The 576,716-nt window shown below is 36.6% G+C and overlaps 2 protein-coding genes, 1 long non-coding RNA gene and 3 pseudogenes across 3 annotated transcripts; 3 read left to right on the top strand and 3 right to left on the bottom strand.

The window, feature by feature from the left end:
* Positions 1–122,675: 122,675 nt before the first annotated feature.
* ARHGAP42 (Rho GTPase activating protein 42) lies at positions 122,676–374,679 on the top strand. The gene is made up of 24 exons (XM_019741698.2): positions 122,676–123,459; positions 191,212–191,307; positions 219,292–219,353; positions 270,763–270,834; positions 306,656–306,757; positions 315,613–315,723; positions 325,098–325,202; positions 327,159–327,288; positions 331,901–332,001; positions 333,705–333,814; positions 337,333–337,411; positions 338,802–338,841; positions 349,211–349,273; positions 350,237–350,311; positions 351,005–351,089; positions 351,988–352,046; positions 354,785–354,890; positions 359,782–359,941; positions 361,172–361,316; positions 362,588–362,968; positions 363,351–363,507; positions 365,653–365,715; positions 373,923–374,002; positions 374,423–374,679. The coding sequence occupies exons 1-24, from the start codon at positions 123,306–123,308 to the stop codon at positions 374,509–374,511; spliced, it is 2,625 nt and encodes an 874-aa protein (XP_019597257.1). The 5' UTR covers positions 122,676–123,305; the 3' UTR covers positions 374,512–374,679.
* Positions 182,903–189,740, top strand: LOC109452616 (acylglycerol kinase, mitochondrial; annotated as a pseudogene).
* Positions 223,532–224,058, bottom strand: LOC109452615 (large ribosomal subunit protein eL21; annotated as a pseudogene).
* LOC109452614 (small ribosomal subunit protein eS1) lies at positions 335,976–336,731 on the bottom strand (annotated as a pseudogene).
* A 26,119-nt stretch (positions 374,680–400,798) lies between the features above and the next one.
* Positions 400,799–502,825, bottom strand: PGR (progesterone receptor). The gene is made up of 8 exons (XM_074335567.1): positions 500,347–502,825; positions 499,158–499,309; positions 468,538–468,654; positions 435,558–435,863; positions 423,638–423,782; positions 421,979–422,109; positions 418,502–418,659; positions 400,799–413,179 (listed from the first exon to the last, which is right to left on the bottom strand). Exons 1-8 carry the CDS (start codon positions 501,969–501,971, stop codon positions 413,024–413,026), a joined length of 2,790 nt encoding a protein of 929 aa, XP_074191668.1. The 5' UTR covers positions 501,972–502,825; the 3' UTR covers positions 400,799–413,023.
* Positions 502,826–508,633: 5,808 nt separating this feature from the next.
* Positions 508,634–528,180, top strand: LOC141572196 (uncharacterized). The gene is made up of 4 exons (XR_012497416.1): positions 508,634–508,817; positions 510,903–510,953; positions 517,715–517,795; positions 527,193–528,180. It is a non-coding gene; the product is annotated as an uncharacterized LOC141572196 (long non-coding RNA).
* Positions 528,181–576,716: the final 48,536 nt, after the last annotated feature.

Genomic DNA, 576,716 nt, shown 5'->3' with positions numbered 1-576,716 from the left:
GTCTTCTTCAGCTATCACTGCTTGTGCCCACTGGGTTTCTCTACCTGGAATCAACGTACCACTTGCCCTAGGATTCCTAGCCCCTTCCCACTTTTGGCCACCTCAAAGCAACATGGCTGACCAACCTTATGCATAGAGGTTCTGGCTCTTCCCATGGCTTCCAGATTAGACAAAACACCACACACAGAGCATGAGATCTGACATCGAATAGCTTTTGAAGGTGCCAATGATAAACCTCAGAAGTGCAGGGAAGTTAACCCACAGAGCAAACTTTGACCTATAATTCCTCTATTTTTTGTTCCCACAAATGAATCTAGGCACATGCTGAAAATTTTCTTATGCAAAAACAAAACAAAACACCCTCACCTACTAAGTGTCCTACTGTGTCTCTTCCTGGTCTGTGTGAGAGTTGCTTCACATTTCTCATTGTTTCACAAAAGTCCCTGTGTCACTTGCCTTTCTCCTCACTCTCTCTGCCCAAGGTTTGTCATCTCCCAAGTAAAGGCTCAGCTCATTAACTCTTGCCTTAGAATCTGTTTTCTAGAAAATCAAGATTGAGAAAAATGCCCTTTATAACCCTCCCTGACAAGTCATTCAGTCTCTGCTTGACAACCTGTAATAACAACTTATTGACACATTTCCAATTTCACACAGTTCTCATTAGTGAACTGTAATTTACTACAATCTCATTGAGCCTTTACTCTGAGTGCAGTGCAGGTGGGCACTGGCAGAGACAATGAAAAGGATGTGCTATGGTATTGGCCCTCAGAAGCCATGCAAAGAAGGCACAATAAGTTCATATGAAATCACTAAAGAACAATAGTTGACTAGTACCAATCTGTGACAGCTTGTCTAAGGGTGCTTATAAAATAAGAAATATTAAAAATAGTGTAGAGAGTTTTTTATAAAATTAATTTTCTTCACTTCTAAACTGTTCTTTATTCTGAGAATATGCCTTTCCTACCTTTTTGGTATTTAAAATATACTTTTATTAAATAATGACGATAACAGATAAAAATATTTTTGAATGTTACTTCTTGGCTACACAAAAAATGACAATCTTAAAATGATTCCTATGCTTGTCTTTAAATTTAAAGATCTTATTCATTAAACAAGTTGATTCAGTTGAGATGAAAGTTGAGATATCGGATAAACCCTCCAGGGTATCTTATTCTTAATATTAACGTCCATGAGCAAGAGATTAGGCTATTTCTAGTTCTGTGTCCTAGGAAGTCTTAGTTGATATTTTCCCATCTAGATCCTTAGATACTTGCTAGGGTGAAAAATGTTTGATCATAAGTACAGCTTTATGAGTAAACTCTAGCCCTCATTGCTACTTAGACTGGCATCTCAGTTTTCTTTTCAGGTTCATTTAACACTTGCTACCATGTGAGATGACTGTCATATCAGATTGCCAATAGAAAATTCACTATCAACCTAGTAATCATTTTCATTACTCACAAAACTGCTGTTGAATTCCTCCAAGAAATCATTGATATGCTGCATCTTATTTTGACATATCACACTAATGACGAAGGGAAAGAGTGAAGAACGAGTTTTAACGATGCGTTCTCGTAGATGGAAATGTGACTGCAGGGCCATGGGTATGATTACTGGCAGTTTATCCTTCACCTTCGATTCAGGGCACACACGCAGGTCAGAACGTCCCCTGATTCAGATTCTTCTCCAGATTCTCTCCTGATGTCAGACACCAAGACAGATTCTGAGGTATATCACTTAATCCCATTGTACTTTATCTATCTCCCTCACAAGTTCCAAGGAGGGGGTTCCAAGGGGGAGGATCTGGCCTACCTTGTTCAGCACATATCCTAGATTCCTACAGCAGCTGGCACACAGGAGGTGCTCAGTAAATATTTGGTCACAGAATGAAAGAATGAATGAATGATGACTATCTCCATCCTCTTTGAATTTGGTGTTCAGGGTTTTCAGATGGAATTCCAGAATTTTGCAGAGAAATATGTAAAGTCACTGAAGAAACTGAAAACACAGATAGGTTATGAACTATGGTTTTAAAACATCTGTAAAGCTGTTAAGTGTTTTTCATCTGAATCAATAGTGAATTTACACTTCAAACTAACCAAAAAGTGTTTTATTGTTGTTTTTCATATGCTCCTCTGTGAGTACTAGAAGCACTCTTAAACAAAGTCAATCAAGCGTCTAATGAGAAACCAGGGTCATGCAACAACAGTGGACAGAACTGCCTTTAAGCATGCAAAGCTCTCCTAGAGCTTATTGAAGAAGCAGCCCCTATGCCCCCAGGTCTTGCAAATAAGATGCTCAATATGCATGGCTGTCAACTAGCCTGGCTATCTGCTGGACCTTCACTATAAAGAGTACAACACAAGCCACCAGTTTACAGAAGTTCCAGAACTAGGAAGGAGCCGAAGGCACTCTCTGGGAGTATCACAGACAAAATAAAAATGGGGGGAAAAGAGACGACTGAAGCAGAACGAGAGTTCTTTTTTAAAGGTTTTGTGCAAAACTGGGATTATCATTTGTGGTAAAGTCCGACTATGAGAAGGTAATGATGACACTAAAGGACATGTAATAGAATCCCCCAGAGTGCCACTTGTGTGTATATAACTGTGACCCCACAGATTAAGCAATACCAGGAAGCTCTAGTCACTTATGATTATGGGAAGGGCCAACTCCTCCCCTGTGCTCACTTGGTGACAGATGGCCCACCCAGAGCAGACAGCATCATTGAGAAGGAGGACAGATGGATAATAAGAAGATTCTCTTTTTATTGTGAATTATTCACTTATAAACAAAAAGTTACACACACACACACACACACACACACACACACACACACTATTATTTCAAAATCTCTGGAAAGGATAAAATACAAAGCATGTTACATAGATATGGTGGATTATTTAGAGAAAGACCAGAAAATTTACCAGATGACAAAAACTTTCTTATAATTCCCTTGGTTCTTGAGAAAGAATCTTCTTAATACTTTTTCTTCCTTCTCGTTTTTTCTTATTTTTTACCTAAAATTGACGTTAGTCTTTTCTCCATTTAGTCATGCTTTTGCTGCTCTCTTTTCCAGAGAAAGCCAAAATACAACGTGCAGAATATACTTTTTGAAACTCCCCAAATTTGTGCAGTAAATGTAATGTCCACTTTACAAACTAAGATGGGGGAAAAATAAAACTTTCTTTTCTGTAAAGCAATCCAATTTGTATGTGGTGCGCCCATCCCCATTTCACAGAGCTAGTGGTAAACTTTACCTTATTCATTTGGGGGTTACCTTCAAGATCATCGCAAGGTTCCTAAGGGCTTAACATCTTCAAACAATGGGGTGGTGCCTACTCTTATTATTGGGACATCATTTCAACCGTTTCTGCTAGAACATTTGCGGTCCTCATCCATGCAATCCCCTCAGATCCATGGATCTCTGTTGCTTCTGTGCCACAATTGGCACACAGACATCTTGTCTCTTAGTTCCATCTGCCAGAATGTCCTGTAACCATTTCTCTCTCTGGTCTTGCCACCTCCAGGAAAACCCGACCCTCCATTTCAGTCAAGTTACCGCCTGACTGCAGCACTGGCTGCCATGGGGGCTGCCATCTCAGGCAGGAACCACCCAGCTAAATTCTTCTGATCTCTTCTTCCTTGTGCTGAAAGGGGAATCTCTTTTGAATCCAGGGGAAAGTGTGTTTCATATATATATATATATATATCAAGTTGTTATTTCTATGCATCCTATTCCTTTTTATCGACTCTGCAAACTCCCCAAATTGTCTGAAACCTTAAGCTTTTGAAAAAAAACAATGACCAACAAGCATGTTGGCTACTTCTGCTCTTTGTCCCACACTTCCCTGAGGCCACTAGGACACAACAAAACCTCCTTGGTGAGAAACAAAGGAAAAGAAGAAAGTGATACAGAGAGAAAAATGTCCCACATATTAACCCAGTTTGTTTGACATTGGTCAAATTTCCTATTAATATGGGCATATGTGAGCAAGTTCTGTTGATTCTTACTATCTCTGATCTCTCCCTTCCTTTTTATTCTGCGGCTACTACGCTGGTTCAGGGCTGCATCATTTCTTATTTGAAATATAAAAATCACCGGCCTCTGCCTCCCTTGTCTAACTTGCTTGCTGTTATTAGAGTGGGTTTTCTAACGCAAAAACCAAATCCTGCCATGCCACTTCTCCTGTCTGAAATAGTTCATTCAGATCCTCTGGGTTGCTTTCAAGAATTAATCCAAACTCCACATGACACGTGAGATTTCGTGATCCACTCCTGCCCTCTCCAGCCTCATTTCTTGCTACTCCTGAGCACATACACTATCCCAAAGCTGAAACCAGCCAAGAATCTGCTCTTCTATTCCAAGACTTCCTACCTCTATCCATGCTGTTCCCTCTTTCTGGAACTCCATTCCCTCCAGTTTTCTCATGTTGAAAGAATTTTTCTGTCAGATTTTCCTCTGGGATCACTCTCCCTGGGAATTCTTTCCTGACCTACTTTTGTCTGTGATTAGGAAACTCTTTTCTGAGTATCTATATCACTTTATGCAAATCATACTGTTATAATCAGTTTGCTAGGCTCTGGCATTGGTGCATAGCTTCCCAAGGGGAGTACTTTGAAGGTGACCATAGTGATATTCAGCAATGAGGTATGTAGCACTTTTCCTAGGATGAGTTCTCAAACTTAATTGTCAGACCTTCATATGAGCATAACTTATATGTTATACTATACCTTGGTAGAATTTGATCCCTTTTGTGGACAGCTGATTAAAATTTAAATGAGAATAGACATGTAAACTTATACCAAAGGGAAGTCGATGGAGTGAGACTTATTCTGACATCAGACTAGCCTCGATTGTGCAAGACTTTATTAATGGTCACTACAAAACACTTTTCAAAGAGTATTGTGTGCTGTACATTTCACTAGATGCAATACCATATGATTATAGAATTATAGAGTAACCACTATTTGATTATTTACTTCAGGTAATATATTAGAGAAACTAAACAAAGAAATTCAAATGAAGGTCTCGAAACGTTGTTTAAATGAATATTTAATTTTGCAAAAATTAATTTGACCTACTTTTACGCTTTTTTATCTCTTTGTTCATTTAAGCTCTCAAATTCATTATCCTTAGATTAGCTGTCAGATATGCCTAATTAAAGTTATCCCTAAATATAATGCAGGTAAAATTTTCAATTCATGGTACAATGAAATGAGTATGGTTTGTATTGTACATATCTCCATTCCCTTTAAAGTGTGCACAGCAAATATTTCAGCATTATATTGGGGGTCAGAAAGCATCTGCCATTAGATGGAAGCTGACACCTGTGTATAATTATCTAGCATGATTAATGAAGAAGGAGATCAAAGTTTCATGCAATTTTAATTTTATGCTCTGGGCTTGATATGCAAAGGATTTGTACTGGGTATAAAAGGAATATAGGTTCATTCTAATAAGCGTGACAAATGAATTTTTTAAAATGAGTCTGACTCATTAGCTAGACATCTATAAACTTATGTGACCCTTAGTGCTCTGGCAGAATTTGGGGGTAATCTTAATGCCTAATTAGTAGTTGTGTGATGGTATTTCAACAAATTGGTTCCTTTATGAAAGGCAAACACACATAGAAATATTTATGCTGAGGTATGACAAAACCAAAACACTTATAAAGAAAAGCATCTTGGCTTCAAAGCTAAATCATATTAACAGCAATTTTCCACGAGGCTACATTTTTAACATCTACTGTGGGCCTCCATAGACACTTTGACAAGAATGACATTTTGGCAGAATTAACAAACCAAGCAAAGAATGTGTTCTCCAGCCCTGACACGGGTGCTACTGAAATAAAAACAGACAACGCTGGATGCTGTGTTCAGCTACAACCTGCATTTCTGAGATGCTGCTGATTCAACTTGATCTCAACGTCCACAGTATAACAAGCTGGCCTCATGCCTCCAGAGAATAGTATGAAAGCTCAGTCACTCAAATTAAGATGAAGAACATGTTCTCTTTTAAATAAGATCCAAAGCATAACACAGTGTGCAAAAGAAAATAAAAACAAATACAATGTGTACTTCTAAATAATAGAACATGAAGTTAAACTGGAGCAAATAGAAAACAATTTGTCCTGGAACGTTTTCTAAGAATGGCTACTTGGCACTTTTTAGAAATATGTTCCTTTGTTTCTTTGTTCATTATTGTTGTTGTTTTTCCAGGAAGCTAATTTAAAAACTTTTTGGAGTGAAATCATGATGGAACCAGGGACTCAGTGGTCAATAAGATTCTCAACATGTTCCAGATGACACTTGACCAACCTTATTGCTTTTTTTTTCAGTTTCATTTTGCAGCAAACGTGACTTGGACGCTTATACTATGCTAAATGGTAAAGAAATACTGTATGAACACAGGGCCTTATCTTCAAGACGTTCAAAACTTGGTCAGGGAACTAGAAGAGCAAACAACATAATGCAGGGCAGTTGTGCATAAGTGCTACAGAGAAGGAACCAGCTAAGTGCTATGAAAATCCAGGAGCACAAATGCCTTAGCAATTCTTGGGCTTGGCAGAGAGATCGTGTTGGAGAGGCTTTAGGAAGAACATGAGTGCATTCATTCATTCATCAAACATTTATTGAGTATCAATGAACCAGGCCTGTCTTAGGTACTGACTGTATACAAATGAAGAAAATATAACCTCACAGCTTCACTTCCCTTCTGTCAATGAATATTTTTGCTTGGCCTTAGAGAATGTAATGGTGAGACAATCAGCAGTACAGACTTCATGAAGTTTATAATCTGGAAGGATATACTGACAAGTAAAAGGGCAATCATGATCCTATGAGACAATATTGGCTAACGAACATTTATTAATTGCTTAAATGAATTAGCCCATGGAATCCTCACACTGACCACCTGAGATAGGCACTATTTAAGCCCCATTTTCGAAAGGGGAAACCAGGAACAGAGAGGATATGTAACCTATTCCACATCAAAAATCCAGGAAATGGCAGAGCCAAAATTTGAACCCAGGTAATCTGAAAGCAGGCTAGTGCTCTCGCCACAATATCTCATCACCTCTCCAAGTTCTGTGATGGAAAAAGTGCAGGTGCAGAGAGATGAGATCTAATCTCGGAGTGAAGGGGATGCCAAAAACTACCTGGAAAAAAGCAACAACCATGTTGAAACTTGTTAACAACAGTGACAAATGCTTTTCGAAAGGCAAGCATGGGAAGCTAGTGCATGATCCCTACTGCACTTGAGCCAAGACTGTGAAGGATGAGTAGGATTTGGACAGGGCAGGAAAGAGCAGCCCTCCAAGCTGAGGGAGCACTGCAGGCCAAGGCAGGGAAGCTGGCTGGACTATTTTCTCCCTTTTGGTAAAACTCGTACACTTTCTGTCCCAATGGAAAATACCCGAAATTGATTATCTGATGTGAAAAATTCTGGGAGGGCAGATCTTTCTAAAGGAAATTCAAGGATATGTAAATAAAGTGTTTGACTTTTAAACACCTCAATTTGCTCATCAGGATTCCAAAATTACTTAGAGCCCAAGGAACACTGATTGCAACATTTTTTTTTTTCACTACAGAAGCATCTAACCACAAAAAGAATCCTCAAAAAATTTGTTTTTCACATGAAAACATACAAATAATAGCCAATATTTATTAAGCATTCACTCCATGTCTGGTTTGATGCTATACACTTTACATGAGTTGCTTCATCGTATAATTGTGTGGATTAAGTGAGATACGTATTGTCATTTTCCACTTTTTACGAACAAGGAAACCAAAACTTAAAAAGATTAAGTAATTTGCCTAAAGTCGCAGAGTGAAAGAGCTGGAATGGAGACAAGTTCAGATATCAACCCATGCTCTTAACTGTTACGTTATATGTATCTGAGTTCCACAAAAACTTTTTTTTTTTTTTAACCTCACTCTTAGGTTGACACTGATAAAAAGAAACTGCCTTACTTATTTTATTTTTTTTAATAATGCAGTGTAAAGGAAAGAGAAAGAGGAAATCTTGATTTGAGTCCCAGTTCTACAGTTTCTGCTCTGTGACCTAGGCAAACATTTCACCTCTCTGAGCCTCAGTATCTCATCTTTAAACAGAAGGAATTTGACTACATGGTGTTTGAGGTCCTTTCTGGCTAGAAATATCTATGATTTTTTTTAAAGGCATAGCAATCATTATTTCCACTTTTTAAAAAGAGAATTTTAAAAGAGGATAAGTTGCAAACTCAAGGAATTCAAATTTAGTAAGATTTTAGGTAAATAAATATAGACTAAAATCATTAGGGTCAACGTGACATTTTCAATATGCTGAATTATTTTATGCACCTGTGAGAGGCTGAACATCCACCATATTTTTCATTCATAACTCTGAGGGCTACTGACACAGTTCATTTCCTCGTTTCAAAAAGATTGATTTCATCCCCAAGAAAAGGTGCACATGAGCTGGAAAAAAAATGAATGTTTATAGGAACTGGGAACATCCGTTCTCATTCTATTAAAGCATCAACTTATGTCCCACTTAGGCCTTGCTTACTAAATTCAAGGTTTCTCAGTCTTTAGTCTAGGAAACCATGTGTTTGTGGAAAGGAACAAGCTGTTTTAATCTGAGAGCCAAATGTTAAGATTCTTCAAGTGTCAGTTTGAATTTTTGTGTTGATAATCTTAAATCACACAGATGTGTCTGCTCAGGGGTATGCTTCCAAGAGCTCCCAACACAATCATAGAACAACCAGATAACTAGAAAAATGGCCCCCACAAGTGTAGCTTCTTTTAATTACTCCAGGGTCCATTTTTCACTGACCTCTTCAAACCTGATTTCTCATCAGGCTTCTCTGTTTCATTTGGATGCCTCACCTACCCTAACCCCCCTTTCAGTGGCCTCCAATAGACTGAAAATCTGACCAAGCCATTTCCTGAGATGCAGCTATTTTTTAAAAGTATTTTTTATTTTTCAATTACAGTTGACATACGATGTTATATTAGTTTTAGGTATACAACATACTGATTAGACATTTATGTAACTTAAGAAGTGATCACCCCGATAAATCTAGTACCTATCTGACACCATACATAGTTATTACAATATTATTATTGACTATATTCCTTATATTATACTTTATATCCCCATGACAATTTTGTAACTACCAATTTGTACTTCTTAATTCCTTTCCCTTTTTCACTCAACCCGCCTTCCATCTGGCAACCATCAAAATGTTCTCTATGAGTATCTGTGAGTATCTAATGTATTTATGAGTCTGTTTCTGTTCTGTTTGTTCATTTATTGTGTTCTTTAGATTCCACATATAAGTGAAGTCATATGGCATTTGTCTTTCTCTGTCTGGCTTGCTCCATTCAGCACAGTACCCTCTAGATCCTTCCACGTTGTCACAGATGGCAAGTTTTCATTCTCTCTAATGGCTGAGTAATATTCCATTGTATAAATGTACCACCTCCTCTTTATCCATTCATTAATTAACAGACACCAATGCTGCCTTCATATCTTGGCCATTATAAATAATGCTGCAGTGAACATATAGATAAATGCACATGTCCCTTTGAAGCAGTATTTTGAGTTTCTTCAGATAAATACCCAGAAGTGGGATTATTGGTCCTTCTTTATCTCTTGTTATAGCCTTTGTTTTAAAGTCTATTTTGTCTGGTATAAGTATTGCTACCCACAGTTTGTTTGTGATTTCCATTTTCATGAAATATCTTTTTCCCATCCCTTTACTTTCAGTCTGTGTATATATTTCAATCTGAAGTGAGTCTCTTGTAGGCAGCATATGTAAGGGTGTTGTTTTTCTTATCCATTAAGCCTCCCTATGTCTTTTGATTGGAACATTTAATCCATTTACATTGAAAGTAATTGTTGGTAGATATGTAGTTATTGCTATTTTATTATTCATATTTTTTATCTTATTTTCTTCTTCTTAAAGAAGTCCCTTTAACATTTCTTAAAATATTGGTTTGGAAGTGATAAACGCCGTTAGCTTTTCCTTGTCTGGGAAGCTCTATCTGTTCTTTAATTCTAAATGATAGCTTTCCTGGGTAATCTCATTTGTAGGTCCTTGCTTTTCATCACTGAATGTTTCATGCCAATCCTTTCTGTCCTGCAAAGTTTTTATTGAGTAATCAGCTGACAGTCTAATGGGAGCTCCCATGTAGGTAACTAATTGCTTTTCTCTTGCTATTTTTAAGAGTCTCTCTTTGTCTTTAACCTTTGGTATTTTAATTATAATGTGTCTTGGTGTGGACCTCTTTGAGTTCATCTTCTTTGGAACTCTGCCCTTCCTGGACTTGTATGTCTATTGTCTTTCCAGGTTGGGGAAGTCTTTATTTCTTCAAATACGTTTTCAATTCCTTGCTCTCTCTCTCCTCCTTCTGGTACCCCAATGATGCAAATGTTGGTACACTTGATATTGTCCCAGAGGCCCCTTAAACTTTTCTTATTTTTTGGATTATTTTTTCTTTTTGCTATTCTGATTGGGTGTTTTCTGCTATCTCATCTTCTAAATCACTGATTCAAACCTCTGCTTCAGCTAATCTACTGTTGATTCTCTCTAATGTGTTCTTCATTTCTGTTATTGTATTCTTCATTTTTGACTTTCTTTTTTTTATGTTTTCTATCTCCATTTTTAGGTTTCCTATGTCTTTCTTGAAGCTCTCACTGAGATCTTTGAGCATTGTTATAACCAGTGTTTTAAACTCTGCATCTTGTAAGTTGCTTTTCTCCATTTTGTTTAGTTCTTTTTTTGGAGCTTTGTTCTGTTCTTCCATTTGGGATGTGTTTCTTTGTCTCGCCATTTTGACTACCTCCCTGTATTTGTTTCTGTATATTAGGTAGGGCTGCTATGCCTCCCAGTCTTCGTAGAATGGCCTTATGTAGCAGGTGTCCTGTGGGGCCCAGTGGCACAGTCTCCCTGGTCACTTGAGCCAGGTGCAGCAGGTGTGTTCCTTGTGTGGGTTGTGTATTCCCTGCTGTTGTAATTAAGCCTTGGTTGCTGTTTGCACATCAATGAGAGGGTTTGACCTTTGGCCTGACTGGTTGTGAGGACTGGCATGACTACTGTGGAGGAGCTGTTATGCAAGGGCTGACCCTACAGAACAGGATTTACTTTAGCAGGGCTCTGGTGCCTGCCCAGGCTGCCCTTTGGATGTGTTATTCATGGAGACAGACGGATGGTGCTCTGGCTTGGTCTGAAGCCAGCCACTGGGTATTCTGGCCCCAGGGTCTCTTGGGAGGGACCTCTCTGGAGTCCAAATTCAGCCACCACTTGTGCCCTGTGCTGGGCCACCTGGAATGAGTCACAAAACAATCTGCAGGTGTCTTCTACCCATACTGGGCTTGGAGGTACGTGGGAGAAGCCAAACCTTGAACCGAGGCTGGCAGCCACCAGTGCTGGGCTTGGGGCTGCTCAGCAAGAGGTGCAGGGCATGTTGAGGGCAGATGCAGCTTGTTTGGGGTTTGTGAACTTTTGAGAGCATTTAGAAAAGTCCACAGCATGAACCAAGACAGGCTGTTTGTATGGAAAAGCCACTGGAAACAGGTTAGTTGGGCCCAAAAGTTGGGTGGGTTGGGGTCTCAAGGAATCACCAGGAGGGGGCAGTTTGTTAGCCAGTTTGGTGGAGACTCAGATATGGTGACTGCCGGCATCTGAGATTCAGCTTTTATTTACAGCTGCTTTGACACAACGAACTGCAAGTTAGAGCTGTCACCTGCCTAATTTGTGCCCCGTGTTGGTCTTCAGTGAAAAAGTGGAAGGAAGACAGATGCAAAGCTTAGGATTATGATAAGTAAAAGAAGTTGGGGAGATTTCTTCCAAGATATGTGAAACAAAATATAATAATATTTTTATATTTATGAGTTGCTTTCACAAACATAGGCTTATTTGATTTTCAAAATTAGTCAGGCAGGACAAGTGCTCTTTAGCCCAATTTTTAAATGAGAAAGCAGACACTGAAAAAGGTGATTCCTGTGGCTGCAGACCAAAGTCTCTGGCACAGCTTTGAGCAAGACAACCAACAGGACTTAACATCTTCTATCCTAAAATTCATACCAAAATTGATGCAACTTTGTTCTTGTATTAAAGATCACTTAATCATAATCACTTAACAAATATTTCTTGACCACCTATGTTCCCCATTCTCAAGAAGCATTCTAAGTCTAGCTTTCCCTTGACTACCCTACACTTAGAAATTAGGGAAAGTTCAATGATGAATAATAATTGCAACTCCACTAGTCCCAAAATTGACTTTATACAAATTGGCATAAGCACCCTTTTTCAAGACACTTTGTGATATTTGCCAGAATATTATCATAATAACTCTCCAAATACCAGGACCATGATATAAAGGGTGAGCACTGAAGTTGTGCAAAGTGCAACCTACAGACACATAAGAGGATAGCCTTGGCTCATAGAAGGTTTCACAGCTCAGGAAAGAACTTTGAAATGAGGGTACATTCCATACACAAAAGAAGAATAGGGAGAGGAAAGTAGAGGAAAGAATACATTCTAGGTGAAGCAAGTGCACAGGTGGATTTGAATGGAGCAGCCAATAAGACAAATAGTGATGACAATAATAAACATCATTTATTGAGTATTTAGTGTGTGCCAGGACCTAAACTTTCCATGTATTGATTTGTTTAATCCTCAAAGCAACATCACGAGAAAAGCATCAGTTATTATGAATGAGGAAACTAAGGTACATAGAGAGCTGAAGTAACTGGGACTATATAGATGGTATCACTAACTTCAATTGCTTTGTAATGTACACATACAATTATTAATAAGAAAGCGCTACTAAGCCAGGTCTGCTCAGTCAATCTATTTATAGAACATAAGTAATAGAGACAACGGAACTCATTTGGAATTTTTTTTAATATTATATTTTTATCAACATTCATCATGCTGGAAAATTATCTAAGCTGAAAACATCTATTTCATCAAGCTTATATGAGCATATGTCCTTATATGTCCTGTAATGACAATTTTACGTGGTACATTTCAAAATCATCAATTTTTACCAAAAATTATTTCTTTGATACATTATATGAATTTGTCCCAACATTGTGAAACAGGTGATATTTTAAATGTCAATTTTAATCTCAAGCTGTGTGATAAGTCACAGATTTCCCCAATTATAAATTTTTATGATAGTCCTACACCCAAAACTGGATGATTCCATTAACATAGATGATTCAATGCAGAGTTAAGTCTTATTTTGTTCAATGGACTAAGAAAGCTTTTGATAAATTTTAAGCCTTTTTAAACCTATTTTTAAATTTAGAAGGTGAGGCGAGTTTTGCCTTTTATTTCTGCCTTAAAAGGGCAATTCTCCCTTAAAGACACTTTAGTGGTACTAGTTATTTTGTAAGATCACAGTGCTGATTCCTACAGTCATTTCTCAAATTCTAAACCCTCTTCTTCCCTGTATTACCTCTGCTTACTTGGAAATCTTTCTCTCAAAAAACACAGCTTTAGACACAGTATACATGTACCTATGAGTGGAGATTAAATTAAGGTGCCCATAGTATATCATTAGTTCTAGAAAATTATAATAGGTTAGAATTTGCTGTATGTATCTACATAACAACTTTCATAAATAAGTTACAATGCTAATTTAAGGATAAAATGATCAGAAATTGTAGATAGACTTGGTCTGTAACTAATCTGACACAGAATGTTTGCCTTTGAGCGGCTAAAGTACCATTCTATTCCATGAAAATAGCGATTTTAATGCATTTAAAAAATGGATTCAATCAACTATCTGGACATCTAATAGCTATTTTAAAACCAAGTTTTAATTATTTAAGGGTAAATGAACCTCACTTATATTGACTTTTTCGCTCTGTAAGGGCAAATAAAATTAAAATTCAAGATAAAAATGTGATCTGTGATTTATGAATCCACAAAAGCTAGAGGATAGGCCCAGATATTTGGCAGTGAGGTCACTAACCACCTGAAATCATATGAAGTTCTGTATCTGAGGACAGAACTTCACAGCAGGCTCTGAGCTGTATACTTAAAACCTCAGTGGCAAATATACATGCTTCCAAATGTCATGTGTGTCCTTGGGAGTTTTCAGTTACAGAAACTATAGTTTAACTCAGGGACAATATTCCTTATAAGCTGCTTCACTCCTCCTTACTATCTACCACCCCAGTGCCCTCTAATGCAGAAAACAGTCAAATTAACCATCCAGAAGATCACCCTCCTCCATATACACAATGCAATGGAGCCAACTCATGACCCAAAGCACCATATAAAGAGCCAGGTTTCTCAGCTGTCAGTCAAGTTTGTGGCCCCAATTCTGGCCACTGGCCTTCAGCCCATGGACCACACTTCTGTCATTGCTCTTGGCTTCCTGAAGTACTCCTCATTCTCTGTTGTTGGATCTTCCCTGAGATGACCATTTCTCATTGGACCTCAACCTGGTACTCATCTTTGTGCAGGCTAAACTAACAGCCCAGATGTGGTCTCTGTTTTATCTTCAGCCTTCATTTTCATAGCTCCTCTGGCTGTCTGCCCAGGGTAGGTCTCTGTCATAAAATGGCATTCCAAGCTCAAGGCCCTAGGGCAAGTATCTTTATAAATAATCCCTAATCGTGCTCCTATATTTATATTTCTGACACCTAAACTCCCATCTCAGTACCAGTTTTCCAGGTCAAATGAGTCTTGCTGTCTGAGTCCCTGATTATGGTAGCACAAAAAAGACTAGGCATGTCTTAGAGTCATCTGACCAGATAAATTTTTCAGGGAGTGTTCAGGAGTTGATTAAGCTGAGTTCCCCCCTCCCCTGGAAGTTTTTGCAAGAAAAAGAGAGTGACAGTAGAACATTCTGGAACAGAGGCAGACAAATATCTGGTAGAAGAATGTTACTAAGGAATTCAGACTAAGTTACATGTTCATAGGACTGGAGTAGAAAACAAAATAGAGAGTAAGCCTCCATCCATGTGCTGTTTCATTTTTAGCAAGAATGTAGTTTTCTCTCTACTCTTCTCTTTCTAAAGCCTATAGATACCCTGAGTATAATGCCATTGTTTGGTCTCTCTCTTTTAGAAACTTTCTTATTTTTCTGTTCATAATGTTATATTAGTAGCATTAGTAAAGTGTGTACATGACACACCAAAAGTCCCAAGAGTACCCACTCATGCTTTTCAGGGGGTAGGGGGAGGGTAGGGAGTGGTTAGTAAGGAGGACCATAGATGTGAGAGTAAAAGAAGGAATAAGAAAAAAGCCTCACAACTTTGACAGTGGCCTCTAGTGGCCAAGGAGCTGACTCTAGTGGACATGAAGCTGGAAAATCTTGATCTGATTAAAATGGCATCACCCAGTTAAAAGAGTTAGGACAAATTATAAAAGACTTTGAAATGGGCAAAAGATCACTGAATGTCCTTTCAATGGAATGCAGGGTGTAGTCTAGCAAATCTTTTAGCAGTATCTGATTCTCTAAGAGTTTTCATTTTTTATTGTCTTTGACTAAGCTATCTTACAATTCTGTAAGTTGTAGAAAATTGATAGTAATGAGAGTGACTCTTGTACTTAGAAAAGCAATTATATTTTGTCCAGTAGGGATAGAATTAATTTCTACCCTGTAGAAAAGATGGTTCCAAACTTTACTTTAGTGTCCATAGGATGTTGAGTTTTGCATCTGTTAGCAAATTTATTTTATAATTCCTAATTGTCTTTATAGGTCTGTTCTTCAGAATCTCCTCTGAATGAGTTATAACATTACAATGGTTCTCTCATTAATTAATAGGTAAATACAATGGTAGCATGTGTTCCTTTTATATTTGTATGAGTGGCATGATTTTACATATTTTAAAGACTATACTTCAGCAAAAATACAATTACAGAATCACAATACTGTATGGGAAGGGAGAGGAATAAGTTAAAGAAGGGAATTGGAGTTCTAATGGATTTTCATTACATAAAAGATTAGAGAAGTGAGCATCTATTTATATAAAAAATCCAGGTAGGCAGCAATCTAATTTATCAGTGTTCCTCCATCTCTCTAATCAACTACTTTTTTCCTTAATAGCTTGTAAAAATGTTCAATTGAAAAATCATAGAAATTGTGTTCCAAGCAAATCTGGGCAGAGTGGCCAGGTATTTATCCAACAAACTTTATCAATATAACCAATGCTTCTTTGCACATGCCAGTTCTTAAGCAAAAAAAACTTGATCCCAACGAGATTTTTGTTGAAACCATTATTCTAGTGACAGTTAGCCAGGAAAGATAAAAATCAATAGAGAAGGCTGAGTAGACAGAAGAGTTATAGCCCATATAATGGCAATTGCCAGAGAATAGTGAAAGGGGTTGGAAAAATATCACCTTGCTACATAAAAGAGACACTGCAAAGGGTCTCAGGGATGTAGTTGAATTATCATTGCACTGCTTGCCCTTAATGGAAATATCTTCATTTGACTAAGTCAGCCATCAGGTTTAAACATGAAGGATATTGAAATATATTAGACATTAATGATTAAGTAATATTCAGCAAACTGTAGTCAACCATCTTATTAATTATTGTATGTAATAATGTACACAAGATAATTAGAAAACCAAACAGCAAAGGAATCAGAATGGTAAACAACTTAAGTCAACACAATTCCTAATATACATACTCCATCACTGGACTTTTAGTGAGCTACTGTGTACTTCCTTTCATTGAATCAGCAAGAAACACGAACCACAAATGATTATAATCCATCTTATTGCTTGTTTCAAACTTTTCAATGGGACACAATTCATATTGAAAAGTAAGCACTTTGTATTTCGGAACTCCCATTCTAATGCAAAGCATGGACTTAATTGGTTTGGAGTTATAGTTCTCTAAAATTAAAAGGTGTAAATCATATTTCCATATTCCACAACGAAATCCAAACACGTCCACCTGGGCAAGATGGAAGAGAGAATGGCATGTTTCAAAATGACTGAAATCAACTGAAATCTATTAAAAAGTTTTACTATAAAAGAAATAAATTCTCATATTAGCTAGCCGCTCTTTACGATCATACCTATTTTAAGTGCTTTTAAAGTGCTCTCTTACTGATTTATATATCAACAAGAAGTAGCTAATAAAACTACATGACTAGTCTGAACATTTTAGAACCAAGAAATACAAACCTATGTATCTCATAAGGTGTGAACCTTTTAAAAGGTTGATACTTTTATTTTCCCAGCTCTGAGATTGTCTGATCAAGACAAAAAAAAGAGAGAAGAGGAAACCCGGATAGAGCACCAGGGGAAATAAATGGCGGGCACTTCCGGTGCCCCCGCAAGAATTATGCTATTAGTGGTAACTCATAATTTGAAAAGCACTTTTTAAACTGAAATATGCTCTCACTTTTATTATCTTGTTTTGTGCCTCACAAGGAAGTAAAGCAGGCACATTATTCTTCCCATTATAGAGATAAAGAAACAACTTCAGGGAGAGTCAATGACATATGCTGCTTAGTGGAGAAGTCAGGGCTTGAACTGCAATTGTCTGCATCCAGCATCTTTCCTCCTACACCCTGCTGCTCCCTCCACCCCCTGTAGTCCCTTTTAGAACAAATTGCCATTTTGGTAAATGGTAGAAGCTCGGTAGCAACTTGAACTGCGTTTGGCACTCTGATAAATGACCCAGGCACTTAATTGGGATGCTTGCCAAGGAATAGAGTTAGTGCAGTGCATTTCCAATGGCTCTAAACAGCAGATGAATTGCACATCAATTTATTTAAATAGCAAGACAACGAGCCTATTCATGGCCATTACCAGGTGCGGATTGATGCCTGCTAGCATAGATTTCCCACTGTGAAGCCCTTTAGTCACTCCATGTGGCTTCCCCACTCCATTATGCCTGTTAAATGAATCAATCTTACCTTAATATCATTCTTAAATATTTAATGCCAAGTTACAATGCTGCCTTTTTAAAATCAGTTGGTAAAATAAAAGCCAAGATTGTTCAGCAGGATGCACCCACCTCTGCAGCCTCCACTCTTCCACATGATTACTTACTGGGGTGAGCTGTTTGCCCCCGGGGGTGGGCCAATTAAAAGGATTTATTTGCTTGTGTAACAACCTAGGCAGCAGCAAAAGAAACTGCGGTTACAAAAAAAAAAAAAAAAAAGAGTAAGCAATTTAAGGCTTACTTTTCAGGTTGAATCCATATTTGTTGTAATGCAGAGCTTGACCCAGAAAATCACTTTCAACGCTTTATCAATGTGTGCTCCTTTATAGGAATTATACTTGGTCCTGAGTGGGAGACAGGGAGACTTCCATTTCTAAAAAGAACTCTCAGGTTGCTTCATCAATATGCAAATTATTAAATTGTTGGATTTGTAGACAGCCGGCACATTCAAGCCAACTAATTCAAATCAACTTTGTTTCTAGGCGTAGACATGTGATTCCACACCAGAATATGGAGCTCTATTTTACCTTTCCCTCCTGCTTTAGGCCTGGCATGTGAATACATACTTTTCAAAGCCTTTTTTCTCTGCGTGTTCATTTGCTCCTAAGATGAACAGAGCTGTTTTTCACAACTTGTCTGTGTCTTTCCCATCCTCTCTTTATCATTGTTCTCATTTCACTATTCTCTCGTTTGCTTATGAATTAATGTTGGTGTAGAAGAAAGAGGCCTGGATATAAAATATGGGTTGTTTTTCAGCTATGTAGTTTGCCAAGGATCTCACTTATACAAACGTGTTATATATTAATAGTTTATTTTCTCAAACTGTTTTCCTATGCTTCATGGTCACCAAGGAATTCCGATATAAGCAAGCACCTTTTTGTTAATAAAAATATAAAAACTTAGTTCTACCTTCCAAGGGAGCAAAAAAGTTATTGAAGTAAAATTCTCCAAAGATTAAAATTCACAGCCTCCAGGAAGATTTTGTTTGCAGAATGGTCCTGGTGTCTTCAGCGAGTAGAAAACAGTCTCCCATGACTGGAGTAAAATATCCTATTAGAAGTGAGAAAGCAAAGAGCGAATTACCTCAAGTGGGCTTTGAATGTGAGATGTAAAAGTTCTCATTATCAAAAGACTGAAGGAGCATGGAACTTGTTTGCTGGATGCCCATCCTAACAGGGACACAGACAGTGAAAAAAGAGGTACTACCAAGGAAGAATCAGCACTTAGGTCACTTTTTAAATGCAGTTTCGCGTGCTTGCTTTGGCCGCACACATACTGAATGCAGTTTCAGATCTCCCCATCGCCTCAACCCAGGAATCCAAAGGCTTTTTTGTTTCATGTGTTTTGTTTTTTGTTGCCATGTGTTTTGCATTAAGTACATGTTTTATGGAAATATTGTTATGGATTGAGTTGTATCTCCCCCAAATTCATAATGTTAAGCCTTAACTGCCAATGTGGCTGTAGGTGGAGATGAGGCTGTTAAGGAGATAATTAAGGTTAAATGAGGTTATGAAGGGTGAAGTCCTAATCCAAAAGGCCTGGAGTCCTCATAAGAAAAGGAAAAGACACAGAGAGGAAGTAGTTATTGCAAGCCAAGGAGATAGGCTTCACCAGAAAGAATCCCACCTTGCTGGCATCTTGGTCTTGGACTTCCAGCTTCCAGAACTGCGAAACAACATCTGTTAAGCTAAAAGCAAAACAAACAAACAGAAAATTCACACCATCGAGCGTAAGTAATAAATTATATACCTTTAAGGTCTACATATATTGAAACTTAATGTTGCTAAGTATTGGGGATGTTATGAGGGAAGAGAGAGTGTTAGAAAATATTTGCGAAAGAGTGTTTAACTGAGAATCAGTAAGTCTGGCTTTTAGTCCTGGTTCTGTTGCTGGCTATCTGTCTTGACTCCAGGCAACTTGCTTAACCACCCCAGCCCCAGCCCACTTATAAAATGAGGGGTTAAACTAGACCCTTGCTTCTCCAAGTGTGGGCAGCCTGGATCCTGCTAAAAATGCTGAAGAACCTTAAGCCTCACCCAGAACTATTGCAATAGAATCTGCGTGTTAACAAGACCCATAAGGGATACACACTGTTAAATTAATTAAACCAGAAGACCATTAGAATCATATGACTCTAATGCTCTAGTGGTCTATAGTGCGCAAACCAAAATCTAAGCCTGTAAATGTCTCAAAGTTTTAAATCAAAATGTTAAGGACACCCCATCATAAACAGCCAATGGGGCTTTAAGTTACTGCTTTTCCCCGAAAAGAAATCCCAGTTAAGATTGTCTGCCAGACAGGCACATTTTGTACATTATGATGATGTTCCAGAAGAAGATGACATGACTGTATTTGAATAAATGTAGATTGTTGTACATGAAAAAATAAGGCATCCCCTGAAAATATTCCCTAATGTGTCTTTTGGAGCAAAAATTAATATAAGACCCGGTCTTATTTTCAGGGAAACATGGGATAGCCAATCAATTTCCTCACTTTGCCTCCACCTTTTCTCTATGAAAGTCCTTCTCTAAGCTCTGTTGGTGGAGCACTCCTAACCTCTTCTGGTTGGGAACTGCACAATTGGAATTGATTGTTATGCTCAATTAAACTCTTAAAATTTTTAATATGCCTCAGATTATCTTTTAACAACATGCATGGAAGGTCTGACAAGCATTAACACCAAAGCTGTGTTCTACATCTAAAACTCTGATGTTTTTCTCATTTTAAATCAAGATCTTAAACATTGTTGTTGACTCTTCCAAAACCAATTGCTTGTCTCTTTGGAAGGATAGCTATGAAATGCCAAAATCCGACTCTAATGAGCCTGTACAGACCTACACAAGTTAAAAGCCACCTATAGTGTAGAAGGTGCTGTTTGGGGCTGCTCAGATTTGTGAAACTTCTCGTGGGAACACTGCTTCATTACAGCTTTCGATTCCAACAGAGATGCTTTAAATGTGGGCATCAGTCACTGTCTGCATCAGCTGCTGACTTAAGGAAAGTGATACGGGCCACGCAAGTAGCCCCCCCACCACCACTGAAAAAGTTTTAAGTTTTCTTTCCTATAGGGATTCTAAGTTTCCCTTTCCTTAAGTTTTCTTTTCCCCAGTTTCTTAGTTCTCTAGTTTCTGATCTTAATCACCATTCAAATCAGCTTTTTGATCTTAAACATTAGATTGTTCCTAGCCTAAATCATAGGAAGGCCCCTGCCCCCTGCTCCAGGCCATTCCAGGCCCAGCTCCTGGGTGAACACCGCCACCTGAATGACTGGATTAACCAGAGAAAAAGGCCAGAGGCTCCACGAAGCTGAACAGAATTTCTATCACACAGCCACCCTGCTTTGATGGCTTCGAGTCTTGCTTCTTGGGGCAACACTTTTAACTCTGTTTAACCAAAATCTATTCCTCATTCAGGAGCCTTGCGGATACAGATGATTCCCCAGCAAGGTTACCAGTCTCAACCAAAGAAGCCAGCACGGTCTTCCAGGCAAACTTCAAGACCCCTTCCTTTCCTCTAAGATCAGCGAGGGCAAGAATTCCGTGAATCCCTCAATAGGTAGGGACAGCTCTACACCCCTGCCCAGCAGAAAGCAGATACAGAAGAAAAGACCTCTTTCCCTCAACTTCCCATAGAGACTTTATGGGGATAATGTCTCACAAGGAGAAAACAAGGCAGGCAGTTAGAGATAGACATTGGGTCTCTGCATTCCTGCACAACCCACAGAATGCAACCGCCCGAAAGATCTCCCCTCTCTGCCCAAAACTTCCCCTTCTCACTATAATTATCTACCCCTATGAGGAAACAAATGGGTACAAAATACACAACTAGATTAAACCAGTCACTCACACCTGTGCAGTAAAGGCCACAACAACCTTCATTTCACTTGGGCCTCATTATACCATCATTATAATATCATACATATGCCCAGAAGTTCATTAATATCATTACAACAGACTGAATTCTGGGAAGGAACAATCGCAGTCTAAAAAGACGAGGTAATAGCTACTTGTCAATCACAGATGTCAATCAAGTGGTCCCACTGTCAGAAAGCAACAGCCCATTCTAGAGAAAAAAAGGGATAAAAACTCCAAGTCCTCACCAGTCATTGCCTCTTGACCCTTGCCTTTGCTCAGGGCCTTCTCCAAACCCTTTGGAGTGTACTTTCTCACCTACTAATGCCACCCTGAGCCCCTTGAGCCTTTGAGCTTTTGAGCCCTTTCTTCTGCTCAGGCCCGCTCCAATCCCTATGGAGTATAAAATCTGTTGTAGTAAACTACTCTTTCACTGCTTTATTTCTGTGTCTCGTTCAGTTCTTTGCTTGAGATGCCAAGAACCTGAACACCACACCGGGGAGGGCCCATTCTCCGGTAACAAAAGTGTGGCTCCTCTGCGGTTCCAGTCCAGGGAGAGCTCTGGGAGCGAGTCAAAGGAAGTTCCCTTCTGCTCTCCTTGCTACTTATTGAGTCCCATGGGGAGAATGGACTTCTCCTGACACCCAGGGAAGACTCAGGCAGAACCAGCCTTCAACTGCAGAAGTTTAAGATGTCATTTCAAATACCTTTCAATAAATCAGGAAGGCAGAACACAAGGGAAAAAGAATGGAAGTTCAAAAACTCACACACAGAAAGAGATTGCAGATTTATTATCCAAAGGTATGACTAAAGAAACATAACAGGGAGAATGCAATCAAATCTAAAATTCAAATTGGAATTACTTTGATTGACATGAAGAGGTCTACATGACTTTGCAGAGTGTGATACGCAGAAAAACAGGCAATCTGTAAAAGAATGATGATTTGAAAATGCAATTTGTTTCCTAAAAGTTATTTTGATACATTCTTTCCCACCAGCTCCAAGTTTAAGAATTTATCCAAAAAAGAATGTGTTGAAAAATCCTAGGATAATTTCAACTTGTTTTTGCTTCTTTTTAAAGCAGATTTTGTTCCACTTGCTTATTTAGACATTGTGCAAGCAGTTTCTTCTGTTGTTTTGATAGAATCCAATGTTCCTCACTCTTCAGGATATATCAATGCTAAGCATACATTTTGTCTTTGCTGCCTTTCTAATTCAAATGTTGTCCTTTATACTAGTGTTGCCTGAATCTCCTGAATATGATTCTGCTATGTATGGCTCCTTAAATTTCACTGGGACCCATTTTCTGTACCCTTAGTTTGGAAGTATCTGTGTATTTATATCTAAAGAGTGGTTCTTTCTTCTGGGTGAAATGGACAGAAAATAATTAATTTTTCCCCTCCATTCCCAGATGGCACAGAATTGCTAAATAGCATTTACAGACCCTGGCCAACAGCCTGCATTGAAGTGGTTTTTCATTGCCCAGAGATCTATGTTTGTGTTTTACAAGGAGTTGGGAGGCACTTTCTGAAACAAGACCTTAAACCCGTATCCTACATATCACAAACAAAACATTATTGTTAGTCATGTTGTGCATAGTTTTAATGGCGTTTGGGAATAAGAATATCTCAGAGCTGATGAGTTCCTTCTATCTACAGATTCTCTGATTTTGAATTTACCCTGAAAGCTATGTCAACAAAAAAACATCCAGCCTAAGAGAAAGCTTACAAGAGTTTATTTGAGTCAAACTGACAATTGCCGGGAAGCAAACTCTCAACGGATTGAGAAAATGCTCCGCAAAATGGAGGTTTGAAGCTTATAATATACATAGAACCAAAGTTACATGAAATCCATTGGTGGTAGATTAAGGGGGTGGGAGAAAGCAAAGTGCGGAAATCTCTGGGATTGGATAAAAATAAATTGAAGAGACAGGTACTTCTTTCACATAGGTGAGTACAGGATAGTTAATAGTTCACTGTTCACAGCACATTGAGATGGTAATCAGGGGGCAAGAATAATAATGAGGGATTCTGTAGTTTCCTGCTCTGGTCCAGAAAAAGGGACTATTGACATTCCAAGGGCATATTATCCTAGATGCAAAAAGACAATAGACAGTCACACTTAAGGTAAAGTTTGACCTTTGTCAAGGAAACCACAGGCTAAAGATGTGGCTTCCTGCCATGGCCCACCTTAGCTAGGATTTTTTTATGTTCATGCCATCCTATGTGGTTATTTTCAGCCTCCTGAGCTTGTCAGTTTTAACCTCTGGCCCCTTTTCCATCCTCAGGTAATAATAATAAATAAAATGTTATAGCTATGAAAACTGAGGCACAGCAGTGGTTAAGGACCTTAGGTGTCCTCTAGTAGAGGTTTAGGACCTGAGGTGTCCTCTAGTCCAATTATCTACTTCTACAAATTTGGAAATAAGTCCAGAGATGTAAAGCAATTTGGGCTAAGTCACACAAATAGTTTTTCATCTGTTCTGGGACAGTGCTTTTTCTGGTATCTGAACAACTATCTTGCGTGTTATCTGCACCTCTAGAATTTAATCATAGGTAAAGTTTTGTGACACTTTTTCAGCAGACTCTAAAATAAAATGTCCCCCTCGTCCACCTCCTGGTGTTCACTCTCTTGTGTAACCCTCTCCCCTTAAGTGAGAGCAGGCCTGAAATTTGTTTCTAACCAATAGAATGAGGCAAACATAACAATATCAGTTCATGATTTTATTACGTAAGTTTGTAATTTTTCTCTTGCTAGCACAATCTCTTTATTGACTCTCGCATGCTGGCTTTCATGAAAAAAGTGTAAAGGAGGAAAATGCTTTTTCCCATCTACACTCCTAAGTTCTGTAGCTGGGGCCTTGTAAATTAGACTGACAAAAAACAGATTAACAAGAGAAACACTAACAGAAATTTATTTACACCTGCATTGTGCACACACGACAGCACTCAATGATAGCTTACTCAAAAACCTGGTTAGAATTTGTGCTTACATTAAGAAAGGAATGGAGGGGTTGGGGGCTGGTTTAAAAATTGAAGGGATTAAGAAATACAAATCAGTGGTTACAAAATAGTCATAGGGATATAAAGTACAGCACGAGAATATAGTCAATAATATTGCAACAACCATGTAGAGTGCCAGGTGGGTACTAGACTAAATAGAGAGATCACTGCATAAATTACATAAATGTCTCATCAATATGCTGTATACCTAAAACTAATATAAAATAATATTGAGTGTTAATTGTAATGGAATCAAGCAATCAATAAAATAAATAAATACATTTTTAGAAAAGTGGCAAGACAGGAAAAAGAGTTTGAGTTTCTAGGGAAGGTAAATATATAGTGGAAGTAATGGAAGATAAGGGCTAGTTAGTAAGTTTTGTTATGTAAGTTGCTCTTATGCCATCTTTGGGCTGAGAAGGGTCCAGATGATATAGGAACCCAGTGTCTGGTGTGTTGCCTGGATTCGTGGTCTCATGTACCTGAAGAATGAGAACGCAGACCGCAGAGGAAAGGGTTAAGCAGTTCAGTTTTATTGTAAAGAGTAAGAGAAAAAGCTCTGGAGGGGCGGGGGCGAAAATGAAATGCCCCCCTGAATAGGGTTATGCTAGGAACTATAATGTCTCTGAATTAGAGCTGATTGGTTTCCTGTACTTGGGCAGTTAACGTTGGCGGGCTCTGTAAACCAATTGGCTCCCCTGCCCCTCTACACCTTGAATGGCTTTGTTAGCTATTAAAGTTATTTCCTCTGGCTTTGTTATGGTCTCCGCCTTAATCCCCTCTACTCCTCCACCGTGGCCATGTCCATGACTGCCTATGGTGTTTTCTATCTCACAGAGTTGTCTGTGATTGTTAACTTCTGTCTTTCCTGGTAGAGAGGGGAGGGGGGACATCTTTACAAATTTATGACCTGCTTTTAGGCAAATAGAGGGAGAGTGGAGAGTTTTTCTTGTATCTGCTTCTTCTCAAATACCTTCAGCTCCAAATAATCCTTATGTCAAAGTGGTATATTGGTGAGGGAGAAGGGGGGCGGGGAGGGAGGTGCACATTCTGCTACCCTTCATTAGCCACCATGGCAAGGATGTGAGAATGACCTCCAACCAACATTCCAACAGGAGATGAGTCCCTCCATCTCACAGTTCACAAGGAAATGAATCCTGCTTAAAACAAAACAAAACAACAACAAAAAACCCACATCAGTTTAGAATCAGAACTTCCTCATTCAAGCCTCAGCCGAGACCCCTGATTGAAATCTTGATTGCAGCCTCCTGAGAAATCTCAACACAGAGGAACCAGGTAAGACATGTGCAGATTCCTAACCCACAGACTAAGAATAATAAGTGTGTGTTGTTGTTTTAAGCTGTTAATTTGTGGTAATGTGGTAGATAGCAATAGGTAACTAATCTATGATTATTCATTTTTACCCATTTAAGTAGTTTGTTCAGGAAGACAGGGCTGTATAGCAAGTCTAAATCAAAACATGAAATTAGAGTAATTAGGTTTAAGACTTTGGATGCATCATTCTTTAAAGCACTCTATTACGTTATAAGCTCCTTAAGAGTAAACCTCTGTATCACACTTCTTTGATCCCCAAATACTTAACAATGTTCTTTCTTAATGCACAGCAGCTACTGAAGAATTTTTTTTGTAACAAATTAATTTTATTTGCCATAATAATGTAAAGTTACCCACTGAATACTCTTGGATTACTTCTTATTAGGCAGATTCCATTAAATTAAAGAAATTCACATATAATATGGTAGAGAAAAACTGGAGACATATTGAATATGCATCAACGAATTGGAAAAAGAGCTAGTTAAATTATGGCACATCCATACCATGAAGTACCATGACATCATTTCAAAGAATGTGTGAGCTCTTCATCTACCAATAAGGTATATTATTGAATTTGGGGAGAACATGCGTAACAGTCTGTAGAAACAATCTAATTTTTTAATTTTTATTTTATTTGTTTGTTTGTTTATTTATGGAGAGCGCAGCTCACAGTGGTCCATGCAGGGATCAAACCAGTAACCTTGGTGTTATTATCACCATGTTCTAGCCAATTGAGCTAACCGGCCACCCCCAACAACCTAAGTTTTTTAAAGCATATAAATGACTAGGAAGATACACACTGTTGACAGTGTTAGTGGGGAGGATGGGGGAAGAAGGAGAAGGCTTTACCATTTAACTGTACAAAGTTAAAAATACTCATTTTTTTCAACATACATATATTATCATTGTAATTTTTAAAAATCACTACAAGCTAATTTAAAAAAACAAAAACTTTGCGCTCTTCTAGGTTGCTCCCTTTTAGTTCCTTCCAATCTATGGAATCTAGAATAATAGCCTCTTTTCCCCCAATTTTGGTGGAATACTTAGAAAGAAGTGAGAAGGGACTATATTCTATGGGGTAGGGAATGTAAACATGGAAAATATTAGCAGCTATTCTTAGAATTACATTTGTGAATCACATTTAGCTAATGTAAAATATACTTTAGAAAATGTCTGGAAACTGAGAAATGGGCTGATAGTTGAAATAAATGTCTTATAATAGCTATTTTAAACGTGGTGCAATTAGATGCTTCCTGGTTTAAATATGATGTTTAAAGCTCTTTAAAAGTTACATACTGTTGCCCCAGTGGAAGTCATCTAGCAATAAAGCAAGATTGGATTGTGAAGTGGCTGAAATCTTACAATTTTTCAAAAAAAAAAAGAATAGACAGAAATGCACGCTTCTCTTGATTAAAGATTAACCAATTTGACTTCCTCACTATTACATCAAATGCATTTCAGTAGATCTTCTGCAGGGAGCTATAAGATATCAAACTGTTCACATAAATCTTTAAATTAAAGCAAACAAACAACAAAAAAAGCAGGGTTGGGCTAGAAGACATGAAAATTTCCATCTGTAACATTCAGTGCTTTGATTCCACAGTCCTGTTTCTGCAGTGATTTTTATAATGTAGAACATGATTCCCCATAGTTGCTCCTGTACTTTTGGCATTCACAACCCCCAGTACCCAAGTCTCCAGTCCGTAGAACACCCTACTAACATCCTAAAATACTTCAATTTGTTACACCATTAAATAAGAAGGGTAAGATTTAGGGATTATCCTGTTATAAGAAAATTCTAGACTCCTCTCCATGGAAATCATTTTCTTGATAACAGTAGTATAAAATAGCATCTTTTATGCAACCATTGATTCAAATACCATCATAAATGGGCCAACTTAACCATATGCATAAGTACTTTATGAAATATAAAATCCCCTAGACAGCTTTTAAAAGTAAAAATAGTAAAATAGATTTTTCATTTATCTTTGGGAGAGAAGAAATGCATGGCAAAGCAAATCTGAGAGTAGTATTTTCATCGGCACAGACGGGTAGAGATCAGTTGATACTAATAAATGAGAGTTACTATATCTACTTAAAACTATGGCCACTGGAAAAAGGGCGGTATTAAAAAAAAGTCTCCAGCTAGAATTTTAGAATAAAAAATTTATTATTTCCCATTATACTTACAGATAAATGAATAATTAAATGAGGGAAAGAGAATAGAATCTAACTTAATATAGTTGCTATGAGGTATGTTCAATTAAGTAGAAATACCAGAAAAGCATTCTCAGACACAGAATTATTTCATTGGAAAATATTACATCTCTGTAATTTAATTACAGGTAAAGGTTTTGACAATTTTTGTTTGTGGAGAGCCAACTCGAAAATGGCCCCCAGTGATGCCTGCCTCGGAGTATTCATGCCCTTTAATTGTGAGTGGGGCCACTGACTTGTTTCACAAACATCCCTCAGTAATTTTGTTACTTAAGATTTAAACTTCTGTCTGGTTAAAGCAAATTAGTAAAATGAGGGAAAGGAGAAAATTTCCTCTTCACCTTCTTAGTTATTCTGGCTGATCGAACAATTGAAATGACAAAAGGCAGATTACCAAGAGAAAATAAACAAATTTAGTTATGTGTGTACAGGGTTCCATAATAATATGGGGCCAGGCCAGATGACAAATGGGGTAGTTGAGGCTTATATGCCATCTTGAACTAAAGAGAAAGAAAGGTAGTGGTTCGGGATTTCAAAGGGCGGGAAGGTAACTCACATGGAGATGAAAAAGCAAGTGTTTAGCAAACAAATGTTTGCTGCGCCATCTTTAACAATGGGACACAGAGAGGACTTGCTAGGTTCTTCCCTATCTATCACACCTAGTTCATATTAAACTATGGTTATCTATGATGATAGCTCCCTTCCTGGAGCCGGTCCTCTATCTAAATTATTTTAAACAGTTAAGGAGACCTTCAAATGTTCTTCCTGAGTCTTTTGTTTCTAAAACGTAACCAGGTTAAAATAATATCTCAAAGAGGCATATTGTCGGGTGCCAAACTCTGAAGCCCTTCAATGTGAAAATGGATGTATCATTCACATACGCCTTAAATCCATGAAATCATCAGCTCTTGGAAATATTTAGGTTGTTATTATAATTATTATCCATTCCGCTTTGCAATACAATTTAAAAATTACTTCAGAAAATGAAACCCGGTTAACTAAGGTCAGATAAGTTAGCAGGATAACACCATGCCAACATCTATAAAAAAAACATTAAAATATATTTTGGTGTTAATGTAAAAAATTAAAATGGGACAGACTCTAAGCTCACAAACATGATGAAATAGCTCCTATTTTTAGGATTTTCATATAAGGAAATTTAAAAATGTGTTTTATGAGTCCAAAGGAATAGAGAAAAAAATAATTTCTTGTTAGAGAACTTAATTTATGTATAGTTACATGAAACATCACCATCTGCCAAAGTCTGTCCTTGAAGATGTTATCATGGCCCCAGAAATTAACTAGCCTCATCTGGTATTTTTTTCATTGGACTTCAGCTCACATTGTAATAATTTTTTCACCTATAGCTGTCTTTATTTTAATGTTAGATGTCATCCCCCTGAATTGCTAGGCACTTAGATATAAACTATAATGAAGCAACTGGTACTTTTATGAATGGAACTGACAGTGACCTGGAGATTGCCCAGTGACCTGGCATCCTGGGAATTTATGAGCCTGCTTTGTGGAGGATGTTTGAGTTTTCCCTGCTCAACCTACTGTTGCTGTTCTGTAACCAAGTATTGAACCAGGCGAGATGATCTTTGCACATTTAATGATGACTCTTACATGGGAATAAGAAGCTCTTAAATGTTAGAAATCAGAGAATTTTGGAAATGAAGAGGACTTTGGAGATTAACCACTTTGACTTCCTGATTTTACAAATGAATAAATTGAGAAAGTAAATTGTTGCAACACATGTGATTCATTCTATCTTAGAGAAAAAGATGACCAGAGAAGTTAAGTGATCTCTTTAAGGTTGCAAAGCTAGAATGTCAGGAATCATCGATTCTGGCTTAAATGTGTCTGACTCTAAAATTAATTTTCTGCTGAGGACACCATTCTGTTTTTCATAAAAATCATCAGAATCAAGAATCTGCCTTCCAGGGATCAGAACAGAGAGAGCTCTTTAGAAGAGAGAGGAAACCCTTAAATAGTGTTAAGATGGGCCCTTCATAGAGAATACGAAAAGGCTTCGTCAAGGTATAATTTTCGAAATGTTAAAAATACAATTTGCATTAAAGTATATAGTGACCTATGTCAAAGATTTGTCTAACACATTAATGATGGAACCAGCAGGATGGTAAAAGTGATTCAAAGAGCATTTGCAGAACAGAGGTTTACCATATACAGTCAATCAGAAAAGGAGCAATGAAACAAGTTTGATAAATTTTATTTTAAAACATTGTCTATAAGGCAATAAAACCATAATCCCTGGGTTTATAGTTTTCTATTAAAAATGCGTATAATTTCTACTGGTAAAAATTATTTGTAATTTATCAGTCTTCTAGCTATAGAGTATTCAAGCCCTAAATCAATAATAAGTAATAAATCAAACAAAGGTATATTTCCCTAAAGATTTAGATAATCTTTGGTAAGCTTATTAGATAACACTCGAAATGACATAAGTCAGCCTTTATTTCCAAATTTTGGTTACTTTTTGAGCAGCCTTCTTTGCCCATGGATGAGAGATTGCTGACAAGAGGAAGCACAGCATACTTACCAACATGAAAGAACAGTCTGCATTCTAAACCCAGAGAAAAGAGCAAGTATATGGAGGGAGCCCTGTGACTCATCACAGTTTGAAATAATGCCAAGCCAATGTTCTGGGGTCAGAAATTGCTTGGTGTAGTGTCCGTTTCTTCACATGGCAAAAAGTTATTGAGGCAAAGGCTGTGAACCAATCAAGCTACCAAATTATTAGCTTTTATTCAGAAAGAACGTATCTGATCTGATTATGCCAACCTACACACTACACAGCCAGCAACCGCAGGAAAGCATAACTCAGTAAAAGTGGTTCTACAGGAAGCGAACAATACAGTCCAGGAGCCTCTTCTTCGATGGGGTGATCATCCATGGAAGGATTTTAAGTTTCTACATAAATGAATGAAGAGCATATCCTTCCAGTCCTCCTCAGAGTTTTTGGTAGCTATCTGGCAACTATGTATTTAAGGTTATACTCCTTGGCCAGCACGTGAGGGAGAGTTACTTCAATGCCAATGAGGTATACATCAAAATATACTGATAACATACCATGTTGAGGTTGGACTTGACCTTCTCATAAAAGCTGAGGAGCTAAACCAGGATGTGGACGTAAAGAGAACCTATGCTACCCAGAGCTGATCCACAGAAGCAACCTCATGCAAGGCCATAAATCTACTCTAAAAGTAATTTTGAGTACAGTGGAGCACGTTCAGTTGGACACTAGCACCCAATAAAAGGAGCTCTGGGCATCTCAACCCTACTCTAAGGGAAATTGCTCTTTTTTACTCAGTTTCCATCTTGCTTCTTGCCTCAAAATCTGTTCTTGCAGTTAACAGTCTCTGAACTTTTGACTTAACCTCCGATTCCTAAATGAGGCCCTTGGATCTGCTAGCAGATTTGACATGGATAGTTTAAAATTGTAAAGCTTAAAGGAGTGGAAAATCATCTTTTCCCTTTATCTCAACTGAGACAAGGTGGGAACTTTTCAAGTACAGCATAAACTCTAAAACAAGAGGAAACCCACAGAACCATATCAAAGAATGTTTATAGAGCATAGTCAATTTCTGATATGGCTTTAATTAACTTAAACTACAAATAATATTGCTCACTTGAGAATTTAAGTCCCCTTTTCTTTTTCTCATGTTTATCTGGGAAACCCTGCCTGGAAAAATAAAATAAATCATCTTTCCCCATCTTTATATTTCTCCCTTCCCCACTCCTTTTTCCAGCTCCCACCCCTTTTCCATAGCACGGGCTTTCAAAGAGGCTGCAGTGACCATTCACTTCTCTTCTCTCCATTTCCAAGTGTATGTGTTCACAGGAAGTCGCTAGATTCATTGCTCTCATTATTGTCCATACTGCACCTTAGAGGAGAAACAGAAGTAAAAGCAAATTCCACAGACATGTAACTACTCGACTGCTGTTTCAAAACTAACTCTCCATACTGCCAGTGGAATTGAGCCCAATAATAGTAATTGCTTCTGAAAAGCAGACTGACAAGTCTATTTTTGCTTTTCTGCAACTCTTTATTGTGCTATCCTATGAGTGTGCTATCCACTATGCCTACCAGGGAAGATGAATACATATTGCTAAAAGTATGCAATGTAATGGCTGAGAAGTTTGAAGAATTGAGATCACTGATCAAGATCCATTAGAGCTCAAGTAAACTCTGAACATTGATTGGCAGTAAATACAGTAGCAACTTGAAACTGTACAGACTAGGACACAGATCAATCACAGGCAGTCATACAAGACCTGATTTTCAGGTCTTGGACAAATTTACATTCCAAGCCTGTACACACAGTGCTAAAAAAGAAAAAGAAAAAAATCTGTGTATGGTCTCTTTTTCTTCTGGAAATGTCTTTTGGCTTAGAAGATGGACTCACCCTAGAGACTAAATGCATCCAATTTCATATGTACATAAATATTAGTTTAATACAGAATGGTCTCCTGTTTTTTAATCAAAATTAAGTAAGAAGATATATTGAGAAAAACTGGAAAGTCATCTAAGAAGAGCGGATATGTTTACAAGATCTTTCTGAAGTAGCAATTGTAAACGAATTGTTTTAGTGAGCCTTAGGATTTTAATAAAAAATGTGCATTTTATCTTAAAGAAAACAGCCTTGTGCTCTGTTCTTGTTTAATTTGGAATATTTTCAAAATACAGAAAGGTAAAAATAATTTTTGAGAAAACAATTATCTTGTCTTTCTTGCTACATTGGTCAATGCACTGTGTCTTTCTTCCCTGGTGTTTCATACGGTCAGTGTTGTTTCACATTGGAGGTTTTGCCAGCTGGAAAATCTTCAGAGAGTTTCTAATCTAGGGTTACTGCTGTTTGATTCTTCCCACAGCCATATCCTTAGAGGGTCATAGATCATATACTCCTCTCCAAAATCTTACTGTTGTGCGAGAGAGAGAGAGAGAGAGAGAGAGAGAGAGAGAGAGAGAGAGAGAGATTGATTTCTAAGCTCTGGAGAGCATTTATTAATTTAATGAAATTGCAGACTCCTTAATTTCTGATGTATTTTCCTGCTGCAGCAAGACCTAGTTGTCTTTTTAATGGTGTCCCATTTCTCTGTAAGTTTCTCTCTTTCATGCAGTTTTAGATGAGAGTTTGTTGTTTTTAACTTCAACTTGTCCCATAGAGAGCAATACTTTTTACTAGACCTGAGTGTCTGCCTCTGTTTTCCCTTTATTTTTCCCATAATTCTTGTGTATATTGCTTAAGGTTTTCTTGGTATCAAACACCAAAAAGCAACTCCCTAGCTTAAATAGAAGGAATATTTTATTGAAAGCATCCTAGGGTATCTCACAGAATTGATCCCAGTTTTGAAAAAGAAATAACATATATGGTTATTGTAAGTAGACAGCGTATAGAATAACGATTTCCTTTATTATAATTATCTATTCTCAAATAACTATGTAGTAGCTGTATAATTTTAGAAGTTTGAAAGTAAAGCATTCTCTGTCACAGGATAATGAAAAAAATGACCTTTCTGAACACATTATTCTATCATAAAAATCTATAAATGTTCATTAACTTCTGGCTGGTGACCCAATGTTCCCCTAGTCAGACAGAAAAGCCCCTTGCATGTGCTTCTCTGCAGTGGGTAGACCATCTGCAACTTTCGCATTGTCTGAACCCTGAATAAACTTCACTCTTCCAGGGAAAGCCCCTCTTTTTTGCTGCAGAAACAACTGGCTCTTAGCATTCAATAATATTTCCTCCTTTCACTGTTTCCCTGTCTATGCAGTTCCCACAGGAACTCAGTTCTAGAGGATCCCATTCTTTCTCTAACACTGTTTTTGCTGAATCGTGAGGAGAGTGGGTGTCATTGCCTTTCATGGGACAGGAAAAGGAATTATGACTGACTCAACAGGAAAATAAAATTTTACAGTGAGTAATATTGGTTAGAGAACAACATAAAGAAGAAACAGCACTCGGTTTTGAGTGCAATTCAAATACGATGCCAAGGATAAGAAATTCTCATTCTATACAGAGGAAAAGCAGGCTATAAACAGGATATACAGGATGATTCCACTTGCAGAATATATTTATATTGCTATCTTTAATTCGGATCACCGTAAATAATTATTCTTTTTGCTCATCAGTGTTTCTTGGTTTGTTTTCTCTTTTCCTCAAGTTTCTTTTTCTTGTGTTATTTTAAACATTTTCCTTGTGGTATTTTAAACATTGAAAAGGTAAATAGATAACTGCAGCTGCATCGATTATTAGCAGGAAGAGACAACGTACACACAAACACCCTGCTGTATTCTCCCAATTTGCCAGCCAAGATTTCAGAAATAGTGGAAGAACTAGCTGCACAGAGCAGGGGCAGATGCAGCCGACCTTGGCCCAGCTTTTTCCTCACCTCTGGGTTCCCTACAGGATACACAGCTGGCCTGCGATACTTGCTGGCCAGATTGAATCCTAACAGAGCTGGAGAAAATAAAAAGAGTTAAATTCTTGCTGTGCCCCCTCCACACTTGATGTGACTCTGATCATTAGTTTGGTCCTAGGACATGATTCAGAACTGGAACTGAGTCCAACAGCTCCCTAGAGTTTATTGTGGTCATTTGTAATATATATAATATACACAGGGTGCCAAAAAATGTATACACATTTTAAGAAAGGGAAAAACTGTATCAAAATGTAATACAATGAACGACACTAGCATTCATTTGATTAACGCCATCTTTTGAACGAACGTCTTACTTCACATTGCTACATAATTCAATTCAACTTCTAATAGTACTATATGTGATAGATAACATCTCCTAAAATGTGTCCATTTTTTTGGCACCCCCGGTATACCTTTAAACCTACCATTATTCTAGTCAATCTAACTTTTCCATTAACCTCAGAGTATGTGTACAAACTGTACTAGAGAAGAGTGGGGTGGGGACCGATGACTTTGCCATTGTCATGCACCTCTCTAGAAAGCCTGCTCTTGTCTCAGCTTTTGGACATTTTAGGCTCTGAGCCCTCTTCGCTACCCACAGTGAAAGCTCAGGATTCCTTTTATGTACCGTGTTGTTCTGTTCCCTGTAGTGTTCTTCCACCGTTTCGAGTGAATCCAGCTGGGATTTAAAACTTCATCATGCCCCTGGAAGACACAGCAGTCCTTGCCTTACCACACATTCAGCTGACAATGGTTAACTTTCCCATGAGGGTAAGTGAATGGTACTGTTTGGGGACAAGAAGTGAAAATTTGGCTGCCTGTCCAATTCAGAAAAAAAGTGTTAAGCTAATTCATAGTGATTAAAAAACAATCACCAGAGGAATGGTGTATCTCAAAAGTATTGCAGTCAAAAAAAAAAAGGATTGCAGCCAATAGAGTATTTGTGCTTACAAATCCTCATTTTGGAAAAATCTGGAAATGAATAACATGATCCCCTTTCAGTAAAAAGAAATAGGTATGCTTTTATCTCTATGTAATAAAATAGTAATTATTACCTTTTTGCCTATCTGTATTTTCTGGTTTTTTCTTAGATGAACCCCTATACCATCTGCCATTTTGACAGTCTCAAAGGTAAAAATCATACCTTTGAAAGTATACTTGATATCAAACCTGCTATTAATTAACACTGGTTATTTCTAAATAGCTGTTTTACATTTGAGACTGTCTTCACGGTGTTTGGGAAGTGGGCCCTATTTTAAGACCTGCACAGCATGATCTCTACCAGGTACTGTGGGGACTGGGGCAAGGAATGAAGCCGTTACCTTTGGTCATGTGCTCATATAACAGATCTTGCTTTTCCTCATTTAAAAAAATTTCCCAGGCTTCAGTAACCTTTATTACTAAACAGACAGCCCCTGTTCCCTTTTTCTCTTTCCTAATGCAGCAAGACCAATTCAAGTATTCAATTCTCTCTGATGTTCTTCTACAGTTCCCTGCAGTACGGCTGGGTTTTATGTTTTTCTAGCTTCCTTGTGTCCCTTTAGGTGGTCCCATTCTTTCTCTAGCTTCTCACAATCAATGCTCTTGACTGGATCCTGAAACCACATCATATGGTAGTGCATGAACCGGGAAGTGCGCCTGCTTACTCTCTCCAGAAAAATGTCTTAATCTGATTAGCTGTGGTTGAAATGGAAAGTAAGGAGAGACATTTCCAAGCTGGTATTGTACTTCCCCAAAACTATGTTACTGAAAACATATTAATGGATTAATATAATAAAAGCCAGGACACCAATAGTAAGAACTGATCATCCCATTTTTGTAAAGAGATATTTTCACCCCTCTTTAAATAGAGCATAACGGATGACATTTTGATTATCTACATTTCCTAATTATTCTCTAATTAACATGTATTATGGATGGTTTTAAATTTTGATGTTAAAATACTGCCTTTGAAACAGAGCGCATTGCATCTGGTTATCATTGTGGTCACAAAGTGTTGGACAGATCAGCACCAACAAGCATCTACTAACCTCAGGTTGCTGGCACAACCTGGATGCCTAGGTGTTATGACAGGGCGGCCTGGGAATTCCATGCCATAAGCTCCTTCTCTAGACTTACCTTTTCTAAGCATTCAACATTTCCAGACTTTAAGTAAACTCTACCACCACAGTGAAACACCAGACTTCCTTTTTCTATTTCTTTGTATGGTAAAACAAAACCAAAGTCTCTCTTCCTGGTTTCCCATTTCCTCTTGAGTTTTTCCTAACATTTCCAGACAGATCCACTATTATTTATATTTAAATATGCTTTTTCAATTACAGTTAACATTTAGTAGTATATTAGTTTCAGGTATACAGCATAGTGGCTTGACATTTATATAACTTAGGAAGTGATCCTCTGATAAGTCTTATACCCACATAACACCATACATATTTATTATAATACTATTGACTATATTCCCCATGCTGTACTTTACATCCCCATGACTATTTTGTAACTACCAATTTGTACTTTTTCATCCAGCCCCCCAAAACCCCTTTCCATCTGGCTACCATCAGTTTCTTCTCTGTATCTATGATTTTGTTTCTGTTTTATTTGTTTGTTTGTTTTGTTTTTTAGATTCCACATATAAATGAAATCATATTGTATTTGTCTTTCTCAGCATGACCTATTTCACTTAGCCTAATACCCTCTTAGTCCATCCATGTTGCCACAAATGGTAAGATTTCATTCTTGTTTATGGCCAAGTAATATTCCATTGTACATGTGTACCACCTCTTCTTTATCCAATTGTCTACTGATGGGCATTTAGGTTGCTTTCATAGCTTGGCTATTGTAAATAATGCTTCAGTGAGCATAGGGATGAATATATCTTTACGAATTAGTGTTTTGGATGTCTTCGGATAAATACCCAGAAGTGGGATTGCTGAGTCGTAAGGTAGTTCTATTTTTAATTATTTGAGGCACATCCACACTTTTTTCCATAGTGACTGCATCAATTTGCAATCCCACCAATAGTGCATAAGGGTTCCCTTTAATCCACATGCTCACCAACACTTGCTGTTTGTTGATTTATCGATGATGGCCATTCTGACAGCTATGAGGTGATATCTCATTGTGGTTTTTTTATTTACATTTCTCTGATGATTACTGACTTTGAGCATCCTTTCATATGTCTATTGGCCATCTGTATGTCTACTTTGGAGAAATGCCTATTAAGGTCCTTTGCCCATTTGTTAATTGGATTGTTTGTTTCTTGGTATTGAGTTGTATGAGTTTTTTTTTTTTAATAAATGTTGGATATTAACCCCTTTATCAAATGTATCATTGGCAAATATCTTCTCCCATTCAGTAGGATGTCTTTTAGTTTTGTTGATTTCCTTTGCTGTGCAAAAACTTTTTAGTTTGATGTAGTCCCATTTGTTTGTTTGTTTGTTTGTTTGTTTTTGTTTCCCTTGCCCAAGGAGACATATCCAAAATATATATATATATACTAAGAGCAATGTCAGACAGTTTACTGTCTGTGTTTTCTTCTATAAATTTTATGGTTTCAGGTCTTACATTTAAGTCTTTAATCCATTTTGAGTTTATTCTTGTATATGGTGTAAGAAAATAGTCTAGTTTCATTTATTGCGTGTATCTGTTCAGTTTTCTGAAGACCATTTATTGAAGAGACGGTCTTTATCACATTGTATATTCTTGGCTCCTTTGTCATAGATTAATTGAGCAGATAGGCATGGGTTTATTTCTGGGCTCTCTATTCTGTTCCAGTGATCTATGTGTTGTTTTTTGTGCCAGTACCATGCTGTTTTGATTACCATAGCCTTGTAGTTTAGCTTGATATCAAGTACCGAGATATTTCAACTTGTTTTTCTCTGTCAAGATTGCTTTGGCTGGGGCAGCCAGATGGCTCAGTTGGTTAGAGTGCAAGCTCTGAACAACAGGGTTGCCGGTTTGATTCCCACATGGGACAGTGAGCTGCACCCTCCACAACTAGATTGCAGACAACAAGCTGCCACTGAGCTTCTGGAGGGGCAGCTGGATGGCTCAGTTGGTTAGAGTGTAAGCTCTTAAAAACAAGGTTGCCAGTTCAATTCCTGCATAGGGTGGTGGGCTGCACCCCCTGCAATTAAAGATTGAAAATGGCAACTGGACTTGGAGCTGAGCTGCACCCTCCACAACTGCATTGAAGGAAAACGACTTGGAGCTGATGGGCCCCAGAGAAACATACTGTTGCCCAATATTTCCCAATAAAATCTATTAAAAAATTTTTAAAAAAAGATTGCTTTGGCTATTTAAGTTCTTTTATCATTCCATATAAATTTTAGAATTATTAGTTATAGCTCTGTGAAAAATGCTATTGGTATTTTGATAGGAATTTAGTTGAATTTGCAGATTGCTTTGGGTAATATGGACATTTTAATGATGATAATTGTTCCTGTGAGAATAGTATATGCTTCCATTTATTTGTATCTTCTTCAATTTCTTTCTTCAATGTTTTATAATTTTCTGAGTGCAAGTCTTTTATCTCCTTGGTTAAATTAATTCCTAGATATTATTCTTTTTGATGCAATTGTAAATGAGATTGTTTTCTTAATTTCTCTTTCTGATAGTTCATTATCGGTGTATAAAAATGCAACTGATTTCTGTAAATTAATTTTGTATCCTGCTACTTTACTGAATTCATTTATCAGTTCTAATAGTTTTTTGGTGGAATCTCTATATATAGTGTCATGCCATCTGCAAATAATGACAATTTATTTCTTCCTTCTCCAATTTGAATGCCTTTTATTTCTTTCTCTGGTCTTCTCGCTGTGGCCAGGACTTTCAATACTGTGTTGAATAAAAGTGGGGAAAGTGCACATCCCTGTCTTGTTCCTGATCTTAAGGAAAATGCTGTTAGCTTTTCACCATTGAATATGATGTTACATGTGGGTTTGTCATATTTGGCCTTAATTAGATTGAGGTATGTTTCCTCTATTCCCTCCACCATTATTTTTAAAGGTCAGAACGTCCCTTAGGTTAGACGTAATCCTGTCCGCCTCATGTAAGCCTAGCACTATTTTACCCTAGGATACAATCAATGGAAGTGCCTGCTTTGGACTAGAAAGAAAGTTTATTCCTGTATTTTTTTTTCCTGGACAAAAGTGAAGTCTTGATATGACTGAATTTGATTACAGCAGAACGTAAGGACAAAAGAGTACCACATTAGTAAATGATTTTAACCAGATGCCTCTGAAATATATTCATAGTTCATTGATTAGAGAAAAAAAGCAGAACACAGACTATACTATATGATTTCATGGTTTGCAAAAAGAAATAACAGCAAGGCTATGTGTAACTTATGTGGAAGTAAATTAATGTCTTCTTTAAGTTCATCCCTGTTTCCTAATTTTCTCGAACCAAGTTTTATTATTTTATAATTTTAAATATTTTAAAGGAAAGGCAAATACCTGCAGCATTCCAGGTTATCCTACAAGGTAAGAGACCACACTCTCTACTATGCCTTCTGTGTACTCTATTTTATTTAATCAATGATATGAACTTAATTGAAGCCAAGTAATCACACAGAGGTGGGGCAAATTCAATAATTTCTGGCCTGGCTTTTTCCTCATGCCTGTCTTCTCCATGGGACTGGTAGTCACTACTATAAGCATTAAGAAAACAGCTAAATTCCTATTATCAAAAAGATAAGAGATAATAAATGTTGATGAGGATGTGAGGAAAAGGGAACCCCTGTGCACTGTTGATGAGACTGTAAATTGGTGCAGCCACTATGGAAAACAGTATGGAGGTTCCTCAAAAAATTAAATATAGAAATACCATTTGATCCAACAATCCCACTTCTGAGTACATATCTGAAGGAAACAAAATCAGTACCTCAAATGAAACAAAATCAATGTATCTGCACTCCCATGTTCATTGCAGTATTATTCACAAAAGTCAAGATATGGAAAGTACCTAAGTGTCCATTGATGGATGAACATATAAAGAAAATTTGGTATGTACGTATACTATATATTTTACTGAATATATATATATATGTATATATATATATATATATATATATATATATATATATATATATATATATGTATTCCATGTATATACTTTGGAATATTATTCAGCCATGAAAAGAAAAAATCCTACCATTTGTGACAACGTAAGTGAACCTGGAGGACATTATGCTAAGTGAAGTAAGCCAGACAAACAAAAAAAAAATACTGTATGGTATCACTTACACGTGGAATCTAAAGAAGAGGAGGAGGAAGAAGACGAGGCGAAGGAGGAGAAGGAGGAAAAAGAGGAGGAGGAGGAGGAGAACTCATAGAAACAAAGAGTAGGATGGTGATTTCCATGGTCTGGGGTGGAGAGAATGGGGAGATGTTGGTCAAATGGTATAAACTTTTAGTTATAAGATAAATAAGTTCTGAGTATCTAATGTACAACAAGGTGCCTATAATTAATAATATTGTAATTTGCTAAGAGAGTCCATCACACCACCCCCCAAAAAGGGGGTAACTATGTAAGGTGATAGATGTGTTAATTAACTTGATTGCGGTAATCATTTCACAGTGTATAGCAAAGCATCACATTGTACACTTTTAATATATACAATTTTGTCAACTATGTCTCTATAAAGATATTGAGGAAAGAGAAAATGAAAACAGTCAAATTCTTGGTATGCCATTGTCTTTTCACAAATCACCATTGACACTAAAAACTGATAATCTATGCATTTTTAAAGTTAATTAGTAGACTTTACTTTTAGAGCAGCCTTGGGTTTACAGAAAGTTTGAGCAAAAAACAGAGTTCCCAAATCCTTGCATTTTTGTTTAAAGAAATATTCAAACACATCAAATTCTCCAAAAAAAATGAAAATACATGTCCACATAAAAATGTGCACACAAGGGGGTGGCCAGTTAGCTCAGTTGGTTAGAGTGTGGTGCTCTTAACAACAAGGTTGCTGGTTCGATCACCACATGGGCCACTGTAAGCTGCACCCTCCACAACTAGATTGAAACAACTACTTGACTGTTGGGTCCTAGAAAAACACACTTAAATAAATAAATGTTAAAAAAAAAATGTGTACACAAAAGTGCATAGCAGCATGATTCATAAGAGCCAAAAAGCAGAAACTACCGAAATATCCGTACAACGGAGTATCATTCAGCCATAAAAAGGAATACATTTCTGATCCATGCTGCAACATGGATGAGGCTTGAAAACATTATGTTATGTGCAAGAAGCCAGACACAGAAGGCCATATTGTATGATTCCATTTATATGAAATATCTAGAAGAGGCAAATCTATAGAGACAGAAAGGAGATTAGTGGTTGCCAGCGACTGGGGAGAGGGGATTGGAGAGTGACTGTTGTTGGATACAGGGCTTCTTTCTCGGGTGATGAAAATGTTCTGAAATTAGATAGTGGTGATTGTTGCACAACCTGTGAACACACTAAAAACCACTGAAATGGACACTTCAGGAAAAATCAGATTCTGTTTATTGAACCAAAGCCTGACCAATGAGGCCACATCCTTGCTGGGGTTGGAGGGATAAGACAAAGCCCATGCCCAGGATTCCCTGAGCAACATCCCCACCTCCAGCTCTATAGTTTCCCACATGGTGCAGCTTTTCCCTGGCACCCCCAGCTCTGATTTCATAAACTTACACCGGGGTGGTTCTGATTTGAGCTTAGTATTAGGACCACAGCCACAAATTTATTGAAACCCAAATAATCTCTTTAGATGAGTATTGCTGTTAGGAGGAGCTGCTTCTTTCCCTCTCCTGGTATCTCTCCACACGAAGAGAATGCAGCTCCAGGCCTCTCTGCACCAGTACCAGGTGGTTGGGGAAGGAGAAGGATCGTGGCTGTGCCACATTCTCCTAATGCCTCACTGTCTTGCAGTTGAAGATCACCTTTGCGTTGAGGTTTTGCGACTCTTTTGTGTATTTTTAGCTGGATTTTAAAACATAACTTCTTGATTAAAAAGTACTGCTTATGGGGCCTGCCCAGTGGCTCAGGTGGTTAGAGCTCCATGCTCCTAACTCCGAAGGCTGCTAGTTTGATTCTTACATGGGCCAGTGGGCTCTCAACCACAAGGTTGCCAGTTCAATTCCTTGCGTCCAGCAAGGGATGGTGGGCAGCGCCCCCTGCAACTAAGATTGAACAGGGCACTTTGAGCTGAGCTGCCGCTGAGCTGCTGGATGGCTCAGTTGGTTGGAGCGCGTCCTCTCAACCACAAGGTTGCCAGTTTCGACTCCCACAAGGGATGGTGGGCTGTGCCCCCTGCAACTAGCAGTGGCAACTGGACCTGGAGCTGAGCTGTGCCCTCCACAGCTAAGAATGAAAGGACAACTTGACTTGGAAAAAAGTCCTGGAAGTACACACTGATCCCCAATGAAGTCCTGTTCCTCTTCCCCAATAAAATCTTAAAAAAAAAAAAAAAGCACTGGTTATGGATAGTGGTGATGGTTGCCCAACAATGTGAATGTACTTAATGCCACTGAACTGTGCACTTAAAATGGTTAAAATGGTAACATTTATGTGTATTTTACCACAATAAAAACGTATGAAACTAAAAAATAATAATAATAAGTAAATAAAACATAACTTCTCTCTTTAGGTGAATCCATTGTCACACACAGAACAGACACTGTTTGCTGGATCCCAGAGGCATAATAAATGGTGTGATTGGTTAGAAGTAGAAAGTTTAAAAAATCTGAAGGTGACTAATCTTGGTTAGAGTAGAGCATGAGAGAAAGGTATTACGTTAATAGAGCACTTTTAAAATCATGCCACAAGAAATATGTCATGGATTGTCACAAAGGGAAAAAACAGCACACAAAATATATGTAAAATGGGTTCCCATTTTTGTACAAAGAGATCATTATCTTGCTATCTTTAATTAGTGCCACAGTGAATGATTTTCTTCTTTGTAACTTATCTATTTTCTACTCTTTTCTAAATTGCATGTGTATGTCTTTGTAATTCTTAGAATTCAAAGGTAAAATGGTACCAACAATCTTTCTCAGACATTTATAATGGTTACAAACAAATGATTCCAACTGATCATCCTAGAAAATCATTTATTAAGCTCAGAGGACATGTACCACCTTTCCTATGTACTTAGAGGTAAGAGGGAGGCACCAGAGACTGCGAGGGGAAGGATAGGCTAAAAGACACGCAGGTGGGCTCTGTGTCCAAACACTCCTGTTCTGAGAATCTGGTGCTGTCCATCTGAGACAGGGCTGATGCGATGTTTTACCAGACTGCCTCCTGCGTGCCCTTCGATTCAGTCATTCTTTTATTAAGCAACAGCTGTCAAATGGCCACTTGTGAGGACATTATCCCTGTCTTCAAGAAGCGCAAAGGAACATTTACTTTTTCTCCCACTTTTCATGAGAGAGCAAGACATGGAGGCTGGGGCTCCATGGGCCGGTCTCTTCGTGTTTATTTTATTTGCATGATGCCATTAGATCCTGACCAAGCTGCCAAATCTGGACTCGCTTTAAAGTCAGTGATCTTGGTAGAGAAATAAGACCCAAAGGAAAGAAACTTTTTATGACACATGTCTTAAATATTCCTCCTCCACACTCAACCCCTATCTCTGGGGACAAGTGAGAGGATATTAACATTAAAAAGCAACATTTTGGACCCATATCCCCTACTTCACGTGGGATCCTGGCTACTCTAGCAAGCCCTCAAAGACAGTCTCATGTTTGTTCAGGAATAAATGTGTGTATTTTCTCCCCATCTAGCTTTCTCCACTGCCCAAGATACCTGGGGCCTCTCCATATTGTATATACTCCGGATATACTCTGAGTAAACTCCAGGGTACTATTATAAAAATATGTTGTTTGGACCAACTGGTATAAATTTAGTTTTTAAAACTACACCGAAGACGAAGGCTTAGTATTAGATGAAATTCCTAGTGACTCCTGTACACTGAAGAGTTATTGTATATTAGACAAATAATATTTTACATTAGACAACCCCAATTTAGAAATTTACTCAAGCTGGATTGTATAGGTTTGCTTGAAGTGAGGTTCACCCAGGGCTGAAACAGCAAAAGCACAATCACAGAGAGCTGTGTGAAGCTGTACATGATAACATTGTAGAACTGCACTGAGACATGTGTAGGGGATGCAGAATAAATAAGTGATTTGGGTGATGCTCTTTGAATGTGTCCCTTTAGAATATAGTTCACATCTGCCAAGGAGCAGCTTTAGTGTGTGCATTTAGTATTTATGCATTTTATCTGCTTGCAAGAGAAAGCAATGGAAACTAAAAATGGCAAGTGTCAATTATTCATCTCTCCTTCCCACTCTTTCATAACATAAAAATGTAATCCCAAAATGACATTTCCCCACACAGATTTATCTCATAGACATCCATCAATTTACACATACATACATAACTCCCAACCTAAATTGTTTCCTCACTTATGGAATTTCATTTCCTTATTCCTCTAGAAAATAGTATAAATGTTTTCCTCTGGAAAATAAATACACTTACAACCTGCAAGTTTAAATCTTCTAGAACATGCAACTCCTTTAACATAAAAATAAAATTCAAGAAAATGTAAGACCCTTCTAGGCTGTGTTGTTCGTAGGATAACATCACACAAGTTTCTCAGTATTTTACTTACTAAGATAGCAAATCTACAACTAATATGAATTTGAATGTGAACTAATTAATATGCACGTGCCTATTAATTGTTAAAAATGAATAAAAGTTAACATATTTTGATCATACCACATATGAAATTGTTGGTGCTGTACCACCAAGCTCTGAATTGCAAAACGAGTGGTCAAGAACCAATTTTATACCTCTTAGCTAACCACATACCTCCAGCCTATAAAGGATTTGAGAGTGATGAAGAGTTGGAATAGGAGATGAGAAAGATTTTGTAAGAACTTTCATCTACCCATGGGAGGGATAGGGTACGCCTTTTCCTGGAGCTCAGTGAAGAATAGCTTCTGGAATTAAACAGGTCTTTTAGAGTTTGGTAGACATGGTGTATTGGTATTCTATTCATGACTGAGAAATCTAAAGAGTGAGGTGCTGATTGGATTGACCTATAGCAGTTCAGTCTCTGGAAGTGAGTGAATTCCCATTTACCATGGTCAAAGTTGCAAATTTTCAATGGACCACGTGAGAGAATGAGAGAGCACAATTATAGTTTCTATATGATTGCATCCCACAAGTTCTGCTATCCCAGCATGCTAGTTACTAGATACATACAGTATACCTCTCCAATCACCAAGTCTTTTCTGAAGCCCCCGTGCTTTTGGAATCTATTGCAAATAATTAAGTTTTCACTTTTCCTCTAAGCTCTGGTTGACTGGCTCTCTGAGGCTGAATTTAATATTGAATTAGATTGGAATGGAAGACAATAACTCCATCCCCTTTCCCCCCTAGCCGCTCCCCCCACCCTCCCTCCTCCTCCCTCCTCCCCTAGTTGTGGAGGGAGCAGCTCACTGGCCCATGTAGGAATCAAACTGGTGACCTCGGTGTTAGGAGAACAGGGCCTGAGCCACCCAGCTGCTCTTTCCGTCCCCTTTCTTGAGGAAAAAGTTCTTGGCTCTTGCTATACCCCCCCACACCACCATAAATATAGACATTCCCAAACAGTTCCAAAATTATGTTTTCTCCAAGTATTTCTGCAACTTGAACTGAACCCATCCTTTCTCATCTTCTAACACTGTAATGGTCAGTTACCTTCTGCTCTAGAATTTGCCTGGAGATAAGCTATGGTACTATAAGTTTGCCCTGGTTGATGAACCTATCTTAAAAAGTTTCTGACCAAGAACTGTTTCTGTTTGATACTTTACAAGCCTGTTGCTTCACAGATGGTAGGCGGACCATGCACTCCTCCCAGCAAACCTCTGTTTCCTCCGCTATTTGAGTTCTCCAGACTTTTAAGATGACACCTTTTCAATGAAACACTTCTCTTTTTCCAATATTTTTTCCTCCTGTAGCAAGCACTGAATCCCCTTTGGTGTTCATTTCCCATGGATGTTCCTTTGCCATTTTCTCAGTGTTAGATGGGGTTTCTTTCTTTTTCTTTCTTTTCTTTTCTTTTTTTTCTTTTTTCATTTCTCCTTGCCTCAAGGTAATTTCATTTCTTTTTCACCAGATATGGAATTAACACTTCGCCAAATGGAAGTGTCATCTTCTCTTTCCCATTGTTTTACAGATTCATTAAGCCTTATTTGTTATTGCAAGCTATGAATGCCTCTTTATATATTAAGACAAAAGGGAGATTCTATTAGTAGGTTACAGAGTATTCCCCAGAATTGAACAAAACTTGAACAACAAGACTGAGAAAGGGAAAACACGGGGGCTGCTCTGGACTCTCAGCAGTAGTGGCTGTAGGTGTCTGTCCAGCCACCCCCCCACCCCCAACCCACCGCCCAGTACCCATTGGGTGGCAATAGCTCTATATGCAAAAACGTTTCATCACAAAGGTATCTGCAATTGAAGAAAGAAAAGGAAAGAAAAGAAAAGAACAAAATGTGCTCAGTAACCTCTACTGGTTAAATAAATTATTACTACAAACACACCCCCAAAGAAATACTGTGGGGCCATTTCAAATGACATTTATAAAAACTGTACAAACATCAGAAATGCTTATGGTAAAATACAAAGTGAAACAGAATTTACGAAATGGATTATAGCTGTAGACCTTTCAGGAGTTGTAAAAACATATCTATAAGGTGCAGAACTGTGTAGAATAAACCTATAATTTTTGTTAAAAATAGAGAAAGCATACATATTCATGTTTATGTGATTATACTTAAAACTATCTCTTGAAGGATACACAAAAAATATGAGCAGTTATGAAAGACGTGTGTTTATGCATATATATTAGAATATATTTGTATATACAGAAGGCACTATACCTGGATAGCAGTACATAGTAAAAGTAGTGGCTATCTTCCTTTTTTCTACATGTGTCATCCAAAATTCCTCTAATGAATAAGTATTTCTTTTACGATTAAAAAAATAAAAAGAAGCCAAATATTTTTTAAAACTAATTCCTTGTTAGACAAGCTAGAGTTAATAAATTTTTAAGAAGGGGAGGGAAACTTTCAATGTAGACTTTCAAAGACATGTCAATAACTGTGCCAAAGATTTTCCCTTGGGCAACCCAGCCAGAGCCTCAGGAAGGAATCTAACAGAATACTGCTTCCATGAGGCTCTTTGATACAGTGGTTAAGATGGGGCTTCTCAAACTTTCATGTCTCTACCAGTCACTTGGGGACCTGGTTAAAATGCAGATTCTGATTCAAAAGATCTGGGTGTTGTCTGGGATTCTGCATTTCAAACAAACTCCCAGAGACACGGAGGCTGCTGACCTGCAGACCACACACGAGTGGCAAAGTTTGCGGCAACTCATCCCTGGTGCTTCTAGCACAGCTCAGAGTCTCCATCTACAGGGCAGGACTCTGAACCTCAGAGTGGCCCATAGGCCAAGTCACCCTGCAGAAATGATTAGCAATATATTATGTTGTTTATTTTACTTAATGGTCCCATTTAAAATTTTAGAGAAAAAAATAAACATAAAAAGAAAAGCAAGATATCAAACAAACAGATGTATTTCGTATGGCCCTTGTGGGGACAGAGCCAAGAGTGCAGTTTTCCAGGGTCTCAGCCTCATGTGGAAAGGTGCTGGCTCAGGTAGTAAATGGCCATCAACTGTGATTGGATGGTCATCAGCTGTGGCTAGTTGGCCGTCAGCTGTAACCAGTGAGCCATTGGCCACTAATATAACTGCCGTGGCTATGCTAACAGTAAAAATAGGGGCTGGCAAGAAGATGGTGGCTGAGCTAGCACGCGGCGGAGTGAGGGTTGTGGATCATGTGGCTCCTGCCTCCTGTGTCTCCAACCCAGCTACCAGCAAGACTATACTGGTATAACTCCCCTATCTATGGCTCTGTGGGTGTTCCTTTTTGGCCTCACCATGTCCTGCGTTCTTATGTGGGGAGCGGGACCAGAGACCCCGCATGACACCCGCGTGACACCCTTGAAACATCTCACCGCTTGGTAAAAGTTGACTGCTTTGTACGAGAGAGTACTCTGTTCATTATCCAAGCCTGGTCTAGGTCTTTAAAATCACTTGGGTTGAAAACGATAATCCTGGCTCTTCTGAGATGAGGAATCTCCCTCTTCCAGGGAGGGTGCCAAGACACTTGGGTTCTAATTCCAGAGCAGCTTGCTTTGGACAAGACTTTTCAGCCTTCTGGCATTCAGAGTTCTTGTTTGTAAAGTGTAGCTGATTTGCTGGTGATGAGAATGCCCGGTACAACATCTGAGGGTGATTCAACTCATTGGGCAAGCTGGAGTTGTCAGCCATGTTTGTACTTGGTCCTCAGAGCCTTGGGGAGCTACTGAAGACTTACAACTAAGAGATTAATACAATGCTACATAGCAGGACTAACAGAAGGAGATGAGAAGAAATTCCACAGTTTGCCTAACAATTGGCCAAATGATGTTTAACTATGTGCAGCTGCCAGACTTAGGGCAAATTTCAGTTACTATCACCAGCAGAAGAGAAGCATTCCAAAAAGCAAGTCCAGACCTCTGTTTACTCTTCAAACAAATAGTTGAGTTTAGCAAACAAAACCATGATTAGAGGCCATTACAGAATACCAGTTATTACAAGTGTTTACACTTTTATAGATCTGCTTGTATTTTATTACACAAGAATTTCATATCTGTGAATGAAGGCCTGTGATCAAAGCATAAAATGTGAGTCTAATTAACATTCCCCTCTTGAAATTAATAATAACTACTGTCATTTATTAAATACTCTTTTCTGTACTAGGTGCTTTATATGCATTGTCTCAATTTACTCTCACAGCAACCACAACAAGATTCATATGTATTACTACCCCCATTTTATAAATAAAAAAGCCAGTTTAGGGAGGTTCACTTACCGGAGATTACACAGATGGCTGAGTTGGATTTTGAATTCTGCTCTCTCTGACTTCTTGGCTCCTAACCTTGTGCTACCTTAGAGCAGAAACAAAGGATAGACATGAATTTGCCAGTTGTTTATCACTTCAAAATCACTCAGTATTGATCCTTTAACCATCACACATGCATATGAAATAGATAAACTTCATCTGTAACTACCCAGGAGTATCAGGTACTTGGTGAGAAGAGTCATAGTGTGAGCGACATATCATGTACTTTTAGGGTATTTTTCTAAGATATATATATATATATAGAGAGAGAGAGATAGATAGATCTATCTATCTATCTATATATAGATATAGATATACATAGATATATATAGATATCTATATATATAGATATAGATATCGATAGATATATATACAGAAGACACTATATATACAGAAGGCACTGTATATACAGAAGGCACTGTATATATAAAAATATATATATATATTTAGATTACCAGTTTTATACTTCCTTTGAATGTATATAATTAAGATTTTAATATACATCTAAACACACATATTTGCTTTCATATATATGTGGTAAATATTAGACATCTATGAATTCACTTATTTCCTATGTGTGTTTAATGTAAGGATCATGTGCCTATGTATAGAACTTTCTTATTGTTTTTTAAAAATAAGGTCACACATACATCTCTGACTGTATTTCATAGGTACTATAGTGACATCTTGTGGGAAAAGCATGTTGGGTCCCATCTGTATGTTTCTGTGTATTTCAAAACTACTTTTTTCTATTTACAGAGTAGAGATTGTCATCGGACTCAGTTTGAGTGTTGACCATTGAAATATAGTTTGGTCCTATACAAGTTTAAGATAACAGGGTTTTGTATCAATTTCCAGTATGTTGAAAAATAATAAAATATTTTTGAATCATAAGTAGTCTAAATTGATAGAGTTGTGAGAAGTCGTCCCCATAGCAATACTGCAAGAGTTTTAAATCAGACTTTAAACTTCTAAAAATCGTTTCCATTTTTAGAATGTGGATGAAATAATTTCCTGTGGGAATGATCTCAGAATACAGGCATACTTCGTTTTATTGAACTTTGCTTTGCTGTTCTTCACAGGTATTGCGTTTTTAACAAATTAAATGCAAGATCCTTCATAGCAGCAGATTAGGACTCGCTTTATCGCGATACTCACTTTCTCCCGGTGGTCTGGAACAACACCTGCGATATCTCCAAGGTATGCCTCTAATTTAATTTGAAAGCAGGTACATAATATTAATTTTATTTATGATAGAAACTTATTTAACCCTGGGCATATTTTAAAAGTTTCAAACAATCAGGATTTATTACCGGAAGATTATTTACTGAGCATAAAAGAAATTAATATTTATTGCACGCTCTCTGTGTACAAGGCATTCTGAAAGCTTTTTTCTTTTTCCTCAGTAAAACCTACTGGTTGCATCATCTGGCTAGAGCATGTTTGTTAATGAGGCTGAGGGCTGATTTTACTCATGTGGCGATGAGTTTTCTTATTCTGCTTCTTAAGAAATTGTATGACATCATGGAAAGACAGTGGCCTTTCAAAGCAAACAAAAAGTGTTTTTCTTTTCTTTTTCTACTTTCTTTTCTATTTCTTAAGACACGTCCTGAGTACACACACACACATTTCTTTCATTATTCCCTATACCTTATTTTTACGTGTGTGTGTTTGTATTCTTTTACTATTATTGTTTTGGTACTCTGAGACATTTTTAAAAGGATGTTATATTAACTTGGGGAAACAAAGCAAATATTCCTTTTGCATTATATTTGATCTGTATAATAAGTCTGAACAGATGTAGTTACTGACTGTGAAAAGACCACTACCTGATAAAGTCCTTTTATTTTCACTTACTTAGTTATTTACTTATTATTTATCACCAGTAGAGGGCCTCTGAGGATTGAGCTAAGTACGTACAATGCAAGGCTGTGAGTTAAACAGACCTCTATTAAAGACTACATCTTCTATTAGAAAAGCTCTTTGTGTTTTGTGGCATAGATATTCAAAAATTACTTGATGATAGTTTTATAATGAAGTTAGTAAATATGCATACACTTCTTATTAAAACGTTAAATTAAAACACTTTCTTTGCTTTGTGATACAATGTAACAGCTAATTCTGTAATTAGAATTAAATTTGCAAATGCCAACTGTGATAATGGCAATTATGGATCAAATTGTATATTCATAACTGCACCTGCCTGCATTTAAAATTTGGTATGCAGTTACAAACAAACTATTGAATATCTGGAAAAGAATGCAGAGTTTGGAAGGCATGACTGGTCTTTATGATAAATTCCCAGCATATAATAATTTTTAGCATATTTTACCCAACACAAATGTTTTAAGTACCCACCGTGTGTCAGGCACAATCGGTGTTCTGGCTTCACTGTCAAGGAGTTCCACTCTAGCAGAAGAGATGAACAAGTAGACAGATGAGGAGGTGGGCTGTAATAATTAGTGTGCTGATGGGGCATTCACAACACAAGGGGAATTAGAACAAGGAGGGTGAGCTCCATCCCTTCCAGGTAGTTTTCTATTCCTGGTAGGTGCCTGTCTCAGACTAAAGAGATCCAGGCTAAAGGATAAATGCTGACTTACAAACGTAGTTTCAAATCCTGTTCCACCCAAGCTTGATTTCCCCTCAAAAAAGCAGTAATAATCATAAGCCTACAACAAAGGATTGCACTGAGGACCAAAGATAATGCCTATAATGTACCTGATGCAATAATTGGCTAAGATGTGAGTTATCGTTATTACTATTACTGCTTTGTTGTTATGACCAATAGACCTGGAACAGACTCCATGGTCCCAAGTGGGTGACCAAGGTAATGCAAAGAGCATTTGCTTTCATTGTGTCATGGTAGATGAGATCTGCTGGAGAATATGAGGACACTCTGGAATAAGAGGAAGATTGATGTTTACCTACAAGAACTTGGCTCCAATCTCTTGGTCTCTCTAACCAATACATTTTTGTGCTTTCCCGCATTAATGGATTTCTTTCTTTTTCTTTCTTTCTTTCTTTCTTTCTTTCTTTCTTTCTTTCTTTCTTTCTTTCTTTCTTTCTTTCATTTTCTTTGTTCCTTTCTTTCTTTTTGTTTTTGTTACAGAATGTCACCGTATGGTGGAATAATCATTTTTCTGTTTAATATTTAAGAACAAAATATGATCATTTTATATGTGTGTGCTGATTTGAATATTTAATACCTGGGTCTCTAGTATAATATCATTCTTCAGTCTTGATTTCCTACAAAAATCAATTTATTTAAACGATTGGACTGGATGAGATTCACAAATCATGTTGTGTTTTATTTTCTTAATCTTCTTTTTTATTACATTGGCTCAGAACTGGAAAGGCAACCACTAAACCAAAACCAGATGGGAAAAACTAAGCCAAAGAAAAACTAAACCTTGATTACTAATAACTATTTAGATCATATTTTATCAATATGTGATTCAGAATGATGAGCACATATTTTGATAAGAGTATAAACCAAGCTTCTCTCTCTAACATCACAGATATTTGTATCATGACAGAAGATGAAATAATTCAGAAAACTGAGGTGGAGAGTTTATAGCTATTTTTCTCCTAGCTTTAAAATGATCTATTTTGTAGACAGTATCATGTGTCCCCTGCCTACTATAGAGTCACAAAACAGATTCCTCCCTAGAGGGAAAAGACCTGTGGGAAGGTCTGACTCTCTTTTGTCCTAACCTGACATGTCAGGACTGGATTTGGGAAGCAGGGAAAAAATCTGGAGTGTTTTTTGACTTTCAACTGTTGTGAGAATGAAGCTCTAACATTGTTGTAAATGGAAGCCAAGTAAAAAGTTATGGAAGATATCAAAATTATGATGTCTTTCCTCTGTCCCCATGGGAAATATCATCCCAGCCCCAATTTTTTCAGATTAAAGACAAAGCATTCTTGACACTCCTCTCCTGGTCAAATAGATTTGTTTTCAGTTGATGTATTTCAAGTTGATCAAACAGCTTCTTTGGTAAAATAAACTACCCCCAGAGAAATTGTGGACGGAGCACAAAAGAGAAGGAAAGTTGGGTCAGGAAGAAAGAAGGAGAGAGTGTTATTTGATGATTTATTCTGTTGTTTATTTTTTCCCTGTAAATACAATTACCTCTAAAGCTATGTCTCTGTCTCAATGTATAAACTAGCTTTTCACAGGCAGTTTTATTTTAGTCAGCTACATGAGGAATTTGTTTCTGGCAAGAGTTGAGCACACCAGCTCCAGCTGAGACAGGCTGCAGAGGAAGCAGGCCAGCGTTTTTTCTGACTATGACAGTGATTAAACTGAAATGATCTAGGTACAAATGCCACACAAATGCAGCATATTTTCTGTTTCTCTAGAGGTACAGGATAGAGCCATTGGAGTGAGTAACCTGTGCCACTGCCTGGGAGGGAGCAGTCCCAGTAGTGATTGTGTCCTGGGCCCTCTGCTTTGGGAGCCTGGCACTAAAACCAAGAAGGGGCCAGGCTTCACCTGGAAATCATAGATGGTAGTAATCACTGTGCTGGTGCCTCTGTGGCTTACTCTATCTACGTCTCAACACTTTTTTAAGTATTTCTTTTACTCACATCAATCTTCAGAAGTTCCTTTGGTTTCTGAGATGAACCAATCTTTGCCGATGATCTGCAGAGTCCAGCTTCAGAAATTTAGGATTTCTCTCTTTAATCAAAAAATGCTTCTCTCTCGGTCTCTCTAGTAGGCTGGCTGAGATCTAAGAGAAAAAAAATTCAGACCTCAATATATATTCATCCTACCTTTTCAATGACAGCCTCATCTCACCCCAGCACTCACCTAACAACCTACTGCTCAAGACTCCTGCCTTCTTCCCTACACATCCTTAATTAAAATGGCACATCTGTTTCGCAGTGTACCTCATCAAACATGATTTGAATGCCTTCTCCATTCCAGGCAAGGCATAAGGCACGGCAGGGAAGCAGAGATTATAATAGTCAGCCCCTGGCATTGACTGGTGCTCTGTACTGAATGCCCATTTTATAAAGAACTTCATTTGGGAGCCTAAGGATGAAATTCGAGAGCATGGAGTGGAGGCAGAGGCATGAATATCCTGAGATTGTGTGTGTGTGTGTGTGTGTGTGTGTGTGTGTGTGTGTGTGAGTGCCTATAAGCATTTGGTGTGTGTGTGGGGGTATATCTTCAACATTGTGTTGGAAATTGTTACTAAGAAATACCGGGTATGTTCTCTGCCTTCTGGAGTATACGGAAGGGCACCAGAATATTGATGAGCAGGAGACCGGACAGAGTCAAGGAGATGGGACGGAGTGTGTGGTGGAAGGATTATTTAACATAGTATCACAACTAATACTTAAGCTACTTCTTTCTCCTTCTCGCCATCATTTTCTCAGTGCTGTCAATTATTAAAAAAAAAAAAATCTGACAACAAAATTCCATTTTTATATAAAAAATATTTTAAAGGCTTATAATTAAAAGCATGTGTCCTAGTTATGTTTTGTTATACTTATGCCTGACAGCTTTTAAACATAAGTCTCATAATACCATTATGGCTTATCCTGTTTCTGAAAAAGATGTTCCAAATAGCATCCCCAACAAACAAACACTTCCTCCTCGTCAAAGCACCTCAGATAACTGTGGCCAAATGAATTCTACATACAGTATCAGACCTGAAAACAATTTTTAAAATCATATAATTTCACTATTATGTCAGATTTAGGAGGACAGAAATAGTAATTAAAACCCTAATTCCTTCAGGAATAAGGGGTGAATCAGGACCTACCTCTGTTCTGAGGATATTTTTCTAGTTTCATTTCAAGTGGCAGAGTTGGATGGTAACATGCCTTTTTCTTCTGAGCCAAAATTTTTGTTTTAGTTGGACTGGCCTGGAGGCAAAAGCCTGGGCTCTGAGAATTTCACTGGGTTCGCACATGGCGGTATTCCCAGTGTTGTGTGGAACTCCAACCTGACCTCCTGACTGTTATTCAGGAGCCTTCTGTCCAGAACACTTTCTTGAAGGTGAAACTGAGATGATGCAAAGGTAGAACTATTTCCAATCAGGCATGTTACCGCATCATGTTTCTTTGCCTGGTTTCTTTCCCGACACAGTGTTTGCTGGCTACCTGGAGGTGTGAGAGACAGCATCCCAGAGGAGCAGAGGTTTGAGCTGAGGCTTGAAGCATGCGTAGCCTAAGAGCAGTGTTGCCTTTGAGGCAGAATTCACCTCGCCTTCGCCATCTCCACTTCCAGCTCTTGGGGGTGGGGCCGAACATTTCCTTATTGTTATCTGTTTACTTCCCTGAGGGAAGGCCAGGCCAGCTTCCTGGGGCCCCTTCACCATCTGTTGCTCAGCCTTCCTACTCCCTGGACATCAAGACTTGTAGACCTCACTAATTCCTCCCATTCCTCCAATCCTTGGACTCCTAAAACTGCACCCGAAATGCCAACCTCTGGGATCCTCTTTCCTCCTCTTACTGCTCTGTGTGTCTTCTCTTCTGAATTTTCTCTCCAATGCCCTTTATCCCTCCTAAGTCTTTCCTCTGTGTCTTCATTTCATTGTAAACAAAATCCCCTAAACCCCCTCAAACAGTGTATTCAATGTTATCTTTTCCACTTTCATCCTTTGAATGAAACTCTGACACCTGGTTTACTCCTAGTCCAACTATTATCCTGGGAGGTATCAAGTAGATTCATTTCCTCCCCTTTTTGCCCCAAAGCTTATGGTGTGTCTCTCCAACCATCTTTCTAGCACTTCCATCATCCCAGCCACATAGCTTCTCCTCTGTAAACTCCCAATCTTGGATCACCCCAATCATCTGTCTTCTCTGCTCTTACACTTGCTGAATATGGCTGGAGAAAATCACCCACCTTTTTAGGTTAGCATCTTTACAAAACCACGGTCTCCAGCCACAGTTTCTCCAAAGTTCAAACTTAATCTCTCTTCTCAAACTCCTTCTCCTAGATTAATTTGACCTCCTACTACACCAATGAAAATCAAAACTATGTGGTTTGAATGCCCTCAACCATTTGTAACCATGATACTAACCATATGTTGGTATCAGAACTCCACACTCATCACTCCTACAAGATCCAAATAAGGGGTGTCCCTTGTGTTTGAGTCTAACCCATTTCCCTGAACTCTCATCTCTCCTCCTACCTCTTCAGAGGCTACTCCCCATCTCTTCCTATAGCTATAACCACTATCTTTCAACTAATTCTTTTATGTCAACTCATAAATATATTTTCTCTTCCAGTTCTGTGAGGAAAACCTCACAACAATTTATTCTGCTGCCATCCTTTCCATTCCTTCAAAGTAGACCTTCTTGAAAGAGTAGATCTGTACTTATTTCATTGTCTCCATGACCTAACATCTTTTCACTCTAATCTGTTGCAAACCACATCGTACCCTGGGAACTGACCTCAATGAGATCATCAATCATCTCTTTGTTGCTGAGTAGAGAGGGGTTTTCTCGGTCATCTTATTCAACTTCCCCATGCCTTATGACGGTATTAACAACACCCTCTTATTCCCCAGACTTCCTTGATGTCACTCTCTCCTCATCTGATACCCACTCCCTGGCCAATCCTTTTAAACTGCCTTCATAGGCTACTCTTTTTTTAATCACCCCTTTAATGTTGGTGTTCCCAGGTCAGTGCCTTCCAACCTTTCTTACTTTATAACATGCATGATTAATGAAACTATTTGGATAACATACTGGGATAAACTGGACACTATTTGAAATTGTTTTCATGGTACTGGTAACAACAAAAAAAAAGTAATTTCCTTCTATTTATATTGTATAATTTGTTATAAGAAAAATAAAAAGAACCAGAAAAATACATTAAATGCTGAATTTGTTTAAAATTCCAAAATATGTATTTTTAATTTTTTGTTCTTGAAATGCCTACTCCCAATTTGTTATCAAGACTTTATAGTGATAATTTCTTCATACTCTTAATAGTCACTATCAACAAGAAACTTGGTTGTCACAAGTAGGTGATAAAAATATTTTCTTAATTTTGACAACCATTCAAATGTTTATAATAATTGATACTATATTTTCAAATTATAATAGATCTTTCTTTTCTTTCATTGACAAATACAATGTTGAAATTTCTTGTGAAAATATGAATACTTTTCTAATCTGATTTAACTTTTTTCCTGTTAAGAATTTCAAAATGGTGACTTTTCATCTGAAGTACTTGCAGTATTATAGATAGTTTATATTCCAACCTAGCCACAAAATGACAGACCTGTGCCTCAGAGATTTAGGGCACAACTGGAGCTGCTCCTACCATCCTGTCTGGCCTTTCTACCACCTTCCATCTCACCCAACTGGCCAAGCCTAGGGCTTCCTGAGTATTGAGACCATCAATTCCCCAGCAACACCACAGCTGGCCACCTCTACTCAGAAAAGGACTCTGAAATAGATGTGGTGGTGATGGATTATATCCTTTCCTAATTCAGAGTTTCTGAGTTTTGCAGCAATGCAAGTGACAGAAGATCTTCACAGTGCTAGCTAGCCAACGTCAAGGGCTACAACATAAGCTATTCGGAGCACTGTGTTTAAGCATCCCCCTGAGGAGCCCTGGAAATGGCTGCCACATCTTGAGGCAATCTGTCCAGGGTCTCTGGACACTGCTACTCTCACTCAGCTTCCCTAATTTGAGGGGATCACTATCTCATGGAAAACTAATACCATATTATACACCAGGCAGGAAACTCTGCCACTGGACTCTGTCTTCAGCCTGCTTTCCACCATATGTAGTCTCCCAGAAAGGTGACATTTGCTTCTGTGTCTGCAAAAGCCACCCATATATTGACTATTCTCTGACCTATATGTCTGTATTCTGAACTATACACCTATATTTGGATGTCTCTTTCGGATGTTCCACAGACCTAGAATGTCCACAATTGAACTATCTTGCCTCTGAAATCTACCTTTTTACTGAATTCCCCCGTTCAATAAATGGCATCATTACTGCCTCAGTTACAGAAACTCAAGTGTCCCTCTAGCTGTTCCCTCTCCTGTACCATCCACATTTAGTCAGTCATCAAGTCTTGTCAATTTACTCTCAAATTTATATTCCCTGCTCTTCAGGGTCTCAAAATGCCTCTACTAGGTCATGGAACTATCTGGAGGGACAGTGATCTTTCTAAAATGTAATCTGATTATATAACGCTCCAGTTTGGAATCTTGAATGATTCCCCATTGCTTATGTGATAAAGTCCAAGTCCCTTAGTATGAAATACAAACCCACTTTGAGTTGGCCCTTAAATCATCTCTCCCCTCATATTTCACCACTCCTTCCTCAGATTCTACAATGAACTCTTTGTGGTTTCTTGAACAAGCCCTGCTGTCTTATCTCCAGGCCCTGACCCATGGTGATACCACTGCGAGGAATACCCTTCTCTTCTGTCCCCCTCCATTTCCTTACTGGGATGACTCCTATCTGCCTTTCCAGACTTTAATCAGCTACCAACTCCTCTGGGAAAACTTTCCTATTCTTCTAATCTCAGCTGTCTCTGCTGGAAGCACCCGTTATACTCTGCCCTATTTTAGAACTTACATCATCTTCTTTTTAGAATGTTCTAAGGAAAATTATAAAACTATACACACCTGACAAAGAGTTCTTACTACCAAGATCCCATAACATGGTGTTTGCCCCAGACAAATGGAAATTATGCAGAATAATAGAAAACTCTTGAATACAAGCATGAAGACAGGTTTATTTAAGTATTGTATGCTGTATGCTCAGTGCAAGACCCTTGATTTCACGTCTAGAGCTGCCTCATCTGCATATCCAGGAGATGAGCCAGTCTCAGCTCCTGGCGCTCTTCACCCAGTTAGTCCACTCACCCCAGCCTTGTGCCATCCTCTACATCAGGCCATTGTCCCCATCCTAAGTCAGTGCCCCTACAACTCTTTGTTATGCTCCTACACAAAAGTCACTTTCCTTGGACTTGATGCTCCCATGGGACCTCTGGATCAGTTGAGAACACGCAATCATCCTCATCCTTGTAATGCTTTTTCCCAAGGGCTCCTCACTGTGGCCATCCCCTGCCTCTGCTTGGCCAAACATCACCAGAAAGCACCTCCACCCCACAGCTGTGACCAATCTCATTGATCATTTAAGCTCAGAGCATAACCTGGTATATGCCTGGTGTCATTCTCTTTTTTGGCTTTTGCCCTTTTCATTTGCTTCTCAGAGTAGCACTCAATTGTTGAGTGCTTGTTGGATGAGTGAGTCCCCTGGCTAGACAAGGTGGAGGAAGAAGGCTCAGGAGTCTAGTACCATTCTTTGAGCTGGAAAAGATAGGAATAAAAAACTAGGTTTGGATGGAGAAATAAGATCAGTTCATAGTGTTCAGGATTTGCAGTGCCGCTGGGACTCCCTCACAAGCAAATTACCTGGCCACAAACCTAGGGAGGTGACTTCAAGGAAGGCTGACATTTCCCAGGTCACCATTGCATAATCTCCCTGGATAATAACCACTTCACCTACTGTGAACTTTAATCACAAATTAAGGCAAAACTTGTATTTCAAGTTATCTAATAACGGAGAAGACCCTATCCTGGGGTATGTTGATATGGAGAGTGGGTGACTATCTGCTCAGAAGGAAGTAAAAAGGAATCTTGTACTAAGGAAAAGGTTGAATTCAAAAATTGTAAGCTCCTATCATCATATTATCCAGTAACAATAGGCTATTTTTAAGCTAATCTTAGGAATGCCTCATACAGGGTTCTAAATAGGAAATAAAATGTAAATTTCCCAAAATGTTGGCTTGAGTTAACGCTGGCCTCACATGACTCTGCCATTGGGGGCAAAGGAAAGGGAATGGAGTGCAGGGAGACTACAACAGTTTCATTAAATAGTTCAAAAGAATTTCTTGTGCATTAATTAATTGTTTCAAGACAATAATTTGATGATTTAAGAATAAGTAAATCAAAAGCATACGGATTACATTTTCCTTGAAGGACACTTGAGTTCCAAAGTAAGAAAAAAGGCATTTGGCAAAGTCCAATCTGTCTTTGCCAAACCTAAAGTGTTTGAAAAATAATTTGAGAGGTTTTGCCAAACCCCAAATGCCACTGTGTTCTTCCATCCCACCCAGATCTCCAAAAGTGCAAAGTTAATACATCTACTCAGCATTCCAAATGAGCCTGGGCATAGAGGTGGGAAACCAAACTCTTTCATTTATAGCCTCCAAAGAGATTCATTAATTAACAATTTTAGAAAAAAAAATCATTTGATTGAATAGCCTTTTGCTTCCCAATCTTGCTCTAATCTCTAAAATTTCCCTCTCAGGTTTGAAAAAAGAAAATTGTCCATTGGGTGTGCTGTGAAATTATTTTGAGTCTTTAGCAGATGGGATTTTGAGCAGAAAAGTAACTTTTAAATAAACTTTACCAAAAATGTCACAATGTCTTCCTAGTGGAATTGGTGTGTGTGTGTGTGTGTGTGTGTGTGTGTGTGTGTGTGTGTGTGTGTCCCCTATGTGTTTTCATAGTGCTGACAACCTGAACAATCAGTTTTTATTCAAATCATCTCTGAACTAAAATTAAAATTGCAATCAAAGCTACCAACAGGGAATCCCCAGGGGCCTGAATCAGGTCAGAATGAACCAGTAAACAAAACCCTTTGAGAAATCCGCACAGCATGTATTGGAATGTGGGTGGTACAGGCAAGTCTTTTCACCCTGCAAATGACTCTTTATTTTTGAACAGTAACCTCAGCTATGTTGAATTTCTACCACATATGGGGTGCTTTTTTTCCTGGAAGATTGCCAGTGAATGTCTAACACACTTTGCATTTGCAAAATGACTTTTCTCCACCTAACTGTCGGGAATCAATGCAGAAATCTCAAAGGCACACAGGGTTTTTGCTTTCCAAGGAAACTATTCACAGCCTTTTTATTCTGGGGCTCAAGCAATTGATTTTCTTTTTGGTTTTCTTGCATTTTGTTTACTTTTGTTTTTTCTCTTCATTTTGTTTACTTTTAGTTGTAGATTAACTTCCTGAAATTGTTATGGGTCCTTAAGGTTATCATCTCTCAAATATTTACCATTTGTTGAAATTTAGATGAGAAACTCCAAAGACATCTTGACTATTTAGAAATATTTTATATCATTTTTGGATCATTTTTGGTTGAAAGCATTCATTTTCCCCAGAATTTAAGATTGTTTGGGACACGTTTTACCCAAGGAAGGAGAATATTTCTATTTTCTTTAAATACAGCTATGGAATTATTGTTCTTCACCTTGGACTTATACCTTGAAACCCTCCAGGAATGACTTGCTTGTTAGGGCTTAGCTTGTTATAAGATTTGTTCATGCTATAAAAATAGTTCCATGTATATTGTCCAATCTTGTGTTGTAAGAACTAGTTTTGCTGAAAATGTGACCCCAAGGGGAATTGCTTCTGTTCCACAGATACTGTTATAGAGTAGAAATAAGAGACCAGCAAGCAACAAGGGATGCTGGGATGCTGTCTTGCAGGGATCATTTGGATGCAAGGAAGAGAAAACTATTCAAATTAGCGCAAATAGAAACAGAGTAATCGGAAATATGCGGTGAAATCTCATAGAACCCACGTGCAGAAAATACAGTGGGTCCTCCTGAAAACTAAGATCTTCATGTAGATACTTCTCCCCTCTCCAAGGAGACAAATGATCTCTTCTCTCATTCTCATTTTTCCTGCTTGTCTCCACAGACTAGATTTTTCATGTGCTTGTCATAACTGAAGAGAGTCACGGGTCCTGAAACCACATGAAGGTTCCAGGGCTTACCACCATCAGAATACCAGTCTCCAAACAACCTTGGTGCAGGAGGGAAGAAGAAATTCTGGGAAAGGTCCCAGTGGCCTCCAGAGCCCGTAGGCTGGGAGGCATGTGATCATCCCCATTGCCTATAGTGTCCCTGTTGTACGGGTCCACGTGGTTTGCGACATACTACCCAGAGGGTAAGTAAAGTCATATTCTTTTATTTCAGAAGATTTTATTAAAACAAGTCTAAGATTGCATCTCTGGATTGGCAGATATATTAGTTGCTATTGCTGCATAGCAAGTTGCTCTAAAAACTTTAGTGGTTTTAAAAAACTATAAACATTTATTATTTCACAGTTCTCTGGGTCAGGAATTCGAGAGTTGCTTAGCTGCATGATTCTACCTCAGGGCCTCTCATGAGGTTGCAGTTAAGGTGTTGGTCAGGGCTGCAGTCATCTGAAAGCTTGACTATAACAGGTCTGCTTCCAAGGTGGCTCATTCACCTGGCTGTTGGCAGCATTCCTCAGTTTAGTCCCTTGCTGGCTTTTGCAGGTGAGCTCAGTTCCTTGCCATATGGACCTCTCTATAAGCCTGCTTGAGTGTCCTCATGACTTAAGAACAAGGGATCCAAAAGAGAGAGCAAGGAGAAGGCCACACTGCCTATTATGATGTGGTCCCAAAGGTCACATACCACTTCTACTACATTCTACTCATAAGAAGCAAATCACTACAGACAGCTCACACCCAAAGTGGGTGGAATTAGGCTCCACCTTTTGCATGGAGTAGTGTTGGAGAATTTATTATTGACGCATTTAAAACTGCCACATCAGAAGATTCATTTTGATCCTGCTAGGCCTGCTCTAGTCCCTGCACCGCATAGCGTGCCAAAAGGACTCAATGTGACACAAGCACTAAGTTCAGTAAAGGCCAAGTCCCAAGCTGGGAAGAACTCTGGCATCACTCTGGCTACTACAGTGGTTATTCTTGTTCCCCAAGGCTTTGCAGAACCGCTGTTGAATGTTAGACTGGAACCACTGGAGCACGTACACCATCACTCATTGCCCCAGGTCTCCACATAGCCACCTTCAGAGAAAGTTCTCTTGTCACAACTCCGCACACCCACATGAATTATGATGCAACAGGCCCCTCACAAGCTTCCCTGTCCTCTTTGTTCTTCATATTATCTTTCTCCTCTAAGTCCCCACGGTACCCATGCTCAGATCCCTCAGACTCCACAGGTGCCCTCTGCTCCCCCATGGAACCCTCAGCCACTATATAGTTTTTGAAGTTGCTGGGATTTCTAGGGGAAAATGTGATTGCTTCTCCATACTAAAGTGTGTAGGGAGTCACACACAAGCAACACATCTCAGGGTAAAAAAGAAAAAAGGGCAGTTTTACACAAAGCTTCTGTAGGACTAGGTAATAATTTGTCCTTTGGATAACTATAATAAATCTTCTTTTGTTTAAATGACAGGTGGTTGGGATTGTTAACTTGAGTTTTTGAGAAATCCCACATTAACTTGAGAGAAAGGAAAGGATCAAGCACGAAGATGAAAGCCTGCATTTTTTTCAGCCAGGCAGGGGTTAGATTAAAAACCCCATGGTTTCAGGGACTCTTTTGTGGGCCATGAATTGCTGTGAGACATTCCCCTTATTGTAGTGGTGCTGCTTTAGTGCTAGAATTCAATTTTCTCGGCTAGCCTCAGCCTACCAGTTTTGGAATCATTTTTATAGCCACCACCCACAAACTCAAGTCACAGGATTAATTTTGGGCTGGGAAGGAGTTTAGGAATGATCTGTTTTAAGTATTTCATTTGGAAGATGATGTTAACTACAGTGGTGATTAAGCTGTTGCTGTCTGCAATGCACATTAACTCATGATTCTGCAGTGTGAATGTACGTTATATTTTGGCTAACATGTTGAGCGATCAACTGTCCTGGTTTGCCCAGGACTAAGGGATTTTCAAAGACAAGGAACATCAGGGCAAAACAGGATGATTTCAGTCACCCTACGAACATGCTGCAACTAGGCTGTTAGGAGGTAAACTTATTTATTTATTCATTCATCTGTTAAGCAAATAATTACCGATCACCTATTGTGTCCCAAGTTACCTCTCTGGGCCCTGAGGATTTAACTATGAACAGGATCCAGAGTTTTAGACTAATGGAGAGACAAACAAACTGGTCATCGTTGTATTTAATGTGACATGTGCTAGGTCTGGGGAAATTCCCGGTGGCATGGGAGAACAGACGAGAGGCATCTTAGGTTCCATTCCGGGAAGACTTTCTGAAGGGAGGTATGTCAAGGCTGAGACCTGAAGGAAAACTAGGAATTGCCCAGGAAGAAAAGTTCAGCAGGTATGTTCAGGCAGAGGAAACAACTTACAGAGAGGAGCTGGAGGGGAAAGCAGGAGCATGGCTGACTGTAGATACCACAAGTAGCTGAGCATAACTAAAGCAGGAAGTGTGCAACAGGAGGTGGTGTCAGGGCAGAAGCCTTGGAAGGAGAAGCCTAGAAGATGACCTTTAGGAGACCCCTAAAACACCCCCAGCAGCTGCTACACCTGTATCACCAGGCTATTACTACCAACTCCAGTAATCCAGTTACAGAGCTTGGTGTACCCACATCTCTACCCACACACCTTCCAAGAAAGTGGCTGTGAGGAGAGCCTGGTTTAGCTGGCTCAGGACTGATATTAGCGGAGAAGCACGTCATTTGCAACAACTCCCTTGAAAATGTTAAGTTTCTTAGCCAAGTTTAGACAAGTGTTTGTTGAAAAGCGTTATTGGCATACTCGTTTGCATATAATCTTTCATCCCTGGATGGAAAGATATTTATAAATGATGTCTGGCAAAATAGAATTGGCTATTTTTTACTATCCCTAAAATACTTGCTCTATCGTAAAAATCCCATCACAGCGCATTTCTCCTTAGCAACCCTGTGGTTCCCTGAATACACATCCAGTTACCCCCATGGTTGTTATTGTACTGCGGCCTGTTTTCCCTTTGGGTGGCAGGCCTTGGTTCCCTGCTGCTCACCCAACAAGACATTTACTAATTCCAGAACTTCAGGGCAAAAAATTCCTCCAGACTAACCATTAGCTTTATTTTTAGTGTAAAATATTTTTGCTTAATAGAAAGATTACTTCAAGTACTTTTATAGTCATTAGGAACGAGCGACAATACTTGGTGAATTGATCCCTCTGTCTGGTTGGGGTAGGATTATTCCCTGTGACAGATTGGCTACAGTCAACTGTACAGACTGAAAGAAGGGAAGCCCAGACCATCTGTGCATGAAGCCATTTTTGAGTGGTTAGTGTAGACCTCTGGATAACCACCTGCGTGGAACAGTGAGCTTGGTAGCACCTGACGTCCTTTCGGTGCATACATCCAGCAGCTGTGGTCAGTTGCTCACAGGATTCAAGGCCAGATTATAAACAGAATGTCTTGGGTTCCTTCCAGTTCAATTTAAATCATGTCAATAGTTTGTTTCTGGCCTCTTCTCCTTACTATTTAAGTTATAGAGAATGTACTTCAGTATTTGCAACTCTGTTAAGTTTTAAGAATAAAAGAACAGAATATAAAGCAAATAACTATTCTTTATTGAGTATTTACTATGCGCCAAGCTTTCTGCTAGATGATTACATTATTTCTAATCTTAACTTTGCAAAGTAGTAATCATCCCCAATTTATGGTTAAAATGGAAGCTCAGAGAGGTTAGGTAGTTAGTCTAAGATCATTGAGTTAGTAATCTGATTAAAAGCTGTAATTTAAATTTAGGGTTGCCTACCTTTAAATTCATTATCTTTTCACTATGCCATTACTTCTCAGAGATGGTTATCATTTGGTAGCTCTCCTTTGTTTATTCTGATTTTTTAAATCATATATTATTGAGCATCTATCATATGATAGTCTATAGTGTAAGATACAAATAAATTTAAAACATGATTGTTATGCCCAAGAATCGCATAAGGTTGGTACACATGCAAATAACCAACAAAGTAATATAAAATATGAATTCCATAAAAGTTATGCATTGTCCCAGAGACATTCAGAAATGAGAGAGACCTATTCTAGTTGAAGTGACCTTCAACTAGACCTTCTAGAGAAGGCTTCCAAAGGCAACATTTGAGGTGGATCTTAGCTGTTGCATGTTCAGATGGTAAAAAGAAAGAAAATCTGGTAGAAATATAAGCCAGGATGCAGAGGCAGGAAAAAGCAAAAGTTTTCCATCAAGGAAATAGCAAGTAGTACGTTGATGTGTATGGAAGTAGGAGATTCCTTATCCAGCCTTTTTCCTGGCTTACCTACAACCTCTCTGCTTCGCCATTTCTTTCACAAATGCACTCCGTTGTAAGCACTGTATCTGGCTGTTGAGACATAGCTGCTGATAAACGTGGAAAACATGATGAATTGAAAAACAGACATTATGTAGAGTGGATGAAGAATGTGAGAAATGGGAGGGAGGCAGATTACTGTCAGGTTGCTTTTACTGCCTTCTCCTATTCTTTCTTTAGAGTCCCTAACAGACAGCTGGACCCTTAAAAAGGTTTTTGAAATCACTCTAAGGGGCATCTATGAATTCATGCTAACTGAACCCAAATGAGTCCTTGCTCATGCTCCACAAGGCTGTCAGTCATCACTCACTGACTGCCAGTTATATTCCCCTCAACTGCTAAACTGAGCCATTTCCATGAGCGTGAGCTGTCATCCCAGGGAGATGAACGCTGCTCATATGAACTTCTTTGATTTCTTGTTGTGCACCTCCAAACTCCTCTATAATCACACTCTCCATATAAAATCCCTTTTATCGCTCCCATGTGATCTTTCTTCGCTCCTATCTTAGAGAAAAGGGTTCATTCATAGTCATTTCCCCTAAGATTAAACCCACCCCTTTTATTATTATCTCCATCCCTTCCTAGCTCTTCTGGGTTCTTGTTCTTGTAATTATTCTAATTCCTCTTTGGTCTCTAATCTCTCTCTCTCTCTCTCTCTCTCTCTCTCTCTCTCTCTCTCTCTCTCTCTCTCTCTCTCTCTTCCTCCCTCCCTCCCTCCCTCTCCTCAGTCCACAATCGTGCTTAAATCTCATTTATAATTAAAAAAATTAATTATAACACTCCCCTTCACCCTGTTATTCCTTCCATCAGCCATCATGTTTCACTTTCCTCTCTCCGCCAAAAGTCTAAAGATATAGCTGGTCTAAGCCTAAATTTTCCACTTCCTCACTCCTTGAAGCCCTTATAATTTGGCTGACATTTCCCCCTCACTTCACTGAGGTCACTCTTGATATTCTCCAGTGGCTATCAAATCCAGAGGCCTTACCTCATTATTTTCCTTACTAGCCCCTCTGAAAATCTGGCCATGCTAAATCGAGCAGGGCCCTTTCATCAGTCATTTATACTCGAAGTTTCAGCACTATTTTCTCAGTTGCCTAAGACAGTAACCTAGTATCTCTGACTCTCTCTGCTCCGTGAGCCACCATTCTCTTGAATCCCCCCTTCTCTCCATTCTCAATGACACTGCATTACTCAATACTCATAAGTTCTTGCTTAGATTATTGCAACAGCCTCTTAATTGCACTCTCTGCTTCTTGTCTTGGCCTCTAATAATAATCCATTATCTTAAAGGCTACTGCAGTGATCTTTGGAATATATATGTATATATTATAGGATCATGCCACATCCCTCCATTAAATTCTTCACAGACTTCCCATAGCACTTTATGTTCTGGCCTGTGATACCCACTTGAGTCCAGCCTCATATATACTCCCCACACACGGCACTTTGTATACTATACTCCATACCTGAATTTACAGTTCTCTGAAAGTGCCATGCTCTCTCATCCCTCTAAGCCTTTATACATTCTATGTCCTCTGCCTGAATTGCTCTTTCAACTGGGTGACTCCCACTTGTTCTGAAGAGTCAATTCAGAGGTCACCTCATCTAGAACATGTATCTTGATTCCCGACTCCACTCTGTCCCAAAGCCTCAAAAGGGATGTGACAGTCCAATGGCACCCCATGGATCTCACTGGATATCTCTATCCTAGTAATCATCACCTGAATTCTAATCATCTATAAAGCTGGTAGTAAATGGTGTGAGTAGCTGGTAAGAATACCAAAATTTAACTTCAACAGAGATTTTGGTGAGAGATAATATTGAAATAATGGTCTCTATGAAGTACTGGTTGCAAAAATTAGGCATTCTATGTAACCAACCCGAGCATTCTCAGGGGAATGACAGGCCAAGGGGAGAGACATTATTCGTATCCACACCCCCAGTTACTTTCTCAGGAGAGGCAAAGAAGGCTGATGGTCCCAAACTAAGATCTAGACTCGACTATGAAATGAGTACACACTTCAGGTAACAATGAATCAGCCTGTTGGGTTAATGTGACCTGTGATTTCTTGTTATTATAGTTGGTGCTCATTTTCAAAGTGCTGAGATTCTTGTAACAGATTCCTCCCACAAATTAGGCATGTAATTTATAAATCTTAATGAATTGAAATGATGCTGGGTCTATGCATATGGTGACTACTTGCTGAACAAGTTAATGTTGGTCCTTTCTATTCAGGCAGACAAGGAGATTGGTGAGACCAGCTGGGTGTAATCTTCTGTGCTCTTGTTGCATCAAGTTTAATGTCTCTTGTGTGTCCCCCAATATAGTAGGGAGCATATGGAGGGGCTTAATAAATGCTTGGTGTTTGATTGATTTTAAATACCACCTGAAGCAGAAAATGCATTTTGGCAGCAGAGGAGAAGATGAAATCAAAAATGGCTCTGAAGTTTCAAACCTCAGTCACCATGAGAAGGATGTTAAAAATAATAGAAATATCAGATAAAGGAGTGGTTTTCAGGAATGCAAATGATGAGTTTGAGCAATTTTCCATTTCTCTTTGGATACAAACTGAATGTCATACAATTTAATTCATTCTGACACTAACTACCTGGAGTTAGTCCAGGCAGGTTAAGGGCTCAGTCTCGCAAGACAGTCTCCCCCCTCCTCACTCCCTCACCACACACACACACACACACACACACACACACACACACACACTTTAAACACCTATCACAAATGCGGGGTCCCCCCATTATCCACACTTCTGTCTGACTTGGCTACAAATGAGAGGTTCCAATGACCACCAATTAGGTTCGATAATTTGCTATAACAGCTCACAGAACTCAGGGAAACACTTTATTTATTATCAGTTTATTTACTATTATTGTTTTATTATAAAAGATACAAATGAACAGCCAAACGAAAAGGTACATGTGGCAAGTTCCATAAGGGTCCTGAGTGCAGGATCTTCTGTCCCCATGGAAGTTAGTGTGTGTCACCCTCTTTGAAAGTAGGAGCACTTCAAACTACTTCATTTAGAGTTTTGATGGAGTTTCCGTTACATAGGCATGATTAAGGAAATCACTGGTTATTGGTGCTGCAAGTCTAACCTAATCAAATTGTTGGTTCCTCTATCAACCAACCTCCATCCTTTGTCACCTCATTAGCATAAACTCAGTATGGTTAAAAGGGGCTTATTATAAATAACAAAAGATTCTCCTCTCACCCCTATCATTCAGGAAATTTCAGGGGTTTTAGTGCTGTACCAGGAACTAGGGACATAGGCCAAATATGCATTTTTTATTATATCACAGTAGCATATGTGACATTTGCTAATAGACGATATGCAAAGTCCTGGGCATGTAAAATCCAGAAAGCAAAAATACAGAGGAAGAATCCAAATTTCTCAAAAGTGGAACATATGTATATGTACATACTCCATGAAAATTTTTATTGTTTAAAACTATATTCAAAAACATGTATTTTTTTAGCAGTAATAAAAAAAACAGTACCCCCTCCCCCCAAGAAAGTCAATATACAGCAGACATTCCCAAATTAGAAAAGTTAGATCCCTGCAAACCTCAAGTTTGAGTCAGAAACACAAAAATTGATTGGAAAACAGGGTTAAAAAAACTGAAATCACAACTAATTCTGTTAAAGTGATTTATACGCATACAAATATGATAATATTTATTCAAATAAATTAATACACATTGAAGGAAATATCAATGACATTTTAGATATAATCAATTACTAACAACAGAAACAGCAAAATTAATTTTTATTTATCATTCCATTGTCATCAGGAAATTTTATAAACTTTTCCCCTACCATATCAGTGAGATGCTTCTAAGTTCATTGCATTTTGTAAAAAATAAATTGACTAAGAGCCATTTTTCCTGTCTCTGGCCCTCCATGCAAATATCTATTGCCTGTCTAAAATCATGGACTTATTAACTGCCACTTCCTCAATTTTAGTTTTTCAAAGTCATCCCCTATAAAAGTAAATCACAATTTGATCACAATGGATGGGTGATTCTCAAGGCTACTAAAAAGATACACTAACATAAAAGTAATAATACTGAAATTTCAACCAAAAAGACTTCTTAGAAAGGTTCGTTGCCACCCTTATATGCCTAGTGCTAGTCATTGATCAACCATGATTAATAATCAATAAGAATGGTGATATTTAACACGTTGTGTACGGATCACGAGAATCTTCACGAGGGATTTAATAACCCCGCCGTACGCAACGTGTTAACGGACTGAACTGAACTCCTCTGAGGAACAATAGAAACGTTCATGGGTCAGAACTCAGTTCTGATTTTAGGTTTACATCGATAAAAATACTCTCAATTTTGAGTTCTATAAATTCGTAAGAAAATATACTTTCACAGAGCAGATTGTTTCAAGCATAAATATCTCAGGGTTTTACCACCTAGTCAGAAATTACATGTTAACCCAAGGATTCCTAAACTTAGTCCAAAAATTTCATGAAAACTCTCTCTTCTTATTGAATGGAGTTCTTCAAATCTTTCAGATTTTCTTCAAAGTTAAGTTATGATGTTTGGAAAGATGGATGGTAATTTAGGAAGATCCAGCGGATAGCAAAATAATCTAATAGTGTGTCTTTTATTCTTCAAAATATGTGACTAACTTCTGAAATTGTAACATTATATTCATCAAATAATTCTGCATTAGTTCAAAATCCGTTTCTTTCAGAGGACTTATCCAACAGAAACTAAGTATAGCCTCCAATTGGCATTTGTTCAAATATATGCACGTCCACATATGAATTATCAGTGCTCTTTATTTTCAAATGTAGCTTATTAAGATATTGTATAAGTTACGATGCTCTTGGTTGGAAATAAAGGAAAACCAAGTACAACTTAATATAGAAAATTTATTATGTCACTTAAATGTTACATAATGATGCTCCAGAGTTAGTAAATGCTGGGCTTGATAACATTATCAAGGACTTGAGTTTTTCCCATTTTCTACTCTGCCATCCTCAGAGAATTGGCGTTGTCGTCAGTCCAGCTCAGATGAAATAGCTGCCATATTTCTAGGAATGGAGAAGCTTGTTTCTTCCTAAAGTTTCCTTTTTATGTGAGGAAACCTTTTCCAAAAATAAACCCAGTAGCACTTCCTTTTATATTGCACTGGTCACAATTATATCACAAACCCATTCCTAAGACAAACACTTGCAAGGGAAATTAGCGTAGCAAACTTGCATAGGCTAATTAGAATTTTCCCCTGAGTTGGGGATAGGATCACCTTCTCTGAGTAAAAACCTTGATTTTATTAATAAAAACAAAAAGTGAAAAAAGAATGTATGTTGGCTACACATGTCTTGATACATCACTTAAACCAGTCCAAAGATCCAATAAGTTCAAACTCTCAAAGCAGCTTGATTAATTTCCTTGACATTTATTTACTAGTATTTATTGAATGGCTACTTTGTGCCATACTCTCTACTAGCCACTTGACCTAACAATATCACTTCATTAAAATTAACCAAATCTTTATATTCTGATTCAGTGAACTACAATTACAACATGAACGCCTTATGGTTACATGTAGAAACAGAAAGAAAAGTTACATCTTGATTCTGTCCTTTCTCACTTCAGGTGGTAGCCTCACGAGCCGAAATCACAATCAAAGTTGTGAGCATGATGCCTAGAAAGCCAGAAACACAGCTTTTCTCTGGCAAAACAACAACAACAACAAAAATCCTCTTGAAACATCTTTTTGTGTTTCTTTATAGTTTCCCTATCTGTGGCAAGTGATCTCATTTCTCTGTGTTTCAACCAAAATCTTCCAATTTCTTATCATCAGGTGGTTAAGTGGGACTAATTAAGGTGGGATGGCGAATCTTGTAAAATATTTTTTTGCCAAAAGCCTCAGACAATTCAGTTCAGTTTAGCTGGATTACACTTGACTTCCCAAGGCTCCACGAGGCATGCTATTGGAACAGGGAAGAGAGAAGTACTGTATAAGGGCAGGAATCTAGGAAAAGCCTATGTTCACTGTCATTCTTATACAAGTGGAGAGAGAACATCCAAAAGTTTCTTGCAATTAAAAACACTTCTGTAACTTCCATAATTAGACTTGACATGTTTCTTTTTCTCCTACGATGCCAGAACCATGGAATCCCTGAGATTATTTACAAAAAAGAATATGATAAATCACATACAAAAAAATATGGCAAATGTTCTTTATATTCATAATAAACATATTATATGTAAACAATTCTAGAAGGAAAAACACACAAGGACTCTAAGTTTCCCCAAACATCTGACAGTTTATCTAAGAATAAACACTGATAGATTATTTATATATTTTTTAAGATATTAATACTTCTGAGTAGTCACAACTTACCAACACAATTTAGAAAATACCATTAAAATGCTGTTTTCCATTCGTACAGTGGAAATCTATGGAACTGTAAAAAAGATCTAGAAAGCTCTTTGTGTCCTTAATATGAGAAGGTCTCTAAAATATAGAGTTAAATGGAGGGGGGGAAAGGAATCAGTATAGTGTATGTGTTAGGCCACCTTTTATGTAAAAAAGGAGGGGTAAAAAAATAACCTGTATTTATCATTTTCCTATATATGCATAAATAAATTCTAAAGGGATAAAAATAAAACTGGGTGGTATCAGAGTAAAAATAAGGCAAAAGATGAACAAGGAAGGGAGACTTTTCATTTATAATCTGTTATACTTTGTTGGGGGTTTGTATTATGTACTACCTACCCAAAAAATGAATGAGAAAATTCTAAGACTTCAGCTTCCACAAAAATGCAGCATACATATATTTTCCTATTCCTCCCACTAAGTACAATTAAAAACTCTGGATATTATAAGTAAAGAAGGAGAAGGAGAAGGAGGAGAAGGATGAGGAGGAAGAGGAAGAAGAGGAGGAGGAGGAGGAGGAGGAGGAGGAGGTGAAGGAGGAAGAGAAGGAAGAGGAAGAGGAAGAAGAGAAGGAAGAGGAGGACGAAGAGGAGGAGAAACTGAAAGATGGAGATAAGAAGACACACCAGTTAGGGTAGAGATTGTGTGAGGAACCTAGACTTCTACACCTACACAGTGGAAACAAGGCACCTCTCACCTTCCTCATTGGGGTGGTTCAGAGGAAGTCTATTGGAGAGTCATGACTTTCACCATCATTCAGTGATGACAGGCCATGAATCTCGTCACCTCCCATTGTGTCAGTGGAGAACTTATGGGGAATAGCAATGAGGTGCCTCTCTTCCTCCAAGCCAGAGTGGAATCAACAGTGATCTAGTGGGGGGCTTTAACTACCACAACTACCCAGCTGTAACAAAAAGCCTCTCCTCCCCGCAACATCAGTGAAAACCTAGACTTCTAACTCCATGTGGTAGTAGCAAGATGGAGTCCCTTTTACTCACCAGAGAGGTGTCAGAAAACACCTGCTGAAACACAAGATTTAAAATAAGATCCAGAATTGTAACATAATTCTCAAAATGTCCAGGTTTCTATTGAAAATCACTTGTCATACCAAGAACCAAGAAGATCTCAAACTGAATAAGAAAAAAAAAAGAAAAAAATCAAAAGACACCAACACCATGATGACTCAAGTGTTAGAACTATCTGACAAGCAGACATCATAAAAATGCTTCAACAAGCAAATACAGGCATGCTTGAAATAAATGAAAAAATAAATATCTCAGAGAGTCTTAGAAAAGACTCAGAAAGTCTTAGAAAAGAAATAAAATATATTTAAAGGCACAAAATGAAAAATTTAAAACTAACAGATACAATAGTAAAGTAAAAAAATAAAACAATGAATGGGTGGACTCAACAGCAGAATGGAGAGGAAATAAAAATCAGTGACTGTGAAAATAGAACAATAGAAATTGCCCAATCCAAACAGACAAAAAATAAGCTGGGGGGAAAAAGTGAATAGACCCTCAGGAACCTGTGGGACTATAGCAAAAGATTTAACATTTGTATCGTTGAGTCCCTGAGAGAGGAGAAAAATAGTGGAGCTGAAAAAGTATTCAAAGAAATAATGGCTGAAATTTCCTTAAATTTGGCAAGAGACACAAACCTACAAGTTCAGGAAGCAGAGTAAATTCCAAATAGAATAAACTTAAAGAAATCCACACTGAGATGCATCAGACTCCTAAATTTTAAACTCCTAAAAATTAAAACCAAGAAAGAAAGAAAGAAAGAAAGGAAGGAAGGAAGGAAGGAAGGAAGGAAGGAAGGAAGGAAGGAAGGAAGGAAGGAAGGAAGGAAGGAAGGGAAAGGGAAAGGGAAAGGGAAAGGGAAGAAAGGAAAGAAAGAAAGAAAGAAAGAAAGAAAGAAAGAAAGAAAGAAAGAAAGAAAGGGAAAGGGAGGAAAGAAAGGAAAGAAAGGAAAGAAAGAAAAGAAAGAAAAGAAAGAAAGAAAGAAAGAAAGAAAGAAAGAAAGAAAGAAAGAAAGAAAGAAAGAAAGAAAGAAAAAGAATTTTAAAAGCAGAAAGACAGATACAATGCATTACCTATAGGGGTAAAACCACTGTAACAACAACAGATTTCTCATTAGAAACTGTGGGGACCAGAAGTCTATGTCACAGCATTTTTCACTACTGAACAAAAAGAACTGTCAACCCATAATTCTATATCCAATGCAACTATCTTTAAAGAATAAAAGGAAAATCAAAACATTCTCAGATGAAGGAAAGCTATGAGAATTTGTCACCAGCAGAGCTATCCTAAAAGAATACCCTAAGGAAATTCTTTAAACTGAAAGAAAATGATAAAATTAACAATGTTGGAATATCAGACAAGAATGAACACATGAAGAGCAAAACTATGGGTAAATGTAACAGACTTTCATTCTTCTCTTGGGTTTTCTAAGTTGTGTTTGACAGTTAAGCAAAAATTGTAACACTGTCTAATATGATTCAAAATGTACATACAGAAAATAAAAAAGATAATTACACTAAAAGGGGGGCAAGAACACAAGAGAGCTAATGCTTGTACACTTCACCTAAAACGGTAAATTGTCAACACCAGTAAACGTAGATAAAAATATGTATATGAGGTCAGACAATTAAGTTCATGAACTCATCCTAGAAAAAGTGCTACATACCGCATTGCTGAATATCACTAAAGTCACCTTCAAAGTACTCCCCTTGGAAAGTTATGCACTGGTGCCAGCACCTAGTCCACCCTTTGAAGCAATTTTGGAACTCTTTGTGGAACAGCCATCAGAGCTATCGTCGTATTACCCTTGATGTCCTGAATGTCATCAAAATGTCTTCCTTTTAATATTTCCTTTACCTTTGGGTCAAGAAAGAAGTCATTGGGGGCCTGATCAGGTGAGTAGCCAATACAGTTATTTGTTTACTGGCTAAAAACTCCCTCACAGACAGTGCCAGGTGCTTTGTCGTGATGCAAATTCATGAATTGTTGGGGAAAAGTTCAGGTCGTTTTCATCTAACTTTTTCATGCAACCTTTTCAGCATTTCCAAATAGTACACTTGGTTAACTGTTTGTCCAGTTGGTACAAATTCATAATGAATAATCCCTCTGATATCAAAAAAGATTAGCAACATCGTTTTGACTCTTGATTTGGACCGACAGACCTTTTTTGGTCCTGGAGAACTGGCTGACTTCCATTTTGCACTTTGACGCTTTGTTTCAGGGTGGTATTGGTATACCCATGTTTCATCACCAGTGATAACAGGGCCCAAAACATTGTCTTGCCTCTCCAAAAGGTCTTGGCAAACTTCGACTCTCCTTTGCTTTTGTTCATTGGTGAGCTCCTTCAGGACCATTTCTGCACACACTTTGCTCATGCCAAGATTTTCCTAACTGTTTCTCTATTGATGTTTACTTGGTCAGCTGTGCTTCTCACAGTCAGCCAATGATTTGGATACATAATTCAATGAATTTTTGCAAAGTTTTCATCAGTTCTGTTTGTTACAGGCCGCCCTGACCTTTCTTCATCAGTGACACGTTCTCTCCCCTCAGAAAAATGTTTAATCCATCTGTGCACTGCCATTTTCTTCATGTCATTATCCCCATAAACTTGGACTAACATATCCCTGATTTCACTTCCACTCTTGCCAAGTTTAACAAGAAATTGAATGTTTGTTCGTTGTTCTAATTCAAGCTCAGACATTCTCGTGACGGCACACAAAAACATGCAACAGTAATGAATGCCACTCAGCAAGACACGGCCACATGTCAACACAAACACCGCTGTGAGACACTGATATACCAAGGTTAGGAAACCTTCCCGAGCTGTTTCTACAGTGCTGCCAATGTAAGCGTACGGTGGCAAGTTGGCGAACTTAATTGTTGGACCTCATATATAATATGAGGTGTGATCAAACAATGTGGTGAATGTTTAAATTTAAAAAAATTATTACAATAAAATACACATTGCCATTAATCCCCCTCAAACTACTCCCCTTCACTTCAAACACACTTATCCCATATTTCTTGCCAGCAGTTCTGGAAGTCCTCTTTTGGGAGTGTCGTTAGTTGCTCTGTCATGGCTGCCTTGATGTCCTGAATTGATTCAAAATGTTTATTTTTCATGGTCATTTTGACTTTGAGGAAGAACAAAAAATTGCACAGTGCCACATCTGGTGATAAGGTGGATGAGGACACAATGTAATGTTTTTATTTGACAGAAATTGCCATCTACCAGAAGCGATGTGTGACACCAAGCACTGTCACGATAGAAGATGAAGCCATTTGCCCATTACATGTTAGTGAGTTGTTCATGATTTACAGCACACTTTAAAACACACCTTCTCTTAACCATAGACCTCACCCGACTGACCGCACAGAACAAGCTGAAACTTGTCACACACCATTACTGAAATTCGACGTGCAGCTTTCCGTATTGAAGATCCCTACCTTTTTGTTGGATGGCACTCAGCAGCAGCATTCACTAAATGGTTTGATCACAACTCATGTAATACCTAGAGCAAGAACTAATAAAAAATATACAGTAAGATAGATAAATCAAAATGGAATTCTAAAAAAAAATGTTCAAGTAGCCCCCAGGAATTTAGGAAAATGTAAATGGAGAAATGAAATCAGGGAAAAGAAATAGAAAATAAAAATAAAGTGGCAGACTTATGCTGAACCTATCAATAATTACATTAAACATAAATTGTGTAAATATACCAATTAAAAGATTGGGAGAGTGGATTTCAAACAAACAAACAAACAAAAAACTATCACTTGTGTACAAGAAACTCACTTCATATGCATGGGTTTATTTGTGAGTTCTCTATTCTGTTTCATTGGTCTAAGAGTCTGTTTTTATGATAGTACCATACTGTTTTGATTACAATAGCCTTGTAATATAGTTTGAAATCAGGAAGTGTGATGTTTCCAGCCTTTTTTTCAGTGTATTCTTAGGCAGGATTCTCAAAGTGTGGTCCCCATAGCAGAGCATCATCATTTGCCTTGTTAGAATGTCAAATTACCTGGCCCCACACCAGACCTATTGTATCTAGAAACTCTGGGGTAAGACCCAGCCATCTGTGGTTTAACAAACCCATCAGGTTATTCTGATGCATGAGAACCACTGTCCTAAAGAATGGGACATAGACCACTGGCATCAAAATCATTGGAGTGCTAGTGAAATATATGGATTTTTAAGCCCTTATCCTAAACCCACTGAATTGGAATCTTTGAGGTTACTGTCAGAAACTCTAAAATATTCGCATTCCCACTAAAGTCTGAAAATCTGTACTCTATGCCCTCTCTCTCTCGGTGCTCTACTAATAAGTCCCCAGTTAAAATTTCTGCACAAATGACCCCTAAACATCCAGGCTTTAGTTTCAATTTCATATCAGTCATGTCCAAAAATTTTTGCTACCACCTCAAAGTGCAATATTGTGTTCATTACTTCTCTCCTACCTCCCTCAAATGATGTCTGACTTTTATTTCTTTTCCCAGTCATTCAGGCCTTAATTTCATTAACCAGAAGTTCCCTTTGTGAGATACAACTCTCTTGATCACAAATCTAATCAGTCTTATTGATTTTTGTTTAACAACTTTCCTAAAAATATATTTTTTGCTTTTCATGGATGCTACTATTACTCTATTTCTTGGCTGCAAATTACATCAAATTTTCTGTTAAAAATATTTTCTGAGAAGACAGAAATGATAATGATAAGCTTTTGAGTCACAAGTCAATTGGACTTGAGTATAAATAATGAATTGTTGAATCCAGGACTGAAACCCAGATCTCAACTTCCAACCCCACTTTCATTGTCGTAAGCCGTGTCCTGCTAAATGTTCTTTGGATGGTTTCTCTGAACTCTTTTATTATTTGATGCAAAACAGAGTCTGGTATAAAGCAAATCTATCTGGGACCCCACCCACTCAGATTCAGTAACTGCAATACCAACTATATCTCAGAATATTCTTCCACAAGAAATGTTAGCATACATTATTAGTGGCTAGAGCAACCTTAAATCTGAATATAGTAGAGCATAGTGATTAAAGAAAAATAAAAACAGAGTGAACTGCTTCATTGACAAACATATTTTGGGGGTGATGAGGAGAAAAGAACCTCGTAAAAACATAAGAAAGCTTGTTCATGTGGTGTGTTTTGCAGCATTTATGACATCACTATAGCATTACCACAAAAGTACTTCATATTTTGGGATGGGTTTCCTTTCATTATATCTCTCACTGCTGTTATTATAAAAATTACATCCCACGTTTGTTAGTCATAAATGTTAAGAGTTGAAGAGTACATTGGAGGTCATCTATTTCCTACTCCACTTTGTTTTGATAAAGGAAATTTGGGGTAAGGAAGGTAAAGGACTTGCCCAAAGTTATACAGCTAATTAGTGACAGAGCTGAGATTATAAAAACCCAAGTCTCTCAACTGTCAGCCTTCTGCTGTATTTGTCTTCCTTTGACAAACCATAGAGGACAGAGAGGCATGAGGGAGAAGTCAGCAGGAAAAGTTGTGAGGCTGAGTGAAGGAGTGAGTAATTAGAACAAGGAAGAAAGGAAATGGTGTTGCTTAAGTCAAGTATAAGAATAGAATCTGAGGGAAGGCAATACCTAAATCTTCAACAGCTCTGCATTCAATTTCACGAAGAAAATAGATAAAACCAATAAACCCAAATTGCACGCCTTTTGTAAATTGAAACGCTTTATATGCAATATCTGAACTTCACCCTAAAAATGCTGAGACGTTTCTTCACAGCATGTGACTGCTGTGACCAATAGACCAAATTAGATCAATAATTTGACCTTCCACAAATGGCCTCAAAGGGGTGATTATAGGTAGTTCATAATTTGGACATAAAAAGGAAAGAACAAAGATGATTCCAATATAGATAGGAAACAATATATTTCATGGAAAGTTTATAGTTCCTTATAAATAATATGTATGTTTAAGTCAATTATGCTTAGAGTAACATATATAATCCCTAGATACTTTTTTTTACTTTCCTTTTGCTCACACAGATTTTGTTTTGCAATGTTCTTCAGATTCCAAAATTGCATCCCCAAGGCAACTGTCTTTATCTTTCTCTCTCTGCTTTCTAAGAACTCCTTCAGTAATCAGAGATAAACAGGAGAGTATTGCTCCTGCACTTCTACAAATACTGTCAGTAGCAAAAAGGGTTCAGATTTTCAGTATGTCTGCATATTCAGTGTCTCTCTCACACATACACACAAGTGGTCACGTGGCTGTGGCTTGCCCTTATTGTCTTTCACCCTTGGTGCCATCCCACAACTTACATGTGCCCTGAATATATGTGCTCAATATTGAAATTTTCACATAAGCATAAAAAGTACTTATAATTGTATTATCCATAGTGATGTATATACACAAATATTTATTTAAGTTTGTTTCTCAGAATGCAAAATTGGAAACAACTAAATATCCATCAATGGGAAGTTAGATAAATGAAGGATATTACAGCTATCCAATGGAATACTATGCTACAATTTTAAATAAATATTTGATATAAAAATATTTACATTATATAGTCAATTAAAAATTTGGTTAGATACAATATGCATACTATGCTCTCATGCTTGTAAAATGTATATTTAACATAAAAATAGTCACATTATGTGGTTAAATTAAAAAGTTGGTTAACTGTAGTATGTACAACGTGATTTCATGGCTGTGTTTTAGTGTAGTGATAAAGGCATGGGCTGTGGGATTCATCAGACTTCCCAGTTCCTTCACTTAACTATCTGTGTAGGACTCTCTGAGTCTCAGTTTATTCATCTGTGAAATGAAGATAATCATATTTACCTCACAGAAATTTTGTGAAGATTTAAGGAGATGATATATGTGGAATGCCTAGCATAGTACCTGGAACATCAATAAATGATGTTATTGTTTGTGTATTATATTTCATATATGATTGATATTATCTCACACACACACACTCACACATTCACACACACACACACACACACACACACACACTCAAATTTCACAATAACTGAAATGAGATTGGCCAAGAGGTTAACAAAGAACACTATCTCTGGACAGTAGGATTTTGAGGTTATTTTGACTTTTTTGTTCATTTGTTTTGCTTAACTATACTTTTAACTTTTTATGATAAATTATTTTAGGTATTTACAAAAGGTATGTTTTTAAATAAAGTAAAAATCATCATACGCAGAGACTACTATGATTATTTAGATGTGGGGTCATGAATGTTTGAACTAGGGTTGTGGCAACGGGAAAGGAAAATAAGGGTAAAATGTGAACAACACATTGCTTAGAACTAAGTAAGTGTGAAAGGAAGGAACAAAGATGATTCCAAGCACAGTGGAAAAATTAAGTTGGGAAAGTAGAGACTGATTTGAGAGTGGTGAAAATACTAGATTTGGTTATGAATACAATATATTGGTTTGATTGGACGACGGAGAACCAAGAGGTAATGTATAAGATGATTTGGCTGAGCATTAGAGGTGGTGCCACACTGGAGATATAGTTTACCAAAAAATAATATATATGCATAGTAGAGACACAAGGGAGAACAGAAAAGGGAAAGAAAACCCAAGCTTTGAGCCCAAATTATGAGCCTGAGCCCATTTATAGAAAGTTCTTAAATCAATGGAGGATGAAGAAAGAGTAGAGCAATAATTCACCATGGTTACCCAGAAAGGGGGGAGGGAAGTTCTGTGCTCAAATAATGGAATCGGTTTTAAAAATTTAACACTCAGATGTGTAAAACACACTGTAGATTTCCCCCCAATATTATTTTGTTTATAATGTTCTACTCAACTAAGTACCTTGAGAGGAGTAGGAATCATTAACTTGCCCATTAGTAGCACGTATCTGAATCTCTTCAGATAAATATTCTTTCAGGCTTTTCTTTCCTCTCCTTATCCTTTCTTAATTTGGCATCCAGGTATAAATTATACGTAACAGTGGGGACTACATGAAGTCTGAGACAACTAAACACAGCTCTTTCCAACTCTGTTCAGTGATATCATGTTGGAAATCAGGGTTGGTGTATTTACACCATGGAAGTTGTCAGGTGATAAGAAGTTGTCATAGGCGATCGATAAGTCAGGACTTTTTGTTGTTGTTTTTTTGAAGAACTTGTTAAATATTTACCAGCACATCACTCTTTGCATTCCTTATGACATTGGACAACAGGAGGTTCTTTCATTATCTTCCAGTTTCTCTGATCTCCTCCAAAAGATCTCTTGGCTGCCCGGGGCACAAGTCAGCTTGCTGATAGCCATTGAAGGTGTCTGCAGCTGGTCAACACAAGACCTGGTCTCTTGGCTTAGTCAGAACCCAGGGGCTTCCCTTGGTGAGTCAGCCTTACCTCACTCTAATTAGTAGTAAAGATAACTCTGAAAACCCCATTATGCCCTCAGTCGGACAGCTTGCTAGCCAGTTTCCTCTCTTGGCTTCTGAGGTAGGTCATCTTATGCAGGGGCCTGCCTCACTCATCTTCTGCAGTAGGCCTACTAGACCTTTACTCAGCTATTTTCCTCTTCTCCCATAGGTCTTGTAAAGCCTCTGGGACATTTATATACTATTTTGGGACTTAAATAGGTTCAAAATTGCTAACTTAGACTCAATGTCTGCCCAAACACTCCACACCACCATTTTTACTCTGATGCCACCCCTCCAGTTGGTGCAGTTAGTATAGTGATAATTCTCCCCGAGTTCTGACCCAGAAATGGTACAAAAGACCCTCTGGTTTGACTTTTCCTCACCCTAGATCTACCGAGAATGCTCTGCCACAGATATTAGCTTAAAGGTGAAGCCATTACATACATGTCTGACCATTTGTTCCTCTTCCTTTTGGCTTTCTTCTTCCCACACTCCCCCATCCAGAAGGCTCAGGCTTTCTGCCCCAAGGTAAGGCCTATCTTACATCACCTCTTTATATCTCTCTAACTATGGCATATAGTAATCTCAACTTTCAACAAAGCCTGTTGCTCAAGAACATTCCTGTCTCAGGGCCAAAATCAAATGTTATTTGCAAAACAAAGCAATGCCTTTACCATTCTTTTGTTTGTTTGTTTGTTTGTTTGTTTGTTTTAATTAAAGCTTATTGGGGTGACAATTGTTAGTCAAGTTACATAGGTTTCAGGTGTAAGACTCTGGGATACATCATCTATATGTCATATTGTGTGTTAACCACCCAGAGTCAGTTCTCTTTCCATCACCATATATTTGATCCCCTTTACCCTCATCTACCACAACCTCCCCGTCCCCTTATGCTCTGGTAACCACTAAACTATTGTCTGTGTCCATGAGTTTTTGTTTCTTCATTTGTTTGTCTTGTTCCTTTGTTGTTTTCAGTTTTATATACCACATATTAGTGAAATCATATAGTTCTCTACTTTTTCTGTCTGACTTATTTCACTTAGCATAATAATCTCAAGATACATCCATGTTGTCGCAAATGGCATTATTTCATCTTATGGCAGAATGGTATTCCATTGTATATATATGTGCTCTGATGTTCAGCGCAGCTTTATTTACGGTGACCAAGACATGGAAACAACCAAAGTGTCCTTCAATAGATGATTGGATAAAGAAGCTGTGGTACATATACACAATGCTTTTATCATTCTAGTTCACACTGCCTCTTTGAAGCACTGAAACTCATTGCTTCAAAAGGTAAGGACCCTGGAGCAACAATGTTTAAAGGTATGGGAAAACATCTGGACTTCCATTTTTTTCAATATGATCCCATTACATAAGTTTTGGAAATGAGCTTCTAAACAAACTTAAACATATTTATTTAACATAGAAGAATTTTAAGGTGGTTAATATGCTTGTATGAATTGGGAATTTTCAAGACAGGGATATAGTATGCAGCATCTCCCAAACTTATTCGATTGAGGAAAATTTCTTGAAAATCACCTTGTGGAACTAATTTTCTCTGGAGCAAATTTTTGGAGACAGAGAGTTACTCAGGAGAACCAAATAATATAGTATCAGAGAGAGAATAGGGTAGAATTTTCTAGAGGAAAAGAATAGCTTGTTTTGGTGGTCTTTATTTGTCTCCTACTTTGTCTCCAAAACTGGAATTATTTCTGTTAGGCAAGGTAAACTGGCATTGATTAGACAGGTTCTCCAAGTATATATATGTGCTACTACTTATTACAATGTTAAGGGATTTTAGTAGCTTCATTAATGTTTTGTTTTGTTTTTCTGCCATATAGACGTAACAATTTAGTAAGTTATCCCTTAAAGCATTAATAGTAACTTCACAGATTGCATATGTTAATGAAACTTTAACAGTGTTTAGTTTAATCCCCCTGAGCAATTTATGCAATGGGAAAACCTGAAAGAAGGCTGCTCTGTAAGGGATTAGACTAAACTCTTTTATTGGTTTTATAGATTATCTTTATGGAGCCAGGGTCACTGTTTTGCATTTATCTTCTCAGACTTTCTCACTTGCTTATTCTTACTGGTATCCAGAACCCAGTATGCACTGGCGGGGCGGGGGGGGGGGGGGGGAGGAAGGCGAGGCTTGGGGGCTGCTGGAGGGGCATTAGGTTGCTATTACAGTAGGCTTTTAAGTTAGAAGTGGAACTATTCTGCTGGCATTCAAATCAATCCACACAGCTCCTTAAAGAGCGGTCAGACATGACAAGCCCAGGGCAGCATAGATTCACTGGTTTGATAGTGAAGTCATCACGTTCCCAAAGCCAAAGTTTGGGTTGAGCTTTCACCGAAACCCCAACTGTCCTATTCCACTGGGTTTCCCCTTCACTCCAAGGGGAAGCGTCAGAGCTATAGTCCTTGTTTTCTTCGGACCACAGCTCCATTGTTGCCTCAGATTGACCTGACACATAGTGTGGGGACCTCTCACTGAGCCTGTCCCTAGAAGGTTGCCATGGAGAGAGTATTCTGGCTATAGGCCCAACCGCCCAAAAGGGACGTTTTGGACAGGATTGTACATCTTTTTAGGGGCAAAGGAAACCTTTTAGCTTGCAAGACATTCCTTGCACAAAAATACTATGTATTTTTTTTAACAGTCTTCTGCTACTCTATCGCTAGGCATTCAAACATGTCAACAGAGTATCAATAACTGTGCAATTCTGATGCATCCCTTAGCCAACTGGGAAACATCTTCACTGGTAGTTCAGCCATGTGATTTTTATACAGATTGCACAGATATGACATACATTATAATAACAAAATATTTCTAAATATATCTTGACTGTGCAAATGTTATATAGCTAGATATATATTTAAATACTTGCCTACTTCTTTAGAGTTTACAAATCCCTAGCTCAATAACATAATATTCCACAAAAATGAAGAAGTTTGTCAACCCAGAACACACAGAGGACCCTAAAAATAGGGCCCTTTACCAAACTCAAAATGCAACCCAGATAAAATATCATATATAAACTACTATTTTTCAAAAGTATGGATAATAGTATCATGACAAGAAAGTATACATTTATGTAAAAGCATTGCTGATGTAATAATTTTGTGTCCATTATGTATTTTTTCAATCAATACTAAAAATACAACTATTTTTGTGGAGACTCTATGAAATGTTTTAACATGAAAAGGAGGTGGCATAAAATGATGGAAGTAAAGGTGATTTCAATTTTCTTCTTTACACTTGTTTTCATTTAAAAATTTTTCTAAAATGAGCATGTGACACTCTTGTTCTAAGGAAACCTACCGGTATGATAGGTATCATAGCCATGGTTTGAAACTAGCAGGACTTAGGTATGATGGGTATCAGGACTTAGCTACTGAAGCACATTAGGTGCAAGGATTGTTTGGTTTGAAGGTGTTCGGAGCGAATGGCCCAGCCTGGAGAACAAATCAACAAGATTTGGGAAGTAGGTAAGGTTTGAGAGGAATGTTTAAGGGAGGGAAGAACTTAGCAACCGAAGTGAGAAGAAGGCATTTTCAATAGATGAAGCAGCATGTACAATGGCAGGGAGGTGGGGTTCTGCCTGGTAGGCTGAGGGATTGCTGTGGAAATGGCAGCACACCATGTGTTCCTGTAGGAAGATGAGACAAACTGGTTAGGAATGACCAGGCTCAGTAGAGCTGAGAATGCACCCTGAACATAGCCTTTAGGAAATGGAGGTCTACTAGAGATGCTTTTATCTAGATGGTATCATGTCTACATATTAGAAGGGCAATGGGATGATATACTACAAGAAAAAGAGAGAGAGCAGCTCTGGCCAGGCTGGTGTTTCTCATAGGTGAGAGGTGAGGCAGGCAATAACCCACATGACTTAACCGCGTTCATGAAGTACTCACAGGAAATTCCCAGTCACCTTTGGGTTAAATTATACAGCCTCTTGTTCTGCTTAGGGAACTTCACTGACTTGCCCCTACACTGTTCAATCCCTGCAGATTTCCAGGGTGCCTCTTTCTACTCGCCCCAGGCCCCTCCCCTTTCTGGAAGGCCACCTCAGGTGTTTTCACCCATCTGGGCAGCACAATTCCAAGAGCTTTCTGAAGAACAGAACAAGCAACCTGGAGAGGAGAGGCCAGGAAGGTGGTCCAGCCTGGAAAACAGATCAGAAGGGTGAGAGGATATTACTGTGTCTCAGACAATAAACTTTGAACAGATACTCTGAAAAAGAGCCAACTTTTCATTAGTGGTGGAGATGGGGGTGGGGGCAGTAGGGAGACCAGGCATAGGATGCATGATGTAAAACCAGCAATTTCCATTAAACCACCAAAGACAAAGTTAACTGATATAAATTTCACATCACCTCCTTTTTTATCTTTATTCTCTTAGTCATTCATGCATTCAGAGCACATCTATTAAATCTTCAATGTCACCCACAGAATACAAACAACTAGCTAGCCATGGGAATGGCTAATTAGAGAAATGCCTGGAAATAGTACTCTGAATGACTTTATTTGTTAACGCTATCCCTTTCTCTTAATGGCAGCTTTAATAAATCCCACATATATTTGTGAAGTTCTCTCATATATAACCAAAAGATTGCATCACTATTGGAATGCATAAAAGGTATAATGAACATTAAAAAAATAAAATGTGTTTCACACAGATCAGTCACATACAGTGATGAAGTTATGCACTGCTCCAGTTGGCAGTCCCTTTCACGTCACACGTGACAGAGTTAGGAAGTACTCAGTCCTCAAGATAAACAGGGAAATTTTCTATAAGCGGAACTTGGATATCTTGATGAATCACAAAGGATTCAAGGTAAAGTCAAAAAAGAGGAGCAAAGTACTGAACTCTATACTTCTTTATGAAAGAGAAAAAAAACTTTCTTATTTGCCTATGTGCCTTATACATGGTAGTTCTTCAAATATTGGTTTAAAAAATCAAAGAAGCCATATGCTGAATGCATTTCATTACATGAAGCCCCAGGAACTCAGGTGCAAGCAAAAGGAAGGAGATGGGAGAATCCCAAACTGACCAAATTAAGTTTCTGCTATTTGAGGGAATGGAGCTTACAATGAAAAAATAAAGTTGAATTTCTTGACCCCTGACATTTGGGACTAAGGTTCACACCTGCTACAGTACTTTCACATGTATTATTTCATTTGCTCTTAGTAGTAACCCTGTGAGGAAAGTATAACAAATGTTACTACCACAGAATAAAAAACTGAGGTTCAAGGATTCAAATCCAGAACTTCTCTCCACTTTGTCTTCTAGCTAATGCCTGTTTTTTGTCCTATTCTAGTCATCTGCTTCCTCCAGGAACCAACCTTCAGGCATGATTGTCTCTTGTGAATGTATGATTTTCTCTCCCCAGCCTAGCCCAAGTTCTGTTTTAGCCCCTGGGTCTCTGGAAAAGAAAAATGTTTTGTTTTGCTTTGTTTGGGCTTGGGTTGGCTTCGCTCCACAGGTCATAACTAGGAAAGCTTAGCTATGAGCCATTTTGGAATGTTAGTGTCATGGCCCAAAGGGAAAACAGAAAGCACCAGGAAACCGAGGACTGGATACACAATAAACCTAATTACAGGGTACTAAGAGGCATGGTGAACTTGTCCTTGATTCTATTTACCTCCATATCCTTGGGGATTCATTCTGGGGAGCAGACCAGTAGCAGACATCTCTCTAGGCAGTGGGACCAATGTAAATCATACGGGCTGCAGCATTAAAGTTTAAGAGATCAGTTGGTTGGAAGCAGGACCCCAGCCAGAACCAGCAGGTGGAAATATAGAGATTAGGGTCCAGCCGTGAACATAAGACAACTGCTCTGAGCTTAGCATCCTGCCAGGTCCCCAGGCAAGGGTGTTGTTATTCAGGACAGCACTACAGTCTGAGAAGGGACAAGGGTACTAGGGATAAAGTAGCCTGGACTACATCCACACTCTGTTCTTGACACATAACACTGGTCTTTAACAGCAGAATTCAAATTCCAACATGAAAAAGAGTGGCCAAAACACACAGAACAAACAAACACAGAGAAATACTATTGAGAAGATGGGGCTCAAAGTGGGAAGAGTATAAGAGCCAAATCCTCATTTGCCAAAACAGGAAATATTTATATATTGTCCAAAAGTGACAAATCAAAAATTAGAAATATAAATAATTAGAAATACAGAAAAATACACGGGAAAAAAAAAAGAGTAACAAATGGTTACCTCTAGGGAGTGGAAATGGAAAATGGGAAGCTACATGGAGGGAAGCTGCTAGTTTTTATTATACATCTTACAATACTATTTTTTAATTGTGGTAAAATATGCATAACAAAATTTACCATTTTTAAATGTACCATTCAGTGGCATTAAGTTTATTCACAGGTTGTGCAACCATCACCACTATCCATTTCCAGAACTTTCTCATTGTCTCAGACAGAAGCTCTGTACCTATTAAATAGTAACTCTCCATACCCGCTTCCTCTCAGCCCCTGGTAACCTCTATTCTATTTTTTCTCTACATAAATTTGTCTCTTCTAGGTACCTCCTGTCAGTGGAATTATACAATAGTTGTTCCTTTGTGTTGCACTTATTTCACTTAGCGTAATGTTTTCAAAGTTCATCTATGCTGTCACATATCTCAGAATTTCATTCCTTTTTATGGCTAAATAATATTCCATGGTATATACATATTTTGTTTATTCATTTGTCAATGGACATTTAGATTCTTTCCACATTTTGGCTAATGTGAATAATGCTGGTGTGCAAATATCTGCTCGAGTCTCTGTTTTCAATACTTTTAACATATGTCTAAGCATTATTTCATTTAAATTTTTTGGAAAAAAAAATAGTTAAGGAAAGGAGGAAGGAGCTAAGGAATCAAGAAATGAAATAATAAGAAAGAAATGAATGGACTGAACCTTTAAGTGAAGGACCCATATTACCAGGTCAGAATGCCTCAGTGTGTTGAGGAGTGGTGGCAATGGTGACCCACACTACTTATAGCCATTGTCCCTTAACTACACCCAAAGTAAGTTGTTGACATGAAGAGTGAGATAGGCTACCTCAGTTCTGAATCCATACAGTACCTGTAGGAACACCGACAAGTTATTATTTAACCTCTATCACACTCCCTTTCCTCATCTGGTAAAATGTTTGAATATCTTTTTTATTTTTATTTTTGCCAAGCCTGTCTCCCACCCTCTCTTTTATTTATTACTTTTAATATCAACAAAGCAACTCTGTATACCTTTAATATGGGTAGGTTCTAGAGATAAAGAAATGGGTAACTATGGTCCATGATTTCATGAAGCTTACATTCTGGGGGGAAGATGGCCTTGGATACAGATAAGTACAAGGGTATGTGTGCTGGGTTCAATGGACACATCACACAAGGATCTACTCAAGGCTGACATATATTACATTGGACATCTATTTGCTTCTATCCGGTGCCTGTTCTAATTGGTAGCCCATGCTGTACCAACTGTTAAGTTTAGTATTTTGAACATCCCTCATTTCACCAGGATGTTATTGAGAAAGATATCAGAGAAGGAAAACTTGAGCAGAGTGTTGGAAGATCAGTGTCACTGGCCAGACAGGAGGAAAGTCTAGGAGAATACTTTGCAAGAAGAGGGTGGTGGTCTGTTCAGTTGAACGTAGGGTCTGGGAACAAAGCTCACCAAACGAGGAGGGTGGAGAGAGAAGTAAGGGCCAAGGGTCCATCGTGCACTACCTCATATGCAAAGAACTGAATATTTTGCTAGAAAGTGCAGGGAAGTTTCAGAAGTCTTTGACTACAAGTTATGGACTATCTGATAAAAAAGGAAGCCAACCCTAGTTGGCAGCAGGAGTTCAGGCGAGAATCTCCTGTTACTGCCAGAGAAAGGGCAACAAGGTTAGCAATCAGGGGACCCAGAAAAGAATACACTAGGTCTGGTAATTGCAAAGTCATTTTTGACATTGGCCAGTGGTGAGGTGAAAGACATATTGCTGAAGGCTGAAGATTAAGTGGCTCAAAGTCCATACCACAGGTTCAACCCCTGGGTCTCTTCTAGTCCTTCAAGAATTCTGGGAATATCTTATATGTTTCCAGTAACCTTTAGCTCTGAGTACCTTCTTAGGCTGAATTAGTTCAATTTATAGATCTTTTCATTATCCTGTGCACATTGCACACTGAACCAAACTTCCAATTCTCAATAAATTCTTATCTTGCTTACCCCACTGCAAGATGGAACCAAAGCTCTTTTAGGTGGTATGCTTCTCACTGTGGTAAGCAACAAACTCAGCTTTGTCTTGTGAGCAGGTTTTGTTAATGATGTTTGAGGACCCAGAATTTGACCACACTAAACCAGCCATAGAACTCAGACCTTTTCCTTTATTCACATGTACACATCACAAATATGTGGCATTTGTGTAAGTAGCTGACACCACTGGGTTCGTATTTTATGTCATAATGCTGCTCAGAGCTCACCTACCTCAAAAGCCTTTGATTTCATGCTTATCCTAGACTCTTGTAGATGAACTTCTCTCATACTCAGTTTGACTACCGAAAGCAAAGCAATGTACTCTCCTACTTCTCCCTGACATCACCTGTCTCAGCGTCACCTTTGCAAATCCAGGGACCTTTTAATTAAGAGCCCTGCCCAAATAACTGACCTCCACCCTTCCACAGCCCAGATAGTCTGTCGAGGGTTTTAAAATTTCTGTCCTGAGCTTCCTTTACCACATTCTGTGAAGATCCTTAAGCAGAAATGGCTACAAGTATTTTTAAGCTTTAAATTATGAATATGATATTTTTCTTTTCTGTTATACTACCCACTGTAATTGCTCTAATGGATGTGTGTACACGCTCAGAGGAGAATAAAAGAAATTATGCAAGTTGGCCTGTGCGAGTCTGGAAAAGCTTCCAAAGGAACTGACATGCGAAAAGTGAATTGGCCATTTGTATTAGAGGCAACAGTAGTCAAGAGATTATAGGTTGCAATCATCATCATCATCATCTCTAAAACTTATTGATCGCTCCAAGTGTCAGCCCTGTTATAAGCATTTTAATTGAGTTAAAACTGTTTAATCCTCTCAACCACCATAGGAGGCCAGTATGATTTTATCATCCTCATTTAACAGATGGGGAAATTGAGGGGCAAAGGTAATATACAACTAGCTCAAGGTCACAAGTGTAATTTCTATAGTCCAGGATTCAAACCCAGCAATGAGGTCCTCTGAATTACCATGCAATTCTTCCTCCTACTGAAAGAACAAAAGGAGGTTTAAAAAAAAAAAAGAAGGATTGCTAAGGGGCTAGAGCATCAAGCACACAGAAATAAAGGAGGAAGAATAAATGATAAATGTCTAACTATTACATTGTTTTGTGCACCTGAAACTAATAAAACAAATGTTTAAACCTCCCCCCACCCTGACACACAAAAAAAAGAGAAATAAAGGAGGAAGATAAAGCTTTATAGATTTATCTTCCATCTTTGGGATTTTGTCATTTATATAGGCTTTGTAGATTTTTCCTTGTGATTCTTCTCAATTGTTTTGGGGGGGGGTTGGGGGAAGAGTACAATTCAGGATCATCATTTAATACTATCATGAAGAAAAGGTTTCCGTTGTGAGTTGAGACCAGGCCAAGACCCGCATGATATGGGAGCATGATTGCTTGACAGGGTTGGAAGACTCAGTGCTGACACATAGCAAGCTGTGACTTCTGGAGAATCTTTTAACACCCTGGCCCACGGTTTCCCCACACAAAAAAGCAAGGCTTTGTAAAACTGAACTTTTAACTTTCGTGGCTGAAAGTGTTTTTTAAAGAGAGAGTTCATTGGGCCATTGCTAGCAAGAAAAAAAAAAGACCAAGTCTGGGCATAAGAAATCTAAACCACCACCAGCAGCGCCAGGTGGAAAAGGCAAAATGTCTGCCGTCCTGGAGTTGGTGAACGCTTTTATACATCAAGCAGAGAGGAGAAAGAAGTTAAGTGTTTTGAAAGAATTTACATTGGTTATAGATAAAGGGGGTGGGAGAAGGTGAAGCAAGGCTAGTTCTGGGAAAGGTGCAGAGTCTGTAAGGAAGAAGTGTGCTCCTTTGGATTGGTGGTGGACAACAGTATGGAAAGTTCGTGTATAAACAAGAAGTAGAGGCTCCTGGGGTTCAATGGCCCAGAAGTTAATTTGAAGTTCCAACATACACTCAGGAATGTGAGCAGTCTTTTTAACTGGTCCCCAGCTATTAACAAACTAGCTGCTCTTTCTCTCACTCTCTGGCACGCTGTAATTTAATTTTGAACACCTCAGAATTTTTTTTTTGTCAAGTTGGAACTCAGTGGTTTCTGAAATCCCATCAAGTTCAATGTCCCTACTGCCTCCTACCAGCTTGCACTTGGACCTCTCTCCTTGCATGCTGCCAGCTGAGTTTCCCATGTTTGTACTTTCCTCCTCCTCCTCTCCCTCTGCTTTACCCCATCTGCTATCTCCCACTGTTCTGGCACCATCTGTTGTTTTCATATGTCCTGATAGCTCAAGAATGTGTTTTTACATGTGAAGTTTCTCCTATATGGGATTAGGCTCTTCCGAGGAAGGATACTTTATTAATAATAATAATAATTAAAAATATATATATAAATGTATTCTTCCATCATGTTTTTTCTTTAGTCTCAATTTTATAGTGTTTATGGTATTAGAAATAAATATGCGTATTTATTATAAAAAGTTACAAATTAAACATAATCCAAAAAAATTGCATATATCTTTCTAGACTCATACATTGGTAACTGTCTTTCATTTTCAAATCCCAATATCTCAGAAATTTGCTAAAACTCCTGTATTAATTGTAAGCAGACTTTTTTTTTGGTGAAATTACAAGAGCTAAAAAGAGAAAGTAAACAAATAGGTAGAAGAAATGCATAAAATATTGGATAAAATTGTTTAGAAAGAACTGATCAGATTTGGGTCTTAGAAATGCATGCCTCACTTTAGTCCATATTCATTTTAGGCTTGTAAAAAATTTAAACAGTAATTAGGCATGAATACCCTATAGTACTTCCAAGAAACTCACAGTACAGTATAGATACAATCCCATTACCTTTTGTCACAACCTCAGGGAGTCCCTGTGTGCAAGTGCTGAGGTATGTTACTCAGCTAAAAGTCACCAAACCTGTTCATGTCCTAGCCTTTTATGCAATTTGGGATTAGAAAGAATTAAAATTCTGTTCTCTCTATTGTTATTTCTCTATTGTCAATATAACCTTGAGTCTACATTATCTCTTTTTTGAGGGAACTAAATTCATCAAAACAGTAGGACAAGGAACAGCTCACAAATACATTTCAATTTTATTCCTGTCTGGTGGAATACAAGCAAGCTATGAATGTAAATGTCAGTAAAACATTCCTAGGTCTTTAGATGAGAGATGTTAAATAAACACGTTTTAGCTGAGCCTGAAAAATGTGTTTACTTACAAACTTTCTATACAATTCTGACTGCTTTCCAGGAAGCAGTCTCCCTTCATCACCACAGGGCTTTCTCCAGAGCCTGCCTGCTCTTGTTTTTCAGCTCTTGACATGTGACCCTCTCTTTGAGAAGGTTGTTTGTTTATGCTGGGATGCATCATCAATTTTCCCACTGTAAAGGCTGCCTCTGCTCTCATGTGAATCAGAGACTGTTGAACTGCTCCTGACCTACAAGTCCACACATTTCCCCCTCCCCAACATTTCCTTCGTAGGGCATTTGCTCTTTTGTTTTTGTTTTGTTTTTGACTTCCTGTCTTGCCTTCTCCCCGCCCTCACCCTCCTGCTTGCTCTTTCTTTACTTCCTAACTTCTACTGCTGCTGTCTCTGCTTTATCCAGCTTCAATCATGGTATCAAGAGACCACCTCTCTTCTCATTGTTAAAAGAGCAAAAATGAAGTCTCCCCAGAGTCTTGTATTTGTGTTATCGCCTCAGTCTCTCCCTATCTCTCAAACAAAAAGAACAAAAAATGTATAAAGCTCCTCCTGGGTAGAAAGAATGAATAAGTCCTTATTCAGCTTTATATCCCAGAAGCTCTTAGCACAGTGACTTGAAGTAGTAATTTATGTTTAATTAGCTCTTGGATTGAATTTGGAGGCATTGGTTCGGCCAAAAAAAAAAAAAAAAAAATCAATAAACATCACAGGATAGATTATAATCTGGTCTCTATAGCTCTACATTTTCCTTAGTTATAACCATCGTTTATATGTAATGTTCCATTTTCTGGGCTCCATTGTTGAAAATACACTTTTATATGCTAAAATGAAAGGATTTAATGTTCATTCAAGAAGCCAAAATTTTCTACCAGTGGGATATTCACAATTTCTTTAACATTAAAAAAAACATGGAATGACCACATACCCACAACACTAAGACATACCTTTCACAATTTAGCGTTTCTAAAATGTGAAGAATTGTATAATTTATGCACACATGTAATATAGTAGTACTGATTTTTCTCCTCAAGTACTAGTAGTGTTTCTTACAAACAGTAAAGTTTTAGAATTAACAAATGCAGTGCAAAATTTGGATTTTAGTCCTTAAGAATGGTCTTTTTGAGACAATGCTACTTTTTTTGACTCTTCACTCTACCCAATGAATATTTATCTCAGCAGTAAGAGCGTGTATTTTAGTCCTTGATTAATTTACCCTGAAGTATGGAATTAAATGTTACTGCATCATAAAATAACCCATGACATCTTCCATTTAGTGCCAACAATTGTTTTCTGCATTTTCTAATTTTCTGAAGTGTGTTACGAACCGATCTGTATTGTTAGGGCACTTGCCAAGTTGAGCTCCTTCCAGAGCCACATTTAACATCCTATTTAATTTAGGGGTTGAGCAAATGCCAGCAACTTTAGGCTGTGATACCTCTAACACTGAAACTAATTCAGCTAAATCAATATCTTTTACTTCTCACTTCCCAAAGAATTATCAAAACTGTGGGGATTCTAGAATTAAATTAAGGTATTAAGATCCTGTTTTAGCCTCTTACTGACATGAAATAGGTATTGTCGTGCCCAGAATATTAAATTTAAAAACAGTATAAGTATAAATATTTTAAAAACTTTGTATTTAGAAAGGCACATATTAAAAGACAGATGTTATTATCCTACTTGATAAGGAAATATACAAATCATTAAGAAAGTTATGAATACTTTTTGAAAAGAAAAGAGAGACATAACTCACAAAAGAAATATAAAGGACCAATACATATAGAAAAAAAAAGTACAATATCACTACTAATTGACCATCAATTACCACAGCTACCATTTTTTTCTTTCATTGATGAAGTTTTCTAATTTTTAATAATAGCTTTACTGAGATAAAGGTCACCATTTTAAAGTGCACAGTTCAGTGGTTCCAGTGTAGTCACTGAGTTGTGCAATTATAACTACTGTCTAATTTTAGTACAATTTCATTGTCCTCTGAAGAAACCATGAACCCATTAACAGTCACTCTCCATTCCTCATTCTCCCTAGCCTCACGCAATCACTAATCTACTTTCTGTCTCCGTGGATTTGACTGTTTTGGACATTTTATGTAAATGGAGTTGTACAACATGTAGTCTTCTGTGACTCACTTTTTTCACTAAGCATAGTGTTTTGAAAGTTCATTCATGTTTTAGCATTTATCAAAACTTCATCCTTTTCATTAAGTTTTAAAAATGATCTGCTGAAATGAAACTCTCCAACATTATTGTTGAGACAATATATGTTTTTTTGGTGTTTTTTTTAAAGTCCTTCCTGGGGGACAATTTGGCAATCCATGTTTAAAAAAACCTTTTCAAAAATACGTAACTTTTCACCCAGGAATTCCACTTTCGGGAAATTACTCCAAAGAAACTATGATGGATGTGCTTATAAATTTGCCTGCAGGGGTGTTGTTTGCAGTGCTGTACTTGATAAGGAAATGCTTGGAGCAATGTGATGCTCAACAATAATGGATAAGTTTGATAAATCATGATGTGGTGATATTATGGATACTCTGTAGCCATTTGAAAGGAAGATGGGGAATGTGCTGTAGGAACTTGCACAAGTACCCCGGAGCTCTAGTGTTGCCATCTTGTGGACTACAGTCCCTTTTCTAATTAAATCAGCTCAGTTATGCTGTTTTATTATTCAAAATTAAATTTAAAACCTGACTACCTAATAGATAAGAGGGTTTTGCTGCTTTAAAAAAAATTAGTTTTAAAACAAATCTTATAGATGAATATTTTAAATCATAGAAGATTAGTGATATAAGGTCGAGTGACAAAAACAATTTAATATACTGTATACCAGAGGTGCCAAAAAATGTATACAAGTGGGTACTTTGGTTAGCGTTGCTCAAGCAGTAGTTTGCCGTAATCAGAAGTGTCTGGACACTGATGGTAACCACCTTGAGCACCTCTTGTAATTGCAGAAGTCAAACCTGACTTGTATTCATCTTTTGTTATCGGTATATATTGAGTGTTACAATTAATACAGTTTTTTCCTTTCTTAAAATGTGTATGTATTTTTTGGCACCCTCTGTATAGTTGAATCCCATTTTTTGTAAAAGAAATTTATGTGCATGTGTGTGTGTAAAGATATACGACATATGCGTATGTTTTTACTTTTTGCTTCTCTATTTTCTGTAACATTTATAAATACTTATATGATAATAAAATTTTAGTTTTTTCTTAACTCTGTAATTCAAACATATAGCACACTATACTTAAAATTTTTTTTTAACATGTCTTATCTTTTGTCCATTATAGCGAAGCTTCTTAGTTTATTGCTCTCAGGAACTGAGCTACAGCATCATTTCTACTTTGAATCAACTGGCTGCATGTCAGTATTCTCCTTCATGTTCTGGCTAAACATAAAATTTTATTCAGTGAGGTTCACAAATAAAAGAAGTTTTTCCCCCTATTCCATAAAAAGTTTGTGCACACATCCTAAAGGGAACGTTGATCCCCAGAACGCAGGCCCATGCCTTGACATTGCCAAAGCTTTGCAAATCTCTTTAAAAAGACAAGGTGGTTAAACCAGATTCCAAACCAAGCATTATTTTGAGACAATACAAATTCAGGCAGTTCTTAGTTCATGTAGATAACCAGACTACTCTCTGTATCTATAAAAACATAGTATACCTGTTTTTTTCAGTAATGAAATATTTACTCAATCAGCTAGATCTTACCAAGTACCTTGATATTAGATATTTGAACTCCAGATGCACCTCTTTTTTCTATTATAAATTATAGGTATATGAGCAAACTTTTGCTAGTTATCCTCAGTACAACCTATGCTAAAAGATTAACTCTCTATTCCTTCAACTCAGACAATACATGCCATTAATTAAATTGAAAGTTGATGACCACTACAGCAAACAAATTCTAAAGCAGCAAAATGATGTTAAAGAGAAAACCACAGGCTTAAAATGGAGTCACTTGTGCTAAAGCCCATGACACTGAGTTAACACTTGATCTAACTGCAGTTTCAGATATCTCCAGGAATGTAATCTTAATCAGTCTGTCTGGAATTTTCCGATTGGTACCAATAAGGTAATCTGTCACATGGACCGTCTGTATCACCCAAAGGAATTATATCTTTTTTTAAATTATAGATTCCTTATTGTGTAATATATTTTACTTACTTAATAAGTTACCAAAAGCAGACATAAAAATTGTATAATTTATAAAAGATTATATAAATGGAAAATTCATTAACATTCAAATAAATTGTGTTCATGAACTATATTTCATTCACATTTGCTTTTCTGAGATAATACAGAGATGATGAGAACTTAGCAGAGTTCCTGGAAAATAGTAAATACTCAACACTGATGTTATTATTGTTACGACTATTATTAGATTCTTGTTTATGAAGGTTATTAGCTAAACGCTTTGTGCTGACACAAAGACAGGCAACAATTTGTACTGCCATTGAATTTGCCATTTATCAAGGAAATAGATGTTTATCCAAATTATGCAAAAAACAAACCCAAAAAATCTAAATTTACCACCATAGCAAGTCATGAGTAGGAAATGCATACAGTGCTCTGAAAATGTAAAGTAAGGGACATGAGCTATTTTGGAAGGTTGGGGAGGCCTCCTGGAGGAGGTGATGTTTGAGCTGAAATCAAAGGAAGGAGTAGGGCTCATAAGACCAAAATGATGAGAAAAAATGCTCCCAGCAAAGAGAATAACATATTTGGGACAGTGGAGATCAGTAAGACTAGATCAAAAACACAGAAGAAAAACAGATGGGTTTTGAGAAATATTTAGATAGTAAAATCCACAAGAGGAAGTTATAGACTGGATATAGAGGAAGAAAGAAAACAATCTGTCAAATGATGACTCCTAAAATCTGGCAGCTACTCTACCTTAACCAAACGATAAAAGCTAACATCATCAGAAATGAACTAATTGACTGAGAAGAATCCAACATCAGTTTTGTGATATGCAACAATTGGTGCTGGGAAAACTGGATATACACAAACAGTAGAAAGAATTTGGACCCTTAACTGTATACATATACAAAAAATGACTCAAAATGGATTAAAGACCTAAATCTAAGGCCTAAAACTATAAGACACCTAGAAGAGAACATGGGGGGAGAGCTTCAGGACGTTGAATTTGGCTATGATTTCTTGGCTGTGACACCAAAGGCACAGACAACAAAAGAAAAAATACATAAACTACATCAAATTTAAAAGCTTTTGCACATCAAAGAAAACAATCAGCAGAGTGAAGAGCCAACCTGTAGAATAGGAGAGAATATTTGTAAATCATATGTCTGATAAGGATTAATATCCAGAATATATAAGGATCTCCTACAACTCAACAACAACAAAAATCCTATTTTAAAATAGGCAAAGACTTAAATAATAGATAATTCTCCAAAGAAGATATACAAATGGCCCACAAGTATATCAAAGGATACACAACATTACTAATCATAGGAAAAAATGCAAATCAACACCTCAATGAGATACCACCTTAAATCTAATAGAATGGCCACTATCAAAAGAATAGAAAGTAAGAAGTATTGGTGAGGATGTGAGAAACTGGAAACTTTTCACTGTTGTTGGGAATGTAAAATGGTGTAGCCATTATAGAATATAATGTTTCTCAAAAGAAGTTTCTCAAAATAAGGTTTATCAAAATATTAAAAACAGAATTATGATATGATCAGCAATCCCACTTCTGGGAATATACCCCAAAGAATTTAAAGCAGGATTTTGAAGATACTTTATCCATATTCATTGTAGCATTATTCACAATACCCAAGAGGTGGAAGCAAACAGTGTCCATCAATGAATAACTGGATAAAGAAAATGTGATATATACATACAGTGGAATATTATGCAGAAGGAAATCCTGTCACGTGCTACAACATGAATGAACCTCTAGGACATGATGCTAAGTGAAATAAGCCAGTCACAAATGAACAAATACTGAATGGTTCCACTCATATGAAATATATAAAGTAGTCAAAATAATAGTAACAGATAGTAGAAAGGTGGTTGCCAAGAGCTAGGGAGACGGGGAAGGGAATTAGAGTCTAATGAGTATAAAGATTCAGTTTTGCAAGATGAAAAAGTTCTAGAGCTCTGTTGCAGAACAATATGAATATACTTACACTATTGAACTGTACACTTAAAATGGTAAGAATAATAAATTATATATTTTATTATTTTACCACAATAAGAACAATACTGACATATAGCCTTTAAAAATATCAATGTTATGAAACACGAAGAAAGATTCAGGAAGTAGTCCATATTAAAGGAGATTAAAGGGAAATGACAACTGAATACAATACATGATCTTGGATATTTCCTTTTTATAAAGGATATTATTAAGGTCTGAGAGGAAATCTGAATAAGGTCTGTGGATTAGATAATAATGTATCAATGGTAATTTCCTGATTTTGATGATGTACTTCTTAATGTGAAAGAATTCCTGTGACTTTAGGAAATAATGACTGAAGTATTCAAGGGTGAATCAGCATCCGGTATGCAACTTACTCTGTGTGTGTGTGTGTGTGTGTGTGTGTACGGAGAAAGAACAAAAGAACAAATTGTGAACATTTGGGGAATGTGAGTAATAGTTATCCAGAAATATTTTTGCAGTATTCCTAATTTTTTGGCTTGTCCAATCAGATGTCATTCACTAAAGTGAGAAGTACTGTGTAAAGGGTTTCCACTCTGCCGTTGCCCTGTAATTACTGGTTCTGGGGCTTTCCATTTCCACCTTCAACTGCTGATTCGGTGTGTTTGAGGACGCTGGAGGAAGAATCAAACAATCAATGTGATGGTTTTTGGCAACACACAGTGCCGTCTGTGGAGACACCGGTCTGCAGGCTTTGGATGACTTCCAGGCTTTGATTTAGCGTTCAGGTATCTCACTGTTGCTGTTCATGAAAGAGTTACGCAATATCCTGGTCTTGAGTTCTCCATCTAATGCCCCACCACTCACCCAATTATAAGCAGATTAAATGGTATGGATTTTCCAGGACCTCATCTGAGATCACACCTGTTCCCCTCCTCCATTCTGCCCCCAGCCTAGGCATCATTTTCTACTTCTGCAGGAGCTAAGTATAGAGTGATGCCTCTAATCTTGGTCCAGTTCTATCATATTTACAACCTGTGTCCTGGTCATTCCAATGCAAATCCTATTCTTATTTTCTTAAACCACCGATCTGAGATCAGAGGAGAATTCTAGGCTGCAGTTAAAATTTTGAGTAATGCTTTATAATTGATAATTGAAGTTTTTGTTTTGGTTGAGTTTGCTTAGAAAAACAGCAGAGTATGAAGACTAAAGGGCCTTGAGGATATTTAACATATTAAATATGTAACTACTTATTAAAGTATAGGCATCATATATATTTTAATGTTAAAATTGAGGTCTTCTTTAGGACACTTACAGTCCCTTTCAACCTGGAGAGTCTATGATTTCATGAATTACTTTCAGATTATCTGAAAATTACTTTCACCCTTGAGAAGAAAGAATTGATCAAACAAATGAACTATAGCAATCATTTCAGCTAACTTAATGCCTTATCTTGATTATTGTACAGCTGACAGTTGTTGTAAGTCTGATTAAATCACAGCAAAGTACACTTGTGCTGTGATAGTGGCAAATTTAATAGCATTAATTGGGGGATGGGATAACTTCATTTTTTCTTATCATGAAAGTAAAAAATTCCTATTTTAAAAGAAATAAAAAATACAGACTATTATAAGGGAGAAAATAAAAATCACCCACAATTTCACTGCCAGAAATAACTCCTCAACATTATTAGCCATTACTTTTTAATGATTTATTCTAAAGAAATACTTATACTAATGCAAAAAGTATTGATACAGATATAACATGTAGATGTTTATTATGGTATCATCATAGTGAATAATTGAAAACTACCCCATATATAGGGGACTGGTGACAATTAAGTTCGCAAACTTGTTGCAACGATGTTGCTAACCTTTTTCGATATCAGAGGGATTATTCATTATGAATTTGTACCAACTGGACAAACAGTTAACCAAGTTTACTATTTGGAAGTGCTGAAAAGGCTGCGTGAAAAAGTTAGACGAAAAGGACCTGAACTTTTCACCAATAATTCATAGCTCTTGTATCACGACAATGCACCAGCTCACAGGGCACTGTCTGTGAGGGAGTTTTTAGCCAGTAAATAAATAACTGTATTGAAACACCTCCCTACTCACCTGATCTGGCCCCCAATGACTTCTTTCTTTACCTGAAGGTAAAGGAAATATTGAAAGGAAGACATTTTGATGACATTCAGGACATTAAGGGTAATATGACGACAGCCCTGATGGCCATTCCAGAAAGAAAGTTCCAAAATTACTTTGAAGGGTGGACTAAGTTCTGGTGTCAGTGCACAGCTTCCCAAGGGGAGTACTTCAAAGGTGACCATAGTGATATTCAGCAAGAAAGTATATAGCACTTTTTCAAGTATGAGTTCATGAACTTAATTGTCCGACCTCGTAAATCATGTGCCATCCATGTAAAGGACTATAATGTTAGAAAGAGTGGGACATTTCCTTGAGTTAGCATTTCATCACAGTCAACTTCAGGAGTTAACTTAATTAGTTGTGATGGCACTTGGCACTGCATGCCATGGATTACTAGTATTCCCTTTCTTATTGGCAATGAACTTAGCATTCATTCAAGGACAATCCTAAAATTCTATATTTGTGAGGTTTTTGGGGGGAGTACTTTTGGTACTAAATACAGAACCAGTCTGAGTTGAAACAGGAAAACTAAAACCATAATATGTATTTCAACAGAAATTGCGTTAATTTCTCTGTTGCAATTGATTAAATAGTTATTGGTCAATTGAAAACCTGAAAAGAAGACACTGAGGTAACATATAGCTAGCAACTTCAGGAAGCCCTATCATCTCAATGGAATGGGTACAAAGAGAAAAGGCTGGGGTAATTGGCACCTAAAACTTGGAGGAAAGGACCCACATAGCAGGGACTTGGGTCTCTGGGAAGAGAATACTACCTCCCAGCTGGTAATAGTAATGCAGGAGCTCAGAGAAGGAGCCTGTGAAGGGGGAACATTAATGTTTCTTATTTTATAGGGTTCTTGTGTGGATTAAATGAGATTACACATGGGAAGCCCTTAGCTATTGGTGGGAAGTAATGTAGGCGTTAGGTAAGCCCAGGAAGTTAAAGTCAGACTGCAGGATTTCAAATCTCATTTCTAAGAATTACTAGATGTTTGTCATAGCAAGTCTGTTTGCTTACTTGTTATCATAATAACTATAGGGGGTGGCCAGATGGCTCAGTTGGTTAGAGTGTGAGCTCTGAACAATAGGGTTGCCGGTTTGATTCCCACGTGGGCGACTGTGCTGCACGCTCCAGAAGTAGACTGAAGAGAAGGAGCTGCCACTGAGCTTCCAGAGGGGCAGCCTGATGGCTCAGTTGGTTAGAGCGCAAGCTCCTAACAACAAGGTTGCCAGTTCAATTCCCAGATAGGATGGTTGAAAACTGCGACTGAATTTAGAGCAGAGCTGCGCCCTCCACAACTAGATTGAAGGACAACTTGGAGCTGATGGGCCCTTGAGAAACACACTGTTCCCCAATATTCACCAATAAAATTTAATATAAAAAATAATAATGGTAAATTTTATAAAGATTCACTAAATCTTATTAGAATATCAAACTGGACTATTTATGATAATCTGTGAAATTCTCAAAAATGTAAGTAGTATTATTTTTTCCCATTTCACAAATTAAAAAACTGAGGTATAATGAGGTCAAATAATTTTCCCAAGGCTACATAACCCATGAGTGGTAGAACTTGTATTTAATCAGGATCCTCCATAATACTTATCACCATCTAACACATTATATGTTTTTATTATTTATCTCCCCCTGCCCACTAGAATATATGCTCCATGAGAACAACTATTTGTGTGATTATTTGTTAGATTATTCACTGCTACTTTCCCAGCCCTTTGAACAGAGCATGGCACATAATAGGCATTGAATAAGTATTTATTGAATGGATATGAACCAAGCACAAACTCCAAAAAGGAACAACTATGCATATTATCTCACTTTATAATGGCCACAATACTGAGAAATAGTAGGGTAGGTATTATTTTGCTTGCATTTGCTATGCAAAACAATTTTAAAGAAGTGAAATTAATTCAGTAAGTCACACACTCGTACTTGGAAGACCCTTGGCTTCTGGATTACCAGCCCATAGCTCTATTCTATAGTTTGAATTTGGAAGGGAAGTTCAAAAGAGAGAATCAGAGAAGGTGTGAAAAAGAAGAGCTAGGCTCATGATAAATCTTTGTGAGATCAGTGTACTCTCTGGGCCAGAGTTTGAATTCTTGTAGGCTGGTGCTGTGGAAAATACTGTAGTGAGAATAATGAGGTGTATCACTGCTATAGTTGCAGCTGACTGAAATGTCAACGTGGCTTTCTTGCTGATCTGAATATTCTTAAAGATGTAGTCTCAACTCTAAGTCAAAACTACTTAGTCAAATTTCCTGTGGTTTGTTTCAGAAATCATGAATAAAAATTTTATTTGAAAACCATGAGAACAAGATAAAAATGAGCCTGTTTCAAGTTTCCCAGATAATATGAGTTATCACCACTAGTGTAATATTCAAAGACTTCAAAGCAGCATTTAGAGAACTAAGTGTCTAAATACAACCTGGCCCTTGTACTTGGCACTTCACAGGGCTTTGAAAATCTCAATTAGGGTTTATAAGCTAGCATGAGATCATTGAATAAATAGTAGATAATAATAATTAAGCACTATTATGTAAAATGCATTATTACATTTACACTCTCACAAAAATTGCTAAAATGAAAAAGAATGCCAAATGGCAAAGCTGATAAAAATAATTTTAAAATGCCTATAGCTTCTTTAGTCTGAGCCCTGAAGGGGGTTAACTGCTATGAAAATGCCTGAAATGTTTTTATGGATGGTGAAATAGAAACACAAAGAGAGACAGAAGACAGCTCGAAACAAAGCACCATTTTCCTTGATCCCAATCTTTACCTGAATCTGGAGCAAAGGCTGCAGGATCATAATTGAGACAAGACCTCCCTATCAAACAAGACAAAAAACAAGTTTGTAACCGTTGCAGGATGTAGCTGATACCAACAAGCATACCTTGTGTTTGCAAAAAACTCATAGGCTCTTGTTCTTAAAAATAGCTGCTTCTACTGCAAAAGATGTCAGAGTCACTGTGAATTTTCACGTTAAGTTGGAAGCAACTGCCAGTGTCAGCATGTTTGTTTACGAGCTACAAGCTTGAAAGGTTTTCCAGTTTTGTAAAATTGAACACAATCTTCTCAGGGTAGCTCTAGGGTGGTTCACAGAGCACGTCTGGCTGCTCAATTCCTCAAATACACACACGCTCTTCCCCCTGCATCCCTTAGGAAATAGAGAAACTCCTCTATTTTCAAACAGTCGAAATACCAAGAAGCCTATGAGAGTTTATTTTTTGTTAGTCCATAGCAATTTGTACAAATGATGTCCAACACTGTGTTCCAATAAGGATCTGGAATGTTCTTTCCCTATCTGAAAATCAGTGAGTTGAAAGTTTATAAATAGAGGGAAGCACTGAGCTTCAGGTGAGCATATTCTCAGGATCCCTCTGCCAATGCTGTTCCCTTTCTAGGTGCACCACTTGCTGTATTGGTCAGCTAGTTCCTAGTTGCCTGATTAAGCTGGGTGGTATTAGGCAGCAAGGAGCTCTCTGTTTGTAATGTAAGTGAGTAACTCTCTGGCTGTAAGAATATAAGAATTAAGAGAAAATCCAAAAATGAGATTGAGATGATAAACTTTTAAAAAATTTTAATCTCTGGCACTGTAGATTTTTCTCCCTTCTGATACTGAAAATGAAAATTGATCTGATTTATATAAGAAGAGCTAGCATAGAATACCATTAGCCACTAAAAAGTAAGATATTTTAGAAATATTTTGAAAAGACTGGAAAGATAAAATAACCAAGATTAGTATAAAAAGCCTACTCCTTATTTAAGGTTAAGTTATGAAATTCTGACAGGTTCGCGAACTTGTTGCAACAATGTTGCTAACCTTTTTTGATATCAGAGGGATTATTCATTACGAATTTGTGCCAGCTGGACAAACAGTTAACCAAGTTTACTATTTCGAAGTTCTGAAAAGGCTGCGTGAAAAAGTTAGACAACCTGAACTTTTGCCAACAATTCATGGCTCTTGCATCACGACAATGCACCAACTCACACAGCACTGTCTGTGAGGGAGTTTTTAGCCAGTACACAAATAACTGTATTGGAACACCCAGCCTGCTCACCTGATCTGGCCTCCAATGACGTCTTTCTTTACCTGAAGATAAAGCAAATATTGACAGGAAGACATTTTGATGGCATTCAGGACATCAAGGCTAATATGACAACAGCTCTGATGGCCATTCCAGAAAAAGAGTTCCAAAATCGCTTTGAAGGGTGGACTAGGCACCGGCATCAGTGCATAGCTTCCCAAGGGAAGTACTTTGAACGTGACCATAGTGGTATTAAGCAATGAGGTTTGTAGCACTTTTTCTAGGATGAGTTCATGAACTTAATTGTCAGACCTCGTATATTCATGGAGATTTTGAAAGTATTTAAATTAATACAGCTGTTATTTATTGTTGAATATAAATTTGCATTGTTGTCAAATTTCTACAGAGAACATGGGGTCAGTGTATTGCCCCCAACCTCCACCCCAAACTGATTTTTAAAAATAGTGTTTACTTTAAACACACGTAACATTTTAAAATTTTCATGTGTCTGTTTTCTTAACACCAAAAACATTGTCTCATCTTTACAGTAAGAAGGCACAAGACTATTTTAAGTACTAGGCTATCTTTTTGAGAAGCCTCTTAATTATGTGGTTAAAAGCTTTTACTGCTTACGGAATTTTTCTAAGTTATTATGGTCATTTTTTTCCTTAATCAGACCTCATGACATATGATACATGAATTTGCTTCCCTAAAGCTATATACTTACCATTTCTCTTGGTTTGTTTATTTAATAAGGTTTTCCATAAAGCCTAACACATTTTTCTTTACAATCAACATTGTCAGCCCACTTCAGGGAGTTACATTTTTTTCTCTCTCTCATCCTAATCTAATACTAGTGTTCTTATCTATTTTCTTCACAAAACTTCTATCAATGACTTCCTCCAGTTTTATTAACTTCAACCTATGTTTCTTGAGGCGATATCTTGATGCTCCTGAAGTTTGTTAGGATACATTTTAAAGCAAGAAAAGTTAATAATGAAATTATACAATAATCAATGTTAAATTTGAATATTTAAAGATTTCTTTATAATTAGGCTTTGGGAGATTCTAGGATTTGGGGAAGAACAATCCACTGGGTTACTTACTTCTTGTCTCTGGGAGCAGAGATTACAAGTCAGGTGCATACACTTAGCTTTTTGACAAGACATCACTTAACCTCTTCTGTTTTTCTCTTGGAGCTGAGCTTCCCTGTGACCAGACCTTCATGAAGCCATCCTTTAACAAAAAAGCTGCTTTCTTAAGCTGCTTCTGCCCTTTCCCTCCTGTCATTTTGGCCCAACTCTCTCTGCGACCCTGCCCAGATATCCCAGAAGGATATTCATGGGAAAATGATATCAATGCAATAGTATTTTTAAAAGGACATTTCACTATTTTTTTTAAAGGACTCTTTTTCTGGTGATGTTATTATTCAAATTGATTTTAAAACAGTACCAACAGTAAAATTTGAAATTATAATTATTTTTTTTACAGATTATTTCCAATAAATAGAAAAGTTGCACAAAATATTTGTACATTTTGGTGTTTCTTTTTTTACAGTGTTGTTCTATATTTAAAATGACCTTTTGTTGTCATTTTCAACCACTTGCATAATATTCCAGATTTCTTCCTAGGTCATAAAGAGAACCAAATTATTCTTTTACTTTGAGATGATAATTTTATGTGCTATTTATGTGTCCCTTTCAAAGAGAAGGAGGAATTTTTAAAAAGTGGTTAATGTGTTCCCTTATCTGAAGATCAGCAAAAGGAACAAAATAGATTAGAAGATTTATGGTAGCTACTTACTAGATGTATGAATTTTGGAAAATAAATCTCTCTGAGCCTCTAAAATAGGAAAAACAATACCTCTCATAATATTTATGATAACAGGGTGGACAGCTAATGTCCAGTTCCTAGGAATCCTTTGTCCCTCAGGCAACCAAACTTCCCTACCCTGTACAGTTCTGAGTCACTGGTAGATTTTTGGAGTCCCACCAGTTTCCAGTCCACAAGTGACAATAACCTGGCCAATCAGAATACCTCACCCCTTTCTCTACTATGATTGGTCCCAGAGGCATATGACCCCCAAAGGGCCAATTGAAGCCTTTCTTTGAGCTTTGTTCTATGAACACACAGACGATGTCTCCTATAAGTTAGCAGGAAACATGTGAAGCCAAAGCTGGCTGACTGAGTTATCAGAGAGAAAAGCTGAACTGAGAGTTTTAGAGTTAGGGATAGATATAGAAAACACCTTATTCCTGCCATGATTAAAGTTAGATTTATCACTGAAGTTTTCAATTAAGCCCTTACCCTCCCCAAAAAGATTCCCCTTTAATGCTTACACTAGTTCAAGCTGGCTTTTGTCATTTGCAACTGAAAGGGTTCTGAGCAATAGAGAAGATTAAAGATAAAATATGCAAAATATAAAGATCTATACAAACATTAAAGGTATAATTATCACTCAAGGACTACCATACCAGTTCCCAAAACTACCATGAATAAAAATTGGTATCAGAGAAATATAGTCAGGACTGTACCATGTGGAGTCACTTGATAAATATGAAAATACTCATTATATGACCTCCAATCATATCCCATAACCAAAAAGAAGGGGGGCACTTCCCTCCTGGAGAGTACTTTGAATTTCTGGCAACAACATATGGGTAAAGACAATATAAACTGAGCTTTGATGAACCACAGTACATGATAAAGTTTCAAAAGCTGCCTAAAAAAGCAATCATTTAGATATACTGTCTACCACAAAATTGTTCCTATTCCCTTAAATAATGTTGTGCAAACATTGTTTTAGTCTTCAGTGTGAATGTTCAAAGAACACAGACTGCTATGATATTTTGTATTTTTGTCTCTCCTATGACTATGATGGCTTATCCCTCCTTCCAAGTATTAAATTGGGTTGTTACCTTAAAAGGCAAAAATTAGTGACTATATTTGTCCCTGTTGAAACAGGGAATAAACAAACAGCTGTGGTTAGTGCGTAGGCATTTAAGATGTTCAGAATGCAGATTGTGGTTTAGATATCTATCTCCAAAATGGGATTCCCAGGAGAAGAGTCCATTTAGAAATGAACACGATGTACAGGTAGAGCTAAGACACCAAGGAAAATAAAGTCTAGAAGGCTAGCTCAATTCCTTTGAAAGAAAGTACAATGCTAGACAGTAAAATACTCAGTGATGTTAAATATCCCTACTTCTCTGACATGTGGGTTGGACAGTTTTCTGACATATCAGAAAATAAATAGGGTGAATCTGTTTTTAGTTTGTGTGTTTTCCTCTTTACCAAATGGAAAAGGGCCTGCGATTTTGGATCAAGATAATGTGTGAAACACAGAGACAGTGCTGGTGCATAATAAGAATGTCACATTTAACTCAATATAATGAATATTTGAACACACGCTTACTATATGACAAGGCCTGGTGGAGACAGTAGGCATACAAATGGATTCTCTTTTCCCAAAGACAAAAATAAACTGTGGAGGACCAATCTTTAAGTGTACAAAAGGGAAATTTCTCTACTTGGCCATATGAAGAAGAAGGGTTTGAAACTACATATTTTGACTCTTAATTAAGTGTTCTTTCCACTGTACCATGAGTTTAAGATTCCACACGTATATATTTATCTGTTTCTTCCCTACTGAGATTGGGTCAACAAATAGAGTGTTGTCTATTACATACCTCCATGAAGCTCACACAAGATGTAAGGCTAGCATAGAAGAGAAAGTGGGTGACTCCCTGGTGATGGCTGGGAAGCTTTCTGAAGAAAGTTATATCTGGGTAGGGTTTGGAAAAACTGATTTTTCCTTGGACGGTGTATTAGTCAGGGTTCTCTAGAAACAAGACCAATAACATATATGCGGAGATTTGTTATAGGAATTGTCTTACATGATTAGGAGGCTGAGACGACCCATAGTCTGCCATGATGAATGTGTGGTGTAATTCAGTCTGAGATCAAGGCCTGAGAAGCGAGGGACGACTAGGGAGGGGGCAATGGTGTAAGTCTCAACCGAGTTCTGGGGAAGGAGAAGAGAGAGAACATATTCAACCTTCCTCTAACTTATTTTCTATTTCTACCCTCAATAGCTTATATAATGTCCACCCACATTGGGAAGGGCCATCTGTTTTTCTCAGTTCACCAATTCAAGTGCTGATGTCTTCCAGAAATACCCTCATAGACACACCCAGAAATAATGTTTTACCTGCTATCTGGGCATCTTAGACCCATCAAGTTGACTTAAAATTAACCATCACAGATGGGGATGGGTGTTCCAGGAAGAGGGGTCCAAGAAGAGTAAGATACTCATGAGTATAGTTTGATACTGCTAGAGAGTAAAGTAAGTAATTCTAAAGGAGTTGGAAGAGAAATCTCCTTCTTAGATTATTTATTCTAAGTAGAGAAATGCTCAGTTAAAGCCATAAATGAATTAATTATCCTCCAAAACGACTGAGCTATATAAGTTTCTATGGCTTCTAGGGTCAAAAGAATTTTGTTCTGATATTGAAGTGGCAGCAGCTATGCACATAAAATAAAAATCTAGTTAGTTCTGTACTGTGCTAGCCCAACTTTGTTCCATCAAAGCCATTCTCTCAAAGAGTATGTGTATAGTAGTACAGTCATGTTTGTACATGAGGGACAGAATTTGATGGAAACCATTTTGGGTCCCCAGCTCCTCATCCCAACCCCAACCCTAACCCCACACTGTCCGTCATCCAGATTAATTCAGAGAAAATCTTACTAGGAAGTAGGACTCTTTCTATATTTAGGTCAGAAAATCAGTATCATTAGCAAATAAAACCAAATATACCTCAGGCTTTGTCTTGTTCTTAAAGGCAAACAGCTTCACTCCCTCATCCAGCTCCAATGAAGACACTAACCAAAATTGAATGGCAAACCCAAAACACAAGAAAACTGGGGCCATGAGACTCTATGCACTGCAGAATTTATCCTGAATAACTAAAAGTTGAAAGTCAGCGACAATTCCAGCTCACCCATATGTTTAACCATACTTTGGCTGGACGTTTGAGTAAAGATTTTTCAGTCTTTCCATTCTATTTTTAGGCCTGATGATGCAGCAACCAAAATGTAATCACAATGTTCTTTTTGTGTTATTTGAAAACTCTCTAAGCTTTGACCTCAAAAAGCAGACCTCAGGAAAATTAGCAAAACTACAACCTTTTCAGCAGATTCTCTAGGAGACAAGTAAGGCTTCTGAATTACCATATTGAAATCAAAGTACACATAGAAAAATATTACAATTATTTTATACTCTTAGTTTTTTTTCACCCACAGATATAAACACGCAGTCTTCTAGAAAGGATCAAGCCAAGTTTTACATCTATCCATGCATTCAGAAAACATTTATTGAGCAAGTATGTTATGCTAAGCACTGATAAAGTATAAATAAGACAAAGAAGATAAGACCTTTGTCCTTGGAATAGAGCAGACATCCAACAAAGTAAACAAATGCATGCCGTCAAGTGTGCGGTGAAGTGTTATAGATCTTATGAAAGAAATTAGGATAAGGCACAGTTTGGGTATAAAATTGACAATGAGTCTCTGAAAAGGAGCCATATGGAGAAGTAGCTGTTTGCTAAGTAGACATGGCAGGGTGACAAGGTTGGCAAGGGATTAAGGAAGGGTACTCCAGGCAGAAGTGACAATAGGAGCAGAGGCAGACGCATGACTGGGCTTAGTCCAGTGTTTCTCAAAATTGTGTAGTATTTAGAGCTATTTTAAGGGAATAAATTTCTCTTATACCCTGGAGATGATTTAAATTGTTTTCCCAACTATGTGGAAATATAATGCTAAGTATACATCCTAATGTTTATAGCTATCATATAATTATAACACCAAAACAGATGGATAAATTAATTATACAGAAAAATACAAAACTAATATCATTCCAAATAACAATATTAATTTAATGGTATGAGTCATATTTCCTGCTGAAATAATATTGTCATGATCGTTATGATGAATCTTTTGAACTTGACATGCCTATACTACTTTGTGCTAAATGATGATTCAATTCCTTTATCAACTTTTTTTTACTAGAATCATTGCCAGATCTTTATTCATATAGTAAGTGTGACATCATTTGGTCTTCATTTGTAATTAATGTATTATTGCAAATACTAAGTCTGCCTCTCTTCTTTATTCATTAGTCCATGACAATGAGACAATGTCGTGGTAATACTCAATTAGAAAGGGATCCTTCTCGACCTTTATTACACAAAATGTGGTCCACAGAGGAGCAGCATTGCCAGCACCTAACAGCTTATTAGAAATGCCTTGGACCACAGAACAGAGTTAGTCCTTTAACAAGATTTCCAGGTGAGTCCTATGTGTACTAAAGTTTGAAAACTACTGACCCAGATGATTCAAGATATGCTTATATTTTTAAATAATCATCAAAACGAAAACATAAAATAGAAATCTCTTGAACTGATGATCCCTCTCACTAGCCCATTAGGAGAATTGGAAGAAATTGAGCTTGACTGAAGCATAATTCCAGGAGCAAAAGATCGGGCAATCAATAAGGTTGGAGAGATAACAGGGACTGGTTTGGCAAACTAAGGAGTTTAGACTCTATCAGTTAATCAATGAGGATACATGGAAAGATTTTCAGCCCTGGAGAGAATGATGAGATTTGCTTTTTTAGAAAGATTGCTCTCACTGCAATCCTGGATTACAGAACAGCTGACTGGAACCTTGGACACAAGCTAAGGGGCTTATTTTAATTGTCCAGGCAATGAGGGCTGACCTAGTGCTGAAGCTGGGGCTACACAGGAGGGGGTGGACATCAGAGATATCAAGGAGGTGTCTTGTGGTGATTGATTGTATGCCAAGTTTCTTTCTCAGCCAACTAAGGCAGGAAATGCATTTTGAAGAGCAGGTTTAGGAAAAAGGATGAAGTGTAGCAAAGTGTACATATTGAGCTTGTAGTATCTTTGGAATAGCCATTGTGGAGAGAGATATCCTGCAGCAACTACAAGGGTCTGCCTGGAGATGTAGATTTGGGAGTAGTGAAAGCAATTGCAAGAAGAATCATCAGGGAATGACTTATGGAGAAGATGGGGAATTTTAAATTATTGCTTCACCTTGCCATATAATCAACACATTCAAATGGATTCTTAGTGTTTATGAAATACTTACTTCAGTTTTATACTCATGACCAAAATTATATTATACTTTTGCTTTTTAAAATAGCTCCAATTTAAAAACTTTGACTTGCAGAGTTAAGTTGAAATTTAAAAAAAAATTATGACAATATTTTTTTAAAAAGTAAATATTAAATGTTTAAATGTTGGTCCATTAAGTTGATGTTAATTAGAGGGTGTTTAAATTTGTAAATGAGACCAGACATTATTTAAAGTTCTTTAAAGAATGATTGCTAACATTTGCTATACTTATAGATAGAACAATATCATTTGTGAGTTGAACTCAGAAGCCTACGGTAAAACCAGGTTTGTTTGTTTGTTTTTTTAAATATAATTTTAATAGCATCAGATATTAACATTAAAACATAAAACATTCTGATAGCCTCTGTGGATAAAAACTATCCTTAAATGCACCAAAAAACTCACATCCACAATAAGAGTGAAAGCAAGACCATTCGATCCAAATAATTACAAGCAATGTAATTGAAGGGTGGCTTCTTTATTTGTCACCTCCCAATGGAGGACCTGACTGCAGCCTGCCTCAGTGGCCTCTAGCTAAGCATCTGCTCATCATTCCACCTACCTTTTCTCCCCGTGCCTAATCTCAAAACTATAACCTCTACTCTCTTTTCTAAGACCCTACTTCTATCTTGACACTTACCAGGAATTCTTCTACATCAGCTGTTCTCAAACCTTAGCCAGCATCAGCATCACCTGGAGAGCTTGTTAAAACACAGAAGCTGGGCTCTGCCTCGAGTTTTTGATTTTGTAGGTGGAGGCTGAGGACCAGGAACTTGCATTTCTGTCCGGTTCCCAGGTGATGCTGATGCTGTTTGTATTTAGGTCTCCAGTATTTCACTTATTAATGTAGTCAAAAAATATTTACTGATCACACACTATATATCAGATTGCATTTTGCAGAGCATTCTCTTTCCCTGAGAGCAGTCTTCTGCGAGAAGCCATCAATGACAAATTCATGTACTTAGGAATTTTGAAATGGTTCTATTCAACATAATATTCTTCCACTAATTGGATTAGTAAACATTTTCTTTAAGACAATACCAAGGGAAACCTCGTACTAATCTAGGCTCAATTATTCCAAAATCCGAGTTAGTGTAATGATGATTAATGAACTTTTTTTGCCTTCCAAATAGTATTTTGAAATTACATAGGACATTGATTATAACTGAGCTTGGAATCTTGGTTAGATCCCATTTTACTGTTTTTGTTTCTTAAGCTATAGAAATAACTTTTGAAACAAATTGGACATTCAATGATATTTTTATCACATATTAATTTTCTTTAAGTTTTAGTTATGTTGGAGAACTTCCTTAGTTTTTAGTGATGTACATTGAAATATTTAAGGATGTCAAGATGTCTAATATTTACTTTAAATGTTTCAGACAAATTATATATATATATACATATGTACATATGTGTATATATGTATATATATGTGTGTGTGTATATATATATATATATATATATATATATATATAGAGAGAGAGAGAGAGAGAGAGAGTGAGAGAAGAGAGAAACAACTATGGCACTGTATTGAATTCAGGTGTAGACCATATTTTTTTCAACTTTTTTGTATGTTTGAACATTTTTATAATACAATGTTTGGGGAAAACACAAATTTTGAAGTGTTACAATGATTTAACAAATATTCATCTTCCTATGAAGAAGATTTTCATTATGTGCCGTTTCCCTGAAAAATAAGACCTAGCTGGACAATCAGCTCTAATGCGTCTTTTGGAGCAAAAATTAATATAAGACCCGGTATTATATTATGTTATGTTATGTTATGTTATGTTATGTTATGTTATGTTATGTTATATTATATTATATTATATTATATTATTAGAGACCTGGTCTTATAGTAAAATAAGACAGGGTCTTATATTAATTTTTGCTCCAAAAGACTCATTAGAGGTGTTTTTTGGGCTACGTCTTGTATTTGGGGAAACACGGTGGTAAGTGTTATTCTGCTTGACACAATAATGCAACAGAGTTCAGAGATCTTCACAAATCTTTGAAGCATTTTTTGAAAGATCACTGAGGAAAGGATTAGAAGGGTGAAATATGCATTATGTGGAATTGAGAATACTTATGCTAATTTTATATGTCTATTTGATTTAAGTTTAATCTCAGTAATCCACTTCTGTCCCACAATCAAATTTAATAAATTCTCAGCTGGAGAAAAAAAATTCATTAATAAATGGAAAAATAAGAACTGTACCATTTCTGAAAAAGTAACTTTATCGTTATTATAAACAATTTTGTAAAATATTCTAGTTCCATTTTCAGATACACTTCACAGGGACAGAATGTAAGTTAATGTACATTTTAAGGGATAATACGTGTTTTATTTTATTTCTCATAAAGGAAGTTGTTACTATGACTATTGGTTGCAGATTTTCTTTCAGATTTTGTCTTTTTTTTTCTTTTTCTTTTCCTGGTCTGAAATGCTCAAACCAAAGAGACTGTGGGTCTGTTCTTTTTCAGTTACCTTCCTTATCACATTCATGAGTGTGCTTCACTCTGACTGAGTTATGATTTTCTCCTGGCTGGGTGTGGGTTTATTTATTTGAGTTTGTTTCCTTAAGCTCCTTCTGGGCTTGTTATTTTCCTCATTACATTTCTCACTGCCTCAGCCAGGGTCTGTTGCAATGTGTTAGATGGCAGTCGTTCTAGTGCAGACGTACTCACAGCCTGGAAGCACAGGTAATGAGCTCCACTCCTCCCTTCATGCTCAGTGGAGCTCAAGCAACACATAGAGGCTTCCACACCAAATGGGAGAACCCTGGAGAACTCTTCCTCTGCTCACCTACACATTTGCTCAAATGCCTCTACCAAAGAGGCCAAGAAACAATTTTTAGAAGATTAGAAGGCATTCACGCATTCAAAATATTTGTTAGGTATCCTCCGTGGGCTGATAGTGTGCGAGGTGCAAGAGACACAGAGAAGAGTAAGACGTGGTCTAAAACCTTAGAGTCTAAAGCAAAGGGTGTAAATGTGGAAAAAGAGCTATGTAAAAATATATTGTAAATTTGTATAAGTGTCCTAACAGAGCTATTCGTTGTGCGATGAGTGGTCTTGGACTCAGAGTGGATGTGTTACATGACGTTGAATCAGCTCTGATTCCTGCCAACCTTATGAATAAGTGGTTTCCCCAATGTCCTGTCCTCATAGCCCTGCTCAGCTCCTGTAGACTCAAGCCTATGGCTTCCTTTATGGAGTCAATCATATCTTATATGGTCTTCCTCTTTTCCTTCTGCCACCTATTTTTCCCAGCATTATTGTCTTTTTCAAAGAACCCTGCCCTCTCACGATGTGCCCAAAGTAGGACAGCTTCAGTTTTGTCATTTTTGCCGCCAGAGGTGTTTCAGGGTTAATTTGCTTGAGGACCCACTTCTTCATCTTTCTGGTGGTCTAGGGTGTCGGTAGTGTTCTCCTCCAATGCCATATTCCAAGTGAATTATTTTTGCCTATCAGCCTTCTTCACTGTCCAATTTTCACATCTGCACATCGTAATTGTAGTCAGAGACAGCTCTGTTTATCCTGGAGGGTTTGTTTGTTTGTTGTGCGTTTTGTGCCTCTGTGTCCTCATCCTCATAAAATTCCTATCTCCAGAGTTAAAGTGGGAAATAGTAGGCCTAGTGGGATCAGGGACCCCGCAGTCACTCAGTGAAAGCTTGCCTCCCTCTGTGCCCAGGTATTGCTATGGAATCCAGCAGAGGCCACCCCTAAAACGGGTGCAATGAGAGGTAAGGAGGTACAAAATTTCCTCTCGAAAGACAGCTGCACATCTCTAAACACACACACGAGTGAAGTGTCAAAAACATTACCCATGATTGATTCTCATTGTTCGTGTGGATGAGTGTCCTCATCTTAACTCTGAGCCAAAGAGGCACAGTGATGTCTCAGGTATAGAGCTAAAAGGGACCTAAGTGAACTCATGAATGTAAAGAGCTTAGGAGAATGTCTGGCACACCATAAGCACTTAATAAATAATAGCCATTATCATTATCATCCCTAATTTTATACTTGGGGAAACCAGAAAGCCTGAAAGGTAAATCTCCCTAAACCACATAGCTAATAAATGGCCTTTGTGTGAACGTTTGATTAATGTCTGTACTACAACTGATTAGACTGAAAATTTAATTAGAACAGGACTGAGGGAAGGTTTTGCTTACCCTTAGATTCTCAGCATCTATTCTGAAACAGGCATATAATAGATACTTATAAATATTTGTTGAATGCATTTGATTTTTTTAAACCATGGCCTTTTGGCTAGATATAGTTGGATTGGATTCCTAACTCCAGTACCTTCTAGCTATTTGAACTTAGGCAACTTAACCATTTTGAATTGTAATTTCCCCACCTGTTTAAAATGGGGCTGACAGCACTTAATACTTATTCGCAGGATTGTGGAAAAGCTCACATGAGACAATGGACATAAGCACTCTGTGTATCATGCCCAGCACATGGAGGTTCTCATTACATTTTAGTTTCCATATCTTTTGCTGTCTGCTTTATGGTTTTTTGTGAGAGTTAGCTAACATGGTTTGCCACAAGAGGGCAATACGGGTAGAAATCTATGCCTTTAAAAAAACAAAAAAACAAAACAAAAACAAAAAACAACAACAAAAAACTCCCCTAAATTAAATAAATTCATCTCTCCCTCCCCCCCCCCCCCCTGTCTCCCTCTCTTTCTCCCCCACCTCTTTCTCCCTCTCTCTCTTTCTCTTCTCTGGGTAAATGTAGTTAGGTGAGTAGGGTTTCATGCTTAGAATCTGTTCTTTTCCTGCATCCTGTTCTTCAGAAATCTGGCATCATAATAAAATCTTATCTCTGGAAGGGACTATAGAAGTCATATTGTTACATGGAACACATTCCATCCTCTACAGTTACTACTGTTCCCTTACTCGGTGGTGTTGACTTGCTGCTTTCATGGCCCCTGTTGGGGAGAAATGTGTTGCACATCTCTCCCCTAGACAACATCTGTTAGTTATACTAACTTCACTTCAAAGTCAGCATGGAAAATTAAACCTATTTACATTTATTCAAAAAGATAGTGCTTTTGAGTTACATAGGCTGAAATCTTACTGTTATGTTGGATTCCTGCCTCATCCATGCAATCACAAAGAATATGTCCTTCCCTTATTTCATCGGCTTACTGCCCATCTTTCCCCATTCTCATAGCTACATACGTAGTCTAAATCCCCTCTTCTCATCTCTTATTCATTCACCTATTTGGTCTTCTAACCGTTGCTCCTTATTCCATTTATTGGGTGATAAGCATTTGGAGTCAGTACACGCGCACAATGTGATCTATATTCCGGGTTCCTCCTAGGAAAGACTCCCATTTCATACCCCTGGACAAAGTGAAGTTTCTTTTTCGACAAGGCTACATTTATCATTTATCTCTATCTCATGACAACAGTGGAAAGAAAGAAGGGAGAGTTATATTCATTTGAGAGGAGCTCTACAATTTATTTTCTTAGCTGCAAAAAAACAATCTTAGCAAGTCACATAGTCTACTGTCACTACTGCTATGACGTGTACACTTGTCTATCAGAAAATGCAAATGTCATACATCAACCAATGTGACAAGAATTGTGTGGGACACAGAAAATGCTTTTAATAAAGCCTAATAAATAATATCTATGGGTGGGCTTGATATAAGCAGAAGAGTATCTTAGCAACTCTCTTGTTTCAAACATTTATGTAGGTCTAAATGATTTTAAAAACAAATCTGATTCTTATGTTTTCTTTGCTTCTCTTATTAATAACTAAATTATCTAAGTGAAATAAGTCAGACACAAAGGACAGATATATTATGATTCTACTATATGAGGTACCTAGAGTAGTCAAATTTATAGAGATAGAAAATAGAATGGTGGTTACCAGGGACTGGGGGCAGGAGGGTATGGAAAATTGTTGTTTAAACAATTAGAGTTTAAACAGAGTTTCAGTTGGGGAAGATAAACATGTTCTAGAGATGGATGGTAGTGATGGTTGCACAACAGTGTAAATGTTCTTAATGCCACTGAATTGTACACTTAACAATGGTTAAAATGGTAAATTGCATGTTATGTTTATTTACCACATAAAGTGTTAAAAAATTAAATCATGTGTTTTGTTCATTTGGGTTCAATATTGTTTTTCTAGACATGATATAAGGTTGAATTAGAATGATACAAAAGCTACTTTCAAGGAGCATGCTTTGAGAAGATAACATATTCGTACAGGTGGAAATGCAAGCAGTGACATTGTCACTGTAGGAAGGGCTGAAAAGGAATTCAGTCTTTGTAGGTACGTTCACCTTCTGTTTAGTCATCTCTTACCTGAACTCAGGTCTGAATTTAGCCTCAGAATACCTGAGTCTACAAAACTAATTAAAAATAATAACCCAAAAATAACACTTATTGAGTATATATTAAGCACCAGGCATAAGTGCCGGACATGAACTAGGTCAAGAAAAAAGTTTTAGGCAGATTTATAAATATCATATAATAGTTTACTCTCCCTAACTCACTATTTTGCTCTTTAAAATAAACAAACAAAGCCCCACACATCCCATTTCAGAATTAAGAAAACAAACAGAGACATTTCTCTGTGCCAGTAACCATGCCAAAGAGTATGTCAGCCAATCGTATTTGTGAAACTCACCATGCAGCTAACATAGCCACGTTATTGTGGAGTGGAAATTTTTGGAGAGGCTACATTTCAATCCATTAAAATTTCCTTTGAAAAAAACTTGCAGCTATAGACACTCTTTTATTTAGAAAGCCTTCTCTTAAAAAGAATCTGCTTCAATTATTATGGTGGGAAAAATAATACATGAAAACAACACTTCAAAACTGACTGTAAATCTACCTCAAAGCAGAACTATTTCTGGTGTCTCTCAAGTAGCAGGGTTAACGTGGCATAAGGGAAAGCCTGACTAGCAGGTATAATTAAAGGATGAATCACCGATATAGTCATGAGTAACCCTGAAAGCACCTACAGGGAAAAAGTCCAACGTACTAAATTTAGAGGCTAAAGGATGAGGGCTAGGAGGAAAATTCCTAATTTCATGTAAATGCAATGATGGGCCTCAGTGGAAACATTGATAACGCATCAGTGTATTAGTATAGAGCATATTCTGCCTCATGTGATATGCGTACTCATTCTCTCTGTTTTCTGTTCTTAGAACTGCTTGAGGTCAGATACTATGCTTTGCTTTATCTTTCCATATAAATTATTTCTCTGACCAGATCCTAATGATGTAGACAGTAGGTATAACATGTGCAATTTTACACATGAATGGGTAAATGATATTCTATATCTTAGAATTGAGAGGAAATAAAAATTTAAAAAGTCCTAGACTTTAAATACAAATGAAAACCAACATATAACATTAAATGATACTTATCAAAGACTGCGGAAGCATTTTTAAAGAACTAATCACAGGGGGCGGCTGGTTAGCTCCATTGGTTAGAACGTGATACTAATAACACCAAGGTTGCCGGTTCCATCCCAGCACGGGCCACTGTGTGAGCGGTGCCCTCCTTAAAAAAAAAAGAATTAATCACAGAACTTTTATTTAATGAAAAACAGGAAGGTATTGTTATATTTTACCCTGTTTTATATCTCAGCAGTTGGCGCTGGATTTAGTTGCTTGGAACAGCAACATGGCAAAAGTTGAAAGGAAAGTATTTGTTTGGCTTGACTGTTTGTGTGTGTGTGTGTGTGTGTGTGTGTGTGTGTGTGTGTGTGTGTTTTGGCTGTGTGATGAATACATAAAAATCACTTCAGGTGAAAAGTGGCCCCATTGCTGCCTCTATCACTCTTTTAACTGACAAATTCGCCCCAACCCATCTACCCAAATGAGGAGTATTTAACTGACAGACAGAAGTTAGATACTTGGAGGTAAAATGACTCTAATGGTGACTGGCCATTCTGCCAATATTTTGAGGCCTAATGATGTAAATATACATGGAAGGTTTTTAAGTCTAATTTTCCTGGCTTCGAAGAATTTAAGTCAAAGCCATCAAAGATATTGTTTACATCATCTAATCTGTCTTAAAGGATGTTAAGACAGATTACTTTTAATGTTCATGTGTCCTTTTTTTTAAAAGCATTTGAAACTAAAAGTCTTGACGATCTCTGAAACTTAATTGAGAAAAATGTAAAGCACTTTAATGGAATTTTTCCCATGATCTGTGGAAGAGTTTTTTAACAGATGGTTCAAATGGACAAAGCAATGAAAACAGAAATTAAAAGCAGATCCTGAAGAAAAGCAACTGTGTTCTCAGAAATCCTATAGATGATGGCAGGACTAGATGTAAAGCAGTACTTTCTTTTGCTTCATGGTTTGGAGAGAACAGAAATTTATTAGGTGGTCCTCTACGCGGGGGGTAAGGGTGGGTGAGGGGGGAAGTACCTCTTGGTGGGAATTATTCATTTAGAACTCCAGCCAACTTTAACGATTTTATAATCTGCTTGCTTGTGGAGCAATTCCATCCAAGTGTCGATAAAAAAAATACAATATGGTGAGGCAAATAGGTATTCTCCCAGAAGTAGTTCGGAACACCTAAGTCGGAGGTGGGTATTTGGGGGATGGGGTGATCTGCGTGGGAAGATCGCGTGGGAAGATCTAAGCAACTTGGAAAAACAACAGTAAACAGCCCAAGGCCTTGAAGCTTTTCGTTTTGAATATAAAAATCCTGACTTTCTTGGACCAATGAAGTGAGCGGTGGCAAAGAGACAGGAAACCTTTTCAACCTGGGATTTATATGCATGTGTGGAGACCTGAAGTAAACTCTAAACTAATGCTAGAAAGCAGCATCTTCCAACCACGCTTCGAAAATGTTATCTCAAACTTTAGGGAAAATTAATGCTGGTTTCTCTCCCAGACATTTCTACGGAGTGGGTGGTGAGAAGGAGAGGAGATATGTTGGGAGTTTGAGAATGTTTTGTGACGTGGAGGACCCCAAAGTGTCACTGTGGGTTAAGAGGAGCCAGGCGTCCAGGGGCGGGGAACAGGGTGGACGCCCTCCGCGATGGCAGGAGCGCAACGGGGCCGCAGCAGCGCGGAGCCTGGGAGCGAAGTGCGGGCCAGTGGGTGGCGGCAGGAGGGTAAATGGGAGAAGGGGCGGGGTGGCGAGGGGTGGAAGCGCGGAGGCAGGAGGAGGGTCTCCGAGCCCAGGTCCGATTTGCAAGCTCTCTGAGCCTGCGTCCGCGGAGGGGGAGGGTTTCCCCGGCCCGGCCCGAGTGGCGGCTGGGCGCTCCTGGCTCACAGCACAAAACACTGTCAAGAGAGCAGGAGAGTGGAGCTGCCGGAAGTGTCTGCGCGCCGCCAGAGAACTTTCCTGCTCCGGCCGCGGCCCGGAGCCTCCGCCGCCTCGGTGCTCGCAGCGACGATGCGCCGCGATGACAACACCCTGAGCGGATCCGCGCGTCGGCCCACCCCTGGTGTCTGTGCCCGCCTCCCCTTAGGGGAAGACTGAGCCCGGAGGCGTCCGCGCGCCACGGGAGCCCGGCGCGGGCGGCGGGCTGCGAGGGGCCCGTTTCCTCCGCGCAGTCCCCTGGCGTCCCGGCGTGTTCCCCGCGATCGCGCGTCCCCAGCGCCGGCCGCGGTCTCCGACTGTCCCCGCCCTGACCGCTGGCCCCGACGTACCCCCGGCGCCCGCTGGCAGTGCCTGTGCCATGGGGCTGCCTACTCTGGAGTTCAGCGATTCCTACTTGGACAGCCCGGATTTCAGGGAGCGCCTTCAGTGTCACGAGATTGAGCTGGAGCGAACCAACAAGTTCATCAAAGAGCTCATTAAGGACGGCTCTCTGCTCATTGGGGCGTTGAGGAGTGAGTAGAGCTGGACGGGGAGGTTGGAGAGGGAGCGGGGATCTGCAGTGTTCCCGCGGGGTGCGGGTCTGAGGAGTGGGATGGAGGAGACGGAGCTTCTTTTGTTTGAATGGGTTTGGGGACAAAGCTGAAGAGCTCCCCTGCTGGTGGCTAACAAAGTTTGTTCTTAGGTGTTCGTAGTTACTTCCATGCCTACAGAGAGGGCACAGCTCTCTACTGGACGCTGGGCTGTATCCTGAGGAAAGGTGTACAGAAGTCATCTTTTTGTATAACGTTTCTGGAAACATGTTGGGGACTATTGGTCTTCTTTGTAATTTTACTGTGTCTAGTTTGAACACTAAAAAAAAATCCTCAAGGAAGGATTCAAGAGTTTGTCTTAAGGATAAAACGAGACTATTTAGTAATCTTCAGAGTGTGATTACTTTCTTATGTATATCAGTGGCTCTTCATTGGACACCATCATTGAGTTTTGTTTTGTTTTTAATAGGCGTTTGTAGTTTTGCCGTTTAGTAAAGACAGGCTGGCACCGGTGCATTTTATCTCTTTACAAGTTTCTGTACATTTAAATTCTTGGTTCGCGCTGTAAATCTGGTGTTGGTCAAGTTGAGGATGAGAGTTCAGAGCCAATCAGAACTTCTGATAACCTGTAGAAAGTAAACAACGCCCTTAGGGGCTTCTCTCTCCGCCTTGTCCACAGGCCTCTTGATCTGGATCTTCCCTTTTAGTTACTAAGATATAAGGGAGACTTAGCAAAAGAAACTCCAGAGTTTCTCTTAACAGATAATTGAGTGATTAAATGATGAGGCTTAACTTGTTACCTTTCCCAGGACGTTTTTGCATCTTTACAGAAAGGGTTTGGAATGCTTTAGCTGCTGAAAAGAGGCCCTGGAAAGCCACGGGGATGTAATGTACAGCATAGGGAATATAGTCAATAATATTGTGATAGCTGGTTGGTGGCTGGACTTACCGTGGTGATCACATCTTTAGTATGTAAATGTTGAGTGATTATGGTGCACACCTGAAACTAATATAATATTGTATGTTAGCTATATTTTAGTAAAAATCTTGAAAAAAAAAAGAAAAAGAAGCCCTGGAATCTCTGGCCTCTGAAGGCTGGGTGAGTGAAGTATTTTCATAAGGTGGAGAGGTTTTAGGTGATCTAGCAATCCCAGGACATATGTTCAGGAAGCATCATAGTATATGTCAAGTGCCAGGTCAGTAACAACATGATGGGGATGTGTGTTTCTTTCTGAAACAGACAACATTAGCATCTGATCTGTATTTTGAAGCATGTATTAATAATGGTAAGGATGGAGCTTAGCAAAATGCATTGAAATTAGTGTGCTCCCAAATCCTTTTTTATTTTAACCATCCCAAATGCTAGAACATTTATTAGGTTGGTGGAAAAGTAATTGCAGTTTAAAAGGTTAAAAATAATTGCAAAAACTGCAATTACTTGTGCACCAACCTTATACCGCTTACGTTACTTAACCAGCGTAAAGAAAGTATGTTTTGTGCTCACATTCACTTAATTTCTGAATTTGAGGCTACTACTGATAACATTGTTTACTGATTTGTGAAAAATACAGTTTATCTGCGGTTCTTTCCATCCTGTGTATACACATATGTGAACTCTCTTTCCTGCCGGTTTGCAAATCCTGCTTGAGGTCTTGGGACTGGCCTCTTTGCCTCAGAGTATGATGCCTCTTCAAAAAGTTGCCCCATCTCAGAGTGCTAAGTGCTGAGCTGACTTGCTAGATGTGCCAGATGGTCTACAAATGACATTTCTCCACACTCTGCTCTGCTGGAGATCAGTTTTAGTGTTTCAAAGGGTGAAAATACTTACAAAGCTGTGATAAAAGCTCTGAAATGTACATTAGGTTACTAGTAATATTATGTACTTCATTATGATTTTTGAATCTAGTATTGCAAAAATCAGGTGATTTCTATTCTTATAGGTTTGTTCTTCCTCATAAGTGAAGAAATCTTAAGAGTGTAAGTTCCTTGAATATACAGACCCCACCTTATTAATTTGGCCTCATGCACTTAAATATACAACCTGTTATCTTTCTTAGGATTTTTAAGTTTGTGATGAGAGTGCATTACACTCATGTGCTGCATAATGATGTTTGTTTTGGTCAATTGGGGTGGGGCCATAAGATTATAATGGAACTAAAAAAATTTCTATTGCTGGTGACCTTGTAGCTGTCCTAACGTACAGGGCAATGCATTACTCACGTGTTTGTGGTGATGCTGGTGTAAACAAACCTACTGTGCTGCCAGTTGTATAAAAATATAGCACATACATAATATTTGATAATTGATAATAAATGACTGTTACTGGTTTATATATTCACTATGCTATACTTTATATCATTACTTTAGATTGTACTCTTTCTACTTATGAAGAAAAGATTCTTGTAAAACAGTATGTCACATTACACCAGTGGCAGCCTCTTGCATCTCCTGTTTACTGACTCTTTGATTGCATCATTTTGTCTTGGGCTTGATTTAATCTTGTATTGCTGTACAAATGTAGTGTAGCCTACGTGTACAGTGTTTATAAAGTTCACAGGAGTGTACAGTAATGTTCAAGGCCTTCACATTCAATCATCACCCACTCACTGACTCATCCAGAGCAATTCCAGTCCTGTAAGCTCCATTTCTGATAAGTGCCCTATACAGGTGTACAATATTTTTTTATCTTTTATACCGTATTTGTACTGTACCTTTTCTATGTTTAGATATGTTTAGATACGCAGATACTTACTATTGTGTTACAGCTGCCTGCAGCATTCAGTATAACATGCTGTACAGGTTTGTAGCCTTTGAGCAATAGACTAACATATATAGCGTAGATGTGTAGATTATACCATCTAGGTTTGTGTGATTGCACTCTTTGATGTTCGCACAATGACGAAATCAAAATTGCCTAACGGCACATTTCTCAGAATGTATCCTGGTCCTTAAGTAATGCGTGACTCTCTCATTGTGGAAGGAAAATACTTTATTCCTTGTTAAAAGAATTCCCAGCATCAACTGCCAAATGGGAGAGATTTGGAGCAAAGGAACCCTTGAAGTCACATGATGGTACTGCTTTTTTTCCCCACCAAGCCACCTTCTGTCACTTAGGGAGGATGCTTTGAGGCTGGGCTGGGGTGCTAAATGCCTGTTATCTGAAACTGCGAGGATAGGAGGATAGGAGTGTGTCTAAAGGACTTGAAGTATTCTTGGTTCTATCTTTGATTCACCAAAGAGCCCTCTTTTCCCCAATCCTGCCTCTTCTGACAGTTTTTCCTTTTGGCCAGGAAGCCTTCACCTTTCCTATCTTTAAACTAAGCCTTTCCATTCTCTATACCTACTGTTTCAATAGTGTATCCATTAACCATTTCAGTTTTATTTTAGCACTTTGTTATTTTCATTAATTAATGGTTTCTTAATATAACCTTCCTGAACTGACAATCATTAATACATTTCTAAGCATCTTCTGTTATTTTCATCTTGGCTAATAACTTTTCTGGTGAGAGTGGCATGCACTCTTAGTTAATACATGCATGACTATTCCAGTAGGAGTTACATATGCTCTTTGATCTTTGATTCAGGATGTAGGTGTTTTCAGTAGAGTATTTGGAAGGGTCCTTATAAATAAAGACTTTGACAGGATGATTTTAATTTTAAATAACTTATGTAAGATACTTAACATGTTCTTTAAATGAATTATTGCATTTCCTATTCACATCCAGTCTGAGAAAATGGATGCCAGTTATTAGTAATTAAGTGGATTGACATAGACCTGAGTTCCAGTTCTGGTGTTGTCAAATGCTGTGTGATTATTGGTTTAAGTAACTTAACCTCTCTGGGTCCTACCTTTCCTGTAAAATGAGGAAACATCTATAAAAAAATCTTACCACTAGAATTATTTGTTCATATTGTTTCAAGCCATAAGATGTTTGTTTTGGTGACTGATACTTGAGAATATTTGATACTGATGAATTGGGTTTTACTTTATGCTTTATGACTCAAAAATCTCCACCCTTTTCATCAAGTGTTATTCTATGAACTTTGTTCTTTTACAGGTGCCAGTCTTAAAATTTGAGTTGTGAAATCATAAACTAGTTTTCCTTATTAATTTTCTCCTTTCATGTTCCAAAGAAACATTTCAAAATGGCTGTCATATAATTCCTCCTTTACTTTGTCTTTTCTTTATACTTTTGAATTCAAAGAACTATCTTTAAGTAGAGCTATGTCCTTGCAAAAATATACAGAATAGACGCCCCCCGCCCCACAAAAAAAAGACAAAAGAGAAAAAAAGAATAGACACAAATAGAATTATACTGATTGAATTGAATTGTTTGGGTGGGGAGAACATATTAACATTCATTCTTTCCTCCACCTTGCCCTGCAGCGTCTTGGCCATCTCCCCTTTCTTACCGAGATCCCCTTGGTCACATTGACCAAGGTGGAATGGGCCAACCGTCCCTTTGCCTTTAGGATAGTTTCTCAAACTTGTGTGTCTGGGCTTCTTTTAAAGGAAAAAAAAAAAAAATTTGGTGGACTCTAATATAGATTTAATTATTATGATAGTTAAATACATACATACACATGAAACTGTAATTCTTATGCTCATTCATACAACCTTAAAAGCAAATTAATTTACAATTAAATATAAATAATACTGTGAAACCAATAAAAAACTTTTCAGCTACATTTAATTAATTTACTAGACGATGTTTTGCTGGAACAAAATTTCCTCTCGTATAAAGACTGCTGATAATATCTTGTGTTGATGATTCATTTTCTCACAGTTTTTCCCGATTGAAACTGCAGTTCTTCAAAATCTCCTTGCCCTGATGATGGCCTTAATGTCACAAACTTTATTTATTCATTGGTTGTATTGCTTCTGTTGTTAAATGATAGGTGATCCATGACACAAAGAAGAAGGGGACCTAATCTGAGTGGTAGAAGTTGGTTGCTCATAAATTGATGTAGGATATGCAGTCAATTAAGAGATCAGCAAGACGGAAGCACACAATTTCTTAAAGGTGACTACCCTCAGTGCCCACAGACCTCAGTCTGAAGTATACTGCTGTGGTGCCCCTGTGAGTAAACAATCGTTCATACTGGGGGTGCCAAAAAAAATGTATACAAGTGGACACTTTGGTCAATGTTGCTCAAGCAGTAGTTTGCCATAATCAGAAGTCTAGATGCTGATGGTAACCACTTTGAGCACCTCTTGTAATTGTAGAAGTCAAACGTGACTTGTATTCATCTTTTGTTACTGGTATGTATTGAGTATTATAATTTTAGTACACTTTTCCTTTCTTAAAATGTGTGTACATTTTTTTGGCACCCTCTGTAGTAGAAGAAACCCCTAAATGCAAAGGCTACATTGAAATATCTTAGAAAGCGTGAGGTACTCCTGCCTTCCATTTGTTGTGTTTCACAAATCACCTTTGTCCAAGTTTGACTTGTGTTTTTACTTCAATCCAGTCATTTTGTGTGTATGTTCAGAGCCCACTTTGCTACCAGTTTTTGGTGGCACGGAGAAAGCCTTTCTAGTTATTGGTCTATTCATTTGGTCGTTCTTCAGCTTTCAGTGAGAACTACTATTGTTTTAAGCTATTTTTGGTATTTAAATTTGAACCCAGGTTTTATTTAGTTTAAGGGGAACCCGTAGATTCTCGTTACTCTGTGAGAGCTACCTCACTGCTGCTTATTCCTCTAGGGTCCTTTTGCTTGTTTAGTTGGGCAGCCTAATGAAAGGTGTTGCTGTGGAATTACTTCAACCATTCATTTGGTTCTTAGAATCCTTAGAATTTGAGTTAAATGAGCAGAAGTAACTGTATGTGTCAAATGAACTGTAATTAATTTTAGGAACTGATAGATTCGGAATGTGGTGCTTAAATGTTCTGCTTCAGGGACCTGTACAAGTAAAAACAGTTACACTCGTGTTAATTTAAATGGGAGCCTTGGCGCTCATCAAAGTGGAATTCAATTGGGCTGGCTGAATCCATCCATCTACCTCCCCTGATTCTCTACTGGGGTTTTATAGGCGCCCTTTAACAGTACGTATCTTTAATTCTATTGGATTTCCTTTTTTCAGCAAGTAGTGGTAATTGAGGGGCTGGCCTGTTAGAAGGCCAGTGAATGGGTTGCTGGGAGAGCAGAAAATGTCTCCTGCCTATTGGAGAAGAATAGCTTACCAGTAATCACGTTTTACACTGCCTCCTGTGACAGTTATGATCAAGGTATTCTGAAAGTACAAAAAACTCAGGTAACTACTAAACTTTTAAGTCAACGAAAAGCTGCTTTAACACATATCTTCTCAATGATAAACATTTCTTAGAGCCCAATGTAAATTGTGTTGATGATGGGTAAGCATAGCTCAGATTATGTAAGAAAAATAATAAAGCTTACACTCAGTATTGCTTTGGTGCCAAGTACAATTTTATTCAAGTAATGTATACATAGAAAGTGAAAACCACTCTTTTCTCTAGATGTATAAAGATAAATATTAGGTTAAAATTTCAGACTATTAGGCTGTATACAGTAAATATTGTGCAACAATGAAATGTTTATTTTGGACAGATGAGAAAGGGTGAAGGAAAGGGGGCTATTTAGTCTTGAATCTCTTTCACGAATATTGTTTCTTGCCAGAGCCAATTGCCACCTGTTGTGGCCCCAGCCATCCCTTCCGTCTGGATGGTAATTTCTGCTCATTTCCGCCTACCAGACAGGTGCCAGCCGCCCTCTCTCCCCACCTGCGGCCCACCAGTTTCAGCCTGCAGCTCTGCCAGTCTTCCTTTATCCTCCATCCTCCTGAACCTCTGCCCAGCATGTAATAATCCTTATAGTGTGTCCCCAGTGTATCCCCTCATCAGCCAAGGACTTCTTGCTACCTGCTTCTTGCTTACTTTCATTCTGAAAATGAAAACCAGTTCCCGAGCACCTGGTTCTCTAGTGCATGGAATCTGTGCTGCATCTTTTGCAGTTGTCATGTTCTGAGTGTAATGGCTGGGTTTTGTGTAAGGGTAACAACTTCCTTAATATTTGTTACTCTTAATGGCCTTTGCAGAGGGCAAGGGACAGGGTAATAATAGGGCTGTCGATAGAAATGTAGTTATTTTAACAGTTTTGTCCTCGGCCAGGTGAACTTCAACTTGGACCTGGATAGTTCTGGTAATGTGGATCTTTCTCTACAGGATTACATCTAACTGGAATGTTTTGGTTAAGCAGAATATGTCGTTGTTCCTATCTGCAGTATTCTGATTTTATTAACAAGAATTCGTTTACATAAAAAAAGAATTCAGTTAGAAGGCTGATGAGAGTGTTGCGGCAAAATACACATGTACAACATTCTGTGTAAGGAATGAGATTTTAGTAACTAATAATCTGCCAGTTTTTCTAACTTTTCCTTTGTTGCAGAGACATGTATGTATAACAGAAGGAACAAATAAGCCCTAATTTGTAGAATTTTGAATCTTTCATTTGAGAGTAATACTTGTATGTCTAATTGTAATTTTTTACATGGAACATGGTGAGAAAAGGCTAGGCTAAGATTAATAATTAACTCTTTGTAGATTATTTTATATTAATTATTTAAACAGATTTTTCAAATTTTAAATTCTGTGGTAAAAGTCTCCATTCAACGGTATTTTAAAAATGCCAAAACGTGACTTTTTTTGTATTGGTTTATCTGATTTGGGTGATTATCAGGTATAATGGAGAGCTCCTGGTATTTTGTCAAGGACAGAACCATGCTGGGATGGTTCTCGATGTCAGGTGATATGAAAGAAAATTGGGGGAAATGCACCAGGTACATAACCTTGCTACATTAATAGTACTCTTCCAGACCTTGGCTTTACTCTGGGAAAAAGTAGGTAGACATAAAATGACCCCCTTTATTTGGAAGTCAGACACATTTCTCAGTAGTGGAATTCCTATCATATTTCCTCACACAAAATCTAAAAAGCAGTACTGCTTGCTAGCTCATGAAAGACAAGCCAAATGTAAAAGACAAGCCTTGTGTGTAAACATCTGCTGGAGCTTATCCAAATGCAAGACCGAGCTTTGGGTCGCTGTTTAGTACACAGGAAAAGTGATGATTTAGCTTAGCAAACTGATACGTGTTTGTGTGTGGAGGGGAGTACTGAGTTGCTAATAGAAATGGGCGTTCTGTATAGTGTATTATCTCTTCACGTGGAAGCTACGTAAATTGATTTTACTTTGCCATAGTGAGAATTTTGTTTTTGTCATTTGTGTAATTTTCTTATTCCTTAAAAGTCTGAATGAAAGCTATGTCCCTTACCTCGCCCCCCAAAAGAGGAGTTAGTGGTCGTGTGTCATGCAAGGACTCACGCAGGGTCTCAGCTCCTGCTCCCCACATAAGAACATAGGACATGGTGAGGCCAAAAAGGAACACCCACGGAGCCATAGATAGGGGAGTCATACGACTATATACTCGCTGGCGGCCGGGCGAGGCACACGAAGTAGGATCCACATGATCTGCAACCGCTGTCTGCTTTTCTGCCTCCCAACCAGCCAACCAGCCAACGCAATCACGGCAGTTACATCAGCAACCCAACCAGTTACAGCCAACAGCCAACCACCACCTGAGCCAGCACCCCGCCACGCGAGCCCGAGAGCCTGGAAACTGCTCTCTGGGACTTCATCCCCACATTATGGGAGGGATTAACAAGGAGAAGCAAATTAAAATTGTGAAAACAATGTAAATATTATGGTTTTGGAACTTGTATCAGACTTTGTGAGCCTTCTATGCAAAAATTATGTGACACTGGCGAATCAAAGGAATGAGAGATTAATTAGCCTGTTTTAAAAGTTGGTTGCGGGAAATTTGAGGGACAGTAAAAAATTGTCAATATAAGAGATAATAGGGGTGACTTTTTTAAGGGGCACACTGTTTGGAGAAGATTTCGTAAAGCTGTGAACTCATGAAAAAATGATGTCAATGTAGGAAATAATAGGCAGAAACTTTTAAAGGCTTATACTGACTGCTTGTCATTCCTGTTTTTCCTTAGGTGATCATTTCTAACATTATTACTTCCTTTGAATTTCAGCTCCATCATTGCACCTTTTTCTCAGTATGTGAGGTTGCTGAATTCCTCTTCCATTTTCAGTAATTTCCTCTATCCTCTGAAACAGCGGTGGTGTGCAAGGATCCTTCGTAGCCTTTTTACTGTTTGCTTGCCTTGTGTGATAACATCTGCTCCCAGGGTTCCACCCCTGACCTCATTTTTCTGAGCTGTGGGTCTGATTTTCACCAGCCTACTACCTATCACCACCTGGATGTGCTTCAGGCATCTCAGACTCTGTCAAAACAAAGTACTTCCTTCTCTTCCAGCTTGTTCATTTTGCGTTCTCATTTGTTGGGTTATGTACTCATCCACCCGGTCATCTCAGAGAGTACCATGAGTCCTTCGAAGTCTTCCTGTTTCCTTCCACTCCACTTTTAAATTGGAGGCTTTTCACTCTACCCAGATCTAATATTTGATTAGTCGTGCAATTCCATGCCCACAATATCTTACATTTGATTTTCTCTGCCTGCATTAATACTCCTTCTGTGTGTGTGTGTGTGAGAGAGAGAGAGAGAGAGAGAGAGAGAGAGAGAGAGAGAGAGAGAGAGAGAGAGAAATATATGTTTTTTCTTAGCTTAAAACAACAAAAATGTATTCCCTGGCCAGAAGTCCAAAATCAAGGTAACACCAGGAAGGACCACGCTCTCTCTGAAGGCTCTAGGGTGGATCTCTCCTTGCCTCGTCTAGTTTCTGGTGTTGTCAGCAATCCAAGACGTTCCTCCACATGTAAATACATCACTCCAATCTGTGACTCCATAGTCACATGACATACTCCCTGTGGTCTGTTTATTAGATTCTACTTAGTCTTTTTAATATGAACTTCTAGGTGTCAAGGAATCTGTATTCTCATCAGCTGTGACCACGTTGTGGATGCTCAGTAATTGCTGAACATGAACCACTCTATATTTTACTAAGAAGAGCATGATACGAAGAAGGGTTTTGAATATCTATGGAGGGAGTGAGCCAGGGAATGGACTGACTATAAGTCGGCTCTTTAATGTTGACCCTGCCAGGCTTCATATGTGACTGCTCTGGCCTGGTTGTACTGACTGTTAGGATTGGGTAACCCAGGGGACCGCAGTCAGCACCAGGGGTTAGGATTTCATTCCAGTCCTGGTGCTGCCATTAACTAGTGGCATGGATACAAGTCATTCATCCCAGACCCTATTTTCTTCAAAAATGGGAATTATATTTGCCCTATATTCCTTGTAGGATTGTTGTGTGGGTAATGGAAAAAAACACACAAAAATGCATAGTAACATAATATAAAAATGTAACATTGTAATTTTAATACTTTCAGCTTTTTTTCAAGACTTGAACAGGTTTTCGTCACTGTTACTATCATTCTTTAGAAACAAGATTACTTAAGTGGAAATACTTTCCTTGAATGTTAAAGTATGGACTTGTTTGTCCTGCAAATTAAATCAGTTTGGTAGGAAATGATTAGAAAGTATATCATGGTTTGGATTTAGCTTTTTGCTTTTGAACAAATAAATAGTTATCTACTATTATCTGGAAACTAAGAAAGCATTAGGCTGGCATTTAGGTTTGATGAACAGGCAACATAGATTTTGAAACTTCATCGACTTATCTGCTGGTGCCTCCGTTATGCAGGTCAGTGGTCTATAAAAGTTATTAAAAATGGGGGGCACAACTTGCACTTGTCAGAAGTGGGCAGTTTTACAAAATATAACAGGCCAAACTGCAGATGAAAGACCTTTTTTCCACATTGGTTTCTGCATTGAAAGCAGACAGTGGCTTACAAAAGCAAGTACTGTCTTAGGTGTTTCTTATGATGCTCAGATGGTTTGTAAATGTAATGATGTTTGAAGTGAGATCATCCCAGAGGTTATTGGTGAGAAAAGAAAATAATGAGATGGGCCGGGCATTGCTGGAAGGTCTGAGAGCAGGGAATTATGGGGTAAAAAGGAACATTTAATTAAGAATTGCAAAGGAAGATTCAGTTGGCTCAGTGAGAAAATTGAATTGAGCCAGGTTGCTAGTTGATCCAGGAAAGGTGGTATGATTGGTGTCAGAATCACCAGAAGAGGATATTTGGATGATACTCTAATGACAAAACAGATTATTAAAAAAAAAAAAAAGATATTTCTTAAGGGCTCTATGAGCTTAAGGGGATTGCTTCCCTGGGGCGGGGGGATGTAGGGAACAATGAACAGGCAGTCTAGATTTTTGGAAAGGCTTGGAAAGTGAAGCAGGGCCTGGAAAACGCCGACCTCAGGCATTAAGCAAAGAAAATAGAGATCATAATAATCCTGAACAAGGAATAAGCAGTGAGTGAAAGCTTCCTGGATTGTTAGGTTTAAGCTCTGTTGTGTGCATGTCTTTTTCTTCCCATTATTGCCTTGGTTCTTCTGACTGCTCTAATGGAAATTGGAATCCGATAGATATTCATGACTGACTGTGATGTTTGGTGACACCCACTGATGAGAGTGAATGAGAGAGGAGGAAATAAGGGTGCAGAACCAAAATGTCAGTTGCAAGACACTCTTCCCATGTTAAATCCTTAGGCTATGGCTTAGACTTTCTCGTGTTTTTTTTTGTTGTTGTTGTAGATTGTATTTTGCACTTCTGTCAGAACATACATTAATTTAAATAAATCTCAATTTATTCAAATAATCTGAACATTAAATCTGGCTAAAAGAAACAGTGGTTGCTTTGTAGTTGTAGCTAGTTTAGTATTATCATTCACACATGTGCAGTGCTAATAACGTTTAATCTTTAACCATTAGAATATTTTAATGTTCAGTAGATTCCTTGAAGATTCAACATTAACAGCAGTCAGCCTGGTATAGTAGAAAGAGCCTGGGCTTTAGAATCAGCAATGCTTTTCAATCCCAGTTCTGCCACTTACTGAGCAAGTCACTTAGCTTCTTTTGTGGTTTTTCCTTGTCTATACCATGAGAATAATATTTGTTGCATATGCAATTTGTAGAATTAAATAAGATAACACATATAAAGTATCTGGCACAATGTATATAGTACTTGGTATTAAATATTAATTTCTCATCTATCTCATTTCTAGCTAACATTGAGACTAGGAAGCAAAATTAGACCAGAGTTATAAACAACCACCACCATATTTTATTCAAAAAAGGATGTGAGGTGGCTTTTCTAAGCAAAATTGTTACCTTACAGGGACAAATATATATATATGGAGAGAGAAAGAGAGAGAGAGAATATTTGATGTTGATATGAGAGCTGATACCATGTGCCATTGCTTGGTGTCATGAATGTGGCCGGTAGTGAGAGGAAGCCATTGCTTCTGTGGAATAATTTAGCTATCTTTTTAAGGACCTTTCCACATCTGAGATTTTATGATTTTACAAAAAACATGGTGTTTTATTGTGTTTCATTTTAATGATTTGATTATTTGCTTTTTTTTTTTTTTTTTTAATCTCTGGCAAGTTAGCTCCATAAGAGCTGGCACCAGGTCTTTGGGACGCTGGAGTTGGACACCATGATACATTTTTCATCAATGTCTTTTAAATGACTGGACTTACAAGAAGTTGTGTCAAACTAATGTTGGGAGATGCAGAAGTCCACAGGTTGTCACAAACCACTTAGTGTTGGAACCAATTCTGAAAATTTTATACAAAGACAAGTATCTTAGTGAAAAAGCCAGTCATATTATGTAGATTTAACAGAATGAGATTAATTAGAGCAGGCTTACTTAAGGAATTGATATTTGTATTAAAGAATGAATTTTTTCTTTAGCAGTGACAATAACATGCAGTAATTCAAGTCCAAGAGATAGTGCCAAGAAAGCGAAACTATACCAGTGATTTATGTTGTTTCCTATTTGTAACAAAGCATTGCTTATGTTATTTTCAAGATGCCATTTCTGAGTGCTGATTTTCATTGTATGGGAATGCCTTCTTTTAAAATGCCATTCATTTTTTTAAACAACATTACTGAAATATAGTTCACTACCATAAAATTCATAATTTTAAAAATGTACAGTTCAATGGTTTTTCATGTGTTTATGGGCTTATGCAGCCATCACCATCATCTAATTTTATTTTAAAAATTGTTTTCAGCTTTATTGAGGTATAACTGACAAATCACATCGTAAGTTATTCAAAGTGTACATCAAGGTGATTTGATATACAAATACATTTTGAAAGGAGTTCCACCAGTTAACACATTCATCACCACATATTTTAGTGAGAACATTTAACTGTAATTTTTAGCAAATTTCAATTATATAATACAGTGTTATCAATTGCAGTCACTGTATTTTACATTAGATTCTCATTCCTTATTTACCTTACAGCTGGAAGTTTGTAACTTTTTAACCATTCTTTCTCTATTTCTCCTAGCTCCTGGCACCCACCAGTGCAGCATTTGTCTCTCTCTGTCTAGCTTATTCCACTTAGCATAATGCCCTCACAATCAATCTATGTTGTCACAATGACAGGATTTCCTTCTTTGTCATGGCTAGATAATATTTGATCATATATATGTAAATCTCACATCTTCTTCATCCATTTATCATTGATGGACATTTAGGTTGTTTCCTTATCTTGACTATTATGAATAATGCTGCAATGGACATAAGCTTGTATATAATTCTTCAATATCCTGTTTTTATTTTCTTTGCAAATATACTCAGGGATTGCTGGGTCGTAAGATAGTTCTATTTTTAATTTTTTGAGGATCCTGCATACTGTTTCCTTGGTAGCTGAACCAATTTGCATTCCTGCTAACAGTGTACAAGGGTTCCCTTTTCTCTATATCCTCACCAACACTTGTTGTTTCTCGTCATTTTGGTGATCACCATTCTAACAGATGTAAGGTGATATTTCTTTGTGGTTTTGATTTGCATTTCTCTAATGATTAGCGATGTTGAGCATTTTTTGTATGTACCTTTTGGCCATTTGCATGTCTTCTGTGGAAAAATGTCTATCCAGGTCCTCTGCCCATTTTTTAATCAGATTGTTTGGTATTGTTTTGAGTCGTGTGAGTTCTTTATATATTTTGGGACCACTATGTTATTTTTCATTGCCCTAATAGAAATCCCATACCCATTAGTGGTCATTCCATATTCTTTCTCTTCCGGGGCCCCTGGCAACTGTTATTAATATAACTTCTGTTTCTATAGATTTGCCTGTTCTGGACTTTATTTATAAATGGAATTATGCAATCTGTGGTCTTCTGTGATTGACTTCTTTCACTTAGCATGTTTTCAGGGTTCGTTTGTATTTTAGCATGTACTGGTACTTTATTTTTATTGCCAAATATTCATTTGTATGGATATACCACCACATTTTGTTATCCATTTATGAGTTGATGGACATTTTGGTTATTTACTTTTGTTTCTTTTTGCTATTATGAATAATACTACAAACATTCATGTACCTGGTTTTGCGTGGCTGTATGTTTTCATTCCCTTGGGTCTATCCCTAGGCATGGAATTGCTGGGCCATATGGTAACTCTGTGTTGGAACTTACCATTATAAATAGAAACTTAATAGGTTTATAAGCATTTATATTACTTTTTTATGATGGGAAGCAGTTTGAGAGCTAAATGTATATTTAAATCAAAGTTATAACTTCCCATAACAAATCCACTTTGACCTTTATATTTTTTGGAGGAAACAATTACTAGGTGGGTTTAAGGAGGAGATATTTTCATATTCTTTTAATTTTCATTATAGATCGATAAGCATTTAAAATTTTATAACGTAAATATAGGACATTACCAGTTTTTACATATGTGCAAAGAGTGGTAAGAGGAGTGGAAAGGAGAAAATAATGAGAAAAATGCAGAGAACAAAGTGTTATGGGACAGGAGAGATGTGGAGAAGAGAGGGAATGGAACTCATTTTCTCATATATTCATTCCGCATATTTATTTAGCACTTGCTCTATGTCAGATACTGTTCTAGGCCTTGGAAACACCTAGAGACCCACTTGGAAACACTATAGGCCTTGGAAACACAGACCACACAGAGACCCAGCCCTTCTGGGTTTACATTTACTGAGGGCATGCTGCTAATATTGTACGGTGTGTGTGTTGCTGCTTGGTGTTAAGACTTCCTAGGTACCGTGTGTATCCTTTGTCTCCTCTAGACAGCTTTTCTCTGTTTCACAGTGTAACTGCACGTACCTCTATTACAGCAGTCAACAGCTTAGGGATCTCATACGAGAATGGGAAAATCCATTCTTCATCCACTCAGATCACTTCCAGAAACTTATAGGGGTCATGTACTGCACTTCAAGCATTGTCTTAGATCCTGGCTGTGTGTGTGTGTGTGTGTGTGTGTGTGTGTGTGTGTGTGTAAGCCCTGGTTTCCTCATTTTTACAATGAGGGTAATAATAATAATAACTATTTTTCATAAGGATTAAGTCTCTTGTGGGATGTATCTAGCATAGTGCCTGGTACATAGAAATCAGCAAATGGTCGATATTATAATCTCACTATATCTTTTAACAGAAAAAATTAAGTAATCTCAATATTAAAAAGATTTAAAATGGGAAAACATTTTCAATGCCTTTCTATGGTATTAAACTTTATTTTTCATTTAACCTTCCATGTCCACAGGAACACACTTAAAAATATACATATAATACATATACCATTTACATATAAACTTATATCATTATATCAGATATTTTCTTGCTTTGGCATATTTTTTATTAGCATATTTATGGCTATAAGTTCTCAGATTGAAGGTGGCACTTATGTGTAAGTAATTTAAAGCAGTCTACATATGAAATATAAGTGAAGCCAGAGACGGTTACATTTTGAATAAAGAAACATCTGCAGTTTGCTACAGTTCACCAAAAGGAAATTGGATCATGTATCAGCTATGTGATCGAATAAGACTTTCATCTTTTAAAGGATTTTTCCTGCCTAAAATCTGCATTCATCCCTTATTCTGAAATGAAGCCTGTAGTAGATACATTGTGACATGGAGTTTGGGGAGCCCCAACATATCCTGTTATTGGAGTGCAGCTGCAGCATCCGCTGAACTTTGCTGAAAATAAGAAATAACTGTTTTTTGAAAGCTTCTTCACATTTAGATAGCTTTTCTTTTCTTCCTTTTTTTTTTTTTCCAAAGTTCTTAGTTTATTAGTCCTCTCACAAAAAATCTGCTCAATCACCACAAAGTCACCGAGGAATCTTTATTCCTTCTGTCATCCCATCTCCACCTCATTTTTTGCCAGCACCAACATTGGCCTTTGCAGTCCCCTAACTTTTCTCCATTCTGTTCTTGTGTTCCTTTCGCTGTTTTCTTGAGGTCTTTTTCTTCTTATACAGGCCATGTCTTGCAAGTCTCTGGGTTCATTTTTCTTTGTGTAATCCAAGGAGTCATAAATTATGCCAAAGCCAGTTGTTTTGCCACCACTGAAATGGGTTCTGAATGCAAATACAAAGATGACACCTGGTGTGGTGGTGTACATTTTGGCTAGTTTTTTCCTCGAATTTCTGTCGTAGGTACTGTTGCCTTCCCAGGGTGAAGAATGTTGATGACCATTTGTTTCCATTGAAGTAGTCAATTGGTCATGATCTTCCTGGTCTGGACAGTTAACTGTGTTGTTCATGATGGCGGCCGACCCTTTATAGCCAGGGAGGAAAAGAGGATTGCTTCATTTTCTTAACATGGACAACTTAGTGCTTATATGTTTCTTTTCAGGCCCTAAATTTTCAGTTTTTAGGACTTATAAATCACTTCATCTTCTATATATTACAAACAGTGTACTTTTTAAAGAAGTTACTTTTTAAATTAATCAGAGAGGAGAGACTAGTTTTTGGGCATCTTTGGCTTTAGGCTTTCAATTCTATTTACCCCTACTGCTCCAGCCCCTTCAAAGTATACATGTGCACACACAGCAAGCCCAGGTTCCTCTAAACCAGGGGTGTCCAAACTTTTTCCAGTGGTTTTCACCAAGGGCCATATGCGGTAAAATACACAAACAGCCGGGCCACTCACTCGAGGTGAAGTACGTATTGCCTCACCTGGTTTATTTAAGTAAACTAAATATATTTTTGGAATTTGCTGAGGGCCAATAAAAAATGGATTGTGGGCCGCAGTTGGCCTGTGGGCCGCAGTTTGGACACCCCTGCTCTAAGCTATGGTCTGTGTCTCTTTCTTTGTCTAGTACTCTGCCTGGTACATATTTATTGTCAGGTAACTGTTGAATACATAGCTATGTCGAGTTTGTGAAAATTTAGTACAGAGATATTCTAAAGCTGAGGACTCTGGTGACCACTTGTCAAATCGTGTGGTCATCAATTTACTGTACTGTTGTATTTTTGATCCTGTCGGCCACTCCTCGCTTCCTGAAGCTTCTTCTCCCTTGGCTTCTGGAGAGCCATGTTCTCTTACCAGTCTTTTCATCAACTTCCCAACTTTTTCCTCTGAGTCTTTCAGAATTCTTGACCTTTTCCTTCCTCTTGAATGTAGGTAGGTGTTCATATTGTCCAATGAGAACCTTTTCTCAGTGAATATTTATTCACTACCAAATGGCTAGCATCTGTAAGATAAGTGGGGGAAGAGTAGCAGATAAGTGAGCACTAGACACGTGACAGTTGATTAACCAAAGGATAAATACAGCTGTTACCCTGTACCAGGAATCACAGAAATGAATGTAAGAGTCAGTTTTCCATTGTTTACCTATTAAATTAGCTAAAATATTTTTTAAATGCCTTTTGCTAATTAGGGTGTAGTAAGACTCTTTCATTATGCTGCCGATAGCACAAATTTGTACATTAGTAACAAATTTCACGAACCTTAAAGGGTTTATGTGCCCTGATACAGTGATCCCAATTACGTTACTTCTTGTACAGCAGGTAATTTTGATTTCCCACCCAGCATCTGTGTCCTTTCATTCTTTCTGTAAGAACTGTGAGTTTGTTCAGGAATACAACCCTTCTCCAGATTAGCTGAGTCATTCATTGTAACCCCTTGCTGGTGACCCAGTTCTAATCAAGATGTAAAGGACTTGAGCTGTGTTTCTCTCAAGTTTAAATAACCAGTAGCACCCATGTGAGTTTGCTGTGGAACAGCATTAAATTCGGGAACTGGGTCCCAACCTATGTGTAATTATGGTAATTAGAAATGACAACTAATTTAGTAAACTTTAACAGTAATTATCTAGTCAATTAAACGTAACTCTTATGATATAAATCTAAAGAAAAGCAGGATGCAGAATTGTGTACATACTTTTGTCATTATGTGAGGACAAAAATATGTCTGTGAACAAACTTAGTAATGTCTAACAAGATGGAATGCTGTGTGTAAATGCACTAGGATTGCAATATTAGAAAGACACCCCCTCCCCCCCACACACACACTTTGTAATGGATTAAAGGAAGTTAGTGAGAACCTAGTGGGAGGTGTTGGAGAATGAGTCTTGCTAGTTCCCCCTCCCCTTTACCCTCAGAGCTTTGCAGCTGCGATTCCAGCTGTGCTTGCTGTTTTCCATGGGGGGGGGGGGGTTGGAGGTAGAGGTGGAGTGGGAGGCTAGGAGCTCTCAAGCTCCTGCCAATTACTGTGAGTTGATGAGTTGATGAGGTAGAAGTTGAGACAGTCTTTCTTGTCTGTACTCTTTAACTACATTTCTTTCCAATCCATTAATAATTCTCTGTAAATAATTTGCTAGCAACTTATTTAATTTATAGTCTTCACATCCTTTATGTACTTGCTTTCATACTTTCATACTTTCCAGTTCCTGGCTATTTAATTTGGTTTGTCTTCTTTTATCCAGTTCTCTTTGAGTAGTTTCTCTTTTCATTCATTTACAAATGGCCTATGAAGGCCGTCATAAAATATACATATCCAGGTCTGGGCTGTTTTATTTGGTTGCGGTAAGCACACCGTTTTCATGGACAAATTGGTTATACCTGGTGTTGTACTACAATATAACTAGTATTAAAAACTATGAGGGTTCTCCTGGAAAACATTAGGTTTTAAGGATGTTGAGAGTATATTTCTGACAAGGGTTAAGGCACAGAACTATGGTGAGTTTGATTTCTTTTGTAATGTTTTATAAACTATCAGAAGCAAATCTAGTTCCTGTGAAAATTCCTCATAGGAAAATATGACCTTATTGTTTTTGAGGTAACAGATATTGAGGCATATGGGTCAGGGATAAATGGAGAAAGCTGGAGACTCAGAAATCATGAAAAGGGAGTTCTACCATCTGGCAAGATTTGGCATCAGTTAGGGCAATCTGGGAGTTGATCCTGACCCTGTGACTCCATATATAAACTTGGGTGACTCCTTTGCTCCCTCTGAGGCTGTTTCCTTTACTTTAAATTTGGGATAGCCATCTTTGCCACAGAGATTTATTCTGAGAATTAAATCCATTCATTTGTCAGATAATTATTAATCACCTACTGTGGATTAAGCATTGTGCTAGGAACATAATATTCTAAAGTAAGAGATTCAATAAAACGATAATTTGGCTTCTCTTTAATTTCTGCTAAAAATACTTGGAAATTATATAGCTTTTAGTTGAGAGAAATTTGGTATAATATCAGCTATTTATTGGCTATGCTTCAGGGATTTCTTTAGGGAATCTGCAAAAATTTGTTCCTTTGGATGTATCACTCTAAGTGATCTGCTGTATTCATTGCCTTTCCATGCCAAGCTTAAATATGAGCAAATTTGTTGCATTCTGTTTACTTTGGTAAACTATGGGTTTGCATTTGTAATGTGGTTTGAATTTTATTGTATTTATTCCTCATCCTTTCTAACAAAATTGTTATGCCACAATTGTCTTACCTACTCTTTTTCTTTAATGAAAAATAAAGAATAATCTAAAGCAAGAATTTTGGCTGATGGGCTCTGGCCACTCTGAACAGGTATGGTTTTATAATATGGTATCAGTATCCTGTACTTTCTGTTATTTAAATCATGAGTAACCTAATGGGCAGAATGTTGCAAAGATTCTGAAATCCTGTTTTTGTGGAAATATGCACAACCTTTTTAGCAGAGGGTTTTAAATGATCTAGAGACTATAAAATACTTTGCTTAAAGAGGATTAAATTGTATTTACCTGTGAAGTCAACTCCTTTAAAAGGCGTAATGTAAAAAAGTTTTTGTTATGGCATTTAATATTCCTAAATTTGCTAAATTTTATATAAATATTTCAAAGGATGAACAATGAATTGAATTTTATGTCCACTCACCTGAGAAATTTACAACTTATTCTGTGTGTTTTTGTGTGTGATACTTGAGATCATTTGCTGTCATCTGAAGCAGCCATTCCGACTGACCCCTACTTCCAGAGGTGATGGGGTCCTTTATCTTTCTTCCACTACCAGGGTGAAAGGGAATTCCAAAATTTCAGTATGAAAGGAATTTTCTTGAACAGATATGACAGCCAGCCCTCTAACATCTGGAGATGGTCCTTGGGCCTGATGAAGAGGTAGTAAACATCCGTGAGAGAAGAGAAGAGGTGTCTGGCTAGGCTTCTCAGATCCTTCTGTTAGCCCTGGTTAGGTTGAACTATATATAGCAGACAGACCTAAATAATTCTTATTTAGCTTTTACTTTGGATTCCAAATGAACTATACCCTTGTGCAACCTTGTTAACTCTTGTGTCTAGTTGGAGACTAGAAGAACCTAACTTTCCTCTTGCTGTTTTTAAATGTGTAGGGCTGGGACAAGACTTGCAACATGGTAGAAGTAATAATCTGCCTTTAAGGGACGCCCCCTCCCCATTCCATTTCCTGTTCTACTTAACTTGCTGCTTCCGGACATGTTTATCTGAAAATGGTAACAAGAGAGAGTAAGCAGTGCAGTTCCTGAGTATATGTTCATCTGATTTATTAGATAATCACCTTCTCATTTTCAATACTGGTGGCCATATTAAAACATTTTATCATTTTTGATTAAAACCATAATTGAAAGAGATAACAAAAAGCCAACACGAGGGAAGCTAAATGTCAATAGGATTTACCCATTCTTGACCAGGAAAAATACAACTATACCAGTTGTTAGGGACCTTATAAGAGTCAGGAAGCAGTGATTCCTGTTCTTGAAAAGCTTACAAACTAAACAGAGCACAAATATGTGAAAAGAACTAAAGAGGATGGTTTTAGGTGGGTGAAAGGTCACTAGAGGAATTGCATTCAGCATATCTTGGAAGGTGGTGTCCATGGATTGGACTAGTGTCTTGGGAAGAGAGTCCATAGTACAGGACAGCATGGGCGAAAATACTGAAGCAGAAATGAATTATCATATGACAGGGCTGACAAATAGATTTCTTTTAACTGAAGCAGTGAACAAATAAGAAATGAGAAAAGAACTGGGAAACATATATTATGAATGTCTTTGAAAGTTAGTCTGAACTAACAGTCCACTAGATGTAAGCTTCAGGGGGACCTGTGCCTGTCTTGTATTTTGATCCCAGTGGTTTCTGTCTCTTGAATTGTGCTGGGTCCATGGGTGGTGTGGAGTTATTATGTGTTGAATATGGGCCATGACTAGAAATGCAGTATATAACAGTGTGCCTTTTATTAAATTTTTCTTCAGTGTGTGCATTTAGTTAAAACCTGTTTGTGGTTCATTGCGAGGAATGTTTTTAAGCTTAGATAATTAAGAGATCAGAATTTAATTATATATAGTAACTGAAAAATGTTCGTGGAGCCTGCGTTAATGAAACGCTGTAGGCAATTAATGAAGATGTTGAAACTGAGTACTTCAGAAATAAACCAGTAGAAATTTTCTGGTTAGTGAATTTACTAATTGTTGATTTTTGAAGCATCATTTCTTTCTCGACTTACATGTCTGTTATATGAAATAGAACTCTATTTTTATGGTTCTGTATCCTTTGGGGTTAAAGCATGGTTTATTAAGGGGAAGACAATATTAGAAAGTGACCTGAGTTTCATCATAAAAAATGCACCAAAAATTAGAAATTTAGCAGTTTTATTTTGTTGGTAGAAGGAAGTTACTCTTTTTTTCTCTCTCTCTTTTTTGTAAGTCTTGTGAGAAATTGCAGGAAGGATAAGAAAGCTCCCCCCACCCCTTTTTAAAAAACTCTCTCAAGGTTATTTTGAGAATGAATGTGTTCAGTGGAGAAAACAGAAATATTAAATAATCAAAAAGAGAAAGATAGTGGGTATTGGTACAAAGCCCCTGAACTCAAGGAGGGCCAGAGAGGAAAATTCCACAATGAACTCTTGAGGTACTCAGTGCTACAGAATTAAGTATTCATAGGGGATTTCAGCAGCTTAGACATCTGTTGAATAACAATATCAGTAACATTTATCATCTGAGGATGATTTTGGGTTATGTAGAGGACAAGTTCAAAAAAGGAAATCATGGAGATGCAGTCTGGGTTTTGTTTCATGCAAGTAGGAAAGGAAAACTAATTTGAATTTGATGTGGGTTTAGTATTTACTCTTTACATGTGTTATCCTGGCACTCAAGTTTACTCATGTGGGATATTATATATTCAAATGTTCCAATGGTTTTCAAACTGGGGGTTGTGATCTGAGAGGGTTCTTGAAGTCGATTTAGTGAGTTGAGCTATTATTAAGAAAAAAATAGAATACATAAGATAGCATAGTGAATGTATTAAGGGAAATATTGTTTAATAAAATATGTTTCTGTTTTATTAAGAACACATGAATGAGTAGATAATGTTGAATTGTAAAATGCAGTTCTTACTGTGAATCATGGTCAAAAATGTAAAAAGAAAATCACAGTGTTTTTACAGAAAATGTGAAAAAGAAAATTGAGATACGCTATTATTATGTCTCTCTAGCATGTATGTGGGAAGCCTGATTAAGTTTTCTTTGGGAAGGTGAGTGGGCAGACACATTGGGAAGGAGCCATTCTCTGGTGCCACAGGACGTTTTCAGGTCACAGAGTTCTTAGCAAGTGGCACGTCGCGTGGGTCCTGTGAAGCTCTATCAAAGCAGATCCTGCTCAACTCTGCTGTGCTTAGCGCTTCAAAGTGGTCATAGCCATTGTATCTAGCAGCTGACATTAAAGTCAAGAGATAGAATTTAGCAAGTTCTTGAAAGCAGGTATTTTCTGTGCAAACTCCTGTACTTCTCGAAGAAACCACATCTTTTTATTTTGCCCTACTGGCAGTATTTCAGAATTTTGAGGAGCATAGCTTGGATATTAGTGAAAGGAAGATTTACCTAAGTGAGCAAGTTTGAAACAGGGCAAAACATCATCGTATAAGGTTTGCAGATGATAATAAATAAATTCGACAAACTTTTAAACACACCAAGGGTAGAAAAATTAAAATTACATATAGGAAGGATATTTAAAAATAGATTTGAAAGAAGAAAATTAAACTGAATATCTGAAGAATAAGAATTTGATAAAACTGGAGTCATCTATGTGGCTCATAGTAATGTCTCACTATATATGTCTCAATATATAATGTCTCAATATATATGCTTATATATTGAGATTACCCCCAAAATGTAGTAGCCAGTGGATCGTACACTGGCTAAATTAGTTTGTTGAGCAAGTAATGGTTCAGTATTTTCTTTAACATAACTATTTAAATGTGCGTGTCCTTTGATAGATCTTATATTACTTGATTAGAGCTTTAAATCATTATTTAATGAGTGATATTCGTGATGGAAGTTGTGATGCTTCACTACACATTTTTTGTTTTTATGACAATTGAGTATGAGATGTGATCACAAAATACAGTGAATGTTTAAATAAAAAAAAATTATTACAATAAAAGACACATTGCCGTTAACCCCCCTCAAAATACTCTGTTGCTTTGATCACACTTATCCCATCATTCTTGCCGCTTTCTGAAGCAGTTCTGGAAGTCTTCTTTCATGGGTGTCTTTGGTTGTGCTGTCCTGGCTGCCTCAATGTCCTGAATTGATTCAAAATGTTTTCCTTTCATAGTAATTTTGCCTTTGGGGAAGAGCCAGAAGATGCACAGTGCCAGACCTGGTGAATAAGGTGAATGAGGACACACTATAATGTTTTTATTTGACAGAAATCGCCGTACCAGAAGCAATGTGTGATATGGAGTGTTGTCATGTTAGAGGATGAAGTAAAAACACTCATGAAAGAGGACTCAGAACTGCTTCAGAAAGTGGCAAGAATGATGGGATAAGTGTGTTCAAAGTGAGGGGAAATATTTTGAGGAGGATTAATGACAATGTGTCGTTTACTGTAATAAATATTAATTTAAATATTCACCGTTGTTTTTTAATTTATTGGGGTGACAATTGTTAGTAAAATTACATAGATTTCAGGTGTACAATTCTGTATTATATCATCTATAAATCCCGTTATTTTTTTATCACACCTCGTACAGTGTTTCCTTAATAGATTGAGGGGACTATATACATCTTTCAAAGGAAACCTATATTAGTGAAAACATATTGGAAAGTCCCTTCAACTAATAGAAAAACTAAGAATAAGTACTTGGTGTTGGATAAACCTAAAAAAATGTCAGGGCATAGACAAATAAACTCAGATTTCTTGCTTCCCAAACTATTTCTTTATCTACCACTTGACATTGTCCTTTTTGCTGAAATACTGGCCATATTGAATTTTACAAGAAAACAATTGAATATTCAATGTTAATTTCATGTTAGTCAGGTATGGATTTTATTGCAGACTAAGGCCATGACTGCAGGATGTATCCACTTTTAGCTCAGTTGGAAGTTTTGGCCATGATAATTGTTTAACATCAGTCTCCTTGGCAACAAGGAGAAAAAGTCTAGGCAAACAAACAGATGGATTGAGGAGAACTTAAGTGACCAAGTCCAGTAGGAGTGAGCAGCTGGCCTTCTCTGGGCAGCATAACAACATTTTCCTTAGTTTGTGTGCCTACTTGCAGTCCACAGCAGGCTGGAGGTCAGACTTGTGCTACAAATGAAGCTGTTTGTCTCCAGTTTCCCCATATAGGGAAACAGGGAGCGTTACCCATATCTCTGCCTTCCCCTCTCCTCTCCTCCTCGCCTCTCCTCCTCTCCTCCGACAGAGACAGAGACAGAGACAGAGACAGAGACAGAGACAGAGACAGAGACAGAGACAGAGACAGAGACAGAGAGAGACAGGCAGACAGACAGACAGACAGACAGAGAGAGGGAGGCTGTGCGTTGGTGTGTCTGCGTACTCCCTGGCTCAGAATAACAGATGGTGAAACTGGCAGTAAAGGGACACTCTTGCCTGTGTCATTCAGATACTGCACATCCTGTCTGTTATTTTACGAAGAAGAAAAATGAAGCCATGTCTCAAACTCACAGAGATGAGTACTTGAAAAGAGAAAGAGAGAAGTAGAGAAAGCATATCAACAAAGCTACTTATTACTTCTTTATCCAAGGCAGTCACTATTCCAGGGTATAGTTTCACCCACCATCGTGGCTCTTATGATGAATTTGGCTGGTGCAGTTCCTGCTGTTGGCTGAGTCATCATGCCCCAGTTGGCCTGCGCTGTGGTCAACATTTATAGCCTTGGAACCATTGTTCCTTTGGAGCAAGATTATTGTTCCCCATCTGTCTCTGGGAGGGACATGGTCTCCGTTCTCTGGTTGCCATGTGCTCTACAGCGTGGTTTTCCTAAATTGGGAATCTGCTGGTGCTGGGAACTTACCCCAGAGATCATACCACGCTGTCCATGGGTAAGATGACCTGGTATATGTGAGACTGGGAAATCCACACAAATCACCCCTTAGTTCAGTTTACCAGCCTTTACTGAGTGCTTAGAAACTAGATGATCTGACAAAATTGCATTGATTATTTTGCTTAAGACCTTAAGTGAATGGAAAGTTTGGGTCGGCCTTAAGGATTCCATGTTTAGATTGTTTCTGTGTATTGATTGTTAATAATGTTGCACAAAAATTGGAAGATAATTAATACAAATGACTATTCTGATGGTGGGAATTTAGTGATTCCCCCCCCACCCCCGCATTTTTCTCCAATGTTTCAGTATTGTTTGTGTAACAATATAATAGTTTTTAGTAACAACAGCCCTAGTTTTGTTCTCATGGGGACAAAAAAAGCACAAGATGAAAATTTCAGATTTATAAAAGTAAAAACATGCCTCAATTCTTGATCTTCAAGAATCTTGTAAAAACAAATAAAAAACAAAAAACTTAAAATGAGGATTTTTTTAATGTTAATTTTATTTGACTGTATTTTTTGTGGTAACATTATTTTTTGAAAAGCCCATTATTGATATCTAATATTCATTGAGCACATACTGCTTCTAACAATTTAAAATACAAATAGTCTTCTAACTAGGGTTTTATTTTATTAAAACATTTTAATAATTTAACCATAAACATTTCAAATATACTCAAAAATAGGATATTAACAGTCAACTACTATATACTTACCATTCAGGTTCTATTCAGCTTCTTTTTGAAAGCTATTAAGAAATTAAGCATACAGTACAGAGTTCCCTTATTATTCACCCTCCCCTGACATGTGCGCACATATGCAGCTTCCCCTGTTATTAACATCTTTCATTAGTGTGGTATGCTTGTTGGAATGAATGAACCATATTGACATTATTATTACCTGATGTCTGTAGTTTACATTAGAGTTCACTCTTTATGTTGTATCGTTCTAAGGGTTCTGCAAATGCATAATGTCATTTATCCACCATTATAATATCAGGCACAGTAGTTTCACAGCCTAAAATATACACTATGTATCTAGCACCTAAGAATGTTCTTTTCTTTTCTCCCAAACCTCTGGCAACCACTGATCTTTTTATCGCCTCTGTAGTTTTGTCTTTTCCTGAATGTTATATATAGTCTTTTCAGATTCGCTTCTTTCACTTGCCAATATGCATTTAAGGTTCTTCCTTGTTTTTTCATAACTTGATACCTCATTTCTTTTTATTGCTGAATGATAACACCATTGTATGAATGTACTACAGTTTCTTTATCCATTCACCTACCTAAGGACATCTTGGTTGCTTCTAGGTTTTGAGTAAAACTGCTATAAATTATGAATAAAGCTGCTATAAACATACATGTGCAGGTTTTTGTGTAGACATAAACTTTCAACTCCTTTGGGTAAATACTGGATGTGGTTGCTGGATTGTATGGTAAGAGTATGTTTAATTATGTAAGAAACTGCCAAACTGTCTTCCAAAGTCACTGTACCATTTTGCATTTCTATCACTATGAATAAGTGTTCCTGTGGCTTCACATTCAGTACATCATTTGGTGTTGTCAGTGTTTTGGATTTTGGCCGTTCAGGTGTATAATGATATCTCGTTGTTATAATTTGCAGTTTCCTGTGACATATGATGAGCATCTTTTCATGTGTGTATTTGCCTTTTGTATATCTTCTTTGGTGAGGTGTCAGTTAAGGTCTGGGGCCCATTTTTAACTGGGCTGTTCATTTTCTTATTGTTGAGTGTTAAGAGTGCTTTGTATATTTTAGATACAAGGCCTTTATCCAGATATATGTTTTGCAGATATTTTCTTCCAGTTTCTGGCTTATCTTTTCATTCTCCTAACAGTGTCTTTTACAGAGCAGATTTTTCATTTTAATGAAATTCAACTTACTAAATTTTTTTCGTGGGTAGTGCTTTTGGTGTTGGATCTAAAACATCATTGCCAAAGCCAAGATTATCTACATTTTCTCATTTATGTTGTCTTTTAGGAGTTTTACATTTAACGTTTAAGTCTGTGATGCATTTTGAATTAATTTTTGCAAAAAGTGTAAGATCTGTGTCTAGATTCACTTTTTTTTCCCCTTTGCATAGGGGTATTGTTTTTTGAGCATCCTTTGTTGAAAAGACTATCCTCTCTCCACTGAATTACCTTTGCTCCTTTGTCAAATATCATTTAAGTTTATTTTTGTGACTCTATTCTGGCTTTCTATTCTGTTCCATTGATCTATTTATCTTTTGCCAGTATCACACTCTCTTGATTACTGTAACTTTAGACGAAATCTTAAAGTTGGATACCGTCAGTCCTCTGACCTTGTTCTTCTCTTTCAATATTTTGTTAGTTATTCTTGGTCTGTTGCCTTTCCATATGAACTTTAGAATCAGTTTGTCAATATCCACAAAATAAGTTGCTGAGATTTTGATTAGGATTGTATTGAATCTGTACATCAAGTTGGGAAGAACTGACATCGTGACAGTATCGAGTCTTCCTATCCATGAACATAGAATATCTCCATTTTTAAGATCGTTGATGGCTTTCATCAGTTTTATGGTTTTCTTCAATTAGATCTTGTACACATTTTGTTAGATTTAAAACTCAATGTTTCATTTTTTTTGGTCCTAATGTTGGTGATATTATGTTTTTAATTCCAAATTCCAATTGTTCATTGCTGGTATATGGGAAAACAATCGATTTTTATATATTAACCTTGTATCCTGCAATTTTGCTATAATCTCTTATTAGTTCTAGGAGTCTTTTTGTTGATTCTTTGGGACATACTACATAAACAATTTAGATAGTTTTATTTCTTCCTTCCCTACCTGTATATGTTTTATTTCCTTTCCTTGTCTTATTGCATTAGCTAGGATTTCCAGTATAGTACTGAAGAGTGGTGAGAGGGGACATCTTTGTCTTGTTCCCTGTCTTAGGGGAAAACCTCTAGTTTGTTGCCATTAGGTATGATGTTAGCTGTAATTTTTTTTGTAGGTGTTATTTATCAAGTTGAGCAAGTTTGATGAGCGTTTTTATTATGAATGTGTATTGGACTTTGTCACATGCTTTTTCTGCCTCTATTGATAATGATCATATGATTTTTCTTTTTATAGTGTTGATACAATGGATTACATTAACTGGTTGTCAAGTATTGAACCAGCCTTGTATACTGAGGATAACTCCCAACTGGTTGTTTTATAATTGTTGCACTGGATTTTCTAATATTTTTGTTGAGGATTTTTGCATCCATAATCATGAGAGATAATTGTTTTGTAGCTTACCTTTCTTGTTATATCTTTGGTTTGGTTTTAGGGTAGTGCTGGCTTCCCTAAGCTGAGGAAATATTCTCTCACTTTCTATTTTCTGGAAGTACTTGTAGATAATTGTTATTATTTCTTCCTTAAATATTTAGTAGAATCCATCAATTAAACCATGTAGGTGTGATGCTTTTTTTTTTTGGTAGATTTTAAACTATTCATTTTTTTAGTGTACACGTATATAGCATATTATATATATATATATATATATATATATATATATATATATATATATATATATATAATATGCTATATTATAGTATATAATACTTTAGGTATATTTAGATTATCTGTTTTTCATTGTATGAATTTTGGTACTTTGTGTCTTTCAAAGAATTGGTGAACCTTATCTCAGTTATCAAATTTGTAAGCAAAGAATTCTTTATACCGTGTTAACCCCCAAAATAAGACCTAGCCAGACCATTAGCTTTACTGCATCTTTTGGAGCAAAAATTAATATAAGACCCTAGGTATTATATTCTATTACATAAGACCCGGTATTATATTACATTGCATTATATTATATTATACCCGGTCTTATATTACATGAGACCTGGTCTTATATTAAAGAAAGACCAGGTCTTATCTTAGTTTTTGCTCCAAAAGACGCGTTAGAGCTCATGGTCTGGCTAGGTCTTATTTTCAGGGAAACATGGTAATATTCCTTCATTATCTTTATGCTGATACTTCCAAAATCTGTGTCACATCTGAGTCTGGGTCTGATTGTTGCTCTGTCTCTTCAAACTGTTTTTTTCTTGTCTTTTAATACGCCTTGTCATTTTTAGTCGAAAGGTGAATGTGATGTATCAGGTAATAGGACCTAAGGTAATTAGACTTTTAGTAGGAGGTTTTATGCTAGTTGAGCTAGGGGCTAGTGTGTGCTTAATGTTTGCTATACCTGTAAGAGCCATGAACTTCACATTTCGCGAGGGTCCTTGTTTTTGTCTCCTTATCTTTGGGATTCACAGTCTGAACATTTTTAGGCCTTGAAGGAATATTAATTACCTTTTTCATTGAGTTATTTTGTAGATAACAGATACCAAGACTATACAGACAATAGGATAGATAATTCACTGGATTTTGAATAAATAATGGTTAATTTGGTAGAGAGTGCTATGTTTTTATCGAAATGATATATATGAGTCTTAATTGGCTGTTTCATTTTTACTCATAGATGAAATCTCATTCTTCCATATAACAATATAGTGTTCAAGTAGAAATTGTGGAAAGACAGTAAAGGTGGGACCTCTTCTTATCTATTGCTTCACTTACCCTTATCGTGTTATTGAGAGGGATCACATAATGAAATGCAGTCTTCCGATATGGCCAACTTTGAAAATTTTTTTGTCAGAGTGTTTCACTTCTGAATGTGTTCTCTATGTAAATACATATCTACTGCATATTTAGTATATATCCCAGTGGATATTATAGCTTTGAGTAATTCTCTTTAAACTATCATATGCATGTTTCATTTTCAAACAATGTAAAAATAGGATTTATATACCATTGAATCCTATTATAAAGTGTAAACAGAATCATAATATATAATAGGAGACATCAAATCAAATATTTGCGTTCCAGATGTTTGTTGTGGTATGAGATTAAGTGAAATATAAATGAAAAGTTAAGGCACAATAGACAAGTTGAGTAAGCATAAATAGAAAAATAAGGGATGTCACTATCCAGGGATAAATGCTGAGTTAGAGAAGTGTAGTGGGAGGTATGGATTGAGGCGGTGGAGAGATCACTTTGGAGGTCCTGGAGTAGACTTTGAAGACAGGAAGCAGAGCTGGTCCCTATAGTCAAGTCTGGGAGGCCCTAAGTCAGGGAGCTCACTGCAGTATCCAGGTGCTAAAATTAGAACCCAGAGTGCTAATAATTGACTGAATTCCCTTCCCGTTTTCTAAACTTGTCCAAGTTGTTGACCAAAAGATTGAATAATTATTGATGATTTAATATAACAGAATTAACTGCAGGCTGAGTTGAGGGATAAAAATAAAAGGTTTGTACATTACAGATTAAAGTTATGTACTCTGGAGGACAGAGTTGATCATAGAGCAGCGAGCAAGCTCTTTGGTTCTGCCACTTGAGAAAATACCCCCAAGCCTATGGCTAAGGGAAGGTAATTGGAATATAACCCATCTAAGTTTGGATCCTGGCTCTGTTCTCTTATAAATGTGGAGATACTGACAATGCTGCTGGGCCAGCGTGAGTAAGTGAGGTGATGGGATTAATCAAGTCAGTGTCACAAAGCAAGGACTCATTAAATAGTCACCACTAGTCCATAATCATAATAAAACCAAACTTCAGCTGTCTGCCATGTAATTGTTCTGGATAAAACATATATTTCTCTGTGTATTTTTAATGAATGTAAGCTAATAAGCTCAACAGCAGTTATTATTTTGTTTACTGCTACGTAATGCAAATGAAAAAAAGGACCAAAACTTTTAAGGGAAAGCGGAGTTTATTTGCAAAAAAAAGCAATGTTATTTGGGGAGCTGTATTTCTATATTTATAATTCACATGAAACTCTACCAAAAAGTCATTATAGGACCTCACTGGGGGAAGTCCTGTATATTTTAGCTTTTTCAGTGGATGATTGAGCTACTGCCCTCTGCATTGTTGTGGAGATGGCCGGAATTACTTTTTCTTAACTGGCTAAACATCTTAGGTACTTTTGATTAGGATTGTATCTGTGCCATCTGGGCTTTACTTGGCTTCATCAGACCTTGCTCCATTTGAAATCGTCATTCCAACTGGGAGGTTTGGTGATTCTAGGGGGGCTGAAAGTTGAGGAATGCTGCAGAATTACTTTGTTGATTTAGGGTAATGATTGAAGAGCATGTTGGTTATAATTCTTCTGCTCCTCACAGGGATCAGTGAGAATGAGTTCCTGCCCGCTGTCCCATGTTTGAAGAGTCATAGATGAAAGAAAGGAAGGCCCTGAGGAAATTATTATTGTTTCATTATTTCTTTCTGTTTTTCTACTGAACAGTTTGATTTGAAACAGTTTTGTTCAGCAAATCTGGAAAATCATCACTTAACATTTATTGCACAGGTTGATATATGCTAATAATTGCTAAAATATACAGTGGCATAGTTGCTCCCTTCTAAGAAGAAAGCCGTAGCATGTATTGATACCTCTCAACAAGCCTGTTAGGATTGAAACTCCTTAATCACGCGATTGGCTGCACCTGCACTCCCAGCTGCCTTAAGGGTGGGGCACAGCAGCCCATACTGGGTGGTGATTGGGCAGGGAAGTCGAGGCCCATGGATAAAAATTCCAGAGTTTTCAGGTTTAGCCACGTCCTCAGCGACTGGAAGGGCTTCTGATGAGAGGAATAAGGATGACTTAGGAGAGAGATAGTAACACTGAAGAATAATAGAGTTACCATCTCAAGTTCAGGACTTCTGAAGCCTCTGGTTCACTCTCAGGTATGCTTGCTCTTCTCTCTTCCCCTATAGTCATTGTTGTCTACTGTAACTCTTACACTGTGCTTTGCAAGTGTTAACTTTTCTGTTTTCCTCACTGTATGCTCCATAGGACTAGAGGATTGTCTTGAGCATTCATATTTGGTACATAGTAGGTCTAATTAAATTTTGAATAAGTGAAATGATGTGAGCAACTTTCTTTGCTCTAGTTTTTTCTACCTCTAGAGTCAGAAAATAAAGCATTGGGGTTCCTCTTTATTAAACCATTTAATTAATTGTATGCTAAGCTTACCAAAAAAATACAGACCTGTATTTAATTAATGTAGTGGCCAAAGGATGTCTGGTAAGTCTTAGATGACATGACAAACTTACTGAGTAGGTATAACCTCTGAATCTTCGTATTCAATAAATATTAGTAATTATTACTATATATCCATTAATATATATAGATTTCATGTAACAAAGGAAACCTGTGTATGAAAAAGTTGAAAATTAAAGGATGAGAAAATCATGGATACTCTCAGTGAGGAGATTGTGCCCCTGTTGTGAATTTGGCCTGGTTTTATAAAATGCCAGATGTTCATGTAGTAAGGGGAGGGATCAGACTGAAGAGTTAACAGTTCCACTCTGAGAAGCTATTCTGCTAATGTTTCATGTTAGTTTATTCATCACTGATATCAGAGGAAACAAAGTGACCGTGTATCTGAATTTTATAGATAAATGAAGCTAACTTTCAAAATGTAGTAATTTGAAAAACACTTCTGAAATGGATTACTTGTGTCCATGTTATATCTAAAGCAGAGTCTATTGAATATGTGGACTCTCTTTTCTCGACGGGTGCAAGCATCATGAACATCATATGACACCCTTTTACGCGGATGGGCAGCAGAGGCTCAGGAAGCATCTTACTCAGGACTCCAAGCTTCGGAGCCCACTGTAGTTCATCCAGTTGCTTATTCTTTCCTTTTTGTTTGGAGTCAACTCTCTTGCCAGGTGTGCCTTGGGCTGTCTCTCTGATACAGAAAAATTGCAGTTTTCACTTTTTATTGACTAATAATCCACAGGTAGAGGTATGTTATAGAACAAATGCCAGGAGTTTTTTCAATTGGCATTTTATTGAGGTTTACTTTTCCCCTCCTCTCATACAATGAGTGGAGGTAGCATTTATCTTTATGAAAATTGTACTTAGTAATCATTATTAACTTTCGTTAAATATCAAGACTCGGGGTTTATAAAGACTATAAAGTTCCTGATTAGTAAGTTTATCATCTAAATTTCAAAGCACATTAATTTGACCAAATATACATGGTGGTAGTTTTCTACTTAGGGAAGGTTTGATGTACTGCACATTGTGCGGCTACATTTTCTGCCCAGGTGCCATGATTTCCTTCCTCAAGTACACAGTGGGAAAAGAAGCTCGAACCACATATGTTTGCTCTCTGCCTGTTCATATTTCTGCTCTCTGTTCAGCATCAGCAACTGAATTCTCTTTAGGAGGAAATCAGTTGTCTCGCATTTGACCTCAGCGGTACTCATAGCAATTAAACCTTGTGTCCCAATGCTGCCTGGGTGAGCGGGTGAGCGGGTGAGTGCAGAGATAGCCTCAGACCAGGGATGGCCTCTTCAGGCTGAAATTTAATTACAGCTGGAAACTAATGCTGCTTTCTCACAGTGAAGTTTTCAGATACACTGAATGTGCACATCAAAGCTTGAATTCCTTCACTGTCAAGGACTATCAGAATGGCATATGTCTTTGATTAAGCCTCATGCAAATGCTGATGTAAGCCATGTCAAATAAATTGGAAAGTTTGAATTGCAGTTTTTTCCTTGAAGTGGGTTGCTTAAATAATAGTTTGTTGTTACTCTCTCTCTTTTCTTTGCTGTATAATTTTGTGCAGTCTTTCAACGTTTTTTCACCTTTCAATAAAAGGACTTTTTTATAATCCTTAAAATAAGGACTGATGCTTTGGTGCCTTACAATATACCCTAGATTTACATCTTTGTTCTTTAAAGGTATGAAGTCTATAGACTAAAGAATTTTATTCCAGTGATTCTAAATAACTTTCATTTTGCTGGTGTCTAGCTCTTGTCAATGGAAGGTGCTGTGTTTTGAGAAACTGGTTCTTGAACTTGGTGAAACTGGCTTTTGTGAAACGTTCTGGGGGCCCTGGGTGCAGGGATGGGTGGGAGTTGTCTGTTTGGGCCCCCGAGTGCATTGGGCTGGATATTGCTGCATCTCTAAACACACTGCTGGGAAGAAGAGAATCTCTGTGTAGCCAGCGGCCTGATTCAATTAGCAGTTATGTGAATGCCTGGTTTCTATTTAGTGAATATTGTAATTCCATCAGGTCTTTGTTCAAAAGTCACTTTCTCGGAGAGACCTCCCCTCACCATCTAAAAGTTGAACATCGTGTGCCCCCCTGCATTGCATCCCCCATATAGCATTTACCACCATCTAACACACTATGCGTTTTGTTTCAGTACAAATATACAATATAATTATATGTATATATACAGTACAATATAATTATATGCAATATATAATTATAATTATATATTTTATATTACATATATTCTATTGACTTATAGGGGACGAGGGCTTAGCTTTCTTTTTTACCATTCTTACTCCCCTCACATAATTTCCTCATCCTCCTGATACTTATATTCTCTTTTTTTGTCAGAGTATTAATTACTTTATAATAATTATTATTCGTATTATTCACAGTTGCACCACATAGTACCCTTTGATAACATGTCCTCTCTCTCTCTTTCCATGTCCTTAGTTTCCTGTCATACAAATAGCTGTCACTAATTCATTACCAAGCCCAGCGATAGAACTCTGAAACCCCTCTCAGTACAGACTTATTAGATAATCTACCAGTTTCATTGCTATCCTGAAGACCTCCGTACCGGAATCCTCTGCTTCCTGGACAACTGGCCTGGTTGCTTGTGAGGCCTGCATATAGCAGTAGATGTTCAATCTACCTTCACCATCCTCTAGGGAATCTTCTCACTTCCCTATGTTGGATGTGCTGCTCTTTCTTGGTTGCCTCCATTTTGAAGGTGGATCATATCCTCCAGTAGTTTTATGAGGAAGAGTGAAACAGGTAGATTGACTAAGTATAGAATTCCAGAGTGGAAATGGTTTTCATTAGGATATTTAAGTCATCGCCCCGTTTTCTTCTGTCATCCTTAATTGCAATGGAGAAGTCAAATGGCATTTGATTTCCTATCACTCACACTGGTCAAAATTTTCCATCACCTTTCTAAAGTTTTTAAGATTATCTCTTTTGTCTCTACTATTCTGAACTTTCACTAGACTGTACCTTGGTGTAGGTGTTTCTCATAAATTTTAACAAGCACACTATGGGTTCTTTCAATGTGGAATTTGTTTTCATCAATTCTGGGAAGTTTGCTTGATTTTATTTTACATAATTTTCTTCCCTCTGATTTCCCTGTTTACTCTGTCTGGAATTCTCATACTGGACCTTCTCTAATTGAATTAATCTTTAAATTTTCTTATTGTCTTTCCTGTTTCCCACTTCTGGGTGATTTCCTCAATTATATCCTCCAAACTGTTTTTTGTTTGTTTGTTTGTTTTGTTTTGTTTAAAGAAATGAATGCTATCATGTATTTTTAACTTTGTGCATGTTCTTTTTTTATAGCCTATTTTTTTGTTTCTTGAAGGTAATTTCTTCACTTGTCCATCTGATTATGTTAATTATAGATGTTTTAGAATTTTCTGGTAGCACCCTATGTTGCCTTTATTTTGTTTCAGTGTCCTTTTCCACTGGAATGTAAATTCCATGAGGGCAGGGGTTTTACTTGTTTACTGCTGAATCTCAGTAGTTAGGACAGTGCTCAGTTAATGTGGAATGAATGATGTTGAATAGCTTTCACTGGTTAGAAGCAGGTAGAGTCTAGAGAGTCTCCACCCCTGTACACTCATACCAAGACACATCACCTCAGATCAAATTTAGCCAAACATGTGGGTCTTTAATTGCAAGTAGGTGCAAACAGCCATGTTTGGCTGGGAGAATTCCTTCTCTAGGTCCTCAGTTACAATGATAGACTTCTTGGGTGAGAGTCTTTCTCTAAAGCAGATGCTAGGATGTTCTTGCAATAAGACCGTTATCATTTCAAGCAGCCAGAACCTTTGAAGTGGAGACAGGCCAAGAGGCCCCAGATGTGGAGAGCTGGGTCTGTGGCACAGAGAGTGTCTTAGGCTTTATTCATTTATGGTCTCGGAGTTGGTACTTTCAGCAAATCAAACATTTATCTTAAGCAGCAATGTTTCCAAGGGAAAAGGATCTTTAATCCTTGTTATGCTACGGAGCCAGTCCTAAAGTCTTGATGTTTCACATACTAATTATCTAACATCAAGATGTTGATTCACTTAGGACACATGCTAACTAGCCAACCGTAAAATACGGAGCCAGATTAACTTATTCATACACTTCATACTACTCATAATGAAGTATTTAAAATAAATCATCACAAATCTAATGTAACACTTAGGCATGTAAAGCCTGGGATTTAGCGTGCATTCAATTCATGCAAACCAAGTGTAAAAAGAATGGTTAAGAGCTCTAATTCTGTAGTTTTGACTGCTGGATTCAAGTTTAGGTGCAGATGCTTATTAACTGGGTGATTTATGGCAAGTTACTTAATACATCCAAGCCTCAGTTTCCTTATCTATGAAGTAGAGTAAAAGTATTTAACTCATGGGAGTATCATGAGGATTACCGTGATGATTACTACGATTTCTTATACAACCATTGACAAACTGCTTAGTACGTAGTGAGTACTCAGTAAATGTTAGCTTACATTTATTCACTTGTCAAAGATTTTTTGAGTGTCCACAGCATGGTAGAGTTAAATCCAAATTCTACGTACATACTTGGGTTACGAGTGGATTGCTGAGTGGGATCCCATAGACTGAGATTAAGAACAAAAATCTTAAGAGATGAAACTCTCATTATATGTTTAAAATAAACTTGACTCAAAATAGATGCGCACAGTGGCTTCCAAAAAACTCCTTATAGCGAAAAAATTACTCCAGTGAAGGCAAAGGTTTTAGGATTTTTTTTTTTTTTCTTAAAGTGAACTTTGTCATTAAACCAAAGGATTTAATACAGTCTGGAGTACTTTATTTTGCTATCGGATTTTTTTTTTTTTTTTTTTAACCTCTGTTGAGACTAGGGGGAGGGTAAAAAAGGAAAACATAGAGCTGCATTTTCTGGTTTTAAAGTAGCAGGCCTGAATACATTTGAAGGTCATACAAAATGTGGATATAATTTCTCTTCTCTCTCTGTTTCCTTTCTCTTTATGTCTGTCTGCCTCTCCCTCTTTGTCTGCCTCACACACATACTTGATCAAGGAAGCATTTATTTTTAAAACATACCAAATTCCATGAGTTATTTGCACTATTATACAAGTATAATGACTATTCTGCAAATATTAGGTGTATTCAATAAAGTTTTTATTCAGTAGAATAATGCATGAGAACAAAGAAATTACAAGACACCTCATTTTTCAATATTTAAAATTCTATCACTGAGGCTAATTTCATGAACAGTAAACTCATGGAGAGTTATCTTAGGAGACTAGCATTAGTCCTTAAGTAAGGTCTATTTTAAAAATCACAGTAGTAAATATTACTGTTTAATTTTGCAAGAATTTTGACCATGACTGGAGCATTCTATAGAATTTGTTATACTCTAAACAAGAAAGCCTAAATTTCAGCACGTATTTATCACGTAGGCTATAACTTCTTCATAATAGATAAAATAGATTTCCTAATAGTGTAGACATAAAATGGTCTACTAAAATGTTTCCTTGATTCAACAAATTCTTAGATAGGCTGTCAAAATTGGATCAATGGGTAAAATGTACTTTCGTTTTATCTCCTTCCCTCTCTGTCTCCCCTGGTGGTATGTATTGGAAGAAATGTTCAGAAAGTGGTTGGCCCCAAATTCTTCTTCTTCAAAAAAAGGTAAACCACAGCATGATGTCAACTTGGTGCCAGTGAAAGGTAGTATGTTTCCTAGAGTCTTGCGACTGACAGTATGACCCATGGACCAGCAGCATCCACATCACCTCTTAGCTTCCACTGAATGTACGGAGCTCATTAGAGTCTGCTGTAGACCTACAGAATCAGAAACTGCATTTTAACAAGATCCCTCAGGTGATTTAAATATACATCAAAGTTTGAGAAGCACTTACACTGCATGAAAAAAGAGCATGGTCAAGAAAGTAAATAGTTCTCAAGCAGATGAGCAGTACCAAAGGGTAGTTTGATTTTGCACACTTTTGATGTAGCTGTGAAACACAGATATATCCTTTATTTACTTTTGCTTTTTCTCACACACAGGTGTTTCTGCCGTAATGAGACACATGTATTCCGGAAAAAGGTTACCTTCTTCAGATATTGCACCTAACACACACACATACACATACACACACACAAATATCAGTACTTATTGGTAATAGAGTTAAGGGCAGATAATTAAAAACCTTTGCAACTTGAACTAGAGTATCAGGAAAAACAAGCAGTTCAGATAAAGATACCAGTATATTTAAAACTCCACTGCCATTTGTACCCAGCACAAGTAGATCTCATGCAGGCTTAAATTCCAGGGCTCTTGAGTCCTTCAGAAAAATCTGCTCCATGGTGTTGACTTACTTTGTTTTTAATATAAATACTCAAGAGTCTGCACATGCAGCTTTACCAAATAGCTTAAATCTGTGGAAAGTGTAGTAGATATTGAATCCACTAAATCAGCCACTTATGCTAAAGGAAAGCTCTTCGGGATTTTCAGCATTTCTCCTAAAGTCCTTGTATGTAGGTAAGACACTTTTGAATTGTGAAAAGGCTTGTCCCTGGTGGCTTCATGATGTCAACATGTTGGAGAAAAAAATCACACTCAAACCAAGGTGACATTCATTCATGTTATACCGTCTACAGATGAATGACTTAATTCACATTACGGAAAGACGTAGCAGAATAGACGAAGTTTTCAGTTTTCTAGTTTTCGCAGGTTTCTAAGATAGAAACTTTTCATGTGATATATGGCTGTAAGGAGTTCATGAGTGTAAAGAGGTAGTTGGCTCACAGTGGTGAAAGAGGGAATGAAATTGAAAGGTACACTAAGGACGGTGCAACATAGCTTTAAAAAAAGCTCACTGACTGCGAAACTTTCTTTCTTGACTGCTTTCGGCTCCATATCCTCACTCTGAGGCAAAGAGTTTGACCGGCAAAACATCTCGGATTTCCCATCTTGGTCTGATTTTCTCTTGTAAATGTCTTCTTAAGATTCTTTTTATGTGTTTGGAGTTGAATGCTAAGCCAATGTCAGGTCAAATGAATTTCTGCCCTCTCTTCTTCAGGTTCTCCTAGTGAGTGGAATCCCCCTTTCTTAAGAGGCTTGCTAAACTCTGGAAGAGGAAATGCCCCAAACCACTCTAATAGCAAAGTCACCCTACGTCATTTTCTCCTTCATTTCTTATTTGGGGAGTAATCTGCATGAATTCCAGTCTTACAGGAGCTTTTAAGAGTTAGAAATATGAAAGAAGAGGGCAGAGGTCAGGAATTGGTAAAAGTCAATGATATGACAGTATTTCTCTTAAACCATTTAGGTGTTTCATATACTATTGAGTAGCTGTCTTTGTTTACATAGGTAATACATACAGTGGGAAGGCCATACATACAATGTTAAAAACAAAACAAAAACAAAAACAAAAACCTTAAGGAAAACAGTAGAAAGGAAAGGCTAGATCTGGGACATATTTTTCCAAAAAGTCATGGCCCAACTCTTCCTCCTGGGAACCATCTAGAGCAGGTCAATGGTAGAGAACGTACTGTAGTCAACCCATAGTGTGGTGTTTTGAAATCTGAAGCCTCAGTGGGTTTGAGCAAAGAGTAGAGATAGAAAACTGTCACCATTTTGTGGAGCTTTGTGAGCTTTTTTGTTTTGTTCTTCTCTTTCTCCATTTTCCACAGTAGCCTCATAATTTCTTCCTCTTTGTGGATCCATGCCGGGGGCTTCCCGATTATCACTTGAGGATGGCTGTGGTGAGAGGGAAAACTTGGTGGAAATCCCCTTGAGCAGTGTTCCTGGAATAAACCTGGATGAAGAAATAAAGGGGCTCTGGGCAGACAGAATGCCAGGGAGACCGATCATGGACTTGCTATCACCATCTTGTCAAACGTGATAAACTGGGACTGGGTTGAAGAGACAGGGTTGCAGCCCGGGAACATGTGACTGTCTGTCGGGCTCTCTCTGTTTCTGAAAAGTTTTTCTCTCTCTCAGTTGATTTAAAAACAGACACTCTAGTAGCACCTTTTGTAGGAAGTAGAATTATTTTAAACACTTAGACCTGGAGAGTACATATTAATTGCTCTAAAAGTATCTTGATGTTTTATTGTTATAATAAGCCAAGCAATTGTCTTTCTTCAGTGAAAAAAGTTATGTCAGTTTGGCATATATATAAACAATTTCTTTTCCTGTCCAAAAAGACAAAAAGGATAGAAGAAATACATTTCTTCTGGTTTCCCCTCTATCTTTGATCAAGCCTTTACACATAACTTCCTGACTCCAGGACAAAGCAGGCGTAGAGCAGCAAGTTCAGTAACCCTTTGAGGAAGCACTCAATTAAATGCAGACATTAGGACACCCTACAAAACAGCGGAACTAGTGTGGCCAATGAGTTGGTGGCTTGGGAAAAGAAGAAAATGAAGGACCAGGGAACTATTTTACATTAAAAGTGACTTAAGAAATATAAGAGACATAAGTGAATGCAATGCGTCAATTTTGCTAGGATCCTTATTTGCAAACGAGTGGAAAACAAAATTTAAAGGTAACTGGGGAAATCTGAATGTAGACTAGCTTTTGATATGAAAGAAATATTTTGTTATGGATGATAATAGCCTTATGGTTATGTAAGTATGTTCCCCCCCGCCCCCATCTCCCACCCCCAGCCTCAGATCAGTAATGAGGCCAAGTCCTTTTACCTCTCTCAGGGTCAGTTTGTACATCTACGAAATGATGTACAAAATGGTGATTATTGAGGATTTTGTAGGGTTGATACGGAGCTAGAATGAGATATTAGCACAGTCGGGCCCGGGATTTCGTTTTGTTATTAACGTTGTCATTATTATTATTATCTGAGTTTCATGTATCATTTTAATTTTAACACTAGTTTGTCCTTTAAAACTTTCGTTTCCCTTTGTTTTTCTACTGGTGATCACATTGGTGTCTTGTCAACGTTGACAGTTATCCTAGGTGGCCTACTTCACTAGGCTTAGATAGCTTGTCCTGTCTTGGCATCTAGTTCTATACCAGGCCCAATGACTGCCCTGAGGATATGCTTAATTATTGAATGAATTTGCTCTCTGTAAAACTTAGGGCAGAAAAATGAAATCTTTATTGAAACACTACTTACTGGTACTGAATGGTAACACACTTACATTGACTAACCTGCTGGAAGAGGATTTAAAAGGTGCCTATCATCTAGCACCACAATAGACACTAGTGTCTGGATTTCTCCCCGTATTTCACACGCTCACGGGCCACAATCAGGCCCCTTCTCTTTTCTCTTCCTCAGAAAGTACTCATGTGGCCATTTCTTCCTCATCACCTTGTAACCTCTGTGGAAGGTGAAAAAGAAATCATATTAGAATCCCTTAGAATGTTTTGCACATAGTAGGCAGTTACTAGATGTCCAAAGAAGACTATTTTTGTTCCTTACATATTTTGGGATATTTTGATGAAAAGTGGGGGAGTTGGTAGAATATTTGGTGTTAAGAAATTATTTTTTTTAATTGGAAAGACAGTTGTAGATATTTATTGTACAAACCTGTAATTTATAGCCGTCAACTATTGATTTGGTTATAATTGCTGTGCTTCAGAGGCAATTATTTATACATGTCCTTTCTTCATCTTGAATATTAATAACTGGGGGTGGTTGGGAAAGGGATTTAATGTAAATTTGGCATTCAAATGTGGAAAAAGCTGAAATTCGTTGAAATGAAACGAAAGGCTCGATACTGCTATTTCAGAGATGCAATATGTTCAAAATCTCTCAGTACTGTGGTTAGTGAGGTAAATGCTCAAGTCAGTCTAATAGCTAAGTGCTATCTTTGTTTTAGATTTAAAAGAGTATCTATGTGAAGGATCTGGCGTTAGCTTAAAGACTAAATAGTATATTTTTTTCTCATTTTGCATTTCAATCGGAACACTTCTTGTTGTTATCCTACCTCTTTTTGCGTAAGGAGAGGTTATAATTTTTATAAGTGAGAGTAACATGCGTGAAGCTTGTAAACAATATATTCCCCTACATAAAGTGGTCAAGTATGTTGCAGAATTACTACTACTGACTACTAACTACTAAAGATAAGTAAAGAGTAGAAATGTTGTTACAAATAAAATGAACATGTGGAAATCTGTTTATTATTACATTTCAAGTTTGAACATTTTGTTTTCTTTCTGTTTAAGAAGAAGCAGGGGGTGGAAAAACTATGCCTGTTGCATTCCATGCCAAGGTCAGTTCTCCATATTTTGTCTGACTAATAACACTCAAGCAAGAGGCAATCAGGAGACCACTCTCATTAGTTAAATCTATACTTAAAAAGACAAAGTCCGTACTTCAGAATTTACGAAAAGGCTGTTTATTGAGCCCAGACCTGGTTTGAGATCTCTTTGAAAAGTGCTTATAATTTTTGCAGAATTCCAGGATTAAAACAAGGAAAAACAAGTAGAAACATATTGATTTGACAATCCTTTTCGCCCCCTTTGGTTACATTATCTTGAGTCCTCTTTTTTAAAAAAGAGGTAGCTTGTATTACTTGCATATTTTCAGATTTGTTACTTGGTTATCTTTAGTCTGTGAGTTTTAGCAAAGCGATTAAAAATGAGCAACTATTGATTGACCTTTGGTAGCTAAAATGCTCTTGGATTTTACGTCAAGTCCACGGCATATTTACCTAGTTCTTAATCTTGTTTTTAACACAAAGAACTCGAGATTTGAAAGTTTGAAATCCTGTGAAATACTTTTTCTGTGACTGAAAAATAACTTTAAATTGCATATTTTCTTTTCCTGAGAAGGATAGATATATCATGATTGTTTTCTTTCCTAATCGAGTTTCATTTGTGTAATGGACTTTAATGAAAATACTCTAACCTAATTTAGTTTATTAAAGCAGTAAGGGTTAGATATTTTGCACAGTGCGTTATACTATCCAAGTCTTTAAAACTATTCTTAGAGTTTTTAAATAAAAAAATTAAAAGTGTAATGTATAATCTGCGTATATATATGTTGATTTCCCCCCTGCATCCCTCCCTTCATCTAATAAGCCCCTCTCGTTCCATTTTGTAAACATGAGTTGATTGTGGCTTGAGTACTAAAAATGCCGCCAGGAAGTAGGGTGAGCAAAACTTCTTTTCCCATGACCCTCACTCTAATGTTGTTCCAAGGGTTCCCTACTTAGAAATGCCTTGATAACCACATTCATTCTTGACACACCCCACCCCCAACACACACAAAACTGCTTAGTGCCATTGGACCCATAGTCCAGCTGCAGTTTTTAAAAACACTAATGGTAAAGGCTTTTACCTAGAGCAGTGACAATGAAAAGATTTTGCATGTGATGTGTTGCATGTATATAGTTTTTTTTTTTTTTTTTTAAGATTCAGTTACATGGTATCATCCTGAAAGCTAAAAGTTGATTAATGTGGTGTTGTTTTTCTTTCTAATTTTGGACTCACTAAAGCTAGTATATGTGTGTGTTCATCTTTTTTGTATGATTTCTGGAACTGTTCCTGTGTAAATGAAATCTAAAATGTTAAAACATACTTAAGATTCCCTTGTCCCATGATTTTCACCATGAGTATAAGTTTTTCTTTTCCCCCCAATTAGGGAATATTGGGGAACAGTGTGTTTCTCCAGGGCCCATCAGCTCCAAATCATTCTCCTTCAATCTAGTTTTGGAGGGTGCGGCTCAGCTCCAAGTCCAGTTGCTGTTTTCAATCTTTAGTTGCAGGGGGCACAGCCCACCATCCCATGTGGGAATTGAACCGGCAACCTTGTTGTTCAGACCTCATACTCTAACCAACTGATCCATCCGGCCGCCCCTCTGGCAGCTCAGTGGCAGCTTGTTGTCTTCAGTCTAGTTGTGGAGGATGCAGCTCACTGGCCCATGTGGGAATCGAACTGGCAACCCTGTTGTTCAGAGCTTGAGGTCTAAACAACTGAGCCATCCGGCCACCCCATGAGTATAAGTTTTATTTTAAAAGACCAGGTAATGCTGGTCACTATCCATCCCTGACACCCCCACCCCACCCCATTCTTACATGATGCACTCACTTTTTCCTTTGGAATAGAGGGGAGAGAAACATTTACTTAAACACTAGGGTTCTGAATTTCTCAAATCTTTCTAGTAACACTGTGAAGTAAGCAGTAGCATTCTTTTTTTATATATAGAAAATTGAAACTGCAAGGAAGTGGTTAAGTAATTTACTCAAGGTAACAAAAAGCTAGTCAGTCATGGAACTAAGGATTTCAACCTGTCTCTTTGCCATTTGATGATAATACTGTCTAAGCTGTGAACATTATCCAGGAATTTTATATTCTAGGGGCAAGAACATAGAGGGTGGGGAGGAAAAGTGCCTAGAAGACAGTTTTATATGGAATGGTTTCCTGAAAGTGAAGGAGGCCTGGTCCAGAAAGTACAAGATAAAGCTTTGTGTGGACATGCTGCTCCTGGTAGCTGCCCCTTCTGCTTCCACCTGCAGTCCAGTGACAGACCTTGCTGTTCCAGAGAAGATTCTACCACTGCTGTAGTTTAACACGGTTGGGGGAAACTAAACTTTAGAACTTGACTTACTGGATTATTAAAAAAAACAGAAATATGTAGTAAAGGGGGTACTTGTGGTTATACTAGATTTCCCCTGTCCTAAGGAGACAAAAGCTGACAGGGTTATGTATGAAGCTTAATTATTCCTGCAGCGAAGACATGAGGTCTCATTCCAATCCCATGGGCTTGGGTAGAAAAGCAGGCAGATTTATTTGATGGACCACAGGCTGCTTTGCAGAGAGGTAAAGAAGGAGATTTGCTCTTATAGTTAGTGAGATGTGATGCCCCCTCACAAGCCACAAGGTGTGAAGGTTAAGTGTATGTGAAGAGAGAGGTGTGGGATAAAGGAAACTCAATTGTGGACGGTTTCCTATAACTGACTGTTACACATCCCTTGATTTTTTTTCTGCAGGCCCTAGTCTAGAGTGAAGAACCCTGAAGGCCTAGCCTCTTTGTCCTATTACTAGGAATCTGAATTATGGCACACCAGTTAACTGCTCTAAGCCTAAAGGAAAGTGTTAGAGAATGCTTGTTACTGAAATGTTGCCTGGAAAGCAGATGCCCTCTGTGTGGAAGACTTTTTTCCCATGGTGTGCCATTGCAAAAGTAGGGATTGATTTGGTAAAATAACGTAGTATCAGAAGTACTTAACTTGAATCTGAACGTTATTTTGTCCTTAACTAAGTTTAGAGCAAGCATTCTTTTTCATATGTACTAGTGACTGCAGTGAGTAGCCCTGGTGTGCCCAGGTTCAGAGGGAAATCCATAAGGTGCTCTGCTTTTGCCTGAGACCTCCAACCTGTTTTATGTTTTGTGGATCAAAAAACAAAACAAAAAACAAAACAAAAACAAAACAAAACAAAAAAAACTTTAGAAAAAAATCTTAGTGATCTTTTCAGGAAACAAAAAGTGAAGGGCAATTGTTCTGAACAAAACTATAGCTAGGCTTCTTCCGTTTCCTTTCCCTAAGCTAGCTCCTACTCATGCTTCAAACCATCTCCTGCCCCTTTCTCACTGTGGATCAAATACAATCAGGGCACAGATCCTATTGAGGAAAATAATCTGTTTATTCCCTATCAAGCTATTAACTCCTGGATGAGAGAGAAGGTCTTGTGTTTTGTATAACAAATAGGTAGGCCTTTGTGTTGTAATGTTAGCTGATTATCATTGTGGAACTAGAATCAGTGTCTTCCTTCATTTCCTTTGAAACTTTGAAAGGAAGCTACCCTAGGATTGAAGTGGCCACAAAGTCTCTTTCAGTGACCTGAGTTCCCAGTTGATTGTCCTGCAGGAACATAGTGCAGGAACAGTTGAGTAAGTGAGAGAATACCACGAGGGTTTTACTTCTCAGTGTTCTGAATAGCTGAGGTTTCAGGTATGTAACCTGTGGTTGGTGAAATATTTAAAGTGCTTTGAGGTTCCTTAGGAAGAAAAGTATTTTATAAATTAAAGCAACAGATCCTATTAATTAGAAAGCTTTTTTGGTCGAATTACTGAGCACCAGTTACATGCCAGGCGTTCTGCTGGTGATGGCCTTTTGGAAAGGCCTGTAGATATGTAGCCCATGTCCTGTGGCCCAGGGAAGTTGTCACCTAGTAACTTGTCATATAGGGTCACATAGTAAATTAATACCAGTGGAACTGGGACTGCACCTTTTCATTTCTTTCTGTCCAGTTATGTGAGTAATAATCCAGAGTAAGTATTTTTAAGTCGTATGAGGCACAGATGTTATGTTCGATGAGCATTTCAATACTAAACCTTTAACTTCAAACTGCTTATAACCATGTGATTAAATGGGTATAAATGAAATTTAAACTGGTTAATTTGGGAAACTTAAAAAAAAAAAAATATTTGTCACCAAATTGGTAAGATTCCTGGAGCACTTAACCATATGTCTAAATACAGGTTTTTACTAGTCATGTAAACAAGGGTAGTAGTAGATTGTGGACGAGCAAGAAAGAACTCTTCCTCAATTTGGAATCGAAATACCTAGTAATCAGACATATTTAAGATCTCTAGCGGGGAAAGAAAGGTAAATAAAAGATCTTTTATGTAAGAAGTGCTAACTTTGATTTTAAAAAGGTGCAGTATAGATGAGGGTAAAAGGGATTAAATATATGGTGAAGGAAGGAGAACTGACTCAGGGTAGTGAACACACAATGTGATACCGTGTTTCCCCAAAAATAAGACCTAGCCGGACAATCAGCTCTAATGTGTCTTTTGGAGCAAAAATTAGTATCAGACCTGGTATTATATTATATTATATTATATTATATTATATTATATTATATTATATTATATTATACCTGGTCTTATATTATAGTAAAATAAGACCAGGTCTTATATAGTAATAATATAATATAATACAATATAATATAATGTAATACCAGGTCTTATATAAGACCCGATCTTATATAAGACCGGGTCTTATTTTACTATAAGATTGGGTATAAAATATAGCATAGTATAATATAATACAATACAATACCGGATCTAATCAAAACTAATATGATATAATACCGGGTCTTACATTAATTTTTGCTCCAAAAGACACATTAGAGCTGATTGTCCTGCTAGATCTTATTTTTGGGGAAACATGTATTGCAGAATTGTACACCTGAAACCTATGTAACTACTAACAGTTGTCACCCCAATACACTTTAATTACAAAAAAATAAAGGAGCTGTCTATCGAGGATGTCTTCATTTCATCTCAGAAACCAGCTGGTACTTTAAGGAATTTTGAGTTCAGGACATGCCCATCTTTATGTGGATTCCTCACTACCTCCTTTCTATTTGGCTGAGTTCTATTCCACACTTGCAGGAAATAAACTGTGAAGACTTTAGTCTTTGATTATTTGATCAAGGTTAGTTTTAAGAAAGATTGCTTAACAGTGGCATGTATGACTGGGAAACATTTATTACTTTTCAGGTGTATTTAAAAAAAAAATGCATTCATTTCTGTTGATGGTTTAGTTCCAGCATATTACTTTGCATTCATTCCTACAGAGTAAAAGAGGAGAGGTGGGGAAACACATCCCATGCTAAACACCTACCCTTCTCTCCCTATATGACTATTCACTGTATAGCTCCATGCTGCCTATCACAAGGCAAACATTTTTAAGAGTTTTTTAACTGTATTCCGTAATATAATATTCCACAATATATTGTTTTCATCTAAAAATAATAATGAAAATGTTCTATGCTTAAGTTGTTATTCCACTATAGGGTACACATATCCCATTTTAAGAAGGCTACTATTAGAGGAGCTTAATATATGCTTTCAGTCTCATTCATCTGTTTATGTAAAACTAACTAAATGCCTTTTATGTACCAGGTCCAGACGTGTTTGTTGAACAGTGAACAAAATAGGCAAAAATTTGTGTTTTCATAGAAATTATATTCTAATTCAGAAATAGATTAATGAATAAGAGATATCATAAGTCAGATTGTTATAAATGCTACTGAGAAAAATGAATGAGTGGAGGTTTTATATAAGAGTGTGTGTGCACGCATGTGTGTTTTTTAGAGGCTGCTATGGTTTTGAAAAATAGTTGTCTGAGAGGACCTTACAGAGATAGTGACATTTAAAGACCTGAAGGGATGGAGGGAGTGAAGCTATATTTAGATAATTCAGATACCAGTTTCTTCTTACTTGGAAAAACATTTCGAGTAAATTCTCCCTTATTTTAGTGTTTTTTTTTTTTTTTTTTTTTTTTTACTAGTTGGTATTGTCACTCATCTTGCATTGCCTTTGAGTAATCTGGAGGTGATTCTAAATTGAGTGGTTTGACAAGCTGAAGAACTACTCAGATCTACTTGAACGGGGCTAAGAGGAAGTACTATCTTCAGTGTCTTTAATTCTGCAATGTTTGTTCTTTACTTATTTCTAGCATTCATTAAGGATTCTGACATTCTACATTTATTCTGGTTTTTACTTACTAAAGTGTCTGTATAATAGGAAGTGGGGTCTTTGTAGACAGAGCGATGTAGAAATTACATAGATGGGGAAGTTAATACGTACTTTTTGATTGATTAAGTGAGCCTCATGTGGGAACAGGTTGATAGAATGAACAACTTTGTTAATTTTTTTTCATCTTGCATTATAACATTTTCAATAAGAAACTCATTAATTTGTACTTAACTTTTTAGGATTTATTGTAGTGTTTGCAACTGATGAGGGGTTAAAATTTACCCTTGCTTAAGCAAATTATTTCTCCACAGGTAATGCAAGTTCATAGAACAAAGATTTGTTTTCAGGATAACAGTCCAGGTATTCAGGAAGAGAATCTCTCTAGCTCTTTAGAAATTACGGTTTAAATATAGGCAGTATGGCATGGCCAGTTAGCTCAGTTGGTTAGAACGTGATACTCTTAACAATAAAGGTGCCGGTTCAGTTCCCACATGGGCCACTGTGAGCTGCGTCCTCCACAACTAGATTGAAACAACTACTTGACTTGGAGCTGATGGGTCCTGGAAAAACACACTTAAATAAAAGTAAAAAAAAAAAAATGGTTTAAACTGTAAATTAAAAAAAGTAAGCAATATGCTGATTATATATCAGGTTTACTACTCAACAAAGCTAAAACCCCAATGACTCTTACGTGGTAAATACTTCTTTATGCCTTTGGTTTGAGGGGTTGTGATTAAAGAAATATACCATTTAATTTCATTGAAATGATCTCATAATTTAGATGCTAGTCTGATATGCAGTGTAACTTTTTGTCATGTTGCTATTGCAGCACACAGCAACTCATAGGCATTATTTCTAGGGATTCTCATAGAGATGTCTAAGTGTACATTTCACTATTCTGACGTATCTTAAGTTACTAAATTAATTAGCTGAAGACAGTGCTTAACCCTCTTCACCTGTACCACAGACCTGTGGCAGCTACTGCACAAACTTGACTTCATTTTCCATGGAAGTTACTGACCTTGAATTGCAATGGCTGGCTCCCTACACTGCACAGCATCGAAACTGATTGTGAACCTTAGATTATAGAGAATTTTCTATCCTTAAAAAGTTATGGTCAGGAAGCATGTGGAGCGAATAATACACACAATTTCATTCCTCAGTTGTAGTCTCTTCTCATGACTCTTCATCCTGGAAATATGGAAGACTGTAGTGGCCTGCTGTCTCGTTCAATATCTGGAGAACCCTTGTTAAAATATCACACATAGTCTCACTGTTTCAGCGTTTCTAAGGGACTCAGGTAGTTTACACTACCACACAGCTACTGGTAGCCCCCTTCAGCTCTTGTTTTAAGCTTGGAGTTTTGGCTAGCAACTAGCCCAAGGGACTGGGTAGCTTGAAGGCTTCAGTTCCTTTATAGGAGGTCTGATGACAATTAAGTTCGCAAACGCATCCTAGAAAAAGTGCTACATACCTCACTGCTGAATATCAATCACTATGGTCACCTCCGAAGTACTCCCCTTGGGACGCTATGCACCGATGCCAGCACCTAGCTTACCCTTCAAAGCAATTTTGGAACTCTTTTTCTCATCAGAGCTGTTGTCGTGTTACCCTTGATGTCCTGAATGTCATCAAAATATCTTCCTTTCAGTATTTCCTTTATCTTCAGGTAAAGAAAGAAGTCATTGGGGGCCTGATCAGGCGAGTAGGGCGGGTGTTCCGATACAGTTATTTGTTTACGGGCTGAAAACTCCCTCACAGACAGTGCCATGTGAGCTGGTGTATAGTCGTGATGCAAGAGCCATGAATTGTTGATGAAAAAGTTCAGATGGCTTTCGTCTAACTTTTTCACGCAGCCTTTTCATTTTCAGCACTTCCAAATAGTAAACTTGGTTAACTGTCCAGTTGGTACAAATTCATAATGAATAATCCCTCTGATATCAAAAAAGGTTAGCAACATCGTTGCAACAAGTTCGCGAACTTTATTGTCAGGCCTCGTATGCTGAAGAATGAGAAGCTAAGCTAGAGATAACTAATTTCTTATTTTCCACTGTCAGAGATGGAGTATTTTCAAAACAGGCTTGGTGTTAGGCGTCTGTGGCATTCAAAGACAGGAAAAGGAGGTTGAGGCGGTGAACGGGGCGCTGTTTCATTTGGTTATCCTCGAGATTAGGGATAATTCTGTTCTTGACAATGTCAGTTGTTCCAAAAATGCTCTTCTTCAATATGAGGGAGGAATAAAATATAAAGAGACTCATGGAGCCAAAATTGAACAGTGTTTATATTTTAATATTTCTAAAATTGGGTAGGAGTCTTTCTTACCACTTGGCATCTTAGAATGTATGAGCTATGTTAAATAAAAATTATAGCACCTTACAAATTTAGTAGTTGAACTAATATTAATAAGTTTTGAAGCCAAAAATACCAGGTAAGAAGAACTGAAAACCACACATATATTTAAGTTTTTTTTAAATTGAATGGTGACTTAATCATGGGCTGGCTACGTGCTGTGTATAAAAGCTTGCCACAAATTGTGTATATCATTTGTATGAAAAGTCCCTTTATTTGCAGCAATAAAATAGAGACAATCTGCCTTCCAGAGTGTGGGAAGCTCTAAAGCCAGACATAGTTGCACAAGTTGACACAGTTGGAATTCCTCAATTCTGGTTGATAAATAGTAAAGTCTTAGCTATTCAGAATCATAGCAGGTAGTTGCTGACTGTGTACAGATCATTGAAATGCATGCATGTTGGCAACTCAAACAGCATGGCGTTTATGTGAATGAGTTTTAGTTTCTGGAATGAAAGATTGAGATTTATCTTTGTTTTCTGATGAATATAATTACCCCCAAATAATAATCCTTTAAACATGTGTGTATCTTCTTCAGAGCCACTTATGCATTTTTATTATGACCATTTGTGTAAATATGTAATACACCAGCAGTTAAAATAATTACATGATGTAGATATAAGAAGATCCATAAGAATGGGGGATATATATTTTTTAAGAGTGAGAAAAATGATAAATAAGAAAAGGAAGATTGTGAATGATTTGGTAAACTTTTTATTTACGACTGAGCTAAGCCCAGTACGGTAGAATTGTAGGTGGGAGAGGAATGTTTATTGCAAGTGGTATGGAAAGAAAGTTGACGTGGACATGGGGGGGCTCAGATTCCAGCTCTGACTCTGTTGCTCGGATAAATCACTTAACCTTGGACCTTAGTTTCTTCACCTGTAAAAGGGAGATAATTAGGGTTCCAGTGAGATAAGGGGTATAAATATGATTTGAAAAATCCCCTCTTGTGTATTTAGGGTGGTGAGATGTCTGCACGAAATAAATTTATTGGAAAAAAAAAAACAAAAACACTTGGAATTTAAATTAGAAGAAAAAAGTATCAAAATACTGTATCAAAATAATGTATCTTGCCAAAATCATCATCTATTTTGATAACTTTAAAATGGGGTGAGGAGTGGGCTGTAGAGGTGCACAGTGAAATCTGCATGTTACAATGCAGTTTTCCTGAAATAGACTGAAAAATTGCTGTAGTGTTTCCAAATGGGATAGGGCAGCAGAAAAATGAAGTCTGTAAACATGTGGGAGAATAAGTTTATTGAAAACAACTTACAAACAACATTGTGTAAATGGAGAATAATGATCTTTGTGCCCTTCCTCCCTGGCAGCCCAAGCTCGACCCTGTTTTACAGTGTCAGTCTTTTGTTTCTTTTTGGAGGAATGAGGCAGCGTGCCAGTGTACTTCACATCTTGTCCAAGACAGAGGCTTATGTATTCGCCTTTCAATTACTATTCATTATAAAATATTTCCAGTCTTTAAGAGGATATTAGTCATGTTGCTATATGAAAAAATTCTTTGGCCATAGCCATACTTTTCGTGTATAGCCATGATATTACATGATATTATACACTTTCGTTTGGCCAAAGAAAAGCAATAAAAATATGATAATGCAAAGCCAAATATGCTGTCACAGTAAACATAGCCAGCTGCTTAAGCTGGACCCATATTCTAAACTAGTCATTACATTTGAATTGTGTTCAGAAAATTTTTGGAGATTCATGTATGCTAGCTTGTTTCTTTGCTTGGTTCAACAGATTTCATTATGGGGTCTAGGAATGTTTTCTTTAAGGAATACTGGAATGCAGATATCTATTAACCACTGAGACAATATTTTGAAGTTTTAGTAATAATTTCAATCATTGGAGGCAATGTGAGTGTTGTAGAACTTTAATGTTGTATAGTGCTAAAAAACTGATGGGAAACTGCACTTAAGTAAATGGTAAACTTACTTTAGGAGTAAAGTCATTTTGACTGTAATGATGTTTATCGTCACCTTAGTGTTTCCTTGGTTAACAGTCACTTTGGCTGCATTACATTTGCTGCCATCATATAATGGTCGTTATCTTTTTAGGTCCTGAGAAGTAGCTTAACATAGGTCTAGTAACCAAGCACCCAGAATAACATGCCTTTTTAGTTAATGATTTCCTCCTGAAAAATAATAGTAGATATAATTATGATAGTTTATCAAGCTCTTACTATGTGCCATGCTGATTTCATTTGGTCATTATAACAATCCTATGATGTAGGCATATTAATATTATCTTCATTTTACAGGTAGGTAAATTGAAACTTGAAGTTAAGTAACTTGTCCACATAGCAAAATTGAGAGTTTAACTAGTAATCTGACACCAAAATTCTTGCTCGTATCATTTTCTTTTTGTTAATGGGACTTCTTTGTATTAGGAGAAGCTGCAAGGAGATAAAAATACACACTAGCTCTCTAATGATTTAAGTTTGTGGAACTTTTAATTTTTTTTTTTTTTTAACTGCATGCTCTCCCCATGAAACTTGATTAGACTACCAGAATCTTATTTAGAGTTGGATTTCTCCTAAAGCAGTGCTGAAATTTTAGGTCAGCACCTAAAATACCTGGGCTGCATTTGTTAGCTTCCACTGCTTTGCTTTTTGCCCAGCTTGCCAAAAGATCTTAAATGAAAGAACCTTCTACCGTTCTGTCTGGCTCCTCAGATCTCATCTACTCAATTTGATGTCCAGATCATTAGGTATGTTTGTTGGCTGGGGCGGTGGTTTACCTCTTCCTCCTAGCAACTTTTATAGCTTAGAGGCAAGTCTGCCTCTAACCACTTGCCTTCTTATCTCTAATTGCTCTTTGCCAGTCCTGGAAAGGCCTTAGTTTACCTTTCCTAAATACATACTCTGCATTCTTGCATTCTATTCTGTTTATGGACAGCGCCCTATTTTCAAGGCCCTATGCTGGATGCAATAAAGACTGGAGAGGTCTCTGCCCTCCACGGGCTTTAGTGTTTTGGTGAGGGTTATGGGACTTAGACACAAATAATAATAAAGATTGTAGGGTATGTCTATGGACATCCAAAGGGAGATAAATTATAGTAATGTAGTACTTCTCAAAATGTTGTATCAGAGGGGAAAATGGACATGGACCAAACTGGCTGTCTCAATGGAAGTAACAAGATATAAATTCATATGAATTCTGCTTTACCCACAATATGTGCATTTTAAAAAATGTAAAACAGGATAAAACTACTTAGCTTCCCTTCCCCAATTTTCTGATAAAAGTTGTAGCACCAGGAAGATACACTGAAAGAATCCATGGCTTTCTGAACCCCTGGCACATGGCTGTGCACGATACGGCATGTCAGTATTTGGCATCTGAAAATCACCAGATGCCCTGGTGGGGTTATTTAGGGTGGCTTTCAGGTTAATGTAGAAAGGAAGGTTGTAAAGGCTCTTTAAAAGTACTAAAGGAAGCTGTATGTATCATCTTCAAGTATAACCAGCTGCTCTTGTAAGGGATGATGTGGCTTCAGGGTGGTGCTGTGAGTACTTCTTTATTTGAAGACGTTTAAAGGTCAGAGCAGAGGCAAAGGGCCGTGTCCAACATAGAGGATAACTAAGTGATGCTGAGAGAGTTAAAGTTTAGATTGATTTGTTTGGCTGGAATATTGAGAGTGCAAAAACAGTTTGAGAAAAAAGGTGGCCTAAAAAACAGAGGGGAAAGATAATATGCTTGCATTGCTTAGTAGGTAACAACTAACTTAGTGTGGTGCTTTAAAAATGGAAATTAAACTAGTCAAATCATGGTTAATCACAAATGTATTTGGCATAGGATCCCAAGAAGGGATTGATAGTAAAAGGAAGTAAGTTTTAAGAGTTTACAATAGGCTGTGTGATATGAAAAATAAGGTAACGCCAAATGCTCTTCCAGAGTCGTCGTCTTGGGTAGATACCTTGTTTCCCCGAAAACAAGACCTAGCCAGACAATCAGCTGTAATGTGTCTTTTGGAGCAAAAATTAATATAAGACCCAGTATTACATTACATTACATTACATTATAATAGACCCAGTCTTATAGTAAAATAAAACCGGGTCTTATATTAATTTTTGCTCCAAAACATGCATTAGAGCTGATTGTCCGGCTAGGTCTTATTATCAAGGAAACACTGTGGGTACTTCAAATAGTCAGGACAAAAGGTGGGTTGGAAGTGAGGCTAGAATACTAAAACACTATCCATTACTGAGCCTGTCCATAAGAGTTTAAAGCGTAGATTCCCAGGAAACTGGGAAATGAGTGGTTGGGCTAGGGACGAGATCGTGGGTGGGAAGGTAGATCAGGAAGTCCAGCAAAACATGGCAGGCCATCCCTGTGTTGCCAGGAAGCTTAGGGAAAGTGCAAAGTCCTTCTTCATGTTGGGTAATTCAGTATTTTCTAGTTAATCCAAAAAACGGCAAGGGGTATTTTAGGAAATTTTGCTTAGACTTCTAGCATCCAAATTGAAACCACCACTTAGGAATTGTCTGCATATAAATACAGATCATACTTTTTAAAAGAGAACAAGTGTTGAGGTGTAACAAGGTGGCTAAAGACAAACCCTTCTGAGAGAAAGAGTGTCAGGAAGAGACACCGCAAAGGAGGCACAAAAGAATGCGTGCTAAGGCAGGAAGAGAACCGGGAGAAACTGCAGTGAGCCATTATTTCCATACCCACCGCTTTACTCCCTACCCCCTAGCAAGTTCCCCCGCCCCAGTAGGAAGATGGGTGGTTTATTTCATCCTTTGAACTTTCTATTTTTAACTTGGGTTGTAGCAGTAGTGAAGTCTTTGGGGTTTTTTATTTTATTTTAATTTTTATGGAATTTGTAGCTTTGTAGAAACTGTGGATAAAATTGGGCCAAGTCTTGGTTCCTGTTTGTTGTTTTTAGGCCAGAATCTTCTGGAGCTGTTTGCCAGACACATATCATTTATGGGATTACAAACTGTTTGGTCTTTGTTAGAGGCCAGCCCACTATTTATATTCACTGAAGATAGTAATTTAATACATAGATTAAATATGTTATGCTTATAATCAAAGTATTTCATCTTCTGCCTTTGCCATCATAATAAATAGTGGTTTAATAATTAACATTTGTTGAGAACTCGTCTTTCAAGTTCCTGTTCTGTACTAGCCACTGTGCTAAACCAGTTTCATGTAATATTCATGACAGTGTTGAAGGGATTCATATCTTCCTTTTGTACACGAGGAACCTGAGACGCAGAGAAGCTAAGTGCTTGCTCTAAGACATTGCAGTAAGTGGTGTCCCCTGGATTGATGTATATTGTCTGTCTGACTCTTGCGCACAGTCTATGACATGACATGATTCTAAAGAACGACTTCTTCCTAGATCTGAGCACATTTCATTACGTAAGACTTTAGTTCATCACTGAGAACTGATGCTTTGACTTATGTTGCTTGCTCGAAGGGTGGATATATCCACTGCAAAACAGGATGTGGAAATAAGACCCTGAATACATATCTGGTATAGAAATGAAGGAGGCCATCTAAAGCTAGGCTCATTTGTTTTACCAACTTTACAGTGACTCAACACCATGTTGTTACATCCTAGAATACACAGCAAGTTAATTTGGTAGCCTGGAGTAGTCTGTGCTTTTCCAGGGGCACGAAGAACAGCATTAGAACCGTTACCTCTCAGGTGACTGTCTCCAGTGATGTCCTGTGGACATGGTTATTGCTGGATGGCAGTATTGCTCAAGCCTTTCGAGGAAGGAGAATTCCTTGATTCCATTACAATAAGTCAATTTCACTTCAGCTCAACATACATTTATTGAGTTATTACTAGTACCAATTTTGTCCCAGACCTTCATGAAGATTTTTCTTGAATTGTTGATATTGGACAACAATTATTTTCTAGCCATTTATGTAACAGAAAAATAACAAAATGGGCATTTAAAAACTTTGTTCACATAAGAGCCCTAGAAATGATTTTTATCAACAAGCAGTATTCACTGTGGTTTTTCTTATGCTTTGCCACACTGAGTGTTCTTTTCCTCTGACTTTTCTCCGTGTAGCAATCTGACGTTTGTAGTTCTCTGAGAAAACACTAAAAACATAACTGCAGGTATTAAGAACCAAGACTCATTTGGTAATTCCTCAACATATTCTGCTGTGTAAAGTACATTCATTAAGTTAAGGCTTGTGATTGATTATACTCATGTGTGTTCCCCGTACCATAAGCTTTTCGGTACTTTTTTTTCTATAGTGGATGCTTACGTTATGAACATGTTGGTAGTTGGTGTACACTTCTCTTTCTCTCTCATCCCTCTGATCAATTTTGTGTGTCAAATGAACTCAAAAAATCTGGAGGCTTTGATAGAAATAAATGATAGAGATTTATTCAAGGGTCTTGGGATTTGCAAACTGGGGACACAGGGAGAAACCCAGCAGTGTTCCAAAGAAGAAAGAAAAGTTAGAAGTTCTTACAGTAAAAAGTACATCCTTGAGAATGATCAATTCTGCATTCTTAGCCCTAGATTGGTCCAAAATGTTGTCAGTCAGATGCCAGGCAGTCAGGATGATAGGTGCAGGAGGTCTGGCATGTCCTGGTGGTCTGGATAATGGTTGTCAGGTGAATGTATACATGAGTCCTTCAGGGGGTAAACAGGTGGCCTGGATACATGAATCCTTCAGGGGATAATTAGAGGGTTACCTGGAGCTACAGATGTATATCTAGGTGTTAACACAGGACTGGGAAGTTCAAAAAAGTTGAAGTTCCTAGGCTAGTTAGAGCAAGAATGGAATTTTTCCTCATGCCTCTACCTTCTTTACATTAATAATTTTATCAGTGTGGTTAAAATGACTCCATTTTATATATACTCTCTCTTCGCTCTTTCCTCATGTGTTTGCTTTCTATTGGGCACTGAGGGCAAGAGAGATGAAAAAGAATATACGTACCTTCAGGAAGCTCAACACCTGAAACATTATTCAGCGATTTTGTGGGAATAGAATACAAGAATAAATGTGTATTTCCTTTGACTTTTAGCATGATGTTTCCTGATGACCATCTAAGGTCATTGCTGCTAGCTTATTCCATGCTAATCAACATGGCTAGCTCTCTTGCATATAGTCCAATAATGGAGTCTTACTGTCTTAGAATTTATACAACAGGTAAGGGATTAGGTAGATGTTATTTAAAGTCATCCCCCCACCCCCCAGTTTTAAAGCCCGATATTTTGGGGGAATTAGCTATGGTATGCATTCAAAAGAGCATCCAATTTGGGAAGCAGAAGACCTGTCCAGGTTGGAGTCCAGGTCTTAGACTCTGGGAAAATTAAGTTATTTAACTTTTCAGAGCTTCTGCCCTCATAGCTTTGTGTGAGAATTAAGAAAAATACATAAGAACTTTGAAATAGTAAAACATCTTACCAACACCATTGCTACCGTTATTGTAAACGTATACCAAAGCTTCTTGTAAATAGTAAAACATCTCTGTTATTGTTTTGGAAAGTGGATAACCCATGTTATACAAGTTGCTGAAAAAGCTGCATTAGGGGCTTGCAAGATTATGAATGGGAAGGAGGGAAGGTGAAAGGCATCCAGAAGGTTGTAGTATTTACGCACCTTGCAGAAATTTATGGTTTCAACAATTGAATTCCTGTTGTATATAAGATATGGTGCTGCTGTGAATACTTGGTGGGTAGTATTTGCAGATGGCAAAGTTTCCTACTTTTAGTGCACTACTTAAAATAAGGTGGATAAACCAGGATTATGGGTAACTAAGTGGATAAAAGGTAAATTAAAGGAAGTACAGCAAGAGTCACAGCATATAGTAGGAAGTGTAAAGAAGGAGATGACACCAAGATGGAAGGGATCAAGAAAGGCTTTTTGGAGAAAATGGAGGCTTGAGAGAGATGGTGAAAGAGAATATAGGCGAAGAGGATAACTCAAGAAGGTGGAATAACAGTACAAACAGAAGTACAAGAGACTGGATGGTTTGTTTCTGGTAATGACCAGTACCTCAGCTTGGTGTGAGCCTTGATAGATATGGTTGGATATGTAGGTGGAAGCTGCCTTTTGGACGGTTGGGGACATTTTCTTAATTTGGTCTTGCCTGGTGCATTGTCATACCTTTCAAGTCCCTGATGCCATTGATTCCTCTGAGAAGCCTTCTCCGTGCAGTCAAGCAGAACTGCTGTGTCTTCTTATTTGCTATTTATGTGCAGCGTGTATGGCAGCGTGGTTAAATGGGGATTCTGGAGCTAGGCTCCCTGGGTTGACATATTTACTAGCCTATGTAGCCTTGGGGAATTCACATAAGCTCTCTGTGTCTATTTCTTTATCTGTAGAATGGGACTGATGATATTAATTTATGTGGCTGTTGTGAGGAGTAATGGTTTAATTTACCTTATGAGCATGAAAAAGTATCAGTCACACAGTAAGTCATATCTGTGGTGATAGTGTTACTAACCGCTGTTGGAGATTTTATCAGTTGACCTCTGATATGATTTATTTACATGCTTCATGCCCCTACTGGACTCTGTCCTTCAGGAGGGAAGTATATATCCTGTTTTCACCTTTGTATTCTCATTGCTTTGTACGGTCTCCCTTCTGCATGGTAGTGTGAAGATGATAATTTCACAACACGATGGCTGGATAAATTGCTCCTGAGAGCCTTGCTTAAATCTAATTCCCAGAGCAAGTGGATTTCAGGAAGTACTGCCTTATACCAGTGGACTGGCTGGTTGTACATGTTCTGACATAAATACAGCCAACTTCCACAGCTGACATTGTAAAAAGTAATTCCATTGACACTTCTAAAGTAACAGGTAGACTCCAGCTCTTAAGTCTGTGTGTAAGAAGAGTTATAATTAAACAGTTATTGTTTTGTATTTCTCTAATGAAATGAAGTTTTAGTATTTCATTGGCATCATTTAATCATGGGTGCTACAGGTTAATTCTTTGATATAAAAATATTACTGACTAAGCAAAACCCAGTGTAATTTCTTCCAAATTATAATGTGAATACATCCTATGCTTACCTTGTAGGTTAGGCAAATGGAAAGCATGTGATGTGGGTGGTACTTGTAGTGTCTTTACCAAGTACAACCTTGCACGCTGGTAAATGTTATTCCTCTGCCTTCACCATAGGATGTGGCTGTGATGGCTCTGACTGGGATCTTTTTCTTCTTTGTCCTCAATTTCTAGTAACTTGGTAGAAATAGGAAGAAAGAGACACCCTTGCCTAAACCAGATTTCCTGTTTGTAACATTTTATTCACTTGATCTTTCTTTTTGTCTTTAAAACATTGATTCTGTCATTACATAATTTGACACTTGAGAACTCAACAATAAACTTTAAAACTTGAGATTTTACATTCAAGTTCTATATAATCACATGTTAATTTTATTTAAAAGATTTTAGAACCAGTACATTGGTTTTGTGTATCTGATCATTGCTTAGAAACTTTAGACAATTAGGGAATAGTATGTTTCATGTGGTTTTAAGTCAGTGGGAAGTGTTGTGTTTTCCATTTCAGAATTGCACACTCAGTAAGAGACTGAGCCAAGATTTAAAGCATGAACTGGATTCCTCATTTTGTAGCTCGGTCAATATTACTGCCAGAAAATATCATAAGTGCTTTACCTTGACCTCATCATTAGTTTGGTTTTTTAGAAACTAAGAACAAATAAAAGGAAAATCAAGAATCCAGAAACTTGAAGTTAAAAATAAGTTATATTTCAAACCTCCCCTTTATTTTTGGAATTACCATCTGAACTAGTTGAGAGCCATATTTTCTTGTATAGTGCTTTCTCATGCTTCTAAAAGGACTATGAAAGGGTAGTCCAGAAGAGAGCACAAAGGAGCCTGATTAAAGTTAGGTCAAGAAGAGAGTCTTTGTGGTTAAAGGGAGGAATAAAAGAACTAGAACCTTCAGTGAAAGCAGCTTTTTTTTTTTTTCTTGGTCTATTTATTGCATGCACAAATGGTCATATAAGTTTTTACTTTACATATTTAATTTGTCTGTTTAGAAAATTATTTATATTCATTTTAGAAAACTTAGAAAATACATTTAGAAAATTTAGAAAATTTAAAAAATGAAATAAATGTCACCCATTATTTTACAAACAAGAGTGAACTACTTAAATTTTTGTGTGTGCTTATTTCTATTGGTGTATTTTTTCCATTTGTATTTATGTTTAGACGTAATTAGTACAATACCAATTGTATATGGCTTTTTATCCTATTGATTTTACTTAGCATTGTAGTTTGAGTTTTTTTCCATATCACCAAAAATTCTTAGTGAAGAAAGATTTAAAGTAGGGGAAGAAAAAAAGTTTTCTTTAACTCTCTTAGGGTTTCTGGCTGGATCTGTCTGGAAATTAAACTGACAAAGAGAGATTAATAGGAGAAAGGCATACATATTTAAGTTTTACTGACATGGAAGCCTTCATAGGGAATTTTAGGCACTGGGGATATAGCAGTGACCAGATCAGTACAAGTTCTTAACTCTCATAGAATTTACCTTCCGGTGAGATAAGCTAATAAACCAATTAGCAAGTGAGGATCATCAAATGCCTAGCAAATCCGTAGGAGAAGATAACTGTATTCTTTAAAACACTTCGAAATCACTGGGAGAAAACTACAGCTGGAATCTGCTGTCATGCGGAGGCCATTGGCTCTATGGGAAACACTGTGATAACCTGCTAAGGAGAACAGCTTGTCGAGAAGCTCAGGTGTTTGGCAACCAGCTCATTCTTCCCAGTGTACAGGTGAAGAAGGCCACCGTCCTTCTCAATCCTGCAGCTTGCAAAGGCAAAGCAAGGACTCTATTTGGAAAAAATGCTGCCCCGATTTTACACTTATCTGGCATGGATGTGACCATTGTTAAGACAGATCATGAGGGCCAAGCCAAGAAACTCCTGGAACTGATGGAAAACAGACGTCATCATTGTTGCCGGACGAGAAGGGATGTTGCAGGAGGTTATTACTGGAGTTCTTCAAAAGGCAGATGAGGCCACCTTCAGTAAGATTCCTATCGGATTTACCCCACTGGGATAGACCAGTTGTTTGAGTCATACCCTGTTTACCGGAAGTGGAAGCAAAGTCCAACACATTACAGATACTACACTTGCTATTGTGAAGTGAGAGACAGTTCCGCTTGATGTTTTACAGATTAAGGGTGAAAAGGAACAACCTGTGTTTGCAATGACTGTCCTTCAATGGGGATTCTTCAGAGATGCTGGCATCAGAGTTAGCAAGTACTGGTATCTTGGGCCTCTGGAAACTAAAGCAGCTCACTTATTGAGCACTCTTAAAGAGTGGCCTCAGTCTCACCAAGGCTCTATCTTGTACACGGGACCTGTAGAGAGACCTCCCAGTGGAGTGGAAGTGGTCCCTCCATGGCCCTCTTTGTACAGGATAATATTATGGAGGCTTGCGTCATACTGGGCACAACCACAGGATGCCCTTTCCCAAGACGTGAGCCTGGAGGTCTGGAGAGATGTGCAGCTGTCCACCACTGAACTGTCCGTCACCACACAGAACAGTCAGCTTGACCTGACAAACACAGAAGACTTTATGAACACCTGCATTGAACCCGACACTGTCAGCAAAGGAGACTTCGTAATTATAGGTAAAAAGGTTCAAGACTCCATCCTGCACGCTGACGGCACTGAGTGTCTCCAGGAGAGCCAGTGCACTCTGCTGCTTCCTGAGGGCACATGGGACTCCTTTAGCATTGACATTGAGGAGTATGAAGCGATGCCCGTGGAGGAGAAGCTGCTCCCCAGGAAACTGCAGTTTTTCTCTGATTCTAGGGAGAGCAGATGCTGCAGAGCACAGCTCAGTGAGCGGACAGGAGGAGAAGAGTGTTGTGAGACTGCATTTTAGGCCCCAGTGGGGCCAAAAGGGACCAAATGCCTCACCTGTCCCCAGTGTTGTCAGCGGATCCCAAGGGCATTTTCATGACAAGTACCTCTGCCCTTCTCTCGCAGTGCTTCCCAAAGTGTGCTCTGTGCCACCCGCTTCCCATTAGCGCACGCTTTGCCGTCTGTGTGAGTCGATCCCGCCTAAATAGGATTTTCCTCAGGCTACTTCAAGAAAATTCTCACACTCAGTATCTGGAAAAGGGCTACACCTTGTTATCTGCCCAAAGTGCAAGCACAGTGGCCCCCAAGGACTTCCGGGAAGTGCCAGGCTTCCCGATGGTGCTGCTACTTTGTGAGTTCTGATTACTTAGCTTGTTTCCGTTGTCTGCTCAATCCAGAAACATCCGAGAAGTGTTTCCCTCTTCAGCCTTGGCTGAAACACTATAGTATACCAGTTTGTTTGTTTTTTAAGTAGTGCTTCTTAAATGTTGGTTTGCATGAGAACAATCTGGGGTGCACATTGAAAATTGAGTTACTGGGGGCCCAACCTAATTAACTCAATCAGGGATGGAGCCCAGGAATCTGTACTTTTTTAAAGGGCAGCCACCGTCCAGAGGTGACTACAGCCTTACCTGGACGCAGTGGTGTAAAGCAGTGGTCCACACACTATTCTGCTCACATACTTCCTAGAAGTAATTTGGAAAATCATGTTTCCACTCACACTTCTAAGTTGACAACTAACATTTTTCATAGGAAGAGTTGCCAAAGTATGTACTTTCTGCTATCCTGTAAATATTGATATTTTAAAATAAAACTGTTACTTCACTCTTTTAAACATATTCAGTGTAATTTAAATACATAGCAATCTGACACTCATCCATTTACAAAAATAAATAAGTTCTTTAGAAATTGAAAAAAAAAATAAAAGGACTGTGAAAGAATCACTCACACATTCGTGATTACATCCAGTGTTGAAATAGACACCCAAGTCTTACACAGAAACACTGACTAATCAGGTTGTCTCTGCCACCGCGTGATTGCTGTGAACAAAGGGAGAATTTGAAACTGCTATCAATAGACTATTTTCTTGAGCAGTTTCCAAGGATATCTAAGATCTAACAGCTGCCACCTAAATTCCTGCATTTTCACCTTTTCCTCTCTTTTTTGACATGTTCAACATGGAAAATAGCCAACATATTTTAAGTGTCTAACTGTATGTCAGACCCTGTTCTAAGTGCTTCAACTCACTTACTCCTCCCAATAACCCTGAGAGATGGCTTTTGTTCCATTTCACAGATGAGGATACTGAGCCGAGCTGCAGAGAGGTTATGGAGCTTGCCCAGAAGCATGCCACTGATTGGTAGAAGCAGGAAGCTCACCTGAGTAATCTGCCACTAGAACTCATACTTGTACTCATACTTGGCTGTATTGACAAGGATAGCTTGTAAACTGGGCTACTTACTGTGTTCCTGTTTGGGGATGGCAATTATTATAGTGCATTCACTGTGATCTCTGAGAGAGGACAAAGCAGCTAACCATTCTCAGTCAAGGAGCAAGGTCACGGGAAGCAAAGCAAAGAGCAGTGTAGGAAGAAATGGTGGGACATGGGGGGTTGCCAAGAGTTCTCTAGGACAGAGCTTCCAGATAGCTTACTGAGTTTGAGGGGGAACTCGGAGGAGCTTGTGATGAGGAGGTGAGAAAAAGAAGGGTTCCTAAGCATTCTGATCCACTCATATAAGCTCCCTCCCTTCTCAACTCTGCTGTGCAGAAATTGCATCTGTGCCTTCAAATCCAGTTCACCATAAGGCCTTTATAGTGTACATAGGAAATTAAAGGGATGTTAAATGGAATGCTTTTCCCAAGTCTTGGGGACAGTACCCATATACAGCTTGGTTTAAAATTAGCCTGATGAGTTTGCTTTCTTTGTCTTCTCATAATATTTGATGTAGGTATTATGACTTCTCTATCCTTAGAGCTGGGTACTCGTAGATAACTGCATACTTTTACGTGGTGCCCGTCTGTCTGAAGGGCCAGTCAGCTTTTCCACCTTTATGAGCTAGACTTGAATGATAATAATTGAAGCCATTTATTGAGTTGCCTACTGTGTACCAGGCACATCTTCGCTGAGTCTCTATAACAACCCTGTGAGATAAGTGTGTCTTCTCTGTTTTGTAGATAAGAAAAATGGGCCTTGAGTAGAATGTGTCCAACGCATCACAGCTGATTGAAGTATAATTCTGATAAAGCCTTTGTTTTGCTCATTGACTAATAATTCACTAAGGAGGCTCTCTTCATCTTTCTTCCTGAAAGCCCAAAGCAGAACCATTGTTAAGCTGATTGACCCTTTCATTCTCTTAGATTGAAAGGACCTCTCAAATAGATTAGAGGGTCCCCAAATTTTACCCCTCTTGTGGGAAAAGGTGTTAATCTACAAGTAGCATCCTCTTCTCAGTGCATGATTTATTTATTTCAAACAAGATTAAAAAGACAAAAACTGAGTCTCTTATGTGTTTATTTTGGTGGTTACTTTTTTACAAGCCTCTCTGAGGCTTGAGGTCTGTGGTCTTCAGAATTGTCAGTGGTGTGAGGATGTTGGTGAATTCTTGATTCACAGTGGTGAAAAAGATGACCTTCATATTTGGAGACCGATTTACTCATGAGTGTTTACTTTGATAGGTACCTGGGCTTGGAGTTTCATGAATGGTGTGTTACCATAAACCTACTTCTTGGGACCATGTCTAGGCATGGGACCATAATTGTTTTCGTGCAGAAAAACAAATTCTAACAGTTGTTAAAATGCTAAGGAAGACAATCCAGGACTGTTGCTACAGGTGTCAAGAATGTTGCAGTAGAGTGGAGAGATCAGGCTCAACTCTGTGACAAGAACAAGTGGGAATTCATAGCCAAGGAGCAGGTTAGGGGTGAGTGTTGGTGGGTGGGAAATTATTACGAGGAGACTTCAAGTGTAGGAGGATTTTTGGTGAAGGCAGGCCAAGGACTTATGTATCAAAGCAGGAGGGTGAAGAATTTGATCCGATATCCAGGGTGGGCATTTTTCTCTAAATTGACTTGGCAGGATTCTTGCTAAAACAGGGCTTTGTAGGCCCAGTGAGGAAGGGGAGCCAAGATAGAGGGCCTAGTCAAGAAGAGAGCCTGACTAAAGATTGATGGAGAGAGTCTTTGTCAGGTCCTATTGCTTGACATTAATGTAAGGGTTCAGGTATTAGACTTGAACCCATGAGAGGTGTCATTCAATGAAGTGTGGAGTGTATTCCAGAAAAATACGTTTTCCTACTGCTGCCAACTTCCGTGGAAGGGTTGGCATGGATGAACAGAGTAGCTCTGAGAGGTGGGACCTTGAAATCTTCCCTGATGCTGCCCTGTCAGATTGATTTATTTTAAATTTTATTTAACAGACTTAAATAGTACTTACATCCCAGGCTCTGTTCTAAATAAACTCTTTGCAAATATTAACTTAATCCTCAGAACAGCTCTATGAGGTAGTTATGTTACTGCTACTCACTTTTTACAGATGAGGAAGCAGATGCCCAGAGGAATTAAATAATTTGCCCAAGGTCATGTTGCTAGTTAAGTGGTGGGACTGGGACTTGGATTTCAACCCAGGCAGCCTGGCTCCAGAGGCTACATTTTTAGTCGCTCTGTTAGGTTGCATCCCAGGCTTTTGCCTCCCAGGGATGTACTTTTCATTATCCTGGGCTTTTCTTTATTCTCTCCAGGAATAAAGAAGAATTCATCTTCTGGATTTAGTCACACTCTGGACTTTGTTCAGACTGAAGTCAGGATTGAAGAGTATGTTTAGCTTGAGGTCTCCTATAAATCACAAGATTATTTGTAAACAACCTTCCAGGTGGCCTTTCACCATAGAATGAGATCAAAACTAGTAGTTAATTGGTAAAAACGTATTTCCTGCATACTCCACAGTCTGTGTAGAATAACATCAGGGACACTTTCTAATCAAAGGTTGGCTGGTTCTTTTTTTCTTTTTAGTAGCAACCTCAGTAGCATTCCTTTTTTAAATTTTTAATAAATGTTCTGTTTATAAGGAATGAATAGTAATTCTTTGATAAAGGCTTTGGGAAGTTGGCTTCCAGAGAATACATGACTGGCATTAAAACTTTCTTAAAAGGACAGATCCCCTTTAAGCAGAGCAGATCCAGTTCCTAAAATATTTCTTCAGTAGTTACTTTAAATTCTGCTTATATTTGTCAAACTAGTATGTTAAAGGTTCTGGTTAAAATAGTATTAACATCAAAGTTATATACTATTACATGTGGAAACTTGAGTATTCCATGGTACCTCTAACTTGTAATTCTTTTAACTTTCAATTACAGATCTGTCTATGGCAGTACAGAAATTTTCCCAGTCACTGCAAGATTTCCAATTTGAATGTATTGGTGATGCTGAAACAGATGATGAAATTAGTATCGGTGAGTACTACTGTTTTTCAGTATCCTAAGTAATAATTTTAAAAGTTCTACTTCAGATATTGATTACATTTGAAATCACATAGATTCATTCACCCAAATATTAAACATGGAAGATATTCTGACTTTGATGAAAGTAAAGGGCAATTTTTGGTTACTGTGGAAGAGAATATTATAAATTGTTCTAAAATTGAGCTCCATGGTTCTTCCATAAGGAAATTACTTAATCATGCTTTAATTCAGTTCAGCCCTTTGAGAAGATGTGGGTAACAATGTTTGCCTGTGTCTCAAAGGTAATTATTCATTCAAACTAATCTATACTGGGAATCTGTTATTAAATATACAAGGTACTGGTTTAAAGTTTTTTAAATACTGATTTCTCTTTTAACATGAGTGTTTGTTTATATTGGGAAAACAAAGCAGTCATCACATATTAAACTAGTATTATTGTAGGACACAGAACATTTCTGGGGATCAGGAGACTTGAGCCCTAATCTGACTTTGACATAGTAATTGAGCAATCTGACCCAGAGAAAGCCTGCCCCTTCGTGAATCACGTGGTTTCATTTTCCCTAAAGTGAATAAGTTGGATTATGTGATCTCCAAAGTTTTATCTGTAGGTATGTGAGTTTTTACTGTTTGAAGATCAGATTCATGTAACATTCTTCCAGATTTTAACAATTCCTACTTGCCAGTTTGTAGACATGGAGTCCATTTGAAAGCTGGTGTAGAGACATATCACATAATCAGAAGACTGTATAAAATATGTGTGTACATTTTAGAGAATAATACTAAGTTTGCTCACCTTCCAGGTATAGAAATAGGATATTATTACCAGTATCTAGAACAGTGACTCCCAAACTTTAATGTGTGCATGAAACTCCTGGAGATCTTATTAAATGCAGATTCTGATTCAGAAGGTTTCGGGTGGAGTGTGCAATTCTGTATTTACAACAGACTGGAAAGTGGTGTCAACACTGCTGGCCCCTGGGCCACACTTTGAGTAGCAGACATTTACGACCCCTGACATGGCCTCTCCTTCCCCTGCCATTTCTTCTGTAGTTTTTTTATATGCATTTTTAAATCCTATGTTTTTATTATTTTTAAAAACCTATGTAGCAAATCTAAACCTAGCTGTGCAAGGAAAGGGCAATGTTGTCTTCACAAAAGAAAGTCTCTCAAGAGAAGATAAGCTGAATGAGTTTCTGATTCATTGTGTGTGACATTGTTTTAGTTTGCTTACATTTATGAAGGTTTCTCCTGGAGAAACCTTTGGGCAGAGTGCAGACTCCTTAGCCAAGCCGTTTCTGCATATGAAATTTGCATTACACATACATCATTATGGTCAAGTTGGCAGTCTTTCAGAGGAACTGTGCCAGGTGCTTACTTTATTAGCTTGCTCCTTACAGAGTGTTAGTTACTCTTAAGGGGATGTAGACGTGGCTAGTCTCTTGGGATCATGAATGACTCCTTCTCTCAGTTCTCTGCTGAAAGGTGGGTAAGCCGTGCTTGTCACGAGGCTGAGGTATAGTTAGGGAGCCTTTAGGAAGAAGGGAGAGGACTACCACGGGGCTGCAAGCAGCAGGACGCCTTCCTCTTAACAGGATGAAAGGGAAAGGACAACATCAGTGATCATGCGCCACCGACATTTGGAACACTTGTTGTCATTTTCTGTGCCACTTCTTGACATTTGTCATCAGTGTCTGGCCCCCAACACAGACTTTGTAATACACACTTAGCCAGACAAAAGCCTAGATTATATTACTAAAATATTAATATCCTAGCATTATTATTTAGAAAAAAGGAAGAACACTTACGTAACTGCAATTATTTTGACTTACTAATAAAACCTGCAAATTCCAAGAAGGCAGAGGTCAGATCTGTCTTTTTTTTTGACCATTTTAGCTTTATAGCAGTTGACCCAGGGCTTGACTTATGGTACACCCTTTGTTAAATTGTTGAATAAATGACAATTTTCCTTATAAACTTTAATTTTTTTTACTTACGTGTATATTTTTCTAATAGAATGATATGTGTATATATATATATATATATATATATATATGTACATACACACACATATATAATTTGTTTTTTTCTTTGTAAAGAGGATTATAGCAAATACTTCAAGGTTTTCATAGATATTATAATTTTTAGTAATTTCATGACAAAAATATTCCATCAGATTCATATACATGAATTTACAAAATAATCTCTATAGTATATTCAGGCTCCTTCTAGTTGGTCTTTTACTTGTTATTAACAGTATAGTAAACATACAAGGTGTCATCAAAACTACGGTGAATGTTTGAATTAAAGCAAAATTATTACAGTAAAAGACACATTGCCATTAATCTCCCTCAAAACACTCCCCCTTACTTCGAACACTCCCATCCCATTGTTCTTATGAAGCAGTTTATGAAGCAGTTCTGGAAGCCACTTTATGAAGCAGTTCTGGAAGTCCTCTTTTGTGATTGTCTTTAATTGCGCTATTGTGGCTGCCTCAATGTCTTGAATCAATTCAAAACATTTACCTTTCATGGACACTTTGACTTTGGGGAAGAGCCAGAAGTGCACGGTGCCAGATCCAGTGAATAAGGTGGATGAGGACACAGTGTAATGTTTTTATTTGGCAGAAATTGCAATATCAGAAGTGATGTGTGACATGGAGCCTTTCCTGTGGGATCACAAAACACGGTGTATGCTGCTGCCGAGTGCCATCCAATGGAAAGGCAGTCATCTTTAATACGGGCAGCAGCATGTTGAACCTTAGTAACAGTGTGTGACAAGTTTCAACTTGTTTGGTGCAGTCAGGTGTGAGCTACGGTTGAGAGAAGGTGTGTTTCAAAGTGTGCCGTAAATCATCCTTCATCATAACACAGCTCTGTGTCACGTTACTTCTGGTATGGCAATTTCTGTCAAATAAAAACATTACAGTGTGTCCTCATCCACCTTATTCACTGGATCTGGCACCATGTGACTTTTGTCTCTTCCCCAAAGTCAAAATGATTCAGGGCCTTGAGGCAGCCACGACAGCTCAACTAACGACACTCACAAAAGAGGACTTCCAGAACTGCTTCAGAAAGTGGCAAGAATGATGGGATTAGTGTTTTCAAAGCGAGGGGGAGTATTTTGAAGGGGATGAATGGCAATGTGTCTTTAACTATAATAATTTTTTTAATTTAAACATTCACCATATTTCTCTTAATTTCTATTCATATCTCTCTTAATTTCTGTTATGCTTCTTACTTAAAATATCTTTTTGAAGTCACATGTAGTAACTGCTGAGGTAGGGTTTTTTAATCACCATGTTATGCAGCTTTCCAGGGAGATTGATGGTAGGTGATTTCCCCAGCTTGTGGTGAACTTGCTATCTCTGCATTGGGCTGCTTGTCTCCACTTTGGCTAAATGGATGTTGTTGTTTGGCTCTTGCAGATTAGATTTGAAAGGTGTGAATTGATGAGTAGCTGAAGATTTAGTCTATGCAATGAATATTAAATTAAATTCTGCTTAGAGGACTTTGAGGAGTTAGATCGAGGTGAATACTATGTAGGGGTAGGTGTAATATTGTTTGTTACTTTTAAATCAGGAGACTTATTTAGCTCTTATTACTGGGAATCTGACTTAAACATCAATGCTTTGTTAGGGAAATTTAACTAAGGTAAAAAGTCTTATAAACAAATTATTTCTGAAACAACTAATGTGAAAATATACATATGTTCCCATATGCTCACCATCCAACACTTTGTATCCCTTTCCAGAGCCTCCAAGTGTAGTCTAAACAGTTAAAAATAACTATGTATGTAGTAAAATAGTAGAAGACTTTAAATTCCTAACATGGAGGGCATGTGAGGATATCGCAAGCTGTTGTACCAAAGACAGTGCTCCAGGAATGTGTCCCTGAGACTAATGGGTGAGGCTGGTGTGTTTGGAATGCAAGAATTGGCCTTACCCACGTTTGTCACCTTCAATTCTACATAGGAAGGTACAAAGTTTCAGTAGTCCTTAAAATAGCTTATTGATGCTCTAGTTTCAGCTTCTTTATTTAATAAGAGAAGGAGGGACAGCTGTGACTCTTAACTTTGAGTAATAGCCACAACATTCTCAGCCAGAGTAGTCTTGAGATATCACCACTCAAAACAATGACTTACCAAAAAACAAAAAAAAAACAATATCTTTTATAAGTGAGCAATGCCAGTGCAAAATAATTTGTGAAGTCAAGACATTTGCAGACGTTCTGTAAATCATGGTGGTGGGAATGGGTGGAAGGGCAGTAGTAAGACCAGTGATATGTCTGCTTTCAATGTGTTTGCATTACTAGGGTGAAAACAGATTCTGAGTCAAGTAATGAAAAGAAGGTGCTGTTACTGTATCGATATAATTACCTAATTAGTGGAAGCTGATCCAGGAGTTTTTTTTTGATGAGTAGGCCTATGACTGGCCTGTAAATTGGCCTCATTCTTCAGCTGTCCCCTTCTGCTCCCACCTTTTTGGCCTTGTGCTTGCTGGCTTTTTTGTTTGCTTTTTTGGTACCAGTGAGATGTTGCTGGCTTGGAAGGAAGTAAAATAGAATAGTCGTCTGGGATGCAGTGGGGAATTCCTGTGGCTCAGAAAGTGGGTTAGTTGTTTCCAGAAGTAAAGTCCAAAGCAGGGCAGCATCCCACACTCTCCTTAACATTCAAGAGTAGCAAGATGTCATGGTTCCTCCTTTTTCTAAGAATGAATGAGCTGTAGGTGAGCTTTTGATGGCTCCCTTTTATCTGCCCACTGCAGCACTGGCCTAGTGGGAAGCAGCTTCAGTCCTTCCAGTCTAACTTCCTACAGCTGCTCTAATTGGCCACTTTTTAGACTGTTTTAACTTTTTGAACTGAGTAAAGACATTGAGTTAGGAGTAAGTTAGGAGTTGCATAGCTGGGGCTGTGTTTGGGGCTTCGAAATTTGTGGTGTGGGGGAGGGGAGTGATTGCAAATTGGTGTAAGACTCAGTCCTCCAATAATTACATGGGTAGACTAGATACAAAATATACCATTATTTAACTATAATTACACAGTAATATATATATATAAATGCAAAAAGAAAATGAATGCATCAGTCCTGGTGCATGCAAGTGCATGGGAGGGAATCAATTAATTCCAAAGTGAATCATGGACCTAGCCTTAAAACCTTACTAGTAGGAAATAAAACTCTATCACCACAAGGAAAAAAAATGCAATACTGTTCCTTTGAAAATAGTTTATACTGGTTCATTTAAACAAGTAGAAGCTCAAAGATATTACTGTGAATCTGCCTATGAGACAGGTTGTTTTGTCAGGTTAATTTAGCACATGATAGTATGGGATAATAAAAGGCTGTAAATCTTAGTGTGTCACATTCAGAAATTATGTCCAAAGCAAAGCTGGGTGTGGGGACAGAGTCCCAGAGAGCAGTTTCTAGGCTCTCGGCCTCACATGGAAAGGTGCTGGCTCGGTTATTAGATGGCCATCAGCTGTAATCAGATGGCCATCTGCTGTGGATGGGTGGCCATCAGCTCTTACCAGTTAGCCATTGGTCACTGATATAACTGCCATGGCTAAACTAGCAAGTGTGGATTGCAGCTAGCAAATGCCATTAGCAAGCGCGGATGGTAGATTGCAGATCGTGTGGATCCTACTTCCTGTGTCTCGCCCGGCGGCCAGGGAGAGTGGGGTGCAGGAAGACCCCTCGTTGGGGTACTGGCAGATGTTTGCTTTTGTGTCTTGATTAGCCGCCATCAAGAATATAGTGGTATGAAACCCTATTCGTGGCTCCATTGTTTTTACTTTTTGGCTTAGCCATATCCTGCATTCTTGTGTGGGGAGCGGGAGCTGAGACCCTGCACTACACATCGCGCCCGAGCAGGGTACGGTGCCGGCCAAAGCTCTCCGAAGGGCGGTGGAGCAGTTTGTATGTATGAACACTCAGTCTCAGGAAGCCTGTGAGGAGCAGCTGCCAGAGAGCTGGACCCCCGTGGAGGGGTGGGAAGACATGGATAATTCTGCAACCAGCATAGGCCAGAGAAAGCGAAGGTCGTTGTGACCATGTGGGTTGGGAAGTGCTTGCTGAGGCAGTCCGGGTGCGGGACTTGTAGTCCCCGGTGGAAACGCTTGCTGAGTCCCCGGTGGAGGATGAGGGTGAAGTTGAGGTCGTCCCTCACCCCCAGGTTGGGGAGGACTTGAAGTCTTCACCCTGCGGAGAGGGCACATATTATGAGGCCAATGCACAACCCTGGTAAATGATTGTGGACTATAGGAAATTGAATAAGGTGATGCTACCTGTGCATGCTGCAAGTGCCTTCCATCCCTGATTTGATGGACTGCTTGACTGTTTGCTTGGGAACGTACCACCATGTAGTGGAACTAGCAGATGTTTGTTTCCTGTGTCTCACCCGGCCGCCAGTGAGACTGTGGTGCAGGAAGACCCCTTGTTGGGGTATTGGCAGATGTTTGCTTTTGTGTCTTGACCAGCTGCCATTGAGAATATAGTAGTATGAACCCTGTATCCATGACTCCATTGTTGTTCCTTTTTGGCCTCACCATATCCTGCGTTCCTGTGCGGGGAGCGGGACCAGAGACCCTGCATTACACTGGGGCATGTAAATTACTGTGCCTATAATTTAAAATCACTTTCTAGCCAACGTCTTAAAAGAAGTCTAGATTTTTTAAAAAATTGGATATTGTTAATCAAGCTGAAGTAGTGCCAGTAAAAATATTAATCATTGATAAGAGGCAAAGCTTGTTCATTCTAGGTAGTCTTGGAAACCATTGGAAAGTCCAGTTGCAGTTGTGTGTAAACAGCTTGTGTGATGGTCTGTGTTAACTCTCAGGAAAGTCTTGGATGCTGTGAACCTTGCACTTAGGAGATTAAACATTTACCAAGAAGGAGAGTCAGTTTGCTAGTAAATATTTTAGGTGGGGACTTCATTCCTTTAGACACACCTAAACAGAAAATTCCTGTGGTGGAGACAGACAACACACAACACTTCTCAACTAAAGTTATGTTCCCCAACACTGAGTGGAGAAATGAGGCCATCAATTAGGTAATTCAGATCAAAATGTTTCATAATAATTGCCCAGTTAGTTTTTTGACATAACTAGTGTGTTCCTGTTCAGGTATTTAGTCTGTTTGAATGCAGATATGCAGATATAACAATACTGATGGTTAGTGTTGAATAGTTCTTAAAATGAAGAGCATGTTACATCTTAAAAAAAAATAAAAACTTTTATATGGAAATCTATATACATATTGTACGTGTACTGACTGATAGATGGATGGTAAGTTGAACCCAATCCAAGTTTTGAATATTGGGTTGCCTGGAGAGTATCCTGCATTTGGGAATCTTTTCTGTTCTGTCCTTAGGAGAGTATGTCGAAAGGTGAGACAAATTTAAAATAGTCACATTTCAAGTCATAGGGACTCTTTTGTGGCTTCCTGAGCAAGCAATAATTTGCTCAGGTGCAAATATTTGTTTGATTACCTCTTCTAAGCTGGGTGTGTGTTAGTGTGATATAATAGTAAAGTGACTTAACCATGAGCCTGAAGTCACCTTGGTCTATAGATAGAAGCCTAGAGTGATCACTGATACCGTGTTTCCCCTAAAATAAGACCTAGCCGGATAATTATCTCTAATGCATCTTTTGGAGCAAAAATGAATATAAGATCTGGTGTTATTTTACTATAATATAAGACTGGGTCTTATGTAATATAATCTAAGATAAGACCGGGTCTTTTATTCATTTTTGCTCCAAAAGATGCATTAGAGATAATTATCCAGCTAGGTCTTATTTTCGGGGAAACACAGTACCTGCTCAGAGGGTGTGAAGTAGAAGAACTTTTTTAAAGGAGTGGTTGGAAAAATTGCCTTTATTTTCCTTGTTAGAGAAATTACTGTGGGGAAAATGTATAAATCTTTTGCCAAGTAAATCCATTCAATTTGAGGATGCATCTGGTAGGTCCAATGGAAAAGTATTATTTGATCCAGTTTTCCAAGTGATAAATCAGGAATATAGTTGAGGATGGGATGTATGGCACACAGCTTGCTTTATGTGTTTTGACTTGATCCCTATATAGTATAAAAACATGCTGAGAGCCAGTAACCTGTGTTTCAGGTTTAAAAAACAACACATACAAAAAAACCTGGTATGTTTATAAACCCAGGAAATACTCTTAAAAGATCATAAATGATTTTAGCTAAACAAGAGCTTGTTTTCTTCAACTCACACTAATAAGATTCAATTACTAACCTATTTTATTATTAAAGCTTCTGTAAAGATTTTCTTCAGAATTTGGTTATGAGCTATGATAACAGATTACTAATAATTGTCTAATGCTGTTATGATGTATAAGGTAGAATGTGGCCAAGAAACTCTTCTTGGGCATTTCTTAGGAAAATGTTTGCAAACCAGAGACAATGCCATTACTGACCACAAATGAAGTCTTTGAAAAGAGACCTATGATTTTTATTAAATTCTAGGAAACAAATTACCTTCTCATTTACTGAATCAAAAGAAAATCCATCAGTTATAACCGACCCTCATTACAACCCACTTAAATGTGGTTATATAAATCAGGAAGTCCTCTATTAAATTGGAACCTTTCCAAATGCCTAAGTTGTTTATACAAATAACATTTTCTATTGAACTTTGTAGAGGAAGCATATTTTACTGTTTAATGACTCTCAGTTGGACAATTGAATTATTGTTTTCCATTTTTTTACCACCCTTATTTTTGCACCCACATAGAAACCACCCACTATTAAGGATTGGGACAGCTGAGAAAGTTGCACATTTCAGGTGGAGTTCCTCTCTGAAAAAAACACCACTTACGAGATGTTTTCATCATATTAGCTCTGTATTTCAAAGAACATAACTTGATTTAATTTGAGATTCAAAGGCTTAGATTTTTTTTTTTTTTATTTCAGGCTCTGAAAAACAGTTTGAAACTTATGTCACAAGTCACATGTCTCAGAAAAAAAAATTGTTTGAATTTAGTAATATTCAATAATCCCCTGAAACCCCTTTATTTCTTTTGTGAATTGTTATGCCAAACAAAAAGTAGTTCAATGTTTCACAGAGAGCTCAGTCTCTTATCTCCTCCAGCGAAATATATGCTTTTTGAGGTTAGAAAGTTTTACTTACATTTCTACTGCTGCATAATACTCGAGAGCTTTATTATGTAGCAGAGGCTTAGTAAACATTTGTTACACAAATAGTCCCCCTGCAAAATCTAGTAAACCTTTATGTAGAAACAAATCACCTTAAGGTACATAAATAGAATTTTAGAGTCAAATGTTAAATTATAAAATAAGTATGTACTTGGACATGTCTAGCATGATTCTTTTCAGCATGGGCATAAACTAAATTTTGAGAGGAAATAGGTTATATATTTACATACACTCAAACACATAAATATACATATATAACTTTTCACGTACTTGAGAATCATTTAGAACAAATTTAATATTTGTAAACAGAGCTCAATATTTTTCTGTTCTTTAATTTATTCAACGTTCATTGACTACCTGTTAGGTGACAAGCACTGTGCCAATTCATGGGGACCTGGTGGTGAAAACAGTAGCTTTTGCCCTCAAGGAGTATACACACTAAAGGGTAAGATGGTAGTAATATTCATTTAGGATAGCATAACCTAAAAAAAGCCTTATTTCAGTATGAATGGATAGTGAAAGATAAGCTTTATCAATGGTCAGTGACTTATGATAGCTCAAAAATTCCAACAAAATGATTAGACAGTGAAATAAATGCTGTGGCCCAAAATAACTTGGGATGCAGGACTATACGGTTGATCTTTATTATTCACAGATTCTGTACTTGTGAATTAGCCTACTCTACAATTTGTTGATAGCCAGAAAAGCTGTACTCCTGGAATTTTTGTAGGTCATTGATAGGCGAAAAAGTTGAGTCACCTAACTTGTAGAGAATCTACTGTATGAAGTGTGATGCAGAGAGGCAACCGTGACTTATTGAAGACTTATTGAGGATAGTCTTTTGCTCTTCCAAAAGAACAATAGGCCATAAAGTGTCTTAACCAAATTCAACTGAATACATTTAAAAATCTGACTGGGTTTACTCAGTGAATCATGAATCGGGCAGCATCCAATCCAGCCAATAGAAAGCAGCTCTGAAGAACTGTACAAGACATTTTTAGACCAAAGTGAGCAAGAACAAAGAAGTTACACTGGGCATTAGCTGATTTGTTAAAGCAGCGTTACTGTCCTTATATGGAGCATAGGGGATTTTGGAGCCGGGTTGGGTAACTTGTGCTCAGCAAGCAAGAGGTGATGGACCTCGGCCTTCCTTTTCTGGGAGAGCCAGCATAGAATCTAGGTTTTGGTTTGCAGAGTTGGGGTTTAGCATGAGTGGTTCCATCTTGGGCCTACCCTGGTTACTTTAACAAGCAAAAGGACCAGGGATTTGCGGCAGGAACTTGCTTTTGTAGCATTCTTCCACTCTTTTTAAATTGTCTATGCCTTTATTTCCTGTTGGTAAAACTAATTTTTTCTATAAGAACTTAAGTGCCAACCAGGCCTAAGGTACTATCAATGGCTTAAGTAATTTATATTTTCATTGGGTGACCAACATTAACCAATTACAGTTGTCAAAATTGTTTTTTGAGTGCTAGAAAAGCAAAATATAGTATGCTAAGAGAACATATTTAAAATAAACCAGGCCTAGTTGGGTGAATGGGAAGATGAGGGAAGTTCGGCCCCTCTGAGGAAGAGATATTTAAATCAGTCATGGAGAAGTGGTAGGTGAAGCAGGATTAGGGAATAACATTCCAGATTTAGGGAAGGGACGAATGAAGGCCTTGCGGTAGAAAAGCAATAGTCAAGGGCAAAATGGCATGTATGAAGGTTACAGGCAGATAGACAAGACCTGATAGGCCATGTTAGGGATGTGGAGTTTTAACTCACAGGCAATGAGAAGCCATTGCTGGGCATTTATCAGAGAAATAGTGTTGTATTTGCATCTTGATAAGGTTATTCTGACTGTCTTGTCGATGATGTAAGAAGGCTACCCCAGATGAGCTTTTCTTAAAAAGTGTTTTACTTGGCCATTTCTTTGGGTTTGTGCAAAGGAGAAAATGGGGCATGGGTAGCCTGACTTTATAATGTAACCTGTAGACACCTGTGGCTTTCTTTTAATGCACTTGTATTTACCCACGGAACCACAGTGAGAGTGCCTCTCTTTTATGTATGAATAGAGTGGCCTTAGTAAAACTGGAATCTTATGTTTGGCTTGTAATTTCAAGTCTGAACCGTGACATACCCTTGATGACATTTTTGTCATAATTTTTGGCGTAATAATGGAAACATGTTTTATTGTCTATTGGTAAACATCAGGCACCAACAAGGTAAGTAGTGGCCTGTGTGGTATTAAGTGCATAGTTTTCACTTCTGTTGGTAATTTCCCAGTTTGCTTAGTGGAGTTTATCCAAACATGTTGAATATAATGTGAATTCTGCATCTGCTTTGAAAACAGCTTTTGAAGATGGTATTGTATCAGTTATTGGTGAGGAGTAGTTTATAGCTTTCTATCTGGGAGCTGCATTTCTTCTAGGCTAGTTCTCATACCTTCATTATGTACATGTGGGGGTGGGGAGTTGCTCAAGCTATTTGTTTTGTTTTGTTTTGTTTTGTTATTTGAGATGATCAGAAAGTACTACTTCTAACTCAAATGTTGGCCTAGTTTTTTAGAATGTCAAACTTAGTATCTTTTTGTTTCTTTTAATTAAAGTTTATTGGGGTGAAAATTATTAGTAAAGTTACATAGGTTTCTGGTGTACAATTCTGTAATACATCATGTATATATCACATTGTGTGTTCACCACCCATGGTCAGTTCTCCTTCCATCACCATATATTTGATCCCTTTTATCCTCATGTACCAACCTCCTCCCCCCCCTAAGCTTAGTACCTTCAGAGTAGAAAGAGACCTTGAAGAACATGGCAGTTAACTCTTATTTTGGTTTAGACACAGGTGAATCACACCAGTATTAGGACCTTGTCCACCTGTCTCCTACGTTACCAACTTTGATTTTATTTGTTCACTCGTTCAATAAAGCCTTATCAAGTACCTGTGATTTGTCAGACAGTATTTTGGATGCTTGAAGACACATCAGTGTGCAAAATAGAAAACAAAACAAAACAAAACTCCACTACAGTGGGTTTGCATTTGTCAGAAAAGTTAGACAAAAAGTATGTACATTCATTATATATTAAATTAGACTGTGATAAATGTTTAGAGATACAAAAAGAAAGGAGATTATTTAAAAATCTTCAATATTTTTTATATGCAGATAACTAATTTTAAGATAGTGGTATCATTGCTTGCTACTTATAAACTGAACCTTGTTTTATCCTTCATTCCCTGTGTAATCAATCTAATTTACATGACCATGTAAACATTGACCATGTTTCGGATTTGAAACCATTTGGTACAAAAGTCATAAAGGTAGTAGATACTTCTTAGCCCTGCTGGCTGTAACAGCACGAGATTTTTCTGAAGCATTGGGAATGTTGAAGCTTTTCTCCAGTTCTGTATTCAACCACTGAATCCTTCTGCTTTAGACTGTTGGAATTCTTTCCTTGCTTGGGCATATTTACTCTATGAACTTGAACATTGGTTGTCTTGATATGTGCAATATTGAAGAAAACTAAGACATAATAAATATCGTCTTAGCTGGAGTACAAGGATTGAGAGCCAGAGAATAATCATAGAGGGCTATGTCATATAATCTGGTTTAACGTGCATGCATGCTCTCAAGAGACACGTGAGGCTTTTGATTGAAATTGCCCTTTATGAGGTTTATTCTGGCATCAGTGTATGTAATGAATTATAGCATGGAAGTCTTTGCCAATTCAGAGTGAATCAAAGATTGCCTTCATCACCAAATCTTTTATGAACCAAGAGAGAACATTTCTAAATGTGAATGAAATAATAAAAGTACAGTTTCAATTTTGACATAAAATGTTTGGACCAGAGAGGCAATCATCCAGGAGACAGTGTCTGAAATAATTGAATTAGGAGGCACGACATACGGTGTTTCCCCGAAAATAAGACCTAGCCGGACAATCAGCTCTAATGCGTCTTTTGGAGCAAAAGTTAATATAAGACCCAGTCTTATATGATATGATATGATATAACATGACATGACATGACACACAATTTTATAGTAAAATAAGACCGGGTCTTATATTATAGTAAAATGAGACCGGGTCTTATATTAATTTTTGTTCCAAAAGATGCATTAGAGCTGATTGTCCAGCTAGGTCTTTTTTTGGGGGAAACACAGTAGGCTCCCAGAGGTTAATGGAAAACTCATGTCAAAAGGCAAAGACAAGCATATGAGCAATGAGAGAGGCTGGGGGTAAGGTAGGGGGCACAGAACATAGAGGGAGAAGTTGGCAAGAGAAGAGTTGAATAATAGGTCTAAAAAAGAAAAAGAGAAACACATACCTTAGATAGTTATTTAGAAATATGTGCATGGGGAGCTTGGAAAGGCTAATTCCGAGTAATTGCTCTGTCAGAGATAAAATTCAGGATAATTGTTGAGTCATGATTCAGAGGGCTGTGGACAGAAGAACTTTCAGGTCATGCTTGATTCTTAGGACTTGGAGATAATGGTCTTATTTCCTCCCTAACCTCAGGGCCAAGGGTACTATTTCTGCCATGAAAAGTACTGAAGAGCTTCAAGTGAGGAAGTAGAGATGATCCTTACAAATTTTGTTAAAATAAATACTGTTTCCTTTTTAAACGTAGTTTGAATTCTTGATTCCTTACACAAAGCATGCATCTACCCTCTACCGCCCTCCCCCACCTCCCCCAAAAAAGTCAGTAGTTGCCACACTGCCTAGCATCAGAATCAACTGGAGGGAACATTAAAAATGTGATTCCTGAGCCCCACTCCAGACCTGAACTAGGCGGAATCCCCTGGCTTGAGACCACAGGAGCCTTTAATTTTATGGAGATTCTTGGTGTCTGATGTAGCTTGTAGGAAACCACTACTCTAAACAATATACTTGTGGTTTCTACCAAGGGAGGCACAATTGGGGAGGGTACTAAAACAGGGAAAATGTTTTTGATCACCAGGTCCCTGACACCCAGTGTTTTGCCAGTGGAGCTGCTAAAGTTGTAGAAGCCATGTGTTTGTAGGGAAACCTCATCATTTGTTGTCACATTGTCCTTCACAGCCTGAAAAAAGGCTTTGGTTTATGCAGAACAAATTGATAAATACCCTGCAAATGAGAAATGGTGTTCATGGGCCAGTGTAGATACTGCACACATTTCCCAGGGATGAAAAAAGTCAGCTTTTCAAATAAAAGTCACATACAAGGTATGATTTAATTCACGCTGATATAGAATTTGACGCTCTAGAATTGTCTACCAATAATGAATGTCTTCTGAATGCAGAGTACCTTATGTATGGATAATTTAGTACATTCATACATAAGTAAAATCTTGTATCCGTATTAGACTAATAAAATAGAATGGGGTAAAAAAAATCCTTATCATATAATCACTATAATACTAAGAAGAATGTGCTGAGTGCTTTAGATACAGTAAGAACAAAAATGCTGTGAGAACACCGAAGCTGGAGAAGGGACTTCTGGGTGGGGTCCTCAGAAGATGCTTAAATAGAGGTTATTCGTGCTGGATCCTAATGATTAGATAAGATACAGCTTAAGAAATGTAGGTAAAGGACAAACATGGAAATGGGAAACTACAGGAATGTCTAGTAGTTTCAAAGTGCTGAGTTAGAGATTAGAAATGGTAGAATCTCAGGCGAGGTACTTGGAAAGGTATGTACGGCCACATCATGGAGACCCCAAATTGCTTACAGTATGGAGTTTGGATTTTATTTACCTATTCAGGGTTTTCAAGGTGGATAGTGACATTATCAGAGGTGCCCTTTAGGAATTTTATTCTGACTGTTAGTACATGTGACGAATTAGAGTTACAGAAGCTGGGAAACCAATTACTAGACTGCTGTAATAGAACAGCAGAGATGAAGTGATAGCCGTACATGGATACAGAAGAAGTGATATAGAAGAAGAGGAGAGAGACCAGCAGCATTTGATGAGTGGAAAGAAGGATTTGGGGTGATTCATTAGTTGAGTTACTAGGAGTATGGTGTTATGAGACCATTTATGTGTTTATATGTGGCCAGAGTACTTGGGAGTGGAGCAGAATTGTGAGTTAAGATTTGACACATTTTAAGTTTCGAGATGCAGGTAAAATCCCTCTTAGACTTACCCAGGAGATAACTGGATTTGTTAAATTTAGAATAGTGAGTTGGGGATGTGCGACTGTGCCTAGACTAGTGGGAACGTGTATACATTTCAGGTGAGCTCATTTGGGTGCAAAGTTTAGCTCTGCAGGTCATTAGCTCTGTGACCGTGCATCTTATTTAACCTCATTATTTAAAACCTGGGAGAATGGAGACAGAAGATTTGGGTCTTTAACTTGTGATCTCCTTGTGGGTAGTGTGAGGAGTAAGGAGCTGCGCACAGCAGAGTGCTGGTGACGGTGTGGAAAAGTCTCCTTCCCCCACCCTGTGTCTCCTCTTCCTTCATCATGAGATTAGGAGTACACTGAAGTTTGTAATCCTAGGGGAAGGAGAAATCGCTTGTGAGGAGAGACGAGGGATGATGGAAATGACAGAGGGAGAGAAAGAGAAAAAAATGTAGCTAGAGGTGAGAGAGGGTGAGATTAGAAGCTTCATGTCAAGTTGTTCGCTTTTGAGAGGAAGAGGGCCCCTTTTCTGAGACAGGCAAGTTGAAGTGAATGAATAAAGATAGTGTTGACCAGAGGGGCTTGAACTTCTCTCAGAGAAGCAGAAGGCTAGGCCATCTGGTATGAGTGAGGGGAAGTGTGGGGCTGGGTTCTTGAGAAAGGAGAAAATTCTTTTTAGATAGCCACTGTGGGAAATAAGATTAGGAGTAAACCAGAGTTGAATGAAAGGATTGCCAAAAAGCCAAAGCCAAGGGGTTAGATAGCTTGAACTCTTGGTGTCCTTGTGGGTGTGTGAATCACAGAGAAGAAGGTCATTGGAGGTTGTGGAAAAGAAGCTGGATATTGGATGAGGAAGCAGATGTTGAAGTGTCAGTGGGGTGGTGGCAGGACCCGGTGCGGAGGGGGAGTATGCAGGGGCTTCAGTCTTTGTGGAATGTGAAGGAGTGCTGGGAGGTCAGTTCCTGGTGGTAGTAAGAATGGGGAGGGGGCCTGCTTGGTGTAAGTGGCAGTTTGTCAGCAACAAATTACTGATTGTTCCCTTCAAGGCAGGATACTTGGCGCCTGATTGCCCTTTGAGCACAAACAGCTCTGGCACTGGTTGCCTTGAGAGATGATAAGCTTGTTCTTTCCTGTAATCTAGCAGGGTTGTAGGCCAGCACTACTCCCCTGTACTCCCCCGCCCCCAGCAATGATGGTTTGCTGGAAGACAATAGACTTGTGATATCAGACAGTTAAAATGAAATACCTGCTTCTCCACTTACTAGCTGTGAGATCATGGGGCAAGCTTCTCCAGCTCATTGATCTTCCTTTGCTCACCCGCAGAATGAAGATAACACCTACTTCAGTACCTTAGACCATTGTGTGGACAGTAAATGAGATGGTGTATGTAACATCTCTACCTCTTGGTAGAGGTGCTCCAGTGTGTAAGGGGTCTACACCTTGGGAACATGGTTTCTGAATTGGGGGTTGTTTTGGCTTTGGGAAACAGGTCAAACACCACTAAAATAATACAAAAAACAAACAAACAAAAACCAAAAAGGCAACATCAGAAGAGCACACTTCTTTCTTTTTTAACGTGTTTGTTAATAGAAAGAAAACAAAATATATAGCAGACTAAGTTATGCACAACAACACTTACTGCCTTAACATAAAATCTCATAGTAAAAGATCTGTGCTAGAATTTAGGTTAAATTCATTTGAAGTAATGCAGTAGTGTGATGAAATCTGGGGAGAGACCAACTGGAATCAAGTTTTGGAATTGTGTGAAATTGAAAAGTCGTCTTTCTATATTTTTATATATTTATCAAGATTTGGACTTACGTTAAAAGATGCATACAAAGGGTGCCAAAAATGTATACATATTTTAAGAAAGGAAAAAAATAACTGTATTAATTGTAATACTCAATATATACCGGTAACAAAAGATGAATACAAGTCACGTTTGACTTCTGTAATTACAAGAGGTACTCAAACTGGTTACCATTTCCATCACTTCTGATTATGGCCAACTACTGCTTGAGCATAGATAACATCTCTTAAAATGTGTATACATTTTTTTGGCAACCCTGGTATGTAACATATCAGCTGTGTGTGTGTGTGTGTAAAATGAGTATGCCAGAGTTGTTAAAATACCTTGCAGTTTGGCAGTTTCAAAGCAGGTATTACTAAGAGCTTCTTAGTTTAGAGAGAGGATATCAAGGAAACATCATTAGATACCTAGTCTAGAATTTTTGTGTATCCATTGTGACTTTCATCTTGGAGTCATAATTCTCAGTTTTAATAGGTAATCTTAATCAATCAGCAGCAGTAGGAAATTTCTTTTACAGGTGAAGTCCCTGGTACAGAAGGTGTCTTCTTTTGAGTCCAGTTCTTATGCCAGGAAGGATAAGAGAAACCAGACTGAGTATCCAGTCAGACCAGAAAAGAGTGAAAGATTGACAATTTGGCCACAAGTTCTGAATCTCAGCCCAAATGTGCAGTGTTGAGCAGTGCTGGGACCCACAATGATAGACCAGATTAAAGTAGAGCACAGGTTAGGGTCTGGGGTCCTGTGGACTGTCAGAACCCAGGTATGGAGGGAGGCACTAGGACCAGGAATTGGGCATTTAAAAGGACAGTGGGTGACTGATCATAAGCCCTGCAAAGAATCTGGGCGATATGGTTAAAGGATACATAGGAACAAGAGAAAGCAGAAAGAAATGGCTTGGTATTAAGCCAGTGGATTCCAAAGTGGGGATTCTGTCCATGTGTCCTGCTCAGAGTCTGGATTGGCATCTGAGTACTGGACAGACCAGCTGTGGCACAGTTGATGGTGTTAGACAAGTGAAGAAGAAAAGTTGAGGCCGTTCCTAACTCTGTGCAGAGTACCTGGTCAACTTGATAAAAGTTTAACTTTATGACTGTTTTCATTTGTAGGCTGTGCACTTATTTCTATAATGCTTAGTAAACTATGCTGTAATATTAAATAACCTTTTATTACTAAAATAATATCTAATATGCTCTACCAACTTGGCACATCTGATAATTGCTGAAACCTAATTTTCCTGAATGCAGTGTAACACAAAGATGTATTGGTAGGATATAAAACAATTTAAATGCAAGTTTTTAGGGACTTGTTTTCAATATTAATCTCTTCAATTTGTGTTTGGTGAATAAAAATAAATTTGACCACCAGGAGGACATTATGGAGAATCTGGTTTAGTTACCTTAAAGGTAACCAAATTTCCATGTGTTTTTCATGAGACCCTCGATTCTAAGGGGCTACGAAGTGTTAGAAAGATGAGTGCCTCTGAGTACTAGGGTGTACTGGAGTGATCAGCCAGCATTTGACGGTGCCCTGTGGCTTTTCTTTTTTCCCCTGTTGGTTTAGGAAGCAATTTATTGGCTTTGCAACTAGGCATCCGTGGAACTTGAAGCCACAAATGGAGTGGAAAAATCTTACTTGATGTTGTGGTTCCCAGAAAATAATAACTAGAGCCTGTGGTTGCCAGTAATGCTAGTGTTGCAGACCTAGGGGACAGACCATCAGTGGGAGGTGTTAATTTTTACCAAAGACACAGTACCTGGTGGGAAGAATTGGTGTCAGGTTTTATATCACTCTGTCGGTGTTGCAGGTACAGTCTTTATTATTCAGGCATGCCACAAGCTGATCGTGTGCTCCTTGCTTTGTTCATGGGTTAAACTGTTCCTGAACCAAAACTTTCCCTTGGATACTTCAATCAGTATGCTGACTTTGATCTTTTAAATGTTCAGAGAATTGAAACTCCCTCAGTAGGAGTTCCAAGCATAACTGCTGATGGTGACACCTGTTAGGTCTTTGCATGCCTTGTGGTGTAATGCTGGGCATCACCTCGCTATGGATTCTGCACTTACTTTTCTTGATATGACCACATCTAGAAGGAGATGACAAATTCTCCTGCTGTGGTTCCTATCCTCATTTAAGTGTGGATGTCTTGTTGCTTTTTTCCTACTCTTCATGAAAAGTCAGTGCCAGGATACTAAGAAAGCTTGACAGCCTCTATCTCACACCCAAATAGAAAAGTAAAGTGACTGTTGGGCCATCATCTGGAGTTATAAAATATGATTGCATTGGCTTAATCTGACTTTTACAGGTTTTCATGTTTTCCTTGAGATTTAACTAAGTCTAAATCCTACTGTTAACCCAGTTCTCCCCTATTCATCAGTATATCTAAACGTCATAAATGATTTGTTCACTCTAATAAAGTGAAAAAACTCTGTTGACATAGTTGTATATGTCATGAATTTGTGATCTGTACTTTGTTTGAGTATGTGTTTATGCTATTTAGGTTTGAGAAAAGACTCCTGGGAGAACTATTTAACATATTGTCTGATTATTATTTAAATATTTAACATATTGTCTGATTAAGTTCGCGAACTTGTTGCAATGATACTGCTAAACTTTTTTGATGTCAGAGGGATTATTCATTATGAATTTGTACCAACTGGACAAACAATTAACCAGGTTTATTATTTGGAAGTGTTGAAAAGGCTGTGTGAAAAACTTAGATGACCTGAACTTTTCGCCAACAATTCATGTCTCTTGCATCACGACAATGCACCAACTCACACGGCACTGTCTGTGAGGCAGTTTTTAGCCAGTAAACAAATAACTGTATTGGAACACCCTCCCTACTCACCTGATCTGGCCCCCAATGACTTCTTCCTTTACCTGAAGATAAGGGAAATAATGAAAGGAAGACATTTTGATGACATTCAGGACATCAAGGGTGTACTGTAATATGACGAGAGCGCTGATGGCCATTCCAGAAAAAGAGTTCCAAAATTGCTTTGAAAGGTGGACTTAGGCACTGGTGTCTGTGCATAGCTTCCCAAGGGGAGTACTTTGAAGGTGACCATAGTGATATTCAGCAATGAGGTCTGTAGCACTTTTTCTAGGATGAGTTTACCAATTTAATTGTCAGACTTCGTAAACGTTGGTTTGGATGCAAGAGAGACTTGCTTCAATTTTCCTCCTAGTTGTACAATCTGGAAAGCCCAAGCTGATCAGTTGTTGAAACATTTAAGAGTATAATGCTTAGTACTTAAGTAGTAGAGTCATGTCAGCAATGAACAGGGAGTAATTTTCTTTCTTCTCTCTCATTCTTACTTCCTGACAATAAACTAGGTTTTCCATAGTCAAAAATATTAGGGTGAATTTAAGCCTGCTAAAAAGAATTAAGTTAGGAAATATGTTTTTTAGACAGTTCAGAAATGTTTCGAAATTGATGATATTGGTAAAGAAAGAAGCCATTATCATACTTCTCACCCTCTAGGCATAATCCAGCAGTGTTTGTGAATGCTTATACTCTCAGGGCCTGTCATAAATACACCTGAATAATTGATTTCTCTTGTTGCAAAAGTGTTTTTCCAATGTCACTTAGTGGAGATAAAAAAGGAAGCCTATAGCAGTATTCATGACCTCAATAATTTGTTGGAAAGTTAAAATTTATATGTGAAAGTATTTTGGTTGCTCTCCTGTAATCTCATGGTCCAGATGGTCAGGAAGGGGAAAGATTATTACTGGTGAATATAGCCAGGAAAGTTTCGTGCAGGTGGCAGGAATGTGGATAGCCTACATAATTTTCCAAAGTATCTGGCTATTCCTTTCATGGTATTTTATGTAGCCTAGAATACGTGTTGGTATGTTTCTCCTTATAGAGCAAATAGACCGTGGGAATGTATTGTTAAACACATTAATTCATTTAACGATCATCTATTGAATGCCCTCTTGTTTTTGGAATATTGTTCTCACTAAATCATCCACCTGTCATATCACGTAGGTATGAGCAAGAGCTGAAATTGCAGGACTGGCTGTTGCATTCGAAGTTAGTCTCGATCCCCCAAATCAGATAATGACATGGTTATTTATGTAAATATTAATATTTACGAGCTAAATTCCTAGCTAAATAAATAGGAGCATCACAAGTAGTTGCTTATAAAATAAAGTATTTAGGTATTAGAAATTTGCATGTAATAAATATTTTCAGATTTTGCCTAAATGAAGTCTTAGAAGATATATTTTAAGTAGTCATAAAATCAATAGCTGTTTTGTGTAAGGCACTGTGATGGGTGCTGGGGGAGTCATTTTGTACGTATATGTTTTCTGCCCAAGGTCTGCTCAAGAATAGACTCCCTCCAGATTTCATGGTCTCTTTATGGCATTTGTGAGTCCTGTGCACCAAAGATGCTAATGCAGGCTTCTTGTCTCTAGAGAGCTGCTGGGGTATGCTAGGCAGCTTGGATCTGTCTGATTTGTGTCAGAGGTTCCTGCTAATTTGAGGGTGGGGCAGGCCAGGAAGAGACTGCTATTTTTCAGCCCTTAATCCTAAAACACAATTTACAAGATAATATTTTGAATTGTTTGATATCTACTTTATAGGACTCTTAATTGTTATTTTCTGTGTGTTACTTTGTGCTTAGTAAACTATTAATGCAATACTTTGACATTATTATAAATATAAAGATTAGGGGAGAATATTAGATATGGGTTTCAAAAGTTAGTAGGCCACTGTCACTAATTCATGAAATAAATATTTAGTGTTCTTGGCTGTTCGTTTTTTTACAGAACAAATGACAAACATGAATATCTTCATTTGGACCAAGAAACATGTGCTTTTTAGGGAACTGAGACTATAATAAAGAGAACAAGCTTAGGTTTTTGAAGTCATTTCCCTGAAAAATCAACAAAAGAGAAAGAGGGAACAAAACTTGTTAAATGGGGGCAAACTCAGAAAACTGCTGGAAGGAGACATGTGTTTAACCAGACAAGGGATTGCTTTTACGTGTTAAAATTTTTCTCCTCCGACATTCTCATTATAATCAAGTATTACTGCACTGAGTCTATAAATAGTATTTATGTTGGAAACAAACCAGAAAACCAAGTAAAACAGAAAGCAATATCATTAATTTTTGGACAAAGAGGTACAACAGCACATTGAGAACCTGAGTTTTCTTACTTGTAGTCAAAATCGGATTTAAGGCAATGCCACAAGTTACTCTTACTGTAGTAGCTACTTTGGGGAAGCCTGTGGACTCATGCAGTCGTCATTGTAAAATACTGCCTGGGACTTTTAGGGCCTCACTACGTGTGCCAGTAGTCGTTTCTGGTTGACCATGTGGGAGGTTCTAGTGTACCTCTGCCAGCCTCTAATGAAGTTACATTTTCTTTATTCCAAAAATACCAGATGACAGACTTCTATGTGCTAGATATTCACTTAACCCTTTGGGAAAATTTATTATATGTGATCAGTGCCCTTCTAGAATTTAGGCTAGTAAGAAAATCAGCATTAATATCATGTTTTATTTTTCATTATTTATTTAAAAAGCTATGGATTTTTATTAAGCTTAACAAAAACTAACAGTCCCTGTCTTACCAGTCCCCACCGCTTAATTTCCTAGAAAGACCACTTTGAACTTTTAGCCATTTCTTCTGTTTTCTTTAACGATTATGAATACCTTGCTACTTTTCGGTTTTTGTTTTCAGTTTCATTTTTTTAAAATTAAAGTTTATTGGGGTGACAATTGTTAGTAAAATTACATAAGTTTCAGGTGTACAATTCTGTAATGCATCATCTATATATCACATTGTGAATTCAACACCCAGAGTCAGTTCTCCTTCCATCACCATATAGTTGATCCCTTTTACCCTCTTTTCAGTTTTAGATGTCATCTTTTTAATTCATACAGTTGTCACACTATAGCTTGAGTTCATACTATCTCACGTGCTCCTTTCCCCTATTCTCTCAGTTGTTAAAACTTAATTTTGCCAAAATCTATTTTTAATGTTTGTATTACAGTGACTTTGTACATATTACTCACAACTCAGCTATTTCATTTATTTTGATAGTGTTACTTGTGTATAACTTTGGTTTCCCAGGAGTTAATAATTGCCTTTGAATTTCCTTATAAAAAAGGAGTATAAACATTTCATTACATTGACACATCAGGATATTGATCAGTTCTGTTTTCCTTTTTCGGCGGACATTTCCTGGAGCCCCTTACCTATTGCTCCAGTTTAGGTAAGATCCTCTCTGGACCAGTTGCACAACTGTTGTACTGGAATACATGTATCTATCTGGGTTGTCCTAAGAATTCCATTTGCTGCTTTTCTATATTGGACCTCCTGTTTCTAGAGTCTGTATCTTCTTCTCTTGGTTTAGTCCCATGTTTTGTCAGAGTGTGTCATCTAGTAGCTTCCGATAAAAGGAAGCATAGGACTGTGAGGGTTTTTTGTTGTTTTTCTTTTATTAAAATGTTTGGGAGAATTGAGTTAGAAATCTGGAGTTAAAGTGCTTCTTACACAGACTTTTGACTGCTCTTTCTATTTATATTTCCTCTTATTTTCTCACCTTTAGGATTACCTGCTGCCTCCAATTCCTGTAACCCAAACTGATTTATCTCTTGGCTTCTTTCTCTGTAGACATAGTCACATTGCCTCCGACCATCCAACGTTTTGTTGACACTTTTTTTTTTTGACACCCAGAGAGAACTTCAGTGGTAGTAGATGGCTGCCAGAAAGATGATGGAATGCATTCTTTACTGAAAATACAGAACCTTAATATGCTATTATACACTCCAGTTAAAATCTATATGTTTGTAAAAGTTTTTCTGTTCAACTTCTTGTTGTCAAAACTGGATTGCTGCATGAATACTACTGACTCACATTTTCAACAAGTGTGTGCTCATGGTAAATGTAGTTTAATATTTTAACTTAAATAATAGCTCGCTTCTATTGAACACTTGGTATTTGCCTGGCATCAGGATAAATACTTACCTACATAATCTTAAAATCTGCAAATCACCTAGTAAGGTAAATAATACTGCCTCTATTTTAATGATGAGAAAGACTGATGTTCCAATGTGTGAGGTAATTTAGACAAGTTTACACAACTAGTGCTATTCTCACTCTGGCTTGTCTGGTCCCCAAACTTGTCTTTTCTTTTCACTGTCCCACAGTATCTCTTTTGAGTAACGGGACTTAGAAAACTGCTTCTGATCTCTCCCTTTTGATGGCTGCTAACCCTTACAAGAAAAAATGAGAATACTTGGTTGTGTTTCTGGTGACTTATTTTGAGATTCTGGGTGGAGGCTGGAAGTCTTGAGACAGAACTATTAGGAGATTATATGTGTGTGTGTGTGTGTGTGTGTGTGTGTGTGTGTGTGTGTATGCAAGTGAATATATGTATGTATATAGTTATCATATATATAATGTTTATGTTTTTATACTTGATCTTAGCCAAAAGGCTAGAAGCGATTTTATATATCTGATACATATTATCTGATATATATTTATTTATTCACTTCCTATACATGTTTCTTCCAACACCTGGAAGACTATCTGATAACTTTTCTGTTTTCAGACTTCCCCAAATGTTACCCTTCCTTTTAGCATAAGACTCTGTAAATAATAGTTTTATTTTCTAGAACATGTGATATTATTTCAGTTATTGTTGCTGATATGATCAGACCATAATTGGTCCCCTGCTGACACACTAGAATAGATCCCTAATGCCTCAAGTATTTTGAGCACTGGTAGTAAAGATTCTGACAATGAAGTGTGTTTTTTGAGCATAGCTTCTTCATTAAAAAACATACCATGGAGAAAAGACAGCCTCTTCAATAAATGGTGCTGGGAGAATTGGATAACCATGTGCAAAAGAATGAAACTGGACTGCTATTTGTCACCATGTACCAAAATTAATTCAAAACGGATCAAAGACTTAAGCATAAGACCTGACAGAATAAACTGCATAGAAGAAAACATAGGTACTAAACTTATGGACGTTGGGTTCAAAGAGCATTTTATGAATTTGACCCCAAAGGCAATGGAAGTAAAAGCTAAAATAAACGAATGGGACTATATGAAACTTAAAAGCTTCTGCACAGCAAAAGAAACCATCGACAAAATAAAGAGGCCACCAACTGAATGGGAGAAGATTTTCGCAAATAGTGCCTCTGATAAGGGGCTAATATCCAGAATATACAAGGAACTCATGCAACTCAACAACAAAAAAACAAACAACCCAATTGAAAAATGAGCAGAGGACCTGAAGAGACATTTCTCCAAAGAGGACATGCAAATGGCAAATAGACATATGAAAAAATGCTCCACATCACTAATCATCAGAGAAATGCAAATCAAAACCACAATGAGATATCACCTCACCCCAGTCAGAATGGCTATCATCAACAAGACAAATAGTAACAAGTGTTGGAGAGGCTGTGGAGAAAAAGGAACCCTCATACACTGTTGGTGGGAATGCAGACTGGTGCAGCCGTTATGGAAGGCAGTGTGGAGGTTCCTCAAAAAATTATGAATAGAATTGCTATATGACCCAGCAATCCCTCTCCTGGGTATCTACCCAAAAAATCTGAAAACATCTATAGATAAGGACACGTGTGCTCCAATGTTCATTGCAGCTTTGTTTACGGTGGCCAAGACATGGAAACAACCAAAATGTCCTTCGATAGATGAATGGATAAAGAAGTTGTTGTATATATACACAATGGACTACTATTCGGCGGTAAGAAAAGATGATATAGGAACATTTGTGACAACATGGATGGATCTTGAGAATGTAATGCTGAGCGAAATAAGTCAGACAGAAAAAGCAGAGAACCATGTGATTTCACTGATATGTGGTATATAAACCAAAAATAACAAAAGAACAAGACAAAGAAATGAGAAACAGAAACTCATAGACACAGACAATAGTTTAGTGGTTACCAGAGGGTAAGGGGGGTGAGGGGTGGGAGATGAGGGTAAGGGGGATCAAATATATGGTGATGGAAGGAGAACTGACTCTGGGTGGTGAACACACAATGGGATTTATAGATGATGTAATACAGAATTGTACACCTGAAATCTATGTAATTTTACTAACAATTGTCACCCCAATAAATTTAAAAAGTAAATTAAAAAAACAAAAAACAAAACAAAAACCAACCAACCAAACAAAAACTGCGTTGTATTGCACCACTGATAAGAGTTATTTTTGAAGAAATTAAAACTTCTAAAAAAAAAGTTATCTTTACTCTAAGTCCTGTAATGTGTTTATCAGATTAATCTGAGTCTCCTAGGTAATCCTTTGATTTCTGTTTTGGTAACTGTGAATAAAACCCAATGTGAAGTAATCATAGGGGTAGCATTTCAAACCAGCTTAATTTAGTGTAAGCCTAGCAGTTCTTAAAAGAGGGAGAGAAAATCCTAGATTGGAATTTTAAATTCTTGAAAAGAAAACGTTTTTTTTCTCTTCCTTAATAAGTTCTGTTGATGTGACTTGATTTGTTTTCTTCACTTACTTGTAAGCCTGTATTGTAGGTTTTATGCTGGATTTACTAGACTTCTGGTCTCACAGAATGTTTTCAGTGTTACTGTGAGTGAAGCAAGGGGAGGAGGGAGCCTAAAGAGTAAGGGCATAGAAGGGAGGTTTCAATGCTTAAACAAAAACAAATTTTGCATTCATCTTGTTTGTTTTGTTACTGTGTTTCCCCGAAAATAAGATCTAGCCAGACAATCAGCTTTAATGGGTCTTTTGGAGCAAAAATTTATATAAGACCCAGTATTATATTATGTCATATTATATTATATTAGACCGGGTCTTCTAGTAAAATAAGACTGGGTATTACATTATATTATGTTATATTAGACTTGATCTTATAGTAAAATAAGACCAGGTCTTCTGTTAATCTTTGCTCCAAAAGACGCATTAGAGCTGATTGTCTGGCTAGGTCTTATTTTCAGGGAAACAGGGTAGTATTGTAACAAAACATCTCAACTTTAGTTAATAATTCATATTAAGTATAAGGTACACAAATTGATGTGAATGAATTACTTTTTTACAATCACCATTTGGGACTAAGCATTTTTAAAGAATATGCTACTGTTAAGTCCCTATTTATTTTTGGTTTGTTCTTTCAGTGTTCCTGAATATTTGGTATTTTCCCCAACCCATGGCAATATAGGTTCACAGTTTTCTAATGTGGTGCTTCTCAACTGTAATATGCAAACTTGGGGATCTTGTTAACATACAGGTTCTGGGATGGGGCCTGAGAGTCTGTATTTCTAACAAGTTCGCAGAATGCTGTTGCTGGTGGTCATCCCACCACACTAACAATGAGCTGAAGTATCTCGGATATGGGAGGAATACAAAATCTGTTTCTTCAGTATCTATAACTGTTGAACTTCTACAAAGAAGTCAGTGGGAGAGACCTTGCATCATTGGCTGTTACTCAGTACATCTAAATAGGACTGGATTTAGTGCTTCTTACACATTTTTTTTTTTTTTTTTTGCTTCTTACAGATTTAATATATTTTTAATTATTTGTAGTATTTGGTTTATATTTTTCATTGTTTGTAGTATTCGGTTTAGAAGTGATTCCAATACTGTACTTTTATTTGTTAATGTGTATTTATAGATATATATTATATATGTAAACTATTCCTCTAGTGTCTTTGAAAAAAAGAATTGCACACTTGACCCATGCTTAACTTCAAATTACAGCACACAGACATCTCTTATCTATAGCTGTTAGTCATTGAGATCCTAATGTATTTACTGTTTTATGCTTATATAAACATAAAACCACAGGATATATACAAATTTATAACTAGCTGCATTGTAATGTTTATTCCTGTGCAAGTGGATACTAGCATTAAAAAGAGATTAATGCTTCTTTTTAAAATTTATCTTCTAAATAGCTCAATCACTAAAAGAATTTGCAAGACTACTCATCACAGTAGAAGAAGAAAGGAGAAGACTGGTAAGTCCATTACTCATTTTTTAAGAATAATGCTTTGTTTGGATAAAATAAAAGAAAAAATAGACTTTCTGAACTATACTTAGCCATATGAGAGCTTATAATTTGATACATGTACTAAATGTTATAGAAAAAAAATCTGATTATCAAATATTACTAATAAGAAAAGCCATTTCTGTTTATTTCATTTGTTCAGCAGATGTAAATTACATTCATTTTGCTTTCCAGTTAGTGTTTCTGAGAATTAAAAATATTGAACAAATTTCCGTTAAGAAACCCATTCTAATTGAGTCACTTCTAAATAACCTTAATGTTCTAATAAAGATACACTACAAGTATTAAAGATGCTTCATGGAACGAGCAACTAATTTTGCCAAGGTATTAGGAGGACACTTTTTTGAAGGGCACATTTGAGTAGGGTCTTGAAGGCTGGGAGAGTTTTGCGGGGCTTCGAAGACTGGCAAAAACATTCTAGGTTGATGGATTACTTTATGTAACAGTATCAATGCTCAATTAGTAATGAATTTATCCATTCACAAATATAATTTTGTGCCCATTGTTGAAATTTCTGTGAAGGCCCCTGTCTATGACCCAGTGTTCTCATTTGTACATGGGAAACATAGTAGGGTGTACCCCACAGAATTGTTGTAAAGCATTTGTAGCAGCACCTGGCACATGATAAATGTTGGTGGTGATAAAGATATTGATTGTCAGTTGAGGGTTATAGGCTTGTTTAAAATGTCATCTTTGCTATCACTTACTTCACCCATCCTGTTGGGGAATTATATATACACGTAAATAAATGTGAGTGTGGAGTAAATGTGCTAGAAAACGCAGCACAGTTTGGTGTCATTTTGCTAAAGAGATGAGGGAGAGCAATTTGAGGAAAGGACCTTTAAGGTGGCCTGACTCGGGGGAAGCATTGCCTGAGCCAGGCCAGAATCACACAACTAGGAGGCGGCAGTCGTATAAATGAGTCTGAGCAGAGGTACAAGGTAGGAGAAAGTACTATATACTATGTCTGACAATTAAGTTCACAAACTTGTTGCAATGATATTGCTAACCTTTTTTGATATCAGAGGGATTATGCATTATGAATTTGTACAACAGGACAAACAGTTCACCAAGTTTACTATTTGGAAGTGCTGAAAAGGCTGCATGAAAAAGTTAGACGACCTGAAATTTTTGCCAACAATTCATGGCTCTTGAATCACAACAATGCACTAGCTCACGTGGCACTGTCTGTGAGGGAGTTTTTAGCCAGTAAACAAATAATTGTGTTGGAACACCCTCCCTACTCACCTGATCTGGCTCCCAATGACTTCTTTCTTTACCAGAAGATAAAGGAAATATTGAAAGGGAGGCATTTTGATGACATTCAGGACATCAAGGGTAATACGACGACAGCTCTGATGGCCATTCTAGAAAAGAGTTCTAAAATTGCTTTGGAGGGTGGATTAGGGGCTGGTGTCAGTGCACAGCTTCCCAAGGGGAGTGCTTCGAAGGTGACAATAGTGATATTCAGCAATGAGGTTTGTAGCACTTTTTCTAGGATGAGTTTGCGAACTTAATTGTCCGACGTTGTATATTTGTAGAATAAGGCAATGGTTCTTAGATGGTATTAGTAGAAGATTGATTGCTGGTTTGGGCCATATGCAGGGTTTAAGAGCTGGACTAAGAAGTTGTGTTTGTTATAGGCAGTGGGGAAAATTGCTAGAAGTTTTTGAATAGAAAATGAGAGGATCAATATGGGATTTAGGAAAGATTAATTTGGTGGCCATGCTAAGAAAGAGATATGGTGGGGAAGAAAAACTGGGGAGAGAGGTGACCATATTTTCTTAGGAAACAACAGCCTACTATGCGGTCTAGTCCCAGTATCAGAGAGAAAGCCATACAATGGGATCTGTACTAGATATATAAAAGCTATTATGGGAAATGGACCCATTCTGGGGAGGTCAGAGAAAACTTTTCTGTGGAGGTGACCTTGGCATCTGTAGGCTAAAGAGGACACTTTTAAGTGTATTACACATCATCCTCACTTCAGCTCTCTGAGGTTACACAATCAAAGTCGTATTCCAAGTTCCATGGGGGAGATGTGGGTAGTATGTGCCCTTATGGCCCAGGAGAGGACCTGATGACAAATATGATGGAAGGGTAGTTACAGGTATGTGAAAATAAAGAGTTGGAAACGGCATGGAAGCCAGGGGAATGTATATGGTTCCAGGTTGAGTGAGGTTGTGATTCAAATCTTGTGGAAATAATTCAGAAGAGTGATAAGCCAACTAGCCTGGGTTATAATTTTAGAAAATGTACTAGTTTGAAGAATATGGGAAAGTGTGTTGGAGGAGAAAAAATAGCTAAGGCAATGTTTTTATAGCAGCAAGGAGTCCTGTAGGCACCAGGGGAAATGCTCTTTCTTTGCGTTGGGAGAAAAGGAAGAGAGGATTGGTTACAACATAGAACTTTGCACAGTAAATGGGTTGGTTGGACAGGTGGATAATAGACTGTTAGGAAGACATGGTCATCTGCTGTGAAAGGAGTTTGTAGAAATAGTTTAGAACAGCCAGGAGCAGGTTATACAAGAGAAAAGGGACTGCTTGTTAGTGATAAAGAACCATTCAAGTTAGGCATTATAAAAATGTTAAGAAAAGATGAATTCCCATGCTTTCATAGATTTTTCTAGTAATACCCAGAGCTTTTCACTATGAGCAGTAAGAATAGGTGGGAGGACAGATTTAAGTTGGTGGTTGGTACAGAAGACCTGGTGCTGGATTAAAGGGACATGAATTTGTGTAATATGAAAAGGGTTCCTGATTGAGTATAGTGATAACTGAGACAGGAGGGTAACTGACATCCTTAGAAAGCAGAGAGGGCAAGCATGATTACTTACTTATGTTGAAGGATCACTAGGGACAAAGATGTTAAGAGAGGACACAGAAGTTGTTCAGGAGTGGGAGTTGAAAAATACTGAACTTGTCAACGGAGCTGCTCCAGATAGTGAAGTTCAGATGTGGCTGAGCAGGAAGTCAGGCTTTAGGAATCGAGAAGGCTGAGCTCAGAAGTTTGGATATTTTGTGAGCAGGATCTTGAGATATCCAATATGGTGACAGGATAAAAGACAAAAACCAAGGAGAGGCAATGGCTGAGAATGGGGTTGAGTGTCTTATAAACAGTGGAGATGGAGAGTGGACCACCAACTCTTAGCGTTTCAAAGATCATTATTTCTGCCTCAGCCATGCTTCTCATGTTGAGGCAAGGAGGAAATTCTGCATTCAGGAGTGAAGTCATATTGTATGGGTTTTGATTCCTTTTTCTGTCATTTCAGAGGTCTGAAATAAAGAAAGCAAATAATGAAAAATCTCTGTAGATAAAAGCCTAATGGATTGTATTCCCACAAAGATTCTGTAAAAGTAATTATTAAACACATATCTAAATATTGCAGTGATTCATCAACACTTCTAGTCATTTGATGTTACTACAACTGAAAGTATAACTGGTAGTAGATTTTGGGCAAAGCTATGCTAAAGAATTTGTGTTTTAAAAATTAGTGCTTTATTTAGGAAGTGGAATATTTTAAGTATACATACTAAGAATGTGCAAAGGAGTTCTGTAATTCATTATGCTATTTAATCATTCTATGTTTTTAGGTGATAAATCATGATTATTATATACCATGTATCCCCGAAAATAAGACCTACCCAGACAATCAGCTCTAATATGTCTTTTGGAGCAAAAATTAATATAAGACCCGGTCTTAGTTTACTATAAGACTGGGTCATATATAATATAATATAATATAATATAATATAATATAATATAATATAATATGAACCCCGTTTCATTTTACTATAATGTAAGACCAGGTCTAATATTATTTTTATTTTATTATTTTTAGAAATGGGACCTTCTCTTCACTTTTTATTAACTTTATGTATGTTTTTTTTTAATTCTACTAGGGGCCAACTAAAAATACATAGTTTTAGTGCAACAAAAAGGTGACTCTGAGAAAGTAATAGGAAATACATGTTTCAGAAACTTTTAAGGATAGAATTTATATTTCTTACTGGACAAACCATTTTCCATGATACAGCATTTTCCAAGATGGTGATTGACATCTGCCAACATGTGGCTACACCAGAATAGCCTTTTTAACAGTACAGAGGTCTTTTATATTTTTACACTTATTGTGCCATGGATTCATAGGGAACGGGTTCCAGCAGCTCAGGCTCCTTTCCGTTGGTTCTCACAGACTGTGCTTCTCTGGGTGGAGCAGGCTGGCGCTTCAGCTGAACCCAGGTACCTTTCTCTTTGGCTTCCTTCATTTTTGATCATTTTCCTTTGCAGATTTCAGGAAGCTTATAGGCTCTGAGTGTGCTTAATATGCACATTACGTACATTAATTTTCTTGGCAAGAATCTTGCCCTTAACTTGTTTGTTTACAACAGTGCCAACCGCATGCTGGGTAACACTGTAGACTCTTCCAGTTTTGCCATGGTAACGTGTAGAGGGCATTCCTTTGTGAACAGTGCCCATTCACTTGATGTCTACAGTATCACCTTTCTTGTAGATTCACATGTATGTATGTGGCCAAAGAAACAACTCCATGCTTTCTAAAAGGCCTAAAGAACACAGAGCGGGGGCCTCTCCTCTTTCCTCTGTGTTGGTCATTTTGGCAAATTACTGGAAGATGGCGGTTCCGCCAGATCATTTTTTTAACAACACAAAAATAAGAAATAATTTAATAGCCCTTTGTAATAGCCCTAGTAAAATGTTTATTACTTACAGTCAGGATATGACATTGACTAGTGACATAGGCTTTTTTCTTTTTTTAAATGCATCTTTATTGGAAATGTTAGACCTTTTCCCCATAGAATGCAGCACCTAAATGATTTTGGTTAGAGATGTCTTAGTTCAGGTGCCCTGGTGGAAAGACTGAGACTGTCTCCAATGCAAAGAGGGATTAATAAGCTATATAAACTCTGTGGTGAGGTCTCTTCTGTTTCCATACCACCACAGGGACAACTCTTATTTTATTTCAGATCACAGCTGACATGGCTGAGCAAATGCTACCATTTTATCACAGGCTAGTAAAAATTAATTGAACAAATACAAACGTATCAAGAGAGAACCCTTGAGGGAAGCATGAAATGCTCAGTTGAGGTCTTCTGGCAGAGATCTTTGTCACTTTTTCTTTGTTACTTGTATTGGAATATTGAGTTTGTTTCTCTTATTTCCAGGCCATTGGACTTGACATTTCCTCTCTTGACTCCCTGGAAACATACTCCACTCTCCATTCCTCCCTTATCAGTTCTCTCCCTCTTGTTCCCTGTTTTCCAGTCCCAGGGCGTTTGTTTCTCCTAATGTCACTACGAGCTTCTTTTGGACTTAAATCTCTGCGTTTGTTGTTTCCTCTGCCTTGAACACCCTGATCCATACCCTGTCATAGGCTCCATCTTGTCTTTCAGACTTCAGTCCTTATGTCACCTGTGGGGGCCTGCATTTTCCATACAGGCTAAATTAGTCCCCCTTAATCTTTATATATTGTGAATGAAATTCCTGCTAATGAAGCTTGCATTCTTTTTGGGAAAAACAGACATTAAACAAATTATATCTGATGGTGGTAAGTTCTAAAAAGAAAAATAATGCATCTCATAGAAGATATTTCCATTTATTGAGATGAAGAAAGAGATGGGGGAAAAATATTTAGATTTTGAATACTTAGCTGCCTACAGGATATCTAAGTAGCCTCATCTAGGGAACAGCTGGATATATGGGTTTGGAGTTCAGGGGAGCAGATAGTCCTAGAGATAAAAATTTAGAAGTTCTCAACCTCTAGAGGGTATTTAAAGCTATGGGAATGTATGAGATCACCCAGTCTGTGAGTGTGTAGATAGGTGGGAAGACTGAGCCCTGAGGTGCAGAGTCCAGAGTTTGGTCAGATGAGGTAAAATCAACAAAGGACATTTAGATCAGTTGGAGAATCAGAAGATAGCTGTTTGGATAGTTTACTCGAAGTCCCATTTACTCACTTGGCCATAGTAGGGAGGTAGTACAGTAATAAATAGAAACTTATATGATGTGGACTCGGTAGCTGCAGAGTTCTTCAAGACGGAGGGTCCAGCTTACCTGATCTGCTCCTCCTCTACCCCTGCCTGGAGGCCCCTCACTTTCTCAGTACTCTGAATTCCTAGCCTTGACAACTGTGTGTGGCAATGTAGTGTTTTTGTTTTCCTCTTAATTATGTCTTTACCACCAATTGAAGAAGCCTCAACTTCAGAATATTTTAGCTTATGTTTAGCTTGATGAATTTATGCAGATGGACTTATAATTTTCATTTTGATTAATATAAGAAACTTTTTTAACCATCATCATTCACAACATGTGACATTCACATTTGACCTTTGACTTCTGTAAGTGTACACATTTTCTATAGGTTTCCCAGGATTTATGTTCTTTCTATTCAGTCCCCAGATTAGTCTTTTTTATCCTTGGGTAATGAAAGTATTTTCCTAAAGTGGGCTAGGTGTCTGGGTATTACTTTGGAACAAAAAAATCATGAGAGACTGGGAAAGGAAACTTATAACCTTAATATTCACTTTTTTTTATAAAAGTATTAAAACCTCTATTTTCCTTTCTTATACTTTTTTTTAAAGCATAAGCAGTCCTACATAAGGGTTAATAAGGGATAGAATCAAAATTGTTACATCTTTATAAAAGGAAAACTGTCAGAAACTTAAGTTACTTGGTTATCAATACAAGATTTTGAGCTCTTACGAGTCTCAAGAGATTTTTAAAAATATATCTGTGATGCACAGTACATTAGACACTAGTCATCTGTGGCTATTGAGCACCTGCAATTTGTTAGAAATATAATGTATGTCACATAAGCACGATTGGAAGCACTACCATAAATGATAACAACAGCTGACCTTTAGCGTTTCAAGGTACCAGGCAATGCTACAGTAATTGCTTTATATTTTCAACTAATTTAATCTGCACTACAGGCTTCTGAGATGCATGTTATTAATACACCCATTTTAAAAAGCAGCAAACTCAGAGGCATATAGCTAATAAGTAGTACGTGAGGGTTTAAAAAACCCAGGATGTTGGGCTGCAAAGCCTTCACATAATCCATCATGTTACGAACTAAGACTGTTTTACTTACAAATTGCATAATAGCAAACATATATTGTTAATATAGTAAGTGAGATGCTCTATTAAGTGCTTTAGGTGTATTTCAATATCTTAGAAAAATTCGGGAAGATCACAGGCATTATAAGTGTTGAAATTAGCTTAATTTTTAAATCCTGTATCATATTTAAACAGGCACATAATTTAGCAAAACATTAATCAATCAGTCCATTGACAATTCCCACATCAAATTTTGGCATGTGAGAGCCAAACATGTTCAGTAAACCTATTTTAAGTCTTTCGTCCCTCCTCTTTGAACCAAGGATTCATGAAATTGGAGAATATTTTAAATGTTGAGAAAATTGCATGTCCTGTCTCCCTTGATGAAGGAGTTTCTTTGTTTAATCTCTGCCATACATTTTTTCATTACATAATGCCATCAGTAGGTGATACTGATTAATTTGAGCTTCTGGCATTGATGCTGTTATATACCTAAGTCCAATTATCTGTGAAGTAATCCAGTTTGTTTTCCTGTCTCAGGTAAATGAAGCGTGATATGTTAACATTTGACCTGCATAAGTATGGGTTATATTTCTGGTATGTTTTAGGTTAACTTCTATTAGAAACAAACTTTACGTGTGCTGGCCTACATGCCAACATTATTTTGGTATAGTGATTTCATCTGAAATTAAGAAAAAATAAACCATCTCAATGTTCTCTATGTACAAAGTTCCGATTTTCACATTTATTGAATTGTAGAGGCTTCCCATGATTTCCCTGGTTTCCAATTATCTGGTGAAGTAGTATTAAGGTAGAATTGAGAGGTTGCAGATCACACAATTCATCATGGCTGCACCCCTAGTGGATTTTATTTTTTATTGGTAATAGTCCTAGTACTTACTTGTGTTTTTTAAGCATGCAAAGTACCTTTATATACATTTTTCTTTGATCCTTAAAACAATCTTAAAATAGACTGTAAATGAATTACTCAAGTTAAGTGACAGCCCAAGATGTAGGACTCAGTGTCAGGTCTTTGGGCTAGACTTTCAGGTCTTCCCTTTTTTATTTAAATTTTAAAAACCCTGAGGATACAGAGGCCTGATCTCTTTCTTTCCTATTCATTTTTCTTTTCTTTCTTTTTTTTTTTTTTTTGTATATATTAGGTGTTCAGAAAACCATCTTGGTTGTCCAAAATTTAGTATAGTATTTAGTAGCACATACAGGAAAAGCAGAGGTGGTTGTTGAGAGTTATCACAGCGTCCTATTTACTGTTTCCCAGACTTAAATCTTTGTGGTTAAGTCTAATAGGTAAATAAGTTTTCTTTGAGTAAAATTCATTAATGTAGTGTGAAAGACTTGAATAGGGAAATCGCTAGCAATTCAGAAGACACTTCAGTGTCATCATGTTTATGAAATTTTGTCTTTTGATTCTATAACTGGAAAAGGACCCTTAATAACAACTAGAAATGTGTCAAAATTCTAAAATTATCTCAGAATAGATATGATGTAGTGGTCAGACAGTGAAGTCTATCTATCTTGGCAGTTTGGCTTTTAGTCATTTTGCGAAATGACATACTCTGGGGTAGAAGCTTGTTAACACTTCTACCCCAGAGTATAAGAAAGGGGAATAAAAGAGATGAAACTGAAACTCGATTGTCATACTTATTAGCTCTTGCAAAAGAATACTTGGAAAGAAGCTTGCACTTTCCTTGGTAAAATTGTTTGTGTGCTGTTGGAAGTTCTGCTGTCATGGCTAGCTCTCAGCAGAGGGAACTGAATCAGCACTAATTTTAAAAATATATTTGTCTTTTGGTATACCAGTTTTCTTAACATTTGGGCATGATTTTTCTTTTTGGTAATTGACGTCACTCTCACAGCTGGTATTTCATGGGTATATATCAAATTGCTAGACTTAGAGATTTAAAAATGAGTATATGAATAAGCATCCAATCTTTATATTTTCCTGTTTCCCAGGATCCTTTTATTTTCTTTAACATTAACCTTGAGTGTATGGAAAGATTTAAAGGGAGCTTTTCCATTGCATAGTGCTATTTTAAAAGCAGTCAATTTATAGGAATAAAGAACTTTCACATTATTTTGATTTTTTTTTTTTTTTTTCTGTCCAGATATAAACTGTATTGAAAATGTCCTTTTCAGTTTGCTATTGGGCAATAATCTTTGGCTGTTAAGGTTTTGGCTGCTTCTGGCTGGGGATATTCACAGGAGCAGCAGTAGCTTACTACTAAACATAGGACCTGTGCTTCCCTCTCTTTCCTCCCATCTCTAGTTATTTTATCTTGTTGCCTTTGCCATTTATTCCAGGTGTATAGGCTTTACTTTGGAGTCTTAAAATTGTACATTATATTGAAATCTTTCCATTTTTACCTTTGTGCTTTCGAATATACATTTGACATTTTTCACTGGTATGGTTGAGGACGTACTAGTCTTTACTACATTATTTATAAACTTGTGCGTTGATTTTTTTTTTTTTTGTGTGTGTGGGTTTTTTGTTTTTGTTTTTTATTGTAAGCACAAATGCTTTGATAGTCTAAAAGGTAAATCTATATAAAGACATTGAATAACCATCCCCCAAAAGTTTTTAAGACCTAGAAGGGACACTCAATTTTAAAGGGCGGAGAAAATAAAACTAAGTAGACATAAAGTAGACTAGAAAAACAGCAGTAAAAGTTGTTATGAAGGGAGATTTAAAATAATATAATAAAGCATGGGTGGTTGGGAAACAGCTGATCAACCAAATATGCAGAAATAAGAAGTTGAGACATTCTTCAGTGAGCAAAAGCTTTTTGTCTTTGTTTATGATTGAACCATAGCATTAATGTTCATGCACTGCTGAAGAAATTGCAGATTTAATTACTATCAAGATAGGGGAATTAAAGATTTTTCAATTAAACTTTTTTTATTTTGAGAATTATAAATTCACAAACAATTTAAGGACTAAGACAGAGAAATCCTGTGTAATATTTACCCAATTTTTCCAAATGGTAACATTTTATAACATAGTGTAATAGCTTATTATCTTTTACTTTAGTTATAATACTAATTAAAAATAACAAATTATTTATAAACTTGCTTTTTGTCCTGGAGTCAAAATTCATGATTTCAAGACAAAAGTGTGACTCCTTAGTGGATTCTTACCAAGATGCCTTGTGTTATTTCACCATGCGATTTGTTAGTTGGGTTTTACTCGGGACATTTATTTGCAAGGCAAACAGAAAATTGTTTGAGAAGACAATGAGGCATCTCGTTGATCTGTTGGAAGGGCCATTCTGCTTGTGGGATGCAGGAACAGCCAGAATCCTGAACTCGGAGGCCTCTAAGAGGCTCTTTGTCTCTACCTTTCATTTCCTTATCAGCTTCGTTCTCTTAGTTGGCTTCTTCCACTTGGTGAGTCATAAACACTCTCACCATGCCTGACAGAAATTGTTTCTGGAGAGGACCTGTCTAGTTTCCCATGGTGAACTTAAACAAACAAAAAACTTTATATGGCTCTGATTGACCTAGCCAAAGTCACAAGACCCGTGGCCAATCACCCAAGGCCAACGGGACAAAGTATGTTGCATGTGTTTCTCTGAATGTCAGCACTTTTTTCAGGAACAAGGGGGTATTGTGATTTGGATAATCACCCAACTCTTGTCTATTACAGAGTAGTAATGGTCTTAGAAATTTCCAGTAAACATTGTCATTTGAACAGAATACTATTCTGTCTGAAATTTTGCAGGAGTTAGAAAACATTATATTCATTCATCCAAACATTAGAAACATTCACTTTACAAAAATGAGAACTCAGGCAAGGATGTGCACTATTATTGCTTGAATTCAATATTGTTTTGGAGGGTCCCTGGTCTGTGGAGTAAAATAAAACCAAAGATGTAAAAGATCTAAGACTTAATTTTGTTTCTCCTATATAAAATCCTAAATAACCTACAGAGAATTTATTAGAAATAATGAGTCTAGCCAGGTTTGATATAAATAAATAAATAAATTTATGGATACCACCTCAAAAATTGTAACAAAAGAATTAGATACTTAAGAATAAATAACTCAAAAAAGGATGTGCAGGACTTTTATGTGTGAAACTATAATGCTTTAAGATATTGAAGGAGAACTAAATAGGAAAACAACACAGTGAGTCAGTTAAAAAGAATGATTTAACCAACATTCTTCTTTTCCCTCAACTATACTAGACAAGAAAATTTACTATAAAGATCCAGCTTAAAACAATTTGATTAACTTCTTACTAATGCAGTGGTAAACCACAGACTGGTCCTGAAGATAGTATGTTTCCCCTTTTCACTTGGAAAATACGGTTACTCTGTGAAGACCTTACTTGAACCATATTTCCATACTTCTTGCCAAACCTTTTGGATCTTTAACATAGTTTAAACAGAAACATTGCTGTTTGAAAAAACTGATGCACTCTTCATGTGTATAACTATATCTAACAACCTTGGTGGCAGAAAAGTGCTCTACATAGTAATTACTGTATTTCTATTTAAGTCTCATGGCAAAATAAATTATCCCCACTGATCTGAGACTTTTAATTCTGCTCACTTTATTTTTCACCCACAGTATAATTTCTGCTCGTCACACATAACAGAACACTATTTAAGGGATGCAAATAAAATGAATTTTCCATAGTCAGCATGAAACCAGAATACAAAGTTGGGAAAGTCTTGATTCCAATTAATTGTTGACATCAAATGAAGCACTAAGCTCCTTGGGATTTGGTTTTCTTTCTTTTTTCTTTTTCTTTTTCTTTTTTTATAAATGAAGAGTGTTCTGTGTTTCCCAGCTATAAAATGGAAACCACCAGCAATGTGTTAGATATTAAGTATTATGTGAATGAACATCTTACATTTTAGTAGTTCCATATTTATTTTAATGTGTTTTGGATAAAGAACAACTCCATATTTCACAGAAATTATTGCTTTGCAGGAAGCTTAGTTATAGAAATGGGTCAATATGTAAGGAAAAATGTAGGAAAGATATGGTCAAAATCATGGAAATGGTATGTTAGTGACTGACGTTTGGTAATCCATGGAGTAGGTGATATGTGTGCTTTAAATGCCTCTGATTTTGATTGGCTTCTGTGACTGTATACTTCACTGGACATTGCCAACGCCTAGCCTCCAGGCTCACCGCCTCATTTATGGATCTTACAGTAAAATGGTAACTATTCCCAGAAGTTATCTGATTTCACTTCAGTTTCTTATGAGGGAATAAATCTTTATGTAGCAAAAATATTAATAGTTAGGTTAAACCAGATTCTTCTTTCATTTTATGCTGAAAGATCAAAGCTGTCAATTGTAGAATTTGGGTATGTTTAAAGCAAAATGGGTGGTAAATTAGTATGAATGGTATGGTTTCATTTTTATTTACAAAGCAAAACTCATGCCATTTTCTACTTTAAAATAGTTGGAAAAGATAGCAATCATTTATTCAACAAATATTTATTGATCTTTTCTCCAGGAGCTGAGAATAGAGCCATGGGCATAAAGTATTTCTGTCTTTTAGTTGGCAGAAAGAGATGTACCAAATGAGTCTAAATATATTATCAGATATTAATAAGTACTCTGGAAAAATGAAGATAAAGGATAAGTACTGGAGGGAGACGTAGGTGTTCGATAGTCATGTAAGCAGAGACCAGACCAAAGAAAGAGCAGTTGGTCTGCAGATCTCAGGTGTAAGCGCTTTTAAGGTAGCTCAGGCAACTGGGCCTTGAGACTTGGAGAGCGCTTGGGTTGTTTCAGTAAGAGCCGAGGCAGGCCAGTGCGGGTAAAGCATGGGAACTGATGGAAAAGTGGGAAGAAGTGAAGTGGCGAGGGTGGGAGGATGTAAGAGTATATATAGGGCCTTGTGAGGAACTGGACTTTTGCTCTGTGGAAACGTCTCTTTCAGCAGAGGAGTGACATGAAATGACAGAATTTTAAAGGATGACCCTGACTGGTGTGTTATAGATTGTAGAGGACAAGGCTGGATGCTTACCTCTCAACTGGGAATACCAGTCAGGAGGCTATTTTAGTTACTTCATTAGGTAAGAAACGAGCGTGATTTCTAATAGGATGAAAATGGTGGAAGTGATCAGATTCGGGGCTTATTTTGTGGGTGAGACTAACAGGATTTGCTGATTGGTTAAATACTGGTTGTGAGAGAGAAGAGACAACTGTGCTTCACAGGTAGGATGTGTCTGCCTCAGTGCCATTGACATTTGGGGCCAGGTAAATTTTTGGTATGGATGGCTGTCCTGTGCATTGTAGGATGTTAGGGACATCTTTGGCCTCCACACTATTGAAATACCTCTCCCCTCCCCCAAGTTATGACACCCAAAAATGTCTTCAGATGTTTCGTCACCTGGGGGTCAAAGTTGACCTGTTGAAAACCACTTACTTAGGGTTTTTGGCCTGATGGGATCCTGAGTTGGAGTGATCATGGAGGGGGAGCAGGCATGGTGGATGTTCATTTCAATTGGAACTGTTGACTGGGAGTCATGGGAGAAGTCAGGGATGGAAAAAGATATTTGGAAATCATCAATGTATAGATGGTATTTAAATCCACTTTTGAGGTTGGCTGACATTGTGCAGGGAGTGAGAATAAATAGTGTTGAGGTATAATTGGCAAAATTGTAAACATGTAGAGAATTTTGAGTTAATGATTCCAAAAAGAGAATACCTAGAAGTGATATTAAATATTAATAACAGTATAGTTTTTGAGTATGGTAAAATATACATATAATTTACCATGTAACCCATTTTTAAGTGTACCATCATATATTTGCATTATTGTGTAATCAATCTCCAGAACTTTATCATCTTGCAAAACTGAAACAAACAACTCTCTATTTTCCCTCCCACTGGCAACCATCATTTTACTTTCTGGTGCTATGAGTTTGACTACTCTAGGTACTTCATACAAGTGGAAATCACACAGTATTTGTCCTTTTGTGACTGGCTTTATTCACTTAGCATAATGTCCTCGATGTTTGTCCACATTGTAGCGTGTATTAGTATAGCATTTCTTTTCCTTTTTAAGGCTGAATAATATTCCTTTGTGTGTGTGTATATATGTTTTGTTTATCCATTCATCTCTTGATAGATATTTGGGTTGCTTCCACCTTTTGGCTACTGTGAATAATGCTGCTGTTAAACTTAGGTGTGTTAATAGCTCTTTGAGACTCCGCTTTCAATCCTTTTTAATTTTTTGAGGAAGCACCATACTGTTTCCCATAGTGGTGGTACCATTTTACACTCCCACCATCAGTACGCAAGGGTTCCAGTTCCTGTTCATTGTACCTACCATCTACCCTAACCATTACTGTGTTCTGGGTTTTTTTTTACAGTAGCCATCCTAATGGGTATGACAACTTTGGGGTTTAAGTTTGCTTTTAGAGGTGTTAGAGTGGGTAAAGATATATGCTTTATATCTATGAATTTACAAGGTTAACAGACAGTGAATGTTTTAATCCAACAGGAAATGTTGACTGTTTCAGGAGACACTGATGCAGAGCCATCTTTGTGGTACAGCAGACAGTGTCAAAACGTCAAAAAAAGCCCAAACTTTTTTACCATATGTTTTAAGTTATTAAGTGATTAAGAACGATGATCATGGTAGAAATAAGACTCTAAAGTATGTTTATACAGTGGAGCATTCAGTCATTTGAAGCTTCATTAATTGGCAACAGTTGGATAACAGTAATTTCCTTTACCTTTTAGCCTTTTCAGGCAATGTTTTAAAAGGTTCTACTGCCAGCTCCAGAAAAGCAGGCTATAAACATCAGAAGAGTTCGATGTTTTCATGCAAACCTCTTTTTGTGTTGTAATTGGAGCTTGAATGGGGGTGAGATGAGCCCCAGTGGGGGATGAGAAAACTAGGGGTTCAGGCAGCCTCACAGGGTCTGATCATGGTCTGCTTGGGCATGTGATGACATACAGAAGGGTAGGTCTAGAACAGAAGATAAGTCTACAGGAGAAAAGCCATTACACAATGTTGGCAGAGTTCCACGCTGCCAAAGCTTCAGGAAGCCTATCTCATCATAAGTGAATCAGACAGTGGGTAGAAACATGGGGCCTGGCTCTCCGGAGTGGAGTCCTTTACCATGGAAGAGAGCTGGGATCCTTGACCAGGAACTATGGACTGGGCAGAATGTTTCCTTATTGTGTGTGTGTGGGGGGGCTGTCTTGTGTGTTGTGGAGTGTTCAGCAGTGTCTCTGTCCTCTACCCACTAAATGAAGGCTATATTATTAAGTCGAATCAGCATAAATGAATCTTCACTAGAATTAAATGAGTTTTATGTAAAGGTTTGAAGATTTGCACATTGGGGTTCACTATCAGATAACACTGAGACTATTCCAAAAGAAAGGAGATGAGTTGAGAATTCTTAAAGTAAAAAGTGCCTTCTTAAGAAGAATCAGTCCTGCATTCTCAGCCTCTAGTTTGGTCTGAAATGGTATCTTCCAAAAATGTCCGGTGGTCTGGACGCATGAACACTAAAGTTCTTTAGAGGGTTGTCTATGGGATTTACACATATATTTCTAGGCACTGATGCACAACTGAAAAGTTAAAAAGTTTAAGTTCTCAATTAAAATTAAATCTATTCCTCATGGTTCAGCCCATTCTGATTTAAGTGGTTTTGTTAGCTTGGTGACTCCATTCTGTTTCTTCCCTCTTTCCTCAGTTATTTGTTAAATAAATATTAAGCCTGTGCAATTATGCATTAAATAATCAAGAGCTTTTCAAATCTGTATCCAAATACAGAATAATGAAGGGGAAGAAGGTTAGATCATGAATGACTTGATTTTTAAACCATGGAGTTACTCCCCCTCCCCCATATTTAGGAATTCTTGATTTAAGACTTTTTGAGTTCCTTTTGAGTTTAGTAACACATTATTGCTTTTCCATCCTTGCCATTTCTAATTTTGAATATTAATATTTGGACATTTCTATATTATTTCTCAAATTTTCATTGATGATTTTGGGGGCAGGATTCCAACCTGCTACCAAAATTTTTGGTGGCAGTAGATACTAAAAAGTACTAAAAGCCATAATAAAGTCTTGAGTTTCATATTATAACTAGTTTTCCCTAATTTTGCACATAGCTCTCAATTTTTAAAGATACCCCTTTTCACTCCTACTTTTGGACTATAGCTAAGGTTATTTGGTAGTTTTGAAGTGGTGAGAGTTACAAAAGGGTAAGCCAGAAACAGGAAGACCGAAGTCATAGTATGATGTCCTTAGAGTGTTTCAAGGCTACTGTGGCCATATTTGCCCATTTGCTAAATGATGCCAGTTGGAGAACATTGTTCTCATCTGTAGAGGGACTCTTGAATGTTCTTTGCAGCCATTTGGAATGTTACTAAGAGAAAAGGCACCTGTTCAAATTTCCCTGAAAACTTTTAAAGAGGCTTTAAAAAGATGAAGGAACTTCAGCTTAAATCAATCTTTAGAAAGATTGTCCGTTTTGAGAAGAAACACAAATTGTTAAATGATTATTATAGCTAATGGAATAGCTTGTGCTAAGTCAAATTTATGATATTGCAGAGTAGTATTTTGGTATTATTTTAATCCATCCATAATAGTACACAGTCCTTGAGTGTATGTATAGACAAATGTTGGGAATTAGATCATAATTGACTTCTCTTCAGTAAGGTAGAGAGTTTGAGTGGTCAGTTACTAATTATGTAATGTGTTGTTGTGTACATCTTCAGTCTTTAAATACTGGGGGTGCCAAAAAATGTATACAAGTGGACACTGGTCAGCGTTGCTAAAGCCCTAGTTCGCTGTAATGAGAAGTGTCTGGATGCTGACGCACCTCTTTGTAATTGCAAAAGTCAAATGTGACTTGTATTCATCTTTTGTTATCGGTATATATTGAGTATTACAATTTTAATACAGTTTTCCTTTCTTAAAATCTGTATTCCTTTTTTTGGCATCCTCTGTATAAATGTAACTGATAAACCTTTTTGCACTTGACACAAATGGAAATTATGTTTTGATTTCCAGGAATACATTGTAACAAACGCATAGGCTATCAAAGTTTTGGAAGATAACTATTTTTGATTAACTGTCAGTCATCAGGTTGTTGTGGTTGTTATTTGATTCTCTTTCTAGTTCTCTGGGAAGATGTGAGAAAAAGATCTGACTTAGTCTCAGAGTAAGGCTTATTGTCTAGTTACATAGAAAAGCCTAATATAAATGTGAAAAATTTAGAAAACACTGACTTGCTGAATTGGGATATAAGTACCAAGGGGATCTTGGAGTTGGAGAGAGATGGGTATAAAGTGAAGTAACCAGTTCTTCTGGTGACCAGGACTGGGTAGTAATTTGCTTTGAAAAACAGCAACTCGATCGTTGGCTTTTTCAGGTGGGAGATCCAAAACCCTGAGTATGTGGGGAACTTAATATGTAGTAAAGACACTCACCTCCTAGAGCAGAGTATGGCCAAGAGAAAGAAAAGGGAAAGTGTGACTAGAGTAAAGCTTCTTTGTTTAGTTTAATGTAGTTTGGAAATGCCATCACCTCTGAGTTTCCAGATCGTTAAGTTATGAGTGCTGGTAAACTGTTGGGGGGAGGTAGAGGGATGATGATTTTTGGCAGCCTGTTTAAAACAGTGAAAGAAGCATCGCATTGTTTGATCAGTGGAGTAAAATGTGACTGTAAAAATAGGACTTGTGTGCCTGGGCAAGTTACATTCCTCTCCAAAAGAGAAAAAAGCAAAAGAAAACCAAAGAAGTAACAGACAAGGTCTCTCCCTTTTATTGCCTCCTTTGAACTAAACTTAGTTATCTTCTTTACTACCTATTTTTCTACTTAAAATTCTTATCCTATGTATTTAAATCTCTTTTCTTTCCACTGCAGTTTGAAGCAACACTTTGCTGTGGCAACTGAAACATCTTGAGCAATGTATTTGTGTACTGATTCTCATTTTACCTTAAACAAAACCACATTCTTCAGTGGCAAATGATGGGCTTGTTCCTAATGACTATAGATTTAAATAATCTTCAGAGCAGGAATTGTGTTTTTCTCTTGATTTCACCTAGCGAGATGCATCTGTTGATAGTAAATACCCAATGACGATCCTTGAAGTACAGAGATATGTATGAGTAAAACATCCATTTGTGTGAAGTTGTTTCACCATTTGTCTAGAAGAGAATCCTTCCTCAGGATTTAGGTACTATCTAGAAGGTACCATTTTATACTGAGTATAGGCTCCACAACTCACTACTTGTCCAGAACACAAATGTTTTCAGTAATTTAGCTCTGGAATGAAATTTGGAATTTCCTCACAGTACAACCTTAATTCATTTTGCATTGATTTACGAATTTTATTTTGTATCTTTAGGAAAAATGAAGAATTTCTGATGGTTGAATATTTCTCAGTGTTTTTTGTCATTTATTTTTCTATCATCATAGCCCAAATTTCTGTTGAATCATTGGTGGATTATAGGGGTGGGTGGTGAGTAGGTACATCAAATTTTGGTCTCCTTTTATGATAATAGGTAATAAATAGAACTGAGTACTGTTTATTTCAGTGTAATTTCCCTCAGCAACTTTGTTGCTTTTTTTTTTTTTTTTTTTTTTTTTACTGAACATTAGTTAATTGGATCTTACTTCCAAGTTTCTTTCTGAAAATTCAACATCTTTCAGTTTCTTCAGCCATGGTGGAATTGACAGAATTATTTCTACACTATTTGTAAACTGTAGTGATTTAATGTGAAAGACTTCCAGATGCTTTGAGAGGAGCTATCATCTATCATTATAAAATGCTTCTCTCTGTGCCCATGTGGACTGTGTGGTCTTGTCCTACAGGGTGCACGATTTTCTTTTTCCCAGGGCAGAAAGCTTTGCAGTTCACACATGTAATTACTTATGATCGAAGGCTAGAAATCTTGACATAATTGAGCAGCAACAGAAACTAACCTCCAAGAGTGAATTAACACATTCATCCATGCATAACAGTCTGATACAAAAACTATGATTTTGCTTGGTTAGCCAAAAATGAATGAGGATTAAAGGTGATTTTAGAAGTGGAGTGCTTGCTGGCACTCTCCTTTGTTAGAGGCGGAGCCTGGCACTCACACAAGTGACAGTGACACAGCTAGTGGGGGTTGTTATAGCTATGACTAGAGCTGCTAGTTTTCCAGCTCTTTCCATTCTGGTTATCCCACTGTACCATACAGTCTCAAAGCTTTCTTTTTCTTCCCAGCAAACTGTACTACGGCAAATTCAGTTTAGATATTAAGCTTGGGTGCCCAGGCGGTGGGGTAGGTTTCACACTAAAATAAGAATTAGAAACACGAACATTCCTTTAGGTCAAGGAGCATAGTTTGCTGTATTTAATTTGGTTTGTTTTATTATAAAACTTCCGTAGGCTCTTGCCCTGAAAGACAAATTACAGGGTTGTTTCTTTTGTTTTACCGTTGCCCGAGCCTTCTCCAAGTTGATGGTGGAGCACCTCTTGCTTGAGAGGCTCCTCTGGAAAAAGGTCTTTCAGAGCTGTCTCAGTAGAGTTAGTGTAGACGGTGTGACAGTAGATTTTCTTTCTTGGCTTCCCTCCACCAAATGTATGTGATTGAGAAACTAACACCACATATGGTTCAGCTTTGTATTATAGAGGCTGTGTCTGGCTGAGGCCTGCAATTCCCTAGTGTCTTAATTGGCCCAAACACCCAAATCACCATTTTAATCCAAGTATTACTAGAGGGAATATTTTCTTTGGAGTGTTCTGCAAACCTTTGAACTAAGTAACAGCCAGTGAAGTCTGAGATGTTTTTCTAACGGGGAAAAGCCTCTGTTTTATTAACCCTTAACTCATGAATCTTGCACACTGACAATTTAAAATATTGAGATCACTAGGTTACAGAATATATACCATTATTTGTTTGTCTTCATAAGTACTGTTCTCCTTTGAGAAGATCTTCATGTAGTCCTATGATTTATCTCTAATAATCCTTTTCCTTCCAAAACCACACCCACATTTAAAGGATATAAATGTCATTTTTGTGGGTATTTGAAAAGAATGTGCTATTCTGATGACGATTTCAAAAGCAAAATTCTAAAAGACTTTCAATGAGTAAAGCATTGCTGAAAAAAATACGGGTATAATCTGGCCAAGAATTCACCACTCGTTTATTCGTTTGTTGTAATTAAGACAATATTTGTGCTTTAATACAATACGCATTTCTGAAGACAAGCAGGGGTAGGGCAGTTGGGGAGAGAGCCCTGTAGTCTTTGGAAGCAAAACAGGAATGTTTGTGAGAAATTTCTCAGGATAGCACACAGTTATTTGGTTGTTAGGTGGCCACATCTTTTCTGCACATGCTTACTTACGTAGTTGTGTGGTCTGCCCTTGGCCCTTTTTTTCCAAGTTCAAGTTTAATGGTGCTTACTTTAAGGTTGACCTCATTGTTTTTCATTCAGAGACTGCTAGTGACTCAAATCCCTTCTACTGGAAGGGTATGACAAGAAAGGTTAAGAGACACAGTTAAGAAATGAGAATGGAAAGGACAGAGTCATTAAAATTGTAGAGAATCAGAGCATAGAGAATATTGCAGTAGCTGCTAGACTGAAATCCTGAATGCAGATCTAGGAAACACATGAATTCAATAACTAGCTGTGTGTATTACGATGTTGACTTTTGCTCAGATTTTCAGGAACTGAAATGCAGCTCAGTGTAGAGACAAGAATATGAGCTTATGTCATTTGAGCTGACGCTCGGCCACTAATCAGCTATATAATTGTGAACGGCAGATTTAATTTTGGATCATGCTCTATAATATTGGGATTTTAAATAAATTTTCTCCCTACTCCATGGTTATGTATAAACTTCAATAGTGTCTATGAAAACAGTTTGAAATACGAGTTTTGAATCACTTGTACCTCTATTGCACATTTTACCATGTTTTCCAGTCATTGCTTATTTGTTTCCCATTCCAAGCTATAGACTCCTTGAGGCAATGTTACTTATTTTAGAATCCTTAGCACATAGCACAGCTGGGCTTAAGCATTATTATGAGTGAATGTGTAAAAGAACTAATAGAGAAACAAAGGGAAACAGTTAATAGGATTGGGGGTATTATACATTAATCATGAAAAATAATGTAAGTCTGAAAATAATAATAGTGGAAGTACTTGTTGGAATAATTTTGAGCATTGTTTTCACTGATAAAGAGAGCTCCTGGAAACTGGAAATAATTTGTAATTTATCAACAGGTATAGACTAGCTACTTTCATTTAATAATTGTTGAATAGTGTAAACACAGATTTCAAATATGTTGTGTTCATATTCTGTTTGTTTCTCATACATACCTTATTTCTAATCCAGTTAGATGTAATTCCGATACTGCTATAAAAAGAGGGCATAACCGTTTAAAAGTATAAAGGGTTAACAAAACTGGAATTTAATTTCATAAGGCAGTTGAAAATATCCCATTTAGTATTTGGTAAATGTTAACTCTAAAACCATTCAATCTAATGGCATTTAAGTGTTCATATTAGCTATCCAAATAAAAACAAAATTTTTATTATATCAGAAAAAGAGCTTTTACTATTCCTTTAATGCCTAATTTGTGTGCAAAGAATGTTTGGATCTTGGCATCTGGCTTGTGTTATCTCAGGGTAGAGAAAATACGAATGTGTGCTTTCTCTTCTTTAATGCTGTGTGGCCGGCCGCCTCTGCAGTCAGGCCTTCCTGCGTGGATGAGACGAGGATGTCATATATCTATTACACATCATGCTCCTTAAATCTGTCTGGAAGTGCCACTCCTAGATTTCTTCTTTTTTTTCATTCTTCCCTTGCAGTCTTTACAAGTCCAGCTTGTGTGGGCATGTACCACATTCAGTGTGCATGTGTTTTGTGGCTTCAATTTAGGCAGCTATTTTTGAAGGCATAGTCTTTTGTGTTTGTTTATTTATTTGTTTTGAAATGCTCAACATTGCTAGAGATCTCTGAATATAATAGGATGAGAAAAACCATGTGGTGACTGAGACTCTGTTATTGTCAAATGTTTTACTTCACTGGTCTTTGATCTCTACCATAGAAGCTTACATCCAGTATTAATCAGTCCACATGATGGATGAGTTATTGTTTATTGTAGCTGGTGAAATCCTTCAATCCTTCCTTCCTCCCTCCCTCCCTCTCTCCCTCCCTCCCTCCCTCCCTCCCTCCCTCCCTCCCTCCCTCCCTTCCTCCTTTCTCTCTCTCTCTTCCTCCCTCTCTCTCTCTCTCTTCCTCTCTCCCCCTCCCTCCTCTCCCCTCCCTCCTCTCCCCTCCCTCCTCCTTCCTCCTCCTCCTCCTCCCTCCCTTCCTCCTTTCTCTCTCTCTCTTCCTCCCTCTCTCTCTCTCTCTTTTCCTCTCTCTCTCCTCCCTCCCCCCCTCCCTCCCTCCCTCCCTCCCTCCTTCCTTCCCTCCCTCCTTCTCTCTCTTCCTCCCTTCCTCTATGTATTCTTGAGAGGGTAACATTGAAGGAATCCATCAAACATTTATGCTAGTGTTTTAAGGATTCTTTACAAAGCATTTTAAGAAAATTTTGTTGCTTGGTGTGGAATACATACTATAATTTCCTGTTGGGGAAACATGAATCAGATAGTTACTCAATATATATTGTGGCCTTTTTATAGTTTCCTTTTGAAATCCTAAACTTGACCACCCCTGCAACTCAGGATGCTTCTGAATATATTTACTCCTTTCCTACTCATCTGACTCCCAACTTAAGAGGTATATACTCGGGATATCCAAAGTAATGTCAGTATTATCCTAGTGACAATATCATTAGAAAGTAACTGATAATTACACTGAATCACTTAGTACATTTCAAGACCAAATAGATTTAACTTTGAATAATTTGTGGCCTTTATTGATGTGCGTAATTGAGAATTTATTCTTGTTATATTTCAGTAAAATGGTTTATATAGCTCTTACCAGCCTTTGAGTGAGTATTCATGAAGCGGTATTAACAGTACTAGCTCATGTTTTACTAGCTTACTGCCCCAATCCTCAGATTACATGATTTCCAGATCCCCAACATCCCTGTTCTCACTGAGTAATTTTTGGAAACCCTCAGGGACTGTCACAGACACTCCCAGAGAAATCTCTCCTGCTGGTGTCACCAATGCGTCTCTGGAGCATGCATTTCTTTTTACTGCTCAGCTGGGAAAAATATTTTGCCATTCGTGCCCTCTACACCATGCCACAGATTTTCAGAAGAAGTTTGCAAAAGCTAATTACACAATTCTTGTATTCAACACGGATAAACAAGTATGGTTATGGAATGATTTTGTGAGAAGGCTTCTTTGCATGAGCGTTGCTGTGAGTCTTACATGTTTGCATAGAATGATGGGAACCGCTGAATCTTGGTATAATTTTCCTGAAGTTATGGGGCATAGTGGTCCAGTTCCCATCGTGTTCTTTAGAAAGCTGATGTAGCCTGTGACATGCGAGCAGACGGTCAAGCCTTTCAGGGAGTGAGTGTGTTCCTAGCAGATGGCATGCCCAAGGTGCCTGGATGCCAAGGAACCACTGGGCAACCCAGGGTGGAAATATTTACCTGGAGTCATTTAAAAACAGGGATCCTGCCAAGAGGGTAGGGAACCCCATGAGTAAGTGGTTGTGGGATATTACCCTGGGTATGGAAGCTGAGGCGGGGTCAGGCATGGCTGACCAAAAGAGAGACACACTGCCCACATGAGGGATGTCATAGGTGGAGGGCCCCTCGAGGGAACTGAGTCTCTAAAGAACCCGTGAAAATACCTACAAGAGTGAGTTGGCTTTAGCTATTTCCATGGCCAGAGAACAAGAATACTTTATGAGTGTCAAGCAAGAAGAACTTTCCTACTTAGTACCCCACAGTAATCCTGGAAATGTTTAGTAACAGAAAGAAGTCGGTGGGAAATGTGGTGTGTAGAAAAGAAGCCAGCTAGAATCTACCTTTGAACAGAACACAGATTCTCCCCGACACCAGCCGGGAGTGGTTGAATGGGGGACTTAGAAGCGTTCCTTCCCTGAATGTCCAGGAAAGTCACGGGGACTGCCCCCAGTCTCATCCTGAGAGCAGGGGAGGGACTGTTCCATCCAGCAGATTTTTGTACATGAATAAATGAATAAATGTAGATTTTTGGACACGAATAAATGTAGATTGTTGTACATGAAAAAAGAAAACATCCCCTGAAAATAAACCCTAATGCGTCTTTTGGAGCAAAACTTAATGTAAGACCCGGTCTTATTTTCGGGGAAACATGGTTAGCAGCAATTTAGAAAAGGATAACATGCCATTTAAGATTAATATTGGCAACCTGTGACTGTAATTGGAGTGTTTTATTTTTGCTGTAATTTGAAGAACACACATTTTTCTCATTCTGCCATGAACTGAGTGGTTACTAACTGAAGAATGTGGGCTATGGAGCAGCAGCATCAGTTAGCTGATCCCTTGTGGGAAATGCAGAATCGCAGGCTGAGCCCTGGCCTACCAACTCAGAACCCGCATTTTAACAAGATCCCCGTGTCTTTCTTGTATATACTAACATCTGAGAAGCCCGGATCTAGAGATAACATCCCAAGTCATCACTGATACTAACATTTTTGTTAGAATTGTTGCTTGGCTAGAATTTCAGCTTTTGGTGAACAGAGAATGAACCAGTTATCAACTTGGTTTAGTGCCAACTATGATAGTGTCATACCGTGCACTCTCATCGGGCATTGTTGAGAAATGGTGTACAGGCAGACATTTGTCACCTCCGGCAAGGTCAACATCCTGCTTAGAGCCACCTTAGAGGCCACCACTGGTTACTATTTCAGAAACAAAGAGAAAAAGCAGAGGGAAACATTTTTCTTGGAACAATTTTTTTTTTTCCCCTTCTCAAAATACCATGAGTGATGTATGGGGTGAGGAAAATACAGGAGGTGGGTCATACCGCCTTTAAAATTTTTTAAAAAGTTAATTGACCTTAATAAATTATAAGTTCTATTAGTTGGAATTTTCTTTGTTTGCATTTTGGAATCATATCTGTTGCAGTGGAATCCTTTTTCCACTATGTTCTAATGACGTGAACTTGGGCACATCACCTAAATGCCCGCAGCTTGAGTTTCTGTGTGCGTAAACTGAGGTCAGTAACATCTACCTTACAAAGCTATTATGAGGATGAAACGGAGTATACCATCTAAGGCAGGGGTGTCCAAACTTCTTTCAATGTTTTTTACCAAGGGCCATATGCGTTAAAATACAAAAACAGCCGGGCCACTCATTCGAGGTGCAGTAAGTATTGCCTTACCTGGTTTATTTAAGTAAACTAAATATATTTTTGGAATTTGCTGTGGGCCAATTAACAATGGATTGCGGACCGCAGTTGGCCCGTGGGCCACAGTTTTTACACCCCTGATCTAAGGGATAGTTCTTTTTACTGTCATCAGTGTGTTCTCATGAAAATCATTAGGTTATTAAAGAACTTTTAATTACATTATGGATTTCTGAGTTCCTGAAAGAAACTCGACTATTCGAGGAGAATGTACATAAAAAAACAAGGAACAAAAACACAGAACTGACTACATTTAAAAGGAATCATCCACATTATTAGGACATTGTAGCATTTTACTAGAAAAACTAGTTAATAGGGGTTTTTTTGTTTTTTTGTTTGCTTTTGTTTTTGAGTCAAGAAATTATCAGCTAAAACATTTTTGTGTGACTCTCGAGCATTCCGTCACACAGATGGCCTTTGGGTACCTCACACCTGCCATCCGAGCTGCTTCAAAGGTGGAAGATTTTGTTTCTCTTCTCTGTGCTGCTCTCACTGATCTTGCTTGTGGAAAAGTCCTTGTTTCTCTCCCTAGGGCACGATAGCCTAGCTAGGTGGTGAGTTTCTACTTTTTCTGATCCACTGGGAAAGAAGGGAAAGCGGCATTCTCAGCTTCAATACTTCAACTATAAATAGTTAAATGTACCAAGAGCTAATTTGGGCACATGGCAAATATATTATTACTTCAATGGGAAAATCTGTTCTATGCCTCCTATGCCCTAATCATGCTTTAAGAACTGACCTAGGGGTGATCTTTTAGAACTAAATCCACTTGGAAACTGAGGACTTTCTTTTTCTGATAAATAGACCATTTAATTGATGATTTGAATTTCAGTGGACTTGGAAATGGGGCCTCTTCCGCCTCCAGTAGGTTAATGGTTACCCTTGTGCAGCTCTAACTCTAAGCACGTCATGGTAACCTGGCCCTCTTGTCACAGGTGGCTTGGGAGCCTGTGTCCAGGCCACTCAGCATATGGCATGCCTTCATTAGGCACATGACCTCACCTGGCACAGGTGGGCAAACAACAAGGATTTAGGTTTGATTGTGTTGGCAGAGGCATACTCTTTACTCTGCCAGACCTGGACTAGGAAGGACTTAGTCTCCTTAAGCCTCTCTTACCGGGAGCTATGGGATTAGGCTGACATTCTGGGCCGCAGAGTGGAAATACTGAAAGAACCTGATTCTCGGATAGGTTTGAATTTCTGAATCAACCACACCGGAAGCTTGTCCTATGCCTGTTTCTCCTGTTAATGTGGATTGATATGTTTCCATGTCATTTAAACGACATTGAATTGGGTTTCCTACTCTTTGCAGTTAAACCCCCCTAACTGATAGAAGACTTGGAATAAAGTCTGCCTAACAAAATGTGTGGACAAAATCTTTTAGGGTCTGGTCATACATAAGAGTCATGATTTCTCTTATCAATGAAAAGTTCAGTTAAGCATTTTGTTTACTAGAACCTCTGACAAACTTTCACGGAATATAGCAGGCGGAATGCTTCAGTTTGGTTTCTTACAGGTTATTGATTGATTATATTCTCTTAGGTAAACTTCCCTCTCTCTCCTCTTCCCTGATATCCCGAAAAATCGTTGATCAGGTGTGGTGCCCTGCTAGGCACTGCAGAAGCATACAGTGTGGATTGGAAGGAAGCAAACCTGTGGGAAATAAATTACTTTCACTGAGAAAAAAAAAAAAAAAAAAGGCGGACCTTGAATCCAAGGAATGGATTCTGTTATATGATGTGGGAGGATTCTGAATTGATATGCCGAGCAGCAAGCTGGCTTCCTGTTCAGTTTACCAGGAGTGAAGCGTGCTGCTTGGCATTACAGCCGGCTGAAGTGTGGGTTTTATATCCTGTAAATACAGGCCGCTGACAAAAATTTAATTCCGTGTTTCTGCTTATTACTACATCCTAAATTGTCTGAATACCTACTCGTTTTTTTTTTTTTTTTTGCCAAGGGTCATTTTGACTCTTAATGTTTTGTCTCTGCTGTAAAATTCCACAATGGAAATAAAGTTATTATCAACAATGAAAATTGAGATTTGTACATTTTGACGGAAAGAAATGGGACCAGCCTGTTGTTAAAATTTCTCAGCTTGAAGGAACTTTACTACTTTCTTAGAGAATGTTACTTTGTTCACTTTACTAAGTATCTTATCATTGTATTGCCCAATATTTGAAGAAGATAGGGGTAAGCCAATATTCTGGTTTTCCAATGCTGTGTAAGAAACCAACTGAAATGTCAGTGGCTTGAAATGACACCATTTATTTTGCTCATGAATCAGCAATTGAGGCAGGGCTCAGTGGGGGCAGCTCTTCTCTCTTTTACTTGGTGTCCCCTGGGGTGGCTTGAAGGCTATGGACTGAAGTCATCTGAAGGCTCATTCACATGTCTTCTGGTTGATGCTGGAGAGACTCAACAATAGGAGGCTGGTACTGGGTTCCTTGGGCATTTTTCTCGATGTGGTCCTTTGGGGTACTCTCGGACGTCTTACATGTGGAATCAGGACTTCCAGAGTTCATGTCCCAGTGAAAAGAGAGCCAGGCAGAAGCTGTATTGCCTTGTTTGACGTAGTCCCTGAAGTCACACAGTGCACTTGTCACACAGTGCCTTATTGCTGCTTTATAGATGGTAGGGGTGAGTCACTTAGACTAGCCCATCCTTGTTTAAGAGGTGGGGAATTGGCTTCCGTCTTTTTTTTTTTTTTAAGCTTTTCAGTTTTTCATTTTAAATGTTAACATTCCATTATGTTCTATGTTTGTTGAGTATGGGGGTTATGTCACAGTGTTAGCTAGACTTCGAGTACAGTCAGAGTGGAATAATCCTTGCTTTTAGATAGTCTATGCACTGCATACTTTTTTTTTTTTCATTTTTTACAGTTTTGTCAAAGTATATTTACATACCAAAAATTAACTCATTTTAACTGAACAATTCAATGGGTTTTAGTGAATTTAGAGGTGCAGGCGTCAGCCCTATACAGTTTTAGAACATTCTCATCACCACAATACAATTCCTCATGCCCGTTTACAGTCAGTCCCCAGCCCCAGGTAACTCCTAACCTACTTTCCAGATTTACTTTTTTTGAATATTTCATATAGAATCATACATTAGGTTTTTTTTTTGTTTGTTTGTTTGTTTTTGTTTTTTTGTTTTTTCACTTAGCATAATGTTTTTGAGGTCCATCTATGTTGTAGCATGTATTAGACTTCATTCCTTTTTATGGCTGAATAGTATCCCATTGTATGGACATAGCAATATTGTGTAACCATTCACCAGTTGATGGATATATGAGTTTTGCACATTTTGGCTGGTATGAATAATGCTGAAATAAACATTTGTGTGCAAGTTTTTATGTGGATATGTTTTCATTTCTCTTGGTTAGACAACTGGGTGTGAGGTTGCTGGATTGTATGGTAAATCTATGTTTAACTTTCTTTGAAAATTCCTGTTTTCAAAGTGGCTGTACCATTTGCACACCTGCCAGCAGCTTATGAAGGTTCTTGTTGGAATAAATGTTTTAAAAGTTTTTTGAAGGCATTCTCTGGATCAAGTGAGAGAAAGTTGTGAATGAATTAAGTGTGTGGACAAGTATATCTCTTGTCATTTTCGAGTAACATATGGTGTGTGTGGCCACTTTCACAAAAGTGGAGGGAATGTGGGACAACCCAATCTCCATCCTTTGAACAAACACTGTTTTAATTTTTGTTTTGTTGTTGTTGTTTGTTTGTTCTTAGTTCAAGTTTTTAAAAATTGAGATAATTGACATATGGCATATTAGTTTGAGGTGTATAGCATAATGATCTGATATTTATATATATTGCAAAATAATCACCACAAGAAGTCTAGTTAACATCCATCGCCTCACATAGTTACATTTTTTTTTATTGTGATGAGAACTTTAAGATCTACTCCCTTAGTAACTTTTAAAGATACAGTACAGTATTATTAGTTATAGTCACCATGCTGTACATTACATCCCTAGGACTTATTTATTTTAGATCTGGAAGTTTTTACCTTTTCACCTTCTTCACCCATTTTGCCCCCATCCCCACCCCACCCCCCAACCTGCCCTGCCTCTGGCAACTATGATCTGTTCTCTGCATCTATCAATTCTTTTTTTTAAAATTAAGATTCCACATATAAGTGAGATCATATGGTGTTTGTGTTTGTCTGACTCATTTCACTTAGCATAATGCCCTCAAGGTCCATCCATGTTGTCTCAAATGGCAGAATTTCTTTTTTTTTATGGATGAATATTCCTTTATATATCTATATCTCTTTATCTCTGTTTCACATTTTCTTTATCCATCATCTGAGAAGGGACACTTAGGTTGTTTTTATATATTGACTATAGTAAAAAATGCTATAAAATAATGTAAATACTTATAAATAATGTTGCAATGAACATGGAGATGGAGATATCTTTTGGAGTTAGTGTTTTTGTTTTCCTTGGATGAAGAAGTGGGGTTGCTGGGTCATAAGGAAGTTCTATTTTTAACATTTGAGGAACCTCCATGCTGTTTTCTGCAGTGGCTGACACAGTTTACATTCCCACCAACAGTGCACAAGAATTCCCTTTTCTCCACATCTTTGTCAACACTTACTTCTTATTTTTTTGATAATAGCCATTCTAACAGGCGTGAGGTGATTTTGATTTGCATTTCCCTGATGATTAGTGATGCTGAACACCTTCTCATGCACCTGTTGGCCATCTGTATAGTTTTTTTGGGAACAATGTCTATTCAGATCCTGTGCCCATTTTTTAAATAGAATTGTTTTCTTGCTGTTAAGTTGAATAAGTTCTGTATATATTTTGGATATTAACCCCTTATCAGATACATGATTTGTAAATATTTTCTCCAGTTTGATAGGTTGCCTTTTTATTTTGTTGATGGTTTCTTTTGCTTTGGAAGCTTTTTAGTTTGATGTAGTTCCACTTGTTTATTTTTGCTTTTGTTGCATTTGATTTTGGTGTCAAGTCCAAAACATCGTTGCCACGGCTGATGTCAGTGAGCTTATTCTTTATGATTTGTTTAGGAGTTTCATGGTTTCATTTCTTACATTCAAGTCTTTTTAATTCATTTGGATTGATTTTTGTGTATGGTGTAATATAGGACTCCAGTTTAATACTATATTGCATGTGGCTGTGAGTTCCACCTTTTGTTGAAAGGACTGTTAATAAATTTGAAGACATGTTTTAAAATGAGATAGGTAGATTTTTTAAAATTATATTAAGTATCATTGGGAAACGGTGACAGTTTTTTTGCCTATGGTATTGTTTTAAGGGCTCATAAGAAGCAATGAGGTTTGGAAAATAAAATGACATATCCAGTTTCTAATAGTTGGCTAGGTCAGTGCTTCCTACATGGTGGGCAGTATCTTAACCTTTTACATATAACCTCATTTAAACCTCTCGAGTCATCATTTACAGCTGTGTGAAATAAATTTTTATTAGGGTGATTAGTTTTTCCACTCTACAGTTGATAAAATTTAGGCTTAGAAAGGTTACATTATAATCTCAGTCAGGTAGACAGTAGAAGAGTTGGGTTTGAACCCAGGTCATCTAGTGTAGTATGAGCTCTTATAGCCACTGTGCTATACTCTCTAGATCCAGAACATTCCTTTTATAGCACATCTATGATTAATAGAAAATTTTTCTTTACATGGATCAAAACTTAGCCTGCTATGTTCCTTGGATCCGCTAAGTCCAGGGCAAGTTTGTGGGGTTTGGGCTTGGGTGTGGCTTTAATTTATAATAGTCTGAAACAGATATGGAAATCAAATGTAGGGGAACACGAGTTGTCATTAGGTATTCAAGCCAACCCAAAGGCTGTGTGCAGTAAGTTGGAAAGATATAGGAAGATACTTAAATACCGAAGGCTAAGGCAATGCTAGTAGTCTGAAGTTCAAGTTCACAACCTGAAGAGACACCCATTAGTGCTGGAGGCACCATTAGCAGCAGAAGGAAGTGAACAGGAATTCAGATGGACTGTATAGCCAAACAAACTAAAATAGAGGATGGTAAATGCTATGACCAAGATATAAACAAAGTGATGGGGGAGAAGGAGTGGAGGAAAGAGGCGGTAACCGAGTAGAGGGTCACCCCTCTGCTTGAGATGGGGAACTTCTGAGAACTTTTGTGGGTGCTGGATCCAGTATACTGAAGTGATTATTTGAGGCTCTTGAATAAGACTTCCTGTCTAGAAACCTTGGTTTTTAACTTTCAAAAGATTTATCAATTTATTTTGTGATGACTTCATTTATCCAATTTCACAAACCAAACACTTTGAGTGAAATACTTCACGTTAGATGGCATGTTTTCATGAAAAGTCTGAAATGTTTCAACTAGTAGAGAGGTTCATCTTTATATCCACACATTTCATACCGTTTTAATAGAAAACCCCTGTCCCCAAGGTGTTTGGGTAGAAAAGTGAGGAAATCCAACATATGACATCCCTTCTCTTCCATGGTGTGCTGTTCCAGCTTAAGATCCCCAAAGAGACCTCCAGCTTGAATTTGTTGTTGAGTTTCAAATGATTTTAAATGATTTTATGATTTTCCATCATTTTATGTTCTGTATATACACAGTTATACATGGATACTATAATCTTCTGCTTTAATCCTAAAGATTATTGGTTATCACACCTTAGTAAGACTAAGGGTGATCTTGACTTTATGCTTCATCATATTCTATATGAGTTTTGTGACGGTGGTGTTTATTATTCTTAAATACTGCATTGTAACTTTGTTTGTGGCTAGGCTTATTTCATAGAAGATTTGAACAGGTTAACATAAGATTCTCAGGCACAACAAAGATGTTGATTGGAAAATTCATGGTTACCGTGCCTATCACAAGCATAGTACATATTATATTACATGTATCTGAAAAAGAATATCCTAGAAGGAGAGTGAATTAGATCTTTATCATAATTATATGCTTATATTCATCCTTTCTATTTCATCCCAATTAAATATTTAGTTTTCATTTGGTTATAAGTAATATGGAGTACATTTATATGTATTCTATATTATTTACATCTATTCGATTGGATTTCCAATTGACAGCAAGAGCTAATTGCTTTTTCCTTCTATTCTCTCCCTCTTTGCTTTAAGCCAACATTTGCCAGGAATAGATCTGACAGAAGATGTCTAGTATGTTTGAATGATTCTTACTATATGTGTAATGATCGAGTTCTAGGCTCATCTTACACCTAGTTAGTGTGATTCTGAGGGCAGGCAAAGGAGGATTCTTTTTTGAGATTTTGGGTCATTCATCAAAATCAAGACAACAATAGCAAATAAAAGCATACTTAAGAAAGAGTGACAAGTCATTAGAGCTTTGAAAATGACTTGAGAAATCAGTCCAATTTCATCCTTTTGTAGATGAAGAAACTGAGCCTCAGAAAGACTTTCCCAAGATCATTCAGCCAGTTATTAGTAGTTATTCTTCTAATTTCATGATCCAGATCTTTTCCCTACAATGGTCACCAATGAACTTTTAGTTTCCTATGCTAATGGATATTATAGGTAATTATAAATCAGTGGATTAAACTTCGTTATTGGTTCCTGAGGGAAGGTTAGAATTTTACGTTATATATACCTTTGAAAGGTAGAATATGTACTACATATCTACATGGTATATATACTACATATCATTTACACAAAACTTTCAGTCGCGGACAATCAGTGCTTTACTAGATGAAATATCAATGTTTAGGTCTGAAATTGGACGTGCAATATTTATGACGTTTGGGGAACACTGAGTTAAAGGAGGAATGTGAAGTATGGTTGGAAAATACCAAGCTTAACTTAGTAGGGATTTATGGTCTATTGTTCACTCTGACTTCCCTAATATTTTAAAATTACAAATAAACATTGCCATAAATCATGACTTTGTAAAACTTTTTATGTATTTATACTTTCATTATTTATCGTAAAGTAGTTACGGTTTACTTTTAGATAAGACATGACTGAGACATGTAAGGTACTTTTTTTTTTTTTTAAGTTAAACTAAATGGAAAACCTCAAACTATACATACATTTTAAAAAGCCCGCTAAGTATATAGTTTTTGGAACTGAAAACACCTCTCTATTATTTTCAACCTGTCCCTTGTGTACAACTTAAATGCTACTGATTGCTTTCTATTTTCTATTCTCTGGAGGTAGATATATCATGACTAAGTAATTGGTTCTAGCAAAATATTTTTGATTTTGAGTTTCTCATATTTCCGTTAGCAATTATTTTAAAAATTTAAACTTTTTTGGAAGTAATTTAAATTTTATAAATTTCAAGAATAGCACAAAGAACCTTCATATATCGGTCCCCAAGATTTACCAGTTAATATTTTGCCAGATTTGCTTCAGTACTCTTTCTTTCTCTGTAGAGTAAGTTGCAACCACCATACTGTTTGTTAATGCCTAAATACTAAAGTGTATATTTCCTAGGATGGAGACATTCACTTATATAACTGCAGTGTAATTATCCTAATTAGGAAATTTTACACTGATAGAATACTGTTACTACAGACTTTTTATCATTTAGTCTTATACCAATATTCACCCTTTTGAAACTCTCATAGTTTCCCTAGTGTCTCAGTGAAATTGTAATCTTGTTTAAGACAAGGACCGTCCATGTATTCTATACTACGTACTTCCATATGTTATATACTCTAGTATATATACTACATCTCATTCACACAACTATGGTATAGTTAGCCTCACATCTCTTAGCATCTAGCAAGGTGTGATAAGCAGGTAGTAAGTGCTACCTCAGTTCTTACAGAATTAAAGGGAGAGTGAACTGACAACTCTAGACGAGGCATTCTTATGACATGAGTATGTTCTTGAGATATAGCAGTGTCTGCAAAGCCTGAATTTATTTCATTGATATTTGTGATCATTCAGATGAATCGTTAATGGAAGCCAAGTGTCCTTTTCCTTAATAAATCAAAGTGACCTGAACTTTCTCTATAGTCAAAAAAGATTAATATGAGTGACTGCGAACACAGTTTTGGAATTATCAAAATCTGGTTAATTGGAAAAAACATACCAAACTTTGACTCTCCAGATAAACAGAAACACTCTTGACAGGATCTGCCCTGAAGAAAATGGAAAGGAGTAACTTGAAGATATTTGGAATAAGGTCCTGAGATGGTTCAGAGCAGAAGTACCATTTTCGAAGGACAGTCAATACCATGTGAACCACTACCAGTAAAGAGTGACTGATGATTAAGCAGCATGTTCAGCTTTAGGTCAAACAATTGGTGGTTCGTAAGACATAGAAAGGAAACTAGGGGCTAGACTTTCACAGTCCTCACCTATAAAGATAATGTAATATCAGGTCATTTTGTCAACTTTTAGATGTTAGATGTGTGATGTGGCCCAGAGGCCTTAGCTTTTACTTTGTAGACTGTAAGTTAAATCAAAAGTGAAAACATGAACTAGTTTTCAAATTGCTGGTTAAGTAGTAATGGTGTTATTATAGAAGTAGGAAAGAACTTCTGAAAGCATGGATTGACTGTGTGCATTAAACATGCCCTCCATTATCTTTTAGAATAGTTAATTGTTTCGTACATTTCCTATAAAATGGACATGAGTCCCTTGCAAAGGAATGTAACAAATTATTTGTCCCTTTGTTTTTTGTCTCAGCTCACTCTGAGGTCACTGCTACATTTCTGTCAGTAAGAGTGGGTTTCTACTGCAGGGATTTTCAAAGAGGAGACCAAATTTGAAAAGATTCCTTAAGGAAGGGTAGCTGAGGCATTCATCTTTTAGGATTATAATATTTTTGTGGTAGAATTTGTATAAAGCTATCTATCTCTAATGAGGTTCCTAATTGCTTCTTGATAATGTAGAAGAGTGTTTAAATTTTCCCCAAATTTGTGTTAAATTGTTAATAGTGATCACTGAGTGAGGAGAAACATGAGCTCATTTTAACTCAACTAGGTACAAGGCACTATGTTAGTGTTGGTTCTGTTATTACATATTTGGCCAATTTTAACTCTTTGGGCATCAATCTCCTTACTTCTAAAAGGGACAATATTAGGTATAGTTACCTCAGTGTTGCCCTGTAGCTCTAGATGATTTTGGATCTAGTTTAACCTTGTCTGGTGAAAAATGGATTCAACTTGTAGATACGCCATGAAATAGTCCCAAATCAAGACGTATACATTTTTTGTGTATACATTTACTTTATAATTAGATGACATTGACTGTCATAAATGGAGGGCACCACTCAGGTTCATTCAGACACAAAAAATCCTTTCTTTCACCCTAGAAAGTGGTTGCTTTAATCTGGTAAGCTCTTGGCGATGCAGAGTCCTAGATAAAAACTATGAGTATTTCAGTTTGATAGGAAGTTCTTGGCAGTTAATACCAAAGGGTTTTTCCATAGTTTTTGTTGTTGTTGCTTTTTGGTTTGTGCAGCAGTTGAGTTCAACTGGGGGGCAGAACTTCCCTTCAGCTCCCAGTGGATTTCGCCATGCTTTGCAGTGACAGTGTCTTTAAAAACCTCAAGAGGTAACAACTGTTTAATGAACAGTCATGGCGTGTAGTGCAAATGTGAAGTTTATTTTTAACATAATTTGCATTCCTTTGTCATTATCACATTCTGTATTTCTATGACAGCTAATCGAATAAAATCTAAATTCCATACTATGTTTTTCAAGGCCTTTGGACTCTGTTTGCATCTGTATTGCCTTCATTATGTTTTAGTCATGCCAGCCTTCTTTTCCTTCCATCGACGTGTCAGACGTGCTTCTGTGTTAGGATGTTTGCATTTGCTGTTCTCTGTGCCTGAAACCCTTTTAGATCTTTGACTGGAGGTTGGGGTGGTGGTGAGGCATTCTTGTAATTAATGACTCAGTTCCAAGGTACCTTTTCAGTGAGCCCTTTGCTTACTACCCAGTTTAAATTAGTATCCCAGCTGCCATCATTTTTTTTTGTTTTGTTTTTTTGTCACATCAGCTTGTTTTGTTTTCTTTATGGCTCTTATCATTATCTGGCATTATCTTGTTTATTTTTTGCTTATTTGGCGGTCTTTCTGAATTCTAATAGAGCCTTTGGATTCCACAACACATATTTGCTTGAAAACCATTTGAGTTACAGGCATTAAGTCATGAATTACAGCCTCATGGCTGAAGTATTGTAAACCAAATCGTTGGGAACTTCTAGGTTTGGTTTATAAGCAATTCAAAATTGTGATTAATTTTAAATTTTCACCTGAAAAATTTTGAGGAACAGTCTATGTATCCTTCATTGAGTATGTATCTGTTAATTCTACGTTCACTATCTATGGATGTAAACCAAGAATGAAAGTATTATTACCATATTATCTAGATATGAACCTGGACTGCAATCAAGTTGTCATTAGTTTAGACAAGAACCTAGCCACATTTTGCCACATATGTAGATATAGTAGGCAACTATTTTTTCACCACCCAATTCTCTCTCACTGGACCATTCATGGCACTGAAACCCCCTGCTGTTTTGGATTGTCATACTGTTTTATGTACCCCAAGGGCAGATAGCTTTCAGATTGTACAGAGCAGGTTAGTACTTGTTAGTAAATCACATTTACTAGTTGTTAGGAAGCATGGAGAAAGGTCTTCATGAAAGAAACCATAAAACTAATATCGTAGGACAAAGACAGTGGTAATGGTTGGAAATATTTAGGATTCGTGGTCCCTGGGATCATAGTCTTTGGTGAGGGCATTAACGGTAATGGGAGAGAAATGGGGATGGTAGTGTGTGGCCTGAAGAAACACAGTCGGAAAAGAAAAAGGCCAAACAAAGGCTTTGGGGTAACTGCCGAGGTAGAAGTTTCTGAAAACAAATTTTATCCACTTTATAATTTGACCTAGGCTTGCCCTTGTTTTCGCCTTTTGGCCCACGTGCTCTAGTTGTAACCTAGTAATGTAATTTAGTACCTTAGTAATGTAGATAGTATGCTCCCTGTGTAGTAAGCTCAAGGGCCATGAGAAGTTGTGTTTCTGATGCCTCATTCTTTGAAGAGTGTTTATAAGCCTAATTGAAGTCTTGGCACAGGGTCGCAAGGCATCTTCCAGTGATAAGACCGCAGCCTGTTGCTTATTCATCCCTAATAAATATCTAGGGGTAAGTTGTTTTGCCAAATAGCACTTAGCTTGCCTGTTTTCCCTACCCTATCCCCAGTGCTTATTCAAGATTCATTTCAAAAATGATAACTAGAGTTGATAAAGAATCATAATAAGTTCCAGAAATTAACCTCATCCATTCACCTTTTAAAAGTAGAAATGAAAATTGAGTGACGTAATTAACCTTTTCTTTGCACGTATAGGGAAAAGCTATAACCTGGCATGCCCAAGTAGAAGGTGGTCTACATTCATTATGTGTTAAAATTCTCACTTTCCCCCAAAGAGACAAAAGTTGGGGGGAGTCTTAATATTGAAATCCATACACGTCGGTTTTTCTCTTCCGTAGTGGTTTCAGAACACTTCACACTCAACTAGCACATAAATGAATGGACTACTGTTTGAGACTGAAACTGGTATATGAATAGGAAAATGACATTTAGTTTGTATGACTGCAAAGTCCACCATTGTCCATTTTATTTCAATTTGATTTGGGCATTTTTAATTCTCTAACGTCTCTTCCAACTCCTTCCCCAACTTGTCCCCCACCCCTTCTTCCAGCCAATGGACTTGGGTCCAGAATTTTTTTTTGCCCTGTAACTGTTTGCCTCAGATACTGCTCTAAGCCCTGGGGGGATACACAAATGAAAGCTGGAGGCATTGGTGTTTCCTCAGGAATACCCATCATTTGGTTAGAAAGACAGAGGGGCACACTGTGGCCACAGAGTTTTGTAATCTGCTATGATAATGGTGTGATCATAATCGTGTTGGAGTTGGAATAAGGCCCTTTAAAACTTGCACTGGGAATATTAGGGAAAGGGACACTTGGGCTGAGGTTTAAAGGATAGATAAGTAAGAGATATTTAGATGGGGAATGAAACACGTGAGCCAGGTAAGGGAAGCTATGAGAATGGTCACAGTGTGATCTAGGGCTTGTAAGTCATGTTATATAGGGAAAGAGAAGACTTCTCATATGGGCGAGGCAGAAGAAATGGTTAGTGGGAGGTAGGGAAGGGCCCCTTCATGAAGGATCTTGGGATACTGGGCTCAGGAAAGGCCTTTTATATTGAAGGTTGTGGAGAGATGATAAAAGCTGGGAAGTGACCTAATCTTTTTTTGGAGAGACTATTCTGCTAGCGGTATGAAAAATTAAATATGGATGGTTGCGAAACTGGGTGCTGAGAGATGTATAAGGTAGATGTTTTAATGTTGGGGAGATGTGATAGGATGCATGGGAAGGCAGTGGGGGAGCTCATGAATTGGTTTGTGGGAGATGAAGAAGAGACCCTAGTCTAGGATGATAGGCAGTTGGCTAAATTTGGTGTCATTCACTGAGAGGAGACAAATCGAGAGATTGGAGCAGGCTGGGACTTGTCTTGAAGGTGTGTGTTTGAGGTGCCTGTGGGAATGGCACAGACACTTGGCTTACTTATAGGGAGTTTGGCAGAAATGTCTGGGCTGGAGGTACTGTTTGTAAGCCATCACTTCACCTAATATTTGAAGCATGAAACTACATTAGGTTACCCATGGATGGGGTGTAGAGTTTTATCTTGAGAAGTAAGTTAGTTGACGCTGCCTTTGCCTCTTTGACTCTGCAAGCGGATTCTCAAAAGCAGATTAGCTCAAAAGGCCATTGGGTAGCGTTGAGATAAGAAGTAGGGTTGTGCCAGCAGCAAGTCTTCCTAATTGTGTAAACTGGGCATCTGTACATCTGCGGAGCTAACTTTTCTTTTCCACTGAATAGAGTATCTCTAAATTTTTTAAGAGGAAGAAAAAAAAAGAGAGAGAGAAAAGAGATTGTTTCTCCGTACCTTTTTGTAACTATATAGGATGACTGAGGTGTCCCATAGCAAAACATTACTGTTTGGTATTATGTCAGATTGTTCACATCGTCATAGATGAGCCAAAGTTGGAGTGTCTCAGGCTGTCTGCTGCTGTCAGGAGCAAAGTAGTTTCCAAGCTTTATTTTCCGGGGAAGAATCTTAAACATCCTTTTAGCCAGTTCTATGAACTGAAAGTAATTCAAGCCATGGCATGAGGGTAAGACCAGAAGAGGTCAGATATTAATGATTTATTAAATGATTGTGTTTTCTGTTGGGACATACTTTTCATAGATAAGGATAAGTGTACTATTTTTTATGTTGTTTGTCATGTGTTGTAAAGAGAATTTCTCTAGTATTGACATATCACTCATATTTCACATGATATAAATCCTCATACAAAGGGATGAAAGAGGTTCTTTACTTCACTGGGTAAGAAAAGTTTTTGACAGCTGTATAGAGTGGAAAACTGGCCCACAGTTTATGAGCAGACCTGGCTTTGGAAAAGACCAGGGACAAGAGTTATAACATACGGAACTTATTTGGGAAGTATTTCTTAGCTATGACTAAGAGCCTGCACTCAAATGCCTGGGAAAGTTTAAAAGAAAATCTTTGCAAAATAAATCATATCTTTGTTTGCTAAATTGTAGGAATTAGCTAACTTTTGGGTACCCATGGACTTCTGTAATTCTGTGTTAAAGCTCAGAAGTTTTCTCTTTTAATTAATTTTTCCAGGTTTTATTCTTAACAACACTATGATTCAATTTGTTGGTTTATTCAGTTAAGGGATTATTTATTTCAAAAGATTATTTTCTCTTCCCATAGTTCCCAGAGGTCCTTAAAATATTCACATTAAGCAGTCACTACATAGGTAGTTTATAGGGAAGATACAGTGTGTGTGTGTGTGTGTGTGTGTGTGTGTGTGTGTGTGAGAGAGAGAGAGAGAGAGAGAGAGAGAGAGAGAGCTTCCGGTACTGTTTTTTTAAACTGTACAAGTTCCAGTTACATTGCTTCCTGTGTTTATTTATAACAAGATAGTATGTGACATAAACAGCTCAAATAAGTGTTGTACCAGGGCAAGAACTAGGAAAAAAAGTACTACTATGGTTATGTTTTAGAAAGAATACCTCTTTTTCTCTCATTTCCCAAACTTTAATTGGGTAGAATTATTTGGGTGAAATGCTCCTATTTTAAGATAATAATTACAGTAATCTCTTCCCAGTCTTCTCTGTGTCTGTGCCGATTTTTACTTCACCATTACATTATTACAACTAAGCATTTTATAAGTCAAGAAAAATCATTATTATTCAACTCAGCTTGACTTTTTATCACACACATAAACATGGCATCAGCACAATAGTTAAACTGGAGATGCAATAAAAAGTGCATATCACTTTCCAAAAGAGATTTGTAATACGGAAAATAATGTCTTCATTTCAAGGTTTAGAAATTAGAAAAAAAAATTACATCACTGTAACTACAGCTTTTTTTTTTTGCTTTGACATTTGTTTTAATGATAGCTATACTCACATTTCATATAACTTTATTTGGGTGCAAAATAAGTCTGGTTTTGGTCCTGCAGTGTATCTTTATTATCCAAGCGTGGTGTAATATGGTATAGTAGAGTGGTTAGGAATGCAGACTCCAGAGTCAGGCTGCCTGAGTTCATGTGACTCTCCCATCTGTTAACTCTTTGTGGTCTTGGGCAAATTAGTTAGCCTCTTTGGATCTCCCTTCCTTATCTGAAAAATAGGAATACTAATAATAGTACCTTTTTCATACAGCTGTTGTAAGTATTGCAGAAGAACTCTATTGGCCCATAGTAAGTGTTCAGCAATATTGTAGAATTCATTTTCCCACTTACCTGATGGGACTGACCCTTGTTTCCTTTTCTCCTCCATGATTTCAGGCCTGTTACTCTATAACTTATTCTCCTACCCCCAACCCCTTTCCTGGTTTCCACCTAAAATCTAACAAAGCCATATGATTTTTTTCTTTTTTTGAGTTTTCAGCTCAGCACAGTAGTGAAATGAACCTTAAAAAGAAAGGAGTAGGGAGAATTTGGAAGCTGATAAAAGTATATCTTCCTTTTGAGGGGTTACTGCTCTTTCCATTTTAATGGTCATTCATATATTGGTCAGTCCTCTGTGAAGTTTTGACTTGAAGTACAGTAGTGTATACATATTTTTCGGAAACCAATTTATAAGTAAAGAACCTTGTGTGACTATAAGACAGAAGTAATTGTAAATTGATTATTTTTTTTGTGACTGCCTTTTTTTCTAAAGACAATATCAGTCAATTTGGCTTCAGCTTGCTACCTAGATAGATTGCTGCCTATATTATACCACATGTATCGGAGTACATATTATAGGAAAACTTTCCTTATTTTCAAAAATACTTAGTTTCCTATAGGTAGGTTGCCATCCTCAGTAATAAGAGGAACAGTATTTGCTATAGTGAGTCATACATAAAGGTACCAATTATAGGTATCAGAAATAACTTTATTCATCAGTTTTAGCCATGGTATGTTGTTTCCACGATGGCAAGGCACTTTGTTAGGCAATGACTATTAAAAAAATCAATAAGACATTATCTCCACCTTTGTAGGCCTGGGAGGATCGATAGATAAATAACAGGCAGCACGACTACTATCACTCTTGTTAACAAGAGATGTTTATAGCCAACATTCTGTGGTCGTTCCTTTAATAGCAAGATTCAGCTTCTGAATTCTCAACCCAGCACCACAGAAACCTGCTATCATTCAGCTAGACTTGTGAAGCTAAAACTATTTGGCATCGGTACTGTAGTAGAAGTTTGTTCAAGGTGTTGCTGTAGGAGCCCAGAAATCCAACAGTCTTGCTTTGTGTGAAAATAAGTTCCAGTGTAAAGAAGTAGAAAGGAGTTAATTAATCTTTTGGGTATTGGGAAAGATACACTAAATTAGAAATGTTATAAGCCCATGGATATATGTTTAAAAGAGATGTATTAATAACTAGATAAAAGAAATCTTGTCTAGTTAGCACTGTGTCATTGTTTGTAGTTTAATATTGGTATCTTCCAAATACATGTGGAGCTTCAAGCAGTGATACACTGGTAAAATGTTCATTGCCAGCAAGCACTCCGCCTTGGGGTGGTGGTGGTGTGTCCGCTCTCTGTCGCTGATTTCTAATGCTTGCTCATTTCTGTAAATATGACCACCTTACCTGATTTCTATCCAAGGCCACTGAATTCAGGTTGGGAAAAGTGTGCCCAGTGGTTTCCAGCTTCTACGAGCCTGCTCCAGCACACCACTGCCCCCTAACTTGTCTTTGTAATAGTTCTTAGTCACTCTTTGTATTAGGTCCATCTCTACTTTGTTTTTACACGCATTTCTGTCCTGTATAATTTCTTCCTCCTCTCTCCTCTCCCCTCTTTCTCTTTCCTTCCATCCTGTCCCCGTTGTTGTAAAACTTCAATTAGCAATTTAAGAAATTGAATACATATTGGGATATCTTAAATCTTTCTTAAGGCTTTAACAGTCTGCATTACATAAATATTGAACAATTATGATTAAAATACATTAACATTCAGCTACTAAAATGTAATGGCTGTAAATTGACTGACTCTGGGAATTTAATGAATTTTCATTTCTTTTATAAACTTTGCCAAGACTATTAGATGTTTGCTTAAATTCACAAATGAAGAATTTAAAACAGATGAGTGATTTTAATTTCTCTCTCCAAAGATATTCTTTGTACTGAATACCAAGAAGGGTAGAAGAATATTAGCAAGAAGAAATAGCATTAAACGGCAGGGGGAGATAAACACTGAATTACATAGATTATCAATTTGTTGAGGCTCCTCCTCCTCCTCCCCTCCACCTCTCACATTAAAGCCACTTTGATCCCTCTAAGCTAAGAGATAGAACCTGGAAAAAAAATCTTCTTGAGGCCATAATTGACTCAGCTCAGGATATAGAGTGTTTCTGATTTTTGAGGTGGGGCAGAGAGAGAGGAGGTATGTATTCATCACTATGAAGACATTGATATATACATGGTCAGCTGTGTTATGGGAAAATCTTTGGCCATCTCCTATAGTGTTAACAAACATGAGAGCATCATTGGAACCTAATAGCACTGCCACCAGACGTACACAAATTCAGCAGATTTGGGATTTCCTGATAATGTCCAAAGGTAGAGGACTGGCCGAAGTAACCTTACCAGTATCTTTACAAAATGCAGGGGTGATTAATTGATCTGTTGAAACAACTGAGGTTGTAGCATTTATTATATCTTTTGGAGCCTGTGCTCTCAAAGGTATATTTAAATTCAACATCTTTGCATGACCTTTGAGGTAATGCAGCCATATATTCTATAAAAGTGCTTTGCTAAATGTATACTTTTTGGTCAAAATTGATAGAAAATAATTTATTACAGGAATGTATGTGCAGGATGTTGGGAGTAATTTCAGTAGCTTTTAAGGTGTCAAATCTAATTTGACCTTTATAAATTGTTATTTATAGCTGAAAAGCAGTTTGACCCTTTTTTTTCTGCTGACATTTTTTAAGCCTTTATTATTTTAGAGTATAAATGAATAAGTAATAGTCAGGATGGCAATAAGACACAAGTTTGTGAGTTGGTAATATGTTATGATTATAGCTGGTGTTTACAAATGTTTTCAACAATGCTTGAATGCTTTAAAAATATTCTCAGTTTAACCTCCCATTAGAGATTGCTGGGTAGGAAGGAATAAAGCAAAAGTAGTTTTAAGAACAACAAATAAGCTAAGATAAATAACTTAACTTTCTGGTTCAAATAACAGTATTCAGAGAATTTCATTTGGTGCAACCTAGAGTTTTGACATCATGTGTTCATAGCGGATTATAGGAAATTTTGCAGTGTACCCCCTCCTCTACTTTCTCAGCCAGATTCTGTGAAAGTCAATTCCCCCATGGATGAATGCTTTTCTACTCCCTCATCTTATGAGTACAGATGGTTTTATTACAAAAATAGCAAAGTTTAATTGGAGTTATGTTAAGACACATTAGCTCTAGAAGCAGAAGACTGCTTGCTGTTGGCCCTGGTAACCACTCTGTTCCATTTAAGACGCCTTCACAGCTGGTGAGATTTCACTCTCTTACACTGTATAACTCTAGTAGCAACTTTGTAGGTCATTTAAAAAAATGTCTATGCATTACAGTTGGCCTGATCAAAAGAATGAATTTAATAGGAGGCCAGTCTAACTTTATATGAATAAACTCTTGTGATCATTATACGGAAAATATAAAATTTAATCTTTATAAATATGCTATGAAGTAAAGGCATATTATCATCTGCATTATACAGAAGGGAAAACTGAAACTTGGTGAGGTTGTGTAACTTAACCATTGCACAGTTGTCAGGGTATAAACCAAGAATTAAATATAAACTAGTGTACTCTCCTGGAGAGTGTACTACCTCTACTTATCTTCTGAAATAGAAGAGGGGATTCATATAGCACCATTCTTCAAACACGTACATTTATTTTCTCTGTATATTCTTACAAGAAAAGTGTTACTAGTGGTTATGGTGAATAAAAGATGAAAGTAATATTAAATTTAAGTAAGGGTTGGATCTGAACAGTTGAGGTCCAGTGGGGTGGGGTTCATAATGGAACACCAGCTTAGTAAGTAGAATTAAAACACTCAATATGAAGGTAGCAAGTGACATTCAAATAGAAATTAAATGGATTACTGTGGTACCCAGATAACCTTACACAGCTCTTTTTTTAGTAAAGACATAGTTTTTAGAGTAATTTGCTCATATTAAAGGATATAAAAATAAAATACACTTAGTCTTAGACTTCATTATGTGAATGACTTTATTACATGAAGGTTTTGGTCCTGTGTGCATCTCCACAGCTTATGTGAGTTTTTGCTTTTGAGTTCTAGTTTAGAAGAACTGGGTTTACTGACCTAGAGACAAACTGTCTTGTGCATAACAGTGGACAGTGAACTTGACCAGTATCCAGGAGTGAGCCTCAGGTGAGCCCTAGACCGCTTGGTAGAGCTTCATCTTGGGAAGCTATTTGGGAGGGAGGAACAGGACAGGGGTTAGAACAAGGCACAGGAGAGATTACTTGCCTGTCATCCCCAAATTAGGACTCTGATCCGATTTTCCCAGCCACGAAAACAGAAAATCATCTGTTCTTACCTCAGAGACTGTTTATAGATTATCTTTTGCATTGATTATGTTCAATCCACTCATTATTATATATCTTTGGGATCTTTCCACTTTGTGTGGATGAGCTACATAGGCATTTCAACAAGAAATTATTTTAGCAATGAGCTACGCCATCTGAGTTTTATTTCTGTAAATTGTGTGGTCTGTTGTAGCCTTCTCAAACAGTTGCTTTAGATAGCACTGCAGAATATCATTAAGTCTTCTCTTCAAAATTGAGTCTTTTAATGCTTTGAAAGGTTGAGGGAGAGAATTGTAATCTTACATCCTGGTGCTGTTGAGTAAGTTGCAGGATAATGGGACACTGTAATCGTTGATCAGTGATGAGCTGTAACTGGCACCAACATTGGAACCAACACATGGAAAGAGGAGAGATTTGAAAATGTAAGAATTACCTTTTAGAATTCTTTTAGTCCATTGCTACTCACTTTGTTGGACAATCACATTGTTGTAAGGTTCTCAGCAGTGAAAGCAAGCATTGAAAATTCCTATAAGATAGCGTTTTAAAATCCGTGGTCTATAGAAAATTATAATTCATATATACTTAGAGGGAAAAACAAACAAACAAACCCCAAACATGTTCGGAGACTCATTCCTCTAACCACATACAAACATTTCTAGCCATTATTGTTGAATGACTTACGAGCACTCCCTTGTGGTTGTTTATTAGAACCACTTGAAATTGCAAAAGAAAAGTGACAGGAAACATAATTGTCTGTCTTAATGTAACACACCCACAGTTAAAGTGTATCTACCAGGTAACACAGTCTTATAAACCACTATCCAATATTAGATTTGATTCTTTGCTGGAAAAAAAAATAAGTGAAATAGCTGGTAATTATTTTTGGATTTTAAAATAGACCAATATGTATAAGAATAAGTTGTTTGAGCCTAAGGTTTAGGTTATGGTTAAGAATTATAAAACAGTTTATAAGTAATTGTGCCTTAATTACTGAAATAAGACCTTTTCAAGAACATTCATGGTTGATATCTAGGGAGAGTAATACTAAAATTGCTTTTGTATATTTCCTAAAGCCTTAGTAAGGTCATGCAAAGTTACACATTCCACAAATATTGTGGGATCTTGAATCTCCTGAACTGAGGGACCGGATTCTCCCCCTCCTCACCCCAGCATTACTTTCTGGAAGGAGTTTCATCAAGCCTCTTGCATAAATCTGGGGAGAAAGAGTTCCATATGAGCCAAAATTGCATTTTTCTAGAATTTTTTTTAAACCTTGTAAAAGTTGAGTCACCAGAGTTGCACCCTAATTCACATTTTTAAATTGTTTTCCACCATTTTGTATATCCTTTTTCTTTATTATGCAGTAGCAACAGTAACCCATTTAAACTTATCAAAATTTTAAATACCTTCTTTACTTCTTTACACTTGGATTACTTCAGAATTGAAGAATTTCATAATATGACTGATTGACCAGTGTGTGGGGGTGAAAGGCATGTGTTCCCTGGGGGATATACAAATATGAGGGTCAGAAGCAGCCACATGGTGTTGCACATCAACTCTGTGCCCTTTGAGTGCTGGCATTTCCATTTTGATGTCTTGAATTTAGATTCACATATTGTGAACAGCAGCCCTTTGACTGCACACAAACGGAATGTTGTATTTCAGATGTAAACCCATACATATGTTATAATGTTTTATGGCAAAATAGGTTCCTGGTTATCTACTATTATAGATGGGTACTCTGGGTAGGTACTGTTCTGTCCAATGACTTTGGATTTCATTTTCTACCTTTGAGTAACCAAATTCTAAGACTGCTTACAATAATTCTGAACACAGCAGTAGGTTATTGTGAATTCTGTGAAGAGGCAGATATTTATTGAATGTCTGCCATATGCCAAATCTAAGCTTGTTATTTATAAACGACATGTATTTCTCCTTTAATTTTTATAAAATCCTTAAGAGGTATAGGGATGAAGATAACTGAGTTTTAGCCGTTTTGTTGCCAAGATTCAAATGGAACTGGAGCTAACTTGAACACTCACATTCTTAATACATTCCAGATGATTTTTAGATTTAGAAAGTCATTACTCATATAAAATTGACTTTAATCTCAATATTGCAAAGAGCTTTGCATAGTACTTGGGACAATGTAAACCTTCAATAAATCTTATGTATTGTTATCTGTCACTCTTGGATGTTTTTCTCCCCCTTGCTCATTTTTTCTGTTTATTACCTCTAGAAAATTATTATTATTATTATTATTATTATTATTGAATTCTTTCAGTTTCATGTTAATATAATAAGAGGAAGGAGAAGAAAGCAAAAATCGAACAAATACAAAAACAAAAGAGAAAATGAAGAAATAGAGCTAGGAAATAATACTTGTTTTTAATGATCACATTTGACCTATCTCCTCAGGTTTTGTTTTATTCCCAGGTCATATTTAGATAACAGCAACATAAGGGTTTTGACAAAAATTTAAACTATTGCATGTGAATGTGGGTACCAGTGTCTTAATATATGGATCCATGTATCCATTCCTTTTCCTAATCCTTTCCCATCCCAATAAAAAACATTTCATTCCTATTAATTAATTCTGCCCTTTTGAGGTGGGATATTCTGCCAGAGTAGTTCTTTGAGCCTTCCCATGGCATCAAACGCAATAGTTCCAACGTGAAATTGTCTTACATCCTTCTTCACCAAACATACTCCCTACCGTATTTTTTACCCTAGTTCTTAATGTGATGCCTCAGTGCCAGTGCCTGAGGCAGAAACCTTATGTCACTTTTGATTCCTCTCCTTCTGGGTCCTTTTTTATGTTCTCCCAAAAAACTGTCTCTTCAGTTCCCTGCTACCCATCTGCCAATTCTTCTGGCATATTTTGTCGTCATGTCTTCATTTTCAAAATATCCCACATATTATACTGCCTTCCTAGAACAAGTTTTTGTAACATTAAAAAGACTCCTCTGTTTCGAAGCCAACAGTCATTCTATGTTCGGGCTGCTTTGCCTAGATTATGTGTATAATTCAGCTTTTCCTTACTTATTCCACTTGAGTTTCCTACTAATACTGTATACTCTTTTCTCCAATTAGATAATGTTCATATTAGTTAATAATGATAATAATAATAATAATAGTAATATATTGTTCTATGGAGTCTCTGTGCCAGAACTGTCCGTCATGCTTCACATTCATTCTGCTAATCCCATTTTTAAAAAGTTAAATGAGGACCTGTAACATGATCAGTATAGTTGCAGTCGTGATTGATTCTCAATGAGAGGATTTCTGCGCTCCACTCCCCTTTCTCATGTTCCATGCTCAGTTCTACCCTCTGCTACCCTCTTGCCTTTAGCCACGGTATTCCCTTTTCTGAGAATATCTTTTCTCTTCGGTGTATCCAATTCATCTCCACTACCCAAATACTACCTCAACTCATTTAGTTCTCATGGAGCTTTCCTGTTGTTAAAATCCTAATGTGTTTGTAAGGAGTTTGGCATAGTTTATCATGTAACTTCTCAATGTAATCAGTTTTGTCTTTTCACTTTTTCCAACATTTTTACTGGTGCTTTATGAGTTTCAAATATTTGTTGAATAAACACATTTCCCCCCTTCCCAATTAGATATTAAATTTCTGGAAGGTGATAGCCCATGCCTTAATTTTTCCCCTTCCCCACAGATCTCAGCAGTGTGCTTGGCACGTGTATTAATACCTAGTAATTACACGTGGCAGAGTTAAGAGCGTCTCTCTTGGGGGACTTTCATGGGAAAATCCCTCCTCATAATGTGCATGTAGATGCACTTCAACCAAAGAGCAACACAGTAGATTCAGACATATTATAGAAATGTATTAAGTAGGTAAACACAGATTGAGATCCATTATCTATGTTTATTTGGAGATATGAACAACTATAGATTTTGGGCACTTACTGTATGTAAGGCACTGAGCTAAGTGTTTTTATTCATTATCTTAATTCTTAGAACCAAGTTGTTGGGTAGATGATGTAACTGATGCTCAGCATGGTTAAAGAGCAGCTTGTACGCCACAGAACACTGTTTCAACCCAGGTCTTTTTTATTTTAAATGTGTGTACTTAAGCGCTATACTGCGCACCATCTTATTAAGCCTCATTGTTGGGGTTTTCACCACTGGAGAACTCTCCCTGTTTAAGTTCACTAACTTTAAATACATTAGATCATATTTGTTTCCAGCATAAACATTCAGTAAATGTTAGCCTTTATTTTTGCTATTTTTCCAAATTACACTGAAGTGTTCCTGACGCGGTCTTTCCTCTTATGTAAATTTAACTTGAAAGGCAGCATCAGCTATTTATTATATCTGTAAAATCTGGATATTTATGTGTGTGGTTATGTGTTTTCGGGCTTTCGTGAGGGCAAAGACGATTTAGAGAGTGAGCATGAAAAGTGAGCTATTTTGCTACTGTTTCCAATCATCTCTGTAGTAAAAGGCCTGCACAGTGTATCTAGAGGGATGCCTGTCCAGGCTCACAAATGGGAACAAGGTGATGGATGTCATAGGTATCAAGACCTCTCAGTGTCTTGGAAAGAATCGTGAATATGGATCTACTTTGTAGGTTTTCACAACACAGGATTTTACGTCCTGTTTTTAAGATCCATCATCTCCTTTTTCTGCTAATTGGAGAATGACTGAATCATGGAAGGCATTAACACTCTAGTTTTTTATTTTTACGTATGGAATTCAAGAAATGGAACTTGACTAGAAAATAACTAGTGAAAATAAGTGAAAGTAAAACCCTTTATTAAAATTTTGATGTAGTTTCAGACTTACAGAAAACTTACAAGAATAATATAAGGAACTCCTATATAGACCATTTAACCTCTTTTAAAATAGAGTAATATATTTTAAACATAGGTTTTCCTTCATTTTAGCATTTGCTAATTATATATGATCACGCTAACACAATGGTAGAATCAATTACAAATTTTTTTAACTGGGCCTACTTTTATCCCTCAAGCTTTATTGAGATATAATTCACATATGATGTTGTGTAAGTTTAAGGTGTACGACATGTTGATTTAATACATTATGTATTGCAAAACGATTACCCCCATGGCATTGGCTAATACCTCCATCCTGTCACATAATTACCACTTATTTTTGTGGTGAGAAAATTTAAGATCCTATGTTTAATTTTAATGCTTTCTAAAGGATTTTTTAAATCAAGATTTCCTTCCAGCATAATGTTACCCTTAGCAATGTCTGTCCCCTTGCATGCAGTCCCTGGCCCCGTACTTAGAACCCTCTTAAATATTTTTACAGATGCTTAGTAAAAGATTCATGTGTTTTAAAATTTTAAGTAAATCCCAGTTTGGAGTTGGGCTGAAATACTATTCATTGAAAAGAAATCAGATACTATTTTAGTAGGTCTGGAAATATGAGAACATTAAGGCAAATCCCAAATGTAAGGGTTCTAATTAAATAGGGGAAAAAATGAGCCCGATTTTACTTTGCAGCTGTAGAATTGCAACATTCTAGTGGCAAAATGGAAGAGCTTTTATATAGTTCTATTTTAAAATGATGCTTGAACTAACTACATTAAAACAGTGTAATTGAACGTATTTGTAAATTTAATATCCGATATGCTATTTCTTAGTTATATCTTTGAATATTTAAATTTCTTATTCTAACTAAGATCTTACCACATGTACTTGTTTTCAGATTATTCACACTTAGGATCAAGTGACATAATTTGTGAGAACAACTTAATTATAAAGTAGAAAAAGACTGTACAAAATGCGAGATATTTTTATTTCATTTATAGAAGCAAACAAGAGAACAAAAGCTGTTTCCTTTTTTCAATATTTGCGTGAAATTATACAGAATATAATGTATTTCCATTTTTCATTTCAGATTCAAAACGCTAACGATGTGTTAATTGCACCACTTGAGAAATTTCGAAAAGAACAGATAGGTGCAGCAAAAGTAAGTGTTACATTTTATTATTCTCTAGGTATTCTCTTGATAATTAAAGATGACATAATTTTAGATGTTAACATTTTTGAAATTAGAATGACCTTTTAAAAAATTCTGCACGTCATTTATAACTTTTGCACAGAGCCTATTACAAAGACTGGAATTCTTTTAAACATAAAATAATTTATACTTCTACTGAATACAGAAAAAGTCACCATGTTATAAGTGAGCTCCTCCTATCCCAACAATTGTAGGAAGTTAACTATTTTAAAGGGTGTGAAATTATGGTAAAATTATGAGCTTTGTTCCTAATACCTATAAAATAAAAATAAGGCACAGGGTATATTGAAGGTTTAGGTAGTAATTAGAACTTTTATTATTTTTTGCATTTTTACGTTATTAATAAAAACTTGTTTGTGGAAAAACCTTACAGAATGTTTGTCAAGACTTTGCATTAATATTTGATTACGTACCAATTAAAATTTCCCTGAGCCTAATATTTTCTGAAATTTACTTGCATCCTCTTTCTTAGTACTGCCTTTTAACTACCTGCACAACATTATGTAAGCACATAAAATTTAGGATTTCCAAATCAAAACTCATCATCTTCCATCCGTTCTGTTTTGGTTTTCCATTTAGTCAATGGCATACCCCACCCCTGTTCGAGTGGTGTTACCCATCATTCTGCAGAATTATTTTTCCTCCTTCGCTGATGTCTGAAATACTGAAAATAGTTTACTACTTGGTCTCCACACTCTCATCCTAATCCCAAAACTGTTCACACAATTTTCCCGTCTTTGATTATCATCAGTGGCAAAAGCTTCATTGGTTCTCCTTGGGAGAGACAGTGTAATCCTGATGATGAAAGCTTTCCACCATGTGGCCATTTCCTACATTTCAATGTACCTCCCTCATGAGGCACAATTGTCTGCTCATCAGACTCTGTATATACCCTGACTCTATCCATGGCGTGGCCCAGACTTTTCCCTCCCTCTAGAATATTTCTTACCCTTCACTTGTTGAAGTCTTGCTCGGTCTCCATGGCGTATATCCCACCAAAAAGAAACCTTCCTTATATAGGCCTTTCCTCATACATTTGTTCCCTCTCCAGAATTGATTTTTTTTTTCTTCTCTCAAAATCAAGTCGTCCTTATGCTTATTTCCTGTACAAAGCTATCACACTCTGCTTTGAATTAATTTTGTGTACATTTCTTCATAAATATGAGCAATTATTAAGTTAGAGACTAAGCCAGGATCATCTTTGTGTTAATTAATTCAGCAAATATTTATCAGTGTCACGATGGCCTACTTGTGGCAATCGTGGTGTTTAAGATGAAAAGATACAAGTATAAATAAGACAGACATACTTCCTGCACGTGTGTCCCTTACTATCTTTTGTGGAGAACAGACAGCAAAGCAAGTACAAATGCACTGAGAATATTGATGCAAAAAGTGCAGGATGCTTCAAGAGAGTATAATTAACGGAACTGGCTTTGTCCTGAGAACCATGAAACACCTTCTCGAGGAGGTATTGTTTCAACAGAGAAATAAATGATGAGAAAGAAATAGCTGGATATTATAAGGGTGGCAAGTAAAGGATCTTCCATACATTCCCAAAGAAGGAACAGAGCGGGTGTGAATAAAGGCCTTGAAGAAGGAAAGAGCCCGGCATTTTAAAGGAAAAAGATCTAATGTGTTTGGAATATAGAGGACCGTGATGATGAAGGACACGTGTACAGGTTTATTAATGGTTTACGGTATTTTTATTCCTTATTCTAAGGGGGCTGATAAGCCAAAGAAAAGTTGTAGGTAGAGGAGTGATACTATTTGCTTTTTAAAGTATCGCTGTAGTTGCATGTCATACATGGATTGGAGGAGGCTAGGCTGCTTTCACGAAAACCAGTTTGGGGGTTATAGGATCATGGCTTTAGATTCAGAAGGTGATGGTGGCTATGAAGACAAAGGGGTGTATTTTGGAGGTAAAATGGAAAGAAGTAGGAAATGGGTTTAATACTGGGAAGCGAGGAACAGGACATTTCAGAGATGACTTCCCGGGTTCTGGATTGCATAATTGGGTGTTTTTGGAGCCGCTTCGTGCGATAGGCAACAATGTATGTTTGGATGGCAAAGATGGTGAGTTTAGCTTTTAGGCATAATGAATTTGAGGTTCTTCCAAAACACTCAAGTGGAGATGTTGAGTTGGCAGGTGAGTAATCAGATCTGAATTTAAAAGTACGCCTTTGTACTCTGTACTTTGGAGATTATTGTTCTCTGGTTGGTAATGAAAATTCTGGGGCAGTATATTAGATCCTGCTGGGAAAGAGTAGAGTGAGAAGAGGACCTAGGTCCTATGTAATCTGAGAACTCTCAACATTTAATGTTTGGGGAGAGAAAAACCAGACAGGTAAAGAGACTGAGAAGGGAGGGGCAGAAGAAGAAAGAAAGAAACAAGAGTGTGGTATTCCGGAGCAAGGAAGAGGCTTTTCAAGAATCAAAATAGCTGAATTTTATTGGCATCTATATTGTAGGGGTTTTCACTATTACATCTATAACCTAATTAAATCCTCAAGACATCCTGTGAGATGAATACCTGCTTTACGATGAGGAAAATGATGAGCGAGCGGCACCAGATTACAGAGCTGGGAAGTCATGCTGTGGAGCTAAAGTCATGCTATTTTACTTCACAGCCTTGATTACAATATTTCACTTCATCAAAGATATTTTTATAAAATTAGAGAGCTTTGTGAAAAATTTTTTCTCTAGTAAAGGAGATTCCAAGTTTTCTGGCCCATCTAAATAGTAAATTTCACCTCTGTGTGGATTATTCTTATTTGAAGGTTTAGATTAGCTACAGTTGCAGTAGTATGAGCAACCATACCCATTCATTTTATTTTTTAAACATCTCAATTGCTGGACAGACCAACTGAGAGCATACCACAGTATACTATGCCTTGGCCTGCTTGTTGGGAGGTTAAACTGTGGCCAAATGAATTCAAATGAAATCTGAGCATAAAGACTATTGCACTTGGTGTTTTGGTGGTGATGATTCTGTGTATTTTATCTGCCTGATACTCTAATTACTAAATTGTTTCTAAGCTGCTAAGTCATTCTTATTTAGTAAAGTTCATAAAAAACAGGCGTTCTCTTCTGAAATATACATATGGGTCAGTTTTCTTTTGTTACTGCAGAAACGTCTTGATAGGAATAAAAATTCTTTGTTCCACTGCTTTACTCCTTGTGTTACTTAGGCATTTTCTTACTTGGTAAATAAAGTTAATTCTACAAATGACACGCTGCTGCTTTTCACAGTCTTTATAGGAGCGATTTCCCACAAGCGTGTTCAGGCTGAAGAGCCAGCTGGAAGGCAGGCGTGTCTATTAAGTGTAGAATCTTCCACTGCAGTCAGCAGCCCCCTTAGACTGGTCCAAGTGGAAAATGCTGAGTCAAAGTGGCCCTCTCCTCAGAAGCAGATGATCGTATTTAACTGGAGTGGATAAAGTCCATGGACCACAAACATTTCCTTTGTAGTGTATTCTAGGGAGCTTTGAGACACCTGATACTTGGCTGTGCAATGGGAGGCCCTGAGTGAGTTACAGTTGTGGGGAAAAGCAGTGTGCATCTGTGAGAGGCATCAGGAAACGTTAATGATGAGGGCAGTGAACCCAAGGGCATAGGAGATGGGTCCTGCTTTTTGAATAGATGGGTCCTGCTTTTCAAGATTAGAAGAATTATCTATAAACAGTTGTCAAGAATGTATTTATTTAAAGGTTCTTAGCCCAATATATATGCAACACGGAATTGTGTTGCAGACCTGGCATATTATATGTGTCAGAATGTAGAATTGAATGTTTGGTTTCTTTAATTCGTCTCCTAATACACTGCCGATTTAAATTCTAGACATGAGTGGAAGTAGGTATTCAGAATTATTAATGTCAACTAGAATTTCCAAAATATAAATATAGAGAGAGTAGCATTATTGAGCAAGATGAATTATCACTTGTTTCCACAGTTTTGTATAAATTGACAATTACATTTCATTGATCATGTTGGAAATCTCCTGCTTGCCCCCAGAGAGAATCAGTTATAAGTCATATCTGCACTTTCCACACTTGTTCCTACATAAACTGTTGGACTCCAAAATATAGGTAGAACTCCATATCTGATTTCCCAATCAAACACAAATATATTGTGGGGAAATTATGTGTGTGTGTGTTGTGTGTGTGTGTGTGTGTGTGTGTGTGTGTGTCTGAAAATATATACATACTAGACTATTAGATATTTTAAGAGATAGAACTGATTTTTAGGAGGCTAAGGACTCATTTTCCACATATAAACAGACTGAGGAGGTATTTGGTGGCACAGGGAGGGCTAGAATGCAATTCTTCAGACAGTGTTGATGTAAAAACATCAAGCCTATAAAGAATTTTTTTATGAATCTATTTGAGCCAAACTGATGACATGCTGGGAAGCAAGATCTCCCATCTCCCCAAAATGACAGTGTGTAGTTTCTTTTATGCATTTGGAATTGAGGGAATGTAAGGAAGATCACATAAATATGGGAGAAAGCAAGGCAGGGAAATCTCTATGATTGGACTACAGTATAGTTAACGAGATTATGTACTCTCTTGAGGGTGGTTACACTTTGGAGGGGCTGAAAAAAGAAGCATTACAAAGGTGTGTTAACCTTGATGTACAAAAACAATGGATGGGGCTTTCTTAAGACAAAGGTTACCTTTTTATAGGCCAGGGGTATGACTGCCCACCATGACCAGCCCAGTGACGTAGTTATGATCGGATCACCCTCTGAGGTTACTTTCGGTCAGATTTATTATAGAGCCCCTTTTTTATCGACAGCACCAGGATTTCATCTCCTCCAGGCTGCATTTTAGAATAATCTTTATGAGATTTTATTTTCTTTACATTTCACAAACTAATAATTTAGTGTGAAATACCTTAATTATAAAAATGTTTCAAATATGTGCAAATTTGCCCACTTTGAATCAAATGTAATTAATATATTTCTCTTGATTTAAAAATTCCCAGCCCATAGTAGGCACTTAATACTGACTGGTTTCATTAGAGTTGAAAGAGACTTGAGAAATACTGCCCACAAAAGTTAAAAGATACATTTTTATTTCTGTGGGAAATGTTTTCAAGACTGGTTTTCATTTTTAATTAGATCTTGATAGAAATATGAACGTTCCTCTGTGGTTTTAATTCAAAAATAATATACTATTAGTCATTTCAAAATAGAACTTGTTTTTCGTGTTTTTTTCCCACATTGATTTCATATTGAAGACTGTAATGGAACCTGATAATTCTTGTCTCTTTGTCTGTAGTAGATTTGGTTCTGTCTCTGAACATTTATTATTTTTAAACATTCCTTGTCATGTTATTATTTTAGCACTCAGCATCTAAAAAAAAAAAATGTATGGAGAATTGTCATGATTCATTCCTGTTATAGCCTTAGCTTTCCTTCATGTGAAAAATGTCTGCACTGTAATTTGTTGTCTCAAATATTCAAGTGGCTTACAGAATCTAGGATTACAGATGTTTTACTTATTCCAAATGGTAAAGTTTTTGCCACTGGACAGAGCTTTTCATCTAATTTAATGGATAATACTTTGGACTGATAACAATCCGAAATAACATGGTTTACAGGATCAGAGTGTGGATTTAGGGCATCTTGCTTTTCCTCCTGTTGTCAACAGGTTTTACAGAGAATAGTCAGGATTGGTTTTTCATGTCCTGCTGGTGGCCACTGAGTGTCTGTCTCCTGGATAGATGTTCTCTGGCAAGAACTATTTGGGAATGAATTCTCTGGGCAAACTATAAACCATTTAACAGTGGTTTTGAAACTACTTACAATTCTCTTTATTGCACCTCTTATCAGTGAAACCTTTGTGTTACATAGGGGTATAGAATTACCAATTTTTGTTCTTTGATTTTTTTTTTCTTAATATTACCCTTTATAATACTTAAACAGGTACTGCCCTAAGCACTTTACATGTAAACTCATTTAATTCTCACAACCAACCTATTAGATAAGAAAATTGTTCAAAACTCATTTTATACACAAAGAAACGGAGGTGCAGAGAAGTTATATAAATGGGCTGAGGTCATGTAACTAGTAAGGAGTAGAGTCAGATTTTAAGTGGAAATGAGATAAAGCCTATATGGTGCTTGAGTAGCACCACCAGATGTTTGATGCTCAAGTAATAGTAATTCTTTTTTTTATTCTCAAAGAAGGAAAATTGTCTGATTAGCTCATTTGGCGAGCCAGGGTAGTGTCTTATTTAACAGCAAGTTCTATAGAGTCATACAAACTTGAGATAAAAATCTGGTGCTTAATACTTACAGGAAATGTGAACTTGGGTAAATTATCTCTTTAAAGCCTTTGTTTCCCCATCTGAAAAGTGAAGAAAATAATAGGTTATAGGATTCCCATGATGGCATAATTTAACATTTCCTATAAATTGCTTAGCATGATCTCTTCCATATAGTAAGCACTAAGATGTTAGTTGCTTTTATTTTGTAATTAATAATGATTATTGCTATTATGTACTTTGTTAGCCAGTAGTAACCGAAGTATTGCAGTAAAACTAAGGTCATTGTTCACGTAGGTTAGTTTGCCTTGTTTTGTTTCATGGGCAGAGAGAGGCAAATCAATCAAAGTTGACTGTTAAATACTGATAAAGTGTGGGTCACAGGACGACAAAGCAAGAGGGCCTTAGATGGACATTACTTGTAATTAATAACACTATACAATTTATGGACCACGATTACTTGTAACAACAGTCTTCATCATTTTCAGATGACTAGCCTAAGACCCAGAAAGGTCAAATAGCATTGCCCACAACCCACTCGTGCCCCTGTGCTTTAGCTGGGACTCAAATCCATGCCTTCTGGCACCTAAGTCAGTAATTTTGGCACCATGCCACACCTGCCCCCATCGTGCTCATTTAAACCCTTCATTTAAACCCTTTTGTATGGTGTGTTATCACCATCCTCACAACATCCTTATGGGGTGAGTATCAGCCCTAGTGGACCCTATTGCCATTCCACTCAGTAGTAGTCTCTGTACTTGACAGGTGGCACCATTCAGTGTCTTTTCGCATTTCAAAAATTGCCAAGGTATCATGTTTTTGTGTCCATTTCAGAGCTTGCCTATCAGAGAAAAAGCCGGGTGTCCTGTAGAGTTAGAATTCTAGATAGGGACATGACCCGAAAGTCATTCTGCTAAATAATTTAGGTCAATATAATGTGTTCAGTGTGTATGTGTGTTACATACATATATAGGTTATTCTAACTACTAAATGGCTGCTGTGTGCTCAGATAGGAGGATAATAAGCTCTTGTGTTCTAACTTGATTATAATAAATTGTAGATAAGATTATCACTATTTACCCTCCCAATTATTCTTATGTTGATATCTGAAGACCAATAATTAGGAAACATTTTAAGTTTCCCCACAACCTGTATTTTTACAAAAGATCCTTATGCTAATTTTTTAGGTCAAATACACAGTTTTAAAAAGATTAATGCAATTTACAATGTGCCATACATAAATATTAATTGATAAAATGCAGTGTAGTCTCAGTATTGTCATTGATGAAATCAGTACCAAGAGATCTTGAGAGTGAAACCTCGCTATACACTAAGACTTTTTTTCGTTTTTCAGTGGTCAGCCTTCTTGGATGAGAATCAAACCTTTTCCCTCAGAATGAAGTCTTTTCTGTAGCAAATCCAGTTACTTAGAGTTAACCTGGTGGAAGGAGATACTCCAATTAACTGATGAAAATTTTCTAGGTCTCTTTTTTTCAATATGGACAACAGCGAGGCATTCGGAAGCTCCACTTGGAGCATGTCCACGCAACAAATTTTCCCATGTGAACTTTGTATCTTCTCTAGGAAACAAGGTGGTTTCCTTGATTGAAGAGTTAGTGATTCTGTTCCTTGATACATTCTTTCCTCTACCACATCTACTGGCTGCCCTACTGAGAATTGGCTACATGATAGTTTATGCTTCTAAATGCGTTTCATGATATGTACTTTGGCACTGTGCACTGCTATATACGTTGCTATTTTTACTAACATCTTCTTTGTTCAAGGTTACGGTCTTTCCTGTGGTCCTACTAGTGGTTGGGAATCTATTAGTGATTTTTGTTTTTCAAATTTAAATGTCTAGAAATGTTCTATAATAAATACTTAGGAGACTTCATATTGATTTCTGTGGAAAGCTCAAACAAGAACACAATAAAATTGGATACATTTTATTTCACATTTACATTTTAGTATTCAAAGCAAGTTGCAGATACATACAGGAGTACATTTCAAGCATCAGGAATAGGTGGGTTTGTAAAACGCATCATTTGATGTTATGTTAACCGTGGAGCTCTGATAAAATAGCTACTGTCAGTGAATGCGCCATATTGTAATAGTTGCTTGTTTGTTGAGAAAACATGCAAAAATATGGTTTATTATCAGGGTGATCTAGGAAAGAAGAAGGATTTTCCAGATCATTTTTATAGAATACTAATTTTTGCACCTTATAATCTATTCTTTGAGGTTGTTGAAAATGAATTATGCCAACATTTGAATTTTAATGGAGTTTTATTAGGCTGTTCCTATTGCTTTCACCTATATTTTATGTGTATCAAATTTGAATTAAGACATTGTAATACACAGTAAAGTAAGTGGAAACCCTATAAAGAATCAGTATTTAGGAAATATACAGATTTAAAAACTAAATTATGAAGAACTTCAGACTACTTTCCCTATAAAATTAACTAAAACTTTTTGTTACATCTGAAATACACAAATGTTCTAATCCATAGAAACAAACAAACAAACAAACAAACAAGCAAACATGTATGGAGCACCCAATATCAAAAGTTGCCAGGGTCAGTATTTGTCAGGAAGGGTCTGCATTTGCTGAACATCCCTGTTACATTTAGTTATTCTTGCTATGACATTGTTTAAACTTACCAAACTCTTGTTTTTCTATAAACAGCTTCAATTTTTCATTGTTCTTGTTAAAAGTTAGCAGTGAAAACAACATGTAGCCCCAGGTGTATGGTTGCTACAACAAACTGACCTGGCTTGGTTGGTTTGCCTGACCAGGACAGGCAAACTGTAGGCCAAGTCTAGCCAGCTGCCTGCTTTGGTGTGGCCCATGAACTGGGAATGGGTTTTCCATTTTTAAACGGTTTAACAAATTAAAAGTAGAATAATATTTTGTGACATATAAAAATTATGTGATACTCAGATTTTAGTACCTGTAAATAAAGTTTTATTAGAACACAACATCGCTCACATACGTATATGTTTTCTATGGCAGCGCTCATATTACAACAGCAGAGTTGGGTAGTTGTATTGGAGACCACGTGGCCCACAAAGCATAAAATATTTAGAATCTGACCCTTGCAGAAAACATTTTGCAAACCCCTGGTCTAAGGCCTGAACAAATTTAACTTTTCACCTCCTGCAGTCTTGTACGTATTCATGCAAAGGGGACCTTTTCTGATATTACAGATAATAATGTGAGTTTGATTGTACTTCCTATATTGCAAAACCACAGAATTTATAATAAGATTAAGTTGGGCATGATCTTGAACAGATTAGTAGCTGAAAGTCATATTTGTAACATAAACACCCCAATTTTTTATTTCAGGTTTATTTATCTCCATGGACATCTTTTACTCTTGAAGCCAAATACTATTCTCAGGTTAGGGCAGTGGTTTTGCATACAAGCAATATAGAAGATGAAGAATCCTTTTTACCTCTTCTGTAGAATGTATTTCAGTATTTAAGAGAAGGCCAAATAAAAACCACTTTAGAATTGCATGCTTTTGTTAGGGTTCAAATCACAACATGTACTGCTAAATATAGTGGACAACCCAACAGTGTTTGTTACTTTAAGTAAGAATGTGGGATATCTCATCACATATTTAACTTTCTTTTGTCTGTGTGCACCATTTCTACACTATAAAAACAGTCAATAATGGAAAAAAATTATGGTGTTTTTTGGGGATTGTGTAGATGAGATGACTCATTTGTTAACCAAAATTAGTGGATTTCTGGATGTTTGTATAGACTCAGTGCTAGATAACAAGAAGTATATTTGAAGCTGGACAAATGTATTGAGAGAAATAAGGTAGGGTTTGCCATTTTTATTCACAATAGTAAACATCTCTCACTGACTTTACTAATAGCTTTGCTTAATACAGCTTCTCACTGTTCTATCGTTACAGTAGATTTTGAATCATTCTCTTGTTTTATACCCTCAGTAATAATATGAACCCAAACTGAAACTCTCTGGAGACCATGCAGCCCACATTTGCACTGAGAGCCTGGTGATTTACTAACTCTGAGTTAGAGAGATGACCTCTGCAATTATGTAGAAAATCCAGTGAGAAGTGAAGTGAGCTCACTGCAGAAAGATTTCAAGCATTGAAAAATACTTACCTTATTTGGTAATTGTGGTTAACTGGTCTCAGCTGGTAATGCTGGTGAGCTAATTGTGAGATGTATTGTCTCTTTAAGCCAAATTTTTGTTTTTTTTATCCATTAGAATTAATGTTAAATGGTATTTGTTTAGATTTTCTTGATGTGCCATGGACTAAATCAAATCTGAAAGAACAGTGTTCCATTTTGAAAATTAAAGCTCAAATGCATTAACACTTTAAAACCTTTCTATATGTATTTTCTTGTCTGTTATGTTGTTTACCATACTTAGCCTTTGGGGAATTTTGGGTTTTATTTACGCCTTGAAGAACAAGATTCTGTTGGGAAGCAAATTCATGCTTACTTTTTGGCTTTACTGTACTTTAACATATGTTTATATAAATATATAAGTTTACTCTGTACATTAGAATTTTAGGGCAGAATCTATTAATTACATTTCCTTTAATTACCAAGTAGGACTTCATGTTGTCAATGAAAGAATGTCCAAATCTATAGGAAAATTTTATGAGTTTATTTGAGCCAAATTTTGAGGATGCACCCAGAAGCAAGATCTCAACGGATTGCGAAAATGCCCTGGAGAATGGCCATTTTGCAGTTCATTTTATACACTTAGGATCAAAGAAGAAAACATTTGTAAGGAAGGTACTTGAAGTCTGTTGGTGGATTGTGGAGGCAGGAAAAAGCAAAGTGGAGAAGTCTCTAGGATTGGCTAAAAAGCAAAATGGAGACACACTTCTTTCACATTGGGTACAGGATAGTTAATATTTACAGTAAATAGAGCTGTTATGTGGGCAACAAGATAACAATGAGGGGTTCTGTGGTCTTGTGCTCTGATGGTCTTGTGCCAGTGGTTGTGCCTCCAAGGGGTTTGGAAAAGAAAATTACTGACATTTCAAAAGTATGTTCTCCTAGATGCATAAGAACAGTGGACCGAGCTCACTTAAGGTAAAGTTTGACCTTTGCTAAGGAAGATGTAGACCTGGGACGTGACTACCTGCCGAGGCCTGCCCAGTTAGGAATTTATGGTCAGACCATGGTCACTGAGCTGGTCAGCCTGCCCCGTAGACCCCTGAGCTTTCCAGAGCTCCTTTTCCATTCACAATGTCTAGAAAATAAAAGACTGTACCTTCTCATGGATTCTCCTTAATATTCCTGGCTCAGAGTCATCCTGGAGTTTAGCTTGTCCCATAGTCAGTTGTTTTTGAAGAAAAAGCACAGGCTTTTGTATCATACAGGCCTTGGTTTGATTCCTGGCTCTGCCCTGTGTGATGACTTGAGGACAGTTTCTTAACTTTCATTATAGTACAAAGTGATCTGTAGCCTTCCCAGGATTTGTGAGAGTTAATAAAGGGGGTGCCAAACAATGTATACACATTTTAAGAAAAGGAAAAACTGTATTAAAGTTATTATACTCAGTATATACCGATAACAAAAGATGAATACAAGTCATGAGTATATATTTTTTTGGCACCCCTGGTATATGTGTGTGAAAGTGCCTAGTACAAAACTGATACTTAATAAGTGTCAATTTTCCATTCATTTTATTCTAGCAGTGGACTAATTCCAGCATTTCCTTGGCCCTACTTGCAACTGTTTCCTTTTGGGTTATATTTATATAACATCTGGGTGATCCTCTCATCTCCTGTGATCAGTTTGCCATGTGGGAACAGGAGAGAAAAGGTTCTCCATATTCTTATCATTCAAAATGAAGTCCGGCAACTTCAACTAGGAGCTTATTAAAAACGCAGAATCTTTGGTCCAACACCAGACTTACCGAATTAGTATCTTCATTTTCATAAGGTGTCTCATTAATTTAGATGTACAATAAAATTTGAAAAGCACTGCTCTGTATCATTTTTTTGGGGGGGATCCACAGCTCTGATGAGTGTGGTCCTCGCCATATGGGGTATCATCCCTGGATTTTGAAGTAGTTGAATGACATCAGAAAGGTAACCCATGAGAGAATGGTGAAAGAAATATTTCTCTCCCCTTCTGTGCTTCACTCTCAGTCAGTTCCCCACATCTGTGAACTTCTCTGCCTATACCCCCATCTTCTCTGTCTGGATTGTCATTGTAAACTCCTTCAGAGAATGACATTCTGTTTAGTTTTGTTTTGGTATTGATAGTAAGTGCTCATCAGTGTTGCTGTGGGTTTATTTCCTGGGATAGAGGATGGCAGAATTTGGTAACACCATTCCTTTTGGTCTGATTCCCATCTTTCACCCTCAGCTCCCCACTTTACATCCCCTACTTTGCCACTTATATCCTTATTAGGCTTTGAGGTGGTGCCTTCTGCTTGGGGTTAATTTCTCTCCTCTTGCCATGGCTATACTGTAGGAGCTTTTCCTCCCTGACTTTCTTATGTGTTGCAAATCACCTCTTCCTCCTCTCTTCTAGCTTCTCCACTTTATGTTTCCTTTCTGTCTCTTTCCTGTCTGTCCTCATGGGTTTAGGTTAGAAAGTCATTTGGCAAAAGGATTAAAATCTAAAACAAAAATCTTTGGGCTCAAATTATAAGACCACCTCTTAACCCAGGATCTGTGGGCAGTCGCTGAATCCTTATCTCACTCAGCTTATAGCCTTTGAGATGGGCTACCCTATATCCCCGAAAATAAGAACTAGCTGGACAATCAGCTCTAATGCATCTTTTGGAGCAAAAATTAATATAAGACCTGGTATTATATTGTATTGTATTGTATTATATTATATTATATTGTATTATATTATATTAATATATTATACCCGGTCTTATAGTAAAATAAGACTGGGTCTTATGTTAATTTTTGCTCCAAAAGGCGTATTACAGCTGATTGTCCGGCTAGGTCTTATTTTCAGGGAAACACAGTATAATTTATCTTTCTACATGCCTATGTTCATTTCTCGACAGAGCTCCTTGGAAGACAGATTCTTTATTCATTTTGATATCCCCAGTGCCTAGCACAGAGCCACACAGTGTAAATGCTGGTATTGATATAGTGTATGTTTTCTTGTTAATAGCAAAATTCTGAAGACTGAAGAAGCTTGATTTGGGAAGCTGCATAGAGAAGATTGTTAATGAAAATACTTATTCAGACTAGAACAAGGGACAGGCTTGCTTACTTATTGGGGTCTGTAAGTAGGAAGGGTAAGGACCCTCTATGAGTCTTCCTGGGGTACTCGAATAACCCCCGAGGTGAGTATGGTTCTCAGACTACCGTATTTTTTAGAAGATAATATCCAGGGTACTTAGTCATGTCTGGACAATACCGAACATTTTGATGCTAATCATTTAATATTTATGAAAACAGTTCGTGCATGGTTTTCCTTCTTAGATTCATCTTATGAGTAATGGTATCTTAGTCATAATTAGAATGAGAAGTCAGATGGTAGACAGTTTCATTTCTGTACTCCCCCTTCATTTTACTTACTTATACTGTGTGGTTTTGCCATTATGCGTGCTCTTTTCATTGCGTCCCCATTGTAGGATATAATGTATAGTTTAGTTTCTTGATCATAACATAAAACCTGTCACAGTGGGATGGATATCAGTTGATTTTTTTCTAGTTACTAGAAATTCCTAAAAAGTTACCATTGTAGGAAAATTTATAACAGTAGTAATTAAACATAAAACTTGTTTTAAAAGCAGTAACATATTTGTTGTTAATGGTGGTGGTTTAAAATAAACCACATCAGTCCTTTTAATATCCCAAAATGCAATCCGGGGCTTTGGTGTAGCGTTCTTTCTTTTACTCGGTCATGTTTATTTTCAACGGGCCAACATTTAGCAGCGAGGAATTCATTTTCATAAACAATTCTATAAGCCTAATAAATTCAAAAGACATTGAAAGGAATCTTTTAATACTAGCTAGCGAATTGGTACAAAAATGGGAAATAGAAGCCAAAATGGATTTACTTGATGAGGAAGTCACAAAAATGAAAATGTACATGGTTGGTGAAACAAAACAGCTGTAGTACTTTGCCTGCTCTTTAATTCAGGTTCTGTTCCCCTGCCCAACCTCTCTCATTTGTTTTTCCATATGACTTTACTGTAGTGAAATTTATTGTTCACATTTCAGATTATTTCTAAATCCTTCCTGGACACTCTCTTCCAGAGAACTAATAATCAGCCAGAGCAACTTCTGGATTTAAGAGAGATATGGAGTTTTCTATATGGCACAAAGGGAATTCTACTGCAAGGCTGTATCCCAGAAAGAGTGCTAAAAACAGTGAATCTACAAGGCCAAAGTCGATAGAAAGCATAGCTGGTCATATGATAGTGAAAAATATGAAATTTTGGGGATTGCGTGTCATTTAGGTGTCATTGCAGATTCAAATGCAGCCAGTTCTCCACGTCGGCTTCTCCCTGATCATGCACCTGAAATGTAGGTGCAGGAGTGGTTTACGTCAGAAAACTTTTCCTTCCTCACTGAGTATGTGGCACTTACCCAGTTGCCAGATGAGATCTGGCAGCACCCAAAGATGGCCTGGTTTGGTCACAGGTAGATGAGGCAGCATTTATCAAACAGTGCAATTTGTTGGAGCCCAAAGCCTTTGCTCTTCTGCTTTGCTCTAGGTACTAGCTTGAGGAAAGTAAATGACACCCATTTTCTCTTTATGCCTCAAGGGCCTGGCGCAATTCAAAGTAAAAAGCCCAAAGACTGGGTCCCTTCATTTCATTATCTCAATTGCAGCCAAACAGTTTAAGCAGCTAAATATGTATATTGGTTACCTTATACGAGTTGATTTCCTTTAGAATCTTACAGAATCTTTAATGGCAACAATTTCCTTAGGTTATTTCTATAGCACTTGCCCTGCTGCCTTAAAACTTCTGCAAAGCAAGAGTCAAATCACATTTTTCATGGAATCAGTTTAAATCAATCCCATTCTTTTCACTGGAATATTAGGTGCTTTTGTTCTGTCCTCTACTTTAAAAGAAAAAATACCTATATTTGCTTTTGAGTGTGTGTATATTTAAATTTGAAATTGGCTCTGAAGTCCAAGTCATAAAAATAATGTTTGCAAAGCTATGTTTCTAAAAACTTCTTTAATGTGTTTTATTGTTGACTTATATATACCGTGTTTCCCAAAATAAGACCTAGCCAGACAATCAGCTTTAATGCGTCTTTTGGAGCAAAAGTTAATATAAGACCCGGTCTTATAGTAAAATATCATATCATATATCATATAGCATATAATACTGGGTCTTATATTAATTTTTGCTCCAAAAGATGCATTAGAGCTGATTGTCCGGCTAGGTCTTACTTTCGGGGAAACACGGTAAATACTTGGGTCAACTTTAAGAAACAAAACAAAAAGGTTTATTGTATAGAAACTATAATTGCCTACTTCAGATTGAATTTTAATAATTTTGTTGCAAATGCATAAATGCAACGGCAAGGAGTAGTAAAATATTTTAAATTGGATAAGATGACTGGGACCAAAGTGAAATTATAAGTGTAGACATAGTTCGAATTCAAAGTGTATGTAGACATAGTTCAAATTCAAATCTTTTTCAGATTCTACAAAGAGAACTAAGTAAGTACTTTGACAAAAATAAGAGTGCTGTTTCTTTCTAATAACATTGTGTATTAAACAACTCTCAGTGGAGTAAGTTTTAAGCCAAGAGGACAACTTGACCCTTATTTACCCCTTTCAGTGGATGGAATCTCCTGCATGTGTCTGCATTTTCCATTCTAAGACTTTATAGTTGGGTAACCTTGGACAAGTCAGTATCAAAGGATATAGTTCAGAGCCATCTCTTTATGTTTTGAGAGAATCCAATGAAATTTCTAATGTGAAATATTTTGTGAAATCTGAAGTGTTATCCAATCGTTAGTTATTATTTTCCATTATAGTTAACCTATTTTCAGCCTGTCTTTCTCAAAACAAACATATTTTGAATTTGTTTTAATCTAAAAAGCATAGGTATTCTATAGGGAACAGACATCCTTAAAAAATAGTGAGGGGGAAAAAAATTCCTGTAGGGGCTGACTAATCATCTGTAGGGAATATGAAACAATACATTTCTTCATAGAATTGGACTAAATGACCTCTTAGTTTTCTTCAAACTCTAGGGTTCTCTGATTGCTTAATTTTGTAAATTTTTAGTTATTTAGAAAGATCCTTCCTTTTGCTATTCCTTGGTTTAGAAATTATCACACGACTTCTGGAAGTAGCTCTTTATTCCCTCTAATTTTTATGATAATCATAAAGAATTCCATTTTGTACCTGGACTAATTTTACTGAGCTCAATGGAGTCCATGTTACTGGCTGGGGGTTTAATATTATTGCAATAATTTATGCATTATAATGTGAAAGTTAATCATAAGAAATGACTGTTCATCAGTGCATGTCTTCACTAGATAACCCACCTAATGCCAAATTAACAAGACGACTGTAAATATTTGCAGGATTGCAATAATGGTTTAACTTTTTTGAGAAGAAACAAAAAATAGTGGTCAGAACACTGAATTAAGTTTAGACTTTATGTTGACCATACTTGATTTAAAATGAAGGTGATCTCTTTCTCTCCTTTGTTGAATTGGGTAGTTTAAAAGAAAAGCACTAATCAGAAATTAAGAGAACTGGGATTTTGAGTCATAATATATCACCCAAATGGGACTCATTACCCTGTAGTCCAACTACCTGTCTGACATTTAAGGCCCTTTACAAACCCTCCACTCAGTAGTCAGCCTGTCTTATCTGTAAGCCAGTGAGGGAGAAACTACATCTGAGGCCATCCATTTCATCTGTTTACAGCTTTGTGTGAAAGGTCTTCCTTATTGAGCATTCATCTCTGTTATGGACCCACTACTGTGTTAAGTACTGGACATGCATTGATGAGCACATGCATTGAGATCATCCTCCCTCTTCTGTTTATTCCAGGCTCATACAAAGTTCAGCTCTGGTCTCTGTAGCTTCCCTCCTTTATCAGCTCATTTAGAACTGATATAGTGTAATGCTATTCCCCATGATGTCCTATTAGATATTTGTAGATGTCCTCCTAACCGTCATCTGAACTTTTTGAACACTTCCATCTTTATTTTCTACTTTTTGAAATGAGGAGGTTATATTACCTGTGCAAGGGTTCTTGCTCCTCTCAGGATAGAAATGAAGAGAGTGAGTGAAACAGTTTTGCAGAGAAAGGTGTATGAAAGCAAAAGCTTAATGCACCATAGGAGCGCACTCCGGAGGAGAATGGATGCGGCTCCCCGAGGTTTACAAGTACAGTGTTTTAGGGCTATTTGGGTTAGGGGCCACCTGTTCCTCCTTCCTTCCCCCTCCCAAAGTATGTTGAGGCGGGTCCTTCCGTGCTCCTACGCAGTGTACCTACATGCTGCTTCATGTGTCTCATGTCTCATTAGCATATAAATCTCCACCTAGGGATGTGTTTTTTACTATGATAACGGGAAAAGTTGACTGTAGGATAGCTCTTTTAACTAATGTACAGGCGCAACTTTAGGGTGTTTCCCTGGGCCCGCTTATCGCTCCTGCTGTTATGGTTCTGACTATTCATTGTTTCTTGTTGGGGGAGGGATGTAACTCAAGGTTGTTCTCCCCAGTTATAGGTCCTGGCAATGGGACTACTGACTACATACAGCTAGATCATTTCTCTGGGCTTTTCTCGCTCAAAACTCCCTACGGTTCTTAAGTGGTCGTCTTAACTTTTTCATATGAAGCATTCGCCTGGCCAGGATGTGAGCTATGATGCAGTAATAGTAGTGTGAAGTTAAGTGATGGACGCAGATGCACCACTCGCTCCTTCAGAGGAGTACTTCCTGCGGTGCTGCAGGAGTGCGGCAGCCATCAGAGAGCCTGCAGCTGTCAGCATTTCCTGAGCTGCTCACATCTCATGGCGCAGGCCGCCGTTCAGGCAGCCCTCATCCAGTGTTTGAGAAGGGCAGGCTAAAAAGGTACAGCCTTTTAGGCTCACTGCTACACAGTTGTAACAGGTGGTTCTAGCTCCAGAGCGCCCCCCATGAGGGAGTCTAGGCCTTGCCTCCCTGCATCGTAGTTCCACATATTCCTCTACGACGCAGTCCTGGTTCTGGAGAACCCATCTAAGAGGGAGGTGCTTTATGAAAGTGCTCCTTGTTACCCCCTCGAGCCCTGTATTTTATTAAAAATTGTTTTTTCTTCTTTTTAAGGCTATTTTCAGAGTAGTAGAACCTTCCTCTCAGTGAAAAGTAAATACAGAGACATGCCAGCATTTCAGATAAGAAGGTACCATCAATATGTTTGACTACCTTGAAAGTACCTTTCCTTTTTTTCAATGCTTTTGCATAATTTAGCTTGACGTGTATCACCAGGCCCCAAACAAATTCCTTACCAGTAAATGATAATTTTGTTCCTGGCAAAGTGCCTTCAAAATGAGAATTTAGACTTTTATTATAGAAAAAAGTGGCGTTTTGTAAAGTGTCATACAGGGAAGAATAGAATAGTTGACCAAGATGAAAGTGGGGATGGTGGCGGTGCAGGGATATGTATGTCTTGGTGTGTTTGTGTATGCTCCTTTCCCTTCTAGCTCTCAAATTCTTTGATGAGTTACTAAGATGTGCTAAGTGCTTGTAGAAAAAAGTAAATTACCATTCACATCATCACATATAAAATGATTCTGTTGACCAAAAGGAACTAATTTCCTGTTTTTATGATAAAAAGGCTTAATCTAATAACTTATTCCAGGTAATTAACCTATTAGAATCATAAAAAATAATTGATTCTAGTACTCTTTATAGAGGAGAGGAATTTCATACGGTTTTTGAAGAATGTGTAACATTGTGGAAGAAGCAAGAGCACATTCGCACCGATATGTGGCAGAGTGCTGGTAAAATAACCATGGTGATGGGCGTGATGGTATTGGTGGTGTGGTTCCAATATCACTTTTTTGTTACAATGTATTAGAATCTGTTGGGTATCGTGTTTTCACATGTTTTCCTTTTTGTTTTTTCTAATAAGCCTTCCAGCATCACCGCAGCAGAAGCCAGTCTCTTATCCTTTGAGTTGCAAAGCATTTTATAAAAATTTTTCTTACGGCATTTACTACAGTTCTTTCTGCTTTGCACTGTGGATATTTATGTACTGTCGTCTCTCTACTTAATGACATGATCTTTGAAATAAAAAACATGTCTTAAATAGCACAGAGGACATAGTAAGTGTTCAGTAAATATTTAATGAATCACTGAGGTGGCTGAATGTGTTGGACAACATGGTTACTGAGGAGGAAAATGAAGATCAAAGAGTTTCCCTGTTCAATTAGCACATTTAATAAGTGGCCTGGTCTACACCCTCGTTTTCTGACTTAATTCAGCTCTTTTTTCTATTAGTCTATAGATGTTTAAAGATGGTGAAACGATTCTTCCCTGGAAGAAGAAAGTCAGACCAGCCCTGACAGAGTTTGATGTTCTCTTCAGTCTTCTCTCGCTCAGGCAGTATGCCGTGTTCCATACTCAGGCTGCTTTTCCTGTTTCCTGGACTTAATTCTTGGCCCTGCTTGTCCATCTTTCTGTGTCCTAATCATTCTTTAGAGCCCATTTTCTGGTCAAGTGACAAATAGCCACGACCAGCTTTTAGGACTTTACCAGACTGAAAGGTTGGTCCAAGTTCTCTGGCAGAAGTAGAGTCAGGAAAGGAGGGGGATATTAAGGAACAAATATTCAGAAATGAGGCACAAAATCCAAGGGAACTTCAACAGCTCAGACTGAAAAGAACTAAGGAACAGACCGGCATCCAGATGGAATCTGGGGACAGATTTCCCTTATGCAGCCCATCTTCTGAAGGTCTGTGTTTCTGCTCCCATCAGTGTCCCTCCAGGGGCTAAAATGTACTCAGCTCTGTGCAGCCAGCACCCGACTCTGAGTTTGACCTCCCCAAGCTGTTTCAGACCCTGGTCTTTCCAAAATTCTATTGTGTTTGTTTCCTTTCAGTTTAACAGTTTAATTGGTTTTTTGATGGTTTTCTATATTATCCTGTAAGTTCCATGAGGATTGAGCATTTACTGTGTGCTGAGAACTGTAGTAATTTATAAGAGACCACTTCCCTTAATCCTTTAATGGGACTTGCTAGGTAGCACTTTTGCTATTCCCATTATACAGATGAGGAAAACAGAGAAATGAAACAACCTGTTAAGGAACCATAGCTGTAAGTCATTGGATGAGAATTTGGAATTAGACTGTACGACTATCCCTAAATACTGTGCTCATAATCTATTGCATTATATAGTATAGATGTAACTTACTATTATTAAGCTACATTTTATTTTCTGAAATTAATGAGGCAGACTACTGTTTTTAAAATACAAATTTGGCTAAAACAATGCTTGAACTAACCTGTGTTTTGTGCTTGTGACAAGGACTGATAGTTTACAAGTTACAGGTACATTTTATTTTCACATCAGCCTCCAGCATGAAGAAGGGGATACTCTGTTACCAAGGGTACTAGCTACAATAATCCAATGTGTCCAGGTGTACTGCAGGTGGGTGGAGGACACTTTTTTGAGGAACAGCTCCAAGTCTTGGGAGGTCACACCTGTTTCACAGCCATGTCACGACATCACAGAGGGTCTCTCCAAGGAGGATGTTGTAGTTGATAATGACAGGGCAGTCAACCTCTCAAGACAGACAGGTAGATGAGTGCTGGGATGCTCTCCCATATCCACACGTAATTCCTGGCTTTTATGTTGTTTTCTGGATGAAACGGGTAGCCAGTTCTTCCAAGGCATGTGTGACAGAAAAGGAAGCATTGCCCCGAACATGGCTTTATTTTAGTTCCAAGCAATTATTTCCTGGGGCTTTTATTCACAAAAGAATCAGGAGCAAAGCCTGTGTGGCCCAGAGTAAGTTCCTTATCTCTCCCTGCTCTTGCCCTCTCCCCCCCCCACACACACACTTTTGGTCCTATTTACATATAGCCTTGAGATTGGTAGGTCCAAAAACATTTATCAACCTTCTACATGGCAGGCAGACATTTTTCTTAGGCCCTGGACATACTAAGATGAGTAAGTCATAGGAAATATGTCTGAGTCAGCAACTATTAGTGGCTGAACTAGAGACACTTTATGTATGTCATGACAAATGCTCAGTTAGAAGTACATATGTAGGTATGAAGTGCTTTGAGGACACAAAAGGGTACTTGATCCAATGTGGAAGGTCAGTTTCTGGAAAGGTAAGGCCAGAGGTGAGTATTGCTGGATGAGGGCGAGTTAGCCAGGAGAAGGCAGGATCTTTTTGGCAGAACAAACAGCACAGGCAAAGCAGGCAAGAGATTGCAATGATATGTGGGAAGAACTTCAGGTATGTTGGCATTACTAGAGCATAAAATATGAAGTTGAAAGTGTTGGCGATGAGACCAAAGAGATACGGAAGGTGCTCCATTATTAGCAAAGCCCTTGTTTGCGTTGCTAAGAGCTTTGAACTTCCTTCTGTAGCCTTGGGGAACTATTTACGTAGGGGAATGTGATAGTAAGAACTGCATCTTAGATGAACTATTCCAACTGAAACATGGACAATAAATAAGGAGAAGGAACAACACCTGCAGGAAGAACAAGTAGGTGTTACTTAAAGTAGTTCAGCGGGGAAACATCAAAGCCCGAAATTATTGCCGTGATTTTTGAAACACAGAAGTGGAAGAAAGTTTTGAAATATATTTTGGAGGCAAAAATCACAGGTAGAACCTATGCATGTGGATATTTAGGGAAAGAGAAGAGACTGAAAGAATGGCAGGTTTCCCTGATTTAGTTCATAGAATAACCATAACAATGTTCCTGTGGTTTTTCTTGCTAGACAACTTTGTCGTCCTTCACACCTGCTGTCACCTCTCAGGGCCATACAGTCACCAAGTCATGAAAGATTTCCTGAATCAGCACTTCGTACTTCTGTTTTCCTAACTCAGGCCCCAGTGAGCTCTGGCCTGTACCTCCCCTCTCAAATGCTTCCTTCATTTTGTTACCAGAGGAATCTCCCTTAAAACAAATCTGATCTTTTTCTGTCCCTCAACCTCCCTCCCAGTAAAAATCTCTGAATGACCTAAACATAAAGTTTTAGGACCTAGGGTATGTACAGAAATGTTTTTTTTTTTTGCAACTATAATTTATCTCCCAAATTGCCTTTTGCATGTGAAATAGTCTAATGATTCTTGGTCCTGGCCCTTGTCTTGATTTTACATTGATTATGAGCTGGTCACCGCTGCCTGACTGATGCATTTTCCTGTGTTTATGTTTTGCTTTGTCTCTTTCCACCACTAGACTATGAGGGCCTCGAGCACAGGCAATATGTCTTGTTCATGTCCATGCCTTAGGGTCCTGAGTGCTTAGCATTCACTGAATGAAATCAGTACTTTTAGGGGATGAGTTGCCATAGATCACACCCAGAAATAAGCACTTAAGAAAAAAATGTATAGTAAAATGCCCTGAATCTAAAGCCCTTTGTAATATGAGCATCCACTGGACAAGTTGAAACAATCTTCTCATAAGTACCTGAAAGATACGCCTTTCAGTTTATGTGTTTTGTAACTAGCACTGTTGGGGTGGACTAACTGTTTTCCTGGGAGTAGTCTGTTGTTCTGAAAACAGATACAGTAAGTGTATATACTTCATGCAGGTAAATTCTTGGAACTGCTGTGAAAAAAAAATACAGTGAAACCAATTTTATCATAGGCTAATCGATGTAAACAAGATTTAAGTTTCCGTATCACCTTGGTCAGTGTTCTAACTAAAGGACCTTGAATGAAACAATGTTGTTTGAGGACCTGCTGCACTTTGGCTGGTGGTTCCTAATCTGTGTCAAATTATAGCTGACAGCAGTCTGCTTCTTGAATATTCTGTTTGCTAATTAATCAGTTGTATTATATTGATACAAGTTTACAAGGTGGTGCTGTAGGAGTATCTCTAATTCACACTGTAAAATCTGGCGTATGTGTAGCAAGTATGATAAAAAGAAGCCATCCTTATAAATACAAATGGAACTGATTTTATATGCTATCTACCCAATAAAGATGACATTCACGAAGAAGGCCTTACAGAGCTTCTAGAAAAGTCTTACAATGTCGGGATTCTAGTCACTCACCATAATTTCCAACTACTGTCAAGTTAGCCATTGATTTCTGTCTACTCTTAAAACAGAAGCACATTTTATTTCTGATTTTCCATACAGACCCTATGACCGAACTCTCAGGAAGAGAAGATTCCTGGCTCACTTGGTCACATTTGGTAACTGTTATTACCTCATGTCTGCTAGTCAGGTATACTAAGTAGTTTAAAAATTCTTCCCTATGACTAACCTAAATATCTCAGATTCAGTCCATTTCCTTCTGCTGTTTTCTCAACTGGAGATGGAGAACAGGTGGTCACCATGTGACACACTTGGATTTTACAGGCAACTAAAAGAACTTGTAAGTTATTTCTTTCACTTCTTATTTTCCTCCTGGTGCTTATCATATATTCATCAGAATGCCGGGAGCATTTGAGTGACGTGATTTCCATGGAGAGTTGAGGGATCATTTTATGAGAAATGACAGAATCCTTATTCAACCAAAGCTACTCTTTAGAGAGAAACATTTAGGGTGTGTGTGTGTGTGTGTGTGTGTGTGTGTGTGTATGTGTATGTGTGTGTATGTGTGATTATGGGATTGGATTAGACCTTTTGAGTCATAGGTTTTAAATTTTGTCTTTGTTATTGTAAATTTTATTCAGATGTTCCTAGTCTGTGGTTGAACTTGGACTTGGTGATATGGAAAGAGATTATTTGGACAAATAGAAAATTTGGACAAATAGATAACCCCTACTTTAGCCTTATTAAAATGAACTTTCTAATTAACTCTAGAGTATTGTTGATAATGTACAAAATAGATTTAAGTTGGACCAAAACTTTCCTTTTCACTTACTTGAAATGACCACAGTGAATGACCAAAAGGCCATAAGTGAAAATTAAAGTGAGGAAAAACTTAAAAGTATAAATAATTGACAAACACTGCTCATGGTTACTCTATTCAACTTAATTAACTGGAAGAAAAATAATATATCCTTTAGTGTAAAATTTAACTCCCTTTGAAAAACCAGTGCCTTTGGGTATTTATTTAAATCTGTGAAAATCACAATGCCTACATACTTATTTATTTTCATTGGTGTGTTAATAGTTGGAAGAAAGAATAATGTAAATTAATAGTAATAACTAATTTTGAATTTTTTGAGACCACAGAACTAAGCTTTTATGAATTACTTTTGCTAATTCCAGTTGATAAATTCCCTAATAAAGAATAACCCTATTTCTTAATCAGTGTACGCACTTGATGAAAAATTTATTTTAGCTTCTCTCCATTGTTCATGTTCATGATTTGGTTATTTTAAGTCTCAAAACTGGATTTACATTGTCAAAAAACGTTTGTTAACTATTTCTTGAGAAATAGTGAATTACTCCATGCCTACGAGTTAAGCCAACCTTCTACTAAGCAAAGTCTAGTTTGTCTTTCTCTGGTAGTCTTTGATAATATAAGAAAGACTCAAGCATTGCTTGAGAGTGACACTTCTGAATTTCAGAATGGTTGAATTCCAGTGATCCACACTTCTACAGTTACGTACTGAGGCCATGACTAAATGTATTCTGCCAAGTAGTTTTTCAGAGTATTTCAGTTTAATAGGGTTAGGTATAACCAGCCCTCACTCAGTTGGAATAATTATAAACATAGTCTAGACTTTAGTGAGCTGTAGGAGTGGTAACATTGGTGACTTCACAAGAGGCAACACAGAGACTCCAGACTACACAGACTACATTTCACAAATGTTCTCACCATGTTTATATGAAACAACAGAAGGACTTGTTGATGAAGCAACAGTGATAAGTAGCTATTTAAACTTAAGGTACAAACAACACTGAATACTGAAATTGCGTGGAAAAGTAAGATAAAGTATACTTTTATGAATGAAAATTAAGATTTGTTCCTAAATTTGTGGCTTAAGCCACGTGACTTGAGAAGTAGCCAAGTGGCAATGCAGCAGTACACTCAGCTTCCACATTTAACTACCAAGATGACAATTCTCAGCACCAGCAACCTTCAGCACTTTCTCTCCTTCCTTTGAGCTCTTCATCGTTCTCATCAATGTGAAATTTTGAGAATGGGATTTTGTCAGTGGAGTCCATAACCCCAGACTGAGTAAGGCAAAGGGGCAGCTGGGACAGTGGTAGCTGAGAGTGCAGAGGAGGTATTTCCAAGGATCCCCACCTTCCAGTAGTTGTTCTTGTTGCATTGGGTTCCTGGCCCACTTGCGGGTCACACCACCAGTGGTCATCTGCCTGGGGTGCTTCTCATGGTGGGTATACCTAGGAGAAGCTTATGTGGAGCCACGCCAGAGAAGTAACCATGTTTGTGTTTTAAGTAATCAGCGACTTCTTTGTACTCTACTTGCTTCCACAATGTTTCAGCTGAAGTCATTGAATCCAACTCTTCTATGACACAAATAAGGTGACCAAGGCCCCAGGTAATACAACAAGTGATTAAATCCAGAGGGATAGGTATGAGTGTGTGACAGTGTTTACAGAATTGGCTAATTATCATCCATTTATTCAGCAGTTATACACTGAGCCTATTTTTTATGTATTTAATTTTTAATGTGGAAAGTACCTTGTTAGCGTATAGTCTAGTCCAGGATTTCTCAACTTCCTTACTATTACTAGGGGTGAATCAGTTAATCAAGAACAACCTCTCTTTCTCTGTCTGTCACATCTTTATCCTAGGGAGCCTTTCAGTCTTTATGCAAATTAGAACTTAGAAATATTTGCATAGTAAGTCTTTTCCTAGAACTATTCTTTTAGAAGTGCAACTTCTTTTTTTTTTTTTTTTTTTTTTAAAGAGGTTATCCCGAGGTCAAAAGTCAAGATAGAAAGAGCAGAGGAAATAAGCCAAGAGGGCATTCTACAGTTCAAGTTCAACTCTGCTTTCTTTCCCTGTGGGAGGAAAGATTGAAGGAAGAGGAGCAAGAGGTCATTTGGGAAGGTCTGATGAAGCTGCCCCCACTGCTTCTGCTCCTGCCTATTGACCAAAACTTAGTCACACGGGCACATCTCATTGCTAGGAAATTGGTAAATGTATTCTTTATTCTTGGCAGCTGTGTGTCCTATTACAATTTAGGGGTTCTGTTACTGTGGAAAAAGAATGGAGCTCTGTCAAAAGGGGCTTTTGAAAAAAAGCAATAGAAATAAAGAATTACATCAGTTGATACTCAGGAGAGGGCTCTTCCTAACTTTGGCTCATGTGGCTAATTCTGACATTGACTAAGGCACTTCAACCCCCCCCTCCCTTTTTTGGGGGAGAGGGTCTTTTTTCCTTTACATGTTAAAACTAAACATTTGTGCTTTTGATGCTATTTTGAGAGAGGTCTTGGGTTTTAGTCTGGACTCTACCCTTTTGCTTGTTGAATAGTTAATTTCCATGAACTTCATTTTTCCGCTGTGTCATGCTGATAAGACATTTTTATCTATAAGTATGATCTCTGTGAAACCCCTGTGGTCGCTAAGTATACAAAATTGGCTCTAGAGAACAAGGTTGTGACTCAGCCTGCAAAATCCCTTGAAATGTTGTTTTCATTATCATAAAATCATAAAGATAGCACACTCAATAAAGGGATTGTCTTCCTTTATCTGCATGTAGGAGTGTGTGAATTAGCATTAACCCAGTTTATGCTTCCCAGGCTTGCTCAGTAGATAACCCTGGCCTAGGATTGTTACCTCTGGTCCCTTCCATGTGATCAGGGCCTGACTCTGGGCAGGCCCCCACCACCCCACTGCAGTGGGAGTGACAGCAGCTCTGGGTCACAGGCTCACAGGCTCCTCCCATCACCTCTAGACTCTTGATGGAATAACACTCTGGCCCCTGGGCTCAGTTCTCTCCCACAACTGCTGGAAGGGCCACATGACAGTCTGAAGTGCTTATCCCACGGAGTGAATTTTGACCTGCTATGGAAGGGAACTGACAAATAAATCTTGCTTCCTCCTTGCTTATCAATGAAATGTCCTGAGTGTGTGGGTTTTTAAAACCTAAATCAGCTTTGTCCAAGCAACTGGCTGTCTTCCTCCCTCTTCTGTGATCAGTTCAGTAATAAACACTTGTTTTTTTTCCTTGTCTCTCTTCCTAATTTCCTCACATTTGCTCCCCAAGGATTGTATGCAAATTTACAGGCAAGCCTTACCTCATGCTGTTTTCCAGAATTTTTGGACTAAAGTATTATGTTTAATATAATGTATAAAATTAATTTTTACTTGGTATTGCTTTCACACTAGGAGTTAAGGGAAAAATACCTTCCCTGTTTCAGTGAGATACACTAGTTGTCATAAGGAGTGTTTGTCATATGTACCGCTAGTCTTTTATATCTCTGTGTTTCTTCAGAGGACAAAAGGACAAAAATGCTCTGGCATATTTCAAACTGGCTACTTTTCAAGATGGTTACTTTTCCTCCTGCAGGAAGCAGGAGGGGATTTTCCTTTAATCTTCATTGTGAGGACCTACTAGAGCTCCTGGAGTTAAAACTAACAAAATTGTTAGGGGGGGCTGTGTATGTGTGGGTCCCCTACAGTTTTTATTGTTTAGACTTATCCATACTCAGGCTCCAACAATTCTGCAATTAAAACTGAGGTTTTCCTACTTCCGTACAGATTCCCAAGGGGATTTCTGCTCCAGTAAATTACTATTCTCTGCATCTGCCAGGCTGGTCTCTAATTTTAGGAACAGTGGTATGACCTCGCTACTCTGATGAATCTAAGAAGAGTTGATTTTTCAGTTTGTTCAGCGTTTTACTTCTTGTTAGGATGGGGCAGTGACTAAGCTCCTGCGTGTTCCACCAGAAACCAGAAGTCCTCTCTATTCTCTTTGTTCTCTTTGTTTCCTCTTATTCCCCACTTTTTTTCTGATTCCCCACTTCTTATTCCCCACTTTTTTTTTTTTTGGCAGAGGGGAATTAAAATGAAGTGCTGTAGTTTTAATTTTCAGGCTTCTTCAGGCAGCATTTTACCGTCCAAATAGCATGAGCTTTGAAACTAGGCCATTGATTTTGGTTATTCACTTTGTCCATGGAAAGTTCTGTGATTTTATTCAGATTACTTTTCTTCTTTGATAATACTTTTATGTTTATAAAATGAGGCTAGTTATTCCTACGCTATAGGGTTTGTGTGTAGAGATTTGGTATGTAAAATACTTTGCCTCCATGTAAGAAAGGTTGGTTCTTCCTTTCAGTTTTACCCTCAGTCTTGGTCAGCCTGAGCAGCACTACTGGTCACAAAATAAGCATTTAATAAAGGCTGACGTTAATGAAAGAACTAAAAAAAAAAAAAAAAAAAAAAAAGATAATTTGTGGGCAAGCTGTCATCATACCCTTAGAAAACTTGCTCTTTCCTGTAATCTAATTTCTGTTCTCTTCTTGGTGTCCTTCCAATTTTTGTATCTCTCTTGCTCTCTCTCGCTCGCTCTCTCTCTTTCTCTTTCTTTCTCCCCCCACCCCCAACACCTGTAGGAGTGTGTGAATTAGCATTAAACACTTCCTGGGCCCTTAGGGCTCCCTCAGCAGATAACCCTGGCCTAGGATTGTCACCTCTGATCCCTTCCATGTGATCAGGACCTGACTCTGGTCAGGCCCCCATCACCCCACTGCAGTGGGAGTGACAGCAGCTCTGGGTCACAGGCTCACAGGTTCCTCTCATCACCTCTAGACTCTTGATGGAGTAACACTCTGGCCCCTGGGCTCAGTTCTCTTCCACAACTGCCTGAGGGGCCACTTTTTCCTCTCCCATTTTTAAACTGAATTCAATTTTTATTGAAGATATACATAATTTTTAAAAATTTAATAATATGCAAAGGTTTATCGATTATAAAATAAATCAGCTCCCTACTCCATCCCTCTGCTCCAAAGTTCTGCTCCCCAAAGGCAACCACTTATATTTCTTTAAGCAATTGTTTCATAGTATCCTCCATTTTTCTAAAATACTCTAATTTTTCTTCGTTTCTTTAATTTTAAGCATTAATTTACCTACTATAGAGTATGAACATTTAACAGCCTTACAATACCACAATCACAACTACTCCATATGTATTTCCTCTCCTACCATCCTCCAAATATATAGTTAAATCACATTGTTTTTTTAAAAAAATCAGTGGTCAATGTTTATGTAATTATTCAGAGATAAGCCATGCTAGGTTCTATGATTACATTTTCTTTCTTGCATGTTTGTTTTTCCTGGAGTTAATAATTACCTTACTTTTAAAATTTGCATAAAGTTCTATTCTCCAATTCACAGATGCAATTACAAACACATCTTAATATATTCAAACACACTAAATATTTCCATTTTATTATTACTTTTAGAACTCTTAACTGGTTGCTTTAAAGCTCATAGGCTTGCTAGTTCATCTATTTTCATGGAAGTTTATTATACCATTCTCTTGGAATTCCCTTTGCCTCTTGGAACTGATGTTCTTCTTTTTGGGTTTCATCCTTCATTTTGATGGAGCACATCCCTCATTATCTTTCTGAGAAATGACACATAGCTGGTAAAACTTTTGAGACCCTGTATGATTATAAATGTTTTTATTCTATTCTCAATCCAGATTAACAGTTTGACTTGATGTAGAGATCAAGGTTGGAATTAATTATTCCTTCAAATATTGAAGGCAGCACCGTTTTTATAACTTCCTGTACTGTTGTAGATTCATTATTATTCTGATTTCTGATGGTTTTTATTTGACTTCTGTTTAGGTTTTCATTTTTATCCATGGTTTTGTAATATTTTATGATGATGATGTATCTTGTGGGTATTTTCTTATTTATTGTGCTTTGTACATATTGTACCATTTTAATGTGGAAACTTTTAAAATCATTTCTGGAAATTCTTATGTATTTTTTAGGTACTTCCCTCCCTCTCTTCCTCCCTTTTTTTTTTTTTTTTTTTTTTTTTTTTTTTTTAGTATTTCTGTTAGATGTTGAGCTTCCTGATTGGTCTCCTAATTGTCTTATCTTTTAAATCTGTTTTTTATTTTACTTCACAACCCTCTCATACCTCATTCACATTTTTCTCCTCGCATAGCAACCATTGTTATGAGTTTAATGTGTATATTTTTGTTTTATGTTCTTGTAAAATCAGTATCATTTTGTGTGCATGGCTTTTTAATTTACATACATGATTTCATAGTTTTTATTTCTCACTCAGGTTTGTGTTGTAAGATCCATCCACTTGTAATATTTCTTCTAACTTCTGTGGAGCACTCCATAGTATACATCTAATTCCATTTATGTCCGCTAATGATTATCCTGGCTGTCTTCCTGTTCCCACAAATGCATATCCTCGTTCCTGTTTCCTTATGGACTTTGCTGTAAGGATCTTTTTGGAATGTACACAGAAGTTGGTTCTTAGTGCACATGTATATGATACTTAGTAGTGTAACATTTCTTCTTAGAAATGCTACACCCATCGACAATCCCACTGGTAGTACATAAGGGTTCCTTTATCTCCACATGCACTCAACATGTAGTCTTAATTCAACTTTCTAAGTCTTGCCAATATCTGATAGATATCATGAGATGTCTTAGTATTTTAATTTGCTTTTTTTATTACTTATGAGTTTGAAAAACTTTATATGATGGTTGCCATTCCTCTTCTGTATTATTCCTTCATATTCTTCACATATTTCTTTTTGTTTTTCTACTTGTTCAGTTTATAGGCATTCCTTAAAAAGGCGCATATGAAACCTTTGGTTTTTAGGCATCTGATCACCTGGTGGTGGTAGTGCTGAGGTCATCGGGGATGGGGGAGATGTGGTGAGTTTTGCTGGTACAGCGAACCTGGAAGTAGCCCTTTTGGAATGTCTGTGTTTCAGCAGATTGAGGAGGAGGGAGTTGGTGGGGAATGGGTTGGGGAGACTGGGAGTGTTTGGGTGCAGTCACCCATAGGAGGGACATTGCTGTGTAAGCTGTACTAAGATTCTCAGCAAGTTGGGTTGCTGGATACTAGGAATCTCTTAGGCCTCAGAAAACTCCTACACAACGTGTGGTTGGAATATCATAGCATCGGACCCTTCTGAGAGTCAGAGATGGTGATGTAACCCTGAGCCGCCATTCTAGGCAGTGAGTAAATCCCGCCATCAGAAGAGGAAGAAGTCTGGCCAGGATCAGTGTAGTCAGTGCTATATATCTTATCCTTTCAATACCTAGCACAGTGCGAATTGACAAGAAGTTCATGTGTTTTTGAAAAAGATATTTAGCTATTGGTATTTATTACTAGTTATAATACTTTTCCTACTTCTATGCATTCTCTTGAACGATTTTTCAAAATATATACATAGTATTCATTTACATGATGACATAAATATTTGCACAGGAAATTTTGCAATATCCTGTGTGGCATTTATAACATTGGGATTGTCTTTAAAATCTGATACATAAATCCTAAATATGTGCTCCATTTCTTTTAAATAGATACAGAAAATATTTTTTCACTTCATTTAAAAAATTATGTCATTAAAATAAAGGTTGCTAGGAAAATTGTTGAAACAAAACTTTGCAGTAGTCTTTTGTAGAAAATTACAATTATTTATATTTGTGACAATTTCTATTTGTGATTTTTCTGAACACTGTGAGTGTATTCTTCATCTTTGGTACCCTCTGGTGGTCAGTGGAAGGCATTAGCTTGGCCTTGTTTTTAACAATTGTGTATAATTTTATATATATATTTTCTATCTCCATTATAGATCTATAGGTATTTTAACTATTGGGCAATTATTTTGTTATATACAATAACTTTAAGAGTAAAATTTGATGCTTGGAATTTGTGCTGTAATGCTTTTCTCTTATTCCTCACTTCAGTGTGTAAAATGAAGGTGTGGCATGACAATAGTTGCTAATCTTAGAAGCTAAATGATAATATGATAACTGTACTCAGAATGCATGCCGTGTAGTTTGGAAAACATATTAATTGCAGAATCAGGACATACTTTATACTTTCACCAGCTACAATTAGGTTTGGGGACTAATTTGCCATTTTTGATTATTTTAAAGTATTTTATCATATACACACATGTCACACATGCATGTATACATATATACATATACACTTGTTTGTTTTCAGGTTTAATGATTCTCTAGTTCAAGTGCAATCACTGTGAATTTACAGAAAACATATCATTATACTGTAGTCTTTTCTGAATCACGCCATGAGAATAAGAAGACAGTGGACAGCATTTAGAAAAGCTTCAGGGGTTATTTATCCCTACCCTCTGCAGCAGGTTTCAGATAAAATTCTTAGCTTGATATTCATAACCAGTAACACAGAGACAAGAGGTAGCTGTAGGGTGTAAAGTTACTAGTTCCAAATAGACTTAGCTTATACATGAACAGTAAATCATGACTTTTGGGGGGAGATAGGAGTTGCAAGAAGTGTGCTTTGTTTTCAAGAATATGCTTCCCTAGATCATAGCTGTCCTTCATGTGGCCTACTCTTCAAACTCAGCTCTTTAATTTTATATTAGAACTGAGTGTGTTTTTCTTTTTGCTACATCATTAGAAACTTTGAGTAGATCCTTTTTGCTGGACTGATGGTGTGAAGAGTCTGGGTTTGAATAAGAGTCCAGGTAGTGCTACTGAGAATAATTTTTCTATTGCCAGGAATACTGATGTGTTGGCCCTGAATTAACATTTCCAAAAATGCCATCAAACACTGACTGAAAACAAAGATGCAAGTGTAGTCACCACAAATGTGTTCTCCTTCAACCAGTTTCTTCTATGCACAGTGAGAAATTTTAAGCCCCCATTGTAAAATAAAAGTGAATTGGTTTTATGTACTATACCGTAATGCAGCTGGTGGCCCACAAATGTTCATGTACCACTGGGTTTGAGTTAAGGCCATTAGTGCAGAACTGTCCCTTGTAATACAGATATTGGGTTTTTTGAACCAATGGAATGTCTGTGAGGGATTGTGGTGCCCAGTGTTGTGAGAGGAAGAATTTCACTTTTTCATTAAATGTTTATGGAGCACTCACTCAGATAATCAATTTTAAGGAGGACAGGGTATACATAAATTTCTGCTACACTGCAGAACATGAACACCATGAGAAACCCATGTAGAAAGCTCTATGAGCATTCAGAAAGGGGAGAGAGGTGGTGGAGGGAACTTGTGAAGGAGGTCTGTCTGAGCTGGATGTTAAAAGTAGACATGACTTCAGTTGGTTAGAGCATGTGTTCTGAACAACAGGGTTGCCGGTTCGATTCCCCCATGGGCCAGTGAGCTGTGCCTCCACAAATAGATTGAAGACACCGAGCTGCCGCTGAACTTCCGGAGGGGCAGCCAGATGGCTCAGTTGGTTAGAGTGCGAGCTCTCAACAATAAGCCTGCCAGTTCCATTTCCTCATGGGATGGTGGGCTGTGCCCCTTGCAACTAAAGGTTGAAAACGGCAACAGAGTTGGAGCAGAGCTGTGCCCTCCACAACTAGATTGAAGGACAACGACTTGGAGCTGATGGGCCCGGGAGAAACACACCATTCCCCAATATTCCCTAATCAAAAATAAAAGTAAAAGTAGGCATGACTTGAATATGTGGAAGTTGGAAAAAATAAGCATTATGTCAGACAGGTGGATGGCCTGGAGAGAACAAAGAAAAGAAAGGAGCTCCAGAGGGGATGGTGAGAGAGACTTTTGGAAAGGTAGCTTGGGCAGGAAGCGCCAGTTTAAGAGGAACATCCCCTGAGCAAAAGAGGAAATGTTCACCCAGGTTTCTGTTGTAACAGTGGAGAGGACAAGCGCCTCCTTCAGCTTCCTTTTGGATCTTGCATTTTGTGATGTGAGTTCCTAACAGACCTTTTTTTTGGATTTGTTTTCCAATTGTTTTCCCCCTAATAGTACCACATTTTCTCCTTAGGTAATAAAAATCCTTTGAGGATTCTGACTTCCCCTCCTCATTTTACAGGTGTGACATTGTAAACTGCAAACATATCAATGATTCTTAAATGGTCTAAAAGTGATTTGAACTTTCATAGCAGAAGTCTACTTGCTCTTCCCATTAACACAATTTTACCAATTAACTCTGTAAAATTTCTTATATGGAACTAGATCATGCTGGATTCCTGGAAATATAATAGAGGAGAAAAAAACATTCATAGTGTCATTGGATCAAAATAGACTTACCTGGATGTATTAACCTGGATCTGACAACCCCAGAATAATGGGAGAGATAGGCCAGAGGCCTCCTATCTTCTCCTCATTCTTCCTTTCTTCCCCTCCTCTCCCACTCCCCTCCTCCTCCCATCCATTCATTCATCCATCCATTATTGTTAATTAACCTCTTCCAAATACTTATGCAAATAATGAAGCAAAACCTTATGCATAATTATGATACGGTTTGCTTTTAAAAATTTTTTTTCAACACAGTTGACATACAATACTATATTAGTTTCAGGTGTACAACACAGTGCTTGTTAAAAATAACAATGCATGACTCTCTGGATGGGAGACATAAGAGTCCACATTTTGAATAGACTTCAAAATACTTGACTGATTAAAGTGGTCCACAAATTGTACTTCAGAAACACTGAAATAAGAGCAAGGAATAGTACTATTTTGGCCAAGGAATTTGAGTGTGGTTACCTAGTATTTATTTCATATGGACTCTTAAATGGGAAAAATGTTTTTATAGTTGGAGAGGAGTATATGTCTACGCATGTCCTGTTCCTTTTAGGATTGTATTCCATTTGCATTTTTACAGAAGCATTCAGTAGGATGAAAGGTAAAGTTATCCTCCTTCTGCATAAAAGGCCATTTTGGTTACAGCTACTCCTGCAAAACAAAAACAACTTCATTTTAGGGATAAGCGAAGGTCAGCTATTAGTTACATTGAGAGCATGATACAGATATTGCTGTTCCTTTTGATTTGACTTTGAACTGTCTTATTTAATGATTTCATGCTTTTAAAAGTCTGTTTTCATCCCTGTCAAGAATGAGTTGTTTGAAATATCAAGTGTCTTTTTGTGGCTGGGAAATAATAGGATTCCTTGAAAAAGACTGTGCAAGTGGTTCTGTAAACTGGTTGTATATTATCTCATCCATATCACCAAAAAGCCTAAAAGATACATTTTCTCTCGGTCTAGACTTAAAAGATCAAAACCTCTCATTGAGAATCAATTATAAAGTGCTCAGTGGGATTCTGCTGTAGCCAGTCTGGCCTCTCCAAAGGATAGTTCATGAGCTTCTTTGAGAGAATACATATGCAAATGACTTGTTTCAACTCCTTCCTACTCCATCATGTTTTGTACATATTAATAGTTGTAGCTCACTAAATCTTAAATAATTTAATTGGACATTTGATGGGATGGTGAAAATCAAGGTTTTTTGAGGCTGTGATTTGAATGTTTTGTTGTTATTCCCTAGGATGGAAAGAAGAAATTTGACAAGGAGAGTGAAAAATACTATTCTATTCTTGACAAGCATTTAAATTTGTCTGCAAAGAAAAAGGAGTCTCATTTGCAAGAGGTAAGCTATTTCAGTTGAAATGTGGTAAGGGTATTAACATTAAGACATGTGAAATCCAAATTTCCAAAGGTAGAAGTATCTCAGAATCTGCTACTCTTTAATAAAATAATGATAGTAAGAGTAGTTAATTGAGCATTTACTGTGGACAGGCATTGTGCTGAACATTTTGCATATCTTATGACATTTAATTGTACAGTTCCAAGTGAAAGATTATATGTCCTTCAACAATGAGAAACAGTGAAACAAGACTTTTTCATTTTCTTCTTGTTGGGCATATTTTAAATGGCAGGACCTACCAAATTCATGGTATAGCTTTTATAGTAAGTTAAAAATATCTGTTTCTAAGATATTGCCTCAACATTAGGGAAGAGAAGATACAATTGCACGTTTTAAAATCTCAAATATTTTATATCAATTTTCTTAAAGAACAAGTCAAATATTTTACTAACATGTATGCATATAAGCAGTCTAATTCTTTCCTTTTTCTGAAATATTTGTCCTTTTCAGAATATTTGTTCTTTCCTTTTTCTGAAATATTTGTCCTTCACAATTATAAATTGTAAGATCTTGTCCTTTTACTATGAATAGTGCAGTTCTAGTGCCAGTGATGGAATATGTTTTTTCAAAAAATCGGGCTCTCTTGTCATTTCCAGCTTAGCAGCAATAAAATCTTGACACTCCATGCACATTTCGCCCCCAGCCTATGGTGGGTGTCGCAGCTGCAAGTTGGAAGTTAAGGTAGCTGGGCTCACTACTGCTCTCCAGACCTTCATAGGGAATCTTGTCCCCTGCTGAAAATCTCCTTTAGTCTCTCCTCCCTCTTCTTTCTGTGCTTCTACGAGTAGGTGTCACAGTGCAGATCCTTGCAGCAAAGCCACCTCCCTTCCTGCGCTGCTTTTCAAACTCAGCCTGGTCCTCACCCTATTCCTTTTCTTATTTCTCTTACCTCCACATTCAGCCATGGCAACGCTTGGCAAGTTAGTGTATGACTAGAGTTTCACTGCATCAAAAAGCTATAGGAGGGTGATTTTGGCTTCTGATCCTTTGTTTCTATATTCGCATGTTCTCCTTGAGGGGATCAAATTTCTTCCTTGAAATATGTTTCATATTGGGAAGTTCTGTAATTTAAACATGAGTTTGTTATAATCTCTGACACCTGCTATTAAAACAGGATAATTTAGTATGCAGTTGTGAGCCTATGGAAAGGTTTTTTGGCTAAAGTGAAATGGAAAAAATTCTGCCATTAAGAAAAAATATATTTTTAATTTTCACAGGCGTATTTAATCTTCGAAAGTATTATGTTGTAATTTAATATTATGTTCACATGTTTCAAACAACTATACCTACTACTACTTCTACCATATTATACTATTACTACTGCTGTTACCACTACTGTTACTACCACTTCTTCTTCTCCTTCATGCTATGTTCACATGTTCTAAACTTCTCTTCCTTCTTGTTTTTCCTTTCTTACTCTCTTTTGATTCCATGCTTTGGCTGTATTAACCTTTGGTCTTTACCAAATTAGCCAAGACTGAGCATACCTCAGGACCTTTTACTTGCTGTTTGGTCTATCTAGAAAGCTCTTCTCTTGTTACGCCGGCATCATTACATCTTCAGTTTCCTTTTTCTTAAAATTTTATCTCCTCCCCCCCATCCTCTGCCTCTGGCAACCCCCAATCTATTCACTTTATTGCTGAGCTTTTATTTTTTAGATTCCACATATAAGAGAGATCATATGGTATTTGCCTTTTTTTGAATTTTCATTTAGCATAATGCCCTCAAGTTTCATCCATGTTTTCATAAATGGCAAGGTTTTATTCTTTTTTTGTGTCTCGGTAATAGGGTATACATACATATATGTATGCCCGTGCGTGTATATATGTGTGTGTGTATACACACAGATACATGCACACACAGACACACGCACACACAAACACACACAGAGGGTACCAAAAAGCGTATATACATTTTAAGAAAGGAAAAAACTGTATTAAAATTGTAAAACTCAATATATACTAATAACAAAAGATGAATATAAGGCATGTGTATACATTATTTTGGGACCCCTGGCGTGTGTGTGTGTGTGTGCACACATATGTATAAAACATCACAATTCATTCATTCATTGATAGACATTTAGGTTGTTTTGACATCTTGGCTATTGTAAATAATGCTGCAATGATTGTGGGGGTGCATGCATCTTTTTGAGTTAGTGTTTTCATTTTCTTCAAATAAATACCCGGAAGTGGAAATGCTGGATCACATGGTGTTTTATTTTTAATTGTTTGAGGCTGCTCCATACTGTTTTCTATCGTGGCTGCACCAATTTACATTCTTACCAAAACTGTGCGAAGGTTTTCTTTTCTTCATATCCTCACCAACACTTGTTATCTGTTACCTTTTTAATAATAATTATTCTAACAGGTGTGAGGTGGTATCTCACTGTGATTTTGATTTGCATTTCCATGATTATTAGTGATGCTGAGCATCTTTTCATGTATCTGTTGGCCATCTGTATGTCTTCTTTGGAAAAATGGCTACTCAGATCCTTTTGTCCATTTTTAATAGGCTTGTTTGTTTTTTTGCTGTTGCGTTGTATGAATTCTTTATATATTTTTGGATATTAGCCCCATACCAGATACATACAAATATTTTCTTCCATTCAGTATGTTGCCTTTTCATTTTGTTGATTGTTTCCTGTGCTGTGCAGAAGTTTGATGTAGTCCTACTTACTGATTTTTGCTTTTGCTGGTTTTGTTTTTGGTGTCAGATTTAGAAAAAAAATCATTACTAAGATCTATCTCAAAAAGCATACAATCTATGTTTTCTTCTAGGTGTTTTATGGTTTCAGGCCTTACGTTCAAGTCTTTAATCCATTTTGAGTTAATGTTTGGTATAGTATAAGATAGTGGTCGAGTTTCATTCTTTTCCATGTCACTGTCCAGTTTTCCCAACACTATTTATTGAAGTTTCTTTCTGTTCTTTCCCAATTGTATATTCTTGGCTCCTTTGTCATAAATTTATTGACCATATATGCATGCATGGGTTTATTTCTGGGCTCTCTGTTCCATTGATCTGTTTCTGTTTTTATGCCGATACTGTGCTGTTTTATGTACTGTAGTTTTGTAATAGAGTTTGAAATCAAGGAGTGTGATGCCTCCAGCTTTGTTCTTTTTTCTCAAGATTGTTTTGATTATTTGGGTTTTTTTGTGGTTCCATAAAATTTATGTTATATTTACCTGTTCAAAACTTCTTAAATGCTCACATTTTGTTTTAAACATTGCATTAGAATAAACCTTAGAATGCATTCTGTAGTTGAAATCACGTGTAGACAGGCTCCTGTAATTATCACCAGTACAGCATCTTCTGCTGTTCCAAGTGCCATAGGCAGGTAGCATTTTAAAAATTGCCTCAAAATCATGGGTAGATATTTAGAGTCTCCATAAAGGGTTATAGGTTTATCAGGTTCATGGTGAATATGAGAGGCCACTTTTAGACAAGACATTGCTTAAACCATCAAGCAAATACTAACTTTATTCTAACTTTAATGTCCTGTAAAGGATATATTTTCATTTTCCCTGATAACCTACCTAGCTCAATATTTAATACTTTGCTTTTTAGTGACTCTCAATCCCTTAGGCTGTGGTAGAGTAGAATATCCTTTCTGATTCTGTATTTAGTTGGAGGCTAGAAAAACCTATAACATGGTTAATAACATCCTCCACTTGTCCCACTTCGCACTTATGTACATACTTTTCTTCTGGGAAGCACAGCCCACAACACAACACACAAACTGTGCCATAGCAGCTCCTCACAGCACAAAATGTAGACAAAGGAAAATGTAGCTTGGGTTTTTCTTTTCTCTACACTTCCAAGCATCAAACCTGTTACAGGGAGATGCTGTCACACACATATTTAATTTCGTAACATGGCAGTAAAAGTCATCTGTTCCTTTTCAGAGTAGCTCTCATCCTTCTGTCAGCACCAAACTTATTAAGTTGTTCTCAGAAAGACCTCTCTGTGCCTTCTCACCTAACTCCTTGTTCATTTTTTTTTCACTTTATTCATTTTGACATTCTATATTCATATTAATTTCAGGTGTACAGCATAGTGGTTAGACATTTATATAATTTAAAAAGTGATCCCCCTGACTAATCTAGTACCAACTCCTTGTTCATTTTTATCATGGAAAATAAGTGGCTTCCCATTTTCAGGACTGAGCTAGTGGTAAGCTTGTGTTGCTAAAGCTCCAAGGCCATTAATTAGATGGATCATTGGCATAAACAGAATTGGAATCAGACTTGGCAAGGTTGTAGACTTTACAGTAGATGAAAGAATGTTTAATATGTTAGAGGATAATTTCTAAGCATAAAATAGGAAGAAGAGATCATAAAGGAAATGTAGAAAAACCAGAATGCATAAAAATAATGTCTATTTCATAAGACATTAAATTAAAAGGCAAGCAAGCATTAGGGAAGTTATATAGCATATAACACAGGATTACCATCTCTTAGAACAAGGTGTGTTTGCAAATACATGTGAAAAAGATAGCCTTCAGTTGAAAATGGATATGAATGGGCATTTCATTAAAGGAAAAACATAAGCCATAGTGAATATTCTAAGTTTCAATGTCACATATATTTAAAAAATGCAAATTAATAATAGCAGCAGGATGTTAGTATAATTTATTAAAAGATAGTATCCATTGTTAGTGATGGTATGGGAAACTGAGCACGCTTTTGTTTTTCTGGTAGAAACAAAATAATTCAATCATTCTTGAGGTAAATTTGATGACATATTTCAACAAATTTTAAATGTGTAAGATAGTTGAAATGATTTCTATTGGCAGGAATTTACCCAAGAGAAATGATCAGAAATGAGCATAAAAATAAATTGTCTAAATGTGTTGATTCAAGAGTTACTCACAAGGCAAAAATTTAGAAACATGTGAAATAACACAAAACAATGATTGGGGGAAATACACACACACACACACACACACACACACACACACATCAAAAATGAAATGTGAATTTTTATACTGGGAAAATCATTTAAAGACACTGGGGAATACTCATTAGCTTAAGTGCAAAAAAAACCAAAAAAAAAACCAAAGTTGAAACCCAAATGTATGTTCAGTATTATTCAGGTTTGTTTAAGTTTGTTGTATGTGTTATACATCAAAATGTTAACAGTGAGATTGCAAATCTTATTACAGTTCTCTGTTATAGTAATGCGTAATAAATAAACTTATAATAATGAATATGTAATTCTTTTATAATTAGGAAAAAAGTGAAGGGGAAAATAATTTCCTTTAGATACCCTGATTTTGGGTTTCTGTGTGTCACTAAATATGCTTCTAATAGGTTCCTCTTATATCCTACCTCCTACATGAAGGGAATCCCTTAGTTTCTACCCATTTACCTCTATTCTTACCCTTCAGTTTGTGTCCCTGACATCTCTTCTGTTTCCATACTGTCTATAACATCTTGATGAGTGTCTCCTAGGTCCTAGTTTCATCATGCCGGACCACCTAGGACTTTGCCACTTCTTATTTTGCCACATGTGAAATATCCCACATCAGCACTTTCTCAAATTGACCCCTACTTCTCATTTCTTTAATTCTGTTAATGCTGGCATTTCTTGTATCGAAGTTATTTTTCACTATTTTCCTCCTTGTATCTCACACCCACATCCTTCAGCTTCTCTTCTTCACTGAGATACACCCCACAACTTTACCCTCATTAGACAAGAGGTCTCCTCATATTCACATGCACCCAGCTGCACCATTTAATCAATATGTTCTACACAGTCCTCACGTTAATCTTGAAATTCAGCTCTGATTTTGGCAACACCTTCCTCAAGCATTTGCAGTGCCTATAACATGAAGTTTGTACTCATTCTCTCTTTTCTGCCTTACCTTTCATTTTTGACTATCCCAAACAAAACCTTTTCATCTACAAAACTTATAACTTTTCCAGACTCGATTCCCTCACTCAGACTCTTCTCCTTTTATCTCCAGTTTTACTCTAATCTTCTCAGTCAGAGTCCAGCTTAAACCTTTTTCTGCCCTGGGAATGAGGCTTTTTCCTCTATTTTGAATTGAGATAGTTTATTGTAGGTGGGAAATAACTTAGGTTTCTGCAGAAGTATATGATTTTCTTACTAATTTGGCTTCTTACTAGGATGACTTTACCACCCCCTTCCATATAAACAACAGTTTTATACCTGTTCTGGCATAATTATTACTAGTGCCTCTTTTCAGTTTGGACAGTAAATTATATGGTTATCCTACTTATCCCGTACAAAATACACAGCAATAGTTGCTAGTGACTATGTAAGCAAGAACTAAAGGGATTCATATCAAATAAAAGACTGTCTTTCTAAATCTTGTACTGAAAAGGAATTAAGTGTTGTATTCTTTAAGCACGTTCTAGATGAACTTTCACAGTAGATTTGGTATATCAACTTCATCTAGATTGGAGGTGATGGAAAATATCTGTAACTGGCAAATGGTGAGAGGCATTATCTTTCTTTTCTCCTTCTTTGTGCCTCTCCCTACCCCCTGGGATGAGTTGGGATTGTGCATGGCAAACAAATTTCTGAGGAAATGACTTAATACTCTGTATCAGAGGTCCCCCAAACTACTCCCAGATTTGGTGGTTTGCTTAGGAGGACTTAGGGCTATGATTTATTACAGAGAAACGATAGAAAGAAAAATCAGCAAAGGATGCATAGGGGACAGTCTGGGGGAAAACCAGGCAAAAGCTTCCAAGAGTCATCTCCCAGTGGAGAGACACAGGACACATTTCATTCCCCCAGCTATGAGTTGTTAAAACACATGTGAAATGCTGTCTATTGGAAAGCCGTTATAGACTGAGTACCCATGGTTTTTATTGGGAGCTGGTCACGAGGCACCTTCTGCTTGTCGTGTACCCCAGTTCCAGACCCCCCAGAAGGAAAGCAGGGTTTTGAAATAAACCATATTGTTTACACAAACAGTTTGGGCATAGTGCCCTACTCTTACCAGTTAGGGTGGTGGGAGCTCTCCCAAAGTCAGCATTCCCAGATGCCAGCCCAGGGCCAGCCTCGTAAGCAAGCCTGTCAACGGATGGCATCCATACCTGCTGTGCTCTTTCTGCGCAGCTTTGTTGACCAGAAATAAATAGCTTATGCTCTAAAGGTGTCTCAGCATCCTAGTCTGTTCCCATGTGCTGGTCCACAATCAATGATGTTATCTTTTAAATAAACCTTCAGAAATAACCTGGGGAATAGAATGTTATCTCTGAGACTAAAACTATTCTTGTGTGCTTTACACCCAGCAGTGGGCGTACTGAAGCTTTTCTCTTGGAGAGCCGATTTTCTCATCTAACTCCCTCAGTGATGTTGGATTTGTGGTTTGGATCTGGCTGTTTGGGGAATATTTACACCACAGAAACCAGCGAATACTGCGGATCAGGCTTTCCCCACTAGAGGGCCAGTTGTTAAACATTATTAGCATGGCACTCACTATACCTCCTTATGGTTCATTCTATAAATAGTGTGCTCCTCTAAGCAGTGGTAACAAGAAAATATATATGATTTTTGTAGAATATTGATTTTCTTTTTGTTGATATATATCTTTTCTAAACCATCTTTGGGAGCTGAGAAGCTTCTGGTTCAAATTTCTTTACCAATTTATATGTTCTTTTCATATATTAGTTTAGAAACTTAGAATTCTCAACTTTAAAAATCCCTACGGAGTTATTTTGTAATATCGGGCTGTTTTTAATTGTATGAATAAATATATAGTAAGTATAATTATTTTTTAAAGTGTTTCAAATTAAGTTTTAAGATGCTATGTGCCCCAAGCCAGCAAACCTAATTTTATCTTTTTAAAAAGCTTTTGTTTGTGAAATTATCATTGTAAAATGGCTCCAAAGCAACATTCTGTTACCGAATTGTTGGCAGATACTTAGTATTCCCGAGAGTACATTTTGTTCATTTGCTTTTAGTAATCTCAGCTAGCAGCAAAGAGTGTGAAACTGGGCAAGAAAAGCAAAATCATGCCTCTCTATTAAACCAAAGTCAGGTTAAAAAAGGGCATCCAAGAATGGTAGTGGGCATAGAAGAGGGGAGAGAGGCAATGTTGAAAGAAATAAAATGATCTTAATAATCCTTTCCCCACACTTTATCAATAGAACCTTACTGCAGTCCTCAAGGATAAATGTGTATGTCATTGAGGGAGCGTGAATCATGAGGTTAGAACCACTGACTGTTTTTGGCTCTGCTACCAGTGTTATCATCTTATGATGTTACCTAATGATCTGCCTCGCCTGCTTAATATTTTCAGATGATTCTTCCTCAGTTAAAATACAAATTTGTTATGCAGTGTTCAAGAGCATGTATAGTGTGATGCCAACCTTACTTCTCCCTCCTTCCCTCCACTTACTGTCAACAAAGGCTGTCAAACTTCCATGCCTCTACTTTGTCATGGAAGTGACTCCTTTTTTATCTTTGACGATTCAGTGCCAGTTGTTCATCTTAAAATTCAACTCAAACCACCACCATTGTGTCCTGGAACTTAAGTCTCTTTTTCTATGACCCTATAGACTTTCAAATACATTTTTATGGCTTTTCTATGATATTTTTAAAAATGTAATGAATGTTGTATGCTTACTCTTTGTTTGTTTTTCCTTCCACCCCGTACGTTATAAGCGCTTATGGACAAAGACTGCATTTTCCTAGTCTCTATTCCCAGAACATGATAATTGCTACATTAAAATTTTTGGCAGGACTCAATTTTTAATGAAGATTTCCAGAACAGATCAGGATTTGAGTCCCTCTGTAACATAGACCTTTGTGCTCTTTAGGCAGATACACAGATTGACCGAGAACATCAGAACTTCTATGAAGCGTCACTAGAATATGTCTTTAAAATTCAAGAAGTTCAAGAAAAAAAGAAGTTTGAATTTGTTGAACCGGTAAGTTTGAGTTTCCCTGTAAAAGAGTAAGTCTAGTGTATCCTATGAAACAGAAGTGCAGTGTTTTTCTGTTGAAAATTATGATTTTTAAAAATAAATAGAGAGGGAGGAATGGGGGAGGGGCAAAGTGAATCCTAATGTAAACGAGGGACTTTAATTAATAATGATGTATCAGTATTGGATTACCATTTGTAACAAATGCATATTGCACCATGTCAATGGTAGAGGAAGCTGTGTGTGGGTAGCGGGTAAGAGGGTATATGGGAACACTGTGATTTCTGCTCAAGTTTTCTGTAAACCTAAACCTGCTTTCAAAGTTAGTCTATTAATTTTAAAAAGTTAAAATTCAAAATAAAAGGGTGTACATTACATACACCTATGCAAATACACCTCACCACTAAAGTGACCCACTTACCAAACCTTTAGGTAAAGGGAGAAAACATAGGGCTGATTTCTCCCTTTGTTCCACCCCACTTCCCTTACAAGGCTGGGATCTGCCTGAGTTTCCAATGAAGTCATTTATTTTCCTAAGTCAGTGTAAAAAGTAATGGATTCCCTAATGTAAACCACATTACAGAAAAGAACAGGTGGCTTTTCTTTATAAGCCTCGTTCATTTTCTTAGCATTCCCCCCACCGCCCAAGTAATACCCTAATATGTTACAATATTGGCGAAGTACACACTTTTTGGGGGCGTCATCTGTGGACTAAAAGTAAGTTCTATAGTCAAGATAATCTTCTGTTAAAATATATAATGCACAGTTCCCACGAGATAAAAGGATAGCGATAGTAAAATAGGTAAGTAATCAAATATATGATTTAAGCTGTAATTTTTATCCTGTGTCAGTTTGTGAAAAATTATTTATAATAAAATACTCTGTTCCTGTTTAGTGGAGATGATGGAGAAAAGGGAAAAGATATATTTTACAATATATTTGACAAACTTTATTTCCTTATGGAAACGCATTAGTGATTCCCTAAAGATGATGGGGACTGAGATGGGGCAGAGGCTGGAGGAGGTGTCAGTCACAGCCTGGCTCCCAGCATCTCTGCTTCATTCCCTTCCCTTCAGCTGGAGCCACCTGACTTTCCCCTGTAAACTGGGCCCTTAGCAAGTTTATAAGGCCACGCCTTCCGCTAGAGGGATTTAAGGAACTGGAAGCCACAGGGTCTCACTCGTGGATTTAACTTTTATCTTTTATCTGGGATGACAGCCTTAACTTCAAATTCTGTTTGCCGAACAGCTAAGTCCTTACACCCCTTAGAAAGAATTGTAACTTCTAATTAGTAGATGCTTTGAGGATCTTATTAAACATTTTTTAGGGGACCCTTTGAAGCGCACCTGGGTATCATGGGCAACCTGCCAGTCGAACAACCCCTCGTCTAGAAAGATGACCAAAACTTAGAATTCCTGCTCCCCTAAGTCCTGCCTCTGAATCCTATCACGGTTTTTGAAGCCTCTCTACTTGCTGGCAGACTTCCTCTGAGGGTCTGCCTGCCTCTTGGGATTCTGAATTTTAACTTTTCTTGACACTAAACTCTTAAGGTATCCCCATTAATTCTCATAGTTTTCCTTCATACTTCTTTTCCTGTTCCCATTTCCTTCAGATACTGTGCTGGTTTGCTGCATTGGTCTTCCTTACACCTGGAATGTAATAATATGTAATTTTCACATATGTAATAATCTTTTCACTTCTGTGATACCTGTCTCGCTTCTGGAGGGACATGCAGGTAGTCTGTTTCCCCACGAAGCCTCTTTTATGGCCCATCTTGTCTGGGAACAGTGAAGTAGACCATCCTATCACATGACATCAGGTATACAAGGAGACGATTGTAAAATCACTTGCTCACAGGTGATAGAAGGAATGATAAGAATTTATGAATTCCTGTGATATTACATGGAAAGAAGTGGAAACTGTCCTTCAATTGAAGAGTGTTTTCTTCCTTCTCTCTATCGTATTCCAAACTGGGATGGTCTGAAAAGTCTTCTGTAATGCATGCCTTTCGTGTGACACCACAATCAAAATTGATGTTAAATTTGTCCTTCTTCCAAAATATTTTCTTGGCTGCTGTATTTTCCTATTAGAATGTCTGGCCAAACCAAATAATACTGTCAGTTTAGTCTCATTCTCATTTCTAGCCGCAAAGTCTCTTCCGTGGGGTTTTTCTTAATTTCCATTTCAATAATGAGAAGAATAGAAATGGGAGCAATGAGACATGGGCACGTTGCTCTTTAGGTTATGCATTTACAAATTAATTTGGAGGAAAAAAAATTTAAATTTCAAAAAACAAAGCTCCCAGGAGCTATACATACACACAAAAAAAAACACACCACAGGATACTTTAATATCTTTGCAGTTTTTATTCTGCAGAAATCCAATTCCTGTTGCATTACTGTTTCACATTGCAGAAATCTAGCAGTCTATTCTAGTTTAGCCCTGATTTATTTAACAAGCATTAGAGAAAATAAAATAACATAAAGGATGCGATTTATAAAGATTGTAAGATATCAAGTAAATAATATAATTAGTCCTGGTGGTTTGCATTAAATAACATTCTTGCCTTGCTATGATCATTTGAGGTAATTTTACATTGTTTCAATTAATGTCAAAATCCTACTACTTGTTATAAAACTTGTACAGAATATTCAGGTGATGTTAGAAATAAATATTCCTACAGTGTCATGATTTCAAGGAAAGTCTAAAACATGGAAAAAAAGGGTCATTTACATATTTTTAAATAAAACTTATTATTTTTATAAATCAGCTTTTTCAACGCAATTCTCCATTGGCTATATAATTTTAATGGCCATCTTTTTTTTTTTTTCTTTCTTTTTCAGTTTATCACATTTTATGTAGAAAGTGATTATAGCTCTCTGGTGATTTCTAGACCTGAACTATCGAGTATGGTAGCTGCTACTCACATATGGCTATGGAGCATTTGAAATGAGGCTAGTCTAGACTAAGATGTACTGTAAGTGTGAAATCCATACTAGATTGCAAAGATTAAGTACAAAAGAAGTTATTAATACGTATTTTATATTGGTTACATGTTAAAATAATAGTATTTTTAATAATTTTTAATTTCACTTGGCTTAATTTTTTTTTTTTTTTGCATGTTGCCACTAAAAATTTAAATTTTCACATTGGTTTGCATTTGTGGTTCACACGTTTCTGTTGAACGGTGCTAGACCTCATCCTGTCAGATTTGCCAACAAGATCTATGAATTCATGTCTATAATGGGGGGGGGGGGCGCGGGCGGAAGATCAGAGAGAGAAACATCTTCTCCGGACTTCTTGATACTTCTCAGAGTTGACTGGAGCTTATGAGAATTTTGAGGGATTAGGAGAGAAAACTTGAGAAGTTAACGGAACAAAGCAGCTTATATGAGAGAGTTGAGCCCTAGTGTATCGGAAGTACATTATGGTGCATGAAAGTTTGTGGCTCAGAAAAGTAAAAGAATCTTTTGATGCATTTAGGGGGCCTGAGCCCCCTGAATGCAATTCATTAAGCTGCAGTTTTTATATGTTTTCATTCCATCCTGTGAGAACAGTTAGTTGTGACTAATGTTTTGTGAGCAGCTACTATGTGCTATGTTGTCTTCATGTTGTCTCGCGTAAATTATCTAACACTTTATTATTAGGTAGTTGTTATCCTTCCAAAGGAAGTTAAGTTACAGAAAGTTAGTTATCAGTGGTCACAAACCTAAAGATGGTGAGAGCCAGGAATCTAGAACCCAAATCTGAAGTCACTGTATAGTACCATTTAGTAATAACTTACTGGCTAATTGATATAAAAATTAGTCCCTCACTATATTTTCTCTGACCAAATAAAATGGATGACCCTATAAAAATGTATTGTAAAGCTACTTTAATTCCTTAAATTTAGAAGAAGAAAATAGGAGGTTGAACTTTACTTTGGTAAAGGTAACTGAATTAATGCACATATCTGCCCATTCATTCATTTGTTCTTCCCTTCATCTCTCATCATCCTATTTTAAAGTTGTCTTCCCACTCCACAGTTGACCAACCAATCACTTTCCATGTAGAGAAGTATAATGGTTGAGTGGGAATAAGATGAAATTTGGCTCCAGCCTTACAGCTGTGCAATTTTGGCACATTTTCAAACTCTGTGTGCCTCAGGTTTTTATTTGTAAGTTGGGGTTAAAATTGTATTTAGTTCTGAGGATTGTGGTGAGGCTCAGCCAGTGCAGGTTATGTGGAAAGCAAGTGCCAGCACATTGTTAGCATCCGTACGGTGTCAGCTGTGCGAGCGCTTACCTGAGCCATTCTCACTAGATGTGATGAATCCATTTATTAGTGTGGTTCAGAGTCAGATGGAGCTTTTCAAAAACACATTTAAAATTTTTAACATGTTTCAGAATATACATCTAAATTCTGTAAGAGCATTTTCGTATTAGAAGATTCTTTTTAGACTTCATTTTAGTCTTTTTGTATTACGTTTAAACTTAATATAAATGAAAACAAACCGTTATATATAGAAACTAAAACACCGCTTTTCAGACTCTTTCCTTAGTCTGGCAAGTTTAATTTTAAATCTTTTGCTGAAGAAAATTTGACTTAATTTGCATAGTATATTTTGGCTCTTTAGCTTATGATATTCTGAAGTATACTATAGAATGTTTTTTGAGTTCTCTAAAAATGGTTGACTAATTTCAAGACTGAACAACAGCTACTGGCTAAGTTAAAAAAACAAACAAAAAACTGTCAGTATATAGACCTGGAGATCTTGAAAGTTAAACCTTTTTGTGCGTGTTTTTATTTTTTCAATATGATTGGTTAGCTTTGATATAGAAAATTTAATTTAGGGTTAATCAAAGTGATCAAGAAGGGTACCAACCCATTCAATGGGAAAATTCAAAGTGAGCAAATAAGACAATGTCATTTTTTAAAAAAAACTCTGTTGGACTAAGGTTAAATTTCTATCCTACTGAAAACCTAAGTGTAATCATTCTATAAAAATGATGCAATAAAGCTCTCTTTAGGTCACATACCTTAAAATAAAATCTGTATTGGTCCTTTTATTTAGTTCTAGGTACTGTTATTCAAAATCTGAAATTTGTAGTAGTTAATGAGTAAAATTTTGGGAAACTAAGATAAATAACAGTCTCTTTAGCTGACTCATCCCCTTGAACTTCGTTTTAGAAATCAAGCATGGGAAGGGCTAGTCTAAATGTAGCTTCTGCTGGACTTGAATCACCTTGCTGGCTCCATTATCTTCTTCATTGAGCTGAAAAGATAAGCTGACTTTATTCTTCCTTGCTTCTGTTCTTTACCACAGAAGTGTATTTCCTGCGACTTCATCTGAATTCCATCCCTTTGCTTAGAAATACTCCTTCAGGAACTTTAATGATTCTTCACTGGCTGAACAGTATTATATGGCATGAGTTCAAAAAGTTTCGCCTTTTTAAATTAATTGAATCAATGTACATATATGTCTATGCATTCGTTTGTTCTGCCATCCTTCTTTCCTCATCCTATTTTAAAAGTTGTGTGCCCAGGCTACAGGTGACCAACTTCATTCTATCCTTGGTGCTCCTTTCTCTTCAGTTTTCTCATGTGTTTTGTTAGGTTTTGAAACCTACTCATTTGCGCTCAATAAACTCCTATCCACATCTATGCATTGGACTTACAGTACTTCTGGTCTTTTCGAGTCTTTCCTCTAAGATGTTTATCTCTGTTTCCTCCACATAAGGAATATCAGACTACAGGTTTCACTCAGGCCTGACATTTGTACAGTGTGAAAACTGATGCCTTGCCTTTGCCCTATTTTTCCAGTCTTCTTGGGGTTTCAGTGGCCAAATGTAGAGGGTCTACATAAGATTTTGATTTCTTTTAGTGCATTATGGTGTTCTATGTATGGGAAGTGTTTATTTTATTTAAAAATAGCCTAATTGGAATGTAATTCACATACCACGATTCCCACTTTTAGTTGATTTTTTATTTATGGTGTGAAGTAGGGATCCAACTTCATCCTTTTGCCTGTGGCTCTCCAGTGGTCCAAGAATAATTTGTTGAAAAGACTGATTTTCCCATTGAATGGGTTGGTACCCTTCTTGAAAATAAGTTGATCATAGATGTGTAGGTTTATTTCCAGACTCTCAAATCACTTTCATTGATTTATAGGGCTATCATTGGGCTAGGATCACACGGTATTGACTACTGTTGCTTTGTATTAAGTTTTGAAATCAAGATGTGTGAATCTACTTTGTTCTTTTTCAAAATTGTTCTGACTGGTTTATGTTTGTTGCAATTTCATATGAATTTTAGAATCAGCTAGTCAATTATTATAAAGAAGTCAGCTGGGCTGACTTCATTATAATATTTGGGGAGTGTTGCCATCTAACAATATAAAATCTTCCAATCCATGAAAATGAAATATTTTCCTTTTATTTAGATCTTGTTTAATTTCTTTCAACAATGTTTTGTACTTTTCAAATTATAAATTTTGTACTTCTTTTTAAAGAATTTATTCCTAAATAGTTTATTCTTTTTGAAACTCTTGTAAATGGAATTGTTTGTGAATTTCATTTTCAGATTGTTCATTGCAAAGTATTAGAAATACAATTGATTTTTGTATATTGATTTCATATCCTGCAACGTTGCTGAACTTGTTTATTAGTTCTAGTTGTCTTTTTAGTGGATTCATTAGGATTTTCAGTGATTAATTTCTTAGGAGATAAGGAATGAATCACATCATTATAAGAGCCTTTACGTCCTTGTTGTTCTGCTAAGTTCAGGCAACAGTCATCTGAAAGTACTACATCAATCATTGGTTTGGGGATTCTTCTGCTCACTCCCAGGCTAGCCCAACCCCTTTTCTCACATTTCTCTGCCATTCACTGGTAACTATGAGCTCTTAAGGCTTGAAACTTGGTGATTAATGCGCTGGGAAATTGTGAATATTTGTTCCTTTGCTGATTTGTAATGGGTTTTTCAAAATGATTGCTTACCTATAAATGCAGTATTAATTTTCACAGTCTGTCAGGTTATTGGAGTGACATGTAATTTGATTCTAAAACCCTTGGGAATAATAAAGTGCTGTATAAGTTTTTCCTGATGATAAAGGTGACTGACTTTCTTAATATTGAAACCTAATCTGTCTGGTAGTTTGTAATTGTAACTGTTATTGTATTAAAGGTCAGGATTAGTTTAAGGTAAATTGAGACACAGTAGTCTTTTCCATACCAATCCACCCACTCAGGCAGATTGAACAAAGAAGAAGCCACGGTGAGAAATGCGGTTCTTCAAGTTTCGGGCTGTCCTATATTAAGTTCCCTTAATTTAGCATCATGGAATTTATTGTGGATAAAATGAATCAGTACATATTCAAACCTAAGAATGTTTAACTTTGCTACCATCTAGTGGTAGTTATTTCATGCATGCTGTTTTTATTAGACTTTCTCAAACATGCTTCCAAAGTAAATGCAGAACGAAAGGAAAAGGTGGGTGATTCTTTGTATATAAATTTCTGTACTTTCCAAAGACTTGTACATCCTCTAGTGGGTGTTCTGCATAAATTGTTAGAGTAAAACATTTGTCAGCTACTTAGTGTATCTGAATTCTGCAAGAAGATGCCAATAGATTTACTTATTTAGATGGATATTGGGGAATTGAGTGTTCTATAGGACAATTGATGACAGATATTATTTTTTATAAGTTTAATTGAATTCTTTGTACTTAGGATGATCTTAGAATAGCATCCTCCTTGTATGGCATCCAGTTCATTAGGCAATTAATTTTGGACTATTTATAAACATTGAAACATTAAACAGTATTCCTTTTAACAACTTCATAAACTATTATTTGGATATTTAGAACACTAGTGTTCTTTCTCCTTATACTTTAAAATATTTTCTTATTTTTGTCTATGAAAACTTCTAAATCTACATATCCAAGCCCCAGTTAATCAAAGCTGTTTTCTAATCCAATTTTAAGCCATAGTTCTTTTTAATTGGGCCACAATATGTACAGGTTACATATTTTAAATTATTTGATAATTTGGCAACTATGTCATAGCATCATTTTAGTACTGGAAAATCTATTGACTGTTTACCTGTGATGATTTTCAGTTGATGTAAAATTGACAGTGTAAAATAATTCTAAAATTAACAAATGATACATTTTGACACATTGTCAGGGACTGTAACGAGAAGGAAAATCTTTAAAATATAACAACTTAAATCCAATTTGAAAGCGTGTGCTTTCTGAAATGAACATAATGATGCTAGAAGTTGACTTGTTATAGGAAGAAAAACCTTAGGTTATTGTTTTCAGATAGAACCAGAACTTACCTTTTGGAAATCAACACACATACCAGTCAATGCTTAGCTCAATTCCCGTCCTTCCCCAGACAGAGGTAATGACCAGATGTTATTTACATATAAAAATGGTTTCAAATTGTGTTTTTTTTTCTTAATTTAAAATAATATGTTACAAACATATTATGCTATTTGAATAAAAAAAAAAAAAACATTAGCCAGTTCTCAAAAATATTTTTTTTAACTTTATTGTTGGAAGAGATTGAGGAAGAGATTAAATTGGTGAACAAGTTTGGGAAATAAAATTCCAGTGAATTAAATGAAAAAAATAATTTTTCAGTTATAACATTCTATATTAATAACTGTGTCCTGTAACTCCAGGGCGAACCACTCTTACTGCATGAATAAGAACATTATAAATAAGCACATATGAATTTGGGATTAGAAGGCTAGGATCAAAGAAATTGTGCTTTTCTAAAGGAGATTTTACTCTAACGCTTCCATGAAAGGTCTGTGTATGTCTCCTGTTTTTGCTCAAGTCTTCCCTGTTGTCTGTTATTCCCACTCCCTGCTAAAATGTTGTCTGTTCATTATCCAGATCACTACTGCCACCTTGTGATATTGTCCTTAATTTCGTCTGGCCAAATCCTAATTCCTTCCAGTATGTCCTTCTTATCTCTAATTTACTGGTTTGGTCTTCCTCACTTCTGCACATGGTTTACCTTCCTGTTTTGGTTAGAAGCTTTTCTGGAGTAGAACCTATGTCACTTTGGTCTTTATCCCCGTTAGTGGTCTCTCCTCAATATTTGTTCAATGCATTTGAATGTGAGAGAAGTTAACGTGACATCTGTCCATGACAAGGCTCAAAAGTGAAATCACCGTCTACTAAAAAAGGAAGTAAAAATTAGCTTTTGTGGTTTGTTTCACATCCATAATTTTAGTGCCTGAGTTGGCCAAAGAGACTGAAAATTTATTAGCTGAGGAATTAAAATGAAATATAGTTTCCCAATTTATTTTATTTGATCTTCTTTTGTAAAAAAACAACAACAAAAAACATGTTTTCATGGTTTCTTTTTTATCTCTTTATTTTTGCAGCTTTTGTCATTCCTTCAGGGTTTATTTACTTTTTACCACGAGGGATATGAACTCGCCCAGGAATTCGCACCATATAAACAACAGCTGCAGTTCAATTTACAGAATGTAAGACTATACCTGTTCCACTGCCTCTCCTTAGCGATGGTCACAGCGCCACTAAGCTGTAACCAAGCCAAACCTTGGCGTCTTTCCAAACCTTATCTAAGTAGAGTAAAACCTCGCTAATTTGGAAAAGCCACATCATAAATTTATTTGAAACTTTTTGGTTTTTTAGCTACAGGTTGAAAGTACACCACGAAAATCTTAATGTTAGAAAAAAATGTATACTAGAAAATTTCATAAAGATAAATGTTACTGAGGTGTGGACACCTGGAAGTTTGGAAATGTTTGCCTTTTATTCAGTGTTCTCAGTACCTCACTGGGTGACCTTAGGCTAGTTTTATTTTCTGAGAGGACAGCACTTCTGTATTTATGAAACAAAGGTTATACTTGAGCACTTGTATGAAATTGTATATATCTGATATTTATTATTTTCAAATAATAAATTTGAGCATGGTTTGAGAGATTCAAAAGTAACTGTTTTAAAGCTTAAGTGAGAATTATTTACAAACATCGTATCTATTTCTGTCAGGGTTGTTTTTGGAAAGTTATCTCATCATTCCTCTTGATACCTCATTCCATCGTTATACAAATTCTGATTTGCAGATGCTGAACACCACTTACATAAAAACAAAAAAACAAAACACAAAAAAAACAAAAACCAACTCAGCCAATCCATTTCTGCATTACCAAACCCGACAAATAATGAAGTTCTTATTGTTCAGGGTTTTGTATAAACGAAGTTTTTTTCTGAAACCCTGTGTAGTTCTCTATAGCCAAAATAATTTGGAAAGCTGTCACTTAATTTTCGATAAAGAGCTTGGTTTTCACTGCTTATCTGATTTTTGCCATTGCGGAGATGTCCAGTAAATAGAGCTATGGATTTGGAGTGTCCCATGAGAAAAATATAATTGGATTTATTCTACTTGTGTTTTGAGTTTTAGCTTTTTATTTAACCTAGATTTTTCTAGCAGAATCGATTTCACATGCAATTCATTCCATTGTTTTTCAATACGGAATGCATTTGGGCTTTTTCAGTAAATGTTAAAAAGGAAAATTATAAAAGCCAAAGTATGTTTATGATTTGTTTTCATATTAGATGTGATTTTAATACTATTCCTGGGATTTGAGAACAGGTAAAGAATAGGAAAAAATTCTGATCCTTACGTTGAAAAGAGACTGGTAGCAAAAGTGGCAATTAAGAAAATTTAGTTCTTTTATTATGGGCCATAACAAAATCTTAGAGTTTGGGAGTGATGATTTTTATGTTTCCAAATGTGTATTGTTGAGATAACATGGCTTGCATGCAGAGGAGGTTTTCACAGAGAAAAGCCTTGTGCTTTTTATGTCTTATCTCAAGTAAACTTGCTGTTATGTGAGCAGGCTATTTCTTGCTATTGCTAGAACTTGGGAACCTGTTCATTTTTATGAGTTAATTTTATACTCTTGATAACTATGCTAGGATTTCTGGAAACCAAAGTAAATGATGTTTCTTCAAAAGTGTTTGGAATAAGGATGATGAAGTTTTTTTAGTTTTTTTATGAGTGCCACGTATTTCAAAAGCATGTGAATTTAATTTGTTTTTATGCCCTATAAGAAATATAAGTCACTATGTAACTGCCTTTTTACCTTAGATATTAGTGATTATAAAATTCTATTTAATAAACATTACGTATTTTTAAATGCTGTAGTGAACCCCTAAGTAATAGAGTTAGAGCGGGAAATAGTAAGAAACACACACAGATGTAAAGAGAGACCGCACAAGGTCAGGTAGAAAAGTTTCATTAAAGCCATTCAGAATCAGCCATAGGACTCAACACAGAGGGTCATGGATATGGGTGAGTAATGCTGAAAGAATCAGAGTAATTCTTTGCACAGTTTGTAGTGTTGAAACTTCAGGCGGGAGAGTTGTCAAAACTGGTAGATAGGAATGAATGAAATTGTTATTTCTGTTTACTTAAGACAAGGAATAATTTTGAAAGTACTCGACAAGAGGTAGAGCGGTTGATGCAAAGGATGAAATCTGCCAACCAAGATTACAGACCACCCAGCCAGTGGACGATGGAAGGCTATCTTTATGTCCAGGAGAAGCGTGAGTCACAAAGATATAATTTATTGTCTTATGGTTGACATTCTGTTTCCACAAGATGTGACATAGTTAGTATTTTTTTCCTTCAAGTAGGAAGACTGAAATCCCTTACAGCTTTATCATATTTAGTCTGCTCTGCCACCATCCCCTCCAAAGTGAGGAAGTTGTTTCACATTTCTCTTAGTTGGCATATTGTTGAACTTGGAACTTAGGACCTTTTACTGATGATAACAGTAACATGAATTCAGTTTTAGAATTTAATTATGATATCTAACTCAATTTCAAGTTTGATGGAAAGTTGAAAATCAAAAACTTTTATCAGGATGAATCATCCTGGTGACTATGATAATAGTTTCCCCTCCAGCAGCATTATTCATTGAATTCTGGGTTTTGTCAATTTTTAGGAGTAAATTAGTCAGTTACGTAATGTTGGACATTATGTAGGAAATACGCATAAGACCCAATAGAATGCTCTTATAATTACTTCACGCTAGGAAAGTTTTTCTCACAAAATTTACTAAAAAGCCATTCCAAATTGTATAACTAGTGTCCATTCTGCATGATATTTGTCATTAAGTAGAACCAGTCTGACTCAATTAACTCTCTATTTCAAACCAGATATGCCCTGAAGCACCATTCTCATACTCTCTGTGGTAAAGGGACAATTGTTTTTATGTTCAGTCCATCAGGGACTAATGTTTTTGTAAAATCCAAAAGTCTATGCTTGGATTTTTCAGTAATGTCAAATTGCTGTAAAAGTTTTGGAATGCTTATCTCCACTTTCTATACTTTCCCTGTTTATTGGGACTCACAAACCACTTGGAGTAGCACTGCTCTGAAGTCTCCCTGTCAGTAGACAACAGTTTAATGAAATTGTTTGGTTAGTAAGTTATTATAGTTAATGGGTTTGGGATGGGGAAGCTGAAGACATGAGATTGGCTGTGAAAGTTTTTGACATAATGCAACATGACCACAAAAATGTCAGCCATTTTACATTTGGCATGCCCAGGTGATGCTCATTTGTTGGTTGGTAGTGTACCAGCAAATCATGCTTTGATCCAATAGACTAGGCAGACATGTATTACTGCATGGACTAGATGGTAGAGGCCTGCTAGCTCAGGAGATTGGGTTCTGGGATTTTTCTCTCTCATAACTACCTTGACCAGTCTGTTTTCGGATGTTTAAATGATAACGCACCTTCTGTGATGGCCCCTTAGCAGTACGTGACATTTGAGTTTCTCACAGTAAGATGCTCATTCTTTTTTTGGCATTCTCTTTTTTTGACATTGTCTTCTTGCTTCTGAGATATTTTCTATCTTGATTTTCTCTGTATCTGCCTGTATTATTTTTATAGCTTTAGTGAGGTACAATTGACATATAATAAATTACATGTGTTTAAAGTGTACAGTTTTTAAATTTTGCCATTGTCTGCAGCTGTGATACCATTCCCACAGTCAATGTAAAGAACGTATTCTTCGCCTTCAGAAGTGCTCTGATGCCCCCAATGTAATCCCTACCTCTTTTCTTTTCCCAGTGACCATCCTCCTCCCTTCCCTTTACCTAGGGATTTAAAAAGAAAAATGAAGGGGTTTATATGCAGTGGGTTTATATGCTTGTGGTATTATTTCTGTATGAGGGACATTCAGAGCCCCTTTCCACTTGTAATCTTGGAAAGCATTTATAATACGAAAATTTGACCAGTCCTTGAAGCCGTATTGATTGTGCTATTGCTATCACTGAGTAAGTTCTGTGGGGAACAGAAAATGAGATGAAGAACACGGCTTCAGGGTGTTTATTCTGTAGCAGAAGGCACAAGACAAGCTCACCAGTTAGCCACCAGTCATCAATAGTAAACATCAGAGCTGTAAATTGAGTGATAAGTGGAGATGAATGTGACGGGGCAGTAGCAGGTCACTGCAATTTGGAAATAGCGCTCAGGTGCATCTAGAGATGAGGTTTTTATGGTACTCTCCTCCAGACATAAATTTAATCGCATCCTAATAGACTTTAGTTGAACCAGGAAGAGCATGCGTTCCAAAGTCAGACAGAACTATGTTGGCATTTCATGCCCACTACCTGGTAACTTGGTGATTATGGCCAAACTACTTTCTGAGCTCAGTCTCATATATAAAAGAAGGATATTTATATGTATCTTGTAATGTGTTGCAAGAATTCGAGGTAATGTATGTAAAATGTCTCTGTTATCCCTACTGGTACATAATAATATTACTATGCTTACCATGAGCCTTTACTACTCTGTGCAATTTACTTTACCTCATTTAATTCTTAAAACAACTCTTAAGAAATATTCCTTTAAAAAGAATACCTCCGATTACATGCCTTATTCGATGAAGAAAGGAATGCCATTGCAGCTCTTAGGCTCTATTTTCTTGTATGTAAAATGATATTTATAATGTCTTACCTTAAAAGTTCTTAGATAAAATTTTGGCACTTAGTAGTTATTCATTGAATGTTAATTTCCTCTCATTCCACAAACAACATCTCAGTGATCTTAGATGATTACTGGGTAAGATGATTAAATTTGTTTTATTTTGCAACTTTAGAGCTATAATAAATTTTTATTTTCCCAGACTTTTTTTTTTAGGGATGTCAGAATTGCTAGCCTAAGGACATCTGCCCTGGCCTAGTGCCAGGCAAACTTTAAAGAAAGCAGCATGTATGTGCAGCAAACTTGAAGATTAAATGCTTGAGGTTCTGAACATACGATGGAGGCAGGAAAAAAACAACTCAGGTCTAAAATGTCACTAGAGCATTGCAGCAGCTTTATTTAAAAATTACGGCTAATATTGCTTCATAAACCGCTAAGTGGTAAAGTCACTATAAGGATTGCCATCCAATCACTTTCTGCTAATTAGCGCTAAGGCCTTTAAGTATTTTACAGCACATGTAACAGAATTATCAACAAGTATTGTTAAGTATTATAGTGTACAATGTTCCCAAAACAGAATTGAAGTTAATTGCAAGAATCCTTTGTGATTACAAAGTGTATAGCTGTACCCCATAATTTAAAAACCTGGAGTAGTTTAAGTATTAAAGCCATGACACCGAGGGCACTGTCATTACAGAAAAATATTCAAATGGCTCATAAACACTTTTCTCAAGGGGCACTTTTCCATTTCCATTTCTTGCTTTTAAATACATGGTTATGAAACCAAGGCAGCAATAATATTGTACATAATTGTTGCTAGAAAGGTCCAGGTGTCCAGCAGGATGGGACCCTAGATGGGAAGCTGTATAGAAAACAAGCTTTTTTTTCAACCCACTCAGCCACTGTGCCATTTGGATGCAGGAGAATTGGTTTCCCTGACTCCCCCACCCCCGCCCCCTGCTTGGTCATGGAAAAATTGAACTCACGATGCATCCCTCCACCCTGATGAAGCAGCAGCATCCAATTCCTTAAGGAGAATACAGGACAATAACATAGTGTGCTGCGGGAAAGGGTTGCACAGTATTTATGGGGAAAAAGAAAGGGAGCAGTATATATACATAGCTTTTTTTTAATATAAATAGTGAAAATTATTTTCATTTTTAAGGAGTTATTTGAATTCACATTTTTTCAGATTAGTGATAAGAGGAACTATCCCCAAGGTCATCAGAGTCTTAGAGAAAGATGAGTCATTTATTCCTTCATTTATTTGTCATTTATTTATTGGGTGACAACTATATGTCTGGCCCTGTTTTAAGGATTAAGAACATATTTAGTCAATAGAACATCACACTTTCGTGCTCTTAGAACCTTAGAGTCTGGTGGCACAGACAATAAATAGGATAAATTACTAAAATGTATTGTATTTTAGAAAGTGATAACTGCTAAGAAGAAAGTTAAGCAAGATAGGTAAGAAATATCAAGGTGACGGTGTTGAGATGCATAGCCACAAGAAAGGCAATATTAGAAAGGTGATGTTTAGGACAAGAGCTGAAGGAAGTGCCAGTGTAAGTCATGCAGATAACTGGAGAAAAAGTAGTGCAGGCTGGGGGAACAGCAAGTGCAGATGCCCTGAGGTAGAAATGCACTCACTGTGTTCAAAGATCAGCACAGGGGACAAGGTAGCTGGAGCAGAGTATATGAAGCAAAAGGTAGTAAAATATGAGGTGACATTGATTATGAGGGGCCGGATCATTTGGGGCCTTGTGGATAGTTGGTTTTTATCTGGAGTGATGTGGAAAAACCACTGGAGGGTTTTGCACAAAGGAGTCAAATGAGCTGGCTAAAATTTTTAGCAGGTTGTTTCTGGCGGTTTCGAGAATCAAGGACAAGAAGGAGACCAATTATAGTAACTCAGGCTATTATTTCTCGTACTTCTATGGGATATAAGTATACCCCTTTTACAGATGAGACACCTGAAGTTCAGATCAAAAGTAACTCTTGAGTGGACCGTGTCAGAGCTACAAATAAAGCCAAGTTGTTTGATTCCAAGACACTCTACCCTATACCACTCTCCATCCATACCGGACTTTCTCACTTGCCCAGTAAAAGTTCCAAACTTGCGTGGTATATGGAAATACTCAATTGTGTATCATAGCATCAAAAACTGTACAAACTTAGATACAGATCATTTATTAACAGTCTGTGCTGTTTGTTTCCTTACATTAGGACCACTCGGTTTTACATGGATTAAACATTATTGTACATACGATAAGGGAAGTAAAACATTCACAATGAGTGTTTCAGAAATGAAATCCAGTGGGAAAATGGTGAGTTGATTTTTTTTTTTTTGAGCTTGTTCTTTAAGAAATGTAAGTAAAACAAACAAGAAAAAAATCACATGTGCTTGTTTTTCTAATAAATATGTACACAATTTTTAAAAATTGAAAAGTCAAAAAAGTTCTCTCACTTTAGTGATCTTGATGACTTAAAAAGAGTGGCCAGGATTTTCTTTTACCTTGGCCATGGAATGTTTATTAGCAGTGGAATTAAATATAGTAGATACTGAGTAGACTACACAGTGGAATACGGAGGTGTTATCTCATATCCCAGGCACAGAGTTGTTTGTCTATGCTGTTGTTTGGTAGTCACCCAGTAGGTACTGTCAATGTCTGGACCAGACCCAAAGATTTTGCATCTTTCCCCCATATGGCCTCTGGGAGGCTGTCTTTGCCCCTGCAAGCCTTTTCAGCTTCACTGTGTACTGTTTACTGAAATGATGGCCTACAAAGTTTGAGAAGTCCATCAATGTTCATTTACCCCAAAAGTAAATTGGTCACTGAATGTCTTGCATGGCTAGTGAACAGTATGGACCACAGAGTACCTTAAAGATTATTTAGTCCACCCTTCTTTGAACAGATTAGAAAATCAAGATGGTAGAAAGTAAGTGACTTGCCCAGCTAATTTGTGGTGTATATCATGGCAGGTAAATAAATGGTGATCTAACTTAGACATACTCAAATACATCAGTTGAAACTTACTGTGCTTGGGCATTCATTAGAGTCTAATAATTCAAATGGAGAGACGTCAAATAAAGGAGAATATACCAGAGAAAAAGACACCTTAGCTAGCCACTATCATTAGAAGTCATTAAATGCTTTAATCAAGCCTGGTTTCTACTCTAAAGGTTTCATAAGAAAAGATACTGCCAGAAAGTCAACTTACGTGACAGTCAGTGAGCTAATAACAAGTAGACCAAGCCAAAGTTCTGTTAATAACTCTATCAGATTTGCAACTATAGACAATAGAATTAAACATTAGGTAAACATTCCCCTTAAATTTGACTGGCATCTCAAGTACAGAAGAGAATTCTTATGTATTGAGCCTGTGTTAGGTCCTGTCCAAAGAGTTTTAATTTTAGTAGCAGAGTTGCAGTTGGTTACAAGCAAAGCAATCACAGCATGTATGATGGCAATAGCATCATAACAACTATATACTAGAACTTTATTATTTTGGAGCCAGATCTTTGTTATTTTGAGACTTGGATCCAGCTATCATTTACTAGCTACAAGGTGCGAACACAAAGATACACACACAATACTAGTCTTTTAGCCATCTAGGGAATTTTGATTCAGAGCAAGTGTTGTATCCTGACAAGCATTCTGAATATCTAATTGTGACTATCATAATTCTGTAATTTCACACCTTTTCTAAATCTGAAGCATGTATATTGCAGTATAAGTTAACATTATAAGTAAATATGTTCAAGGGTACTAGACAGGCACGTCACAGAATTCTTTGAATAAAATATGTAAATACAATTAATTTATTAAGAAAACATTGAGTATATTTTAATTGGGCAGTTAACATTAGACAGAAAGTCTTTTGGATATAGGACAGGGTGTGATTATGATGTTTATTCATACCTGTACTCTAAATTGATATTTCAGTGCAGCCTCTTTAAATGATGTGTTTAATATTTTTCAATTTACCTTGTCATCGTGTCAATAATGTTTTCCCCTTTGTGTTTCAGAATGGCCTTGTTACTAGCTCACCAGAAATGTTTAAATTAAAATCTTGTATCCGGCGAAAGACAGATTCAATTGACAAACGATTCTGCTTTGACATAGAAGTAGTTGAAAGGTTTGAACTTTTCTTTTTCCTTTATATTTAATTCTACGTTTTGATACAAATGTGAAACAGCATGCATATGCTGCTTTTTCAGTCTCTTTTTAAAAACAATATACGTTTATTTCATTCTTGCACGTATGCATTGAACAAATATATATTGCTTGATGCTTTAAAACAAAACAAAACAAAACAAGAAAACACCAGACACAGAATGCTAGCAAAAGTAACATTCTCTCAAAGAAGAATCAATATAAATGATTGCATTAGGGGAAAGTGCATATTGTGGACTTGGGGTCCCCATCACAGTGAAGGAGCCTGACAGCATTGTTCACAGCTCCTGGGTCAGCCTGTTTATAGACTTTTAAGGCCTGGTGCCCTGGCTTTCAAGGAATAATAAGACACAGCTGGCAGTGCCATACGCTTCCTTCAGCCAGTGAAATTCAGTGTCTACCCTGTGCAAAGCCCTGTTCTGGACATTCTTAGCCATAGGATGTTGGGAGAGACATAAATGCTGTGTGCCTGAGTTTAGTGGGAATATTTAGCTCTACTTCTTTCTTGTATCAATACCAGCAGAATAGAAACAAAATAAGAATGGGTATACTTCTTGATTTCTGTTCTATTCCGTGATCTGTTTTTCTCCTCCTGCAATACTACAATATTTTCTGAATACTCTAGCTTTGTGTGTGGGCACTCTATATGCTATCACACACCATATATATATATATATATATATATATATATATATATATATATATATACTCTTATATACAATATATACTCTAGCTTACATATAATATAGCTTGTAAGTATCTAGGAGGTCAAGCCCCTCACTTTATGCTTCTTTAAAATTATGTTACCTATTTTGGCCCTGTGTTCTTATGTTGTGGGATCTACTTATTAAGTTCCTCTTCCTCTCCAAAAAAGTCCTTTGGGATTTTTAACTGGAATTACGTTAAAGTTATTAATCAATGTAGAGTTGAACTCTCCTTAAGATATTCATCTTTTATTTTTTAGATTTATTCTTGGATATTTATTTTGTTGCAAATTTTAATAGAATTATTTTCATTAGTAGAAACTTTTTTTTCTAAATGGTTGAGACTATTGTATAGAAAGGCTATTAATTTTTTTATAAATCTATATCCAGCATAGTTGTTGAATTTACTGGTTTTAATAGTTTTGTGGTAAGAATTTCTGGTTTTCTATGTAGACAAATACCAAGATTTTTTTTTTTAATTTCAGCCTTTTCTTGTTATATAACCTTGGGCACATTGTTAAATTGCTTTGTTAGTTGTCTCACTTGTAAAATAAAGATAGTAAGTACCTACCTCAAAGTGTTGTTATGAGGATTAAATGAGATAAGACCTAGCCAGACAATCAGCTCTAATGCGTCCTTTGGAGCAAAAAATGAATATAAGACCCGGTCTTGTATCATATTATATCATATATCATATCATATCTCATATCATATCATATCATATCATATCCTACTTGGTCTTATATTATATTAAAATAAGACTGGGTGTTATATTAATATTTGCTCTAAAAGATGCGTTAGAGTTGATGGTCTGGCTAGGTCTTATTTTCGGGAAAACACGGTGGTAAAGGCAACAAACACACTTGCAACACAATGCCTGGCACATAATAAACAGCCAACAAGTATTGATTGTTTCTATTTTATTATTGGTGGTGTGACACTGACTTAAATTTGCAAAGATAAAATTATCTTGATCTTTATATATGTTTTTCCTTTTCCTGTCAAATTATCTGTTTTCCTATTTACAAAAGAGATATTTGCCTTTATCACAGTTTTGTCATTCCAGATTTTTAAACAGACAGTATTTAAGTGAAATTTTCTTCTCTATGTACCTCTTCACAGAGCCCTTGAATTTCCTGTTTAAATTTAAATTTATTTTCTGAACAGTCTACATAGTTAACTATGTTAATTTGACTGGTTTTGGATTCCATGCCTTTTTCTCTTGTATTGGTTCTCTCCCTCCCTTTGTTCGCTCTTTCTTTCTTGAAGTACATCCTCAAGTAAATATTTTAGAATGGGGTGCATGGGCCACAGTTTTGTTTTTTTTAAACATCACCAGTGGGTCTTATTTGTCACTGTGAAAAGTATGAATTTAACAGATTCTTGGACTGGGGGCTCACACCCATCAGCTCGTATCCATCAGTTCAACTTTAGCACCTGTCTCATCCCAATAGCTTTTCCAGAACTGCTACCTTCATCATGAAGCTCCATGAGTTTTCCAAATTCAAACTTGGGCTTCTTCAGCATTGTGACTTTTCTAACAAAGACAACAGGGAGCACATAAACAGATTGGCAAGCCTTTTGTATGTCTTTTCCAATGCTATCTGGAACCAATTTATTGACCTCTTCTTTCAAGTCATTTGTCTGCATCTCTCGGGTTATGATTTCCATCATCTTTTTCTGGATTTGGCAGATATGTTGATGCTGAACATTAGAGGCCTTCTGAATCTGATTGCTGTGTTTTTTTAGTAAACCAACACAGAATAGATGAAGCAAATAACCATTGGTAGTCTTGACATCAACATGAGTTTCAGTCTCGGTCTGCCATTTTTTGACTGGGGAGCACATTTTGTCATGGGTAAGATCCATGCTGTGGAAATCAGTTAGGCAGTTTTTGGCCTGAACATTCTCAGTAATTAACCTGAATTTTCTAAATGCAACTTCCTCATTTTGCGTATCAGCTAAGCTCACTTCAGAACGTGACTCTTGGGACCATCAGATGCAATTTTGGTTCCTTGAGTTCTCGTGACTAGTGTTTTCCCAATATTTCTAATATTGAACCCAAGCTGGTGCTTTCATATCATACCAGTCTTTCTTAGAAAATGGGTCAAACACTTTTTTCCTGGCTCTCATCTTGCTGTGTTTCATAAGGCGCTTATTCTTGCCGACCACCATACTGCTGCTTAGAGAGCCAAAAGGGACAATTATTTTTAAATGAAGTAATTTTAACATTGTGATCATGGTGTAGATAAACACTTTGGTTTTAGTATCTTCTTAATAATTAACCAGTTATGATATGAGGCTTTCCGTATTGCTATATACTCATCGTAATTATTTTTAGTGACTAGATTATACCACATTGGAGTCATAATCTTAATTATTCTCATATTGTAGAATGTTTAGGTGGTTTAGAATTTGAGTGAATGTAACTATCATCCTTTATGGTCATTTCAGGGGAAATAGTTTGAAACTATCCTCCTTCAGACTGTCTTGTACTTGGAAAACTTAATAATTTTACTATCTGTGATCTTTAGAATTAAAAATATTTGTGTGTTTGCGCGTGTGTGTGTCCACAGTGATTTTTCTGAAAGGTACCGTACCTGTAGATCAGTCTTTTTTTTTTTTCTTTTTTCTTTTCTATCTTTTCTCTTTTCAATTTCTTTTTTTCTCTTTCCTTATTTTTCTTCAAATTTTACCCTTATAGTTAAATAAGAATTTAAAAAATTATAAATGTATAACAAATAAATTGAATATGTAAAATATTTGTTTTTAATAGGCATGGGATCATCACATTGCAGGCCTTCTCAGAAGCTAATCGGAAACTCTGGCTCGAAGCCATGGATGGAAAAGAACCAGTAAGAATATAACACATTCTATAATTTAGATTTTAATGTTCTAATAATTACAAAGTATATCTGAAATTTTTATATGTCTGTAGTGTATTTGAAAATATTAAAATAGCAAATCAGAGGAGTGTAGAGACTCTATTTTTTTTAGTGTGGTATCACTTACTGGCCCATGACACCGACTGTCTAATTTCTCAGGAGGACTTTCAGGACTAATTTAAAACCCTACAATTACTTTTTAAAAATTACTTATAATCATTAATTTGGCTGTACTGACTGGATGATTTTATTCAGTTAATTATTGAGTGCCCTCTCTTTGCAAGGCCTGTGCTAGGCTTTATGATCAGCGTGACAAACAGGGTTCAGGGGAAGAACTAATCCTGTAGTCTAGACTGTTATTGAAAAGTCTTATTTGATAAAACTGCCTGTGGGTTGACATTTTCTCCTCATCTATATCCTTATTTTTCTAATAGTTATTTTGATGTTGGCATAATAACTTACTTAAAATTATTAGAGAGTCTTATGCAAAAAGGAATAAATCATTGATCACTGCTTTCTTTATGAAGAACAAGGCATTGGATGGTTAGATGGATGAGTACACAGAGCAAGTAGGAGGCCCTATTCCGTCCCTTGAGAACTATCCTTTATATGGCCAAGAGCCTGGGAAGGATCGTGTGCAAGGTACCGGTATAATAATAGGGCTGCACAAAATGTGGTTCCCAGGCTTTGAGACCGTCCCTCACACTGCTGTGTTTCCAGTCCACAATAAGATGAGTGCAGGAATTATGATTAAATATCTGGAAAATTTTACAGCAATTTGAAGAAGTGATTTTACATTTGTTGAATGTCATAAAAAAAATTGGACTCTACATCTATTCTTTATTATATTTATGATATTTTAATTTTATTGTAATTTACAAAAATAACAGTCAAGCACAGAAAAAAAATTAACAAAACAACTTGACTCTTCACCACTAATAGTTGAGAAGCAAGCCCTGACAGAACAATTTTAGAAGACAGTGTGATAGCTCAAGTACAAGATTGTACACATGGAGAACAAAACATTAAGCAGATATTTTGAGTAAGGAGCAATGAGGCGACATTCATCATGCGATGCTTCCTGAAGAAAGAATATTATTGTGCATTATGTTAGGGAATAGAGTGAGACCTGTAAATCGGATTGAAAGGGGTAGAGCTTCCCAGGAAAGGGCAGTCCAGGGATGGAAAGGAGTGGGAGGCAAGGCTGGTTACAGGTTGGGGAGATGGTACTGTGGCTGCAGCAGTTGTAGGACCTTGAAATCAAGACACTCCCTTTGTGTATCATACAAATGTCACCCTGGTAGTCTTCTGTACTGGGTCATTAACTGCAAGTAACTGATAGACTTTCCTTGTTTTTTAGATTTATACCCTGCCTGCCATTATGAGCAAGAAAGAAGAAAGTAAGTCATTTTAATCAGTATGTAAATTTTTATCACATAGTTATTTTTATTACAAAGGTATTATGTGATATTAAGAGTTAATTCTGGGAAAATAATAACACACCACTGATTGGATAGTGCAGCAAATTTGAAATTTTCAAAGAGTTTTCTCATGTTAAAACCACTAACTACCAGTGTTACAGTAACCAAAATAAAATTTTATTTCTTTGTTGTTTACTTATAGCTACATACCTTGCTGTATCCCAGAAAAAGATTTGAGGCATTTGCTACTTAGTTTGAAATTTTTTTTTTAAATGGCGGTGGAGGGCTACTTTATTTTATTTTCCCTGCTCCAATTTACAAGACTAAAGACTTGAATACTTTGTGCTGGTTTTAGGAGATTTTGCCCAAGATTCTGAAGTATAAGGACATTGTAATAACACACAGGATATGTAGGAATGCATATATATCACTGTATTTACTGAATTCTTAGCATTAAACCATTCTTAATAAACACATTTTATGTATTTTCCATCACATTCTGAATCCTTTTTTAATTATCTGCCACCTTTTACCCTTGTTATTTTAGTATATTTTCAAGAGTGAAATTTGGTAAATCAATAACATAATTAGACTTAGCTAGTTTGCAGTTAGATCTGCCTTGATATTCAGCTATTTTCTCTTTGTTTCTTCCCTCATGATTAACTTAAGAACTCTGTGTTGTTCTCTTTCTCAAGGCTAACCATACATTGTTAATCCACTTAATTAACAAAATCCTAACCTGGAAAGGGCAATTTCTTAATCCTCAGTCACCCAGACACAGGAATAAACATAAAGCCCCAGGCCATGATAGTCCAGGCCCAGTCCTGACCAGTCCCAGTCCAGAGTCTGGAGATAAGATTATCCTAAAACAGACCAGACCCCAGGAAGTGATGCTGACCAACTCCCCCTTTCCTTTGTTCTTCTTGTGTACCTATAAAACCTTCTGCCCGTTCTAGAAACAGGGAGATGGCCTTTGGACAAGAGTCCGCCATCCTCCCAGAATGCCAGCATTCTGAAGAAACCTGCTTTTCTTGCCACCAACTTTGTCTCTCAATTTTTAACTTTTTCAAGCGGTAGGCAACCAGACCTTAGCATGGTATCACATGTACTTTGTGACATTAGATTATTTGACATTTAAAACTAGTTTGTATATTTGTTTCTAAGGCTATGTGTATATCTTTTAAAACAATTTCAAGTTTTATTTAACTCAATTAACTTTCATGATGTCTAAATTTATTTTTAAAACAGATTTAATAACCTTGATTTTTAAATTGCTATTAAAATACAAGTTACAATGGATTAAAGATAAAAACTGGGAAAGTACTCATTTGAAAGTCGTAAATATTGACTGTATGAAAAAGCCTATCATTTTAACAATGAAATTCTTTCTAGTGATTGATTTTTTAAATTATCAAAAGAAAATGTATGATTTATAATACCTTTAATGTAAAAGACTTTTAAAAAATACTTCCAGTTTTTAGTCTTGCATGCCTTTGTTTTTGCTAATCAAGGGAAGTGATTTAGTATAACATCTTTCGTCGTTCACTGGTATCTAGTCACAGAAACATTAACCAATAGACTTTTGAGTACTGAATGTTCATTCTAAACAACTACCTAAAAAAAGAAGTAATCTGTTTTATAATTTGCATTTGATTAAAGTTTGAAATGTGTTTTCTAACATTGGTTTCATTATTCATATCCATTATAAAGACAGTCCTTTCAAGTTCAAATGACCTACTCAAGTATGAATCCTTATTGGAAAATAAAGTATGTATGGTATTGAATAAGGAGGGCTTTTGAATGGGGCCATGGTCAAGTCAGTCAGAATATGTTTGATACTTAATGCACCTCTGGAACTAAGGTTTCTATCATAAGTAGGAAGTTTGAATATGAAAGTTAGCAAATGTACTTATGCTGTGATGGAGGGAGAAGGTACTTCTTCATGTCATAAAAACTTTCTCTTCTGGAAATGAGTTTTCGTGTAGTCTTAGCCACCTGACTCATCACTATGCCACCCCTTGTCATTATCAAATGGTGTGTTTTTCAGAAAAATAACTGTGCAGAGTCCATATGTTTGTATCATTTCTCACATTCTGGCTTTTGGTATAATGTATTAGCTTCCTGCCTGGTTCTCTGAGCTTCTTGTGGCAGGACACATCTCCTCTTCTCAGTAATGGACTCAATAATGCAGGCCTTCCGTGAGATGTGTGCTCAGCACATAATTGCTCTTATTCTTACTCTTTGAGCCGGAAGGCTTTTATTGCCCAATGGGAGGTTTTGATCAGAGCAAGGAATATTACAATTACCTTTGCTTTATTAATATGCAGTGCTTCTAGTTATAAATCGTAACTTTAGTTATAAGTTTTATTTTTATTTTATCTTAAGCTATATTTTTTCTTTGAGCCTGTTTATAATCAACATACAGATCTATTTTATTTATAAATGTACTAATTTTTAAAAATAATTTATTTTCAGTTTATTTTTTTCATACATTTAATAGAATTCAAATTTCATCAATCAAGCTTCTTTAGATCAAGCTATAATTACAAAACTAGTATATTTCATTCTCCCAAATTCAAGACCCTAATAAAACAAATTTGTGATTCTGGCTAATATAATCTTCCTAAACACCTGGCAACTTCTGTAATCTAGTAAATTGCCTTATAAATGCCGAGATTAATATTCCTTTAAACATTCTAAATAAATTACACAGAAAATTGCATAGTGATTTCAAAATGTTTTACTACATGGCATAAAGCCAACTTATCCAAAATTACACTTGTTTTTGGTTGTTCTTACACATTCTTAGGGATTCAAATTTCCTTACTCAAACAGAATCACCACCACTCAGTTGGCATTATAGCATGTACCATCATAAAAGAAACTGGCTAACGGAGGCACAGGATTGAATGCATCTTCTAGAACTAAATTCCCTGAAGCTGTGGTGGACTTTTTGGTATTGCCAGCTTGCATGAGCAAGGCTTTCTAAACATCTCAGTCTACCATGCCATGAAGTCCCTTTCTTTAAAATGACCTGCCTCAGACTGATCAATGGGCTTTCCAAGTCCTCTGCGCTTTAAATTTTTTGGCATGTAATTGTGAATAGTCTACTACATTAAGGCCTACACTTTATTAATGGAACTTTGAATCTCTTGCTGAGACTATGATTTTACCCCTTTTCTCTTTTATTATGTGTCTTATCAACCAATGTTTTTCTAGTGATTTAATGACTCATAGGATGTGTCTGAACACTCGACAGTATTCCAGATTCAAGCACATCGTCCTATAAACCTAAAAGCAGCATCATGGTTTCTTCCTAGTGACGTGTCCAGAATTTTATTTGTTTCAGTTCAAAATTATATTCCAGTGATGATGAAGTTCTCAGACTCTTTTTTAAGTCTTGAATAAATCATGTGAGTTCATCATATTATGAGTTGAAAGTAGCTTATATCTTTATGATGGTCCCTTCAATACACCATTTCCACACATCAACCTGTTTTTTGAGATCTCCGTGTCCCTGTTTGAATTTTGACTGTCCCCGAAGTGGAATTATGACAATTTTAGTATGTAACTTCTCTCACAATTGGTATTTGAAACCAGTATCGTCTTGATTCATTTGCCACCTTGAGAAGTACTTCTGTATAGCCTTGGTTAATTCAGATGGATTCTGTTGACCTTAAAATAATCTTGTTATCTTTTGGAAACTTAGTTTTGAGTAAATGTGTTTGTGTGTTAAACTGCTGAAGATAATAGTGAAGCGTAGGATGGTAAAATGTAAAACTCAGGTAAAAATTTGTTTTCAATGTCAACCATTAAAAATAGTCATATCTCTGCTTTCACTGACAACCCTAAAAGCAACAGAGTAAAAACTATCTAGGGTCCTAAAAGAGGGTCAAACTGTGGCTATACGAAGAACATATGCCATAAAATGAGGAGTAAAACTATTCTGTGACAAGAGGAATGAAACTCGCTTTACAAGCCTAACATGAAAAAGACTCCCTACTTTGTGGTTATTATTAATTGGCTGTTTTCAGAGTAAAGATGCTGTAAATGAGAGAAGAAAAGGTTGACTCATCTTAATGAGAAAAGCATCAAATAAAAAAACTAAAGTATTGCTCAGTCATAGGATATTAAATCCTGAAACACATTTTTCTGTTTGCAAAATATGTCACAGTATCCTTTTCTCGAAATTATAGGCCTTTGGGAATTAATTCACTTTGAGAATAGCAATGTCGCTCGTCAATATTAAACAGATGTTATTCAATTAAGGTTAGAACTAAACTGTTTCTCAAGCCATGACATTGGGGATATTTTGTTAAGAATAACTTGCCAATAATTCTTTATAATTCTGCCATCTGAACCCGTCTTTCAAAGGAAAAAAATGATCTTTCTTGACATACCTTTCTGTCCCAAGACTTCCATCTTGGGAGTAGTTAACAAGGGCAGAGGCGGTTGTCATTTTTCGTAGGCTTTCTTTCTCTGGCATTCTCTGTTCATGCCCTGAATCTTATCTCCACTCAAACAGAAGTTTGGTGTGATAGCTTTTCAGCTGGTCCTCCTACTCTAGCTCTGGAGAAAGAACTTTGAAAGAAAAGGTACTTAGTTCTCATTCTCTCATGCAATTCAGTTTAGTAATGTTCCAGTGTGCACCTACTTTATTCCAGGTATTGTGAATAGAAAATCCTGTCAAATGATGTTTCTGCTTTAAAAAGTCATTATTTGGCCATATAATGACAAAGTTACCTAACATTCAGTCCTCATGTGCAAATCAAAGGGATCGGACCAAAAGATACTGTCAAAATTTCCCAACGACTCTAAATTCTTGCTACTGTGTGTTTCTGTGACTTTCCCGTGGGTGCCTAGGGAGTGTATACTTTGCAGCAATAAACAGCAAAATTAAGGTCATTCTTCTTATCCTCGGGAATTGCCATCTGTCATGAATGTTTCTGAGCTTCATACTGCCTTTTAGTTAGTTTAGTTCTGGAAGTTCTCAGCCATCCCTAGGTTATATCCTCCTTTTCTACCACATCCTCCCTCAGGCCCCTGATCAAATATAGTTTTGTTTCCATCACTGAGATCCAGGAAAAGGGTCATATAGCGCACATTCTCTTCAGAGTAGAGCAACAAAAAGGAGCAGTTTTGGACCATGGTTGTGGAGAGTTAACTGCTTATCCTTTAGGGAGAAGAGAAAAAGACCTGTGGGTATCAGAAACACCAATAAATGCACTAATTTCTTTTTTCTGTTTCTTTCAAGCCACATATAGTGTGGTACTAGTTGTCTGTGATAAGGTGTCTTTTAATCTGAAATGTCAGATTAGAAAAGTAAATCAGAAATTACAAACAAATGCTGCTTTGTTTTGTCAACCCTGAGAATGTACTATAAGGTCAAGTAGATTACATCTGTAAGGACATGCTGAGTTTTTCATTATGGGAAATTGAAGGTACAAGGACTTTCACTTTGTTACTTGTATAGAAGACTATTCTTTTTCTTTTCCTCATGGCTGTTTGAATTCTGTTGAGATTAATAGCTTTTGTGCTGCCAAACTGCCTATAGAAACTTTGTTTAAATAAAAGCTTTAGCCCTGAATAGTTTTCCAGAGGGAAAATAATAATAATATTTACATTTGACTTTTGATGGAATAAATAAAGTTCATTGAGTTAGCCTGTCTTCTGCTTCTACCCCTGAAGGCCAAGTGTCATTAATATTACAGGATTTCAATTCCTGGGAGTTTGGTGGTTTTATTCTGTGTATCCCTCTGGTCCTCTCTGTAACAGGGAGATATAGGGCTGAGGTAGGATCCTGGTGAGGAGTTGATAAAGTAGCTCCTGTTAAATGATAAGCTCTAACCCTTGTAGAAAGCATCCGAGGAGGGTACTTGAGTAAGCCAGGTACAAACCAGTAACCAGTAATCCATCAATCAGTAAGATTTATTGGCTGCCTGCTCTGGACCAGGCATGGAGCCCTGATTCAGCAATCCGTGTTCCTAACTGTGAAGCATGTGTGTGCTCCGTTCTCTACTGTTACAGCAGGAGTACCTTGTCCTCCACTTACGGAGAGTTATGATAAATTATTCGCCTTTAATAGTGTGATTTTATTGAGTAAGACCCCTTTCCATTGACATTACATTTGAACAGTAAGTTTCCAGTTTTCCTTTTTGAAGCTCTACAGAGAACCAATTTTTGTTCAGTTCCATGACATTAAATGACAGTAACCCCTTCATGGCTTTGGAAGGTTGCTCGTTTTCCTTTACAGAATTTGTGTCTGTCCCTGACTCCCTCAGAAGCACCACTACTGTGGCCTTTACATCAGTCACTGTGCTGAAGCCTGTTTAAGCCAAGTTGTCCTCTTCTCCTCAGAACTCAGCAGAAACTTCCACGTGCTTGGGTGAAGGCACTGTTGAATAGCAGTTTGCAAGTGATCGGGCATTGCCATGACTGCCCTTTGTTTCCTTTCTATGAATTAACAAGTCAGTAGCTGAAAAAAATGGATATACGTATTCCAGTTAAGCACAGAAAAGTTAATTGTGTGGTATTGGCTTTATTTAATTTAGTCCTTTTGGCCATGGGAAAATGTTTAAGTTATATATATAAGTGTTTGTGTGTGTGTGTGTGTGTGTGTGTGTGTGTGTGTGTGTGTATATATATATATATATATATATATATATATATATATCAGAACCAGCCAGGTTATGCTGTGATAACAGATGATCCTCAAATCTCAGAGGCTTACCACAGGAAAGGTTTATTTCCTGATCATGCTATTTGTCCATTCAGGTCAGCTGTTGCTCTTTTACACAAGGTTTTCACTCTGGAACCCAGGCTCATGGAGTAGCACCTCTCTGTATCCTTGGGCCAGAGTGAAAAAGAAAATGGTAAGCTACATACTGGGTCTTGGTGTCTGCTGGGTAATGGCATTGGTCATTTCCATTCATAGTTCATTGGCTAGTTAGTGCCTGTCTCATGGCAGAGCTGTCTTTGAGGGAGCTGAGAAACATAATCTTCCTACAGGAAGAGGCAACAAATATAGGTGAACAGTAATTCCAGGCTATTGATACCTATTCAGTTCCAGTGAGAAAATGTGTTTGTTCATTATAATTTATTGAAGTATAATGAACGTACAGGGACATTTCTTAATATCCAGCTTATCTTTCAGTGGCCAGCTAGAGTCACAGGACCTGAATGGGTTATGCCTGGTCTGTGTTTGTTTAAAGAAAGAGATTATTGCTGTAGCCCCAGATATTTTTAAAATAAGTAATACATATGCCTCTTTGAAAAAGAACACCCCTGGCAGACAATTCTTCAAGCCCCAGTGACTACAGCCATGCCCAGAAAATACCTTGTTCATGTAATTTACATATGGAGATACTTACATTCTCGTCTAGCCAATGATGATGAGGATAATAACAATACTTCTGTAGCACTATATTCCAAGCATTATTCTAGTTTTGCAAATGTTAACACATTTCATCTGTATGCAGCCCTATGAAGAAAATACTGCAGTTATCCTTTTTGTGTAGAAGAAGAAACAGAGGCATAGATAAATTAAAACTATACCCAGTAACACAGCTAATTAGTGGAAACGTCTCTTTTATCTGATTAGAACTCATGACTGACTTCTTTCATCATTACTTTTATTTTTGTTCATATAGCAGTGATGTGTAGACAGGAGCACATGGAGAAAGAAACTAGCGTTTAATTGGGTTTGTTCCATTGTTAGGCATTCATGTGGTTTTGCCTTTATCTTACTATAACCCTTTAACACTCGTATTGTTATTTTCCCCATTTTATAAATGAAAGAACTAGAGTTCATAAAAGTTAATAGGCACACTCCCATCCATACAGCGGTAAACTAGCTGAGATCTAATCCCAGGTTTGCCTGGCTCTAAAATTTGGGTGCCATCCCTGTACCATGGGTCCTCCCTATACTCTTCTGGGTAATAGCAAAGGTTGTTCACAGGAAAAAAAACACAAAAATGCATGGTTATTTTTCCAACATATTCTTCCACATCTCTGAATTGATTGAGAGTGTTTCATTTACTTATGGGAAGAGAGCTAAAGCACAAGATCCATGGGACACATCAGGACAACACCCATGGAATGATCTGGAAGTCAGACCGAATGTCTGTAAGATTTTCTTCTTCATAATGAGCCTGTGATACTAGTTTATTAGAATAGACTGGGGTATTGTAGTCAAATGTCCCAGAATACCTTCAAGATAGAGCCTGGTTATTGCTTATTTTTTTCACAATGGATACTTAAAGTCTGTTTTTATATATCACAGTTCACTAATTTTGCCAACGGCAAGTTTTATTGAAATTCTTTAAAAATATTTTCTCTGTTAATCATTTTATTGAAAAGTTGACCAGTGTAACCTCAAGAACCAAACATTATAAATGTTAGGAACTTGCAGTTTTCATTGATACCAAAAAATGCTAGTGTATTGTTTTTACGTAGGTTTATATTTTGGGGCTAGTTTTTGTTCTTAAAAATGAATATTAATAATTTATTCATAATTTCTTTATTCACTTTATATTGATTCCTCACCTCTCCATTCACCAACATTTCTGAATGTATAATGTATAAAATGCTTAGCATTTTGGGTTATTGCAAACAAGCAATCACTTCTTCAAGTTCAAAAGGAGCTTCACTCTCTTGTCAGCTCTAATAAGATGCTTGTTAAATGGCCGTTCTTTCTTGGATATTGAGTTCACCCAAAGCATTCACTGAGTTCTGTTCACTTGATCTAGGGCAGTGGGGACATAGAAATGAGCCAGTTTCTATTGGTGGTGATACATGTTTTAGTTTTGGCAATTTCACATTTTTTAATTTATTGATTTAAAAAAATTTTTTTGAAGAATTATATTAAAAAATAAATCGTTCCAAAGCTGAGTGAATAAAATAACAATTTCTACCTTTCTCCTCTTCTTCTTTACTTGCAGTTTATATGGATCTTTGTAGAGTTTTTTCCCTAGGAAAAAAATACACTCAAATTTTTACGTTTAAAATATTGGGTATAGTGACCTGTAGATGACTTTCTACCTAACAACATGTAATGAACATCCTTTTATGGAATGAAAAAACCTCTATCTAGTATTTTTGGGCCACAGATTTCTTAAAACTTTCAATCAATTTGGTTTTAGTGGTTTTCTATGTGTAGAATTTCTTCAAAGTTTTTCATCTGTTACTGGCACCCCTTCTTAGTTTTTTAGCATAATTTTTTGATATATATTTTTTGTCTGTGCATCTGTGTTGGCTGCATGAATGTGTTTGTGTTTAATCAATCATCTCTAAATGGAAGCCAGTTTTAATTTTTTTATTGGTTTGAATTGTCTTCATATATTATTTTCTGGGAATATTAAGAAATATATCTACCATATGCGATAACAATTTTCATTATAGTACAAAAAAATTTTTAGTCTTTTTCTCTGTTACTTGGTATTCTTAAATTAAGTCCTTTCTCTTTAAAGAAGTAATCTATGTGATCTGGCCACAAAATCTTTAAAAAATTAGAACAGATTTAAAGAAAATACGGCATAAGACAATAAAGTGCTATTTTATAATGTAGGATCTTTGAGGGATTTTTAGTGGACTAAGCTTGTTTTGAATTATTTTGAATATGATACAAAATGCAATAGAAGGAACATTGGGCTTAGAATCAGGAGACGTGAGTTAGAATCCTAGTTTTAGATCTTAGAACAGGGGTGTCCAAACTTTTTTCAACGTTTTTTACCAAGGGCCATATGCGGTAAAATATACAAATAACCGGGCCACTCACTTGAGGTGAAGTATGTATTGCCTCACCTGGTTTATTTAAGTAAACTAAATATATTTTTGGAATTTGCTGCGGGCCAATTAGCAATGTGGCCCACGGGCCGCAGTTTGGACACCCCTGGCTTAGAACAATGAAAATAAAATTTTCAGCAACCCAGTGAATCATGTAAGGTTGCAAAGGTTTCTCACTACCTTATAATGTTTTGAGAATTGCAGTGGGAAGGGGGGATATGTATGTGAATAGCTTGTAATATAGTTATTAACACAATAAAAGTTTTTTTCCTATTGTATTTAATTCTATCCTCTGTAAAACATGTAGTGAAGGATATTGTTAGTTTTAGGGAAAATGGATGGAATCAATGTTAACGTATTTACTTTCTGGGAAGAATTTATGTTTCTAAGGAAGCACATTGATGTAATAACTTTGGTGAATGTGACCCTCCCTCCTCTACTTCTACCCCATATAAAAATTAAGACTCTAACCAAAACTGCCATTGAGTCATACAACAACAGAGCCAACGGAAGGGGGAATGTAAGTTTAGAGTAAACACTTAATACGATTTTCTTTTATTTTCAGTGTACTTAAATGAAGCAGGGTTCAACTTTGTGAGAAAATGCATTCAGGCTGTGGAAACAAGAGGTCAGTATGGCCTGACATGTGCATCGTTAACTGTTGTGTGGTCCATCCTCCATATATAATAGAAACCGTTTGGAAAATGAGCATGTATTTAGTCATTAGTATAAGATCAATTTTAAGAATTGTATGAATATATAAATTATATAAATACATAAATAGCTATACTTTGAACTTCAATTTACCAAAAATTATCCTATAAATATGCTTATACAATCTCAGTTTACTTATTATTGGTGGACTCTGTATTATTTATTATTGTAAGCAGCTCTTTAATTTTTTTGAAGCTAATTTAGGGAGGTTAGTAAGATTCCTAAGTAGCTTGTCTCTAGTCCCTCCTTCCCTACATTATTTTCCTCAGTGATTTCAGTTACTGTCACAATCTCACTACCTTTCCTCACTCTAGTCATGACCTCTCTCCTGAAGCCCACCCGAGTTGCCTGTTAGACTCCTTCCATTCCAGGAACATTTGTCTAAAGCAAAACTCAGATTGGGTTTGGGAGTTCTTTAAACTTAGATTCAACTTTTGGTGCTACCAAAGTTTGAGAAGTTTTGAGGAGATAAGTAGGTTTCTTAAATACTTTAAATCTGTTTCCTCACCTTTAAAATAAAGACATAAATGCCATAAAACTGTTCAACACGTAGAACTCCATGACTGAAGAAATAGATGAGCAATACTGATCATCCCTTTCCATCTCCAGTGCTTTTTTATATTCAAATAGTGGTGAATAGACAAGTGTGCTCTGCTGCTTTGTAGGTCTTCAGACATTTTCAAATCACTGTTCAGTGTCTGCTCTGAGAAATATGTGTCTGGTGGGTGTTTCCAGGATAGGTTTGCTAAAGTTAGACTGAAAAATTGGATAAGTAGCTTTCAAATTCTCTGTAGGCATGTGTCTGAGTTTTTAACATTCTGTACTTGGGCAGCTGTGTCTCAAGCCATTTTCTTGTGATTTTTTTCCTTCTCATTAGGCATCACCATTTTAGGCCTTTACCGAATAGGAGGAGTCAACTCCAAAGTTCAGAAACTTATGAACACTACATTTTGTAAGTTTTGGATGAAGCCAGTTAATTAATTTTTGTTTTCTTATAGATAATCCAAACCATAGGGTTTTTTGAGGTATATCTTTGAGTATTTTCAAGTAATATTTAAAATTAATATTTGTATTAAATTTTTAATGTTCAGTGATACTAGATGAACAATAATCTATATAATGATTGTTCTTTTATAATGTTGTACTTTTCCTCACATGTCCTTTGACCAAGCTAGAGGAGCAATGAGAATTAGGGATGCCGGATTCAGATTGCCTACCTTGGTATCCTAACTCAGCCCCTTCAAAGTGACTTTAGATAATTTGCTTACATGGGCATCAGCCTCCTCATTTATAAGATGGGGAGTATGATAGTGCCTCCCTTATTAAGAATTGTGAGGATTGGATATGTTCAGCAATATAAAGTACTTAGGAGCACACCCAGCACATGGTAAGACCCTGTGATGTTAGCAATTAGCAAGAATTTGATTTGGGAAACTACTATTCCACAAGACATCTTTGAGGTTTAGTATCAAAGTGAGTTTTTCATGGACTCACACAAACAACAACCCTAAAGTTAAGTCCGTTGGCATCCTAAGAAATAAATGCCTCTCTCTTTGACCTACTTTAATGATTGTCTCCATTTTCTTAATGGTGCGAGTGATATTTTGAATTGCACAGTTTAAACCTCTTATTTTTATTCTTCCAGCTCCAAAATCCCCTCCTGATATTGACATTGATATTGAACTATGGGATAATAAGACAATAACAAGTGGACTGAAAAACTACCTCAGGTGAGGAGGGCCGAACACCTGGGACTCTGCCCACAACCTCGCACTCACTGGCTTGGGCAGTCATGGTACCCAGGGAGCCCATGTGTATGAACTTCTCTCAGTGCCTTTACTGAAGTGAAACAGCAAAAGGTGGTAATGTTTGTTTAGTGTTCTGGAACTTACACTTGATTTTTCAAATAATAAACTTAAAAAGCTGTAGTATTTTATGAATACTAAATAATTTCCATTTCATATTAAATTTGAATATGGGGTTCCCATGTATTTTTTTTTAATTAAAGTTGATTGGGGTGACAGTTGTTAGTAAAGTTACATAGGTTTCAAGTATACAATTCTTTAATACATCGTCTATATATCATGTTGTGTGTTCACCGCCCAGAGTCAGTTCTCCTTCCATCACCATATATTTGATCCCTTTTACCCTGATCTACCATCCCTCTCCCCCCTTACCCCCTGGTAACCACTAAACTATTGTCTGTGTCTTTGAGTTTTTTTACAGTAATTTTTTGACATGGCTTTTTCGTTTCTTCATTTGTCTTTTTCATTTGCTGTTTTCAGTTTTATATACCACATATCAGTGAAATCATATGATTCTTGACTTTTTCTGTAAAAATAAGTAGAAATTAAAAGTTTTTTGTTTTTCTTAAACTGTTACCCCATATCTGAGAGGAGTTTCACTCAGAAAGTGAAAATATCATCTCTCAGCTTCCCTTTTTAATACAATTGTGGCAAGAGATGCAAAAGGGCATTAGTATCTCTGAAGTCTGCATTTTAGGACTGCCTGGATCATCTCTACTAGGATTTTATCATACAGACTACTCACCCAATTGTTAAACACCGAAAATTCAGGGGAAGTAAAAAGATACTGCCATTCTAAAGTATGCTTCATTCTCTACTGTAGGTGCCTTGCAGAACCACTGATGACTTACAAGTTACACAAAGATTTTATTGTTGCTGTTAGTAAGTATGCTTCCATTGATGTAGTTTTATGCTGTATTAGTTACAGGTATAAGTTTAAACTAGCTGGTTAAGATTTTCCTATTTATTGCTTAAGATGTGGTCAATCTGATCCTTAATAGCCTACAATATTGTTTATAAACAAATACAAAATTACAGAATGAACTAAAATATCTTGTCACTTAATAAGACCTCATTGGGGTGACAGTGTGGTGTGATTAGAAAGAGCTGTGAGGAATTATTCTCATTACGTTTTCCTTGATTGATGCATGTCAGTTTCTTACAAGAGATATTTCATTGTTAAATAGATAAGACTACAGATATGTATAGTCAGTTATGCCACTGCCATACACATTCTCACATACTATATTCCTCAATCTGGAGAGAAGAATCAGATATTTTTGTCAGGCAACAGGTATGTCCATCTATCTCCTTCCCCCCATATTATATTTATGGCATTGATGATCACATTATTTCTTTATACCTGTGACTGTTTAAATGTTTTGTGAACATATAGATTTAATTCAAAACTTTTAGGTTGGGAGGGGATCAGTGAGAAACATGGAACCTGAGAAGTTAGAAACACTTACTTTTAAAACATTGGGACCAGAGTTCCATGGCGCCGTCTGAGCACATCACAGTGACTTGTAACAATTAGGAGTTGGCATTTCATTGTTAAAATGTATGAGGTATGACTGTAACAAGTCTTTTTAACAATCCAAGAAAGAAATCAGTCATATCATTTTATTACCACACATTGTAATGTCACAGGAAACGTTGTCTGCTGATAAACGTGTCAGATAAAGTTGAGTGACCTTGGTTTTTAATCCACCATACGTGACTGACCACATGATCTTGTAAATAGATATATACTACTATACTACTGAGTTTTCTCCTGGAAGCTCTCCAGTCTATGTTCTCCTCATAAAAATCTATCTTTGTGAGATGAACAAGACCTTAGAAAATATGTAAGTTGATCTCTCATTTCATCGACTAGGAAATCAGGACCCAGAGTGGACAAAAGACTATGTCCAAGGACACTAGTAATTCATGGCAGTACCAGGGCTGCAAGCCAGTATGTTTAACTCTTAACCTAGAACTCTTTCTCATAAAAAATTTGTTTTATAGCAAATGGCATTTGAGCCACTTAGCTAAAATGACTCAGTGAACTGGTGGTTTTGATATAAACATTTGGTCATAAGATTGTTTCCCCCACTTATTCTGTGGCAAATAATGATCATATTATTCACTATCGTGATAATTAAAATGCGTTCCTATCTATAAGAATTCATCTTTTGTCTGGGTCAAGGATAATCCCACTTTCTAGATGTTAAGATATTAAGTTAATAAAATTAGGTGTTTGATGTCAAGCAACAGAAATCCAGCTCAGTAAAAAGGGGAAGTTGCTTAGAGACTAAGGGGGTCTCACAGAATTCCTTGGCAGAAGAGAGGCCAAATCTTCCTCGGGCCTGCAACCATGAACTCCAAAGTTTGGAATTGACGGTTCTCTCCCCAGTCTTTCGGGAGGCTCTCTCATCTCTGTTCTTTGCTGCATATCTGCCTCATCCTTGTCTCCCCTTCCAGTCAAATATTCTTGGCTTTGGAGCATGTTTGTCCACATCAGCCCTGGTTTCACATGATCTGCTTTTTTACACATCCAGCAGACAGATTAGTTTAGGTAAGTCCATTCCAGCTCCTGGTAGAGAGCTTGTGTTTGATCCAGCCTTTCCTCCTTCCAAACAGGTGTGCCCAGAACAAATGGTGGCCCCATAATACAAGCTTTATGGGTTGGTCACTTTCCAGAGAAAGGCTTTGGTAGGGCAGGCAGTTACCCCAGAATTTGTTTATTATAGTAAAAGAATGTTAAGTGGATTCCTTGTTCTGGAGCTTTAGAAGTTTCTCTAGCAGACGTGTCTGCATCTTGACTTTTGACTGGCAGACTAGACTTGCTGTAGATGATTTTTCACTTTTTAGATTTACCATTGTCAGCCTGGGCTTAAAATCTGCTAGGCCTCTGTTTGCACAATGATTCTGTGCAAACTTCAGAAAAATAATTCCTGGTTTTTGAATCTGTCAAATTGGGGAAGGAATGCCTGCTTCCTCTGGTCTGATGGAGTCACCAGGACATTTCAATACGATAGAGTAGATGATGGTGCCTGACACATTAGGCAGTCTCTAACAATAGCTGTCATCACGTACATTGCTACAGGTTTGAGTCTGTCTTACTGATCCCCTCCCAACCTCCCCAAAAGTTTTAAATTAAATATGTATATTCACAAAATGTTTTAACAGTCACAGATATAAAGAATTAGCATAGATATGTGATCATCAATGCCATAGATATAATATGGGGGGAAGGAGATTGATGGAAGTACCTGTTGCCTGATAAAAATGTCTGATTCTTCTCACCAGATTTAGGAATATAACATGTGAGAATGTGTATGGTAGCAGCAAAACCAAAGCAGGTGATGAGTTCTGGTTGTATGAAAGTATATAGTTCAGTGGTTAAGAGCACAGGTCTGGATTAGATAGACCTGGGTTTGTTGACTTCTTGACTCACTAACTTCATGGCCATGGACCAGTCAGCCTCTCTCAGCTTTAGGGAATGATTGTGATAATACTATGGGAAGCAGTGCTCAGAGGGCATGAGGGGTGGGAATGGTTATGATCATTGTTAATGTTTATGTACACATTTAAAGGCAATTAAAACTTGAGTGTTTGCAACGCTTTTTATGTTACAGAATCTGATGACCAAAACTACCGGGTGGAGGCTGTACACGCATTGGTGCACAAATTGCCAGAAAAAAACAGAGAGATGCTGGACATCTTAATAAAGCACCTGGTCAAGTAATTCTCTGACTAAGTCACTTAACTACTTGTTCAAGTGTCAAAGTTAACCTTGTTCATGACTTCTTAAAGTGTACGATGATGCTGTGATACTGCTGTTGGAATGTAGTCCGTAGAATGTGCTTTAAGATGATGTGGCACTTTATTGTTAAGATATATTGATATGTACATGTATGTATACCTGTGTACGTTTACAACACACAAATAATTATATCTTTTGCCACTGTGAAGCTAAGAATGAAAAACTTGCACTTCAACTTAAAAATATACGAAGGAGTATGTAGTTGCTTTCCTAATTCTTTTAGATACCTTGTAAACCATAAGTTGGAAGACTAGTTCTCCACGCTCTCAGGATCAGCAGGTTCTGCCAGGTCAAATTTCCACTCCCATGTTAGCTTTCTTCTTTGGATTTGTAGTCTCTTGGTCTCTGAAGATTTTTCAGACTCTGCTATTAGTTCATCCATGTATTTAAAAATCTTGATAGATAGATATTGCATTAGTCAGGTTTCCCCAGAGAAACAGTGAATAGGATGTTTGTATGTATACACACATACACATACACACATACCCTGTTTCCCAGAAGACAAGACCTAGCCGGACAATTAGCTCTACTGCGTCTTTTGGGACAAAAATTAATATAAGACCCGGTATTCTATTATATTATATTACATTATTATATTTAATATATTATATTATATTTATTATATTATATTCCCAGTCTTATAGTAAAATAAGACTGGGTCTTATATTAATTTTTGCTCCAAAAGAAGCATTAGAGCTGATTGTACAGCTAGGTCTTATTTTGGGGGAAACAGCGTATACACTGTGTGTGTCTGTGTGTGTGTATGAGAGTGATTGTATGGAATTGGCTTACATGATTGGGAGGCTGGTAAGCCTTAAACCTGCAGGGCAGGCTGGAGCCCCAGGGAAGAGTTGATGTTGCAGCTTGAATCCTAGACAACCTAGAGACAGAATTCCATCTTCCTCAGGAGACCTTATTCTTCTTCTCTTAAAACCTTCAGCTGATTGGATGACGCCCACCCACATTATGGAGGATAATCTACATTAATCAAATGTAAATGTTAATCACATTTGATTTAAATGTTAATCACATGTAAAAAATAAAACCTTCACAGAACATCTAGAATTATGATTGACAAATAGGTGGGTACTGTAACTTAGCAAATCTGGTCATAAAATTAACCATCAGATATCAGTCTAGAAATGGAGTCTCTCTCTCTCTCTCTCTCTCTCTCTCTCTCTCTCTCTCTCTCTCTCTCCAGAAGTTTCTTTGCCATGCTGCTGGAAACAAAAGTCCAAATTCAGATTTTAAACAAGAATTCCCTTACCATCTCGTTTAAGTAGAGACATTTTCCGTCTCTGTGACTATCATGATTTACAGTCAAATGATTAATCCCATCCTTGTTTGCTAGAAGTAGTAACTCAATTTATGCTAATTTAAAATAGTGCTACATATTAATAAGTCTCAACTTGCAGGCTTTGAGACAATATGAATTGCCCCCATTGAAATAAGAAGGAATTTAAAAAAAAAAAGAAGAAAAAATAGAAAACCACGAAAAAAATATGAAGGAATTCACTAGGAACAACATCATATCAAGTTCATTGTTAACTATGGCCCATGGCAACACCTTTTTTAGCTAAAGAGCAAGGACTTATTATCCTTGGTCAGAATTTGTCTTGAACTATGTTTTTGAATTGTGTATAACCTCTTCATGAAATCTAGCCATGCTGTATTTATTGGACATTTTCTTGCTGTATTCAAGCTAGTTTTCTAGCAAAGTCTTTTTTAAATGTGCTTTTAAAAGTGACATGAGTGTCACATACATATTCTTGCTTAATTATCTGGAGTATTAGATAAATACAAGCTTCACCCTTAATGTGTGTACAGGAACTAGCAGAGCAGAGTATCTGGCTATGAAAGAGTGCTTAAAATTGTTTTGCTCACCTTTCACCTCTATTCCTGTCTCTTTTCTTTTTTTCCCTTTTGTTGTTTATGTACTGACTTTTTGAAACTAATTTTGTAAAGTCTCTATTTTTAAAAACAATTTATTCAGTTGAAAAAAAGTCCATCCTTTTTTCTCACCCCCTACCTCTTATAATGACCAATCTGTTCTCTGTATCTATGAGCTTATGTATTTATTTTTTTTGCTTATTGTTTTTTGTTTTAAGATTCCACATATAAGGGAGATCATACTATTTGTCTTTCATAGTATTTCTCTGTCTGACTTATTTCATTTTTAGCATAATGCTCTCAAGGTCCATCCCTGTTGTAACAAATGGCAAAATTTCATTCTTTTTTTATGTCAATAATATTCCATTGTATATATGTACCACAATTTCTTTATTCATTTGTCCTTTAATGGACACATAGGTTGTTTCCATGTCTTGGCTACTGTAAATAATGCTGCAGTGAACATGGAAGGGCAGATGTCTTTTTGAGTTAGTGTTTTCATTTTCTTTGAATAATTGCTGTATCATATGGTAGTTATATTTTTAATTTTTTGAAGAATCTCCATAATGTTTTCCACAGTGATTGCACCAATTTATATTCTAGCCAGTAGTACACGAGAGTTCCCTTTTCTCCCTTTCCTCACCAATGCTTGTTATTTCTTATCTGTTTGATAATAGCCATGGTTAAGTGTGAGATGATATCTCATCATGATTTGCATTTCTCTGATGATTAGTGATGCTGAGCATCTTTTCATGTACCTGTTGGCCATCGGTATATCTTCTTTGGAAAAATGTCTATTTATATCTTATACCCTGGTTCTCTTCTTGAACCTATAAAAGGTCAATCCTCATTGACTGAGAAGCATTGGTGAAATATGTACCAACATCACTAACCACTTACAAACAACTAATAACACTCTTGGTTCCTGGCAACCTTATGTGGTTAAATAAAATAAAATATAAGACGAGTGACTTGGATTGGTCACAAACCTAAAGGACCAACGACTGAATGACCAATTCCAAATCTCCATTAATTAGCTCTGAGTCATGGTATAAATCATTGCTTCCTTTCTGAAAATCCTTTTCTTTGTCTTTAAAACAAGGCCCTCTGTGGTCTCTTCTTTGACTCTAAATATTAAAAATGCAATTGGATTTATATTGCCTATAAGAGTTGAGGGAATGACATGCAGAAATGGCTGAAATGTGGGTGATAGTGGTCTGTATCAACTCAGTAGCCCAGGTCAGGGGAAATTCTATGAAGAGTAAATTGGTCAGCAAAATATTCCATCTTCTGAGCAGCATAGTAATCAACTCTCCACTTCAAAACAGGCCAATTTTTAGGGTTTTCCAAATTGACTCCCAATGAACTTAATATTAAACATATTCCAGTTTACTTATACTACCAGGAACTCTTACATTTTAGCAAGAGTGCTTAAACCCAATTTAATTACAAGAATAATATTACTTTGAGATCGCATTGCACTTAATTTAACTCATTATTTAATTTCCTCAGTTCTATAAGGGTTGTTAGTCTTATACTTTATAGATGCGGAAACTCAAGCCTAAGGATATTAAATAACTTAGCTGATTACACCCCACTTCCAAGCTTTGAATCCAGACAGGCTTACTGCTTTTACATCCTACTTTCATGGTACATTCTCTAATATATACTAAGCAATCACTATAGAATACTTAGTTGGAAGGAAAGTTGGAATGAAACTTTTACTCTAACCAAGTGCCTTCTTTGATAGTGTTCTCTTGGGCCCTGGGGAAACACCAGTTGATGGCACAGTCGGCACTTTTGTCCTATACTAGGAGTTGCATAGGTAACCCCTAAATCCTGGATTCCCTATAAAATTTCCCTTTTGGTTTTTGCATGTAGTTAGTGATGCATACTCAGATATAAACATAATCTTATGTTGTGCTCTTCCTAGAACTTACATTCTAATCACCTGGCTGGGAGTAAAACCAAAAAGGCAGTGGTTAACCTAGGAGACTGGTCCAGTGAATGAGGTTTCCTCTTAAGAATATATCCAATTTCCAAGTTAGTTAATTAGTCAAAGTCGCTTTTATAGTTACTGCGATTACTTTGCTAAGGTCAGTAGAATCAGAGGCTTTTTGTTTCATTTCCATTTTCAAGCCACCACTGATGCTCCCGCAGCTCATCTTACTGTTTGCCTAGCCCAGTGCCCAGCCCTAGTGAGGCACTCAGAGAAGTTTTGGATACATGGGAGGGAGGGAAGGAGGGAAAGAGGGAAAGAGGGAGGGACGGAGGGAGGGAAGGAAGTAAGGGACGGAGGGAGGAATATTGGCCAGTTGACTTGTGTGGGGAGCTCAAGGAAACCTTTGACTTTCATTAAGGAGACCTGAATTGAAATAGCATCTCTGTCCCTAATTTGCTGTGACCTCGAGTACATCATTTTTATTTTAGAAGCTTTGGTTTTGTTTGTTTGTTTGTTTGTTTGTTTACCTGTACAATAGGAAAAACTGATTTTCTGAGAGGATTAAACGCAATAATAATTATGAAAATGTCTGGCAGTAGATTCTCAGAATGTTTGGAGAATCAGAATATAATTAAAACCAGTCTACTCTTAACTATCTGTTCTAAAAGAAGTATAGTACCATAGAAAATATGAAATACCTGATAATCTCTCTAGGGTGATTGTATTCACTTTAGGAAATGAAGGTATTTTTCTTTCAGTATATTAACCTTTGTAAGTATTGTACTTGGGTTATGTTAACATTTTATATCATTTTAGGCTATATTCACTAATGCCAGCTGGGAGTGACTGAAACTATTTGGAAAAAGTAGCCTATACGGAATATTTTACATTTCTTAATGTCACAAATTTGGTAGATGAGAACATTTTATGATTACTAAACATTTAACGTAAGATATTTTTGTTGCTGTTATTTGCAGAGTATCACTACATAGCCAACAAAATCTCATGACTGTCTCAAACCTTGGCGTCATATTTGGCCCAACTCTAATGAGAGCACAGGAAGAAACTGTGGCTGCTATGATGAATATTAAATTTCAGAATATTGTGGTTGAGATTCTGATAGAGCACTATGAAAAGGTAGGCTGAATTTTCATGTGGAAGTATCAAATTGTGTATCTTACATTTGTATCATCTTGATTTTGCGTTTATATCATCTATGCCCCTAACGTAATGATTTCAGATTCCTATAAAGTTTCAGTCTTGTAAATTTTGTGTAAATTACTTCGTGAGAACTTTGATTTTCTTTTCCTTGTTCAGTTTTTAAGTGCTCCTCAAAATGTTCCAGGTGGTTGGGTTCCTTTCTATATACATTATTTACTTTTCAGGACTTTCTTCTTTAGTTCATTTATGTAGTCAGTTTTTTTGCTCATATTCAGAGAATACTTTAGAATCACTTTGTGGCTGAGTCTATTTTAACCTTTTAATCTCTCTGGAATTAGACTCTTAATTATTCAGCAGAGGTGATATTCTAAATAAAACAATAGAAAAAAATTCAAGGAACAGAGTCTTGAAGTCGTCTCTATATCCAATCCCTAAGGAGGTTTTTTTTTTTTTAAAAGAGTGAGATCTTAGAATAACTGTGGAAATTGGGAAAGCCAAATTGATTGGGTTATTAGGCATATTTGACCATTGAAAGTCTTAAAAATTTGTGATGCATTTATGTCTTCCCGATCTAGTCCTGTGAGAGAATGACTATGCCTCTCCCTTCCCCAGGTTCCTTCCTAGTGCCTGTGGAAGAATAACCTTAGTGCCTATCTAAGGTTGTAAGCTCCCTCACAACTCAAGAGCATGTGGCTGTATCCTGCAGTTGTGCTTAGATCTCTCCCTATCGCTTGTTACATTTCTTGGCACACAGAACCAATAACATGGCAGTACCTTCTCCTAAGAAACAAGGGGCCCTTCAGTGGAGGAAATAATACAGAATGGACCTCTTCCCCAAAGGCTATGCTCAGCATAAAGAGGGAAAGAGAATATCATAATAAAAAGATTCAGTGTGTCTTGACATAGACATTTGTTCATATTTAAAAGATTTCTTAAAATTTGGGGGAAATCTTATGGATTTCCTTGTCCGGGAGTAGGGGAGACTAAAAAAGGAAAGCTAGAGAAGAAACATTACTCAGTGTAAAAGGAAAAGCAAGTTATAATTGCTCCAGGATATTTATTTTTCGTATCAAGCCTATCTTGCCATGTAACTGACTACGTACCACTATAGTGCTAAGATTATTTAATAACTCTCCAAGCTTCTTTTATGATGAAAATGGCAGTTGCACCCTTTTGTTGACCTCAGTCCATTGTTCTTCTATGTAGATTTTTCATACTGCCCCAGACCCAAGCATTCCTCTTCCTCAGCCTCAGTCTCGATCTGGATCCCGAAGGACACGAGCAATCTGCCTCTCTACAGGATCCCGGAAGCCCAGAGGGAGGTATACGCCATGCTTGGCAGAACCCGACAGTAAGTGTGCCAGCCTTCAGGAGATGCTCTCTTCATTCTTTCATTCAGCCTACCTACCTCTAATTAGGTAGAAATAGAAGATGTTTTTACTGATGCTATCTCCCCAATACCTCCCCTCCTCTAACATTTATATGTTCTCTGTCAGTGGGTGCAAGGTACTTTGAACAAGCAAATTCATTACTGCTACAAAGGGAAAAATTAGTTTGCTCAATGCCTTTTTCCCCCTGTAACTGTGATTAAGTACATCAGGTGCTACTTTGTAGCAGGTTTTGTCCTATTGTCAAAGTGGTAGAGAAGAAAGCAAGAAAAAGTCTGGCTAAAGCAGTCATTTTCTTTCTTCCTTTCACATTATGTTCTTACAGCATCATCTCTTGGGTATCAAAGTGTCTCAGAAAGAAAGAGAAAAGAAATAGAAAGAGAAACTGTACCACACATTATCACTAACTTACTATTCTGATCCAAGCCCCAAGATGAGGTGGGTGGCAGCTTGGGCCCATAGCATGTGTTAAACTGTGGCCATTTTCATCTTATTTTATTCCCCGAAACCCCCCAATATTTTTCACAATCAGTATTTGATAAAAAACACTAGTTTTTAATTTAGATACATTTGAACACTTTATGATAGTTTCTCTGATTTTTTTCTTACACTTCACTTTTGGGAACATTAAAAAATATACCCAGTTAAATAGCCAGGTTTTGAGCTGTATTCTAGATTGCTGTATTCTTAGGCAGAAAAGGAAAAAGTCCTGTCATAAAGAATTGGGAGCAGCTTATAATTTGCAGCAGACATTTTATGGTGCCTTTGAGTGAGGAGGACTCGGATGCATTGTAACTCAGAATCACCTGAGGTCAGAAACGTAAAAACAGGCAGAAATATGTCTTTAATATGCCCCCCTTTCATTGATTTTTTGTTGTTGTTGATAATATTGTGGATTCATTTCTCTTAATTGTGAGTCCTGTTTCAGAAGCAGATTTTGTCTAAATTCAAGTCAGCCCACTCATGTTTCAGTAGTAACATTATTTCATTGGGTCAGGGCACATATAAAAAAATCTCCCTTGAATAGTATTGAAAAATGCATTCACCAAGTTCAAATGCTTATTTTAAATCCTTTCTCCAGTGCTGAGGACAGTTCTCCGTACTAAGTAAAGGCCCATCACTTCAGTGGGGTCAGGTGACCAGAGGCATGTGTGAGTTGGCGAGCGGATGGGTTATGGTGGTGCTGTTCTCAACACAGAGCCCCTGCTCTGTTCTCTCTTCTGCTCCTGCTCAGGTGACTCCTATAGCAGCAGCCCCGTCAGCACACCCATGGGGAGCATCGAGTCACTCTCCTCTCACTCCTCTGAACAAAACAGTACCACCAAGTCGGCTTCCTGCCAGCCCAGGGAGAAATCTGGAGGGATTCCTTGGATCGCATCCCCATCACCTTCCAATGGACAGAAAAGTCTTGGTCTCTGGACAACTAGTCCTGAATCCAGTTCTAGAGAAGATGCAACCAAAACGGATGCAGAATCAGATTGCCAGAGTGTCGCCTCGGTCACTAGCCCAGGGGACATTTCCCCACCCATAGACCTGACCAAGAAAGGGCCTCATGGGCTTTCAGGACTGAAAAGAGCCTCAGCTTCCTTTCTCAGATCCATCTCTGCAGCTGAAGGTAAGCCAGAATGGGAGGCTTATGCAAGTTGTCATTATCCCCATGTCACTTGCCGGATTATTCAGCATGATTAAGCAGGGGGAAAGTTAATGGTGAAGGGACTAAAGATGCGTATCTACTTTGTTCCTGAGCTAGGATTTTTCAAACTCCTGTGTGCTGTGACTTTTCCCCTGGCTCTTTCCATCTCTGTGAGGCGATGTCTTTGTAATTACTGTAGATTCTGATCTCCCTGAGTGATGGGCTGCTGTGTGCAGAGAACATTCTGTACCTTCTCATTTGGACTCAACGAAGAATGACTTTCTTTTGTTATGCACATGTACTGTGTTATTGCTATTATTTTGTCTAATAGCACCTTGCCTGTTTTCTTGGGCTTTCGTTTTAGGAAACAAGAGCTACAGTGGTTCCATTCAAAGCTTAACTTCCATAGGTTCCAAAGAGACACCTAAAGCCCCACCAAACCCAGACCTGCCTCCAAAAATGTGCAGGAGGCTAAGGCTAGACACTGCCTCAAGCAATGGCTACCAGCGACCTGGCTCCATGTAAGTGAGAGTTTGTGTTTGCTTCATCTCCCAGGGGATACAGAGGGGTTGACATGTCCACGGGAACCCTTAGGACTCCCACAGCTAAATGCCTTATCTGTATAGTGGGTGCAGTCAACTTCTGTAGGACCCCGTCCTTTTCTAAAAGTGATGTGAAAGTTAGAGTCAGCTTAGGGCATATATCTGTAATCTCATGGGGAGGCACTTGGAGCACTTTCCTTAGACACAGAGCTATGGCTTAATCTAAGGACCTGAAAATAGATGTGTAATAGGGGCTTTGAAGCTAGAAGCCTTCCTATGCAAGTTAAACATGGACGTCTCAGCGGAGGAGAGTGCTGTGCCAGACCCAGATCCCAGCTCCCCCATCTCTCTGTTAGAAATACAACTGCTTTCTAGCTTGTGAAGGTTGGCTTTCTCTCCTCCTCATCATATGTCTCCTCTACCTGAGTGCTCAGATTTAGACAAGCTCTTAGAGGATAAGGAATGTGATAGGCAAAAGGGAACACTTCTAAATCAGAAGAAATGACCCAGAAGTATAAAGGCTGACAGCGTAGGGTACATAGACGTGAGCAGAAAGCGGGTTCAAGGGGGGAAAAATGGGAACCTGGATTAACAGGTAAGCAATGTCTGAACAGGAAAAGTTTCTCTCCCTTTTAGTTTATTTTATTGACTTTCTCTGAGCACTTCCAAATGCTATATTAGCTATGAACCTGGGCATCATTACATATGTGATCTCTTATAAGGTCCGGCGTCCTTGTGCAGTAGGTGATATAAACCTCATTTTAGAGATGATGAGAATTGATATTTAGAAAGTTACTTATGGGTTAGACAGTTACCTGTCAAACTTATTCAATTAAAAGCTAATAATAAAATTAAAAACAAAAAAAAAAAAGCAAGTTTAAGGAACCAGTCCATATACACTCAGCTAGTGGATGCCAGAGATGGAATTCCACCCCAGGGTTCTTTAACTCGAATCTGTGCCCATTTTTAATATTGTGGTATTTCTGACACTTAAATTATTCCTCAAAAGTCCAGTAAGACATTTTACTAAGCTTGTTTCCATAGAAACAGTGTCTTAAAATCATTTGTTCCTCCCTTTCTATGAATAAAACTTTGGTTTCACAGTGTGTTTAGCATGTTATCTCTCTTGGTCAGAACCCAGCTGCCATGATATAGACAAATATATATTTATAAATCTGTCTACTCCCCAGTGTGTGTAGTAATAGCCAGTAAGGGAAATTAAATTTTAAGGCGCTATGTCCTGGCAGATGGGAGACTATACGTAAACTCCATCTTTTGTAAAGGAAAGAGAAGAGCTTCTGTTTTGTGATTGTACTGATAGTTAAAGGAGAAATTAAAATGAGAGAGAGCGTATGTTCTGTATTCGGTGTAAAATTATCCTTGAGATGACCAAATGGCTCGGCTCTGGGAATTTGTGAAAGAGATAAGATCAATTTTTAAAATCGAGTTTAGAATATCATTAAAGGAATTTGATCTCTCTTCTAGTAAATACAGAAACTTTTCTAATTACTGAGGGTGCCTTAGTTTCACTTCTTTTTCACTTTCTACCTAATAGTCTTACCTCTTCACATAGACCATGCCCTCACCATCATGGTTTGAAACAAAATTTGAATCAACAAATTGATTTGTTGGTCATATTTTCAGAATTACCTCTTTCTACTAAACAGGATCTGTGTTCAAATATTTAAAAATAAATTGTTTTAGAGTTCATTTTGTCTTAGCTATCAGAATGAACAACAATTCTTCTGTCGATTTGATATTTCTCTTGTGGCTCCACAGGAGTCAATAATATTGCTGCCAGGAGCAGAGTAGGGAGAAAATGTTCCTTTTTACTGCTCCCACTGTTTTCTGAGGTAGAAAAAATGAGGATAGCAAGATTCCCCAGAGGAGGTAGCTATAGGTTTATTACAGTCTGATACTCCCTGAGTTGGAGACCAGAGCTAAAATTTTCTTCTACATTAAATCTTAAAACAGTTAAAATTGAAGTCAAATTTTCAGAAAAATTTTTTAACTAATCGTTTTTTGTTTGTTTGTGTTGGTTAACTGGTAATGCTGAATTTAAATTTGAGCTGAATGATTTTCGAATTTATTTAATGAAATTTAAATTTTAAAATTATTTTTCAGTGTCGCAGCAAAAGCCCAACTGTTTGAAAATGTTGGTTCACTTAAACCAGTTTCTTCTGGGCGGTAAGTTCTCAAAACAAAGTAAATCAATAAAATAGTGGTGACATTGTTGCCTCGTAGTGGAGTGGCAGGTCATTTTTGATAGCTCTGCCCTTCGGTTGTGCAGATGGTCAAATCCATGTCCACTGTCTCTTCACAGGAAAAGATCATGTCTGTAAACAGAATCTGTGTTACAGTGATGCTTCATTTGCTACACTCTTCATAAAAAAAAGTGTTCTAAACAGGTTTTCTAAAAAACGCAAGCTGCCATAGCCATTTGTACACCAAAGACTCCTTTGATGACCATTTGTGGAAATTTTCCAAAAGTTTATTCTTGACTTTTAAAAGTTATAGAAATTTTTCTGAAATGCATTGAAAAATAAGCTTATTCTTAATAAGCTTAATAGCCACTGTGGTGCTAATAGAGCTGCTTGCCCCAGGCAGCTTTTTTTTTTTTTTTTTGAGTAGAATACTTCATTCAGGGTTTCCAGATTTTACCTTCCACTCCATTGTTAAAAGGACACGAGTTGTTACATCTTGCTGCAATTAATGTGCTGGCTCTATGGCTACTGCTTTCCTCTTTCCATGGTCTAAATTTATTTGTCTCATCTATGGTGGGCTTTGGTTTTTCATTTGAATACGAGTATGGCAAAAATAATGGAATTTCTTAGTATTTTGATATTTCTAATATATATTTTTACCATCAGCAGCTAGTACAGGTAGGAGGCATTCAATTAATGTTTGTTATTGAAAGCATACAATTGAGAACACTTGAAGAACAAACTCTGATTTTTCCTTTGGCTATACCGAGGCTGTTTTGAGCTTCCCATGTCTGAATAATTGAGTCTGTGAAGTAAAGGAATCACAGATAATTGAAGTATTGCTGTGTTGTTGTTTTAAAAGTTATTCAACCATAGAATATAGTTTCAACATTATGAAAGTATGTGGACTTTCTCAGCAAGAGTTTCTTAAGCACCTACATAATATCAGGCTTGTTTGAGTTACTAGGGATAACAATGACCTTCAAACTCTGTGTTTTCTTGTTGTTGGTTTTTTTTTTTCTCCCAAAAGCCTAGAAAGACCCTCTTGTATTAAAGGTTTTAAATCCACAGAATAGAGTCACATTGGGATCTTTCTAGGATGTTGGTCAGTGTAACACATTTATATAGCAGGTCCCAGAATACTGGCATATATCTTACCTCTATCTGTAGTATCTTTACCTTCTTCCTTTTTTATCAAGGCATGGTGAAAACTAGGCACCATGCATGTCAGAGCAAACATCACATCTCTGAAAGTGTCATCATTTTTAGGCCTTAGTGTAAGGGATTTAATCTTGGTACTTTTGTCTGGTTATATGGCTGAATTGCTCCACTAGATGGAGCTGTTTTATTATGAAGCTCTAAACAAGTCTTAAGAACTCAAGTATTGTAATCAAAGAAGTACTCCCATAGAGCTTTAAGAAGACAAGCTATTAATGAAACAAATCAGAATGATGTCATATCATAAAGATATACTCAGATGTTCAACAATCAACCTATTCATTTTAAATATGCGTTTTACATTCTAAATACTACTCTAAATCAACTTTAATGGCTGTCAGCTTAAACTTAGAGCTCGTTCAGTGGTACGTTGACAAGTCCCGTCTTTCTCTGTCAACTAGTGCACAGCACTGGATTGTGTCGTGACGTTTCACCAAGAGATGGGGCAGTGGAACACAGTGGCTCTTTTATTCAAATTCTTGGTCCACCACTTCCTAGTTGTATAACCTTGGAGTTACATATTTAAGAAATCTATTCTCTTTATCTGTAAAAGGAAGGTCATGATTCTGTTTTTGCCAAATTTTTGTAAATCTCAAATACACTGCAGTGTATTTGGTAAGTTTTCCATAGATGGTCTTTATAATAACAACTATTATTGTTATGATAATTTTTATTGAAACTGCTGCCTAAGACATTCAAGCTTCTAATTAATGTAATTAATGACAAACATGACCTCTTTAACTAATACTTCTTGGTACCACTAAATACAGCTGAACAATAGATAGAAGTTGAGGGTATCAACTTTACTAATCTCCTACAGTACTTATTACATGCTTCTTCTAGGGAACTCAGGGTTACCCTTGAATTGGACCTTGAAGAATAACAGAACCAGTATTGGGGAGTAGGATGACCACCTATGCTTGTGGAAGAGACCAGCTGGGAGATTTTAGTGGATAGCCTTGAGCAATAGAAAAGTAACATCTGTGGGAGTCACTGCAGGCTCTGGGAACCACTGAGCAAAGCAGTGATCTAATCAATGATGCACCTGAATAAAACATTCCAAGTGGCTTTTCTAGGAGGTTGTGGAGGGCAGAGAACAGACAACCAGTTAGCATGGAATTGGTGAGATTTAAGAAGGCCTTAATTAGTGTAGTAACAAAACCATGAAAAGCAATAAGGAGACTTTTATGGATAGGACCACGGATTGGGCAACTGCTTTGGTAGTGGAGTGAAAGACAGATAAAGAAGATTCCAAGTCTTTCAGATTGAGTGTCAGAAAGAATGGTAATTTAGTTTCTGATCTCAGCTTGTATGAGTACATGGGGGAAAGGAAAATGTTGGCCATAACCTTTGAGGAGCCTGAGGAACATGTGAGCTGGAACCAGAAGAGAGCATGGAATTTGATGCCATTTGAGAACTTCTGTCTACACAGCAGTTACTCTCCATAGATGAAGGTGGGGCTTATTGAGTAAAAAGGAAAAGACCATTGATTGGTCTTTGGGAAATGGTTTCATTTAAGGGTCTGGCAGAGTAGAATGTGAAGGAATGATCAGGAAGAGGAGGTATAGTCAACGTGGTAGAAGCTGCAAAAATGTCAAGGAGATCATTAGAGGAGGACAGTGGTTTTAATTTTAAGACATATGTTACTTCTTTGTAATCTTAAAAAAATATTATCTGTGTGCATTTCTACTCCCTTCAGAAGTGAAATTATCAACACACAGAAAGTATAAGAGATTGTGTGAGTTTATTATTGTTAGGTGGCCCTCTAGAAAACATTGAATCAATTTCAATTGGCGAATTCTTTATTTTGCTTATGATTAAGGTAAGCATTGTGAATTTTGCACACTGATCCTGCCAAACCTCTGTAAGTCTACTCGTCAGCATTAGGCAGCATTTAGAATTAGGAATGGGGCTTGTGATCACCTCATCTTCCGGTTGGTAAGGGAAGAAATGGCTTTCAGGATGGTGAATGTCATTATCTTACTCTCCCATGCAGTAAGAAGCAGGATTTTCAAAATCCTTTTCAAAGGATATTAGAATCTTTTGAAGAGAAACTCAATAGGTTACAGTGTTATTTTCACATCTTGTTCAATACACAAGGCAGTAAAAGAGGAAGCATTAGCACCTGGAGAGAAAACTTCACTGTTGCAGAAGTCTGCATTAAATTATCAAAGCTCTCTGCTGAGTTAACACCTGTAGTTACAGAGCTCAGCAGAGAAAATTATACCTGTCTAGACACATGCACAGATAATTGAAAAGTCATGACAGATATTTTTTGTGCTGTATATTTTTGACACATTTAACAATATCCATTTATTTAGTGATATAATTATTCAGCATGCCCCTTCCTACCATCTAATCGTATAAGATACTATAAAGAGAACTTTCATGTCTAAATATTAATAAAGATAGTTGCCTTTTAAAGTGCAATTTCAAAAATTATATCATTGCAAGGATTATTGTATTGTAATCATTTCTGTAACTCTGGAAATTGTTTCTTTATGCATCTCTTAATTTATTTTAAGGACTCAAAGCAATAAAACAATGTTTATTGGGGGAAATTGTTGCTAGAAAATTTGACGTTTTTCGTTTTTTTTGGAAAACCTTTACATATTTTTAGAGAAATGGCTCTGCAACCCTCAGTTACATCAGATGTTGGATCAAATGATTATATTTGACTAGAAGATTTATAAGAAAAACTATTATTTTTTCTATTTAAGATTTCCATAGTCTGATTCTTAGAAGTCTTTAGGACTCGGTAGCATCCTCTCCCCAAACCCTCCCACCCATATCACCAACACAGCCATGTGCACGCACACACACATTCCTGCAGGCTTCTCTCTCTCCCCCTCCTTCCCTTTCCCTGTCCCTCTCTCTCTGCTTTTCTCTGTCTCTCCCTCTCTCCCTCTCTCTTTCTCTCCTTTTTTCCCTCTCTCCCCTTTCGTGTAAAGCCCTGTCCATGTCTGACTGCCTCCATTTCCTCAATGTTTCCTTAAACATTGTTTCATTGGAATCATTCCAAAACTGACTGCTTCAGGATCCCCTAGCAAACTTTCCGAAAGTACAGCCTGAGACTCAGAAGCAGACTCTGGGGGCAGGGCCAGAATTTTCCTCTATAAGCTTTCCAATCTTCAGATATCCACTTGGAAACCCTGGTTTAAATGACCTAGCTTTATTCAGGAAGTGTAGAGATAAGACGACCTAGGTTCTAGCCCCAAAAGGGAAATGTAATATGGTAACAATACTGCTTTAAGAGAGCTGCAAATGGCAAACACTGTTAATGCTTCTTTGTGGATAAAGTACTGGGATCAAAGGGAAGAAAGACAGGTGCTTTGAATTTTTTTTTATTGGCAAATATTACATTCTTTTTTTTTTTTTTTCTTTTAAAGGGGAACAGGACTTTTTTTGGGGAACAGTGTGTACTTCCAGGACTTTTTTTCCAAGTGAAGTTGTTGTCCTTTCAATCTTAGTTGTGGAGGGTGCCGTTCAGCTTCAAGTTGTTGTCCTTTCAGTCTTAGTTGTGGAGGGCGCAGCTCAGCTCCAGGTCCAGTTGCCGTTTCTAGTTGCAGGGGGCGCAGCCCACCATCCCTTGCGGGAGTCGAACAGGCAACCTTGTGGTTGAGAGGACGCACTCCAACCAACTGAGCCATCCTGGAGCTCAGTGGCAATTCAGCTCAGTGGCAACTCAGCTCAAGGAGCCGTGTTCAATCTTAGTTTCAGGGGGCGGAGCCCACCATCCCTTGCGAGACTCGAGGAATTGAACCGGCAACCTTGTGGTTGAGAGCCCACTGGCCCATGTGGGAATTGAACCGGCAGCCTTCTGAGTTAAGAGCATGGAGCTCCAACTGCCTGAGCCACCGGGCCGGCCCAAATATTACATTCTTGATATTATTATATAAAGCAACCATTTTCCTACATCTTCACAAGCATTAAGTGCAATATTTTAAATTAATGTTTGAAATCTTACTTAGTTTTTATTAAATTTATTGGTGTGATATTGGTTAATAAAATTATATAGGTTTCAAGTGTACAATTGTAGAATACATCATCTATACGTTGTATTGTGTGTTCAGTTCTCCTTCCATCACCATGTATTTGACCCCCTTTACCTTGTTCTACCAACCCCTTCCCTCTTATCCTCTGGTAACCACTAAACTGTTATCTGTGTCTATGAGTTTTTGTTTGTTTGTTTGTCTTGTTCATTTGTTGCTTTCAATTTTATATCCCACATATGAATGAAATCATATAATTCTCTACTTTTTCTCTCTGACTTATTTGGCTTAGAATGATAATCTCAAGATCCATCTATGCTGCTGCAAGTATCAGTATTTCATCTTTTCTTTTGGCCATGTGATATTCCATTGTATATATGTTCCACATCTTTATCCAGTCATCTATTGAAGGACACTTGTTGTTTCCATGTCTCAGCCACTGTGAATAATGCTGCAATGAACATAGGGACAGATATATCTTTATGGATAAATGTTTTCAGATTTTTGGGGTAGATACCCCGAGGAGGGATTGCTGGGTCATATGCTAATTCTATTCTTAATTTTTAAAGCAACCTCCATACTGTTTTCCACAGTGGCTGTACCAATTTACGTTCCCACCAACAGTATATGAGGGTTCCTTTTTCTCCACAATCTCTCTAGCACTTGTTATTAGTTGTCTTGTTGATGATAGCCATTCTAACAGATGTGAGGTGGTATCTCATTGTGGTTTTGATTTGTGTTTCCCTAATAGCTAGTGAAGTTGAGCATCTTTTCATGTTTGTTGGCCATTTGTATGTCTTCTTGGGAGAAGTGTCTGTTCACTTCCTCTGCCCATTTTTTAATTGGATTGTTTGTGTTTTTGGTTTTTGAGTTATATGAGTTCTTTATATGTTTTGGATATTAATTAGCCCCTTATCAGAGATGTTGTTTGTATATATCTTCTCCCATTCGTTTGGTTGCCTGTTTGTTTTGTTGATGGTTTGTTTTGTTGTGCAGAATCTTTGTAGTTTGATGCCATCCCATTTTTTGCTTTTACTTCTCTTACCTTTGAGGTCAAATTTATAATATCCTCTCTAAGACCAGGGTCCATAAGTTTACTATCTGTGTTTTCTTTTTCAATTATATTTGACAGTCAGTATTATTTTATATAGGTTTCAGGTGTACTGTGCAGTGGTTAGACATTTATATAATTTAAGAAGTGATGCCCCTGATAAGTCCAATACCCCCTGGCACTAAACATAGTCATTACAATATTATTGACTGTGTGCCCTTTACTCTACTTTTCATCTCTGTGACTATGTTTTAACTAGCAGTTTGTACTTAGGAGTGTATGATAGGTGCCCAGGCAGCGGTTGTCCAGTGTGCGGTCAGGGAAAACCTGGCTTTCAACAAAACTCAGGGAATTTAAGATGAACTAGAAGTGCGTCACCATGTGATGTTCAAGAGGAAAGCATCTCAGAGTAAGGGCTCAGATGGACCTGAGGTAGGAATGAGTTTGGCGTGTTTAAGGAGAAGAAAGACGGCCAGTGGGACTGAAGTACAGTAGCTGAGCAGAGGCAGATACAAAAGAAGCTAGAGACCTGATGGGCATCTATAAAGCTAGAATTGGAAACCAGTTGAAGGATGGTTAGCAGGGAAGTAATGTGATCATCATCATTCTTTTTTTTAAATTGGGTAATATTGGGAAATAGTGTGTTTTTCCAGGGCCCATCAGCTCCAAGTCATTGTCCTTCAATCTAGTTGTGGAGGATGCAGCTCAGCTCCAAGTCCAGTCGCCGTTTTTAATCTTTAGTTGCAAGGGGCGTAGCCCACCATCCCATGCGGGAATTGAACCAGCAACCTTGATGTTGAGAGCTCGTGATCTAACCAACTGAGCCATCCAGCCGCCCCTCTGGAAGCTCAGCGGAAGTTCGTTGTCTTCAATCTAGGTGAGGGTGCAGCTCACTGGTCCATGTGGGAATCGAACTGTGAACCCTGTTGTTCAGAGCTCGCGCTCTAACCAACTGAGCCATCCGGCCGCCCCAATCATCAGAACCTTTTTAAAACTGCCTTTTGGCTGCTCTGTAGAGAATGGATTGCAAGGGGACAAAACAGGAAGCATAGAAGATTTAGGAAGTTAGAAAGCCACACCAGAAATGATTTTGGCTTGGGTTCTGGCTATAGTAGAGATGGTGAGAAGTAGGTGGAGTCAGGAGGAGTTATGTGTCTTACCAAAGTAAGAATGCTACAGAGTAAAGGTGACTTTGACTGATGACCTGATTAGCAGCCTCAGATGATGGCTTTTTAGTGTTGGGTCAAATGTTTTTAAGTACATCTCATATACAACTCTGAAATTCTGGCTTCTCTTAAAAAACCCAGAGTATCTGGCTATATGGAGCCTGAATTTCCATCTGGTACAGATGTTGGGAGCTGAGCGTTAGCTTCGCTCTTCAACAAATGGGTATACTCGCTGGTTTGCAAAGCCTCCGTATGTCCCCATCATCTATCTCCCTGACAATGAGGCTATTGTTGCTTGCCATTTCTCATCAACTTATTCACCATGCCCATCTAACTTGTTTATTATACCTGTAGGTCTTTTAATTTGGGGATCTTACCTCTGGTACTCTGAAATGGAAGAGGGGAAAAAAAAGCTTTAAGGTACCTATGAACTTCTGCAAAAGGTATAGCTGCAAAAACAGCCTACTTACCAACAATTAAACAATAGCATTCTTAAAAACCAACTTACGCTGTTTGTTATAAGCCAGGAGGTTACCCTCGGAGGCACTGCCTGGAAACATAAGGGCTTTTGGTTTGCTGTTAGTGTTCTCCAGTTACACGTCGTGTTCAGTATGTGAAAAATGCACTCATGCACACTTACATGTGCACTTTATATATATGATATTCCAATTACAACTAAAGTAATATTTTTAAGAGTAGTTTGAAGTATAAATGTACTCAATTTGAGTGTTGTTGTTTTACAAATTGTCCTTTGCTCTTTCAGCCAAGCCAAAGCCATGTACTCCTGTAAAGCAGAGCACAGCCACGAGCTCTCCTTCCCGCAGGGGGCAATATTTTCTAATGGTAAGTGCATCCATTCCCTTCTCTTTATCATCATGGGGATGATGAAGGAATAGTGTAACAATAAGAGTTTAAAGTGCAAGCCTGAAGACTCAGAATCTAGTCTAGACCTTGTCTCTCATAACCTGCACAAATGAACACAACAAATTCCTGTGGACACCAGTTTCCGAGAGAGAGGGGGGGGGGGAAGGGGGAGAGGGGGAGAGGGGGAGAGGGAAAGAGAGAGAGAGAGAGAGAGAGAGAGAGAGAGAGATTAAGTGAATGCAAAACATTTCCAGCTTTAAAGGTGCTGTGGCATTGTTTTGACAGTTTCAGTGGATGCATGCAATCTGATGTGAATTTTTACCCATTTGTGTATATAATTATTTGAAGCTAATGTTGATTGAGTGACATTAATTTATTAATTTTTAATTTTTTTTCCAGTGTACCCGTCAGTGGAACCAGGATGGTTGAAGGCAACTTATGAAGGCAAAACAGGACTAGTCCCAGAAAATTATGTTGTCTTCCTCTAATGCTATTTAGTGGATGGCAGTATCTTCATGGTATCCATGGAAACAAATAAGTGCTATGATTTTATCTGACACAGATATAGGGATCAGCCCACTAAATGAAAACAGTTTCTGTCAAGTTCTATATCAGCAGACCATGTAGCTCCCTACTAATGGAAAAGAAAAAAAAAAGAGTTTGTTTGCCATTCTTTTTATTTTTGGCTGGTTTCTTATTTAAACATACCTTTCTTTCTTTTTGATAAGTAACTCTCCACAATGTCTCTTGCATAACAATTGAGAATCTCAAATATTGTGTTAAGTACTATATCCTAGAAATCTGAAAATTAGAAGTCTGATATAAGGATTTTGGGATCCGCCCTTAACTGTCTGCCATTCTCTGAGGAATCTTGAGATCATTACGTAAAATTGTAATTTAAATTGTTCATTTATTATTTTTTCTTAAAAATATACTGCTTTTATATATGATTGTTTTGCTGGTCCTAAACATTTCAAGAAAATAAGTTTTTTTAAATGTAACTTTATTTTTATTTGTTTATCAAGTAGATGATAATATTCAAAAGTAATGATGTATATGATGTCTGTAAATGAAACCAAATTAAGTCATACACTGAGTCCACTGTAAGCACTCCATCCAGCATTCCACACCTTCCACAGGCTTAGAGCAGGGATCAGCAAACTATTTCTGTAAAGGCCTGAGAGTAAGTATTTTCACCTTTGCAAGTCCTGTAGTCAACATGCCAATACTCAACTCTACCGTTGGAGCAGAAAGCAGCCATAGACAGTAAATAAACAAATGAGCGTGACTGGGAGCCAATACCACTTTATGGACCATGAAATTTGAAGATCGCATAATTATCACAAGACATGAAATAGTCTTCTTTGACTTTTTGAAGTCCATTTTAAAATGTAAAAGCCATTTTCAGCTGATGGACCATATAAAACAGGCAGCAGGCCAGATTTGGCTCATGGATCATGGTTTGCTGACCCCTGATTTAGAGGCTGTGTAAAACTACCTTTATGACTGTGGGATTTTTATGAAATTTTACTGCATTAACATATGAATACTGATAAATCACATGCACATATCCTCTGCGAGTAGCGCGTTATAGTGGCATCACAAAAGTATAATTACAATAAGAGGAATACAATATAAAAGGTGTAGTATAACTTACATACAACTTAAATTCTACTTGTAACACTAAAGTGTCAAAGAATTTTATTGGTACCTAATTTTAGTTAATGAGAAATTCTCTACAAATGATAAGGATGTTGTTTTGAGATACTAGAGAAAAGCTATGCCTTCTAAAGTTTATACTTAGTTGAAACACAATCTAAACATAAAGGTACAGGATTCTTAAATTATTTTGAACCATAAAATTTTAAATAGTTTTATCACCTTCAGCAGGAATAAAATTTGTACATGGTTTTTTAAATGCCACTCAATTTACAGTATTTGGAATTTCACTGAATTTATAGAGCACAGAAATAGATATTTACTCCCCATTTATATATACCATCAGCATCTGGTCATGCATCAACCTTTGTTTCTATTATTTCTATTTCAATAATTCTAATATATTATGTCTATAAATATTTGCATGTGGCAAAGAGCCTTTCTTTTCAAGATTCCCATAAGCTGGTTACCTGCCATTTAAGTGCCACAGCGCTCGCCCACTTGGCTATAGTTTACTTGTTACTTCAGAGTTCCCCACTGTGCACACACTCAGGTATTGACTGTATAAAACTCTTTTTATGTGATATTATAATCTATAATCTCAGTCTCTTCTACTTTAAATTAATGTTTCTGGAGTAAATAGATTATATGCTCACATCTACACACAGAACTATGCCTTGGAGCATTTATGCTTTTAAAATTAAAAACTGAAGACTAGATTAGAATTTAAAAGTAAAGAGACAGTAGGCAGAGTCACAACCAGAAATAAATATGAGTACATTGGAATGAAAAATATTTAATGTTATAGAAATCAGTAATATAATGAAAAAAGTCTGAAAAACTTTTTTTTTTTTTTTTGCCTCCTGCTGTTGGTCTTTGTACACTATAATCAGGTGTTGCTAGAGCTTCTCGAGCTCTAGATCCTTGGTGGCCCTTCCTAGTCATAATAGCATTGCTGACACCATGTCTACCCTCTGCTGGAACAGAAGGTTGTCTTTCCGATGTACCAGTCCCTTAGTCCATACAACACCCTCAGTTTAAGCACTCTTGCCATCATCTGGCATCTTGTTAGATTAGAGCCTCTTAAAGCTAATTGAGTTTCTTTCGAAGACCAACTTGACTCAAAGGATTTTGAGATTCAGAATTCCACTTCATTTGCTGCTGCATAAAGAAATCTCAACCTTCATTTTATTTTAACATAGACCAGAGTGTTCCTGCCTCAGAGTTGTCTGTGAACTGATTGCACCAATGCTGTCAGGGATTCAAGCTTTCACTGTAAAGGGCACAGGTGTGAAGCCCAGCTCTCCGTTCTCGTGCTGAGGCGTATCTTGTGGCAGTACGTGCTGTGGTCCTCTTTTTGAAACAAGCTACAAAAATACTTATTCAATTTGTGTTTTTGTTTGAAGTTTTAACCTTATAGATGTGTGAGGGTGGCTCTTTTTTCCTTCGTACTGAGTACATGTGTAAGCAATGTACTGGAGATATACTGGATATCACGGTCATATACTGGAGAGAGACTAAAGCTGCTTTTCCCTAGACATAAATTTTCTGTAGATTAGGTATTTATGAACATTGAGAAAATCAAGATGTGTTCTCTAAATCACATGGCATATTCATTACACAAGATGGTAATGTCAGTTATTGGAAGAGATCACATTCCAAACTGTAACGATATGTCAATAATGAAACCTTAGCTTTGCAGAGACAATGTGACGTTACGTTAAGTTGCCACCTTCACACTTTGAAAACATGATGCGGGCACCCTAAGCACTGCTTACAGTATTAGTATGAGGAGGAGACTGATGAGTGTTAAATCAATCATCTGGTATGTTTTGTGAAAAGATCTTCGAGTTCAAAAACGTATGTATTTAACAAGTGGCTCTTTTGTTGTGCCATAACTCTACCTAGTCAGTCAACTGAAGGCTTTTTCTGTTGTGTTGTGTGAATATGTATGAACAGTAAAATAATGCTTGTATTCCTGTAAAGTCCATGACGTATGAGGAAGTGCCATTTCTCCTTGTTTGATGTGAGTGATTTTGCTAATTGTGTTCGTACCGTGCTTTGTAATATGAATGAGAAAAACCAGGTTTCCCAACAGTGGCTTGACTGCTGGCTCTTTCAGTGATGGTGGAGGGAAAAAAATGTACCTTCCGATCCCGAAGGATCCAGGTTCCCAAGTAGGAAAATAAAAGATACATGATGACTTTTATTTTATTCTTATTCTAGATACATTTTTTACATATTGTGGTATGCCTTCTAAATTTCCACTATGTTATCAGGAAAATAAACCTGTCACCGTAATCTTGTGAAGGTAACACTCTGCTAACCTTACTCCCAGCCTCAAATCTGTGTCTCATGTGAAAAAGGATATTATCCACATGGATGTTGGTGTAAGAGAGTCCCCAAAGCCTTTTTTCAAACTTCAATTTGTAGCGCACCCCACAAATTATTTCTTCAGGATGTTTTCAGTAGCATTTAAAATCCCAATTTGATTCATACTCAATTAACTGAAGCAAGAGGCAGACCAATTTAGGAACAGGTTTTGTTCTTTGGTTTTATAATACATTTGTAATTTGCAGCTGTTACTCTGTCCTAAAATCACTGGGTAGGACCTCAAAATCATCTCTCCTGGTAAAGAAAAAAAGCAGAGACTTGACAGTTGTCCAGAAGTTATTTTCCACCTGACAAAATGTTTCCAACTTAGACTAGAAATTGCTGTTTAATTTTGCCATGTACATATATGTAGTTACCTTCCAAAATCAAAACACTTTTTACAAATGAGGTTCACCTTTCTGAATAGGCCATATCCCGGCTGTCTCCTGTGGATCCACAGATTTAATATGAGGTTTTTATCAATTAGTCTCACGTCTCCCCAATACTAAATTGTGTCTGTCCATTGTCACTAATATGTTCCTGCTTCAGATGTGCAGTTTCTACTTGGTAGTAACCACATAAAAACTCATGAATGACATGGACTTTAGAAGATCTGACCAATACATAGCCTTTTTTTTAGAGTAGCTGTATCCGCTATTTTAAATAAAGAATCTCAAATAAGAATGTGGGCAGTACTCACAGCAAACCACTGGCAGAAAACTGATCTGCATATTCTAGACCAATGTTTAGAAGCGGTTGTATTAAGTAGGGAGCCCAGCAGGTATTCAGTTCTCTCCCTGGCACTCAGATGCCAAGTTCAGAGCTGAATACTTCTTGGTGCTATAGGGAGAGATGGAGTCTGTGCTTACTGAGGCATCCCAAGAGGCAGGGGCCATTGGCCATTATTACAATCGTAGATATTCTCCATCAGTAAAGATGTTCATGTACATTGGAGAGGGTAGGGGCTGAAGGTGCCAAGATCATCTTCCTTAGAAGACCACTTTATCCCCTTTAGTATTATCTGTTTCTCAGCAGTGTTTCCCATGGGTATTTGGTTTTGTTTTGTTTTTGTTTTTTTTCTTTTTAACCATTCCAGGGTTGAGAGCAACCCAGCTTTGCTTTGAATCCGCTCAGTCTCTTAGGTGAAAATGTGCACTGTTCTATATATGGTAGCATGATAGAGGCTTTATATCTGCCTCTGTATCTTCAGTCACCTCTTTTTTACAGAGTACACTGCCTGCACGTGATTTATACTTAAAACTCTAGATACCACTACATATTGAGAGCTGTGATTTCAAGAGTCTTCTTGAACTCTGAGCTGAAACCTTTACAATTAAATAGGGAGTTTGTCAGGGAAGATGACTTTTTAAATTCAGAATCCTATTTATATACTGTTAAAAATTTGAGGTACTATATAGTTTATATAAAAGTGGAATATTTAGATATTATATATCAGTACTAGGAATTTCTTTGCAGCCATTAACATGACAAATTAAGTAATAAATGAAAATGATTGTCAGTAAATTATCCTATTGAGTTTTTTGTTTATTTTGTAGTATTTCTGTATTTGTCTGCACTTTTTGTATATATGTCTACACACATACATACACAAACATGTAAATAACCTCATGTTATTCCTCATCTAAATTGTCACAATATCTTTGATGTATGTTTACACTGTATTTTAATTTACTTTAAAAATAAATGATGTAAGCACATTTTAATTTAGTCTTCGTACTTGGAGACCTACTGTGTTGGAGGACAGCTGTCTTGGATTCATATGGAGAAAACCCAAAGTTTCAGGTACTGTGAATGGTCATTTTGGATGTGGCTGAGTGGAAAATCATAGCAGAATTGATAACTTTTTTTCTGACAATTGGACCATTTTCCCAGAAATTGGCATAATGAAAGATCAGGAAAACGTTATTATTGGTACCTATGAATAATGCAGGTGTCTACAGGATAAAGAAGTAAATAGACCATAAGCAAAATATCATAGATGTATGCTGGCTTACCTGAAAATATGTTTGTGAAAGTTTACAAGTGTGCTATAGAAGAAGTATCAGCATACAAGTACCTCATTAGATTTTTACTAATTTTATGACCCTCTTGGTCACTATTTGACTTCTAGCTAAACTTTGCTTTTCAGTGTCAAAGAAAGAGAATTGGGTAAGTATTTGTGTTGCTACATTGATTGTTAGAGTGAAGCAAATCTAAGCAAAAACAGCCTGACAGGTTAATAATAGGGGTGTTGGGCATACAACCTTATTTGCTCAAATGGATTGTAGCTTTCATCAGTATCAGAGGAGAAGCAGTAAATTCATGACATAAAACCTGTTGAAATAAAACGATTAATGTGAATAATCTGCAGTACCATTAAGTAGGAAAGGACTGTTAGGATCGGTATTAGAGGTCATTGTGGAGAAGCTAATGTTTGAGAATGTTGGGTTAGGAGGGATTGACCTCAGTGAAATTCCTTATTACTGGTATTTTAGAAATAATAAAAACAAACTAGCTCCCAACAGCCAACGCTGAAATGATTTGAGCAACAACATAATGCAGTAGTGGATGATAGGATTATAACCCAAATTATAAAATACCCATGAATCTACATTGATACAAATGACAAATTTTATTTATATAAATGTAGAGTAGGAGGGAGAAGACAAATAATACTTAGACAAGAATTCCAAATAATTGGAATTGCATTATTCTTCCTTCTAGGGAGTAGAGTTTGTCCGTTCCCCATTTGAACGTGGGCTAGACTTAGTGACTAACTTCAAAAACTAGAGTATAGAAAACTCATAACTCGACAGAGGAGAAGCCTGGTTGGCATCTTAACCAAGTGGTAAATGTTAACATTAATGATACCATGTGATGGCCTTGTAACCTGTAATATGCGATAGAAGAGCATATCACCTCTGTGGTTTTCTTTCCCAATACTCGTAAGTCCAGTCTAATCATAAGAAAAACATCAGACATACTCATATGGATGACATTCTACAGGACAGGTGCTATAGGTCATTACTTCTCAGGGTCATGAAAAAGAAGCAAATACTAAGAAACCCACAGATCAGAGGAGACAGGAGACCAGAAAACTAACTGCAATGTGGATCCCTGTCAGTTCCTGGAAAGGGAAAAAGAAATGGAAAAACTGGTGGTGTCCAAATAAAGTCTAAAGTTTAGTTAACAGTGAAAAAACTTGAACAAAAAGTAGTCACAAATTAAGTGACATGAACTGAGGACACCTGATCTCCTTTTTCGAGTTGAAGTGGCTTTTATTGAAGACGTAAATGTTTCTCTACTATATTGTGATCTGTGTGTGTGATGCATTGCCTGTTCATCACTGAGTCAGAGTTTGTTATAGACAGTAAGGTCAGTGCCTTTCATTGAATGAATGAATCTATTAACCAAAAAAAAAAATCATTGTAAACCCTTTTAGAAGTTAGAGAATGCAGTTGTAGCCTTGGGTTTTTGTGTCTGTGTCTCCTTGCACAGGAATTGATTCACATTTTGTGAATGCATGAGTCTACCATGAAGTTATAATGTACCCCCAAACACATGCACATTACGTGTTCTTGCCGACAGATTAGACACAGATTTTCTCTTCTCACTGCCAGACCTATAAAAACCTTGGTTGATTGAGCTGATGATTTGGGGGTGATGTTGAACTCTAATTTTCTAAACCATTAAATACAAAATAATCCCAATTTGAAAATTAGGGTATGTTAAATTTACAGTTAAAATTCTTGGGCCAAAGAAGTTGTGTTAAAATGGACATTTTACACAGCCAACAATCAAGAAGCAAAAATCTTTCCCAAGTTGCTCAGACAGTTGTTTTGCTATTAAAAAAAAAAAAAAAATGTAGATGAGAACATTTGAAATCTCTTTGTATAGGATACCCTTGGGAAAATAAATCCCCAGAATACTGATTGAATGCTTACCAGTGCTCTTTCTGGGTGTTTAGAGTAAATGAACCAAGCATGACATTCAGCAGAACTCTACTTATTGACAAAAATAAGTTCTCTGAAATATTCTACCTCTCCAAATTGCCAGGAGTCAATCTACTGACTGATTGCCAGAGTCGGCCTGGGATAGAGAAAGCTAAATGAGGACATCTCCCAATTCTCATGGGTTTTAATATTCACCGAGTCACCTATCTACAAACAAGCAGATTTTTCATAGTATAAGCCATAAGCTGCCTTAGCAACTTTCAAGCGTTTTTGGAGCAACTGGAACAGAATTGTTCCTGCAAAAAGCTTTACCTGGAACTCAATATGCTAAATACAAGCCAACCTGCGAGTGTGCCTGCCTATGTGTGTGTGAGAGAAAGCCTTCCCTTTATCCAGCCAGACCCATCCATCCATCCATCCAAGAGGCCTCTGTGGCATCTTTACAGAAGCGTTAGGTCTTTTAAGAACCAGGTTTGGAAATGACAAACAGGCTAAATCTTTCATTATGCTAATTAGGAGACTGAAAGTCTTAGTAACATGTTTTTACAGAATTATGGACTCTGCTGCTATGATCACTAACTTTGAATGTGTGGGGAGGGTCAATGCTCATACGCTTTGAAAAGTCGACGATTATTTGCAAACAATATATTTTGATAAAGAATATCTCCCCTGATGGGTACACATGGAGCAGGAAGGCAAAAGGTAAGATTCAGGTCAGTCTTGACTGTTAAAGGAGGAAGAAGGAAAAAAAAATTTTATTTTTATTTTTTTGGTATCAAAATAGGTGTAAAATATCTAGCACAGTTCCTGTACCTAGTAGGTGTTACTGGATAGCAATAATTATTAAAGAACTTAGAGGTTGTATAATTGAGTTTACAACTTTCCCATTCAGCAGTGAAACCTTAAACTGTAGTAAAATAAGTTAAATAATGGCTCTCAAATTTTTGGTACATAGCCACAAATCTCATGTTCTCCCTTACACTTCCACACAATCCATTGATCCTCCCACCTGTTAGACACAGTCACTGAATGTGAAAAGAAAACAGACTGAAATTATAATTTCTCTGACCCAGTGTCACATAGTCGATAGTGGCAGAGCTTGGACTAAAGCCCTGCTGACCGGTTTTGAAATCCAGTACTCTACAATGAACCACCTTTTTACTACACTAGGTGGAGTATGGTAAATCTTTATGTGCCACCACACTTGAAAGAGATCTTTGGCAAACTCAACTTTATCGAGAATAAAGAAGATGGTGAAGAGACTGGAAGCCCCATCATGTGAACAATGTTTTAGATCAGAGTGTTGCTATTCCAGGTGTGACCATTGGACCACCTAAGAGCTGATTAGAAATGCAGAATCTTAGACATTCTGAATCAGAATCTTTATTTTAACAAGATTGCCAGATGATTTGTACAAACAATGCAGTTTGAAAAAGCACTGGCTAAATGGATCTTTGAGGCTTTTGGGGGTATCTGAGGGCAAGAAAAGATAGGACTTATTTCTAAGGCCAAAGATAAGACCTTTTAGAAAAAGTCACTGAAATTGAGATCTAGGTTTAAAAATAATTTTATCACCATGTCTTTAAAAATAGAACTGAGGAAACAGCTTTCCATTATAGGGTGTGCTCAAGTGTGTCTGGATGATCGACCATTTGTCAGGATTTCACAGAGGAAATAGAAAAATTCAATATGTATTTAGAAAAGTCTCAAAAGATGATTATTGAACACCAGAACCTGTAGAGGTCATTGGAGATCCTGAATAAATTAAGTATCATCCTTCTTTTCAAGAAGACCATGGTTTATTGGGGTAACAGATAAGTAAAAGTCAATGAAATGTAGTATGAAATGCTAAAAAGAGTATTGTGTGCTATAGGGTCTCAGAGAAAGGGCACTCTTCTGAATTCAGAAGATGGCAGAAGGGAAGAAGATAGGTTGGATGCAGAGAAAGAAGTGGGAATGACTGTACCTGGATGGATGTCATGACCCAACCAAGTTTTGGCTGAAGGGAACGGGGCTCTGCACAAAGTTGGGATTCCACCTTGCACAGAGGAAGGGCCTAATGGAGGGAGAGGTTGGGGAGAGGGAAGGAATAAGGTGGGTGATAGGGAAGGGTTGGGATGAGCTGCATTTATTATTTCGTGTTTGCAGCCTTTCAACTAACAATGCCAAGCACTCTTGTAGTTGCTCACCATTTAAAAAAGACCTAGACAGTCTTTGTTCTCAAGAAAATCATAGCTCCAAGACAGACATAAGGCTTAAAAACCACAACACAAATGAGGTAAGTGTGATACAAGTATGAAGTGTGAAAAGAGGAGTAATAACCCCAGAGTTTAGAGGGAAAAGAAAGGCAGATGGCGATCAGAGAAGGTTTTATACCTGAAAGGAAACATCCTAAGTAGACCTTGAAGGATAGAACATCACCAGGGAATGAAGGTAGCAAAGACTTAAAGTTGAATGGGGTTTCTCATGGATTAAAGCTAGTTCTAGTAGCTGGGAAATTGAGTGCTTGCACTAATGTATTGATGTGAGATTGTGCAAGCATAGGATGAGGTAAAAATGAGTGGGAATGATTGAGGACAAATCTGAGGAGGTAGGGAGGGTTTAGAGAGGAAAATGATTGATCATATTTACTTTTAGGAAGACTGGAATGGAGGGGTGAGTGTGTGTTGGGCACTACGGGGGTGGGGCTTGGGAGGCAATGTTGCATCAACCTTAGAAAAGATGAACAAGGCCAGAACAAGGAAATGACTCATTTCAGAGGTCAAAGTGATATGACATGCCCACTATTTTGAGTAATTTAGGTGATTCAAATGTGTCTCAGATGTCTATAGGAGGCTGAGGAAGGATCAAGAGTAAAGAATGAGCCTGCCTAAATCCTGACACATGAAATCATGAACAACTATAAATCATTTTAAGCTACCAAATTTTGGCATAGTTTGTTATGTAGCAATAGATAATTGCAACAATAATTATGGGACCATAGCAATGGAAATCCCTGAGCTATTCTGCTTTGTAGCTGGGTATGGTAAAGACTGTTGGTTGTTTTCCAGTGCTCTCAATGTTCTCTCATTTCTCACAGTAGTAGAAATCACAACTTTTTAGCTAGTGACAGAACAGCTCAAGATAAAGGTGTTAAATTTTCTAGTCTCCTTTGGTGTCATATGTGGCCATGTGACAAAGTTGTAATCAATGGAGAAAGAGCATAAATACATACAACTTCCTTGTTGGTTCTTAAAGATAGGAGACAAGCTGGTCTTTGCCCGTTCCTTCATCCTGTGGCTTGAAAGACAGGTGATTTTGTACCACACATATAGGAACACTTGCCAAGTTTGATGGAATAACAAGATAGAAGTTTGGGTCTGTGCGTGATTTCATGGAGTGGAACTGCCATCTTCCTAGACTTCTGCTTGTTACATGAAAAAGGAGCTAATGCTTTGTTTAAAATCTCTGTTCTCTGTTATATGTAGCTGAATTTGTGTGCTAATACATTTGGTTTCTGCACCCCTGCAGATCTTAGCAGCAGTGACACCCAGGAGAAGGGATACAGGGGCCATAAACCCAGGGGCTGCCTTAGTAGTTTTCCATGAAGCCAAAGTGCTACAAAGGGAGTAACCTGGAAGGAGGTAGATTGGTTACTTAGCTTGGGGAGTTAGTCCTCACAGGTAAAGAAGAGCTGTGTCCTCCAGATGAGTGTATATGTTTTCAGTGCTAAATTCAGGCAATGGACTCTGGATCTTATCCTGTTGAGGAGTCTGCCTTATAGCATTCTGCCTTGTAATTTCAGCAAAGCATATAATACCTGGGTTGCAGCTGTCCATTCCCTCTTTGTGGTCCACTAGCCTGAGCTCCATAAAACTACCAGGGATGCCCCCAAAATGTATGCAAGTGGACACTTTGGTCAACTTTGCTCAAACAGTAAGTAGTTCACCATCATCAGAAGTGTCTGGATGCTGATGGTGACCACTTTGAGCACCTCTTGTAATTGCAGAAGTCAAATGTGACCTGTATTCATCTTTTGTTATTGGTATATATTAAGTATTACAATTAATACAAATTTTTCCTTTCATAAATTGTATATACATTTTTTGGCATCTTCTGTATATTCTATGGGCTGGGCAGGAGCTCTGTATAAGTTGTCTACCCAAAATCTGGTCTTCCTCCTTCCTTAATGAAACTTAGATTGTGTTTAAGGTGACAATATATCCAGTTGAAGAACTAGATATTTCACAGACTCCTTTGCAATATGAAGACTATCTGACATAGTTTCTGCCACTGAGATGTAAGTAAAAATCATAAACGGGAAATTTCTGCAAAAGTTTTGTTTTCTTGTAAAAAGGCCTGCCCTCTTTAGTACCTTGTTATTTTCCTTTCTGCCTGGAAAATGGATGGGAGGCTGGAAGTGAAGCAACCACTTTGTAGCCATAAAAAATGAAAGCAAGAAGGAGCCTAGGACATTTATATCATTGTGGAGCCTGGACTGACTAATGCCAAATTGTGCTGTATTGTGAGGAAAAGCCCATATTTGGTTAATCACTGCAGTAGTTTCAGTTACAGTCAGCCAAGTGAAATACCTTGCCTCCTCATCATTTTACTAAACCAAACCATTTGCAGAACTAAAGAGCATCAATCATGGAGAAATGTCACACTTAACACACATGGTGGTTGACTACTGCTAATTTTACCTGTCCCTTTCAAGGAACTAGAAACTCTGATATAAAAGGGTCAATGTTTGTGAGATATGACTCATCATAAGGTATATAGATGTGCACATTTTAGACTTTTCACTCAGTCATGTTTGTTCCCATTTATACGTTTAGTAGCTGAAGTCACCAATCCAATGATCTATTATTGATTTTTAAATGTTTTAACCTTAAAAATGAATGTTTTGTTCATAATTTTGTTCATGAGTCCATGAAAATTCAAGGAATTTGCTTTAAAAGTTATGCATTAAAGAAAATGGCTCATAGCAACACAGTGCATTCTATATAATAAATGCTTTCTCTGTCCATCTCTAAATACTTGCCAGAGGGCTGCCCCACTTAAGATAGATAGATGGATTTGTGGAGAGGAAGGCCATGGAAAGTGTTGGAGTGGAAAAGGATGACTTGGGGGACAGTGGGGATGAGGGAGAAAGAAGAGAACATTTAGCAGTGACAGAGATGAAGGGCTGCATAGAAGGCCCCTGTCACATGGAGGCTCAGAATGAACAGAGGACCTTTACAAGTAAGAACGTGAATGAGTGTCATGGAGGGGTCTAGAACCCTACCTCCCAGCCCCCAGTCCAGTGTTGCTCTCTGAAATTGTGCAAAGCTACAGTTCCCTCATTATCAAGGAAGACATCGTACATTTCTCATTAGCTGTATATAATGTTTTAACTTATTAATTTCTAAGTGTAAATTATATTTTATCTTTCTTCTTAATCTATGTATAAAATGTACTTGTGGACATTTTGTTTAGCTTCACTGTTCAACAGGAATTGTACTTAATGGAAATGGGGCTAGGCTTGGAGTCGGAAACCCTGTTTGAAAACCTGGCTAAGCCACAGACCTAGTTGTATAAGTTTGTGCAACTTTTATCTGTAAGCTTCTGTTTCCCCATCAGAAAAACAGATATAACATCTATCTTACAGGATGTTATGAAGTTTTTTATAAAACAGCTTACTGCTCTTCCCACAGTACTCCCCAGCAAACCTGAGGAGATAGTAGATGGAAACATCAGACAGCGGTGTAGCCAAGACAGCATGGGTGAGCAGGATTCTGACACGCAAATGCCTGCTAGTCCAGACAGGTAATACAAAGATATGCTGTGGTCCCAGTAAGGCTCTGATGATTTAGAGAGTACTGGCCCCGGAAGGCACACAACTATTGCCTCCAACTGGTTGCTGCCATACAAAAGTGCAGGCTTAGATTTTCTGATTTTTAAAGAGATGCCAGAAATCTGGGTGTTCATGTGTAATCCCTTGCTTTCAAAATGTTGGCAAATATTTCAGAATGTTAAATGATTTGTTGAACCAAACAACAGCCCTGGCTGTTGCTGGTGGGTTACCAGTTTGTGGTGTGAACTTTGGGTTCCAGCGAATTTTAGTGGAGGGCTTTAATTTTTTTTCTTCTGGCAGAAGACTAGGTCCCTCAGATGAGGTAACTCGCTAATGTCTGAGGCTCTTGTCACCAACATAGCTCCCTCATCTACCTTATAAATAATCAGGCTCCATTTAAAAAAAAAAATTCTTCCTGGCAGACAGCTGCTAAAAACAGAAGAGCTCAACAAAATCTAAAGGTGTTGGGAAGAAGTTGCATTATTTCATTGGAACGATGAGTGGGCAGAGGAATATTGGCTTTGTGTGTGAAGGGTAAATGGATGTGACCAGGAAGTGACCAAGAACACGAACATTTAAGAGACATCATCTGATAGGGTCATCAGAAAAAAACACAAACATTTTACCCTCTGTCTAGCATCTTTTAATCTGAGATACTCAGGTTTAGGACCAATTACAGTCAATATCATCAGGTCTTTGTGAATATAAAATACACTTTGTTGAAATCTTATGGCCTGAAAATTTTAATTCTGATCTCTATTTTTTGTTTTAATTTTAGGAGCATCATCTCAGAGGTGGGGAGAGTTTTCTCTGCTTTGTTCTGACCACGAGGTCACGGGCGTATACTGAGGTAGGATTTAGCCAATACTTCTTGAAACATACATTAAACCTATTAGAATCACTGCTTTGGAAATCCAGATTCCTCGTGGTGTGGAATTGCTTGATTCTGAGTAGGATTGGAGCAGTTTTGGGGGTGGGGAGTAGCCATTGCAAAGACAAGAAGGGTGCTGACTCTGTTTTAGGCCTATGCTAGTCTATCTCCTTTGATAATTTCATTTCAGGTGTGTAGGTTTCTGGAACTCTTCTGACTCGAGAAGAAACTCTGTAAGCTGCTTATTACTCTTTTTTTCTCCTTCATACAACAATAGAAGGAGGGCTCAATAATTAAAAAACAAAAACAAACGTAAAAGAAAGAAAAGAAACTTTGTGTTCTCTGGATAAAGCTTTCTCTATACACTTTCACAGAATTTTCCCACTTGCACTGTTTTTCTCTTCCAAGAGCCACCCTGTCTTGATGGTTTTACTCAGTCTGTTAACCATGACAGAGTCATGGTTAAACTCTGACGATGCGCTTTCTGGCTTTGAATCCTGATTTGCTAGACCTCAGTATCCTAACCTGTAACATGGAGATACTAATAAGTTACCTCATAGATTATTAGTACTGCGTGAAACAGTCCTTAATGAAGAGCAGTAGTTGTTGTGATTTGTTTCTTTTATCCACCCTGGAAAACAGGTATTATCTAAATTTTGCAGATTAGAAACAATTTAAGAAACTACAATAACAAAAACCTACAATAATCTAAAAGCCCTTTATTTTTTCTTCAGAACCAGTGCTTCTCATGGGACATTATAAATTTTTGTTGCTGCTTTTAGTCCTAGTTAAGGAAGAGAGTTTCCGATAAGACTGATGATAATTTTCCCGTTCATCAGTATGCCAGAGCTAGGTTGATGGTGTGCTGGGTTTCTTGGTTGTAGCAAGTGATTTGGCTAAAAAATGCATTACAAAATAGAAATTTAATAGGTGTGCATTCTCAAGTGCAGGATGAAAACCACTAAATGAGAGCCTTCCCTGTTGCTAGCACTGCTAGTTTCCAATACCGGACTTCCAAAACTTTTCTTTAATGGTGGAGCAAAACAACACTACTAGGTATACTTGTTTCAAGCTTTTCATTCCCCCCACCCGTTCTTCTGCCTCCCCCCTCCCCCGCTCCAAGCCGTTGTTTCTCAGTCTAGTAGTGCAGGACACAGCTCCCTGGCCCATGCTGGTATTATGCCTTGGGCAGTCAGCTGCCGGTCATCGGTTGGCCGCTCACAGCAGCTCCCTCTCGCTGGCTGCCGGCCACTCACGCTGGCCGCTGGCTGCTCATGGAGGCACACGGTAGCCCATGGCAGCTCACGACAGCACACAGCATCTTCCTGCTGCTCACGGCAGCCCAGCTCCAGGTCGAGCCATTGTTCACAATCTTAGTTGTAGAGAGCACAGCTCACTGGCCCATGTGGGAATCGAACTGGCGACCTCGGCGTTAGGAGCACGGCACTCCAACCACCTGAGCCACCAGGCCAGCTCTCATTTTGTTTTTAAAAATTCTAGGAAACAATTTAACAGGGGTTAAGTCTCTGTAGTAAGCAGCCTGACAAACAGCCAACATCTCTACAACAATTCAGAACAGAGTTCTTACTGTTTTTCAAACTGACCTGCTCTAGAAAGGAAGAGGCTGGTCTAACCTTTAAGCAAATGTGGACAGAAGGGAAATGGGCCAGGAGAGTGGTCGAGACCACATTTCCCTCTCCAGTTCAGCTATTGCCCTTTGATAAGGCATAATATCTCTCTGAGCCTCATTTTCAGCACTTCAAAAATGCAGTGGTAATAAATGCCTGCTTTCTACCAGGGCTGCTTTTTCAGATGAGGTAATGCATATGAGACAGTGATTGTGGAAGCTTTCCAAGTGGTAGAGATCAATACAAATATGAGGAATTATTAATAGTTCAGCTGCAGCTTGAAAAAAGCGAAGAAGGCATCCCTGCTAAGTTAAATTTTTATTCTAATGGTATAAGGTTCCATAGACATTATTTAGAGGCATAACTAGTATTACTATTTATATTTCCTTATAAGATTTAATACCTATTTTGTTTTTATTTCTGATACTTGAAACCTCAAGGATATCTGAGTCTTGTTATGAATGAAACAGTAATCCTACAGCAAATATAATATTAATAGATAAGTAGAAGAAATAGTATGAGGTCAGAATGAACATTTTAAAATATTTAGATTATAAATTTCTTTAAATTTTTGAAAGTCTTACCCAAGCTAAGAATCTTATTTGCTAAAACATTTCCATAGAGCTTCATAGATAGTTTATGGGATATTTTCATAAAGAGTCAGTGCTGTTTAGAAGAAGCAGGACTGACAAGGAGTATTTGCTGTCTAGTTCTCAGTAAAAGCCTCACTAGTTTTCCTCAGTCTTTTGTTTCAATTTTCTGTAGCTGCCATATTTAAAAAGGACTTCCTAGGAAGGCACAATTATTTCTTACTATGAGGATTAAAAAAAATTATCCTGGGAAAAGAAATTTTGATTTAATCCTCTAAGGTTGAAAATGATTTAAACAATAATTAGCAAAGCAGAGGAAGACACACAAATGGTAAAGTCTAGATACATAAGTATTCTGACATGATATTTTTACCATTGATTTCATTGTTCTTATTTTTCTTTACCTGTTTTAAAGTTAAGAATTATACCTAATTTAGTATGTCTTATTTGTACAATTTGCTTGGTCACATGGGCAATTGACGTATGCTGAAACTTACTGTTACGTAGTCAAATACAAGTATTATCTAAATTAAGGTACTTTTTAAAAGCATGTTTCTAGTTGAGGCACCTCTTTTTGACCTTTACGAAGAATGAGAAAAGCGTCACAGCTCATCAAAAGCTCCAGGGGTAGAGCAGATGGTAGGTGTTGGTCGTCCCCATGGAGTTCTGAGCTGCATAGTGATTCACTCTGGACTATACTGGGTCCCTTCAAAACCCAACTCATTACACCATAGACCTCTAAAGGGTAAAGATAAGGTTTGGCGTTGGTTTCCTTTGAAACCTTCTAACTGTTTAAATTCTTTCCTCAAAGGACAAAGGAATCGTCCCAACCCTTTTCCTGCCCTAGAGCCTGTTTTTTGTAAGATGTTTGGACACTTTCAATAATAAACACGAATTATAGCTCTGAAACATATTTACTGCCTCATTTATCTCTCCAGATCTCAAACAGACCCCTAAGAAATAAACATACATTTATGTAGAAGTGTTACCAGCATGCTCTTATGGATGTGAACGTGTTGATATGTACAACACTTAGAATCTCATTGGAAAATATTTGCATCTTCTCTCATAGCTGTAATTGGAGACACATTAGACTTTAATCATTCTCAAATTCTAGCCATCATCTACAAAAAACATATAATCCTTTCAAAAATCCTTTGACCTAACTTCTAAGACTTCACCACGCAAAACTTCTCAAGAGGCTTGTGCCTGGTAACAGAAATACACCATTTCCTATGGATAAGGCATGTTTCCTTTAGTAGGCAAACTTCCCAGGAAGGTGTATTCTTTTATTTATTTACTTCTTACAGTATTGATTAATCAGCTGCTTTCTAATGAGGCAGTTCACTGAGCATGGGTTTGCAGGGAGTGAGTGGACAGGTGCAGGTGTGCAGTAAGTAGGCTGGGCTGGGGAGACTAGTGCAGCCGCAGGCTGACTAACTCCACAAGAATCCTATAGGTATATGGAAGATGCCCTAAGGAAGAACGGGAGAAAACTAAGCGGTTATCCATTGAAAAAGTCTCCACTTTCACAACGTTTGGTGATCACTTCTGACTCTTTGAATGCCATTTATAAATGTATTATTTAATTCTTTAGCATAGTGTGAAATTAGCTAGCTTTCAACTGTATTTACAGTAACAATCTAAAAAGCCCAGCTAACCCAGAGCCACCTCCTTTGCCAAAGTTCACATTGTACTTTGGATATAAACATGCAAAGATTCATGGGAATGCTTACTGACCTTCAGATCTAGAACACAGAAGAGTCTTAAAAGGACAGTACACAGGAAGCTGAAACCTTTGTTAATGTAATTGAGAAACTGATTTGTTACATTTTCTTTCAACTGCTGTTTCTGGCAGTGAATCAAATATGACCTTATAAGGGACCACAATCTGCTATGATACTGCTCCCCGCTTAGTGCATATGTACTCTTTTCTCTCTTTTTTTTCCCCCCCTCTCTCTCTGTCTTTGGGTAGACTGTCCTCATAAAGTGAGTTTCTGCTCTGTTGATGTACTTTAGTTTGAGTTCCTCAGATGTTGAAATCTGTTTTTGGAAAGGAAACATAAAAATAAGTCATAACAGCAGCAATAAAGAAATAGCTGTTAAGTAACTCCTAAATGAAATGCCCTTGTAGATGGCTGCAGGGACAAGATTTATTTCCTATGGCATTTTAAATGTAATATTACCTGTTGAATTTTTTCAAGTTCTAAGTTTTCTTTTCTCATTCAATGATATTTCCCATTTTTCTCATTTAACATCTTTTAATCACATTGTCAAACCATGGTAGTTTTCAAGATACATGTCTTAAACCCTTTCTTTCTTGTTAAATTAACTTCACTATGGTTATTTTATAATATGATGTTCTCAAATAGACACATTTTCTATTTTTATTGGATTTGTCATTGCCTTTGTGAGATGTTTCATGCTATAATTATGACTTGCTTGTTTCCTTTTAGTCGACCTATCCAACCCCAACAGACCCAGCTCCAGAGTAGTTTTCCTTTGGTCTACACTAGCCTCTCTCTTCTCTGAACTCTAACATTAGAATTAAAGCCCATGGTTTAAAAGTTATTTATATTATGGCTTACATTTCCTTGAATTTCTCATACGTGCAATATTCTTCGTCTCTGATAAGACCATGATTTAATTGGGGGTGGACATTGCCTTCTACTTAGATGACCCTGGAAATTCTCGAGTGGTCTATAATAGAAGCTTGATGCATGTTAGTTAATGCCTTAGGGAACGGAGAGAGACATTCCTTCCTGTCATTTTCAGGAAGAAATGTTTTCTGTTTTATTTCCCCAATCATGTTCAGCTAATTTAGGTCTTCATTCATTAAAATAGATCTCTATTTTAATGATCACCAGATCAAGTATTTACATGATAACCTAATTTTTGGTTTGTTTGTTTGTTTGTTTTTGGATCGTGGTCACTTTTGGGAGACAATGCAATTCTGCTTCAAGGCCTGCTAAGCTATACTTTGAAATATTTCAAAACAAAAATATATATTAATACAAATCATTCCTCTCTTTTATATTTGGAATTACCCACTGGGTTTTGCACAAATTAGTGATGAGAGATATAGATAACATGTAAAATTCCAGAACTGATAGGCTTTTTATTAAATTTTATTCTGACTTTTGTTTTTATTTTGTCTCCCTTCTAGCCCCAAAGAATTAGAAAGAAAAGATTACACACTTTATTCGTCAACAGGTAAAAGAACATAATCAGCGGTGTAGAAATGCCACTTCTTTCATTACTTTTGATTAAGAAAAAAGAATGATCAGAAGTTCGTTATGTCCCCAAAGAACTCCATTTATTTGCAGAAATATGAGAATTTCATTTCAGTTTTTCCATAATTTCATGTTTTAAGGCATAAAATATGGATAACATATCATAATTACTTATAATTACTTGTAATAATATTGTGATGTTAACTGAAATGGGAGGTTGATTTCACTACTTCAGTTCTATATGAACAAAGTTAAGGGGAACCTACAATTTATCAGCCTCCATGTCAGCTGAAAACCCACTTCTATTGGGAGCTCTACCCAGATAACATGCTGTAGTCAATCTACAAATCAGTGCCTGGCTCCAACTCTGACATTTACACCCTCTATGACCTTGGATGACTTGCCAGCTCTCTTGAGTCTCAGATTCTCTATTAGTAAAACAAGGTGGAGAATTGATTTGTTTCTTAAAATGTTTTTTGTTGCTGACCCTTCGGAGAAGTCAAGAAACTGGTGGATAACACATGTATACACATACACTAAAATTATATAAAGACTCTGTTGGGATTTAAGTTGCTTCAAAGCTAGACCTTGGACCACAGATTAAGAACCCATGGATGAGATGTTATTTGAGGTCTGTGTAACTAATGTCCCAGTGACTCTCTGACCATATTTTTGTTTTAAATCAGCTTAAACAGTATACTGAGAGAAAAAGAAAAACAGACAAAGGAAGAAACGTAATATTTTTAAGCAATAAGATATTTCAAGTGCAACACATGTGTAAGTGGTATCAATTTAGATACTAGATTGTGGTGTTTGGAGTGTTGTGAGAATAATGACTTTTATATGTAGAAATGAATAAAATATATCTGCAGTAACAATGCATTCTAACAGTAATGTTTTACATGATAAATTGCTATTTATTACAAGATAAATTAATTTATACATCCTCTAGAAGTACATGTTCTTCGCTATCGTTCAGAAATTCCATATAGAAAAATATACTGATTCAAAGAACAGATTAAAACATGACTTTCAAATTGATACAGAAGACACTATTATTTGAAATACATATTTTGAAGATGATTTTTAAATAACCATTTTTTACATTTAGCGTGCACACTGTTTAAATCTTCAGTTGAAATTATTTCACAATTAATTTTGGTTTAACCAATAAAATAAACTTTCACATTTTTGTTTAAATAGCTTATGCTTGGGGTATAGTTTAAAGTTATTTGCTTGTCATTTTGAGCAGTTAAAACAGTGGCATTGTTGGAATATAGCTGGGAAGAATTAAAATGAAAATGAATATTTTGAATTGTAATGTCAAATTCAATTTTAAGAAAGTATAATGGAAAACATTTGTTTTTCAGAACCAAAGGTGCTATTAAAGGGAATGCGTAGAGAGGAGATGGAAAGAAAGACAAAAGAAAAATTATTTTTGCATGTCTAACAAAAATTGCTTTTTAAAAGACAGTAAGAATTAGAGTACAGAAAATAGAGTACAGAAAAAAATAGGGCTTAATGCATGGAAAATACATTAGGTTTGAAAATATCACAAATCAAAGTATCAATATTTTAAGATTCATTAGTGTTATATACTATAGCTAGCCAATTTTATAACTGAATGGGAAAAACCAAGGTAAAAGCATTTGGGAAATTTTGTAAGTACCATAAATTACTTCAGATTATTAATAAATGTATAAGAAATAAGAAGAGGCTAAGAGTTTCTTGAATTTTTTAGAAATTGTAAACACTCAGATTAAAATTGCATGCAGTTAAAAAAGACAAGTATTTATAGAATAAGTTAAAGAAAAATTTGTTAAAATTTGATTGAACCACTGTTGTCCACATTTCAACATAAAGAAAACAGCATAGTTAAGGAGTCTAAAATGAAGTGAATTGTACTACAATTTCCAAAATTTTTGAGATATGTGTATATCACGTGCCCTCATTTTTCAGATAGGGAAAATGAGTTTCAGAAAGATTAGGTAATTCATACCAGTTCAATAAGAAGTGTCAGAGTACAGCTTACAACCCAAGTTTGTTTAGTCCAGTTTCTAAACTCGCTCCCCTATATTTTATTGAAAACTCTTGTTTTATTTTGTTAAAAGGAAGTTTTACATCTTTTTTTTTCAGATTGTTGTTTACATGAGCTTGCACTCATGCGTGCATGCAGAGTTAAGAATAGACATTCCTATTCCAGAATAATTTCAGTGTAAACCCTACTTAAGTAGAGATAACTTGGGATAGCAATAAGTTCAAGAAAAATAGCTCTACATGATATATGTAATTTAATTTTATGCAAAAAGTTTTCAAAATATGAAAATTATGTGAAGTATGAATAGCCTCTGAATGTAAGCTCAGCATTTTCTTAGTTCTTTGAAGAAATATATTTTGTAGCTCCATAGTAAAAGTGAAATAAACCACCAGACAAGAATCTGGTGAATTCAGCCCAGTTTAGATAGCCAAATCAGATAATTTAGGAGCCAACAATAAACTGCTTGTCCTCAGATCACCTCTACTTAGGCCAGTTTCATCACAGCACATACATATTTGTTGTTCAGAAAACACTCTATTAACAGAGCCACGTGTAGAGAAGATTTTTGTTTTAAAGTATACACGAATTTTAAATATATAATGTTTTATTTTGATAAAGTTTGCTTTAAAATGAAAGCCTCTTAAATAATAGCTGTGAATATGATTTTCTATTTGGAAGGAGGAAACTAAAAATTCATGGGGATGTGCAAACAACCATTTTTGACATCACATTTTTCAGGCAGTTCCTCAGCGATCTCATTGCAGGGCACAGGTCTACCTGGACAGTGACCTCTCAAGGAGCGAGAACAGGCGGGAGGGCCACAGAGGACTTGAGGAGCCCAAGACTCCAGATGGGCTTCTACACAAACTGCCTTCTCTCAGGTGCCATGGCTTCTTTGTCAGGTAAGCATTTTAATTTTTTTGGGTGGTGGTGGTGGTGGTATAGTTTTTTAGGGCTTTTTAACAAACAGATCGTTGAGTGTGTTTCTGGTTATTAAAGACCTATGGTATTTCATGACCAAGGTTAACTTATTAATGCTATCTACCTACATTGTAGAATATATGTTCTAATTGTTAAGGATTTTAGCATGTCCTTACCCATTCCTTAGAAGAATTATGTTTGCATAGTGTTTCATAGTGTGCAAAGGGATTATATAGGCACTATCTCATTTAAACACAAAGTTCTTTGTTGAAATAGTCTCTGCTTGATAGGATAAGACACTGAGGTTGAAAGAAGATAGATTATTAAGACCACAAAGCATTGCATTTCAGGGAAGTGACAAGTCTATGTTTTAAAACTGAGTGGAGTACTGCTGTTTGTTTTACTACATATATTTGGGTGCTATTAAAATTGGTGCTTAGGCTCTCTTGTTTGGGTGATTCACAGGTATGTATGATCCGGTTCACTAGTTACCTTCACTAGTTACTACCTATATGCCTTAACCTTTCATAACCCAGGTTATTATTGTTTTATACTCTTTAGAAATTCTTGGATAATTGTCTTTTAATAAATCAACACAATAAACACTTCCACCAAAATTTGGAAATCTGACCAAGCTAAATGTAAATACTCTTTTGCGAAACTAACATGGATATCATATAGAAGTTTCCCCTCTCAGTTTGAATTTTATTGCATTAATTTATAGATTTTCACTTTAGTTATTCTATGCTTTCTCAAGTTTTGTGGTAGATGATATGTTTCATATTATACATCATTTCAGCAAGTCAAATGTCATTTAGGAACTTGAATAATTTTATAATAACGGTCTGTTTATATATCATAAAAGTCACACAAATCTAACCACTTATTGACATTAATTCAAGTCCTTAAGATTTTTCTTTTCCTTGATGAATTTTTCAGGACTGTAATGTTTCAGTAAGAACACTGCATCTCTGAAGCATTGTTATCATTTGGAAATGTGCAAAATTTATGAAAGTCAAAATCTGACAAATAAAAACATTTCCTGTGTTCTATATGATCCAGGTTGGGCAGATTTAAATCTTATTTAAGGGAAATTTTGTGCAGTTCTGCTAAAACCGTTTAATAAATTAAGGAAGAATAATTTCAACATTTAAATATGAATTTAAATGAATAATCTGATATATACTACCTTTTTTCTCTTTATCCAGCACATGACCCAACTTTAAGTGTTTTCCAACAAAAATACTTAGTATCTGTATCTGTCTCACCTTTAAATAAGGATGAGATGGTAATTTATCTTAACCTTTTGGTATATAAGGATTAAAAAAAAGAATGGAAGCTTTGAAGTAGGAGAAACATTAAGTCATCAATTTTATCAAAACTACTTAGTAAATATAATAATGGAAATATTGAGAATATGGATTTATCTTCAAAATTCTAATCATTAAAAAATTCTTCTTGCCAAGCCAAGCTACCCTGAAGCTCCAGGTCAAATCAGAGAAACGCTGGTTTCAAGGATGATGCACTCATCATACATCATATAACGTTCCAGCACAGGCTGTAGTGCTGACAAAGTACTATTTATACTTTGGCTTCCCCAGAAAGTGGACTTCCCCCCTAGAAGCTTCTTATAGGTTTATTAAAGACTTCAAAGCTGATTCATTTTGATGAGGCTTAAACAGGCACCCCGTTTATTAATATTATTTTAAGGTTTTTAATGTTTCAAATAAAAACTATTCCAAAAGATTTCATATGTGTGCTAGGAAAAATAGTTTAATTTCGAAAAATGTTACAAAAAAAGAAAAGAAACTCCTTTACTTTTTCGAAGAGCAATAGTGCTAGAAATTGTTTTTCAAACTTAATGAACTACTCTGAACCTCTATTTCCTCTTCTGTAAAATGGAACTCATAATATTTACCTTGCAAAGATTATTGTTAAGAGCTAGAGATAATATATGTCAAGCTCCTCCCCAGTACAAGGCCTGGTGCATAGTAATTACTCAAATAAGTGATAGCTAAAAAGAAAAACCCAAAAAACAAAAAACAGTGATACTTATTGAATGCATATTGATTACTGGTCTATAATAGAAAGGAATTGTTAGCAACACAAATTAAAAGAAGTAGAAGCAGTGCAATTTTATGAAGGAAGAATGAATATATATACACACCAAATTTCATTGATGCTAGGGATGATTTTTGATCCTATAGGACCTATCAAAAGAAGGTTTTCACAGAAGTGGGTATGACTTCCACCTGGCTGATGGCATTTTAAGATAACATGAATTATAAGATGCATCCTGGTTTTAGCGATCTTAAAATGTGAGAAATCAATGAAATAAATGATAGTTAGCTTCCGCCATAGGAGGAAAATAAAATAAAACAGGCAAATCAAGAAATATGCTGCCCACATTACCATACACAATGGTTAAAAATGATTAATGTTGGATTTTATTTTGTTCTCCTTTAAACATTTTATCCACTAATCTGACTCAAGTTTTATTTGGAAAAATAGGTTATTTAAAATTTCTGGGATGTTCATCATGTGTCAGAGCTAGGACTACGTGAAACAATATTTCTCAAAATAAGGACATTATGTTTTGATTCAATAGCAATTTTTGAGATATAAACAATATTGAAGTCCTTTAATGCCAACAGAATAAAATTTTAGATTTGTAATTTAAAGTTAAACTTAGGTATTTTACAAATAGATTTTCCAATATTATTGTTTTATTAAGTATATGGTAATAAGTTCAGAAACAATTTTCTTTTTTCTACATACTTCTTTTCAAATAAACATTATTTATTGGGGAGAGGAAGAGAGGTTGATATAGACGTGGTTAGTCCACTCTTCCTTATATGGAAACTGTCTCAGATATAGGAATTGAATTGTGGCTACTCGGGTAGCTAGTTTTTTTAAAATTTATATGGGATCGTTTTTCATTTTCAACAGTCCATCTTAATCTCATTTGCTGAAGAAATTAACTTTGAATACCATGCTATTGAATTTCATGTGATGTAAAAAAATTAAAAATTACTATTGCTTATGAGTTTATGTAAGATTCAAATCAAAATATCCTCTGAACCTTTAATCATTCATCTATTAAAAAGCCACTCAAGTTGGACAAAACACCTAGACGGTGTGTACTACGCCAGGCACTGCTCTAAGTACATTACGTATACTAACTCATTTAATGCTCTTAACAACCCTATGACAGGGGTACTATTATGCCCATTCTACAGATAAGGAAACTGAGTCAGAGAGATGAAGTAGTTAGCAAATGGTGCAGCCTGGAAGCAGACTGAGATGATTAGGCTCCAGAACATGTGCTCTTCAACACTGTGCTATCCTGCTTCTCATATGTCATGGCATAATGATGAGCATCTGATGTAATTCAGACATGAAAATAGTTTGCTTTTTCATAGTGCTTTAGTTATTTAAAATTTATGAATTCCAAACTGTTCAAAATAATTGATCACAGATCTCTGCATTTTCTAAAGTCAATTATTCTGGTTACTTGAGTTAGATAATTTATAAGATGAAATTTGACCTCATCTGATCAGTTAAATATAACATCTTACCTTTTAAAGAAAATATTACTTTTAAAAAGTAAGGAGAATAATAGTATATATACCCTTTAGCTTGTTATAGTGACTTTGACACCAGGGAAGAGTCTCACATGCATTTACACCCAGGGCCATTCACCACATTTTCTCTTTATTCATTAAACAGTTAACTTAAACGTAAATTAGCAAAACTCCACAAACTATCAAAATCTGGTATTTACAAAAAACATAGAGCATTGTTTTATAGATAAACATAAATTTCTCAACATCATTTAAGTTTGTAAATCTGAATATGAGGACATGTTTAATTTAAAAACTGAAAAGACTATTGAAGAACAAATGAAATATATATTTTTTAATGTTATACGAACACATTCATGGTCAAATAAGTCAATAAAACTTTCTGGTTTCTCCAGGCTACTCCAAATGAATCTGATTGAATAAGAAAGAAGGATGTTTAAATTTCAAACAATGTCTGACATCTTTAATCATCTGGAAATTAAAAGCAAGAAACCTGTTCTACTCTTTTATCTTTGTGTCTCCAAATTCCCAGCATTTAAGGCCTTAAATAGGTTCTGAATACATTCTTATACAGGAGGTTCCTTATGCATTCTAGGCACTTACTTTATTTACTAAAGGATCATCATTTGCATATTTTCAGTATTATATTGGAATATATATATATATATAAAATATAAATTATATTCCTAGTAATGAAACCAATGCACAATAAGAGCCTGAAACACTTTGCTATTAACAATTAGATTACATTCTCTTCCATTTTAATGTTAAGTGCATTAAATTTCATATGAAAATTTATATTTATATAAAAATATTAACTTTTTTTGCTTTACCCATGTAACCAAAAACATTGCATTATTGAATCTTACTAGATACCAGTTGAGTGTATTGTCTTCATGAACAATTAGTTGGGAACAAGTACTTGCTTCATTAAATGTACACACAGTCAAGGATATTGTCTACATAATGCCAAACCATCTATATTAATACCTTATGCCATGTACACTGTTGTACAAACTGAAATGTTGGTTATGAATTTAAGTTGACTGATGAAGAAGAAATTACTGGTAATTCTTAAGTACCTTCTATATAACTATATCATTGAATTCGGTGTGGGGCTCTCTAATTCGTTAATAAAGAGATATATAGAAACAAGTTATTCTTTGTAATCATACAGAATAGTAATAAGAGTAATAAGAATTAGTGGTAAATTGTTTTTAAGGAAACATATTGTTTAAAGATGATTCATTTCAAACCAGCAGCCAATTTAATGTAAGAAACTGGTCAAGTGGAGCAGACTCAGTTTTCTCATGTCAATCATAAAGTATTTTTTCTGAAATCCACTGTTAGTTTAAAAACAGAGATTAGATTGAAAATAGCTATATGATGACTTTGTTAGGTGCCCACTATTGCCTAATTTTTGCAGCTTAGCATTTGTCATCCAACCATTGCCTGGGAACCAGTGCCAGACATATATAGATGGAGGGAGAGTCCCACGTTCTCTGCAAAAACCTCAGATGAATTCCCAGTGTACTTTCAAATACTGTCTTCCCCTCTCAGAAATGCAGAACTAGGTAAGTGAAACTAGACTCAAGATGTATATAGGGGCTAAATATCTTTAAAAGTATGAGTGTAGTGTATGTACTTAGTGTCCTACTATTTACTCAAAGTAGAGTTGTAGCAATGGGAACCAAAAGAGGCAGGGTCATGAAAGAGGGAAATGAAGCGTCCCTGCAGCTCTTGCCAAATATTACACTAGTTTTATTAACAAGGAACAGAGTGGATACCTTTGAATATTTCATCAATTTTACCATGACCAAATGTAAAAGTCTGTTATGTGCAAAGAATTCTGCTAAATATGTCAGGTGGGGTATAAAACATTAGATTGAAAATAAGTATGTGATGTTGTAGTAGGTGATGATATTGTTACAAGTCCACTATGACCTAATTTTTACAGCTATGCATTTGTCACCAGCCAGTGCCACAACCATTTGCTATATACAGCTAGAGGGAGAGTCTCACACTCTTGACAGAAAACCTCCTGTGAATTCCCAAAGCACATCAAAAGAATGTATTTATTGAAATATATTAATCTTTGTGTTTTTCTTTTTGTCATCTGACCCCTTTCCTGGTCCGTTGGAAGCAGCCATGTTGCTCCCAGGAGAATTAGGATTGTTACAGCAGAAATGCTTCAAGAACATCACCGTTCAGCTTCTGATATCCACAACTAGTCTTTGAGATCCAGAGCAACATATGGCTGAAGAATGGGGATTTCTTAAGAGAAAAAAGTGGTCTTCTAAATCTCAAAGGTATCCTTAAGAGGTCGACTCAAAAGGAGAGTCACTGGGAATAGGTGAAGAGACCAGTCTCAGACCCAAGGGAAGCCTCCGGCAGACAAGAAGAGGAAGTGAGAGGCTTCTGTGATTCAGGAGAAGGAAGAGGTAGGGTAAGGAAGTCAGATGACTGTGTCCCAGGTTTGAAGGAGGTGGAGTGGGCAATAGAACATCCAGACAGGTAATGGGAAGTCCAAGAAAATCGTGGCTTTTGTGCATGGCTGTAAAATCTACAAGCATGTCAGAGAAGCCTGGATTCATCGTGGTGCCATCTGGGTGGGTGCTTAGCAGGTAGTGGTGTGCCATGACTCTCCTCAAGGGGAAAGGTATCTCCACCCGGAAGCCAGATGGGGAAAGCAGCTGAGCCTAAGAAGGATGTGCTGAGCCAGCAGGGAATAGAAGGGATCAAGTTAGACAAGTTACAGCAGTACTAAACTCTACTGAAAGAGAAAGAACAGATGAGTCTAGGAGCCATAGACTTGGCTATGAGGTTATAACAGTGGGTTCTATGAGCAGACATGACAGGGGACTGGCAAGGCCAGTGAGGACCAGGAAAAAGAAGCAGCCCCCTTCTCACTGCCACTGCCTGCATATGATAACCTTCTTTCTCTTCCTAGCTGCCATTGGTTAATGGAAGTAAAAAAGAAGAGCAGCCCTTGATGGAAATTGAATGAGGTAATCCATCGAAAATAAGGCTCTTTGAAATTAAAAGAGAAGAATATATTCTTAATTACCAAATTTGTTCCCCATTCTATCACTCACCAGACTGCCCACTCTTTGAAGAATTCATGAAACCAAGACCCTTCGCAGAAAATTAAGCAGTGTGTGTGTGTTTGTGTGTGTGTGTGTGTGTGTGTGTGTGTGTATACCATTTTGTAATTATACTGGATAAGGGCATCTGAAGAAGGAATCTATACAAAGAATGTGTTTATTTTTTATTAGTTTAACACAGCTCAGTTTCCCTTTCTTTCCCATTGGTGAATCTTGCGCTGTTTTAGTTTATCCTTTGAGCACAGATCAGGATAATCAGATTGAATAGACATGCAAAGGTGGTAACATTGGGGAGACAGAGAGCTTGTTTGGGTAGATAGGATTCTTAAACTCGGTCAACTAAATTTCTTAGTTTTTATTGTCTTTCTTGATAAAAAAAAAATCTGAAATTTCAACACAGCCACAGAATAGATATCTGACCTTGTATTTGACAATTTATATGGCATATTTCACCTGCGTTCATAAACTCATGAATTTTCTTATATACCAGTCTGAATGATACTGTGCTCCCGCTTACAGCAGAATTAAGACTACACAATTTAACACGATGTACAAGACCACTGAGATCTGGACCTTGTTTTCTTCTTCAGTTTCATCATCAGCCCCACCCCACACTCTGCGTCACCACCACGTCTGTGCATACACTGCCACCTCTGTTTGGAATACTCTTCTCGTCCTTCGTGTGGTATCTTCTGACTGCATGCTCAGCTAATTCCTGAACCACTTTTAGATCACGGCGTAGACCTTTTTCCACGATGCCTTTGCCCACTCTTAAATTCAAGCCAGTTGCCCCTCTTAGGTGCTCCAATAGCTCCTAGTATTTTCTCCATCAGTGTACTCACCAAACAATACTGTAACTATCTATTGACCTGTCTCTAGTCCTCATCCAACTGTAAACTCAGAGAAGGTAGTAACTGATGTATTCCCCAGTTATCTCTACCACCTGGCAGAATGACTGGCACACACACAGTAAATGCTTCAGAACTACCTGCTGAAGAATAAAACAATACCTAAAGTAAGACTTTCCAACTTTGCAAAAAAACCCACTTTTTTTTTTCTTGTTGTTTTTGTGTTTCAGGGACTATTTTTCTTCTATGAATATAGGTGAGTGAGAATCGGCACTTTGTGCTGGCTACTTACTACGTATTAATAGAAATTTGTGGTTTCAGAGTTGAAAAGGAAAATTTGGTCCTAGCCTGCCTTCTTTCCCTTCCTCCCTCCCTTCCTTTCTTCTCTTTCTTTCTCCCTTCCTCCCTCCTTCTCTCTCTTTCTTCATTTTCTCTCTCTTATCTATTTCTTTCTCCTTTTTTAAGTGTTAAGATTTCCAATTAATTGGCAACGAAAGAAACTTAGACGATCAGTGATTTTTCCCCCCTATGTAACCTTAAATTAGAAAACAAAGAACTTTCTTAAGAAGCAAAAAGTAAGCCTCTAAGCACATTTACATTTTATATGTGTGGATAGTGAGTGATAATTTCTACCATTTAGTATTGTTATTACTGTAGATAATCACCCATGCTTTGTGTCATCTGCATGATTGCTGAGTAATTAAGGGGAAAAAATTTAAGATACTCTTTAGGGGAGCGCTCCATTTCATTTTTGTAAGTCTTATTTACTCCTAGAATACAAAAATCTTTTATATTTTTCTACTGTTTTATTCCAAATTTCATTGAAAACCTTTTTTTAAAAAAGCTTTGCTCTGATTTTTCTTGTGAATAGGTACATATCAGAAAAGTTAAAATGCTTGGGTCGTAAGGAGATACTTCATTGATTAAAGTGATGAATTCTAAAGACAGCCAAGTGAAAATCTCATTCTACTCCTAGTTATCTCAAAGATAGGGGTTACCATTTTAAGTAAATTTTTACCCTATGGAGAAAAAGCAAAGCTGCATATCTCTCTTTTGACAAGAATAGTGTATGCTTGTATTAACTCTCCATGAATGTTTTTGGTCTTGCTCATGAGTTTTAAATCCCTTAGAAGAATAAGACTTGCTTCTATATAATGTATTAGGACCTCTGATTGCTGGCTTTTAGCCTAGTTTAGGAAAGCTATGATAGATATCCATTGTTTATTTTGCTATTTTAGCAACCCCCAATTTTGTATCTACTAAGTGAAAGCTGCGTAAAAATATGAAATTTGTGTGGACATAGTTGTTACGTTGCTCAGCAGCTCAAATTGATGTGTCTTTGAATAATAAAACATAAAGAAAATAAAACAATTGTTTCTTAATAGGAAAATAGGAATACAGTTTGGTGAGGAGATACTTTAAAATATAAATTTTTTGGGGGGTGGGTGGGTAGTAAACAGTACCTTTAGTGGCAAAAAGTTTAAAACCATTGCTTTCTGTAAATAACTCATAACAATAAAAACTCACAGGCAAGTAAACATAGAAAAAGAGATGTTAGGCTTTATATATAATCAACTAGAGGAAAACATAATTAAGTGGGTTTCATTTAGAATAATTTATTGGCTAAATTGGATACATCAGGATTTGATGTATTAAGAGCACTTTCAAATGATTATAAAAATAAGCTACAGTGCATGTCTTGACAACTCTTTACAATATCAATTAAATATTTTGTGCATATCTCTCTAAATATTGAACTTGATGCTGATGTCACACTGCAGAGTTAATAATACCATACATTTTCTTTAAAACAATGGACAGGGTAGGCTTTGTTAGCTGTTTAATTCGCATTTTGCTAAAAGTGCTTTGTCACTTAAAGCTTTCAACTGGCTTCTAAGGAATGCTTTCCCCATTTCTCCATGAGTGGAAGGAAAGCAAACAAACTTGTTTCAACAGTTAAGGTCAGCATGACATAAAGAACAAGAGTCATTAAATTGAAAATGAGGTTGACATTCTGGGACTGATCCAGAAGTGCTGCAGCAGTCTTCCAAACTCCACAGCTGCATGAGGCTGTGGACAAGCCTCAGCGCAGCCTGCAGGCATGTGCCCCGAGCTCTGTCTTGGAATGTGGTCAACTCCAAGGAGAGGAACAGACCCTTCATGTTTTTCTTTGCTTTCACTATAGGATATTCAGATAATGTATGTATTAAACCACTGCTACTAGGAACTGCTGCTATTGAACTTATTAGCAACACTTCTAAAATTCTTAGATCTTCTCCAATGACTGGGAGAGCAAATTATTAAATGAAACTACTCTTGGCTTATTTTCAATTTTTTTTTTTTTTTTTATGGCCACATTGTTTTGGACGTTAACTCTGAAGATGTAAATTCTATTAGCCCTAGGGAAATTATGGTCTGTAGGGCTTTATTCCTGAAGTTTTGTAGGGATGTGACCCAACCTGAATGCAATTACCTAGGTTCAGTTCAGCCTGGATTCATATTATGGGTGTAGTCCATCCAGGTTGGATCAGATTCCATAATATTGGGAGAGTAGCCATTTATTTTACTGCTTTTTGTTCAGTTTTTGGATTTGATAAGGACCAGGGAGTGTGGAATAATGGTAAATTAAACAGATGGCAGATGCTAGGTGTAGGTAACAACTATCCATATCAACAAAACTTGAGTAAGGAAAAGACAGTGAAGCCACAGACCTGAAGCAATAGTTTCATTAAAATCATCGCATGACTTAGTCCAGTGATGATAAGCAATTTAGGACTTGGCAAACTTTTGCTAGATTATCTGGCTATGTATTTCCCATAAAATTTAAGAAATGTGGAAATTCCCCTATCCAATTGCTGTTTAAAAGGCATACATTGGGAAAAGTAAGTATGTCATCCCTTGGGTTATCTACTTGTCCATTTCATTTTCTCAGTGGAGACATGGTTGTTGAGTTCTTGAATACAAAAATGAGACAACTTTAAATTTGAAAAATGTTTTTCTTTGAGTTTTGAGTTCTTGTTTTACACAATGCTCTGGAAATTGTAAAGATATTTCAAAGAATTCATAATCTAGCCTGAATGCAGTGTGTAAAGAGTAAGTGTGGATGAGAGCAATTGCTTAGGTATTCACAACAAAAACTCCAGAAATTTAATAGCCATTTCGCCAAAGGAATGCAAGATATCAGATCAAGGCAGACATGAAGATCTCTTGTGGACATTTTGCATCATACCCTTCTTAACTCTTTCACTGCATTGATTTCAAGGTTTTTATCAAAATGTATCAGAAATCCACAAAAAACAAAAAGTTGATATTTTGACTATTTATGCATTTAATAACAATTTGAGCTGCTTTATATATAAATGACATTTTTATGTATAAAAATTTTGGATATATTCATTCAGATAGATCTGACTGTCGCGGCCAAAGGGTTAAGGATAGGAATGCGATTTTGGGTGTTGATGATGTCATCATGATTTCTAGACCTATTGTTCCCTTTTGTGGAATTATTACCATAGTAAAATTAATCTGAACATGTAGTATATAGCAGAGAATTTTGGAGGGGATGTGCTCTAGTCAAGCTCTCTGTATTTTAAAGAGATACTTAAAAATGTCAAAATCACTATCATTGTTCTTAATATATTTATAATGAAAAGGCCATAGGCTCTTAAGATTTCTGATAAAATAGGCCCCAAACTCAATAAACTATACATTTACAGGGGAAGAAATTAATTGAATACTTCTAGCTCTAATTTCAAATCAAATCCATTAAATATATGTGCATAGAGAGAGCAAAAAGCAACTTCATTTTCTGGATTCCTTGGTTTCAGTATAAAATGAATATACCAGATTAATTTGATAAAATAATAGCTAGAACTATGGATTAATGAAAACTTAATAATAGCAGTTATTTTAGAACACTTGTATACTATTTTTTCTATTGATCGCAAAACAAATGGGTAAAGGCAGATTTCATTAGAGACCTGCTCAAGCTCATCCAGGTAGTAAGTGGCAGAGAAGTGGGGCACAAGCCTGGTCAGCTCTTTCCACAGTAGCCATCACCAAATATATCCCTGCAGCTCTGGATAATTTACAAGTTACAGGATGACATACCATGACTATTTGGAAAACATTGTTTTGGCAGAAAACATAGCTTATCATATTTCTATATTATCTAGGTAGCCATAAATTATTTTAATGTTAAATACATATGAAAAATAATAGCATTGGTGAATTAAAAAGTGTCATGTTTTTCAACGAAAACAAAAAAATTGTTATATAACAACTTATGTTGGAGCTATAATTGCTTTGAACTCAAATGGCTTCTCAAACCTTTTTAAGGGAAATACTTTCATTAAGTCAAAAATCTGCTTCAGTAGCCTTCACGTATTTTCTGATATATAGCCTGTCTTATGATTTATTTTTGCTTCAGCACTATCAGAAAGAATATGACCTATAAAATAAAAAGTTATGATTACTACATAGAAATGGAGATAGTAAGAGGCAGGAATTTGCAAAAAAATAAGTAAAATAAAATAAAGAGACAGGAATTTGTAGAGGAAAAGTATTAAAGACCAGATATCTTCTGTTTGGTAACGTCATGTTCTTTTTCAAAAGCTTTTTTTTTTTTTCCCCTTTTTTCAAAGCTTGGCCTGAAATACTAAATCCATGTATTTAGACATTTACCTTGTGACTCAAGAGCAACATCAAGAATGTCAAACATTCTCCTGAAGTTGTAAAACAATAACCCAAACAACAAAACTCAACTATTCTGTTCCCTCATAGGTGAGTGAAATCAAGAAATTTTAAAATTACATAAAAAAATTTTTTTATTATGTTGGAATTTAAGTCTGTGCTGGTAGAAAAGGATTTGTGCCATCAAAATATTGTTTTAATTCAAAGTAACAAGAATCAGATAACAAAATGATCACACCATTAACTGTTCTCTTGGGTCCATTACCTGTGAAAAGCTAATGACATTGTTTTTATTTTTTTTGATACACCTACATTCATTTACTTATGTCACATAATGCACTGTGAGAGGTACTGCTTCCGTAGTGGTAGATCTCCTTTATTGTAGATGGGAAAAATTAAAAATGCATTTATTGGGATGAAATTTGTGGGGAAAAAGATATTGAAAGCTCTTTCAACAAAAATACACACAGAGTTAATGCAAAGAATTACTGATATGACTAAACTAAGGAGTTATTTGACATTTGTTTTAAAGCTGGTATCTTTGTACAGCATTTATTTTAGTAAACTTATACATGAACAATGCTTTAAACCTATCAAATCCAAATTGTATTTTCATTCATACTCTCAACAAATATTTGAGTGCTTGCTATTTACCAGGCACTGTGACTTATACCTACTGCAGGCCTAACTTTCTTGAGTTATAGTCTTTCAGCTCTAAATTCTCATGCTTCTTAGCACATTTTCTTGTGATAATAGCAAGTACTCAATAAATATTTGTTGAATGAAATCAGAAATGAGTAAAATTCGTGTATTGAGGTTTATAGTACAAAATAATTTAGGGCTACTTAAATAGAAGAAACAATTTTACTTGTGGAATTTTTCTTAGGAGGGAGATATTATTCCATTTGTTCAATTTTAAAATTTTGAAGAGAGAGCATAAAATGTTGTTCTTAATAAATATAAAATGTACTTATATTATCCTATGTTATAATCAGTACAAGGAGAGATCTCACAAAGTAAGAAAAGGTGGAAAATTAAAAACAGATGAATAGAAAGGAAAAGATGGAGATAGGAACCAGGAAGAGAAAGTGATAAAATCGTATGCAGACACATACAGTGATGTAACGAAAGAATGATCTCCATGGTGATACCAAAAAGAGAGAACATGTCATTGAAATCTTAGTCAAGGAATGCTATTACTCCTCAAAGTGGCTCCCAGACTTGTAAGAAAGTCAGAATTGTAGAACAACGCACTATTGTTATTCAGATGTACACAAAATGTCTAGTGAACCTTAGGAGGAAGCAAATCACTGGAAGATGCAGGAAGACATTTCAGAAATGTTTGGCCTAGTCTTGAAGGTTGAAATATGAATGGGATCAAAGGGAGAATATTCAGGTAGGAAATTAAGGGTAAAAAGAGTTATATGGCTGACAAGTTATAAGAATGGATGCTTGAACACCATTTCGGGGTTCCTACTACATGCTTGCATTAATAAGAAGAGTAGACCAATTAAAATATAATTTTTGAAGATGGAGCCCAGGTAAAGGTATTTTTTAAAAGCTCACTTTGAGATTCTAATGTGCAGCTATAGTTGAGAATCACTACAATAAGTGACTGCAAGTCAGTGAATGTTTTAAATGAGGAACTGGCATAATTAGATCCTTTTTAGGAAGATAACTTTGGTCTGGAGAGTGGAGAGACAATGAGTTGTGGATGTATAAAGACTTTGAAGAACTGAATACCAGTCAAGTCTATTGCAATACATATGTATTCACAGACAAGACCTGCAGATAGACATACTAGGGAAGAGACCATTTTTATACTAATGTTGAGACTATCTGGAATACTTTGGTTAATCTTATTGTAGGTTAGAACCTAGAGTTGTAAAATTTGCATATTGTTTATTAAATTTGCCACACAGATCTAATGAGCTCAAGCCAAGGTCCCTGGATGGAATTTGTTTTATACCCACCTCAGCTGCTTTATGAGAATTCACTATTTACATATACTCATAGCTAATACTTTCTTGTAAATTGACGTTATTGATAAGAAACAGTTATGGTAACATTACTATGTAATTTTTTTATCAGATTAAACCACTTTATCTTGTTCTGGAGGGGTCACACTAGTATTCATTAAAATTATTCTGTATTGTCCCTCGGTAAACTGTAAGTATTTATCAGTTGAAGGGAATGAGTCATTAAAAATGCATTAAGAAATCAGATTTTAGTAAATATTTTCTATTTTGTTAACTATTAATTTGCATAAGCTGCTACATTGTACGTGTAAGGTAATGTCCAATTTTGATGAGATTTAGAAAAAAAATTGCATCTACGAGTTAAAAATTATGTATGTCATACGTATGATCTATGTAAAAGGCACATAGATATGCCTAAAATTGGTATCAATTACTTTACCTAGAAAAGGATGATCGGTTTCACTTAAATTTTACTAGTGCTATGAACGGTTTAAAAAAATAGATCTCCAGTGACTCATCTCAGGAAAGAACAGTTGTCTGTCTTCTAAAAGAATATTTTCAGTTCATACAACAATGTATATTATGTTTTCTAGTTATTATAATTGGTTTTATTATTTTAAGCCAGTATCTAGTATTCCCTGAAGTATCTCTCTGAGAAGTGGATCAAAGGCACTCAAAAAGTTTCAACCTGTGATTAGTCTATTATGCTTCACTGAGTAGATAAAAAATACCTCTTTTTCCCCCCTCCCTCCTTCCCTTTCTCCCTTTTTTTTTTTCTTTGAGAAGAGGTTTATAAGACGCTCTGACCAAAAGGAATATTTTGCAGAAAAGATATCACACTAGTGTTAAAGGTGAGGAAATTGAGAATCAATAAGGTTAAGTGACTTTCCACATGCCCCAAAATAAGTAGTGGAGTTAAGCCACAGACTCTTCTAACTTCCTATTTCGATTCAAAATACCTTATTATAGGACAACTCCCCAAAAAGGTTAGTAAAAAACTACAAAACCCACAATACTCTTGTCATAATGATATGGCTCTACTTAATATCTTCTTTAGAGACTTACGTTTCCATTCTGAGAAACAGTCTTAATATATGAGCTATTTTTCCTAGTTTGAGGAATATCAATCTATTTCAGAGATTTTAAACTCTTTTCTCTATTTTTTGCATTTAAAAACTTTTGAAAATCTGATAAAGATTATAAATTTCCTTCTCACAAAAAATGTATATACACTCATGTAGACAAAATTTTGCATACCATTTTTAAAGGTTCATTTTTGTAAAAGTAATACAGGAGACAAAGGGAGCTACCTAGAAGATACACATATATTAATAGCCTTTTAGTATTATGTGTAAGATCTTTTTCCTCTAAAGCAGATTTGTTAGATGCATAAAGTTAAAAATCTTCACCTAAATGCTATGAAATAATATGAATAAGATTAAGTTTACTTTAACCATAAATTTTAGTACTTTTTCAATCTTGTAAATTCTTAAAGAAAATATGGGTACACAAAAACACTTAAAAATTCTACTTATACTGTACAAAGGAAAACAATTAATACCTCACAATTTTCTCCAGAATTTAGACAGCATGATATGTTATGAATGTAAGGCTTTGAGAAGAACATTGTAAAAACTTGAGACCTCATAATCCTGACCCAAACAAAAACAGACATACCACAAAATTTAATTTTTTGAAGGTAAAAATGTCATTCACTTTTTATGAAAGAGAAGATGTTTCACCATCCCTGCCAAGATTTTGGGTAATTGTGCAGCAATAACTTCAGACATCATTTCTGGAAATTCAACACTCAGTGCCCGGGACTGGATAAATGTGTTCAAGCAGTACAGATGAAGTTGTTTGACAAGCTGTTGGTTTAACAAATGGATAAGAAGCATGTAAGAAAAGTAATAAATTCATATACTATTCATTCAAACATGGCAACTTATTTTCAAACAATACAAATACTTGTCAAGGTATTTTCTTCTTACCAAAATGAAAATAACTCCCTTCACTGTCCAGAATAATATATAAAATATTACATACTTATGATGAACTGTTCTGATAGTACAAAAAGATTTTTAAAAAATGAAAGTAATCATAATCCAATAACCAATAACCAATGTGAACATTTTGGTGTATTTCTTTTGATAATTTTTTTTCTTTTTATACTTGTATACAGACATACCCTGGTATATATATTCACACACACACACACACACACACACACACACACACACACATAGTATTATATATATATATAGTATGCACACATTTATATATATTTTCAAAAATGCAATTACTTTATAGTCTCTTAATCTAGCTTTTTCACATCACATTGACTCATCCTATGTCAATAAAAAGTCAACATAATTCATTTTAATCTAATTTTTATTTTTGTCAAAGTAATTCATGTACATAATTTTAAAAATCATAGTACTGCAAGACCTATAACAACAAAAACAACAGCAACACAATTACATGCCAACACACTAGACAATCCAGAAAAAATGGAAAAAATCCTTAGAAACGTACAACCTACCAAGACTGAATCAGAAGGAAATAGAAAATCTGAATAGATTAATTACTAGTAAGGAAATTGAATCAGTAATCAAAAATCTCCTGATGAAGAAAAACCCAGGGCCAGATGGCTTCACTGGCGAATTTTACCAAACATTTAAAGAATTAACAGCAATACTTCTTAAACATTTCCAAAAAATCGAAGAGAAGGGAATAACAAAAAGACCCCAAATAACCAAAGAAATCCTGAGAAAGAAGAACAAAGCAGGAGACATTACACTTCGTGATTTCAAAATATACAATAAAGCTATAGTAATTAAAACAGTGTGGTCCTGCTATAAAAACAAACAAATGGACCACTGGGACAAAAATCAAGAGCCCAGGAATAACCCAAGTATATGTAGTCAACTAATATATGACCGGGGGAACCAAGAATACTCAATGGAGAAAAGACAGTCTCTTCAATAAATGGTACTGGGAAAACTGGATATTCACATGTGAAAGAATGAAACCTATCTTACACTACATACAAAAATTAACTTGAAATGCATTAAAGACTTATATGTGAGACATGAAACCATGAAACTCCTAGAAGAAAACCTAGGAAAAATGCTCCTTGACATGGGTCTTGGTAATGATTCTTTGGAAATCACACCTAAAACACAAGCAACAAAATAAAAAATAAACAAGGGGACTACATCAAACTAAAAAGCTTATGCTCAGCAAAAGAAAGCATCAGCAAAGTGAAAACATAACCTAAAGAATGGGAAAAAAATATTTGCAAACCAGATAAGGGTTATTATCCAAGATATATAAAGGGGTTATTATCCAAGATAATATATCCAAGATATATTATCCATGTAACTCAATAGCAAAAAACAAATTGCCCACTTAAAAAATAGACAAAAGACTTAGACATTTTTACAAAGAAGATATCTATGAATGGCCAACAGGAACATGAAAAGATGTCATTAGGGAAATGCAAATATAAACCACAATGAGCTATTACTTCGTGCCTGTTAGAATGGCCATGATAAAAAAGACAAGAGATAAATACTGCATGGATGTGGAGAAAAGGGAACCCTTGTGTGCTGTTGGTGGGATTGGAAATTTGTACAGCCACTATGGAAAACAGTATGGAGGAACCTCAAAAAAATAAAAGTAAAACATGATCCAGTGATTCCACTTCTGGGAATATATCCAAATGAAACAAAAACACAAACTCAAAAAGATGTCTGCACCCCTATTATCACAGCAGCATTATTTACAATGGCTAAGACATAGAAGCAACCTAAGTGTCTATCAATGGATGGATGGATAAAGAAATGTGTGTGTGTGTGTGTGTGTGTGTGTGTGTGTGTGTGTGTGTGTTTACAATAGAATGTTATTCAACCATAAAAAATGAGGAAATCCTACAATTTGCAACAACATGGATGGAAATTAAAGGCATTATGCTAAGTGAAATAAGTCACACAAAAACTATATGATCTCACTTACATGTGGAATCTAATGGGAAAAAAAAAAAAATTCATCAAACTCATAGAAAAAAAGATCAGATTTCCAGTTACTAGAGTGGATGGATGGTGGGGACAATTGGAAGAAGATGGGAAAAAGGTACAAATTTCCAGTTATAGGATAAATACTAGGGATGTTATATGCAACATAATGACTATAGTTAACAGTGCTGTTTGATATACAGGAAAGTTAACATACTAGATCCTAAGAGTTCTCATCACTAGGAGAAATATCTTTTTTCCTGTTTATTGCATGTATATAAGATAACAGATGTTAATTAAGCCTATTGTGGTAATCATTTCACAAGATTTGTAAATCAAACCATCATGCTGCACACCTTAAACTTACATAGTGATGTATGGCAATTATTACTTAATAAGACTGGAAAAAAAAAAAAAAAAAAAACAGAACAAACAACAGAAGCCAGTAGCAACAAAACCCAGCAGTTTCCTGATGTACTTCTTCCCATCCTTATTCCAGTTCTCTGCATGCAAACACTTCCAACGTTTTTAGCCTATGCCTTTAAAATTTATCTCTGTATTTGTAAATTTTGTTTTCCAAATTTGACATTACTGAGTTTCTATTATTAAAAATAAGGACTTCGTTCTCTTAAACAACACCCCCTGCCCTCAACTATACACACTCACTTTATTTCCCATTCTCTTTATAGCTATATCTCAATTTTAGGCTAAATCAATACCCAGCATTTATACTATAAATATTTTTATTGTTTCTGGCTGTATTACATTTCCTTTCTTATATGGCTTATTTTTATTTTGCTACAACTAATCACCTTGTGCTTCTATTTGCTTTGTTTATCCTGGACTGGATCTTCTACTTCTTTGTTTTAGACCTAGTTGTTTAAGACACCCTCTACATGTCCTTGAGAAAGACTGTATTTGAAGTAAACTCTGAGACCTTGGATGTCTGAAACTACTTTTATGATGCCATCATACTTGTTTGATGCTTTGGCTGGGTATAAAATTCTTTGAAGATTTTCCTTTCCTTCAAAATTCTGAAGGCTTTGCTCCATTGCTTTCTGGTTTCCAGTATTGCTGCTGAGAGGTCTAACATCATTCCAAATCCTGAAAATTTGTATGTGACTTGTTTCTTTTCTCAGTGGTATATTTTAGGATATTCTCTTTATAACTACTATGTTGAAATTTTACAATAATGTGTTTTGGTTCAATTGTGCTGTGCCTATACACTGGGCCCTTACACTCAGATAAATCATATCCTTCAGATTCAACAACTTTTCTTGTATGTTTTCTTATTTAATTTCCTTTCTATGATTTTTTCTATTCTTTCCTCTGGAAATCTCTGTTAACTGGAGAATGGAATACCCTGGATTCATCTCCTAAATTTGCTATCTCATCTCTCTAATTTTTCATATCATTATCTTTTGTTATTATTTTCTTGGAGTTTCCTGTGATTTATATTTCAGCTAGTTTTATTGAATTTTTAATTTCTGGTCTTCCATATTTAATTATTCAAAAGTATTTTCTTGCTAAATGGTCCTTTTACAGTGTTTTCTATTCTTGTTTCCTGGCTACAATATCATTCTTATTTCTCTGAGTATCTTTCTTTTTTTAAAAAAAGCTTTCTTTTGTTCTCCATACTGCTGCTTTTTCTTTTTTCAATTTTTTATTCAGTTACAGTTGACATTCGATATATTAGTTTCTGGTATGAAGCATAGTGGTTATACATTTATATAATTTATGCAGTGACCCCCCCAATTAGCCTAGTACCCACCTGGCATTATTCATAGTTGTTGCAACATTATCGACTACATTTTCTATATTGACTATTTTGTAACTACCAATTTGTATTTCTTAATCCTGTCACCGTTTTCACACAGCTTCCCACCCCCCACCTCTCTGGCAACCATCAGTTTGTTCTCTGTATCTATGAGTCTCTCTGAATCCTGTAAGTTACTTTTTTTGTCTTTATTTTGTTTTTTATGCCTTTTATTTTACAGGCTTTACCTAAATGGCTAATAATCCTTGGCTGTTTGTTTATATTCAAGAATAAGTTCTCAAATATGACCTGGTGAGTGAATTGCTTCTTTTATGCCTTGACTGTCATTCAGTCTGGTTTCTAAATATAGCAGCAATAAAAGCTTGTATTCAATATGTCTTGACTAACTACATGTATGTTTTATTAATCCAGTTCTAGTGTTGGGCATTTCTCTTGTGTATACAAGTTTTTTTTCTCTCTTGTGTATACAATGCTACAGTGAACTTCCTTGCATATATATATACATATCTCAAATACTTGCCTAATAATTTATTTAAGATAAATCCTAAAAAGTGGAAATTTGAGAAGCATACAAATTTTATCTTTTGCTATATACTGCTGGATTATTCATTAGCATTGTACAGGGGTTTATAATGGGCAGCCCCAATATGTGCCTCTATAGTATGTAGATTATTTTGAACTATAGCCAACCGAGACCCTCTAGAGAAACTTCTGCCTCCCCCCAACCCTGCCCTTTAACAACCTAGAAGAATTTATATTAGTGGCTTTGCCCCTAATAAGAAATTATCAGAAGTAACCTTTTTGACCTATTTATGTGGCAGGGCAAACTACCAATTACTGAACATCTGCTCTTCTTATTGCAATGACTTTCCTCTCCTCTGAAGCCCCAAGGCTGCTTACCTCATCCTTAGCTCAGAATGCCATATATATCTCATCTTAACTTTCTGTTTTTAAACCTCTCATGTATGTGGAGGTCTCTGACTCATGTATGTGGGGTTCCCACATACATTAATCCCATGTAAGCAATTAAATTTGGTTATTTTCTCTTGTTAATCTGTTTCATGTATATTTAATTATTAGACCAGCTGAAAGAACCTTGAAGAGTAAAGTTTCTAAATATTTTAGAACATATTCAGAAAAATGTATCAAAATTCCTATCAACCATGAAATTAACCTCAAATTATACAAATACTAGTAAAAGGATATTTGATCTACATTGAAAATGAAAAACAAAACAAAATATAAATTCTGAGCAATATGATGAAAATACTGTTTTAAAATATAAGTACAAATATGAATTTGAAGAAACATATGAAGTAAAATTTAGATTTAACATTTAAAAAGCAATAGAAATTCAGAAAAATAATCATCGATATTCTAGAAAACAAAATACTTACATCATGCAAGTTATCAAGAAACTTTGTAAGTTGGTAGAAACGTTGTGAACTAGAGACAACTCCTTTTTGCCTCAAACCAATTGCCTTGATGAGCTCTCTAATGTAGCTTGATCTCATTTCTTCAAACTGGTTTTGACTTCTTAGTCCTTCCAAAGGAACTGTAAAAAGACAATTACAAGTGTCAGTTATGTCTAAAACAATGACACAAGCAGCTTATAACATAAATTTCTGAGCTGTATGATGATTTCTTTTGATAAGTAACTCTAGGTACAAACATCTTAAATAAGAAATAGTGTTATTGATAGTTTTAGGACATGTACCTTTTTAGTTCTCTGGAAGAACATGATAAGAACAAGTAGGTAAATTGAAGAAGATAACAGCTTACCTATTTTAGAGCTGCATCAATGTAGTAGGCATTTAACTTAGAATTTGCTCTAAAGAGAACCTGAGAGTATTCTACAATTTTGTTTCAAATACTTGCTTTGATTTAGTTCACAACTGCATATAGGTGAAAAATTACAAAGCTGATTGCTAGTTATATTTGAATGAGTAGTGCTCATTGACTGTGTGAGCTTTAGTACAGGGCAATCTGGCTGAGCTATTTCAGAGAGAAACTCCTGTTCATAGCACATTTAGTTCTTTTTTTGTTTTTTTTCTGGCTAAACAGATTCTGCAGAGAGGAACCTTTCATTCTCGTATCTCCTATTGGAGGATATAAACTTGGATGACAACGTTTTGGGAGAAGGGGGTGGGGAAGTATGGTGAAGGTCAAGGTCCCAATATTTTGAATATAATCTTAATCTGTTGTCACTACAGAAATCCTCACCCTCAACAGTACCTGCAGTTCCCCAGTATAGCTATCCTCTGTTATATACTCTTCAGGGAATAAATTTATATTCTCTGTCTGAATTGGAGAGAAATAATCACATAGTTGGGTGATATTTGGAAACAGACTTTCAACATAACTTCCTGTTTTTAACTCTACCTTCAGTCTCCTTTCAAAAAATCATTTATGTCACTAACTGCAGAACATGCCAGAGGTTCAATGATGCAAATAAAGGTGCTTCTTGGATTTTCTGATTTCTGGCTTAGAATTCAAACTCTTAGGTATGATAAATTGGTTCTGCCTGCTGGCTTATAGAATTTTATTGCTATTGATTCTTCTCTCATTCTCTTATTTCATTTTATTTCTTTAAAAACCCCATTACTAATATTTTAGTGTAGTTTTAGAGGGATCAGTAATAAAAATGTTCAACCTGCCATATTTTTCTGGAGATCTGTATTTTAATTTTTAATGGCAAATGGGAGGTTTATATTCCTATGTATCAAATCATTGAGCTCCTCCTTTTCAAACATTGCATTTTTGAAAAGATATTTCTTATTTGAGATTTCAAAATCATTTATATCACTTTAAGCTTGTTTTTAATGATATAAGTATTCACATTTAACTCAATTATATGGTATTTATTTTAGAATACAATTTGAGATAAATATCCAAACTGAGTTTTTCCAAAACATAAAGCTTTTTTTTTCCACAATACTTATTCCAGACTCATTGATTTGTGATGTTTCCATTACACTATATGAAATTCTAATATATACTAATCAGACATGACTAACAATTCAGTGTATCTATTCTTCTCTCACACTGTATTAGTCATTGCAGCTTTCTAATTCCCTCCTTTCCTCCCCACCCTCCCAATTTTTGTAATGCTTATCTATTTATTCCTTTCTTTTCATTGCTTTAGTGATTGTGTCAAGCCTCCATTTGCCTGGGAACCTGAGTGATAACAGTGAGCAGAGCTTTCCTGTTGACCTGTACTAGACATGTAGTGGGAAGAGTAAATACTTAAAAACTAAGGGTAAACGGGGTCAAATATATGGTGATGGAAGGAGAACTGAGTCTGGGTGGTGAACACACAATGCAATATATAGATGACGTATTACAGATTGTACACTTGAAACCTATGTAACTTTACTAACCATTGTCGCCCCAATAAACTTTAATTAAAAAAATAAAATAGATTTTTTAAAAAGGTTTTTGTTAAGCTACTGAGATATTGAAGATTGTTTGGTCCCAGCATAATGTAGTCTATCCATAAATATAGAATTATGTTAATGATAACTAATTTGGGAGATCTAGGACTATCTATATGACAAAACTGCTATAGAATTCTTTACTCTCAAGAAAGGAGTTAACTGCTGTAATATTAAATTAATGCCTTTTGACTCTCTTGGGCAGTCTCATATCAATATCTTTCATCCACTTTATGCTGCTTCATCAAATTAGGCTTGAAGGTCTTTGCTCCAAATACGGTTTCCAAGGGGGAAATAGGGCTATGGATCCTTAGATCCTGTATTGATCCCTGTCTTTGCATAAATTTCATGAGGAAAACTTCCTTTTTAAGGGTTTCATTTTGCTGCCTCTCCTCCTCATGTGTTACCCACCCCCCACCATCTGAGATTTGTGCCACTAGAAGGAAGTTCCTGCAAAGATACTGCTGAGAAAGACCCTTAGATCATCTTCTACCTAAGATCTTAGCTCCCTGTTGTTCTTTCAGATCACTATGAAGGAAGGAAGGATCAAGTCAGACATTTAAGGGCTGAGCTTACCTGTGCATGGAAAGGGCACTGAAAAGGGTAAAGGTAAAAGCAATTTAAAAAATTTTCCCCACTCAGATCCTTGAGGATCCACTGAGGCAGAGGTACATGTGCTCTTTTGTGTACAAGAAAAAGAATGAATTATTCCCCTACTTCTGGTGACCAATGCTACGCTTCATAGTATACCATTTCATTTCATTTTTTCTTCTGAGTATACAGCTAAGGTACATTTTCCAGCCTCTCTTGCAGGTTAGGTAGGCCATGGAACAGTGGGTGGAATTGACACATGGCACTTCCAAGTTTCCCCTCCAAACCTTTCCTCACTTAGTGTTCATTTTCTAGTCAGATCCAGTGAAAGACTCCAAGCTTCTGGGAAAAGTTGGAATCCCTGCCTGAAAGGAGCCTGGCTTTTCTTGCTAACCCACCAGATGATGATTGTGAGTGATAAACCGCTGTTGTGCTGTTGATCTTTATAGTTATTTGTTGTAACAGTTAGCCTATTCTGACACAAAGAATTGTTCCAAACAAAATTGTGTAATTTATATAGTAAACCCTTTGTAGGGTGGGGGTGGAGGGAAGCATAGCATGTGTTTATGCAATATTAGTTTATAATAACCTAAATGTATGAACATGAAAAGTAACTTAATCATGTTTTACCTAAAAAAAAGAATTGGTGGAATTGATAGGTTATTTCAGTATTATGTGATAAGTAAAACCTGAGAAACATAATTTTATTAATGTCTGTCACAAAATATCGGTGTTTCTCCTTTGCAGATACATCATGTATAATCATATGATCATATAGTTGTTTGAGATTTTCCTAATGATTCAAAAATTAAGGAAGTAAATACCATGTATTAAGTTACTTGTACTCACTTGTATTAAGAAGGAGCAATACTTTCATACAGAGAAACTCTTCTTGGCTGACTTGAAGCTTCACAAACTCCTGTGGGATCTGCCACATGGTAAGGCATAATGAATAGAATGATGATTCCTTCATCCTCTGTCTTGCACCACACACAACATACACAAGAAAAGCAACAGGAAAGAAACAAACAAAAAAAAACAATACAGAGTACCTTAGCTAGTTTATGTAATTTATCAGAGAACATGAGAATTAGTAATTACATTACCTTATTTATTATTGAAAGGACTTTTTATAAAGAAACTCAAAATTTCTTATCCTGAAAAATTCAGTATTGTGAAAAAATTTAGATGTTTAGAATTCCAAATACTAAGTTAGAAAATCATATTAAATACACATTGACAAAGATTAATGTTTCTCACTTTTATGATCAGAGTTTAAAAACTTAAACCGAGAAAGGAGAACATAGCTGTAAGGGTTGAAAATATGGAGCTGAGGAACACTCAATAAATAATTTATTTACTGGTGATTTTTTTTTTCTGTGAAAAAAATATATAAAATTTTGTGTTCAGTCCTATAGGATAATGGATTTAGTTTACAGAAACTGGAGTATAGAATAGTTCAGTGTATTCAGTCCAGAGCATTCAATGTAGAATAGTTATACTGTAAACTATTCTAGGGGAAATGTATGGTGATATAGAAAAAAGAACATTAGGAAGCATCAAATAACTGACAAAGTCAAACACTGATTCTGAAGTTTGAGGAAATTTTAAAAAAGTATTTTCTCAACCGTGTGTTATTTTGTAATATCTACATTAGTCAAATGAAGCTTACAGTAATAATGAAAACTAGATTTTGACTCAGAAGAGTCAAGATTAATCCCAACTGTTAGTCAGATGCTTTGGCAGGTTATGCAATTCTTCTCAGCCTCAGTTTCCTGAGCTATAAAAATGAAGGATGCTGATTACTTTACTTACCAATTTCAAGGGATTGTAAAATAAAATGGATTAAAATATATAAAAGTTATCTGTAAACTGTAAAGATTTATGTGTAAGTTAATGTTATATAATTCTGAGTCAGCATTCACCAATAGAGCAATATAAATATTTCTATGAAAATATTTTTATTTAAAGTTTTTTTGTAAAAACTTAATTACAGTAATTTAAATATAATCAAGAAAATTGAAATATTTATCTTTCAATTTTAAAAATTAATTCCCAGTATAGTTTTTCCTCTAAAGAGAGATAATGTCTTTACCTGTTGAAGGTATGAGTAAGTCAATACTGTCAAGCAAAATTATTCCTAATTTACTCCATTGTCTTCACTAGTACCAAGCTATGACATTTTAATTTGGTAAACTAAACATTTAATTTTGTCTTTAAGTATATTTTTGATATATTTTGAGTTTTAAAAAATTGGATTTTTAGACAACTATTATATATTGAAACAAAAGGAAAAATCTCCAAATATCAAATTATTGATAAAATGATATAATTTTATGAATATGGTCCTTGCAAGCTATATCCTGAGATAATTCTTAGGCACCTTTCGGAAAAATTATATTATTTCAAATACTAAATGTATGATTATCTACTGAAATGTAATTTCCAAGATTATCCTACATATCCACTTACAATAATAAGAACAACAAAATTCAAGTTACTACTTACTCATTGAGTATTAGATCAGGTGCAAAATATAGCATCTGCCCACTGACATGTTTATAAGATCTCCATCCCAGTCCAAACACCATTAAGCTCATCCAAGAATACTGGATGAGAGTTATTTGGTCATCAATATGTAAGTTTCGAAAACCTACAATACAAATTAAAAAATAAAATTATCACAAAAATCACTTGGGTCAAAAATGTTGCAAATACATAGAAATTTGAAAATATATCTAAGTACGGTAATAAAATATTTTCAACCTGAATACATTTACATTAAAAATTAGGAAATATTAATAAATAATAGATCCTGAGAAATTAAAAAGGAGCAGCAACTTTGAAAGTCATTAAAATTAGTCACTATGATTTAGCATTTCTGGGAATTCACTAATTGAGTCAGTTGTCCATCACTCACTTATGCAACACTCATTTATTGAGAACCACCTATGTACTCGTCACTATGTTAAAATGCTGGGGTTACAAAGATAGAACACCTTTGCCCTCAAAAGAACCTCACAAGGCAATAGGAGAAACAATAATGAGTAGATGACATCTTTTCTTATAGGTACAAAGAAAAACAAATGTTTTTGGAACATCAAACATTTTCCATAAAGCTATTTAATATTATCTGTTTCCACTAAGAATCCATTGAAGTCCACCTACAAGTGACCAATTTCAAAAGTAAAACCAAACAAACATAATTTCTTAAAGGCAAAGACATTTATTTCATGATTTTGTTAGTCATCTCAAGGTAGGTAGGAGAAAAGTTATCTTCCTTCCATACACTCCAGATAGTCCCATCTTCTGAGCAGTTCCTTAAAATTTGACAAATTTATGTAACAGTTAATCCATTTGTTCTTTTATAAAAAAAGATTTGGTTTATATTTGCATATTTACATTTACTTTACCCCCTTTTTTTGGTTTATTTTGCGTTCTGGGATTATTAAAGACTAGAAATAAAGAAACATTTTTATTATATTATGAAAGGCAAACCTTGCTGAAATAAAACATGAAATGAGCAATATTTATAGCAGAAAGTGTACTCTTTCCATTTAACAGAATGGAATACAACTCAGTAAACAGCTTTATTTACTCCACCTTTTAGAGAGCTTATCTGTGATAAATGTGCAATGTTAAATTGACTTGAACATGCCTGGTCCAGAAGTGTAATTTTTTCCCTATTAACAGTAACATCACTCATTACTTTATACGGAAACAAAAACAGGAACACTAAGATCAAATTTCCATTGATGATAATGATCAGGTAAACTCAGTACATTTGAAATGATGACCAAAATGAAAACCTTCAAATAGAGAAGTGATAGATGATCCCTAATTGTGTTTAACAAGTTGTAAAGAAAAATACCCTCTCCTTTTGTGTGACTTAACCTGTGACGAAAGCCCTGTTACAAGCTGTCTAATACTTAATGCTTAAAAAAAGAAAATTAAAAGAGTACAGTAAAGACATGACGTATGCAACCTTATACATTCTCCTATCTTTCAGAGTTCTGATAAAATATATAGATTTTGCTTTTGTAGAAACTATCATGTATCGAAACAGTAAATCTACAACAAAGGCAGAGTATTAAATACCTCAGCACCTTCTGATACAAAGTATGAACTTTGAGGAGCACAAATTAGCTTCTGCACAATAAGTATCATCACCAACATATATTTGATGACTTATTAAGAACAGGAATTTGATATTTAATGTCTAAGGCACCATAGTTCTTTTCATATCGATGCCGTAACTTAAATTTCTATAAATAATCTTTAAGCACCTATTTTTGGATGAAACATTATGCTTGAAACTAGGCAGAAAGATTGGAAAGAGGCTTTTTCTGTCTTGAGCACTTGTAGTCTGGTGAGGCAGACAGAAAAGCAGAACATAATTAAAAGTCAGGGTAATAGTGGTGGCTGCAAAGGCAAGGATGATGTGGGAGAGTAAGGGGGCCTTTGACTCAGTGTGGGAAGGCTCAGGAAAATCTTCTTCAGGGAAGTAACAGATGATTAGAATACTGAAGGGAAGTTAGGGACCAGCCAGGGGAAGATCTGGGAGAAGAAAAGGGCCTCCAGGTAAGGAGAACAATATGGGCAAAAGAAAGGAAATTGAGTAAACAGCTTTGTGAATGAACTTTCAGGACTGTTACACACAACCAATCAAAAGTAGTAAATATTTCTTCCTCATGGACTGTGCACCTATCTTAGAACGGCTCCTACTTCACCTTTTCCCACCCCCACCCTTATCTGTAGCCAATGTAATTTCTTTCAAAACAACTTACACCTTTCTTCCTTGAAAACATAATGTATAAAAGAGCCCATCAACTTCAGGATGGTAGACATGTCTTCTCCATCTGGCCCCACTGCTGGTGGTTTAGACTTCATGTCCCAGGACCTGGTAGTGTTCTGGCTAGCTTTCGTTCAATAAACTCTTTATTTTGGTAACTCTTTTGTCTGTGAAAGTTTTTGTTTGTTTAACAATAGAAACAAAGATATCTCTGAAATATTATGAGAGAGATGTCACATGAACTGCAATGATTGTAACAGGCCCAAGATAATAGAAGAGCATAGATAAAAAGAAATGAGGAAGTCTTGACCTGGCAACAAGAAACGTCTCAGGGACTTGCAGAGAGGTTTGGGGCCCTCATGCATGCTATCACCTTTGCTAGGATTAGCATTCTAAATGTGATCTTAATCTGAATTCCCAAATACATCTTCTTATTGTGAAAGAATGACCTGATATTCCAACATGTATCCCTAGCAGTATCTTTTTCTTTTCTTTTTCCTTTTTGCACTTTACATAAGTAAACTGACATCCTGGTGTTTTAGTAAGCATCATTAACAAAAGTCTGTCTTTCACAGGGCAATAACATGTGAGTAAATGGAGAGTCAAGTGGGGTCAAGATGGTGGAGTAATTGAACTCTGAACTCACTTCCTCCCATGAAGACATTAAAATGACAACTAAATTATAGAACAACCATTACTAAGAACCACCTGAAGACAAGCTGAATAGAATTCCTATAACTAAGGATATAAAGAAGCCACACTGATATGAGTAGGAGGGGTGGAGACATGGCCTGGACAGACCGTTATACCCATGGTGTGATGATTGATAAATGAGAGCGATAGCTTGGCTATGGAGGTTCCCCCTGAGGAGTGAGGGGTCCAAGCCCCAGACCATGCTCTCTTGCCTGGGCATAAGTGTCAGGAAGAGGAGTTCCTATAACATTTGGCTTTGCAAAACAGCCAGGATTATGACCTAGGGAAACAGAAGACTGTGGGAGATTGAGACATTGCTAGTAAAAGGTGCATGCACTTAATCACTCCAAGTTCCAGCACAGGGGCAACATCTCAAGAAGTGCCTGGTTCATACAGGGAGAAATTAAATTGATTATCTTTAAGGTGAGGGCCGGAGGGGCAGAATGGGGAGAAGTCTCTCAAGAGACAAGTGCTGACAGGCACCATTGTTCTTTTATGGAGCTCTCCTCCCACCCAACTGGACCTGAGAAAGCAGGCACAAAAATCTGTCAGTGTCCATTAACTTGGATAACACCATTTGCTGAGACCTGGAGTCTCCCTGAGATTTTGCCCTACTCAACAGCCACAGCCTCTTCCAGACTCTCTTTCATTGGCTCCAGACCCTCCACAAAAGCCTCAGCTCTTACTGCAACAAACCCAAATGTTTGCAAACCCTACATGAGTGGCATCCAGTCTCAGTACTGCAGACTCCCCCAAAGGCCTACAAACCTCACCCAAATGGTTGCTGATCTCAGCTTGCACTGTAGCTCCCACCAAGTGGCCTCAAGCCCAGCACAAGTGGCAGCCAGTCTCAGTTTGCAACGTGCTTCCAACTCAGTAGCCCCAAGCCCAGCATAAGTGGCAGCTGTCCTTGGATCACATCGTAGTTCTCACTCAATGGTCCTAAACATGGCACAAGTATGGACTAACTGCCGATCACCCAAACTCATCAGAAGTTGTGGCTGACCTTGGGCCCACACTCAAGCCCCTCCCAAGAGACTACAGACATGACACACCCAGCACCTGGCTTCAGATGACAACAGAGCCCCACCCAAGCAACTGCACAAATGACACACCGGAACAGAGTCCTTGGCTGGTAACAGGGCCCTGCTAAAATGACTCCAAATCTCTCGAGTCAGCCCACATACAACAGCTTATCCACTGTAGTAGCAGCTGGCTGTCACAGACATCCTGAGGGTCAACCCCACCCTCCAACATGCCAGTAGCAGTCCAGCCCAATTATAACAGGAGGGCACATGCAACCCACATGGAAAACACATCTTGAGCACCTGGCTCAGGTGACCAGGGGTTACTGCACTACTGGGCCCCACAGGATATCTTTTATATATGGCCATTCTCTCAAGCCCAGCAGATGTAGTAGATCTACCTAATACATAGACATAAACACACAGAGCTAGCCAAAATGAGGATACACACATCTCAAATAAAAGAACAGGACAAAACTGCACAAGCAAAAAAACTGAACAAAATGGAGACCAGCAAATTACCAGGTAAAGAGTTCAAAACATTGGTAATAAAGATGCCCAATGAACTCAAGAGAATAGATGAACTCAATGAGAACTACAACAAGAGATAGAGAATATAAAAAAGAACCAATCAGAAATGAAGAATACAATAACTGAAAAGTACAGTAGAGGGACTCAACAGCAGATTAGATGAAGCAAAAAAATCTAATCAGTGATTGAGAAAACAAGGTAGTAGTACACACCCACCCAATCAAAACAGCAAAAAGAAAAAAATGAGGCTAGTTTAAAGAACCTCTGGGAAAACATCACTGGTATTAACATGCACACCATACGATTCCAGAAGAACAGAAGGTACTGAAAACCTATTTGAAAAAGTAATGACTGAAAACTACCCTAGCCTGGTAAGTGAACGAGACATATAATTCAGGAAGTATAGACAGTCCCAAGGATGAACACAAAGAGGTCCACACCAAGACACATCATAATTAAAATGCCAAGTGTTAAAGACAAAGAGAGAATGTTAAAAGTAGGAAGAGACAAGCAGCTAGTTACAGATAATGGAGCTCCCATAAGACTGTCAGCTGATTTGTTAACAGAAACTTTGCAGGCCAGGAGGGATCCATATCATATGTTCAAAATCATGAAAGGAAAAAAAAACCTATGACCACAAATATTCTACCCAGCAAGGTTATCATTTAGAACTTAAGGAGAGATAGATTCCAAGACATGCAAAAGCTAAAGGAGTACATCACCAGTAAACCAAAATTATAAGAAATATTAAAGGGACTTCTTTGTAGAAAATAATAGACTAAAACCAAAAATAAAATTTAAAAAAAGCATAGGAAAGGGAAAATCTCATGAAAAATGCAAACTCTTGGTGAAAGTAGTAAATCAACCTATTATAAAGCTAGTACAAAGGTTAAAAGATAAAAGCAGTAAGATCATGTATGAATACAATAATAAATTAAGGGATACACACATATACAAAAGAGATAAAAGAAGATGACAAAAACAAATGTGTGGGTTAGTAAAAAATGTAGTGATTTTATAATGCTTTTGAACTTAATTGACCATCTACATAAACTGTTATAAATATAAGTTGGTATATTTGAAGCACAAACCAAAAATCTATAATAGGTATATAAAAAAATAAATAAAGAAAAGGAATCCAAGCATAAATTATAGAAAGTCATCAACATACAAGAAAGCAAAGAGAAGGAATAAAGAATCACAAAGAAAACCAGAAAACATAAAATAGCAATAACTATATACCTGCCTCAATATTAACTAATAATTACTGTAAATTTAAATGGATTAAATACTTCAATCAAGATAAACACTGGATAAAAAAACACTACACTAGTACATATGCTGCCTACAAGAGACTCACTCTAGATCAAAAGACACACACAGACCAAAAGTGAACGGATGGAAAAAGATATTTCATCCAAATAGAAATCAAAATCTGGAGTAGCAATACTTATATCAGACAAAACAGACTTTAAAACAAATGCTGTAACAAGAGACAAAGGACATTACATAATGATAAAGGAATCAATACAACAAAGGATGTATGTAACTCTGGTAAATATCTATGCACCCAACATAGGAGCACTTAAATACATAAAGCAAATATTAATAGACATAAAGAGACTGACAGTAATACAATAATAATATGGGACTTTAACACCTCTCTTACATCAATGGATAGAACACTCAGACAAAAATCAATAAGGAAACTGTATCCTTGAAAGACACATTATATCAGATGAGCTTAACAGATACCCACAGAACATAACATTTGACCCCCAAACAGCAAGTTTATATTCCTTTTAAGTGTACATGGAACATTTTGCAGCATAGACCACATTAGGCCACAAAAGAAGTTTCAATAAATTCAAGAAGATTGAAATCATATCAAGCAGCTTCTCTGATAACAATAGCATGAAACTAAAAATCAATTACAAGAGGAAAACAAACAAAAAAACCCCCACAAACACATGGAGGCTAAACAATATGCTATTAAACAATGAATGAGTTAATGAAAAGATAAAGGAAGAAATAAAAAAAAAGATCTTAAGAGAAATGAAAATAGAAACACAAGGACCCAAAATTCTATGGGACACAGCAAAAGCAGTCGCAGAGGAAAATTCACAGCAATACAGGCCTATCTCAAAAAACAAGAAAAATCTCAAGAAAAAAAAAAAAGAAAAGAAAAAAGGAAATTTAATCTTATACCTAAATGAACTAGAAGAACAAACAATCCCATAGTAAGTATAGGAAGGAAATAATAAAAATCAGAGCGAAACAAATGAAATGAGACAAAAAAAAACACACAAGAAAAACCAAAAACACAACAATAGAAAAGACCAATTCAAATAAGAGTTGTTTTTTTGATAAGATAAACAGAACTGATAAACCTTTAGCCAGACTTATCAATAAAAAAAGAGCTCAGTATATAAAAAAATCAGATGAAAGAGAAGTGACAACCAACACCACAGAAATACAATGGATAAAAAAATACTACAAAAATTTTATGCTACAAATTGGACACTTGGAAGAAATGGATAAATTCCTAGAAAGATAAAATAGTTCAGACTGAATCAAGAAGAAAAAGAAAATCTGAACAGATTGATTGCTAGTAACGAAACAGTATCAGTAATCAACAGACTCCCAACGAACAAAAAACTGAAAAGGAGTGAAGGCTCTCAAACTCATTCTACAAGTCCAGCATTATCCTGATTTTTAAAAAAGAAACAGATAAAGACACTACAAAAAAAAGTACAGATTAATATCCCTGATAAACATAGATACAAATTCCTCAATAAATTATTAGCAAACCAAATTCAGCAATACATTAAAAAGATCATACACCACAATCAAGTGGAATTTATTCTAGTATGGAAAGTTGGTTCAATGTAAACAAGTCAATTAACATGATATAACACATAAAATAAAGGATAAAAATCATATTAATAGATGCAGAAAAAACATTTGACAAAATCCAACTCTGTTTATGATTAAAAAAAAACACTCAGCAAAGTGAGGATAGAAGAAATATAACTCAACATAATGAAGTCCATATGTGACAAACCCACAGCTAATATCATATTCAATGGTGAAAACTGAAAGCTTTTTCTTTAAGATTAGGAACTAGACAAGTATGCACTATCAGCACTTTTAATCAATATGGTATTCGTGTCCCAGGCACAGTATCAGACAACAAAAAGAAATAAAAGGCATTCAGATTGGAAAGGAACAATTAAAACTGTCACTATTTTCAGGGGTCATGATACTATATAAAGAAAACCCTAAAGAATCCACATACATGCACACAAAAACTATTATTACTAATAAATGAATTCAGTTAAGTTGAAAAATACAAAATAAATATTCGGAAATAGGGTGCATTTTTATACAACAATAATGAACTATCAGAAAGAGAAATTAAGAAAATAATTCCACTTACAATTGCATCAAAAAGAATAAAACACCTAAAAATAAATTTAACCAAGGAGATAAAAGATGTACTTGGAAAACTGTAAGACAATGAAGAAAGAAATGGAAGATAAAAATAAATGGAAGCATATACTAGGCTCATAGATAGGGAGAATTAACATCATTAAAATGTCAATACTACCCAAAGCAATCTACAGATTCAATGCAATCCCTATGAAAATGCCAATGGGGTTTTCACAGAACTAGAACAAAGAATTCTACAATTTATATGTAACCAAAAAAGGCCCTGAATAGCCAAAGCAGTATTGAAAAAGAAGAACAAAGTAGGAGGTATCATGTTACCTGATATCAGACTATATTACAAACTACAGTAATCAAAATAGCATGGTTCTGGGACAAAAACAGATACATAGATAAATGGAACAGAATAGAGAGCCCAGAAATAAAACCACACTTACATGGTCAATTAATCTACAACAAAGGAAGTAATAACATACAATGGGGTAAAGACAGTCTCTTTAATAAATGGTGTTGTTAAAACTGGATAGACACATGCAAAAAAAAAAAAAGAAAAAGAAAAAAAGCTAGATCACTTTCTTATACCATATACAAAAAATAAACTCAGAATAAAGACTTAAATGTAAGACATAAAACAATAAAACTTCTAGAAGAAAATATAAGCAATGAACTCTTTGACATTGGTCTTAGCCAATCTTTTTGGATATGTATCCTAGAGCAAAGACAAGAGTGAAAATAAACGAATGGGACTACATCAAACTATAAATCTTCTGCACAGCAAAAGAAACCATCAACAAAACAAAAAGGCAACCTAGTGACTGGGAAAATATATTTGCAAATGATATATCCAATAAGGGGTTAACATCCAAAAAATATAAAGAACTCATACAGCTCAACATGAAAAAGAAAATCCAATTAAAAAATGGGCAGAGGACCAAAATAGACATTTCTCTAAGGAGAATATACAGATGGCCAATAGACACATGAAAAGAGGTTCCACATCACTAATCATCAGGGAAATGCAAATCAAAACCATTGTGATATATTACCTCACACCTATCAGAACTGCTATTATTAAAAAGTCAACAAGTAGTAGCAAGGATTGGAGAAAATGGAACCCTTGTGCATTGTTGGTGGGACTGTAAATTGGTGCAGCCACTATGAAAAACATTATAGAGGTTCCTCAGAAAATTAAAAAATAGAATTGTCCTGTGACCCAGCAATTCTATTTCTGGGTATTTATCTGGAGAAATACAAAACACTAATATGAAAAGATAATGCACCCCTATATTCACTGCAGCAGTGTTTACAATACCCAAGATGTGGAATCAGCTTAGGTGTCCATCAACAGATGAATGGATGAAGAAGATGTAGTACATATATACAATGGAATAGTACTCAGCCATAAAAAAGAATGAAATCTTGCCATTTGCAGTAACGTGGATAGATAGACCCAGAGGGTATTATGCTAAGTAAAATAGATGGAAAAAGACAAATACCATATGATTTCACTTATACGTGGAATCGAAAAAAATAAATGAACACAAGAAAACAGAAATGAATTCAGAGACACAAAGAACAAACTGATAGTTGCCAGATGGGAGGGGGGAGTGGAGGAATGGCTGAAAAATTTGAGATTAAGACGCACAAACTACCAGTTATAAAAATTGTCGTGGGATGATAATACTGTAACAACATTATGCATGGTGCCAGATGGGTACTTGATTTGGCATGGTGATCAGTTCATAAGGTATATAAATGTCTAATTACTATGTTGTATCCCTGAAGTAATATAATACTGCATGTCAACTTTCATTAAAAAATAAAAGAAATAAAAACATGTGAGTGAATGGATAAAATAAGCTTCTCTTATGTGCAAAACTGATGACCAGATGCTAGGATATGCTATATCAATTCACACCATGGCACAGCCTTCTGGCTTCTCTTTCTACCACCACTGTTTTATCTGTTAGGTCTTGCACACAGCAGGTATACAATAGACATTTGTTGAGTAAATCAAGTGAATGAAACCTGTACTCTGGTTTAAAGTCAACTGAAAGGTTTTGAGTAGCTAATGATACCATATTATTTTATATACATGTGTTCCTCCAAGTCCTTTCACTCTGGTTCATAAACTGTTTTCACCATTCATTCCAGTTACTCCAGAATGCCGGCTGTTTGAATATGGTTTAAAAGATCATGTGATATACGATCCTTTATAATAATAATTCCTTTACTGTATAGTTAATGGAAACAGTACATGTAATATTGGTGATGCCATCATTCCTATTTACTTACCCATGAATTACATTTTGCAACATTAAAAAAGTTGCCACCAAATTCAATGTAAAAATTTCCTCTCACTCTTTTTAAGGGTGTGTGGAGATGAAAAATCTTGACAGATAACAGTTTCAACTTAAAAAGCTCACTTAGTTTATTTACTTAGTTTTTATCCTATCTTTTAAATTCTAGCTGGTTATTTTCTAACTTTGCCAACTGGTACCAGTATCTTTTTAAACAGTAAAGAACCTCCAAAATAGCAACAAAAGAAATGTGAACTATATCAACCAAAAAATAAGAAATCCCCTTTTCTAAATAATAGAAAAACTGAGAAAAGTTAAACATACATTTATATACTCATTTTTAAACAGGAAAAGTTAATTAATGCTACTGTAATATTTTTATTTAATAAAGGTATCAAATTTGATAACAACTTTACTGTAAGATTTAAACATTCAGAACTTTTCTAAGAAAAATATTATTACCTCTCCAAGGCCTTTCAGCAAGACTGAAGCTAATAAGAACCCAGGCATTTTGATTGTTCTATATAATTACTTTATCTCCATTAGAAGAGTGAATTTTATTAACTTTTCTCAACATGTATTTCTAAAAAAAATATTCAACAACTAGGAATCTATTTTTCTTGCTGTTTCATGTAACCTTTAATTTTCAGTAACAATTTATCTATTGTATTTCAACCTTTTCAGGTAGGATAATAACTGAAAAATATATTAAGGCAAATTGGGAAGGAATTATGTTTTTAAAAGGCTATTGAATTTACTTGGAGACTAAAATGACATAATATGTTTAATTCTTGATCAGATGTTGGAAAAATAAATTAGTCTAAAGGAGTATAAGGATTATTATCGGTGTAAAGAGAATGTAATTTTAAAAAAGTTCTATTTCTAATTATAGGATTAACACCTCCACAAGCAATTGCTACCCATATGGTGTTTTGGCTCAGCAGTCTAAGATTTGGCCAAGTGAAAACTGCATCCTTGTAATTCTTTCAACCTCCTGGCTCCTGTAAAGTGGTGCTGAGAGAGTAAAAACAGCTTACGTGACTGACACCCTTTTGTGATGGTATGATTTAAATTCTTATTGTTACCCCCCTTGGATATAAATTAGGGAAAATAATGACTGGAGGTTAATTTCTGTCAAAATTATTTAGTTATTTATATTTAGGAATTTGTTTCTTAATTAACTCTAGATACCCTACTATACCATGAATACTATTTTGATTTGTTATATAAATAGATCAATTGAGTTTCAAATATTTTCAACCAATTGAGCTTGGTCAAATTGGGGTTTAGAGTGAACTAGACGTTTTTGAGAAGATTGTGGGTATTAGCATAATACATTCTGGGTCTGTCTATCCACAAACTTATGTTGTTCTTTAACAGTTTCATGTATGCAATTCTTGGTACATCAACAAGACTCAGAGTGTTATCTACATCTTTTGTATCTCTGTAGCACATAGTAGGGTACAAATAGGTAATCTAGGATCCTACATAAATATTTTGAACTGCTGAAACACATACTCTAACCTGCTATTTACATTAATTACTGCACAGACTGTTTTATTGTATTTAATTATCTACTAGTACAACAAACAGTACTATTTTTTTATTACACGCTACTACTTACAAATGATTCTTACCTGGCAGTGATTTAGACCACTTGACTACTGAAAGAAGTTGTCTCTCGCCTAATTGATTGAGACTTGTCAGCAAGGAACTGGAGGTATCAGGTTTGCTGTTGTCATGTCCTGCATAGATCACATCAGGTTCAATGCTCATTAGCAGGTTGATCAGCGGGGGGATCAACTGTATGTCTTGAGTTGGTGAAAAACTGATTCTCTGGCTTAGGGCTTGGCTTTCACTTGGAATGCCCATGGACTGTGGGAGAGCAACAGCATCTAGTGCTCGCATAACTCTGACTTTATTGAATTTTTTAAATTTTCGACCTAAAGAGAAGCAAAGAAAAAGTGAATGTAAACACATATCAACTAATCTTCCAGCAGAGTATTATTTTTCTAAAATCTTAGAATCATAACATTATAGGTTTTAGCTCAAAAAATGAAACTGAGTAACTAAAAATGTTAGGTCTCAGACTGAGATTAAAGAATTAATTACACCAGCATTAATTGTGTTAGTGGGGTTTAGGTAATTACACCAGTATCCTCTGTGTGTGTGTGTGTGTGTGTGTGTGTGTGTGTGTGTGAGAGAGAGAGAGAGAGAGAGAGAGAGAGAGAGAGAGAGATTACTGAGCTTTGCAGCAACATGTATGAAAAGACAAATGGCTTTTAGTACAGACTAAGCTCAGTATTGGTCAATATTCTGACAGGAGTGCCTACCCGAAGCTAATCCTACAGACTACATTAATTGAAACAGTCTTTAGTAGATGTTGAATTTTCTTTTGGGTTCTTTTAAAAGTCTGTTAAAATGTAGGCATATACATGTACAAAGTCCACAAAATCTTGCACACATTTTTCAAGCGGGTTCATAAATCCCTTGAAATTCCTCGAAATCAATATACAGACTACTATGAGATCTAAGTACCCCAAATTAAGAACTCATTTCTAAGTAAGGGAAGAGAGTCTACACCCTGTGCTGGTCAGGCCACCTATGTATTTCTAGACGATTTCTAGAATTTTCACTTTGATTAATTGTGATGTGTTAGAAAAAAAAGTCCGCTGACGAGATGAGTAGAAATTCTGCATCATGAAGAATGGTGGAAGGAAACCAGGATGTTCAGCTGGGCTGAGGTTAGCTCACAGGTGCCTTGGAGTGAATTAGAGAAGGTCCTGGATCAAAGGACAGGCTGGATTTCAGCCCCAACCTGCTCTATCCAGGCATAGGCTACTTAACAGTATGAAGTGGCTGTGCTGGTTAGCCAGGAAAAAAGGTTAAGGGAGGCCTGATAACTATTTGCAATTATCTAAGCAGAGGTTGCAGCCTGATAGACATAATGCCTGATGTGCCCTACAGACATATTTTGTTTGGCTCATACAGTACATTCTAGTGTTATGAAAACATCCCTGAATTAGTTGGATGGCAGAAATCTTTTAGAGCTGAGTTGCAGCTGCTGCTTTTGAATGGCGCCTGGGCACTTCTATATGCCCCAGTTCCCATGACAAACTGGTAGAAGGCCACTGCTTAGTTTTCTTAAGTCTTATCACCCCATCCAGTTGTGTTACCTGCCTAGTCTCTAAATGTTTGCATTTGTGATTTCTGAGCTCAGGTACTGCCATAAAGGAAACGATCACATGTTGTATAAAGTCCCCAAGGAGTTGAGCTAGAGCCTGTGGGTGATGAGGAAACAAGTGCCAGGGTTAATGTACAAAAAGGATTCAGGACTATTTACAGAGATAAATTGGGCTCCCTGGGGAAGGGATGAATCATTAGAGAGAAGAGTAGTAATGGGAATTTTAAGAGAAATGAAAGTAGCTAGATCAGAGCAAATAAAAAAATTAAGGAAGACATCATCAAAATGGTAGCGTGAGGTGAGCCTCTGTAAAGCTCCCCTGGAATTTACAACTAATCGAACAACAATAACTTCACAAAGGACTCCCTGCGCAGCAGACAGGCAAGATGAAGAGGCCCACTACTGAATTCACCTAAAGGTGGGCGACTCACGCGAGCGGGGGAGGAGGGAAGGGAGAAATGCAGAGATGGAGTCTCGCGGGGCGCAGGATGCAGACCTAGCTCAGAGTTCGGAGCTCGCTGCATCCCGGAACTAACGCAGCTATGGGAGAGGGAAGAACTCGGACTGCTAGGGCTCCACTTATGGCCCACGGGGCTGAGGGGGCAGCATATAACAAGGCTGAACCCAACGCTCACGGCAGAGACCTCGGAGAAAAGACTGAGGGAAGAAGGCTGAAAACGGTGGTTTAAGCCCTCACTGCTGAGCAGAGAACGGAAGCCTTAGGCACTGAGACTAGCCGCCCCCTCCCGACCTTCCCAGAGCTCGCCCCGCCCACACCTGCCTGGTGCTAGAAGTGGAACAGTGGCAATGTCATATCAAAAGAATAGAATATTTGCTGTTCTGAGAACTGTGGACCGCAGACACAGATTCACAGCCCAACTAGTTCCGGCAAAGGGGAGGGAACTGTGGAAGCAGGACTGGCTATGATGGTGGTCACCGCCATTGCTCTGGGCCTCCTCTCACAACTCACCTCGCCCCTGGCCCGCCTATCTGGGTGGATCCCTGCAGGAGTAAACAGAACTGCTGAAACATACGGGCTCTGAATCTGGTGCAGGAAGAGGTTTGGAACTTCAAAAGCGCTCTGCATACTCACACGGACACTGCGCCCTGTGACCCAGGCAAACTATTAACAGAGGAGAAGCCCGTCTCCCAGGGAATCCCCCCATTGTGTGAGAAGCTGGAATACTGCAGAGAAAACATAGCACTACCATGTGAGAGAGAAAAAAAGGCTGCAGTCAGAGAGAAAATAAAACATTCTACCGACAAGTACAGGAAAACAAAAGAAAGACCTCTTCTTATCAACCTGTTGCAGAAGCTACTCCTGTAGATGTCTAGCAAGACAAATAATAAATCAAAATTGCCATGAATAGCCAAGGCAACAAGACAGCTCAGAAAGAAAGTGAAAAGTCTCCAGAAAAGGAACTTAAAGATATGGAAATATGTGACTTAAATGACAGAGAATTCAAGATTGCAGTTCTGAAAAAACTCAACGAGATGCAAGAAAACACAGAAAGGCAGTTTAATGAACTCAGAAACACAATCAAAGAACAACATGAGCATTTTACGAAAGAGATTGAAATTTTAAAAAAGAACCAAATAGAATTTCTGGAGATTAAGAACTCAATAGAAGAAATTAAGAATGAAATAACCAGCTTAGGTAGTAGAGTTGACCAGATGGAGGAAAGAATCAGTGACATCGAAGATAGAAACCTGGAAATGACACAGATGGAAGAAGAAAGAGACTTGAGACTTAAAAGAAATGAAAGAACTCTACAAGAACTTTCTGACTCCATCAGAAAGAGCAATATAAGAATAATGGGCATACCAGAAGGAGAAGAAAGAGAGAAGGGAACAGAGAACATATTCAAACAAATTGTCGATGAGAACTTCCCAAACTTGTGGACAGAACTGGATCCTCGAATCCAAGAAGCAAATAGAACACCTAATTACCTCAATCCCAACAGGCCTTCTCCAAGGCACATTGTATTGAAGCTGTCTAAAATCAACGACAAAGAAAGAATCCTCAAGGCAGCCAGGGAAAAGAAGACGGTAACATACAAAGGAAATCCCATTAGATTATCATCAGATTTTTCAGCAGAAACTCTACAAGCCAGGAGGGAGTGGAACCAAATATTCAAACTATTGAAAGAGAGAAATTATGAGCCAAAAATAATATACCCAGCAAAGATATCCTTTAGCTATGAAGGAGGAATAAAGACTTTCCAGACATACAGAGCTTAGGGAATTTTCTAAAACACGACCTGCACTACAAGAAATAGTAAAGGAGGCTATTTGACCACCATCAACAGGGACAATTTGTGGCAACCAAAACATAAAAAGGGGGAGAGTAAAGGACTGAAACGGAATATGGGAATGGAGAAAGTAAGCATGCTGAGGAAATAAAATACTCTAAATATCAAACTTTCTTTTACATAAACTTAAGAGTAACCACTCAAAAAAAATCTAGAACTGAAATATATACTGTAATAAAAGAAGAAACAGAGGGAAACATCATAGAATACCACCACACAGAAATAATAGACAACAACAAAAAGGCAAAGAAACAATGGAGACACAGCCTTACCAGAAAACTAAAGATAGAATGACAGGATATCCTCACATATCAATAATCACCCTAAATGTAAATGGACTGAACTCACCAATAAAAAGGCACAGAGTAGCAGATTGGATCAAAAAACTAAACCCAACCATATGCTGTCTCCAAGAGACACATCTCAGCTACAAGGACAAGCATAGACTCAAAGTGAAAGGGTGGAAATTGACACTCCAAGCAAATGGTACCCAGAGAAAATCAGGTGTAGCCATAATGATATCAGATGAAACAGACTTCAGGTGAAAAAGATAACAAGAGACAAAGATGGACATTTCATAATGGTGAAGGGACTGTACAACAAGAAGACATAACAGTCATCAATATTTATGCCCCCAATCAGGGAGCACCAAAATATACCAAGCAACTACTAACAGAACTAAAGGGAGAAATTGACCAAAACACAATTATACTAGGGGACTTAAATACATCATTGACAGCTATGGATAGATCATCCAAACAGAAAATAAATAATGAAATAGCAGCCCTAAATGACACATTAGATGAAATGGACATAATTGACATATATAGAGCACTTCATCCTAAAACATCAGACTATACATTCTTTTCTAGTGTACATGGAACATTCTCAAGGATAGACCATATATTGGGACATAAAATCAGCCTCAGCAAATTTAAGAAGATTGAAATCATACCAAGCATATTCTCTGATCACAAGGCTTTGAAATTGGATATCAACTGCAAAAAGAAAGCAGGAAAAATCCAAATACATGGAGATTAAACAACATACTTTAAAAGAACGACTGGGTCAAAGAAGAAATTAGAGGAGAGATCAAAAGATACATAGAAACAAATGACAATGAAAATACATGCTACCAAAATTTTTGGGATGCAGCGAAAGCAGTTTTAAGACAGAAATTTATATCATTACAGGCCTATCTCAAGAAACAAGAAAAATCCCAAATAAATAACTTCATGTTACACCTTATAGAACTAGAAACAGAAGAACAAGTGAAACCCAAGGTCAGCAGAAGAAAGGAAATAAGGAAAATCAGAGCAGAACTAAATGAAATAGAGAACAAAAAGACAATAGAAAAAATTAATGTGACAAAGAGCTGGTTCTTTGAAAAGATTAACAAAATTGACAAACCCTTGGCTAGACTCACTAAGATAAAAAGAGAGAAGACACTAATTAACAAAATCAGAAATGAAAAGGGGGAAGTTATCACGGACACCACAGAAATACAAAGGATCATCCAAGAATACTATGAAGGACTATATGCCACCAAATTCAATAACCTAGAAGAAATGGACAAGTTCTTAGAAACATATAGCCTTCCAAGGCTGAACCATGGAAAACTGGAAAATCTAAACAGACTGATCACCAGTGCAGAAATTGAATCAGTCATCGAAAACCTTCCCGAAAGCAAAAGTCCGGGACCAGATGGCTTCACTAGTAAATTCTTCCAAACTTTCAAAGAGGCTCTAATACCAATCCTGCTCAAACTCTTCCAAAAAGTTGAAGAAGAGACAGTACTCCCTAACTCATTTTATGAGGCCAACATTACCCTGATACCAAAACCTGGTAAGGACAACACAAAAAAAGAAAACTACAGACCAATATCTCTGATGAATACAGATGCAAAAATCCTAAACAAAATTCTAGCAAATCGAATACAACAATGCATTAAAAAGATTATTCATCACGACCAAGTGGGGTTCATCCCCGGGGCACAAGGATGGTTCAACATCTGCAAATCCATCAATGTGATACATCACATAAACAAAATAAAGGACAAAAATCATATGATTATATCAATTGATGCAGAAAAAGCATTTGACAAGATACAACATCCATTTATGATTAAAACACTTAATAAAATAGGTATAGAAGGAAAATACCTTAACATAATAAAGGCCATATATGACAAGCCCTCTGCTAATCTCATAATTAATGGTGAAAAACTGAAGCCCTTTGCTCTACGTTCAGGAACAATACAGGGTTGTCCCCTATCACCTCTGCTTTTTAACATAGTGTTGGATGTCCTTGCTAGAGCAATCAGGCAAGAGAAAGAAATAAAAGTCATCCAAATTGGGAATGAAGAAGTGAAATTATCACTCTTTGCAGATGACAAGATGCTATATATAGAAAACCCTAAAGACTCCACCAAAAAGCTATTAGAAACAATCAACGAATACAGTCAAGTTGCTGGTTACAAAATCAACGTACAAAAGTCCATTGCATTCCTATATACTAACAATGAAATCTCAGAAAAAGAAATACAAAAAACAAATCGTTTTGCAATTGCAGCAAAAAGAATAAATACCTAAGAATAAACTTAACCAAGGATGTGGGGGACCTATTTGCTGAAAACTATAAGACATTTTTGAAAGAAATTGAAGAAGACACAAAGAAATGGAAAGACATTCCGTGCTCATGGATTGGAAGAATCAACATAGTTAAAATGGCCATATTACCCAAAGCAATATACAGATTTAATGCAATCCCCCATCAAAATCCCAATGGCATTTTTAAAAAGAAATAGAACAAAAAATCATCAGATTTGTTTGGAACCACAAAAGACCCCGAATAGCCAAAGCAATCTTAAGAAAAAAGAACATTGCTGGAGGTATCACACTCCCTGACTTTAGCTTGCACTACAGGGTTACAATCATCAAAACAGCATGGTATTGGCAGAGAAACAGACACATAGACCAATGGAATAGAATTGAGAACCCAGAAATAAAACCACATGAATATGGACAGATAATTTTTGACAAAGAAGTAAAACATACAATGGAGGAAAGACAGCCTCTTCAATAAATGGTGCTGGGAGAATTGGATAGCCACGTGCAAAAAAATGAAACTGGACTGCTATCTGTCACCATGTACCAAAATTAATTCAAAATGGATCAAAGACTTAAGCATAAGATTTGACACAATAAACTGCATAGAAGAAAACATAGGTACTAAACTTATGGACCTTGGGTTCAAAGAGCATTTTATGAATTTGACTACAAAGGCAATGGAAGTAAAAGCTAAAATAAATGAATGGGACTATATGAAAATTAAAAGCTTCTGCACAGCAAAAGAAACCATCAACAAAATAAAGAGGCAACCAACTGAATGGGAGAAGATTTTTGCAAACAGTGCCTCCGATAAGGCGCTAATGTTCAAAATATACAAGGAACTCATGAAACTCAACAACAAAAAAACAAACAACCCAATTGAAAAATGAGCAGAGTACCTGAAGAGACATTTCTCCAAAAAGGACATACAAATGGCAAATAAACATATGAAAAAATGCTCGACATGACAAATCATCAGAGAAATGCAAATAAAAACCACAATGAGATATCACCTTACCCCAGTTAGAATGGCTATCATCAACAAGACAAGTAGTAACAAGTGTTGGAGAGTCTAGCCCTCATACACTGTTGATGGGAATGCAGATTGGTGCAGCCGTTATGGAAGGCAGTGTGGAGGTTCCTCCAAAAATTACGAATAGAATTATCACATGACCCAGCAATCCCTCTCTTGGGTATCTACCCAAAAAATCTGAAAACATTTTTACATAAAGACACGTGTGCTCCAATGTTCATTGCAGCTTTGTTTACGGTGGCCAAGACATGGAAACAGCCAAAATGTACTTTGATAGATGAATGGATAAAGAATTTGTGGTATATATACACAATGGAATACTATTTGGCGGTAAGAAAAGATGATATAGGAACATTTGTGACAACATGGATGGATCTTGATAGTATGATGCTAAGTGAAATAAGTCAGACAGAAAAAGCAGAGAACCATATGATTTCACTGATATGTGGTATATAAACCAAAAACAACAAAAGAAGAAGACAAATGAAAAATAAAAACTCATAGACACAGACAATAGTTTAGTGGTTACCAGAGGGTAAGGGGGGTGGTGGTTGGGAGATGAGGGTAAGGGGGATCAAATATATGGTGATGGAAGGAGAACTGACTCTGGGTGGTGAACACACAATGGGATTTATAGATGATGTAATACAGAATTGTACACCTGAAATCTATGTAATTTTACTAACAATTGTCACCCCAATAAATTAAAAAAAATTTAAATAACTAATTTTACTCTGTCCTGATTATCTACTGTAATAGATTCATTATATCCAATAAATTTTTAGACAAAATTGAAAAAAAGAATAACTGAGTAACATTCATGGAGTATCTACTATATGCCAGGGATTTTATTTGTATCATTTAGCCTCACAATCTTAAAAGATAAGTATTATTAATTCTATTTGTAGATTGAGAAAGTGAAGAGTAGAGAAGGTGGCATGCCCAGCACTAGAATGATACAGCTCACCATTTCAGGAAAGAACTGCATGTTCATTTGGTGAGATTCTGGTAAACAGGTTTAGGCAAGAGATCTTGGGAAAGAGTACAAAGGTTGAACGAAATGTTTTTTAAGATTCCTTCCAATCCTGATATATACCTATCCCCCTCTTTTCCCCAATAATAACTTAAAATGGTTTTCCTTCAAATTTACTTTAACCTCCTCTATCTTTTTCATGCCCTTTCAGTTCTGGTTTTATCGAGATTTGATTACACAATGAAATCCTGGAATCTCTGAAAACCAAAGCAAATGTTTTACACTTTGATCAAACTTTAGAGTCTTACACCCAAAATAAATTCCAAGAAAATTTCCTGATGTGCTGATTACATAAAGTGCAGTCTGAATTAATATACCAATTATTTGTATTTCTGCTTGTAATCCAATCTTTCATGAGTTCCAGTAAAAAAAGGAGGACACATGATAAAAGCAAAGTTGAAAGGTGAATTACTATTGAACTAGGCCATTTATATATCTAATGTAATTTAACTTACAGCTCATGCCTTCGAAATAAATATTACCATTTCCATCTTGAAGATGAGGAATAGGTTTATAGAGGCTAAGTAATTGGCCAAGTTCATGAAGCTAATAAATGCTAGAGCAGAGATATTAATGAAGGATTATCTTACTTTATTCTTTCTTTCACTCACTCATTAAACATTTATTGAGTGGTTTTATGTATCAGGCACAGTTTAAAGTTCTGAAACTACAGCAGTGAAAAAGGTATCTACTTTCACGGAGCTTATATTCTGGGAGGAAGATGGAAAAGGCCCATATACAAAGAGTGAAATAATACCAAGCAGTGTTATGTGCTATGAGTAAAATCTGTGATTTGAGAGAATGGGACAAGATTAAATAATATGGTGAGGGGAAGACTATAGTCTTTCCAGTAGACCACACTGCTACCCCTTCAAGTACCTTTATTTTTCTAAATCTGCAGGCTAATGATTTGGAGCTAATCAAGCAATGTAAATTAAAGGAGAACTTTGCACAACAGAATTGTGCTAAACAATTGAAAAATTGTATGAAGAGATGTTTTCCTAAAGTGCTAAAATAGGTACAATCTTGCCACTTCTACACTACATCCCCCTATAATGAATATCAGTTTGGTCTTCCAAAAATATATCTGAAGAGACATCATGACTCTGGGTTGGCCTTATCTGGGTATGAATCCTGTCATTTAAAAGCTTTATGCCTGGGATAGATAAATTTACTTGTCCAGGTATCAATTTACTCGTCTTTTAAATAGGGCATATACCTCTCAATACCACAATTAGACTAGGTAAGAAAATGTGCAAAAGATGTGATAGAGTGCTTGTCTTATTTTCGGGGAAACACTGTAGTAGACACTCACTAATGTTGGCTGTAATTTTGGAACCCTATTGGAAAGAAGTGAGAGAGGAAGGGAAACTTTAACTATTTAGTATGTATTTATAACTATTTAGTGGTATTAGCAAGTGTTCCTAATCACCTATTCTCCCCTCCCTCCAAAACCCAAAAAAATCACAAAGGCTTCTTTGGTCATATATGTTTAAACAATGCAGGATTAGAAAAGTTAAAGCAATATCCTTACCCAACTTAGTATATCTCAGAACCTTCAATACATTGGATGGCTTGTGACTCTCTAAGGGAATAATATTAGTATGCAGTGTTTCCCAAATATATCTGGCCTTTTTACTTGATGAAAAAAACTATTAATCTCCCACAGAACTAACAGTTTGGAAAACACTACTTTAGAAGATTTTTCTCTGTAAGGTTTGCTTTTGAGCTCAAGCCTATGATTTGAACCTCATGAGTTCCACTGTCTAGCATCCAGTCACTAATTTTTCTTAGCAAGTTAAATAAAAACAAGTAGCTGTTATAAAAAATACAATTAACCTTAACTACTGACATTATATAAAATATGAAGGGTAAAGAGACATGGACATCTGTATTAATCTTACTTTTAATTGTTTTTGTTCCATCATAGATTAGAGTAAAATATATACAGGATTGTTTTTCTTTTCAAGTTAAGGTCCAGAACCCAAAAGTGGTTGCAGTTTAAATATATAAATTCTGCAATCACATACACAGTTGTAAATACAAATCAGATAATGTTAAGGGAAGAAAAATGTTAAAGAAAAAATTGCCCTGTCCTTAACTGATCTTCAATAAAGTTACCACCTTTTTAAAGTTACCATCCTCTTCAGTGTCTGGTAGTACCTTAATAAATGTCTGCTGAATGAGTGAAAGAATACATTATTATGTCTTCCTGACCACCCTTCTGAGAAGCTTTCCTGTTGTGATTCTCTGTTGCTACATTTGTTTCCTTCAGAGCCCACAGCCTCCTCTACTAGGCTAATTGCCCCATTAGGATGGGGCAGGTCTGTTTTATTTACCAATGTAGATCTGAAGCTTTATAAACTGTCTACCATACAGTGGACTCCCAACAAATATTTGCTGAGTTATTGAAGTTGCTGTTTTGACTAACATAGAGCATGAAATAAGAATATCACAGCAAGAGTCCTAAAGTGAATGTGACCAGCAATGTGAGTTTTTAAATTGATCTACCAGATTTTATATAAGGTACTTTTTTCAAAGAAGTGATAACAACAACTATTATATAACAAACAGATCAATCTAGAAAACTTCATGTAAATGTACTTTTAGCATTTTTTGAATGAGAAAGTAGATAATGGAAAGAAGTACTCAGAATTCAGTAACAATTTAGGTGACTTTTGAGTAATCACAATATTATTTATGTACTTCTGAAAAATGATAGCGTCTGCTGTTTTGGGTAACCAAAGTAGAGACTAGGTGTGTGGGCCCAGTAACCATCTCCATCCACCCTATTATTCTATTCTCTCTCTCCCTCATCTATGTTCAGGAGAGAATATGAATTATTTTCATGTCGCTTCCATTGTTTTGCTAGAAGGGGGGAAGACTGGCTCAGATATTATGGGATGCACATGGGGGTATAAGAAAACAGATGGAGAGAATGATTTAATAGTTGTCTTTCTTTCAACCTGATAGATGTCATTTTGAGAGATGGAAGCAGAGGAAATTGATTTTGTTTTGAGGCTTAGGTAAATAGAAGATCCATGTGAAAAAAATATTTTTTTTCCCTTTTTTGTAGTTGATCTACACTATGGGTACCTCTCTACTGTGCCTTTCCTGTTATGTATATTCCACCCTGTGGAGACACATAACTCTCTCTTCTCTATTTCCTCTCCTCCCATTCTCCCTTGAACCTACCCTAATCAGGTTTTTCTTCTCTCTACTCCAACAAAATTGTTCTCAGTAAGGTCACCGATGATTTCTACCTCTCAAAAAATAATGGTCAATTCTCAGCTCTCATCTTAATCAAGCCATCAGTGGTACTTGACACAGTTGATCATTTCCTTCTTGTAACACTCTGTTCACTTGGGTTCCACGTAGCTGATTCTTGTGACTACTTCTTTAGTCTCTCTGGCTAGCTCTTTTTCATCTTCTTGATTTCTAAATCTTGGAGGGCCCAAAGCTCAGTTCTCAGACTTCTCTTAGATATCTATACTCTCTGTCTAGATGTCTGCATAAAGTCCCATATCTTTAATATGATCTAGATATGGATAATTAACAAATTTATAACTCCTGCCTCAACTTTTTCTGGGAACTCTAGACTCAGCTAACCAATGGTCTACTGAGTTTCTCCACTTGTATGTCTAATAAACACCTCAAACATAATATGATTAGAGCAGAACTTTAATGCAATGGCCCCAAACTACAGATTCCAGTTTTACCACTCCATTTACACCACTGCTCTGGACAAAAACTCTTGAGTTATCCTTGACCCCTCATTTATTCTCTCACCTCACATCCAGTTCATCAGCAAATCTTGGTGGATTACCACGAACATATAACCCAAATCCAATCCCTTTCCCCATTGCCAGTGCTTCCACCATAATTTCAGCCACCACCAGCACAGTTGGACTATTGCAATATGTACTATTTGGTTTCCCAGCTTTGATCTTTGCAACTCTGTAGTCTATTCTCTATCCACATGAGTGAGCCTTTAAAAACTTAAATCAGATTATGTCTCTCCTTGTTCAGTACTCTCAATGACTTCTCATTCTACTTAAAGTGAAATGCAAATTCTTTATCAAGCTCTACAAGACTCAACAGAATCTTGCGTAGACAGAGACTACATAAAATATAGTCTCTCTTACACTTTCCCCTTTGTTCCGTCCATATGGGTGCCTATGTTGTTTTTGGAACTTGTTGAATGTGTTCCTGCCTCAGGGCTTTTACGTTGTTTCCCCTGCTTAAAATAAGCTTTCCCTAGATAAATAGATTGTACCCTCATTTTATTTATATTTATGCCCAAACATCACTTTATTAGATTTGTTTTTTCTTGCCCATTCTATAATTAGATATCTGCAACATATATATCCACAATATACAAAGTATTCCTACAAGTCAGAAAGAAAAGGCATGAACAGACATTTCACAGAGGAAGAAAACTATAAATAGACAACAAAAATATGATCTCATTGGTAACCAGAGATGAAAATTAAGACCCTAATGAAATACTGCCTACCCAGAACTGCAAGGACACTTAATATAGCAACTGTCATACAGAGCTGCTGTGGAGTGTAAATTGGTACAACCACTTTGAAAATAATTTGGCATTATCCAGTAAAGAACAGATAAACATATGTTACAATCAGCAATTCTACATCCAGGTGTATATCATACCTATAGAAACTCTTGCACACAAGTACCAGGAGACATGTGCAAGAATATTCACAACTGCAGTATATATGTAATATCACTCAAAATGGAAGCACATGTCTATCAATGTAAGAATGGATAAATGATATTCATACTGTGGAATGATATAGTACAGTAAAAATAAATAAATAAGAATATGCATTATGAAAGAACTTAAATATGCTTGGCAAATAAGATCAAATTAAAGAAATATATATACCATATTTACTCCTATAAAATGAAACAAACAAACAAACAAACAAACAAACAAAAAGCTTCAAAAGTAAAGAACAAGACTGAATCAGGAAGAAACGAAATCTGAAGAATCCAGTAACTATGAACAAAATCAAATCAGTAAGCATAGAAACTTCCAACAAACAGAAGTCCTGAAGCAGATGGCTTCATAGGTGATTTTTAGCAAACATTCAAAGAAGAATTAATACCTATCCTACTATTTGAGAATTAATACCTCTCAAACTATTCCAAAAAACTGAAGAGGAAGGAAGACTCCCAAACTCATTTTACAAGGCCACCATTGTACTGATACCAAACCAGAGAAAGATACTACAAAACAAAAAGAAAAACACAACTATAAGGCAATAACCCCAATTAACAGAGATGCAAAAATCCTCAACAAAATATTAGCAAACCAAATTCAGTAATGCATTAAAAAGATCATACACCATGATCAAGTGGGATTTATTCCTGTTATGCTTAGTTGGTTCAATATCTACTCCATACACATTTGGGTTGCATTGCTGGAGACCCGGTCAATACCAGGTCATCCATTTCCAGCCTGTGCACCTAAGGAGGCTCTTTCAGTGGCTTAGCCTTATGGGCAGCAGGTAGGTGTTAACAGGCCTATGGAGTCTCTGTGTCTTTTGCTAAGTTTCCCCTGGCCTGACTCTGGTGGCAGCTGGCCTCAGTTCACAGCAGCGCCACCCACACACACCTCTAGGTCCAGCACAGGCAGCAGCCAACTAATATAACTCTGTAGCTCCTACCAAGTAACCCCAGGCTAGTCACAGGCAAGGCTGAAATTGGCCTGCATGGGAATACCTCTCAAGAGGCACCAGAAAAAAACACACCCAGAGGCCTGCCACAGACCACACCAGAGCACTACCAGATTAACCCCACAAGTGGCACACCCAAAGCATGGTCTCAACAGGCACAAGAACCTGCTGAGGCAAATCGTCTATGGTGGTCAGCCCCACACAGCAGCTCATATGCTGCGGGCATAGGCAATCCTCATAGCCAGCCTGAGGGTCAATCTCACCCACTGACATGCCAAAAGCAATCAAGGTCAATGACAAAGGAGAATACACACAACACACAACATTCTTGGAACACATGCACAGGTGATTAGGGAGATTGTGCCAGTGGACCACATAAGATGCTACTACATAAGGCCACCCAACAAAGACCAAGAGACATTGGAGATCTACCTAAGACATAGAAGCAAACACAGAAGAAGCCAGAATAAGGAAACAAAGAAACATGTCCCAAATAAAAGAACAGGAGAAACCTCCAGAAAGAGAACAAAATAAAATGGAAGCAACCAACCTACCAGAGTTAAAACAATGGTTATAACAATGCATAAGGAACTGAGTGAGAATTTCAACAAAGAGATAGTAAGCATAAAGAAGGACAAAGAAACCATCAAAAAGAAACAGTCAGAAATAAAGATTACAATAACTGAAATGAAGTATACACAAGAAGGAATCAACAGATTAGATGAAGCAGAGGACTGAATCAGTGATTTAGAAGACAAGATAGCAGAAAACACCCAATCAAAAAATAAAAATAAAAACATAAATAAGAAAGAAGATAGTTTAATGGATCTTTGGGACAACAGCTAGTGTAACAACATTCACATCTTTGTACCAGAAGGAGAAGAAAGAGAGTAAAAAATTGAAAACCTATTTGAAGAAATAATGACTGAAAACTTCTCTAACCTGGGGAAGGAAATACACATACAAGCCCAAGAAGTGCAGAGAGTCCCAAACAAGATGAACCCAAACAGGCCCAGACCAATACACATTATAATTAAAATGGCAAGGGTTAAAGACAAAAGAAAGAATCCTAAAAGTGGCAAGAGAAAGACAACTAGTTACTTACAATGGAGCTCCCATAAAACTATCAACTGATTTCTCAATAGAAACTTTGCCGGTCAAAAGGAAGTGGCAGGAAATATTCAAATTGATGAAAAGCTAGGGCCTACAACCAAGACTACTCTACCCAGCAAGGCTATCATTTAAAATGGAAGGAGAGATAATGGGCTTTCCAGACAAGAAAAAGCTAAAGGAATTCATTACCACCAAGCGAGTATTATAAGAAATGTTAAAGGGAGTTCTTTAAGAAGGAGGAAAATGAAAAACCAAAAACATGAGTAACAAAGTGGCAATAACTATGTACATATCAATAATCACTTTAAATGTAATGAATTAAATGTTTTAACCTAAAGACATAGTGTAGCTGAATGGGTAAGAAAAGAAGACCCACACATACGCTGTCTATAAGAGACCTACCTCAGATTGAAAGACACACATAAACTGAAAGTAAAGGGATGGAAAAAGATATACAAATGGAAACAAATGAAAAAAGCTGGGGCAGTAATACTTGTATCAGACAAAATAGACTTTAAAACAAAGACTATAATAAGAGACAAAGAAGGACATAGTAATGCTAAAGGGATCAATCCAACAAAAGGACATAACACTAATAAACATCTATGCACCCAACATAGGATCACCTAAATATATAAAACAAATATTGACTAACATAAAAGCAGAGATCAACAGTAGCACAATCACAGTAAGGGACTTTAACACTACACTGACACCAATGGACAGATCTTCCAGACAGAAAATCAAGGAAATAGCAGCCTTAAATGACACACTAGACCAGAGGGATTTAATTGATATTTTTAGAGCAGTTCACGCCAAAGTAGCAGAGTATACATTCTTTGCAAGTGCACATGGAACATTTTCCAAGATAGACCATGTATTAGGCCACAAAACACGTCTCAATAAATTTAAGAAGACTGAAATCACATCAAGTGTCTTTTCTGACCAAAATGATGTGAAACTAGAAATCAATTACAAAGAAAAACCTGAAAAACACAGAAACACATGAAGGCTAAATCACATGCTACTAAACAATGAATGGGTTAACAATGAGACCAAGGAAGAAATCAAAAGGTACCCAGATATAAAAAGAAATGGAAACACAATGACCCAAAATCTATGTGACCAGTGAAATCAGTCCTAAGAGGGAAATTCACAGTAATGCATACCTACCTCAAGACACAAGAAATAATCTAACTTTACACCTAGGGAAACTGGAAGAAGAACAGCAAACAAAGCCCAAAGAGTAGAAGAAAGGAAATAATAAGTAGCAAAGCAGAAATAAATGAAATGAATGCTAAAAAATACAAAAGATCAATGAATCAAGAGATGGTTCTTTGAAAAGATAAACAAAATTGATAAATTTTAACAAGACTCATCAAGAAAAAAGGAGAGAGGACCCCCAAAAATAAAATCAGAAATGATAGAGAAGTAACAATGGAATAAAATGAGAAATGATAGTGAAGTAACAATGGACACCACAGAAATACAAAAAGTTTAAAAAGATACAATAAGCAATTATAGGCCAACAAATTTAACAATCTGGAAGAAATGGATAAATTCCTAGAAGTATACAATCACCCAAGGCTGAATCAAGAAGAAACAGAAAGTCTGAACTCACCTATTAATACTAATTAAATTGAATTAGTAATCAACAAGGTCCCCCAAAACTAAAGTCCTGGACCACATGGCTTCAAAGATGAATTATACCAAACAGTCAGAAAAGAATTAACACCTGTCCTCAAATTATGCCAAAAATTTTAAGAGGAAGGACAACTCCCAAGCTTATTCCACAAGGTCATCATTACCCTGATTCCAAAACCAAGTACATTACAAAAAAAAAAAAAAGAAAACTATAGACTGATATCCCTGATAAAATAGATGCAAAAATCCTCAACAAAACATTAACAAACAGAATTCAGTAATACATTAAAAAGATCATACACAACGATCAAGTGGGATTCATTCCTGGTATGCAAGGTTGAGAAAGAGAAATCAAGAAAACAGTCCCATTTATAGTTGCATCAAAAATAATAAAATGTCTAGTAATAAGTTTAACTTAAAAGATAAAAGGCTTGTACTTGAAAACTGTAAAACATGGAAAAGAAATTGAAAAAGATAAAAATAAATGGAAATATACACCAACATCATGGATAGGAAAAATTAACATTAAAATGTCCATACCACCCAAAGCAATCAACAGATTTAATGCAATCCATATTAAAAAAAACCAATGGCATTTTTCACAGAATCAGAACAAATAATCCTAAAATTTATATAGAACCATAACAAACATCGAATAGCCAAAGCATTATTGAGAAAGAACAACAAAACTAGAGGTATCATGCTACTTGATATCAAACTATACTACAAGGCCATAGTAATCAAAGCAGCATGGTATTGGCATAAAAACAGACACATAGATCAATGGAACAGAATAGAGAGCCCAGAAGTAAATCCATGCCAATATGGTCACTGAATCTATGACAAAGGAAGCAAGAATATACATTGGGGTAAAGAGAGTCTATTCAATAAATGGTGCTGGGAAAACTGAACAGATACATGCAAAAAAAAAAAAAAAAAAGAGAGAAAAGAAAATGGACTACCTTCTTACTCCATATACAAGAATAAACTCAAATGGATTAAAGACTTAAATGTAAGACCAGAAACCATAACACTCCCAGAAATTACAGGCAAACTCTGAGTAAACTCTCAGACATTACTCTTAGTAATATTTTTACTGATGTATCTCCTTGTTCAAGGGAAATGAAAGAAAAAATAAACAAATGAAACTAAATCAAACTAAAAAGTTATTTTTTTCTGCACATCAAAGGAAACCATGACCAAAACAAAAAGACAGCCTACTGAATGGGAGATGATATTCGCCAATTATACATCTGATAAGGTGTTAATATCCAAAATTTATTTAAAAAATAAACTCATACAAATCAACACCAAAAAAACCCTAAGAACCCAGTTAACAAATGGGCAGAGGACTCCCTAGTGCACTGTTGGTGGGATTGTAAATTGATACAGCCGCTATGGAAAACAGTATGGCAATTCCTCAAAAAAATTAAAATAGAACTATGTTATGACCCAGCAATTCCACTCCCAGGTATTTATCCAAAAAATCCAAAACACTAATTCAAAAAATTATATGTGTCCCTATTTTCACTGCAGCACTATTTACAATAGCCACGATATAGAAACAAGCTAAATGCCTATTAATCGACGATTCGATAAAGAAGTGGTGGTACATATCTACAACGGAGTATTACTCTATCATAAAAAGGATGAAATCTTACCACTTGTAATAACGTGGATGGACCTAGAGGGTATTATGCTAAGTGAAATAAGTCAGACTGAGAAAGACAAATACCATTTGATCTTCTTTATATGTGGAATCCATAGAGGAAATTAAACAAATAAAAACAAACAGACTCATAGATACAGAGAACAAACTGATGATTACTATATGGGGGAGTTGCGTGAGAAAGGTGAAGGGATTAGGATGTACAAATTGTTAATTACAAAATAGTCATCGGGATTTAAAGTACAAGTACAAGGAATATAGTCAATATTGTAAAAACTGTGCATAGTGTCAGGTGGGTACTAGATTTATGAGATGATCATAAATTATATACATGTATAACCACTACACTGTACACCTACAACTAATATAATATTGAATGTCAACTATAATTTAAAAAATAGTCATGGTGCCAGATGAGCACTGGACTTATCAGGGGGATCACTTCATAGACTGTGTAGGTGCATGACCAATATGCTGTACACCTGAAGCTGAAGTAGAATAATATTGTATGTCAAATATATATACATAACATATATAGACACAAATATATATATATATTTTCAACAACAAATATATATATACATATAGTAACGGGAGGTGGAGTATAGCATAAGGAAGATAGTCAATGGTATTGTAACAGCTATATAAGATATCATAAGGGTAGTAATTTGGGGGTGGGGGTTATCACTTTGTGAGGGGTGTAAATGTCTAACTATTACATTGCTTTGTACACCTGAAACTAATAAAAAAAAATCATGGGAATGTCAAGTACAGCAAAGGGAATATAGTCACTAATATTGTAATAACTATGTATAGTGTCAGATGGGTAACAGACTTATTGGGGTTATCACTTTGTGAGGTATATAAATGTCTAATCACTATGTTGTTTTGTACACCTGAAACTAATTTAAAACATCATTGAAACATAAATTTAAAAGTTTAAAAAAATTAGAATACAAAACAAACCCGTGAATTCACAAAGACATGTTTCTGAACTGGAAATCTTACTGTGTCAATCCACCCAAAATTAACATAAATTTTATCTGTTTCAATCAGAATCCAATATTTTTTAGAACTGGAAATGCTGCTTTTATTGTTCATTGAGGATGTGTACGAGAATAGCCAAGATAATTTTAAAAGAGCAACTATGATTTTAACATATGGCAAGCTATATTTTAATAATACTTTATTTATTTGTAATAATACTACCATATCCAAACATGATGGTATTGTATTAATGTTAGTATGGAATGGACATATAGATCAACAGACTAGAATACAGAACCCAGGAACATATAAAAAATCCATATAGTGTCTTAATGTATGTTAAAAGTGGTGGGTAAGAGACCTTTTACTTCGGGCATATGAAGGATGCAGGGAAAACAGAATGTAAGTCCTTAGGCCCATTCTCATAATAAAATGGCAAAAGACAGCTAGATGAGGACCATATAGTCACATAATTACTTTTGCTCCATGACCTGAATTTCTGCACTTGAGGGGCAACCCAGACAAGATGTAGAGTACAGAGAAGCAATGGGAAATCAGCAATTACTTCTAGAGTTACTGATTATATTTGACTGAGCAGAGATAAATGTACACTAATCCCTAACACCTTTTATACTGCTCTGTTTTCATTTTTTAGCATTTATCATGTTCTATCAGGCGACAGTATTTTATGTTATGTATTATTTCTGCAAGTTCCTTGATGATAGCACAGCATCTTGTATATAGTAATAATATTCAATTTTTAATAAAGTCAAAATTGTTTAGCAACAAAACCCTGTTTACCAGTAGGGTTCCAATAATAATCTGGCCTCCTGTCATATAACTTCCACTCCCTGAAAAATGGGAGGAAACATAAGGGAAGTTTTCCTTTAGAAAAATACACCATCGAGGGCAGAGGTTGTAGCATTTTTCATTGTAGAATGTTTGGGGTTCACATATGCCTAAAACCTTCAGCTGCTGACAGCTTTCAACCAAAGCTACATTAATGTCCCCAACCATTGTTTCCTTCGCTTTCATACCAAATGATGTAGCTGAGATTTCAAGTCTTTTAGCTCAAATTATAAGGGAATAATCAAACCAGGAAGGAAGGCAAGTGGGACCCAGCTAACAATTACTAGGTCAAATAGTAGGCCAAGGTAGAATTATACATACTTGAATGAGTAATAAGTAACAGGCATATTGTATGGAATTTAAGCGAAAATGTTTTTAGAAATGATAAAAAGGGAATGTAAAATACAAGTTGGAGGAAGAATGTTTGTAGGAAATGGACTTAATCAATCCTTTCACTGTTTTTCAACGATAACATGGCATCTAAGTTTCAAGAAAGCAAAGAAGAAAAATACAACATCAAATAAAGCTAAAATAAATTACAAAACATAAGAGAAAAGGAGAGATGGCTGAGAAAAAATATTTTTTAGCTGAAGAAAAAGAGCCATCACAGATTTGAAAACCTTATTAGAAGAATAAAAATAGAACTTCAACTGTAAAAACTAAGCCAGTCACATGAAGTTCAGGCTTCAAGATTTTGAGAAAAATCACCAATGGAAATATAAAAAAACTCAAAGGGAGTACAGAAAAGAAGACAGGTGCAGAAGACAGATAAGAGAGAGCTAACATACAGGTTATTATTGGGGACAATGAAAAAGGGAAAGAAAACATTAAATAGAAAAAAAAATCTTTGAAGGTAATATTAAGAGACTACTTTGCTAATTTATAAGGAGATTTACATTTTCAGATTAAACAGGGCTTTCTCTGTTTCAAGAAAAATGAATAAGATAGAGCTAAATCTTGATGAGGTTACTGAAATTCAAGGATTAAGAAATGCATTCAGCCCAGAGAAGTAGGTCATCAACAAAGGACAATATTAGAATCTCAGAGTTCTTCTTAGTTATATTATATGCCTAAAGACATTGACATTGACATTGTATACAGATTTGTAGAGGAAGGGACCCATACCATACATTTTCCATGCTATAATAGAATTTTGGTGATGATTTGGGAGGTCAAGGGACATAGCACATAGAGTAAGCATCTCACTCTTACTTCACTTTTTCACCTCACTTCTGCTACCTCCCCCATCCCATCCTAAGTAACACAGATTCTCCTTTTTGCTTTTGGTAGGTCAAATTAGCAAATATCTTTTGTATGCTCTTGGAATAGGTTCTATCCCAAACAACTTATCAAAGCATTTCTAAAAATATAAACAAGACATTCTTCTCTAAGAGGGGAAAAAAAAAAAATTCAACTAAGAAATATTTTCTAACATTTATAAAATTGTTCTGCTTTGTGAAAATATACACATTTTCTTTCAGATTATGTTCCCATAGGAACATGGTTTGAAAACATAAATATTTACAATAATAGTATCCAATAATTATGTTAATTAAATACTTCTACTAGCTATAATTCTGTAAATTAATTTCAATTTCAAGATATCTGCATTTATTTTTCACTGATTCCTACAAATAATAAAAAAAATTTAGAAGATTCAACGGTGTGTTTTTCATTAAAGTTAAACCTTTATTTGCCAATGATTCTGTTTGCATAAATGGCATCAAGATATAAAAGATACTTTAAGCCAGCACTTACTAAACCTTTTTATATGCCAGGCACTGTACTATATGCTTTAGATGTATCATCTCTTTTACCCTCATCATAACTTTCATAACATGACTTTAATAGAAAAAAATATAGAGACATAAAAAGGTTAAGATATATGCCCGAGGATCCACAACTATTAGTGGAGATGTTGAAATCAAACCCTACTTGTTCTGACGCTATACCCTTACTCTTTATTACAATGCTATACCATCTCCTATAGAGGTGTTTTGAAAATATTTTTCTAACCTACTGACAACATTTAAGTTTTTAAGGTGGAGTTAATGTATTTGATTAAAATTGGCATAAAATTCTATATAACCTTTCCTTACTTGCAATGTAGATTAGGTAACTTATAAATCTCCTTCTCCAGAACACCTAAAAATGATGAATGAAACATAACCAACACCCTCTTAAATGTACATCTAAGCTTCTCAAAAAGTCAGCAATTTTCAAGGAATCCAAAATGAGGAACATTTCTATCCACTGACAAAGGGACATGAGAAGGAAACATGCCTGTTTCATCCTTGGTTCAGTACCAGAAAAAGTCTTCTATGATCATTCTTAATCTTAGGTCTCCATCACTCAGATTTACAGCTTGAAATTATTCTACCTGTAAAGTAGAAACCTAAAGGCAAGAAGTAAATATGAAAAGTGATTTTTTTTTTTTTTTTTTTTTTTTGCTGATGAAATCCCTAAATCCCTGGAGGAATAAAATGAAAATTCTCTCTGGAGTGAAACTCCCTCAATTAAAGCCACTCAGGTTTAAAAATATAAATAAATAAACTATGCCAAACATGAGTTTATAATCTAAAATTATAAAGTACACAATGAGTGAGAAGTAGAAATGAGCAAAAATAGTAAACATTGTGCTGGACTTGGCTCATACTGACTTGTGAAAACTTATTAAACATTCAGAAATTTTGAAAGCCAGTTGTTAAACCATTGGTACCTGAGATTTGCATAAGGGAGTATTTTACATTATAATCATTATGAAGCTTTATAAACAAAGCTTATTTTTAAAAAAAATTTTTACCACCACACTACAATGACATAACTAGATCCTCAGTTGTGGGGCTTTGGAATTATTGATTACAACATTTGCAATAGGCATGTTTAAAGTATGCTTATAATTATTAAAGATATATGATAAATAATGAAAACAAAAGGAAGGAAAAGCTAGGAAAAGAAACAGACAAATTTATAGAAACACCAAGTAGAATGTCTTTAAAAAATAACAACATACCATCACCCAAAGGAAAGAATAGTGAACTGGAAAACAGAACTGACTAAATTTCACAGAATATAGCACAGGCAGGTAATGAGATAGGTAATATTAAATAGGATTAATAGATACGGAAGATAAATGGGCTAGTCTAATATATGTCTCATAAGTGTTCTGGATATAGAAAGAGGCAATAAGGAGGGAAGCAATATTTGAAGAATACTGGGATAGTTTTGATTCTCCTGGTATTAATGAAAGACACTCTCAGATTTAGGAGTCATGATGATTCCAAGTAGAACAAATACAATAAAATTTATAAGTGGTTACATTTATTGAAATTGGGGAACCAAGTACAAAAACATTTTATACAAGTAGAGAAAATGTTGCCTAAAATAACTTAGATCTATAGAAGCAGTCTCAAAAAAAAACCAAAAACAAAAACAAAACAAAACAAAAAAAACAGCAAGCCAGAAGATAGTAGACTAACATCTTTAAGGTATGAAGGAAAAAAAGTCAATCTAAAATTTTATTATCAGCAAAATAATCATTAAAAAATTAGGTTGAAATAAAGGTATTTTTAGTAGGAAAAATGAGTTTATCATTAAAAAATTGCCACAGAGGAATTTATAAAAAATGTATTTTAAAATAAGGAAACCAAATGAAGGGTTGAAATGAAAAAACTAAAGCAAACATGTAGGTAAGTCTATTAGACTGAATGAAATTATGATTACTAATTCTGGATCATGTTCTGAAATGAGTGCTGTTTACTTTGCCATAGCGTCCCTTTCTGCTCTTTGTTTTTATTTCTGGAAAAAAAATATTTTATATTGAATGGATGACTTGAGGTGTTCATGTGATAATGCTGGACCTGTTGCACAGAAGCAAAGGAAGAATATTATGTAGGATATTAAAATGTAAGTTTTATGTCCTCTGGAGGCTTTCTGTAAATCAGATGAGGAAACAGGGTCAAGGTCAGCAGGCAGTTAAGGAATGGTGCAAATCCTTTGACATTATAAGGGTCATAATAACCATCACTGTAGTTTGGGTGATTTATAGCAATAATCCCAACAGTAGCTGTAAGAAATTATGTCTAGATATGTTATTACTTTGGATTAACAAGAGGATGATGTTGCTGGACTCAGTCCCTTGGGATCATGTTCTAACAACCCCTACAACACTGATTTAGCTTGCTTTTCCTTCATTGGGATCCACCTCCACTTCCTAGATCAAACAGTGTGCCTGTATCTACACTTCAAAACAAAATAAAACAAAACAAAACAAAAAAACACAGATGCTAGATAATACAAAATATACAATTAAAATAGTATTTGCCAAAAATCTATACTAGAGTTGACTTTTTTTAAAGGAGTGAATGTATCAATTATTCAAATAAAGTCAGACTGTAAATGGAAGAGAATGTTTGTACCCCTCAATCCTGACTTTTTACTGTGTAGAAAATAGTAGATACTTGTATATACTATTGAACAGTTCTAGCTGGCAGCCATTAAAACAGTCTCCACAATGCCTCATCCCATCCCCCCCCAAAGAAAAAACACCAAAAACTTTAAGCAAAGAAGTGAGAATGAATACTCTAAGGAATATCCTTATTTAGGGTGAACAGTCAGTGACCAAAAGACATTATTTGGCTGCAGGCTTCAATGAAGGAAACTGCGGGAGCAGTGTGAGAGGTACTTCTTGGGGTGGGGGCAGGCTGCTAATTCAGAGGGTTTAGGTAGAAATGTAGATGCTCCTAAAATGAAGACTATGAGAGGTTTACAGAGGCAGGTGGCAGGCATTACCCACAGAAATTCCTGCATTAATTAAAGAGAGAGCAGTTAATTTCAGGTTTTATAGTAATTAAAGGCAGAGAAAGACTAAGTTTCTATACTCCAAAAAAGGTACTGTTCAGTGTCTCAAATTCAGGAATTTTGGAATTCTTCAAAAAAGGAATTGAGGCTTTGATGGCTTCAACTGTAGGAGGAGAAACAAAACAAAACACAAAAAACCTTACTACACAACCCATACTCTGTAGCCCAGAAAGTTATTCTCTTTGCCAAAAGAAGTGGGGGTGAATCTAGATGTAGGAGGAGGTAGGAGAGAAACTGGCTTTCTAACATAATCTTTTACAATTTGAGAATAAAGCTCTGTACCAAAATAAAATAAAACAAAATAAATAAAAACCCTATAAAAATAGTCTCCAGCTTTAAAAAAAGTCAGCAAACATAACTATGCATTTAATCATTCCTTTATGTAGGAAGCTACATATTTTTGAAAGAGCTAATTACCTTTATAATAGTTTAGCATTTTTACCACAAGTGCAAAATACAGATCTGTATTCATTTCAGAATTTTTTTGTGAGTCATTACACAAAAATGTTTTCTAAAGGAACGGAGTTCAGCAGAACACCTAAATAAGAAGATATATTAGTATCTTTCATGGGGTAACAAACTTCCCTACTCAGTACTGTACAGCAATGAACAAAATGCAAAAGTTCACTGTGACCTGTTGAAGGTAAGGGAAGTGATTCATTAAAAACAAGAATCATATGCAACTAAGAGACCAAAAACTCAAACATAATTCATAGCCATTGAAGCCGATATGAACAACCTGCTAAATCTGTCATGACACGTCAAAAGCATTGTAGTTCTGACCTCTAATATTCTATCATAGATTTTATTAAGTCTTTTAAAAGTTTTTCAATGTTCTTTCTTGTTTCATCTTTTGTTATTCAAATGGGCTCTATATCAGAAATGAGAAATCTCAAGGAGAAACAGGAAGGGAGAAAGGGAGGGTGGGGACATGGGCTCCATTTTCAGTAGTATGTAGGAAATTATTACTACAGTGAAACTCTTCTAATTATGGAAGAGTCCAGTCATGAGCAATACTGATTATCATTACAAAGAAAGCTCTCATTCTCCACAGACCATAAGCATACACACCCCTCTTATTCCAGAAATTTAATACCGGACTAGCAATTCAAATCTAATCCTATGAACTGACTACCTTCTTCCTGGTTTAGAAGAATTGGACTCTCCAGACTTTTGCCACTGACTTTCCTAGGGAGAACAATATCAGGACTATGACATATCAGTGTGTTGCCAGTTTCTTTCTAATAAACCTCTGTGCAAATCTACTTATGAAATAAATGCACCATTATCATATTTCTCAGCTTGTGATGCTGGTTGCAAGTTAACATTGGAATTGAATCATTTTTTCTTTTATATATGACTCAAATACAGTAAGAGTTTTTTAACCCCACAACTAAGGTTCAGAAAAGAAGATACTGCATTATATACTAGTCTCTATGCACCATCTAATATTATGAAACCCTCTAAATTATTTTGAACAATATGTTTTAGGGGAAGACAAATTAACCTGAAATAACTTCAGTCAGTGGTTGTTTGGAAGGTTTGTAGAGACTATCTGATAGAAAATAAAAATGAGGCAAAGAAATTTGATATTCATATATCTAATTCCCAGGGGTAATAACTCATGGTTTTAAGTGTTAGATACCATGGTGAATAAACCTTTTAAGTATGACTTTAAAATAATAATTCAGAGAGTCAAGAAAAGCCAATACTTTTGAAGACGTGTAACTTAGGGAGAATTATTCTACCAGGTACCAAGATGTATAAACTATATTATTTCCGACAGTGTCGTAATAGTTCAAAGGTATACAATAGAGAACAGAAAAACCAGGAAGAGGAGCAAACACATATGGAAATTTGACATATAACAGAGATGGCACTACAAATTCCAGTGGAATTTGTAATTATTGTTAGAAAAATACTACAGTTACTATTTATATTTTTAGTAAGGAAATAAAAAGAAATTAAGCATCACAACATATAATATAATCCGATAGTAGTGAATATGTATCATTTATTTGTAAATAGACCTTTATTGAGGATGAAAACTCAGAACATTTTTACTTATATAGGAGTGCACTATAAAAAATTTTTTAAGACCATTGTGCCAATAAATGTGCTGTGGCAACTGGTTATCCATATGGAAAATAAAATAAAGTTATATTCATTCCTGCTTCTCTACATTAAAAAAAAATACTTGCATATAAATTAAGGACATGAATGTAAAAAAACAAACTTTTAAGATTTTAAGATTTAGTAGATTATTTGTATGATTTCAGGGTAGAAAAGGATATAAAGGTATACTATTGATACATCTGATTAAATAAAAATTAGAAAAAAATGCATCTCTAACAGTAAAATGTCAAGACATAGACTGTATGTAACTGACAAAGAATCTGTATAGAGTATATAGGTAAGTTCTATGAATCATAAGAAAAGGACAACCCAGTTGAAAATGGCCAATGGATATAAACAGCCAATTCATGGAAGAAATATAAATGGCAAATAAATATCTGAAGCAATATTTTCCTCATCACTCATCAAGGACATACAAATAAAACCAAAATTAGATACCAAATTTATGCCCATTAAAATAGAAAAATTAAAATGTCTGAAATACCAAGTATAGGTGAGGATGTGTAGTAATAAGAACTCTATACACTTGTGGCAGCAAACACTTTGGAGAGTGATTTGGTGATTAAATAACATTTAGCAAGGTTGAAGATAAAAATCTTAGTGAACCAGAAATTCCCTTTCTAGTATGTATAGCCTAGAGAACTTCTCAAACATATGCAAAAAAATACAGGTACAAGAATGTTTATTGCAGCACATTCTAGAATTACCAAAAAAAAAAAAAAAAGAAATAAATATCCATTAACACAAGAAAGAAAAAGCGCTGTGGAATGTTCATAAAATCTGTCAAAGAAGTTAACATGAAACCCTAGTTACATGTATAAATATGAATAAATATTAAAAAAACCCCACAAGATTGAGTGAAAAAAGCAAATTGAAGATGTACAGTGTGATACCATTTATATAAAGTTTAAAAATTTTCAAAATAATATTGTATTACTTAAGGATTCATACACATGAGTTGCCAAGTATGAAGATGTTGAACAATAACTCAGTATAGTGATCTGTGAGGACACAATGAATTTAATGGGTCCAGAAAAGAACATACCATAAGCTTCAAAATATCTCTAATATCTTATTCACTATAAAATACAACAAAAATGAAGAAAAAATGGAAAATAATATGATACTAAAATTGAGTGATAGAGACATAGGTGTTTATTTTTTAAATATTTTTGGTAGGATTGATATATTTCCTAATTGAATAACGCAGCAAGTTGTTATATTATGAGGAATCATGAAAAAGAAAAACACTTACATGACAAATATTAAAACTTTATACTATGTGAATGGCTCAAGATAGATTTTCAATTACAATACTATACATGGATTCAAAGAGTGCCACGTATCGAACATTTTAGATAAAGGGATAAACTCTAAAGAACAACTAGCTGACTTAAAAAGTGCCTCTAATGAACACCAGAGCACATATATCCTTACAGATAAATGTTTTCAGGATTTGGGGGTATATACCAGGAGAGGGATTGCTGGGTCATATGGTAATTCTATTTTTAGTTTTTTGAGGAACCTCCACACTGCCTTGCATAGCAGCTGCATCAGTCTGCATTCCCACCAACAGTGTATGAGGGTTCCTTTTTATTTACGGTGGCCAAGACATGGAAACAACCAATGTGTTCTTCGATAAATTACTGGATAAAGAAGATGTGGTATATATACATTGTATATATGTGGTATATATACAATGAAATAGAACTCTGCCATAAGAAAAGATGAAATAGTGCCACTTGCAACAACATGGGTGGATCTTGAGATAATAATGCCACGTGAAATACGTCAGACAGAAAAAGTCGGGAACCATATGACTTCACTGATATGTGGGATATAAAACTGAAAGCAACAAAGGAACAAGACAAACAAATAAAGAAACAAACTTTCATAGACATAGACAATAGTTCAATGGTTAACAGAGGGTAAGGGAGGAGGGGGATAGAAGAGGGTAAAGAGGATCAAATACATGGTGATGGAAGGAGAACTGACTCTGGGTGGTGAATATACAACATGATATATAGATGATGTATTACAGAATTGTACACTTGAAACATACGTAATTTTACCAACCATTGTCACCCCAATAAATTTTAATTAAAAGTGGCTCTACTGAATCAAATATCCTGCTGCCGACAGTCTGTAAAATTAGTTTGAATAAAATTGTTCATGAAATATGACAATAGAAATACAGAACTTCTAAATCAATAGATCTTTAAATGTGACTTAAATATTTGTTTTTAATTAAATTAATATGTTAAATATTATGTAAGTAAACATTTGACTATTTCATGGAGATCCCCAGAAATGTATGTATTCATTTTGGCCAGAACACATTTGTATCTTTTAATTGGAAAAAAAAGGGGTATTTGCCCTATGGCGCAGTTAACCTTGAACCGTCTTGGTTTACATCTGTTATCCCAGTTGTAATTATTCATTGTGCCCCATTTCATTCTCAGCGGTGCACTTGTTGGGATGATAACTTTTATGGTCACAATCCATGAAAGGTAGTTCACTGATTGAAGTAAATTATGCAAGGGGAGAAAAATCTCCTAAGATTTCAGGAGAACTGGGGCACAGGATGGCAACAGGGAAGCTTGCGGAAGTGATGGGAACACAAAATTAAGGACAATATGCCTGGACAATGATAACTATCTGTTCATATTTCTGCCTATTTCTCATTCTAATCTCGGAGGCTGGGGCTATTTAACTCTGAATGAAACTTTGCCCTATAATGTAACCAATTTGGCCCTGACGCAGAAGAAATATAAGAAAACTGAAGTCAATTACAACAGCTTTGCACCAACGTGGCCTTGCTGCCAACTCTGCTCTGATACTACTTTAGTCCATACCCCTGGAACAGAATCCTTCCGTTTCATCCCAGTTGAGTCTACTCTGAAGCTCTTTTATCTTGTTACTCTGTGTTTCACTGAGCATCTGTCTTGTTGCTAGCTGGAACCCAAGTCTCTCCTCTAAATGAACCCAGTTTCTTAGTGGCTGGGCATTTCATCATTTTTATAATACTCCGTTATTTTAATCACTTTTCTGTTATAATAGTAAAATGATTAAAATAAATGTAATAGGGAATGAAAGACTGCTTCAAGGGCTAGCACCCTTCCTCAAAATGAAAAACACTACATTAGCCCACATCCCCTTTTCCGCCTCTAAACACTCTTTCTGTGACTACAGACGAACATTATGTTCAAGAATGCAGAGACCTATACTTCAAAGGACTTCAAAATAGCAGTCACAAATATGTATTGAACACTCAAACAAGTACTTTGGTGCTGAAAACACTAAAATGAAATTCCTACTTGCAAACAACTCAAAATCTTGGATATGGAGAAAATCCCCGAACGAGATACTAGTAAACAAACAGTTATAAAACAGTGAAGTTAAGTACTACAGTAAGGGTATATAAGAAGCAATGAGCAAGGAGTATGAATTCCCAGTGCCTCATGTGGGCTGGGGTAGGGGCTGGGTGGCTCAGTCTCATCACTCCCACTTTGGTCAATTTGGTCAATCTTCCATTTTAAGAGTAGAAACGCTGAAGTAAGTACAATCAGGGCAAGGTCCAATCCAGGCTGGCTCAGGGCTTTCAACCTCCCCAAATATGAAAAGCACTACATTAAACTGTCTCCCCACAAATCCCTGCCCCTGCAGGGACTGGGAAGATGGGCGGGTTACACACATACTCACTATACATACATATATATATATATATATATATATATATATATATATATATATATATATATATATATATATATATACACACACACACTTTAAAAATAAAAAAAGTATTAAAATTTTAATACTCAATATATACCAATAACAAAAGGTGAATACAAGTCATGTGTATACCTTTTTGGGGCACCCCCAGTATACACACACACACACACACACACACACACACACACACGTACATATATATCACACTAGAACTTAGTATGAAAGATAAGTAAGAGTTCAAAAGGAGTGAATGGAGAACGGTGCAGGCAAAAGTAAAACATGCAAACACAAGTGAAAGGAGCGGAGGGTTCCCAAAGGATTGGTGGGAGAAGGGCCCAGAAGAAGAGAGAGCAGCTGCTAGATAAGGAAAGGCCCCATATGCTGCACTTGGATATTTGGTCTCTATTCCATGGATAGTCCACGGATGGTTTGTTAGAAAGATCATTGATCCTATTGCCTGCAGAACAGAGCTCAAACTCCGGATCCCAGCTGCCCCAACATAACTTTCAAACTTTATTTCTTGCTGTTCCCAGTAAATAAATGACTTTTCAGAAAAGTCATCATGGGAAGTGGCATATTTTTCCAGATACACAGTATTTTCAATGTACATACCTTTCTCCCCATCCACTTATAAAGTTTCTATTCATTCTTTGAGAGCCTACTCTCTGAAACTTTTGCCAACTGCCTGGGATAGAATTAATTCTTTTCTCTATTTGCTAGCAGTGTCTGGTACCTCTCTTAAGTCACTTACTCTTCTGTTTGTTAATTATTTCATCAGGGATTAGAGGGTAACATACTTAAGGGCAGCAAGGACAGAGCTAAGCATAGTGATTAACAGGTGGGCACTCTAAAAACATTGGTCTAATACACTTTCCCAGAAGGTAACACAAACCATTTACGGCACCTTAGCTGTTCTTAGGTGGAATATTGAATATACATATATTTAAATAGTTATAAATTTTTGAAATGTGTTTTCAAAAAATTATAACTACCACATAAAACTCAGATTTCAGAGATATTATTGCTTAGGAAATAGCTAAGTGAAATGAAAATATTAATCAGAATAAAGTGTTCAGGAGTGGTTCCCTCCTTGATATGCCTATTAACTCACCCTGCTTAATACTTTTCACAGCATTTATCCTTTCACATATATAATTATTGTTCCATCCCTAGAATGCAAGCTCCACAAGGGCAGGAATTTGGTCCATTTTGTTTTCTGCTATACTTCGAGAACTTAAAATAGTACTTGGTAAGTGTAAGCTCTCAATATACAGTTATTTAAAGAGAACAAGGGAGGAAAGCAGGAAGGGAAGAATCCATGGAGAGTGAAATGGATGGAGAATATGTACTTGACCAGTTCACAGATCAGTTTTTGATCTGTAAGGGACTTCAGTGCTCTCATGTTATACACAAGGAGACTGATGCCCAGAAAGCGTTGGTGCCTTATGGCCACACAGGCAGTGTGTGCAGACCAAGACTCCAACCCACGTCCCTTAATGAAATGTTGGTGAACTTCTCATAACATATTCTTACAGGCAATATACACATAGACAAAGGGAGGTGTACTACTTCTCATAGCAGACCTTAACATGCTGGGACTCTATAAAGTTAATTGGATAGTATTGGTTGCTTCATTCAGGCACCAATAATCAAGGCAGAAAAATCAAAGCAAGAACAAAGACAAATGAGAAAACTAGGATTTTCTGACCCCCCGTTTTATAGCATAAATATCAGTAAAACATTGTCATTACCTCCAAGGACCATGCCAGCCTGACAGCACTTTCGAAGGCGACATGCTGGGCAGTTTTTTCTGCGGATTTTATCAACGATGCAGTCGTTTCTTCCAGCACATAAATAATTATGCTGCCCTAAAAATTAAAAAGTAAAAATTATTTACACTATCTAAAGACCACTGGAAACTTTATGCAATGACCACTGAAAAACAGGATAGGTGCACATCAGCAAGTGCATGGCTCTCAGTCAGCCTCTTGCTTGGCATAACTGAATGTTGGTGATGCTCCAAACCTGCTCAGTACTTTACCTGTGCCTTCAGGAGCTTACCCGAGGTGACCGCAGCTTAGAAATCAATCCCAGGGCTCCTTTAAAAATCTTCTGTGCAAGATTTCTGTGTATTTTCCTATTGGCGTTAGCGTCAAAATGCTTTTAGACCTTTCTGCCATTTCAAGATTAGCTACGTGTTGCTGATAAGGATTAGTTGTACAAAATAGTCAAGCTCTATAAACCTTTTTGTTTCTAATATCTAAACCTTCAATACAACAGATACAGACTAAAGAATTAGAGGTCTCTGCGACAGACCTTATATAAAACTTGGATCTTTAATTTTACTGGAAAACTCCCTCTTAAAGGGTCTAATGATTGTAAATAACATGTAAAAAATGTCACTGATTGTACTGACTTTATTGCCTGATTTATTTTGGCCACAAATTAGAAAACATGATGAATAGAAATAATGATAAAGAGCAAACAATTTCAAACAATGAGAAGTACTCAATGAAGAAGATAGAAGAATTACAGAAGAAATGTGGATAAAACATGTGACACTGGGGTCATTTTGTGTAGGAGAAACTACTTTTACCCTTTGAAAGGTCTGGAATATAAATTTAATATTCAACAATGACGATTCTCTAAACCACAAATGTGTTCTATTTAATAAGGCATGGAACAACCTTATTTAGATTGAACAAAAATGGGGAAAAAATCAGCTTAAACATGTAAATGTTAACTGGAAAATTGACTTCTTTGGCACTCCTTGTTTTCTAATAAATTCCTACCATAAAACAGAGGGTGGATCTTTTTACATAATCAGCTTACTTACACTTCTTAAGCATGAAAAATAACATTAAAAGATTATGGAATTTCCCTAAAGTATTTTATATTAGTTGACATTAAAATTCATTCTTCTGGCTGAAGTTTGTATAAAGGAATACAGAGGTACCTTAAATTGTACTTACTCAAGCAGGAGAAAAAGATATGCTCAAATGGCAAAATGCAAAAAGGCCATGTCTATGAGACAGCTAATAACAAAATGGTTCTTGACTTGGGCATTTTTGGAAAAGCAAAGATGGTCTTTTCTTAAAAAGGTATTCCTCCACAAACTTAAGTTCATGTATTACTCACATAATATTGTTCATTCTATTATTTAGGAGTCCTGGGCTGTTGGGAAATTTTCCCAAGAAGCCAAGAGACAGCAGAAAGAAGCTGATGTCTCCAGCATTACTCAGTTTATTAAGGAAACCCACAGACAGAAGCAGCATCTCCCACAGCAGCAAGATGGTGAATCTCTACACCCCAAAGCAGATGGGCCTTGTAATATAGAGCCAAGGGGCATGTGCTTGTTAAGAGCTGAATAATCCAAAGCAATAAACAACTTAATGGCCCAAGAATATTCTTTCAGGTGATATAGGACCACTCCTCTAAGGGTGAACTGGCAGTTAGCTTGCTTTGTAAGATTGCATGGGTCACGTTAAGTACCCAGACTCATTTTTGCCAAACATAGGTTTTGGGCTTTCTGGCTAATAAAGTTAGTTACTGTGTTTCCCCGAAAATAAGATCTAGCCAGACCATCAGTTTTAATGTATTTTGGAGCAAAAATTAATACAAGACCTGGTCTTATATTCCAGAATATAAAACCGGGTATAATATAATATAATACCAGATCTTATATTAATTTTTGTTCCAAAAGATGCATTAGAGCTGATGGTCCGGCTAAGTCTTATTTTGGGGAAAACATGGTATCTATCTACATATCTATTATCATTTCTCTAGACTCTACACTGATTTCTCAGTGAGAGAACAGAAAATAGGGAGCAAAATTTTCTATCCTATACAGAGAACAAACAGTGCTAACAAATGTAATTATTGTTTGAAAGGATACTGTTCTATTCTCTACTTCTAGGTTGTAAGTATCCAGATAAAAAAAAAAGTCTGAAATACCAACAGCTGGAACGTTGCTGCCTTGTCTCATTTCTATTTCATAAATGACTTATTATAGCTCTTCCTTCTTCAGTATCTCAGAGAAAGAGTGCCCCTTTACCAGGGCTCTCATGTTCCTGAAACCATTCCTCCCTACCAGCTTTCAATTCTTCCCCATCAATTTCCCCTTTTCTTTCCTAAAATGTTTAGTCTCTTCCTCTCCAGTGATGTCCTTTCTCAAATTTTTCCATTCCCAAAACTCTAGCATCAAGAAAAAAATTCTCTCACTCTAAATTCTCCCTGACTTCATCCCTCTCTTTGTCATCTAAATTGTTGAAAAAGTCCTCTTCATTTGCACTCTCTAATTACTTAACTTCCTTTACTCCTCCGCATACTGTAATTTGGCTAATAAAGTGTTTAGTTTTCTTATAAAGTGTGTTAACATCACCAAAGATTTCTTTATTGTAAATACTGTAGATTCTTTCTGGACCTTCTGTATAACTCACCACTGGCAATTTCTCTCCTCATCTGCCCCCCTGCTTTGTTTTTTGGGGCAGCTCTCTTCTGACTCTTCATCTGTTTTTCCAGCAGTACCTTTAAGTTCCCTTTGCCAATCCCTCTTTCTTTGCTTGTTCATTACGTGTTGTATTACACTATATATACTATGGGGGCAGTTTCATCATCTTCCCATGACTCCAAAAGCTGATCCTGAGTTCTGACCTTCCAACTATTTCTCTGAAGGTACCTCAAACTCAGTATATACAAAAAGAATTTAGGGATTATCTGGTCAAATTTTTACTTAATAAATTATATTACTAGAGAAATTTTGTAACAAATTAAGGAAATTCTAAACATAAAATATCTACAATATCATTATCATGCAACTATTTTCATTTTTGTGTTTCTCCCAGTCTGTCTATACAGACCTAGACTACATCATTTATTAATATGTGTTAAGTGAATGAATATACGGTTGTATAAAATCCTTATTCATTCAAGTATTTATTCTTTATCAAATATGGCCTAACACTGTTTTTCAAATAATCCCTTTTCCCCACTTAATTGAAATGCCATCTTAATTGTTGACACTGAAGTGTTGAAGAGCAGTTACTGAAGTCAGACAGCTTGTTCAAACTCAGATCTGCAGCTTACTATCCACATGATATTATAATAATAACAGCAGCAGAAAAGTATTGGGCAATTACTATGTGCTAGTCACTGTTACAAGCTATTTGTGTACAGTAACTCATTGAATCATCACAGCAACCTTTCGTCCCATTTTATAGAGAGTTAACAGAGGCACTGAGACCTTAAGTAACATACTTAAGGTCACACAGCTGGATATTTTAGTTGAATTAACCTGAGAGGTAGTATAGGAAGAGTATGGAGCAATATCGCTTAAGTTCAAATTTCAAGTTCACTGTTTACTAGCGGGGTGATCTTTTTTTCTTTTTGGCAAGTAAATGAAGATAATGTTAGTACCTAGGGTTGCATCAAAAGATTAAATGATCTCATGTAAGAGCTCAGGATAGTCTGGCACATAGCAAGTACTTATTAAATGTCTACTATGATTATTATCATATTCCTAAATCCCAAATACAGTTACTAATGGATCTGTTCTAGATGTGACCCAAGAATTCTATACTTAGACAGGTTATTGAGCTTTGCAGGTAACTGAAAGACATTTTCAAATATGCAGAAAATCAGGAAATAAGGTCTCGATATACTCTTTCTAAAGAGGTTGCTAAAGATGTAACCTAGCCAACAATAGGTGAATACAATAGACAATGTATGAAGGAGGAAGTCTGTTATGAAATAATTGAAAAATGAGTCCTAAATAAATTTAAACATATACAGGTATATGAAATATTTTGGTCCTTAACTTATGACGGGGTTACATCCTGATAAACCCATTGTAAGTTGAAAATATCATTAAGATGAAAATACATTTAATACATCTAACCTACTAAACATTATAACTTAGCTTTGCCTACTTTAAACGTGCTCAAAACACATTAGCCTACAGTTGGGCAAAATCACCTAACACACAGCCTATTTTATAAAACAAGAGTTCAATATCTCATGTAATTTATTATGTGCACTGCTTTCACACCATCCTATAGTGGTAACTGGGGTTAAAGCTCACGAGGGGCAGGGTGTGTGACCTCAAGAACATTGGGCGAGAGGGGCAGGAACTGAACTTTGCATAAAATGGAGAATCTCAAAAGGCTCTTATTGATGAAAATAGTGCTAGAAAAGACTACCAAGATCTGCCAATGAAGCCAGGAATCTGTCTAAAATTTTGGGTGGGGAGAAGAGTCATCCATGACTGAAAAGAAAAACAAACAAAAATCTTGGCCTTTAACAGAGGTAAATTTGCATTACTACATGGTATATGAACCTGCACCACGTAACAAGTACGGGTCTAGAACCAGTGAAATTCCCAGGGTACAGGAAGTATCAAATGCAAAAGTCATCTGTTTTGCACATATACAAAAAGAAAAAAACAATTATATAATAATATTAGTAGAACAGTGTTCATAATATCCCCAAACTGAAAAAAACACACACAAATAATCATCTTTATCATAATGTACAAACTCTGTTTTATTTATTCAATGCATTGTCATACAGCAATGAGAATAAATGTCTCACCCATGCAAAAATGTGGACAAATTTCTGTGCAAAATAAGTGGACACAGAAAAATACCGTATGATCCCTTTAATATAAAGTTTTAAAACAGTCAAAACCATCTATGATGTTAGAAGTTAGGATGCTAGTTACTTTTGGGGAGTGATTGGAAGGGGTGCAAGGGAGCTTCTGGGAAGCTAATAATTTTTTAATTTTTTTGACCTGGTTGGTGGTAGTAACATGGTTTCATTTACTTAGTGATAAGTCATTAAGCTCTATATCTTTAAGAACATTTCTAAAAATATTTATGTCAATAAAATGTTTCCATCTTTCTTTTTAAAAAATTGTTCTATCTAAGAAGACAGCCCAGAGGGCATCCTGATCCAACAGACGGAGTCTGTGTAGAGCTGACCACTGGGAGTCCAGAGGCTGGGGACAGAGTCAGAAGTGACCAGAGAGAAGAGAGGCATGATCTGCATTCCCGGACTAACAGCTGGAACTTCCCAGTGAAATATCTCCAAGAATCCCACTGAAGTATTTTGCTAGAGAAGAGTCAGCTATAATCATCCACCAAAACCGAGAACTCCAGTGACAGTCATATATGAACCTGCGCGGTACAACTAACCGTGCTCCTCCCTTTGACCTATCTTCCTGTGCCTTCATTCACTGCTAGTGGGTCTTGGGAGTGTGAGCAGGGTAAACACAGAAGGTGACCGTGTTCTTTCTTCCCCAAAGGCTTCAGGCCCCAAGCAGTACTGCACGAGGGCAAAGGAGAAACCTTAAAGTAGGTGAGAGTTTGGAATTTTTACAATAATGTTGGCCTGTGCATTTTGATTACTGAAATGAGATTGTTCTGATTAAAAATTTATAGGACTGGCCTAAAATTTCATACAGAGGATGGAAGAACTAGCCCACAGAGCAAGTTGTTAGATGTTATGCTGATATTGGCATTTTAAATATATATATGGACAAAACAACTAGGGATTATTTTAATGTTGATAGAAATATAAGTGTAAACCAGTGGTTCTCAACTAGAGGCAGTTTTGCTCCCTTCCTCTGTCTGCACTCTGGGACATTTCACTATGCTTAGAGACAATTTTGGTTTACACAACTGAGGAGAAGGTGCTACTGAGGAGATACTGGGGATGCTGCTAAACGTCTTACAATACACAGAACAGTCCCCACAAGAAAGAATTAACTGGCCCAAAATGTCAGTGCCGAGGCTGAGAAATGTTGGTATGAATTGATGATTACCCCACTTTTTAAAAAAGTATTTTCTACATCTGTCCACTGAAAATACCCAGAAACAAAGACAACCATAGCAGCAATGAACGCTAGAACCCAGAGGGTCGTGTGTAATATTTTCATCTAAAAGGAACCAGGGCTCCTTGGAGACATGGCTGGGACCGGAAATGTAGAAGCTGATTTTGGGATACTGTGTTGTGACAGAACTTGATGTTACTGAGAGCTAATGAAACTGTGTCAGAGATACACTGACCAAAGATAAGACAATTTGAATATTAAAAATAATTGAGTTTAAGCAATTAAAACACATTGATTATATAAAAAGCAACAAGTTCATAATATGTAGAAAGGAAAGGAGAGAAAGAAACAAAATACATTCACTGAAAACTACTGGAGGTTGCTAGGGCACAAACTTATTACTTTAAAAATTGATAAATAGGGAGGGGGGTTCACACAGTGTGAGGGATATAAATGATAAACGTCTAAGTTTTGCTTTGTCTTGTGCACCTGAAACTAATACAAAAAACAAAAACAAAAACAAACAAAAAAACCCATAGAAACCAGAGAAAGGACTGATAACAGTTTGTATCATAATATGAAACTGAAAATCTTCTTTATGACAAAAGATGCCATAAACAAATGAGAAACATGACAAAGAAAAAAAATTTGCAACATATAAAAAAGGCAAAAGATTAATACAAGCATATGTAAGCAGTTCTACAGATCGATTCTAAAAAGACAAACCAACTCAAAAGATAAACTGGCAATGCTTAGAAGAGAATATTCAAGAAATTCTAAGATGGGAAACTACAAATAGACAATAAAAATGAAATAATGGCCAATTTCATTAGTTATTGGGAAAATGCAAATTGAAACAACAGTGAGATACCATTTTTGGATAAAGTCCTTTCCAATTTTCTAATGCTGGGAATACAGCTGTGGTGGCTGGAACTACAACATCCATCAGGAGACCTAGTAACATTGGCCAGGTGTACGGGAACCACCGGCAGGTCCCTGGGGACTTCGGGAAGAGAGATGCTGGGAGCCCCAGCCTGCCCCACGCTGTGCTGCCGTGTGAGAGAGGCCTACACTGTTGTCTTGCTTGTTTTCAGTTGTCACTCATAGCCAAATCGATTTCTAATTGATGCAGGGCACAGGTGAGCACATGCACTGTTCTGAGCTGGATTGGGACACCCCTAAATTCACATGTTGAAGTCTTAACCCCAGTACCTCTGACTGTGACTGTATTAAGTAAAAATGAGGTCATATGAGTGGGTCCTAAAAAAAATAAAAAATAAAAAATTGATAAATAAAGGGAAATAATTAAAAATCTAATATGCCTTCCAGTGTAAATTGTGTTTTAAGATTACCAAATTACTTTTGGAAGAAAAAAAGAACTATAAAAAAAGGATTTACAGATGATAAAATTAAAAGGAATTATAGTAGAATATTACCCTTTTGCAATCCCTAATGAAATGACCACCATTCGTCAAGTCAGAAAAGACAATTAAAATACTCCTCCATTTTCCAACTAGTCATCTGTGTGACACATTTTCTTCATATGTTTCAACCAAAACAAGACATTGCAACACATTGAATGTAGACAAAGGTATGAGACACAGCTGCATTCTATTAAGGCAGACATTAAAATGACATAAAAATGTAAAACAATGTCACTTTTGTCATTAATTTTTTTTTGGCTTTGCAGAGTAACATCTAATGAGTTTGCTTTAAAAAATGAATTAATAAAAAAGTTTCAAAAATTATATTTTAATTTCTAATATGATAAACATTATTAGATATAATCCACAAACAAAAACTCTTTAGGCTCTCAACAATTTTTAAGCATGTAAAGAGGGCTAGAGTGAGACTAGTGTTTTGGAACCAGTGGCCTGTGTAAGATTCCTGTCAAAATGTTTAATCTGAATCTAATTAAGTGGACAAAAATCAGACAAATCCAGATTGTGGGAATTTCTATAAAACAGATGACCTAGACTCCTCAAAAATGTCAATGTCCTAAAAGACAAAAAATAGTGGGAGATCTTTTTAGATTAAAGGAGACTAAAGACTAAATGAAATAATTTTTGATTGGATCTTGTATGAAAAATAATCGATATAGGATTCTACCACCTATTAATTATAAGAACTTGAATAAATCATTTAACCTCTTGGTGCCTCATTTTCCTCATCTATAAAATAATAGCTCAAAAGTTGTTTGAGAGTTGAATAGTGTACTAAAACATGTAGCACTATGACACAGAATACATGCTTAATAGGTAGTAATTATGACAGTTCAAAAAACAAGTTTTTATTTACTATCTCCCATGTTCTGACATTGTTTTGGGTGATGATCAAATCCTAGGAACTTACTTTCCACACTCAGTTAATAATACTTTTGCTTAACTTGTTTTTTAGTTTATTCTTCAGAAACACTGATTATCTATGGGTTGGCTACCTGCTCTCTATCATATCTGTTATCCAAAAGTACAGTGATAAGTCCATATGCTTTATAATTGAACATACTTTCAACCCAAATTCTAGTTCTATCACTAACTACACCTTGAGAAAATTATCTGAGTCTTAGTTTACCCACCTATAAAATGGAAATAAAGATAAACATTACATAAGACTGTTATACGGATCAAATGAGTCTAAATTAGGTGAAATACTTAGCACACTGAGTGGTACATAGTAAAAACAATAAATCATAGCTTGAAATTTTCACCAATTGGCCCTTTTTTTCTAAATCAAAAGTAAGATAGATGTTATTTCTTGGTTTTATAGTTTGAGATGTTCAGTAGTTGTCTATAAAGATATCAGGTCAGCAGTTGGATATATGAGTCTAGAGCTCAGAGGGAAAGTCTGGGCTAGAGATAAAAATTTGGGAGAGGTCAGGTTGTAGATGATTTATCTAAAGCCATGAGATTTGATTGGATCCCATATACAGAATGAAAGATGTCTAAATACTGAGCGCTGGGTCTTCAGATGTTAAAAGCTAGAGGAGAAGAGAAGACTGAATAGGAACCAGTGAAAAAATTGAGTGTGTGGTGTCCCAAAAGCCAAGTGAAGAAAGTATTTCCAGGAAGGTGGAATAATCAACTGTTAAATGCTACTGATTGATCAAATAAGACGTGACCGAGAATTGCCCATCAGATTTTGCAACATCATAACCTTGACAGAAGTTTTGGAAGAGGGACTGACAGATAACCCCTGATTGGATTAGGTTTAAGAAAGAATGGGAGAAGAAAATTCATTGGAGTTTTGCTGCAAAAAAGAACAGATAAATGGTTGGTAGCTGAAGGACGAGTGAAATTAATGGAAGTATTTTGGTTTTATTTTAAGATGGAGTAAATAATAAATAAATGCTCACATGCTGATGGGACTGATCCAGCACAGAGGGAAGGGAAAAAATTGCTGGACTTTACCCTTGAGTTGAGAGGAGGACACTGGATCTAGTGCATCTTCAGGGGAGAGGACTAGCCTTGAAGAGTAATGCAAGTCTCCAGTAAGTGGAGGAAAAGTCAATGACGAGTCAGATGCGACATGAGTACATGTGGTGGTAGCAGTTTCTGGAAGGTTTCTCAGAAAATTAGGACGCAAAGTCATTAACTGAAAGTGAGGGTAGGAGAGTTTGGGAAGGCTGAGAAGAAGTAAAAGGTGAAAGATAGTAATCCAGAAGCTATGGACAATGAATGAATGGACTGTTTGAAGTGCAGGCTACTTAGGATATTCGTTTTTCGATTCCACCAACAAATTATGCAAAGTTTCTTTTCCCCTGAAATTCAGCTAGCAAATTTCTACCCTCTCTGATATAAATCACTTTTCATTACAAATAATTTAGGACAAAGAGACACTAGATAATAAATAAAATGCAATGTAATGAATAAGAGAGAAGGTTCTTTGGGTTCCAATCACAGCTCTGCCATTTATTCGCTATTTGCCTGTGCAAGTCATTTTACCTCTTTGTGCTTCGTGTAATACTTACAGCCAAGTACCTGGTATGTAATAAGTGTTACACAAATGCCACTACTATTATTAAATGCGTTCAGAACCTCACCATTGAAACTCTTTGGAGGTTTCCTAAGGAGTTAGAAAATCCTATTTCCACGTTTCACTATGCAGTTAGGCAACTTTTTGTCTATAATTTACTTTTTATCTATAATCTGTACTGCCTTCACAACAAAATTACGTAACAGTAGAATCATCTGCAGACACTAGTTTTTCAAAACACTCTTTGCATCATCAAAAAGATGTCTTGCAAAAGAGAGTTACTTTAGTTTTTCTATCAAAAACATTGTGTTTAACTTGAACGGGTAGATGAAGTGTCCCTTCTGCTAAATACAGTGTTTCCCAGAAAAAAAGACCTACCCGGACCATCAGCTCTAATGCGTCTTTTGCAGCAAAAATTAATGTAAGACCCAGTCTTATTTTACTATAATGTAAGACCAGGTATAATATAATGTAACGTAATATAATATAATATATTATAATATAAATCAGTCTTATATTGATTTTTGCTCCAAAAGAAGCATTAGAATTGATGGTCCGGCTAGGTCTTATTTTTGGGGAAACACGGTATCTCCTAAATAGGATACTACTGAGACACTACTGTCATCATAGGAAAGGTCAGTAATTCGGAACACATCTCCTTTTATAAAGGAAAATATGTAGCTCATCTTTAAATCTGACACATCTTTTTAAATACTGTACAGTGAGAAAGCCACTGTGTGGTAAAGAGCTCTCCATTGTCATGCCTCATATGTTGCAAAATATAGTTAAAATTCTACTGTATTTTAAAGGTACTTGAGTTAAAAATCAACCACAGTAATCACATCTTACAGAGCTTTGTTCACTTAAGATTTTAACTTGTTTGCTACAAACATCACACATTTGTACCATGCAACAACTATACGGTGTTACTTGTAACCTTAACCTGAAATCTATTTTTTTAATGTCATAGCAATAATCCTATCAGTGACTTATGCACTCTTTCCATAAAACAGTCTTTTAGTAAAGAAGGCAATTACTTTTGAGGCTCTATCTTTGCTATATACACCTTTGCTTTACTGACGCATCAAAAACACAGCTTTTTGCATATTTCATTATTGAAACAAAATCTAGCATCATAAAGCAACTAGTGATGATGAAATTATGTTAACTCAGATAAAATCTAATTGTCAAATGGCTTCTGTCCCCCAATCAGCTCCTAATCTCAAAAATCAAGAGAGTGAAGCTAGCTGGAGAAAAGGTAGGCAAACCTCATCAACTTTATTCCAAGGTGGGCCAACAAAACGAGCACTAACTAATCACCAGGATATTTCCTGCACTTTGCCCATGAGATCCAGAATATTTGTCACTGGTGTTTAACATGGTGTAAAACCACAATTGAAACTAGATGGATTTGGATTGCATGGTGGACCCCCTGAGCTCCAAGCCACCAGGCTACACAAGCTTCATTAGCCTCATAGTAATACAACCTCACATTTTACTGAAATTGAAATTTTTGATGATGACTTTTTGGCAATAATTCACTGTACCATAAACCAAGACATATGAAACTCTATGTTCTTTCATCTGTCTAGTAAAACTCCACACTATAATTTTTTTCTGATATTTATTCCTCAAAACTTGAGCAGTTTTCTACGTGTCCTCCACAAATATTTGCTGAATGCATTTAACTTTCCACCAAGTTGTTTTACATGTATTTTTTGGGGTTTTTTTTTTTACATGTATCATTATTTCAGTCATTTATACAATGGTAGAAAGAACAGCAAGAACCTGTGGATGTGGATTTTTACTTAGGAACACTCAAAAGAAGCTTCTACACCTTTTTCATTAGGTTAAGAGAAATTTGTGAATGACTAATTGAGTACCATGTAACCTTAAACATGGCTGAAAAAATTGTAGAGGTTTGCGTTCAGGTTCTGAGTACTAAATTTTGAAATGTCTCATTTACTACAACAATGGCTTCATAGAATTATTAGCCAATATCTCTAGCAAAACACATTCTTAAAACAAGGCTCGTCTTTCATGATAATGTATATAAATCCATATTTCAAAACTTCTTCCCAATTTCTAATTTTTTCAATTTTCTGATAGATCTGATTACATTCTCTAGTTTAGAGTTCTACATCTGGCTATTCTTCGAGGTAGGAAATATTTCAGCTCTGCTATTTTTCTTGTTTACTATGCTTAAATTAATTGATATTATCTTCAATCTGTGGTTTCTTTGCAGGTCCAGATAAGTTGCAGTATTTGGCCACACCCTAAGCATGAATTAAGTGGGGACTTTGCATCATCAATGCCTCTGCACCATGGGACGTGGGCACTTCCATTAGGAGGTCCTGCACTCCATAAGCCAGAATAGGCCCCTAACGTAAACAGCGAGAGAGTGTGCTAGGACAGATACCATTGACAGCCATGATTCATTTCTTACTTTTGAATAAGAATAAATACAAGTTCTAACATTTTCTTCATACACCTCAGTGCCTAACTCCTGCGGTGTGTGCACAATTAGAAAACCAGTGCTTTCGTTTATTTAGAGAGAAATGACCCGTTTCAGCCCTAGTACACGCTCTTGCCTTATGCTGCTGCTTGTCCTTTCTGACCAGCCTCCTTTGCCCCACATATTGGGCATCACCGCCTTCCTTCATTTCCCCAAAGCAACAGTAACACAAACTATGTAAAGCGAAAATTCACTTAGTTTGGGAGTTGCTCGTGGTATTGAAAACATAAGGCAGTAAATAATTCCAAATTTGCTGTCAGACATCACCATTCCAAGGGATTTATTGATCATTCCCTGCAATAGGGAATTTCTCAGAGGCATTTAGTTCTCCATGAGCCTTTGCCCCTTACTTTGTTCTTAGGCGCCCTATTTCCTATTCCTTGTCCCAGCTACCAGCTGACAACCTACTAATGTCATATACAGTCATACACAGAGAGGTTCAGTTCTTCAGTTTCATTTCTTCCATCCCAGAGTGGGCTCTGGAATAACTATGCATAAAGAAACATTCACTGAAGTATTCTGCTTAATAAAAGATCAACCATTCTGATCTCTACTGTTAACAACACAAACACTGCCACAGGCATTGAAATTACAAGGATGTTAAAAATTTAATATTTTTTATCTAACGTTCATGCAAGATTCATACTCCTCCCCTCTGCCTTCCAATAATTAAACAGAGTTAGCTGCTTCCTAGTATATGTTTTCATAATTTGTAGTTCATACCTCCATAAATACCATGCTTCCCTGAAAATAAGACTAACCGGAAAATAAGCCCTAGCATGATTTTTCAGGGTGACATCCCCTGAACATAAACCCTAATGCATCTTTTGGAGCAAAAATTAATATAAGACCCGGTCTTATTTTGGGGGAAATACAGTATTACTAGACTATAACTAGACTATATTTTAATAATGTATTTACATTTCTTTCTCCCTAAGTTATGTATTTGGCCTACTCATTTCTGAGTCTTAATATTTTACACAAATCCTGGCACCAAGAAGTCATTACATACATGTTTTGGGGTTTCTTTGTATAAATGAATAAATGAACAAACAAATGAGTGAACTAACAGACCAGAATGTCTCAATTCTCAGTTTTATTGTGCACAAAAGATTATATTATTTCTATATCCTGGTGAGTAGATTATGCAGAATATATACAATTTGAAATTAAACTACATCTCATAAGCCATCTATCAGCTCCATAGGTGTTCTCTCTGACTCAAAGGCATCTAATTTCTGTTCAAATCCAATTTGCATGGTTCTCTGAGGATAATCCTCTCTAACTACTACTTTCAGCATCACTCCTTTACTTGATAAAATAATCATGTACTTCCTACTTCTTTAGGTCAAAGTTCCTCTACCTACATTTTTCCTAAAAAATTCTTTTGTGGAGCTTTCATTACCCTACTCAACTTGGTCCCATCTACCCAATGAACCCATTTCGCTCTGCTACCACCCAGGCTCAATTCCTCAGTATGCTACCTGCAGACTTTTCTCAGGGTCTTGTAGCTTCTGCCTCAGTCCTTTTTCTATAGTACTGATATATTAATTTCCTTAAAATACATATTGAAATATGTCACCAAAGCACTCAAATATCTTTAGGGGCTTCTCACTCTTTTCTCAGTTAATTGCTAAAACCCACATTGTGTCATTCTACATTTTTTCCAACCTTCTGTTTAATAATAGTGTGCTAGGACAGATACCACTTTTCCTTTATAGCAGTGGTACCTTTTTACTGGAGGGAAGTGTCACTGACCCTCTTGAAAATCTTATGAGAATGATCACCCCAAAAAGAAAATATGAATTTCATATGTAATTACAAGGGATTCTTGGATCCCTAACCATGTTCTGTGCTAGCCAAGTTGTATTTTTGCTCATTCCATATTTTTGTTTACAACAGCTACTATTATAATTCTTGCTATCAAAATCATTCATTCTCAGCAGTCCATCTAACATGTTACTTTCTCCACAAAAACATTTTTTGTCTCCCAGTATGACTTTTTTCCCCCTCGAAATCCATTCTACATTCAGTTCATATTACCTATGCTATACTTACTTATGGGGTTGTCTTATATCATTGATGAAATTAAAATTCTATGAGGTTAGGTATTATGGCTTATTTATATTTTGTAGCCCTCTACAGAATTCAGCATGGTAGTAAGAATAACAATAATTGCAAAACTCCAGCAGGCTCAATCTTCAATACAGTCTATGAATTTCCTTTTTTAAATATATATTTTTAATTTTTCAATTACAGTTGACATACACTACTCTTCCATCTTGACTGGAAACTCTGAATTTATTTCTTGTTATATGTCCTAAATCTCTTAGCAAAAACCTTTTATGCCAGATATGTTTCAGAATTCCAAATTGTTTAGATTTTAGAAAGATTATATAGAGCAAAACTTCATAATGAAATACATTAATACTTATGCAGCAAACTGTATGAATATTCACACAGTCTATAAAATGTGAGTTCTGGTCAGGTTCGCTGCCAAGTGAATTTAGGTCAGGTATTATTGGCAAATGACTACAACAAAACTATTGTTTGCAGGGCTTTGGGGATAGTCAGATTGTAAATAAGGAATTGTGGGTCTCTGTCAATTTGTGGCTTCCTGTCAATTCGTGGCTCCATCTAGTCAGGCTAGATTACTTAATTTATGATGCAAGCTAACCTCAAGCTTTTACTTGAATTTTTCTGCCCTAAGTGTCCTTCTTTGTTGCTCTCTTTCCATTTCCTAGGGTACCTGAAGGACAAAAGGGGAGTTTTATGGCCACTAGACAGCATGAGAGAGCAGAAGCCTGCTCAGACAAGGCAGAGCCAATACACAGGGAAATCGAGCACCAAGTTGATACGTAATAGCAACTTCCTGAGCAATTTCTTGCTTAAACAACAAAGCATATAATCCTATCACATCCCAATAGTTAGCAGTTGGTGTATTTTTCTTTTTCAGAGACTTTTCTAAAATCTCAAAGGGGTGAAATTATTTTTACTCAAACTTCTATCATTGTTTGCTTTTTCACAAAATCATATATTTTAGATACCTTTTCACATTTGTAATATAGACAGCTCATTCTTTTAAATGCCAGATTACTTCATTATAGGGTGCATCAAAATTTATTAATCTCTTATTAAGGACATATGGGCTATTTTTGGGTTTCTCAGTACTGCAAATAATGTAGTAGTAGACATCGACTTAGAGGTTTTTCTACACATTTCTAGAGTTTTTGTTAAGGACTAGTTTTAAGAAGTAAAATAGTTGGGCCAAAGTAATGGATACTTTTAATAGATAATACCGACTGCCCTCAGACTCACAAATGGTCATTTAATTCATTGTTTTATCAGTCTGACTGCTGGAATGTCCATTATTATTTTAATAATTATTAGTGAGTTGAACTTTTTTTTATACTTCTATAGACTATATTTTGTGAATTGTCTTCATGTCATTTATTCATTTTTCTCTTTGGCTGTTTGTCTTTTCTCTTGCTGGTTGGTAAGAATAGTTTGTACATTAATAATAACATTCTTCTGATTTATACATATGTTATAGTTTCCCAATTTGTCCTTTGATTGTCTATTTCTTTGACTTACAGAAGTTTGAAATTATTTTTGTAGCAAAATTGAACAAATTTGATTTTGAATTCAGAATTTCATCTCAACATTAGAAAATGTTGCCACTCCAAGATTATAAATAGATAACTCCATCATTTCTTTCCATGCCTTTAGGGGTCTTTTTCCTTAAAAAAAAAAAAAAAAAATCTTAAATTGTTGACTCACCTGAATTTTTTTTATAAGTCAGTAGTCTCAAGACTATTTATTGAATAACCTATCTGAAAGTAAAAGCTTAACTCCTATCTATTTTTTTGAAGATTGTGACTAAGTCCCACTATCTCTAATAAATCATCTTTCTAACTATTACAAGACAAAATAAATAATCTCTTCCAGCACTATCTATTATTTTTGGCAAATTACTTAACTTCTGAGTCTCTGCTCATACACATAAAAACTGGGAATAAAAACAGAGATATAACCATAAAGCATTTAGCACGGTTTCTATTACATAAAGGTAGTCAGTAATGACAGCTCTTGGTACTTTCTTTCCTGATTGGCTTACAGCACTCCAAGTTTGCATCACACAATCTAATCAGGCACTAAACTGTAAGTTTTCAGTTCATTAATCAGTCATTTCCACATGCACTGCAAGCTTCTTGAAAGGAAAAAACACACCTTCTGCTATAGAGGCCGTAAGTAGCCGGTTGAGAGTAAGAGTGTGGGCCCCAGGAATTAAGTTCTGCTCTACTTCTCACTAACTGAATGAACCTCATCTGTATAACGAGGAAAATATAACCTGCTGCAGAGGATAACTGTATAGTGCATGTAAAAAGATGAGAAGAGTGCCTGAATTTCACAAACACTTAATAAATGATAACAAGTATTTTTATACATTAGTTTTTATATCTCCTACAAATGTTATAGCACAGTTTTGACTTCATGGTTCATACTCACTATTTGTTTATTCAATCTCATACATAAATCACCTTGCCATAGAAGATTAATAACATTTAAAGTATTGCTATCCGAAGAAATATTAATTAATAGTGAATACTATGCTTCAAGAAAAAAATTATATGATTCCTTAAAATGTTATATAAAATACATAACACCACAGGTTATAACAGCAGTTAAGAGAGAAACCAAAAGCCTGATTTGAATCGCAGCCTCTATACTTTGTAGTAACCTCTGTGTACACTCATCTGTGAAATACCAGTAATAAGGGTACCTCTACTTCATAGGTCTCTTACAAGGTTAAATGAGTGTAATATATTAAAACACTTAGAATAGTGCCTGGGCCACAGTCAAGGATAGTTAAGTGTTTGTTAAATAAATAACCTCTTATAAAACATCAGGATATGTCAGTGGAACAAACTGCAATCCTCCTAAATTGGTCTAATTGACTACCCGGTGTGTCATCCAAGGCTTTGGCATAACTCATCTCAAAGTATTCTTCTGTTCACTAATTGAATTGTACGACAGGTTTTGTTTTGTTTTGTTTTGTTTTCTTCTTCCTGATTTTGTGCATGTCAAAGACAAATGACTACATACATATTTATGTAGTCCCAGCAGAGCAACTGTTAAATGTAATAAGTATCAATACATGCATTTGGAATGAATAAATAATGAATCAAGTCATTTTAGCAGTATGAAGGAAACTAATCATCTAGTTCATTTAGAGCCATATCAAAATACTTAATTATATTCTGGAAAGAGGAACAAGGCATATACCCAAGGAGGCAAGCACAAAAAATGCTTACTCAAGTAATTGTGTAGCAATGCCTTAATAAGAGGAATTTCATACTATCAAGTATTATGCAATATTTAAAAGAACAAGCTAGTACAATATATATAAATACACAGGGCTTCAAGTCATTGTTGTATAAAAATAATATGAAGAGTGATTCACAAATTATGACATGTGATACCATTTACTGGTATGTATTAACATATCCAAAAGAACATATTTCTTTCTCTCTCTGTCTCTCTCTCTCTCTCTCTCTCTCTCTCTCTCTCTCTCACACACACACACACACACACGTGAAAAACTGAGGTAGAGGTATAGAAGAATAGTAGGAAAGAGAATAGATTAGAGGTATTGATCAAAGATGACAAGCTTTTTTGGTAATATTTTAATTTTTAAAGGAGAATGTATTATTGTGTTATTTGAATAATTAAAGTGCAGCAAGTCAAAGGCTAGAGCAGGAGCACTAGCTGTTAAATTTAGCATGTCTGCCTTGCTACCAGTGCTTCCCTCTCAGGTTCTGGCAGTGATATTAAGATATAGGTTCTGAAGGAACATTAATAATTGGGTAATGCTATGTAACCAAATATTGAGCAGATAACCATTTCTTTTCCAGGTAATTGAAGGTTTATTTTTTGGGTCATAATGCAAACTTGTGCTTAAAACCAGATTACTGTTGATACTAAATACTAAACTGAGAGATCTGCAACTTGAGAATAAATTATTCAACTTATTATTAATATTTATTGTTATTTATAGAGTTTAAAAGTGAAGTCCAGTGAATTAATACATGTTTATTTTTAGGGTAACAGGAAAACTGACATAGGTGAGATTCTACTGGAGAGAAATTTAAATTAAATAAGATTATTGGCAAAATATCTTCTCAAGAGCCCAAATATTAATCAAAGAAATTATAGTGGAAGGGATTGTTGGATAATTTTATAGATTATAAAAGACAGAAAAGCCTTATAGAGCTCTAAAGACAGGAAAAATAAGTCATAAATTTGTTAGTGAAACTTTAAATGTATTAAGAGCCTATTTCAAAGCAAGGAAAGTCAAAGAGGGATACTACATAATGATAAAGTCATCAGTTCTCCAAGAATACCTAACAATCCTTAATGTACATGCATCTAAGAATAGAGCATCAAAATTTTGTCAGGCAAAACTGATAGAACTGCAAGGAAAAAATAGATGAATCCACTATTATAGTTGGAAATATCAACACCTTTCTATCAGAAATGGACAGATCCACCAGGCAGAAAATCAGTAAGGACATAGTTGAACTCAAAAACACCATCACCTGGATCTAACTGACAGCTCTTGACTACTTGACCAACAGCAGCACAACACACATATTTCTCAAGCTCACATGCAATATTCACAAAGATAGACCACATTTTAGGCCATAGAACACACCTTAACATATTTAAAGAACAGAAAGCATACAATTATCTTCCCTCAGACTATAATGGAATTCAACTAGAAGTCAATAACAGAAAGACAACTGAAAAATCCCACAATACATAGAGATTTAACAACACACTTTTAATTAACATGAGTTAAAGAAGAAATTGCAAGAGAAATTAAAAAAAAATTGGATAGAAAGATGAATTATTCATAGACACAGACAATGGTTTAGTGGTTACCAGAGGGTAAGGGGGGTGGGGGATGGGAGATGAGGGTAAAGGGGATCAAATATATGGTGATGGAAGGAGAACTGACTCTGGGTGGTGAACACACAATGGGATTTATAGATGATGTAATACAGAATTGTACACCTGAAATCTATATAATTTTACTAACAATTGTCACCCCAATAAATTAAAAAAAATAAATAAAGATGAATTATCAAAGTCTGTGGTACACAGTAAAGGCAGTGTTAAGTGGGAAATACATAGTATTGAATGTATATATTAGAAAAAATGAAAGATCTGAATTCAATCATCTAAGCTTTCACTTAGGAAACTGGGGGGAGGGAGAGAGCAAATTAAGGAAAATAAAGTAGAAGAAAAGAAATAAAAATTAGATCAGAAATCAATGAAATTATAAATAGGAAATCAATAAAGAAAATATACCAAAACCTGGTTCTTTGAAAAGATCGATAAAATTGATAAACCTCTAGCCAGGCTAATTTAAAAAAAGGAGACTACAAATAACTAACGTCAGAAATGAAACAAGAGAAATCACTATAGAGCCTATGAACATCAAAAGGATAATAAATAGTTTGAACACATGTATGCTCAACAATTTGATAACTAGATAAAATGGACCTATGTCTTGAAAGACAATTTGCCAAAACTCATGCAAGAAGAAATAGGCATCATTAGTGAATTCTACCAAACATTCAAAGATAATTTAATACCTGTCTTCCTCAAACTATTCAAAAAAATTGAAGAAGAGGCAATACTTCCTAACTCATTTTATGAGGCCAACATTACACTGATACCAAAACCTGGTAAGGTTAACACATAAAAAGAAAACTACACACCAATGCCTCTGATGAATACAAATGTAAAAACCCTAATCAAAATATTAGCAAATCAAATACAATAATACATATACAGATTATACATCACAATCAAGTGGGATTCATTCTAAGGGCTCAAGGATGTCTCAACATATCCAAATCAATGTGATACATCACATAAACAAAATAAAGAATAAAAATCATATGATCATATCAATAGATGCAGAAAAGCATTTGACAAGATACAACCTCCATTTATGATTAAAACACTTAATAAAATGGGTATAGGAGGAAAATACCTCAACAAAATAAAGGCAATATATGACAAACCCTTAGCTAATATCATATTTAATGGTGAAAAACTGAATGATTTTCCTCTACAATCAGGAACAAGACAGTTATTTTCACCACTGTTATTCAACATAGTATTGGAAATCCTAGTCAGAACAGACAGGCAAGAGAAAGAAGTAAAATGCATCCAAATTGAATACGAAGTCAAATTGTCACTTTTTGTAGATGACATGATTCTTTATATTGTAAACCTTAAAGACTCCACCAAAAAATATTACAAACAATAAACAAATATAGTAAAGTTGTAGGATACAAAATCAGTGTACAAAAATATATTGCTTTCCTATATACTAACAATAACATTTCAGAAAAGGAAATGATAAAAACAATTCCTTTTGCAATTTCAACTAAAACAATAAAATACCTAGGAATAATCTTAACAAAGGATGTGCAAGACCTATACTCTGAAAACTGTCAGACATTATTAAAAGAAATTGAAGAAAACACAAAGAAATGGAAAGATATTTTGTGTTCATGGATTGAAAGAATCAACATAGCTAAAATGGCCATATTACCCAAAGCAATATATAGATTTAATGCAATCCCCCCAAAAATCCCAATGACATTTAAAAAAGAACTAGAACAAAAAATCATCACATTTGTATGGAACCACAAAAGACCTCAAATAGCCAAAGCAATCCTAAAAAAAAAGAACAAGGCTGGAGGTATCACACTTCCTGACTTCAATTTATACCACAAAGCAACATGCAAACAGCATGCTATTGGCCAAAAAAAAAAAGAAAAGAAAAAAAAAAAAGACAGACACACAGACCAATGGAACAGAACTGGGAACCCAGAAATAAGCCCAAATATATGTGGACAGATAATTTTCAACAAAGGAGCCAAAACACACAATGGAGAAAAGAAAGCCTCTTCAATAAACGGTGCTGGGAAAATTGGAAATTCATGTGCAAAAGAATAAAACTAGACTGCTATCTGTTATCATATACCACAATTAACTCAAAATGGATCAAAGACCTAAATAATAAATTGCGTAGAAAAAAGCCTGAAACAATAAATTGCGTAGAAAAAAGCATAGGTACTAAACTTATGGACCTTGGGTTCAGAGAGGATTTTATGAATTTGACCTCAGAGACAAGAGAAGTAAAAGCAAAAATAAATGAATGGGACTATATCAAACTAAAAAGCTTCTATATTACAAAAGAAACCATCAACAAAACAAAGAGGCAAACAATCAAATGGGAGAAGATATTTACAAACAACACTTCTGATAAGGGGCTAATTTCCAAAAAATATAAAGAACCCATACAGCTCAACAAAAAAAACAAACATTCCAATTAAAAAATGGTCAGAAGACCTGAACAGATACTTCTTCCAAGAAGACATACAAATGGCCAACAGATATATGAAAAAATGCTCAACTTCACTAGTTATTAGGGAAATGCAAATCAAAACCACAATGAGACATCACCTCATACCTGTTAGAATGGCTATCATCAACAAGACAAGTAATAAGTGCTGCAGAGGCTGTGGAGAAAAAGGAATTCTCATGCACTGCTGATGAGAATGCAGACTGGTGCAGCTGCTATGGAAAACAATATGGAGGTTCCTCAAAAAGTTAAGAATTAAATTACCATATGACTCAGCAATTCCTCTTCTGGGTATCTACGCCAAAAAATCTAGAAACATTTATCCATAAAGATATATGTCCCTCCATGTTTCTTGCAGCATTATTCGTAGTGGCAAAGACATGGAAACAACCAAAGTGTCTTTCTATAGATAACTGGATAAAGAAGATGTGAGATATATATCTATATATCTATTTCCATATAGATAGATAGATATAGATATGGATGGATGGATAGATAGATAGATAGATAGATAGATAGATAGATAGAGATACACACAATGGAATACTACTTGGCCATAAGAAAAGATGAAATACTACCATTTGTGACAACATGTATGGATCTTGAGATTATCATGCTAAGTGAAATAATTCAGACAGAAAAAGTCGAGAACCATATGATTTCACTCATGTGGAATATAAAACTAAACAAGACAAACAAAACGAACAAGACAAACAAACGAACAAATGAACAAGACAAAGAAAAACTCAGACACAGACAACAATTTAGTGGTTACCAGAAGGTAAAAAAGGGGTGGGGATGGTAAAAGAGGGTAAAGGGGATCAAATATATGGTGATGGAAGGAGAACAGACTCTGGGTGTTGAACACACAATTCAATAATAGATGCTGTATTATAGAATTGTACACTTGAAACCTATGTAATTTTACTAACCAATGTCATCCCAATAAATTTAATGAAAATTAAAAATAAAGAAATAGACAATCTGAAGATACTCATAGCTATTTAAAAAATTGAATCAATAATTAATAACCTTTCAAAACATAAAGCACCATGCTCAGATGGGTTCACTCATGAATTCTACCAAACACTTAAGGAAAAATTTATACCAGTTCTCCACAATATCTTTCAGAAGACAGAAACACAAGGATTATTTCCTAACTCATTCTATGAGACCAGAATCACCCCAATACAAAACTAGACAGAGACATTACAAGAAAAACACAGATTAATATCTCTCATAATCATAAATGCAAAAATCCTCAAGAATATTAGCAAACTGACGCAAACATAAAACGAGTATAAAAACAATTATACACCGTGACCAAATGGGATTCACCCCAGGAATGTAAGGCTGGTTCAACCTTTGAACATCAATTAATGTAATCCATCACATCAACAAGATAAAAAGGAAACATCACATGGTATCAATAGATGCAGAAAAGCATTTGACAAAATCCAACAGTCACTCATGATACAACCTCTCAGTAAACTAGGAATAGAAGGAAATTTCCTTAACTTGATTAAAAAAAAATCTACAAAAACCTTACAGCTAATATACTAATGATAAGAAACTAGAAGTTTTCTCATTAGATTAGAAACAAAGCAAGAATGGCCCCTCTCACCACTCATTTTCAACATTGTAGTAGAAGTCCTACTAATGCAATAGAACAAGAAAAGGATATAAAAGGTATATTCATTGGGAGGAAAATAAAATAAAACTTTTTGTTTGCAGATGGCATGATTGTTATGTAGAAAATCTGAAAGAACTGACCAAAAAAAAAAAAAAAAAAAAAAAAAATCTCCTGGAACTAATAAGCAATTATAGCAAGGTTGCAGGATAGAAGGCTAATATATAAAAGTCAGGCTCTTCATATATACCAGCAACAAAGAAGTGGAATTTGAAATGAAAAACACCGTATCAATTATATTAGCACTCCCCCAAATAAAACAGGTATAAATATAACAAAATATGTACAGAATCTATGTGAACAAAACCACAAAATTCTGGTGAATGAAATCAAATAACTAAATAAATGGAGAGATTCTCCATGTTTATGGATAAGAAGACTCAATATCATCAAGATGTCAGTTCTTTCCAATATTATTTACAGGTTCAATGCAATACCAATCAAAATCAACACAAACTGATCTAAAGTTTATATAGAGAGTCAAAAAACCTAGAATGACCAACACAATACTGAAGAAAAAAGTGGTAAGACTAACACTACCTGACTTCAGGACTTACTATAAAGCTACAGGCATTAAAACAGGGTGGTATTGGTGAAAAAATAGACAAATATATCAATGGAACAGAATAGAAAGCCTACAAATAGACCAATATAAGTATAGTCGACTGATCTTTGGCAAAGGAGAAAGGCAATACGATGAAGCAAACATAGTCTCTTCAACAAATAGTGCTGGAACAACTGGACATCCACATGCAAAAAAATGAAACTAGAAACAAACCTTACAGACTTCATAAAAATTAACTCAAAATGGATCACAGACCTAAATGTAAAAAAATTATAAAACTCCTAAAACATAACATAGGAATAAATCTAGATGGCCTTCAGTTTGGCTATGACTTTTTAGATACAACATCAAAATCATAATCCATGAAAGAAAAATTGAGAAATTGAATTTTATTAAAAGTAAAATTTTCTGCTCTGCAAAAGACACTGTCAAGAGCATAAAAAAAACAGAGTGGGAGAAAATATTTTCAAAAGATGTATCTGATAAAGGACTGTTATCTAAAATATACAAAGAACTCTTAAAACTCAACAAAACAAACAAGTCAATTAAAAAATTGTCCAAAGATCTTAACAGACACCAGACCAGAGAAGATATACAGATAGAAAATAAGACCATGAAAAGATGCTCCACATCGTATGTCATTAAGAAAATGAGAATTAAAACAATGAGATACCAGTGTACACCTATTAGAATGGCCAAAATCCAGAACAAAGATAATATCCCATGCTGACAAGAATATGTAGCCACAGGAATTCTCATTCATTGCTGGTAGGAATGCAAAACAGCCATTTTGGAAGACAGTTTGGCAGTTTCTTACAAAACCTTATCAAAAGATCCAGCAATCACACTTCTTGATATTTACTCAAAGAAGTTCAAAACTTACGTACACTCAGAAACCTGCACATGGATGTTTATAGCAGCTTTGCTCATAATTTCCATAATTACTAGAAGAAACTGAGATGTCCTTCATCAATGAATGGATAAATAAACTGTGCTACATCCAGACAATGGAATATTACTCAGCCATGAAAAGAAGTGAGCTGTCAAACCATGAAAAGACATGGAGGAAACTTGAATGCATATTACTAAGTGAAACTATATGACACTCTGAAAAACTATGGAGGCAGTAAAAAGATCAGTGGATGCCAGTGATGGGGACAGAAGTATGATTAGGTGTAAAACAGAATTTTTAGGACAGTGAAACTATTCTGTATGGTATAATGATGGATACATGTCATTGTACATTTGTTCAAACCCACAGAATGTACAACACCAAGAGTGAACCCTAATATAAACTGTGGACTTTGAGTGATTTCTGCGATAGGGTCATCAATTATAACAAATGTCCCACTCTAGTGGAGGAAGTTGATAATTTGGGGAGGCTATGCATGTGTCAGGGCAGGGAGTTAAACAGGAAATCTTTGTACCTTCCTCTCACTACTGCTAGGAAGTTAAAATTGCTCTAAAAATAATAAACTCTTTAAAAAGCTTAAAAGTCCATTACTTCTCTTTGGAAGCCATAGCAGTGAGAACTATGCTATCAAGTGAGTTTTTATTTTTAGTCTCTGACACCAACTCTACTCAACTTGTGAAATAAATACATTATTCATAAAAAATCATTTTTATACAGTTTCCTCTGTGGTCTACATATGATTGTGTCTCTCTAATTTTGAAAGGCTTTTCCCATCTTCCCCAGCTTCTGACAGAGAGGTCAATTCTTTGGTTGTCTAGGCATTCCATCAACTAATCACATGGCACATCTGTAATTAGCTATATGCATGCTAATTGAAGGAAGGTCCCTTTCCCCCACATTATAAACTCCACTGGGGCTGCAGTCAGCCAGGTCTGTCCTGTTTCACTGCTCTTTCAACCAGCACCTAGCACAGTGCCTGATATATGGCAGGTGCTCAATAAATATTTGGTTAATTAATACAAGGACAAAAACAACAAAAAAGATGAACCAAAAGGACATTACACTCAGTGAAATAAGCCAGGGAAAGAAAGACAAATACTGGATGGTATCACTGATATGTGAAATCTAAAAAAAAGTCAAATTCATAGAAATTGAGATTAGAAAAGTGGTTGCCAGTGTCTGGAGTGTGGGGAAAATAGGGAGAGATGGGTAAAACTTTTAGTTATAAGATGAATAAGGTCTGAGGATCTAATGTATAACAGGGTGATTATAGTTGATAACACTGTTGTGTAACTGAAATTTGCTAAGAGAGTAGAGCTTAAATATTCTTGCCTAAAAGAAAAAAAGGTAACTATGTGAGGTGATAGATGGTAGGGACGCTTTTACAATGTACGAGTGTATGTATATCGAATCATCATGTTTTACACTTTAATTATCTTACAAATTTGTCAATTATACCTCAATAAAGCTAGAAAAAATAAGAATAATATGGTAATAAAATTTAAAATCCATCAATACTTACTTAGCCTAGTATCATCTAAATAGTATGTTTCAACTGTATTATAACATTAATCCAACTGTATTCTATTAAATGTATTGACTACAAACGCTGGCACAGTGTCAAGTATCCAAAGAATAAAAGCCTGGCATCATCAGTTATGATGATTAGTTCATCTAGCAAACAGTTATTTATTGGATGTCTTAGTAAATCCTAGCACTGAGCCAGTCAAAGTGCATAGAGAGGTGAGCCAATGAGAAATGATCCTTTCTGTCTTAATACCAGGTCACACTAGCTTGCATTTGTAAGACTGGCAGGTCATTATGACTTCATCTCCTTGAAAAGTCTCAGGACAATTCTTGACTACTTCCTGGTTCACTCCAAGTCTTAGTAAAGGAATGCAATGGGCTATTTAGCCAATTGCTTTTTGGCTAATTTTTATTTTTATTTTTTTATTTTTTTTTAGCTTAAGACAGGTTATCTCTCCCAAGCCCCTAACCTGACTTCCTGAGTGGTTTCTTTTTTCTCTGCCTCTTCTCCCTTCTGTTTCACACCAAGAGAAACCCAGTTTTCCTGGGTGCCCTTTTTTATGGGCTTTATCATGTCCCGCTCCTAACTTGGTGAAAAGAGGGAAACTGGCTCTTGGCCCCTGACTATATCTTCTCATCGTTGCCTTAAATGTGAAGTTAATAATATCTATCAATTTATATCACTCACTTTTAATCACCTTTGGTCTTTCATTCTTCCATAGGATTCACTTTTACCTTTCTAGATGTTTTATTATCTGGCTCACATTTTTTTCCATCCTTCTGTTGTTTTTTTCTGTGAAATTTAAACCACATTTCCTATTATGAGAAAGGACGTATCACAGTCAAGAGCACAAATTCTGGGTTTGAATCCTGACTCTACCACTTTAACTGTAATTAAGGCAATTTAATATCTCTGTGCCTTAGTTTCCTTATTTGTAAAGTGAGTAATAACATCTACATTATAAGGATTAAATAAGATCCATAAAACACTTAGATAGTCACTGGCACACAGAAAGCACTCTAAAATGCCATTGTCATTCTTATCCTTGGTAACATTAATAACCGTATTGTTGACTATTGACTTTCCACTTCTGTACATATTGGCATCCACACATAGTTCTACTTTGAAGCAGCTCACCCCATAGCCCTACTTTAATATTTCAAATATGGTACTTCTCTCCAACTAGAAAAATCCTTCCTCATCTTTCTCATTCTTGAAAACTCCCAGAAACTTCTCTCTCTCTCTTGCCTTAAATCACTGATTCTCTCCCAATTCATCTAAACACCAGCAAACTAACTTCCCAAACTTTAACTCTCATAATTTCCTAATATGAATCTTTGGTAGTGTAATCTTCATCTCTTCACTCTTTGAACATAAGTATTTAAAAGCTCTCAATACCCACAGATTGATAATCTTACTTGTCCTTTAATATCCAAATTTATATCTTCCATGAAGCGTTCTCCCATCATTCTAGAACATTCCATCCTATAACCACCTTCCCCTTGCCCAAACACACAAACTCACAAACTACACAAATCGTATACTTCACAGAATTGCCTATCTGGGTATTTAGCGAGAATCTTTATTTTACATGTGTATGTTACCTCCTCCACTCTGTTACAAGCTCCTTGAAGGTAAAAGCAACACCAATTGAAGCTGACAATATGCTAGACATTCTTTTAAAAGTTTACATGTATTAACTCATTTAATCTTTATAGCAACCCTAAGAAGTAGCTACTGTTATCCTCATTTTATATCTAAGGCAGAGAGAGGTGGAATCAGGGGAAAAAACACCTTTGGCACAGATCTAAATATAAGATGTACATAATTGCTGAATATATAAACTTACTCATATAGTTTTGTAATCTTGTTCTAGTTTTATAAATGATGTATCAACATCTATCTTGAGTCCCTCTTTGTAAATATTGCCAAATAAAAGTGCTTCATTTTTACTACTCAAGACTAAAACAGGACTGTATCGAAAGTACAGGTCTAACAAATGCTTCTAAGAGTAAGACATCTTTTATGGGTTTGGACGCTAGTCTGATAATGGAGTGAAAGTACTTGTCTTTTAGTTAGGGAGTACTTGGTCCTACATGCACTTTTTGAAGTAACTTCAAAGAATTAAGTTACATTTATAATGTATCTACTTGTGCACACAATCTCTGAATTATAAGCACTGCAATTAAGGAGTATCTAAACTATGTTGACTAACAATCAGCTACTAACTAGTTGTGTGCTCTTTGGAAACTCAGATTTATGTCTTTGGGACATCTTATCTGTAAAAAAGAAAGACCTGGGCTAGAATGAACTGGCCTTTAGGGAATTCTAAGTGGGTCATTCACTTACAAAGTTAGACTATCCTAAGGAGACTATAAGAATGAAGGAAATGATATTAATGCAGAAGGAAATATTTAAGAAACCAGAACCAAAGTCAGATGGAAATAGTAACTCCAATTAAGTGCTGGAAAATCAACTCTTCCACACAGAGAACTTCCATCTGTAACTATGACTAAATGATGTCAGTGGGAAAGTTAATGCCACTCTCAGTTCTCACATACACTCTTTTCACTGTGCCTCAATTAATTTAAAATACAATTAACACCCCCTGAAGCTGAATACATAGGTTCATCATCAATTAAATAGATTCATCCTTTGTGGGGGAAAAAAATCCATATTCTAGTAATATACAAAGCAAATATTTTTATGAAGAATTAATTTCAATAGGAGGAATACAAATCTATTAATAGTTGGGAATCATTTTCATCAAAAAGACATGATAGTTGTAGAGAATCAACTGATAAGCATCTACAGGTACAGGGGATTATTTTGTTGAATGTCTTTTAGGTTAGTGTTCTTTTGGTGTAAATGTGCCTTTGAAAGTCCGTTTTAGGTAAAAATTCCCCACTTCTTCCTTTCCTTATTATAAGTAGAGGGCTCTTAAAATCCGAAAACTCACAAACAGAAAGCAAAAAAGACATTCACATTTTTGGTTCCTTTGGTGTGATCTCAGTCCTCCAGAGGAAACCCTAAACTTATTTTAGCTTATTGCAAAATACACTTATTGTTACAATTCAAATGTAAAATTATCTGAAATGTATATTTATCTTCAAATATAAATGTGTTTGGCTGCTTAGCGTTTAGTGTAGATAGAAAGTTAAATTTAAAAATATTTTCTATGAAAGTTCAAGTCTGAAATATATTATGCAAGCCAGTCAAAAATCATTAGATAAATATGTAAATTAGATGATTTTAAAAACATGAAAGTCTTGTTGTAAAGCAAAAATACTTCTTTAGAAATTATATTACTGTGATGCCCAGTATTTTTATTTGCTTTAAACTGTTTACTTCTATCCCCTTATACACTTACAAAAACATACTAAACAAACATTTTTGAAAATTGTTTAGAACTATCATTATATAAGTATTACATAAATTTGAATGTAGGGAAAAGACGAAATCATGTAGAAAATTTGTAATTACATCATATATATTACATAATATACACACAAGTACACATATGTAATTTTCACAGCTTTTACCATTTTTCTTTTGATCAAAATTTTAAATTTAATATATTATATATAATATATAATAGAAATATGAAAATATGATTAGAATAAAGCTATTTCTTTAAAGCTAAATAGTTAATGAACAGTATTAGTATTTCTCCCAAGAATAACGTGACCTATGTCTAATATTGAAAGTGTTAGTCAAACAATATGCAATTATAATATCCAACAACACTCAATTTTGAGTGTTATAAATAAAAATATTTTAGAAAACATCATATATTTTAAGTTATATGGAAATATCACCATTGCTTAGAAGAAGGAAGTGATAATTAAAATCTATAAAATATTAGATGGTCTCCATTTAAACAAACAATAAAGGATCAGGAAAGGAACTTACCTTCCATTGCCCTTTTAAAGAAGACCTTACAGCTCCCACAGGTAAGGACACCATAATGACAGCCTGATGCTTCATCCCCACAGATTAAACAAATCTTCTGAGGTAATGAGTCGAAGCTGTACTGCGGGCTCTGGCTGGCTTCTGAATCTGGCCTTGAAATGCAAAACAAAGTACTCCATTTATTTTTAGGTGTATTGCTATTTAATACCACAGTTTTCTTAACACTAGAATTGACAGACTAAAAGGGGATTAAAAAAAGTAGAACTGTATATATACACACTAGAAACACATGCAAATTAAACTTGCAAACTAAACATGTTACTGGATTCACCAGGCTTGCAAATTATTAGCCATTCATCAGTAGCATTAACATAAAAGAATAAATAATATATAATTTTTGTTCAGGAAAGTTCAATAGTACTCAGCAATGCTTTTGTTTTATTTTAAAACTCAACCCTGTAATGATTATTTACTTAAACAAGTATATGTGTTTGTCATTTAAAAGTATACTGACGTTTTGCCTATTCACAGCACATGATATTCCGAACCGAGCACTTTTTTCCTTAAAAATTCCATTACCTCAGCATGAAAATGTTTCTGAAAAACTGTGTGAAAAGTTGTAGCGAATCCGAAACAATATTAGAATACAGTGTACTGCAGTGACTGGTAATTAAATCCATAATATAAACATTACACAACTTAATTTTAATCTTGAGATTCCTATGAATCTGGTCAGCTACCTTACATCAAATGCCACCCCTCCAGATGGAAAGATGCCTTAATGTCTCCTCTCCAAGGCAGACATTCCCAGTAAATGTCCTAAGAAGAGAAACATCTTATAAAGCCCCCAATTCGCCTCACCCTTTCTGCTCCACCCGGCTACAGTGGAGCGTGTGTGACGCTGCACATTTTAAATCAGGGCTGATCCTGCCTCGGAATCTCGCAGATTTGGAAAGTTTACAAAAATGTTTTCGGGGAGGCTGCGCCCCATTTGTGACCCCAAAAAAGTGAGGAGAGGAGGAAAGAAAAAGGAAGCCAAACTGCCCGGGTGCCCCGCCCAGGCCACCCACCCTCTTACGGCCACTCGGGGGAGCGGGAGCCGGGCGCTGGGGACACGGAGCTGGCGGCGGCAAGCGGGCTGGACCGCTACCGCCGCCACGCGCAGGGCGCGCCGGGCCGGAGCGCTCACCTTAGGTAATTGAGATAGGGCGGGTAGACCTGCGGCAGGCCCTCCTTGAGCACGGCGGCTTGGTAACTGAGCTGAGGGAGCCCGTTAAGGCTGAGCGGCGGGTACAGCGCAGGGGCTGCCCCGGCTGCGGAGGCCGAGGCCGAGCTGGAGGGCAGGCCGTCCCGCGGCAGCAGGCAGGAGCCCGCGCCCGGCGCCTTGCAGGGCGGTGGCGCAAATGGGCCCTGCTGGGGCGGCGCGCCCTCGGCTTTGTACAGGATGCACTCCAAGTTGGACCCCGACGAGGACGCGGATGAGACAGAGGAACTGTTGGGTGCCGCCGCTACCGCCGCTTCCCCGGGTCTGGACGACGGCGCCCTCGGAGGCAGCGGCGGCTGCGCCAGCTGGAAATCTGGGAAGACAGCGGGGTTGGCACCCGTCACCAGGTACGGTCTCGGGGAACGCGCGGTGGCCTCGGCTCCTTCCTCCTCCTCTTTGATCTTCAGGGCGGGCGGCTGAAAGTCACCATAGAGTGGGAACGCGTCGTCCTTGGGCTCGGCGTCCGGCGGGTACGAGCAGTCGGGGAATTCGCCGGCTGCGACCGGAGTGGCCAAAGCCGAGGGCGAGCCCCGCAGCGGGGCAAAGGCGCTGACAGCCGTGGCCCCACCGTCATAGTTCTCCCCCTCCAGCAGCTGCCGGGTGCGGGTGGCCAGGAAAGGCGTGTTGAGTGGCAGGATGGGCACGTGGATAAAATCCATCACCATGGTGGCCAGCGGGGAGCGCCCCGGCGCCGCTGGCGTGTCCTGCTCCGCTAGGGCGACCCTGGGCGCGGAAAAACGGGAATCTTCCTTGGGGACCAGGGTGACGCCTCCTTCGGCCGCCCCAGGATCGGTAGCCGCGGCTCCTCCTTCGGCCGCTGGGACTCCCAGAGGCCCGGGTTTGCCCTTCAGAAGCGGACCCACCGAGCCCTCGGACTCCGACCCATCCTCCTCCACTACAGCGGGCTGCGGAGACGGCTTCACTGCGGCCCCCGGCCAGTGATGGCTCCCAGAGGTCGAGGGAAGCAGCTGCCGGGACGGTGACAGGCCTCTGGGCAGCACTTTATAGGCAGCTGCCGCCCCGGAGCTGTCACCAGCCTTGCCCTCTGGCCGGCTCATGAGCGAGGGCAACACGCCCTGGGTGCCTGCGGCAGCCCGGGGCTCTTCAGGAAGCTCGGGGCCAAACAGACACCAAGGGCTGTTGGCCTCGTAGGCGGGAGGGCTGCTGTGGCTCTGCCCGGGACCTGAGGGCGACAGTAGCGTGTCCAAGACACTGTCCAGCAGCCCGCTGTCCTTTTCTGGGGGTCTAGAGCTGCCACCTCCTGCACCCCCTGTGGCTTCAACTCTGGGATACACCCCCTCCACGTTTGACAGCGCTTGCTGGTCCTGCGTCTTCCCGTCCGAGTCCTGTTCCTGGCAGGGCAGAGGGAAGAGCAGCCTGTCCAGGGAGATGGGTATGGCCGAGACTACGGGAGAGGCGTCCGAGTTCTGGCTCGCCTGGAGGGAGCCAGAGTCCCCGCGTCCGAGCAGAGGAGATCCGACCTGGGTGGGGGAGGGCCCACCGCCCGCCACGTGGGGAGCCCGGGAAGCCTTTGCCTTCAGCTCTGTCATGACGACCTGACTCCACTTTTCTCCTCCCCTGTCTCTAGGGAGGAGGGATCGGGGAAGAAGGAGGGGGTGTCGGGGATGTAGGAGCAGCGGGAGGAGAAAATAGGTATTGAATTTGGCCGGACCGGGAGGGGTTGGAGGTGGAGGGATCCCACCTCCTGGGTCAGAAAGGGGCGGTGCTGGTCAGCTACTGCCTTTGCCCTGGTAGTCAGGGGAGGGGTGTCAGTTGTTTCGTCCCTGAGTCAGGTGCGGAGCGCAGGAGATGGTAGTTGTTTGGATTTCGTGTCCTAACTGGGAGAGTTCTCCGAGTTCAGTCTGAGGACGGGAGACGCACAGTACTCACAAATCTGGCACTCGAGTGGCGGCGGCTTCGAAAGCAATTACACGCGGTTCTATCTCCCGACTTTTTCTCCGGCTTCAAACACGTGCATGCTGTATAACTCTCAATCCCTGACTGCGTTCCACTTCCCTTCTCACTAAAACCCTGGGGTTACTTGTACCACTCAGTACAGCCCATTCTCAGAAGAGAAGTGTTCCTACCGGCTCCCTATAGCTGTCGACTGTGCTCTCCGCAGCTCCCACTTTTTCTGGGCAGTCCAAGAAACGCCTGTGGTTGCAGATTCCACTCAAATGCCAAGTGAAACTAGTTCTCATTGAGGATGCTGCTCACACACCAGGTCCTCTCACAGTAAAATATTACAAGGTTTAACTCGAGTAGTGACAGTTGCAGACTGGCCCCACAGCTTTCTAATAACGCCTCTTCCCCATCCGGAGGCCCCGCCCCAAGTCCCTCCCTACCCCTATTACGGATCTGATCTGAAATTCTGGAGTTGGTATTCCCAACTGCTAATCTGAATCCACTCTGAAAAGCAGGTGGTGTGGGATGGAACTTCATAAGCATATTAGATTTTGTGTTACCAATTAAGAATTATGGCCAATATAACTGGGGGAAAAATGAATGGATTCTATCAGAAGCTGAATTTTTAAGATTTCAGTTTTGTAAAGATTTAATACAGAGGATTTTTGGCTAGATTATCTTTGAGAATAAGTGTATGAAGGTTGATCCTAAATAATATAAAAGAGACTGTCTTATGACTTCCATAACAGTGAGTACTTTTCCAATTTCTCTTACTATATCCAACATGTCCTGCTACTCTTGGACAGTCCTCAGTGTGTCTGGAAGTGGAAAATAGTTGATAACACCTCTCAACCTGTATGGGAAGTTTGGATGTTGTGTGTTATACTTTCATTTGTCCCTAGGAATACATTCCAATTTTTATTAAGGAGCATTTTAAGGAAAGCTTCCTTTAGCTCCAGCTTATATCCTGTGCTTGTATCGCAAGTTTCTCGAGAGATATTGAGCGCTATTTTCTCCCCTCAACATTTTTATTCTTAAAAATAATCCTTGCATTTATTAAGCACCTCTTACTTCATAAAGATATGGTAGAGAGGGGTAAGTACTGCAATATATTTGAGATAGAGTCATAAAGTAACAATCTCTGTGCTGAACCCAACATCATTCGGTATCTTGACATCATCTGAAAAATACCATGTTCAAAACTGAATTAATTAGTCATTTGGAAAATTCCTCAAGGTCCTATGTGTGCTGATGCCTACAGGTTCTCTGGCCAGGTGTAGAGAGTATAATGGAAGACTCCAAGACTCCAGGATGGGCAAAACCACTAGAGGTAAGGAGCCTGGATCCCTAAATCACCTGGGGAGGCTCTTATGAATCATGTTGCTAGGAACATTTATGTACAAGGTTTTGTGCAAACATATATTTTGATTTTGCTTGGATATATACCTAGGAGTAGAATTGCTGAGTCATATGGTAACTCTAGGTTTAACCTTTTCAGGAACTGCCAAAAGTGATTGCACATTTTACATTTCTACCAGCAGTGTATGAAGGTTCCAGCTTTTCCATATCCTCAACAATACTTATTATATCTTTTCTATTATAGCCTTGATAGTGCATGTGAAATGATATCTCGCTGTGGTTTTTATTTTCATTTCCCTGATGCTATAGAATCCGTAGAATCTGAATAGCACTGTCAGGTAGTCTTCTAAGATCTTTACATGTGTTAACTTATTTAATCCCTCAACAGTTCCATGAAGTAGATACTATTATCTCCTTTTCATAGTTGAGAAAACTGAGGCACAGAGTTGCCCAATATTATAAAGATAGTAAGTAGCATAGCTAGATTTGGACCCAGATGATCAAATGCCAGTTGTTTAACAAGTGCGATTTTTAAATAGAAGATGGCTTAGAATTTGTTTTTTTAGGTTGTTGTAGCTATAAAATTGGCACTATATTTCATTTTAAGTGACAAACTGTATTTGGCTTAATTTTGATTGGTTATAAAAATTCCCTCAAACCAGGCTGTCTGACTAGGTTGTTTCCATAAGACTGAAAATCTTGAAGTGGGAAAACAATACTAAAGATGCACAGCATGTCCTAAATCGCCATCATGCCATGAAATTTGATCCTGGGTGATTAGCATTATTGGTAATAATAATGAATCCCCAAATACATGAATCTTTGAGTGAAACAAAACTCACTGGTTAAATTGAGGTGTTATGGGACTGACTCCAAATATTCCTTAAGACTATTTATTTTGGGAGAAGATAATTCAAATTTGGAAGTTTTTGCTTATACTTTGAAAAAAGCTTTGTTAAGATATAGTCATCATACAATAAGCTGCATATATTTAAAATGTACATTTTGTTGCTTTGGCATTTGTTATACCAATGAAGCCATCACCACAAATAAGATGATAAATATACCTTTTTCTCCAGAAGTTTCCTCATGCCACAGTTTAATCCCTTCCTAATGCTTGTTCCTATCCCCTCCCATCTCCATCTAATCCTAGACAACCACTAATCTGCTTCTGTCCTTATAAATTATAAATTCATACCTGATTTATCATATGTATCAAATTATACATGCATATATTTTTAGGAGTGTCTGCTTTTTAAATTTTTTGATTACTAGACTTTACTGTTTAGAACAGTTTTAGATTTACAGAGAAATTAAACAATAGCACAGAGAGTTCCCCTATATCCTCTGCATAGTTTGCCCTTTTAACATCTTACATTAATATGGTATATTTATTACAATTAATGAACTAATAGTGATATGTTATATTAACTAATATACATAGTTTATACATATCTTTTTTTACTAATGTCTTTTTTCCTTTCCAGGATTCCATCCAGAAAACCACATTACGTTGTTGTTATATCTCCTTAGGCTCCTCTTGGCTATGACAGTTTATCAGATTTTCCTGGTTTTTGATGACCTTGACAGTTCTGAGGAGTCTGGTAAAGCATTTTGGTAGGATGCCCCACCACTGGAATTTCATGTTTTCCTCATGATTAGAAAGGGGCTATGGGTTTGGGGTAGGAAAATTACAGTAATAAAGTGCCATATTCATCATCAAGAGTATGTACTGTCAACATGACTTATCGCTGTTGATGTTGACCTTGACTACCTGACTGAAGTAGTATTTGTCAGGGGTCTCTACCGCACACTCTTTTTTCCTCTTTCCGTACTGCACTCTTTGGAAGGAAGCCATTAATAAGCAGCCCACATTTAAAGGGAGTGTAGGGGAGTAGGGAGTTACGCTCTTCCTCTGTTAGGGTGGAGTATCTACATAACTTATTTGGAATTCTCCTGTATGCGAGATTTACCTCTTTTACTAATTTATTCAGTCTTTTATTTATATCACTATGGACTCATGAATATTTATTTTATACTTTGGCTTATAATTCAGTGCCACTTTACTTTGTTGTTCAAGTTGTTTCAGCTTTGGGTCTCAGGAGCTCTTGAGTGTGTGTGTGTGTGTGTGTGTGTGTGTGTACCCAATTTCTTATTTTCTTCCATTACAAGATACTCCAGACTCATCTTGTCTATGTTCTGGCCCAGTCTAGAATCACCCATTTAATGGAAAATTATATTAGACATGAATATCTGGGTGCTAAATGTGTTCTACATTCATTTTTATTTCTTAAATTTTTATATAATATACTGTATGCTTTTTTCATCTAGCTTCTTTCATTTAGCATAATTATTTTAAGATTCATCTATATTATAATATGTGTTATTCATTCTTTTTATTGCTGAGCAGTAATCCATTGTATGGATGTACTAGAGTTGGTTTATCCATTTACCTGTTGATGAATGTTTGGATTGTTTTCAGTTTTTTGATATTACAAATAAAGCTACAATAAAAATGTGTGTAGAAATTTTATGTCAACATATGTTTCACTTTCTCCTGGGTAAATACCTAGATATGAAATGGCTGGGTAAATTATTAGGTGTCCATTTTTTAAGTACTAAACCATTTTCCAAAGTGGTTGTATCATTTTACACTGCCACCACAGTATATTTCAGTTCTAATTCTCCCATATCCTGGACAACAATTGGTATGGTCAGTGTTTTTAATTTTAACAATCCTAATAGGTACGTAGTGGTATCTCATTGTGGTTTTAATTGCATTTCCCTAATAACTAATCATGTTGACCATCTTTTCATGTGCTTATTTGCCTTCTCTCTATCTTTTTTTTTTGGTGTGTCTGTTCAAATATTTTGTTTGATTTTTAAAAATCGAAGTTTTATTTCCTTATTGTTGAATTTTGTGAGTTCATTATGAATTCTGATACAAGTCCATCTTGACATATGTAATTTGAAATGATTTTCTCATAGTCTATGCCTGATAAGTTCTCTTAACAGTGTCCTTTGAAGGTCAAATGTTTTTAATATTGATAAAGTTTAATTTATCAGTTTAAACTTTTATGAATTGTGATTTTGGTGTCAAAATTAAAAATCTTTGCCAAACCCAAGGTCACAAATGTTTACTCCTGTTTTCTTCTGGTTTTATAGTTTCAAGTTTTACATTTATACATATATCAATGTATATAAGTTACTTTTTAATATGGTATGAGGTGTGTAGGTATGCATTGAAGTTCTCATTTTTTTTTTTTTGCATATGGATATCCACTTGTTCCAGCACCACTTGCTGAAAAGAGTATCCTTTCTCCACTTAATTGCCTTTGTACCTTTGTTGAAAATCAGTTATTCATATATGTGTGCGGAGGGGTGTTTCTGGATTCTCCATTTGTCTCGTTGTTCTGTTTGACAATCTCTATGTCTACTTGCTGTAGCTGTATAGGAGGTCTTGAATACTTGGTGTTATTGCTCCAACTTTATTAGTATTTTTCAAAATTGTTTTGTTTATTCTAAGTCCTTTGCATTTCCATATAAATTTTAGAATTAGTGTATCAGTTTCTACTAACAAGCCTGCTATAATATTGACTGGGATTGAATTTACATAGATTGTTTTGGAGAGGAATTGATGTCTCATCAACACTAAGTCTTCCATCTTCCCATGAAGATGATATATCGCTCCATTTCTTTAGGCTTAATTTCTCCCAGCAATATGTTTAAGCTTTCACTGTAGAGGTCTTTCACATCTTTTGTCAGATTTATCTCCAATTATTTCATATTTTTTGATGCTATTATGAATGGTACCTAGATAAGTTTTCTATTGCTGAGAAACAAATTACCACAGACTTAGCAGCTTGAATATCACCCAGTTATTACCTCACCATTTATGTGGGTCAGGAGTCTGGGCATGGGTTAGCTGGATCCACTGCTCAGGGTTCACTTGGCTACAGTAAATGGGTCAGCCAAGCCTGCGTTCTTACCTGAGTCTGACAGCACTCTTTCAGTTCATTCAGGTTAGTAGCAGAATTCAGTTTCTTGCAGCTTTTAACTCATGGTGGCTTCCATTGTCTCTGAGGTCAGCAGGAGAAATTTACTCACGCTTTTTAAGGGTTTCTGTTTGATTAACTTAGATCCACTCATAATTTCCATTATGATTAATACAAAATAAACTGATTTTGAGATCTAAATTACATCTGCAAATTCACTTTTGCCATAAATGTAACATAATCATGGGAGTGAAATCCATCATTTTGACAATCTCATCCACATTCCAGTGGAGGAAATGATACAAATGATGTACACTATTGGGAGGGAATTTTGGAGACCATTTTATAATTATGTGTAATTTTTGTTTTATGTTGTACATTTCTAGTGTTAAATTCATTTTTTTTAAATTGAAGTGATGAGGGTGAGCATCCTTGGTAGTTTCCTAATTTTAGGTGGGGGAAAGCATTCAGTCATTAATCATTAAGTATGATGTTAGCAGCAAATTTTTTCATAGATTTCCCTTATCAGATTGAGGAAGTACCCTACTATTCCTACTAGGCTGAGATGTTTATTAGGATTAGATGTAGGTTTTTGTCAAATGATCTTTCTGGATCTGTTGAGATGATCATATGGTTTTTCTCTTTTATTTAGCTTGTTAATGTGGTGAATTACATTAATTGAGTTTGAATGTTAAATTAACCTTATATTTCTGGGATAAACCCAGTATATATATATATATATATATATATATATATATATATATACACACACACACACACACACACACACACATATATATACACACACATATATATATATACAAAAAGTATATATATATATATATATATATATATACTATTTGTTTGTTAAAAGCATGTTTAGAATTTTAAAATCTCCATTCATGAGGAATATTTGTCTGTTCTCTTTTATAATGACTGTCTAGTTTTTGTATCATAAATTTCAAAATTAAATGGCATATTTTTATATTAATAGTATAAAATAAAAAAGTAAAATAAAATTTAACTCTCCACAAATACATGTATTTTGGCATGAGCTATTTTTTGGTTTTTGTCTCTCCACTATGGCAGTGGCATAGCATGCAAAGGAAACCATGAAGCTTCCTTAATCATGAGAAGGTGATTGACTTTTTTCAAGTCTACTCCAGTTTTTATAGTAAATGAAGGAATTATTCATTCATTTACAAACATCTTCCTACAGTGTGTCATTAAACATTTTGCTTTGTATGTTATTTTATAATACATACATTTTCTACACTATCACATTTAATGCTCATAAAACTTCATGATATAAATATTATCTCAGTTTTGCAGATGAGAAAATTGAAACCTGAAATCATAGACCTAGTAATTTGTAGAGCCATAAATCAATATGAGGGCTTCTGATATCAAATCTAGTGTTGTTTTTCACTTTACACATTGTGTTTCTCTATTTTTTTACAATTCAAAGTGTTGAGTAGTTGATGAGGTTCATGGAATAGTGTACGAGTAGAAACATTTACTTGATCTTAGGCCACAGAAATATGAGTACATTCAGAAAGGCATGTTGAACCACCCAGACTTATGATTTGATTCAGTTTGGAATTTTTTATTGTTTACAGAACTTTGAGAACTAGAATTCTTATGTATTTACAAAAGGATGATTATAGCTTAAAGTTGTCACTTGATGTGAGTACACAAAGGTCACTTCTCTGACCTACTTGGTACACTCCCTTTGGTTCTAAATCCAGTTCTCCATACAATTCTTGGGTTATTTAGGCTCCTCCACAGATGTACTGACCACCCACAAACATATACCTGCTTTTTTATACCCATGTCAGGTATGATATATTTTGGCTCTAACTAACAGGGTACTCCACAAAAAGTGACCTATGTAACAGACATTTATTATCTCACATGGCAAGAAATCAGGAGGAAAGTAGTTCTAGGGTTGGTTAATGAGTGGCTCAGTGATGTCCTCAAGGTTCCAAATTCTCCATCTTTCCAGTCAGCCAGCATCAAAAGCTTGGTTTCCTATTGTCCAAAGATGGCTACTGAAGTTGCAGGCATCAGTCTGATATGAGCACATCCAAAATTAGGAGCAAAGAGAGTTTTCCTGGCATGTTTCATCATCTTTTTTTGTTTTGTTTTGTTTTGTTTTGTTTTAAATCAAGGAAGAAAACCTTATCCAGAAGTTGACCCCACAAACATCCTGTCAAGACTTATTGGCTAGAACTAGGTCATCTGCCCACCGCTAAACCAGTTACTCAAGGGGAAATTTGATTAGATTAATTGTGATTCATCTCCTGCAGCTGAGTCCACTGCTCTGTGTACTTGCCACCAACTTGTGAATAAAATTGGGGTTCTGTTAAAGAGGACTAGAAGTAGGGATATGGCTGATGAGAATTCAACAACTAGTATCTGATATTATACCAAAGTCTCATTTCCCTCAGAATCCTAAATGACACTCAATCTAAACTGAGGAAGAACTTTACACTAATGTTTGAATGAGTTTAATAGCCTACAAACCTACCTCAGAGATATTGCAGGTTAGGGTTCAGACCACCACAATAAAGGAAATATAATAATAAAACGAGTTGTAATCATTTTGTTAGTGGTGGGTCTTGTCTTCAATTTGTGAAGTATAATAAAGTGAAGCACAATAAAATGAGGTATGCCTGTACTTATTCTTGTAAATATAACCTTCACAATTTGCCTTCATTATTTTTCATACATACATACATGTACATGTGTTTCTCCCCAATCTAATACTTTAAAATGACTATCGACTCAAAATATCCTTTTATATCCCTTGAAGTATTCTTCAATTTTGTACACTAATACTGGGGCTGTGGTCCTCCTTTCTTGGGGTCTGCAGTTTAGCATATAGTCCTCCAGAACTTACGGATAGATGCGTTTGTCACATTTCTGTGTCCTTGGAGTTACATACATTTAAATAGATGACTTGTATTAAAGTTTTGAAATATATTATTTTTAATTTTATAGTCTAGCTTTCTCTCCTTAATGTGATATGATTTTTAGGAATTTTTCCAAATTATCAACAGGTCTATATATCGAATGTTATAGGATAATGAATGATTGGCAAATAAAACTAAAGATAAAAGTCTGTCAGAGTTAATCTATAATGGATACTGTTTAATAGGAATATGCATTCATATTTAAATAAATATTAAAATGAATATTAATTCATTTTGTTCTATTAAGGAGAACGCTACTATGATATTGTGAACAAGCATTAAGATCAAGAAACAGAAGGTAATTCTTTTACTACATTCTGCAATCAGATCTTTTAGAGCACAGGTCATAAATACCAGCTATTTATCTTAAAATTTTTATAATTATATAACATCAAGTTTATCAATCTAAGATAGGGTAAAGGCATATATTGCTGTTCTGGATAATTTTGATAACATATACAAAAACAATCGGTAGTAATTGTATAGTTGAGGTTAAATAAGAAACTGTGATAATTTTAAGTTTAAAGCTATACTATATGAAACATAAAGGAATGCTTTCTGTATTAGTTTTGCAGTTATACTACATGAAAGTATTGTTAATATTGAAAAGGATATTGGAGTGGATTCCGCCCCCACCCCCCAAAGATTATATACATATAATCCATATAACTTGCAAAATATATAATAAATAAAATACAAAGAGCAAATTCAGGTGTAACAATAAAAAATTCTTGCTTGATGACAGACTGTTTCTGGAACTGCAGATATTTTTTAGTTGTGAGTCAAATGTATCACAAATTTCATTTTTCCATTACTTTTACTTCTCTTTTAAACTTCCCAATTCATGAGCATTTGAGAGCTTGCTCCCTTGCATATGTCATCAGTTTGGCTCAAATAAACTTTTATAAAAATTAAAAAAATAAACTAACCGATTCATTGAAAATAAGGAAATCTAGGCTTAAAAGAAGCCATTATTTTTTTACAACACCAATTATTGTGAAATCACACTATAAACAGCGTAGCCAAATTTAGAAAATAGAAAACACAGCAGTATTCCTCATCATAATTAGCTACCTATTTATACACTAATCCTAATGAGCAGAAATAAAAAAGAAGGAGAGGGTCTCAAACTATAACAGTCATTTATGGTTTACTGCTATGGGGAATCCTACCCCTCCCCTCTTTTCTCAGACTTTCTCTATCCCTGTGCTGCTTCTCAACCTGATTCCTGCATTTTTGTAACAAAAGACTTCCACGTTAAGGAAGTCTTGCACTCTCTTCTCCTAGATAGTTAGTTACCTTCAGTTGATTTTGGTTTTCATTCTACCCATATTCTTCTCATCTCTCTTCCCAAAGTCTGGATCCTTACCCATGAAGCAATGAGAGAAATAGTTTATTAGTAAATACTGTACTTATAAAAATGTTTGATATAAGATAGCCTTTTAAATACATTTTTGAAAATAAAAACTTTAAAGAATTAAAACTACTATAATCATGTAAATAGCCACAAATTTTCTCTTTAACTCTTAACTTTAGTGTAGATGAGGAAATAGTGATGAACACTACTTATAAAGAAAACTCATTTTAATTTTAGAATTCAAATAATGTATCCATTCCAGATGGTGTATATTCTTCCTCCTTCTCCCTTTCTTTCATCCACAACTTTAAATCAATAGTGTTACGTTTCCTAGTTTTTTTCATTGTATTACTTAATATGCTTCTACATTTGATTTTCAGGTTCATCTTATATTCTTCGACTCACTGATTCCAATGGATCAGTCATAGAGCATTTCTATTGTTCACTTTTTCTCCCTCTACTGTTTTTATTTTAAATTTATATCATTCATAAATACAGCATTCTATCTTTTCAGATTTGGCCAGTGGAAGTTCCTGCATACTATCTCCTTTGTTCTTTTATCATGCCCCAATTGTTTATTTTGAATGCTTTCTTTACGATTTAATGTTCTAGGATCATTTTGCATTTCCTGTCCCAGCCATTCAATTATCCATTTTTCTGAGAAAACTTGGTCCATTTTAGTGGACAATGCAATTAGAAACCAATACCTAAGCACGCAATGTGTTCATTGATGCTGAAGTATCATCTTTGCTTCTAGGACCTTTTAGCAGAGCTGAGAAATGTGAGTGTGTGTGTGTGTGCACATATGTGCATGCATGTGCATATGTAATCTATGGTATATATAATATATGTATATGATCTGTATATGTATATATAAATTAATATATAATCTAGTTATTTTTCTATGCAGATATTAAAGACCACTAGTTCTTACTTGAACCTCCAAATCTAATCAATCTGCATAGAGCTTTCCTTGACACCCTCCATTCTGTTTGTATCTCTCATCTTTTATAGTAAGAACCCTGGTTCCTAATAACATAAAAGCATTCAAGTCACTTATCTATTTCCTCAATCCAACAGTATACTTAAAATAATTTCAGAATATTTTTGTCCATACCACTATAAAAAATACCTACAAAAATTAAAAACTTTTTGCTGTTCCTTCCCATCTGCTCCCCTCCCCCAACTGAAGAGCTTTAGTTAAATACTGTGTTTAAAATTTTGGGGATTTGTTCTTTTATTTTGTTTCCAGTATTATTATGTTATTAATTTGAAATATAGTTGTATACATTGGTATCAGTTTGCTTTCAGTTTTAGTTTTAATTTTTTGTCCTTCCACTTGTTGGTGATTTATTTTTATATCTAGAATGTGTAGAACATTAACATGCCTCCAGAAATCATAACTATAAAAAAAATTATACTTATTTAGAGAAATGTCATGCCTTCCTCTGTCCCTTTCACCCTCACGCCAACCACTATTGGTAGCCAATATTTTTGTTTTCCAGTTTATCTTTCCTGTGTTTCTCTTTGTAAACATAAGCAGATAAATTTGCTTTTTGCATTTCTTCTTATTTAACATACAAAGCTGGCTCTCTTCACTTAATAACATATTCTGGAAATCACTTCATGTAAGTTCATATAGATCTTTTTCATTAATATTTATCACTGCACAGTCCTTTGCTGTGTGCACATAACCTATAGTTTGTGGAATAACAGTTTCCTATTGTTATTCTTTTTCCAAGATTTTTAAATGAGAATAAGTGTGAATTTTGTCAAAGTATTTTTCTGTATTTATTTCTCTTCAAATTTAGTCTTGATTTCTGAAAAAATTTTGGCCCTTTTTCTTCTATTTTTTTACCTGAATTTTTCAAGTTCTTGATTCACCTCCTCCTATTGTCACATGATCACCTACTATTTTCTGGCCATTTCTTTCCTGAGTTTTTGTATTTTTGCTCTGTGGCCTTCCTTCAGAATAGTATTTGTTTCATTATTTCTCCAATAAATTTTGGCTTACAGTTTTTTTCTGATTGATGACAATATTCTGGTGATTTATCTCTCTATAGGTATGTTTTGTTGCTTTTTTCTTGTTTTACAAACATGACATTGTCGAGTGGATATGGTGTTTATTCCTTTTCTATTTCTCTACTTGATTAAGTTTTATTTTTATAGACTAGGTTTTTACAAGAAGCTCATGTTGAAGAAAGGGAAAGACTAGGGTGATCTGGCTCTTCTACAACTCAAAGCGTCCCACCTCTTGTAGCGATGGAGCTCTGTGAAACCATCATGTCTCCTCTACTTCTTGAACTGGCTCAAGGAGGTTTCTATTGCCACATCTGAACCTTTGCGGGCTCTATTCTGCCCTTGCCACCAAGGGACAGCCTGCCTTTGGGGGCTCCCCCTTAAATTTAGAAGATGTATTTTTGATGAGTTTATGATCTACCATCCCTGGGTAACTTGTGAGCCCTCTCTCTCTTCCTCCCACTGTGTTCCTTAACCCTGCTCATAGCAGTTCCTTTTCAGAGTGGGTCCGACCCTCTTCAGGGTTTGTTTATGTGTTGATGACTTTTGAGATCTGCTAGTTATTTTCTCATGGCTCTCCTACTCTTCCCTTGACTTTTATCAGATCCCATCACAGTTTTATGCTAGGTTCTGCTACTTATTCTGTACTGGGAAGGATTTATACACAAAATTTGTAGTTTGGAGGGGATTTCTCTGTCTTCCACCTTTGTTGAAAATTGAATTTGCATTTTTCTTATTGTCCTTGTTTCCTGTGGCCTTCTGGAGAAGTGGAATGATTCATAACTGAGCTGCCACCAAGGTTTTACTGGAAGTTGAAACCTACTTTACAATATTTTCTCTATTTTGCTTGTCATAAGACTCTAGACCAGTTATTTAAATTCTTTGCACTGCTGTTGCCTCATCTTCAAAATGAGTTAGTTAATATCTAGTAAGGTTAATGTAGGAATACATTGAAATACTAAATTTGGTATACTAGCTGATATGTGCTAAGTGTTCATTAGATTGTGACTAATAATAAAAATGATGATGACGATGATGATGATCCTGGATGTCCAAGTCTGGATACTTACTGATAGAGAAGTGGAGGAGCTGGTTTGAATTCATATGAAGTTTTTAGGAGAGACATTATGAACTTTCTGCTTTGTTATTCTCCCCTTTCCTTTCATTAACTGAATCTAGAAATACTTGGTTTTATTGGGCAAAAGTAATACGAAAAATCATGAAACATATGATCGTTTAATATTTATGGCTAATTGCCATGCAGAAACATAACAATTAAGAATATAATTAGGGATGTCCAATTAATATTATTATATATTGATTATAGTACTAAACCAGTCTATGTTACCTTACTTGGCTCAACTTCAATTAGGATAAATGCCTTTTTTTTTTTTAAATTTATTGGGGTGACAATTGTTAGTAAAATTACATAGATTTCAGGTGTACAATTCTGTATTACATCATCTATAAATCCCATTGTGTGTTCACCACCCAGAGTCAGTTCTCCTTCCATCACCATATATTTGGTCCCCCTTACCGTCATCTCCCACCCCCCACCCCCCTTACCCTCTGGTAACCACTAAAGTATTGTCTGTGTCTATGAGTTTTTGTTTCTCATTTGTTTGTCTTGTTCTTTTGTTGTTTTTGGTTTATATACCACATATCAGTGAAATCACATGGTTCTCTGCTTTTTCTGTCTGACTTAGATAAATGCCTTTTTAGAATTAAGTGCAAGCCACTGAGATATCTGTGCCTACATTATTGTGTGTGTATGTGCGTGTGTGTGTGTGTGTGTGTGTGTGTGTGTGTGTGCGTTTTAATCCAAAATTCATGATGATTTGGATATCTGAACAAAAAAAATTGCTTTTTTCCTACTGGGATGCCTTCCAACCTCCTTTTTTTTTTTTGCCAAAACATTTATCAAAGCTTTCAAAGTCACCAATTATTCTTGCCTCTCAAGAGATTTGGAAGTTAGTTTGTATTTGAAATGATTGTGTGTAGTTTCTGTATTTATATGTAATATTGGTTTAAAAATTTGAAGTTCTCCACAATTCCATTGATATCTCATCTTAAAGTATTGTTCCTATTACTCAAAGCCTTAATCAAATATCACTTCCTCTGTGACGCCTTCCTTTACTCTCCCAATACAATTAGAGAAATTTATTTTTCTATTGGAGCACTTTCCACATTGTGCTGTGTTTTGTGCACAGCACATGACATCTAGTTCAGAATTGAAGGAGATAACATTTGTTATCTTCAATTAGACACTATGTTTCTTCAGATGTGGGCTGTATCTTTCACATCCTCAGAATCTAGCATGGTGCTTGGCATTGAGAGGCACTCAATAAATATTTGTCATATGAATGAATGCATTCTTGGAAAATGCTCTTAAAAGTAATTTTTGATTCATTAAAATTTCTTCCCAGTAAATGTCACGATAACATTGAAGATGTGATTCTTAACTCTAAAACATGAAATTGGCTAGATGTATGACCCAGGCAAGGCAATGTAATCTCTAAGGGCTTCATGTGCTCATTTATAAAATGAAGGGTTTGGATAATATGATCTCTAAAACTCCTTGAAGCTTCAAAATTCTGTAACTATGACACCTAAAAATTGAATAAATGGCAGAGTATGGTGTGAAGACTTGTTTTCAATCCTACTTTCTCTACCAACTTTTTTTTCTGGAATGACAACAGTTAAAATAAGCCCACATATATTGTCTAGAAGGACCTATTAATACATGTCTGTAGGCAATGAATTCTAGAAAAAAGAGAGCAGATAGAAAGGGAGAGTCAAAAACTCACTAGAGGGTGGTTTGAATTGATTGTGAGATTGCCAAATTATGGAATATTATGCAGCTATTAAAATTTATATAGAGACAATAATGAGATATTGTTTCACACCCATTCAAATGGCTCTCATTAAAAAGATTAATAATACCAAATTTTGTTAAGAATGTGGAGCAACCACAACTTCTATTTATTGTTGGTAAAAAAAATAAAACGCAACATCAAACCACTTTAGAGAAAAGTGTGGACATTTTTAAAGAATTAAACATATGCCTAACCTGTGATCCAGCAATTTCTCTCTCAAGTATTTTAAAATTTACTTATTTAAATTAGCATACAGTAAGATGGACTTTTTCTTTGCCGTAGAGCTTTATGAGTTTTAACACATAAATAGATCATGTAATCAGTCTACAATTAGGGTACAGTTATAGTACCCCTAAAATTTTCTAGTGCTACCCCTTTGTAGTCATTCCCTCCCCCAACCCTACCCTTGGCAACCACTAGTCTGTTTTTTTTCTTATTGTTTTATTTTTTCCCCAATATGGAATCATATAGTATGTAACCTTCTAAGGCAGGCATCTTTCACTCAGCATAATGCCTTTAAGATGTATAAGTTTTTGCATGTATCAATAATTCTTTCCTTAAAACATTTTTCTGAGTACTATTTCATTTTATACATGGACCACAGCTTGCTTATTAATTCACTCATGAAGTATATTTGGTTTCCAATTTTTGGTGATTATTTGGTGTAAACATTCGTGTACAAGTTCTTGTATAAAGTTAAATTTTCTTATAAATATTTCTCTAGACTAAATACGTAGGAGTGGGATTACTGGGTTATATGGTAAGTTTATGTTTAACTTTATAAGAAACTGTCATTCTTTTTTTCAGAGTGTCTATTCCAGTTTGCATAACCACTGACAATGTATGGGATTTCCAGTTGTTCCATATGCTTATCCCTACTTGACCATTGTAAGTATTTTTCTATTTTAGTCATTTGAATAGGTCTGTTGTGGTCTCTCACTCTAGATTTCCCTAATGGCTGATAATATTGAACATTTTTAATACATTTATTTGTAATCTATACCCTCTTAGTGAAGAGTCTGTTCAAGTCTTTGGCATATTTTTTTATTGGGTTCTTCATCTTGCTGCGTTTTGAGAGTTATTTATATATACTCCTCTTCATTGGATATGTGATTAGTGAAGAATTTCATTCCGTCACTTATCTTTTCATTCTCTTAAAAGTGTCTTTTACAGAGCAAATGTTTTTATCTTAATGAAATAAAATTCCTTTAAATTTTACTTTTTTAAATTGTTTTTAGTGATATATCTAAGAAATCTTAGTCTAACCTCAAACCACAAATATTTTCTTTAGAAGTTTTATAGTTTTAAGTGTTACATTTAGCGCTATGGTTAATTTTGAGTTAATTTTTGCCTAAGATGTGAGATTTCAGTCCAACTTGATTTTGTTGTTTTGGGATGTCCAATTGTTCCAATACCCTTTACTGAAAACACGATTCTTTCTCCTTTGAATTGTCTTTGAATCTTTGTAGGAAAAAATCAGTTGGTTATATATGTCTGAGTCTAATTCTGCCTCTATTCTCCTCATTGATTTATATATCTATTTCTTTACCAATATCACACTATTTTGATTATTATATTTTATAGTAATTTGGAAAATCAGGTAGCATGGGACATCCAATTTTATTTATTTTTATTTTCAAAATTGTTTTGGTCATTCTAGGTGGTTTGCCTTTTCATATAAATTTTAGAATCAGTTTATGTACAAAAACCTTGCTGGGATTTTCTATTGCATTGAATCTATAATTTGGGGAGATTGTCATCTGTATGATACTGAGTGTTCTTCTAATCTACAAACACAGTATATCTGTCTTGATTTAGATCTTCTTTAATTTATTTCATCCATTGGGTGAAATACCTATATATGTTTTATAGGATTTATACCAAAATAATTGTTATTATAAGTGGCATTTTAAAAATTATGGTTACCAGTTGTTCGTTGCTAATTATAAGAATATAATTGACTTTTTTTTGCTTTCTTTTTTTTATTAGTTTCAGGTGTACAAAACAATGTAATAGTTAGACATTTATACTCCTCACAAAGCGATAACCCTCCTCCCCCAATCTACTACCCCTCTGACATCGTATATAGCTGTTACAGTTCCACTGAATCTATTCCTTATGCTATATTCCACATCCTGTGACTATATATATATATATATATATATATATATATATATATGTATATATATATGTGTGTGTGTATATATGTGTATATATCTATAATATATACATATATAATATATATATACATACATATATATATAAAATTATAGTTCACATTCATTTTATTCAGCTTCAGCTTCAGGTGTACACTGCAGTGGTGAGGCACCTACACCATCCATGAATTGGTCTCCCCTAATAAGACAAGTGTCCATCAGATACCCTATAAAATCTTTACAACATTATTGATTCTATTCCCCAAACTATCTTTTGTATCCCTGTGGTAACCTTGTGGTTACAGATTGTGCTTTCTAAACCCCTCACCTTCTCCCTCATCCCCACCCCCATCCCATCTAGCAACTCTCCGTTTTTTCTCTATATCTCTGAGACTGTTTCTGAGTAGTTTGTTAATTTATTCCGCTCTTTAGATTCCACATGTAAGTGAGATCGTATGATATTTGTCTTTCTCTGTCTGACTTATTTCACTTAGCATAATGTTCTCTAGGTCCATCTATATCATTGCAAATGGTAAGATTTCATTCTTCTTTATGGCCAAGTAATACTCCATTGTAGAAATGTACCACAGTTTCTTAATCCAGTCATGTACCTATGGGCATTTTGGTTGTTTCCATGTCTTGGCTATTGTGAATAGCACTGTAATAAACATAGGGGTGCATAAATTTTTTCGAATTAGTGTTTCGGATGTCTCTGGATAGACACCTAAGAGTGGAATTGTGGGGTTATAAAGTAGTTCCATTTCCAGTTTTTTGAAATACCTCCATACTGATTTCCACAGTGGTTGCACCAGTCTGCAATCCCACCAGCAGTGCATGAGGGATCCCTTTTCTCCACATCCTCACCAGCACTTGTTTGTTGATTTATTGATGATAGTCATTCTGACAAGAGTGAGGTAGTTATTTGCAATTCTCTGATAATTAGTAACATTGAGCATCTTTTCATATGTCTATTGGCCATATGTATGTCCTCTTTGGAGAAATGTCTGCTTAGGTCCTCTCCCCATTTGTTAACTGGCTTCTTTGTTTGTTTGTCTGGTGTTGAGTTGTATGAGTTTTTAATACATTTTGGATATTAACCCCTTATCAGATGTATCATTGACAAATATCTCCTCCTATTCGGTAGAACATCTTTTCGTTTTGTTGATTGTCTCCTTTGCTGTGAAAAAGTATTTTAGTTTGCTGTAATCCCTTTTTTTATTTTTCTTTTGTTTCTCTTACCCAAGGAGATATATCACTAAAAATATTACTTGGGTAATGTCTGAGAGTTTACTTCCTATATTTTCTTCTAGAAGTTTTATGGTTTGGGGTCTTACACTTAAATCTTTAATGCATTTTGAGTTTATTCCTGTATATGGTATAAGAAAGTGGTCCAATTTCACTTTTTTGCATGTATTTGTCCAGTTTTCCCAGCACCATTTATTAAATAGACTGTCTTTACCCCAATGTAAATTCCTAATTATTCTGTTCTGTTAATTTATGTGTCTGTTTTTATGCCAATACCATGCTGTTTTGATTATTATGGCCATGTAGTACTATAATTTTATATCAAGTAGCACGATATCTCCATCTTTGTTCATCTTTCTCAAGATTGCTGTGGCTATTCAGGGCCTTTTATGGTTCCATATCAATTTTAGGGTTATTTGTTCTAGTTCTATGAAAAATGCCATTGGTACTTAAAATAGTGATTGCATTGAATCCATAGATTGCTTTGTGTAGTATGGCAATTTTAAATTATTAATATACTAATAAACATATTCTTTCTTTCTATCAGCATGATATATATTTCCATTTATTTATATGTTCTTTAATTTCTCTCTTCAAAGTCTTACAATTTCTGACTAAAGGTCTTCTACTTCCTTGGATAAATTTATTCATAGTTATTTTTATTTTTTGATGTAATGTAAATGGGATTGTTTTCTTACCTTTTCTTTCTGCTAGTTTATTACTGGTGTATAAAAATGCAACCAAACTTCTTTATCCATTCATCTATCGAATAACATTTTGATTGTTTCCATGTCTTGGCCACCATAAATAAAGCTGCAATGAACATTGGAGCACACATGTCTTTATGTATAAATGTTTTCAGATTTTTTGGGTAGATAGCCAGGAGAGGGATTGCTGGCTCATATGGTAATTCTATTCGTAATTTTTTGAGGAACCTCCACACTGCCTTCCATAGCGACTACACCAGTCTGCATTCCCACCAACAGTGTATGAGGGTTCCTTTTTCTCCACAGCCTCTCCAACACTTCTTACTATTTGTCTTATTGATGATAGCCATTCTAACCGGGGTGAGGTGATAGCTCATTGTGGTTTTTATTTGCATTTCTCTGATGATTAGTGATGTGGAGCATTTTTTCATATGTCTGTTTGCCATTTGTATGTCCTCTTTGGAGAAATGTCTTTTCAGGTCCTCTGCCCATTTTTCAATTGGGTTGTTTGTTTTTGTTGTTGTTGAGTTGCATGAGTTCCTTGTATATTATGGATATTAACCCCTTGTCAGAAGCACTGTTTGCAAAAATCTACTCCCATTCGAAAAAAAATGTGTAGTCTGATGTGTTAGGATGAAGTGCTCTATAAATGTCAATTATGTCCATTTCATCTAATGTGTCATTTAGGACTACTATTTCATTATTCATTTTCTGTTTGGATGATCTATCCATATCTGTCAATGATGTATTTAGGTCTCCTAGTATAATTGTGTTTTGGTCAATTTCTCCCTTTAGTTCTGTTAGCAGTTGCTTGGTATATTTTGGTGCTCCCTGATTGAGGGCATAAATATTGATGACTGTTATGTCTTCTTGTTGTATAGTCCCCTTTACCATTATGAAATGTCCATCTTTGTCTCTTGTTACCTTTTTCACCCTGAAGTCTGTTTCATCTGATATCAGTATGACTACACCTGATTTTTCTCTGGATACCATTTGCTTGGAATGTTAATTTCCACCCTTTCACTTTGAGTCTATGCTTTTCCTTGTAGCTGAGATGCGTGTCTTGGAGACAGCATATGGTTGGGTTTAGTTTTTTGATCCAATCTACTACTCTGTGCCTTTTTATTGGTGAGTTCAGTCCATTTACATTTAGGGTGATTATTGATATCTGAGGATTTCCTATCGTCCTATCTTTAGTTTTCTGGTAAGACTCTCTCTCCATTGTTTCTTTGCCTTTTTGTTGTTGTCTATTATTTCTGTGTGGTGATATTCTATGATGTTTCCCTCTGTTTCTTCTTTTATTACAGTATATATTTCAGTTCTATTTTTTTTTTTTGAGTTGTTATTAAGTTTATGTAAAAGAAAGTTTGATATTTAGAGTATTCCATTTTCTTCAGCATGCTTACTTTCTCCATTCCCATATTCTGGTTCAGGCCTTTACGCTCCCCCTTTTTATGTTTTGGTTGCCACAAATTGTCCCTGTTGATGGTGGTCGAATAGCCTCCTTTGGTATTTCTTGTAGTGCAGGTCGTGTATTAGAAAATTCCCTCAGCTTCTGTATGTCAGGAAAGGTCTTTATTCCTCCTTCATATCTAAAGGATATCTTTGCTGGATATATTATTCTTGGCTCATAATTTCTCTCTTTCAATAATTTGAATATTTGATTCCACTCCCTCCTGGCTTGTAGAGTTTCTGCTGAAAAATCTGATGATACTCTAATAAGCTTTCCTTTATAGGTTACTGTCTTTTCCCTGGCTGCCTTGAGGATTCTTTCTTTGTTGTTGATTTTAGACAGCTTCAATACAATGTGCCTTGGAGAAGGGATTGAGGTAATTAGGTGTTCTATTTGCTTCTTGGATTCGAGGTTCCAGTTCTGTCCACAAGTTTGGGAAGTTCTCATCGACAATTTGTTTGAATATATTCTCTGTCACCTTCTCTCTTTCTTCTCCTTCTGGTATGCCCATTATTCTTATATTGCTCTCTCTGATGGAGTCAGAAAGTTACTGTAGAGTTCTTTCATTTCTTTTAAGTCTCAAGTCTCTTTCTTCTTCCATCCATGTCATTTCCAGGTTTCTATCTTCGATGTCATTCATTCTTTTCTCCATCTAGTCAACTCTACTACCTAAGCTGGCTATTTCATTCTTAATTTCTTCTTTGAGTTCTTAATCTCCAGTAATTTTATTTGATTCTTTTTAAAACTTTCAATCTCTTTGTTGAAATGTTCATGTTGTTCTTTGATTGTGTTTCTGAGTTCATTGCACTGCCTTTCTGTGTTTTCTTGCATCTCGTTGAGTTTTTTCAGAACTGCAATCTTGAATTCTCTGTCATTCACGTCACATATTTCCATATCTTTAAGTTCCTTTTCTGGAGACTTTTCACTTTCTTTCTGAACTCTCTTGTTGCCTTGGTTATTCATGACAATTAATGCTTTATTATTTCTCTTCCTAGACATCTACGGGAGTGGGTTCTGCAACAGGTTGATAGGAAGATCTCTCTTTTGTTTTCCAGTACACGTTGGAAGAATGTTTTATTTTCTCTCCGACTGCAACCTTTTTTTTCTCTCTCACTCTCTAGTGTTATGTTTTCTCTGCAGTATTCCAGCTTCTTACACAATTGGGGGATTCCCTGGAAGTGGGCTTCTCCTCTGTTAACAGTTCACCTGGGTCATAGGGCGCTGCCTCCGTAGGGAGATCTAGAGAGCTTCTGTAGTTCCAAAGCTCTTCCTGCACCAGATTCAGAGCCTGTGTGTTTCAACAGCTCCGTTTACTTTTACAGGGGTCCACCCAGATAGTTGTGGACAGGGTCTGGGTAAGTTGTGAGCAGTGGCCCAGAGCAATGGCAGCAACCACCACTACAGCCAGTCCTGAACCCAAAGATGCCTCCCCTTCGCTTGAACTTGTTGGGTTGCGAGTCTGTGTCTACAGACCACAGTTCTGAGAACTGCAAATATTCTGTTCTTTTGATCTGATACTGCTATTTTTCCACTTCTAGCACTGAGCAGGTGGGGGCGGGGTGAACTCTGGGAGGGTAGGGATGGGGTAGCTAGGCTCAGTGCCTAAGTCTTCCATTCTCTGCTTGGCAGTTAGGGCTTAAACCACCGTTTTCAGCCTTCTTCCCTCAGTCTTTGCTCCAAGGTCTCTGCCATGACCATTGGGTTCAGCCGTGTTATATGCTGACCCCTCAGGTGGGACTGTGGGCCATAAGTGGAGCACTAGTATTGTGAGTTCTTCCCTCTCGCAATACTAGGGAGCACGGAGTTCTGAGCTATGTCTGTGTCCTGCTCCCACCCAGCCCTGTGTCTCCACACTTCCTGCTTCCCTCCACCCCACTTGCCCAATTTGCCCAACTTTAGGTGATTTCAGTTGTGTTCCTCTTAGTCTTGCCTGTCTGCTGTGCAAGGAGTACTTTGTGGCGTTATAGTTGTTCAATTTGTTGTAAATTCCAGGGGAGATTTCAAGAGGCTCACCTCACGCCACCACTCTTATGACATAATCATTTTTTTTTTTAAAGACCCGATCCATTTGCATGAATTTTCTTAGTTTTTCTTCTTCTGAGAATATCTTTATTTCACCTTCATTTACTATCAATCAGTTATTGTGTTCTTCAGTTCTAAAAATTTTTTGGAACTTATTTATATCTTATATGTATTTGGTGATACTTTATACCTTTTATTAATTTATAAAGAATGTGGGTTGACCTCTTTGAGCATTTTTATATTAGCTGCTTTGATGTCTTTGTCTAATAATCCCAACATCTGTGTTGGTATTGGCATCCACTGATTATATTTTTCTATACAAGTTGACATTTTCCTAATTCATTGAATATGGAGTAATTATGGATTGTATTCTGACCATTTTGAATATTGTATTATGAGAGTCAGGGTCTTGTTTAAGTCCTATGAAAAATGTTGATATTTTTGGTTTAATTGGTAATTGACGCACTTTGTTTCAGGCTGTAACTTAGGAATAGCCTATTTCCTATTGTGGTTCAATGTCATTTCCATGTATAAAGCTTTTGCAGTGCTTTTGGATCTATCCTTGTGCTAAGAGCTGATAATACAGCGCAGTAGCTTTTCTCATGGAGTTTTTCTTCTAGTATGGAAGACAAGAGCAATTAAACAAGGAAGTGAAATTAAATGCATTACAAGGGAGGTATAGATAGCTGTGGGAACATATCTCCTATACATATTTACCTATCATTCATCCCTCAACACACTGCTGTTAGAACCCTGTCACTTCAGTTTAATAAAACTCATATCCCCAAAGTCACAAAATTTACTGTAAATACTAGGTTTAAGGAAATTTTAACCCTATCTTAGATGATTTCCCTGACATTAACTTATAAATGGATATGTTTTAAGTTAATAATCACCTATAAAATAAGTTATAGGTTTAAATCACCTATACAAGCTGATTTAAATTAGTTGTGTAAATTCAGAAACTAACATGACATAGTATTTAAAGACTTGCTCTGATATATATCATCTATCAAAAGGCCAAGCACATAGTAGACGTTTAACATGTACTCTGGAAGAAAGAAAGATTAAATAGATCACTCAATAATTTTGATTGAAAAGGGAAGAAAACAGTAAAAACTACAAGGTCAAGGAAAGATTTTATTTTATTTCTCTTGTGAGAAGAGAGCAACTTGAAAATGTGTATGGAGTGAGAGGAAGGAAATTGTGGAAATGGAAAGGTTGAAAATACAGGGGGAAGAAGGAGTGAGATCCTGGAGGACATGGGAAGGAGATGACATTGAAACCATAAATGGAGAGATGGCTTTGATCACTATCTACTGTGTATACACACTCTGCTCCCGTCATTTCTGTTTTCTACCTGACCTTTTAAGGCTTTAAAACAATTGGACTAGAAAATCCCTATGATCTTTTCTACCTTTAATATCATGATTCTTAGCCAGCTTCCCTGCAGATAGTATTTATTAGTAGAGAATGCTCTAGTCAGGGGTAACTAGACACATAGAGTAAATTTAGGAAGGGAACCAAAAAAGAGCTTTTTCTTTACTGCTGAATTCAACTACTAGTACCTTTCTAAACATCATATATTAAAATCTTTTGTATTCCTACACAATGTGCAATCTCTCTCACTAGACATCCATTTTCCTCTACTATCAATTTTGAAATAAAAGTGAGTTACTGCTAGAAAAAAAGGGGAAAATAATTATTTTGTACTGATCAGTCTAAATTATGTGTAGAACTAAACTATATATAGAAAGCTTCCCATTTATAGATAGATGTTTTCAACTATGGGTATTAGAAATTATGTATGAAACTAAAGAGGACACAGGTATGATTCAAAATATATATATATATATATATATATATATATATATATATATATATATATATATATATAATCTTTAGTATCTAGAAAATAAAACTATTTTAAAAATTATTTCATATTTTAACATTTTTTTTTAGTATCTAGAAAATAAAACTATTTAAAAAAATATTAGGTATTTTAACATTAACAATTATTAGTGTTTCCCATTTTCTGAGTGGAATGTGTTGATTTCTGAAATTTAACTAAGCTTTAAGAGAGAAATACAACTATTTATATAACTAAGGCCCAAGAAAGATGTTCTTGCATTCTGGAAGGACATCCTTGAGATGGCAGTGAGGAAGCAATCTGATTCCTGGGCAATCAGGTCCAGCTAGATCAAGATTATTTTCACAATTATTTTTCCTTTGTCACTCCCTCCACATATGTTGTTTCACACAATTATAAAATAGTTATTGCAAATATGACATAATAAGTCTTACTATCCTTATTTTTGCTCATATATAATATACCAGGGTTTGGGATAATTTGCAACGTTTTGAAAATTGTATATTCCATCTTTATGTCATATTTCCCACCTAATTCATTGCCCTTGGTATGTACATATGTATTTCAATTTTAAATTTGAATTTTACCTATAATCTATATGAACAGTTTTAATCTCCATCGCATAGAAGAAAGATATCCAGGAGAAAAGTTGAGCTGTATTCAGAGCTACTTCAGAATTCTTTAAAGATTTTAATCTCAAAAAATATTTTTCATCCGTTTACAAATGTCCCTTTTTTATAATTGTACTACGTACTTACCTGTTAATTAACTTCTTCCCTCATTCCTTCCTTCTGTTTCTTTATTAAACTGGTTTTCATCTTTACCAATAAAGCTCAAGACCTTGGAGAGGACAATGGCAAGTATTTGTGCAGAACGATAACTGACTGAATACTCAGAGTGAAGCTGTTAATTGGAGATGCCAATTGACTGAGAGACTAGAGTAGAAAGCCAGCCTTAATGTGGACAACAAAAAAGCAGAGACCAGAGAAGAGGTAAATGGGAAAGGGAAAATAAAAGAACAAGAGAAGGAGGAAGGCTTGGATTCCTCCCTAGTATGGATTCCTCCATAGCAATAGATCCCAAATAACTTGAAGTGATTTCTTTTTCTGTGACTTCTATTTTTCTTGTGGAGATTGATATGTGTAGGTAGCTCTTTATAACGAGGAATACTATTATGCTTCCTATCTTTACATGTTTTCTATATTGGTTAAATTGACTTTTCATAATAATTGAGATGGTGAGGAGATAATGACTCCATCTAAACTCAAATGTCACAATTTTAGAGAGATGATCTAGTTTTATAAAGAAAGAAAATAATAGACAAATAGAAAACATCTTTGTAAATAATGGATTTGGCAATGGAGTTGGAAGATTTTGCAATTAATTTTATTTGATCAATCTGAAGTTTTATTTCTGTATTTTGTTTATTTTACAATTTGATGCTAATATGAGTATATTCTTTGTTTTCCAACAATATTTATATTTATATTTGGAAAATTAATAGAGATACACTTTATTGAGATATGCTTTATTGAGAATCTCATGCAATATAGAAAAGTTCAATAAATATATTGAATATGAAATACATTTTCAAGTCCTCAAACTTCAGTGTTAAATGAAATGTATATAATTACTTATTGGTACAATTTATTTTGGGGTTTATTCATTGGGTTCTCCATTTTCATTCCTTCTCTTTTGCTTTTGAAAATGTCACTTTAAAAATAAGTTTTGCCAAATGCTTTGACCACTATTGGATCTGCTTAGTATATTTCACTAGCAACCTTTAATCACTTTAAATAAATTTTAATTAATTCATTTTACTTTAAAGAGTCTTTCCTTGCCTTTTTCAAACAAACTGACTTGAATATGGCTCATTCTTATTTTTGAGATACTGTGTCTTTTCTATTTTCCTTATAGGATCTTATTCTTCCCTGTTACATTCCTTTATACATTAGATTCCACTGAAGTAGAAACTCTCTAGTGTATGTGACCTTCGAACCATCAGGAAAATTCTATCTGTTGCCATAAACAAACCCCCAGATCACAGTGACTTTCCATACTAGATGTTAATTTTTCATTCATTAGAAGTCCAATGAAGGTGTTTCTGATGTGAACTACATTCATCATGGTCTTTCAGGTACAGAGGCTCCTTATAACTTTTGACTTAAAACCATCCTCTAGGGTCCCTGAGTCTCATGTATTTAGCCTCCAAAAGAGGAAAGAAAATGGAGAATTTTACACTGGGTTTTTGCTGAGCAGGCCTGTAAATAGTGTTCATAATTTATTATCACATTTCATTGTTCAGAACTTAGTTGCATGGGCACATCAAACTGCAGGGCAGCCCGGAAAATGTGGTCCAGCTATATGCCCAGGAAGAAGAGGTTATAGGTTTGGTGAACAGCTTGCGGGTTTCTGGCTCCTCATGCTTTCCCTTTGCTTCTTTTCTTCCCTTAAAAATTAATCTCATTTTAATTTAATTTAATAATTCATTCACTCAACAGATGCTTACTAAATGCATACTGTGTTCTAGGTCCTTGGGATATATCAGCATACAATGCAGACAAAACCCCCTGCTCTTACAGAGCTTACATTCTAATAGATGGGGATACGTTTTTTAAATAGATACATTTTTTAAAAAATTACCTTAAAACAAAAGTATGTAGCATTTTAGAAGATGACAAGTTTAATGGAAGAAAGTAGAGTGGGGGCTGGAGGGAGAATGTTGCAATTTTGAGTAGAATGGCCAGAACAGATTTCATCAAAAGAGTGACATTTGAGAAAAGATTTGAAAGAAGTGAAAATATTAGCCAAGCAGATAACTAGGTGGAGAGCGTTCCAGGCAAAGAGAACAGCCTGTGCAAAGGCCTTGAGGCAGGAGCATGCTTGGTGAGTTAGAGGAACAACTAGGAGACCAATGAGACTGGAGTACAGTCAGAAAGGGAGGAGAGTAGGATGAGATGAAGCCAGAGGTAACTGCAGGGCAGGCTTTGTAGGGCAGAGATTCCCAAACTTTCTTTCACAGTACCCTTAATGTCCATGCTAATTTTCACAGATCCTCTATGTGAAAGAAATACGTAATCATTCCATTTATTAAATGGTTAAGTCTAAACAGCTTAATGAGTGTTTACGGCGTAATAATTTAGTAACTGTCTGAAAAAATAATACACAGAGTTTGAAAGAAAAAAATAATATTTTTATTATTAAGCAACCATAATTATTTACTAATCATTGGCATGCACCTGTTGGATGTAGAGCAACTTCTCAAATCTTGGAATCACATTGGATACAGCCATTGTTATTTCCTGTTCTTGTGGATTTTTGTATGGCGCTTGCTTTTAATCATGGCAACCTCTGAAAACCCAGGTTTGGAAAGATAAAATGTAATCAAAAGGAACTGTGAACTGTCTCAAGCTAGAGGTTTGCATATTGTCTGACAGATGCTGCTGTGTATCCTCTGAAAGTTAAAATATCCTGCAACATCTCATGCACCCCGTGAGTTTGCTGCAGCACCTTAGAACATCTAATTGTACTGTTTGGGAACCATGGTGACTGGTCCTGAAAGCATACCCGTACACTAAGTTAATAACATTGATAGTCACTAAACATAATTAAATGGTTCCTTATACTCAGTCTTTATCACGAATACCAGTTGTTATTATATGTTTTATAATATAGTGGTATTTCGGGCTCACTCCAACATATTTGGCAGCTAATATCTGACCTGTATAAACCAGTCATAAATTAACTAATCCCTGTGTGCTATTTCTTGTGGTTATTATAAATGGTCTTTTTGCATCTTATTGTATCACTTCTTGGCATTGTCTGTGTGTCTAACCTTCTACTTTCTAATTTTACATATCCAGGATACAGTGGATTTCAGAGTCCAGAGTGCTAACCATTAAATACAGTGGATTTCAGAACAAGATAATTAAGCTTGCTAGAATTATATTTAAAATACTTTATAAAACATTTTAAAAATGTGCTTCTAAAGCTAAATTTTAAGAGCTTTGCAAGATCTTATTTAGTTGCTTAGAGGTCTTTTTATACTTTTTATTTCTTAAAGTAAATATCTTAGCTTTGATAGGTTGATATTTTATTATTAATAATAATTGTTATAATATATGTACTTGTTGAACTTAGCAGCATGAAAGAGCTAGTTATTTAGAAGAGTATTTTTTTGTTGTTTTGGGGGGAGGTTATTAAATATAATCTCTCTGGAACTACATATTTTCAAAAGTTTTTATGGTGAGGGTGAATATTATATTCCTGGAATAATTACTAGTGCCATTTTTCTAAATATTTTTGTCTAGTTGCTTATGCTCATTAATAAATTTATCTCATATTATACCTTTGTTAATATTTTACCCACACTACTTTATTATTTTCAGTCTATGTGTTTCTTTTAATTAACCATTTGAGAGTAAGTCACATACATTATTACTCTTTATTCTTAAATAAATAAATTTATGTTGATATCCTAACCCTCAATGTGATGGAAGGAGTCATTGGTAGGTGATTAGGTCATGATTAGGTTGTGAATGAGAATGGCACCCTTATAAAAGAGACCCCAGAGAGCTATCTTATCTCCTTCCTCCATGTGTGGACACAGGGAGAAGATGGCTGTCTATGTATCAGGAAGTGAGCTCTCTCCAGACATCAAATCTGTCAGCATCTGGACCTTGGAATCCCAGCCTCCAGAACTGTGAGAAATAAATTTCTGTTGCTTAGAAGCCACTAAGTCTATGTGATTTATTTTGGCAGTCCAATTAAACTAAGACAACCTAAATTGTCAAAAACCCCAAATTTACTATGTAATCCATATAAAAATATTAATAAGATAAGTGTGTGTGTGTGTGTGTGTGTGTGTGTGTGTGTGTTGTTTTGTTTTTTGTACTAAGACTTTGAGATCTGCTGTATATTTTACATTCACATCACATCTCAGTTCGGACTAGCCACATTTCAGGTGCTCCATAAGTAACGACTACAGTATGAACAATGAAGTTCTAGAGGTGGATGGGAACATCTGTTCTTTTTAGGCTGAGGAGGCAGAAAATTCATCTCTGATGCACTGGATTTCAGCTAAGAAAATCCACATCCTGTATATCTCTATAAGTATCTTGCATAATTCACAACTTTGGTACATTCCTGGCCACTTGAGTTCTTGTTACAGTGTACATTTATGCATGTAATAAAATAACTGAATTCATTCATTTGCCAAATATTTACAGAAAATATTTCTGGTGCTGTTCTGGGTTCATGGACTACATCAGTGAACAAAAGAGAGAAAGATTTTTGCCCTTGTGGAATTTATATCATAGCAGGATGAGTCAGACACTAAGCACTAATAATAAATAAGTGCATGATATAAGTGTTAGAAGGTGACAGTGCTATCTCAAAAAGGAAAATTAGAGCAGCGTAAGGCAGTTGCAAGTGTGGGTAGGTAGGGAGTTGAGTGGCAGATTTAAATAAGACTGTCAGGATAGGCCTCTGAGAAGGTAAAGAATGATGTGATGAGATCAGAGAAGTACTGGGCCAAGTACACAATCCTATGCTAGGTGCTCTCTGAGGTCCAAAGATGAGCTAGACACAGCCCCATTCTTCAGGACCTGTTTTGGGGAAATGTAACAAATATACAGATAATGATGATACAACGCTAGATATAACAATTGTCATGAAAGAATTTTCAAAAGATACCACAGGAATTAAAAACAGAATTCTCAGAGGAGACAACATTTGTAGTAGAACATAAACTTTGAAGTTAAATCTAGATTTGAGTCCCAGCTATCAGTTTATCAACTCTCAGTAGGGTGCACAATGGTCCTGGTTGTCCAGGAATCTCCTGGTTTTAACACTGAAAGTTTTGCATCCTGAGAAACCACTCAGTTTCAGCTTTTTCACTGAAAGTCCCATATCCTTGAGGAGCTTCTCAGTCTGGTTTTACCACTAAAAATTCACAGTTCAATCCTTGGCAAACCAGGATGGCTGGTCACTTTATGGCTGAGTAACTGTGCAAAGTAGGGAAAGAGAATAACCCCTCAAATAAATTGGGAATAAATCCAATCTTGTGAGGTTGGTCGAAGGAATATACATAAAATTCTGGGTACATTAGAGGCAGTGAATGTATCATGTCTGTGATTTGATAAATGGGGTCAGGAAGGACTTCATGGAAGAGATGGGGTATGAGATAGACTTTGAAAGATACATGAAATTTTACTTGATACAGGGCAAAGTATGCTCAAAAGGCAAAGATGGATATAGATAGAAAGTAGGGGGAAAGGAACAGGATGACCACAAACACAGGAAAGCAGGAAATTGTGGGGCATCTTCAGGGAATTGGTGAATACACTTTGTGTTCAGCCAAACATGGGTATTATAAAGGAAACAATATAATAAAGAATCAAGGTTGACAACCAAGCTGCTTCCGATGGCTTTTCCATGCAAACAGCCTGTCTTGGCTCATGCTGCAGAATTTCCTAAAATTTCTCAAAAGTTCACCAAACTTGTCATCCCAATAAATTTAATAAAAATTTTAAAAAATCCTTGAAGAAATGGATAAATTCCTAGAAACATAATGTACAAATACTGAATCATGAAGAAATAGAAATTCTGAACAGACAATTCTAGTACGGAGATTGAATTAGTATATAGTATGATGACAGAAGTCCTTCCATATCAGTAAAAACAGGACAGAGATTAACAGGATGAATAAAAACACATGATCCAACCGTATACTGTTTGTAAGAGACTCACTTGAGACCCAAAGACACAAACAGGTGGAAAGTGAAAGGATGGAAAAAGATATTCCATGCAAATTGTAACTGAAAGAGATGGGGGGCGGGGGATTACTAATATTGGATAAAATAGACTTTAAATAAAAAAGGCTACAAGAGACAAAGATAGACATTATACATTAGTAAAGGTTCAATACAGCAAGAAGGTATAACAATTATACATATTTATACGTGTAATGACAGACCATCAAAATACATGAAGCACATTATTTTATAACACATCTCCAGAACTTTTCATTTTGCAAAATTGAAACTCTATATCCATCAGGCACCTTCTCATAATTTTTGAACTAACCTAGCACGTCAGAGATAACTACCAGTTGGTCATGATGTACTGTACTTTCTACAAATGCTGGATTCTTATGCTAACATGTATGTGTGTGTGTATATTTCTGCATCTATGTTTACAGAACTTATATGTTTTAGTATCACGTTCATGGTGGCCTCATGAAACAAATTGGAGAATGTTCCCTTCTTTATTTTCTGGAAAACTGTGTAAGATTAGTATTATTTCTTCCTTAAATTTGTGATAGAATTCAACAGTGAAACTTCAAGGCTTTTTGTTTTTGTTTTTTGAGGGGGCAGAGGATTTTTTTTTAAATTTAGGTATAATTTACATACAGTACAATTAACAACTTTTGGTGCACAGTAAAAAGAAAAGAGTAGATGGTACATATATACAGTGGAATATTACTCAGTCATGGAGGGGAATGGGTTCTTGTCATCTGCGGTGGTATGGATGGATCTGGAGGGTATTGTGCTGAGAGCAGTATGTCAGACAGAGACAGATGCAATGTAATTTCACTTATATGTGGAATCTAAAGAACAAAATAAACAAACAACTAAACCGGAAACAAACTCAGGTACAGAGACTATTTTGATGATTGCTACATGTGAGGGGCATTAGAGGTGGGTAAAAAAAGGGAAGGGATTAAGAAGTGCAAATTGATTGTTACAAAGTAGTCAAGGGGCTGTAGGGTATAACATAAAGAATATAGTCAATAATACTGTAATAACTGTATTGTGTCAGATGGGTAATAGGTTTATCAGGGTGATAAATGGGAGAGGGTTGAAGGCAGGGTGAAAAGAGAAGAGATTAAGAAATACAAATTGGACGTCATCAAAATGGCGGCGTGAGGTGAGCCTCTGTAAAGCTCCCCTGGAATTTACAAATAATCCAACTATAACTCCACAAAGGACTCCCTGCACAGCAGACAGGGAAGACAAAGAGGCCCACTACTGAATTCACCTAAAGGCGGGTGAATCATGTGAGCAGGGAGGAGGGAAGAAAGAAGTGCGGAGACAGAGCCACGCAGGCGCAGGACGCAGACCTAGCTCAGTGCTCCGAGCTCGCTGCATCTCGGAACTACTGCAGCTGTGGGAGAGGGAAGAACTCAGACTGCTACGGCTCTGCTTATGGCCCACAGGGCTGAGGGGGCAGCATATAAAACGGCTGAACCCAAGCTCACAGCAGAGACCTCGGAGAAAAGACTGAGGGAAGAAGGTGAAAACAGTGGTTTAAGCCCTCACTGCCGAGCAGAGAATGGAAGCCTTAGGCACTGAGACTAGCCGCCCCTTCCCTACCCTCCCAGAGCTCAGCTCGCCCCCACCTGCCAGGTGCTAGAAACGGAACAGTGGCTGTGTCAGATCAAACGAACAAAATATTTGCTGTCCTGAGAACTGTGTCTGCAGACACAGATTCACAGCCCAACTAGTTCCGGCAAAGGGGAGGGAGCTGTGGAAGCAGGACCGGCTGTGGTGGTGGTCGCTGCCATTGCTCTGGGCCACCTCTCACAACTCACCCCACCCCTGGCCCCACCTATCTGGGGGGATCCCTGCCAGAGTAAACAGAACTGCTGAAACATACGGGCTCTGAATCTGATGCAGGAAGAGCTTTGGAACTTCAAAAGTTCTCCACATACCCACACCGACACTGTGCCCTGTGAACCAGGCGAACTATAAACAGAGGAGAAGTCTATCTCCCAGGGAACCCCCCATTGTGTGAGAAGCTGGAATACTGCAGAGAAAGCATAGCACTACCGTGTGAAAGAGAAAAAAATGGGTACAGTCAGAGAGAAAATAAAACATTCTACCAACAAGTACTGGAAAACAAAAGAAAGACTTCTTCCTATCAACCTGTTGCAGAAGCCACTCCTGTAGATGTCTAGGAAGAGAAATAATAAATCAGTAATTGCCATGAATAACCAAGGCAACAAGACAGCTCAGAAAGAAATTGAAAAGTCTCCAGAAAAGGAACTTAAATATATGGAAATATGTGACTTAAATGACAGAGAATTCAAGATTGCAGTTCTGAAAAAAACTCAACGAGATGCAAGAAAACACAGAAAGGCAGTTTAATGAACTCAGAAACACAATCAAAGAACAACACGAGCATTTTACGAAAGAGATTGAAATTTTAAAAAAGAACCAAATAGAATTTCTGGAGATTAAGAACTCAATAGAAGAAATTAAGAATGAAATAACCAGCTTAGGTAGTAGAGTTGACCAGATGGAGGAAAGAATCAGTGACATCGAAGATAGAAACCTGGAAATTACACAGATGGGAGAAGAAAGAGACTTGAAACTTAAAAGAAATGAAAGAAGTCTACAAGAACTTTCTGACTCCATCAGAGAGAGCAATATAAGAATAATGGGCATACCAGAAGGAGAAGAATGAGAGAAGGTGACAGAGAATATATTCAAACAAATTGTCGATGAGAACTTCCCAAACTTGTGGACAGAACTGGAACCTCGAATCCAAGAAGCAAATAGAACACCTAATTACCTCAATCCCAACAGGCCTTCTCCAAAGCACATTGTATTGAAGCTGTCTAAAATCAACAACAAAAAAAGAATCCTCAAGGCAGCCAGGGAAAAGACGGTAACCTACAAAGAAAAGCCCATTAGATTATCATCAGATTTTTCAGCAGAAACTCTACAAGCCAGGAGGGAATGGAACCAAATCTTCAAACTATTGAAAGAGAGAAATTATGAGCCAAGAATAATATATCCAGCAAAGATATCCTTTAGATATGAAGGAGGAATAAAGACCTTTCCAGACATACAGAAGCTGAGGGAATTTTCTAATACATGACCTGCACTACAAGAAATACCAAAGGAGGCTATTCAACCACCATCAACAGGGACAATTTGTGGCAACCAAAACGTAAAAAGGGGGAGAGTAAAGGCCGGAACCGGAATATGGGAATGGAAAAAGTAAGCGTGCTGAAGAAAATGGAGTACTCTAAATATCAAACTTTCTTTTATATAAGCTTAAGGGTAACCACTCAAAAAAAAAAAAAAAAATTATCCAGAACTGAAATATACACTGTAATAAAAGAAGAAACAGAGGGAAACATCATAGAATACCACCACACAGAAATAATAGACAACAACAAAAAGGCAAAGAAACAATGGAGACACAGCCTTACCAGAAAACTAAAGATAGAATGACAGGAAATCTTCACATATCAATAGTCACCCTAAATGTAAATGGACTGAACTCACCAATAAAAAGGCACAGAATATCAGATTGGATCAAAAAACTAAACCCAACCATATGCTGTCTCCAAGAGACACATCTCAGCTACAAGGACAAGCATAGACTCAAAGTGAAAGGGTGGAAATTGACACTCCAAGCAAATGGTACCCAGAGAAAATCAGGTGTAGCCATAATGATATCAGATGAAACAGACTTCAGGATGAAAAAGATAACAAGAGACAAAGATGGACATTTCATAATGGTAAAGGGGACTATACAACAAGAAGACATAACAGTCATCAATATTTATGCCCCAATCAGGGAGCACCGAAATATACCAAGCAACTACCAACAGAACTAAAGGGAGAAATTGACCAAAGCACAATTATAGTAGGGGACATAAATACATAACTGACAGCTATGGATAGATCATCCAAGCAGAAAATAAATAACAAAATAGCAGGCCTAAATGGCATATTAGATGAAATGGACATAATTGGCATATATAGAACACTTCATCCTAAAACATCAGACTATACATTCTTTTCTAGTGTGCATAGAACATTCTCAAGGATAGAACATATATTGGGACATAAAATCAGCCTCAGCGAACTTAAGAAGATTGAAATCATACCAAGCATATTCTCTGATCACAAGGCTTTGAAATTGGATATCAATTGCAAAAAGAAATCAGGAAAAAACACAAATACATGGAGATTAAACAAAATACTTTTAAAGGACGACTGCATCAAAGAAGAAAGTAGAAGAGAGATCAAAAGATACATAGAAACAAATGACAATGTAAATACATCCTACCAAAATTTTTGGGATGCAGCGAAAGCAGTTTTAAGAGGGAAATTCATATCATTACAGGCCTATCTCAAGAAACAAGAAAAATCCCAAATAAATAACCGCATGTTACACCTTAAAGGACTAGAAAAAGAACACGTGAAACCCAAGGTCAGCAGAAGAAAGGAAATAACAGAAATCAGAGCAGAACTAAATGAAATAGGGAACAAAAAGCAATAGAAAAATTAATGTGACAAAGATCTGGTTCTTTGAAAAGATTAACAAAATTGACAAACCCTTGGCTAGACTCACTAAGATAAAAAGAGAGAAGACACTAATTAACAAAATCAGAAATGAAAAAGGGGAAGTTATCACGGACACCACAGAAATACAAAGGATCATCCAAGAATACTATGAAGGACTATATGCCACCAAATTCAATAACCTAGAAGAAATGGACAAGTTCTTAGAAACATATAGCCTTCCAAGGCTGAACCATGAAGAACTGGAAAATCTAAACAGACCGATCACTAGTAATGAAATTGAATCAGTCATCCAAAACGTTCCCAAAAGCAAAAGTCCGGGACCAGATGGCTTCACTAGTGAATTCTACCAAACCTTCCAAGAGGATCTAATACCAATCCTGCTCAAACTCTTCCAAAAAATAGAAGAAGAGACAGCACTCCCTAACTCATTTTATGAGGCCAACATTACCCTGATACCAAAACCTGGTAAGGACAGCACAAAAAAAGAAAACTACAGACCAATATCTCTGATGAATACAGATGCAAAAATCCTAAACAAAATTCTAGCAAATCGAATAGAATAATGCATTAAAAAGATTATTCATCACAACCAAATGGGGTTCATCCCTGGGACACAAGGATGTTTCAACATCCACAAATCCATCAATATGATACATCACATAAACAAAATAAAGGACAAAAATCATATGACTATATCAATTGATGCAGAAAAAGCATTTGACAAGATACAACATCCATTTATGATTGAAACACTTAATAAAATAAGTATAGAAGGAAAATACCTTAACATAATAAAGGCCATATATGACAAACCCTCAGCTAATCTCATAATTAATGGTGAAGAACTGAAGCCCTTTGCTCTATGTTCAGGAACACGACAGGGCTGTCCCCTATCACCTCTGCTTTTCAACATAGTGTTGGAAGTCCTTGCCAGAGCAATCAGGCAAGAGAAAGAAATAAAAGGCATCCAAATTGGGAATGAAGAAGTTAAATTATCACTCTTTGCAGATGACATGATGCTATATATAGAAAACCCTAAAGACTCCACCAAAAAGCTATTAGAAACAATCAACGAATACAGTAAAGTTGCTGGCTACAAAATCAATGTACAAAAGTCCATTGCATTCCTATATACTAACAATGAAATCTCAGAAAAAAGAAATACAAAAAACAATTCCTTTTGCAATTGCAGCAAAAAGAATAAAATACCTAGGAATAAACTTAACCAAGGATGTGAAGGACCTATATGCTGAAAACTATAAGACATTTTTGAAAGAAATTGAAGAAGACACAAAGAAATGGAAAGACATTCCGTGCTCATGGATTGGAAGAATCAACATAGTTAAAATGGCCATATTACCCAAAGCAATATACAGATTTAATGCAATCCCCATCAAAATCCCAATGGCATTTTTTAAAGAAATTGAACAAAAAAATCATCAGATTTGTTTGGAACCACAAAAGACCCTGAATAGCCAAAGCAATCTTAAGAAAAAAGAACAATAATGGAGGTATCACACTCCCTAACTTTAGCTTGTACTACAGGGCTACAATAATCAAAACAGCATGGTATTGGCAGAAAAACAGACACATAGACCAATGGAATAGAATTGAAAACCCAGAAATAAAACCACATAAATATGGACAGATAATTTTTGACAAAGAATCTAAAAACATACAATGGAGAAAAGATGGCCTCTTCAATAAATGGTGCTGGGAGAATTGGATAGCCACGTGCGAAAGAATGAAACTGGACTGCTATCTGTCACCATGTACCAAAATTAATTCAAAATGGATCAAAGACTTAAGCATAAGACCTGACACAATAAACTTCATAGAAGAAAACATAGGTACTAAACTTATGGACCTTGGGTTCAAAGAGCATTTTATGAACTTGACTCCAAAGGCAATGGAAGTAAAAGCTAAAATAAACGAATGGGACTATATGAAACTTAAAAGCTTCTGCACAGCAAAAGAAACCATCGACAAAATAAAGAGGCAACCAACTGAATGGGAGAAGATTTTTGCAAACAGCACCTCTGATAAGGGGGTAATATCCAAAATGTACAAGGAACTCATGAAACTCAACAACAAAAAAACAAACAACCCAATTGAAAATTGGGCAGAGGACATGAGACATTTCTCCAAAGAGGACATACAAATGGCAAATAGACATATGAAAAAATGCTCCACACACTAATCATGAGAGAAATGCAAATAAAAACCACAATGAGATATCACCTCACCCCAGTCAGTATGGCTATCATCAACAAGACACATAGTAACAAGTGTTGGAGAGGCTGTGGAGAAAAAGGAACCCTCATACACTGTTGGTGGGAATGCAGACTGGTGCAGCCGTTATGGAAGGCAGTGTGGAGGTTCCTCAAAAAATTATGAACAGCATTACCTTATGATCCAGCAATCCCTCTCCTGGGTATCTACCCAAAATTCTGAAAACATTTATACATAAAGACACGTGTGCTCCAATGTTCATTACAGCTTTATTTACGGTGGCCAAGACATGGAAACAACCAAAATGTCCTTCGATAGATGAATGGATAAAGAAGTTGTGGTGTATATACACAATGGAATACTATTCAGCGGTAAGAAAAGATGATATAGGAACATTTGTGACAAAATGGATGGATCTTGAGAGTATGATGCTAAGCAAAATAAGCCAGACAGAAAAAGCAGAGAACCGTATGATTTCACTGATATGTGGTATATAAACCAAAAACAACAAAAGAAGAAGACAAACAAATGAGAAACAAAAATTCATAGACACAGACAATAGTTTAGTGGTTACCAGAGGGTAAGGGGTGAGGGGGGTGGGAGATGAGGGTAAAGGGGATCAAATATATGGTGATGGAAGGAGAACTGACTCTGGGTGTTAAACACACAATGGGATTTATAGATGATGTAATACAGAATTGTACACCTGAATCTATGTAATTTTACTAACAATTGTCACCCCAATAAATTTAAAAAAAAAGAAAAAGAAACCATGAAAAAAAAGGAAATACAAATTGGTAGTTACAAAATAGTCATGGATATAGAGTAAAGAATAGGGAATATACTCAATAATATGGTAATGACTATGTATAGTGCCAGGTGAGTATTAGACTAGTCAGAGGAATCACTTCTTAAATTATATAAATGTCTAATCACTGTGCAGTACACCTGATATTAATATAAAATAATATTGAATGTCAACTGTAATTGAAAAATTGAGAAAGATGGAAGAAATGTGAGGGGGGGAAAGAATCAGTGTTTAGAAAGGTTGATTTAAGCCATCTTCCTGTGGTTTATAAATGACAGGGAAAGGAGTTAAAATTCAAATTTGAAATATTGTTTCATCTTTGTAAATATATTTAATGAATGCTTGCCTATGTTGCTATTAAACCAGGTAAACCATGCTCAGAAACCAATTTTCTGTTGTTGTTTTTTATAGTGTTGAGCAATCATATTGTTTGTGCTGCACATGGAAATTATCTGTTGTGCTTATTTTTAGCTTGAAAAGAGTGTTGAAGCATAAAAATTTATCTCAGCTGTTTTGTTTTTGTTCATATTATCTAACATTTGGCATTAGAGCAAAGTAATTGATTATATAAAAATTCAGGTATTTTCACTGAAAATTATGGAAATGACCACATGAGCACAATTTTAAAATTTCACAGTAGGATAAATAATATCAAGATGGTATAGAATAAATCAATAAGCTTTTGGGTTTAGGAAAATTAGGGTTTAATTTTAGAGTACCATATTATCTTGAGGGAGTAGCATAACTGTTGTGCTTTAATTTTCTTGGAGGCCCAAGTGTTAGAAATGCCTAGCACCTTATAGAGAGAGAGAGTATGGTGAACAGAGAAAATGAAAATGCTTGAATCGGAATGACTAGATTTGAATACTGGCTCTCCCTTGTGGTGGGCACCTTGACATACTTCTCAGATCTCCCCCACCCGAGGAAGGACTTGCTGCTTAACTGGGAGAGCTGTTGGCAGACAGCATTAAACTGTCAACCCCACTGGACTGGCAAAGCTGAAGGGAGACTCCTTGTCGAAATGTATCCTTCTCATGTTTACCTAGATCCACTTCCTGCTTAAGGGAGTGGTATAAGGGTCTGGCCATTTTCACCCAATGCAGGACAACTCTGATGGGCTGTTTTTGTTCCAGCACTCCTTGTGGAGTCTGTTGTTGAATTTGCATCGTAGATGAGCTTCACTCTCTGCTCACTCCTAATGCCTTCCCCTCTCTCCCACCGATGTTGATCTCAAGGGTATTCCCTAATAAACATTCTGCATAAGAAATCTCATATTAGAGTCTGATTGGCAGAGAATGCAATCTGTGACAGCTGGTCTCTAGAATGGTCTGAGAAAGCAGGTGATGGAATTTTGGAAGGGGATCGCTTGACACCTGGCTGGCAGTGTCAATTGTATCACTGGGAGTAGGTGGAGCACAGAGAGTCCTGGGCATATGGTGGTGGTCCAACTTTTACTGGCAGTAAGTTGGGTTGGTAAATTGGTAGAAGGGAATCTACTAACTGGATCTTTATAGCAAGCGTTCAATAATTGTGGGAAAAAAGTCATTTTAAGGACAGTGAAATTGGATGGCTATTGCTAAGGACACTTGACACTCTACAAAAAGAACAAAAAACTAAGACTAATTAATAGCCAATTGGAAGCCATTGGGCTTCCTTAACAGCATACAAAATGGCCTTTGTTTCCTGCAAGGAAGATTGGAGAAAGCTGAATCAGGTTAGTACTTAATCACGACAGGAGCTGAGCTTCATAGGTTAAACCCTCCAGTCAAGGCAAGTCTGCTATGAAAGAACCAGGAACGTGACGTATGCAGTGAGAACATCTGGCTTGTTGCCTCAGAAATCTTAAATCCCTCTATTTCTTTGAATCTCTAAGCCTAACCAGCCAGCTCTCTCAATACAAGAGCTGGCACCCAGTCCTTTTTCCTTGATGACAGTGCAGAGGCCTCTTCCTTACAAAACAACATGTAGCACCTCAGTATCTGTCTTCATACCCCAGCACCCCTACAAATATAATAAATTAGAATTACTTGACAGCCTGCAAGTACAGCTTAAAAAGGGAGGGGACTATACTCCGAAGTTGCTGCATGACCTAGTCAGCCTGTGTCGGCAGGAGACCGAGCAGTACACATGCAACTGGATTCTAAGGGTGCTTGATCAGAGGGAGAGGCGCATAAGAATGGAGAAAGGAGAGTTTAATGATTTGGCGGAGTACTCTCCCAAGATGCATTGTGGGGACAGAGCCAGGAGTGCAGTTTCCAGGCTCTCGGCCTCACGTGGAAAGGTGCTGGCTCAGGTAGTAAATGGCCATCAACTGTGACTGGATGGCCATCAGCTGTGGCTAGTTGGCTGTCAGCTGTAACCAGTGAGCCATTGGCCACTAATATAACTGCCGTGGCTACGCTAGCAGAAAAAATGGGGGCTAGCAAGAAGATGGTGGCTGAGATAGCAAGCGCGGATTGCAGTTAGCAAGTGGAGTCGGTCGGTTGGCAGAAAAGTGGACAGCAGGTCACACGTCGTGTGAATCCAGCCTCCAATGAGACTATAGTGGTATGACTCCCCTGCCTATGGCTGCATGGGTGTTCCTTTTTGGCCTAGCCACATCCTGCGTTCTTATGTGGGGAGCGGGAGCAGAGACCCCGCAGGCCACCCTGCACGACAATGGCGCAGTGAGCAGGGTACAGTGCCGGCCAAAGCTCTCCGAAGGACGGTGGAGCAGTCTGTGCGTATGAACACTCAGTCTCAGGAAGACCAGAAGGAGCTGCTGCTGGAGTGCTTGAGCCCCATGGAGGGGTGGGAAGATGTGGACGGTTTCCCAACCAGCATAGGCCAGAGAAAGCGAAGATCATTGCAGCCCTGTGGGCTGGGAAGTGCTTGTTGAGGCCCTCACCCCCAGGTTGGGGAGGACTTGGAGCCCTTGCCCTGCGGAGGGGGCACAGATTGTGAGGCTCACAGCCCTGGCGAATGACTATGGACTATGTGGAATTGCCTTCTATCCCTAATTTAGTGGACTGCTTAACTATTTGCTTGGGAACATACCACCATGTGGAACCGGTGGATATTTGCTTTTGTGCCTTGACTGGCCGCCATTGAGAATATGTAAGCACCTTGACTGTAATCCGCTGTTGTTCCAGCACAGTACCCTGAGAGGCCCAGAGAGAGTGGCAGTGCCTTGAGAACCCTGGCTGAACCCAGGAAGTCTGGCTGTGCCCAGAGAGAGTGGCAGTGCCCTGAGAGGCCCTGGCTGTGCTCAGGGAGACTGGTGGTACCCTAAGAAGCCCAGGAAGTCTGGCTGCACCCAGAAGAACTGGTGGTGCCCTGAGAAACCCTGGCTGTGCCCAGAGAGCTTGGTTGTGTCCAGGATATTGCATTCACCTCCAGGCTTCTCACACAGGGCCCCTCGCGGAAGATGCTTGTTGCGTAACTTGTGAGGTGAGATCCTGTAGGGGTGGAGTGTGGGGACAGAGCCAGGAGTGCTGTTTCCAGGCTCTGGACCTCATGTGAAAAGTTGCTGGCTCAGGTAGTAAATGGCCATCAACTGTGATTGGATGGCCATCAGCTGTGGCTAGTTGGCCGTCATCTGTAACCAGTGAGCCATTGGCCACTAATATAACTGCTGTGGCTACGCTAGCAGAAAATGGGGGCTAGCAAGAAGATGGTGGCTGAGCTAGCAAGAGCGGATTGCAGTTAGTACGGTGGATTGTAGCTGGCAAGTGAGGTTGGTTGGCAGAGAAGTGGACGGCAGGTTGTGGATAGTGTAGCTCCTGCTTCCTATGTCTCCAACCCAGCTGCCAGCGAGAATATAGTGATATGACTCCCTATCTATGGCTCCATGGATGTCCCATTTTGGCCTCACCATATCCTGAGTTCTTATGTGGGGAGCGGGACCAGAGACCCCGCAGGCCACCCCACAAACATGCATCATTTATACACTAGTGAGAACCCTAGGAGATGGTGAGGAATTGCTATTACAGTGGCTTCTGGAAGTATGGTAAGAGCAATGGCCCATGCTAATTGAGCTTGAAATGCCAGATTTGCTGTAGCAGATGGTGGAAAAAGGGATTTAAAAATTGAAGGAAGTGGGCATGTGAAATGCATAGACTATGTAAGGCTGGGAAACTCAACAGATGATTAGGTTTTGTTATTTAAACCTATGATTTTATTATTATAATTAGGTTTTATTAGTGTTTTTAATTCTTGAATTTTTTTATTTCGTAAGTCCTACTTGTTTCTTTTTCAAATATACAACTAATTTTTTATAGTTTCCTATTCAATATTTTCAAATGTATCATTTATTTCTTAAAACATAATAGAATACTTGTTTTATACTTTGCATCTGGTAATTTCCAAAATTTAAAGCCTTGCTGAGTTTTTTTTCTCTGTAATTCTACTGGCTCTTATTCATTATGCCTTATTTTTTATGGTGCTACAAACTGTACACCATTCATTTTCCTTAGAAAATCACTTGTGAAAATTATTTGAAGCCTAAGAGAAGGCTGTAAGGAATGCCCTGATGGAGGGGCACCAGGATCACTAAACAGTGAGAGGGGATTCTCCTCTGTAGTGCAGGGCTGACAGGAGGAGAGACCATTATAGAACTAGGCTCATTGACAGCAATGGGGATGATGGAAATTGAAACAATGGAGGCCAGATGGTAGCATTTAGCTTTAAGAAGCCAGATGAATGCAATTATCATAAAGACCAGCAAAGTCAGAGTGGTCCACACGGGGGTGTGATACACAGAGCATTATGAAGATGCTAAATGGAACACAGTATGCTGGGGAGAAATAAGATAGGCAGTCAGGGACAGTTTACCAGCAGTTTATCTAAGCTGAGACCTCAAATATAAGTAGGAGTTTGCCAAGTTAAGAGATTGAAGACTTCAGGGAAGGAATAGCATTCAAGAAGCTGGAAAGCAGGATAATCAGTGGGCAGCGGCGATAAAGAAGTCCAGGGAAGTAAGCAGAGAACCAATCTGCTGAGAGCCAATAATATGAAAGACCTTGTATACTTGTGTAGTGGTACCTATGAAAGTACCCTCTACTCTTTCCTAGGGCAATGGAAAGCTATTGCGAGGGTTTTAGTAAAGACAGGTGATTAATTGTATTTGCGTTTGAAAATTTTCATTCTGGCTGCATTGTATGTTATAGAGGAAGCAAGACTAGAAGTGGTGAGGAGGCTATTAAAATCCTCCATGTGTTGGGCGGGGGTTAGTAGTTTGGAGTAGGGGAACTTTGGAATAACAAGAAGTGTATGGGTTCAAAGCATTTTGGGAAAACAAGAACAGTATTCAGGGAAGGGGTATGATATATCACTGAGGCAAAGGAAGAACAGGAATGTTGTGTTCAGTTCTGCAGGTGTTGACTTGCATGAGGGTGACTGCCCAGGAGAAGCATGGATGATAACAGCTAGTATGACCCCAGCTCACCTGGTTGTGTGCTCTGGCGTGGCCTGTGTCTGCCCGGAGGAAGGAGGAACTTTCTTAAATCACATGGTCTCATATGGGCTATTGGTGGCCCTGGGGAATAGTCAACCATAATGCCAAGTTTTCTGGTTTGGACAATTGGAGTATTGTTAGCACCATTTGTTAAGATTGCAAACAGAGGTGGTCGTGGGGAAGAAAATAATAAATGCAGTTTGCATTTAAATTTTAATAAAAACTGCATGAAGTAATATGAAGCTCATTTTATAAAAGCAGAAATTGAATCTTAGAAAGGATAAATGTATTTCTCGAGGACATAGAGTAGGTAAATGGAAAAGCTACGATTCAGATTTTGATACTTAATTTTTTTTATTCCTCTATTTTCCAAAAAATAGGAAAGACAAAAATAGCATTAACATATTTGGAGGAATATTCCGTTATGAAAATAGATATGATTTCATTTTGGAACTGTATCTCAATAATTGTTAAATTTGTATATTTAAACTTTTGAATATGTACAGATGTCGCATCCCTCACAACAAGAGTTGTGGGGTGTGAGGAGGGCGGCGCAGGGTTAAGAAAAGACAGTAGCCACGAATAGAGTTTAAGCAGACCAAGGGACCCCCAATGTCGAGGACTGTTAGCCCCGAATCAGGCCTTGCATCAGCTTTGATTAGTTGGGTGGGGAAGTAAAGGAGATAAAGCTTGTCAATCTCAAGATCTGTGAATCCTATACATCATAATAGGAAACCAATTTAAGTCAGTCACCCTTGCCTGCAGGCAGCTGGACCATAAGTCTCAACTTCCCCAAGGGACAAAACCTTTATGCATATGAATAGATGGAGAGCACCTCATTGAATCACTTCCTGAGCAGGTTTTGGGAAGGAATGCAGCCACAGAGGCTGAGGCTTTCCTTAGCCTGAGGAAGGTGGGGGGCTGTGTCCACCTCTGTGAACCCCGTGGGTTCTCCTGTCAGTCCCCGCGTGGCTGCGTCTGGCTTGAATTGTTCCTTCCGTGAGGAATCTTACTCGTCATTGACTGTCCAGTCATCTTTCTGGGACCAAACAGGGAGGCATAAGGTGCAAACACAAAGGTTTAGCAAAGCCCCTGAAAGGATCTGTCTTACAGGCTCTCCTTTCTTAGGGGGCAGGTAGAAGGAAACAGACAGTTAAGCTGTTGTGTGGACACACAAATATTGATTTTATAAATGTCTTTGCCCCTAAGCTTTCTTTTCACTGTTCCTCTCTTCTCCAGTGGGACACTTGCTGTTCCATTGACTTCCTCTCTTTTCTCTAAAGCTTTTCCTCTTCTCCTTCAAGTGCAGCCTCACTTCCTCTAGGAAACAGTTCTGAACATTCTGCTTAATGTAAGTATTTCTCTCATGAGCTTGTTGGCATCTTATATACACTGCTTCTATGTGAATTACCATGACTGCCCTAATCGTTGGTTTACTTTTAGTTTTATATTTCTAGTACCTGGTAAATGGTTACCCTTCAGTAAGTAATTTTTGGTAGACTATTGTGTCAGTGAACCACTGCTCAAGGACAACCTTTTCTAATGAAACTTCATTGATTTACTTAGTCTGTTTTCTACAGGCTGTGATTCCCAGACATGGTTGAACATAAAAATGAACTGGGGATTTACAGATTTCCAAGCCCTACTCCAGACCTACTGAATCCGGGACAGGGCCAAGTTATCTGGACTTTTAAAGTGTTTCCCACTGACTATACGTTTAGCCCAGCCTTGGCATTTAGGAACCACTATTCTAGTTTATCAACACAATCTGATACAACTCTTCACCAATGTGTGCTTAGAGTTATTATATTTTATATTGTATTTAGGTAATATATTTGTTATAGCTTCATTTACAATTTTAAAGATAATTGCCTATATATAAACTTATTCATATAATGCCAGACACCCAGCAGGGTGATTTTTACATGTTTCTTCATAGTTACTAAAGAGTATTTTCCTATCTCCATCTTGAATTAATTTATTCAGAGTCCTTACATTTTAAGAGAGTTGTATGCCACACTTTGGTTAATAAATAAAATCTTGAAATATATATAAACTTACACATGAAGCAGGTATTTGTCTACTTGTTAGTACAACACACTTTTATATAATCATATTACTATTTTAGAAAATACTAAAAACATTTTTTGTCTTGCCATCTGTTATGTGCTTTATAAATTTGACCAACAGAGAATACTCGTACATCTGGGCTGAGGCCAAAAGAACTGTTTCACTTTTGCCTTATTTGTGTTATTATCAACACAGCTAATGTCAACATGGCTTTATTTGCTTTTGTCCTAAAAAAAGAAAAAAAAAGAAAAACTGACCAGAATCTGTGCAGATACCTTATAAATCATCTATACTGTCTTCACCATCATGAAGAAAGTTTTGACATTTTTAAAAGGAAGGTGTTTTCCAGACTACAGAAACTCTAACATTAAGTACCGAAATCATATTAAAGCTGACATTATACATTTTTCTAAAATGCTATATGCCACACCACCATTTCTTTTTCAACAACCATAGTTGAATTACATGAGAAACTTGGCTTGACTTAATCTCATAAACTTCAGTGTCTTGACATTTTGCCATTGAAGTCTATTCTCATTTATAGGGCATGTTTTGTGCTTTTGTTCACATTTCCTCTGTCAGTAATCTGGAAAACCTGGCATTTCTTGATACAATAAATGACTGAAAATGTAATCATCATTTTTCTGATGATCCCTCAACACTTCTGCAGCTAACATGATGTCATTTCAGATGATCTTATTAAGGGCTTTATCCTCTCACAGTACCTTCAGATCTAAGATCTATCACTTGTTCTGCCTTCCACAAGTGTGCTGCTTCCTAAGGCTGAGATCTCTGAAACTGTTATTGTTAATTTCAACATCCCCAGATTTTGCTATGGCTTCTTTGCGGAGGAAGTGTGACATTTTCCAAATCACTTCACAGGAGTCCTACAAAATGTAAGCGCACTTCTGGAACAAGTTACTCTTTCCTTACCCATTTTTTCTAGATGATACTTCCTGGGTAGGATGAGTCACTGAACCTGTCTCTGCTATACTGTTCAGTCACTTCTCAATCCTGTCATCTAATTGCCTCTTCACACTGTTGGTATCCCTGCCTCAACTCTTCCTAATTCTACTCTACCCTGTATACAACTATCATAATTTTTAAAAACATAATGTTTAGGTTATTATCGTGATAACTGTACTATAGAAATGCCTTCTTTCATATTAAATCAAATCTGAATTTCTCAGTCTACACTTTGGTACAGAGCCCTCTACCAATGGGCTACCTCAAGACCATTGTACATCATTTGTTATTGCCCATTAGCTCTTGATTCCTAGCCAATCCATTTTTTTCTTCAAATTTCTGAACTTGTTCCCACTTTCCATACCCTCAGTCATGTTCAATACATTCCATTTTAATCACCTTCTTGTTCTGTGCTCCCTTAATATTCAGTAGTAGCTAAGGAAGAGTTGATTTTCTGAAAGTATTTGTGGGGCTCTAAAATTAGATAGGCAAATCAGTTTGAATTCACTAGAGGGAGCTCAATATTGAAAATAAACTTCCTAAAAATTATGCTCTTTAAAAAATTAAAGGGGTCCTTTTGAAGATGAAAAATTATCCAGTTTTTAATTTTTTTTTTCCTGTTAATTTGAAATTTTGGTTTCTGAGTTTTCCTATAAATAAAGCATATAGAATAATAGAAGGTTAGTATTAGGAGATCATTTAGTCTTAAACTAATTTAAAGAAATTAGATTCTATCAATATAGTTTATATTATGTTACTTATATGTTACCTTGTAATTGATTTCTTAATATTTCATATCATCTTTTCTTACGTGCTCTTCCTGTATTTTTTTCCACAGTTAATGGCACTATCATCTATTCAGTGGTCCAAGTGAGGAATTTAGAAGTCACCAAGACTTACCCTCTTACTCTGTTCAACACTAGAATCTCCCCCACTGGATTATAACCCCCTTGAGGTCAGAGAAAGTGCTTGTTTAATGCTGCCATCCTATCTCTCTTACCGCCGTAGTACAGTACCTGGAATATAGGAGACAGTCAATAGATACTTGAATTAATGAATGAGAATGAATGACACTTCTCTCCTGCTTATATCAAAACTATTATCAAGTCTTATTGATTTTACCCCTAATAGTTATTTAATCTGTTCTCTCTTCTCACCCTTGTTTATTGATTAGAACACTCCTTATCATCTCTTATTTAGATTCTTGAAATCATATCTTTATCTTTATGATTTACCTCCTTGGTAGATGTGGTAAGAATAACTGATACTTTTAACTCTTTGACAATGAAACCATTATATAGATGAATTATAAGCAATTAGTTTGTTCAGGAATTATCATAATAATAGCTACTGGACGGTTTTCCTTTCAAGCTTGGAGTCAGTCAAAAAAAAAAAAAATCTCAAAAGCTTTTTACATTCATGTCAGTATCAGCTCAGGAGTTCTTCTTTGGAAGGGATTGGTGTTCACTATGCCCTTAAAGCAATAATACAGCACTGTAAGAGGCTTAACACATCCTTAACAACCTCTCTTACCATCTTAGACGCTCTGCTGGATACATATATTCAAGATAAGGTGGTTTCAATGTTGAAAAGTTCTTTAAGGTAGACTGAGACGCAAAAACCAGTCCTGTCCTGGTTTTGATTTATCAAGGAGCTTTTGGATAAACCTTAGATATCACCTGTGTAGACAATACAGGTAAAGTTTAACACTCTCCTATTTACCTAAAGTCATTTAATATACATCTTAAATTTACTAGCTGATTTATGACTACCAAAAACATATATAAACAATGTATTTTCTGCTTTTCTGGAAGTACTTTATATGAGATCTGACATGATCAATTTACTGTATTATTTCAATTCCTAATTACAATATTCAAAAAGAATTCTTTACTAGAATCTTTTAGCATTCTTATTCAATACTTGTTGAATTAGAGTTTTATTTCAATATTTTATGCTTTTAATTTATTCATTGGGGAGTATACTAATTTTTAAAATATTTGTGTTTATTTTCTTCATGGAGAAATTAAACATATATAGCCATATCACTACATAACACATAAAAAGTATGGGTGGTCTATAGTTTGTTAGAAAGAAGCCAGCAGTAGGAGGGAGAAGCACACATGGGGGGAAAAGATAAACTAGAACCCATACACATTCTCAGGTAGGCATCAGAGGCCAAACATGGAGACAGAGTAATTGTATACTAGATATCAGAGAAAGAAAAAAAGTCCACAAATGGGAATAAAATCCACTGCCAGATGTGTAACCATGGTTACTAAGGTTGCTGAATGCTACCTTAACCAAGAAAAAGCAAGCATCAGGAGTCCAGTCACAACTAAAAGTATATGGTATGAAAATACCAGAAAAACACACACACACACACATATGTACATATGGCGTGGAAAAACTAAGATTACAGGAAAATCAATATTCTATCATTAGCACCTCTACCACTACCATTAGCAGAACTTCAAGCCTTTTGGGGATGTACATTTATGTAATATACACATTGTAATGCCTAGATTTTGATGAACGTGTTCAGTTTACCTTCTTTACATGTCAAAAGCGCTAATCAGGACCAGGTTCCTGCCACTATATGCTACCAAATCTTTCTTAGTACTTTCTTTGAATTCAGAATCCTTTGAAGTGAGTGGTTTTTTTCTCATTCTTTTATAACTAGTTAGGATAAAGTAAAATTATCTGATCCAGAAAAGTTTCAATGTACTTACTTATATTGAGATAGAAGGAAGAGGAATTGAGTTTGAGCAGATTTTAAATTTTAGTTTGTTGATAAAACTTATGATATTTGTAGCTGAATTTAGCTGAGGTTATCAAGTCCAATGAAACCCAGTAATGATCATATTTTATCTTTTATTAGGCTTTCATTGATATCAAAAAGCCATTGTGTTTGTAGATGCTTTAAATCTCTTAGAGCATAGATCTGCTTCATATATTCCTCCTCGGGCTTTAGAAGGAATAGCATGAGGAAGACTAGAAAAACTATAGCCAAGCATGTGGTTCTAGAGAGAATGTGTTGTGTACTGTGTAAGCCAAATATTATATCCAGTAAAGGTTTCATAGGTAAAGAGAAGCAAGCCCATGGTGACATAGGCTGAGAAAAGCAAAAGATTAAATCTAAAAAGAACAACCAAGGCAATTAGGATGAATGTACGCAGATAAGAGACTCCAGTTACTTCTGTGAGGTTGAGCTAGCATGGATCCAAGAACTTAAGATAGATAACTGGAGAAAATAGAGAAAAGTGTTCAGAGATTCAGGCAAAGATCTAGGCAAGAATGAAAAGCAAACTTATAACTGAATACAGGAAGGTGAAACATAAGAAACAGTAGTCAGGGAAAGGCTGCTTAACAGGAAATAATGCATGATTTTTCAATGTAAACAGAGAGAAGCAAAAAGATTCAAGTGATATGTTGACTATTGGATACCTAACCAATGGAAGTGGAGGAATCAAATAACACAAAAGTGTTAAGCTTTGTGATTGGAAGAATGATTATGGAGAGAAAGATTAGTGGAACCAGAAGATTAATTTAGTTCAGGACCAATTTAAGAAGCAAAGTGGCTTAAGGGTAGGTTTATGAGAATCTTAAATTCCAAATCAAGGTTTGTGTATTTTATTTTGCAGGTAATGATGAACCAATCAAGGATGTTGAGCATGAGAATGATGTGTACGAGGCATTGTTTTGGAAGATTCATCATGCATTCATATGCAAGACAGTTTGAAGAAGAGAAGTGTGAACAAATAGAAAGGCCAATTGTGAGACTGTTGTAGTATTCTATATTGCATATATTATATTATACACACATATACCATAATACTATACATAGTGTGTATAAACACTTTAAAACAGTTACCCTAATTTTTCCTTCCTCCCTTGTTTTATTTTTACTTTGTCTTCTTCTAGAAAGAATTGAAAAGGCTTATACCTTGTCATCTAACTTTTATATTCTTTTCTCCCAGTTGTTTGGCCTGTTTGACTTTTTAATACAAACAAACCAGTTAGAAACATAAACTGATATTGTCTCTGAAAAAATAAGTTAATATGTATTCATTTGTTTGACTGTTTTCACTATATCCTTTTATTTGAGCTATGATTTTTAAGGACAAATCATCACATATTTGAGTTTAAAGGTTTTTAGACTGTGAATGACAACTTGCACAGGAACAGTATCTAATTATTAAAAGAAAGATTTGGAATTTTCCTCTGGAACTTAACATTTATGACTAACTACACATGAGTTCGTGAAGACCTTGGCTAAGGAAGTGACAATGAAAACAGAGAGGAAGTGATACATTGGAGAGGAAGCTTTATTTATACTTGTGGACTAAGTGGATTTTAGAAAACACAGGAAAACAATGATTACTTTTAAAACTGGAAGATTGGGAGAATGGTGTTGACCATGTGAAAAAAAGGAGGAGGATTGAGGGGAGACAGCATTACAGCATCATAGAAGTTTTATTTTGTGTGTAAATAAAAGGAATTTGGTTTTTCAGTGGACATCAGAGTAGCAGTATCCAAGCAACAGACCTTGAGCTCAGGGAGGAGATTAATGGTGACCATGTAGATAAGAGAATCATTTCTGTAGAGACTGGCATATTTTCTGAGGATACAGAGAGTTAAAAGACAGCATATCTGACGGAAATGCTCCTTACTATTTCAAAATCTGTAGCAAAATTATTTCCCTTGTGTTTGAATTGGCACACCGAGTCATTTTGATAATGGTGGAATTTGTGTAATAGTTTTTCATGTGAAAGCTGTCGCTAAGATAAGCAGTGCAGGCACCATGCATCATAGCAGTTCTACTGACATATATCTGTCCAGAAAACCCAGGATTTGGAAACAATAATGAATTGTTTAATATGTGTCATATGCTTCCATGACTGGTTTTTACAAATGAGGTCAGTGTAACTGTAATTAGATTAACTCACTCCAATATACTTATCTCATTGTAACACAAAATATAGATTCAGGAAGATCAACTACTCTTATTCATTTAATATCAAATCCAGCTGTGTAATTTTTGTAGTTATGCTTCAAAATAATGGGTAAACAATAGGCAAAATTATTTCTTAATGTACACACAAGTGCCAGACAACAAAAAAACCTTTGATTTACTGTGACACAATTTCCAAATTATCTTGTTTGATATATTCTTTGTACTTCATTATAATTTAATATAAACAGTAAGACATCTATTTTTTCCAAAATATAAATCTATTTAAATCTATGATTATTCTTTAGTTTACTTCTTTTTTTAAAACAAAGTTTAGTGATACTGCTTATCACATACTTATTTAAATAATTTGAGCTGTGAAACTTTAATATGAGAGAATATTCTTCACCAGAATAATGGCTTGGTTATTTTTAAGAGGAAACTTTGGAAGTCTTCCCCTGGGCTTATATTTACATATGTGATTTAAATGTACTACAGAAGATCATTTTACCATTTTAATAAGTGACTCATTACATAACTACAGTCAAGTATAACTGAAAAATTATCACATTATCAATATATGTAGGTTAGGAAGCTAGACTCAATAGTAGGGATAAAGATCTACTCTGTTAATATTTAGTTAAACTAGGCAACATATCATTAAGGATGACACTAATCAAAATTTTAACAGTACTATATAATTTCTTGGTGCTCTGTCTTATATGAGAGAAGTCTTCTTGTCTAACCTTGATTTAATTGTACTCTGTGCATAAGCAGTAACCTCATTTGGGTCATGAATGTGAATCAAGAGAGTAGAAAATACCACATTTGACCTTGCCATAATGGCAAAACTTTAGATACTCAACACTGTATTGCTTATTGAATGTGCTAATTTCATTTGGAGATAACATAACTTCCTTCATCTTCAAAAACATAAATGAATAATGAATTATACCAAAAACAAGCATTTGAATCATATTTTAGATTTTAATGGCCTTAAGATTGAATTAAATAGAAGCAATGTGAGTAAATTACACTGACATAAATAGTAAATTTATGGTGCAGATTTAACTACATTCTGTTACAAATTGTGCCTGGAGAGTTTTATAGTTTTGTTTTCAAGGAGGAAGAATTAACAGGAATTGCATCAGGAATACCAAGCATTATGAGGTTGAGGAATCTCAAACTACTGTTATGACTCTCTTTGCTACCTAGCAATGATCAGATATTCAAGACACCATCAAGTATGAACTAAGAATTATAGCTGATAAAATTTAACATGACCAACAGTAAGGAGTCTCTCAAAATGCTATACCCCTTTTGGTTTTATAAAAAATTCCAAAAGGGCAAGTAATATTCCATTATATAAATGTACCACAGTTTCTTTATCCATGTCTATCGATGGGCATTTCGGTTGTTTCCACATCTTGGCTGTTGTGAATAGCACTGCAACAAACAAAGAGGTGCATATATGTTTTTCAAATTGGTGTTTTAGATTTCTTTGGATAAATACTCAGGAGTGGAATTGCTAGGTCGTAAGGTAGTTCCATTTTCAAATTCTAGTCACAGGATATAAAGTACAGCATACGGAGTATAGTCAATGGTATTATAACAGTTATGAGGTCAGACAATTAAGTTCGTGAACTCATCCTAGAAAAAGTGCTACATACCTCATTGCTAAATATCACAATGGTCACCTTAGAAGTTCTCCCCTTGGGAAGCTATTCATGGACACCAGCGCCTAGATCACCCTTCAAAGCAATTTGGGAACTCTTTTTCTGTAATGGCCACCAGAGTTATCATTGTATTACCCTTGATGTCCTGAATGTCATCAAAATGCCTTCCTTTCAATATTTCCTTCATCTTCGGGTAAAGAAATAAGTCATTGGGGACCAGATCAGGTGAGTAGGGAGGGTGTTCCAATACAGTTATCTGTTCACTGGCTAAAAACTCCCTCACAGACAATGCCCTGTGAGCTGGTGCATTGTCGTGATACAAGAGCCATGAATTGTTGGCGAAAATTTCAGGTCGTTTTCATCTAACTTTTTCATGCAGCCTTTTCAGCACTTCCAAATAGTGAACTTGGTTAACTGTTTGTCTGGTTGGTACAAATTCATAACGAATAATCCCTCTGATATCAAAAAAGTTGAGCAACATCATTGAAACAAGTTCGCAAACTTAATTATCAGATCTTGTATATACGATGTCGGAGGGGTAGTAGATTGGGGGAGGGTTATGACTTACTAAAGGGTGTAAATGTCTATTACCTTCCTTTGTGTACCTGAAACTAATAAAAATGCAATAAAATATTTTTAAAAATTAAAAAGGAATAGATTTTAAAAAAAGAGAGAGGGCTAATAATTTTCTTGAGCTGTGATGTGACCCAACCCACACCTCTATTGTTCTTTTTTTTTTTTAAATTTATTGGGGTGACAATTGTTAGTCAAGTGTTATTCCTGCCTTGAAAACAAATGCAGCCATTTGAGGTTCTGTCATTGGAAAGATTCAAGCAAATGAACCTTTGAATGAATTCATTTCAGTAAAGCTCTACATTGGATTTTGCATTAAGTAAGGTATTGAGCTGAATGAGTTATAATTCACATGTAATCCAAGATTTTATAATTATTTGTATTATATTTTAAAAATAATATAATTATAATTATATTTCTTATAACTATTTTTTATACATCCCATATATATGGAGAATATATATATTTTTTTCTGTATATATACATGTGTATATATATATATAGAGAGAGATAGAGAGAGAGAGAGAGTGAGATAGATATCTACGCAGAGACAGTGTATACATTAAGTTCTGTTTTATAACGTAAACTCAATGAAAAATTGCATTTTATCTAATTTAAATAAATACACTTCTCTAGTGCAGTCATTACATCTTATTTATTTATTTATTTATTTTTTATTGGGTGCATGATGGGTGCTGTGAGGGCCTGACACAGTACTGGGGTTGGGGTCAGGCCTAGGTCAGTACTGGGGTTGGGGTCAGACCAAGGGACTTGAAGTTCATACTAAATTAAGGGGGCAGCAAAACTCGTGTGTGTGTGTGTGTGTGTGTGTGTGTGTGTGTGTGTGTGTGTGAAAGAGAAAGAAAGAGAGAAGGAGAAATGAGAGAGACCAAGAGAAAGAATGTATTTGTGGTAGAGGAGGGTGTGCTACCTGTGTACAGAATCTTCAAAGGTGTTTTATAATATACCTTTTTCCACAGGGCATTTTTCTTCCTAAACTTTTCTATTTTCTGGCTAAAATTTCTGGATAGAGTTGCCAGATAAAATACCGATGCCCAGTTAAATTGGAATTTCAGATTAAAAAAAAAAAAAATTTTTTTTTTTCAGTATAAGTATATCCCATGCAATATTTGGGGCATACTTATACTAAAAGTTTATTCTTTTTTTTTTTTTTTTTATTGGGGAACAGTGTGTTTTTCCAGGACCCATTAGCTCCAAGTCCAGTCGTTTTCAATCTAGTTGTGGAGGGCACAGCTCACTGGCCCATATGGGATTCGAACCAGTAACCTTGGTGTTAGGAGCACTGCACTCTAACCAACTTAGCCAAGCGGCCGCCCCCAAAATGTGTTCATTCCTAATCTGCAATTCAAATTTAACTAGCACTCTGCATTTTTATTTGCTAAATCTGGCATCCCTACTTAGGCAGGACGGATGGGCTACACACAGGGATGTAAATCAGGGAGTATAAATAGATAACTGGGCCAGCATTGTGGCTTTTGCAAGGAGGCAAGCTAGCCGTGGGTTGGGCAGGGGCAGCTGCTGTCTGCGGAGACCTCTGTGAGGCAAGTGGCTGTTGCTCAGCTTACACATCCACAGGTGGCTACTGCTGCCACCCTGCCTCACTCATATCAGGGCCTTCACTGCACAGCCCTTTTCCCACGTAGGCCTTTAGGAAGAGCTTGCCTTACCTGGCCTCCAGCAGTTGACTGACAGCTTAGGGCAAGCTGTTTGGATATCTTTGTTCAGCATAGGAGTTTGTAGACACCCTGGGTTATGTAGTTTTATGGAGGGGTGAACACAGTGTCAAAGCTTAGGGTTTTGGGGGGAATCTCAGCTCACACTACCTTTTAGGTAGATCCATAATGAGGATAAGTCCTCCTTGGACTGAAGGGCATAGGAGTGTGGCCTCCATGGGCAGGCAGATTGCAAAAGTATGGGTTCAGCCTAGCAAGGAGAGTTAGGATAGTCACTTTGATTTTCCAAATCTCAGCCTCCCCCTTTTTGGAAGAGATTATAGAAATATCTCTTGCATAGTAGTTGTAAGACTTCAATGGAAATTGTATATAACAAGAGTTCCACATAGTTTCTGGCCAATGGAGTCAAGGGAAGGTGAGCTGGGACTTCAGGGGTTCCAGATACTTATAAGGTGCTTGTCTAAGTTAGCTCGGGCTACTATAACAAGATACCACAGACTGGGTGGCTCGAACAATAGACATTTTGTTCTCACTGTTCTGGAGGCTTAAAATCCAAGATCAAGGTGTTGGTTGATTCATTTCCTGTTGAGAACCTGCTGTTCACGATTTGCAGATGGCTGCTCTCTTGCTGTGTCTAAGAGAGAAAGAGAAGAGAGAAGAGGGAAGAGGGAAGAGGGAAGAGTGAAGCTCTTCATTACATCTTAGAAATATCACCTGAGTCATTACTGATCCTCCAAACAGTCTTATGAAGTCCATTCCATTTTATTCTAGATGAGAGCCTCAGAGACAATAACCAAGGTCTCATACATACTGTCAAATGTGGGACTTGCAGTACATGTATTTCACTACAAAGGCTGTTTTCTTTCTACTTCATTCCTTGTTTCCCTTATTAGAGTAATAAAGTGGTTTGATTTATTTCCTTTTCAAACTTTTTTGGCACTATACAGTTGTGATCCTCCTTAAGTGCAACATATCCAATTTTATGGAGCACAGAAGAATTAACAATTACAAATTCAAAGAACTTCAGAGTTTTGCTATGACATGGATTTTAACATATGGATTGACCAAACACCATCATATGCATTGAGTGAGAATTCACGAAATGTCCTGGATTGAGGAGATTTGGCTGAGATTTAGTAGCACCATAGATAATCATACCAAAATGATTCTTCCACTTCTAGCGATAAATTTTCCTGATCAGACCCCAAATAGGTCTTTTCATTGAATTCATTAATCAATTATTTTGAGGTTACTAGATATATAATAAACACATAAAACACATTTAAAGCTTATTTCAAAATGTGCTTTCAGAAATCTATTTAACCCATAATCTCTTGTATGTCTACTTATGGTCTCTAGGTTATGTACCTAGGTTTAAAAATCCATTACTTATGTGATTACAGTGTAATTTATACAAAGATGTTAGAAAATCTTATTAGCCAATTGCTATACTGAAATCCTAGCACATTATCATGTGTTGGAATATTGTTATTGTATACTAGAAAAAGGCCTTGCATTTTCCACAAGTAACAACTAGTTTCTGATAGAATCAGTATTTTTTCATATATTTAATTAATTTGATTGATAATGTGCTTATTTAAAAAAACTTGCTTTTTTTGAAAAACACAACCTTGTCTAATTCTTTTTTTCACTGTCAAATAATTCCTTTTATACTTCTTTAGACAGAATATTTCAGTAACAATTTTCCTTCTTTCTTTTCCCTAAGAATTAACTAGTTTTATTAGTGATGAGAATCATGCTTCATTCATGCAACTTTCCTTTCCCTTCTCTGTCTTCTATTACTTTCTCATGCACTTTCATGCTTAATTTTCTATCTTGTTCTCTTTGTTTCCACAACAAAACACACCTTTTATAAGATCTTTCGTAGTAATTTATCTACTTTCTTCATTTCGCAAAGCATTCTTTTCCTTAAAGATTTCCTTGAAATTAAAAATATGTGTCATATAAATTTATTGTCATTATTCAGACTATCCTTCCAGACTGAAATCACTCAACATCAGATGTTTCCATTTACAAAATTTGTCTGTACCTTTCTGTTTCTATGATTGACCCATGAGCTTTAATTTCTCACTATACCCTGGCTATCTGCTCCTTTCCCTTCCTCTCAACCACTCCAACTAAAACCCAATTTAATGTTCTTATTCATCTTGATAATTTTTCCTTTAGATAATCACATCTTTCCTCCTTAAAACACAACCCAAAGACCATGTTCTTCAAGAACATTTGGCTAAATCTGCCCTTCTTCAAAGTTGGGTCTACAATTTGTATTCTGTATACTTTTATAATCCAACAATTATGTTTCTGAGAACAACCATATCTTTCTGCTTCCTCTCCCTATCTCAATCTATCAGCTTACCTCTTCTGCATGAAATTTGATGTCTGTCTCCATTTAAGACTAATCTATAAGGGCTCCTGGATCTTCAGGTGGTTTTAAAACATATCTGCAAAGGTTTAGATATTCCTCCCACAAAAATTGCTTTCCTCTTGAATTTGAGCAGTCTTAGTGTCTCATGGCTATTGTGTTGAATGAGAAGAAAAATAACTTCTAAGGCTAGGTTAGAAGAAGGAATTTTGCTTCTGCTTATTTTCCTTTCTCGAGACACATGTCTTGAGTGCTCTGAGTTGACATATGAGAAGTCTGGATAGCCTAAAGTTTCTTGCTAGAGAGAACACATATACAGATTACAGAGATGGAGAGGAGCTCGAGCTGTCCCAGCCTCCACCAAACACATGAGTGAACAAAAAACTTCAGATGATTCTAGCTCTCCCAGATGACTGATTGGGACAAAAATTAGGTGTCCCTATTGAGTCCTGCTCAAATTGCAGATTTGTGAGCGAAGTGATATACCCTGTACATTCCAAATGCTTCATTACTGTCAACTCAGAGAGATCACTCTAGTGTGATTGACTTAACCTCCCAGTGCCATGATCTTGGCATGTGCCTCCATGAATGCCTGGGCAACTGTGGTACTCCCATGTACTTTTCTCAGAAATCACAACCCTGCACTTTTTTGTAGTTATGTACGACAGGACAGTGAGTTTACTGTCAGTCACTTCATTATGACAAGAAGTGGGGCTTTTGTTAAGACAAATTCATAAAACTTTCACTTACATCAATGAAGATAAAATTCAAAGGCAGAAATCCCCTGCTGGGCAGGAAAATGACTATATCATGGAGTCTCTTTAATTATTATAGGAGATTGCAATAAAGAGTTCTTGATAATTTTAATCACATAAAAACTTTTTTCATCTTGTTTCACTTCTCAAAAGTCACAACATATAAAATGTGGAAATACCTCTTAAGAGATATAAAATATTGTATGTTGAGAGTTTACTAACATATAAAGGTCAGTGGCATTCTTGAGATGTTTACATTTTATAATCTTTTCATGTAAAATTTAATATACAATTTTTTATCTCTAAAGAATGTTGAAACTAGAAAATATAGGTACAATGTCACTTTTCTACAAGATGTTTAGAAACATCATGTTTTGAAGCTTTTCCGTTTTACATACAACTCAATTAAAGTTGTTATTTAGCTTTCTTTGGAATGGTTCTTTGAATTTAATTGCTACTAAACTATTTTGCTTTTCAAAGCTGTTTTGCTGTTATAATTGTAACCCGTTAGTTATACGCTAAACAACCAAGGTGGCACACAGCTACTCTAAATTCTGTACAATAATTATGCTGGCTGGAAACTGTAGCTCAGGAAAGATGTGCTGTTAAATGAAAATTTAGTAATTACTAAAATCTGAGTAAAAAACCACCCTTTTTTATTCAAAGTGTAAATCAAATCTCCAGATTCACAAGACCAGGCAAGAGTTTAAAATGTTTCTTAGTTTATCAGAATGAGAATGCAAACAATTTGGGAAAGCTCCTTCTTAGTAATTATTACCAGCATACTGAGGCATTTTCAAAAGTAGTACTAAATGCCCTAAAAATGAAAAAAGAAAAAAAAAAAAGTAAAACAAAATAAAACAATCAAAAGAGATAAATGATCACATGACAAATAAAAACATTTTTAATAAAGATATAATTCCAGACAATGCACAAAATTAAATCTGGAAGACTTATATAATAATGAGTCTCCTATTTCCACTTAAATGTCAGAGAAGTGCAGCCTCGATAATGTGTAGATTGAGGCAACTGCTTCTGATGAAACAAGAGCGAGTTAAGAGGAACATTTACACCATGCCTGAATATCTTTCCAGTGAAAGGGGCTGAAATTCTAATCATTAAACTTCTGCTTCTCAGAGTAAGGTAAATTCTCAAGGCCTTTCTGCTACAAAAAAAAAACAGATCCTAAATAAAACAATTTTCTAATGCATTGCTGGATGCATGGGAGCTAAAGAAAATCTCCAAGAATTACTTCCTAAATAAATAAATATTCAAATATAATAAATTTATGAGCTGAGACTGAAGTAAGAACAGTAAACAGTAATCGGAGAACAATCTGGAAGAGTCAGGTTGCCCCCCCCCACCAAAATGCTAATATTAGTGAAGCAATATGAGACTTAATTGTCTGCCAGTTGCAAGATGGGGAGTCTGATATTCACTCATTAGAATCTTTAACGTGAACTCAAGTAATTCCATGTTGACAGCAACCCCTGACTCTTAAAAGAAGCAAATATAAATCCTCTCTGGAAGACAGCAACTTCTATTTAGACTTCAGTGTTTTCATAGATTAAGCTCAAACAAATTCAGCTTACAGTCAAGATCAAGAGAAACACTAAAAAAGAAGCCTTCATTACTGAAATTTAGCAAAAACAACAAAGAAGTTTTCCCAACGACTTCAGATCTTGAAATTATCAAGCAATATAACTATGAATGAAATGTTTAAAGATCTAAAAAAAAAATGGAATAAAAAATGAAAAACCAAAGAGAGAGACTTCAAAAATGACTGGGAATATTTCAAAAATAAATAAAAAATAAATTTTATATATAAAAATATTATTGATAAAATTAAAAAATAATAATGTATAGGTTAAACAGGAGATTAGACACAGCTGAAGGAAGAATTAGTGAACTGAAAGACAGACCCAATTAAATTATTCAGACTATATTACACATAAAGACAAAAAGATGGAATTGTAAAGGGAAGTTTTAGAAATGTGTAGGCCGGAACAGGTGTAGTATAAGTTGAAGGAACTGCCAAAAAATGAGAATAGAGAAAATAAAAGAGGGACAATATTTGCAGAGATAATGGCTAAAAATAATTTCACGAAAAACATGAATCAACACATACAGGAAGAAAAGTAAATACCAAGTAGGATAAATTGGAAAAAAAACAAACAAAAAAACCCCCCAAAAACTACACCTTCACGCTTTGTGATGAAACAGCATAAAAGCAAAGAGAAGCTCTTAAAACTAGGCACAGAGGTAAGATGGATCATCTACAAAGAAATAACAACACTAGAAGCCGTAAGATCAAGGGACTACTAAAGAAGAAGGAAAGAACTGACCATAGACAGAAGTTAGGAGATTGAAGAAGAAATGTCACTCTAACAAACTGATAAACATGTAGATAAAAGTTGTCTTATGAAATAACAAAAATAGTATTGTGAGTTATAGTTTTAAGAAGGAACAGAACTAAAGAAAAACAAGATGTTCGTAGGGCAGAGACTGATATGACAGTACTCTAGTGCAATGCTTAATATGTTTTTTATTTGGGGATAGTTTTAAAAAAGTGGATTCTCATTTAGTGGATGTTGTAGCTACCCTGAAGAAGCAGGATGTACTCCCACCAAAAACTTGGCTCGGATGCCAAGATTGATGATGCCACACACTCACCAAGAGGGTATGAAAGGTATATTCCTTACATTATGAGGTTTCCTGGAAAGAGCAAGGAAACTATCAAGCATTCCAAAAATGGCTTGAGAAAGCCTTCAGAAAGGGAAAGTGGCTTGGCATTTTTGTAGTGGTTAGGGATGGAATGAATGAATGTTCTTATGTGTGGTTTTGAACTTCCTAAGAGTGGTGAAGGAGGGAGTGCCTGGGCTCTCTTATTCACCTTGCTCAGTTGTGTGGCATGGTAGAAGGGGAAAAGGAAGTGGAGGGGTTTAAAAACTGTCAGCAGCCAAACATAACAAACAACAAAAACGAAGTCATAGTCTTTATTGTAATTCACTGATAACTGATTGACTGTGAGTGCCATATTTCATTCAATTGATTTAGAACTTAAATAAGCTGTTATGGTGCTCAGTGAAGCCAGTAAGGGAGGTGAAAATTCCACCAAAAACCTTATTCAAGAGCCCAACATTGTCTATTCTGAGAAGTGAAATGAATAACATAGTCACTATCGGTGAAGTCTGGAACTCCAAAAGGGACAAGGAGTCGCTTGTTGATGCCTAGTAGTTCAGGTTTAGTATGTTCAGAGATATACGTAATATTGATTTATATTTGGGGTATCTATGAAGTAAGAGATTCCCAAGATTCTTTGCCCAATGGGTAAAATCTCGTGCAAAGAATTGTTGTTTCAGCCAGTGGTTGGTCCCATCAGTCAGACTATTGACAATGACACATAGTCTGTAAAAATGTACAGATGCAGATGGTTGTTGGCCAGGTCATTCAGTGCCAAGACGACTGCCTGAAGTTTGGCTAGTTGTGCTGACATCCCGGTTAAGATAAAAAGTAGTAACACTCCATTGAGCTCCATATGTGTTACGTAAAAAGTAGATGGACTCCCTTTGCTGGTCACTCAGTTGATACCAACGGGCTCCCTAGGTAGTCAAGGGATCTGCGAGAGGCGTGACCTCCTCCAGCACCATGGCCTACGGCAAGGATGGAGGACAGGGGGGACTACCTCTTCCTGCAAGTGGGGTATGTCAGGGAAACCAGGTTTGGTTTCATCCTGTAGCAAGGCGGCCTCTGTGGCCATGACAAACTTTCAGGGTAATGCTTTCATAACCCATGAAACTGGATATGGGTGTGTGTGGGGAAGGTTATGGCCCAGGCCTCCTATTAGAGAGCATCCTTTTCCAAGAAAACCCAGTATGTGGCTAGCAGTTACACTACAATGACATATAGAGTGGGGCTTAGGGGGGCAGTTCTTGCATCAGAAGCCTATGGATAACGGAAGGCCATCATGGGAGGCCAGAGTCTCCAGGAGGAAAGAAAGGAGGTTGCTAAAGCTTCTACAATAAAGGATTATCTGGAAAACTACTACTGGAAATGTCTGTTACATTGCTAGTTGAACAAATTATGCAGCCTTTTGTTGGAGGGGGTCCTATTCAAGGTGGGTCAATTTGCAACTTAAGCAAAACTTTGTAAATAAAGAATATGTTGCCTTCAAAATCCAAAAAACGGCCTAAAAGATGTTGGGCTTGTTAAATATTTTGGTTGTTAAACATTGAGGGTCAATAGCTGTTTCTAGTGTCAGGGAAGGTGCTGCTCTCATTTACCAAATAATTTACAGGAATTTAAGTGAGATGGCAGCACCTTGCACTATGTGCTACCGATCTGTATTTCTTAATCTCTTTACCTTTTCACCGTGCCCCTCCAATACCCCTCCCATCTATCACCTCAATAAATCTAGTACACCTTTGACACCATACATAGTTATTACAATAGTATTGACTATATTCCTATGCTATATCCTACATCCCATGACTGTTGTGTAACAATTTGTTACACAATAATCCCTTTCCGTTTTTCACCCATTCTCAACTCCCATCTGTTATCCATCAAAATTTTCTATATCGATGAGTTATATTCTATTTTGTTTGTTTGTTTGTTTTGTTCTTTAGATTGTACATGTAAGTGAAATCACATTGCATCTGTCTGACATGCTCCACTCAGTGCAATATCCTTTGGATTCTTTCATGTTGTTGCAGATGGCAAGATTTCATTCTTTTATTATGGCTGGGTAATATTCCACTGTATATATATGTACTACCTCTTCTTTATTCATCCATTCAAGGACACCCAGGTTGCCTTCATATCTTGGCTATTATAAATAATGCTGCAATGAACGTATGCTCACATATCCTTGAAGTAGTGTTTTGAGTTTCTTTGGCTAAATACCCAGATGTGGGATTACTAGGTCCTTCTTTATCTCCTGTTAAAGCACTTGTTTTAAAGTCTATCTTGTCTGATATATAAGTATTGCTACACCAGTTTATTTTTCTTTCATTTCCATTTTCATGAAATATCTTTTTCCCATTCGTTTTTTTTCAGTCTGTGTGTGTCTTTTGATCTCAAGCTCTTATAGGCAGTATATGTATGGATTTGTTTTCTTATGAATTCAACCACCCTATGCTTTTCATTGGAGCATTTATTCCGTTTACATTTAAAGTAATTATTACTGGATACATAGTTATTGCCATTTTATCACTCATATTTAGATTTTTTTTTTCTTTTTTTTTTTCTTTTTGTCATAATGCAGTTCCTCTAAGATTCCTTGTAATACTGGTTTGGTGGTGATGAACTCCTTTAGCTTTTTCTGGTCTGAGAAACTCTTTATTTGCCCTTCGATTCTACATGATAGCTTTGCTGGGTGGAGTAATCTTGCTTGTACGTCCTTACTCTTCATCACTTTGAATATTACCAGCCAATCCCTTCTGGCCTGCAAAATTTCTGTTGAAAAATCAGCTGGCAATCTTATGGAAACTTCCTTATAGGTAACTAAGTGCTTTTCTCTTGCTGCTTTTAGGATTTTTTTCTTTGTCTCTAACCTTTGCCATTTTAATTATGATGTGTCTTGGTGTGGTCCTCTTTGGGTTCATCTTGCTTAGTATTCTTTGTTCTTACTGGGTTTGTATATCTATTTCCTTCACCAGGTAAGGAAAGTTTTTCATCATTATTTCTGCAAACAGGTTTTCAATTCCTTGCTCTCTCTCTTCTCCTTCTGGTAATTCTATGAGGCTAATGTTGGCACACTTGATGATGTCCCAGAGGCCCCTAAAACTGTCCTCATTTTTTTGGATTCTTTCTTTTTTTCCCCTGTTCTGATTGGGTGTTTTCTGCTACCTTATATCTACATCACTGATTCAATCCTCTGCTTCATCTAATCTACTGTTGATGCCTTCTAATGTATTTTTTATTTCAGTTATTGTGTTCTTTATTTCTGACTGGATCTTTTGTTTTCTTTCTCCATTTTTATATTTTCTGTCTCTTTGTTGAACTTCTCCCTGAGATCACTGAGCGTTCTTATAAGCAGTGTTTTGAACTCTGTGTTTGGTAGATTACTTGTCTCCATTTTGTTTAATTCTTTTTCTGGAGATTTGTTCTGTTCATTCATTGAGACATGTTTCTTTGTCTCCCCATTTTGGTTGCCTCCCTGTGTTTGTTTCTATGTATTAGGTAGGGCTGCTATGCCTCCTGATCTTAACAGAGTGGACTTATGTAGTAGATTTCCAGTGGGGCCCAGTGGCAGTGTCCCTGGTCACCTGAGTCAGGTAGTCTAGGTGTATCCCTTGTGTGGGTTGTGTGTGCCCTCTGTTGTAGTTGAGACTTGGTTGCTGTTGCACGTCAATGGAAGGGACTGACACTCAGGCTGATAAGTTGTAGACTGGCTGTGTCTATAGTGGAGGAGCTGTGGTGCAGGGGCTGACCCTACAGAACATTATTCATTACAGGGCTCTGGTGGCTGCCCAGTCAGCCCTTTGGGCGTATCTTCCATGGAAGTGGCAGGGTGACACTGTGATTGGTCTGAAGCTGACCACTAGGGATGCCAGCCCTGGGGCCTTCTGGGGCAGGAACTGCCACAGGACAAATTCAGCTGCAGCCTGTGCCCTGCCCAGGGCTACCTGGCATGAGCCACAAAGAAATCTGCCTCCCGTGATGTGTTTGGATGTGCCTCACAAGGCCAAGGCACAAACCAAGGCTGGCTGTTGCTAGTGCAGTGTTTAGAGTTGCTCAGCCAAATGTACAGGACATGTGGAACCAAATGCTGCTTGTTTGGGGGTTTTGAACCTTTGTGATATTTTAGGAAAGCCTGCCGCATGAGCCAAGGCAGGAAGTTTGTACAGAAAAGCCACTGGAAGAACCTTGTGTGTGCCTGAAAGTTGGGTGGGGTGAGTTCTCAGAATCTCCAGGGCAAGTCCAGGTTGATGGAGGTATGATGGCCACCTGCAGCCACCAGGAATGGGGAGGGCTCAACAAAGAAACAATGGTTTCTGCTATCAGCTCCTCCATCTGGGAGAAAGCTGCTCCTCCAGCCCTGTAGCCAGACAATTCAGTTTCTTCTTGTGTGTCTCTGGTGCCTTTTGAGTTGCTGCCTCAGCACTGAAACTCACAACGTGAGTGAGTCCATCACTGAGTAAGTCCATGTATGGACCCTTTAAGAAGAGCGGCTGGGATTGTAGCCACTCTCCATCTCACTCAGTCACAATTTCCACTGGTTCAAAAAGCAGAAGTTATGGGGACTTCTCTCCCTGGCATTGAAACCCTGGGCTGGGGAGTCTGCTTTGGGGCTGGAACCCCTTGCTCTTCCACAGCTGAGATATCCCTCCCGATTTTCAATGCTCACATGCAGGTGTGGGACCAGCATGATCTGTGTGTCCACCCCTCCTATCAGTTTCGAGGTGGTTTCTTCTGTATGTATTTAGATGTAGGGCTTCAGTTCCTCTAGACTTCTGGTGATTCTCAAAGATGGTTGTTCTGTAGTTTAGTTACAATTATGATGTGATTGTGAGAGGACGTAAGACCAGCGTTTACCTACTCCACCATCTTGAAAGGAAATGCTGGGGTTTTAATTCTTGATTAACTTTGTTTTGTTGTTTTTATCCTATTTATTTATATATTGGTTACCTTTGAGTTGATTTTGTTTGTTTATTTGTTTGTTTTTAATTTATGTATATCTGGTATACAATATTATATTAGTTGTATTAGTTTCACAATATAATGATTGGACATTTTTATACCTTAAAATGTGATCACCCCACTAATTCTAACAATCATCTGTCACCATGCAAACTTACCACAATATTATTGACTATATTTCCCTTCACTTTTTTCACCCATTCCCTATCCCCCTCCTCTCTGGCAAGCATCCCATTGGTCTCTGTTTCTATGAGTTTTTCTTTTCTTTTTTACATATTCTACATATAAGTGAAACCATATGATATTTGTCTTTTTCTGACTTATTTCACTCAGTATAATACCCTATAGGTCCATCCATGTCACAAATGGCAAGATTTCATTCCTTTTTATTACTGCATAATATTCCATTGTGTGTGTGTTGCGTGTATATATCTATATCTATATTCAATCTATATCAGCAGATGTAGATATATATATATATATATATATATATATATATATATATAGATATATATAGATATATATAGATATATATATATAGATATATATAGATAGATAGATACAGATAGACCTACATCAATCTATGTCAATATCAATAGATATAGATAATTTGATATAGATATATGTACTACATCTTTATTCATTTATCTATCTATATGAACATCTAAGTTGCTTCCATAGCTTATCTATTGTAAATAATGCTGCAATGAATATAGGAATGCATATATCTTTTGAATGAATATTTTATTCTTCAGATAAATACCCAAAAGTGGAATTGCTGAGTAATATATTTTCAGTTTTTTGAGGAATCTTCATACTGTTTTCCATAGTGACTATATCAATTTGCAGTCCTACCAACAGGTCACAAGGTTTCCTTCTTCTCCACATCCTCACCAAGACGTTGTTTATTGGGTTTTTGAAAATTGCTATTCTGACTGGTGTGAGGTGATAGCTTATTGTGGTTTTGATTTGCATTTCCCTGATGATTGTGATGTTGAGCATCTTTTCATATATGTGTTTGCCATCTTTACGTCTTCTTTGGAGACATGTCTTTTCATGTCCTCTGCCCTCCCCCTTTATTATTTGATTGCTTATTTTTTTATTGAGTTGTATGAGTTCCTTATATATTTCAGACATCAACCACTTACTGAATACACCATTTGTGAATATATTCTCCCATTCAGTAGGTTGTCTTTTTGTTGTTGATGGTTTCCTTTACTATGCAGAAGCTTTTTAGTTCGATGGAGTCCCATTTGTTTACTTTCGCTTTTATTTCCCATGCTCATGGGGACATATCCAAAAAGATATTACTCAGACTGATGTCAAATTGCTTGCTATCTGTGTTTTCTTCTAGGAGTTTTATAGTTTTATATCTGGTATACAATATTATATTAGTTGTATGAGTTTTATAGTTTCAATCCTTACAGACCTTGTTTGAATTTAATTAGGCACTATTAGCTATTCTAACTAGGGAGAGGTGGTCCATGGGTCCCATTTTGTCTATCCAATTTGTAAGGGCTAAAGATTTAGTTTAATTTAAATTTTTTACTCATTAGGTGAAAACATTGAAGCCTACTATGGGATATTTTAAGGCAATGGGTGCTATGTGCATGGGAAACGTAGGCAAGGTAATAGTTTCAGTGATTAAAATGAGGCACATCTCTTTATCCTCCATTTTATGTTCAGTAACTCTCCTGAGATTATAGGGAATACCTTGTTTAAATTCAGTGGAAATCCCAGATATAAGTGTAATTTGGGCCATAGTATTGATTAAGGCCATGAAGTTTTGCTAATTGGTGCATGTCAGCAGATAGTAAAGTTAATTCATAACCTATGTGATAGATGTACAAAAGCCAATCAGTACCCTATTATATTTTGTTGTGTAAATTCTTTTGGCAAATTTTGGTTTTCCAATTATGTTAAATTGTAGATCTGTTTCAATTTTTCATTGTTGTTCTTTCCTCACCCTATATCCAGGTTTCTTTATTTCTTTTTCTTTCTTCCTGTCTTTCTTCTTCCCTCCCAGCCCCTCTCCTTTCCTCCCTTTCTTTCTTCCTTTTGCTTACCAGATTACTTTGGAAGTAGCGGGGTTCTCTTTATCCTGCTCATATTTAAAAGTTTATACTGTCAGAGTTAGAGGCCTGTCTCATGGCCAATCAGCCCCGGGTTGAATTAGCCCTTGGCTGTACACCAGGGGTGTCATGGGTATTTTCCCTATAACTTTGAGGGTCTGGATCTTTTTGTGTGACAGAGGCATAGGCAATAGCAGCAACAAAGGCATTTTTGTAAGATCCTAGTAAGCCTTCTTTTTTAGGAGTGTGACCTCGGTACGCCACACAGTTACTGCTCTTCTACGTTAGCAATCACCTGATGGACTGAGGGTTCTATAGGATGGAGCTAACACCTGGTTGAGGCACACAGTCAGTATCAGACATGACATATGCTGGAATCAAGACTCACGTATAGGTCTGGGTGAAAACACAGGAACCAGGGCTACTTTAACATTCACTTGAGCCTAAACGCCAATTAAAACTTTTGAGTTAGGATAGTTGAATTTGTAACAGAGGCTTGGTGGGACTCAAATAAATGCAGGACCAAGTGGCACAACTCAGAGCAAAAAATTCAACCAGTAGGCAGCAGATCCAGTTACAAAGCCAAAGCAAGAGAAGAAAGACCCCATGGTGGTAGTTGTAGTCTAGACATCCTGCTCACAATTCCAATTGTTGTGGCCACACCATCATAAAAACTCCAAGCCAATCTTCTTTCTTGCCTCTTGGCAGCTCTTTTCAGATATGCTTGGGACACACTCAACTCTCCCAGGAAGCCTCATTATGTAAGTAATAAACATTTTTATTCCTTCTTTCAGTGTGTGTGTGTGTGTGTGCAGCATGCATGCATGTGTGTGATCGTCAGACTTGACATTTGAACCAAATTTTAGGTGGGGTCCTTTCTTTTTCTGCAGAATACCTACAACAGTTGGTCTGGGCTGGAGCCAGAGAATGTGCATTTCAAACAAGCTTTCAGATAAGGCCAGTGACGATAGTACACAGATAAGTAGCAAGATTCTAGAGTCCTTTTGTTATCTGAAGACTTAAGATACTGAATAACTTTAGCTTTTAATGGTAAATATGCATCATATAATTTTTAGGATAATCAGAAAAGAAAAAGTGTATAACAACTAAAATCACTGAATAAAAATAAAATAGAGGGGTAAAAAAAGCATATAAAAAGTGAGATAAGTAGAAATAAAAGAGTAAGATGTAACAAATATATCCAAACATAACAAATTCAAATATATCAATGGTCACAGTAAACATAAATAGATTAAACTTGACAGATGAAAAGTAGAAGTAGTTTATATGTTATTTTGAAGACCTATAAATGTGAGGACAAAAAGTAAAAGGTTGGGAAAAGATATACCAGGTATACTAACCAAAAATAAAAATTAAAAAAGAAAAGCTAAGATAGCTATATTAATAAGAGAAAAGTGCACCTCTGATTAAAAGAATTCTTTGGCATAGAATATATATATATATATTATATATATCTTATATGTATATCTTATATATGATATATATATATATATATATATATATATATATATATATATATGATTTCATGATAACAGGTTTAATCCACTTAGGATTTATAACAATTGTAAACTTCTATCAACTTAATAAAATAACTTCCATCATTATTGATGAGAAGGACTAATAAGAACTCTGATATATATTCTTCGTGGGAATGTAAATTGGTACAATCGACTTTGGAGGGCAGTATGGCTTTATGTTTAAAGTTTAACAGTCTCATATAATATGATTCATTATATTCATGTGCATGAATGAGTCTAATTATATACCCTAAAAAATGTTGTGCATATGCAAGAATATTTGTAGTATTATTTGTAATACCTAAATATCCTAAATGTTCATCAACAGCAAAATAGATACATTGTGGTATATCCACGCAATGGAATATTATACAGCAGCAAAAAAGAATGAATTACAGCTACATATGACATGATTGTGTCTTTAAAAATAGTAAGTGAAAAATTCAAGTCATTGAAGATTACGTGTAGTATAATTGCACTTTTATATATCTCAGAGATAAGGAAAAGTAAAAATATTTAGGGGCAGATACGTATTTAAAAGTTATTATAAATTTTAAAATCAAGAGAAAATACATCTTAAAATTAGTATAATGGTTACCTCTGCTGGCAGGAGGATTGGAGAAGAGAGGAACATTTAAGTAGATGCTAATGTATTTATTATGCTATTAGTTTTAGTTGTGTGGTGGGTTAATGAACATTCTTTTTATTATTATGTTTAACATATATATGTCACTTATATTTCCTTGTATGAATCAGTTATCATATTATGAAAATTTTAATTTAAAAATATATGGGGCATATCTCATGCCTGACATATAGCAAACAAGAAAAAATTCTAGGTTTTGCTGTTGTTATAAAGAAAACAATCTCCAGACAATTAAATTTACTAATTGCCAACATTTGGGGGAAAATTAGCCTTTACTCATGGGAAGGTCTAGAGCAATATGAGGGCACAGTGAACCTGTTGGATTTGTGGCAGGAATGATAAATGGGAGACGAGGAGGTAGATGAAAGGACCCTGAAAAGGAAAGACTGGGGGGAATGTGGATGCAAAGAATGTAGCATTTTCCAACCTCGTTTGCCTTATAACACCACTCCCATGAGATATTCAAATGACTTTGGGAAATTCTGTACTCCACATGTGGCATTGACGCTTCACCCATTTCTCAATTCATGATGTACATTAAGAGTTTATGAACAATGCACATTAAAATTTGTGAGAAATCTACCGATTAGCAAACAAAACAACAAAAAAAGAAAACTCATTTACCTTTTTTTTTAAATTGAGCATTGCTTAGTTCGATCAAGAGGCTCTTTTCTCCCCTATGTAACAATTCACATCTTATAGGACTGATTTTTCTTTAGAGCCTTTATTGGGAAAGGCTGGCTTATGTAATTTTACCTAAAGCCGGTAAAGGTGTAAGACCATGTGCCAGCCAGAGATCTGAGGGGAGGTGAGACAACTTGGCTTCACCTGGGAAAAATGATAAAGAATTGAAACTTTGAAAGTGAAATCAGGTTTGGGCATAGTTGTCATATGTTGGTTCACATATTAAAATTCCTCTTTGTACCTAAACTCACCCTTGTGGTAAGATGGATTTGCTTGATACTTCTGAAGGAATTGTGTGTGCACGGTTGGTGTGTGTGTATGCACATGTGAGTGCATATGTGTAGCATTATTTTTGTCTGCTAAGTGAACTGACAGCAGTGTGCAGCCAGCTATATCTTTAGTACGTCTGAATTTGAGAATTTAAGTTATTAAGGGGTTTGATGACCTAGAACAAACAGTTCAGCTAGTCAAGAATTTGGAGCAATGTAACTGAAAGACTTACTTTCGGTGATGTGTGGTAACTGGAATATTTTCAGCTACTAATTTAAACCCCTGTGTTTGGGGTACATAATATTCCATTAAAAGTCATTCGAGGCTTCTTCTAATCTACTTTGCAGTCTTTCATTTTTCTGTGCTATTTATTTGTATGAAGTAGGAAGGACTGGAGGAACAACTGTTTCACACCAAACAGGCTGGTGATTTTTTAAAAAAACAGAAATTGCCTAAAATATTTCTGTCTTTCAATGCCCTGGGTCATGCTGTTCTATTGAGTGAGATCAAGCATGCTACAGGCAACTTCCAAAATTTTTTCTTTCCCATTTTTTTCAGACCTAAATTCTAGCAGGAACATTAAAAAAAAAAAAAAAATACCCTTAGCCAATTATATACTGCCTATGTTAAAAGCTTAGTGTTGAAGCATTATTTATTTCATCATAAGAAACTTGGGAATTTGAGCAAAATATATGCTCTACAATAACAGAAGAATAGAAGGATGTGAATGAATGAGCTTAATTAATATTCCTTATTTAATTTCCCCCCAAATTGCCTTAAAAACCTTTACAGATATGCTGCTATGAAAACTTATTTCCCAAACTATACTCTCTAACTGTACGTCACTTTGCTGGTATCCCTTTTCTGGACACCAGTAATGTTACTGCAATGGATAAGTAGTGAACATTTAGTTCAGAGAGCAATATATAACAAAAATTGGAGAGACTTTTACACTATAAATTTTGTGAAAAAGGAAAAAAAAAAAGGATTGAGAAGGACTGTACCAGGCAATTAAAAGTCAAATTATATATAACAAACTGTTCTGATGTTCATTTCAAATTTCCTTCCTATGCCTAACTGAAGTAGTCATAACTGTTTATATTAAGATACACTGTTTCAATCTGGTTTATATTTTTATTTTGTTCTTGTTATTCAGGTTCTGCCAGTCCTTTTCTGTGTATCCTGGACTGGTCTTGGTCACAAGCTCCTTGGGTAACTTTTCCATTAATATAGTAGAGTCTTGTACCAATTGGAGTTTGGTGAATGCAGGCTGAATAATTGTTGACCACATACGAGGTATGATAAAATCATACGGTGAATGTTTAAATTAAAAAAAAATTATTACAGTAAAATAGACATTGCCATTAATCCCCCTCACGTCGAACACACTTATCTCATTATTCTTGCCACTTTCTGAAGCAGTCTGGAAGTCCTCTTTCGTGAGTGTCTTTAGTTGCAGTGTCATGGATGCCTCGATGTACTGAATTGATTCAAAATATTTACCTTTCATAGTCATTTTGATTTGGGGAAGAGCCAGAAATCTAACGGTGTCAGATATGGTGAATAAGGTGGATGAGGACACACCATAATGTTTTTATTTGACAGAAATCGCCGTACCAGAAGCGATGTGTGACACAGAGCGTTGTCATGACAGAAGATGAAATAAAGACACTCACAAAAAAGGACTTCTGGAACTGCTTCAGAAAGTGTCAAGAATGATGGGATAAGTGTGTTTGAAGCAAGGGGATGGATTTTGAGGGGGATTAATGGCAATGTGTATTTTACTGTATTAATTTTTTTTTTTTAATTTAAACATTCACCATATTTTTTGATCACACCTCAGATGCTGGGATCGTCAAGTTTTGTTATAAAACTTGTTTACCAAAAAACCTCATTCTTACCTTCTGCATTTCTTCAAAGTTCCTTTTAGAAACTTGATTTATTTTATCAGTAGGAAAGTTTGCTTTCTTCATCCCACTCGGTGGAAGAATAGGCATTAATTATTCAGAAACGGCCTTTCCCCCCTGCTTGTTCTGCAGCACACTGTCTGGCATGAGTGCTCTGTCTATTCCACTTGATCAGCATTCTCCCTGGAAGGCTGTTTTTTCGGTGGGAAAAGTAACTCCATTATTGATGTCTGAGCCGAAAATAGATCGCCCCTAATTCGGGAAAAGTCTGGATGTCATGACTTCCTGGTTAACATCATTAAATATCTCCCACTGGCTATTTCTAACCATTTTGCATCCAATAGGACATAGACTACCCCTTCACGTTGATTGTCTAATTTAATCCTCGTACCACATAACATGAGGTCCATATTAATACCATTTTTGATTTAAGGAAACTAAAACAGAAAAATATTATGTGACTTGCTTGAGTTCTCCCAATGAATAAATGTCAGACCCTATAGATTGTCTGACTGCAAAAGTCCAGCTTCCCACCATAGCATGTTATACTTGCAATTGTACTATACTGTCCAGTCGAACTACTATGTGTTCATTTCTATGACACTGTTTCTCTTTTAGCAAAATATATGTCAGCATGGTCCCTCTCTCCCTCCCATTTTGCACCCTCTCCCCCCCCCTTCCGTCCTCCCTCAGAGATTTGCTTTTATTTTGATAAATACTAGC

Source organism: Rhinolophus sinicus, linkage group LG06 (genome assembly GCF_036562045.2).
Source record: "Rhinolophus sinicus isolate RSC01 linkage group LG06, ASM3656204v1, whole genome shotgun sequence".
Classification (NCBI taxonomy): Eukaryota; Metazoa; Chordata; class Mammalia; order Chiroptera; family Rhinolophidae; genus Rhinolophus; species Rhinolophus sinicus.
This window is presented reverse-complemented; position numbering and strand designations above follow the sequence as displayed.

Bases quoted from the DNA above. Each gene is read 5' to 3' on its own strand.
- ARHGAP42 (XM_019741698.2), top strand. From the start codon at position 123,306: ATGGGGCTGCCTACTCTGGAGTTCAGCGATTCCTACTTGGACAGCCCG. The intron at 349,274-350,236 runs GTCAGTATGGCC...CCTTCTCATTAG, and splicing joins TCAGGCTGTGGAAACAAGAG to GCATCACCATTTTAGGCCTT. The intron at 363,508-365,652 runs GTAAGTGAGAGT...ATTATTTTTCAG, and splicing joins TACCAGCGACCTGGCTCCAT to TGTCGCAGCAAAAGCCCAAC.
- PGR (XM_074335567.1), bottom strand. From the start codon at position 501,971: ATGACAGAGCTGAAGGCAAAGGCTTCCCGGGCTCCCCACGTGGCGGGC. The intron at 435,864-468,537 runs GTAATGACAATG...GCTTCTCTTTAG, and splicing joins GGCTGGCATGGTCCTTGGAG to GTCGAAAATTTAAAAAATTC. The intron at 423,783-435,557 runs GTAAGAATCATT...TTTGTATTGTAG, and splicing joins GTGGTCTAAATCACTGCCAG to GTTTTCGAAACTTACATATT.